At 53.9% G+C, this 493,191-nt stretch overlaps 24 protein-coding genes, 2 long non-coding RNA genes and 5 other non-coding genes across 87 annotated transcripts; 19 read left to right on the top strand and 12 right to left on the bottom strand.

Annotated features, from left to right (window-relative positions):
- The first annotated feature begins 2,387 nt into the window (after positions 1–2,387).
- KLK4 (kallikrein related peptidase 4) lies at positions 2,388–4,449 on the top strand. The gene is made up of 4 exons (XM_067719319.1): positions 2,388–2,520; positions 2,943–3,193; positions 3,281–3,417; positions 4,024–4,449. The coding sequence occupies exons 2-4, from the start codon at positions 3,004–3,006 to the stop codon at positions 4,174–4,176; spliced, it is 480 nt and encodes a 159-aa protein (XP_067575420.1). The 5' UTR covers positions 2,388–2,520; positions 2,943–3,003; the 3' UTR covers positions 4,177–4,449.
- A 7,107-nt stretch (positions 4,450–11,556) lies between these two features.
- LOC137214912 (kallikrein-15-like) lies at positions 11,557–15,051 on the top strand. The gene is given in 4 exon segments (XM_067719331.1): positions 11,557–11,604; positions 14,437–14,600; positions 14,875–14,929; positions 14,932–15,051. Coding segments are annotated over 4 exon segments (387 nt in total).
- A 1,647-nt stretch (positions 15,052–16,698) lies between these two features.
- Positions 16,699–27,550, top strand: LOC137214861 (kallikrein-1-like). Its single transcript, XM_067719216.1, has 8 exons — positions 16,699–16,811; positions 18,585–18,744; positions 19,933–20,219; positions 20,366–20,502; positions 21,081–21,724; positions 25,288–25,364; positions 26,413–26,775; positions 27,299–27,550. The coding sequence occupies exons 1-5, from the start codon at positions 16,766–16,768 to the stop codon at positions 21,234–21,236; spliced, it is 786 nt and encodes a 261-aa protein (XP_067575317.1). The 5' UTR covers positions 16,699–16,765; the 3' UTR covers positions 21,237–21,724; positions 25,288–25,364; positions 26,413–26,775; positions 27,299–27,550.
- On the bottom strand, positions 21,714–30,595 carry LOC137214882 (uncharacterized). Of its 3 annotated transcripts, none has more exons than XM_067719261.1 (5): positions 30,281–30,595; positions 28,284–28,484; positions 23,007–23,153; positions 22,489–22,622; positions 21,714–22,210 (listed from the first exon to the last, which is right to left on the bottom strand). In XM_067719261.1, exons 1-4 carry the CDS (start codon positions 30,489–30,491, stop codon positions 22,594–22,596), a joined length of 588 nt encoding a protein of 195 aa, XP_067575362.1. In that variant the 5' UTR covers positions 30,492–30,595; the 3' UTR covers positions 21,714–22,210; positions 22,489–22,593. The 3 variants fall into 3 exon arrangements, with proteins under 3 accessions (XP_067575362.1, XP_067575361.1, XP_067575360.1); XM_067719260.1 differs by having other exon boundaries at positions 21,714–22,302; XM_067719259.1 differs by lacking the exon at positions 21,714–22,210 and having other exon boundaries at positions 22,494–23,153.
- Positions 30,596–37,508: 6,913 nt separating this feature from the next.
- Positions 37,509–46,604, top strand: LOC137214846 (Friend virus susceptibility protein 1-like). The gene is given in 9 exon segments (XM_067719180.1): positions 37,509–37,737; positions 39,602–39,634; positions 41,052–41,081; positions 42,030–42,070; positions 42,503–42,696; positions 42,698–42,773; positions 42,776–42,918; positions 42,920–42,974; positions 42,977–46,604. Coding segments are annotated over 9 exon segments (1,026 nt in total). The 5' UTR covers positions 37,509–37,624; the 3' UTR covers positions 43,318–46,604.
- LOC137215775 (small nucleolar RNA SNORD88) lies at positions 39,440–39,530 on the top strand. The gene has a single exon (XR_010939410.1). It is a non-coding gene; the product is annotated as a small nucleolar RNA SNORD88 (small nucleolar RNA).
- LOC137215777 (small nucleolar RNA SNORD88) lies at positions 40,873–40,968 on the top strand. Its single transcript, XR_010939412.1, has one exon. It is a non-coding gene; the product is annotated as a small nucleolar RNA SNORD88 (small nucleolar RNA).
- On the top strand, positions 41,862–41,950 carry LOC137215778 (small nucleolar RNA SNORD88). Its single transcript, XR_010939413.1, has one exon. It is a non-coding gene; the product is annotated as a small nucleolar RNA SNORD88 (small nucleolar RNA).
- Positions 42,340–42,431, top strand: LOC137215776 (small nucleolar RNA SNORD88). Its single transcript, XR_010939411.1, has one exon. It is a non-coding gene; the product is annotated as a small nucleolar RNA SNORD88 (small nucleolar RNA).
- ACP4 (acid phosphatase 4) lies at positions 45,638–50,258 on the bottom strand. Its single transcript, XM_067719328.1, has 11 exons — positions 50,157–50,258; positions 49,980–50,084; positions 49,820–49,906; positions 48,527–48,673; positions 48,124–48,222; positions 47,839–47,934; positions 47,021–47,153; positions 46,850–46,932; positions 46,297–46,421; positions 45,884–46,062; positions 45,638–45,807 (listed from the first exon to the last, which is right to left on the bottom strand). Exons 1-11 carry the CDS (start codon positions 50,256–50,258, stop codon positions 45,692–45,694), a joined length of 1,272 nt encoding a protein of 423 aa, XP_067575429.1. The 3' UTR covers positions 45,638–45,691.
- SMIM47 (small integral membrane protein 47) lies at positions 48,093–66,013 on the top strand. 7 transcript variants are annotated; one of them, XM_067719312.1, is made up of 11 exons: positions 48,093–48,349; positions 48,999–49,236; positions 50,452–50,514; positions 51,623–51,674; positions 52,430–52,539; positions 54,927–54,986; positions 55,537–55,630; positions 56,143–56,215; positions 63,859–63,955; positions 64,543–64,654; positions 64,952–66,013. In XM_067719312.1, exons 4-10 carry the CDS (start codon positions 51,637–51,639, stop codon positions 64,566–64,568), a joined length of 498 nt encoding a protein of 165 aa, XP_067575413.1. In that variant the 5' UTR covers positions 48,093–48,349; positions 48,999–49,236; positions 50,452–50,514; positions 51,623–51,636; the 3' UTR covers positions 64,569–64,654; positions 64,952–66,013. The 7 variants fall into 7 exon arrangements, with proteins under 7 accessions (XP_067575413.1, XP_067575415.1, XP_067575416.1 ...); XM_067719314.1 differs by having other exon boundaries at positions 64,572–64,654; XM_067719315.1 differs by having other exon boundaries at positions 64,572–64,654; positions 65,079–66,013.
- Positions 66,014–69,137: 3,124 nt separating this feature from the next.
- Positions 69,138–70,078, bottom strand: GPR32 (G protein-coupled receptor 32). The gene is given in 4 exon segments (XM_067720760.1): positions 69,138–69,173; positions 69,176–69,573; positions 69,576–69,709; positions 69,711–70,078. Coding segments are annotated over 4 exon segments (936 nt in total).
- Positions 70,079–92,331: 22,253 nt separating this feature from the next.
- Positions 92,332–95,228, bottom strand: CLEC11A (C-type lectin domain containing 11A). Its single transcript, XM_067719190.1, has 4 exons — positions 94,280–95,228; positions 93,837–94,026; positions 93,326–93,517; positions 92,332–92,944 (listed from the first exon to the last, which is right to left on the bottom strand). The coding sequence occupies exons 1-4, from the start codon at positions 94,424–94,426 to the stop codon at positions 92,499–92,501; spliced, it is 975 nt and encodes a 324-aa protein (XP_067575291.1). The 5' UTR covers positions 94,427–95,228; the 3' UTR covers positions 92,332–92,498.
- Positions 95,229–96,738: 1,510 nt separating this feature from the next.
- On the top strand, positions 96,739–145,478 carry SHANK1 (SH3 and multiple ankyrin repeat domains 1). Of its 8 annotated transcripts, none has more exons than XR_010939030.1 (26): positions 98,075–98,573; positions 101,168–101,465; positions 101,669–101,872; positions 102,362–102,433; positions 103,727–103,835; positions 103,931–104,082; positions 105,762–105,929; positions 106,380–106,496; positions 111,441–111,518; positions 111,759–111,825; positions 112,076–112,406; positions 113,286–113,479; positions 117,249–117,362; positions 117,541–117,616; positions 118,083–118,109; positions 125,603–125,685; positions 125,896–126,020; positions 126,609–126,744; positions 127,043–127,123; positions 127,664–127,687; positions 127,881–127,949; positions 128,386–128,504; positions 136,581–136,677; positions 138,351–141,444; positions 142,895–143,102; positions 143,403–143,543. XR_010939030.1 is itself a non-coding variant. In XM_067718928.1 (25 exons), exons 2-25 carry the CDS (start codon positions 101,208–101,210, stop codon positions 144,118–144,120), a joined length of 6,513 nt encoding a protein of 2,170 aa, XP_067575029.1. In that variant the 5' UTR covers positions 96,739–97,369; positions 101,168–101,207; the 3' UTR covers positions 144,121–145,478. The 8 variants fall into 8 exon arrangements, 6 of the variants coding, with proteins under 6 accessions (XP_067575029.1, XP_067575027.1, XP_067575030.1 ...); XR_010939031.1 differs by having other exon boundaries at positions 142,899–143,102; XM_067718928.1 differs by lacking the exons at positions 98,075–98,573; positions 142,895–143,102 and adding an exon at positions 96,739–97,369 and having other exon boundaries at positions 143,403–145,478.
- A 1,179-nt stretch (positions 145,479–146,657) lies between these two features.
- On the bottom strand, positions 146,658–171,519 carry C20H19orf81 (chromosome 20 C19orf81 homolog). Of its 2 annotated transcripts, XM_067719298.1 has the most exons (6): positions 171,381–171,519; positions 168,507–168,624; positions 149,450–149,522; positions 149,226–149,346; positions 147,888–148,027; positions 146,658–147,023 (listed from the first exon to the last, which is right to left on the bottom strand). In XM_067719298.1, the coding sequence occupies exons 2-6, from the start codon at positions 168,571–168,573 to the stop codon at positions 146,828–146,830; spliced, it is 597 nt and encodes a 198-aa protein (XP_067575399.1). In that variant the 5' UTR covers positions 168,574–168,624; positions 171,381–171,519; the 3' UTR covers positions 146,658–146,827. The 2 variants fall into 2 exon arrangements, 1 of the variants encoding a protein (XP_067575399.1); XR_010939042.1 differs by lacking the exons at positions 147,888–148,027; positions 149,226–149,346; positions 149,450–149,522; positions 168,507–168,624; positions 171,381–171,519 and adding an exon at positions 147,465–147,880 and having other exon boundaries at positions 146,884–147,023.
- On the top strand, positions 162,746–178,794 carry SYT3 (synaptotagmin 3). 4 transcript variants are annotated; one of them, XM_067719067.1, is made up of 11 exons: positions 162,746–162,834; positions 163,470–163,600; positions 165,042–165,207; positions 168,528–169,053; positions 171,283–171,670; positions 172,530–172,748; positions 175,154–175,274; positions 175,536–175,707; positions 175,806–175,938; positions 178,052–178,120; positions 178,285–178,794. In XM_067719067.1, exons 3-10 carry the CDS (start codon positions 165,057–165,059, stop codon positions 178,115–178,117), a joined length of 1,776 nt encoding a protein of 591 aa, XP_067575168.1. In that variant the 5' UTR covers positions 162,746–162,834; positions 163,470–163,600; positions 165,042–165,056; the 3' UTR covers positions 178,118–178,120; positions 178,285–178,794. The 4 variants fall into 4 exon arrangements, with proteins under 4 accessions (XP_067575168.1, XP_067575170.1, XP_067575171.1 ...); XM_067719069.1 differs by having other exon boundaries at positions 162,752–162,834; positions 165,037–165,207; XM_067719070.1 differs by having other exon boundaries at positions 162,816–162,834; positions 163,503–163,600.
- A 25,657-nt stretch (positions 178,795–204,451) lies between these two features.
- On the top strand, positions 204,452–243,393 carry LRRC4B (leucine rich repeat containing 4B). Of its 4 annotated transcripts, XM_067719031.1 has the most exons (4): positions 217,737–217,930; positions 218,235–218,352; positions 220,498–220,829; positions 241,407–243,393. In XM_067719031.1, the coding sequence occupies exons 3-4, from the start codon at positions 220,533–220,535 to the stop codon at positions 243,246–243,248; spliced, it is 2,139 nt and encodes a 712-aa protein (XP_067575132.1). In that variant the 5' UTR covers positions 217,737–217,930; positions 218,235–218,352; positions 220,498–220,532; the 3' UTR covers positions 243,249–243,393. The 4 variants fall into 4 exon arrangements, with proteins under 4 accessions (XP_067575133.1, XP_067575134.1, XP_067575132.1 ...); XM_067719032.1 differs by lacking the exons at positions 217,737–217,930; positions 218,235–218,352 and adding an exon at positions 204,452–204,835; XM_067719033.1 differs by lacking the exon at positions 218,235–218,352 and having other exon boundaries at positions 217,736–217,930.
- On the bottom strand, positions 231,256–277,622 carry EMC10 (ER membrane protein complex subunit 10). Of its 5 annotated transcripts, none has more exons than XR_010939040.1 (8): positions 277,432–277,619; positions 276,109–276,181; positions 275,153–275,262; positions 274,150–274,254; positions 273,630–273,811; positions 273,375–273,468; positions 271,860–272,092; positions 231,256–233,688 (listed from the first exon to the last, which is right to left on the bottom strand). XR_010939040.1 is itself a non-coding variant. In XM_067719219.1 (7 exons), exons 1-7 carry the CDS (start codon positions 277,543–277,545, stop codon positions 271,988–271,990), a joined length of 783 nt encoding a protein of 260 aa, XP_067575320.1. In that variant the 5' UTR covers positions 277,546–277,619; the 3' UTR covers positions 271,840–271,987. The 5 variants fall into 5 exon arrangements, 2 of the variants coding, with proteins under 2 accessions (XP_067575320.1, XP_067575321.1); XR_010939039.1 differs by lacking the exon at positions 231,256–233,688 and adding an exon at positions 268,010–268,887; XR_010939038.1 differs by lacking the exon at positions 231,256–233,688 and adding an exon at positions 270,915–271,714.
- Positions 246,492–249,214, top strand: ASPDH (aspartate dehydrogenase domain containing). 2 transcript variants are annotated; one of them, XM_067719155.1, is made up of 7 exons: positions 246,492–247,014; positions 247,375–247,519; positions 247,778–247,862; positions 247,955–248,104; positions 248,187–248,407; positions 248,477–248,631; positions 249,045–249,214. In XM_067719155.1, the coding sequence occupies exons 1-7, from the start codon at positions 246,669–246,671 to the stop codon at positions 249,086–249,088; spliced, it is 1,146 nt and encodes a 381-aa protein (XP_067575256.1). In that variant the 5' UTR covers positions 246,492–246,668; the 3' UTR covers positions 249,089–249,214. The 2 variants fall into 2 exon arrangements, with proteins under 2 accessions (XP_067575256.1, XP_067575258.1); XM_067719157.1 differs by lacking the exon at positions 247,955–248,104 and having other exon boundaries at positions 246,494–247,014.
- On the top strand, positions 249,545–253,595 carry JOSD2 (Josephin domain containing 2). Of its 8 annotated transcripts, none has more exons than XM_067719236.1 (5): positions 249,545–249,704; positions 250,313–250,518; positions 251,957–252,082; positions 253,015–253,209; positions 253,312–253,595. In XM_067719236.1, the coding sequence occupies exons 1-5, from the start codon at positions 249,663–249,665 to the stop codon at positions 253,409–253,411; spliced, it is 669 nt and encodes a 222-aa protein (XP_067575337.1). In that variant the 5' UTR covers positions 249,545–249,662; the 3' UTR covers positions 253,412–253,595. The 8 variants fall into 8 exon arrangements, with proteins under 8 accessions (XP_067575337.1, XP_067575338.1, XP_067575341.1 ...); XM_067719237.1 differs by having other exon boundaries at positions 250,313–250,472; XM_067719235.1 differs by having other exon boundaries at positions 249,553–249,704; positions 250,310–250,518.
- On the top strand, positions 267,151–268,781 carry LOC137214913 (uncharacterized). The gene is made up of 2 exons (XR_010939049.1): positions 267,151–268,189; positions 268,339–268,781. It is a non-coding gene; the product is annotated as an uncharacterized lncRNA (long non-coding RNA).
- GARIN5A (golgi associated RAB2 interactor 5A) lies at positions 277,560–295,354 on the top strand. 9 transcript variants are annotated; one of them, XM_067719268.1, is made up of 5 exons: positions 277,574–277,925; positions 278,089–278,246; positions 278,577–278,707; positions 281,903–282,167; positions 282,694–282,826. In XM_067719268.1, exons 1-4 carry the CDS (start codon positions 277,883–277,885, stop codon positions 282,156–282,158), a joined length of 588 nt encoding a protein of 195 aa, XP_067575369.1. In that variant the 5' UTR covers positions 277,574–277,882; the 3' UTR covers positions 282,159–282,167; positions 282,694–282,826. The 9 variants fall into 9 exon arrangements, with proteins under 9 accessions (XP_067575365.1, XP_067575364.1, XP_067575371.1 ...); XM_067719267.1 differs by lacking the exon at positions 282,694–282,826 and adding an exon at positions 295,126–295,249 and having other exon boundaries at positions 277,575–277,925; XM_067719266.1 differs by lacking the exon at positions 282,694–282,826 and adding an exon at positions 283,338–283,471 and having other exon boundaries at positions 277,575–277,925.
- On the bottom strand, positions 283,459–307,920 carry MYBPC2 (myosin binding protein C2). Of its 3 annotated transcripts, none has more exons than XM_067718947.1 (28): positions 307,776–307,920; positions 306,593–306,682; positions 305,988–306,074; positions 305,690–305,838; positions 305,258–305,375; positions 304,392–304,440; positions 304,145–304,204; positions 301,804–301,997; positions 301,424–301,556; positions 299,131–299,255; positions 298,935–299,040; positions 297,216–297,388; positions 295,581–295,746; positions 294,398–294,504; positions 294,131–294,160; positions 293,796–293,935; positions 292,529–292,688; positions 292,335–292,439; positions 291,679–291,867; positions 291,092–291,226; positions 289,476–289,643; positions 289,232–289,320; positions 288,936–289,131; positions 288,539–288,678; positions 287,139–287,298; positions 286,641–286,777; positions 284,946–285,132; positions 283,459–283,582 (listed from the first exon to the last, which is right to left on the bottom strand). In XM_067718947.1, the coding sequence occupies exons 1-28, from the start codon at positions 307,792–307,794 to the stop codon at positions 283,572–283,574; spliced, it is 3,423 nt and encodes a 1,140-aa protein (XP_067575048.1). In that variant the 5' UTR covers positions 307,795–307,920; the 3' UTR covers positions 283,459–283,571. The 3 variants fall into 3 exon arrangements, with proteins under 3 accessions (XP_067575048.1, XP_067575049.1, XP_067575050.1); XM_067718948.1 differs by having other exon boundaries at positions 306,593–306,661; positions 307,776–307,911; XM_067718949.1 differs by lacking the exon at positions 306,593–306,682 and having other exon boundaries at positions 307,776–307,854.
- On the bottom strand, positions 301,076–301,148 carry TRNAG-UCC (transfer RNA glycine (anticodon UCC)). The gene has a single exon. It is a non-coding gene; the product is annotated as a tRNA-Gly (tRNA).
- Positions 307,921–309,475: 1,555 nt separating the features above from the next.
- Positions 309,476–317,144, bottom strand: SPIB (Spi-B transcription factor). 3 transcript variants are annotated; one of them, XM_067719158.1, is made up of 6 exons: positions 315,395–317,144; positions 313,744–313,816; positions 313,244–313,455; positions 312,687–312,837; positions 311,223–311,458; positions 309,476–310,571 (listed from the first exon to the last, which is right to left on the bottom strand). In XM_067719158.1, the coding sequence occupies exons 1-6, from the start codon at positions 315,446–315,448 to the stop codon at positions 310,170–310,172; spliced, it is 1,128 nt and encodes a 375-aa protein (XP_067575259.1). In that variant the 5' UTR covers positions 315,449–317,144; the 3' UTR covers positions 309,476–310,169. The 3 variants fall into 3 exon arrangements, with proteins under 3 accessions (XP_067575259.1, XP_067575260.1, XP_067575261.1); XM_067719159.1 differs by having other exon boundaries at positions 310,430–311,458; XM_067719160.1 differs by lacking the exons at positions 313,244–313,455; positions 315,395–317,144 and having other exon boundaries at positions 310,430–311,458; positions 313,744–313,809.
- A 152-nt stretch (positions 317,145–317,296) lies between these two features.
- POLD1 (DNA polymerase delta 1, catalytic subunit) lies at positions 317,297–338,883 on the bottom strand. The gene is made up of 27 exons (XM_067718950.1): positions 338,859–338,883; positions 334,162–334,364; positions 333,686–333,799; positions 331,545–331,691; positions 331,334–331,459; positions 331,095–331,263; positions 330,923–331,004; positions 330,717–330,846; positions 329,352–329,518; positions 328,987–329,091; positions 327,527–327,667; positions 327,337–327,447; positions 326,818–327,009; positions 326,632–326,720; positions 326,446–326,562; positions 326,148–326,261; positions 325,687–325,834; positions 322,079–322,174; positions 321,825–321,962; positions 320,551–320,726; positions 320,068–320,220; positions 319,825–319,927; positions 318,858–318,990; positions 318,656–318,769; positions 318,290–318,342; positions 318,118–318,215; positions 317,297–317,483 (listed from the first exon to the last, which is right to left on the bottom strand). The coding sequence occupies exons 1-27, from the start codon at positions 338,861–338,863 to the stop codon at positions 317,378–317,380; spliced, it is 3,330 nt and encodes a 1,109-aa protein (XP_067575051.1). The 5' UTR covers positions 338,864–338,883; the 3' UTR covers positions 317,297–317,377.
- A 3,769-nt stretch (positions 338,884–342,652) lies between these two features.
- On the top strand, positions 342,653–343,294 carry LOC137214937 (uncharacterized). Its single transcript, XR_010939099.1, has 2 exons — positions 342,653–342,790; positions 343,064–343,294. It is a non-coding gene; the product is annotated as an uncharacterized lncRNA (long non-coding RNA).
- A 1,935-nt stretch (positions 343,295–345,229) lies between these two features.
- Positions 345,230–351,460, bottom strand: NR1H2 (nuclear receptor subfamily 1 group H member 2). 3 transcript variants are annotated; one of them, XM_067719108.1, is made up of 10 exons: positions 351,266–351,460; positions 351,007–351,140; positions 350,455–350,516; positions 350,252–350,371; positions 349,643–350,123; positions 349,301–349,560; positions 348,908–349,087; positions 348,149–348,248; positions 345,865–346,073; positions 345,230–345,548 (listed from the first exon to the last, which is right to left on the bottom strand). In XM_067719108.1, exons 4-10 carry the CDS (start codon positions 350,366–350,368, stop codon positions 345,402–345,404), a joined length of 1,494 nt encoding a protein of 497 aa, XP_067575209.1. In that variant the 5' UTR covers positions 350,369–350,371; positions 350,455–350,516; positions 351,007–351,140; positions 351,266–351,460; the 3' UTR covers positions 345,230–345,401. The 3 variants fall into 3 exon arrangements, with proteins under 3 accessions (XP_067575209.1, XP_067575211.1, XP_067575210.1); XM_067719110.1 differs by having other exon boundaries at positions 349,643–349,924; positions 351,266–351,413; XM_067719109.1 differs by having other exon boundaries at positions 349,643–349,933; positions 351,266–351,413.
- A 7,368-nt stretch (positions 351,461–358,828) lies between these two features.
- NAPSA (napsin A aspartic peptidase) lies at positions 358,829–366,375 on the top strand. The gene is given in 9 exon segments (XM_067720762.1): positions 358,829–358,843; positions 360,136–360,258; positions 360,585–360,790; positions 361,810–361,932; positions 362,140–362,284; positions 362,824–362,922; positions 363,118–363,187; positions 363,190–363,348; positions 366,266–366,375. Coding segments are annotated over 9 exon segments (1,050 nt in total).
- KCNC3 (potassium voltage-gated channel subfamily C member 3) lies at positions 364,050–379,736 on the top strand. Of its 4 annotated transcripts, none has more exons than XM_067718983.1 (6): positions 364,050–364,185; positions 366,266–368,733; positions 372,859–373,966; positions 375,155–375,346; positions 375,583–375,709; positions 379,467–379,594. In XM_067718983.1, the coding sequence occupies exons 2-5, from the start codon at positions 367,831–367,833 to the stop codon at positions 375,684–375,686; spliced, it is 2,307 nt and encodes a 768-aa protein (XP_067575084.1). In that variant the 5' UTR covers positions 364,050–364,185; positions 366,266–367,830; the 3' UTR covers positions 375,687–375,709; positions 379,467–379,594. The 4 variants fall into 4 exon arrangements, with proteins under 4 accessions (XP_067575084.1, XP_067575083.1, XP_067575085.1 ...); XM_067718982.1 differs by lacking the exon at positions 379,467–379,594 and adding an exon at positions 378,306–378,341; XM_067718984.1 differs by lacking the exon at positions 375,583–375,709 and adding an exon at positions 378,306–378,365 and having other exon boundaries at positions 364,051–364,185; positions 379,467–379,602.
- A 3,618-nt stretch (positions 379,737–383,354) lies between these two features.
- On the bottom strand, positions 383,355–474,465 carry MYH14 (myosin heavy chain 14). 6 transcript variants are annotated; one of them, XM_067718932.1, is made up of 43 exons: positions 474,425–474,465; positions 468,605–469,015; positions 463,733–463,889; positions 460,656–460,683; positions 460,426–460,528; positions 459,713–459,736; positions 458,059–458,151; positions 457,625–457,688; positions 454,936–455,034; positions 453,839–453,979; positions 443,471–443,566; positions 441,080–441,198; positions 439,719–439,871; positions 439,336–439,509; positions 438,853–439,026; positions 436,712–436,826; positions 434,839–434,937; positions 433,183–433,370; positions 430,166–430,287; positions 427,811–427,880; positions 427,513–427,673; positions 426,347–426,455; positions 423,219–423,350; positions 422,175–422,381; positions 419,431–419,568; positions 417,498–417,621; positions 416,744–416,915; positions 414,593–414,805; positions 413,872–414,016; positions 413,007–413,213; positions 408,523–408,627; positions 408,278–408,430; positions 406,799–407,047; positions 402,206–402,418; positions 399,656–399,868; positions 398,341–398,502; positions 395,973–396,101; positions 395,302–395,390; positions 395,094–395,217; positions 388,039–388,247; positions 386,210–386,318; positions 384,361–384,533; positions 383,355–384,201 (listed from the first exon to the last, which is right to left on the bottom strand). In XM_067718932.1, the coding sequence occupies exons 2-43, from the start codon at positions 469,010–469,012 to the stop codon at positions 384,042–384,044; spliced, it is 6,123 nt and encodes a 2,040-aa protein (XP_067575033.1). In that variant the 5' UTR covers positions 469,013–469,015; positions 474,425–474,465; the 3' UTR covers positions 383,355–384,041. The 6 variants fall into 6 exon arrangements, with proteins under 6 accessions (XP_067575033.1, XP_067575034.1, XP_067575035.1 ...); XM_067718933.1 differs by lacking the exon at positions 474,425–474,465 and adding an exon at positions 472,796–472,981; XM_067718934.1 differs by lacking the exon at positions 474,425–474,465 and adding an exon at positions 472,206–472,340.
- Between the last annotated feature and the right edge of the window lie 18,726 nt (positions 474,466–493,191).

Consider the following 493,191-nt stretch of genomic DNA (forward strand, 5'->3'; position numbering starts at 1 on the left):
GATGAGAGAGATTTAATGAGAGAGAGAATAAGAAAAAAAGAAAATGGGAGATAGAGTGTGTGTGTGTGTGTGTGTGTGTGTGTGTGTGAGAGAGAGAGAGAGAGAGAGAGAGAGAGAAGAAACCTGACAGAGAACCAAGAAAGAAGGGGAGAGTGGGGCCAGGGTCTCCCAGCCCCTCTGGCCCCCTGGCCGCAGCCGGGCACAAGGCAGCCTGAGAGCGCTGAGCTGGAAGCTGGGAGCACCTGACCCCAGGAACGTGTCCCTGGGGGGCAGGCCGGCCCAGCTGGGGATGCTTATAAGCCCCACCGGGGCCCCTGTTGGACGTAGCAGGCAGGAACTCAGCCCAAAGCAGGATCCGGGAGCCCAGAGACAGCCAGGTGAGTGGCCCCCAGGTCCCCACTCACCGCGCCCTAAGAGCATGCAGTCTTTGTGACCCACTGTCCCTACAGCTCCGTGTCCCTGTGACTCTCAGCATCCGGACCTTGTGTCTCCAGGTCTCTTCTCCAAACAGGTCTCTAGTTAGGAGTGTCTCTCCAGTTCTCTCTCTGTCTCCCCTGGTCTCTCTATTTCCCTGAATCTCTCTCTCCCTGCCTCTGTCTCTCAGTCTGTCTCCGATGATCTCTCTTAAGTACTCCATCTTCCCTCCATCCTTGAGAGTCCAGTCTCCATCCTCCTACCTCGCCCAGTTTAGAGACGGAGAGAGGCTTTCTCCATCCCTTCCTCTCCACCGAGTTCTCTCTCTCTCTCTCTCTCTCTTCCCACTTCACTCTTCCTCTCTCTTTTTCTCTCTCAGCCTCTAAATCTCTCCAGGCTGTGGGTCTCTGGGCCATGATCTCAGACCCTGTGGCATGTGTGTGTCGGGGGAGGGGTGGTATAGGTCCTTGTTTGCCCAATAATATCCTAGGAGGGCAGGAATGGAGAAAGAAAGAGACAGAAGCAGGGCCCCCGGACTCACCTGAGACTGACCCTCACGCAGGTGCTGAAGGATGTCCATGGCAGGAAACCCCTGGGGCTGGTTCCTGGGCCACCTCCTCCTCAGTGTCACAGGTATCTGTGTGTGTGTGTGTGTGTGCGTGTGTGTGTGTGTGTGTGTCTGTGCCTGAGGCAGTGTTTGTTACAGGCATGACTCAGTATCCTCCTGGATGTGCCTGAAGCTGCGTGGGTGACAGTACTGTGTGACCGTTGCTCTCCAGATGCACACTTGTGATTCCTTGTATCACAGGGAGTTTGCATGTGTGCTGCCTGCGTACTGGGTGTGTGTGGCTTTGCATGCCTCTGTGTGTGACATAGTATGACAGGGTGTGTGGTCATGCCCGTGAGAGTCGGTGCGTGATTGGGTGAACAGCTCTGACAGTCTGTGCCTCTGAATATCCTGCAGAGTGGCAATGCTGTGAGGACCTGGGGAGCCTGGGGTGCCGCTAAAAGGGAGATGGTGCTTCTGGGGGAGTCACCCATCGCTGGCGATCTGTGCCTGCTTCCTGGGTCTCCGATCCTTGGGCCCCCAGACAGCCACATCACGGGACGGTGTGATAGGGTTTCTGTGTGAGCCGGCTTTTTGCTGCTATGGGGGAGGCTGAGCCAGGGAAGGAGAGGCTTGGAGGGCCATAGAGTGTGGCACTGCCTCGAGTGTCTGGCTGTGTCGCCCTTGCCTCTGCCACCTTGTGTGAGGGGGTCTACTTGTGCTGGGAGGCTCATAGCCCCAGTAGTGCATTGTCGAGGCGCGCGCGCGTGTGTGTGTGTGTGTGTGTGTGAGAGAGAGAGAGCGAGAGAGGTGACATGTGGGTCCCAGAGATCTATGTGACACACTTACAGCTGAAAGTCTCCTCTTGACAAGTGACCCCACTTCCTATACCCTGATCTCCGCCTCTTGAATCTGATCCGTGGAGTAACAGGCCTGCACTGTGATCCCGCCCCCTTCTCACTCATTCTTGATTCCGCCCCTAAGAGCCTAACTGTCCTCAGGATCCCTGACTCCATCCCAGCGGTCCTGACCACACCGCCTGCACTGTGACCCCGCCCCCAAGTGGCCTAGTCCTGCCTCCTGAGTCTGTCCCCCAGCCCTGACCACGCCCCCCTGGACCGAGATTTTCCCCCCACCCCCCACCAAGCTCTCACAAGCCCTGGTTCCACCCTGAGCCCATCCCCCTGACCTCGGAAGCCCTGATCTAGCCCCTGCACCGTGGCCACGCCCCTGCTCTGTGGCCACGCCCCCGAAAGCCGTGACCACGCCCCCAGGAATAAGTGTCCAGCCTTCTGGGCCTTTTCCCCAGGCCTGACCACGCCCCTGCACCGAGCCCCGCCCCCAGAAGCCCCCGTTCCCCTCTGAGCCCGTCCCCCAGCCCTGAATCCGCCCTCAGGATCCCTCGCCTGGGGTGGAGGCGGCGACATCATAAACGGCGAGGACTGCCACCCGCACTCGCAGCCTTGGCAGGCGGCACTGTTCTTGGAAAAGGAATTTTTCTGCGGGGGCGTCCTGGTGCATCCTCAATGGGTGCTGTCAGCCGCACACTGTTTCCAGAAGTGAGTGCAGGGCGGGGCGGGGACGGGGGCGGGGCCTGGGTCCTAGGGAGGACCCGGAGGTATGGTGAGCTGAGGGGAAGCGCTTAATAGGTTCAGTCCCTGGGTACTAAAAGTGAAAACCAGTGTGAAGGAAGGCTCTGCGAGGGAGGCGGGAGCTATGTGTTGCTTTGGAAGGACTCAAGAGTCCTGGGTTGAAATCCCAGCTCAGCTGCTGAGTTACTAGTGACTTAAGGCAAGTTCTTGTCCCTGGATTATGATTGTGCCTTAGGTTGGGTAGCTCTCAGCGCAGGGCTTAGCAAGGAAGATGGGGCTAGGGTAAGGGGCTGGAGATGAGGCTGTGGCTGAAGGCAAGAATGGAGATAACGGTGCAGTAGCCACAAAGCTATTCTGTCCCCACCCCACCCCCACCCTGTGGCCCTCAGTTCCTATACCATCAGGCTGGGTCTGCACAGTCTTGAGGACGACCATGAACCAGGCGGTCAGATGATGGAGGCTCACCTCTCCATCCAGCACCCAGAGTACAACAGACCATCTTTTGCCAACGACCTCATGCTCATCAAGTTGGAAGAATTGGTGCCCCAGTCTGACACCATCCAAAACATCGGCGTCGCCTCACAGTGCCCGACCGCTGGGGATTCTTGCCTCGTTTCCGGCTGGGGTCGGCTAAAGAATGGTGAGCTCGGGAGTGTGGGTGTGTCCGGCCTCTCTGAGGGGGTTCTCTGCCCAGCCAGAGAGGCTAATCCGATGCTCTGCGTCCCAGGCAGACTGCCCAAAGTGCTCCAATGCGTGAATATCTCAGTGGTGTCGGAGGAGATCTGCAGTGAACTCTATGCCCCTGTGTACCACCCCAGCATGTTCTGCGCTGGCGGAGGCCAGGACCAAAAGGACTCCTGCCATGTGAGAGATGGGAGAAGGGAAGAGGGGAGAAGATCCAGGGAGAGATGGAGAAGGGAGGGGACAGGGAACCATGGTGAGAAACAGAGATACGGGAAGATAGTGTGACAAATGGGGAGAGAGACTGAAAGAGAGAAGTCGACACAGGAATAAGGAGAAGCAAAGAAAGACAGAAATAGAGAAAGACAGATTCAGTAACGCAGGAACACACACGCACACCCACAGAGAAACAGACACACAGACGCGTAGAGATGAAATGCCAAGTGAAATAGGAAAAAAAACAAAAATAGAATATACAAAGAGATGCAGAGAGGCACAGAGACTCCAGGGGTCGTTGAGACAGAGAAATAAGCTATAAGGGGAGAAAAAGAAGGAGGGACACAAACAGAGACAGAACAGTAACAAACCCAAGAGCATCTACCAGCTGTTAGGATGTAGGGGAGCAGAATTGGTGCGGTCAGGGCTCTAGAATGAACGTTTAAGGAATATGTTGCTATCTTTTTTTTTCCCCCTCTCCTGCCATGGCTTCTCATTTGGTTCCTTTCTGATCTCACATCTATCTCCATCTCTCTGTGTTTTGGATTCTCATTCTCTGTCTCTCCACAACAGGGTGACTCTGGGGGCCCCCTGGTCTGCAACGGGTCCCTGCAGGGCCTTGTGTCCTTTGGACAATCCCCCTGTGGCCAGCCCAACGTGCCAGGCGTCTACACCAACCTCTGCAAGTTCACAGACTGGATACAGAAAACCATCCAGGCCAGTTAACTCCAGGGACTGGGACCCATGAAATTGAACCCCCAAATATAAGCTGCTGAAGGAATTCAGGAATCTGGGTTCCCAGTGCCTTCCTCCTTCAGACCCAGGAGTCTAGACCCCCTCCCCCATCCCCAGTAGTCCAGTCCTGCTAAGAATATCTTCCTGTACACAGTGCCCCTAGTGGCACAATGTTGACCCCGCCTTACCATTGGTAGAGAAAGCTGGGTTTTCACTGTCATTTGTCCCTTCCTCTAAGCCCAGAAATAAAGTCGAAGAGAAGCACGGGCTCGGCTCAGACTCTTCTCCTTACTTCCCTTCCCATCCAAGGGATTCCAGCAAATAGCTTTCCCTCCTTGTGCCTCAGTTTCCCCATCTGGGAAATGGGAGCCTTGACCAGGAGAGCCACAGGATCCCCAAGGAACGAGACATAGCTGGAAGGTTAAGAGAACTGATTCTGTGGATGTTGTCCAACTTCTGAAAAGTCAAATCAGCAAACGGCAAATTAATGGGATTTACTTATTCGGTTTATGTAGCTTTCACTGACTTCTTTTGGTTTGGTCTTCTTAAGAATTTTAAGAATTCTAAGAATTTTAAGAATTCTCGATTTGTAGCTGCCTCAGGACCCTCCTGCTGTAGCTGGAGACTGGTGGGAAGAATCTGGGGGGCGGCGGGGAAGGGGGGGGTCTGAGGACAGAGAGAGGGGAGACTGGGGACCCAAGAATATAAGGAATTGTTATTATACCATAATAATTGTTATTATACTAAATAGAATATACGGATGAGAATTTATATTCATACGTATATTCATAAATATACTGTGAATCTATTCTTAAGGAAATATTTAAATTTTTATGTACCTCTTAATGTATCCTCAAATATATAAAGAGTGAAGTAACTAAAAGTAAGATAGACAAATCCCCACTCATAAAAGAGGATTTGGGGATTCCCTGACGGTCTAGTGGTTAGGACTTGGTGCTTTCACTGCCAAGGGAGCAAGCTTGATGCCTGGTTGGAGAACTAAGATCCCGCAAGTGGCGAGGCGTGGCCAAAATTTTGTTTTTAATTAAAAAATGTTAAAAAGAGGATTTTAAGGTGACTCAAAAAAATAATCGAACAAACAAGATAAAAATGGATAAGGACATAGATGATTTGAACAATGTGATTAACAAACTTTAATGGTCACATATAGAACGTTGCACCCAATATCTGAAGAACATACAATCTTGTCAAAACACAATACCTACCAGAATGGCTAAGATTAAAAAGATGGACAGTGGGCTTCCCTGGTGGCGCAGTGGTTGGGAGTCCGCCTGCCGATGCAGGGGACACGGGTTCGTGCCCCGGTCCGGGAAGATCCCACATGCCGCAGAGCGGCTGGGCCCGTGAGCCATGGCCACTGAGCCTGCGCGTCCGGAGCCTGTGCTCCGCAACGGGAGAGGCCGTAACAGTGAGAGGCCCGCGTACCGCAAAAAAAAAAAAAAAAAAAAAAAGTCTCAGAGTAAAGTAAGCTGTACTTGGGGCGTCCCCCCTGCTCGATGTCACACTCTCAAGCTGGGGCCTCACACACCTGTTTTCTCTCCCTGGGTCTCAGTTTCCCCATCTGTAAAACGGGGGTCTTGATAAAGGGGTTTCAAAGAGAGATGCCACAACTGAGAGATGGAGAGCCCCCACTTCAGCAAGTCCTTATCTACTGCTGCCTGACTGTGTCCTCTGAGAAAGACCCCACAACCACCACTCCCCAGCATTCTGGGAAAACAGGCCTGATAACGGCCTGGGATTACTCAGCACTGATTAAGTGTCAGGCACGAATTTCAGGCACTGACGCCTCAAAACACTCCCACGAGGCAGAAACAATGATTATTCTCAGCTTACAGAGGAGGAAACGGAGGCACAGGAAGGCCGAGTGGCTTGCCTAAAGACACACAGCATTATGTGTTGGAGGCAGGATTCGATCCTGGTTGCCTGGAGCCAGAGTCCACGTCTGAATCATGTCCTGGGTTAACCCGTCTTTCACGCACCAGCCTAATTTCGATTTACACACCTGCCCTGTGCATATTACCTCGTCCAACCCCACCCACTTCCACTCCTCCCCCACTCTAAGACCCCATCACGGGTGAGCACTGATAACCAGAGAGGTGATGTTTCACACTCAAGGAAGCACAGGACTTCCTGGACCATCCTCTTGTCCCTCCCCCCAGACTTCTGCAGCCTGGATGACCTTGAGCATGGGTGGGGGGGGGGGCTCTGTCCTCGCCACCGTCTGCTCATGTGTGTGGAATTGTTTACTGTGTGCTCTTAGCTCCTTACACGCACTAACTCTTACTCCTTGCAAAACTCTGTGGTTTTATCTGATTATTATTGAATAAAATTATCTGATTTTAAGGATGAGAAACTGAAAGCACTTACCAGAATTTCCAAAACATCAAGTAGTGGAGCAGGGGTCTGAGCCCAGGACCCTGAAACTCCACTTTTGACTGGCTCCGTAATGAAGGGGGAGGGGGGGTTGTGGTGAGATGGAATTAGAGGAGGGCCGACACTACGTGAGGAGTTCCCTGGGGCATCGAGAGTCCAGTCCCCCTCCCAGGGTGGGCAGGATGCAGTGACTGTCTCCCTGGGGCAAGGGTTCCAGATGAGGTTTGTTCCCTCGGGGGATCCAAAGGGGCTCAAACACCAGGCCGAAGGCATTTGTCCAGGGGTGACGGGGAGTCTCCACGGAAGGGTTGTGAGCAGGGAAGGGGCAGGGTCAGCTCTGAGTGTAAAGAGAGACCCTCTGAAGCCAACTAGTGGTGGACAGGAGGGGACAGACTGGAGGGTGGGAGGCCGCGGTGGAGGCTGGGGTGAGGGTCCAAGAATAGAGGGGAACACCTGAGCCAGACCGAGGGGACAGAGAAGAGGGACAGGGCTGGGTACCGCTGGGCTGTAGGGGATGAGGGGAGGGAAGGGGTGGAGACAGCACCCTCGGGGATCTGGCCACATGACTGAGTGGACAGTGGGGGCTGTCCCTGGGATGGGAAACATGAGAGGAAGGGGGAGGAGAGTTTGGGGAAAGAGAGAAATGTGTTAGGTCACAGTGAGTGAGAGAGATCTAGAGACCCCGGGCAGGGGTGGGTGTCTCCCGGGAGCAGGTGGCTGCCCAAGGCTGGAATTCAGGGTCAGATGGAGGAGAACTGCTTGGTTGGTGGTTGAACCATGGAGGTGATGAAAGAAAGACTCTAGGGAGTGTTCCCAGGAGGAGGAATAGGGCAGGACTCAGGCCGTAGTGGAGGGGAAGGACGTCTGGGGAGATGCCCCGGAGGACGTTGGTCACCCAAGTCTAACTCGGCCAGAGTGGGCGGGCGGTGCGGGGGAGGGGCGTTGACATCGCCGTGTCGGGGACAAGGCGAGGCGCGGCGCCCTCCCGAGGAGCCTGCGCACAGGTCCGGTAAGAGCCTGGGCTGCGCTCTGGCATGATTTCAGAGTCCCATCCGTGTCGCGGAGACGGTTACAATACCTGCCTGTGTGGGCTGGTGGGAGGAGCATGTGTGATCTTGATGGAAAGCGCTTAGCCTGGCACCCGGGAAGCCCTCGTTATGATCACCCCTCACCACCACCCGGCTCCAACAGAGGGAGGTGTCTCCAGGGGTGGAGATGAACAGACCAGCTAGGTGTTCCCAAAGACAGACACTGGATTCTTCCCGCCCTCTGTCGTGACCTTTGCCGGGATGCCCCTCTCTGGGTCTCAGTCTCCTCTATATTAAGGAGGAAGGACTTCCCTGGTGGTCCAGTGGTTAAGACTCCATGCTTCCAACGCAGGGGGCACAGGTTCGATCCTTGGTCAGGGAACTAAGATCCCACGTGCCGGCACAGTCAAAAAAAAAAAAAAAGAAGGAGGAAGGCGTCCATAATAAACACCTCACGGGGCTGTCAGAAGGATGAATGAGATAATGCAAGGCCAACACTCCATGAACAGAGGCTGCTCAAGTGAAGCTGCCGTCCGCTGTGAGTCCAAAGACCTTGAGCACGAATTTGTGGCAAAATGAAGGGACAGAGTAGTTCTAGAATAGCTTCTAGCCTGGGAGCCAAACTATCTGGGGGTCCCAGAACATCTGAAGATGACAGGGTTCTAGAATGTCTAGAGATCTGTGGTTTTAGACTATTTTACCGTCTTGGGTTCTAGAGCATCTGAGGACCTAGATTTCCAGAATATCTCAGGCCCTTCTATTCTAGAATCTGAAGGTCTGGTATTCTAGAGCTGTTGAAGGTCTGGGGTTCTAGAGTGACAGAGACCCTAGGATTCTGGAATAACTAAGGGTCTATGGTTCTGGAATGTCTGAAAGACATCTGGGGGCTTAGACACCATCATTTTCCCATATTATCTGTGAGGAAGTCAAGTGCCAGGGACCCCTAGGCATTGGCCACTGATGTCCTTAACAGTCAGCCCCGATCATGCAGCCCCTTCCTATATATGTGACGGATTTCCAGAAACAGGGAGAAACTATGCTTATAATAGCTCCCATCTTTCACTGGGTGATCTGAGGTCAGTATTTCCTTCTACTGCGCCTCTTCGTTATTTAGACAAGCCACGGTAGACTCTAGACAATTCCCCAGGGCCCTCTATGGTCCTGAGACACTGGTAAACAAACTTAAATTCCCCAAGCTTTGGGTCATCTTAACGATGCTCTCCAGTCTCCAGAAAACAGAATCCAGATTTCGAGCCTCAGGATGCAGAAGGAAGACTGCAAGATCCAGAATGAAGACTCTAGTCTCCCAGTCTCTAAAGTCATGCTCTAGAGTCAAGAGTCTAGGAACCTCAGAATCCTGGAAGCCAGGCCCCTGTCTCCTTGTCCAGTCGCTTAAATACGCAATGCAGTTTTTTGGGTTTTTTGGGGGGGTGTTTGTTTTAGTTTTTTTGGCTGCACCAGGTCTTAGTTGCAGCACGTGAACTCTTACTTGAGGCATGCATGCAGGATCTAGTTCCCTGACCAGGGATCGAACCCAGGCCCCCTGCATTGGGAGTGCAGAGTCTTACCCACTGGACCACGAGGGAAGTCCCCTCAATGCAGATTTGAAACTCCGTACTTCACATTCCGAAGTCAATCCATGAACCCTCAGAGTCTAGACTCAGACTCTAGAATCCAGGCCCCATAACTCAAAATCCAAAATCTATCATTCATAGTCCAGGCCCCAAAACCTCAAGTCCTAGAGTCCAAACGTCAGACTCCAGATTCTTAGTCTGGACTCTAGAGTCAGAGGCCCTGGATCTAGAATCCAAGACTGAGACCTGTCACTCAAAGGCCGGAGTCCAGGATCCAGCTTCCAGACCCAAACTCCAGAAGTCACATTCCAAAATCCACTCCCGGCTTCAAGTCATGAGTGGCCGGTTCTAGGCCCCAAAGTCAGAATCCAGAATTGGAGATCCAGAATCAAAGCTGAAGATCCAGAAAGATCCAGAACCCAAAGTTGGGAGGTTCAGACTCCAAGATCCAGAATTGGGGATATATATCCAGAACCCAAGGTCCAGAATTGGATAGCCAGACCCAGGATCCACTGTCCAGAATCAGAGATCCAAGATCCAGAATCCAGAAGAGCGGGTTCCGAATCCAGAATCAGGGATCCAGAATGGGGGGGTCCCGGTCCAGCTCCAGAACCCAAGATCCAGACCCCTAGTCCAGGCACCAGAAGTATGACTCTAGAATCCAGACCCCAGATTCCAGGTTACGTGCTCCAGGCTCCTGGTTCTATATTTTGATCTCCTCCAATTTTCTGCTCTTGCCCTACTGTCTCCTCCCCCTTGACAAACTGCCCTTGGTAGGGAAATTCCTCCTCAGAGACTCAGACAAAAGCTTCAGCCTAATAAATGCTTCGTAGGTCCTGTCCCCCACCCCACTAGCCACTCAGGCATCCCTGCCTGTAAACCTGGCTCTCAGCCACTTCCCACCTCACCCTATCCCCCTCCCCCAAGACCCGGGTGGGGCCGGGAGCTTATAAATTCAGGCATTCATGTGCCTGCTCGCTTTCTTCTGGCTTCCAAGCTACCCCAGATGCTGCTGGAGGATCTGGAGGGGGGTGAGATCTTTGAGATGGGGCAGGGGGTTTGGAGTGAGGAGAGACACAGGTCTTCCCTGGTCTAGGGGAGACATGGGATGTCCTCGTTCCAGGGAGCAGACATGGACTTCCCTGAGGGACTTGCATGTCAAGGGCACCTGGGTAGGTCCATGGGTTGTTTGCTGAGGCACCGAGTTGAGCCTGAACCAAGAAAACGTCCTGGAGATGCGAGAGGGAGCTGCAGCGGTGAGGTGGGGGAGGGCACGGAGTACATCAGGAGGACGTCTTCTAAAGCACTTGTACCAGAGCCAGGAACAAGGTCAGGAGTTATCATGCGTGCAGGTCAGCTCAGCACAATCTCCCTGAGGCCTCCTGTGTGCCCGGCCCCTGGCTGGGCAGTGCTGGGGACACAGAGAGGACCTGAGCTGAGCACACCTGGGGATGGAACCAGAACAGGCACTATAGGACCCAGAAGAGATACCTGTTAGGTATCGGGGTCTTCCAGAAGAGGCGAGGGCTGAGCCTCAGAGGACAAATAGGAATTTGGAAGATGCGGGGGGGAAAGGGCTTTACTTCAAGCCCAAAGCTTGCCTAGCTCTGGGCAGTGCTGGGGAACCAGAGTGCAGTCAGGCTGGGCTCGCCCTCAGGGAGCTCTCGGTCTGGGAGGGGAGGCAGACACCGCTGACTCAGGGAGGTCAGAAAAGGCCTCCAGGAGGATGTGGACCTTGAAGGGACTGGCATACCTGGAAGGAGGAACGGCCTGAACAAAAATGTGGAGGCATGAAATTGCAAGAAGGAAAATGGGAAGAAATAGCCTAGACGCGCAAGGTCACGAGAGACCCGGCCAGAAGGGCTAGAAGGGGAGAAGCCACTCATGGCCTCGCAAGTGAGGCTGGGGGACTGGGACTTTATCCTGGGGGTGCCGGGGGTCAGCTCCGGGTGTAGGGGTGTCCTGTGGAGCCAGGTAGGGGTACAGGCTGTGAGGAGTGTGGGATTTGAGTGGAGGGACAGGCTTGGTAAGGACCCAAGAGGCCAGATAAGAGGCTGGTGTGGGATTTGGGGAAAGAATATATCCTGAGCTAAAGCTTTGGGGTCAGTGGATGGTGTTGGGCTCTGCCAGGCTGTGGGTGTACCTGGGAGTCTGTCCCGGTGCCTGGAGAAACAGCAGACCCTTGGGAGATGGAGAGCCCGGGAGGGAGAGCAGTTTGGGGTGGGGCACAAGGATGGTGAAAAGGGGTTTCTTAAGAGCAGGTGGGATGAGTTTGTGTCTGGAGGGATCCAGGTGGGGGCAGGAGGATCCACCCTCACACCCGCTCGCTCTCTCCCCTCCCCAGACATCAGCAGAGCCCTGGTCCCTCCTTCGCAATGTGGCTTCTCCTCACCTTCTCCTTCCTGCTGACGTCTGCAGGTGAGGTGGGCCCAGGTCAGGTCCGGGCCAGCGGGAGTGTAGTGCCACCTAATTCCCCAGCCTATCCGGGTCCTGCAATCTGCCAGCAGCGCCTCCCTCACTCGGGGACCACCTGCTGATCCTTCCCCCACACCCACCTCAGCCACATGCCGACATCCCCGGGTCCTCGCCCTACCCCAAGAGCTGTCAGGGGCCTGGCGCTGCTCTGGAGTCCCCATGACAATGAACATGGCCCTTGGGTGACACAGACCCGAGTTCGAGTTCTGGGGCCGCCCCTTCCTTGCTGTGTGACCTTGAGGAAATTGCTTCCCCTTTCTGGTCCTTCAGTGCCTTCTTTAGAAGACAGCACCTACCTGCAAGAATGACGGTAAGGGCTCAATAGCACGATGTAGGTAAAGCTTATGCTGAGCATTAAATACATGTTGGGAAGCTCAAGAACACAGACTCCGGGTTCAAATCCTGCCTCTGCCGCTTTCTAGTTACTTAACGTCTCTGTGACTCAGGTTCCCTAACTGTACCGTGGAGATAACAACAGATGCTCTCTCATAGGGTTGTTGTGAGGATTAAATGCGGTCCCGGACCCGGGCACCGCCCTGTAAAGGTGTGTTAGCGTTGCTGGGCACTTGGTATATTCCAGACACAGTGCTCAGCACTCATCTGGTCCCCTGTGGCCCAGAGAGGGGCAGCCGCTGGGTCAAGGTGACCCCAGGCGGCAGGAGAGCTCCAGACCGCGTTCAGCCACCACCCGTGGAGAAATTAACTGTAACCTGATGCCTCTACCCAGGAGAGGTTGAAGGTGGACTTTTATTAACCCCCCCACATGACCCTCACTTCTGGGGGCCCCTCAGACCTCCCCGCTGCTGCCAGCCTCCCCTCAGGCGCTCTCTGTGCTCTTTCCTCCCTGCCCCCACCCCCTGCCCGCTGCACCCAGCTAGGGCCTCCGCCCTCCTCCGGCTTGGACTGGCCAGGGGCGGCCTCAGTGCCCAGCTGTTCAACCCGCACCCTCTGTCCTTCTCTGTAGGACGACCCCACCCTTCCCTTGTTAAGTCCCTTGTCCACCACATCCGCGTTCCCCCGGCCTTGCCAGGGCCCTTGGCCCAGTTCCTGACCTTGGCAGGTAGAGTGTGGGCATTTGGTGTGGCTGTGCACATCTTGCCCCATTGTGGGTGTCTGTGTGCCTGGCTGTGACCCTGAGGGGACATATCCACGTTGCCCAGTGTAGGGGGTCATGGTCCTATGACCTTGACGCATCCCCGTGCATGTCCTCGTGCATGGTGCAGTGTGGGCAAGGGGAGCGTGTGTGCGCAGAGTCCTTCGTGTCTACATCCCGCCCACATGTCTGAGCCAGGTCCCCAACTGTGAAACTCAATTAGTGACCCTGAACACCCAGTGAATGACGTGGGGGCTGATCTAGAGATGGATAAGTATGTCGTGACCTGGCTGCCTGTGTCCTGAGCAATGTGTCTTTGACCTTGAATGCCACCTTTGTGTCCCATGTTTCCCTGGGTCTGATCTAGTGGGTCCACATCTGAGCTCTGGCCCTCTCGGTCGGTTTTATAACTTTGAATCCCCACAAAGTGACTTGGGAATGAATAACGGTTTTGACCTTGACGATCTTTACCCGGGTCTGCACATATGTCTGGCTTACTTTGGCTAAATTTGTGTCCACAACCTGAACATCCACACATATGTCTACATAAATAAATCTATATGTCCTTTGTTTAAAATAACTAATATTTTTAAAGCAGTTACAATATGCCAGGCATCGTACACACACTCTCTCACTCTCTCTCTCTCTCTCTTGCTCTCTTTCCCATTTAATTCTTACAACAATCCCATTATACAGATGAGGAAATAGAGGCACAGAAAAGTCCATTTGCTCAAAGTCTCACAGATAATATGTTTGGATCCAGGATTTTTTACTCTATCACTTCAGGTTTAACCACTATACTATAGACCCATGTTGGTGACAAGTCTTTTGGGACCTGAGTGTGTATCGGTGTCTCTCCCTGTGTACCCTCATTCAGGACCTCACCCTGTTGTTCAGATCCCGTGTGCAAGTGTGCAAATCTGTGGCCTAGTGTATGCAGATCCACGCTGGAGTCTGTAAATTTAGGTCTGAGCTTCTATGTCCAAACCTGTGCCCGTGAACGTGTGTGTGTGCGGACATATACGCACACAGGCTCATGCCTTAACTATCCTGTTCACACACACATACGAAGTTCTGTGCTGTGATTCTTGAAGCTGCAACCCATGTCCACGCAAATGAATTTCAGCTGAAAGTGCTGTCTATATCGGTTCCTGAGTTTGGAAGACTGGCTGTGCCTGTATGTTTGCCCATGACCTTGTGTGGCTACATCTGTGTCCTTGTAAGATACTGCATTTGGCTGAGATGTCCAGACTCTGGGGCCAAGAATGTGTGTCCCACAGACTGAGTGGCCACACCCTTCTGGTGTCTGTGACAGCTTGGTGAACTTGAATGGCTGGTTTCAAGTGACCATCTGTCTGGACCTATATCCATTGTCCTTGTCTCTACTCCCAATCCCAGAGGACTGCCTGCCCTCTGGTCCTCTCCCTGTCCTCTCTCTCCCGGAGTCCTATAGCAAACGAGTGGGGGCTGAGGGCAGAGGGACAGTTCTGGGGAAAACAAGCAGCAGTTGTAAAAGCTAGAGAGAAGGCGGTGCTTAAAATTCCACAGGAGGGACATCTTAAGAAGTTGGGGAAAGGCAACAGGTGGAAAATGTATAGTGAGGTCAGGGTACAAGGAAGGTGTAGGGTGCAAGGGAGAGGACTCTGTCCTCGGGGATCTTCCTCTGTCTCCTCTCTCAGTGGCGCAGGATGACAGTGACAAGGTGCTGAGTGGTGACGAGTGTGTGCCCCACTCCCAGACATGGCAGGTGGCCCTCTTCGAGCATAGACGCCTTAACTGCGGTGGTCCCCTCATCTCCCCGCACTGGGTGCTCTCTGCAGCCCACTGCCAAACGCGCTATGAAGGCTTAGGGTCCTGACGGGCCGTGGCGGGAGGGTCTAGGGATCTCACAATCATGGATTCTGAGGAAAAGAGCTGGAGCCTGGGGATTGAGTTCCAGGTGTGTGCATGACTTTGGCACCTTGGTCTCTAAGAGGCAGAGGCTGAAACTATTGGCTTCGGGGCCTTGCGGAAAGGCTGACGGGATCTCCAGATTCCCAGAGGGTCAGGGGACCCAAAGTTGCCCACTCTCTGATCTTTCTGTCCACTCCTCACTCCATTTGCGGCTAACCGCTCACCCGCACAGCTCCACGAGAGTGCGCTTAGGCGAGCACAACCTGCGCCAGCGCGATGGCGCAGTGACTTCAGGGGACCCCTGGTCTGTGGGGATGTCCTGCAGGGCATTGTGTCCTGGGGTGATGTCCCCTGCGACACAACCACCAAGCCCAGTGTCTGTACCAAAGTCTGCAGCTACTTGGAGTAGATCAAGGAAACCATGAAGAGGAACTGACTATTCTGGGCTACCACCTGTGTCCCTGACTACACAGAAGTCCCCATGGCTGGCCAGCAGCCCCATCTTGACCTGGAACAGAACTGGGCCATCCCCCAAGGCCCCGTCCAAGACCCAGAGGTTAGCCAAGGACTTGCCCCTCTGAGACCAGAGCTGGTGCTTCAGGTCACCTGTTTGATACCAGAATAACAGAAAACACTGATGCAAGTTTCTCTGTGGAAGTTTCTGCAACTTACTTCTGGGGATGAAGGGAAACGGGGGCCACAGACTGGGTGGGGAACTCACGGCCACTATCTACTGTTCCTTTTCACCCACTGCCCTGACGTTCATTCAGCATCTAGGACCGGCTATTTCATCTTGAGTGAAAGACCCAACCTCAGTCAGCCTGGGTTTCCCCCATCTCATATTGCTTTCCTCAGAGGGTTGCTGTGAGGATTAAATGAGGTGATTCCTAGGAACTGATTTGAATAATGCCTGGCACTGAGAAAATACTCTGTGTTTCTGGACCCTAGTGAAAGAACGCAGCACATACTACATGCTCAAGAATGACTTCGTTTTCTTCAAGATCTAGGCTTCCTGGTCGCCATGGCGAAAAGGCAAAAACTCTCCTTTCCTTAGGCAGGTTCCTGACCTACAGCAGAGGTTGGGCCCCCATGAGCTGCTTTGATTTTACTGAAGAGCCAGGAGAATGGGTTGGAAAGCTTAGAAGTAGATGGGCTTATCATTGAGGCTGCAGGAATCTAGTTCCTGACCCCCAAAATGTGATTTTTCAAGGTCACTGAACGTCAAGGCGCAGGAACCTGGCTCTTGAGACCTAAATAGTTTACGGAGGGGAGGGCGGATTGGAATTTGCAGAGACGATCTCGTGACCCTCTTTGGGACTTTGGAGGACATGACCTTGAGCATCCGGATTTGGGGAACAAGGAGGAGGTGGGTATTGCGGCCCAACGTTGTTTGGGGGGGCATTAGATTTTGAAATGCTGGGAAATTTACACTGGGAACCGTTGAAACTTCATATTGCTGCATCTGGGGACGCTAGGATTGGGTGACGGGTGCCTAAGATTTTATTATGAAAGGAAGAGTAGATTTAGGGGCCTGGACGCCAAATCTAGGAGTGCAAGAGTCAGGGCATTCTGAAAGCAAAGGCTTACATTTCAGGGGGTTCTAGAAGCTGAGAAGCTGGTATCTTTGGCTACAAGGGGTGCAGGGAGAAAGGAAACAGAGCCCCACTGCTGGTGTTTGAGGGTCTAATGGGTCTTGGGGGTACATAGCCTCACTTGGGGTTAAGGTAGATGGGGTTTTGTGCTGGAGGTCAATGGTTCTTCCACCTTGGCCGTTTCTGCTCCCACCTGCCCCACCTCCACCTCCCCTCACCGGCTCTGTCCCCAAGAGCAAGGTCTCAGGAACGCCAGGCCCTGCCCTGTCTGGCTTCAGGCCCCAGGAATGCTTCCAGTGCGACTGAGGGCCTGCAGAGCAGCAGCTGTTTGCTCTCCCGCCCCTTCCACAAGCTCTGGGTGTGGGAGAGAGTTGTCCAGCCCCCAGGAAGCAGGGGCAGGGCCTTGGCCATATCTGGGTGCCAGCAGGGCAGGGGTGGGGCCCCGGGGGAATGAGGGTTTTAAAAGGCTGCTCGGGGAGGCTCCCCAGCTCCAAGCTCACCGCCTGCCTGCCCCTGGACACCTCTGTCATCATGTGCTTCCCGGTTCTGTGCCTTGCCCTGTCCCTGGCAGGGACTGGTGAGACAGTGGGGAAGATGTGGGAGGGCGGTTGGGCCCCGATTCTCATGCTGCCCCCCGGCCCCGCTCCATGACTCCTTGCCCTCCCACATGGTACCGCAGCCTGCACCCCTGCGACCCAGTCTAGCCCAGACCAGGACACCAGGCTCTCTCTTATCTCTCCCAGCCCCACCCTAAAATCCAAACCGACCCCTCCTCAGTGTCACCTTGCTCGCCCTAGGCCCCTGCTCCCTCGGGAATAATCAGACGTTTCTCCTCTTCCCCGCTCAGATCCCTGCCCCCATCCACTTTACTAAAGGGGGCAGATCCTGGGCCATCTGTGTCTCTCTCTTCCAAGGAGCCCCCCCAAACCCATCAGATTCTGGGACCCTCATCACCTCCTCCTATCCCTAGTTCTCTATGGCCCAGCGGTCCGGCCCTTGAGGTCCCAAATCCTACCACACCCTGGTGATTTTCCCCATCCAGCTGTCAGCTCTCAACTAGCTCCTTCAGTCCTGACATCTGGTCCCCCGCCATCCCCCCAGGACCCCAAATTTCACTAGACACCTATGCTTCTTCAAAAACAGACTTTCTGGTCTGTGACTAGGTAGGCCTCCCATCTGGTACCAGGGGTGGGTTCTGCAAATGTCACTTCCTCACCTCTTTGCTCCAGAACCTGCATCCCACAGCCCCAGCCTTTTCCCCCCAGGAAAATTATCCCGAACCCACAATCACATGCTCCTTTCCTTGGAGAATTTCCATCCTTCCCCAGGCTCCAGCCCTTTACCAACCAGAATCCCTCCTGTGCAGCTCTGGTTTTCTGGGAACCCGTCCACCAGGATCCCAACACGTACCTTCCCAGCCCAGCTGTCCTGCCCTAGGTACCCCAACATCTGATTCTAAAACCCCACATCAAGTGAGTTCTCTCTGTGGTCCCACAGCTGTTTGGCCCCTGATATGCCTCCTCGTCCATTCCTGTCCTGGCACTGCTCCCAAGAAAACCCCAGATGCCTCCAGTAGCCTCAGACCATGAACCCCAACCCCATGAGAAGCACCCGATCCCAGAATAACTGTTATTCCACTCTCCCTTCTCCTGAGCTCCCTCGCAGTCTGACCCCAGCCTGGTCCCGGGGCCCTCACTCTTGTTAGAATGCCATTCCTAGACCCCAGGACCCCTTTCCCAGCCTAATCCTTTCATTCATTCTTTGATCCGGAACCCCCAATTCTCCCAAATCTCCCAGCCCCAATCCAGGAGCCCCCAAATTCCCCAGATGCTCTTCTTGGCCCCTCTAACCTAATTGCCCAGATCTGCATTCTTTCCAGAAGCCCCAAAAGCTCAACCTAAGCCCTAACCATTTCATCAGCCCAAGAGCCCCTTAATCCTCCAGATCCTTCCCCCTGCAGCCTCTGACCTCGTCTCTTGGTGCCTCTATCCTTGGTTTCCCCTCTCAGAACCCACAGCCTCCTGTCCCACAGTCCGAGAACCCAAACCTCCCGACCCCCTCACCAGATGCCTGCTCCAGATGCTGTCTTGCTGTTCCCTACCCTCATGCCGGGGGTCAGCTCTGCACTCAGCATAGCCTCCACACCCGGGACCAGCCACCAACCCGCAAGCCCAGGGGTGGCCCCGGAATCCCAGGCCCTTCCCAACACCCCCGGCCCACGTTCAGACCCCCAGCTCTGGTCCTCTACCCCCACGAACCTCCAATCACGCAGCTCAGCTCCCTCCACTAGCCTGGTCTCTTAGCCCCATTGCCGACTCCACCCGACCTGACCCGGCACCCCCACCCACAGGTGCTGTGCCCCTTATCCAGTCCCGGATCATAGGAGGCCATGAGTGTAGGAAGCATTCCCAGCCCTGGCAGGTGGCTCTGTACCGCTTCAGCAGCTTCCAGTGTGGAGGTGTCCTGGTGGCCCCCCAGTGGGTGCTCACAGCTGCTCACTGCAGGAGCGAGTGAGTAGGGGCAGGGGGTCTGGAGGGGGGGCACACACAGGATAACCCTCGGATAACCTCAGGGGAGGCTGGGGGGCCTGAGGCAGAGAGGGGAGGTTGTGGTCCAGGGTCACAAGGAGAGGGACAGGGCTGGGACTCGATGACCCCAGGGAAGCCCTCTCCACGGTTGCCTGGGTCTCTCTGTGTGACTATGATTGGTGTCTCCCTCCCTCTCTCTTCTGTCTCCATTTCTCTGTGTCTCTCCCTCTCTGTCCATCTCAAGTCTCTGCTGCCATCTCTGTCACCTGTGTCTCATCCTCCATCTCTCTGCCCCGTCTCTCTGTCTCTCTGGGTCTCTGCCTCACTCCCTCTCCCATCACTACTGAGCACACCTCCACCCCAGAGAAATGGAAGAGATGATCCATCCCTGGGCAGCCCCTCCCTCCAGGCCAATCATCCACTCCAGGGGGACACAGAGAAGGTCTAGTGTCAGCTGGAACTGGGTGGGGGCAGTGGAGGGAAGGAAGAAGGAGGAGGAAGGAGAAGAGGAGAGAGGGAGCTGGGGCAGAAAGGGGACGCCGACCTTGGGCTGGGGGCCAGGCCACCCGCCTGCTGGGGAACCAGCCTCGCAGCCCCAGCTGCGGCTGAGCTGGTCGCCCCGCCCCGCCCCGCCCCGCCCCTCCCCATCCCCCTCCCCGCCCCCTCCCCATCCCCCTCCTGTGCTTCTCCGTTTTTTCTCTCTCTCTCTCACCCCTTTGCCTCCTCTGCCTCTATTTCTCATTCTCTCTCCTTCCTTTCTCCTCTCTTCCTCACTTGGTCCGTTTCTCACTCTCCTGCCTCGTTCTGTCTTTTCCCTCCCTTCCTCTTTGTTTAGTCTGTTCTTCACGGTCTCTGTCTCTTCCTCCTCCTGTCTCCTATGTGCTCCCTCTATCTCACTGTCTCCCCTCCATCTTTCCCACCCTCTCTACTGTTCTAAGCTCTTCTTTTACTCCATTTTACTCTGTCTCTGTCTGTGACATTGTCACATTCTTTCATCTATTTACTCGCAGTCTCTTTGTTTTCTGTGACTCTGTATCTTCCCTCGGTCTCTCTCTCTCTCTCCCTCTCTCCCCCCCTTCCTGTTTCTCTTTCTCATTTTGGACCCTTCCTCATGCCCTCCCTTTCTGCCTCCTCTCTCATTCTCATCGTCTCCACCCTCTCCTTCACCAGCAATTACCAGCTCTGGCTGGGTCGCCACAACCTGTTTGAGGACGAAGACACAGCCCAGTTTGCCCATGTCAGTAAGGACTTTCCACACCCCGATTTCAACCTGAGCCTCCTGAAGAACGACACCCTCCCCACAGGGGAGGACTACAGCCATGACCTCATGCTGCTCCGCCTGGAGGGGCCCGTCCAGATCACAGAGGATGTGCAGGTCCTGGAGCTGCCCACCAAGGAACCCCAACTGGAGAGCACCTGCTATGCCTCTGGCTGGGGCAGCATCGAACCAGCTAAGTGTATGCCAGGGCCACACCGTGCAGCCTGGAGCCCAGGCACCTGGGTGTAAGGGAGGAGGGGGCTGGGGACCTGGACTCCGGAGTCTGGGGAAGGAGGGCTTAGGGGGTGGGGTCTGGCCACAGCCGTGTTTCTCCCTGGCCTGTAGTCATTTACCCAGATGATCTCCAGTGTGTGGACCTTACTGTCCTGCCCAATGAGGTGTGTGCCAGTGCCCACTCCGAGAAGGTGACAGAGTTCATGCTGTGTGCTGGACACCTGGAGGGTGGCAAGGACACCTGCGTGGTGAGCCAGCCTGTCCCCTGGAGTCTTGAAGTGCTGGGGGAGGGGACTCAGATTCTGGACTGGGGTTCAGAGCTAAGCAGGCATCTGTCTCCATAGCTTCCCAGCTGTAGCTCTCTGCTCCCTTTCCTTCCTGTATCCCCATCCCGGTATCCTGCGTATCTCCCTCCTGCACATAATAATAGTTCACCTGCTCCTCTAACACAAGCTTACTGTCCAGTCAGAGAAAGCTTCTCCGGAGAGGTGACATCTGACATGAGCCCTGAGGGTGGGAGTGTCCTATAGATGGGTCCTCCCCACCGATCTGTCTGCAGGGACCATCCTCCTCCTGGATCCACCCCCCCCCCAACCCCGGGGAAGAAACTGGACCCTGAGGTCCCATCCCCACTGGCAGGACTCGAGCCACTGTCTCCTCTGTTGGAATCCCCGCTGATGTTCTGGGAGTGGACTCTGGAGACAATGGTCTCTTTCCCCAGAGATGGGGAGTCGCTGTCTGGATCTGTGCACCCAGGTCCAAGTGCTGGAGCCCCCCAGGCCCAGCTAACCTCTCTCACACTCTCCCCCTCCCCCTTGTGCTGTAGGGTGACTCAGGGGGCCCGCTGATCTGCGAGGGTATGTTTCAGGGAATCACGTCATGGGGCCACATCCCGTGCGGTGCCCCCAATAAGCCCTCCATCTACACCAAAGTGATTTTGTATGTGGATTGGATCAAGAAGACCATGGCTGACAACCCCTGAATGCCCCCGCCCTGTCCCTTACCCCCAGTAAAATCGAACATGCATCAACTCCTGGTGTCATTTGGCCTTCCAGACGCTAGACACCTGGGAACTCGGGACCCATCCGGCCCAGACTAGAGCCTCCCCAGCCCTCCCGGTCTCTCTCGGCGGGAGATGTGCAGTTATGATCAGAGGGGAAAGGAAGGATCAGAGGCAGGTGTGGACAAAGAGGCAGAGAAAGGCTCAGACCCCAAAGGACAAGGCAAGAACTCTGAGCCCCACTCTGCCCTGGGGGAGAGCACGAAACGGAGGCTCGGACTCTGAGAGATAGGGCCCACGTTTTATTGTGGCAGGGAAACCAGGAAGGGGCGGGGGGTATAATTGCAAGCCACACCTCCCTGGGGAGGGGTCTGTTCCGCCGAGGAGCGTGGCTACATCAAAGGCTAGGCAGTGTCGTGTCGGCCCGGGTCAAGACTGGACATCCTGGGGCGGTGCTGGCCCTCGGAGAGGTAGGAATTCCTATGATGAAGTGCGGCTTCGGGCCGTGGCCAGCGAGGGCTGGACACCTGGGGGCGGGGCCTAGCTAGGCTCGGGGGCGGGGCCACACCAACAGGCCACACAGCACAGGCGGAGTGCAGAACTGGGGGGGGCGGTGTTGGACTTCCGGGGTGGGGGCAGGGTGAGGACTGAGCGGGAACCGAGCCGCAAAAGGAGGGCCCTGGCTCGAGGGGTGGGGCTTTGTCACCTGTTCTCGGGGGGTTCTTAGGGAGTGGGACCTCCAGGGAAGTCTAGTCTCGGGCGCGTGGCCAAGGTGAAATGGGTGGGCCCGGCACCTGGCGGCGGTGAGGCGTCAGTGTCCTGAGAAGCTCGGGTGCAATTGCTTAGAGAGGCTTAGACGGGGGTTCTTGGGGAGGAAGTGAACTGGGCTCTTCCTCGGTGCTCTTCGAGTCTGGGTCTGACCGCTGCTGTTCGGACATGAACTTCAGGGTGCTCTGCTGCGAGACGCACCGCCGGTGGTTCAGCCGCTGCTCCATGGAGGGCCCCCTTTTGCCCCACATGCCCACGTAGTTTAAGTAGCTCAGGGTTCCTGGGGGTGGGGGCCAGATGGGCTGGTGGACTCCGAACCCCGCCCTAGGCCCCGCCCTGTCCCTCGAGGCTGACCTCCCCGGGGGTCCGCCCCAATCTGGCCAGAAGCCCTGCCTGGTATTCTCCCCGGGTTCCGCCCCCTGCCCTGCCGAGACCCCGCCCCTCCCTCCCGAGGCCCTGCGCTCACCGGCCCCCAGCGTCACGGCGCCGGCGCCCCAGCACAGGTAGGTGGTCACCAGGTAGGATACCTGTGGCCTCGGTTGGAGCGTCTCGCAGTTGGCTACAAAGAGCGTCAGGCTGAGGACAACCAGGAGCCCTGCACTGGGGGTGGGGCCAGAGACGGACACGAGGCTGGACAGGGACCCCGAGGCCCCCAGAAAGAGAAAAGAGACACATCCTCTCCCACCCTCCGTGACAAGGGCGCGCGCGCGCAAACGCACACACAAGACAGACAGAAAGATACCAGGAGGGGGCGGAAAGAAAGAGTGGGAACCAGGAAGAGAGTGAGAGGCCCAGCACACTCACCCCGACTGAGAAGGATATAGAACTGAGAAACACACAGGGAGGGTGGGCCGGAGAGCCCAAGAGGCATTCAAAGACAGACACCCAGCAGGACAGAAACTCTGAGACACACAGAGCCAGAAAGAGGAGAGGGGAGAGATGCTGAGGTAGGGAGGGCACCCCTTGCCCCAGGGAAACACTTACCGACGCAAAAGCTGAGGGAACTGAAGATCAGGTCCGCCTTGTTAAGGCGGCGGAACACTGGCCGGAAGGAGAAGCCCATGGCCGGGAGGAGGACCAGACACAGGATCAGGGCCAGGATCATGAAGCCCGTGCTCATGTGGATGAGAACTGGAAGGAGAGGGGGAAGTGCCCAGGGTCATCCTCCCAACTCATCCCCACTCACAGCCCTGAGCAACATCCCCCACAGACACCCCCAAACTTTAGCTACAGACATCCTCGAAATCACCCCCACTGCCCTCGCCAAAGTCACCTCCTTGAAACCCCAAAATGACTCCCACTCTCACAAAGTCCACCCCGCGTACCCGTAAAGTTAACCCAAAGTCTTTAAAAACCCACTTGCTTTAAAAATTGTGAATCACTGTGTTGTACACCTGACACTTATATAATACTATAAGTCAACTACCTCAATTCTTAAAAAAGTCATCCCCACTTGCACCCTCAAAGTGGTGCCAAATCGCCCTCTCTTACCCCAAAGTCAGTCCTAGACACTGTCATGATCAACTCCACACATACCTCCAACGTCACCCCACAGATGGCCCTTGAGTCACCCCCACTCACATCCTCAAGTTCACCCCACAGAATCATCTCTATTATTTCTAGAGTCATCCCTACAGTCACCCCTAAAGTTATTCATACTCCCAAACGACGTCCCACAGCAAATTACATTAATAACCTTCCATACCAATCCCAGGCACTCCCAACAGTACTCTTAGTCACTTTAGTCACCTCTCAAGTCACACTACTTCTCTCCCACTCTTACCCCAAGTTTCCCTAATGACCCCACTCACGCCCCCAGACCTCCCCGGGTATGTCAATGTCACCCCCATTCACACCCTAGAGCCCCTCACAGACATTCTCCAAATCACCCTCCTGACATCCCCCAGAGCACACACACAGATGTACACACAAGAAAATTTCCAAACACTCTAAAACCAAAGTACCTAAAAGACGTAATCACACTCGGTTTAAAATTGATATTTATCCAATTTGCATTTCAGTATGACAAGAGTTTCGGCTCCTTCTGAGAATTACGCTTCTCCCTTTCAGCCCTTTCCTACTTTGCCTACTTTTGAGCAGTGCAAGACTATTTCAGCCAAATGAGCTAAGACTCCATTTGCTTTGTTTCTGGCAAACTGCACATATTACAAAATAGCAATAGTGCTCTCAGGATCAATCCCATAATCCTGGTTGAGAGTTTTTCATGACATACCCTGCCCTCTAGGGCCACAGAGGTAGTCATGTGACTCTGGCTGAGCCAATCACAGTGCCCCATGACCCAGACAGTGGTGATTGGCTCAAACATGGGCACATGACCAAAGCCAACCAATCAAGCTCTTCCCGGGGACTGTTTCTAACTGAAGCTGTCAGGGACCTGCTCTTTCTTCTCTGATCAAGAGGATTATGAGCTTGGAGCTGCCTGAGCCTTGGACCCAAGCTCCTAGGTGACAGGAGAACTGAGAGTAAAACTAAGAAGAAAAAGCAGACAAGAGGAGGAGAGAAAGAGAGTTGAGATGACACTCAAGTCCCTGGCTCTTGTCATCCCAGAGACAAGCCCACGCTGCAGTTTGGTCAGAAGGGACGGCCGTTTGCAGCTTACCTCCGCACGATGCATTTCGCCTTCCTGCCGTTCCTCACTTGGAGTCCCAGTTATGAGACAGTCAGTACGTTGCATTGCTCTAGTCACCATGCTTGGTTTGGTAGGTACCTTGTGAGCCAGTCACACAGGACTTTTGCAGGAAATTTCTGCACTCTTTTTTCCTGCCGGACCTGAGGTCTGAGTTGTTAGCCGTTCTGCCAGTCATTCTTCTGGCTGCTTTCAGGTTCATTCCCCACCCTTCTCTGTTCTACATTACAAGGACTACATTTCCCAGCCTCCTTTGCTCACTGACTTATCTCTGTTTGGCTCATGGGAGGCACTGGCAAAAGACTGGCTCTAGGGGGATGGGACAAGCCAGGGTATTTATCCTCCTCTCTCTCTGCCTCAGTTGGTGTCTTCAGCCACCGATGCATTTCTTCGGTGATTGTAGCCACCTCTAAGCAAATCTCAGCATGAGTCTGTGCCCTCCAGATGGCTCCAACTTCCAGGCTCCAGTAATACTACTTCTTCCTTTTGTTCTTCCGGCGTAGGGGCCTGGCAGCTTCCTGAGTTGCTAATCCCTGATTTGCCTCACCATTCCTACTCGGCTTCTCAGCTCTTCTATGACCCATGAAACCAATTCCCTATATTTACTTCCCTCTGAAGCCCCTAGAATGATTGTTTTTTCCTGACTGGATCCTGCCTTGCCACTACATGGAGCCTTGAGAATGAAGCCCACTCAAGTAAGTAACCAAGAAACAGACAGACAGCAATGTCTGATGCGGTCACTTGGACCGCTGAACGCAGCCATATCTGAAAGCGTTTCTACCCCCATACTTTTTCACTTAGGTGAGCCTGTAAATTCCTTCACTCAAGCTAGTTCAAGTTAGAGTTTCTACCGCCTGTGATCCAAAGACTTATGACTAATTCAGGTCCCTTCTGTAGGCTTCTGGCAAGGAGCACAGGATTCAGTACTGCCTGAATACCACCCACCAACATCACAGTCAAACCCTAAAACACACACACACACACACACACACACACACAAAACCATAATTGAATGTTCGGCAAAGGTGGAGAATTTAGACTACATAAAAATCCTAAATTTCTGCACCTAAAAAATAATTAAAACCTTCACAACCTATTTGTTATTTCTTATGCCAACCACAAAGCTTTGTATATTCTTAGCATTCAATAATGGTGATTTACCTTTAAAAGAGAACTGTAATACTGCCATGTGTGCTTTTTAAATGATATATAAATAAATACATACCTACCTATGTGTGTGTATGTATATATATTCTGATGTGTATATAACCATAGCCATTTTCTCATATATGCAGAGAATATGACCAGCAGAACACACAAGGGCTTAAAATGGCTTAGTGACATCGGCTGCCCCCAGGAAGGGCAACTGGGAGGGACGGGGGACAAAAATGAGAGGGAGACGTTTGCATTTTTTAAAATGTTGAACCACGTAAATATATGACCTGTTCAAATAAAATAAAAGTCATTTAAATTTTAAAATAAGGAAAAAATTTTAAATCACACAGCGGGATTCCCTGGCGGTCCAGTGCTCAGGACTCTGCGCTTTCACCGCCAAGGGCCCAGGTTCAATCCCTGGTGGGGGAACTAAGATCCCACAAGCCGCGCGGCGCAGCCAGAAAGTAAAATAAAATAAAATAAAGTAAAATCACATAAAATCACACAGAGTTAACATTTTAGAACAAATGAGGAATGTACTGAATAGTCACCATTCTTTTTTGTCTTCCCGGCACCTTTGAACACCAGTCCTACGTTTGGGGAATTTCCCAATGTTTGTATCCACACTTCCCGGCAAGGAAACCAGCCTCTTACTGCTAGGACCTCGGCATGCGACCAGGTTCCACCAATGAAATACAGCCACGCTAAACTTGGAGTCAGCAGCCGGGAGAAATAGCCGTGAAATCTATTCTAGTCGGGGTGACTGCAGCTACCTCCAGGGTCCTGGGGCAGCAGAGAAAGAGGTTCCCCAGTGGAGTCCAGGCCTGGAGAGACTGGGTTCCACACGTCAAGCTCCAGTGTGTGTGACCAGTCAGCCAGTCCTGATCACTCCGTCCCTGGAGCCCAGTTCCCTGGCCTCACAAAGAGTCTATAAGCGCCGCAGTATCCTGGGTAAATCTATTTTCTGCTTAAACCAGCTTGAATTGGCTTCTGCTGCTTGTCATGAGAATCCTGACTTCCATATGGGGAGCGCATATCAAAGCCTTACAAGATTTCATCAGCCCTTTGGAAGCACTGCTATTCTGCTCTTGGGAATATATCCCCCAAGAGGAATCATGCTCAAAGAAAGTACTGTAAATAGAGGGGGAAATTGTGCCCAGTTGCCTTTGCCCACCCAGCATCCAGTCCCATTCTTCTGGCAAGAGCAACCTGATATTGTCCGGAGGAACTCTCTGCCCACCCTCTGTCCTTGGGATTCTGACAGAAGTGACACCCTCCGTTGACTCTTTAAGGAAAGCATGTGATTCAGACCCAGGCAAACACAGCATGACGTCCTCCTGACCACAGCAAATGATTCAAGGAGGAGTGAGAAATCCCAGGGCAGTTAATCTGATCCCATCGGAGTTAATCCTGAGACCTCTGTGTGAGGACCACAGAAGAAAACTTATTCTCTTTTCTTCATCGTTGCTTACAGGAAAAAAATGGGACCCGGGAGCTGCTGAGAGCCCCACTGCCACTGTGTGAGCACAGCTTGCCTGAGGGCCCAACACAAAGGAATCCTTCAAGGAGAGATGGCAAGAGACAGGTACCTTTTGAGCACCTGCATCCCGAAGCGGGGACAATTTATGCCTGCAGACTTTTCCATAACTCGAAACCAGCTTGAGTTTGAGAGGTATGAGAGAAAGAGGTACTCAGAATAAATAAATAAGATTAATACCACACAATATTCTGGAAGTTTTATGAGCACTTATTTGAGATCTGAAATGAAGGTAGGTACACTGGCTGGTGGGGTGGCGGGTCCTTATAATAAGAAGAAGAAATCTGGGTGTAGCCCTTACTATGTGCCAGGCACTCTTCTAATTCCTTTACGTGTTTTAACTCACGTATTCCTCAAACAGCCCATGCATTGGTACCACTATCACTGACATTATAGAAATGAGGAGACTGAGGCACACAGCGGTGAAGGAATATGCCCAGGGTCACCCAGCTACCGCGTGTCTGAGCCGGGATTCAAACCCGGAGCTCTGGCTCCAGGGCCTGGGCTGCCTCTGTGCCAATGCTCAAAAGCGCTGGAAACGCGGAGACCTACAAGGAGGCAAAACGTTTCTGGAGGAGCTGGAAGGCTCTTGTTATCTTAAAAAAAAAAAACCCACCGTTTTCAAGAGTGAGAGAGAGAATGATGGTGTCTAGCCATCTAGTCATGAGGCAGGTTGGGTTTTGGCCAAGTGTAACGCCCATCTTCCCACGAGCAATGACAGTCCTGTTTCCTCATAAGCCCACATATAACTCCAGGAAGCTCCCTCCTAAGGCCTTCAGAAAATCTCCAGAGACGCTCTCAAGAATTCTAAAGATTCCCCCCCCCACAACCAAGAACACCCGAAGAGACTCCCCCAGAGATTCTCTCCCCGATCATCTCCAGAGACCACCCCGCCCCCAGAGCACCCCAGGCTCCTACTGACCGGTGACTTGGCCCAGGCTGGCGCACTTGTGCTTCCCGCAGCTGGTCCAGAGGCCCAGGTAGCCAGTGTAGGAGCCCTGCAGGTAGGCCATCCGCCCATCCAACACGCTGAGCAGCATCAGGGTCGCCAGGATGTTGAAGACAAGACACCAGCCCCGCAGGACAAACTTGCGGTCCTCCTCCCAGGAAGAGGCTTGATCCGCTGGGAAAGAATAGGGTTCTGGACGCCTGGCTCTGCCTGCATCACTCTGTTGCATCCTAGTCTCCATGTTCGAACACAGCCACGTCTCCACCCCCACCCTAACCTTGCCTTTTACCCCATTCTCAATCCCCTTCCGCCCACAGCCATCTTCCCATCCCCACCCAAACCGCAATCCCAGTTTCATCCCCATCTCTGTTTCCTGTCCCATCCCAGCACCACCCACAGCCCCGTGCCATCCCCCATATTCTCCCTGTCCTAAACCCTGAACACAACCCCATTCCCATCTCTAACCCTAACGCACATCTCCTCTCCCACCCACTACCCAGCCTAAACCCAAACCAACTTGTTTTGTCTCCAACCTCATCCTCTGCTCCCTATTCCGCAAAGCCCAGCTCCATCTCCACTCTCAACATCATCCCCTTATCTCCATCCCTGTCACATATCCCAACCCAGGACACAGACAGCTATGACACAGGTTCCAAAGTGTGTTCACGAGGCCGAGACCCATGGTGCCGAAAGGGTGAACACGGGTGGTGCCCCCGACATTCACCAAGGGCTGGGATCTGCCAACCTTCCAGCTGGCAGGGACCCTGACCCCGCACTGCTCACTCACCTCCAGCTACGCTGAACTTCACAGGGTCCCTCCCACACACCAACAGACTACCTTGGGGCCTCTACACCCTGAGTTCATGCTCTGATTCATGCTTCTCCCTCTACCTCTCTGACCCAGCCATGACCCCTTCTTGACCCAGTCCTGACCGCACCAAGACCCTACACTGAGCCCACTCTGACCCAGCCCAAGCCCCCATATCTCTCACACGGGGCTAGGGTGGAACATGAGTCCATGGCCAACGTCCCAACCTCCTGGAACCCCTCCAACTGTCATGGAACCTGCCCCCTGCCCCCAGGCCAGGCCAGACTGAAGCCCTGAGGCCTGCCTTAGGACAGCAGGAGAGACCAAGGAACACAGAAGAGGGGACCGAGAGATTCAAACCCCAAGGGACAGAGCCTGAGCCCCGGAGAGACCAGTGGACTTCCAGGTGGCCATGGAAATGCCTGGAAAGAGGGGATGAGGCAGTTGGCAGGTTGTTGAGTGCATCCGGGGACTGGCCTTGTCCCTCATCTCCACATGGCCCAGAGGTCCCAATCTGGCCAGCAGAGCTCTCAGCCAGAGTCCCTTCCAGTAGCTCCCAGCAACACCCAAGGCGAGGCCCAAGACCCTTCGTCAACTACCTTCAGGCCCCGGATCAGTCCCCAAGACTCTCAGCCCAATGTTCAGGGTCACCGGGTCAGTATCCAAGAGCTGCTGCCCAATGTTCAGGGTCGCCGGGTCAGTCCCCAAGACTCTCAGCCCAATGTTCAGGGTCACCGGGTCAGTATCCAAGAGCTGCTGCCCAACGTTCAGGGTCACCGGGTCAGTATCCAAGACACACCATCCATCACCTACAGTCGCTGTTTCCATACCCGAGGTGTCCCACCAGTTTTCCAAACTCGCCGCTTCAGTAACCAAAACCCTTCATTAGCTGCTCGCACCCCCCTGACCAAAGTAAAATCAGTTACCTACAATAGTCAAATTAGTATCCAGCCAACGACCCAGAGTTTCCACTCAAGTCTTCAAAGCTCCAAGTCACCAAACCGGGCCAGAGTCGATGTCCCCCCATCAATTACTCGCAGCCCCGAGGCCAGTGTCAAAAGCGTCGAATCAATTATCTGGACCTCCCAGGAGAGTATCAAAGACACTTCGGACGGCTCCCAAACCAACCAACATCCTCCAGAAAGCAGCATTCACAGCTTACCATCAGGCAGCTCCATTGAGAGCAGTCCTGGCAGGTGAGAGGCAGGAGTCCACGGGGTGGGCCAGATTTGGGGCCAGAATCCTGGGGGAGGGGTATCAGGCAAAAGTCGGATGCCAGAAGCACGGTCAGTATATGAGGCTAGAGGTTGGACGTAGGTGTGGCAGGGCTTGAGAGCTGGACCTGAAGGCTGGCCCTGGGTGGGGCTCGGCATAGAGGCTGGACCTATGATTCAACCTAGAGACTGCATCTGGGGGTGGCAGGGCCGGCAGCTAGATCTGGCGGCCAGGGAGCCTAGAGGCTGTGTCTGGGTGAGCGTGTCCTAGAGGTAGGACCTGGCGGATACAGGGAATGGAGAATGGACATAGGGAAGATAGAGTCTGAAAGTTAGACTGGGTGGGACTCTGACAGTTGGACCTGGGCTGGCTGGCCGGACTCGGTGCTGACACTGGTGGTGGGCAATCTGCTGCAGGTTTCTGGAGACGTGTAGACTCAGCCATTCCCAGCTGCCCAGGGGCTGGCGGCTGCTGCATGAGGCCAAGAAGATCAGTCGACGGCTGAGCCTGGCGCTGAGCCTGGCCGGCTTGGTAATCATCGGCCTCGTCTGTCTGGGCCAGCCCTGGATCCACTTCCAGGTGCCGCTGGCGCCCCCTGGGGACCCTGCTGGCTCCCAGACCATCCCCATCGATACCATCTTCTTTGTGCGGTGCTCTGACATCTCCTGCCTGCCTGAGTACGACCAGAATGCTTGTAAGGCCTGCCTTATACTCACCATTCCTGGGACTCCTCTTTCCTCTTTGGTCCAGAGACCCCTTTCTGCCTCCCCTGGGTTGGTCCTCCCTTCTCCCCGGAAGGGTCCTCGCCGCCTCAGAACCAGCCTCACTGCCCTGTGCTCATTCTCACCCACGTGCTAGCCATCCTCACCACCTTAGCATCTTATTCACTGTCCTGAGACTTTTTCACCCCAAGGAATCTGGCCTCATCACATCAAGTTGGTCTCTTAATGCCCACCCCACTGGTCACTGCCCACCCCAACAACCTGTCCTTACTGACCTGGGGGATGCACCCTCAATGCCAAAGGCATCTGCCTCAAGACCCCTTCTCTAGAGCCCAGTTTCAATTTTCTTAAAGGGGGATGAAGAATGTTCAAGGGAGAGGGCTTAAGGATACTCCCAGACTCCCCGGAGACCCTCTCCCCCGTGCTCGAGGCCTGAGGACCCATCTCGGCGTTCCCGATTCTCTTCCTTCCCCAGATTTGTTGGACTTTGCCTGGGCCTTCCTCCTCGTCGCCAGCATTGCCAGCTTCGTCCTCTGCATCATCCTCATAAACATCGTCTTCTTCACCAGTTCCAACATGCCCATGCTGGACTTCTCCAATGTCATCATCAGTCTCTTCACAGGCATGGCACTGAGATCCCTCCCTGAGGACCCAAGTCAAGGAGTACCTCAATCCCATTCCCATCCTGACCTTCATCCCCAAGCCCACGCCTATCTCCCTCCGAGTCTCCAACCCATCCCAGTAAAAAAGATCAACTTCCAATCCAGCCCCATCTCCAGCTCCAATACCAGCCTCCACTTCACCTCCCATCTCCATCATCAACAGATCTCAAACTCATTCACGTTCCCTTCTGTGATGTCCCTCTCCATCCCCACCCCCATTCCAATTTTATCTTCTTTCCAATCTCCAAACCATCCCCATTACCATCTCCAACCCCTTACAGACCTCAACACCCAACTCCACGCCTGAGCCTCCTCGAGACTCATTCCAAATGCAACCCACCCCTCTCGACTATGAATCTCAACCTCAGACTCAACCCCAATCCATCTCTGATCCCATCTTCTTCTTAATCCCCAACCTCAACTGCAACCACATCCTTATCCCCTGCGGATCTCACACTCTCACACTCAACCCAGCGCATTCCCTACCCCATCTTCTTACCCATCTCCAATCCATCCTCATACCCAACCACGACTCATGCCCATCCCCCAAACTCATGCCTCAACCTTAATGTCCATCACTCAGACTCCAACTACCCAATACTCAACCCCATGTTCAGTTCTAACCCCATCCCACATCCTATCTCACCACCAGCACCAGCTCTGTGATTTTGTTCAAGCTACTTAACGTTTCTGAGCCACAGTTTTCTCATCTGTAGGATGGGGATAATAAAATTTCCTACCACGTGAGAGGTAGTGAGGATTGAATTAGAAAATGTCAGTACGTGATGGTAGCTATTTAACTCTGCACACATCCTTACCTTGATAGTACTCCCACTCCCTTCCAAATAACTCAAAAACGATAGCCTGATTAGAACAGTTTAGTTTTTCATTTGCATGTCAAATTACACTTTAGAAAAAGGGGGGCAATTTAATTTGGAAATGCAGGATATTGTGTTCCTGTCTCTTGCAATAATTGTTCACAACTTTCAGTTGCATCAGAAGAACATTCTTGGGCTTCCCTGGTGGCGCAGTGGTTGAGAGTCCGCCTGCCGATGCAGGGGACACGCGTTCGTGCCCCGGTCCGGGAAGATCCCACATGCCGCGGAACGGCTGGGCCCGTGAGCCATGGCCACTGAGCCTGCGCGTCCGGAGCCTGTGCTCCGCAACGGGAGAGGCCACAACAGAGGCCCGCATACCACAAAAAAAAAAAAAAAAAGAACATTCTTGGAGAGTGATAGTAAGTCCAAGAAGAGAGAACACTCAACTTCCTGTTTTCTTGTTAGTAAATGGTATTTATCCAGTTTGTCTAGTAAATCTTCCCAATTGTTTAAACATAAGGTACAAAGTGTAGAAAACACCCCTGTTATATGTCATCTAAAATAGGACATTTTTTCTATAAGAAAATCATTTCTGGGACTTCCCCGGCAGTCCAGTGGTTAAGACTCCATGCTTCCAGGGCAGGGGGCACGGGTTCGATCCCTGGTCGAGGAACTAAGATCCCGCTTGCCGCGTGGCATGGCCAAAAAAAAAAGAAACATTTCTGCCCCTTCCCCCTTTTAATGAAATGGAAAACACCTCCTATATTATTTTTCAATAACAAAGAAAAAATTACCCAGTACCCCATTACCTGAGAGGGGAAAAAACGAGTCTTTTCCTTTTCACAAATTATCTTTAATTCATGTTATTTCAAAATAAAATTAAAATATCCAGAATGACTAAGTTTCTTGCCACTGCTTCAGAAGCCCAGAATTAAAGACCCAATATAGTGATGATGATCTCAATTCTTTTTTTTTCTTTTTTTTTTTTTTTGGCTGCACTGCACGGCAGGCACGATCTTAGTTCCCCCACCAGGGATTGAACCTGTGCCCCCTGCAGTGGAAGCGCGGAGCCCTAACCACTGGACCAGCAGGGAAGTCCCAATAATCTCAATTCTTGAGGACACACTGTGCGCCAGGGAATGTGCCAATCTCAATAACTCCTCAAGACAGCCCAAGGAGATGGGTCCTACGATTATGCCCACTTTACAGATGAGGGGAATGAGGCTCAGAGAGATGGAGTGACTGCCCTAAGGTGGGATAAAGAAGCTGCCCTAAGGTGGGATACAGAAACGGGACAAGAGTTCCAGTCTGTTAGCTCCAAAGCCTGTGGTTTTATTTTTTTTTATTTTATTTATTTATTTATTTTTTTTTTGCGGTACGCGGGCCTCTCACTGTTGTGGCCTCTCCCATTGCGGAGCACAGGCTCCGGACGCGCAGGCTCAGCGGCCATGGCTCACGGGCCCAGCCGCTCCGCGGCATGTGGGATCTTCCCGGACCGGGGCACGAACCCGTGTCCCCTCCTCGGCAGGCGGACTCTCAACCACTGCGCCACCAGGGAAGCCCAAAAGCCTGTGGTTTTAGACATCAACATTGCCTGGTTAAACACCAAGTCTTGCCCTCCCAATGTCCTCCACCAAGACATTGTCAGGAGTCTGTTTTCCTGCCTGTGAGCAGAGGCTCATGGAGGTGAAAGCAAGTGGGAAAGTAAGGAACAGGACCCTGGCAGCCACACAACTATGGGCAGGGGTCCTCACGCACCTGATGGCCGGCCTCCTAACACCTGTACTCACACAGGAACCAGCATGATACTGGGTATCCTCTTCTACCTGATGCAGGCCCATGAGTTCCTGCAAGAAGGCATGACCTACAAGCTGGGCTGCAGCTTCTACCTGGCGTGGATTGGCGTCTTCCTCTTCCTGATAACTGGTCTGCGCTGGGGTGGGGTTGGGTTTGGGGTTTGGGCATGCGTTCGAGGATGCAGATGGGGGCAGGGTGGGATAGGGTTTGGGATGGGAAGGGGACTGTGGACTGGGAGGACTGGGTTGAGTAGGGAGATGGGACTGGGGATAGGCCTGGGGCTGGATGTAGGGGCGGGGTCGGGTTTGAATTTGGGAATGGGTTGGGGACAGTGTAGAGAGTGGTGCTGGGTTTGGGGACAGTGTAGGGGCTGGGGCTGAGTTTGGGTTTAGACATGCATTTGGGGACATGATAGGAGGTGTAGCTGGGCTTGGAGAAAGGACTGGGGTCAGGCTGGGGCTGGTGAACTCTGCGCCTCACCCCCTTTGCTCTCTTCCTTCCCCCAGGTTTCTTTTCCTATCTGAACTACATGAATTTCTGGTCTCTCCTGGCGATCCAGGCCATCTGGACTTAAGACATGAGAATGTCCCCACCTCAGGCCTGCTCCCACGGCTCCCTGCCAAGCACCTGACAACCCTGCTCTCTAGCCCCCTCAGTCCCCTCTGAAACACCCCCCCAACTCAGATTAATAATCTGTATTTTCAAATAATCTGCGTTTTTCACTCAGAACATTCTTTTAAGTTCAGTGCCTTATAAGTGTTCCCTGGAAATGCCACGCCTCTCTGGGGCCATCCCTTGAGCCCTCTGGGGTACAAGGATAGGTGAGGGAGAGAGTCGGGAGGGAAAGAGACAGGAGGTGTCAGCAAACAGGCTGGCTCCTGGTTCCTGGCATACAGATGGTGCTCAATCAGTGTGTGTTGAATAGCCGATTCTCTCCAAGCTCTTTGGGCTTCATCCTTCACTTTTGTGACCCCCGATAATTTGCCCCCCCTGAGGTTAATTCTCCTTGCACCCACACTTCACCTCTTGCCTTTGCCAGCACCTCCTGCCACCACTCCCTTCCTCCTCCCCAGCCCAATTCAGCTCTATTCCTTTTTTTAACTTCATTTATTTTTCTATAGTATCCCATTCCCTCTCTATTTATTTATTTATTTATTTGCGGTACGCGGGCCTCTCACTGTTGTGGCCTCTCCCGTTGCGGAGCACAGGCTCCGGACGCGCCGGCTCAGCGGCCATGGCTCACGGGCCCAGCCGCTCCGCGGCATGTGGGATGTTCCCGGACCGGGGCACGAACGCGTGTTCCCTGCATCGGCAGGCGGACTCTCAACCACTGCGCCACCAGGGAAGCCCTCTATTTATTTATTTTAAAGGCTGTTATACGTAGCCAATTTTTGCATATGGTTTGGAGGATAATGACAGTACAGTTGTTCCCCGGTATCCGGAGGGAATTGGTTCCAGGACCCGCCCCTTGGATAACGCAATCGGGGAATGCTCAAGTCCCCTATATAAAATTGCAGGGTATTTTCACGTAACCTATGCTCATCCTCCTATACATTTTAAATCATCTCTAGATTACTTATAATATGTAATACAATGTAATTGCTATGTAAATAGTTATAAATATAATGTAAATGCTATGCAAATAGTTGCTGGGACACACAGCAAATTCAAGTTTCGGTTTTGGGAACTTTCTGGAGCTATTTTTTTACCCCAATTTTTTCGATCCGTGGTTGGTTGAAATCGTGTATGTGGAAACTGTGGATACAGAAAGCCAATTGTACCTTAATCTAGTTAGAGTTTAGTCCATGTTCTCATTAAGTGTTGTTACAATAACTCTTTCTCTTGTCTACCACAAAAGGCTCTCCAATGTGTTCGTTTTTAACAAAAAGTGAGCTGCAACTATGTGCCAGACATGGGGTCTACAGGACTGACCCAACTGGACACAAATCCTAGTCTTTAAGGAATTGACAATTCAGCAGGGAGCCAAAAAGAAAAAAAAACATGCCCACAAATAGATATGTTAGGAGATAAGAGCTATGAAGAAAAATAACAGAGGGTAAGGGAGACCAGTGTGGAAAGGAGAGGTCTGTTGTATAGAGCAGACGGGTGAGGGCTCTACGCTAAGGTGACATCTGAGCAGAAACAGGACTGAAGAGAGGAAGAGAGTTATGGGGATTGATCGGGGGAAAGAGTTCCAGGCAGAGGAATCAGCAAATGCAAAGGTCCTGGGGTAGACATGTCCTTGGCAGCTTCCAGGAAGACCAGGGAGGCCAATGTGCTAGTGTAGCCCTGAGCAAGGGAGAGAGAGGAAGGAAATGAGGGGAGAAAGGGAACAGGGACCAGGTCACTCCGGGCCTTGTGGGCCACAGTGAGGACTTTGCATTCCTCTGAGGGAAGCAGGAATCAGTGAAGGAAATGTGTCACTTACGTGCAGAGTTTAGGTCTCTTACTTCAGACCACAGGCTTCACGGAGGAGTCTCCTCACTAGAAGGAAGAAAACAACCCCAATGACCCGGGGAACCAGCTAAACAAAGCGTGTTCTAGTCACACAAGGGAATTGCTTAAGGAATGAGGTCACTCTGTGTCCGATGGGGAGAGACTACTTATGAGACTACTGGAGTTAAAAAAAAAACAAGCAACTTTACCCATAACGTCTGTGTGGACATCATAAAGTAAAAAGTCCACACCAACTTGTTGACAATGGCGACTCTGGACAGTGGGTTTGAAGTAGAAAAGTTTCATTTAATATCTTTGAAAATAACTTTTACAATCATGTCAGTTGAAAGACACTCCTCAGATCTCCAGGCGAGTCCGGGCCTCCAATACCCTGCTCCCTCGACCCAGGAGTCGGGCCTTCCAGCCCCAGAGTCCAGCCTCTGGCCCCGCCTCTCACTGCGCAGGCTCGGCCTCTAACTCTGCGCCACGCAGACCCTTTCCCGGAACGCCCCCTTGTCAATCTCCTCACTGGCCCCGCCTCCCACCCTGCGCCTGGGACTGCGTCTGAGTCGGCCCCGCCCCTGCAGCCATGGCTCGCGCCACTGCCGCGCTGGCAATTCCTTCTGGCCCCTCCCACACTTGGGGTCCTTCCCCTTCACCGCCCGCCTCTTGTGCTGTTCACAGAATTGCCTGACTCTCATGATAGGAAAAAGGGCCCGAATATTTCCTTGATCTCTTTTCCTCCGCCTCCAGGGACAATGTATCATCGCCTGTTCGGAAGTATTCTGGAGGAAACAGGCAGTATTTCCTTCCCCAAGCACCAAAGTGGGGTTTCCGACACCGGTGAATATGCTGGATGCCTCGGGGCGGAGCCCGACCTGGGGCCGGGGGGCGGGCCGTGCCAGCGGCGCGAGCAATAAAGCGGAAGGTGCAGCAGCTCGCACACGCGGTGGAGAAAGTGAGGGTTGGGTGAGAGTTCTTTGCATTTTGGCTCCTTTTTTTTTTTTTTCGCGGGAGGGCGTGCGTTGGGACCTGGGTCGAGCGTGTCGTGTGTGCGCGGGGCTGCCGCGGGGACGGCCACGCTGTGGCGTGGACGGGGTCAGGGCCTTTGTAAGGGCCTGGCACCCGCGCTCCGAGGCGAGCCTGAGTGCTCTCTGCGGGGCGGGCAGTGGCGACCGGAGAGGGTGGTGGCTCTTTGGGGGTTCTCGGGGGGTGGGAGAGGAGCAGTCCCGCCGAAGCGAACTGGGGACACCAGAAGTAGTCCTCCTTTGTCTTCACCGCAGCCTGGCTGCGCCATTTCTGTTGCCCACGTCGCAGGGCTCCGCCATTTTGTCCATTTCGGGGTGGGGGTGGCTTGTGACCTTGAGCTTTTTTTCCTGATGTTTTCCACACCTGTGCTAGCTACACGTACCTTCCTTCGGAAATCGTTCTTGTGTATTCCCATTTCATGTGGCTGGCGTTTTTGTGCAACGTAGAACAGAGACTATGGGGCAGGTAGAGACAATCTCGAGGGTTCCTGAGGAAGAAGTGCGAGTGGGGTCTCTAAGTGAATTACTGGGTTGTGTCTGAGAACCAGATAGGAGTAGTTTTAGGAGAAAGCAAATGGGGCCTTCGTTCACTTTCAGGAATCATTCTGACACGGTCACTTAAATATCAGTTTCGTGATCACTCAGAACATCAGAGTTTTGTGTTAAACGTTAGTTCTGGGCTAACCGGACTTTTGTGGACATCGTTTCCCTGACTCCCGAGGAATACTACGCCCCTGCCAGGGAGATCCAGCCCAGGAGCAGCTAGCTGATTTTCTCTCCCCACCACAGCCCAGCAAGAATCCTCTCTAGCTGAGTTTCTCCCTTCAGTCAACCATCTAGAAAACCGTTGACTTTATCCTAACTGTTGCCATGTCACAAGTGGAAGGATATTCATCCATTCATCATTGGAGCGCGCCCCCTTTTGCCATTGTCCCATGTATTCCTTTTTCGCGCCTTTTTTTTTTTTTTTTTACTTGTTAAAATCCTCAAACGTGCAGGGAAATAGACATGTTTGACAGAACATTTCCCCATGTTTACTTTTGTGGCCTTCACGTTTTGAAAGTAAATTTCTTGGTTCATCCAAAACAGTTAACACTGTGTCTCTAAAGTAACATTTTTCTACTTAATGACACTGCTGTAGTCGTCCTCAGTGAGATAATTCCTTAATGAGGCCATCTCCTATCTGCTCTGTGTCCATAGTTCCCAAGTCATCTCCAAAATGTCCTCCACGGTTGATTTGTTCAAAAATGGTCGTGTTTAAGAGTCTCTGGTCATTGCTTACGCTGCTTGTATTTTAGGTTTCTCTTTTCCTCTTCATTTACCCCAACAGTTTCTTTCAAGGGATTTGCATCTGAGCTTTAATTGTTTAGGGTCAGTAGCAGGTATAGCCAATGCTGGAAATCTGCAAAACTAGGCAAGGGGGTTAGCAGGTTCTCTCCATGTAATGGGTTTGAGGACAGTCCCTTGTGGGGACTGGGGAGTGACACTGGGGAGGTGAGGGCATTTTGGTGTCACCACAGGGAAGGCTGTGGGCATTTGTACGTTCGATGGATTTTGTGTTTTCCAGTCTCTAAGCACTGTTAGCTTGCTTGGCCTCTGTCCCTGAAGGTGAGTGGCCTTGGGACCTGGTTGCAGAGGGACTGGAGCTCCCATGATGTCTAGCACTGGGCTCCGATCACCCCTGAGGACACAGTGCCCCCCAGGACCTTTGACACCTGGGGGTCTGAGGGGCCCTGGTTTTGATGATCTTTGGACCCCCAGACTGTTTCTTCCCCTACCCTCACCAGATCCTTCTTGTGTTACAGGTGTGTCTTCAAGCTGAGGGCCCACCCACCTTGGTAAGAACCCTTGCTCCCAGTCCCTGACCCACCCAGGTCTAAAATATCTCACCCTCACTTGGGGTGACTTCACATCAGATATCTCTGGGACCTAATTTTATATGCCAGCAATCATGCAAATCCCAGCTCTGCTGTTCTTGGGCTTAGGGATGTTAGTCAAGTGCTTGGTCTCCTGAGCCTCAGTTTCTGTGTCTGTAGAGTGGGCACAACACATCAAAGGTAAGGGTTGAATATGACAGGGATATATGGGCTGTAGAAGAGGAAAATATTTAGTCACTTTTTGGTGTCCGTGGGGGAGTGGTTCCAGGGCCCCGTGGATATGGAGGGCCCAATGTATGTTTTGGGGTTTCAGGGAAGAGGACTAATCAGAAATCTAATTTTCAAACTCGGCAGAAGAAAAGAAACAGAAGGGCTCGAAGCATTAACGCTGCAGGACAGTGGGGGTGGTTTGTAGACTAAATACAGTGTACCTTTCAGCAAAGATAAGGCAGCTTCCCATGCATCATGTATATGTAAACTGGTAGAGTTGTTAAGGTTACTCTCAATTTATACAGTACTTGTCAGAGAACATGGTATATCTGGAGAATGTTTCCTAAATGTTTCACAGATGTTTCAAAGAGCTAAGTAAATCATCAGATGGGCATGGGTATGTGTGTTACCCAAAAAGAAACAAGTGTTCCCAGCTCTAGGAGGGTTTTTTTCTCTGTTCAGTGAGGTCTGGGCCTAAATCTATATTCCCATTAATAAGAATGACTTGATACTGATACAGGTATGTCTTCACCTGTATTTAGATTACTTTCTAAATACATAATGTGGAGAACTGGAAGTGTAGCCTGTGGGGTTCTTAGAGGTTTAGATTCTCGCCAACAGGTACCTTAGGGGGCGTGGAGCCGCGTCCTGTGAAGGGTTAGCTCAGAATGCAGACCATCTGAGCATCTTTCTGGGGGGCTGTTCTCTTCATCTGAGGTGTCCTCTGCAGAGCTCTGAAGGTCTGCTGTGGGCTGAGAGGGAATTTCTGGGATAATGTGGAGTAGAGAGAGTGTCACTTGGGCAGCGATACGTGAGGGGGGTGAGAAGAGGGAGCGCTGACAGCAGGACAGGGAAGCCCTAAGGGATGTGTAACATCCGTCGATGTCTGAGGCACTGCTGGCCAGCAGAACTGGCAAGGTGGAAATGTTCTATTCTGCATTGCCCAGTCCGGGGGCAGCGGAGTTGGGGTGTGGGGTTTGAGGACACTGGGACCCCCATGATGTCCAGCACTGGGCTCTGATCTCTGTTGAGGACACAGTGCCCCCCGGGACCTTTGACACCCGGGGGTCTGAGTGGGGGGGTCCCGTCTCTGGGGAGGGACGGATGGGGGCCATGGTTGCCCTGCACCCTATAACCTCTCCATCCCCCCATCCCTTCCTGTCTGCAGGTGGTTCCCCCAGGAGTTGAGCAGCCCTCGGTAAGAACAGAAGAGACTCCCCTTACTATTAATGCTGTAATAATCATATTAAACTTATTATATTATAAATTTATTGTTAATACAATTTATAGAGTATGGTAATATTAGCATAATAAGGACAGGTGCTGAGCACTTAGTCTGAGCCAGGCCGCATTCCTAAGCACTAGATTCAGTTAATCGTCACAGTAACCCCATTCTTTGAAATGGGTGCAGTTCTGTCCGTGTTTCACAGGTGAGATGGAGGCGCATAGAGGTTGTGGTTTGCCCACACTCGTCTCCTTGTGGTGGGGAGGGGGCTTATTTCTGCAGCCTCCATCCATGTTCGGGTGCAACAGGGTGATGGGGGCTTTCTCTGTACCCCCCGCCTTCTTCCCTACAGTTGATACAGGACCAGCGAGGTTGGTTTGGTCCCCGGTTCTGCCACTTTTGACCTTAGGGCGTGATTTGTCTGCGCGGATCGGGCTGAGGGGTAGGCGCCCTGGTGTGTGTGCTGTGGGCCCCCCCACCCCAGCAAGGGCCCAGCCCCTCCTGGGCTCGTAGAGATGCCTCAGCTGGTACTGCTGGGGATCACCGGGATCACCGAGCGCCAGCCTTGCGCCGCCCCCCAGCCCCCGAGTGCTGCCCTGAGCTCTGTGGCATCCGCTGCAGAGATGGGGGTGGGGCGTGTTAGAGGAGGTGGCTGCGGGAGGGGCGGGGATGAGAAACAGGCCAGCCCGCGGTGGGGGGGGCATGGTTTGCAGTGAGATGTGCTCAGTTGGTGCCTGAAGGGGCTGTGCTTGGTGACCCCTGTGATGTCCAGTGCAGGGCTCTGCTCTGTGACAACACGGTGCTACCCCGGGACCTTTGACCCCCGGGGGTGGGAAGGGTCCCTGGCTCTGGGGACAGATGGGTGGGGATCGTGGTTGCCCTGCACCCCACCGCCTGCTCTTCCCCCCTCCCTGTCTGCAGGCAGTTCCTCCAGGAGGCCAGCAGTTCCACCAGGCCTCTCGGTGAGGACAAGTTCTTATTAATACCATAATTATATTAAATTTACAGTTACAAAGTGGAGAGATTATGGTAATGGTATATGTCCAGGCAAAGGCTGAACACTAAACTTTAAACCAGGCACAGTCCTACGCACTAAATTCCTTTAATCTTCACAGTAACCCCGTGATGGGAGCGCAGTGGGTGGTGTAAGGGGAAGCTGGTACAGGAGCGGCTTGGGGTGGGGTTTGCGGGGAGACATCCAGTATGAGGGCTCCTGAAGGGGCCACGCTTGGGGCCCCCATGATGTGCAGCACTGGGCTCTGATCTCCCGTGAGGACACAGTGCCACCCCGGGACCTTTGACACCTGGGGGTCTGAGGGGCTCCCCACTGTGGGGAGAGGCTAGGGGCTTGTGACTGTTTCCCCGCCCAATGCCCCTCTGTGCCCTTCCCGCAGCTCCCGTGGCCATGGCGGGGCAGGGCGACCGCTACTACACGTACACCGGGCTCCTGGCCATCGCCCGGCGCTTCCGGCAGAACCCCAACGAGCTCATGATCACCTGGATCCTGCGGGTGTATGACCAGGGCGGCCTGGCCCTGGCCCTGGATTCCAGGGAGTTGGTGATGCTGGGCGACCTGACCGGCGATGCCCATCTTCAACTACCGCTGCAAGGCCCTGCGGGGTGACGGCAAGACGCTGCTGGCCTGGCGCCAGCGCTGGGAGTCCTTCTGCACTTGGAGGGCACCGAGCTGCCCTTCCGACCCTGGACCACCATGGAGGAGGGCATCCAGCTGGTGCGAGAGCTGGGCATGCTCGACTGGATCTACCACGAGCCGCCGCTCCCCGAGCCCGAGCGGCTGGTGCCCGAGGACGTTGCCCTTCACGCAGGGCCTGCAGCGGCGCCTGCGGGCGGCCACGCCCTCCGAGCTGTGCTGGTCGGCCTGCTGGTCAAGGGCGTGACGGTGCTGGAGGCGGTGATGGTGATCCAGACCGTCGCCGATGTGGGCCTGCTCTGGCACCAGAGCCAGCCGGGCTGCGCCAGGCTCATGCTGGGGCCCAACCCGACGCGCAACGACCTCGTGGGCTGGCTGCTGAGCCGCGGCATGCCCAAGGAGCGGGTGGACAGGCAGCCCCCCAAGGCCCTGGAGCTGTACATCCAAGAGGCCAGGCGCAGCCACACCCGCGACGCGTTCGGGCAGGGAGAGGAGCAGCCCCCGTGCCCGCCGGACCGACCAAGCCTGTGGGCGGAGCCACCCGTGCGCCACGACTAGGCCTCCCGGGGCAAGGAGGCAAGGAGCAGGACATCGGAGGGGAGACGCAAAGCCTTGGTCGGCTCCAGCCGGTGTTCAGGGAGCCCCAAAGAGGGGTGTCCTTGCCCCCAGCCCACCCCGTGGGCGTCACCAGCCAGAGCTGGTGGAGAACAGGCAGCTGGCTGATAGCTGCTGTTGCTGGATGCCAGGCAGTGTGTTACGTTTCAGTCTGCTACACTTTGGCCTGATGGGCATGGTGGGTGGACCCCGCCGCTGTGTCACATGGGCTTCTGAAGCACTACAGGCCAAGCGGGAGACCCCGCAGCCCACGCCATGAAAGCACCTTGAAGCTTGTACCCTTTCTCTTAAGCCTTTTTTTAATGCAATATTTTTACCTGTTAACTTCATACAGCACTTGGGTTTTATGGTTGCTCGTTTCCCCTTTTGCCAAGGTTTTTCTATTAAGTTTTTTTTTGCAATGCCTTTCTCTTTTAAACTTGAATTTTGCACTTTGCTTGCCTGCGAAGGGGGCGGCCAGTCCCTTCCAGTTTCTGTAGCTGTGTGTGTGGCTGGTACCTTTGGGCGAGGGATGCTGGGGCCAAGAATCCCAGCTGTGAGGATGGACAGCCCTGGCAGGCGGTACCAGGCACCCATTAAGTAGCCTACACGTCACTGCATGTGAGCTGCGGCGTCTGACTGGGTCCAGGTGTGGAGCTGGAGCCAGAACCCTCCCCGGGTGAGGATGGAGGGAGTTGCATGGCAGCCCTAGCGAGGCCCCGCCACCTCCATGACCCTCCCAGCAGTCTGCTGAGGAGGGGTCTAGGCTCACAGCTGCGGTGGCGGCTGGAGCTTCCTTTGAGTCTAACATGCATCTGGAAGCAAGAGGCCGCACCACTGCAATTCCAGCCCCGCCCCCCAAGCAGGACCAAGAAGTGAGGTGCAGAGGGCATTCCTAGGCCTTCCCTGAGGCCCTGTGACAGTCCAGTACCAGCAGGGGCAGTGGTGGGCCGCGTGCTCATGACAAGAGGCTCCCTTGGGGCCCAGGGCAGGTGGCGCAGGGAGGTGGGTGGAGCCGGGCTTGTCCACACATGTGAGGATGGGGCTGCTGACCCCTGCCCTTTCCCTCCCATGCCCACGGTGTTCTGGCAGCTGGGGGTGGTTCTCGTGTCTGGCTGCCCAGCCCCACCTCTGATCCTCCAAGCCTCCCCCATCTGACAGGCACCCAGTGGCGGTTACAGAGCACCCACTGCACACCAGGCTGCCCACCGCCAGCCTAGTGGGGTGTTGACACGTTTGCCTGATTATGCAGACAGGATCATTGGTGCCCCAGACTGTTGCCTGGTGTTTGGCGTGTGGAGAGGGCAGAGCCGCCTCCTGGGTTGCAGGGCTAAATGCAGCAGCGCAAGTACAGGCCTGGGATGGCCTGGTCTGTGACCAGCACCACGTGAACCTGCTGTGCGGTAGCGTTGCCTTTCCTCACGTTCAGGGCTGTCCTGTGGAAGCTCCCTGCCTGCGCTGCCCGTTAGGGCAGCCACCTGCCACGTGTGGCTAATGAGTGCTGGGACTGGCTAGTATGACTGGGACCTGAATTTCACATTTTATTTACTTACACAATGTGAATTCAAACAGCCACGTGGCAGCCAGTGGCAACCATACTGGACAGTACTTGGGTGGGATCCCGGGATCCCGCCCCCTCCAAATCGTAAGTATAGCAAATGCTATGCTAGGTAGCCCAGAGGGGATGCTCTCGCCCCGCTCCCGCCACTGGCTCCCCGGAGGCTAGTTAACCTGATGGAGGAGTTGTGTGTGCCAGAGGAGATGGTGCAGAGATGAATGGTTAGCCCAGAGTCAGCCTCCAGGTTGGTCCCAGCAGGCTGGCTGTGCGGCCAGGCTCTGAACCCTGACCTTAGCTCTCCCACTACCAGGCGGGCACCAAAACCAGGCTGAGGGAGCTGGACCCTGACAGTGCATGACCCGTGGTGGGGAGGAGGTCACCCTGCAGGCTCGCACACATCATGTGTGCTGCACCTACAAATAGAGGTTCCCGCACGTACACCACGCGTTCCCAGGCGTGTATAGAAACCTGCACATAAACACTGGCGCACGTATCACCCACACGTGCAAAGGAGCACGTAAGCATGTGCGTGTACGTCGAATACGTGTATACACAGATCCGTGCAGGAGCATATGTGTGAACAGACATCCACACGTGTGTGCACATGCGTCAACACACATGCACGCTTGAGCCCACACACAGGACAACTTGTGACTTGGCCTGGGAGCCCTCCCTGTGTCCCCCGGCACGCACAGTAAGTCACAGAAGCCAGAGCAGCGGGTGAGCAGCTGTGTTGGGATCCAGTGTCAGCTGCGGGGGAAACGGTGCCGGTTCCGTGGCTCACACGGGGCGCCCCCAGGCCCGCAGGCAGCCGGCTCTGCAGGGCAGCAGGCCCAGCCCCGTGCTGAGGGCTGCCAGCACAGCCACAGCACCAGCGAGCAGAGGCACCGCGGTGGCTGCGGGGAGAACGGGGGCGGGGGTGAGTCTCCAGACTGAGCCGCCCCCGCCCACCCCAGCACCGGGGGCCGTCACCTGCGGGGGCGGCGGGCTCGTAGAAGCCATGGCAGGGGACCCCGTGAGCCGGAGGCCGGGCGGGGGCCGTCAGCTGGCGGAAGCGACCTAAGGGGCAGGCCGCCGGGCACCCGGGGAGGCTGAGGGTCAAGGGTAAGCCAGCAGAGTCGTTGCGGTAGAAGAGGGAGATGGTGACATTCCTGGAGGGAGAGAGGAGGTGGTGGTACCCAGGCCCCTCCCTGCCTTCCCTACTGCTGACCTGATATCTGGAGGAGAGCAGCTGGGTGGAGAACTGGGCTCCTGACTCCTTCCCGATTCCGTCCCCAGTAAATTCCCCTCGGAGCCTGTGCCTGGGCCATGCCCTCTACCTGGCACCGCATCGCTCCTCCTGAGAGTTCTGGCCTGCCCATTCCCGGGTACCACCCCCTCCTCACCCTGCGTCGTCATCCGGGTCCCCAAGGCGCCTCCGGAACTCAAAGCCGAGGCAGGCGGCATAAGGCGGTGTGTGCCCATCATAGAGGCCCAGGGCCGCCTGGAGAGCCAGGAGAGTGCTGTCGTGCTGCAGGCGGATCCAGGGCTGACTCGGGGCTCCTCCAGATGTCTCCTCTCTCCTGAGCTTGTGCATCCCTCTGCCTCCCAGATGTCCCTCAGACCCCTTAGAACCAGTCTCCCCAAACCTGCTCACCCTGGAGGCAGCCCCACCAGTTACAGGTGGTCACATAATAAAGATTGGTTAACTAGACACGAAGTATGATGACAGCTCAGTTAAAAAGCCAGTCCTTGAAGAAAAACTGAATTCTTTCCCATAACACCATCACCTCCCTCCTTCCAGATTCCATGCCTCTAGTGATATGGTCCAAGAATATGGTTTGGAGATAAGAGTTACTCAAGGCATCAGGCTGAGGTTCCATCCCTGTGCCCCTCCCATCCCTGTGCCCCTCCCATCCCTGTGCCCACGTGGCACTGCCTCCCTTCCCAAAGACTCACAGCCGAATACATGACCATCTTGAGGGGCAGCCCTAAGTGCTGCACCCGAGAGAAATTGGCAAGGATGGCATCCAGCAGGATTCCTGACAGGGCGAGACAGAGTGCTAAGAACTTCCCAGAGGAAGGCGCCTCAGCCTCCCAGCCTCCCAGCCTCCCAGCTCCACACCTCACCCCCAGACAGCTGGGCCTTCTCTGCTGCCCCGGGTGGGCCCACGTGTGCCCCAATATCCAAAGCCGAGATCTGAGCTAGTGTCTGCAGGACATCCGGGGAGGCCCAGGATGGGAGGGGGAGACCGTGGGCTTGCTGGGGAGAGAGAGGGAGGGGACAAAGTGACCGCAACGTCCTTAGCTCTTCGTGCCCCCCTTAGGCCCTCCTGTGTTGCCCCCATCAGCTGCAATCCTCTCTCCCGACCCTCATGGGCTAGGTCTGGTGGGGTGGGCGATAGCGATTATTAATTAAGCATAGGAGTGACCATCATTCCAGAAGGCCTTCTCCAAAATCCTTGGGTCCAGAGCTGTTCTAGAATCAGACGTTTGGAATTTTAGAAAGGTACAGTGGTGAGGATACCTTACCTCGTAACACATCCAGTGGGGTCTGGGGCAGCCCCCTTAGACATACATTCCCGTAAAGTGGGGTAAGAAAAGACTACCAGCGTCATGCAGCTTCAGGTCAGCTCCTGCCGCCGAAGCCGTAGTTACCGGCGCTTTTCCGCTTATGGAACTGGGGGATTGGAGTTGCAAGCACACAGATTGAAAGGCCTCGCTGTGTGCCAGGCGCTGTTCTAAGGCATCACGTGAATTAACCCGTTTTGATCTAAACAGCAACCCAGGGGGTGTTGATACGTGTGTCGCCATCCCCATTGTGTAGATGGGGAAACTGAGGCACTTAAGTGACTTGCCTGCGGGAACACAGGTAGTGAGCGGCAAAGCTGGGATTTGAACCCAGGTGCCATAAACGACTTGGCTGGGTGGGTGAGGCAGGGACCCACCTGGCAAATAAGAGTGTCCAGAACTTTCCACGCCCTGCGGAGCGGCTCCCCGACCAGCGACAGCCCCGTGAAGTTCTCCAGGTGAGTCAAGAAGTCCTGGATGCACCGGACTGGGCTGGGTGAGCCTGACAGACCTCCGAGCCCGGCGGGTCCCACGAGGTCCTGCCGGCCCCGCCCCGCTCCACTGGCCCCGCCCTGCATCGCAGGTCCCCGCCCTATCCCGCCAGCCCCGCCCCGCCCCGCCGGCCCCGCCCCATCCTGCCCCACCACACAGGCCCTGCTCACCGTCCAACCCTCTAGGGCCGTCTGGTACTCGGCGGCCTCCGTGGCCTCCCTCAGCAGCTCCTGGTATCGGGGACAGCTTCGTGTAGGGAACCTCAGCAGCTGGAGAAAACGGAGGCTCAGCGGGGACAGCAGCGTGACTGGGGCCCGACTGCAGGCGGGGGGAGTCGGGCTGTGGGGCCCTGTCTCCGGTCCAGCGTCTCTCCCAGATCCGGCTGCACAGTGTCGGGTAGGCGGCTCACCCCATCAGGACAGCTCAGCCCCAGGGAAGGTCTGGGTGTTCTGGCTCCCGGGAACCACCCATCCAGGCCCCGAGCCTCCTCTCTCAGCCGCTGGCCCTCTCCGTCTCTGGGGTCCCTGTCTCCCTCCATCCCTCCCACCTCCAGGCCCTGTCCAGCCCCCTGACCTTGTCCTCAGTGACGGGCACCGTGTGCACAGGGATCGGCCTCCAGGTGGCCTCGGAGCGCCCTGGGGCGGCCTCAGGGAAAAGCCCCGCTAGGTTGGCCTGAGCACTCTCCAGGGTCCGGTCAAAGTCTGTGCTGCGAATGTACACCTGGGTGCGGTGGGGAGAGGCCAGGCCAGGGTACCACGGTCAGGGTCAGAGGTCAGCTATAGCAGCAAACCAAAAGCTTCAGATTAAGTTCAGAGTCGAAGTTCAGGTGTTGGGGGTCAAAACTCAGGGCGGGTTCAGGGGCTGGCCTTCAATTTTGGAAGCTGGGATCAAGGGCCAGAGGTCAATGTCAGGAGCAGTTGGGTTGGGGGTCAGAAGTTGGGTGGACATTGAGGATTAAGGGGTCATTTGAGTCAATGAAAGTCAGAAAGGAATATCAGGGGCTTCCCTGGTGGCGCAGTGGTTAAGAATCCGCCTGCCAATGCAGGGGACACGGGTTCGAGCCCTGGTCCGGGAAGATCCCACATGCCGCGGAGCAACTAGCCCCGTGCACCACAACTACTGAGCCTACAAGCCACAACTACTGAGCCTGCGAGGCACAACTACTGAAGTCCGCGCCTAGAGCCCGTGCTCCACAACAAGAGAAGCCACCGCAGTGAGAAGCCCGTGCTCGCCGCAACTAGAGAAAGCCCGTGCGCAGCAACAAAGACCCAACATAGCCAAAAGTAAATAAATAAATTTTTAAAAAGTAAAGGAATATAAGAATCGCTGGAGGCTGGAAGTTAGAAGTCAAGATGAGGAGGGCAGATTGGAGGTCATGGGGTCAGAGTTCAGTACATGTGTATCAGGGATCAGAGGTCAGGGGTCAGGAGGAATGATCCTAACTGGGGATCTGTCAGGAGACAGAGGAAGGTATAGGAAAGTCAGATTTGAGGAAGGGTAGAGGTCAAAGTTTGGAGTCAGAAGGGCAAGTAGAATCAATGAGGGTCAAAGACAGAATCAATCAAGTTTCGGAGTCAGAGGTCAGAGGGTCTGGTTGGAGTCAGGGGGAGTCAGAACACAGAGGTGGAGGACAGAAAATAAAGTCAGAGATGATGGAGGTCAGAGGTCAAGATGTGACTCAGGTTGAGATAGAGTCAGAGGTCAACTTGGTTTAGTCGATGGTTCAGGGGTCAGAGATCAGACATAAGGTGCAGGTCAGGTTGATGGGGGTCAAAGGCCAGAGGTGGAGGCCAAGGGAAACACTAGAGTCAGTGGAAGTCAGAGGTGGAAGGTCAGGAGGTAAGATGGAGGTCAGTAAGGCAGTACCTCCTCCCGCCGGTACTCGGGGCTCAGAAAATCCTCGTAGCGACTTCTCAGGAAGCGGCCCAGCTCCAGCTGCTGGCGGACCCCTTCCTGGGGACAGAGCAGGCTCAGCGGACCCCTCTCCACACTGCCCCACCCCTTGCTCCCATCCCCAGCTTCTCACCCCAGTCAGCTGGCCCAGGCCACGTGGCCACAGGATAGATACAGCCTCCTTGTGCGGGTCAGTGGGATAGGAGGCCAGCGGGGCCCGGTCGCCATGGCGGAACACCTAGGGAGGGGACCAGGTCAGGGCTGGCCTGGGGAACATGAGGGGCCGGGCAGCGGGGGTGGGGCACCTCACCACAGCCACAAAGACCAGGGGTCCCTCTGTCAGGGCCTGGGGTAGCAGCAGCAGCAGCAGGAGAAGTCCAGCAGTGTGGCCCCGAAACCCTGGCCCGGCCATTTCCACACAGCCAGACGCTGAGCTCAGCCCACTGTCTGTGCCGCAGCCCCACCTGCTCATTACCCCCGCCTCAGCAATGCCCCCCCGAAGAGCAGGTCCCAGCACGCCTCCCCGCAGAGCCCGATCCCCCAGGGCCTTTGTCAGCCTTGGATTCACCGTGGACTGACCCATTTAATCTTCACCACAACCCCAGGAAGTGTTGATCTGATTATCATCATCTCCACGGTGCAGACGGGGAAACCGAGGCACAGCAAGAGTAAGTAATCTGCCTGAGGGAACACAGCTAGTAAGTGACAAAGTTGGGATTTGAACCTAGGAGCCCTTAAAGTGGGCACAGATGGAGGGAGAACCCTGCCCCGCCCCACATTCTAGACTCTGCCCTCCCCTCCTTCCCCACTCCACCAGCCACGTCTGTTCTTTTTCTCACCCCTTAAATGTTGGGGCTCTTTGAGGCTCTCTTGGACTTCTTGGTGACTTCTTCCAGTGCCACCCACAGCTGGCCAAAGCCAGCATGGCCCAGAGGTTGAACACCCACACCCTGGAGTTTGGACAGGCTGGGTTTAAACCCCAGCTTTGCCATATATAAGCTGTGTGACTTTGGGCAAGTTACTGCATCTCTCTGTTTCCTCATTCATACAATGGGGACAAGCATAGTCTGTTCCTTGGAGAGTTGCTTTCAGGATTAATGAGTTCAAATATATTCAGCACTTAGAACAGCATTTCTCAGGGTAAGTACTAAATAGTGTTGGTTATGTACTGCTGCGTAACAAATCACTCTAAAACTTAATGGGGGCTTCCCTGGTGGCGCAGTGGTTGAGAGTCCGCCTGCCAATGCAGGGGACACGGGTTCGTGTCCCGGTCTGGGAAGATCCCACATGCCGTGGAGCAGCTGGGCCCGTGAGCCATGGCCGCTGAGCCTGCGCGTCCGGAGCCTGTGCTCCGCAACGGGAGAAGCCACAACAGTGAGAGGCCCGCGTACCGCAAAAAAAAACTTAATGGGTTAGGACAGTAGCCATTTATTATCTGTCACCGCTTTTGTGGGCCAGGAATTTGGGAGTGGCTTAGCTGGGTGATTCTGGCTCAGGGTCTCTCATGAGACTGTAGTCAAATATCCACCAGGGCTGCAGTCACGTGAAAACTCGACTGGCACTGGAAGAGCCACTTCCAAGCTTACTGATGTGGCTGTTGGCAGGAGGCCTCAGCCCCCTCACCACACGGGCCTCCCATAGGGCTGCTTGAGCATCTTCACAGCATGGCCACCAGCTTCCCCCAGAGTGACTAACCCAAGGCATAGCAGTGTCTTTTATAGCCCAGCCTCAGAAGTCACCCTCTGCCATTTCCACCATATTCCACTATTTACACAGGTTGACCCTATTCCATGAGGGAGGAGACTACATGGGATATGAACTCCAGGAGGTGAGACTCACTGGGGACTATGCTGGAGGCTGGCCCCATGGCAATGTTCTTTATTTTATTTTATTTTTGGCTGCGTGGCACGTGGGATCTTAGTTCCCTGACCAGGGATCAAACCCACACCCCCTGCATTAGAAGCATAGAGTCTTAACCACTGGACCGCCAAGGAAGTCCCCATGGTAATGTACTTTCAATAAAGATGTCTTGTCAGCCCACTTCCTGAGTCCCCCCCCCCAATATTCATATGTTTTAACCCAAACCTCCAAGGTGATGGTATGAGGAGGTGGGGCCTTTGGGGTGATTAGGTCATGAGGGTGGAGCCCTCATGAATGGGATTAGTGCCCTTTTAAAAGAGACCCCAGAGAGCTCCCTGGTCTCTTCCACCACATGAGGACAAATCGAGTAATTGGCCATCTATGAGCAAGAAAGCAGGCTCTTACCAGACACCAAATCTGCCAGCACCTTGATCTTGGACTTCCAGCCTCCAGAGCTGTGAGAAATATAGTTGTGTTATTTGTTAGCCACCCCGTCTATGGTATTCTATTATAGCAGCTCAAACAGACTAAGACAAGTCCCGTCTCAAGATCCTTAATGTAATCACCTCTGCAAAGTCCCTTAAGCCAGGTGAGGGAAATACTCACAGGTTTGGGGGGTTGGGGTGTGGCCAGTTTGGGTCTATTACTCAGCCCGCCACACACGTAAATACGGGGGTGGCCCACCCCACTCCTCTGATCCACTTTCCACCATTCTCTGTCCAGCTCTGTGCCCTTGAGGAAGCCTCTGTCTTCATCTCCATCCTGGCCCCTGTGCCCTCTGGATCCCCCTTGGGGTCAGCCAGGGAGGGGAGCAGGAACTCCTAGGATGAGAGGTACTGGCTGCAGTATAGCTTCCTTCGGGGAACCCCCTGTCCCTTGAGGTTCTGATGACATGGGTCTCACCCCTCGATGCCTAGAGGTGTGTATTGGTTTGCTAGAGCTGCTGTAACAAACTGGCTGGTTTAGACGTCAGAAATGTATCGTCTCCCAGTTCTGGAGGCCAGAAGTCCGAAATCAAGGTTCCAGCAGGGTCGGTCCCTTCTGAGAGCTGTGAAGAAGGATCTGCTCCCTGCGTCTCCCCAGCTTCCGGTGTCACTGACAATCCTTGGCTTTTAGAAGCATCACTTCAGACTCTCATCATGTGGCCTTTGTGTGTGTCTGTCTCTGGGTCTCTCCTCTTCTTATAAGGACACCAGTTATGACCTGATCTTGACTTGATTTACATCTGCAAAGACCCTATTTCCAAATGAAGTCACATTCACAGGTACCGGGGGTGAGGACTTGATCTTTGGTGGGACTCAATCCAGACCCAGCTGGGTGGCAGCAGCTCCCCAAGTTTCCTAAGCCCAGTGCTGTGCTGTCCTGCCAACTCTGAACGTGGGCCCTGTATTAAACTCCTTCCAATTAAACCTTTTTGAGCTGCGCCTGCCGCTTTCTGCTGCAACACTGAGACAGCACATCCTTCCAGATTTTTCAACACACACGTTCTTTTTTTTTTTCCTGCCGCACCACGTGGCACCTGGGATCTTAGTTCCTCAACGAGGGATCGAACCCATGCACCCTGCAGTGGAAGCGCAGACTCTTAACCACTGGACCGCCAGGGAAATCCCCACGTTTAAAAAATATACGTACTTTTTACCAAAATGAGATCATATCGCACATGCAATTTTGGAACAATCTCCTCCTTTCCATGTCAATAACACTTTCATCTCATCTAATATCCACTCTCCTTTCAGAGGTCCCCAATATCTCCCCCAATATCCTTTACAGCTGAGTTATCTAGACCAGAATCCAGTTCAGGATCACCCATCGAATCTGGTCTTATGTCTCTTATGGATTTGTTTAAATAGAGCAAGTCCATTTGCCTTGGTTTTTTGGGGGACACGGACTTGGAGAGACCATGCCAGTTGCCCTGTTCAGTGTCTTGCCTTCTGGAGTTTTCTGGCTGGTGCCCTCAGGTATCATTTCACAGCTGATTCATGTCATTTCCAGCATTTATGTTGCATAAAGTCACCGGGAACGCGGGATTAGCAAATACTGAATCATTGCTTCTAGGGAAAATGTGTGTGTGTGTCACGTAGATTATAATCTTAAATCCAAAAAACTACTCATCCTGGTAGATCCTTTTTTTTTTTTCTTTTTGTTTTTTACAAACTAGAAAATTTGCCTCAGGCCACCCCACTCACAGGTGCCAGAGCTGGGATCCAAACCCATCCGTCTGGCCCCAGAGCAGGAGCTCCTCCCCAGCACTGCCCCCTCCTGTCTCTGGCCTCTGGGCAGCTCTCTGTTTGAGCTGAAACAAGAGAGCAGAGGATTGTCCCCTTGATCAACAAAGGAACGTGCGTGTCCTCAGACTCAAACCTGTAGCCACTCGGGGCAGAGATGGAATCGCGGATAATGAGGGCTGACTGCACTGGTGTCCTCTGTCCTCTGTGTTTCTGGTGACCCCAAAGTTAGTTCTAAAGGCGTGATGGACCCAAAGAGATTTAGGTCTACAGACTCTCGGGAGGGCTGGCGGAGGGCCGCCAGAGGGCCATGGGAGTCCCGGGCACATCACTGTCCCCGTGGCCCAGAGATGGGAAGGCTGCTGCCTCTGCCACGAGCCCTACCATTATAACTGCTGCTTCCGCCCCCAAACTGGTGACCAGGCTCTGGGAGGCTCGGTCCTCCCCCTGCTGTGTCTCTAAATCTTGCAACTGACAGATACCATTGGAGGAAACTTTGCCTGGGCCACCTCATCTGCTCTCTGGCTTCCAGTCTCTTCCTGTTCCAAGATACTTCTTTTTTTTTCTTCTTTTTTCATTTTGTTTTTTTTTTCTCCAAGATACTTCTGGCGCCCAGGGTTGCAGGTCTGGACTCTCCCATCTCAGATGTCCCCCTTCCAAGTTCACATACTCCATGTGACATTCTGTACCCAAATGCCCCTCTCCCCCAAGCCTCTGCCACAAGGTCCCCTTACCCAGAATGCCCTTCTCTTGTCACCATGGCCACCATTCTGGTCTCCCAGATGACCCTCTGTCAGGCTCTGCTGGCCCACCTTCCCTCTCTGGCTTACAGGCCCGGGAAAGGGAGAGAGAGGCCAAGCAACCCTGCGGCTGAGACCTCTGGCCATGAATTTTCAGGAAGTGAGGAGGGGTCCGGCAGGGGGAGGGAGGCCCGGGGTAGTGGTGGGGAGAGGGAAGGGAAGGGATGGGTCCTGACCTCTGACCCCTCCACCCAGAATGCGACCCTGGCCATAGCCGTATTCACCATCCTCACCTCCATCTACTTCTTCAACAAGGTGAGCGGGAAGAGGGCGGGGGTCGCAGGCTAGATCTCGGGGCTCTCTTCCTGTCCCACGTTTCCGTGTATCTCTCTGTCTCTTTTCCTCTCTTAGGCTCAGCAATGAGAAGACACAGGACCCCTAATCCAAGAGCCCTGCCTCTGCCCTGACCGTGACTGTGGCCTCTGAGACCAAATAAATGTGACTGAATCAGCACACCCTGCTCTATCCCACCACCCCAGCAGGCACACAGCCTCGGGCCAACTCTGTCTGAGGGCCAGGCTTCTGGGTCAGAGACAGGAGGCCCGCACTCCTGGGTCTGGGGAAGGTGAAGACTAGGGGGATAGACTATCAGGTTTGAGGCTAGGTGCCCAGAGACTGAGCTGTGTTTTGAGGGGGGAGTAGTCTGTCAGGAGCGTTTAGAGAGGGGGAAGGACATTCCAACTTTGAGTGCAAAAACACAGATAGGAGAAGAAGCAGGGATGACTCACCACCTGGTACCAACACAAACTGCTGTGTACTTCAGATTTATTCCTTCTCTCTGAGTCTTGGTTTTCTTCTCAGTCAGACAAAGGTGAAAATCTTGGACCAGTGGGCCCCAGAAGGCCGTGGCAAGGACAGCCTGAGATCAAAGATGCGAATGGAATTTGCAAGTTGCAAAGGTCTGTAGTGATGTCTTCATTGCTATATTGTATCAACACATCTTTCTCTTTTCTTAGCAAACTCCTATTCAGCCTTCAATACCTACTGTAAATGCCCCTTACTTATAAAAGTGTCCAGACCTCCAGATATACAGTCAGTTACCAGCTCCCTCACTAGCCGCCTCCTTCCCACTCCCTGTCTCCATCCCCAGTAGGTGGAATGCCATGGGTGACACCCCAGCCTTTGGTCAAGTTTCATCCATTTTTCTCATCAGACAAACAATTTCATTTCACCTCAAGATCTGAAAAGGCAGCTTCTGAGTAGGGTGACTGAACATCCTGGGTTTCCTGGGAAAGACCTAGAAAATTCCAATTAGAAACGAATTTATAGTTTCACTGTAATTTTAATTTGTAATAGTGTCCTCTTTAACTCTTCTAAGCGTCCTGATTTAGAAGACAGTCTTACTTATAGGAGACCTTGGTTACAATGCTAAGAATAACCACACAGGGGCGGTGTTGTACTATGTTCCCAGCCAGAAGTTGGTCAGCCCCGCTCTAGCAGGGAAGTCGATTTCCGCAAAACAAGAATTCCGAGACCTGAGCCGGGTAAGCGGTCCTTGAGGCTTAGTCCCCTCTCCCAGGGGCCTTCCTCTCTCCCTGGACCATAGCCGCGCCCCCTATCTCTCTCCTTCAGTCTTCACAGGGGTCATTCTACAAGCAGAGGTGACCTATCCTTCCCTTGGCTCCCCGGCACCCCTGGGACAAGAGTCCCAGCCCCTCAGCCTGGCATAGGAAGCTGTGTTTTGGGGTTTGTTTGTTTGTTTTTGGCTGCGATGTGTCTTCTTTGCTGCACGTGGGCTGTGGGCTTTCTCTAGTTGCTGGAAGCGGGGGGTTCCTCTTCATTGTGGTGCATGGGCTTCTTACTGCGGTGGCTTCTCTTGTTGCAGAGCACGGGCTCCAGGCGCGCGGGCTTCAGTAGTTGTGGCACGTGGGCTCAGTAGTTGTGGCTCCCGGGCTCTAGAGCGCAGGCTCAGTAATTGTGGCACACAGGCTTAGTTGCTCCGCAGCATGTGGGATCTTCCCGGACCGGGGCTCAAACCCATGTCTCCTGCACTGGCAGGCGGATTCTTAACAACTGTGCCACCAGAGAAGTCCTGGAAGCTGTGTTTGACCTGACGCCCTCCCGTCTTTTTCTTTTTTTAATCGCACCCACCTCTTACGCCCCCTCTGTAGTATATCTTAACGTATGTAACTCACAGATGGTTTAAAGAAAAAAAAGCCGCACCCCAGGGTCTTTGCACATGCTGTACTCCCTGCCCGGAGTGCCCTTTCCCTCCTCTATTGTGTGTCAGCTCCACCTGGAAGGCTTCCTAAAAACCTCTCCCAATCAGAGTCAGCCTCCCTGCCTCTCTTCGCCTCCCCGCCACTTCCTCCCCACCCTTCTTGGCTGTGACTGGGAGCCTAAGGCAGGGGGTGCACAGAATAAATCTGACTTCTGCTGGACCCCCAGCTTGGGTCTTGGCTGTCAACGTTTGGAAAACAAACAAATATTGACAAAGAAATCGATCTTTGCGTCCCTCCTCCCCACTCCCACCTCCAGGGTTTTCAGCCCTTGAGTGCTGGGTTTCTCAACCCCCTGGGAGCTACCAAGGTTGCATTTGCACAGCCACAGGCACTTGGAGATGGGTGGGGCTCAGCCCGCTGCCCGTGGGACTTCCTGGCAAGCTTTGGAAACTCCCAGAGCCCAGCTCTACCCTAGGCCACTTAAACCACAACACCTGGGGATGGGCCCTGGGCACTGATTTGGAGTTTAAAAGCTCCTCCGGAGATCCTGATGTGCAGACAGGGTCAAGAGGCATCTGCTATAATGCATTTTCCAAAGACGGAAGAGATAGATTTTCCCCCTTGGAGCTTAGTGCATGTCTGAGGTAGCGCCACGGATACATCAAACGACTCAGAACGTGGAGCAAAAATTAACCTTTAGTTGGGAAACATTTGGGAGTTTGAAAACCAAAGATGACCAACAACATCCTTTTCCAGGGGCGGGGGCATGGTTAGGAGGCACGTGCGTATTTCAAAAGGCAGCAAGACAAGACGAATGATAGCCAGTGTCCTGGAGACCCAGAACATCCGGTGGCCAAGTACTGTCCTGTGTTACTCGGTTCCACCTGCAGGGACCACGGCATCCCAGCGTGCATGAGACTTTCCTGGTTTTAGCTCCGAAAGCCCCATAGCCCAGATATTGTATTGCTAAGTCCTGGCATAACCAGGACGGTTGGCTGCAGGTTCCTAGCCCATGTCTATAGTCGTGTCTTTAGATCCAGGCCCATGTCTGTCTGTATGTCTGTCTGTCTCTCCCTGTCCATCTGTCTCTCTCCCCACTCATTCTCCTCTCCTTCAGTCAGAGTCTAGTTCCTTTCCACCTCCTCCTGGGTCTTTGTCTCTGTATCTTTTCCTGTCTTGTCTCCCACTTGGTCCCTCCCGGCAGCCTGACCTGTCTCTCGCGTCCCTTCCCTGCCTTGGCCTCCGTCTGCCACCGCGTCTGTGTGATGCTGTCACGTCTGCGTCGGTGCCCGTTTCTCCCTCTCTGCATCTCTTCCTTCACTTGGCCTGCTTTCTCTTCGCATCCTTTTTCCCCATTCTCTGGGCCCCTGCGCCCCACCCCGGGTCCCTGTCCCCGTCTCTAAATTTCAGTCTCTCTCAGCATCTCACATTCTCTGGAGTTTGATAAGGTGGGAGACCCCCCCCTACACTCTCCCTAAATGTCCCCAACCCCGCCCCCCAGGAATTTCCCTCCCGGTCCCCGCAGGACACCTGGGCCTCCCTCCCCAGTGCCAGACCCCACCCGTCCCCCCTCAGACTACGGCACCAGAGGACCCGCCCAGCACAGGAGCTGCCTGAACGCCTGGTCCTCTCACATCCCCACCAGCATCAACAGAAGCAGCAGGGGGAAGGGAAACCAGCAGAGAAACAGCACGGCCCCCGTGGCTGTGGCACCCCCAGCAGCCGGGGCCGCCCTGTGAGCCTCGCCAGCTGCAGCCTGGCCTTCAGGAGGCTGTGGAAGGCACTCAGCACTGCCAGTGCACCCCAAAGCTGAACGCCCGCTGACTCAGTGCAGGGCTGGAGGATGAAGATGGCTGGGCAGGCTCCCCGACAGGCGTCTTGTTAAAAGCGTCGGCCCGGTTCACCTGGCCCCTCAGGGTTCACAGGGCTGATGTGCCCAGGACCAGAAGAAGGAGCCCAAAACCCCCGGCCCAGAAAACTGCCCTCCAGGCTGTGCGATGGTTCTGTGCCCAGGTGGGCTGGAGCGCAGAGGTGCAGCGGTCGGCGGCCGCACGGGTCAGCGGGCCGCCACTGGCGTAGAATGTCAGGAAGACGAGGCCGGGGTCCAGGTGGTAGAAGATGCCACCCTGGGGCCAGCCGGGGAGCGTCCAGGTGAGGGGCAGGGGCAGGAGAACAGTGAAGGCGGCATCGGCCATGGCCTGGTGGCCAAACCAGTCTGTGGACAAAGGGGGAGGCAGGGGGGCCCTGCCCCTTGGATCACCAGGAGGTAGGAGATGAGGGCGGCCAGGGAGTAGAGGAGGAAGAGGGTCGTCCCCGGTGGGCACAGGGCTCCAGCGGGTGACGGCTGCCAAGTCTCCAGAGGGTCCTCCAAGGGCTTGATGATGCTTTTGGGAACCACAGGCCTCCACGTTAGCAAGTCCCACACCCCGCCCCCCACCAACTTCCCCGTGTCCTCCATCTCAGGGACGGCCCCCCCGTCCACCCAGACCCGGGGCGCTGTCCTCTCTCCCTTGCTTCCCCTCACCTCTCACAGTCTCGCTCTGATCCTCTCTGCCCCGTCCCCGTCGCCCTGGCCCCGTGCAGGCCCTCACCTCACCTGGCTGGACCCTCAGCCCAGCCTCCTCCCAGCCCTCCCTGCCTCCAGTTATCCCATCCAGTGCAGAGCAGACCTACCCCTCCCCTGCTCACAGGCCTCCCATGGCTCCCCAGTACCCCTGGCCAAAGTCCCGGCCCCTCAGCCTAGAGTGGAGACCCTGGGAGGTCTGAGCCCCCCTCCTCTGCACCCCTTTTCCTGTCCTTAATGCATCATCGCATCAAACCACTCCCAGAACTAGAGGCTTGCTCCAGCCTTGTGCACTTCACCCCTGGTATTCTCCAACCTCTCAGGAAGCCCGTATCTTTCAAGGACTGCAGGATCCTGGCTGTGCCAAGCCCCACGACTACTCTTATTTTTTTTAATTATTATTATTATTTATTATTATTATTTTTTGGCCGTGCTTTGCGGCATGCAGGATCTTAGTTCCCTGACCAGGGATCGAACCCATGCCCCCTGCATCGGGAGCATGGAGTCTTAACCACTGGACCGCCAGGGAAGTCCCGAGGTGGCTACTCTCACAGCTCCACTTTTCAGATGGGGAAACTGAGGCTCAGAGGAGGAGACTCACTTGCTCAAAATCAAAGCAGACAAAAGAGAGACCAAGCCTGGATTTGCACCTGTATCTGTGACCTCAGAGGCCGGGATGTTAACTCGGGGGTCCTGATCTGTTTGCGGGCCTCAGTTTCCCCACTCTGTTTCCTTGTTATCCTGAGCCCACCAGCAGGTGGGAGGCAGGCGTCTTCCAGGGCGTGTGAGCAGGAGCGGGAGGCCTGGTCTCCCCTGGAGGACCCAGGATGGGGAGGCTCACAAGTGGCTAGAAATCAGAGAGCTGGAAATCAGAGGGGCCACCACACAGGGTCTGAGCATGGGCCTCAGTTTCCCCATCTGTGAACCGAAGGATCAGCTTGTTTGCTTGGGCGCTGTCTTCCCATCGCCCCCAGGATGAGGTCTGAGCTCCTCAGCCTGGCATTTGCAGTCCTAGCTTTTGGGGCTCCACCCACATCACCAGTTGCCTAGCTCACCACTTCCCTTCCTTCTGCTCTGGAGTTCCTAGAACAAGCCACATGGTTTCATGCACACATGCACACACCCAGCCTTTGTCCTTGCCATTTCCTCTTTCTGGACTTGACCCTATTGTTCCAGCCAACAAACTCCTACTCAAGCTTCAGAACCCAACTGAGTGCCACCCTCCCCAGAAACCCTTCTCTGACTATAACACACCCCACCAGACTAAATCAGGTATCACCTTCATTGCATGTAGGGTCTCTGAGAGGTTCATGCTAAGCTAAGGGCAGGAATGAAATGTCAACTATGTATGGGGCAACGTGCTATGACCTTCACATGCATCATTTTAATTTATTCTTCCAAGAACCCTGTGAGGACAATACTATTGCTGTCCTCATTTTATCAAGGGGGAAAGCTGAGGCAAACTTAAATAAATGAGCCATTCAGTAAATGAAACAACTCAGAAAAGAATCCAGGTTGACCGACTCCAGAATCTGAAGTCTTAACCATTGTATTATTTCGCCTAAACAAAATTTTTTTTTTGATGTGGACTATTTTTATTGAATTTGTTACAATATTGCTTCTGCTTTATGTTTTGGTTTTTTGGCCCTGAGGCATGTGGGATCTTAGCTCCCCGACCAGGGATTGAACCTGTACCCCCTGCATTGGAAGGTGAAATCTTAACCACTGGACTGCCAAGGAAGTCCCAACAAAGACGTATTGAATGAATAAATGCATGAATCATCCTTGAACAACCAACCCACACAATGCCTCAGGACATGTTTGTAAAGTGAATGAATGTATTCCCATCTTTACCTGGCAAACTTTACTCATACATTAATTCCCAATGCAAATGCCCCCTCCTCCAGGAAGCCCTCCCTGACTTTTCCAGGCCTAGTCCTTCTACAGTCCCTCTTCCTCCCTCGGATCCCCTCCAGACTGGAACTGTCTGTGCCCTATTTATCTCCTATACCAGCCTGGGAGCCCCTGGAGGGCTGATTCATATCTGTGTCCCCAACATCTCCCAGCTCAGGACCAGGTCACATGAGACCTCAGGACGTATTTGCATGCACAGCTCATGGTCTGGTGACAGATCAGGAGGAAGAAGAGACTAAAACCCAATGATGAGGAAGACATGCAAAACCTCAGGGTGGTCCTCCAGAAAAGACATGGCTGGAGCTTCAGGACCTAGAGCAGACTGAGTGAGCACTATACCAGGAGTCCAGAGACAACCCACCTCCTCGTATGACCAGATCCCTCATGTCTGAGCTCCAGTTTTCTCAGCCGGAGAACAAGGGTCCATGGACAAATTGGGTAGTGAATAATGAGCACATCGCAGACTGCCATATTGGATCCTCCCAAGGGCTCCCCATCACCCTCCGCACCCCCCATTCCTCCCACCTCTAGGCCTTTGCACCCGCTGTGCCCCCTGCCTGGAGCGCCCTTCCCCACACCTCTTCCTCACATCACTCAGGTCTCTGCTAACGGTTGCCTCTTTCAAGCGTCTAAACCCCTCAACACTCCTCTCCCCTTAATCCTCCTGCTTTCCTCTCCATAGCACTGATGATCATGCATTGGTTTTTAAAATTGTAATTGTTTAATTGTCTGTCTGCACCCCTCCCCGCACCCCACCCCAATGCTGTAACAAAGGAATTCCATAAGAGTAGGGATTTTCATCCTAAAACAGTGCCTGGCACATTGTAGGTGCTCAATAAATATTGTTGAATAAATGAATGAATAAATGTGAGTAGGGAACCCCACGCCCACTGTAGTAGGCAGATGAATGGCCCCAAAGATGTCCACGTCCTCATTCCGGAACCCGTGGGTATGTTACCTTACATGGCAAAGGGGAATGAATGTCTCAGATGGAGTTAAGGCTTCTAGTCAGATGACTCTAAAATAGGGAGAGAAGCCTGGATTCTCCAGGTGGGCCCAATATAGTCACAATATAGGGATTCTGATATGTGGAAAAGGGAGGCAGAGAGAGATTTGAAGATGCTACCTGCAGGGCAATTCCCTGGCAGTCCAGTGGTTAGGACTCCTTGCTTTCACTGCCATGGCCTGGGTTCAATCTCTGGTCAGGGAATTAAGATCCCGCAGGCCGCGTGGTGTGGCCAGAACATAATAATAAATATATAAATGAAGATGCTACCTTTGGGATTTGAAGATGGAGGCAAAAGCCATGAGCTGTGAAGCGGGGACAGCCTCTAGGAGCTGGGAAAGGAAAGGAAAAGGATTCTCCTCTAGAGCCTGGTGACACCCATCTAGGACCTCTGACCTCCAGAATCATGAGATAGATGTGTGTTGTTTGAAGACACTAAGTTTGTGGGAATTTGTTACGCCAACCATAGGAAAATAATACACCCATTTTATAGACCGGCCATTTGGAGGCTCTCTGAGGGCCAGGCACCCAATTGCTGAGTTTGCCCCCTCAGTAAGAGGTGGTAGGAAGTTGGGGACAGGCCTCAGAGAGAGGAGCATCTGGACCCAGAATGGCCAAAGGAGAGGCATGGAGGGAGGGGTCAGGCTGTGGTGGGAGGGATGGGGCTGGCTGTGGGGAAAGAGGGGATGCGAGTGCTCCGCTCTGCCAGGCTTATCTTGTGGCTCCTGTGGGCTTCAAAGTACCCACAACCGGGAGGCGGAAGGAGTAGCAGGGGATCCCACATTAGAGCCCATTACCAGCCTCTCCCTCCCTCCACTCCCTCCAGCCCTGTCTGTCCCTCTCTCTCTTCTCCATACCCACCGCCTGGTCCCTACTCAGGCCTCCTCCTCTTTCCCTGGACCCCTCCCCCCTCCCAGCCGCCTTCTGGTCTCTGTCCACCCCCACGGGGGCCCCAGAGGATTCTTTCTACACCCAGGGTTAACCCTATCCCTCCCCTGCTCACACACCTCCCATGGCTCCCCAGTGCCCCCGGACTAAGACCCAGCCCCTCAGCCTGGCGTTCCACTGTCACCCATCAGAGCCCTCTATTTCACCTCCCACGGCTTCACCCTAAAGCTCTGGGTGCCACACACCTGGTACCTGCTCTGTCGCAGCCATGACCACCTTGGTTCTCACTGTCTGTGTCCGTCTCTGCCACCAGTCTGCAGCGTCTTTGAGATCAGGGTTCTGGTCTTACTCCTCCGGGGTCCCCGGCATCACCCACCACAGGGGAGGCACGTGGTGGGAGGGTCCCCACTTTCGAGTGAATCATTTAACACTCTAGAAACCCAGGTCTTGGTCAGCGTGAGTCTGAGGGGTGTAGGGCAGCACATCATTCATTACAGTCCATGTCCCAGGCATGGAGGACCCAGAAACAATGATACAGGCAAGGGTGTAAGGCTGTCACGTTGCCTTCCCTTCATTTTATTCCACACAAACAAGGATGGGGACCGGGAGATCCAAGCACAGCTCACCGTGACATCCAAGGTGCTGAGTTTGAATCCGGATCCTGACACCTTGACCCCGGCTGGGACTCCGGGTAAGTCTCTACCCCAGTAAGGCTGCGTGAGAATTTGAAAGCGTGCGGGTGCTCAGTCAACAGGAGTAGAACCTATGACTTTGCAGTCGCAGGGGGAGGGTTTCAGGTGTCAGGGGGTGAGGCGTCTCATGACAGCTATTTTCCGACATTTGATGACAGTCTGTCTGTCCCCCGCGGCTGGGAGCATCTCAAACCAGGCCAGGTTCGGGGCGCCGCCTTTCCTCTCTCCTTGCTGAGACAAACAGAGGTAGTGATTAAGAGCGCGTAATTGCCTCCCTCCTGCCTGGGAGGTAAATACCTTTCTATAGGATCCTACCGTTCAGGACTGTCTTTCCTAGGCTGTGAGCTGCGTGAGGGCAGAGGCTGTGTTCTTGTCAGGAACGCTTGAATCCCTACTTTGTGCTCGGTCAGTACTATGTAGGGACAGAGTACGACGTGGAGGTGGAGGCTGTGGACCCTGAAGGCTAGAGAACGTCAGCCCCTCCCCCCGTAATATTGGTCCCGTCCTCTCGAATGTCGGCCCCGCCCAAGGAATTTCTGTGCCTCCAAGGTGGGGGGTCTTTGTCTCCTTCACCTTTTATCTTTAGTGACTAGAACCACGCCCTTCACCTGACAGGCACTCAATAAACGTAATTGGATGGATTAGCGCAGTCAGACCGCTCAAGTCTTGACTACCACTCACTCGCTGTGTGACCTTTGGTAAGTGACTTTACCTCTCTGAGCTTCAAGTTTCCTCATCAGTGGGCATAATCGTACTACCGCCCTCATAGGGTGGAGATGTGGAGTTCACACGTTTATAAAGCTCTGGACAGGACCTGGTGCCCAGGACACGATCAATACTTGTGGGCTGTCCTTATGGGATGAATGAAGGGGTGAATCGCCTTCTTAGATTCTCATAGAAGTCTTATTAGAGAAGGATTTTCAGTCCCTAGTTGGTAGAGTAAGAATTCGAGGTTTAGGGCATCGTCCACCTCCCCCCCCCCACCCCCTTCACAGAGGCTGATCAAGGAAATGCTGATTCCCGCGCTGGGCCACGCGGAGAGGCTGCTGTCTCTCTGGGTCTCAAAACCCACCTCACCAACCATGCGAGGCTCTCCCCAATCAAAGACTACGATCTCCCCAGGAGAATCCTGAAGCGGCTGTGAAAACCACAGAGTCTCCTTGAAAGACTGCTTAACCAAATTCATTAGAAAATCAATGCAAATTAAAAACCTCACCGGGATCCCACTAGTCACCTCTGAGAAGGCGGAGATCAAAGAGTCTGACATCGCGGTTGCGTTGCGTTGGCGAAGCTCTGGGAAACCGCCTTTCGGAGCTCCCTGTGGAGGAGTCTAGCAACATCTAACACGCCCTCTGACCCTGCCAGTCCCCGAGGAAAGATCTATTCTAACTGATGACAAGACTGATAATAGCAAATACGTCACACCTCCGAGGTGCCAGGTACGAACTAAACGCTTTATCCACATGAATACACGTAATCATCCCAGTGACTCTTTGAGGGAGGTGCTGTTATATCTCATTTCACTTAGGTGGAAACTGAGGCATAGAGAGTGAAAGCAACTTGACAGGTGTCACCCAGCTATAAGCAGCTGTCATGCCATTCTGCCTTCTTGGAGTGTTCACCAAAGTACACAGGTACAAATGTAAAAGGATACTATTGTTGGAGAGGCAGAGAGAACAGCTTCTTTATACTATCCACTTTTTGTTGTTTTTATTAAATTCCTCATTAAAATCTGTCCATGAGGACTTCCCTGGTGGTGCAGTGGTTTAGAATCTGCCTGCCAATGCAGGAGACAGGGGTTTGATCCCTGGTCCGGGAAGATCCCACATGCCGTGGAGTAACTAAGCCTGTGCGCCACAACTACTGAGCCTGCATGCCACAACTATGGAAGCCCATGTGCCTAGAGCCTGTGCTCCACAACAAGAGAAGCCATTGCATGAGAAGCCCGTGCATCGCAAGGCAAAGAGTACCTCCCGCTCGCCGCAGCTAAAGAAAATCTATGCACAGCAACGAATACCCAATGCAGCCAAAAATAAATAAATTTTTAAAAAGTAAAAGTACTTTCCTTTAAAAAAAAATCTATCCATGCTTTCTTTCAAATTTTAGTGCACTTACATTATTGTTCTTTTTCTAGCCTCTTGAATTGTTTTGCTCATCTCCTTTCATGTGAGCATTTTTCCGAATTAGCATCTGAAGCTACAGCTCTTCCTCAGAGTATAGCTTTGGCCCCACCTCACAAGTTTTGTTGTGTAGTGTGCTCATTTCTAAATGAATGGCACTCCAGTTTTATTCTTCCATTTAACCCAAGAGTTACTTAGAGAATGTTTTGAAATGTGCAAAACAAGCTGAGTGTCTGTGGTTATTCTTCGTTATTAATTTCTAATTTTGAATGTGGCCTGTATTATTTCTGCTTTTGGCAATCAACTTGTGCTGTGTTTCTGACCCATAGTCTATTCTTGGGAAGGGGGGAGAATATCATTGCAGGACTCTGATTTTTTTTTAATGCTATAAAGTTCATTATTGGCACAACTAGGAAATTTTGAATTTGGATTGTTTATTAGATAATATCAATGTTAAAGTTCTTGAGGGTGGTAATGATATTATGGTTGTGGCACAGAAATGGCCTTGTTCTCAGGAGACACAGATTAAAGAATTTACAGATGAAGTAGTATGAGGTCTGTACCTATTTTCAAAAGGTTCAAAAATTTCTAGAGGTGCTTCTGACCACTGGGTCCATCAAGGGACAGCGACTGTGCTGAGGGCTCCTTCCTTCAGCCTCCCAGAACTCACATCTACCTATGGGTCTGTTCATCATGGTGGATGTACCATGGTATGTATGTTTGTGTATGGAGAGAATAGATAGATAGATAGGTGTATATTTAAACAGAAAAAGAGAGAGATACACAGATAAGTAGAGAAAGAGAGAGAGAGAGAGAGAGAGACAATATGGGAATGGGCAAATATTAACATTTGATAAATTTAGTTGAAAGGTGTATTTTATTATTCTGGTAACTGTAGGTTTGAGATGTTTCCAATGAAAAATTTTAGAGGAAAAAGGCAAGGCAAGGTAAAAAAAAAAAAAAGATTTACAAGAAAATTTAGGATAGAGGTTATCTCTGAAGGAGATGGAGGAGTCATTGGGAGGGGGAGGGAGAGGAGTGCTAGGGTGGCTGACAGTGCTCCATTCCATGACCTGCAAACTTGCATAGATATTCGCTTCATGATAAATCAATTCCTCCACTTCTGTTTTTGTATTGTTCAAAATGTGGGTTATATGGGATAACTTTAAGTTTCAAAAATAGCACTGAAGCATATTCAAAGAAATCTAAATGCTCATCAGTAGAGGGTTGATGAAATAACTTTGGGCACAGTACATCCAGACCAGGAAATTCTTGACCACCAGCACTGAAAAATAATGTCAGACCTCATGTATTTATATGCAACCATCTCCAAGACATAATTTTAATAAAACACATGCACACACACAATGTTAGATAACGTATACACATGTTCTGTTTGAAAATGCTTATGCATGCATACCTAGGATATCTGGAAGGATACACAAGAAATTGACAACAGTCTCTAGTGAAAAGAAGCTGGAACGGAGGAGCTGGAAGGAAGGGGAGAATCATTTTTTTTTTACTCTGTGCCCACATTATCTTAAAGTTTTATTTTTTGATAAACTAATTTCCTAACTTATTTTTTAAGATGCTTCTATCCTTCCTGATGCTCAGTCATTGTATCATTTTGTCCTCTCCTTATCCATGAAAGATGAAGGCATTTGGTCTTATTTTACAGAGTCGGGAGAACTGAGGCTCCAGGTGGGAAGTTCTCAGGGCTAATCAGAGTAGGACCAGAGCGCCTTCTTCTGATTATGTACAAGTTGGATGAGAGCTTTTGATTAGGATGAAACAAATGTTTGCCTCTACCCAGAACCAAGGGAATGTTCCACTGTGACCAAGGACCACCAGGATTTCTGTTCCCAGAAAGGAGTATTTATGATATGTATCAGGGCTGCTGTTGGTTTCAAGTAACAGAAAACCTGACTCCAAATGGCTTCAACAATAAGGATATTTATTATGTTGCTCACACAAGTTCCGGAGGTCGGCAGCATAATAGTTAAGGTATTAATTCAGCTGCCATAACAGAGACACAAAAAAAACAACAGTTGCTTCAATGAGCTAGAAATTGAAATCTCTCTCTTCACAGCGTGGATGTAAGTATTCCAGCCCTAGTATGGGGACACAGTCACTTTCCACATAGTTCACCACCACAAATGCTGTGGCAGGTTGCAAAAATGGCCCCAGTTCTGCACACTTTCCTGTATCTATGCTCCTTTGCAATGTCACTTTGCAGATTTTCCCTTTGAGAGGTGGAATCTATTTCCCCACCCCTTGAAAATAGTCACGTTGTGCAAAGTGTCAAGTGTAGGTCTTATGCTTCCCCTGTTGCTCTTGGAACCCTCCCCAGCCACCATGTGAAAAAGCCCCAGTCAGCCTGCAGGACGATGAGAACTACATGGCTTGATCAATCCCATCATCCTAGCTGAAGGTTAGCTGAGGTCAACAACCTAGCTGAGGTCAACAACCCCTCCCAGAAACAGAGTCACTTAGCTGACCCATAACTGACCACAAATGCCTGAGGAAGCCCAGCCAAAACAGAAAACTGCTCAGCTGAGCCCAGCCCAAGTTGATGACCCAAAGAAATCATAAAAGGTTATTATTTTAAGCCTCTAAGTTTGGAGACGTTTGTTACACTGCAAAGCTAACTGATACATCTGCATTCTAGACAATGGAAAGGGGGAAATGAAGGAATGGAGAGCAGGCATCTTCCATTAAGGGCACTTCAAGGAAATTACACTGATTACTTTCACTCACATACTACTGGCCAGAAAGTAGTCACATGGCCATATCTAGTTGCAAGGGACACTGGGAAATGTAGTCTTTTTTCCTTGGCTAACCACGTAAATAGTTTAAAACAAGTAGGAGTCTTACTATAAAGGAAGGATAGGATGGATACTGGGGGAAAACTAGATGTTTATAATGAAAAGATTTAGATAAGAGATTGCCGGGAAGACTTCCTGAAAGAAGAGGCAGGATTTGACAGAGTCTTGGAAGTCAGCCTAGGGAAAGGGCTGCAAACTAAGCAGGAGGATTTCCAGCTTGTACGTGAAGGTTTCCGTCATACCCTGGGGGCTTCACCTCGGGGACAGGCTGACTGAAAAACCCCTCCTCACCAAATGCTCTGGCCAAGGCAAAAGGCAAAGACTGGAAAAACTTCTCTTGACAATCTCTGCCAATGAAGAGGAAAGGGTTGAGGCAGTTGTTGAAACAGCCCAGGGGAAATGTAGCCCAGAGGATGAGCAGCGTCTTAGGGTCAGGTTCGTTCTGCGGTTGCTACAATTGGACTAAGAGCTCCATGTTAAACAGGAACCAGGAAATGAAAAAGGCGCTCACCAACACCACCAGCAACTTCTTTGGCTGGCTGGCACGGACCCAGCCCTCCTGCTGGAGCTTGGCGCAGATGAGGTGGGCACAGGTACTGATGATCACCGAGGGCACCAAGAAACCCAGCAGGAAGTGAATGATGGTCACAGTCATTTTCCTCTTCAAAACCACTCACTTCCTATCCTGGGAGCTGGATTCTCCTTCCCCTTATTCTCTATGTCAATATTGAAGCAGCAGTAGACACATCCTTTCTGTTCTTCAGTGGTCTGGAAAATCAAGTATGGAGAGCAAGTGACAGCAGCCAGCCAGCCAGCGTGCTTGCTGCACAGTGCAGTGGTTTCAGGACCAGACGGGGTAGAGGAAAGAGAGGCAATGGTCCAGAGAGATGAGGACCAAGAGACAGATGCTGGTAAAGAAGCTGAGGGCCAAGAAGACCATGTAAAGCTTGCAGGCCACATTGTTGAGGAGCCACTGGCCAATTGCTACACTCTATATGGTGATAAGCAGGGACAGTAAGACAGTGAAGTCAGCAAGGGCCAGGTTGAAGAACCAGATGGTAGTAAAAGTTCGCGGCATTCGGAGAGCAGTCATCCAGAGCGCCAGCCCATTCGCCACTACTCCAACCACAAAGGACACAGACATGATAACTGTGGTCAGCTGGTGGAGGCACTCCATCTCCTGAGGATGGCATTTGGGAGCAGAGGTAGAATTCATCTTTCTAGAAGAGGAAGGACCACATATCAGAGCTACAAGTTACCTTTCACTGCTATTCAGAGCCCATGGCCCCCTCTGAGATCCCTTCATTCATTTTTCCATTCAATATATTTTTATTGAATGCTTATTATGTCACTCTGATACTGCTCTAGGTACTGGAACTGAGTCATGTAACAAAACAGCCCCTCATAGGACTTACACCCTAATGGGGGATGTCAGATGGGGAACACAGTGCATATAATAAATAAATCCATGATGTACAACTTTAGAAGATTACAAGTGCTGTGGGAGAAAAGTAATACAAAATAAAAAAGAGTGACCTTTGACTTTTGATTATGTCAGAGTAGCTTTGTGAGACAGTCTGGCAGATTAAAAAAGTTATAAAATCTATACGAAACTTTAAAAATCATCCACTGTTTGAAGACGCTGGAGAGCGATCAAAATCAAGGATAAACTGGAGGAGAGTCTACCCTTGATAGGGTAACTGCATGAGGTCACAGTTGTGAGTTTGCATCTTTTGGGTGTGAGCATTTTGCAATTGCTGCATCCTCATTGGCTTCAGGTGTGAGAGGAGAGCGTTATGAGCTGATACATCAGCCAGAAAAATAGTGAGAAGGGAGGGAATTGTGGAAGGAAGGGAGCCCCAGGGAAGGGGCTCCAAAATCTGCATATGAAATCTGTCCAGATCCTTGACTGACTAAATTATTTATATTCAGGGGAGATCCCAGGATGCCTGGTGAAAAAGCAACAGCTGGAATTTGAAAGAACTAAGCAAAGATTTCAGTTGTTGCCCACCACAGAGATTAGAGTTTGGAGTTTGAGTCCAGCCAACTTAATTGCCTGCTGGGACAAGAATCACTCTTCGGAGGAACAAAACACAATGCAAAGTCTCTACGATATATCATGCATAATGCCAGTATCCAATTAAACACCACTACAGGGACCACCTGGTGGTCCAGTGGTTAAAAATCCACCCTCCAATGCAGGGGATGCAGATTCGATCCCTGGTTGGGGAACTAAGATCATACATCCTGCAGGACAACTAAGCCTGCGTCCTGCAACTACTGAGCCCACGCGCTCTGAAGCCTGTGCACCACAACTAGAGAGAAGCCACAATGAAGACCCAAAGCAGCCAAATAAATAAATATTAAAAACCACTACACGTGTGAAGTAACAGGAAAGCATGAGCCATATTCAATAAAGAAAGGAGTCAATAGAAAACAAATCTGACAGAGTTCCTTGGTGGCCTAGTGGTTAGAGTTCCAGGCTTTCACTGCCATAACCTGGGTTCAATCTCTGGTCAGGGAACTGAGATCCCACAAGCCATGCAGCATGGCAAAAAAGAAAGAAAGGAGGGAAGGAAGGAAGGAAGGAAGGAAGGAAGGAAGGAAGGAAGGAAGGAAGGAAGGGAGGGAGGGAAAGAAAGAAAAAGAAGGAAAGAAAGAAAACAAATCTGAGATAACATGGATATTGCAATATGCAAAGACATTAAAGCACCTAATACAAATATTCAAAGACTTAAAGGAAAAGATATGCATAATTAATAACCAGTTGGGGAAACAGTAGGAAAGAGAAACTGGAAAAAAAAAAGAGTCAAATGGAAATTCTAGAACTGAAAACTATAACAATTGAAATGAAAATTTTACTGACTGGACTTCACAAAAGATTGGAAATGACAGGACTTGCCTGGTGGTCCAGTGGTTAAGACTCTGCACTCTCAATGCAAGGGGTTCAATCCTGGTCTGGGAACTAAGATCCAGCATGCCACATGGTGTGGCCAAAAAAAGAAAAAAAAATTGGAAATGACATCAGTGAACTAGAAGATAGATTGATAGAAATTATCCAACCTGAAGAACAGAGAGAAAAAATGTTAAAGAAAAGTAAATAGAACCTCAGACACCTGTAAAATAGTATCAGTCAGTCTGCCCTATAAATAAGTGGAGTTTCAGAAGGAGAACAAAAGAGAATGGGACAGAAACATATTTGCAGAAATGATGGCTGACAATTTACTAAATTTGCTGGAAGACATTAACTTACAGATCCAAGAATTTCAATAAACTCCAAGCAAAATAAATAAAAGAAAATCACTCCCAGGCACACCATAATCAAACTGTTGAAATCCAAAAACAGACAACCTTGAAAGCAGCCAGAGAAATATGACACATTACATGCAGAAGAACAATGCTGTGACATTTGAGCAAAGATTTGAAGGAGGTGAAGGAGAAAGTCATATGAATATCTGGAGGAAGAGTATTGCAGATAGCAGTAATAGCTGTGCAAAGACCCTAAGGTAGGCCCATGCCTACTATGTCCAAGGAACAGTGAGAAGGTCAGTGAGCAATGGGGAGAGGGGTTGGAGGTGAGTAGAGACAGGGGGTGGGGTCCATTCATGCAGCATCTTGTGGGCCACAGTGAGGACTCCCCCAGATTTTACTCTGAATGAGGTAAGAGCCACAAGAGACTCTTGACAAGAGGAGGGACAGGTTCTCACTTAGATTTTAACAATCACAGCAGCTTCTGGGTTGAAACTAGGCTGAAGGGGGCTGGGATGGAAGCAGGAGGCCAGTTGAGGAGGCTTCTGCAAAAATCCAGGTGAACAATGATGGTGACTGGGATCATGGTAATAGATATCAGAGGAGGTAGTAAGAAACAGAACCTGGATGCATCTTGAAGGCAGAGCTGACCAGATTTGCTAACGGGCTGGATGTGCAGAGTGAGAGGAATAGCAGAGTAAGGGGTGACCACAGATGGTTGAACAGCTGGAAGTTGGAGGTCCATCAACTGATGGGGAAGACAGTGGCGTGGAGGACAGATTTGGGGTAAGACCAGGAGTTGAGTGTTGGACACGTTAGTTTGAGTTTGCCTGTTAGACATCTAAATAGGCAGTTAGATATTGGCAGTGAGATTACTGGAGAGATTTTCCAGCTAGAGACATGTGGACATCATTAGAATTTAAATGTTATTTACAGCCTTGAGCCTGAGTGTGAGCACCAAGGGTTAGTGTAAAGAGAGAAGAGACATCTAGTGTTGGAGAAAGCATGTGAGCTTAGACATGGGACAGTCACAGGTTGAAATTCTAGTTGAGATGCTGGCTGTGTGATCTTGGGCAAAGAAATTTCCTTCTCTGAGCCTCAGTTTGCTCACCTGAGATAGGGGTATAGAATCCCTGAACACCTCTCTCTCTTCCCCCACCTCCAATTCATCACAAAGCCTAGTTGATTTTGCCTCCAAAAAGCCTCTTGTGTTTGTGCACTTCTTCCCGTCTCCCCAGCCCCTCCGTCCAAGCGCCCAGCATCTCCCACCTACTACTCATCTTCCTGCTCCTATACTTTCACTCCCACAAGACGTTTGTCACACTGAAGCCAGAATGATCCTTCAAAAGTCCAACTGAAAAACTGTTGTGGGTCCTCATCGCTCTTGGGATAAAGACCAGTGTCTTTGACACAGATTCTGAGGCATGCATGGTGGGGCCCCCGCCACCCCCTCCAGAATTCTCTCTCACTCACTACATTGCAGCTTCCCTGCTCTTGTTTCCATTACTGAAACTCACCGTGTTCCCTTCCACCTCCGAGCCTTTGTACATACTGTTCCTTCTGTCTGGAACATCCTTCCTTTCCCTCTACTTTTTAAAAGTTTACTCTTTCTTTAGCTCTCAGCAAAAATTTCCCTCCCTCCCCCAAAGCCTTCCCTGACCACCTTGACTGAAGCAGACTCTCTTGCAGAAGCTTCTCATCTATTAAGAGAACGATCAGTAGCAATTAGACCCGAGCTTGTTGGATTATCTGATTCTCATCTGTCTCCTCCACTAGACTCTGAGCTCCATAGAGGTGAGTCACTCACAAGCCCCTAGCACATAGCAAGCACTCAGTAAAGAACTGACAAATGATTGGCTAATATGCATTGAGCCCATAGTGTATGTCGCACACTCTAAGCACTGGGGGTGCAACAGTGATGAAAATAGTCAACTAGCTCTTCCTTGGTGGAGCAGACGTGAGAGGCATGAGAAAGTTCTTCACCCGGAGGAAGTGTTCCAGAACGTTAACCTCTTTTGCCACATCCTCCTCTTCATACACCCCTGCTGCATGTCAACTGTCCTTGCTCTCAAACCCCCATCCTCTGAGCTCCCTGAGGCCCTTCCCTCCAAATCCCAGTCCCGTGTCACCGTTTGCTGTGTCCGAGGGCAGGGGTCAGCCTGAGAGAGCTCTGTCTGTCTCCTCTGTCTGTCTTGGGAAGTCACCAGCCTTGAGCCCATGTTAGAGTCAGGGGGCATATGGCCAGAATATGGCCAATGAGTTTGGAGCAGATAAGGTCCAGGAAGGAGTCTTGAGCAAGAGCCGTGGTGGCCCCAGAGATCAATATCAGAGCCCATGAAGGGTTATTAGATGTGGGTTCTGATAGACCCTGGGGGCTGGGAGCTTGGGGGGGGGGCTAAGGAAGAGAGGGGCTCCAGAGATATCATTTTGCTGTACTGTTCCAATTCCCCTCATCTGTCCTTTCTAGTATCCCAGCCCCCTGCCCCACCTCAGGAAGAGAACTCAGCCTACTCCTCCCTACGTTAGGGAGCTCCAACTGTCCTTTTCTTAGGAACTGATGGTGGATGTAATAGTGAGTAAGGTTTTTCCTTTTTATAAACCAACATAAAAAATATGTGTCCTTGCCACTAATTCTCCCAATGCATGTATGTATGTGTGTGGGGTTGGTGGCCCATAGAAACCCAAGCTCTAAGGTGTGAGTAGTTCCCCAGATGCCCAGGGTCAGTAGGGATTGTAGCAAAGCCCAGCCCAACCTTCAGAACTGCGCATAGAATCATGACAGAAGACATGGTTGTTGTTTTAAGCCTCTAAGTTTTGGGGTGGTTTGTTTGGCGGCAATAGCTGACTGATACACAGGGGAAACAGCCTCTTTGGTTCAGCCTTCACTGACTATGTGTCAAACACCTGCTGTGTGCCAGACACCGGGCTGCATGTTCGGGAGAACAGGGTAAACACACATAAACTCGGTCCCTGCCTCCAGGAAACACTGAGTACTGAGAGAGACAGACATGAAACGAATACACTGACAACAAATGTGTTTATTTACAAATGGGGCTAAGTGTTCTGAAGAAACACTTGCTGAGTATCGCAACAAAGGAAATGGTGTCATGGCTGGAGGTTTGCTGAGGAAGCGACACTCAGGATGAGATCTGAAGTCTGACAGGTGTTTTCAATAGGCAAAGAGGGAGGGAGCAATGTTCCAGAGAGTGGAAATGGCATCTGCAAAGGCCCTGGTGACCATACCCACTTTTCTATCGCTGTCAGAGATGACACAGCTTTTTCTCCTTCTTACCTTGCTGAGATTTCTTTTACCAGCAGTTTGGGACAGCTGAAATTTCCTAAACCAAGCACCAAAATTGCCTCATTTGAAAGTAAGAGAAAACAGCAGACCTATAAGGCTCAAAACACCAATATGGGAAAGAAATATATGAAAGGGATTCCCAGCAAATAGAATACGAAGCATGAGATGTTTTCATCTACACAGAAGTCAAGAAGCCAGCTTTGGGAAGGTCCAATAGTCTAAAAAATCAATTGCGTTGAGGTTAAATTTACATATAATAAAATTTCCCATTCTCAGCATACATCCATTTGGTTTCTTCTAAATGTATACATCCATGTACCAGCACTATAATTAAGGTCCAGAGCAATTTTATTCCTCAAAGTTCTCTCTGGCCCCAAGTGGCCACTAATCTGTTTTCTGATATCATAGATTAGTTTCCCTTTTTCTAGGTTTCATGTAAATGAAATCAGATACTATGTACTCCTTTTAGGGTTTCCAGATTTAGCAAATGAAAATACAGGATGTCTAGTTACATTTGAATTTCAGGTAAACAAAAATAATTTATTTAACGATTTCATGGGGGACTTCCCTTGTGGTCCAGTGGCTAAGACTCTGTGCTCCCAATGCAGGGAGCCCGGGTTCAATCCCTGGTCAGGGATCTAGATCCCTTATGCTGCAACTAAGACCTGGCACAGCAAAATAAATAAATATTTTTAAAAAAAGACTTCATGGGACATACTTATGCTTAAAAAATGTTGTTTATTTGAAATTCAAATTTAGCTGGACATCTTGTATTTTATCTGGCAATTCTTATATCTTTAGTTTTATTGATCTTTTCTATTGTTTTCTTTGTTTCTATTTCATTTATTTCTGCTCTGATCTTTATGGTTTCTTTCCTTCTGCTAACTTTGGGTTTTGTTTGTTCTTCTTTCTCTAGTTCCTTTAGGTGTAAGTTTAGATTGTTTATTTGAGATTTTTCTTGTTTGTTGAGGTAGGCTTGTATAGCTATAAACTTCCCTCTTAGAACTGCTTTTGCTGCATCCCATAGATTTTGGATCGTCGTGTTTTCATTGTCATTTGTCTCTAGGTATTTTTTGATTTCCTCTTTGATTTCTTCAGTGATCTCTTGGTTATTTAGTAACGTATTGTTTAGCCTCCATGTGTTTGTGTTTTTTACGTTTTTTCCCCTGTAATTCATTTCTAATCTCATAGTGTTATGGTCAGAAAAGATGCTTGATATGATTTAAATTTACTGAGGCTTGATTTGTGACCCAAGATGTGATCTATCCTGGAGAATGTTCCGTGCGCACTTGAGAAGGAAGTGTAACATGCTGGTTTTGGATGGACTGTCCTATAAATATTAGTTAAATCTATCTGGTCTATTGTGTCATTTAAAGCTTCTGTTTCCTTATTTATTTTCATTTTGGATGATCTGTCCATTGGTGTAAGTGAGGTGTTAAAGTTCCCCACTATTACTGTGTTACTGTCGATTTCCTCTTTTATAGCTGTTAGCATTTACATTATGTATTGAGGTGTTCCTATGTTGGGTGCATATATATTTATAATTGTTATATCTTCTTCTTGGATTGATCCCTTGATCATTATGTAGTGTCCTTCCTTGTCTCTTGTAACATTCTTTATTTTAAAGTCTATTTTATCTGATATGAGTATTGCTACTCCAGCTTTCTTTTGATTTCCATTTGCATGGAGTATCTTTTTCCATCCCCTCACTTTCAGTCTGTATGTGTCCCTAGGTCTGAAGTGGGTCTCTTGTAGACAGCATATATATGGGTCTTGTTTTTGTATCCATTCAGCAAGCCTGTGTCTTTTGGTTGGAGCATTCAATCCATTCACGTTTAAGGTAATTATCGGTATGCATGTTCCTATGACCATTTTCTTAATTGTTTTGGGTTTGTTTTTGTAGGTCCTTTTCTTCTCTTGTGTTTCCCACTTAAAGAAGTTCCTTTAGCATTTGTTGTAGAGCTGGTTTGGTGGTGCTGAATTCTCTTAGCATTTGCTTGTCTGTAAAGCTTTTGATTTCTCCATCGAATCTGAATGACTTGCCAGGTAGAGTAATCTTGGTTGTAGGTTCTTCCCTTTCATCACTTTAAGTATATCATGCCACTCCCTTCTGGCTTGTAGAGTTTCTGCTGAGAAATCAACTGTTAACCTTATGGGAGTTCCCTTGTATGTTATTTGTCATTTTTCCCTTGCTGCTTTCAATAATTTTTCTTTGTCTTTAATTTTTGCCAGTTTGATTACTATGTGTCTCGGCACGTTTCTCCTTGAGTTTATCCTGTATGGGACTCACTGTGCTTCTTGGACTTGGGTGGCTATTTCCTTTCCCATGTTAGGGAAGTTTTCAACTGTAATCTCTTCAAATATTTTCTCTTGTCCTTTCTCTCTCTCTTCTCCTTCTGGGACCCCTATAATGCGAATGTTGTTGCGTTTAATGTTGTCCCAGAAGTCTCTTAGGCTGTCTTCATTTCTTTTCATTCTTTTTTCTTTATTCTATTCCACAGAAATGAATTCCACCATTCTGTCTTCCAGGTCACTTATCTGTTCTTCTGCCTCAGTTATTCTGCTATTGATTCCTTCTAGTGTATTTTTCATTTCAGTTATTATATTGTTCATCTCTGTTTGTCCTTTAATTCTTCTAGGTCTTTGTTAAACATTTCTTGCATCTTCTCGATCTTTGCCTCCATTCTTTTTCCAAGGTCCTGGATCATCTTCACTATCATTATTCTGAATTCTTTTTCTGGAAGGTTGCCTATCTCCACTTCATTTAGTTGTTTTTCTGGGGTTTTATCTTGTTCCTTCATCTGGTACAAAGCCCTCTTCCTTTTCGTCTTGTCTATATTTCTGTGAATGTGGTTTTGTTCCACAGGCTGCAGGACTGTAGTTCTTGCTTCTGCTGTCTGCCCTCTCAATGCTTATATCTTTATGGCCGGTTTCTTTCACTCAGTACAATCATTCAGTACAATGTTTTTGAGATTCATCCATGTTGTGTGTATCAGGAGGTGCTTCATTTTTCAATTCTGAGTAGTACTTCACTGTATGGACATACCACAGTATAGTTACCCATTCTCCTGTTAGTGGATGTTTGAATTGTTTTCAGTTTGGGGCTTTCAATGGGCTGAATGTTTGTGTCCCCAAAAAATTCTTATGTTGAAATCCTAACCTCCAATATGATGGTATTAGGAAGTGAGAAGGTCATGAAGATGGCCCCCTCATGAATGGGATTAGTGCCATTATAATAGAGAATCCAGAGAGCCCCCTGGGCCCTTTCACCATGTGAGGACACAGGGAGAAGATGACAGTCCATGAACCAAGAGGAGGTTCTCACCAGACACTGAATCTGCCGGCTCCTTAATCTTAGACTCCCCAGACTCAGGAATTGTGAAAAATAAAATTCTATGGTTTATAAGCCCCCAGTCCATGGTATTGTGTTATAGCAAACCAAACGGACTAAGCTCTGAATTCAGCTCTGAATATCCAAGCTCAATATTTAACATCTTTCTTTCCCCAAAGACGATGCTGGTGCCCTTGGACTTGTGGTCACAACAGACACATGTCATGGAGGACCTGAGGAATTGCAAAGACAGTTTGTGGGAGATGCACATATGACTGTGCTCCTAATCAGCCTGTCACTCACTTCTGGCAGGTAGAGCCCTCAGCCCTGTGTCCCCTCTCCCCTCTCTCTGTGCTTCCCAGGGCTGTCATGACAATGATATTAATTAATACATGCAAAGTGCTAGAACAGTGTCTGGCACACAGTAGGTGCTCAAAACTTGTCAGCTGTCATGATTAACATGAGTGTTTATTCCGCAGAATGTTTCACCTGCTGCATTTCACAGACTCTAAGACATACCATTTTTATAGGCGCCCCAAAGAAAGAAAAGACGCAGCCTACAAAATACAAACACAATGCTTCTTACCATTCAGAATATTACTTTATTTTATTTTATTTTTATTCTATTTATTTATTTATTTTGGCTTCATTGGGTCTTTGTTGCTGCACTTCATTGCGGTGCACAGGTTTCTCACTGGGGTGGCTTCTTTTTGTTGTGGAGCATGGGCTCTAGGCGCCCGAGCTTCAGTAGTTGTGGTGCTCAGGCTTAGTAGTTGTGGCTCATGGGCTCTAGAGCACAGGCTCAGTAGTTGTGGTGCACGGGCTTAGTTGCACTGCAGCATGTGGGATCTTCCCAGACCAGGGATCCACCCTGTGTTCCCTGAGTTGGCAGGCAGATTCTTAACCACTGCACCACCAGGGAAGTCCTGGAATGTTACTTTATATTTGTTGAAAGATCTCTTCTTCGTGCATGTAAAGGAAAATGTAAGAGAAATGAAGTGTCTGTAAAATTTCTTTCTGATTGACTGCTTTTTTTATTGTTTAAAAAGTTTCAGACCATATAAAAGTAGTCAAAATAGTGTAATGACCCTCACATGTGCCCGTCACTCAACCTCAGCCATCTTGTTCCATCTGTATTCCTGTCCATTCTCCTTAAACCAGATTATTTGGAAGCAAATTCCAGATACATCATCTTATTGCAAAAATTTCAACTTATGTCTCTCAAAGAAAGAGCTCCTTTAAAAATGTATAATAACATTGTCACACCTAAAAAATAAGAATAACTCCTTAACACATACAAAATAAGTTGTCAGTGTTCACATTTCCAATTGTCTCCTAAATATTATGACATTTTTTGAGAGGACTCAACTCTTCTGGATCACTCAGAATCATTAATATCCATATATTATATAAAACACCATCCAGGCTTCCCTGGTGGCGCAGTGGTTGAGAGTCCGCCTGCCGATGAGGGGACGCGGGTTCGTGCCGCGGTCCGGGAGGACCCCACATGCCGCGGAGCGGCTGGGCCCGTGAGCCATGGCCGCTGAGCCTGCGCCTCCGGAGCCTGTGCTCCGCAACGGGAGAGGCCACAACAGTGAGAGGCCCGCGTACCGAAAAAAAAATAAATAAAACACCATCCTCTGTGCCACCTAGATCAGCGGTGGGCAAACTTTTTCCTGTAAAGTGGCAGAGAGTAAATATTTTTGGCTTTGTGGGCCACTTGAATTTTGTCAAAAGTACTCAACCCTGCATTGTGGGAAGCATTTCCACAGATAACAGGTGAATGGCTGGGCGTGGCTGTGTGCTAGTAAAACTTTATTAGTGGACACTGAATTTTCAGTTTCATATGATTTTCATGTGTCATGAACATTATTCCTTTGATTTTGTGCGATCATATGAAAATGTAAAAACCATGCTTAGCACATGAGCTGTACAAAAACAGGCAGTGGGCCACGGTTTGCCAACCTCAACCCCGGTCTAGATTTGGTGAGGCAGTGTTTCTTTAAAGGTGACAGGCGAAAACTAAAAACCACTGCTACTGGGTTCTTGAGGCAGCTTTGCAATTACACACAGTGGCCTGCTACTGATTTCTATTTCCAGGGCATTTCCAAGCACGACTTATTCACCCCTGATCCCCCCCACCCCATGCACACCCAGTTGGTTCCCAGGGGCTCAGAGTGCCCTGCAGTGATCTGCAGGATTTTCTTCGAGGCTTCAGACACTCCTGCAGGAGTCCGTGCCTTGCCAGAAGCAATCAAACAGTGCCAGTCATTGGAAGATGCCTCCCTGTTTCGGATCAAGATGTGAGACAGTGTGATTCTTAGAATAGATCAAATGCGATATACCTTTTTGATGTTCTCCTTTATCAAAGCCAGTGCCTTTTTCCAAAGAGAACACCAACACCGCGGGCAGCTGGTAAGATGATAATTGTTCTCACCAGGCTACTCGCTGCCTGAATTTGGGGACTGCTTCTTGTAACGGTGAAATCCTAAATAATATATTCAAGTAGGTGGCTTTGTTTTGCATAACTGATTTCTAGAAGCAAGTATTTCTCCCGCTGCTGTAGATTCTTCAACCTTTTAAAAATCATAGTATCCCATGCAGTGACTGTGACATTCTCACCCAATTCCATCTCAGCACAAATTTAAGTTATTCTCCCCATCCCCACCCTGACACCACGACCACCACCGTGTGTTCTTTGTTTTTGTTTTTGTTTTCCTTGGCCGTGCTGCAGGGCTTATAGGATCTTAGTTCCCCGGCCAGGGGTCGAACCCAGGCCCTCAGCAGTGAAAGCACGGAGTCCTAACCACTGGACCGCCAGGGAATTCCTGAACAAACATTTTTTTCCCACCACGTGTTTTGCTGTTATAAATAGTGCTGCAAATAACATCTTTGGGGATAAATCTTTTTTCCATGTTTAGGATTATTTCTTTGAATTCCCAGAAGTGGTCCCCAAAGAAGAAAAGATCTTGGCTTTTTTCTTCCAGAAGGATGTGAGGATGTACAACAGGGCAGGCCTCACCCACCACCTCTGGGTCTTCTAGTTTAAACATTTCTCCTGGTTATTGACTTACTGGAATTTTTTGATTTCTTGTGTGACGCGCTATCTTCTTGAAATGGTTGGTTACTCACTATATTTCCTGTTTTGGGAACTGTCTTTTCATGTGTTTTGCCCACTTGCCTTCAGGAATCCAACTGTTGTGTTCCCTCTTCTGTCACTTTATATGATAAGATTATTAACATTATTTCTGTCACATAAGGTACAATTTTTTTCAAGTCTATTTCTCCTCTTTTAATTTTAGTGTGAGTTGTTTTTTATGCACAGAGGTTTTAAATTTAAGGCTGTCAAATCTGTATCTTTCATACGAGACAAAAAGGAAAAAAAATCCACTTTAAGTATTTTTAAAATGAAGGCATTGTTTGCATACAGTGCAATCCACACTTTTAGATGCAGTTCTAGGGTTTTCACAAACGTATACATTGTGTAACCACCACCCCAACCGAGACACAGAATAGTTCCATCGCCCCCAAAATCCCTTGCACCCTTTTTATACTTTAAGTATTTTAAAATCCAAGAAAGCTGAAAGGATTGACATGATGAATAGGCAATTCTTTTCTCCTAACCATTCTATGCTTTTAAATATTGAACCCAAATATTGAAGGTCTCTAGCAGATGGTGTAACAACTATTGCTCTTATTGACACCATCACACAGGCCAACATAAGCATAATGGGAATACCAGAGGAGAAGAGAGAGAGAGGAATAGAAAAATGTTTTCCGAATAAATAATGGCTGAAAACCTCCCAAATTTATTACACCAACCTACATATCTAGGAGACTCAATGAACTCAAATAGGATCAATGTGAAGAGACCCACAATCAGATACATACTAGTAAAAACGCTGAAACAAAGAAAAGGAGAAAATCTTAAAAGCAGAAAGAGAAAAATGACTTTACACATACAAAGAAACCCAATAAAATTAATAGCTGATTTTTCAACAGAAATGTTGGAGGCCAGAGGCAGTGGTGTAACATATTCAAAGTGCTCAAAGAATAAAACTATCAACCAGGAATCCTATACCCAGCAAAGCTATCTCTCAAAAGTGAAGGCAAGGGCTTCCCTGGTGGCGCAGTGGTTGGGAGTCCGCCTGCCGATGCAGGGGACACGGGTTCGTGCCCCAGTCCGGGAAGATCCCACATGCCGCGGAGCGGCTGGGCCCGTGAGCCATGGCCGCTGAGCCTGCGCGTCCGGAGCCTGTGCTCCGCAACGGGAGACACCACAGCAGTGAGAGGCCCGCGTACTGGAAAAAAAAAAAGTGAAGGCAAAGTAAAGACATTCCCAGATAAAACTGAGAGAATTTCTTGCTAGTAAACCAGCCTTATAAGAAATATTAAAGGAAGTTCTTCAGGCTGAAAGCAAAGTGATTCCAGGTGGTAATGTGAACACACAGGAAAAAACTAGTAAAGGTAATTATGTAATTATAAAGATAGTGTAAAGGCATAGTTTTTTCTCCTGTATCCTCTCAACTGACTTAAAAACAATTGTATAAAATAATATGCATATAAAGTATTGTTGGGCCTATAACATATAGAAATGTAATATATTTGCCTATAACAACCAAAGGAGGTAAGTGGGAGGAAAGCTATATTGGGCTAAGGAAATGACTACAGATGGTAAAATATTAATTATAACAATGTATAGTTGGGTTTGTAACATTAATATGTATAAAAATAATTCCACAGAAAGAGAAAAAAAGGGAATAGAGCTATATAGGAGTAACAATTCTATGTCTCACTGAAATTAAGCTAGTATAAATCTGATCCTGATTCTGATCGATTAAAATGTATATGGTAAACCCCAAAGCAAGAACTAAAAAAAAAAAAAGAAGAATACATAAAGAATCCTTACAACTCAATAACAAACAGAGGGAGAAAACGCAAGAGGGAGGAGATATGGGGATATATGTGTATGTATAGCTGATTCACTTTGTTATAAAGCAGAAATTAATATACCATTGTAAAGCAATTATACTCCAATAAAGATGTTAAAAAAATAACAAATAGACAAATAGTCCAATTTATTTTAAAGATTTATTTAGTTAGTTAGTTTTGGCTGCACCGGGTCTTAGTTACAGCATGTGGACTCTTAGTTGCAGTAGTTGCAGCATGCATGTGGGATCTAGTTCCTTGACCAGGGATCAAACCTGGGCCCTCCACACTGGGAGTGCAAAGTCTTACCCACTGGACCACCAGGGAGTCCCTAGCCAGTCCCAAAAGACCACATATTTATATGATTCCTTTCATATAAATGGAAATGTCCATAATAGGCAAACCTATAGAGGTAGGAAATAGATCAGTGGTTTCTTAGGTCTGGGAGCGGATGGGGAGATAGGGAGGTGATTGCTGAATGGTATAGGGATTGAGATGGTGAAAATCCAATTCACTGTGGTGGTGGTTGTACACATCTCAATATACTAAGAACCACTGAATTGTACACTTTAATTGTGTGAATTGTATGGGATGTGAATCTCAATAACGCTGTTTAAATAATCCAAGTAGAAATTTGTTTGCAATTGTATTAAATCTATAAATTATTTGTGACGTATTGACATTAGTATAATACACACTCACCCCAACCAAGAGTGTAGCACGTCTTTGCTTTCACTCAGTTCATTTTGGGGTCCTTTATTAGATTTTAAGTTTTTGCCACAGAATCTTATGTTTTCTTATTTGCCAGTTCCTAGATGGTTTCTAGATTTTGTTGGGATGGTGAATAGTCTCTTTAATTACACTGTATGTTTGTTTATTGTTGGTGAAAAGCAAAGGAATTGATTTTTGTAGATTAATCTCGTAACTGGGGACCTTGTGATATTTCTTATTATTTGTTCTCATAGTTTGTTCATTCCACTGGTTTTACTGGGTATATAATTATATCATGTTCAAATAATGACAGCTTTCTCTATTCCCTTTTAGTCTTTACACCTTTCTTTTTCTATTTGACTATAACTTCGCATACTTCAGTAATTATTGGTTTACTCAAGTTCTCTATTTTTGTGTAATTTTTAGCATTTTATATTTTTCTAGTAATTTAAGCGTTTCATCTAGATTTTAAATGTTAGCCCATTGTTAGTCATAATCACGATGTTGTTCTTTTTTATATCTCTGCCTCGGTCAATATCATTTACTCTTTTACAGTTTGTATTTTATCTGCAGTCAATCTCTTCTTTTCCTATTTGATTTTGCTAAAAGTCGGTTTATCTAAGTAACTTTTTCAAAAATTAAACTAGTTTTCGGTTTTGTTAATCTTCTTTTCTTCCCCCATTCATTTCATTGATTTCTGCCCATATCTTTAAAATCATTTCTTTTGCATTTGTTTGTGTGGTTTTGCTTTATTGCTTATTTTCCCACTGTTTGAGTTAGATGCTTAACCCCTTGCAGAAAAATATATCTGTTGAATAAAATTTTTATCAAACGCTTTTTCTCTATCTATGAAGATTGTCATCTGTCCATTAATCTGTAAAAGTAGTGAATTAATTAATTAATAGATTTTTCTGACGCTAAACAACCTTGCACATCTGGTATAACCTCATCAAATGTCATATTTTTAATGTATTGATGAAATCAAATGGTAATATTTTTATTTAGGATTTTTTTGATTCATGTGAGAAGAAATAGCTTTTCCTTATTCATGCTGTTCTTGATGTTTTTGTATTAACACTGTATCACCTTGGGGCAGGGAAGGATTCTTTAAATGATCCCCCAAAAGTACCAAGTGAAAGCAATTGGAAATTTGACTACATTAAAACTAAGAACTTCTAATCAATAGACGACACTATCAAGAAAGTAAAAGAACAAGTCACAGATTTGCAATGCATAACTGACAAAGGATTAGTATGCAGAATATATAAAGACCACCAAATAGTAAGAAGGAGACACCAGTATAAAAATTTTTCCAAATGTATTTAAATTTTTTCTTCCAGTTTTATTGAGATATAATTGACATACAGCAGTGCATAAGTTTAAGATGTACAGCATAATGACTTGGCTTATATTATGAAATGACTACCTCAATGAACATATCTCATATAGATATAAAATTAAAGAAATAGAAAAAAATTCCCCTGTGATAACTCTTAGGATTTACTCTTTTAACAGCTTTCATATAGATCAATGTTAATTCTATTTATCACGTGTACTTTTAAATAGAGTGGTGGGTTAGTGGGTGGTCTTTTTAATGCCTCAATATTTACATATCTGTTATTTTACACGCATCAGATATTACAAAATTGCCAAAGAGATTGTTTTTAAGGCAGAGCTGGTGTTCCTCTTCCTGTCATCTTTGTCCCCCGACTCCACCCCAGCTGTGGCTTCCTGCCCACAAGGCTGCCGGGAGCTGTCACTGCTCAGGATCAGAAACCAAAGTCCAGTTGTGTTTGGAATCGGTGGAGAGATTCAGAGGGGAACTTTACTTGCCTCCCCAAAGGAATTTCCAGAACCCAAGCTCACACTGCTATCTGGCCTGGCTCACACAAACCACCTGTACTTTGAAAAGAAGCACTTTGCTCCTGGAAATGATGAGGCTGGCATTCTAGGAGGAGGTGGTGGCTTGGGGTTGGAGCAGAGGAGAGGTTGTTCAAATGAATGAATGAAGGGCTCCCCTGGTGGCGCAGTGGTTGAGAATCCGCCTGCCGATGCAGGGGACACGGGTTCGTGCCCTGGTCCGGGAAGATCCCACATGCCGCGGAGCGGCTGGGCCCGTGAGCCATGGCCGCTGAGCCTGCGCGTCCGGAGCCTGTGCTCCGCAACGGGAGAGGCCACAACAGTGAGAGGCCCGCGTACCGCAAAAAAAAAAAAAAAAAGAAGAATGAAGAACAGAGGGCTAGCACAGGAAAAACCTGAGGAAGCCAGGAAGGAGTCACGTTCATGGAGAACCACTGACAACAGAAAAGTAACTTAAACCAAAATAAGCCGGGGCTTCCCTGGTGGCGCAGTGGTTGAGAGTCCGCCTGCCGATGCAGGGGACACGGGTTCGTGCCCCGGTCCGGGAAGATCCCACATGCCGCGGAGCGGCTGGGCCCGTGAGCCATGGCCGCTGGGCCTGCGCGTCAGGAGCCTGTGCTCCGCAACGGGAGAGGCCCGCGTACCGCAAAAAAAATTAATAAATAAATAAACCATCCCATGCTTTGCACACTTCTCTCAACTGACCCTAAAATGGAAGGATACATTGACCTCATATATTCCGGTAGAGAACGAGTAACTGAATCTAATCATCATAAGGAAACATCAGGCAAACTCAAGTGAAGCACTTCTATTTTTTTAAAGGGAGAGAGTTGTTCTTCCAAATTGTCAATCTCATAAATACAGAAATGTTCCAGATTCAAGGAGACACGACAACTAAAGGCTGGATCCTGGGGATGGGGAAAGTGTTAGGAAGGACAGCATTTGGATCAATGGACAAAATTGGCAAATCACCAGTAGATTAGACAAGTATTATGTAAATGTTATATTTACTGAGGTTGATTACAGGTGGTTAGGTAAGAGAACATCTCTATTCTTAAGAAATACACGCTGAAGTATTTAAAGGTAAAGGGCGATGATGTGTAGAACTAACCCTTACATGCTTTAGAAAATATATGTATATTGAGAAATGAAAACCAGCTGGAATTAAAACTCTGCCCCACCATCCATCTATGGACACAGATAAAGCCAACCGTAAAGTTAACAGGAAACATCCCCGCCCCCGGGGATATGCTGCAGCTGTAGTGTTCTAATAACTCCCTTTATGGGTGACTAGGGCTATTTTACTCACTGAGAAGCTTAGTTCTCAAAAATCACAGGCTTTTGGAAACTTTCTTATTTGAAATTATATCCATAAGAATTCAACAGGGAATTCCCTGGCGGTCCAGTGGTTGGGACTCGGCGCTCTCACTGCCATGGCCTGGGTTCAATCCCTGGTCGGGGAACTAAGATCCCGCAGGCCAGTGCCACGCGGCAAAAAAATAAATAAATAAAATAAACATCCTACTCTTGCCTGTAAGATGTAAGTCACTTTGACACAGACAAGAAGCCTCCATTTCCAGCCCTGATACAGAGCTTTAGATAGAGTTTCTAGACTCAACATGCCACATTTGTCTTAACTTTGTAGTTTCCAAGGAAACAGGACCCTGAGACCACTTTGCAGTCCAGACCTGATGTTGACTCATTTATACAAATCCCTGCTTTGCTCTCAAGCTATTAAAACACAGCTTCACTTAAATTTCATTCAAATTCCTCTCCTCACCCAAATTCTGTAGCTCGATCCAGCTCCTTTTTGGGGACGTGGTCTCTTTCATTGCAGTGAGTCAATAAACCTGACTTTGGTTTGTCCCTGGTGATTGCGTTAGGATGGAGTGGTGGGTGATGAGTGGATGGATGGATGGTTGAATGGGTAGATAGATAGATAGAGTGAAAATAGAGGAAAACTTCATTTAAAATGAAGTCAGAAAGCCCAGAAGAGAGAGCTCTCATGCATATACCACACACTGCAGCCTGCATAACCAGAAGGAAGAAGGGAGATAAAAATTATTTTAACAAGGTCTGCTCATATAGAATTCTTTGTACAAAATTCTCTTGGTCTCAACTTCTTATGCATGATGATAAGAATGTTACTTTTTTCCTTCTGGGACAGGAGAGTACATTTTTTCACATGGGAATTTCACTTCCTGGTTTTAAGACAAGGGAGGAGGATTCCTCCTTCCCCCAGCAAGATCCACTAACCACTGCTTGCAGTCAACAAGAAACCACCACGGGGGCTTCCCTGGAAGTCCAGTGGTTAAGACTCTGTGCTTTCAATGGAGGGGACGTGGGTTCGATCCTGACTGGGAGACCAAGATCCCACATGCCCTGCGGCAGAGCCAAAAAAAGAAAAGAAAGAAACCACCACAACCTCAAAGTCTTGTTCTTCTCCAATAAACTTTTATTCAAAACAACCCTCCCCAATTTCCTCCTGAAACCTAATAAAAGCTGACCTGCTGTCCACCTCTTCGGACTTGCCTGTGGTTCACCGCAGCTTTCTCTGCTCGAACTGTAATTCTTCTGCTATTCCTGAATAAACTCATTTTGCTGGTAAAATAACTTGCCACTTTATTTTTTCAGGTTGACAATAGATTGAGGATGATAAAGCTAAAGCAATGGGGTGAACTGTTAACAGTAAATAAATCTGGGTAAAGGGCATATACAAAATATTATTTTTATTTGTGCAAGTTATTTGTAAGTTTGAAATTATTTCCAAATAAAAAGTTTTGGTTCTTTTAAAAGGGGCTGAATTGGTTTGGACTAGATTTTAGCAAATCTTTTGCAGGCCAAGGAAGAATTTTTTTTTAAGTAATTTATTTATTTTATTTTTGGCTGCGTTGGGTCTTTGTTGTTGCACGCGGGCTTTCTCTAGTTGCGGCGAGCGGGGTCTGCTCTTCGTTGCGGTGCATGGGCTTCTCATTGCAATGGCTTCTCTTGTTGCAGAGCACGGGCTCTAGGCGCACAGGCGTCCTGGCGTGCGGGCTTTCAGTAGTTGTGGCTTGCGGGCTCTAGAGCGCAGGCTCAGTAGTTGTGGCACACGGGCTTAATTGTCTGCGGCATGTGGGATCTTCCTGGACCAGGGCTCAAACCTGTGTCTCCTGAGTTGGCAGGCGGACTCTTAACCACTGCGCCACCAGGGAATCCCCCAAAGGGAGAATTTTTATGTTGTGTTTTATATTGTAATTCAGTACATACTCAAGAACTCAAATTATGAGAACTATTTCTTTCCACTTTCTCTTCATTCTGATATTTTCTACGATTTCACTTTTTTAAAAATGGTTATGATACACCCGTGGAAATTCACCCATATTTTGAAACACTCTCGTAGTAAGATCTGAGCACCCATTACACTCTAAGCCTAATGGAATGTTAGACTCCGCCGATTCATGTTTTCTCTCCGTTGACTCGGGACCGGACTACATTTCCCAAAGTACCTCGGGGTGAGACCTGGAGGGTGGGGAGCCAGGGTCTGAGCTCTGATTGGAGACTGGGTGTGGTCCTCCAACTTGCAGGGAAATGTGGGCGATCCTCACGTGGAGGAGAGGGCGGGGCTTGAGAGAGGATCTGCATGAAGCCCACGATGGCTGCTGGGAAATGTTGTTCTGGGCAGGAGGTGGCGGGCCTGCCGCTCAGCCTCCTGGGATTCGTAGTCCTGGCAGGCCGGTGGACCCCTGGTTCTTTATCTTCCCGCTGGGTCATTTCAGGCTTTGCGCCCTTCCTCCATCACTTCCCTGGGATCCCTTAACTCACCGAACCCGACCAACTGCCGAGGCCTTCTCCGGTCCGCGGCTCGGAGCTCTCAAACGGCAGGTGCTCCACAGAGAGCCAAAAGAGGTGGCATTGGCAAACGCCCTTGAGAGGCCTGGGAGGGCTTCTTGGAGAAGGCAGCAGGGTTCCCATATGCAGACCGGAATCAGCCCAGAAAGCAGCGTACAGGCGAGCTGATCTGATGAGTTAACACTCCTTGCAAATGCCCTCTACTCCCCACCCCGGACGTCTCTGTGTCCACAACTCTTTTTCCCTGGGCTAGTATGACAGATACTGACCAAACAGTGGCACCTAGAGTGATGGAAGCCTTGATGAGGAAAGCCCCCGACCCAGTGGGAGCCCAGGTGAGTCACCCGACTGAGGCCTGGGGGACGCCAGGGAGGAAGAGAAGCAGTTAGAAATCCAGTTCATCTCAGGGTTCCCAACATGGCCCCACACAGGCATCTTCCTTCATTCAAAGAACTCCCACATGCCAGGGATGCTGGGGACGCAGAGCTGGTCATACCCAGCCCTGCCCCACAAGGGTGCCCAGTCTGGCTGATCAGGGTTAGCTAGGTCATGAGAGGAGTCAGGGGTTCGGGAGCACCAAAGGCAGCACCTTACCCTGCTGTGGGAGCTAGGGGGTAGGCAGGTTGTTCAGGGTGACACATTAGCCAATTCTTGGACTTTTGCATATGCAAAGACAGTGTCTGGAGAGAGCAAGCAGAGGTGAAGGTGAGGTTAAAATAGCCGAGTAAGGATCAGAGCTGATGTTACAAAGGCCCCTCTGTGTCTGGCACTATTCTAGGAGGCAGATGTTATCACCCCCATTATACAGATGGGGGACACTGAGGAACAGCAAAGTCATGTCTCCCTCAAGTTGCACAGGTTAAGTGGCTGAGGTAGGATTAGAACCTGGGCCATCTGGCTCCAGAATCTAGGCAGGTAACCATTGAACTGCCCCCAACCACTCACTTCCCAGAATTTCAGGTCTGTGAGGGTGGACCTCTCCCAAGCAATAGCAGACATTCACCAATGTCTGCCTAATCTGCCCTTTGATTTTCTGTAAGACATCCTGCTGCCCCACTGCAACCCCGGAAACAAGCTTAGAGGGGGGATGAATTTTGAGCAAAGTCTTCAGTCCCCTGATCGAAGCCTTCCTGACCAGAGGCCACCCCCCTTCTTCTGTACCTCCTATGGGGCCTGTGGGGCTGAGAAATGACTCCTAAAGGGAGTGGGTGGCTTGTGCTCCCCCCTTCTGGAGATGACGGAGTGGCTCATTCCTCCCACTGGAAGATCCAATGGTGACACTTTAGGTGGGTGGTACCATGGCTGATGAACGGGAAGGGACAGAGATGTAAGGACAGACAGGGTCACACTCCGATTCCTGGGCTCTGTGAGGCTATCAGGGTCCCGACCCTGATGCCAGTATGTGGGGAGACACTGGGTGTTTCCAAAAGAGCTCTTCCTCCAAAGAGTGCTGTCCACAGTGCTGAGCCCAAGATGGGTCTGGGTGTCCTCACTGCCCCAGGGGATTAATGGTGAGGAAGAAAATGTCGTGTGTGGCTTATGCTCCACCATTTCCCAAATGCTCACTTTCCTGGGCTCATGTGAACATCCCAAGAGCCATACAGGTAGGGATAATGTGCCCATGTTCAGAAGAGGAAACTGAGCCTCAGAGGGAGGGAGGGACTGGCTCATGGCCTCACAGGCAGGGAGTGGAGGACGGATCAGTTGGGAGGGAGCCTAAGCTTCCAGGCTAGGTAGGTCCTCATGTTTGTGTCTAAACACATGCTCTGGAGTTGGAGGAAGGGGAAGGGAGTAGTCAGGACCATAATGTCATGACTTTACATGACATGAGGGTACCATCTGGTGAAACAAGTTTGAGACACACTAAAAAAAATTAAATGAGGGTCTTTCCTGCAGGACTTGTCAGAGCCTTGAGCTCCTTTGTGCCTCCCAGATCTCTTTGATCAGGACCAAGGCCAAGGCCTGGGACGATGACTGACAGGCCCTGGGTCCCAAAGGCCTTGAGTGGGGCACGATGGGGGTGGAGGCGTCAGCAGCGTGTGCACTCGTGTAGTCCAAACATGTGTGTGCAGTAGCGGATGCCCGTGTGTACATATGTACGTGTTGTCCATCACTCTGATCTGGGGATCAAACAATACCTGTAAAAGGGGAATGGGACCTTGCCCTTCCTGCCTTGCCCCGCAGAGAGATAAAGGCCAAAAGTGCCTCCACTGCCTGCTCAAGTCAGATTCCACAAGGCTTTATTGGCGCCGGACCTAGCCTGGTGCCCACCGCTTCCAGGAAAGACAGGCAAGGAAGGGGTCCCGGCCCCGCAGGAGCCCCCCAGGGATCGGCCACAAAGGGCGGATGGTGGGATGGAGTGGAGAGGCGGGGGACCGGGCCCGCTTAAAAGGGGAACTCGCAAACATAGTAGAGGCGCCGCTCGCAGTCATGGTCCCACCAGGAGCCGTCGTCCGAGGCCTGCGCCACGCAGTTCTCGAGCGCGCCGCCGTTAGGCTGGTTGGGGCTGAGCGGGTGCGGCGTGGCGCTGGGCCGGGCGCCGGGCTCGGGGCTGGGGGAGCGGTGCCAGGCGAAGAAGGACACGCGCTGGCCGTTCTCGAAGAGGTAGAGGCCCTCGGCGCGCCGGTCGTGCACACCCAGCCACACGGGCCAGTTGTAGGGGGCAAGCGCCGTGCGCAGATAGCGAGTAAGCACTTCCATCTGCTGACGATCCGCCGGCTGCGCCAGGCTTCCGCCCCGCGCCACGCACCGCGCCTGCGCCGCTGCCTGAGCCTCGAAGTCGCGCGAGAGCAGGAAGCACTTGTGGCCTAGACGCACCCCCTTCAGGCAGCCTACGGGCGGGGCGGAGCGGAGGTGGGATTAGTGTCTCAAGGGCGGAGCGGAGGCGGGCTCAGAACCGCCAGGGGCTGGGCGATGGCGTCAGGGCCGCCAGGGGCGGGGCCAGACTGTTGGGGCGGGACTGTAGGGGGCGTGGTGCGGCCAGAGTAGTTTCGGCTCCACAGCACCGTGGGGAGCGTTCCTCCCCACAAGCCCGTCTGCTCCCCGCATTCACCCTCCCCATCAACCAACACACCCCAAATCTGCAAGAACCCCCTCGCCCCTGACACCCAGGGTCCTCACGTCTCCTCAGACTTTTCCGGACCCCTTTTGCCACCAGTCCCCCATCTGACCCGGATCGTCCCTCTTTCCCCGCCCCGCACGGTGCAACTCACCCTCCAAGCGGCCATGCTCGCGTTCGGAGCGGCTCTGCGCCTCCTTCAGGGCTTGCAAGGCGTCGCGGGTGTCACCCGCCACCTCCCGCAGCTGCCGCAGCCCCCGGCTCAGCTCGGCCACGCGGGTGTCCAACGCGTGCAGACGGACGTGCACCTGGTGCAGGCCTGCGTCCAGGCCGGCCAGGCGACCCACTGCGTATGGACAGGGCGCACGCTGGACCGTGACCCTGGGGGCGGAGCCAGGGGACCAGAGGACCTGGGGGGACCGGGACCTAGGGCTTCTGGGGCGGAGTTGGGGTGGGGGTGGGGGTACTCAGGACTCCTGGAAGGTAGGGGCCGGTGGCTCCGGGCTCTTGGGAGGCAAGGCCGGGGATCCGGAGCTCCTGGGGGTATAGGGGCTCCGAGCTGGGCAGTGGGCAACTGAAAGACCCCGGGGCAGTGATAGGACGGTTCGTTTTTGTGAAAATGACCACGGAGGCCTGGGGGCAGGGCGGAGCTAATGATTACTCACGGACATAAGTGAAGGTGTCTTCAGAGGTGGGAGAGGGGCTGGGGCTGAAGTAGGGAGTTGTGGTTGGTTCCTCCTCGCCTTCCTCCCCCTGACCGTCCTTCTCAGTCGCCCAGGCCCCTTTGCCTCCAGGGTTTCCCTCAGGATTTTCGTCCCCCCTCCTAGCAGGCAGTCCCAGGGCTTCCCGTAAATGCTGAGGCAGGGGAGGGATGGTCAGGGCCAGCCTGGCAGCTGCATTCTGACCCCCCAGACACTCCAGCCACCCCTTTCCAGCTGTAAGCTGGCTCTCTGCCCCGAGCCCCTACTCTGAACCCGTCACCCTCATCCTCTGAGCCTAACCCATCCCTCCCGTTGCCCATTTCCCTGACCCTCAAATACGCCCCTCCCAAGCCCACAGTCACCCAGCCGGGTCCCCCCACTAGAGTCCCAGCACTCCCCTAACTCACCTTCAGCATCAGGGCCTCCCTCTCCCGCTCCTCCTCCTGGGGGCTAGCGCATCCCCGCTCCCGCTCCCTCTGGGCTCCCCAAACTCCATGACTGAAGCCCAGGAGCTGGGGTACCACCAGAGCCCCGAGGAGCCAGGCTGCCTGCATCAGGCTGGGCTCGGAGCACCAAAGGCTGCAGAAGGATGTCTCTGAGGAGAGGGATGTTTCTGGGGACTGGAGTGTGTGCAGACCACCAGCCCCCTGGTCCGTTTCTCTCTAGTCCCTCTCCTCCCAACTCCCAGCTCCTGTCTCGTCCGTGGTCCGTTGGTCTCCGCTCCTCTGTGTGTGTCTCTCCCCGCCTCTCCTGGCTCCCCCGAGGCCCTGCCTCTGTGGCCGGAAACCTCCAACGTTCCAAAGCTTGGATCCCGCCTGCCTTGGGTCTCCGCACACACCCTCCTCTTCCCACTTTCCAGAGCTTGCTTCCGTCCTGTCCTGCTCTTTCCTTCTGCCACAGCCAAAGTTCCAGAAGGTCAGGAAGAGGATGGAGCCGGCTCCCCAAGGGATCCTGGGGCACAGCCTCTGCCCAGGAACCTCCTCAGGGAGTTGTCGGGGCTGGGCCGTGCTCCCCTCTCTTCCCCCTGGCCAGCGCTCAGGACAGGGGAGACCTCAAGGTCTTGCTGAGGTTGTTATTATCCTGTGGCCACCGTGGCCCACACACCCTGTGGGAGGAGGCTTTCCCACCATTCGCAAGCTCTAGACCGCCTCCTGTCCCCAGATCTCCCGCCCTGCCCTCCAAGCCCTTGCCCCAGATGCAAATGAGTGTCTGTGCCTGTCTGTGGGGACACATGCGAAGAGCACGCGTGTGGCTGTGTGTGCAGCCCTAGAAGGTGGGGCTGTTGGATCCATCTGCCTTGCTTTCCTGGAAACCTCCTGCAGGCCGGGTCCTGGGTGGGGCGACGCTGGGGATTCCAGCTGTTCACAGCCCAGCAGACAGACCCACAGGGTGATGGGCTGGGGCAGAGGGGCGGGGAGAGGCTGGGTGGGTGGGGTCAGGAAAGCTTTTTCCGGGAGGTGGAGTAGACAGATGCCAGCTGGGTGCACAGAGAGCTCTGAGCATTCAGCAAGGTACCTCATCTCCCGCCTGGACCACTGCAGTCGCCTCTTCCTGCCTCTCCCCCTCCTTCCTCCCAAGCCCCTCCAATCCACACAGCTTGCCGCAGCCAGAGCAATGCTTCCAAACCACCATAAATCAGATCACATCACTCCCCACTCCCCTGCTCCCCCCAGCTTCCCATCATATGTGGGAGGGAAGCCAAGCCCTGTCCTCTGCACAGGCCTGGCCTGCCCAGCAGTGGGGGCTGGGAAGGATGGGTCCTTCGCAGCTCCGCAAGCTCATCACCCCCATTCCCCTCGCGCCCTAACTCCCCCCATCCCGCCCCCACCCTCCACAAGCTCCAGCCACACTGGCCTCTTCGCTACTTCCTGAATGTAAGCTCCTTCCCACTTCAGAGCTTTTGCGCTAGCCTTTTCCTCCTTCTAGAGGACTCTTCCCCCAGCTCCTTCTCATCATTGAGGTCTCAGCTCAGGGAGGCCTTCCCCACGTTAGTTTATTCAAACACCTCATTTCATCTTTTCGGTTGAATCAAGACTGGCGTTGCCTTGTTTGTTTGTTTACTTGTTCAGTGTCTGTCTCCCGCCAATGAAGGCAGGCGGCTGTGTGCATTGCTGTATCCCCAGAGGTAGAACAGGGCCAGCTCCGCACGTAGTAGGTACTCAATCATTTGAGAGAGGACGGAAGTAGTCTTTCCTGCGGGGTAACAGCTCAGCCAGAAGACCGAACACCGGATGGTTGTGTTTAGGTGGCAACTCGAGTTCCCCGTGGCACTGGGGGTAGGGGTGGCAGCCGGGGTAGAGGTGGGGAAGGCAGTGGAGGAGAGGCTGCAGAGGCAAAGGAAGCAGGAGGGCAGGCCGTGCCCACTCTATGCCAGGCCCGTGCGTCATGTAAGGTTTTCCCAGCCTCAGCCCGGCTGGTTGTGCAAGAGAACATGGGAGCTCACGGGCCAGGATCGCAGGGCCCACCCTTCAAGGGAGAAAACCGAGGCTCGGAGAGGGGCCGGCTCAGCCTGCTGGAGGTGCCCAGCGTGGCGGCAGCTAGCCAAAGCTTCTGGCTGTAAGCAAAAGCAGGGCATCTGCCCTCAGCTGCCGGGAGCCCTAGGAGGGACCTTGGAAATCGATGCATCCAGCCTTCCATTTTCCGAGAAAGCAGAGGGCAGTGTGACCTTGGGCAGGCTGCCCACCACCTCAGAGCCTGAGCCTGTCTCAGGCGCCCATGAAGGGCCTGGGGACCCCTCACTGAGAGAGAATACACAGGCCGGAAAGGCCTTGTAGGCCGTGGAAGGGTACACAGCCCCTCTCACAGGTGGTGCCAAGACGGGCAGCTGTTCTCTCCCCAGGCTCAGCTGCTCACCACCTGGGCCGGTGGATGTGCGTCCGGAACCGGGCCTCCTGGGGCTGGGCCAGCACCTGCTCCAGCTCACACCCTGGTACCCGCGAGCCTGCAGCTGGAGGTGCACCCACAGGCTGCTTAGAACTGCCCTCTGCAGGTGCCTGTGCCCTGGCTGGTGGCCCTGGTCGAGCTGGGAGAAGGGTAGGAGCCCGGGCTGCGGCGATGCTCTCACCGCTGCCCTACGGGATCTGCCCCATCTCTGCGGGTGTGTCCCATGCACCAAGGAGCTGAGCTGCTGAGATGCCTGGGGGTATCCGTGTGAGGAAGGAGGACAGGCAGCTGTGGAGTGCCCAGTACTGGACCACAGCAGTCTGAAGACTCTGAGTCAGGCTCCCTGTCTCTGATCCACCACCTCTCTCTGACTGGGTGACCTTGGGCAAGTTACTTAACCTCTCTGGGCCTTGGTTTCACCCTCTGGTAAATGGGGATGGCACAAGTCTGCAGCCCAGAGGACTGGTGTGAGGAGCTGAAGAGTAAATCCAGAACGGAGCCTGGCGCACAGGGAGTGTTCAGGAAATGTCAGCAATAATCCTCACGGAGGGGAGCGAAGGCGCAGGGTCGTGCCTCTGCATGGGCGTGTGCACACCTGCGTGACGGAGGGCCAGGTGGGTGAGTATGATGGAGATGCAAGCACACATCTCCCTCCAGTTCTGTGTCTGTTTCAGGGTTCCGTGTGAGCTGGAGTTCTGAGCAAGCACAGCCGGCTGCGTGCCCGCGTGTGGGGGGTGGGTAGATGCGTGTGCTCTGCCGTGTGCATGCTCCGGCACTCGGGTGTGATATGTACATGATGTAGCTGGGTGTGTTCATGGTAATGTACACCCAGAGCCCTGCATGCCCTGGAGAGAATGTACATGTGGAGATATCTGCAGGGGCAGGGCCAGCTAGCGACTCTCTGCACCTGTGCCTCGGAGGAAGGTGTGTGTGTGTGTGTGTGTGTGTGTGTGTGTGTGTGTGTGTGTGTGTGTGTGTGTGTGTGTGTGTGTGTGTGTTTGGGGGGATATGACAGGAATCTGTAGCTCTCACCATCCAATTTGGGCGGGGTAGAGTCTAGCAACAAATATTTAATTGCACCCTACTGTGTGTAGAGGTGGTGGGGGCGATCTGGGAAGGGGCGGTCCTGGGGGTGCGAGGAGAGGTACCCTTGGGGGGCGGGTCCCCATCGTCGGGGTACAGGGGCAAGCAGGGGTGGAGTCAGGGTTCGGGGATCCAGGCGGCTGAGAGGAGCGGTGGGGGAGGGGGCGGAGCCGGCGGTGGCGGGGGGATGGGCGAGGTTTGGGGGCGCGGGGAGGGGCGATGTCTCCTCCGCCGGCTCCCGGAGGGAGGGGAGAGGGCGGAGAGAGGGGAAGGAGGGAGAGAGGGAGGGAGAGAGGGAGAGACAGGGTGAGGGAGAGACAGCGAGAGCGAGAGAGCGAGAAGCGAGGCAGAGGAGGCGCGGAGCTGGCGGCGGCGGCGGCGGCGGCGGCGGCGGCGGCGGCGGCCGGAGGAAGAGGAGGAGGAAGAGCAGGCGGAGACGCGGCGCCCGGAGCCGGCCGGACCGAGCCGGGGGCGGGCTAGCTAAGAGGGGCGCGGCGGCCGCGGCGGAAGGGGGGGCGCTCTGCGGATGGCCAGGCCCGGCCCGCGGGGGGGGTGAGGTCCTCGGACCCCCGCCCGCCCCCCCGACCCCCGCCCGCCGCCTCCCCGGGCCCGTTCGCCCTCCGGGGCGGTGGGGCATGGCCTGAGGGTCCCCCGTCTCCGGGGGGGTGGGGGGTGGGGGGAGGGGGGAGGGGCCGCGGGCGCCGCCGACCGGGACTCAGCAGCCCCGCCAGGCAGGTAAGGGGGCCGAAAACCGGGGGTCTGGGGGAACGGCGGGCCCGGGGCCGCGGGAGGGGGCGGGGGCGCCCCGGACGTCCTTGGCTGAAAGCCGGGCTCCCGGCCCGGGTGTGCGGTGGGGGGCGGGGGCTGAGGAGGGGAGCGTGGCCCCGGGCGACGTCAAATTAGGTTACGCCCCGGTCCCCCGTGCCCCGTCCCAGATCGCAGACTTGGTGGGAGGATGCAGCCCCCATCCGCCGCCGGCAGAGCCCCCTGCCCGAACCCGCCTCCCCGCGCTCCTGGGCCAAGGGCTCGGTCGCTGTACCCGCCTCTTGGCCCTGCCCGGCCACTCCCCCACCTCGCCCATCCCGGCCCACCTCGGCCCCTCGACCGCTCCTGCGGCCCCACCCCTCGAGGCCCCTTGCCTGGGTCATCCCGGGGCCCGTCTCCGCCGGCGGGGCTCTGGGCCTTGGCCTCCTCCGCCCCCTTCGACCCCCCGTAGCTCTTGCTTCGCCTTCCAGACTCCTCCAGTCCCCTCCCACCCCTTCACAAGCTCCCCCCCATCCCACCCTGTCCCCTCTTCCTTCTCCACCGGCCGGCGCGCCCCCTCGGCTCCTGCCCCCGAGTCCCGCTCCCGGGTGCCCCCGCCCCCTCGCCCCGGACCGGGGCTCTCCCCCACCAGCTTCTCGGCCCGCCCCAGCCCCGGCTCCCTCTCCCCGCCTCTCCCCGCCTCTCTCCGCCTCCATTCATTCTCCCGGGCCGGCTCTCGGCCAAGCCAGCCGCCCCCCGTCCCCCCGCCGCCTCCCAGGGCACCCCCCTCTCCTTCTTCCCCCCCCCCCCCGCCGATTCCTCAGCCCCGTCTCAGTACCAGCTGCGTGCCAGCTATTCTTAGCCGCGGAGCGTTTGATTCATGCCGCCCCGGCGGAGTGTGCCCGCTCCCTCCCTCTGGGCCTGAGGGGGAGGGGCCGGGGAGTCGGGGGCCGCCGCACGCGCGGGGGGACCCGGCTAGTTTTGCTTTCAGGCCACTGGCCACCCCATTAGTGCCCGGTTGAGGCTGAGGGTCAGCCAGGGTCAGCGGAGGGGGAGTGGCTGCCAGCCCCAGGTCCGGAGGTGGGATGTGGAGTGGAAGGGTAGGAGGAAGCCGGGGTTTCCGCAAGGGTAAGGCAGGGGCAGCTCTGCGGGGTACCTAGAGGGGGAGGGGGCTTCGAAGCCGTGGCCACGCTTGGGGGAGGGGTCGGCCTGCCCACGGCTAGATACTAGCTCGCCCACAGCTCTTGGAACTCTCCTCCCCGCCACACGTTTTGTCTTCCCTCCCCCAACCCCCTAGCCCATCCCCACTCCCCCAAAGTCAGCAGTACCCACCACTGCTTCCCGTCTCCATGGCAACGTGCAGGAGCCGGGCCTGGTGTGGGGGGGGAGGGACAAGACCAGACATTCTGGTTTCCGGTGCTAGGGTGGGGGGGGTGGAGAAAATGAGAGAAAAGGACCCCATCTGGGACTCACCCTGATAAGACTCCCTCAGGGGCAAAGAATAGTGGGGATCTGGAGAGGATCTCTCACCCCAGTCCCCCAGAGTCTCACCCCCCTTCTTAGTCTCCCTCCCAGCCCCCCAGTCTCCCTCAGAGTGGGGCCACCAGTAGTACCAGGCAATGCCAATCCACCCACCCAGCAGCGCCAGGCCGCAAACACACAGGTCATCTGCAGCCACCGTGCACCGACAGGGTGGCTGTCACCTGGACAGCCCTCCCAGGGCCAGCCTCCCCACCCTCACACACACCCTCTCAAGATGCCCCCAGAAACTGGCACAGGCAACTTCTTGTGGTTCCCTCGGCACACCCCTTGCATGGTACTCTGCCCCGTGACACCCCCATCTCAGTGCCCCTGCCCCCTGGGACACCGGGTGCCCAGCAGCCCTCTGCACACATTGTCAGCCACACTTCAGCGAAGTCACCAGCTCCACCCTAGGCTCAAGGCACCTCCCTCTCCCCCTTACTACATCTCAGCCTCACCCCAGTTATCCTCTCCCCCTTACTACATCTCAGCCTCACCCCAGTTATCCTCTCCCCATTACTACATCTCAGCCTCACCCCAGTTTTCCAGGAGGAAGATGGGAGGATCTCAGGTGAGGGCCCTGGCTGGGGCCAGGAGGGCAGGATGCCGGTGGGTCGCCCACCTGTCTGTCCTCAGCTAATTTTAGCTGCCTTATCCGTGGCCTGGCAAAGTGGGCCAGTAGCTCCCGCGGTGATTTTGCGGTTTCTGGGACACCACCACGCTGGGTCAGCGGCAAAGTGGGGCGCAGGAGGGGCGGGGGGCTGCGAGCAAGGCCAAGGGCAGGGAAGGAGACGTGCAGGAAGCATGGCAGGGTTGGTGTGTGTGTGTGTCTGCACGAGAGAGGGAGAGGGAGAGAGGGAGAGAGAGAGAGAGAGAGAGAGAGAGAGAGCGCTAGAGCTAGAGCTTGGAGGCTGTAGGAGTGTCTGGGGGGTGTGTCCAGCCTCCTTCCTGCCTCCCTCGGGCAGGGTGGGGCGGCTGCCCTTGACCATTTGTCCACTGAGTGCGCCTGTGGCCTCCAGGGGGTCTGGGTTCCTAGTCTGACAGCCGCCCTTGGCCCCCCGCAGCCGCCTGTGATGCTGCCGTCCCCCGTCGCCCCGTGGCCCCATGATGACCCACAGCCCCGCGTCAAGCGAGGACGAGGAACGCCACAGTGCCAGCGAGTGTCCCGAGGGGGGCTCAGAGTCCGACAGCTCCCCAGACGGGCCCGGGAGAGGCCCCCGGGGGACCCGGGGCCGGGGCAGCGGGGGACCTGGTAGCCTGGCCTCGGTTCGAGGCCTCCAGGGCCGCTCCATGTCTGTCCCAGACGACGCCCACTTCAGCATGATGGTCTTTAGGATTGGCATCCCTGACCTGCACCAGACAGTGAGCCCGCTGGCCGGAGGAGGGGCGGGGCGGGAGAGGGACCCGAGCCTGCACGGGGAGGCCTCTGGTGCTGGGTGTCCTTACACGTGGCCCCCAATTTCCAGACCCCCACGTATTGCCCCCAACACCCACTCTGTCCCTGGAATCACCCACAGCCCCTTCCCACACCACCTCAGGCCCCTTCCTGTTGCCTCCCCCACCAGAAATGCCTGCGCTTCAACCCAGATGCCACCATCTGGACGGCCAAGCAGCAGGTGCTCTGTGCCCTGAGCGAGAGCCTGCAGGATGTCCTCAACTACGGCCTGTTCCAGCCGGCCACGTCGGGCCGCGACGCCAACTTCCTGGAGGAGGAACGGCTGCTGCGGGAGTACCCCCAGTCCTTTGAGAAGGGGGTGCCCTACCTGGAGGTGAGGCCCACAGCCTTCCTGGCCCCTTCACAGATGACAGAAGACACGTCCTGAGACACATCTGCCCCCTCCCCGTTTTTTCTCCCAGCCAAGACCTTGGCAAGGGAAAACCCAGTGGGCTCTTCTGGATTCGGGGGGCACCTAAGAATCAGAGCCAGAGAGGCCTGAGTCCAAATTACCGTGCCTTCTGCCTCTGACCGGTGGAGTGACCTTGGGCAAGTCATTTTCCAGCCCCAAGCTTCCCGTTATCAATCAAAGTGGGAAAGGATGCCCAATTACAGTAGGTATTCTAGAACCTTCCCCATGGGGTCCAGACTCCCTAGGGGTTGTAGTCCACATGCCCCTAGTGGCCTAGCACCGCTCTGCCCACCCAGCCAAGGCTCTGGGGCTATTTCCACCCTGACCCAGAGTTGACTCCTGGCTCAGAAGGGGGTCCAGACCCCTGATTTTGAGTCTCTGTCTCTCCCTTTACCCCACCCCTGGCCTCAGTTCCGATACAAGACCCGAGTTTACAAACAGACCAACCTGGATGAGAAGCAGCTGGCCAAGTTGCACACAAAGGTGAGAGAACCCTGCTGGCACTTGCCCTCCCACCTGGAGCTCCCTGCCCAACCATTTTCTCTCCTATCTCTTCCCAACAGCCCTCCAAGCCTTCTCTGCCTCTGCCAGGGTCCCCCACGTAACTTGGGATGCTGTGTCACATTTGGGACAACCCCAGTGCCCCTGCTAACACTATCATAGCCTTCTTTATCTCCTCTCTTTCCTCCTTGTGCCTCTGCCCAGGCTCACACCATTTCCACCTCGGTCCCGCCTTCTTCATCTTTGGATTCTCCCCTCTCATCTCCTAGGTCCCCTATATCCACTCAGGGCCCTCCTTCCTTGGCCTGTGACTCTGACATCTAGCATCCCGCTGCCTAGGGACTGTTTCATAGACACCCTGCGGTTCCCACAATCCCAGAGCCTAAATCTCTACCAGGTCCAAGGATGCTCTCCTCCCCAGCCACGTTTATCCTCCTGCTTCCTTGCCCTCCAGTCCTCAGACTATATGTCCCCTGCGTCTCCTCTGGTCCCCCAAAAGCCGGGAAGAAGCCAGGGGGCTGCTTTGGTCAGAAGTGAAGTGAAGGATCCTTGACACTTGGGACGAAAGCTCCCAGGCATCTTCTCATCCCCATCGCCACTCCACCGTGCCTTTGTCTCTGTCCTCCCCAAAATATTCCATCCGTCCAGACCTGTACCATCCACTGCAGGTGCTTCCAGACACATACGGCCCCCTGGGTACTTGCAGTGTGGCAGGTCCGAACGGAGCCTCGCTGTGAGTGTGAAATACACACTGGATTTGGAAGACTCAGTACCCCCAAAAGTAAAATATCTCATTAATAAATCTCATGTGGATTATCTGTTGACACAGTAATATTGTAGACATAGTAGATTAAAAAGAGATAGGTCAGGGGCTTCCCTGGTGGCGCAGTGGCTGAGAGTCCGCCTGCCGATGCAGGGGACACGGGTTCGTGCCCCGGCCCGGGAAGATCCCACATGCCGCGGAGCGGCTGCGCCCATGGGCCATGGCTGCTGGGCCTGCGCGTCCGGAGCCTGTGCTCCGCAACGGGAGAGGCCACAACAGTGAGAGGCCCACGTACCGCAGAAAAAAAAAAAAAAAAAGAGGTCATTAAAGTGAATTTGAATGTAATTGAAAGTTCCCCTTCCTTTTTTTTTTTTTAAAAAAATGGCGGCTACTAGGGACTTTTCAATGACGTGTGTGGCTTCCTGTGTATTTCCACTGGACAGCACTGCTCCAGAGCCCAGCTTTGCTCCCTTCCTTCCTGACCGGCCTGTCTTCTCTTGTCTATGCCTCAGACGGGGTTGAAGAAGTTCCTGGAGTACGTGCAGCTCGGGACATCCGATAAGGTGGCACGGCTGCTGGACAAGGGGCTGGACCCCAATTACCATGACTCGGATTCAGGAGGTAGGGTGGGGGCCGGGCACTTTGGGAGGGCTGGAGAGTTAAGAACGAGGCCTAGGGGTTGCATGTGACCGGCCTTTCCCGTCCGCCCCCACCAGAGACCCCCCTGACGCTGGCTGCCCAGACAGAAGGCTCTGTAGAGGTGATTCGAACCCTGTGCCTGGGCGGGGCCCACATCGACTTCCGGGCCCGGGATGGCATGACAGCGCTACACAAGGCCGCGTGTGCCCGTCACTGCCTCGCTCTCACGGTGAGGTGCTAGATCCTCCCGGGACCCTCCCCAGAGCTCAGAGGCGCCCCCAAATTACCATGCTTCTCGCCCAGACTGCACTGGGCCAATTGACCCAGACCCCTCCCCCACCTCTCCTCCATTGCTGCTACTCTGACTGAGTCCGACACCCTCCTGGGACCTCCAGGAGCGCCCACCCGCCCCAGCTCAGGGCTCATGACCAGCTGTAGTTGATGGTCACGTGGACCCTTGCCCTACACGCAGGTAGATCATGTTAATTTCCTGACACCCAGAACTTCTCCATTCCCTCTGACCCAGCTCTACACCAACACCTACCTCCGTCTCCCTGACCTGTAGGCTCTCCTGGTGGCCTTTAAAATGCAGAGTGAGCTCCCTGCTGTGCCCCCAGATACAGACCCTCCTCCATGCACACCCTGCAGACACAGCCCCTTCATCTGCCTCCTCCGGACCCTGGCCCTCAGCCCCTCCATCTACCCTTCCCAACCTACCGCCCACCCCCAACACACCCCCTTCTCTCACAGCCCCTCCTCCACTGCAGCGTCTAGAATGTGCCTTCCCAGATTGACAAACCTTGTAGACCCTCAAAATACATACACGGAGTCCGCTGGCCCGGTCTAATTTTAAAACGGGCTTCTTTTCCCCCCACCCAAGGGCACTTGATCCCTCTTCATACACAGGTCAGGCTAGACCGCCCCCAGAGCTCTCGATAAACACCAGGATTCATAGACGCTCCAGCTGAACGCAGCCTCTCCTGCTTCCTCCACCCCTTTCTTGAAGATCCCTGAACACCAGCCCCAGAGGTCTGCCTTGCAGCCCTGGAACCGACAGACCCTCTTTATGTGCACCCCTCCCCCAGACCCCGCCCCTGCCCGCACCCACCCCTCCCCCCAGGCCTGCGCTGTCCAGCCCAGCAGCTACCAGCCACGTGGGGCTGTGTAGATGTCAACGGATTCAAATGCACTAAAATCAAAACTTGCGCTTCTCAGGCTTACTAGCCACGTGCAAGCACTCGGTAGCCCACACGCGGCTGCCATATTGGATCGTGCGCCTGTAGACTGTTGCCGTCACCGCAGGCGTTGCGAATGTTCTATGGGACAGTGCCACCGCAGACTCTCCCCACACAGGGCGTTCCTAACGTGCTCGATGCTGCCAGCCTTCCAGGCCCGGAGCTGTTACTTGAGCGGGCCCGCTCCCTGCCCCCGAGCCCCCAGCCCCTGCGAGGCTGGCCAAGTGGCTTTAAGCCAAGCTTGCCCCCTCCCAGACTTCCTTCTGTGCCCCGTCCTCAGGATCCCGGTCCTGATAACACCTCCCGCCCAGCCAGGGACCATCCTGCACCCAGACTCCGTTCTCTCATTTGTCCCCCAAACCAGCCTGTTGAGTAGGTGGGCACTGAGGCGTTAGGCTCCTTCAGTGGCTCCCCGAACGTTGTCGCCCATGGGGGAAGGTTGGGCAGGATTTCAGAGCGGGAGGGTCCTCTGGAGGCATCTTCCCAATCCCTTCATAGTTCACAGGGACGAGAGGCTCTGAGAGGGGAAGGGCCAGTATCAACGTCGCTCAAGGGCATCGTGGCAGAACCAGCTCTGGCATTGGCCAGTGTGGGTTACCCAGGACTCCCCTCCCCACTGGCCCTTCAGCATGAGCCAGTACGTGTCTGACTGTCTTCTTTTTTCCCTTCCTAGGCGCTCCTGGATCTTGGGGGTTCCCCCAACTACAAGGACCGCCGGGGGCTGACTCCTCTGTTCCATACGGCTATGGTGGGGGGCGACCCCCGCTGCTGTGAGCTGCTCCTGTACAACAGGGCCCAGCTGGGCATAGCTGATGAGAACGGCTGGCAGGAGATCCACCAGGTGCTCCTGACTCGGCCAGGAGGGGCTGGGGGCTGCATGGGTGGTTTGCTGGACCCTGAGGGGGCCAGAGATCAGGGACCCCGGTCCAAGGAGCTAGGGCTCCAGATGCTGGGGTCCTCACAGAGGGGAGGGGTGGGAGTAGCATGGTCCCCAAAGAGGAAAAGATGAGGGCGTCAACACCGGGACCCTAAAAGGGATGGCGTGGGACCTGGAAACCTCGATCCCTGAGATGAGTGGGGATGGCCTCTCGACCCTCCCGAGGAGCCAGCCCAGTGCCCTGGGCCTTGGAAGGACTTGCAAAGCTGGCGGCGTGAGTTCCTAAGCAGGAATGGGGTTGAAAGGAGAAGGGGAGGTGGATGTACAGCTTCCTGACCTCGAGGTGAAGGAGACAGACAGATGCCATGGCCAGGTGGGTCTGTTCCAGCCTCCTCCACTCCCAATCCTCTCCAGGCCTGCCAGAGGGGCCATTCTCAGCACCTGGAACACCTGCTCTTCTATGGGGCTGAGCCTGGAGCCCAGAACGCCTCGGGGAACACGGCCCTGCACATCTGCGCCCTCTACAATAAGGTCTGCCCTGCAGCACCCGCCCCGGGCCCTCCTCCTGACTCCAGCCTCCCAGCCTCCCCGTGCCCTCTGTTCTTTCACTATTTCATTCATTCATTCAGCAGATATTTCCTGAACACCTTCCCTGTGTCAGGCTCAGGCCTGGGTGCTAAGGACACAGTAGTGATTAAGGCAGGCAGCCCCTCCATCAGGGACACACCCTGCCGTTATGATCCCGAGTGTTCGGAGGGCGGTCACCGGGAATCCAGGTCCCTGTGGGCGCCCACGGCTGGGCTTGGCCTTGGGGCTGGGGTGAAGGTGGCTCTCTGGAGGGCGTGCCATCAGTGCTGAGACGATGAGTTGGCCAAGCAGAAGAGGGCAGAAAGGGTGTTCCAGGCAGAGGGCGTAGCCTGTGCCAGAAAGCCAGAGGGGAGAGAGTCGGGATTGCTCCTGGAAGTGCAAGAAACTCCAAGGGTCCTATTGCTTTAATTTTTAATTTCTATTTTATATCGGAGTAGAGCAGACATTCAATGTTGTGTTAGTTTCAGGTGTACAGCAAAGTGATTCCGTTATCCGTAGACACGCATCCCTTCTTTTCCAAGTTCTTCGCCCATATAGGTTATTACAGAATATCGAGTAGAGCTCCCGTGCCATGCCGTAGGTCCTTGTTGATGAGCTGTTTTACATATAGTAGCGTGTATGTGTTAATCCCTGAGGGTCCTATTTCTAATGGGTCTCCAGCTGCCAGGGGAGCATCACCCACTGCAGGGGACAGGGGAAAGGCCAAACCACAACCCCTGAAGGGGACAAGAGTGTGTCGCAAGTGGTAGCAATTCAGGGCTGGGTGGACAGTCCGCAGTTCAGGAGTTGTGAGTGGAGGTGAACAGTAGAGAACTGGCGGGGGGTGGGGGGGTCTCGCGTACCCACTCCAGCTGTGATGTAGTGGCCAGCTGGGTTGGCAAGAGCCGAGGCTCTTAGCCTGCTCACCCCGGTCACTTTGCCACCTGTGCACCAGGCGATCCTGGGCAGGTCAGCCTCCCGTCTGGTGTCTCAGTCTCCCCACCTGCTTCCCAAGGCTCCTGCCCTTAGACGGTTGCTGCAGGGACTTCGGAGGCCAGGGCCTGGCATGCGTGGCTGATCCATCAGCCTCTTCCCCCTCCTCCAGGAAGTCTTCCAGAACAGCCCCAGTCCCTTCTGCCTCATCAGAACTTGCAGTGCCAGGACGTGGCAGGTAGCCACGTGCTGCCTTGTGGCAGCAAGCCGTCTGCTCTGCGCCCCGCAGAGGGAGAACTCAGAGTTTGTCAGATTGCCGTCACTTCCCCGCCCCCACCCCCCGCCAGTGACACGGGCCTCGTGTCCGGATTTTCTGACTCAATAGCCTGTGTGCAGGCCAGGATGCCCGAAACAAGTCCCGCCCCCTCTCTGAGGTTCCGTCCCGCTCTCAGAAATGGGAATAACGTCAGCTGATTGAAGGGGATGAAAGGTCATGTGTATTAAGTGCTCACCCCTAGAAGGCAGCTATAAAAATAATAATTATTATTATCATGATCATTGCCGTTATCAGTCAGGATCAGGTCAGGAGACAGAAACCATACCAGTAATCGGAACAGGGGAAATGTAGCAGGTATGTAGTTATACAGAGGGAACATACTCTAAGCGGGTCAGATGAGCCAGCCACTTCCCCGCCTTGTGCTTCTCCTTTCTCATCTGTGAAATGGGTCCGTAACACCTACCTTGCAGAGGATCAAGGGTGTGAATGTTTTGCTTGCTCTCGGCTTGGTGCTTAGCAAATAGATGCTTGACAAACGCAAGTTCTTTTCCGACTTTCTCTCCCCTTGTCTTCCCTCCCAGACTTTAAGCTTCCCAAGGCCCAGAGCTGGGTCTGAAAGATTTCCTCACTCTCTGCCCCTCTGGCCTCCTGGCATGCCCGTCTAGCCTCTGGTGGTGAAGATCAGGCCCATGTCCAGGCTGTGAGCTCTTCAGGGGGTAGGGCCTAAGTCTGATCAATCGCTGTCCCAAGGCCCCGGCATATAGTAGGCTTAGATGTCTCTTTGTTGAATGAATGAGTGAGTGAATGAATGATTGAATGAATGAGGGATCCGATGCCTTGATTTCCCCCAAGACCACGCACAGCACCCAACTCAGAACATTCAACAGGTATTTGCTTCGAGATAGAGTGAATGACTCCGTGAATGAATGAATGACTTGAACGAATTGAATTTTGAATGACTCAATGCCACATCCTCCATCCTCATCCTTTCCAGGCACATTGCTTGAGCGCCTACTGTGTGCCCGCTTGTGAGATGCATCAGACACCGCACGGCGCCCGTCCTCGGGAAGGTGGGGGGAGTTCGCAGTCTGGTGAAGAGGCAGATGTGTAAACAAGTAGTTGCAATACAGTGAGATAAGTGCTAGCGCACCAGGAAATGTGAGGTTCTAGGAGTGTAGTGAACTGCTGGTTAAGCTGAAAGAGATGCTCTGGGCCTGTGCTAGGCAAGGTGGCAGTGGGGGCTGGCAGATATGCAAACACACACATGGCACTAATTTACAGTCTAGCTGGGGAGACAGCATGTGCACACATGGACACGCACACTCGCACTCACAAACACATCCAGAAAACGAACCAGGCTAACTTTGCTGTCCAATCGGAGGGCCGCTGGACTTGGGCAATCGGAGTTGTGCTTTCACAGGAGATAGATGAGCACTAAGATGAGAAGGCTTGGTTTGAGTCCTAGCTGCCCCACTGACTGGCTGTGTGACCTTGGCCATGGATTTGCCCTCTCTGAGCCTGTCCTGTAGGATGGACCCGTACAAGCATGCTTGATGGGTTTGTCAGGTGAAGAGGGTGAGACCAAGCAGGTGTTTTGTGAATTCTGGTTAAATCAGCATCTTGGGGATCTGGAGTGGAGCTGAGCTGGGGGCCAGGTTGCATCTGGCCAGGCCAAGATGAAGGGAGAGGACATCCCCTCATCCAGCAAGTGTTTATCGAACGGCTCTTACGGGCCAAGCACTGTGCCAGGTGGTGGCGGACATTGTAGTGGGGGAGAGATGCTAGAGACGAATAACATAGAAATATAGTTTCAGGGCGGCAGTGTTATGAGAAGATGAGTTAATTCTGGCTTAGAAGAATGCCCGGCACATAGCAGGTATCATGTAAATTAAAATAAAGCCGGGAACCGGACAAGGGGCTATTTTCAACAGGATAGTCAGAGGGACCTTTTCTGAAGAAGCGGCATCTGAGCAAAAACATGAATCAAGTGGGAAAGGGAGAAAGTGAGCTGTACAGAGATCTAGGGGCAGAGAATTCCAAGCAGACGAAGCAGCAGGTGCAAAGGCCCTGGGGCAGGAGCGTGCTTGTCAGAGGAAGGAGGCCAGTGTGGCTGGAGCATGGGGAGCAGGGAAAAGTGGTAGAAGATGAAGTTGGTGAGGCTGGGGGGCGTGGAGGGGCAGGGCAGGCAGATCAGCAGGGGCCTCCTAGGCCAGGGCAAAGACATTGGGTCTGACCCACAGCGTGAGAGAGAGTGACATGTTGTGATTGACATCCCTTCCCCCACTGCCCGACCCTGGCCCCACTGCCCCCTTCCTTCTGCGTCTAGCAGAGTGTGTGATTAGAGCAAAGGCTTGAGACTCAGAAAAGGCTGGGTTCAAATCCGAGTGCTGGTCGTCACCTGCCACATGACCTTGAGCTCCTTTTGAAGCCTTAGTTTCCTCATCTGTAAAATGGGGACAATAATTTCCATCTCTTGGAATTGCTGGGCCCTTCGGTGGCTACCTCCTTGAAAGTGCTGAGCACCAGACAGGCAACATAGTCAGCCCTCCAGGAGGTTTGAATTGGTGGCTCTCAGACTGGATGCTTCTGCCTCCTAGGGGACATCTGGCAATGTCCGCAGACATCCTTGGTTGTCACGACTGGGGAGGGGAGTGCTACTGGCATCTAGTGGTAGAGCCCAGGGATGCTGCTCAAAGCCCTACGATGCGCAGGATGACACACACCACCACCACCCCCGCTACAGAGACTTGTCTGGGCCCTAAATACCACTAGTGCTGAAGATGAGAACCCCTGATTGGGAGGCTGGGGTTAGCAGATGCAAACTGCTATATATAAAATGGATAAACGACAAGGTCTTACTGTATAGCACAGAGAACTATAGTCAATCTCCTATGATAAACTATAATGGAAAAGAATAATTTTAAAAAAGGATATGTGTGTGTGTGTGTAACTGAACTGAATCACTTTTCTGTACAGCAGTAATTAACACAACATAGTAAATCAACTATACTTCAATAAAATAATAATAATAATAAAACCCCTGGACAGCGTTTAGGTTAGCGCTGTCCAATAGGCTATAACCTGAGTCACACGTGTAATTTTAAATGTCTCAGGAGCCACTTTTAAAAAAAGGAGTGAGAGGCCCGCGTACCGCAAAAAAAATAAATAAATAAATAAAAGGAAAAAAACAGGTGACGTTAATTTTAGTGCATATTTTATTTAACCCAGTGTATCCAAACTATTATCCTTTCAATGTGTAATCAGCATAAAATTTTTTAGAGGGACGTCCCTGGCGGTCCAGTGGTTGAGACTTCACCTTCCAATGCAGGGGGTGTGGGTTCGATCCCTGGTCTGGGAGCTAAGATCCCACATGCCTTGTGACCAAGGAACCAAAACATAAAACAGAAGCAATATTGTAACAAATTCAATAAGGACTTTTTAAAAAATGGAAAAAACATGTTAGAGATGTTTAAATTACGTTTTTCATGCCAAGTCCGTGAGGTCCGGTGTGTATTTCGTATGCACGGGCACCTCTCAGTTTGGACCGGCCGCATTTAAAGGGCAAGCGGCTGCTGTCCGGGGCGGGACGGGTTTCCATCAGATGGTTCTGGAAGTTCTTAGCACAATGTCTGTGTCCACTCATGGTGACCTTAACTGTGTTTTTTTTTTCCCTTTCACCCTGTGCCCCTGACCATCAGGAGACGTGTGCTAGGATACTCCTCTACCGAGGAGCCGACAAGGATGTGAAGAATAACAGCGGCCAGACCCCCTTCCAGGTCTGGGGCTGTCGGGGCTGGTTGGGAGGGGGCATGAAGAACACAGCCGGGGTAGGGAAGGTGGAAGACTTTGGGGTGCTGGGAGGGAGGCACTTGGTCAGCGAGAGGAGGAAGGACGAAGTTACTGGGGTGAAGGTTTGGGGGGACAGCTGGCCAGAGATCTCACAGTGTTTCCTGTTTCCTCTCTCTCTCTGTCTCTTTCTCTCTCCTCCCTGGGCTCCCTGTACCCCCTCCCGCCAGGTGGCAGTGATTGCTGGGAACTTTGAACTTGGGGAGCTGATCCGAAACCATCGAGAACAGGACGTGGGTGAGTGAGCTAAGGGGAGAAGCTGTGGGCCTGGGGGTGCGTGGTGGGATTGGGGAGTCAGTGAACCTGATGTGGGGGCCGGGATGGGATCAAATACACCTGAGCAGCGGCAGGGGTGGGGTTCCAGGCAGCCCACTCTTTCTTATCTCTGTCTTTCTCCCCTCACGCTCCCCCCCCACCGTCTCTCACCCGCATGCCCTCCCCACCTGCCTCTGCCTCCCTCTGCCCTCCTGCCGCCATGCCCCCTCAGTGCCCTTCCAGGAGTCCCCCAAGTACGCAGCCCGGCGACGGGGACCCCCCGGCGTGGGGCTGACGGTGCCCCCCGCGCTGCTGCGGGCCAACAGCGATACCAGCATGGCCCTGCCTGACTGGATGGTGTTCGCCGCCCCGGGGACCTCGTCCACCGGGGCCCCCGGCCCTACCTCAGGGCCCCAGGGCCAGCCGCAGCCCTCGGCCCCCAGCACCAAGCTCAGCAGTGGGACCCTCCGCAGTGCCAGCAGCCCCCGGGGCGCCCGGGCCCGCTCCCCATCCCGAGGGAGGCACCCCGAGGAGGCCAAGAGGCAGCCCCGTGGACGGCCCAGGTAGGGGAGGGCTCAGCCCTGCTCCCACAGACCCCATCCCAGCCAGATGCCCTCGTCAGAGCCACAGCTCCGCGCCCCACCCCGGGCCATCCCAGCTGCCTCCCTCCTGTCCCACACATGGCTGGTCCCCCACCCACCCACCTCACTGGTCCCAGCCCCAGACTACCAGACCCCTCTCCTAACCCTTGAGGCAGTGAGGGCACCGTGAGCCCCAGTCTTGCACCCAAGTCCAAGCGCACCAGCGTTTAGCTGAGCACCTGCTCCATGGGCCTGGGCGGGAGGTGCCCAAAAGACATGTTGGACAGACAGAAAGACGGGGCAAGGTGAGAGGAAGCCAAACAGAGAGGGGCTGGGCGAGGGGGTCAGGGAGGGGTTTCCAAGCTTGGAGATGAGACCAGAGGTGGGGAGGGTGGGCAGGGGGCGTCCTGGGGTAAAGAGGCCAGGCTGGCTAGAGGAGGACGGGAAGGGGGTGCTGTGGCTGGCCAGCCTGTCCTGAGGACGTGGGCGGGAGGGAGATCATGGCGGGTCAGGGATGGCAGGCAGAGGAGTTGGACTCAACCCAGGAGGAAGCCGGGAGTCGCTGAAGGCTCGTGAGCCAGGGATGACACAGTCAGAGCTCAGCTTCAGGAAGCTGCACCAGGCAGGGCATGCAGGACCGTGGGAGGGGACAGAGCCGGAAGCCAGGAGGCAGGAAGGAGGGCTGGAGCCGGGCTGGACCCCCCAGGTGCCCTCCTTCCCTGGGGCCGCCAGAGCTGGAAGAGGCACTCAGACCCCCTCCCGCTCGGATGCTCCACCTGCCCCGACCCAAGGACCCCTGTTCTCCCAGAGGTGCCCCCTCCCTCCACTCTCCCCTGCCTCTCACACCCTCTGTGTATGCAGCTCCAGCGGGACACCCCGGGAAGGGCCAGCTGGGGGCACCGGGGGCTCCGGGGGCCCCGGGGGCTCCCTGGGCAGCCGCGGGAGACGCCGGAAGCTCTACTCAGCGGTCCCCGGACGTTCCTTCATGGCTGTGAAGTCCTACCAGGCCCAAGCCGAGGGGGAGATCTCCCTAAGCAAGGGCGAGAAGATCAAAGGTAAAGGGGCAGCGCCCGGCGGGGCTGTGGACACGGGGCAGGCAGGCGAACTAAGCCTTCAGGAAGGGTCACTGACAAACAGGTCTCCAGCACCTAGAATGTCCAGTGAACGCCGGAGACCTCAGAGACACCTAGATGCCCCTTCCGCCTCGGAGGAGCATAGAGCGTAGCTGGGATGAGGCCATCAGGAGGCGGTGTCCAGGCAGGAAAGGGGTGATGAGCATTTGTGGGAAGCTGACGCCGGCGGGCAGGGCCGGAGCGCTTCCCCTGCGAGGTCCCATCTCGCTCACGATCGCCCTTCCAGGCAGCTGTCAGGAGCCCATCGTACAGTTGAAGGAGCAGAGCCTCGCGTGGGTGACATGACTTGCCTGAGGTCCCCAAGCTGAGCCCAGGGTCTTTCCCGCTATCGTGTTTGGAGAGAGAGGTCACGCCGCCTCGACTCTGCCTCCTGCCTCTGCCAGGAGTTCTCACCTGAGACACGGGGTGGTGCCTAGCTCCCCGTGCTCTGATGAGACGGCCAGTGTGCGCAGCCCGGTCCGTGCTGAGGGCTCCCTAAATAGCGGCTGCTGTCATGGGCGTTTGCCTCTCTTCGGTTTTCCTGTCTTCATCTGTAAAACCATGCCGGTATCCCCCACGTGCAGACTTCGCCCCTCACAGGGCCGTGGACGCATGTTCTTGGACAGAGTGGTGCTTTGGAGACAGGAAGTGCCCTGCAGTAGTTAATTCGAGATGGGGAAGCAATTCTTTGCCCGATTCTAGGCTTGCAGAGGAGACAAGTAGCGTAGTGGTTGAGAGCCAGACTGATCGGGTTCAAATCCCAGCTCCACCACTTCTTAGCGGGGCGACCTCAGGTGAGTGACTTCTCTGGGCCTCAGTTTCCTTGTCTGTACAATGGGAGGATTAGAGTCAGTTCTTGTAAAGCCCTTAGAACAGTGATTCTCACATAACGAGCGCCAGCTGTCATTACCATAAGCGACCCCCACTACGGGCACTTAGAAGAGAGAGACCCTGGGCACCGAGGAAGCTGGGGGAGGGGGGTGTCCTCCCAAAGGAGACAGAGTTTTAAGTGGGCCCTGAAGCATGTGCGGGGATCAGAGTATCAGGCAGGTTGTGTAACTGCATCTCTTTCGTAGTCTGTCTCCCTATCGCCTGAGTTCCCGAAGACAAGGTCACATGTCACCAGGGGTGGGGTCACCAGGGCCCAGTTTTGTGACCCGGCACACAGGAAGCCTCAGTGCACACCTGCTGAGTGAAGGGATGAATGGATGAATGACCAAATGCCCGAGTTAACTGTGGGGGGGCAGGGGCAGTGCCTCTGGAGGCACCCAGCCTGGGGAGCGAGTGTATGGGTGTGTGTATTTGTGTGTGGGTGGGTGGGTCTGGGGGTGGGGTCAGGTCTGTGCTTTGAAGGATGCAAAAGAAGAAAGGGAAGCTGAGGCCAAGTGTGAGGGACCTTTGCACAGGCAGAGGGCCATGGGCTGTATCTTCCATGTGTCTTTCTGAATGTCAAGCCCAGCAATTCTACACACTTCCCTGTTCTCATATCCTTTCCATTCATTAAAAGATGCTTAATTGCCTCAAAGCACAGCCACATCCACAATGTCACTGAGCTTTGCCGCAGCCCGACAAGGTAGCAGGTTCCCTCTGCTCTCAGGACCAAAGCCTAGCGCCTTAGCCTGGCCTGCGAACCCCTCCTCTGCCCGCCCACCAACCTCACCTCTTCCTACTCTTTCTTTCACCCACAGGGTTCCAGGGACCACATCCTCCTCTCCATTCCTCAGATGCCCCAAGTCCTTTTTTTTTTTTTCAGTTTATTTATTTTATTTATTATTTATTTTTGGCTGTGTTGGGTCTTTGTTGCTACACACAGGCTTTCTCTAGTTGCAGCGAGCAGGGGACACTCTTCGCTGAGGTGCGCGGGCTTCTCACTGCGGTGGCCTCTCTTGTTGCGGAGCACGAGCTCTAGGTGTGCGGGCTTCAGTAGTTGTGGCGTGCAGGCTCAGTAGTTGCGGCTCGCGGGTTCTAGAGTGCAGGCTCAGTAGTTGTGGTGCACGGGCTTAGCTGCTCCGAGGCATGTGGGATCTTCCCAGACCAGGGCTCGAAACCGTGTCCTCTGCATTGGCAGGCGGACTCTCAACCACTGCGCCACGAGGGAAGTCCCCCAAGTCCTTTTCCACAACGAACCCTTTGCACATGCTGTTACTTCTGCCTGGAAAACCTTTCCTTCCTCTCATTGCCTCCTCCACTCCTAGCATCCTTCAGGTCTCAGCCTATATGTCACATCCTCTGAGACACCTTCGTGGTCCCCCTTTGCCGTCGGATTTATATACTCCCATCTGGCCTTTCTCCAAATACCCTTTCCTTTGTCCCTCAAGCGTCGACCTCAATTTCCAATCATGGGGTCACTTGGAGAGTTATACCTCTAATGACTGCCAGTCTGGAAGCTCCGTGAGGGCAGGAACCACATTTAGTGTGTCCAACAGCCCCACCCAGTTCCTAGCTGACTGGCACTAAATACGTATTTGTTCAGTGAACAAATGATTGATTCCAAGACCACCCAGCCAGACGTGGCAGAGCTAGCCCAGAACCCAGACGCCTTGACACACATCTCCTGGTCCCTTCCATGACCTTGAGCATCTCCTCCATGTGGTTTCCCCAGACCCTCTCAGAGGAGGTGTTTTGTGCAGGGAAAAGCGTCAGATGGCCCCAACCCCAATCCTAGCGTGGCTTGAGCCATCCCTGGGCAAGAGGTCGTTATGCTCTAGCTTCAAGTTCATCTTTGAAGTGGGAAATCAGTTGTTACCTAGCAGGTAGGTGTAAGGATGAAGTGAGCAAAGGATGTGAGGGGCCGAGTGGGAACAGAGCTGTGAAAGATGCTGGAGAGACGGATGACTTCGGGCTTGTTGCTGTCGCCCTCATCATCATAGAAACAGCAGCAGCGAAGTGCTGGAACAGAGAGGTAGCAAAACATGAATGACTAAAAATATCCGCTCTGGAAACAGCGCCGTGTTCAAATCCAGGCTCTGTCGACTGCACGCTGCAGAACCTTGAGCAGTTGACCTCAGCTCTCTGAGCCTCAGTTTCTCCACCAGTAAAATGGGGTGAATGAAAGTGTTCCCCCCCACACTTAGGCTCCTGGCCCCGAGTGAGAGCTGGATAAACATTAGCTGCCCCTGCTGCCCATCTTTGCTGTCGGTCAACGTGTGCTTGATGGTTAAGGGGTGAGGGTGGCAGGAAGTGGCCTCCAGTAACGAGCGGTGAACAGAAGGAAAGAGGTGACTCTACTGTCCCTTCTAGAGCCAGGGGAAGCAAAGAGAAATGGAAGGAGGGGTCTGGGAACAGATGACAGAAGATTAAGTGGCAAGGAGGCTGCAGGAGGCGGCAGGGGCAGTGATTGGGGGTGTAGAACTTGACCTAGGAGCCGAGGAGGGTTTAGGGAAATTTTGGAATAACTGAGTTGTGACTGGTCACCAGGGGAGATGAGAACCAGTTGTGGATGTGTCCCTAGCCTCCAAGGATGACGTCATGGGACACAGCCCTTTCCCCAGTGCCATTTTGATGTCCCCACTGGGTCCAGGAAGCTAGTATGCAGAAGCGACATGATTTGCATCTCCCCCTTCCTTGGACATTTATTAAGGATGCCCTTGGGCCAGGTTCTGTGCTAGGTGCTGAGAGTTCTGGAAATGCTGTGCATCAAGTGTTGGGAGCGGGTGGGGGTGTGGGCAGCACAGAAATGAGAAATGTTTCTGTGTCCCTGCTCCCCATCTAGTGCTTAGCATCGGGGAAGGAGGCTTCTGGGAAGGCCAGGTCAAAGGTCGCATCGGCTGGTTCCCCTCTGACTGCCTGGAAGAGGTGGCCAACCGCTCCCAAGAGGCAAAGCAAGGTAACGAGGAACCCCCAATTGTCCCCGATTTACTCTAGGTTCTCATGTTCCTTCCCTTCCCCCTCCTGATGGGGGTGGGGTGCTGGGAGGTAGATGGGAAGGCTTGGGCCAGGACCCCAGGGGGTGGGCCCATGGTTTCCAGAGTGCAGGTCCAAGGTCATCCTTTGTCCCCCTGCAGAAAGCCGAAGTGACAAGGCAAAGAGACTATTCCGGCATTATACCGTGGGCTCCTACGACAGCTTTGATGCCCCAAGGTAAATGTCCTTACACCCTCGGGCGCCCCCCCAACCCCCACTCCCTTACACTCCACCTTTTAAATAGTTCCACCGCCTCGAAGCCCCCTTTCTCATCTGTTCCCTCTGAAGTTTGATCCAGGGGTGGGGGAAGGCAGACTTAGCTTCAGACTACATAGCCCAATCCCAAACCGTCCCTGGCAGCCACCGAGACTGCCCAGCTCTGGTGTAGCCAGAGACCAATGAAATGGATCGGGGCGAGGTGGGGACGCCTGGGGGGCTAGGGAGCTCGTGTGTATGGCTGGCTGGAGGCTCTGGTCTCCTTTATGTGCCACATCTCTGTGCAGTCCTGTGCAGCAGAAGTGTCTGCATCCTGTGCTGGCGTAGGGAGGGGAGCGGGCAGAGCTGGGCCAGGCGGGGTGGGGGCGGGGAGAAGGCACACTGACACCTTTCCCCTCCCTGGCTGCTGGCTGACTTGCTTCTGAAGCTTAATGGATGGGATTGGCCCAGGGAGGTGAGAGGGGAGGGGAAGGGGGGGTGGGGTTAGGAACGGGAAGGAAGGGGTGCCTGGGGGTTGTGTGGATGTGTGTGTGCACTACCGGAGCTGAAGTTTCCCTGTGAGTGAACGTCTTACACAGACGAGCATCCTTGTACGGATTCCCCAAGTGTGTTCTTGCCCGTGTGTCTCTGTAGGTGTGCATGACACGTGTCTGTGTGCATGTGTGGCTGGAGGCCCCTAGATGTCTAGCCTTGCACATATGCCCGTGACAGCGAGAGGGTCTGTCCTGCTCTGTATAGATGGGCGCGTTTGTGGCTGTCATTTACGGGGGCACGATTGTGGCTAATCGTGCGGCTGGCTCTGCACATCTCCCTGAATCTGTGTGTCTGAGAATGAGGGCCAGTGTTTCCAGCAATGTCCTGCTTACCACATGTGGACAGGGGGCTCTCTGCACATGCCTGTCCCTCTTCATGCATGTCACTGTGTGTGCGCATTAACAGATAAAGTCGTGTGCATGCATTTGCACCTGTCTGATCTGGAATTCAGGACCTGGGGTGTTGGGGGAGGGGAGGGCAGAAGAGGGGAGGACTCCAGGGCTTGAGCTTCCAGAAGGGCAAGGCTGTGGGGGAGGGATGGTCGTAACTGGGCATCTGAAAGATGAATCCTCCCCTCCCCCACCCCTCCCCCTAATCCAGGGAAGGGTCTCCTTGTTCATAGCATCCTTCCATTAAATGTGTCCAAACCTATGTGTCTGTGTTCTGGCCAGTGGGGATGGATGTTGTGGGGGAGGGAGAAATGACAATATGAGAAGAGAGGGCGGGACTGGGGTCCCACCCTGCGCCCCAAGTGTCCGAGGCGCTTGACCATTGTGCGTGTTCGCCTGGCACGTCTCCGGCTCTGGGCACTGGGTGAGTATCGAGGTCCCCACCCCACCCGGAGTCTCCCATCAGCCTCTGCTTCTTGTCTCTGTCAGTGTCTCTCTGGGTCTCCTCTTGGCTTCGGTTTGGGGGTCGCTTGCTCTACAGCTGGATGGGGGCGGTCCCTCTTGCCCTCAGCTACTTCCTTCTCCTCTCTCTAGCTCTGTCTCGTCAAGTGCATTTTCTTCCCTCTCCTCCACTCTCGTGCCCGCTGGCATGTGCTGCTGTGTTTGCGGCGTGTCTGAGCTTCTCCTCCTGCCTCCCCCCCTGCTCTCCGGCCCCCTGTCTGGGGTGCCCTGGCCTGTGTTGTGACCCCGCGTCCCAGCTGGAGCTGTACAGTCCTCCTAGCCTGTGCTGCCCTCTGTCCTCTCCCTGGGGGTCTGCGGCTCTCGTGTGAGCCGTGGACTGTGGATGTCCCTCCGCCTGGACTTCTTTGGGGGAGGGGTGTCTCTCACTGCTCTGGCGCCCAGTCTGAACGTCCTGGCCTTCCCTTTCCGGCCCTTCCAGACTGTGTTGGGGTGCACTGTGTGTCTGTCTGCGGTGGGGGGCTGTGTGTCCCCTCCTGGAGTCCCCCTCACCGTGTTGTCCCTGCTTGGGAAGTGGGGCTTGGTCCGCGCGTCCCTGCACGCGGTTGCGAGGCATCTTGTGTGATGTTGTGCGTCCCTCTCCCCCCTCTCCCTCGCTCTGCACCTGCGCGGGAGGGCTCTGGAGGGGGGAGGGTTAAGGGGGAGGGCCAGACCGGAAGTGCCTCCCCCTTCTCCTCCCCCCCGCGCCTCGCCCCTCCCCCTTCTCCCGCCAAGGGGGCCCCCACGTTCCCCTCCCCCCTGCCCGGCCCCCTCCACCGCCCGGCGCAGGACGGCAAGGGGTTAAGCCTCGCGCCCGCCGCCCGCCTCCGGAGCTGTCCGCGGTGCTGAAGCCGGCGCCGTCCGCGGTCCTCTCGCTCCCGCCGCGGCCCGACCCCGCGCCCCGCGCCCCCGCGCCCCCCGGCATGTGAGCCCCCGGCCCTGCCCTCCCTCCCGCGGGAGGGTGCGCGCCCCCTCCCCCTCCCCCCTCTCGGCGCGGGTCAGCATGAGGCGGGGCCTGGGGGCCCGGACACGGGGGTTCGGCCGAGCGGGGACGGGGACGCGGCGGCGGCGGCGGCGGCGGGGGCGGCCGGCACCGGGACCGGGCCCGGGGCCGGGGCCGCGGCGGCGATGGCTTTGTCTGCGGGCGACGGCGCCGGGGGTCTCGGGGGCCGCCCCGGTGGGGGCTCCCTGCCGCAGCCGCCCCCCGCGCTCTCCTCCAGCTGGCCGGCCCTGGGGCCCCGGCGGCGCAGCGTCTGGTATATCTACAGGTAACGGAGCGCGCCGCCCCTTTTCTCCGCGGCCCGACCAGGAGGCCCCAGCCCGCTGTGACGACCCTCCCCCAGCCGCTAATCCCCCATCCCTGGGACTCCTCCCCCGCCCCCAAGCCGCCCCCTCCGCCCTTCTCCCCTAACCTTCTCTCAGCACTAAAGCCTTTCCGGCCCCCTTGTCTCTACCCTTCTTTTTCTCATCCCCCTCCCTGGGCCTCTCTCCCCGAGCACCCCGCAACACACACACACACACACACACACACACACACACACTCTCCAGGCCCCTCGCAGGCCCTTCCAGGCCCCCTTCAGCTCTTCCTCCAAGACCTTCCTCCAAGGGAGGCCCTCCAAATGGACTCCACTCCGGGTTTCGGGCCCCACTTGTCCTTCCTGCCACCCTTAGCGCCCCCATTCTGGAGCCCTCCGCTCAGGCACCTACATCCCAGGCCCGCGTTTCTCTGATTCCTGTATCCCCACACCCCTTCAAGGAGTTGGCAAGTCCCCCCATTCATACCCCTCTCTCCCATTCACAGTCATTCCCCCCCCATCACACACGCATCCCGCCCCCGGCCTCCCCTCCCCTCCCCTCCTCTTTTTCCGCTGCGTGTCACTGTGAGACTGTGCGTGTGTCCCTGTGGCTGTGTTGGTGTGCGTGCGTGTGTGCCTGCCTGCAGCCCTGTGTGTGTGTGTGTGTGTGTGTGTGTGAGAGAGAGAGAGAGAGAGAGAGAGAGAGAGAGGAATGGAGAGATGGTGGGCTCCCAGCCCACCCCCCAACTGTGTCTATCTGGGTGTCCGTGTTTGACGGCGTCTGTCACTGTGTGTGACTTGGAGCGATAGCAAGGCTGTCTAGGGACTCGTGTGTGTTTGTGTGTGTTTGGGGGGGGGTCTGTCCCAGGGACTGCGGCTATGTTTCCCAACACCCACCCTCCTTTGCCAGGCCTGTCCTCTCCCCGACAGCTCCCCCCCTTCACCAGTGACTCCGTGTGTCTCCATCCCCATGCGCCCCTCTCCCTGCCCCCTGAGGGTCTATGCCTGTGTGGGGCACGTGTGCTGAGACACGGCTGAGCTTCTGCACCGGGAGCTGCATCTGCCTGTGTGTGCCGCTTCTCAGCATGGGAGGGGGCTGGCTTCCCCGCGTGGGGGCCCGTGTGCAGGCCCTGGAGAGGCCGGTGGAGATGGTACGCGGGGAGGGGCTGAGTACCAGAGGGGGGCGCTATGTACAGCAGCAGGCTCTGGGCTGTGGGATGCTGGGTGTGTGAGAGGGACCTTCAGGGTGGGGGTGGAGGGAGTCGATGCTGCTGCAGTCTCTGTGTGTGGGATCTGGTGAACAAGAGCTGGCCGCTGAGCTCCAGAGGCCGCTCAGGGTCGCCGAGGGATGGCTTGGGGGAGAGCATTGTGCGCGCTCCTGCAGGGCAGGTAGTCAGCAGTACGGCGCATGAATGGGGTGCTGCGTGGGTAGCGAACACTAGGGCAGGGGTGGGGTTAGAGGGTCTGGGTAGGAGGGTGACAGGATGAGAATGGAATGGCGGCGGGGGGACACTGAAGTGGGGGGAAATGGGGAACACCAGAGCATAGAGCGGGTGTAGAGTGTGCGGAGAAATGGGGTAAGGAGGCAATGCAGGAAACGTGAAGAGAATTTGGGGGTGCGGATTTAGGCAGTTTAGGGAGAGCACAGACAGGATGCAGGGAATGTAAACGAAATGCAGCTGCAAGTAAAAGGAGGCGGAAGGAAGGGTGTGTGATGAAGTGAATTGAGGATGTAAAAGTAGGAGGAGGCTTCCACGGATGAGAATGGAAGGGGGGGACTGGGGAGTATGGAGGAAACCTAGGATGCTGTAGGGGACACAGTGGAGGTTCTGCACAGGGGCTCGAGAGGATGTGGGAGGGAGGAGGGCAAAGGAGGGGGAGAGGTGGCCTGAGAGGAGGTGGCCTGGCCCAGGAGGTCACAGAAATCAATGGAAGACACTTTGGGAAAGAGGATGTGGGGTGTGTGAGGGCAATTTGGGAGGTGGAGGGAGGGCCCCGTGGGGTGTGATGAGGGCTTGTGGAATGAGGGCTGATGGGGGGTGGGTTAGGGTCCTGTGGAGCTTCCAGCTGGTTTGGAGGAGGGGGGATCGGGGTGCAGAGCGAGGTGGGGGCATACACAGGAGTGGGGGAGAAGGAGTACAGAGTTGCAGGAATCTGTGAGGACAAGGGGGCCATTAGGCAGCTCAAGAAGAATGTGGTGGATGAGAGACACCACACAGAGCTGGGACTTGTGTGAGAAATTCGTGGGAAGGAGAGAGGCATATGCCCAGGGTGGGGAGACTTGAGAGGGTAGGACAGAGGGGGTGCTTCGATGGTCAGGGGGTGTTTGGATATTATCGGGGTATATGGGTTGCCTGCGGGGAATTAAAATCTCAGCTTTGACATTTTTCTGGTGGTGCGAACTTGAGCAAGTTATTTCTCCGTGCCTCAGTTTCCTCATCTATAAAACGCGAATGATAACAGTCAACACCTCCCAGGGGTGTTGTAAGGACTGAGTGAATAAATAAATGCAAAGTGCTTGGAACGCCATCTGGCATTCAGCAGTGGTTCAATAGATGTTACTCCTTGTTGTGTTACTGGCATAGCCTGGGATAAATTTCAGGCACTGGAGGGGCACGTGCATGGTGAATTGGGGACAGATGTCTCTGTGCTGGGGTATCTGGGTGCCGTGGAGTGGAGCGTATTACTACTGAGTGACCCAGGTATTTTCTGGGGAATTGTTGAAGACTTTTGTTGGCTGTGTGAGCTCAGGCAAGTTGCTTAACCTTTCTGTGCTTCCGTTTCCTCACTTGTAAAGTGGAAATGGTACACACAGCTACCTAGAGGCTGACTGTGGGAGACAATTAAGTCATTTACCCATGAGGGGTTTCAAATACTGCCTCACACATAGCAAGTGCTTCTTCTTGGCATCTAAAGGATATGGGAGTTTTGTTGAATTGTATCGGGGGATGGGATGTTTGGGGAAGGCTTATGTATGAAGTGTGAGGAGAATGTGTGGGTGAGAGATTCCAGGGGCAGGGGAAAATTGGGGGGAAAGCAGGGGTTTGTGGCATGCATGAAGGCAAGCGAAACTGCTGTAAGTGAGGACTAAAGGGGATCTGAAGAGCATTACTGGCCACTGGGGGGGCCCTGGAGATCTGGAAGGGCTATGAGGGTAGCAAGGATACGAGGGCTCGAAGGAGCATGTCAGGTTACGCCGTGGGCACCGAGGTGGGGACAAGGATGCCACAGCGTTCATGGTCAGGAGTAGGTAGCTCTGACTTCTCAACCAATTCCTGTCAGCCCTGTCCACTCGCTCCTGGAGGCTTCTTTGCCTCTTTCCTCCCCTCCCCTCCCCCGTCCCTTTCAACCCCTTCCCTCCTTCTCTTCCAACATCCCCTCTACCCAGCTACAAAGGTGGCTGGTCCCTGGGTTGAATATAAGGTCAGAAAGACATAGCGGGTATGGTGTAGACGGGTTTACTGGACCATCGTGAACCTTGAGCAAGGGCAGTTGTGGGCTGTGTCTACATGTGCATGCCTGCTGTTGGACCCACCAGGTTATAACGAGGAGGGTGGGAGCAGGGATGTGCAGAACACCGTCCCTACGGTACCGCCGTATGGATTTGACAGTGGATGTCAGGGGGGGTCGTGGGAGTATCCGGCGTGCTTGTGTGTGTGGAGGGAGGGTGGCACGGAAGTACAGTAGGAGCACCTTACGTTTTGTTGGCGTGTGCTGGTTTATGTTCAGGGGGCGTGTTATGGGAACACACCGAGATCAAAGTGAAGGGGAGTTATTAGTGGAGCATACTGGGGTGTGGCGGGGTGTTACTGAAATATACTGGAGTATTCGTGGAGGGCTGTTCTGCCAGGTCTCTGGGGGTAGGTAATCGGAGTGCGCAGGGAGCGTGCTTGGCTGTGATTGGAGTGTGTTAGGGCCCGCGGATATTACCGGGGTACGATGAGGGGGTCTGTGTGTGTGCTGGGCCGGGTTTCCGACCTGACTGCAAGACGCAGCGAGGCACGTGTTCGGGTGGCTCTGGGGTGGGGGTGATTGTGGGTATTCTGAGGCGCCTGGAGCCAGGGCGTCTGGGTATTCCTGCTGTGTACTGGGGTGCCTGGAATGGAATGGATGTGTAATCCTGATGTACGCAGTGGTGACGTCTAGGGTTTGGGGCTGGTATCTGAGTGAGCCCCGGGCGGCTGTGGAGATACACGGAATAGTTTTGCGTTTAACTGAACTTTGCTGCGTATGTGAGCCTTGCCTAAATGTGCTGGTGGGCTCTGGTGGCCTTCCTGGGGACCATCCACATATTCACACGCAGTTTGCATTTTGCTAGAATCTACCGACTGCATGAAAGAGGTACATCTGAGATATACCGGGAAGTAGATGTCAGCGCTGTCCGCTAGAATTTTCTGCGGCGATGGAGATGTTCTGTATCTGTGCTGTCCAGCGTGGTAGCCACTAGCCGCATGTGGCTGCCAGCCACTTGGAAACGTGCTAGTGAGACTGAGGAACTGAATTCTTCAATTTAATTTTTAATTAATTTGCGTATAAATAGACACAGGCAGCTAGTGGGCACCATATTGGACGCTGCTGAATAAGCAGTTTTACAATACGTGTGGGGACCTGGGGAGTTGGTACTGTAGCATACATATGGTCAAGGAGCTGGGAGAGGTATTATCCAAGTACACGTGTCCTCTAGACCAAAAGACTTGACCGAAGACAGCGCATGAATTCTATTGCGCATGTGCTACGGTACCCAGCCCTGTGCCGAATACTATGTGTACTATATATAGGGAACTTCCACAGCGACCCCATCAGGTGGAGCCTGTTATTGCCCCGCATTATAGATGAGGAAACTGAGGCCACAAAGGTTGAAGGCGTGGGCTCAAGGTCACAGACGGAAAGTGGCCAGCAGGGCCTCCAGCCAGGCTGTCCGTTGATCCGGCAGCTTAGCTCCCCGTTCCTCACACTGTGCTTTGCTGAATGGATGGGTGGATGGAAGCACGGATGGATGAATGAGGAAAGACTGAGTGGGAGAGCGAGCGTTCTGGGCTCTGAGGGGGAGGCTCGTCAGGGCTGCTGCGAGCATACACACGTGGAGTGGGTGAGGCAGCTCCTCGGAGCGGGGATGACTGGTTCTGGAGCTTGGGCTCAGGTCACCAGGTGGCTGGTGGGGCACGGGCTCTGGGTCTCATGATCCCTTTTCCACCCGCCCCACCCCTGCCCCCCCCCACCCTCCCCGCCAGTGATTACATCATCAAGGAGAAGACAGTTCTGCTGCAGAAGAAGGACAGTGAGGGGTTTGGGTTCGTGCTCCGGGGGGCCAAGGGTGAGTGGCGGCCGGGGAGGGGACGCGGGAAGGGCTCTCTGACCCAGGGGGGAAGACAGGGAAAGGGACCCCAGCCTGCCCACCACCCCACCCCAGGGTGCTGGTCCCACAGCTACGGTGAGGCCTCCGTGACTTGGGTCTGAGCCCCATCCCCTGCTCGGCCTCTCCACCCCCTCCCCTCCGACCCCGCCGGCTCCTCCCCATCTGCAGCGCAGACCCCCATCGAGGAGTTCACCCCCACCCCGGCCTTCCCGGCGCTGCAGTATCTGGAGTCGGTGGACGAGGGTGGCGTGGCATGGCGAGCTGGACTGCGAATGGGAGACTTCCTCATTGAGGTGAGTCCCGGCCCCCAACCCCAAAGGCCTCTCCAAAGACCCTACCCCTGGCCCACCTTCCACAGACACCGCGCTCTCCTCTGGGCCCCTAGCAACAAATCCTCAGACCCCCTTGTGATCTATGCCAGGATGCGGCTGCCCAAGTCCAGATTCTCCTTTGGCACCAAAGCTTCCCAAACCCCGCCCCCCCCCCCCCCCCCCCCCCCGCAGCCAGCCTCTGCTTCTTCGGTGACTCCATCTGAAAGCCTTTCTGAAGTATCTCAGATGACAGAGCTGTTCCCCGCCCCCCCCAGGGCACGCGCTTGCACACATACACACACACACACACACACAATGCTGGAGGGCAAGGAGGGAGAGAGAGGCAAATAGGGTGGGCCCAGCCCCTTCCCCAACCCTGAGGCCAGGAGAGTTACAGGAACAGAGTGTTGGGGGCTTGCAAGGCAGAGGAGGGTCAAGGGGAGAGAAGGGTGACCGACAGTGCCACATACAGGGCAAGGCAGGAGGAGGCCGCTTCGGTGGGGACCCTGAAGTGGAAAGCATCCCTCCCCTCACCTATTGGGTGTGCTCTGGGGGGTGTCTGTGCCACAGGTGAACGGGCAGAATGTGGTGAAGGTCGGCCACCGGCAGGTGGTGAACATGATCCGCCAGGGGGGCAACACGCTGATGGTCAAGGTGGTGATGGTCACCAGGCACCCGGACATGGATGAGGCTGTGCATAAGAAAGGTGCTCCTCCCCCACTCGTGTGGCCAGGCCCGGGTCCCCCACTGCTACTAGACTTCAATCCTCAGGGAGCCCTAATGGCCCAAGGGTCCCCACCACCACCAGCAGCGTTCCCTCCCCCAGGGCTGCTGGTTCAGGACCTCTGGAGAGGAACTGAGTGAGGGCTCAACATGCATATGCGGATGGCATCTCTTCTCCGAGCTCTGGGAGCGCCAGAGCTCCGCGGTGGTGCACGGGCAGGGGGGAAGGTCACGGGCTTTCCTTCCAGGGTGCTGATGCCTGATCCCGCTCGTTTTTCCAGCACCGCCGCAGGCTAAGCGGCTCCCGCCTCCAACCATCTCCCTGCGGTCCAAGTCTATGACCTCAGAGCTGGAGGAGCTGGGTGAGCTTGCGGGGCTGCTGGGGCCCAGGTGCTGCGGACGGAAAGGGGCAGAGGGAGGCTGGACCGTCCCTTGAGTTTGTTAGTGTTGTTAGTGACCAGGGGTCCTCGTCCTGGTCCTGTCCCCCCGTCCATGGGTCAGACTGTCTCTGGCCTGCGTGTGCGTCGCTGGGAAAGGGCGTCTGAGAGCCGACTGTCCTTCGTCCTCTTACATCTGTTTCTGTGTCGGGGTCTCTCTGCGTCCGTACGTTCCTCTCTGCGGGTCCCTGTTTTCTTTCTAGCCCCTCTCGCTCTGTTCCACCTGAACCCCACCGCCATTCTCCATCTCTCCCTCCACCAGCTCCCCTCACTCCCACTAACAGAAAGGAAGGCGAGCCCCTCCCTCCAGACGGGGCTGTTTCCCCTGCCGGGGGCGGATCAGGCAGCTAGCCGACCGCCCTCACCCCAGGGCCCTGAGGGAGGCGGGCGTTCCAGAAAGGGGGCCCCTCGCCTCCCCCTGAAGTCCTAACTCTTCGCTCCTCTACTGCCTCTCCCCCGGGCTAGTCTCGCCCTGGAAGAAGAAGAGTGGTGAGTGGGCACAGGACTGGCGGGAGGGCCCCCGACCCTATATCCCGCCGGCGGGCTCGCCCCTCCCCCATCCCGGCCCCTCACTGCCCCACTCGCGCTTGCGCACGCCCGCTGGCCACGCCCGCTGGCCGAGCCCGCTCCGCCCCGCCCTCCGGGGGCGCCCCTGGGCTTCATCCGCGTCCTTTGCCCACAGAGTACGAGCAGCAAGTTGCGCCGGTGCCCAGCGTGGAGAAAAAGCGGACCGTGTATCAGATGGCTCTCAGTAAGATGGCCCCGCTCCCTGGGCTGCCCAGGGCCCGACCCCGCACCGCCTGGGGTGCCGCAGCCGCTCCACCCCTCTCCAGGCCCGCGCCCCTTCAGCCACCCCCGCACTGACCACCTTCACGCCTCAGCTTGGCCCCAGCCATCATGAGGCTGAGTTCCCACCCCTGCTTTGAGCCTCTCCGCACTACCTTCTGCCTCCCTTCCATCCTCCCTCTCACGATGGCCGCCCTCACCCCTTCCCATCGCTGGGTCCTGCCTGCCGGGCTGGAGACTGTGTCTCCGAGCAGGGCCGTCGGGCCACCGGGAGGGAGACACGGGTGCCCTTTTCTGGTTCACACAAGACACTGAATGGGCTCCCGGCAGCTCTGTCTCTGCGCCAGGCCAAAGCAAACTTCGTTTCTCTGGCTCTCCGTCCCTCTTCCGCCTCCCCCTAGACAAACTGGATGAAATTTTGGCGGCCGCTCAGCAGACCATCAGTGCAAGTGAGAGCCCTGGGCCTGGTGGCCTCGCGTCCCTGGGCAAACACCGACCGAAGGGCTTCTTTGCCACTGAGGTAGGCAGCCCCGCCTGGGGAACCGGGCCCCTGGGGGGAAGGAAGCTTGAGGGTTGCACAGGGCAACTTGGAGCCTTTACCTCTCTCCTTGCAAATCCTTCCTGGCCGCCCCCTGTTAAATGCCCGTCCTGCGGGCCACCGCGCTTCCTGGGGTTCCCTCCTTTCTCCCCACTCCGGGCGCCCCCTCTCCTCTCGGCCCGTCCTCTTCCTCCTTGTTGTTCCCGCAGATCCCATCTCTCTCACCTCCCTCCACTCTCCATCCTCTCCTGCCCAGCTCTTTCTGTTCATCTCCACCCCACCTCGGGGGTCTCAGGGAAGGTAGAACGGTGTCATGGATGGCGCTCCCTGGCCCAGGCACCGCGCATAATAATAGGTGCTCAGCAAGTGGCAGTTATTAAAATACTAATTATCATCTCTGTCTGCGCTCTGCCTGCTAACCTATAGTGGGTGTTGATCACATTTCTGACACTACGATGTTACGTGGCTCATCTCATTCATTCCTTGGAATCATCCTGGGAGGTACACTCGGTTGTGATACAGAAGGGAAACTGAGGCTCAGAGAGGGAGCCGGGATTTCAACCCCAGGCAGTCAGGCAACTGGATCCGTGATCCAGCCACGGCCCTGGCTCTTCGGGTGGGGACCTGCTGGTCCCTTCCTGGCTGCCCTCCTCACTGAACTGGGCCCCTTCGTGGGGACACATCCCCCCACCAGCCCTGCCAGAGCTTTCCCCCCTCCCCCCTCCAGAGGCCACACGGGGCCCTACCTCTGTCTCAGCACTTCCTTCTTCTCTGCCCAGGCCCTGCCCTCTGACCCCACCCTCTGACTCCCTCTTTTTACAGGCCACACCCACCACTGGTGACCAAGGGACCACTGACTCTAAAACTGGGTGCTTTGACTCTTGCGGGACCATGGACCCCTGTGGCAGGCTGGCGTAGTCCTCATAATAACGCTTATAAATGCATAAAATAAAACATAATTCGTAAGGGTCAAGAACAGTACATGACCCCGGGGAGTGACAGTGGAAGGGTGTAACGTCCCGAGCGCCGTGCGAGCCCGAGCCCGGAGCTCAGCTCTCGTGAGTGGATGAAGTTAGGGTACAAGCCCCTTGACCCAAAAATAAAATTTTCAAAAATACGTAAGATAACAGAAGAAGCCAGTTACGCCGAAATACAGTTATCAAAATACTTTTTGAAAGCAAAATTGGCGATATAGTAATGTCGGTGCCTTTTCTTCACCGTGGTAGCCAGAAGGATCTGGTGCTGGATGTTGACTACTCTAATTTCGAAGTCCTAAGAAGCACAGACACTATTTAGAGAACTCTGCAGCCTCTGCAATGAAGAATACAGAAATACCTGCGATTTCTGTCGGGGATGCAGTCACAGGTTTTGCTTAGACTGACGTGGGCTGTTGCCCACATCCTTAATTGAGAAAATGTTGTGTTTTAGCTGGAGAATAATGAAAATAAAGATGTAGGGTTTTTCTCCCCGTCCAAGTAAGCGTGCAGGGCCCCCCTGAAATCTATCCATAGCCCTCTTAAGGGCTCAACCACCTATTCTAGAAGGCTTAGTACTTATTTATTTATTTATTTATTGGCTGCGTTGGGTCTTTGTTGCTGCACGCAGGCTTTCTTTGGTTTCGTCGAGCGGGGGCTACTCTTCGTTGCGGTGCGCGGGCTTCTCATTGCGGTGGCTTCTCTTGTTGCGGAGCACGGGCTCTAGGCATGCAGGCTTCAGTAGTTGTGGCTCGCGGGCTCAGTAGCCGTGGCTTGCGGGCTCTAGAGCACAGGCTCAGTAGTTGTGGCGCACGGGCTTAGTTGCTCCGCGGCGTGTGAGATCTTCCCGGACCAGGGCTCAAACCCGCGTCCCCTGCATTGGCAGGGGGATTCTTAACCACTGCGCCACCAGGGAAGCCCCCTAGTACTTTTACAAGAGCCAAAAATGCAGGTGGCAGATTTTGTATCGAGACTCCTAGAATTTCTCCCAGATTTAGAGGCAGAGGGTGCTTGGCCACTTCTCAGGGCTCGGCAGAGGGCCCTGCATGCAGGAGCCATCACTTCACACCCATCCTTGGCTTTGCGAGGAATTTGACATCTCTGGGCCTATTAGGGTCATCTTCCGTGCCCACCTCCCCCCAGGGTCGGTGTAAGGATTAAATGTCCATAGGTAAGGGGGAGGGATAAATTCAGAGTTTGGGATTAACAGATACACACTACTGTATATAAAATAGATAAACAACAAGGACCTACTGTATAGCACAGGGAACTATATTCAATATCTTGTAATGACCTATGATGTAAAAGAACCAGAAAAACTGAATAACTGAATCACTTTGCTGTACACCTTAAACTAACGCAACATTGTAAATCAACTATACTCCGATATATATATATAAAAAAAGTCCTGTCCCAAAAAAAAAAAAAGTATATGGGCAGTAGACTAGGCAAACCTGCCTCCAAAGCCTGACTGCCTCTAACTTACTATGTCGCTCGGCCCACGCCTTTAATTTTCCGTGCCTCAGTTTCCTGTTCTGTAACATAGGGGTAAAGCCAATCTTGCTGGTTCTTAGGAGGACTGAATGAGATCAGCTTCTAGTACAGAGGCTCTCAAGGAATGGTGAGCCTCCCCATGCCATAAAATAACAAACGGGAGACCCTACTGTGACCCCCGCCTGCGCCCCAGAGACCCCACAACAACATTCCAGGCTCGGTACGGAGTCTCTAGTAACAGATTAAGGCCAGTCCTGTTTTCATTTATTCAGCAAATGCATGGAGTACCCACCAAGTGCCAGGTTGCCAGGGTGCCAGCCCCTCCCTGCATGAACCTCCATTACAGGACAGATAAGATCCTGGCTCCAAAGACACCCCCAGGTGGGCCCAGACACTGGCCAATAGTATAACCAGCTGCCAGCCTGCCCCCATCTCCTAGAAATGAAACACCTGAGGTCTTCATGGGGCCTCCCTTTCCTCTGGATCCTGGAGGCCAGTGGTCATCTCCCCTTTTCTTCTCCCTCCTGGGGTCCCCTGGGCCTCCCCCAAGCCCTCCCTCTCATGTTGAGGGCTCTCTCTTCCCCCATCTCTGCCCTCACCTCCCACCAGCCACCCTGATCTCTCTCAACCCCTGAGTCAACACAGGGACCCCTCTGTGACCTTCCTGCATCTCCGTGCCTCTCTCAGTGGGTGGTCTTGTTCTCATCTGGGTCTCCATCTCCCATCTGTTTCGGCTTCTCTCCCCTCTTCACTCTCCCACTTGGACTCCGCTGCACCTAAACCAGGGGGGCAAGCGGGCAGTGTGGAAGCCCAGTGTGGCCCCCCAGGCTCCTTTTAACGGACCTGCATCACAGTGGACAGGGCAAAAGATTGTGCAAGACTCCACTGTTTAAAAACTTAAGGATGGAGAGATTTCAACCCTCCCTGAAAAACACACCTCTGCGTAAAACCTAAGGGGGGCTGGGAGGACCCTCTGCACCAACAGTGAGGGTGCAGACCCCAGGCAGATCCGTTGTAGGTCAAGGCCCCTCTTGGGCTCTGTCTCCTCCTAGGGCTCTGCAGTTCACCTGTCTGTCCTCCCCTCTGCGTGGCTTTGCTTTTCTTGGCTACTGTCTGTTACCTGGTGACTGACGGCCCAGGGAGGGGGGGTTCCCCTGATCCCCACCTCCCACATCTTGGTCTGGGTGGTCTGGGCTCTGGTTTCAGCCATTCTCTGGACTCAGTTTCTCCCTCTGGTTATTTTTACCATATCATCTTGGTCGCATCCTCTGCCTCTTCCCCTCCCGGGGCATGTCTGGACCTCCTAGGGTAGCTCTGGCCCTCTCCATGGCAGAATCTCTCAGGACTGCCTTTTTCTCCCTGCCTTGCTGGGTCCCTCTTTCTCCCCATGGCTGTCTCATGTCCCCTCCTGTCTCTCCCCTACACCTCTGGAGCCCCATCTCTGCCTCTGTCTCCCCACCTCTGTCTTTGTCTTGCTCTGTCTCTCCATGTGCCTCCCTCTCCGATATCTTCCCCCTCACCCCTTTCAGGGGCTGGCTCCCTAACGCGAATTTCCCAGCCCATCTTCAGCCTCTAGCCTGTGCACGGCACCAGGGCGCACTCTGCCATGGAGGCACCAGACCCACAGCGACCCACGAGGTGGCACAGGAAGAGGCCGGGACCTCTGGTCAACTCGCTGGGGAGGAGTCTGCCCGGCAGTTGGTGACGTCACACGCACCTGGCAGACTCTGATTGGCTGCCCCCTCTGCGCGGGAGAGACCGCTCCCCGTTTGTTGAGGGAGGTCAGCCTGTCTCACCTTGAGTCCGTCCACCCCTCAGGCAGTCACTCCTAGCCTCCTCAGACGCCATTATGGCTCCTCTGTCAGTCAGACATCTCCTCTGCCACTATGATCCCTCTTGTGCCAAGCTAACCCATTATTTGATCCCTTTTCCACTTAGAAGGTCTTCTGCCAGTGTGCCAATATGACGCCTCTCCCTTGAGTCTGGACCCTCTTCAGCTAGGGGAACCCTTCCTCTATCACTCTAACCCTTCCCCCGTTATTCTGTCCCCTCCCCATCACTCTGACGCCTCCCCTGTCACTGTGATCCTTCCCCATCACTCTCTCAAAGGAACAGGACTAGGGTTACGTCATCAGGGTGCTCCCCCCATTTTGTCAAGGTGTCCTTCATTCTACAAATATTTATTGAGCAACTACTTTGTGTTGGACCTGCTGCTCGGCCCTGGGAGTATAGGAGGGAACCAGCCAAACAAAGTTACCTCCCTTAGAGAATTGACACTGGCAGGGGAGTGGGGGTATTTTGCGGAACTGGGTTCTGCTGTATATAAGAGAAACCCCCAGATAACAGTGGCTTGAACAAACAAATGCTTATATCTCTGTCGTCTTGAACAAGTCTGGAGTAGGGAGTCTGAGGCAGGTGTGGCAGCCTCCATGGTCTTGAAGACCTAGAATTCTTCTCACCCTAGCCACCTCGTAGTCCAAGAGGCTGCTGGAGCTCCAACTATTGCACCAGCATTCCAGGTAGCAGGAACAAGGAAGAGTGAAAAGGCAGAAGTGCAAAGGAGGGCACATTGTTGCTTCTTGGGTTACCTCTGATGAGACTTCCCAGAAGTAACACACAACACTTCCACTTATGCATCTGGGCCGGCTTTAGTCCTATGACCACACCTAGCCACAAGGGAGGCTGGGAAATGTAGTCTCTCAATAGGTGCCAAATAAGATGGGGGTTTTCTTACCAAAGAAGAAGAGTAGGATGGGTATTGGGTAGGCTACATGCCCAGGGAGACAGACACTAAACAAGTAAGCAAATAATTATAATAACTCTAACCTAGGGTAGGTGGAGGAAATTATGATGCAGAGTAATAGGAGGAAGGCTTTCCAGGGAGGAGACATCTGGAACTACCAGATCCCACCCAGTGTCACCCTGCTGTCTGATGTCATCTCCCACCCCTCAGCCCTTGGCTCACCCACTCCAGACGCACTAGCTTCCTAACTATTACTTGAACACAGCAGGCTCACTCCCACCTCAGGACCTTTGCACTTGCTGCTCCTTCTGCCTGCAATACTCTTCCCCTGGATACATCCCTGGCTGCTTCCCTCAGGAGTTTGCTCAGGTTGTACCGTCTCAGCGGGGTCTTCTTGACTGCCTGATTTTAAATTATAGTCTCCCTCTCTTCTGTCGCTTACCTCCATCTGACCCACGTCGTATTTTACTAATTTATTTTGTTTATGGTCTGCCTGCCCTTCACGTGGGCAGGGACTTTTGTCTGTTCTGTTTACGGCTGCATCTGCGGCATCCAGAACAGCCCCTGGCATAGATCAGGTGCTCCATAAATATCTGTAGAATGAATGAATGAATGAATGATGCAAACACAGAAATAGTCCCAGTCCAAGGTGAGGGCAGTGAGGGGGTAGCACAGGTGCATTCTATGAAGGTCCAGAGCATCACTGTCCACTAGATCGCTCTGTGAGGATGGAGATGTTCTCCATCTGCACTGTCCAATATGGCAGCCACCAGCCATGAGTGACAACTGAACACTTGAAATGTGGCCAGTGTGATGGAGGAAGGGAGTTTTCAACTTCAGCTTATTTAAATTTATTCAAATTAATTGAAATGTACATCTGAATGGCTAGTGGCCACTGGATTAGGAAGTGCAGGGCTAGAGGAAGGGGGTGGCCAGGCCAGGGTGGGGGCCAGGATGACAAGCAGTTTTCCCTTAGCAGAGAGTGGGGAAGGGATTTTCCAGGCAGAGGGAACAGCGGATGCTGAGGTTCTGAGCTGAGAAACAGCACAGGGAATTCAGAGAACTGGGAGTGGTTAGAGCAGGGGGACAGGAGGGGGCGTGGTGGGGAGGTGAGGGCACTTAGGGTCACACCCCACAAGTGGGGACCCCATCCAAAGAGGCCTTCCTTTCTATGAACTTCCGGTCTCAAAGACGGAGAAGGAAGACACGTGGGGCCACCTGGCAGAAGCAGGGGAGTCGGGGCCCGAGAGTGCCTGACATTGGCTTGTTCACTTGACACGAGCTTATAGAACATCAGGCCTGTTTGGGGACTGGGGACCTAGCAGTGAACCAGACTGATAAAGTCACTGCCCTCAGGAAGGTTGCATTATGACTTCTGTGGGCCTTTGGCACTTTTTGCCCCTCCTTCCTAAAAAAAAAAAAAAAAGTTAAAAGTCAAAGTTTTATGACCGTGTTGATGCAAAGCTGAATATTATCCAGGCTGAATTATAATTATTTTTCCCTCCTATTTGAAAAGAAATTAAAACATTTCCCCTAAAAGTATCGTGGGCCCTTGACCCTGTACCCACGGTGCCTGGGATAATGTCTGGTGTCTTCAGGGAGCTGATGTTCTCGCCAGGAAGACAGACAGACAGTAAGCAAGAAGTGAGAGAAGTGTTATGAAGAAAACAGGACAGGGAAATGCAGTAGGCAGTGACTGGGAGGGGTATTTGAGCAGAGGACATAAAGATGGAAAGGAATCGGTGATGACTGGGAGGAAACCATTGCAGAGAGAAGATCCAGGACTTATAAGTGTCCTAAAGCAGGGATGAACCTTGCGGCACTGCAGGAGCAAGAAAAGGTGGGTGTGGTGGGACCAGAGTGGGAGATACAGGCAAGGGCTAGATCATACACGGTGTCTTAAATCACCGTGATTCTTAATCTAAAATCAGAGCCTGAGATAAGGATGTTTGAGACAACGATTTCCTAAGGAGGAACCTGTAAGGGCATGGGGGAGACAGGATGGGCTGCAGAGAAAGTCAGCAACCCTGGTCCCCACTGGAGTTTGCCTTCAGCCTGGTCCCTTGGGGAGCTCGGGAGTGTGAATTGCAGGATGGAGATGATCCCTCCTTAGACCTTCCTGTCAGTTGGCCGCAGGCTGCTCCCAGAAGTGGGGGCATAGAACAGCTTGGGCACGTCAACGCCTTTGGAGGGGGAATGATTCTTCAGAGCAAGGGGCAGCCAAGTGTTGCAGGCAGGTGACACAGTGGCTGGGGATGGGCACAGCATCCTGGCTGAGGAGATCTGGGTGGGCACAGGCAGTGTCTACCGTAGGGGGCTTTGAAGACCAGACTTGGGAACTCGGATCCCTTCCTAACTGATGTGAGATGCTACCGTAGGATTTTAAGCAGGGCAATAACGTGATCAGAATTTCTTTTAGAAAGATCCCTCTGACTCTTGCGTGGAAAGCAGACCAGGAATGGGTGGCAGGACAAGGGGGGCAGCCAGGAGACAAGGAAGAGGCTACTGCCGTCATCTAGGCAGGCAGTGGTGGTAACTTGGACCTGGGCAGTGACAGCAGGGGTGGAGAAAAGTGCCCAGATTAGTGATCGGCTTGGGAAGCAGAGCAGACAGGCTCAGTTGATAATCTGACGTTTTCCCCCTCTTTCTCCCTGCTGCTGCTGTCAGGACTCAGAAACCTTTCCCTACCCCAGAATTCCCTTCCCTCTCCTTCACACCCCTCTCCCTTCCTGCAGAGGCTGGGGAAGGAATGGAGGATGGCTGTGTGGGGAATCCATGGATTTTCATGCCCTGACTGATGTTTCTCTGCTCTCTTTTCTCTCTCATCCTCTGACTGCCACCCCAAAGTCGAGCTTTGATCCCCACCACCGCTCCCAGCCAAGTTATGAACGTCCTTCCTACCTGCCTCCAGGACCTGGGCTTATGCTCCGGCAAAAGTCTATTGGTATGTCACCTGCAAGGGTGGGTGTAAGGGATGCCAGTGGGGAAAGGGGAGGCTGGGAGGGTGACAGTTTACGGGGAAAACAAGGGAGCCTGGGAATGTTCTTTTCTCCTTCCATATGTGACCATCAAGTTGGGCGAAGAGCTCAGGCTTTGTTGCTGGGCAAACCTGGATTTGAATCCTGGCTCTTGTCCATCCTGGCTGTGTGACCCAGGGCAGGCAGCTTCACTTCTCTGGGCCTAGGGCTCTGCATCTAGAAAATGGGGACATCATTGCCCCTGCCTGGATGCAGTTAAGTCGAAACCACCACAGACCCTGGTTCATTCTCTCTTGTGCCAGACTCCATTCATTCATTCATTCATTCTACAAATGTTTATTGAGCACTACCGTATGCCAGGCTAAACTGCTGGGGATTTGTCAGGGAACAAAACAGACTAAAGGGTCCTGCCCCCATGGAGCTTACCTTCTAGCTGGGGAAGACAGACAACAGCTTATCAGGATAAGAAATAAAAAAATGATATAGTATGTTAGCTGTGTTAAGTGCTATGGAAAAAAATAGAAAAAGAGGAGAATGAGTTGAGATGTCAGGAGTGCTGGGGGGCAGGTCTGAGCTGAAACTTGGAGATGAAGTGGGGAGCCATGGGACTATCTGGAAGTAAGGCATTCCACACAGCAGGAACAGCCAGTGCAAAGGTCCTGAGGTAGGTAGGACCGAGCTGCCATTTGCTAAGAGAGCAGCTTGGGAAGATCGTGGGGAGGAGATCGGGAGCTCAATTTGGGGCCTGCTTAGTTTGAGATGCCAGTGAGACATCCAAGCAGATGCAGCATTTGGATATAGAAGCCCGGAGCTCAGGGGCAAGGATTGGGTCCGAGACAAGCATGGGAGTCTTCAGCAGGGAAGCAGTGAACGAAGCCATGACACTGGGTGAGATAGTCAACGGAGAGCGAGTAGTCAGAGGGGAAAAGGGAATCAAGGACTGAGCCCTGGCCGTCGATAAGGAGGCAAAAGATTCCATTCCTCCAGTTCCCTCCAAGTTGTTTTGCTGTTTGGATCTAGCTTTTCCCCAGCTTCAGTGTCCACAGTCCACCAGTGTGTGTCATTTGCCTAGTATCAGTTACCTATACATCTGCCTGACGTTGCTTACCTGTGAACTGGCTCCCTCTTTTAAATATTAGCCTCATCCTAAGCAGTGCTATCTGTGAAATCACAGATTTGATGTGCTAATTACATTTCTTTTCTGCACGTACATGAAAAGAAATCTGTAAGTATGCCCAGAAACACGGTATCTCTTCCTGGCTCAAGCCATTTTTGCTCATCCCAAGCGACCGCCCGCATATACCTTGCCTTTGGGCGAATTAGAAAAGGCGCCCCCTCCTGGCCCTGGAAGGAAGTTAAGCTGAATTCCGCCCGCCCCCGCCCCCCCCCCGGCACACACCACACCTCTCTTGCTCCCTCTGCCGTTTGCTGTTGTGCAGTGCACAACCTGTATTACTGTATCAGACGGATTTGGATTTATCACATCTGGGTAAACTCTAGACCAACCCATGTTCTTCTTAACATCTACTGGGTGTCATTATTATTATCATTGTAATATTGAAGTTCTGTGGGACAGGGGAACAGAGAGGCCACCCCTTCCCATCCCCACCCTGCTTCTGGATCCTCCGTGTCTTCCCAGGGGCTGCAGAAGATGAGAGACCCTACCTAGCACCCCCAGCCATGAAGTTCAGCCGCAGCCTGTCTGTGCCTGGTTCGGAGGACATCCCGCCGCCGCCCACCACGTCCCCACCAGAGCCCCCCTACAGCACACCTCCAGCCCCCTCTTCCTCCGGCCGCCTCACTCCCTCTCCCCGGGGAGCGCCCTTCAACCCCGGCTCAGGTGTCCCCCACCCCGCCTCGTCACCGTCGTCCTTCGATGGGCCCTGCCCTCCTGAGAGCCGTGTAGGGAGCCGTGAGAAGAGCTTGTACCACGGCGGGGCCCTGCCCCCTGTGCACCACCCACCCCCCCCACACCAGCCGCACGCTCCGCTCCCCCAGCCACACCACCACCACGCCCACCCGCCGCATCCCCCGGAGATGGAGACAGGCGGCTCCCTCGATGACCCCCCACCGCGACTGGCTCTGGGGCCCCAGCCCAGCCTGCGAGGCTGGCGGGGCGGCGGGCCCAGCGCGACCTCGGGGGCTCTGTCCCCGTCGCACCACGGCAGCGGGGGCGGGGTTAGCGGCTCCTCCCAGGCCCCGGCCCTGCGCTACTTCCAGCTGCCTCCCCGGGCGGCCAGCGCGGCCATGTACGTGCCGGCCCGTTCGGGCCGCGGGCGCAAGGGCCCGCTCGTCAAGCAGACCAAAGTCGAAGGCGAGCCCCAGAAGGGCGGCGGCCTCCCGCCCACGCCCTCGCCCACGTCTCCGGCGTCCCCGCAGCCGCCGCCGGCCGCGGCCGCCCCGTCGGAAAAGAACTCCATCCCCATCCCCACCATCATCATCAAGGCTCCATCCACCAGTAGCAGCGGCCGCAGCAGCCAGGGCAGCAGCACCGAGGCGGAGCCCCCGACCCAGCCCGAGACCGCGGGCGGCGGCGGAGGGGGCGGCGGCGGCGGCTCCTCCGCGCCGAGCCCCGCCCCGGCCATGTCGCCAGTGCCGCCGCCCCCCTCGCCCGTGCCCGCCCCCGCCTCGCCCAGCGGCCCGGCCACCCTCGACTTCACCAGCCAGTTCGGAGCGGCCCTGGTCGGGGCGGCTCGGAGAGAAGGGGGCTGGCAGAACGAAGCCCGCCGGCGGTCTACGCTCTTCCTCTCCACCGACACGGGGGACGAAGAGGGCGGCGAGAGCTCGCTGGGCCCGGGGGCGCCCCCGGGCCCCCGGCTGCGCCACTCCAAATCCATCGATGAAGGCATGTTTTCGGCCGAGCCCTACCTCCGGCTGGAGTCCGCAGGCGCCGGGAGCGGCGGCGGCTACGGGGGCTACGGAGCCGGCAGCCGAGCCTACGGGAGCAGCGGAGGCAGCAGCGCCTTTACCAGCTTCCTGCCGCCGCGCCCCCTGGTCCACCCGCTGACCGGCAAGGCCCTGGACCCAGCCTCCCCGCTCGGGCTGGCCCTGGCCGCCCGAGAGCGGGCGCTGAAGGAGTCCGCGGAGGGCGGTGGGGCCCCCCAGCCCCCTCCGAGGCCCCCGTCGCCCCGCTACGAGGCTCCGCCGCCCACGCCGCACCACCACTCGCCCCACGCCCACCACGAGCCGGTGCTGCGTCTCTGGGGAGCCCCCCCGCCGGACCCGGCGCGCCGGGAGCTGGGCTACCGGGCCGGGCTGGGCAGCCAGGAGAAGTCCCTTCCGGCCAGCCCGCCAGCTGCCCGACGCTCCCTGCTGCACCGCCTGCCGCCCACCGCCCCCGGGGTCGGGCCCCTCCTGCTGCAGCTGGGGTCCGAGCCCCCCGCCCCGCACCCCGGGGTGAGCAAACCTTGGAGGTCCGCAGCCCCGGAGGAGCCCGAGCGGCTGCCCCTCCACGTGCGGTTCCTCGAGAACTGCCAGCCCCGGGCCGGTGGGGCGGGGGGCAGGGGGCCCCCCTCGGAGGACGGGCCGGGGATCCCGCCGCCCAGCCCTCGCCGGTCCGTGCCCCCCTCGCCGACCTCCCCGCGGGGCAGTGACGAGAACGGGCTCCCCCTGCTGGTCCTGCCGCCCCCCGCCCCCTCGGTGGACGTGGAAGACGGCGAATTTCTCTTTGTGGAACCGCTGCCCCCGCCCCTGGAGTTCTCCAACAGCTTTGAGAAGCCCGAATCGCCCCTCACGCCGGGGCCGCCCCACCCGCTGCCGGACCCACCCACCGCGGCCAGCCCAGCGCCCCCTGCGCCGCCCCCTGCCGTGGCCGCCGCCCCTCCCACGCTGGACTCCACCGCATCCAGCCTGACTTCCTATGACAGCGAGGTGGCCACGCTGACCCAGGCGGGCCCCGCAGCTGCTGGGGATGCGCCTCCGCCGGGCCCAGCAGCCCCAGCCGCCCCGCCTCCCCCTGCCCCACAGCCTGGCCCAGATCCTCCAGCTGGCACAGATTCTGGTATCGAGGAGGTGGACAGTCGGAGCAGCAGTGACCACCCGCTGGAGACCATCAGCAGCGCGTCCACGCTGAGCAGCCTGTCTGCCGAAGGCGGGGCTGGCGGCGGGGTGGCCAGTGTGGCCAGTGGGCCGGAGCTTCTGGACACGTATGTGGCCTACCTGGACGGCCAGGCCTTCGGGGGCAGCGGTCCTCCTGGCCCACCATACCCGCCGCAGCTCATGACTCCCTCTAAGCTCCGGGGCCGGGCGCTTGGGGCCAGTGGAGGCCTGCGGCCTGGCCCCGGTGGGGGACTCCGAGACCCTGTCACTCCCACCAGCCCCACCGTCTCGGTGACGGGGGCTGGAACCGATGGGCTGCTGGCCCTGAGTGGTTGCTCAGGACCTTCGACGGCAGGTGTGGCCGGCGGTCCAGGGGCTGTAGAGCCAGAAGGCCCACCGGTGCCCTTGCCATCCGCCTCCTCCCTGCCTCGGAAGCTGCTGCCCTGGGAGGAGGGCCCGGGTCCACCACCACCACCCCTGCCTGGGCCCTTAGCCCAGCCTCAGGCCTCAGCCTTGGCCACAGTAAAAGCCAGCATCATCAGTGAACTCAGCTCCAAGCTTCAGCAGTTTGGGGGCTCCTCGGCAGCTGGTGGCGCTCTGCCCTGGGCCCGGGGAGGCGGCGGGGGAAGCGGGGACGGCCACCACGGGGGAGCCAGCTACGTCCCAGAGAGGACTTCCTCCCTGCAGCGGCAGAGGTGAGCCGGGGGCTGGAGGTTGGCAGTGGAGGCCAGAGGGGCTGGCTGTGGGTAGCAGAGACCGTCTTCCACATAGCTGTGTCCCTTTAGGGTCCCAGGTGGTAGAAAGAAAACAGAAGCCGGGCTGGCTTGGAGAAGTTTGCCCTCAAAGAAGCATGCTTTCCCAGCCACTTTAAATTTCCCTTTATCTCAGTAGCTTCTGTGGTCTCCTCCCGTCACCATGACAACCCACATTCCATGATGAACAAAAAGAGTGATCAACAAAGGAGGAGACTGGAGCACAACTTGCCCGATGTCTGTTTCCTTGGTGGGCTGTCAGTTCTGACAATCCCTGAAATCTTCAGGTCCCTCGAGCCCCGTGTTGGTCAAGACAAGATGCTTTAGGGCACGGTCCGTGGTTACAAGTGTGGTCCTGGAGCCAGGCTTTTTTGGATCCTGGTTGCAGCCCCGCACTTTCTAACTGGGTGACCTTAGGCAAAGGAATCCACCTCTCTGTAGAAGAGGGACAGCACAGAACCTTTCTAAAAGGGTTTTTGAGGGCATGAGATGGGGGAGGGGAGGGGTCTCTTACAAAAGCCCAGCAAGTATAGATGGAGAAGTCCAGGAAGATGCAGAAGTTTTCTAAAGCAGCTAGCGAGTTGGAACGGCCACAGAGTTCAAGCCCATTCAAGACCTTCTAATCTTAGGGAAAGCATAGAGTCACATTCCTGATTCAGACACACAGAGCGAGTGGGGAGAGGGGTTTTTTTAATCCTCTTGTTCTGCAGAGCTCACCCTAATTCTCCTCGAGGGTTTGATATCCACATGGTGATATTCTGAGGTGGTTTTTGAGGTCTTTGAGATCTTAAGGCATCTCACTGATGATTCTTAAGTCTTCTGGGGAGAGGAAAGGACGCTTAATTTAGTTAACAGATCCACCAATAATTGATTTGTCATCTGTTCTGTACCGGGTGCCCTTCAGGGTGAGAGGGACCCCACAATGGACGAAACAAGCAGAGCATTTCCCTCATAGACCTCACAGCCTAATGAAGCAGAGGCGGGGGCCAGGCAATAAACAAAATCATTGTCATCATCCTAGGGGAAAAAAATGCAGTAACGCGATGGTTAGAGAAAGTCTCTCAAATAACGGGCGAGCTGAGCAGAGACTGGAGGAGGGAAGGAGGCAAATCGTTTGGCTCCCTGGGGGAAGAGAGAGCTAGGCAGAGGGAACTGTTCAAAGGCCCTGAGGCAGGGACTGTTCTGGAGGGAGCTAAAGGGATGAGGGGAACCTTTTCCTCCCCTTGTTTCTTCTCTCTTTCATCTCCCTCTCCTCACCTCTCTCTCTCTCTCTCTCTCTCTCTCTGTCCCCCGTCCCCTTCCATCTCTCTCCCTTGAATGCTCATCCTCTTTTTGTTCCTCTCTCACTGTCTCCCTGTCTTCCACTCTGCTGTGACTGGCCATACCCGGAAAGGCAGTATAGGGTAGTGGTTAAGAGCTCAGACCTTGGTGCCATATAACCGGGCTCTGCCACTTCCTGGCTGTGTGTCCTTAGGCAAGTTACTTAACCTCTCTGTGCTGCTGATAATAATAGTAACCTGCATCAGGGCTGTCACGGGGATTCCATTGAGATGGCGATATGTAAAAGCACTTAGAACAATGCCTGGCACACGTGAGCATCAGTAAGTGGTGGTGATTATTATTATTATCACTTAATGTCTCTTTTTCTTTCATCTCTCTTGACTGTCACCCTCTCCCTGTCCTCTCATTTCTCTCCCTTCATTTTCTGTCCTGACATCCATCTTACCCCCTCGCTTGCCCCTTCGATCTCTCCCCTTCTCTCTCCTCCAACTCTCTACCCCTGCCCCATGTCTCTCTTCCTCTCCCTGTATCTTGACCTCTTCCTCTTTCTCACCCGCCTTTGCCCCCCCCCGCCCCCCGCAACCCTTCTCCTCCACCCCTGCCCCGTTGTCACATTCCAGACTCTCGGAAGACTCCCAGTCCTCGCTTCTCTCCAAACCTGTCAGCAGCCTGTTTCAGAACTGGTCCAAAGCGCCTCTGCCGCCCCTCCCCACAGGAGGCGGGGGCTCCGCTTCGGCCGCTGCGGCCCCGGGGGCCACCTCGCCATCGGCCACCTCCTCCTCCACGTCCGCCCGCCACCTCCAGGGCGTGGAGTTCGAGATGCGGCCACCTTTGCTCCGCCGGGCCCCGAGCCCGTCCCTGCTGCCCGCCTCGGAGCACAAGGTCAGCCCCGCGCCCCGGCCCTCCTCCCTACCCATCCTGCCTGCCGGACCGCTCTACCCGGGCCTCTTTGACATCCGCGGCTCCCCCACCGGAGGGGCAGGAGGCTCGGCTGACCCCTTCGCCCCTGTCTTTGTGCCACCGCACCCCGGGATGTCCGGGGGTCTCGGCGGGGCCTTGTCAGGGGCCTCGCGCTCCCTCTCACCGACCCGCCTGCTCTCCCTGCCCCCGGACAAGCCGTTCAGCGCTAAACCTCTGGGGTTCTGGACCAAGTTCGACGTGGCCGATTGGCTCGAGTGGCTGGGCTTGTCTGAGCACCGAGCCCGGTTCCTGGACCACGAGATCGATGGCTCCCACCTGCCCGCCTTGACCAAGGAGGACTACGTCGATCTGGGGGTGACCAGGGTGGGCCACCGCATGAACATCGACCGGGCTCTCAAATTTTTCCTGGAGAGGTGATGGCTGGCCCGGACGGACCAGCCCGTCCACGGAACCCTTGAGCCTGCTGGCCTCTTGACCTCTGAACCCTGACCTTCATTCTCTCCCCGGGCCAGGGACTCTGCTAAAACTGCACCCTGACTCGTCTCCCAAGGCCGGAGGTCACCAGGTGGCCTGATCTGGCCAGACATTGGCACCTCACAGGAGGGGGCAGCTGACACAAGACTGTGTGTGTGTGTGTGAAGCGGGGAGTGGAGTTGGGTGGGGGGGGAAGGAAGAAATCACAGAGGGGGATGAAGAAGGAGGGAAGGGTCGATTCTGGGGAGGAGGGGACAGACAGAGCCATAGAGGGTCAGCCCTGAGCCTGACCGGATGGGGGTCGTTCCCCAGGCCACAGGGGAAGGCGATGCCCTCAGATTCCACCACCTGCCACCCTCTAACAACCCTTCCCCCCTCTCCAGGCCCCTCGGCTCTCCCCACCCTCCCCTCTCCCCAGCACACACAGCAGCCCCCCGGCCTCTTGCACGCTCCTTTGCACGCCTGCTCACCTCTCTCCCCTCCCTGGGCTACAATTTTGCACAACTTTGCCCCCTCACTGTCTTGCACACTGCGCCCTCGCTTCCAGCTTGCGAGGCCCTCAGCTCTCCAGCTCACGCTCAGTTTCCCTGGCACACCGTGCGTCTCTCTCCCCACGCTCCACACCCCCTGGTCTCTCACACTCTTGTTTGCACACGCTTCCTCCGGGGCGCCCTCCCTTCCACCCCTCACTCCCGAAAAATCTCTGGGCCCTTGCTGCAGACACACTTGGGACACCCTTCCCCTCACCTTCTCACAGACTGTGCGCCTCTCCCGACACTCTCACCTCCATTCTCTCGTAGCACTTTCCCCTCTTATTCTTGCACCCCCGCATTCTCACTCTACACGCCCCTCCCCCCTCCCACTGTTGCTTGCACCCGTGCCTCCCAGGAACCGAATCTCTCGCAAGTGCTCATGCCTCCCCGCTTTGCCGGGCTCCCGACTCCCTTGCACCTTTCTTCCCCAAATCCTTGTCCGTCTCCATCGTCAACTCTTGGGTGAACCTTCTGGCATGCTCGCTCTCGCGCACTCATCCTCCCCAGTGCTTCCACTGCTCCCTTGAAGCTTTCTTCTCTTCCTTAATGTTCTCGCCTTCCGTGGCCCTGCTTGCACACTCATTCTTGAATTTCTACTTGTTCATGTCAGCTCCTGGGTGACTTTTTCCATCTCCCCTGGGGAACTCTACTACCTCTTTCTTTTTGCACACTCATCTCATTGCACACGCGCTCTTCGGCTGTATTGTTGTTTCTTTTCCTGGCACTTTTTTTTTTTTTGGTCCCGAAAGACCAGCTCTTCCGGTCGTTCACACTCTGCCTATTCTCTTAGCTCTTTACACTCTTTTTCTCCTTCTGGCAAGAGAAGACCCTACGCACACTCACTTCTTGCCCAGTTTGCTTCCATACTTCCTCCTCTCCCTTCCCCGGGCTTGGCCCTCTCACCTCCCCTCCTCTCACTCTCCCCAGCCTTCCGGTCCATCCATTTTGCCCGAAGACACCGCTCCCTCATCTCCTAACCTTCCTGTCTCTTCAAGAAACTCCTCCCTCCAGCATGGCTGTTCCTTCCTGCACGCCTCCCCCTCCCTTTATTCCTGGGGCTTGGGAATTTTAAGCCACCCCTTCCCCTGGAACACCTCCTCCCCTACTGTGGGCAAAGGGGGGAGGGCATCGCCCTCAGGTCCCCCCACCATGTTCAGCTGCCAAAGAAGAGAGCTCCCCCTCCTTCCCCCAATTCCATTCCCCCTCTGCTGCCCTCTACCCCCGAGGCGGGGGCGCTCCGTCCATGGGGGGGAGAGTGCTTGCAGCCCTCTCCCCTCACCACGTCAGGGATCTGCGGGGAACCTTGTGGGAGGGTCGTGGGAGGGGGGAGGGGTGGCGAGGAAGGGAGCGGAGGTCGCGCTGGGCCCCTACCCGCCCCCTCCCCCTTGTCCGCAGGATGCCCCCCGTCCGCAGGGGGCCTGCGCGGCGCCCGTCTATCAAGGGCTTGTTCATTCTGGATGGGTGCCGCGGGGTTGGGGAGGGTATGGGGGGTGGGGAGGGGGGAGGGGAGGTTGGGGTGGGGAGGGGGAAGGGACTGGATGGGGGGCAGCGCGGGGCGAAGAGACAAAGCAAAAAGAGGAACGATAACAAAGGAAAATACAAAAAAAAAAAAAAAAAACCTAGAACACACACAAAAAAATCCAGAAAAAAACCTGAAATAAAAGCCCGAGAATTGTCTTCCAAGGGGGGTGGGAGGAGGAAGAGGAGGGGGGCGGATGCGGACGTCTGGTTCTCGCTGGGACAAGGATCGCACGCGTTCAAAGCCCCGGCGCCCGGGTCTTCCCTCTCTCGGGCCTCAGAGTTCATCCCTCAAGGGATTGGGACCCAGGTGTCCATTTCCAGGGACTGGAGGAAGATTTGGGAGGCGGGATTATATCGTGGGGGTTCGTCCCTACCCCCCATCACCTCCCACCCCCTGACTCCCCACCAAGATTTTGCAGAGAGAAATGGCTTTTGTACCAGGTCATTCTTTATAATTAAACTCACAGTATCCACCCCCTCGAGCCGACCCCGCCTCCTTCCTGGGAAGGCAACGCCCCTTTCCTTCGGGATTCCGGGTGGGTCGCCCGAGCCCGCTGGGCGGTGCGCAGGCGCAGCCGGGGCCCGCCCCCAAAACGTCAGACTTCCTCGGTCGGCTCCGCCCCCAGAGCCTCGAGCATGCGCCGTCGGACCAGGGAGCGGCGCAGGTGCAGGCGGTAATCGCCCAGCAGCAGTTCGTCGTTGCGCACGAGAAGGTGGTGGAGCCCGCGGAGGCGGAGCCCCGAGCGCAGTAGGCGCGAGCGAGTCTGGAAGTCCGTGACCGTGATGAGCCACCTGCAAGGGGGCAAGGCCAAGAGGAGAGGGGCGGGGCGGAGACGGAAGGGGAATCGCTGGCCTTGATTGTCCCAGAGTCCCTGCCTGGTCCCTGTTCGTTTACCAACTCCAGTCCCTCAACCCGTCACTACATCCCTAAACTCTCCAACCCTGCACTCTCGCCGAGGTCAATCTGTACTTCTACCCTCACCTGGGTCAGTCTAGGTCCCGTCTTCTCTCTCAGCCTGGCTCTGTCGAGGCTCCATCTTTTTAAACCGCCGCTCCAGGGCCCTATCCTCATCCAGCAACTCCAGGTCCCGCCCCCTCAGTGTGGCTTTCAGGCCCGGCCCCGCGCCCAACTAGACCTCCAGGCCCACCGATCACTCTGGCCCCGCGCCTGCAAAGTGCTCAGTCCCGGCTACGCTCCCGCTCAGAGCTGTTTCCCATGCTCCGACCACACACCTCGGTCTTGCGCATCCCCGTCACCACCTGGGTCACTGAAAGTCCGGTTCCTCACTCCAAATCCCACCTTCTTTTCCGATCTCACCTGCCCCTGCCCCTTCACTGCGCCCACTCTCGCCTTAGCCCCTTCTCGGCTCTCACTCTCTGCGGGGTCTGGATCCTTATACCAACCACGCCATTCTCCGGGCGCTCCTGGCCCCGCCCCCTCACTGCCCTCACTTCTCCGCCCCGCCCCTCACGGAGCTTACTGTTGGCCCACATCTCCTATTAGCTCCCGGCCACTCAGAGCCTCCGCCCCGCCCCGCCCCACCTCTCACTGCCTTCACTCCCCTCCCGGCTCCCCCATCGCGTTCACCGCGGTCCTGCCAGTTGCGGTCCTGCCCCTCCCGGCCGCTCCAGGCCCTGCCCCCGCCAAGGACTCACCGGTCCCGGCGCCCAGCAGTCCCACAGATGACGTTCACGTTCTCAAAGCGGATGCTCCTCACACGCCCGCTCTCCATGGCCCCGGGTAACTCGGCCTCCAGCGCCTCCAGCACCTCCAGGTGGGTAAGGTCCTCTTCGGGCTGGGGATGTCGGAGAGAGAACCTCCGTCAGTGACACTCGGAGTTCAGTCCGGGTGCAGAAGTCCCCACCCGAGACCCCACCTGCAGAACCTGCCAGAGCGGGGAGGATAGGAATCTTTCAGGTAGCAAGGCATCTACTGCCATTCAAGGTCATTCTCCAAAAAAAAAGCCAGTTCTCACCAAACCGATTTGCCAAAAGTCAATGAAGAGCTGACTGAACGATTCACCGATTTGGCCAACTTTGCCAATCTACTGAAAACCTTTCCAGCAACCTGCGTTGGATGGCGAGACTCGGGCAGCCCTTGAAGATTTCCGCAAGGATCTAAGCCGTAATTTTTTCCTTTTTTAGTCATATTAGCATTTTAAGAACTATTCAGTTCTCAAAAAATAAGGCTCGTAGGAGGATATGACATCTTGTCAATCTATTTTGCATTCAGAAACATATATTGATCATTAACCACGTCTTCAGTCTGAGATTACCGTGTCGAAGGCGATACCCTATGTCATGACATATAAAATTGCTGCGAAACCACAGTGAAATCATGAAATTGGTCACCTCCAGGAAGGCAAGCCTTGGATGTGTATGTTGGGTGTGTATGTGTGTGTGTGTGTGTGTGTGTGTGTGTCTCATGTTCAAAAACACAAAGAAGCGGAGCAATAGGGTGGGGATTCGTCCCATAAACAAGAACAGCGATCCCTGCTGTTCTTGTTGGAGGTCGAGTCACACAGATGAGCTGAGGGAACACTTCCGAGGCTTCTGCCTGGCGAGCCTTGTTTAATTCTCAAATGGGTGAGACCTTAGTAGATACCTCCTCTGAGGCAGGAATGCCCAAAGGATCCGTACACTGAATAACCATGTCACTGAATCTGTCAAAAAACGGGCTTTGTGAAATGAATTTTTGCGATATCTGTAAATTTTACAGAATTTCATAATAGGTGGATTAGCAGGACTCCCTCTGTCCTCAGTGTCCCCTCTCTCTGCCTCTCGGGCTCCCCTCTGGGATCAGCAGTGATAAATTTGATGATGAACCCTTTGACAAATTTACTATCAATTTTCAGCCACTTATCCTGGTGCCAAGCCCACAGCTGATGAGCTGCAGAGCCTGGATTCAACCCCTGTCCACCTCACTTCTGAGCCTGTGTCCTTCCCACCATGCCACCAGGGACCTGGGATCATGGGGGTGGGGGGGACACTCACTGAGGTCTCCATGCACAGACAGAGGGGCTGGGCAGCAGGTGGCATGGGGAACTTGCGGATGCACGGGAGCTCTCGGTCCAGCGCCTCGTATTCTGCAATGACCTGGCGCAGATACTGCTTCCTGGGAAGACAGCCAGCGGACAGGGACCTCCCAAAGTTAGGGGTCCAAGCCACCGCACTCAGAGGATCTCAGATCAGAAATCATGGGGCCAGGGACCACTCACGAGGATTTGACAGGTCTGCCCAGGCTCCGAGCCTGCGTCTCCTCTAGGGTCTCTAGGTCCACAAGAAGTGCTCCTGCGGATGGAAAACCCAGTATCAGCTGCCTTGAGCACTCCTCGCACGTCATTCCACTTGAATAGCATCACCAAATGACTGTCCGTGCCACCCCCAGGATAGCTCTTATGCCAGTTGTTAAGCTGTTGTCTCTCAGCCCCAAAGGACTCTACCAACCCCATTTCCACTCGGACAGTTGGGGTCCTGTTAGGCTCTGCCTAAAGGGGGTGCTAGCGGGAGACCGCAAGCCAGGAGGAAAGGGAAGGGACGTGCTCCTTTTTGCTTCCTGTTTCCAATCACCCCATCTTAGCTTCTTCACTGCAGCAGCATTTGAATCTAGTTATATGGTTTTTCCAACACTCTCAGAACTGGCCTCTTGATTGGAACTTGATTCATAACAGCTCTCAAATCTGGACTCTTCTACACAACCCCTCCATCGACATCGGTCTCTTCTATGGCCAACTGCTAGTTGTCCCACATAATCCATTTCCCCTTCCTCTACAATCCTAAAGTTTTATCCAGCTGGAAACAACAGTTCCCAGCCTCCCTTGCAGCTAGGTGTGGCCACATGACCAAGTTCTCGCCAACACTGTTAGCAGAAGTGAGGGGTGCAACTTTGGAGTCATTTGCTTAAGAGAAATTTTCTTGGCTTGGACTCAGTGCCCCTTCCCTTGGACCGGAATGTGGATGTAGCAATAAGCCAACTTTATTCTTGCTAGAGATGATGGAGCGCCATGGGTCCCTATATTCTCGAGGGGCTGAGACATCCCACCCATCCAGACCACCTTCCTCCTCTTACACGAGAGAGAAACCAACTGTTTTCTTAACGCCATTGAGTTTGAGGGTCTCTTTGTTACAGCAGCTGAAAAAATGCAGAAAGCAACCCCTGACAGCCAGGAGCTGGCCTGGCACTCCCAGAGGGACCCTGGTGACCTCCCTTTGGACATAAGGAATTTCACAGAATTCCAACAGCAGCCAAGGTCACTCTGTGACCATGATGGGCCAAGATAAAAAGAAGACCCCTCTGGAGTCATGTCTCAACACAGCACAACCTCGACGCTGCCCAAACCACAAAACAGACCAAATATTCCCCTCTGGGCTCAGAGCTGATGCTGCTTTTTTCCCAACCAGTGTTAGTGCCATTCTGATGGCTCTCATGTCATGGACTTGCCTCTGCTTCCTGCCAGCATGTGATCCAGAGCAAAGCCTGCTTTCCAGATTCCTCCCCAAGTCACCTAACTCAGCCCAGGTCTCTAAAAACCTCTTACTCAGACATTGATGTGTTACTATCTCCCTCATTCAGTAAACTCAGCGGCGTGCTGGTAAATGTCCTCTCTCTCTCTCTCTCTCCCTCCCTCCCTCCCTCCCTCCCTCCCTCCCTCTCTCTCTCTCTCTCAGCATCTGCCTGTTTTCATGGTCTCAGTACTCTCACCCTGACCAATTTTATGCTACCCATGGTTTTCACAACCAGCTTGCAAAATTCACCACTCGGCTCTTGTGAGCTGGGACAGGCTGTCTCCAGCACAGGGCTGTGTCCCAGCTATGCTCCTATAGCGGTCTTTGGCTTCAGCACATCAACACAGCTCAGCTTGTACCATAGTAAGCCCCCCTCTCTGGTCCCTGTTCTTCCACCTCCCATCTGTTTTGGCAGGGCAGCTAGGGTGACCTTTTCGTCTCAGCACCACCAGAGGCTTCCAAACCACCGGAGGCTTCCTCTTGCCTTCAGCATAAAGTCCTCCCTGTGATGGGGACTCATTCCTCAATGTGTGGTCTGGGGAGCATTTCAGGGTCCACCCCAGACCTATTGGGTGAGAGTCTGCATTTTAGCAAGATCCCCTTTGAGAAGCACCTGCCCTGCGTGTGGTCACTCTGATGACCTCTCTGATCATTTTTCTCCAGCCATACTGGCCTCCCTTTCATCCCCCCAACATAGTAATCTCCTTCTCAAATCTGTCCACTTAACAATAATAATAACTACGTGTTTACAGCCCCCTTTAAAAAGCCAGGCACCTTTTAAAGTGTTTTTCCACTGAATCTTCAAAACAGCCTTCTGAGTGAGTGTAGTTTAACAAATGATGAAATGGAAGCACAGAGAACTTAAGTGACTTGCCCAAGGTCACACAGGCCAAGTGATAGAATCAGGATAAAAATCTAGGCACTGGATCCAGAATCTGTGTTCTCAATCCCCCAGTCTGCTGCTTCTCGCCCCACTATTGTCTAGACAACAGCTTCCTAACTTCTCAATATATATCTCTCTCTCCCTATTCATTCACCCCATCAGAAGCATTTTGAAATGTAGATCTGACCACATCACCGTTTCCATTTCCTCAAAACCCTCCCAGGACTTCTCATTGTCATTGGGATAAATTAAGACCAAGATCACACATGACCAGACCCTGCTGATGTCTCAAGCCTGATCAGACACTATCGTCCTCCTCACTTGCTGCATTCCAGAAACATTGCCCTTCTGTGACTTGAACTCTCCATGCTCCCTCCTGCCACAGGACCTTGACACATGCTGTGACTCCGCGTGGAACTCTCTTCCCCCTCACTTAGCTCATCAAGTCTCCCTAAGTGTGTCAACAGTTCCTGTCGTGAACTCATGACACCATGTATTTGCTCTCATCACAGTTGCAATTTTACATTTACTTCTATGAGTCTCTAATTATAATGTGAGCAACATGAGGTCGGGGACTTGTCTTTCGCTCTTGGCGTCTAGCAAAGCACCAGGCACCTAGCTGTAAGTATTTATTGAATAAAGACTGAAGGAATATAACCATCAAATGCAATATGTCAACTCTGGGTCTTAATTAAAACAAACCAACTGTGAAAAATAAAATTTTTAAATAATTAGGGAAATTTAAATATGCACTAGTTATGAGATGATAGTCAAGAAAAATTGTGAATTTGTTAGGTGGAATTAATGGCATGGTAGGTCTGTTTTCTAAAAATCCTTAGCAGTTAGAAACACATGCTTAAGTATTTATGGGTGGAAAGGAATTATGTCTGGGATTTTCTTTAAAACAAATTTGTCCTATAGAATGTCCCCCCAGAAAGTGTGTATGTGTGGGTTGCTTAGATGAAACAAGATCAGCAAAATGTACATTGTCTCTATTTTTGTGTATGTTTGAAATTTTCCATAATAGAAAAAATCTTTTAAATGTCTATCATAAGTAACTTAGAAATAAAATTATACGCCCTGGAAATGTGTGTGAAATGACTAAAAAAACTGACTCTAGCAGCATCAAAGGTGTATGTTTAAAATGTAAATAAAACTGTTTCTCATGAAATGTGGCATTAGAAATAAAGATTTCTAAATTACAACCGTGATTTTAATATATTTGTTTCAATGTATATGTGTAACTTAGTAAAGGTATAAATTTAAAAATAAATACTTATTGAATAATTGAGGAAACACGACACTTTCAAACTTCAACAGGCATCTCCAAGGCCTCCTGTGTGCCTTGGAGAATGCTGCAGACCAAGAGATTAATGAGACCCCAGCCTGCCCTCCAAGAGCTTCCAGTCTGGTGGGGTAAGTGTTCACTGTAAAGGGCAATACTTGCTACAATGGACGTGTCACGAGGCGGAGAGGAAGCCCAGTCTGGGGGCAATCAGGGAAGGCTCCTTAGAGGAGGTGATGTCTACAGCAAGACTTAAGGGATAGGAGTGGGATAGGGAGGATGGGAGGGAGGCTCAAGAGGGAGGGGATATGGGGACATATGTATGCATATGGTTGATCCACTTTGATGTACAACAGAAACTAACACAGTACTGTGAAGCAATTATACTCCAATAAAGATATATTTTTAAAAATAGTGAAAAAAAAAGACTTAAGGGATAAAGGAGGAGTTTGCTAAATAAAGAAATGGCAGAGAAGGAGATGTTTTATGCAGAGGGACCACGGGGTGGGGGCGGGGGGTGGGTGCTAAGGTCTTTAAGCAAAAGAGAATATTCCCAGAATTTTCTTCAGGTCCAAGGCTAAGGAGTGCTTATTGCAATTGTAGGTTATTAATTATTTGTGAGATAGTGTGTTTCATGTCTGTCCTCCTTGCATGAGAACCAGCTGGGTCATTTCATTCATTACTACAGGCAAAACACTTGGGACCCACAGGCTTTCTAATGGCCTGAGCCAAAGTTTGCAACCTGACAAGCTAAAAATGTTATTGGTTCCAAAACACCACAAAGAAAACAGCAAAACTGAAATGAACAAATATCGATCTGCAATACGACCCAACTGGTCAACTCAATGTCACTCATCTTTTCTGGAGCTACACATAAAGTATACTTATCAGATGGGTACCTCCGTCTAGGTTAGAGATGATGTGGGGTGGGGCGTCTCCAAATGAAAAAGGTCTTCAAAGACACTAAAAGAGACCTGAGGACAGAGAAACTGTCTGTTTTGCCACTAGAGCATTTGCTATGCCTAGCTTAGCACCTGGCACAGAAGAGGTGCTTATAGCCGACACCTAGAAAGGTGTAACTCAGCCATTCCCATCCTTCTTCCTCCATTTGAGGAGTGTCCATTCCCCACCCACGCAACCAGGTAAGGCTCACCAAGCCCCAGTATCCTCAGGGATATCCCATCCAGTGCAAAGCAATGTCTTCTGACCCTTACTGCTCATCGTAATTACCTGGCAAGCATTCAAAAACTATAGTTGCTGACAAAGGATTAATCTCCAAAATTTATAAGCAGCTCATGCAGCTCGATAACAAAAAAACAAACAACCCAATCCAAAAATGGGCAGAAGACCTAAACAGACATTTCTCCAAAGAAGATATACAGACTGCCAACAAACACATGAAAGGATGCTCAACATCACTAATCATTAGAGCAATGCAAATCAAAACTACAGTGAGATATCATCTCACACCAGTCAGAATGGCCATCATCAAAAAATCTAGAAACAATAAATGCTGGAGAGGGTGTGGAGAAAAGGGAACACTCTTGCACTGCTGGTGGGAATGTGAATTGGTACAGCCACTGTGGAGAACAGTATGGAGGTTCCTTAAAAAACTACAAATAGAATTACCATACGACCCAGCAGTCCCACTACTGGGCATATACCCTGAGAAAACCATAATTCGAAAAGAGTCATGTACCAAGATGTTCATTGCAGCTCTATTTACAATAGCCAGGAGATGGAAACAACCTGGGTGTCCATCATCGGATGAATGGATAAAGAAGGTGTGGCACATATATACAATGGAATATTACTCAGCCATAAAAAGAAACGAAATTGAGCTATTTGTAATGAGGTGGATAGACCTAGAGTCTGTCATACAGAGTGAAGTAAGTCAGAAAGAGAAAGACAAATACCGTATGCTAACACATATATATGGAATTTAAGAAAAAAAATGTCATGAAGAACCCAGGGGTAAGACAGGAATAAAGACGCAGACCTACTGGAGAACGGACTTGAGGATATGGGGAGCGGGAAGGGTAAGCTGCGACAAAGCGAGAGAGAGGCATGGACATATATACACTACCAAACGTAAGGTAGATAGCTAGTGGGAAGCAACCGCATAGCACAGGGAGATCAGCTCGGTGCTTTGTGACCGCCTGGAGGGGTGGGAGAGGGAGGGTGGGAGGGAGGGAGACGCAAGAGGGAAGAGATATGGGAACATATGTATATGTATAACTGATTCACTTTGTTATAAAGCAGAAACTAACACACCATTGTAAAGCAATTATACTCCAACAAAGATGTAAAAATAAATTAATTAATTAAAAAACAAAACAAAACTATAGTTGCTAGGTCCCCCAGAACTAGAGATTCTGGTTAATTGGGACCTGAAGTAGGATTAGGTATAGGTTTTTTAAAAAGTTTCTCCCACCTGATGCGTAGCCCCACTGACTAAAGTAATCATGCTAATCTCGTTCCTTTTGCCAGGGATTGAGACAAGAGTGAGTGGATGACTTAGTGCTGGCCAATGAGATGTGAGGAGAGTTTATTTGGGGTTCTTAAAGTGAAGACCTCTGGAAGTGATGCCTGAAACTGTGGCAGCCATTTTGTAACCATGAGGTATGCAAGCTGGTGTGCAAAGGGGTTATATCCCAGACCAAAAAGCAGGGACATAGAAACTGGCTTCTCAGTGACATTCACTGAGCTGCTGACCCAACCAAACACAAACCCTGATCCACCTCTGGGCTTCTCTTTGAGTGAGACAATGACTTTCCTATTTTTATACTGCATTAAGTCCAATTTTCTATCACCTGCTAGCCAAATAAATCCTCACCAAGATATTACTTGAGAAATGTCGTACGAGTGAATGAATGAATGAGCTGTGCCAAAGTAGAGTAGAAGGAGGGAACCCTGGAAGGTGAGCCTGTCAGCTAGCGTCAGGCCACACAGGGCCTCAAACAAAAGCTTGAGGGGCTAAGACTCTCTCCTGGGAGTGATGGGCAACGTGGAAGAGCTGTGAGCAAGGGAGAGACAGGGTTAGTGCTGGGTGTCAGAAAGGCTCCTCTGGAGCTATGTGGGGGATGGGCTGGAGGGGAGAAACTGGAGACCAGGGAGTTACGTGGACAAAGGGTCCAATGGAAGAGGACAAGGCCTGAGCTGGGGCTGTGGGAAAAGAGAAGTAGGGACAGGGCAGAGAGAGTAAGCAGGAACATGGGGCTGGGACTGATGGCTGTGGAGGTAATGGGAGTGGGGGAACAATGCCGGGCGTCTAGACTGGGTTGGCAGTAGCACCATTCAAACATGGGAAGCAGGGAGGAAGAGTGGCTTTGGGAGAAGATGTTGAGGTCAGTGTGGGAGACAACGAGAGTGTGAGGGACCAGGGTAGGGAGTCTATGGGGGATAATGGCCTCAGAAGAGTTGTTACGGCCCCAGAGATTCATGGGAAATGTAGTTCTGGGTCCAGAACATTGGTCAGGGAATTGAAAGGCCTCATGGGAAATGTAGTTTGAGGTCTAAAGGGTACTGCTCAGGAATCTGGTAGACATAAGAATTTGGGGTAGCTCTTTCTTTGTAAGGCCAGTGACTCACTTAAGGTCACACTGAAAGCCAGGGCTGTGACACAGTGCTCATAGGAAGGACCCCACCCGCCCAACCCCACACTTGGATACAAACACACAAGCAGACACGATTCGGTACCTGCCTCCCTGTGCATGCTGGGGTTGCCCATGGTGGAGGAGCAGAGGGGCTCCACCTCGTGTTGCATCCTGAGAAGGTGGTAGGGGTTGTCTCAGGAGGATGGGAAGAAGAGCTCTGACCGGGTCACCCACCCCAGCTCCTTCTCCCCGCTGCTGCTTCCTCCTTCTTGTCTTTGAAGCCCCGGGGGAAAAAAAAATGGAAGGCTGAGACCACATGGAAATCCAGTTTCCCTTAACCTCTGGGAGTCCCTGTGTGCCCCAATTATTTCTTTCCCACTTTCCTGCCTCCTCCTCCATGTCTCCCAGTCTCCTCGAGTTTCTTCCCCCACCCCTCTCTCTGCCCCACTCCCTCCCTCCCTCTCTCCCCGTCTCTCCTCCAGTCTTTCCCTTGATTTCTCTGTCCTTTCTCCCCACATCTCTCCCCTTCCCTTGTTCCATCTCCCCAGTCTCCTCCATCAGTTTCCCCAACATCTCCCCAGCCCCCCGTCCCTCTCTCTCTTCATAGTTTTCTGCCTCTCTCTAACCCTATCACCCCCTCTCTGTCTCCCTACCTCTCTCCCCATCTCTCTTCTCTCACGGCTGCCTCTACTGGGCTCCTTGGCTTCCCTCCCTCTGTCATCCCTTTTCTGTTCCCACTTGCCCTCCACTCATTCGTGTTTCACACAGGAACTGGTTAGGTACAGGTGAGATTCAAACAGAAACTGGGTTCCATATGGGGGAGGGAACGGTGAGCAGGGGGCCTGGTTGCCATGGTACCTCCAGTGGATGGGGGAGGGGCTGGGGGCTCCTGCCCCCAAGGGGAGGAGTGAAGGAGTTTAGCCACAGAGGTGCCCACTGGGCATCCCTTCTTTGTGTCTGCAGAGCTCTCAGCAGGAACCATGGGAGAGGAGCGCAGACTTTTTCAGTTACTTTGTCTATCTTCCCAGTCTGTCTCTGTTACCCGTATCTCTAGTCTTCTCTCGAATTCATCTGGTCTCTGCCTTAACTGTCAATTATTCCTGCTTGATAAACATTGACTCCCTGCTTGTTAGGCAGTAGCACCTTGATTTTCTGAGTCATTTGTTCAGGGATGAGCTTAAAAATCAACGTAGGATACAGATTCAACCCTTGGACTTTTGCCGGACCTGTTACCAAAGGGGATCTTTCTTTTTCCAATGAGGTTGCCAGGCCGGTCGGAGCCTAGGTTGGAGCTGCTGGGGACCATCACATCGCCACATGGGGAGAGAGCCTGCCTGAAAGCAAAGACAACACGAGGAAAGCAGAAACCAAAGATGCAGACAGATTCCTGAAGACGATTGAGGACACCTAGATCTAGCTGTCCCTCAAGCCCTCATCCACCCAGTTAATTCCCTCTTATGCCAGGTTATTTGCGTTTCTGTCATCAGCAATTACAACAGTCCAGACTTAAATGGACTAATTTCCAGACCCAGTTCCTCTGTGGCCCTGACTCCCTGTTGGCATATCCTTATGTCTTTTTCTCTCCCATCAGGCTGTCCTTCACTTCCAGTTGCCAAGTCCATCCCCATAGGACAGGAGACATCTTTCATCCTCGTGACCACAGGCACACCTAGCCTCTATAGCCCATCAGTCTTCAAACTCTACCCCTTCTGTCTCCTGACTCTGCTCTTTCTTCTCGTCATTCCCACAGCCCGACACCCACTCAGGTTTCAAGGTCTTCTCCTTCCTGGACCCTCGCCCCAGCCTCCTTCTTGCCCTCACATCCTCCAGTCTCTCCTCCCTCATTCCCCTCCCACAAGGTTTCGGAGGGGTCTTTCTGCACTTGGAGATGACCCTGCCCCTCCCCTGCTCTCAGCCCTCCCATGGCTCCGAACTGCATGATCTGGTCCCAGCTTCCTCTCTCACCTCATACATTCAAACATTCTTCAGTCACCTTTTAATAATTACTTTATTTAATTAATCCCTCCCACCCCTCACTCCTGTCTCCACTCTCCACATGCTGCCTTCTGCCCTTTTCCTGGTGCCCAAACGCCCTCATCCTTTCATAAGAAGCTCAAGTGCCCCCTCCTCCAGGAAGCCTTCTCTGACTCCTCCTCCTACCAGTTGTGTTTTCTGTCTCCATCCTCTGCATGTTCTTTATCTGCTCTTTTTTTTTTTTTTCAGACCTCTGAACACTGTGCACTCCGCCTGTCTTGCTCAGGAATTTGGGTCTGTGTCTGCCTCCCACTCCAGACCAAGGGCCCCTGACTCATCTCTGGCTCTCCAGCATCAGGAAAGTGCGGAACATGTATGTTGAATGAATAAAGAAGTGACAATTTCCCTCTATTACTGTGACTCACACTCAGTACCCCCTAAGCCCACTGCCCTGTGTCTCTTGGTCTGCATGAGGTAACATAGGATGAAGAAGAGAATATGGACTCTGGAGTCAAACAGGCTAGCATCAAACGCCATGGCCGGGCTGTGCAAACTTGGGCAAATGTCTTTCCCTCTCTGAGCCTTGGTTTCCTCATCTCTTACCAGTAATGCTGCCTTGAAGGGCTAATGGTGCTTAAATAAAGCAAGATACAGCAAAGTCCCCGCATGTGAGCCAGGCACACAGGAGGCACTCAGTTGCAGTTTGCTCCCTTTCCAGAGTTCTTTATCTCTGTGACCAGCATTAGCTGCCTCTTCTGGACCTCTCTTCTTCCTTCCTTGGGTGTCTTTGTCTCTCTCTCTCTCTCTCTCTCTCTCTCTCTCTCTCTGCATCTGTGTGTGTGTATGTGTGTGTGTGTGTATGTGTGTGTGTGTGTATGTGTGTGTGTGTGTGCATGTGGCTCTCTCTCTCTTTTTCCCTCTGGTGTCTTGGTCCTTTAAGTTCCCATCTCTCTGTGTCTCCATTATTTTTCTCCCTCTCTCTACCTGTCTCTGGAACCCTTCTTCATCTCTCTGTGTGTCTGAATTTGAATTTCTATATCACGTGCCTCTGACTTTGTCTCTCATTCTCTGTGTCTCTATGCCTTTCTGCATGTCTCTATCTCTGTCTCTGTCTGTGTGTGTGTGTGTCTCTGTGTCCATCACTTTATTTTGCCATCTGTTTCTCTCTATCTCTCTACCTCCTTCCCAGTCTTTCTGCCTTCGCCCCACCTGCCTCCCTCTGCCACTCACCCCAACTCTCTTGGGTCATCCCTGTCCCACCCCCTGGCCTGGCATGCAGCCCGGGACACAAATCCCTGAATCAGCATTTTCCCTCTATTCCAGAAATTATGTCAGCGCCGCAGTGGGGGGCGGGGGGGGGTGCTGCTTGTAGCTCAGGTTAGAGGGTTTGCCTCCCTGCATCCTCAACCACACGGGCCGTGGCCAGCTTGGTCCACCTCTGTTCTTGGTGTTTGTTCTCCCAGGGGAGCACCAGGAGAACAGGTGAATCTGTGTTTACACACAATGTGCGTGTCTCTGGGTGTGTGTCTGCGTTTGTTTGCAGCACATTTGTGTGTGAATCTGTAGGTACTTTGCAAACTCATCCGTTCGCTCCTGCACGGATGCATGCATGCATCCCACCAACGATCCACTCATCCACTCATTCAGCTATCATCCGCTCATCCATCCATCCACCCATCCAACTCATGCATACATACATACACTTCTCCATCTATCCGTCCACTCGTTCATTCATTCAACCAACCAATACTTATTGAGTGCCTACTGTGTGCCAGGCACCATGTCAGGCAGCGGGGACACAGCAGTAAACACAAGTGCTACCCCCATGGAGCTTATGTGCTCATCAGTCCTCCTCCATGTGCCAAACTCGCTCCTACCCCAGGCTTTGCGTGGACTGTTCCCTCTCCCTGGAGCAGTCCTCTCCCCTCCCCCATCTTCACCTGGATTATGGCAACTCAAATGTCACTTGCTCAGAGAAGCCTTCCATTGACCTCCTTCCCAGACACACAGCACCCTGGACTTTCCTTCCTAACATTGATACCCATATGGAGTTATTTAATGACCACCTGTCTCCACCACTAGACCGTGAGTCCTCCCAAGGCTGGGATTTTTGTCTGCTTTGTTCCCAGCCAAATCCTTGGTGCCTAGAACAGTGCCTGGCAGTCAGTAGATGCTCAGTAAGTATCTATCAAATTGGGTGCATGGATTGAATTGAACGAATGTCTCTGTCTCCTGGTTCCCTGTCCAGTGCTCCGGGCTCGTCTACACCCCTGGTGGTGATGACAGGCAAGGTCCTCAAACTTCCTATATGCAAACGACGTAGTGGCTGAACTCAAGGAGTCTAGAGTCAGACCACATGGCTTTGAATCTCAACTCTGACACCTCCCTGCTGTGTGACCTTGGGCAGAGCACTTCCCCTCTCTGAGCCTCAATTTCCTCACTTGTAAAATGCAGTGAAGGGGTCCATGAGCAAATGCATGTAATTACTAATTATGACAACAGTAAACATTAACCATTTTCTCTAAGCACCTCTGGTGAATTGAATTCAATCCTCGAAATAACTTAATGAGGTGGGTTTCAAAAAAAGATTACCCTCCCAATAAAAAGAAATTAGAAAAAAAAAAGATTACCCTCATTTACAGATGGGGAAACTGAGGCACCAAGAATGTAAGTTATTCACCCAAGGCCACAAATGATGAAAGAGCTGGGATTTGAACGCAGGTACCCCACTTCCAAAGTCACACACACAACCAGTGCACTACAGCTATTCCTTGACACCCAAGTGCCTCTTTGGGAACATGTCGTGGGAGTCTGGCAAGCCCGTCTGTGTGCACATCTCTGAAAGTGTGCATTGCTGCATACTCCTTCTGTGTGCCTCTCCCTGTGGAACACAGCTGCCTGTGGACCCTGGGCGGAGGTCTGGCTGTGAGAGTGGTATTTGGGGTGCCTGCTCTTGTGTGCACATATCTGTGGGTGCACCACCACCCCCATGCAAGCTCCCCTGGGTGCAAATGTAGGTCCATCCGGGAGAATACAAGAAGCACTGAGGATAGGATTCAGAGTGAACCCGGAGGCATTTCTGGGGCATTCAGAAGTATGATGGTGACTGCAACGTGTATACATAGGCAGCAGTTGGGCAGATTATCTAATTAAAGGGGGGGCGCCTAGGGGACTCCTCTTAAAGTGTTTGCAGAAGAAGCAGCAATTTTTTACTTAGAGATTATATTTATATGGGTGTCACTGGGAGGCAGGGGGCAGCACTGAGGAAGACTGGGGGTGGTGAGGGGGCTTCAAGTCACCCCTACCGGCTGCCACTGAGACCAGGTAGCTCTGGATCCTCTTCAAGGGATTTAACCTCCGTGGGCCTCAGTTGTATCTTCTGTGAAATGGGAATAACATAACTCCCCCCATCTCAGAGGGCCAAAGTGAAGATTAACTCAGAGAATGCTTTCAAAGCACTTAGCCCAGTGCCCAGATCACAGTGGCAATTGTCATTCGCTGCTATTACTACACCGGTAAAGGTATACTTGCTGTTGTTAAAAAGTATTCATTAAGCACCTACTTGGTGTCAATGCTCTCCCTCTATATTGACTGGTTTTTCAAACCTCTGGGTCCCTTAGGAAACAGGTTTATTGTCTATATTTTGTTGATGAGGAAACGAACTCAGAGCAGAGTGCAAGGTCACAAAAGCAGTGCCTGGCGCTCAGTAGACGCTCAGCAAGTATCTGAGAATCTACTCAGGAGCCGGCCCGGGAAGGACCGAAATCCAGGTCCTTGCTTCTACCCCCACATCGGGCTGGGACTCAGGACCGCTGATTCTGAGGCTCTGCCTCCCCCGCCCACCACCATCCCTCAGAGTTCCTCGGCTGGGAGGACTGCAAGTCCTGGGTCCTGCGGAGAAGGCGGCTGGGGAGTTGGGACTCCTGGGTCCCCAAGGGAGGAGGGAACAGAAGGGGTGGATTCCTGGATCTGAGAATGGAGGGAGTTGGAAGCTCAGTACCCTGGGTCCTGGGGGAAGAGATGACTGGGGTCCCTGACTTCTCTGAGAGAGGAGGGGGTGAGGTCCAGGACCCCTGGATCCTGGGGGAGCAGAGGGTCATGATCTCAGATCTCTGCATCCTCGTCTGTGGAAGTACGCTGCGTCTCAGACGCCTCGGTCTCGGGAAATCTCCCTTCTTCCTCGCTGCGGCCGCGCTATTTGGGCTTTGAAGCCGCAGGTTCCGAGGGGAAGGAGGGGGTGCAGGGGGAGGAGCCGCGGACCTGCGACAGGGGCGGGGGGAGGAGCCGAGCTGGCACCTCGGCCGGCGCGCGGGGCTGCGGCGGCGGCGGCAGCGGCGGCGGCGGCGGCGGCAGCTTCGGGTGAGTCTGCTCCTCCCCTCCCCCTGCCACAACCCCCGCCCCAGACCCATCCCGGGAGGCGGCCACAGCGCGTGGGGGCGGGGGTAGGTGCAGAGGTGAGCGGATCTCCCGCCCGGGAGTGGGAGTGCTGCAGCGTTTGCTGGTCGCCCCGGGGGAGGGGCACGTGGCCCTGGAAGGGGGGGGTCCTGAAACACCTGGGTGTACCCCAACCTCGCCCACCGATCCCCCGAGCGTGGGGATGGTTTACCCACTCCATGGTCCCTAAGGACTTAGGACTCCGCGGCTTCTCGAGGTCCCAGACATTATTCCTCTCCCCTGCAGCGCCTTGGGACCCCGGCATCTCTTAACCCCCCCACCTCCAAAAAAATTCCCATCTCCGCAGCCGGGAGAGGTATTAAGGACTTCAATTCCCATCAGTCCCTGCAGAGCCTGGTCTATGAAGCCGCAGCAACGCGAGCGCAAGGCCTGCCGGGAATTGTAGTCTTTAAGCCGCCCCCGCCCCCCCGGAGCTGGGGACCCGGAGGTGGGAAGGGGTGGCTGGACTTCTCGGGGGTCGCCTGGGGTCGAGCAGCTGGCCCGAGTAGGACAAGATGTGCGGCTCGGACTGAGCTTTTTCTCACGGCCACGACCCCCAGATCCAGCACCCCCTCCCACCACCTGGCTCGTAGGGACAGGCCCGCAGACCCGTGTCCACCCTACAACCCCCATGGGCTACCGCCAGCCGCCGCCTCGGCTGCCATCCAGGACACGGCAGGGATAAGCGCAGGTGAGTCTGATATGCCTGTCTCGGAGTCCTGGCCTTCTGCAGCACCCCACGACACCTGTCCATCTGTGAGCCCTGATCTGTCTGTCCCTAATTTCCCCAGCACCCTCCTTCCAGTCCATCTCTGATGTCTAGTTGCAAACCATGTGTCGCTAATTCCCCTTCTCCCCACAGCCACCTATTTCTCCTGGTCCCCTCTCTTTTATGCGCCCCCCTACCAGTCCAACCTTCCTTCTGCACCCATGTCTGTCTGCCCAGTCCTTCTCTGTATCCTTGTGTCCATCTGTGATCTCTGGCCGTTATGTTTCTGTCCTTTATTTCTGCACCCCATCCATCCTCTTGTCCATTGTTTGTCTCTCAAAGATATTTCTGTCCATGCTCCTTCCTGGCACTTATCACTGCCCCTACGTCCACCCATCTCTCACACTCCCATGAATTACACACCAGCTTATTCTTTAAGGTTTGTCCATCCCACGTCTCGATCCTTAACTTTCCGTCTGTCTGTTCACCTGTCCCTCTCTTCTGGGCCCCAGTTTGCCCTTCCCATTATCTCTGTCTCCCCTCCCCTTACCTCTTCCTCTCTCAACTTGGCCCTTATCTCTGCATCTTTCATCTCCATCCCTCCCCAGCCAGCACCAGACGTAATCATCTCTTATCTTGCTACCCCCACCCATCTCTCTCTCTCTCCCGCTCTCTCCCTGTCTACACCTTCCTGTTCCCTGGACCTACCAAGCCCTGTCCCACCCTGGGCCATTGCTCACGCTATTCCTGCTGCTTTGAATGCTTTTCCTCACTCCAGCCCCACTGCCCACTGCCCATGGCTGGCTCCATCCCACCCTTCAGATTTCAGAGAGCTCCCCCGACTGCCCACCTCCAGGTCCCCTTGTGACACATCCTCCAACTATTTCTTTTAGAGCACTTCTCACAGTCTGAGGGCTATGTGTTTCTGTGTGCGTGTTTGTTGATGTGTTTACTCTTTGTCTCCCCTCATTGCATTGTGACACCAAGAAGCTGGAGACCGCGTGGGGTTTGTTCCCTGCTGGATCTGCAGCAGCTGGCACAGTGCCTCTCACGTAGTTGGTGCTCAGTGAATATTTGTTGAATGCACGAATGAGAAGTGGTTGTTCCATTGTCTCTCCCTCCCGAAATTCTGTCCCTGCATCTGTGCAACCCTAATCTTTGTCTCCTTGTCTGTCCACCCCTTTATTTATGCATCCTTAATCTCTGCCCCTTGGCTGGCCTTCCCAGTCTCCTCCTCCTTGTCCATTTGCCCCTAATTTCTTTTCCCTTGTCCAATCCTCCCCTAATCTCCATCCCCTTGTCCATCCACTCCCAATCGCTGTCCCCTTGCCTATCCTTTTTCTGTCTCTTTCCACCCTTTATCCACCCCTCTCCCCCATTCCATTCCCCATCTGCACTCTTGCCCGGCCCCTCCCAAGAACAGGACCCGCTGGCCACCATGTCAGGAGACTACGAGGATGACCTCTGCCGTCGGGCACTCATCCTGGTCTCGGACCTCTGTGCGCGGGTCCGAGATGCCGACACCAGTGACAGGTGCCAAGAGTTCAACGACCTGCGAATCAGAGGCTATCCCCGGGGCCCCGATGCAGGTCAGCACCCCCAGCCGTCTTGGCCAGCCCCCTGCTTCCACTATAGCCCCCTGCTTCCACTATAGATTCAGAACAGCCCTGCTCAGCTTCCTGTTCCTTATGGGGCCGGTCCCTCTTATAGTCTTGCCTCCATCCTGCCTGTTGCTGGTCCCCCAAACCTCTGATCTAAGGATAAGGAGCTCTGTGATCCGTGTGACCTGTGACCTTTTGGATTTTGCCCTGTGGGCCTCCTGTCCACCCTCCCTCACCACCACTCCACTGCTGCCACACACCCCCTTCAGGTGTCTTTGTGCATTTCACATAGTGCTTAGAAGCTCAGGCTCTTAAGTCAGTCTGTCTGACTTGTCTGGGTTCAAATCCCACCTCCCCCACTTACGAAATGAATGGCTTCTTCTGTGCCTCGATTTCCTCATCTGGAAAATGGGGATCATAAAAGTGACTACTTCATGGGGCATCTGAGAGACTCAAATGATATAACACATGTGGAGTGCTAAGAACAAGCTGGGCGCACAGTGGTCATTCAATATATGTTGGACTGTACTTACTGAGCACCAACTGTGTACCAGACAGTATACAAGATCCACTACCCTTTGTGGTACATATAATCCCTATTTTCTCTTTTTTTAAATTTTATTTTTTAATTGAAGTATAGTTGGTTTGCAGTGATTCAGCAAAGTGATTCATATATATTATTTTTCAGATTCTTTCCCATTATAGGTTATTACAAAATACTAAATATAGTTATAATCCCTATTTTCAATGGGGGAAACTGAGGTCCAGAAGGTGGAGTGATCGGCTCCAGGTAACCCAGCTAGGAATCAGCATGGCTCTGAGAGCTAGGGAATATCATGATTGCCCTCGTCCAGATGAAGAACCTTCAGGAAGCATGAGGTGGGAGGTTACAATGACAGTCACGCTTGCTGAGTGCCAGGGCGGGGCTCAGCATCTCGAGTGCAGGATGTCCATGGGACAGTGACGAGGAACGAGGCCCAGAGACCTGAAGCAGCTCGCTCAGAATCTCATAGCCTGTACGCAGGAGAGCCAGATTTTGACCCCAGGAAGCCTGGTACACTACTGCAATTGTGAGTGATGGGGAATCCCAAGACCACCCTCAGGTTCAATGATTTCTAGGACTCACAAAACTCAGAAAAGCTGTTATACGCATGGCTACATTTCATGACAGCAAAAGGATGGAGACTAAACTCAGCAAAGGGAGAAGAGGCCTAAGGTAAGGTGCAGGAGAGACCAGGCACGAGCCTCCAGTTGTCCTGTCCTGATGGAGTCACGCAGACAGCCCTTAACTCCCCCAGCAACAACGTGTGACAACACGCACAGAGTAGGGCCCGCTCGGGAAGCTCACCAGAGCCTCTGTGTCCAGGGTTTTTACTGCTTAGTCTTAGCCCCTCCAAGGGTCAAGCTCATAACACGTGGCCCAAAGACCCCAGCATCAATCACATTGTTACACAGACTATCTGATGTGGCCCAGGTGTCTCAGGTAAATAAAAACACTCGGGCAGGACATTCCCAGGGCTTAGAGGTTCACCCCAGGAGCTGAGCAAGGGCCAAATGTTTCTTTGGGCAAAAAGGTTAGTATTTTACTGCACAGCTATACTGCCTTGCACGCCCAAATGGCTCCCCGGTGCAGGCAGACAGGAGTGAGAAGTCTGCCAGGGTTTGGAGGATGGATGTTTTGACTTGGAGAGGGTCTGGGCCAGGCTGACAGTGGGGGAAAGCATCTGTTCAATTCTTCTCCCCCTTCTCTTCCAAAATGGCCCCCTTTTCTCCATTCTTTCCATGTTCAGGAGGCCAGAAAGTCCTTGCTCCGGTTTCTAACAGGCCCCCAGAACTCTAAGTAGATGTCGGTCACTTCGAAAGGAGCACCCTAAGGGGTTGGAGGTGGGGTGGGAAACTCAGAGTTCTGCCACTGCCCGCCGTGTGGGCCTGCAGGGTCACGTTCTCTCTCTCAGACACTCAGTTTCCTTATTTGTAAACTAGGATCAGTCATCCTTAGGTTACACAGTATCCTGAGGATTAACACCATGGGCCACTGACTCAGATTCCCTGGGCAACTCAGGACTAGAGGGCATCCCCCTTGCCACCAAGAGCTCCCTGAAGTGACACAGCCCTTCCACCCAGCTGAGCTTGTTGCCAATGGTTTAGTTACCTGCTACTCCCCCTGCCCCCCATAACCCATGGTCTGTACAGAGCAGGAATTTCCCGTGTTCCACCTCACTGAAGTCAACCCCAAATAAATTCACATTTCCTTGAAAAACCCCACTCCTGGTACCAATTACTAAATGAACCCGAAACCTTCAGTTCAAGATCTGGGCTGTCCTTGGGTTTCTCTGAAAGGCATATCAGCATATAGTAGGCATTCAGAATGTGTTAGCTGCAGTGGCGGTGATGTTGGATACGCGTGGCAGCAGCAATAAGATTTATTATTCTAACAAAAATTCACGTTCGAACTACCACTTATTGGGAAATATTGAGGTGTGGTAGCATAATGGTGAAGACGGTAAAGCCAGGCGCCCAGACTCGAATCCTGACTCCCCTGCTCCGGCTCTAGGACTCTGTGTCTTTGGTAACTTCGTGTCTCTTGGCCTCAGTTTCCTTTTGTGGAAAATAACAACAGGCATAATAATGTTGCCAACCCCCTAGCGTGCCTGTCAGGCATAAGGAAGCCAATGCGTATAAAGCACTTATGTGTCCGGAACACAGTCACCTCTCAAGAAACGTTTGCCATTATCTCCCCCAGCTTGCTCAGCACACCATTTACTCCCTGCATTCCTTAAAAGCACTATGAGAGGCAGCACTGATTTTTCCCATGTGTCAGATGGGGACTGTCAGGCTCAGAGAGGTTAAGATATGTTCCCAAAGCCACACAGCAAGCTGGGATTTGAACCCTGACCTGCCTAACTGTGCCATGCAGTCTCCTTTCTCCTTGATCAACTCTTAGCATTTTAGGGAACCTTCGTCCTACCTCGGATGGTGTATTCCCTTACAGAGAGTCACTGTGGGCTAGCAATCCAGAGAATAAAAAGATTAAAATCCGAAGACAGACTGCCGGCTCAAATCCCAGATCTGTCATTGACTACCTGTGCAGCCTTACACAAGTCACTCAACCTCTCGGGTTCCTCATCTTAAAAATGGTTAGGTAGAAACACCGACCTTGAGTAGTCGTGGAGTTTATACTAAGTATTACATGTAGGGTGCTTAGGACGGTGTGTGGCAAATAGTAAAGGTTAGCTCTTGGGGACAGCAATGGGAGGATAAACTCTGACCCCACCCTGACCCCTGACCTTTGTCCTCACTCTCTCCAGACATCTCCGTGAGCCTGCTGTCGGTCATCGTGACGTTCTGTGGCATTGTCCTTCTGGGTGTCTCCCTCTTCGTGTCCTGGAAGCTGTGCTGGGTGCCCTGGAGGGACAAGGGAGGCTCAGCAGTGGGCGGTGGCCCCCTGCGCAAAGACCTAGGCCCTGGGGTCGGGCTAGCAGGCCTGGTAGGCGGCGGTGGGCACCACCTAGGGGCTGGCCTGGGTGGCCATCCCCTGCTGGGGGGCCCACACCACCATGCCCACACTGCCCACCATCCGCCCTTCGCTGAGCTGCTGGAGCCGGGCAGCCTAGGGGGGTCAGACCCCCCAGAGCCCTCCTACTTGGACATGGACTCGTATCCAGAGGCTGCAGCTGCTGTAGTAGCCGCTGGGGTCAAACCGAGCCAGACATCTCCTGAGCTGCCCTCTGAGGGCGGCGCAGGCTCTGGGCTTCTCCTGCTTCCCCCCAGTGGTGGGGGCTTGCCCAGTGCCCAGTCGCATCAGCAGGTCACAAGCCTGGCACCCACCACCAGGTGAGACAGGCTACTGGGCTGGGGGTCCACTGTGAACTTCTGTTCTTCTTATGTGTCTCTTTCCCATCTATGGCTCTCATGAGTCCTGGGGAAGGAGGGAGCTTGGGGTGTGGATTCCTGAATCCTGGGGAAAGAGGAGGCTAGGGATCCAGACTCCTGAGCTGGAGGGAGGAGGGGGCTAGAGGTCTAGGTTCTTGGATCCAGAGGAAGGAGGAGGCCGAGGACAGGACTCTGGGACCAGGAAGGTGGAAGAGAATGGAGGTTAGACCCCTGAGTCCCTGAGGCACAAAGCAATTCATCTCTTTCTCCCTAAGCCTGGACCGGTGGTGGGACCTGCAGTTCATCCATCCATTGTTCATCATTCTGTACATGTACACTGAGCTCCTAATATGAGCTAGAGCTGAGCTGGGTGTTGGAAAAGAATAGAGGCGAGCACGGCAGACACACCCTGCCCTCACGCCACTCACAATCCAGGGGAAGTGGGTCCCCAGGTCAGCTGTCCCTATCCAGCCAGGCCAGGGCTGCAGTAAAGCAGCCTAGGGGACGTGGGCAGGACCAGATCACACAAGGTCTTGAATGCTGGACTGAGGGGGTGGGACCTTGTCCTAGGGCACTGGGGAGCCACAAAGGGCTGTGAGCAGAGGAGGTCAGCTCTGGGTAGAAAGACCTCTCTGGGGCCACATAGGGGACAGACTGGAGAGACAGATTGGATACCAAGAGTCCAGGCAGGAGACAACAAGGCTGAACTGGGGATGGTGGAGGAGGAGATGAGGTAGAGAGAGTCAGGGCGCCGAGAGTCAGGGATGGAACTGGGGTTGACAGCTGTGGGTAGAAAGGGGTGGGAGGAGGTAAGGACAGCACCCAGGGGTCTGGCCTGGCGGTTGATTGGGTGAATGGTGGGGCCGTCAGAGGATCTAGGAAGAGCAGTGGGTTTGAGGGAGACCCTGAGCTTATCTGGGTCTTGTTGAATGGGAGGGGCCCGGGGGAGCATCCGGGGAAAACTGCCTCCGGGAAGGATTGTCTTGGGCTCCAGAGGTTCATAGGTGGTTCTTGTCCAGTGGGCTGGCCAAGGGCTCATGGAAGTTATAGTTTGAGGTCTCTGGGGAGGCCTTCCAGAGGTTGATGGATACACCAGTCTGAGTTCCTCCTTCCCCCATTATACAGATGAAGAAACTGAGGCCCAGAGGGTGTTAATGACCTCCTCAAAGTCACTCTGGGAGCAGGGAATGGCCCTTCAGTAGCTGAAGGCATCTCACCCGGCATCCCTTTCCACGGCTTGGTGCCCTCCCACTTCCCCCAGCCTCATGCCTGCCTCTCAGCGCATCTGGGGCTCCCATGTCCAGTCATGACTGCCCATCACTAGGGGCCCAGGTGTGATGGTCCATGGATGGACGAGCAGGGACCACAGGGATGGGGACATTCAGGAAATGGGAGGGAAAGGATTGCAGGGGAGAGAGGAGATGACGATGGCCCCAGCTGTCTGACCTGCAAATCTAGGTGGATTCTGGGGAACTGGGAGAGCGAGTGGGCTTGGGAGGAGGCACTGAGCCCAGCAGGGAACACGAGGGGTATGTGGTGTCTGATGGGCAGCTGAGGCTGTGGGCTGAACCAGGCTGGAGTCAGAAGACAGATTTAGCAGACGTCAGGCTGCTGATGGCCGTGGAAACCTGGGGCACAGCTGAGCTTGTCCAGGGAAAGCGTGTGAGTGAGAAGGGGAGAAGATGGCAAAGATGGTTAAGGATAGAGCTTTGGGCTTCCAGAGTGTTCTACAAACACAGACAGCCAGAAAAGGAAGTTGAGACAGAAAGAAAGGGGGAGCGATGGTCAGGTGGGAGAGCATGAGGCTGGGGCTTAGGACGGGTTAGGGAGACTTGGAGAAGGGCAGGTGCAGGACCAGGGGGTCTGGGCTGTGTGAGGCCCCAGGGGTCCATAGAGAAACTACTCTGGGTCACCCCTTGAGGTCAGAAGGAGGCTTCTAGAGGCTGGTGCAAGCCCAGGTCTGGGGTGGAGCTAGCTCAGAAAAGGGGATAGGTCACCCTCCTCACACAGATGGGGAAACTGTGGCTCAGAGAATTCAAGTGCCTCGCTCAAGGTCACAGTGGGCAAAGGTGGGGACCTGTGTGCGCCTGGCAATGGGGTTTGGGGAAGAGGCAGGGAGGAGCCTCCCAGGTCTTCAGATGCAGCGAAGATCGTTGCCACTGACCCCACCTTGTCTTCCCCACCCCGCAGGTACCCGGCCCTGCCGCGGCCCCTCACCCAACAGACCCTGAGCTCCCAGCCGGATGCGGGCAGTGAGGAGCGGCCGCCCGCCCTACCCTTACCCTTACCAGGCGGCGAGGAAAAAGCCAAGCTCATCGGACAGATCAAGCCGGAGTTGTACCAGGGCACTGGACCCGGCGGCCGGCGCGGCGGCGGGGCCCCAGGTTCCGGAGAGGCCGGCGCGGGGGCGCCGTGCGGCCGCATCAGCTTCGCCCTGAGGTACCTCTACGGCTCCGACCAGCTGGTGGTGCGTATCCTGCAGGCCTTGGACCTCCCGGCCAAGGACTCCAATGGCTTCTCAGACCCCTACGTCAAGATCTACCTGCTGCCTGACCGCAAGAAAAAGTTTCAGACCAAGGTCCGGAGTGGTGGGCTGGACATCCGGGTCCCAGGGAGGAGGGGCTGGGGGCCGGGACTCCTGGGTCTGAGGGAGGAGGGGTTGAGGGCCTGGAGCCCTGGGTCTGAGGGAGGAGGGATTAGGGGCGGGGACCCCTGGGTCTGAGGGAGGAGGGGCTGGGGGCCTGGACTCCTGGGTCTGAGGGAGGAGGGGCCGGGGGCCTGGACTCCTGGGTCTGAGGGAGGAGGGGCTGGGGGCGGGGACCCCTGGGTCTGAGGGACGAGGGATTAGGGGCGGGGACTCCTGCGTCTGAGGGAGGAGGGGCCGGGGGCCTGGATCCTGAGTCTTAGGGAGGAGGGGCCGGGGGCCTGGATCCTGGGTCTGAGGGAGGAGGGGCTGGGGGCCTGGATCCTGGGTCTGAGTAGGGAGGGGCTGGGGGTCTGGATCCTGGGTCTGAGGGAGGAGGGGCTGGGGGCCTGGACTCTGGGTTTGAGGGAGGAGGGGTTGGGGGCTGGACATCCGGGTCCCAGGGAGGAGGGGCTGGGGGCCTGGACCCCTGGGTCTGAGGGAGGAGGGATTAGGGGCCTGGACTCCTGGGTCTGAGGGGGGAGGGGCTGGGGGCCTGGACTCCTGGGTCTGAGGGAGGAGGGGCCGGGGGCCTGGATCCTGGGTCTTAGGAAGGAGGGGCTGGGGTCCTGGACGCCTGGGTCTGAGGGAGGAGGGGCTGGGGGCCTGGATCCTGGGTGTGAGGGGGGAGGGGCTGGGGTTCCAGATTCCTGGGTCTGAGGAAGGAGGGGGTAGGGGTCCAGACATCTGGGTCCCGGGCAGGAGGGGCTGGTGGGCATAGTGTCTGTCTCCCTTCGTCGCCCACCCCCTCTAGGTACACAGGAAGACCCTGAACCCCGTGTTCAATGAGACATTTCAGTTCTCCGTGCCCCTGGCTGAGCTGGCCCAGCGCAAACTGCACTTCAGCGTCTATGACTTTGACCGCTTCTCCCGGCACGACCTCATCGGCCAGGTGGTTCTGGACAACCTCCTCGAGCTGGCTGAGCGGCCCCCCGGCCGCCCGCTGTGGAGGGACGTCGTGGAGGGCGGCTCGGTCAGTGGCTGCTGCATCCCCCATCCCGGGGACCTGGGACCCCTCAGTTTGCCATCTCCTTGCCCCCCACTTCATAACCTTGTAACTCCTTGATCCTGGAGTTTTCTGTTTAGCTTTATTTTGTTGTAAGATATTGCAAACGTACAAGCAAGAATAGAGACCGATATAATGGACCCCCATTCCCCATCCGCACTTTGTCAACTATTAATATCATAACTGGGCCCCAGGTTTCCCAACTTCTGACACCAGCACCTCACCCCCCGACCCCGTTGACATCTGATGGTAACCATTGAGAAAACTATAATAGACGCCCATATACCCACCGGCCAGCTTTGTCAAACTTCCATGCCATGACCCCCTGACTTCTGCCCGCTGGCCCTAGATTCCTGACCCTCCAACTTCCCAAGCCCAAAGTTCCTTTTGTTTTCCCAACTTCCTTCCCCTCACAACCTCCCAATTTTCCAATTCCCAGAGTTCCTGAACTCCCCCAACCCCTCTGAACTCTGAACATTTTGTTTCAAACCCCTGACTTTCAGATTCTCGAATATAATCTAATCCTGTCTCTTCATGGTCTCCACTAGAATCCTGATAGCCTGATGCCCCAAGCCTCGGACATACTGGGATCCCCAATATCCTGACATCTCCCCAATTCCCCCAACACCCCCCATGGGCCCCTTCCTCATTTCTTACAACCTCATTCTCCTGTATATCCAATCCTTCCCCAAACCCAGCCCCTAGGTCTTCGTTGGGTGTCCTGACCCCTTCCACGCCCCAAACTTCACACCCTCCCAACTCCTCAGCCCTCTCAGTTCCAATCTGTGGGTTTCCCAACATTCCAGCTCTCTGCCAATCCGGGGTAGCTGTGTGTGTCAGGGCTGGGTAAGCCCTGTCCTCATATCACGAGAGGGCTGGTTTTGCCCACCTGATGGCCCTACTCGAGGTCCTTCCCTTCTCTGAGCCTCAGTTTCCCCATATGTACAATGACACGGTTGAACCAGGTGCCCATGGCTCTTCCTAAAGTACCCTTCGCTGGACCCTCCAGAGCCTGCTTGCTCAGTCCCCCAAGCCCAGCCTGTGAGAACCACGTGCCTAGTTGTAGGGTCCTGACCCCAGGACCCACCTAGCCCCGCTCCCTGTCATTCCCTGAGGCAGCCCCACCCGAAGGCACTCTCCTGCATCCATCTTTGTCTCCTTTTGTCACCTCTCCTTTTCCCTCCGCCTCCTGATAGCTCCAGGTATCGCTCATTCTTTCATTTATTCATGCATTCCTTCAACACCTGTTTTTTTCAGGATCAAGACCTCGGGAGCTGTGGGTCTAAGTTGTCACACAGTTTGCTGTCAGGGGGCCAGCATTACGGGGACACGCAGTGGGAGCATCTGCTCAGGGCTGCAGGGAATCTGGGAGCTTGTGGGAAGAGGTGACAGCTAAGCCACGGCTTGTTGGCCGAGAGGAGATGGGGAGGAAGGGTATTTAAGCCAAGGGAACAGCCTGGGCAAAGCGTCAGGGGACTGAGTGGGGAGTCTAGGGACCTGGGCTCCTAACTGTGGTTGGGAGGCGAGGGGCCGAGATGAGACTGAAGGATGGGACAGGTGGGTCATAGGTCCCCTAGCTCTGGCCACTGTTCCAGGTCCATCTGTGTGTGTCACAGCGAAGGGTCTGCCTTCCTTGTAACCTCTGTCTGGTTCTTGGCTGTCTCCTGTCTTAAGACTGACCTTTCCGTGTCTTTTCTCTGCCCCACTCTCTCTGGATCTCTGTCCCTTTCTCGATGTAGGTCTCTGCCTCTGTTTCTCTCTCTCTCTGGGTCTTTTCCCCTCCCCTCTCATTCTGGGTCTCCGTCACTCTCTCTGGGTGTCCATACCCCCCACCGAGTCTCTGTCCCCCTCTCCGGATCTCTAGTCCTGCCCCTTGGGGACTCTGTCGCCTCCCAGGCCTCGGTGCTCCCTCTGAGTCTATGCCCCTCTTCCTCCTACCCACCCCCTCTGTGCTCCCCTGTCTGGGTCTCTACCACCCCTCTCTCCTCTGGGTCTTTCTGACTTTAGAACTCTGTGGGTCTGTCTTTCTGACTGTATCTCTCAGAGTTTGCATCTCTGTCTCAGTCTATTTCTTACCGTGTTCTTCTCTCTCTCTCTCCCTCTTTCTGTCCCTCTCCTGCTCTCTCCCGGTCTCTCCCCCGACCCATGCCTCTTCCAGTCTTCCCTGCAGAACAAGTAGGATTTGACGGTGGCAGGCAGCTGTGGCCGAGGAGTTACCAGGTTTGGCCCGAAGTCAGATTGTTAAGTGGATCAGAAACCTGAGCCCTGGAGACGTGAGAGGACAGCTGGAGTCTGGGGATGGGAGAGAAAGTCAGGGAGAGACAGTGGGAGGCTGAGGCAAGGCGTCGCTGACCCTCTTTCCCCAACTGCAGGAAAAGGCAGATCTTGGGGAGCTCAATTTCTCACTCTGCTACCTCCCCACCGCCGGGCGCCTCACCGTGACCATCATCAAAGCCTCTAACCTCAAAGCAATGGACCTCACCGGCTTCTCAGGTGGGTTCCGGGAAGGCGCTGGCATCTGAAGGGGGGGAGGGGCTGGGACTCCTGGGTCTGAGGGGGGAAGGGCTGGGGGGGCCTGGATCCTGGGTCTGAGGGAGGAGGGGCTGGGGGCCTGGGCCCCTGGGTCTGAGGGAGGAAGGGCCGGGGGGAAAAAGGCTGCGGATCCAGAACCTTGGGTCTGGGAGAAGAGGGGTCTGGGGTCCACAGTCGGGTCTGAGGAAGTCGAGGTTCAGTGCTCTCCACAACCGCCCCCAGACCCCTACGTGAAGGCCTCTCTGATCAGCGAGGGGCGGCGTTTGAAGAAGCGGAAAACCTCGATCAAGAAGAACACGCTGAACCCCACGTACAACGAGGCGCTGGTCTTCGACGTGGCCCCCGAGAGCGTGGAGAACGTGGGGCTCAGCATCGCGGTGGTGGACTATGATTGGTGAGGGCGCGGGGGGGGGGGGGTGAGGGCGGGGGGCGGGACCGGGCCTGCCTCCCTCCCTCTCAGGTGCTCACCGACCCCCCACCCCTGACCCCCAGCATCGGACACAACGAGGTGATCGGCGTGTGCCGCGTGGGTCCCGACGCCGCCGACCCCCACGGCCGCGAGCACTGGGCCGAGATGCTGGCCAACCCGCGCAAGCCCGTGGAGCACTGGCACCAGCTGGTGGAGGTGCGTGGGCGCCACCCGACGTCCCTCCCACCGCGTTTGCCCCTTCACTCACGCAACGCGTCACGTTTCTGTGGGCTGTGGAGTCAGCGTAGGTTCGAACCCCCGCTCTACCATCTCTAGCTGTGTGATTTAGAGCAAGTTACTTGAACTCTCTGTGTCTCAATTTCCTCTGTTGGGAAATGGGACCGTTAATAACACCTATTGTTAGGGTAGATGTGAAGATTCAGTGAGTTAATGCAGGACTAAGTGTCTGCCTCTTAGTAAGGGCTCAGTAAATAGTCAGCTACTATTATTATTATTACCCATGGTGCTAAGTCCCAAACAAAAGGAAAACACTAGGTGATAAAATAGAGCGGGGTTTTCTTTATTTGTTATTTAAAGCAGGCTGTGAAAATTGAAATGAATAAGAAAATAAAGTTGAAATAGAACAGAACAGACATTTTCACAGGGCAGCAAACCAAGGATCATAGCGTTAATTTATTTTTCTCCCTGTCAGTTGTGGTCCAAACGTTTTGGAATCTGGGAGGTAGAGGGAATCTGGATGGGGGATGGAGGATGCCCTTTAGATTAGGGAGTCATGGAGGACTTCTTGGAGGAGGTGACATTTGAGCAGAGACCTGGAGGTTGAAAAGGAATGGGCTCAGGTGAAGAAGATTGTAGGGAGAGGGCAAGGCTGCCCGTTCCTGTTCCTCGGAATCATCGAGGAGGCTGATGTCAGCGGTGAGCCTGGAGCAGACAAAGAAGGGGTACGAGCAGATCCCAAGAGGCCTTGTGGGTCACGCAAGAACAGCCTGATAATTTTTAAATTAAAAGTTTAAGATCATTACTTGGTCAAGAGAAATTTTCAAACGTGGTTCTCTCATTTGAAACCAAGAAAAGCAAAGAAGTAGTTTTGAAGCTCTTGATGAATTTGCTGTCACTAAAGCCAAGAAAGTAAAATTATACTAGATTCTTTGTAGGGTATAAATTAAACATTTAAACTTAAGAAAATGTGAATTTCAATACACTTACTCTTCTTTTTTTTTTTAGTATTTTCTCAATTATTTTAATATGCCACGAAAAAAAATTTTAAATACAGAAAAATCAGGTGTATATTTCTCCTTTCATCTCCAGTTCTTGAGCCCAGGAACTGGCCCTTATTTACAATTTAAATAAATTTGAATTTGAAATAAATTTTAAATAAAACAAGTTTCATTTAAAATTTATTTAAAATGACACAGGACTGGCTTTTATTTAAAATTTGTATTTTGCTCATCATGGATTTTTTTTGCATTCATTTTGATTTTTTTTAAATTGCACTACAATAGCATTTATCTTGACTGCTGAGTTTGGATGCAACTTAAATTTTGCACTAGGAGTCAGTTCCTCAGTTGGAATTGACTAGTCTGTCCCTGCTTTGGACTTTTTTCCTGGTTGGGGGTGCGGGGGGCTTAAAGGGCTGAACACAGAACTCAGATGTGAGTTTTGAAAAGACCGTGATTGTAGTTGGATAAACAGATGGCAGCTTCTCCGTCCTTCCATCACTCACTCTTCTAATTCGCTCACTCATTTATTCACAAACTTGTCTGGAAGCAGAGAGGAGCTGAACCCCAGCAGGGTCTGGCCCTGACCTTGACTTTCAGCCAGTAGTGTTATGTGGCCCCAAAGCATCTTTCTAGTCCCAGAGCTGACCCTGCCCCTTCTCTGCTCAGCCCTCCCATGGCTCCACGGCACCCCCAGGACCGGGTCTCAGCTCCTCAGAGGCCCTGCAGGGTCTTCCCCATCACCCCAGTATCCTCATCTCTCCTCACATTTCCACGGACTGCTTCTTTGTGTCTCAGTTTCTGCATCTGTAGAATGGGACTGTTGTACCACTTGTCCCATCACTTCAGAGCCAGGCAAAAAAGAGAACTGTAAGTGATGAAAACAGGGAGTTCCCTGGCAGTCCAGTGGTTAGGACTTGCGCTTCCACTACCGAGGGCGCGGGTCCAATACTGGTTGGGGAAGTAAGATCGCACAAGCCGCAAGTCACAACCAAAAAAAAAAAGAAAACAGGTTTGATGTCTTATTAGATTATTAGCAACTGTTTTGTCTCTGTCCCTCACTCCTGAGCCTTCTGGATTTCCCCTTTCAGGAAAAGACTTTGACCAGCTTCACAAAAGGCAGCAAAGGATTGTCAGAGAAAGAGAACTCAGAGTGAGGGGTAAGGAACCCAGACCGGGGGTGGGAGGGGCTGGACTCCTGGGTCTGAGGATGGAGAGACATAGGACCGGGATTCCTGGGTCCCTGGGGTGGTGACGGAACTACAGCAGGTCATGGGCCTGCTCTCTGCCATCACTGATGTTTCCTCCCTGCCCGGTCCTGCAGGTCTGGCCTAAGCTCAGGATCGGACCAGGCCCCCTCAGGACCCCATCCCTTCCTGCCCGGACTGTGAATTCATCTCCTCGAAGCCATAACGTCCGAGCCACGTGGTGCGGGGCAGTGCTGGGCCTGCCCATCCTTCTACCCCTGGAGGCGTGGGGATGGAAGGCAGGCGGGCCCAGCTCCCTGTTTCAGGGTGGGGGGCATCCAGTCTCCACTGTGTCTGTCCTCCCTTCCCCGGGGCTCCCCATCCAGGCGAGGGGCCGTGCATGTCTGGGGGACCCCTCCCCCTCCCCAAACCTCTGTCTGTCTCTGTGTCTCTTTGCTGTTTGTACAAGACTTGGCGTCCTAACCCTTGTTCTCACCGTGAATGTCAACAGACCAATCCTTCGTGTTCCCCTAGACACACGCACAGCTGTGTCTACCCTTTCTGTTCACCACATCCCCCGTCTGGCCAATCCCCCCACTGCTGCTGCTATGAATGCCGGAATAAACACATACCGTGGGTCTCACTCCGTCTAGGGCTCCTGTCCTTTCTGGGACCGGGAAGCTGGGTTGGAACATCCTGGCTCTGCATTCAGACAAATGTTTCATTCGCTGCCTGGGTGACCTTTGGCAACTTAATTGATTTATCTGAGCCTTTCTAAATTTCACATTGGCCAGGACCACTGTGATTATAGGACACAAAATGCAACCCAGGGGCCTCCCTGGTGGCGCGGTGGTTGAGAGTCCGCCTGCCGACGCAGGGGACACGGGTTCGAGCCCTGGTCCGGGAAGATCCCACATGCCGCGGAGCGGCTAAGCCCGAGAGCCACAACTACTGAGCCCGCGCGCCTAGAGCCCGTGCTCCGCAACAGGAGAAGCCACTGCAATGAGAAGCCCGCACGCCGCAACAGAGAGTAGCCCCCGCTTGCCGCAGCTAGAGAAAGCCCGCGCACAGCAACGAAGACCCAACGCAGCCAAAAATCAATTAATTAATATTTTAAAAGGCAACCCAAACTACTGTAAGCCACAAGCAGCATGGAAAGACATCCAGGGAAGTCTGAGGGCACAGAAGGACTTCAGGCATGGTTGGATCCAGGTGTTCGAGTGATTCTGCTTTGTCCTTTATTGACTTCATTCTCAGGCAGGTCTTTGTGGTGGTAATAAACGGCCATTTGGAACTGCGGCTTCTGCATCTGCCATCATGCCTTCAGCTGCAGAAAACAGAGAGAGCTGAAATGGTAGAGATTTCTTTTGCTCATCTAACAAACGTTTTAAAGATACAAAGTCCCAGGGTTAGTTCAGCTGCTCAGTGTCAGGCACTGGGTTGGCATCTGTGAGAATTGTTTTGCTTTCCCCTCGTGGGTACAAACTGTCTGCAACGGTACCACATGTTGTGTTCTCAGACGGTGACATCTAAGGCAGAAAATGTGGACAGGGGCCTCCCCTTATGTGTTCCCTTTTTTTTCTCCCCGGAAGAGTTCTCCTTCTCATTTGCCAGAGTGGGTTCTGTGGCCAGCCTGGGTTGCAAAGCAGTCTGGAAAGTGAGCATCTGTCATTTCTAGTCTATATTGTGGGATGTGGCCCTTGCCAGCAAGGAAGCACAGAAAGGGGAATGATTGTTGGGTAGGAAATTAACAGGACCTGCTGCAGCTGCAAAAAAATTGGAAACAAAATTAGGACAGTCTCCCTCTCCCTCTCTCCCTCTCTCTCTCTCTCTCTCTCTCTCTTTCTCTTTCTCTCCCTGCTTCCATATCATTCAGGAAAAGGATTCTGATTGGTCCTGCTCAGGCCTTGGATCATCACCTCAAGCTAAGCATGTGTCCAGTTGGCAAGCTTGCTCTTGAGCCTTGTCCCCGCCGTGGCTGATTCTTCCTCCACTGCCCATCTCACCTAGATTGGCTCAGACCCCCTCAGGAACTCATCCCTTCTTCCCTAGCTGTGAATTCATCTCCTGAAGTCATAACGGTTTGTTAGTAGAGAACATGGGGGGTCCCCTGATTGACAGCCCCAACAAAATCACATGGCAGTGCGTGCCACAACTACTGAGCTCACACACGCTGGAGCCCGCGCGCCACAACTACAGAGAAGCCCGCACATCGCAATGAAGAGCCGGCACACCACAGCGAAAGATCCCTCATGCGGCAACTAAGACCCAACGCAGCCAAATAAATGAATAAATAATTTTTAAAAAAGAATCACATGGCAGTAGTCAGGGGACCGTCCTTCAAAGTAGTGAATGTCCACTACATGACTAGTTGACATGAATTCACACCCACTTGACCATATACAGCATTTCAAAAAATTCTACCATGAAGAAATAGTACAGCCACTGTATTCATGTGCTAGGGCTGCCGTAACAAATTACCACAAAGTGGCTGGCTGAAAACGACAGAAATGTATTCTCTAATAGTTCTAGAGACCAGAAGTCTGAAGTCAAGGTGTCAGCAGGGTTGGTTCCTGCTGAGGCTCTAGGAGAGAATTCGTACCATGCCTCTCACCTAGCTCCTGGTAGCTACCTGAACTCCTTGGCGTTCCTTGTCTGGTAGATGCATTGCTCCAATCTCTGCTTCTGTCTTCACATCGCCTTGTCCCCTGTGTCTCTGTATCTCAAATCTCCCTCTCCCTTTCCCTCTATTTAAAAGCACATCGAACACTGATTTTTTTTATTTATTGCACTGTAACTAGGAGTACATGTACTCTCTTTTCTTGAGGAATGAGCACTTTTCAAAACTCTAATAAATGTCAAGGTTAGAAAGGTACAATACGATATGTAAAGTTCAGCTTAAAGGCAAACAAGGCAGCCTATTAGCATCCACAAGGATTGCAAGTTGATTTTAACCTAATAAATATCTTGAAAATACCCTTAGGAAGACAGTCTGTCATGCCAAACTTACCCTCTAAATTAATGTCATACTCTATTGGGCATGCTGCTTGTTTATTCTTTTTGCCAACTTTGATGATGCCACTACATTCAGCAAGTTTATCTGGTACACAAGTGAGCTTTGTTTTTTGTTGTCGTTTTTGTTTTTTTGTTTTTTTCTGGCCACACCACGCGGCTTGCAAGGTCTTAGTTCTTCCACCAGGGATCGAACCTGTGCCCCCTGCAGTGGAAACATGGAGTCCTAACCACTGGACCGCCAGGGAAGTCCCTAAAGTGAGCTTTGAATTAGAGCTTAGGCTCAAATTCTCCTCCCCATGTATTAGCTCTGTGACTTCGGGCAAAGTATATAACCTCTCTATGCCTCGATTTCTTTAACTGTAGGGTAGAGAAATGATAATGCCTACTTCACAAGAATGTTATGCAGATTAAGTGAAATAATACACGTGAGACACTTAGCGTGGTATTTGGTATATAGTAACTGACTCAAATGTTAGCTAATAATATGGATAATGATGGTGACTATAACTACTACTAATTATTATATATTATTAGAACATATTTGTGCATTAGGAATCTTCATAATCACTTTAATATTGACTGACCTAAAATAAAAGTATCAGCTATTCCAGAAAAGAGAAAGATGTTTCCGGGTAAGGAAGTGTAAGCAGGACAATTTTTTTTTAATTTTTTAAATTTTAAATAATTTGCTTTGAATAGGCGTAAGTTGGTTACAATCACCCCTACATGGGGTTTGTGGGGAGGTTTTGTTTTTTGTTTTGCTGCCTTTCTCTTATAAATGTACCTGTCATTGGATTTAGGGACCACTCTAAATCCAGGTTGATCTCATCTGGAAATCCAGGATGATCCCATCTGGAAACCCTTAACTCAATTACATCTGCAAAGAGCCCTTTTCCAAATACGATCCCGTTTGCAGGTTCTGGGGAGTTAGGACAATGACATCTCTTTTGAGAGTCACCATTAAACCTCTTGCAATCACCTCGGAAAACAGTTTATCGGTTTCTCGTAAAGTTAAACATGTGACTCAGCAATCCCACTCCGAAGGAATATTTACCCATGAGAAGTGAAAGCATATGTCCACACAAATATTCACAGCCACCTTATTCCCAATAACCCCAATGTGGAAAACTGGAAACAAAGGAAATTGTCATCACCAGGAATGGGTAAACAAATTGTATGTCCATAGGATGGAATCAAAAGAACTACCGACTGATATGTGTGACATCAGAAACAGTGTGTCTTGTGAAAGAAGCCAGACAGAAAAGAGTACAAGCTGTATGATTCCATTTCTATGAAATTGTGAGAAGGGAATACTGATCTCTAAGGACAGAAGTCAGATTAGGGTTGCCTGGAGCCAAGCAGTGGGGATGGGGGATTGATTACATACAGGTAAGGAGGAACCTTTGGAATGATGGAACTGTTCTATATCTTGATTGTGGAGGTGACCATACACTGTATATACTTGTCAGAACTCCTAGAAGAGTACACTTAAGAATTAGGGTACAGAGTTCCCCTTAGGGTATACGGGAACTTTCTGTACTTTTAGCTCAATTTTTTTCTGTAAACCTAAAACAGCTTTTTTTTAAAGCTTATTAAAGTCTTCCCTGGTGGCGCAGTGGTTGAGAGTCCGCCTGCTGATGCAGGGGACACGGGTTCGTGCCCCGGTCTGGGAAGATCCCACATGTCGCGGAGTGGCTGGGCCTGCGCGTCTGGAGCCTGTGCTTCGCAACGGGAGAGGCCACAACACTGAGAGGGCCGCGTACCGCAAAAAGAAAAACAAAAAAAAGCCTATTAATTTCTTTTTAAACGATAACATGTCAATCAGGCAAAAACCACAGGTGTCCGTTATATGGGTCCATAGTTGCAGTAGGTGTCCACTCTAACGATAGTATGCACGAATGGGGATGATTATGGAGATTGGAAAGGATAATAAAGGCGAATGCCCTTTGCATATTGAAGTATTTGAGACCAAGGTCACTCCTTATTCCTGGGCACACAGTTTCTTTCTTCCTGCGTCCTCTAGACCTCTCTTATGACGGCTAGGGCAGAAAAGATGTAGCCAATCAAGAGTGGCTCGCCAGTGACGTCACCAGTCACCAAGGCTTCCAAGGGCTCCGCGCACCGTGGCGCCCTCTGGCGGGGAAAAGGGAGGCTGTATCTGAGAGACAGCCAATCTGGTCAGCTGACTTTGGCCAAGTTCCAGTGCCCGGTGCAACACCCCTCACGCTCCCTGGCAACTCATGTCACTTTCCGTGTCCAGAAACCCTACCAGGAGAGAGAAATGCTGAGAGGAGGGAAAGATCAAGAGTCCCTGGCATCCAATCAGATACGGGAATTAACTCAACAGACATCCAATCAGATTAGCGATCCAACCAAATAGCGCAGGTATCAATTAGAGTAGAGTTGCCATGACAACACGAGTCTCTAAAGAGTTTGCAGAGTCCCTAAGCTCAAACGCTTGAGCGCCACCTGGCGCTCGGCAACTCTTGGCCACTTACTCCAGCAAGCGCCTGCTAGTTGAAGGCAGCCAATAAGGCGGGGCAAAGCCTCTGTGACGTCACTAGTTGCGGAGCCGGTGCCTGGAGAGCGTGAGCTCGAAGGCGAGTTCGTGTGAGCTTCTGCGAGCCCGCTGGCGGGTCGCGCACACTTTCTCCAGCACAGCGCTTGGTGCGCATGCGCTCGTGTTTCTTTTTCCTTTTTCCTTTTTTTTTTTTTTTTTAAGCGTAAGGGAGCAATAAAAGGCGGGAAAGGGCATGAGGCGAGGCGTGAGGCGAGAGGCACAAGGCGGACGGCTAGGCTGACTGACAGATGGACCGAGGGGGGCCCCCTTGGTCCCAGAAAAGGCCTGAGAGACGGTGTGGACCCATAAAATCTTGTTGAGGGACAGAGCCCCAGAGATGCCAGAGACTGACTAGAAGAAAGAACTCCAAAGGGACAGAGACCTCCCCCCATATGCACACCTACAGGAACAGAACACGATTCAGACACGATAGAAAATCGCAGTGATGGAGAAGCGGGAAGCGACAGAGGAAGATAAATGACGCGACAAGAGGAAGGGCCCAGAGGCGAGAGAGAGAGTGACGGTGATTGGGAACGATAGCGGGCGGTTGTAATAGAGATGGAGGGGACGGAAGTAAGTCCATGGTCACAGACGGCCTGAAGACACGGGGGACCGAGGCGAGGGGAGTGAGGACAGGGACAGAGAGAGAAGTGGGATCGGCCATGAGGAAGGGGATCATCGGAGGCAAAGGAGGAGTAGCAGAGAGAGAGAAGAGAGTGAGTCGGGTGAGGCAAAAGTTGCAGAAGTGATGGACACGGAGAAGAGGTCAACAGAGACTGAGGGGACTGAGACACTAAGACCCCAAGAGTCCTGGACAGAAACCAAGGGGTCTAAGCAAGAAGGGAGAGAGACCAAGGGGACCGTAATACAGACAGAGAGAACAGTGTCATGGGGAGGAAGAGGACGGTGACAGAAGGGACAGAGACCAAAGGGACAGTGAAAAAAGGGGGAAGAGATAAATGGGGCAGTGGCAGATATAGAGAAGGTGACGATCACAAAGAGAGAGAAGAGAGACTCAGAGGCGATCAAGATATAGAGGACAGGGCTTCCCTGGTGGTGCAGTGGTTGCGAGTCCGCCTGCTGATGCAGGGGACACGGGTTCGTGCCCCGGTCCGGGAAGATCCCACATGCCGTGGAACGGCTGGGCCCATGAGCCATGGCTACTGAGCCTGTGCTCCGCAACGGGAGAGCCCACAACAGTGAGAGGACCGCGTACCGCAAAAAAAAAAAAAAAAAAAAAGATATAGAGGACAGTGACAGAGAAAGAGAGAGAAGACAGATAAGAGATGGAAATAATGTGCGGGAAAGTGACAAAAATAGAGGGAAAGGTGTCAGAGTTGAAGGCAAGAAGGACAGGGACAAAGAGAACAACTTCAGGCAGAGGCGGCGGAGCTAAAGGAAGGTAACAGTGTTAGAGAAAACAATATATATTAGATAAGGAGTGGGCCAATCTACAGAAGGGTCAGAGAATGGAAAGTGGCAGAGAGAGAGGGAACAGAAGAAGAGGGCGCAGAGACAGAGCTATAGGAGGGCCAAAGGCAGAGAGGGGACCATGACAGAAATAGAGGAGCAGAGGACACAGAAGCAGAGTGGGGGACCCAGATGGAGGATGCAGAGTGGGACGGAGACCCAGACACAGACAGATTGAGAGGGAACGGAAACAGAATGCACAGACTCAGAGTAGAGAGCAGAGTGGGGTGACGGCACCGGAGTGGAGTAACAGCACATTCAATGACACAGTGACAAGGGAAGAAATCGAGGCAGAGAGGATGGTGACAGAAGGGAGTGAGGAAGATGATGAAGACAGATTGTAGAAACATAACAGGCACAGAGACCAGAAAGGGGAGTGGGGCAGAGATAGAGGGATTGATTGATGACCAACATAGAGGTTGGCTTGGCAGACATCCTGGAGATAAAGCCGGGGAGCAGGGTTGTGGGCAGTCAGAAATGGTGGAATTGTATCTTACAGAGGAGGATAGAGACAGAAGGAGAACATGACCAAGGCACAACAAAAAAAGATAGGGACGCAAAGACAGAGACCAAGTCATAGAGATGAACAGCGAGAGGAGCAAAGAAAAGAAATGAGAGGGTCAGAGTCACCTGAGGCTCGGTGAAAGGTAAGGTTGACAGACGAAACAAAGATGGGTGGGGAAGTGAACAAAGTTCCCGACAGAATAAAAGGGACAGACCCACCCATGGATACCAACTGAGACCCACTACCCAGGCTAATACCTGATCCTGGGAAGTCCTGCAAACCAGGGAAGCTCAATGTCTCTTCTTTATGCCACTTTGGTAAGTTGTGACCTTGATTTGGGACTGTGTTTTGAAAGGTCTCCACACAGATTCTAGATCTGTGACCGTGTTTCTAAATCCTCCAGTCATCTTGCTTTGGCCCACTTTAGCCACAGCACAAAAGAGGTTGCAAAGTCGCTTTTTTTCATTCATTCAACAAATATTGAGTACTCACTATGTGCCAGACACTATTCCGGGTGCTGAGGAAACAGCAGTGGACAAAACGAAGGACACGCACCCATAGAGATTTCAGCGCAGCCGGTGGGCAAATAAATGCATAGCGTCACGTAGTGTTAAGTGCTAAGAAGAAAAATTAAGCAAAGCTAAGAGGGCAGCGTAATTGAAGTTGTTAATAATAGCAGGCTAGGTTATTCAGATCAATCCTCCCACTGGAACATTAAAATTGCTGGAAGGAAAAAAAAATTTTTAAGTCTTAAAAGCATTGTAGATCTCACAAGATTCGTCAGGCCATAACTGAAGAGAAATCAGGAACTCAGAGAAATAATCAGAGTACTTCTGCCCTGAGGGAATTTGAACGTTTACTTAGATGAAGGGAATAAAAAAGCTCAGGTCCCACCCAAGGTAGGGAATCCACATGAAACTGGGAAAGCAATGGCTATACCTTCAGGGTAAAGGAAGCTGGAAGTACATGGACCCTCGGTGGTGAATTTGCAGTCCATTACCTGGATGGTTCAAAAGATCTCAGGTTGTGAATTTAGTTTGGTTTCAGACTGGGAGTGTTTCTAGGCTCTCGACAATAGCACACACAAAAAGTTTTCTCCGGTGAAAAGAACCTTCATTAAAGGCCCAAATCATTCCTGTAAACATATTTTCAAAGAAAGGGAGTGGCACACAGTCAGATATAACCAAGCGGACAAAGTGCCGGGAGAAAGAACCAGCAGAAACAAGAGACACTAGAAACGGACCCATCCAAATACTTGTGATATTGGAATTATCAGACAAACATAAAAACAATATGCCTTGTTTAGATAAAATACAAGATTGCCATTTTTTTCATGAACCAAGAAACCATAAACTTTATCTAGATGTTTTAAAAATAACAAAACTAGTAGAAACTTCAAACTAAGGGAACAGATTTAACATTAAAATCGACAGTTGAATAGAGAAATAGTGAATTGGAACATAGGTCAAAGAAATCATTCACAATGAACCTCGAAGAGACAGGGTAGAAAACATACAAAAGAAGTCAAGAGACATGGGGAATAGAGTGAGAGGGTCTTATCTATATTTATTCTGAGTCCCCAAAAGAGAGGAGAATGAGAATGTGGCAAAAGGAATACTTAGAGAAATAATGGTAGATTTTTCAAGTTTTCCAAAATTAAAAATGAGAAATTGTAACCCAAAGATTCAAGAAGCCCAAGGAATCACAAGCAAGATAAATATAAAGAAATCCACACCTAGAAACCTTATTGTATATTTGAAGAACACCAAAAGGCAAAGAGATCTCAGTAGCAGCTAGAGAAAACAGATGTCCTTCAAAAGATCAATGGTTAGATAACAACTGACTTCTCAACAATAACAATGGAAGGCAGAATGAGATCAATGTGCTGGTAGAAAATAACCGCCAATTTTATACTCAGTGAAAAAGAAATCTCAAGAATGAGATCAGGGAATTCCCCGGTGGTCCAGTGGTTAGGACTCCACGCTTCTACTGCAAGGGGCCCGGGTTCAATCCCTGGTCAGGGAATTAAGATCCTGCCAGTTGGGCCGCTAGGCCAAAAAAAAAAAAAATCAGATATTAAAACAATTTTATACTGATACATTTGAAAATATAGATGAAATGGGCAAATCCCTAGAAAACTATAACCTGCCGAAAGTGACACGAGAAGAAATATAGCATTTGATTAATCTTAATACCATTTAAACAAATCAAAACTAACTTGAAAAAGATAAACCACAAAGAAAATTCTGAGGCCAGACGTTGTCACTGGCAAGTTCTGCTCAACATTTAAGGAAGAAATGATTCCAGTGTCATGCAAACTCTTCCAGAGACTAGGAGAGTCATCGCTCTCCAGATCATCTTATGAGACAAGCCTAACTTTGATACCAAAACCTGACAAGGAGAGTATGAGAAAAGAAAATTATAGGCCAATATTCGCTTTTAAAATGCTAAATAATAAAATGAATGTGTGGGAATCCATGTTCTGGATTTTCCCATAATGGCTCCTTTGCAGCATTAAATGTTTTCCAAACTAATTTTGGAGAGCCCATACTTTGCTGGCCCTTGAACGTGGACTTGGTCTGCCTCTTGAGTTATACAGTATTGGTTCCAGGCAGAAGGGAGAGCAGGGAAAAGGAGCATGTTTGACATGTTTGAGGGACAGGAAGAAAGTCAGAGCAGCCAGAGGGAGCATAATGAATGAGAGGGGGGGTGGCTCAAAATAGAGGCAGAGAGGCAGGGGCCAAATCATATAGGGCCTGGTGGCCATAGGGAGATGTTTCCTTTTTATTCTAAGAGGAAAGGAAAGCCATGAACTAACTAGGCCGGAATTCAAAACCTTCTATATACATTTGCTGTGTATCTCGGGCAATTCACTGTACCTCTCTGATTCTTTAGTTGTCCCAAGTGTGGGAAGAGAGAAGAAAGAGAGAAATAATCCAGGAAGGAGATTCAAGAGACGTTGCATTTTCTCCTACCCTCCCTCTGGTGGATCCCAAAAGAGGGGCTGAGAGATTTCCTTCAAAGAAGAGTGAAGTTATCCCAAAGAGCTTTTTGTACCTTCTACAGAGAACTCCCACCTCTAATTCCTTGAACGAGTCATTTGTCTGTGACCCAAAGCTCCTCTACAGGAATGGAGGGAGGGGTCCAAGACCCCATGAAGACATTCTCTCTTCTCCCCTTCCCTTTGGTGCCTCTCTGATGATCTGTTTGGAACTGAGCGGGACTTCATAACCTGGGGCCAGACTTTAGGGGCTCACAAGTTTCCCTGAAATTGTATGCGAAGGTTTGTCTGTGTGTGTTTGTATCCAGGCAAAGTGTTTTTAGCTCATCAGATTCTCAAAAGATTATTTCACTTGCAAAGGACAAAACTCCAATTTCAAACTGGCTGAAAAAAAAAAAAAAGGAAGAGGAATTGTTATTGCCTCATATAAATGAAAAGTCGTGGCAACCCCAAAATTTCAAGCACAGATCCAGACACTCACATGATGTCATCTGGATGCCTCTGATGAGCCCTGATTTCTTCTGTTTGGCTTCATCTTCACACGGCCTCTCCCTTCCTCATGGAAATGACCTTGTGATTACATTAGACCCACCTGGATAATCCCAGCTACTCTCCCTATCTTAAAGTCAGCTGATTAGCAATCTTAATTCCTTCAGCTGCCTTCATCCCCCTTTATCATCTAACCTGACGTGCTGACAGTTTCTGGGGATTAGGGCATCTTTGGGGAGCCAGTATTCTACCTACTGCAGGAGGGATAAATGCTGAGGAGGGACCACAAAACAGTCACTACTGTCTGACTGCTGGGTTAGAAGCAAGGTTAGGGTGAGGAGGGGCTGGGAAATGCAAGGAAAGGGAGTTAACATTTAACCGAACACACACTACCCGTCAGATGCTGTTCTTGGAACTTTATATACATTATTATTGACTTCTTATGACAACCCTATTAAGTTCTTAACCCTATTAAGAGACGAATATCCTCAGTTTACAAATGAGAAAACAGAAGTTCAGAGTGATTGGGTGACTTGTATCACACAGTTAGCTGCTGGTGGCAGAAGTGGGATTAGAAGTCAGGCCTGTCTGCCTCGAAAGGACATTTAAAATAGAACCTGAGGTTTGTATTCATAGTGTGCATGTATATATGTTCATATATATTTCTTCCCTTTTAGAAAGTTATTTTTCAAATGTACAAGTAATGTATGGATAGAGTGTCCTTGCTTTTTAAAAACAGTATAACAGATCAAGCTAAAGTCCCCTTTGATCGCCTCTCTGCAATCTCGGTTTCTTTCCTGGAAGTAATCCTTGTTATCCGCTTATAGTGGGTCCTTCTAGATCTTTGTCTATAAGTGTGTGCATATAACTAGTAATATAGTGTGCGCATAGTATTATATAGTAAATGAGTAGTATTGTTTTTAGCAAGCATGTGAGTGTATTTTAACATAAATGGGATCATGCTGTACATATTGTTCTGCAGCTTGCTTTTTTAATGCAACAATATGTCTTGGAAATCTATCCAGATTTATTTAAATAGCTCTGTACCATTTCTTTTAAGAGCTGCAGTGGTGTTCCAAAAAAACTCATGTTTCTTTATCCATTCTCCTGTTGCTGGACATTTGGGTTATTTTGGGTTTCTTTGATCTTACAATGTTGCTGTGAACATCTTTATATAGGTTTCCTCAGGTACATGTATGTTGCTTCAGGGTCAGTAAGAAGAGGCAGAATCATCAGGTCACGTGGGTATATTCATTTTCATTTTAATCAACACTTCCTGTAACTTTCAACTATTGCTACGTAATGAGTACCAAAACTCAGCAACTCCAAATAATAATCCTGTGCTGGGGGACTTCCCTGGTGGTCCAGTGGGTAAGTCTCCATGCTCCCAATGCAAGGGGCCCGGATTTGATCCCTGGTCAGGGAACTAGATCCCACGTGAATGCCGCAACTAAGAAGCCCACATGCCACAACTAAAAGATCCCACAACTAAGACCTGGCACAGCCAAAATAAATAAATAAATACTTAAAAAATGATAACAGTAATCCTATGCTAGATGATCTAGCCTGGCTTACCTAGGGCTGCTCTGCAGTGGGCTGCAGGTCCAGCTGTCTCATTCTGGGGTCCAGGCAAAGGAGGGTCAGCTACGACAGCAAGTATCTCGTGGCCGGAGCAGAGACACAGAGGACTAATGGCAACACGCTAGGCCACTTAAGTCCTAGACTCAGAACTGACACACCACTGTTTCCGCCCACATGCCATTGGCCAAAGCAATCACGTGACCACACACAGCCTTAAAGGGCAAGGATGAGGCCACGGCAAGGGTGTGGAGGTAGTGTGGGCACACCAGTTTTCACTTCTGCAAACCATGGGACAGAGGGCTTTCCCACATCCTCATCAACACTTATACACTAGTCAGCTTAGTTTTTGCCAGTCTGGTGGGAGAAATGTGGGTTGATTTTTTTTTTTTTTTTTTGCCAAAATGGTTTTATGGCTACTACCAGCCAAGAGGCAGCAGAATGCCGAGGAAAAAGCGCCAGGTGGAAATCAGAGGAGCCTGCCGCTAATTAACCCTCTCGCCGTTCCCTGAGATTTTAAAGTTGCTTTCTTTGTACAGATCTCAGCTTCCCCACCTGTCAACGGAACACAGGACTTGGAGTCATAGAGCCCAAGGTCTGAATCCCAGTAGCTCTGTGTGCTTGTTTTATGTGACTTTGAACAGATCACTTAATCGCCCCCGGCTGCCATGAGCTCAGCTGTAGAATGGGGTCGATAATCTCTGCCTTCTCTACTTCCTGTAACAAGATTCCTCTAGAATCAAATATATACAACCGGCATTGAAATATGAAGGGCCGCTGATTCAACTCTTTCGTTTTATTTATTTATTTTTTGGCCGCGCCATGCGGCATGCAGGAATCCTAGTTACCCCACCAGGGATCAAACCCGTGCCCGCTGCAGTGGAAGCGCGGAGTCTTAAGCACTGGATGGCCAGGGAAGTCCCGACCCTTTCATTTTAGAGTTAGGTAAACTGACAACCCATAGAGGGGAAATGAGAGTGTGCTGAGCTGTATGAGAAGAGATAGCAGACAGTGCCTCCCAATATAGTCAGTGCTGTCACACTTGCAAGTAACAGAACCCCAGTGAAAACCAGTTTAAGCAAAATAAAGAAAAAAAAAAAACGGGGTCAGGGAGAGCGTGCATACTTCTTGGTTCATGTAACTAAAAAGTTCAGGACTAGGGCCAGCATCAGGAATGGCTGGATCAGGCACTCAGATATCACAGTCAGGAGCGTGTCTCCCCATTTCTCCCATCTGCTTTCCTCTGTGTTCACCTGCCTTCATTGTCAGGCAGCTTCTTTTCCACTAGGGCAGGGTCACCAGGTGTCCTATGGAAAAATTACAAAGCAACAACAACAAAAAGAGGCCCCTGGGATGGACAAATTACAAAAAGCCACCAACTCTGGGTAGATACATTTCAAAACGTCATCCCTTCCATCTGGCTGGCACAGTCGTGCATCCAGGACGTAGGTTTGTCAAGAGAGAACAGGCTGAATGTGTGCAGAGCACAGACTGCCGGAGCATGTGCAGCGGCCCTGAGGGTAGCGGGGTGGTCACTGGCAGTTCCAGGTTTCATTTCTACAGCTAACCAACCCCAGGATAAAGGGCAGCTAACCCCAGAAAAGGTCCTGAGGTTGGGAGACACCAGGCCTAGGTCGCGTACCTTCTCCTAATAACTAGGTTGGGTTAGCACCACTGAAATCCCATAGAATGAACGTAGGACAGGGAGAGTTCCCAGTGGAAATTATAGTGCTCTTACCGGAAAGAGAAGGAACTACCTGGCATGCTGACAAGACAGCAGAGACCCACTACACTCCCTCAAGGAGACTGCAGTCTAGCCAGGGGAATAATAAACAAACAGATTAACTAGAGACTTGGAAGTTGGATTAGTAAGAGCACGGATGGTATCTATTCCGACTCCTCTATTTGAAAGATATAGGACTTCCCTGGTGGGCCAGCGGTTAGGACTCTGCTCTCACTGCTAAGGGCACAGGTTCAATCCCTGGTTGGGGAACTAAGATCCCACAGGCCTCGTGGTGCGGCCAATAAAAGAAAGAAAGAAGGACGGGAAAACTGAGGTGAAGGGATCCTTCAGGGAAGTAGGTGCATCTACTAGACAACAATGTGAGCTTCTTGGTTCCCCACTGTTTCATTCATCACTATATCCCCGGCTGGCAGCAGAGAGCTTAGTCCGTATAAGAGATGAATGAATGAATGATTAATAAATAGATAGGGCAAGAGTGATTCAAAATGAAAACAACAGGATACAGGTACAGCGACATCCTCAGGATCACATATCCTCTTTTTTTTTTTTTGGTACGCGGGCCTCTCACTGCTGTGGCCTCTCCCGTTGCGGAGCACAGGCTCCGGACACGCAGGCTCAGCGGCCATGGATCACGGGCCCAGCCGCTCCGCGGCATGTGGGATCTTCCCAGACCGGGGCACGAACCCGTGTCCCCTGCATCGGCAGGCGGACTCTCAACCACTGCGCCACCAGGGAAGTCCCACATATCCTCTATTAATTTTTAACATTTACGTTTTTGAATATGGCTTCTACAAATGATGCAATGATATACATCTTGGCGTGAATGTTTTTGTCTACGTCTCTGATTATTTCTTTAATATAAGTCCCTAGGAGTTGAATTACTAGGTGATTAACAAAACTTTGCAGCAAAAGCCAAAGTGATTTTTCACATTAACTGTTTTGTTTCATTCCTTTTGATAAAACCCAAGGGCATAGCCTTAAAACAACGTAGTGATTCTTTTCTTGCCGTCAAACGAGCAACAAATGTTTTAAGGTTCTGCTGAATGCTGGTGAGAGTGCAGCGAAACAGACATTCATGCCCATACACGGTATCAGAATGTAAGTTGCCACCACCCTGTTTGGAAAGCAATTTGGCAGTACATGTCGGTGCGGGAAAAAATGTTCACGCTCTTACAGCCTGGGAATCCACCTGCAAGTCAAACAGAGACTCACATACAAAGAGGTTCATCATGATGTTATTTATAATGGTATTTTTTTAATGAAATTACCAGGGTACCCAGCTAGACGGGAACGGTTAACTCTGCTACATCCACTCGATAGAATATTACACAGCCATTTAAAATGACATTTTGAAGAATACATATTAGCATGGAAATGTAGGTGAGGTAATGTTCAGTGAACAAAAGCAGAATGTTCACATTTTATATGCAGTATGACTGTAACTATGCTTTTAAAGACTAAGTGGAGGGGCTTCCCTGGTGGCGCAGTGGTTAAGAAGCCGCCTGCCAAGGCAGGGGACACGGGATGGATCCCTAGTCTGGGAAGATCCCACATGCCATGGAGCAGCTAAGCCCGAGAGCCACAACTACTGAGCCTGCGCTCTAGAGCCCGCGAGCCACAACTACTGAAGCCCGTGCGCCTAGAGCCCATGCTCCGCAATAAGAGAAGCCACCGCAATGAGAAGCCCGCGCACCGCAACGAACAGCAGCCCCCACTCACCACAACTAGAGGAAGCCCGCGCAGCAACAAAGACCCAGTGCAGCCAAAAATAAATAAATAAAATTTTTAAAAAATTTAAAAAAAGACTAAGTGGAAATGCACCAAACTGTTAAGGAGTGACTGGATTTAGGAGGTGAGAGTATGGACTTTTTTTCCTACTTCTCTCTGTTTTCCACCTGTGTTCTCATGCTCGTTGTGGCAGACAGAATAAAGATGCCCACGTCCTAATCCCTGGATGCATGTGGCAAAATGGACTTTGCAGATATGATGAAGGATCTTGAAAAGGAGAGGATATCCTGGATTATCAGTGGAGCCCAATGTGATCACAAGGGTCCCCATAAGAGGAAGCCGCAGGGTCAGAGAAGACAACGCGACAGCAGAAGCAGAGCTTGGGGCGTGGTCACAAGCCAAGGAATGCAGGTGCCTCTAGAACCTGGCAAGGGCTATGAAACAGACTCTCCCTTGGAGCCTCCAGAAGGGGCACACCTTGGCTCCAGCCCAGTGAGACTGATTTGGAACTTCTGGTCTCCAGAACTGTAAGAATAATTCTGTATCCTTTTTTTTTTTTTTTTGCGGTACGCGGGCCAATCACTGCTGCGGCCTCTCCCATTGCGGAGCACAGGCTCCGGACGCACAGGCTCAGCGGCCATGGCTCACGGGCCCAGCCACTCCGCGGCATGTGGGATCTTCCCGGACCGGGGCACGAACCCGTGTCCCCTGCATCGGCAGGCGGACTCCCAACCACTGAGCCACCAGGGAAGCCCAAACCAGTATCTTTTAAGCCAGTAAGTTTGTGGTAGTTAGAGCAGCAACAGAAAATTAACACAATCATGAATTACTTTACTTTAAAAAGTAAACCTTTAAAAATATGTGTAATATACACAGAGAAAAACACTCAAATGATATGTGTCCAGCTCAGTAAATTTCTGTAAGGTGCACTCGTCTGTGTACTCACAGCCAGATCAAGAAAGAGCACATCCCAGGCCCCCAGAAGTCCTCTCATGAGCCCATCCAGGCACCACCCTCCCTCAAATGGCACTCGCTCTCCTAACCTCAAACCCCATAGATTATTTTTGCCTCCTTGGTGGTTGGCTTCTTTTTTCGTTCGGTGTAATGTTTGTGAGACCCACGCATGCTGTTGCGTGTGGTCGTGGGTCATTTATTCTCCTCGCTGTGCGGGATGCCCTTCTCTGAATAGACCACCGTTTACTCAGCCATTCTATCGTCAACGTGCATCTAGATTGTTTTCAGGTTTTCGGCTGGTCTAAGCAGTGTCTCTGTGAAAGTCCTTATCCGTGTCTTTGGGTGAACACCTGCATGTGTTTCTGGTGGATACAGACCCAGGAGGCAGAGGGTGTGCAGATGTTCAGCTCTGGAGGATTCTGCCAACCTGTTTTCCAGAGTGGTTACACCAATCTGTGCTCCCTCCACTGGTGTGAAAGAGTTTGCCGCTTTTTCTGTTGGTTTCTCTGACCTTTTCTTATTGATTAGAAGGAAATTTTTTTTAGCATATTCTGCATAAGAATCCCCCCCCCCCCCGTCTGTGGCTTGCCTTCTCATCTTCTTAATGGTGTCTTCTGATGAATAGAAGTTCTCCCCTATGCTTTCTTTTAAAAGCTGTATTGTTTTACCTCTTAGGTTTAGATATGTAACCCATGTAGAATTTATTTCTGTAAATTATAGGAGGCGAAGGCCAATGAATTCTTTCTATATATTTTTCCTAATTGAAGTATAGTTGATTTACAATGCTGTATTCGTTTCAGGTGTACAGCACAGTGATTCCGTTATATCTATCTATCTATCTATATTCTTTTTCAGATTCTTTTCCCTTATAGGTCAATACAAAATATTGAGTATAGTTCCCTGTGCTATACAGTAGGTCCTTGTTGGTTATCTATTTTATATCAATGAATTATTTTGAGGAACAATTTACACACAGTGAAAGGCACAGATATTAAGGTTACAATTCAGTGAGTTTTGACAAATCTATACACACGTAACCAACACCTCATTCAAGACAACAGAACATTTCCATCAATCCAGAAAGGTCCCTCATTCCCCCTTCCAACTAATCCCCAACCCCAGAGGCAACTACTGCTTTGATTTCTATTGCTCAAGGTTAATTTTGCCTTTTCTTGAACTTTGTACGAATAGAATCATATACTATGTACCCTTTTGTGTCTCTTTTTTTGGCTCCACCTAACGTCTATGATATTCATCCATGTTGTTGACTCTATCAATAGTTTATTCCCTTTATTCCTAAAGAGTATTCTAGCTTATGAATACACTACAATCGGTTTATCTGTTCCATTGGCGATAAAAGTTGGGCTTACTTCCGGTTTTATGTCTTTATTAACAAAGATGCCCCAAACAGTCTGACCTAAGCCTTTGTGTGGACCGTACGGACCCGTGTTTTCATTTCTTTGCGGTAAATGAAATTTACCACAAAATTTACCTAAGAGTGAAATTACCGTGTAATAGCAGAGGTTATAGGACCATAGTTCTCTTCCTATCTGTTGAATGCCTGAAAATAGTGGCCTCATATATTGTGTCCAGTTTTCTAGTGGTTTATCACGGGAGGGCAGTTCTGGTACGGGTTACCCCATCATGGCCATAAGCAGGAGTTCCCAATGTATTACATTTATAACGAAAAGAAATTGTGATTCAGTTAAGTCCCAGACAATATGGCAGAGCAAGAAGAATGTGCGCTTTGGAGTCAAACAGAGCAGGTTCAGAATCCAAATCTAACACTTCTATACTATGTGGTCTTGTATCAATAACACCTCTTTGAACTTGACTCTTCTCTGTAAAATGGGGAGGGGATAATAGCATCTTCCTTGGGGGATTCTGGGAAGGATTTTGGAAGGGATAACTTGAGTGCCCGCCTAGTGCATAGTAGACTCAACAGAAACAGTTCATGTTTTGTTATGTTGAGGGGTGATTTTATTTCAAGAAGAGCATTTGAAGTACCCAGAAGACTGGATGAATTATGTATTATATTCAATAAATTTAATGAAAATAGACACTTTTCCTGACATGTTCTAGGCACCTGGGATATAATAGTCACTGAGAATAGACTGGGTCTCTCTCCTCAAGGGGTCTGCCTTCTAGGGAGGGAAGAAAGTGAGTGAGTAGTAGGTAAAAAAATAAGAAAAGTTCAGTTATCAAGAAATGCTATGAAGAAAATAGACAGGGGGGTGTTATAGAGAGTAACCAGGAAGGGGTAGGAGGGTGCCTTTAAATAAGTTGGACAGGGCTTCCCTGGTGGCGCAGTGGTTGAGAGTCCGCCTGCCGATGCAGGGGACACGGGTTCGTGCCCCCGTCCGGGAAGATCCCACATGCCGCGGAGCGGCTGGGCCCGTGAGCCATGGCCGCTGAGCCTGCGCGTCCGGAGCCTGTGCTCCGCAACGGGAGAGGCCACAGCAGTGAGAGGCCCACGTACCGCAAAAAAAATAAATAAAAAAAATAACTTGGACAAGGAAGACCTCTTTGAGGAGATGATATGGAGGGAGCCAACCACGTGACTGTCTGGGAGGGGAGAAGAGTGTCCCAGGCAGAGCAGCTGGTAGGAAGGCCCTGAGATGGGAAGGTGCTCACTGCAGAGGAAGAAGCTGGAGTGCAGTGAGTGAAGGGGACCGCGGCAGGAGATGTCGCAGAGGCATCAGAGCCCAGACCACACAGGGCGCTAGAGGCCTCAGTAAGGAGTCCAGATTTAACTCAAAGCAGGGTGGAAAGTCTTCAGAGTATCAAACTGAGGGATACTATGATCTAATTTACATTTTAACAAGATCACTCTGGCCGCTGTATGGAGAATGGATGGCAGTGAGGCAGGAGTGTCAGCAGGCCAGTGAAGAGGCCTCCAGCCCAACGCGGGAGGGAGGGTGGTGGCTTTTGCTGCCACGGTGGCAGAAGAGATGGAAAGAAGGGACTATTTGCACGCAGTCTCTTTAGCGGTAGAGCCACAGGACGACTCAGTGGAAGGTGGTGCAATCTGCTAAGATAACGGAGCCTGGAAGCAAAACAGGTGGGCGTGGGGCGGGCGTGCAGAGCCCTGTTCTGGACCTGCTGCATTTGAGAAATGGAGATGTCAGTGGTCCTTTGCGTGCGCGCAGGGAGAGTCAGGGCTGGTGACCCACACCGAGGAGTCATCAGCTGACTGTGGGTTTAAAGCCATCAACTGGGTGAGATCACTCAGAGAGAGAGCAAAGGGCACAAAGAGGGGCTGGCCTGCGCTGCTCTCCTCCCACATCCAGAGACCAGCAGAGGAGTCTGGTGGGGGAGGAGGAAATGGAGGGTTTGGAGTCACTAAAGCCAAGAGAAGAAGCGGTTTCAAAGAGGTACTGTGTCAAGTGCCGCTAAGTGAATGAGTAGGATGTGGGTCAAGAAGCAGCCCCTGGATTTGCAACATGGAGGTCGTTGGTGACCTTGACAAGGGCGGCTTAGTGTAGTGGGGGGCAGAAGCCCAGCCGTGTTGGAAGAGAGAATAGAACGGTAAGAAGTGGAGATAGTGAGTCTTTCCAGCTGTCTCAGAAGTTTTGCTGAAAAGAACAAACAATGAGGTGCAAGGAGATGTGTTCTCAAAGGAGGGAACTTCGGGGTGACTTTTTTTAAGATGAGAGTTACTAGGGCAATCTTTTTTTTTTTTTTTTTGAACTTCTGGCCGCACCTCCGGGCTTGTGGATCTTAATTCCCTGCACAGGGATCGAACCCACGGCCCCTGCAGGAGTCCTAACCACTGGACCTGCAGGGAAATCCTTTTTTTTTAGGGCAATCTTAAATGCTGATGCAGAGAGGCAGACAGTCTTTATGCAGGAAGGGGAAGGGGTTCATTGCCAGTGACAACTTTCCCTATTGTTACTTCTGTCAGTGGAATGCCCCTCTCCCAATTTTTTAATGAAAAAGAAATGTCAAATATACAGAAAATTGGGCTGCCCTGGTGGCGCAGTGGTTGAGAATCTGCCTGCTAATGCAGAGGACACAGGTTCGAGCCCTGGTCTGGGAGGATCCCACATGCCTCGGAGCAACTAGGCCCGTGAGCCACAACTACTGAGCCTGCGCATCTGGAGCCTGTGCTCCGCAACAGGAGAGGCCGCGACAGTGAGAGGCCCGCGCACCGCGATGAAGAGTGGCCCCCGCTTGCCGCAACTAGAGAAAGCCCTCGCACAGAAACAGAGACCCAACACAGCCAAAAATAAATATAAATAAATAAAAATTAAAAAAATAAGAACCTGCTTATTAAAAAAAATAAATAAAATTCAAAAATATATATATATACAGAAAATTGAAAAACATTTTTGAATTAGCATTCATATACCCACCATTTAGGTTCCATAATTGTTAACATTTCAAATGCTGAACTATTTGAAAGTAAGTTGCAGGTGTAAGTACTTCAGCCTGAATCTCCTAAGAATAAGAATACTCTCCTACATAACCACAATATCACATCGTTATCACACCAGAGAAAATTAACATTCATTCCTTAAGGTTTTCAAGATCGATGCCAAATTCACATTTTCCCAGTTGCCCATAGACTGTCTTTCAAACCACAATCCATTGCAAGGTCTATGCATTGCATTTGGTGGTTGTATCTCTTTAATCCCTTTTAATCTAGAGCAACTGCTCTACCCTTTTTTCCTCCCTCACGATACTGACTTTTTAAAGACACCAGGCCATTAACCCTGTCTAATGCTGCACATTCTGGATTTGTCTGATCGTTTCTTCATGGTGTCTTTTGACGTGTTCCTCTATCCTATTTTCTGTAAGATGGAAATTAAGTTTACTGCCTCAATAATTTTTTCATGGTGTTCCGAAGGCCCCAAAGGAATACCTAACTGTCCCATTTATTAAGTAGTTAGGTCCATGCACCTGAAGAAGTATTCATGTCCTAATGAGTTAGCACCAGTTGAAAAAGTAATGCACATAAATTGAAAGGGAAATATTTTATTTCATTCTAATTGCTCACTAATGGGATGGGTGCCCCTGTTGGGCACTGCACAACCTCTCAAACTTCAGAATCGGGGCTTCCCTGGTGGCGCAGTGGTTGGGAGTCCGCCTGCCGATGCATGGGACGCGGGTTCGTGCCCCGGTCCGGGAAGATCCCACATGCCGCGGAGCGGCTGGGCCCGAGAGCCATGGCCGCTGAGCCTGCGCGTCCGGAGCCTGTGCTCCGCGACGGGAGAGGCCACAGCAGTGAGAGGCCCGCGTACCGCAAAAAAAAAAAAAAAAACTTCAGAAACGGATTAGACACAACCACCTTCATTTCCAATTCCACAAAGATTTTCAGGGCAATGCTGGCTTTTAATCACAGAACTGCCAAAAACCCAGCTTCACAGAGATAAGTCATCTCAAAAAACGTAGCACAAATCTAATGTCGAAACTGTGAACTACTTCACACACACACACACACACACACACACACACACACACACACACACACACGTTACCAGCATGGCAGGCATTCTTTTTGGTGCTCCAGTTGTCCCAACTGCCGCCAATGGGAGCCCCTTCAAGCTGGCTACTGTGTCCTTTTGACCTGACCCCATTAGTATTTTGAACACTTTCTTGCCTTTTTGGCACAAAAGATGTCCCATGCTTACTTTGTAATTGCCCTACCCCCAAACCTGGAAGCAGCCACTTTTCCAAGAAGTCTGGTTCGTCTTAGGGGGAACGATATCTAGAAACCAAGACAGGGTGGTACCTGGTTTATTTCAGCCAAACTTTCAACCACTGATGGATATACATGGTTTGAGATTGTCCTGTCTGGTAAAGAACTAGAGTGTCATGCTCTGTGTCACTGACTGGTGCAGTTATCTGTTGCTGTACAGTAAATCACACCCAATACGTAGTGACTTAAAGCAGCAAAATCATTATATTATCTCTTCAGGTCTCTGTGAGTCAGGAATGTGGGGAAGAGTCAGCTGGCAGCTCTGGCTCTAGAGTGGATACAGTGAGACTGTGGCCAGAGCTATAACAGAAGGGGAGCTGACGCAGCCGTGGGCTGGCCAGGAATTCTTCCCTCTTCAGGTAGCGTCAGGGCTTCTCTGTGTGGCCTCTCCCTGTGGGATACTTTGAGCTTCCTCCCAGCATGGTGGCCTCAGGGCCGTCAGTGCGCCTTTTAAGCCACCAAAGGCTCAAGAGCCACTTTCCAGCAAGTAAAGCAGAAGCCGCGTCTCTTTTATGACCTGGCCTTGGAAGTCAATGGCATCACTTCTGCCACACTCCATTGGTTGAAAAGGTCACAAAAGCCCTCCCAGTTTTTTTTTTTGTTTTTTTGTTTTTTTTTTTTTGCGGTACGCGGGCCTCTCACTGCTGTGGCCTCTCCCGTTGCGGAGCACAGGCTCCGGAAGCGCAGGCTCAGCGGCCATGGCTCACGGGCCCAGCCGCTCCGCGGCATGTGGGATCTTCCCGGACCGGGGCACGAACCCGTGTCCCCTGCATCGGCAGGCGGACTCTCAACCACTGCGCCACCAGGGAAGCCCCATTTGTTTTTCTGAAATAGTAAACGTACCTTCTGAGTCTCCATTACTATGGGGGGTAGGGTCCCCAGATCACTGCCATCCCTTCTTAGGTAATAAGGATTCTGGCCCATCATAGGCCATCATAGGCCCCAATCAGTGTTGAAAATGTGGATGAAAAATGGGGATCAGAGCTTAGGATGCTCAGGACTGCTGCTTGGGTTAAGCTTTAGGGCAAAGTTTAGGGGACAGATGGTCACGTGGGGCTTGGTTTTGTGTTTGCGCTAATCCGGGTGTCTTCCTCCCCCTTTCTACTCTCCCTGTGTCTTGCCCTGCTTCTGCCACACCTGTCTCATTTCCTCTGTCAAACAGGCCAAGCCTGTTGCCTTCCCCGGGCCTCTGCTGTCCATACTTCTTCTGCCTGGGGGCTCTTCCCTGCACACCCAGGCAGCTGCCTCCTTCTCTCATTTAGATCTCCGCTCAAAAGCCACTTGCTGTGGGAGGTCTCCGCATCCCCTCCAGCCTGCCTCCCTGCCCGCCCCTGTCTGCGTTGTGCTCTTTTGTTTCTCTGAAATAGGTTCAGACCAGACCAGGAAGCCTCAGGACTTGGTAAGATGTGGAAATTTTTCTCTGCTTCCCTGCTCTGGCCTCTCCGCAGCAAGCCTCTGGAAACTAAGGGGTTAACGCTGGGCACTGCAGGGGCCTCCAGGATCCTGCTCTGCCCGGGCCCAGCAGCGCTCACATCCCTGAAAGTCCAGCTGAGGCTGGTTGTAAGGAATCAGTTCATGAAGCACTGGGCATGGCATCCGAGTCTGATCGAAGCAAGCACGTATGACAAGCTGGCCGCTATTACTATTACCGTTTTACCAGCACTGCCACGGACCTTGGGCCTGCGCTATGCTGTGCTCTGGGGTGCACGTATTCACACCTCCAATCTCCTAAACCAGATTTCTGTAGCGCCAAGGTGGGGACCCAGCGCTCCACAACCCACCTGTTGCTCCCAGGCCCTGGTCGCTCTCTTCTTCCTCAGTTTCCCCTCTCTGTAGTTCTTATGTCTCTGCATGAACCAGCCCCCACCCACAGCTGCTTCTTAGGCACCCAAATGTGACCCACTTTCCCTCCCCGCCTCCCAGCCCCTCTTTCCCCAGACTGGCTTCCACTTCGCCCCATTTCTGCCCGTGGGGATGAAGGGGACACACTTGCCCCTCCCAGGGCTCTCAGAAGAAGGGCAGATTGGCACTTTAGCTTTTCTCTCTCCTCCATATGCAAAGTTAGTAGCTGGACTTTTTGGGGGGAACAAAGAAGAGGTGAGATTCCTGCCTGGGAGGAAATTCAGTGCACTGGAAATGGGCTGCCTCTTTTCAGCCCCCTTCTGAGTTTCTTTGCCCCCGAATTCCCCATGCCCCCCATCCCTGGCGGCTGAGCCTTTAGCGGTAGCAGACAGGGGAGGTGATGGGGCAGAGGGAGAGCAAGGTGACCTCTCCGAGACCCCTGCACCCAAGGTGCAATGCGGGCTTCACAGCTCTCTATGTATCTCCAGCACCTGGAGGAGGTGAGAGAACTCCGTGGGGGGAGGCTGTAGACCCCGTCCTCTGCCCTCTCCCACCCGCCTCCACCTGACAGGGCCGGGCCAGGGGCTCCTCGCCAGGGCCCAGCCTCTTCTCTAGCTCCTTCAAGACACCCCATCCAGAGCCTGGACTCTGCATTTGAATTCTGCTCTGGTTCCCCTGAGAGCTCAGCATCCTTATCTGGGAAATGGGTGCAAGGATCCTTCTGTCCGGCTGCTGAAAGGCGGGGCGGGGGTGGTGGTGATGAAGTGGGCACACAGTGAGGGTTCAAGACATTCCCTCCGTGCTCTCCCTCAGGCTCCTGCAGCCCACCTGTGCTCCACAGCTCTAGCTCCCAGGCTCCTTTCTCCCCTGGCCTGGATCTCCCCTCTCCCCCCACCCCCCTCTTGGTCTCCCTCCCTTCAGTCCTCTCATCTCTGTCCAGCTTTGTTTCTCCCCATCAGGCCAGCGCCTCCGCCCTGCTTCCTCCCTCTCCCCACATTCCCCCAAAGCCTCCCCGCCTTTCCTCCCGCCCTCTCCTACCTCTCCCCTCCCTCCTCCCTTCCCCCACTTCCCCGCTCCTGGGCCTTCTCCAGCCCCCTAAACATCTCTCTCCTTCCAGACCCTCTTTCCTGTCCTCTGCCTACTGCCTCCCTCTCCCCAGCTCGGCTTCCCCTCCATCCACCAGCTCTGGCCCTGCCTTCCCCTTCCCTCCGCATTCACCCCGCAAATATTTACCAAAGGTGTACTAGGAGTTTCTCCCCCCCGGCCTCCCATCCTGTCCGGGACGAGCTCGCCTCCCTCTCCCCTTCTTTCCACCCTTCCCCGCTCCTCCCTCGGTGCCTCCCTCTCCTGCTTCCCGCTCGGCCCTCCCTCCCGCTCTTTCCTTCCCTCTTTTCTCTTTCTCTCACTTTCTTCCCCTTCTTTCTCCCACCGCTTCACCCCTCCCCCACCCTCCCCCTCTCGTCCCTCCCCCTTTCCCTCCCTTCCCCATCCTCTCCCTTTGCCTCCCTCCCCTTCTTCCTCTCCTTCTCTCCTCTCCCCCCTCCGTTCCCTCCCGGGCAGCCTCCCCCCTCCCGGCGCCCTCCCTCCCCTCCCTCCCGCTCCCCCTCCATCATCAGTATTCCGCTCCCGTCTCTGCCGCTCTCGGCGGCTCTCGGTCGCTGCCGCACCGTCCGAGGCGGGGGCCGGGGCCGGGGCCGGGGCCTGGGGGGGTGGGGTGGGGGGAGAGCGGCGCCGGCGGCCCGACGAGGGAGGAAGGAAGGAAGGAAGGCTGGAAGGAAGGAAGCGAGGAAAGAAAGAAGGAAAGAAAGGAAGGCAAGAAGGAAGGCGGGCCGGCGGACGAGGGCGCCGGGCCGGGCGGCAGGCGGGCGGGCGAGCGAGGAGGCAGCGCGGCCCCCGAACCCCACCGCTGCCGCTGCGGAAGCCCCCTCCCCATCCAGGACCGGGGAGGGGGGAGAACGCGAGAGACCCGGGCCCGGACGCAGCCCCGCCCCCCGCGCCTCCCCGCAGCGGGCCTCGCACCCCAAATCCCTGTGCCTCATTGGGGGGGCCTCCCCCCGCGGGCCGGGCATGCTGCCCCCCGGAAGGAGCCCCTTTCCTCGCTGTGAGTAGCCGCCGAAGGGCCCGGGCGGGGGCGGGAGGAGGAACCGCGGAGGGGGGAGCATTCTCTAATTAGGGGACCGTGGTCTTAGGCCTCCTCGGGGCTGGGGGGCCGGCGGCAGAGGACAGTGGGCGGGGCCTGATGGAGAGCAGCAGGCGGTGGGGGAGGTAGTCGGGTGGGGGTCCTCCGGGCCAGGCTAGTTCTGTGTTGGGGGCGGGGGTCGCCGCTGCCTAGGGACGGGGTGGGGGGGGGAATGTGCGTCCGGCGGTCGTTGTGTATCCAGCTGTAGGGCTGAGGATGTAGGCTTGCGGGGCGGGGGGGGGAGGGGAGGTGGCTCGCTGGGTGTAGGTCTGGGCCCCTCTTTCTGGGGCGGGAGTTCGGGTTCTTCCCCCCCCATTGCCCCTCCCACCTTCCACACCGCCGCTGCTTGGGGTGGGGGGGCACGCCAGTGATGGGGAGGGGGGGAGAGGCGGGCACGGGGTTTCCTTGGTGACCGCGCCTGGCAGGAGCGGTTGCCCTGGCAACCGGGGAGAACCGGGGAGTTTGGGAAGTGAGAATGGGAAAAACGGAGGGGGTGACTGGGGAACGAGACAACCCTCTCCCCAATCTTCAGCCCCTCTCCCTCTGGGGTCCCCCAACCCCCTACTGATGGGCAACCAAACCCCTTCCCCTCCGTCTTCCCAAGACCCCTTTCCTTGACCCCATTCTGCTTCGGGGCCTTCTATCCTTGGCACGTGTCTCTCTGGGACCACTACCTGCCTCCCACCGTCCTTAGCCCTCTCCTCTTGGGGACCTCCCCTCCCCCATTTGCTGCCCTCCCAAGCCTTCCCACCCTCATACCTACTCTTCTAGGACCTTCTAACTGCACCTCATCTTCCCCTCAGGATCCCCTCATCCCCCATCTCTCCCCCTCACCCCCAGACATCCCCCCTTGACCCCCTCTCCAGGAGATCGCAACTTTGGCCTCTTTTTCCTCTAGCCCCCAGTCGCCACCTTGATTCCTCTCAGGACCCCTTATCACTTCCCCTCTCTGCTTAGGACCTTCACCTGGGCAGGGGCCGGTGGAGCTTCTCCCTAGCACCCCAGCCTCTTTCGCTACATCCTGCTCTGTCCGGGACCCCCTTCTGTGACCTCTCTTCACTTAGAGCCCCCCATCCCTGTCTCCTCACCTCATGGGATCCCCCAATCCCAGACCCCCCAGTCCTAGGGGCCTCCTGTCTGGAACCTCTCCTTCTCTTTCCCTCGGCTGTTTCCAACTCCCCGTCAGTCCTGGGGAGCCCGTGACCCAGGCTCTGTCCAGGGTCCCGCCCACATTTCCAAGCCCCCACCTCCCTGGGCTCTTCCTTCTCTCCGGCCAGGGGCCCAGCCAGTCTCTCTCCTGGACTCTGGGTCCTGATGCCCATGGTGCCCCCTCACCCACCCGGCCCGTCCTGTCTCTCTGCCACTCCCATCCTCCTCCCCCTCTCTCCCCGCCCCCACCCCTGCCGCTCCTCCGGAGCTCCGGCCCCTTCTCCCCGCCCTGCTCCTCGCAGCCTCAGGCCTTGCTTTCTGGAAGAGACTTTCTCAGGGTGAGGAAATCCCCTGGGGAGAGCCCAGATGGGAAAGGGGAGGGGGGAAGGGAGCCACAGGGCTGCCCCTCAGCCCCCTCCCCACGCCCTCCCCAGCTGGAAGCTGCAGTCGAGCCTCCGCAGCGCACCATTGCTATGCACCTCACATCCCAAGTCCCGGCCGCGCAGCCGCCAGACAGGAACTCGGGCTCCAGCGGCAGCTGGGGATAGCCAGAGTCGCTTCCCTCCCGGTCCAGGCAGCAGGCAGCATCCTCTCCCCGCTAGAACCTCCCCCCACCCCGCAGTGGCCAGGATCAGCCCCTCCCTCTTCCTGTCTCCTTGCTGCTTCTAACGTGCACCTCCTTTCCCTCCCCACCTTCCTCCCGCTCTTCCCTGGGTCTCCTCTAATCCTGGCACTTGAGTGTTCAAACACACACTCAGAAAGGAGGGACAGAGAGCGAAGCAGCCAAGAGGTAAGAGGGAGACATTCAGACAAGGCAGGGGAGGGTGGGAGAGAGGGGGACCCCACTCCCAAACAGACACACAGTTAGGGCGCACCACCAGGGAGCCAGACCTGCACAGAGTTACTCAAGTTCCAAAAGAAAGGAAAGTAGGGGAGGGAGGGGAACACACACCATCCTCACACACAGAGCAAGGGACCGGGCAAGGCAGAGACACAGGGAGCCGCAGACTCTGGAGCGTACGGGGAGAGACCCAGGGCGCAGGTGGGAAGGAGCCCGAGGGCACTCCAGCACCCGAGAGGTGCGGGGGGGCGACCAGAGGCACAGCGCCCAACTTGCCAGAGAGAGTCAGCCATCACTGGAGGGCAGGAGGTAGCGTGTGAGGAAGACACAGAGGCATGTGTAGGCAGAGGTGCACACGTGCGTGGGCACACACGCACAAACACACACACACAGAGTCATTCACTCGCAGCCAGAGACCCAGATGCGGAATCAGAGAGACCCAGTTACAAACTTGGCTTCAGAACCCAGAGTCAGAGAGAAAGACCTGGACACACAGAGACACACGCAGTCCCTCATACACAGAGACACGGAGGGAGAGACAAAGGCAGCACCTCCTGGAGAGATACCCTGTCAGGGAGGCCCTCACTCCTGGTCACCCTGTGCCCTCACACTCACAGAGACTCAAAGAGGTGTCATGGGGACATCGAGAGGCACGGAGGAGGCCCCAGAGCTCTGGAGATGCAGCCCCGCGTGTTGCTGGTACATTCTCACATCCCAGCGCGAGGGGTCTCCGTGTGTGCTGGACGGGCCCCGGCAGCCGCCCTGCATCCCTCCCAGAGTCAGTCAGAGGGCTCCGGCAGGATTAAGACGTCAGGTATCAGAGGGCCTTTGACACGTCTCGGGAAAATGGAGCCAGGGCCCAGCACGCACGCAGGCACGGGCACCGAGGCCAGGTGGAGAGAGGCAGGTCTCCAGGCGAGGTGCTGTGGGGCATGGCCAGAGTGGGGGGGCGGGAGGGGAAGCGCTGAGTCCTCAGCCGCTTCCAGCACCCCGGCTCCTCTCCTCTCCCCCGCCATGGCTCACCTGTCTCCTCCGATAGGACAGTGCACCCTCTCATTATCACACCCTCCGCATCCTTCTTCCCTTCCCCGACCTCTCCGGCTGGGCATCTGTCCTAAGGTGTCACCTGGACCTCGTGTCTCTATCTCTGCACCTCCATCTCCCACCTCTCTCCCCTCGGCTAACCCTTCACCCCGCCCCCCAGCCCAGTGCCTTCCGGTCTTCCCTCCTCTGTCTACCCTTGCTTTCTTTTCCACTTCTTTCCAGCCGCACTCGCTCCCTGCACTTTCTTCTCCGTTTCTCTGTTGTCGCTCTCCCTCACCTCCAGCCATCTGTTTCTAGCCGCCCCTCTGTCTTCCTTCCTCTTCCTTTTTCCCTGCACTCGCCCTCCCCACAGCCCTGAGCACTTACACTGGTGTCCTGTGGACGGCGAGCGTTATTTCCCCCTACTGCTTTCAAAGTGTTTAATGTGTTGCCAACTTTTTGAAAAAACTTAGCAATTTCACATGAAAACTCATTCACATCACAAGAAAAAAATGTGTAACTTCGCGTGGTGATTTGTAAGTAGACTTCTTGTGGTGATCGTTTTGCACACATTGAATTATTGTGTGTTACACCTAAAGCTAATATAATGTTATATTCAATTCTATCTCAAAACTCCAGATTCTCAGCTGCTTTTGCACAATTCTCCCCCTGGGGTAGCAGTGCCCTGTGCTCAGGTGCCCCAAGGACCAACCCTCCCTGCTCTGTTCTTACCTGCTTCGTCCATCTTCCTTACCTGCCCAGCACTAGAGTCAGCTGAGTTTTCCACCTCTGCTATTTTCTCTTTCTATTTTCCGTCACTCTCTCCACACTCCTACCATTGACTTTCTTCCAGAATCGGAGCCCCTTTGCCAGGGGCTCTCTCTGCCTGCCCTTCCTGCCCCATCATTCTTCGGGGCAGTTTTGCCCCAGCTCTGGGCCTCCCTGGATCCAGGGCCTGCCTCCCTGCCACACCAAGGGCGGGAAGACTCTTAAGACCACCAGGCTGCAGAGCACACACAAGTGCTGTTGCAGCCCATCCTTGGTTGGCTGACAGCCAGGGTGGGCCCCAGACCCCACCCTTGTCCCCCGTGGGTCAGATTGCAGCCCACAGGCAGGGGTGGGTTTCCCTGTGTGTTGAAGGGAGGGCAGGTACACAGTTGAAAGTTCACCTGGTCCCAGTGCAGGTCTCAGAGGACAAGAGGCTATGTTCCGGGGGACGAGGGGCTTCACTTGGTCTCATCTCCGGGTCAGGGTGCAGATGACAGGGGTCCCCTTTGTGCCATGACAGTGCTCAACCCCACCAGCAGTCCCTCCACCATCACCCTTGTTGGGGTGTAGGGAGAATGTCTGTGTTTCCTCTCTGGCAGAGTGTAGGAAGTCTCCTCATCCCTGAGTTTAGGAACACTCCATCTTTGCTGGGGAGAAACCCCCTTTCCCTTCCCTTCCCAGTCCCTGAGAGTAGGGTGACTCTGCCGGAGAGGGGGTGGCAGGAGAGTAAAAAGAGTGCCAAGATGCCCCCTTGTTGCCTGGAAACCTACATGCAACTGTTGTCATGGCAGGTGGAGGGGAGGGGCTGCTTCTGAGGCCTGGGAGATGGGCTGGTAGCGCCCCTGCAGGCAGAAGTCCATCCCAGGGGGCGGCTGGGTCCTCAAGAGGGCTGCAGAGAGTGAGGACGCTGGCTCCTGGTGGGGGTGTTGAGAAGCCTGTGTATGACCCAGATGGCTAGCAGAGAGGGAGCGAGGTAGGGCTGGGGCAGCGACCCAGGCCACTCCCTTCCTGTCTCAGCTGTGTCCCCCTGGACCCCTCAGCCCACACTCCTGTCAGAGGGTTGAGCTTAGGCCCCAGAGCTCTTGTTCAAGCGCTGTGACAAAGGTCAGAAAACAGCGGCAGCCCCAGCTCTCCCAGAGGAGCAGCCCCAGGCGGTAAACGTGGAGATTTGCCGTCCACTTGCCTGGAACCCTCAAACACAGGGCCGGAGATAATGATGACAAGAGCTGACATTCATTAGCGCTTACCCTGGGCCAGGCTCTGTGCTGGTGATTCCATGTGGATTTGTTCTGTTCTCTCCTCACAGGAGTCCTGGGAGGGAGGCACGATCATCATCCTTATTTGACAAAAGGGGGAACTGATGCGGGAGAGATGAGGTCCCTTACCCGAGATCACCAAGGTAGAAGTGGCAGAGCTGGGACTGCAAACCTGGGCACTGGCCACTCTGCAGATTACCTCCCCCAGCTGAGATCACTGCTTTCCAAAGGGGGAAACAGAGAGGGCACCATGCTGGCCCATCAGCCCTCCGAGTGGAAATTAGGATCATTGATAATAACAATAATCAGATCGTTAAGAATAACAGATTCAGAAGATTAGAGTTTAAAAGAGATATCGGAGTTCTGGTAACTCACAGGCTCCTGGCCTCTCGATCTTGTTTATGCCCAGAGGGGAGAGGACATACCCAGGCCCATTCTCACGGCGGACTTTCCTTACCAGGGTGGGGGTGTCCAGTCCAGGTCCAGCTGGGTCTGGGGGGAACAAAGATCCTTCAGGTGATTCTGTGGGTCCCCCCCCAGTGATAAATGGGTGTTTCTGATCCAGCCAGAAACACTGGATTAACATGAGGGGGGGTGGGGGGTGGAGTAAAAAGGAGGAAAAGATTTGTTCTTCTGACCAGTGAGAATAAGTGATAACTGTTATTAATGATTTATTACTGACAACACTGTCATTGAGGTGTCCAGCACTGGACAGGTAATGACACCAAGCTAGGTGTCATTACCTTCACAGACAGAGCCTGGGGGGGGGGTCGGAGGGGGACACAGTGAGAAAGCGGCGGGTCAGAGTGTAAACCCAGGTCTCCCCGACACCCTTGCTCTTTCCACCTGTCCATCCTTCCTAAAGTGACAGTGTGACACTATCCAGGAGGAGGAGAATAGTCACAGTCATAGAAGAGCTGTATTGACCTTCTATGAGCCAGACACTGTGCTCAGCAGCGCCACAGATACGGGGACCACCGACTCCCCACCACCCGAGGAGGCCGATTAGCTCTTTTCCTCATTTTACAGATGAGCAAACTGAGGCCACGAGAGGCGATGTCCCCTTTCCAAGGCCCCATGTCTGATACGAGTGACGATCGAGGTTCTCACCCCGGTCTGCCTCCCCTCCCAGCACACCCCTAGACAGGGTGGGGGAGGGGAGGGTTCCTTACTCATCTGGAAATGGAACGTGGGAGCGGATTGCACACTTAGGGGACCCTTGACCCCTTGCTCCAGGACCAGCATCCCTGGGAAATGTGGGATCTCGGCCTGGTCCTGGATCCACCAGGTCAGAACCTGCACTTTCACAAAGCCCCCAGCTCAGCTCACCTGGATGTGCACCGATGTCTAAGGAACACTGATCCCGTCCAAGGAGTTTTCAGCTCTTGGTTACTTTTAGTAGAACCCCCCCTTTTTTAAAGAGTAGTAGTTCTGCACGCCCTGAGATGGAAAACAGATGGCAGCATTGCCCTTCCAGGGGACAGGGAGGGGAGCAGGGGGGCGGGAGGCCACAGTCAGGCTGGCTCAGACTAAGGCCCTCCCCACCTGCAAACTCACCCCCATGCACCCCTGCGAAGCCTTGGCAATAACCGCTGTTTGGAGAACCGCCAGTACCAGGCTAGGTCCTAGCTCTCTCCCTGGGCGGATTCAATTCAGCGGCGGTGTGAGGCCGCCCCACCTCCCAGAGTCACACAGTACAGGGGCCCTGGGTGTTCAGCTTCCTTCCATCTCTTGGTTCCTGCCTGGGTCCGGGCGGTAATGGGTACAACGAGGACTCAGGACCTCACCACGCCTCAGCATGCCCTTCCGTGAAGTGGAACTGCTGTAGTTCCTCCCCTGCGGGCCCAAGGCTGCCTCAGCAGAGGCCTGGCACAGAGCAGGCTTCATACGACAAAGGCAGAGCCAGCCTGGCTGTCGTGCCCTACTCTCAGTTGAGTTTGTTTCTCTCACTTTGATCTCCTTCCAAGTCCTTCCAGAATCCTGGGAGAGCCCTGCGAGGTTGTTGGGCAGAGCCTCCGAGCAGAGGAGCCCAAGCTCTGGGGACTCAGGACTGGTTCCAAGCAGGACGGAGGCTGAACCGGGAGGCACTGGGATGGCCATACCACGCTGTCCGTTACAGGAACCACTACGGCCACAGCCATGTGTGGCCATCGACATTTAGATTAGTTTAAAGAGGGGCTTCCCTGGCGGTCCAGTGGTTAAGACTCTGAGCTTCCACCGCAGGGGGCACGGGTCCGATCCCTGGTCGGGGAACTTAAGAATCTGCGTGCTGCAGGGCACAGCCAAAAAAAAAAAAAAATTCTCGATTAATTTAAAGTAAATCAGCAATTCAGCTCCTCACTCACACCACGTGGCAAGTGCTTGATGGCCACATATGCCGGCGGCCACCATACCCAACGGCGCGGATAGCACTTCAGTGGGGGACGGCGACCCACTCAAACACTGAACCGGTTCCACACCGGCTGGCAAACAGCTGCTGTTCTCCCCCCACCCCCTGCCTCCCCAGCCCTGTGTCATATGCTACCTGTTATCAATTCCCATTTCTCAGACGAAGAAACGGGGACGGCGAGCTCTGGTTCCCAGCAGAAAATCGGCAGCTGCCTGGGACCGGAGCGGGTTTGCTTCTGTCCCCGCTCGCCAGGCAGACTTCGCGTCCCAGCTCACGTTTGCCAGGCACTTGCTGACCAGACCATCTTCTGGGCCCCCTTTCCCCAGCCCCGGGCAGCGCTGACTGTCACTGATGTCCTGTTTTAAAGGAGGAAATGGGAGCCCAGAGAGGGGGAGGGCTTGGCCCAAGGTAACACAGCCAGCGACCGATAGCAACCAGGCTGCGGGTCCTTCCACCACCCGTAGCATCTGGGATGCTGGCATGAGCGGGTTCGCCACCTACAAGCAAAGACTGGACCGCTCCAATCTCCTCTCCCCAACCTTCTTCCCTGCCCTCTCCCCTTTCTTGGCTTTAAGAATGTGACCCCCAATCTATAAGAAGAACCTGGCCCCTCCCTCTGCCTCATCTCCAAGTTCTGCCACTGTTTGCAAATTGTCAGTATCTTTTCATTCTTTTCCTCCTCGCCACCCCTGTGGCCCCGGCCCCAGACTCATCCTCTCTCCCTGGACCTTTGGCCCAGCTCCTGCCCGGCCTCAGTCTCTCCCAAGAGTCCACTCAGAGGGAACTTTCCAACCCAGAGCTGACCCTGCCCCTCTCCTGTCACAGCCTCCCACCCTCAGCTCCCAGCACCCCCGCCTCTCAGTCCGCTGTGGAGCAGGACGTCTTTGTAACCGAGCTGGACTCTGCAGACCCCCGACCCCCATCTGCCTCTCTGGCCCCCAGGCCTTTACACACAGGGGTCCCTCTGCCTGACGCGCCCTTCACCCGCATGCCTCGCGCTGTTTTGCCATCACTTCCTCCCGCAGACGTTCCAGGGCCTCCACCCTGTGCTCACCCTCTCACTCGGCCTTTGTATGTCTCCCCTCCGGACCACTAACTCCCCAAAGACAAAGGCAGGTCTCCTCTGCCCCTGCGCCCCCGGCGCCGGCAGGGAATCCAGCGGTAGGGGGCGCTCGCTCGCTCCATCATTCTGCGGGTATCGATGAGGCTCTGTAGGAGCCGGGCGTGTCCTAGGCACCCGGGATGCAGCCAGACAGACAAACTCCCTGCCTGGGGAGCTCACCTTCTAGTGGGGAGACAGGCAATGCGCAGGACCAGGCGTTATCCATCATATAATGTCGGGCCAGCTGATGAGAGGGTTGTGAAGGAAAGGAAGAGAAGTGTAAGGGACGGGCTGGGGGGCGGGGAGCAAAGAAACCCTCCCGGAGCGGGCACGGAACAGAGTCCAGCATGGAGACAGAGAGAGCAACGCAGACCCGAGGAGGACCGCTCCAGGCAGAGGGAACAGCAAGGGCAAAGGCCCTGAGGTGGGAACGTGCCTGGTGTGTGGGCGGAGACTCGGGGTGGTGGAGTCACCGGTAAATATTTGTTAAATGAACATATGAAAGACCAAATAAATGACCCGTCAGTGCTTCTCGGTCGGGAGTTGGGGGAAGACAGGAGAAGACAGTCCCCCTCACCAAGCAAGTCATCTCTCCCCAGCCCACCGCTGCCTCAGGAAGCTTGGGCAAGTCCTGAGCTGAGCCCCCAACTCTGTCTCCTCCGCAGCAGCTATGAGGGGCCTGAGCCACACTTTTCCCAGGGTGATTCTATCTCAAAAGTTAGCGGACTGTCGATTCTCGGGGCTTTGGGGTTGCTTTTATTTTAAAAGCATTCAGGACACGGACAGGCTCAGAGGGACACACGTGTGAAGTTGTTTCATCCATCCCTGAAGCCTGTGCTGCCTGTACCCTGCCCCTCTTCCCCCCACCTTAACAGCTCCCGGCCATGCCCGTATGACAGACATCCAGGGAGAGAAGTGTTCATCTCTCCCTGGCTTTGATGTCTCTCCGCCCTCCTGGCTCCAGGCTCCACTTCCGCCCCAGTCCCTCACAGTTGGGAAGTTCTTCTTTAGATCTAACCTCCATCCCTCTTGCTGCGATGGCAGTCAATTTCCTATCTTTTCTCTCACCTCCTGAACTTCCCCCAGAAAAAACTGAGTACGCCTGACTGGAATGTTCCCTGCCTCTCTTTTCTCCTCACCCCGCCTCTCCTGGGCCCCTGAGTCTCCGATCTGCCATCTGCCTGAATCCTCTCAGGCACGATGCCCGAGATCTCTCAGGACTTGGGGAGGACGGCGAAGCTGGCGGGGCCTCGGCCCGTCGCCTCGAGTGCCTGGCCCTCCGTGCCTCCGCCTTCCCCTGGATCTGGGCTCGCTTTCTAGCTTCCTCTGTTCCCCCTTAACGCCTCTCTCCCTCTCCCTTGCCACCTCCCAGGGCTCGCGTTGGTCTCTGTCTCTGTTTCTCTCTCGTGCTGTGTCTCTGCCCCTTTCTGCCTTTCACACCTCTTCTCTCTGGGGCCTCTTGCATCTCTGTGTCTGCTTCGGTCCCTTGCACCAGGTGGGGGTGGAGGACCCTCACGTTGAGGCTTCTCCCAGGGCCCTGGGGTGAGCGAGGCAGTGGGGTGACCTGGCCCAGGGCTGGGCCTTGGGTTCCAATCCCAGCTGCCCTGTATCCAGGCTGTGTGACCATCGGCCAGTACCTTCAGCCCTCAGGATCTGCTTCTCCATCTGGAAAACGGACACAGGGACAAAGCCTTCTTCCTAGGGCCGCAGGAAGAAGCCAGCATCTGGAGACGAGGGCACGGCTAAGCATGGCCCTAGGCCCATAGCGAGTGCTCAACAGAGATTCCCGTCACTATCAGGGGCGGACCATGGCCAATGAGGGTGGCAGAAGGCAGGTCACAGTTCAACAGGCCCCCAGGAGACCTCCAAGGGAACTGTCCCTGCTATCACGACAAGCTAGAGCGTCTCTGGGGCCCCTCGGCTCTGGGGAGGCTGACCAGGGAGGGGCCGCTTCCCAGCGGCGTGTTTAGCCTTGAGCAAGCGACTTTGCCTCTCTGTGCCTCAGCTTCCCTGTCTGTGAAGTGGGGGTGAGAGCGGTCCCCTGTCAGGGCCAATGGGAGAACTACAGTTAATGCGAGTCAAACTCCCAGGACTCTGCCCTGTTGGTGCCGGGTGCACGGTGGACGTTACCATCACTGGTGGTGGGGTTATTCAAGGAGTTGGTATGAGTCAGGCATGTGCACAGCCCCTGGCTTTGAGAACATGCTCAGAAGAAGAGGGTTAGCCAGCACCCCTATTAGCTGTGCTGGAGGGGGCTGTAACTGGGGCCAGGTGTCCCCTCGGCGCAAAGCCATATTCTGGAACGTAGCCCACACAGGTGGCATCTGAGGTGTGGCTCCCCTCAGGGCCTGCATTTAGTGGGGTGCACGCAGCTGCCCTGGGGACCTACGGTGTAGTACCTGGGACCCTGCCAGCCAGATGGCGGCATGCTGTGGGTGCAGAAATTGAGCTGAAGGCAGTGTGTTTGCAGCGGCGGCGTATGGAGGTGCTGAGTCTGCCAGGCTGGCCTCCTGCGATGGGAGGGGCCTCCTGGGATGGGAGGGGACCCTGGGGTCTGGACGTCTGTGGGATGAGCCCGAGATGTGCAGCTGGGTGAGTGTGTCCTGGGCTGGGTGTGCAGAGAGGGGCATGTGGCCAAGCAGGTGCGTCTCTGTGTGACTATAGGAGAGAAGGCGGGGAAACTGGGGGGGGATCTAAATGATGGCGCTGATAACTAATGCTTCCGATGTTCACTGAGCACCTACCCTGTGCCAGGGAACCAAACTGTGCCCAAAACAGACGCGGTCCCTGCCCTCGGGGAGCTTACACTCAAGTGTGTGGGCTTCTAAGAGGTCAGAGGGTAACAAATGCGATATAGATAAAGCAGAGAAGGTTCTGGTGTGGGGTAGGGGTGCTGTGAGATGCAAGGAGGCCTCACTGAAAAGACCTGAAGGAGGACAGGGACGCCTGAGGATGAGCGGTCCAGGCAGAGGGAAGAGCACGTGCAAAGGCCCTGAGGCAGGACCGTGCGCGCCATTCCAGAAACAGCGAAGAGGTCAGTGTGGCCTGAGGTGGGTGGGTGAACGGGGTTAGGAGCAGCCCATCCTGGGGAGAGGGGTCTGCTAAACCTCGGTGAAGTCTCTGCCCTCACACCCCGTGAGACAGGGTGTGAGAGCTGTTTAGTGGAGGAGGGGCAGGATCTGACTTGGATGCTGTCAGGACCCCTCCAGCTGCCTGTGAGAACCATCTGGGAGGGAGAGCGAGAGTCAGAGTGGGGAGACAACTGAGGAGGCAACTGTGATCATCTAGGGGAGATGGTGGCGGGGATGAGAAGTGGTCAGATCTGCATTTTTTTGTAAAGAGAGAGCCATTTACTGAGCCAGTCCCCGAGTGGCCCCGTGAGATAGATACTATTATTATCCCTGTTGCACAGCATTTTTCTGCAGCTCAGAAAAATGAAGTCACTGGCCTAAGGTCACACAGCAAACCAACAGCAGATCCGGGACTGAAACCCAGGCCCCCTGGCACTTGGTCGATGTGCTCTGTTATCGCTGCTTGTCTTTGAGGGCCTGTGGATGTTGGGTTTGGAGGGTGGGGGTAGCGTTAGTCAGCATCTACACCGGTGTCCGCACACAGTAGGGACGCAGAAAATATTTGTTGGATGGATGGATGGATGGATGAAAACCGATGAACAGAATGAATGGAAGACGCTGCCCTGCCCATTTTGCAGAAGTGTATCGGGAGGCGGATAGCAGGATACGGCTGAGGTCCAGGGGAGAGGGCTGCATCTGGGGATGGGTTTCTTTGTGGCATGAACAGGGGTTGGCCCTCGGCTGAAGGACTGGGGTGATGGTGACGTGGGCCCAGGTTCGCTGGTGTATCAGGGGTGGAGGTTAGAGTGCCTGGTTGTGCGGTGTGGTGGGGGGCTTTGGGGGGCCCCTAGGGTCCTGGGGGAGTGCCTGCCTGCAGAGGAGCCCGCACTAGGTTGTCTGCACTCGGGCTGGGGGGCAGGTGCACGAGGCGGGGTGGGTCAGCGCTGGCCCAGCCTGGTTATGCGGCCGATGAGGTTGTGCCAGGAGGCCAGGCCTGGCACAGCCCAGACACCCCCCCCACCCCCTTCCTTGGGCAGCCCAGCCTTCAACCTTCCTCCCCGACTTCCCCTCCCTTCCCCGGCTGCCCAGAACCAATGGGTTAATTAGATAACAGAGCCTTTGATTAACGGGGGAGGGGGAGGCCTCCAGCGCTGAGAAGGGGGGCTGGAGGAGGAGGGAGGAAAGGCGCCCTCCCCGCTCAGGAGGCGAGAAAGGAGGGAGGGGTGGGGAGGGAGGGAGCTGAGGCACAGCTTGGCTCTGCACTGCCGTGTGACTAGAAATTGTAATCGCGGAGAGAGAGAGACAGACAGAGCCCGGCCGAGGGAGACGGAGACGGACAGACGGACAGACAGACAGAGAATCCGACCGAGACGGGCTCCCCGACCTACCTGCGAGAGGGTGATGGGGACGGAGACAGAGTGAGGAGGAGATGGAGAAGGAGTGGGGGGCCTGGTGGTCCCAAGGCTGGCGAGACAGTGAGGGGGGCCTGAGGGGGGGCGGGGCGCAGAGGCAGAGGGGCAGGGAGAGAGCAGGGGGCTGAGGCCGGCGGAGGTGGGGGAGAGTGGAGGTAGAGGGTAAGAGACTGGAGGAGGCGAGCAGGGAGGGCGGGAGACAGTTGCTGCAGTGGCCTAGACGGGCCTGCGGGGGGCGGGGTGGGAAGGGCGACAGGCGAGGAGGGGGGGGCGCGGGGAGACCCCAAAAGCCCCTGCGCCCCCCCCCCAGCACAACCTCGACGGGAAGCCCTGGAGAACTGGGGAGGCAGAGCCCCCGGCGGCTGGAGGCATGCGGAGGGGGGGACCTGGGGCGCAGGGAGAGGCCCAGCGGAAGCCGAGCCACTGGGGTGAGTGTCGCTCTGTGTGGGGGGAGACAAGGATGGAGATGGCGGAGGGCGACGAGGGAGGGGAGGGAGGCCCAGGCTCTGCAGAAGCCATCCTGGGGGAGGGGGGGCAGTGGTGCGGGCTGGCAGCAAGCGAGATGGGGACCGAGGCGGAGGTAGAGACACAGCGGCGGCGGGTCTGGACCTGTGGTGGGCGCTGCGGGCTCCCACCGCCCGAGCGGCATCCCGGTCTGGGGGTTCCCCGGCCTCGAAGGCTGGCCCCCTGGGGCTGCGCCGGCGCTTGGCTCCGAGGGTGTGGGCTGGCTTATCACCAGTGTCTTGAGGTGGGAACAGGACGGGGACAGAGCGTAGCGCTCCTTGTCACTCAGGGATATGCAAAGACCCCACCGCCCTCACAGACCGCATAGATGGAGGCGCTCACAGCCCCCAGCCCTCCAGGCAGAAAACTGAGTCTGGAGTGTAGACACAGGACCAACCCTCCCCCTATCCCACCCCCATCTCTCTCTCTCTGTCTCTGTGTCTCCGTCTAGCTGTTGCTCTTCCCCTCACACATGCGTTCAGACACACAGACATGCGCACATGTCTTTTTATCTGAGTTAAAATGATGTTGGAAACCGCGGGAGGGAGCGTGTGTGTGTGTGCGCGTGCGTGTGCGGGGCGGTGGGGAGGCCCGGCGGCCCTGTGTCCGCGGGTCTGGGAGTGCGAGGGCGCGCCCCTGTCACCGCTGTTGCTGTGCGTGTTTGTGCAGACGGCTCCTCTGTCCCCCTGTTCGCCCCACTCGTGGGGAACTCTTGGGTCGGCCGTGTTGGAGCAGAGCTCGCGGGCGTGGGCGCGTTTGTGTGCGCTCGAGGCGGAGACGCTGCGTGGAAGGGTTAGGGTTGGGGAGCCCGAGGGGTAAAGCCAGGACCGCAAACCCCTTCTGTCGCTACCCAGCCAGCTCCGTGCTCCTCAGCGGCCTCATCTGTCAACTGGGCATCCTAACAGCTTCCTCCTGTGGCTCCCAGGACGCTTAAAAAAGCGTGTGCAGGTCTGGCGCAGAGAAGGGGCACACTCGCAATTCCGGAGCCATTATTATTGTTGTTTTCATTGTTACTGTCATGACTAGCCCATCCCCCTCTCCGTCTCTGGTCCTGTGGAAACGCGGGTGGGAGGACCTGACCCCCACGCTGCCCACTCCCGTCCCAGAGCTCAGGCTCAGGCTCTCCGGCCCCCCAGCCCCTTCTCCAGCACCACCCTGCGTGTAGCAGCCGCTGGCACGGACCCACCAGCTGCCATCGTGGCCTCGAGCACCTGCCACCCTCGACCTCCTCCTCCCCCGTTATCGTCTCCGGTGTCCTCCCTCCGCAGCTGCCTCACCTGCCCACACCCGGCCCCTCCCCCCTTGCCTTGTCTGGCACCTTCTCCTTCAAATCCCCCGTTTGAGTCGAACTCAGATCCCTCCAGCCGCTGCCGCCGCTGCCACTGCTTCAAGGCGCATGGACCGCGGGTGATGGCAGGGAGTCTGGCTTGCTGGGAAACTTGGCCTCTACAAACACTCCCTGAAGGGAGAAGTGATGGGGGGGGGGCGTCCAGGAGGCTGGTCCCCTCCCAGAAGTGCATGCAGGTGGAGAGGGGACTCGGGCGGCTGCTGGGACGGGAGCCAGATCCTCATTGCGACTTCCCGGCGTGGCTTTTCACCTCTTCTCTGTCACTTACGTCTTGTCTGTCTTGTCTCTCACTCCATCTCGACCTATTTATGTCCCTTTTTGAAATCATGCAAAGAACCAAGTTTTTTATCTGGCCGACGTCTCCACTTGCCGGCCAAGCGCCCCTGGGTGAGCCCTTCCTCTCCCCCAGACTCAGTTTTCTGTTCTGCGAAATGGGCATAAAATCTTCCCAGCACAGAGAGGGTGAGATGAGTGTAGGGTGCACAGGGCCAGCCCTCCTCTCTGCCCGCCTCGTCCTGCCCTGCTGGGCCCTCATCATCAGGGGTGGCCTCTCCCTCCACAGGGCGTCTGCAGGAGTCTTGCCCCCTTGGGTCCTGAGCCTGGGCAGGGAGGTGATGGTGGTGGCAGCAGAGGCAGAGAGCGGCCTGGATGTCGGGGAGGAGCTGGGCCACTCGGGGGGTCCCCGTCCCTCACTGAGCCTCTCCCTCTCTCTCCCTGACAGCCCCCCGGCGCCCAGGCGGAGCATGAACATTGAGGATGGCGCGCGCCCGCGGCTCCCCGTGCCCCCCACTGCCGCCCAGTAGGATGTCCTGGCCCCATGGGGCCCTGCTCTTCCTCTGGCTCTTCTCCCCACCCCTGGGGGCCGGCGGGGGCGGCGTGGCCGTGACATCTGCCGCCGCAGGGGGCTCCCCGCCGGCCACCTCCTGCCCCGCGGCCTGCTCCTGCAGCAACCAGGCCAGCCGGGTGATCTGCACAAGGAGGGAGCTGGCCGAGGTCCCGGCCAGCATCCCCGTCAACACGCGGTACCTGAACCTGCAGGAGAATGGCATCCAGGTGAGCCCGGGGGGGTGGGGGAGGGGCGCAGGGGGTGGCCAGTCCCACCTCCCTGAGCTGGCAGAGCCTCCTGGGCGTCCCCACCAGCTCTTCACGCCCACACTCTGGGCACTTATGAGATGCTGTTTGCATCCTAGTCATTGAGCCGAGGCTGTCTGGGTTTTCTCGGCACAAGGCTCCCTGTGTCTGTACCAGCACACGGGGCCCCAGGGCAGGACCATCTGCCCTCCTCCCACAGCACGGCACAGGTGAGCCCTCAGCCTGGCCCTGGAGCGACAGGTCGTGCTGGGGGCGACCCTTCCCTGAGGCCCCTGTGCCACCTGCACCACCGCACCTGCCGCGTGGCGTTGGCCACACGTGATGCATGACTGTGCCCCTCAGTTTCTTCATCCGGAAAATGGCGATGATATGATCTCTGCCCCAAGGGGCTGGTGTGAGGGCTGATGGGTGTCACACTTGTCAAGGATTTAGAATCGCTCTGGCCCCGGGCGAGCGCTCATATGCTGTGTGGTACGGGGATCACATCCCCACTCGCCGGAGTCGGTGTGAGAGCCCTGTGCTCCCCAGTACCTGGCTGGCACTCGGACGGGGCAGCTGCCATCCGATAATAATTGTCATTAAGATGGGCCGTGGGCTGCCCTGGTGGCGCCGTGGTTGAGAGTCCGCCTGCCGATGCAGGGGACGAGGGTTTGTGCCCCGGTCCGGGAAGATCCCACATGCCGCGGAGCGGCTGGACCCGTGAGCCATGGCCACTGAGCCTGCGCGTCCGGAGCCTGTGCTCCGCAACGGGAGAGGCCACAACAGTGAGAGGCCCGCGTACCGCAAAAAAAAAAAAAAAAAAAAAAAAAAAGATGGGCCGTAAGTGATGCTTTGGGGGCAGAACTGTGCTATTTTGAAGCAGGGTCTCCCCCGCTCTGCTTTATTGACGCTGGGGCTGGATCACCCTCAGTGGGGTAGGGGGGCGGGCATCCTGTGCACTGTAGGATGTGGGGCAGCTTCCCCGGCCACTAGAGGCCAGTAGCATCCCGCCCCCCAGTTCCAAATGTGTCTCCAGATGTTGCCAGATATTCCCTGGGGAGGGAGGGAATTTCCCCACCCCCACCCCCGGTTGAGAAACACTGGGTTTTTTTTTTTTGAGCCTGGGCCACCACAGTGCAAGCGCTAACCACTGGACCACCAGGGAATTCCCCTGACCTCCATGTCTTTAAAGCTGCAGCCAGCAACCCCTCCTCCTGCAGCCACCACCCTCTTCCCCCATCCAGTTCCGTCCCCCACGGCCCTCAGCATTTAACACAATGCCCGTTTACTTCTAGACAGAGGCCTGGAGTGTGAGATCAGGGAGGGCGCGTGTGGCTGTCAGTTTTACTCACTGATGTGTCCCGAGTGCCTAGACTACGGCCTCCCACGTGTAAGACAACCAAGAGACGCTGAACAGACCAAAGCGCTAAGGGGGAGGACAGAGATGCTGGGGCGCTTGGGGCCCGGAGAGGAAGATGGTGAGGGGAGGTTTGCCTGCGGGACCCCAGGACCCAAGAGAGGCGTATTCAGGCAGAGGGATCGTCTGAGCAGCCCCTCAGGGCTGGGAGGGGGACTGGTTATCACAGAAGAGGCTGGACTTCATTCCACAGAGTCCGGGGGGCTCTGGAGGGCTTTAGGCAGAGGGCACCATCGGGCTTGTGTGGTAGCCCCTGGGAGGATGGGTTGAGTGTATGCCGTTAGGAGGTGGCGGAGCTGTGGCACCGGTGTCGCTTGGTCGCTGTCACATGTCAGCCAGTGCCCTGCCCTGGACTGGGGCGCGGGCACCTAGTGCAGTGCCGGCCACTGAGCAGCTGTTGGTGGGACTGAATTGTTCCATGAGCCCCCCCAAAGGGAAAACGGCCCAGTTCCTCCAAAGGGATGCTGCTGGTGGTGTGAACTCAGCGGTTGCTCCTCGCAGACGCGATCCCTGATGCTCTAACCTCCCCCCTTCCGGCTCCCATTTCCCGGTTATCCCAGCCTGGCATGCCATCCTGTTTTTTGGTGGACCGCCTCTTCCCTTCTAGAATGTAAGCCACTCAGGGGCAGGGAAGGGCTTTGCCCAGAGCTGGTCCTAGCAGCATCTGTGGACTGTCACATGAATACACAAAGGATGCATGGAGCACCGGCAGCAAGGGGGCAGGTGTATGGTGAGAATGAAGGGAGGGTGTCGCCCCCTAAAGGGAGGCATGGACAGAGCAGCTGAGACTGCAGCTTGATGTGTGTGAGGCTGACTCAAACCCCACGAGCAGAAAAGGTAGCCTCTAGGTGGAGGCAGCTGGTGAGGTGGGCCTGGAGCCCAGGGACGCAGTCCTGCAGGGGCAGGGGTGTGGTGATGTGACGCAACTCCAGCTTCAGCGGTCCTTGCCCCACGGCCACCCAGGAAGGGACAGCCTTGCCCTTGGCATTGACCCCCTAAGAGGTCCCCTCTCTGCCCCCACAGCGGGGGGCTCTGGTCCCCAGGCTGTCCAGGACAGTCAGATGGGGGCCCTGATCCCTTCTTCTTCCCCAGGGTCAGACCAGGATGTGCAGTGGGGGAGGGCAAGTTTAGCTCGGAGCCCTCTTCTCTCCTGGTTCTATGGGCTGGGATAGGAGAGGCCTGCATGGGGACAGGGGATCGACCAAATGCCTTTAAAACAGTGGTTCTCTGGGAATTCCGTGGTGGTCCAGTGGTTAGGACCCGGTGCTCTCACTGCCAGGGGCCCGGGTTCAATCCCTGGTCGGGGAAGTAAGATCCCGCAAGCTCCTCGGATCCGCCAAAAAAAAAACAAAAAAGACACGGATATCAGGGTGGCCTCATGGAGAAGGTGACATCTGAACAAATGTTTGGAGGGGGTGACGGTGGGAGCCTTGTGGGGCATTCCAGGCAGGGGGCAGCAGGTGCAAAGGCCCTGGGGTAGAGCCTGCCTGTGTAGGAGGAAAAGTCATGAACCTGGCATGGCTGGAGCGGAGTGAACTATGGGGAGAGGGCGGGGGGTGAGGACAGAGATGGGACAAAGGGGCCTCGGGGTCACGGTGAGGACTTGGGCTCTCCTCTGCATGAGACAGGAGCCAGGGGAGGCTTTGAGCAGAGGACAGACGGGCTCTGACTTGGGTCTCTCTCTGGCCAAGGTGTGGGGACTGTAGGGGCAAGGGCGATGGCAGAGAGGCCTGTTCGGAGGCTGGTGCAGAGTTCACGAGAAAGAGAGACTGGCGGCCCCAAGTTGGCCCAGACTGGTTGCAGTGGAGGTGTGGGGAGCAGACAGATTCTGGGTCTGTTTTTTGGTGGTGTTTTTTGTTTGTTTGGTTGGTTAGTTGGTTTTTTGGCTGCGTTGGGTCTTTGTTGCCGTGCACGGGCTTTCTCTAGTTGCGACAAGGGGTGGCTACTCTTCATTGCGGTGAGCGGGCTTCTCTTGTGGAGCACGGGCTCTAAGCATGCGGGCTTCAGTAGTTGTGGCATGCAGGCTCAGTAGTTGTGGTGCACAGGCTTAGTTGCTCCGCGGCATGTAGGATCTTCCCTGACCATGGCTCGAATCTGTTTCTCCTGCACTGGCAGGCGGATTCTTAACCACTGCAACACGAGGGAAGACCCTGGGTCTGTTTTGAAGGTGGAGACCGCAGGATTTTCCAGCAAAGTGGATATGGGAAAAGGAGAGAGGATGACTCTGTAGGTCTGAGTGGACCCCTTGGTTGGACCTGTCTGCTCGTGTGTCTCTCACCCCATCTCCCGGGCCACTGGTCTCCAAACGATGTGACCCACATCCCTGTCAGAATATACATAGATGAATTTTATTACTAAAGTCATGCAAATGTCTACAGCATCCATGGATCGTGTATATGATAAAACTTGCACAAAAATGGCCACGTTAAAGGATGGGAAGCATGTCTTGAAATCCTAACGCTTTCGTTTCTCACCCCTGGGGATTCTTGTAGCCCCCTGCTCTGGAGACCTCCGACCCCACCCCACCCCCAGACTGCACATTCCCTGAGGCCAGGGAATGTCCAGTCTGCAAAAGTGAACGATTCAAAATGTTCAATGGAATCTTCCTCCCTCAGTGGACACCTCGCAGATGGCGGGAGGAGTGGGGCCGCCATTAGAGGGGTTTTACCAAATAATTTTTTTTTTTTTTTTTGCGTTACGCGCGCCTCTCACTGTTGTGGCCTCTCCCGTTGCGGGGCACAGGCTCCGGACGCGCAGGCTCCGCGGCCATGGCTCACGGGCCCAGCCGCTCCGCGGCATGTGGGATCCTCCCAGACCGGGGCACGAACCCTTGTCCCCTGCATCAGCAGGCGGACTCTCAACCACCGCGCCACCAGGGAAGCCCCCAAATAACTTTTTAATTATCCAGATAAGAAATGAAAAACCTCAACCCTGGCCCCACTGCCTAGATACACATAACTACTGTTTACATTTTGTTTTAAAGCCTTCCTGGCTCTTTTCTGTGCCTATGTAAATGTGGTTTTAACTGATTTATTATAGAATGAATACAAACTAATTTAGAAAAACTAGAAAAGATACCTAAGTAAGAACACAGGGACAAAAGCCAAGTGTAATCCGACAACCACAGGTAACTCCCATTAACATCTGGTGTCTTTTTATTCAGAAACTCTGCAGGCACACCTCTGTGTGCACGACAGGGTTGGGTCTCTAAATGGATATTTTGGGTTTTAAAAAAAAAAAAAAAGAAAAAATGGAATCACCGCATTTCTTACTGGCTGGCAACTGGCTTTTGGCACCTAGGAGTTCAACCATGAATATCTTTCTCCCTGATTCTGATACTTGTCTATTACGTGGATTTTAATGACTGCATTGGATTCCGATGCATGAGCGTCCAGTTAATTAACTAGTCCCATCTTATTTCCAGTGTTTTATTTTATTTTATAAATTTGTTTATTTATTTTTGGGTCTTCGTTGCTGCTCATGGGCTTTCTCTAGTTGCGGGGAGCGGGGGCTACTCTTCGTTGCGGTGCACAGGCTTCTCATTGCAGTGGCTTCTCTTGTTGAGGAGCACAGGCTCTAGGGGTATGGGTTTCAGTAGTTGTGTCACGCAGGCTCAGTAGTTGTGGCTCGCGGGCTTGAGAGCACAGGCGCACGTTGTGGCACACGGGCTTAGCTGCTCCGTGGCATGTGGGATCTTCCCGGACCAGGGCTCGAACCCGTGTCCCCTGCATTGGCAGGCGGATTCTTAACCACTGCGCCACCCAGTGTTTTCACTGATGTAAACAACACTGCAGTGAACATCCTCAGTTCTTGTTCTTTGTACTATTCTGGATGCTGCCCTTGGGGTAAATTCCTAGAAGAGGGATCATGGAGTCGGAGGCTGTGACCCCCCCAAGGTGCACATACACGAGGCCCGGCACCAAAGCTCTGTAGAGGTGGCCTGAGTTGTGGAGATTCGAGTGTCCACGGTCACCTGCTTGTCATCTGGCTCCTGCCCAGATGGTCACTTCCATGAGGGCAGGGACTTTGCCCTGCTCCCTGTGTCATCCGCAGCACTAGACCAGAGTCTGGCGCACAGTAGGTGATCAGCAGTTATTTGAGAATGGAAGGCCAGCCCCAGGGGACCTGGCAGAGACCGGGGGAGCCTCTGTGAGCGGGAGCAGGGGGTGAATCCTGCAGTGCCCGCCCTGAGAACTGGGGCAGCCCTGAGGTTCCCATCACCTGTTCCCACTCACCCCTGGCCTGCGGTCCAGCGAGGGCGAGGACCACGCAGGGAGCACAGGGACTCCAAGCACACGTGGCCACGGGGACAGGGGCTGAGCCTACAGAGATGCCTTCTAGGCAAAGCCCTGGGGACTAGCCTTCCCTCTGCCCTGTAGCCCTGTTGCCACTCAAGCCGGGCACCTGCCACCACCGGGCGGGCCCAGGGACACCTCTGTTTCCCTGTGCACTTGGGTCCACATAGACGCTGTGCCGCTGGGCTGGCCTCAGCCAGCTCCCCCCTCCTCAGGCAGGCAGGGGTCCTCCCTGGGCCCCCTTCCTCGGTCACAGGTCACAGCCTCCTCTCCTTGCCCCTACTCTGCTCCCCTCCCCTCCCCCAGAGCCAACCACCCTCATGTGTTTACTCTGGATCTTTCTGCCTGTGTGAGTTCTTGCAAAATGCTTAGTGTTGCTTTGTGTGCAGGTGTTTTTAATTTATGTAAATGAAGGTGCGTTCTAGATGGCTTTCTTTGTCCGCCGTTTTCACTTGGCCTGGGTTGTGAAGAGCCGTCCACGTCGCCCTGTGTGTGCGTGTGTGTGCTCGGGTGCTTTAACTGCTGCAGAATTTCCTTGATGGGCGTCCCCCCCCCTCCCTGCCCCACCCACCCCCAGGAAGCCTCGAGCTGCTCCTACCACAAAGCCTCCTTTAGGAACCCTTGGGGGGCTGCGGCATGATAATGTGTTTGGAATGTACACCGGGGGCATTGCTGGGTCAGAAGACAGGATGTACTTAACCTCACAAAGTATGCTGACCCACCCAGGCCTTTAGGGGGCTGCCCTGGTCCCTCCAGGGGTCTACCACGAGGTCCTGTGGGCGAGGCGCGTGGAGTCACTTGACAAGGAAATAGGCTTCCATCCTAAGAAAGAGATCAGCCCATCCTGAGATCCTCAGAGGTGCCCAGAGAGTCGTGTTGAATGCTGGATGGCACTACAGTCAAAACGTAGAAGCCGTCTCAGTTCCTGACGACTGGGGCACCGGTTCAGTGAATCACTGCACATCCTTACGACAGATTCTCATGCAGCGATTCAAAATGGAGTTTCGAAGACAATTGAAGGACACAGGGGAATGCTTAGAAGGTCATGCTGAGCTTTTCAAAGGATGCAAGGAGTATGTCCAATGTGTCTCTAAAATTTAATTTAAAACAAAATTCAGGGGCCGCCCAGACACTTTCACAGTGCCTTTTTTTTTTCCCTTGGCCGCGCCGCCAGGCTTGCGGGATCTTAGCTCCCCGACCAGGAATTGAACCCCGGGCCCAAGGCAGTGAACGCACCAAGTCTTGACCACTGGACCGCCAAGGAATTCCCTTAATTTCTTCTTTATGTTTTCTTTATTCCCTAAATTTTCTTCGGTGAGGGCATTTAATACTTTTTGTAATCAGGAAAAATTAAACGTAAAGATAACAAGTACAAAACGTTACACAAGCCGAAGAAAAAGGCCTACACTGGGATTTGCTCACCTTCCCCTGGAGGACGGAGGCGAAACTACAGTTTGTGGAGGATTTGCCCTGACTCGTTTGTTTCCTTGATGGTGGGATTGTTCCCACTTGACGGATGTGGAAACAGAGGCGCAGGTGGCTTGTTCACCTGCTTGTCCAAGGTCCCCCAGAGGGCAGTGAGCCCGGGGGCTTGCCCCGGACCCCAGGAGCCACCGTGGAGAAGCAAGGCCCCGCCAGCCAGGGTTCCGCTTTAGGAAAGTCGATCTGTTGCAAAGAAGAACCCACCGTAGTGCGTGACCAAGGCAAACACCAGAAATGCTTTTCAGTTACATGCTAGTTTGCGATTTTCCGGGTGGCCGATCCCACCGGCATCAGGAAATACAGGGAGTTTTTGACCAGATGGACTTTTCCCAGCCAGAGCCCTTGAAGGAAGGGAATGGTGGACCGAGGGGTGCGGCATTGTCCTCTCCTGCAGGCCCGTGGGACACTCGGGTCACCTGCGCAGGAAGGAGCAGCCAGCCTCCGGGGCCACACCCAGGCCCCCCAGGACGGGATGCCTAATTCAACCTTTCCGGCTTCCATCCCGACTCTGGTTTCCTCCTTCCTTCCCCTGGAAGCACCCCCAGAACCCCGGATCATCCCGTCGCCCCCTCTGGCGCTCAGTTTCCACACCTGTCAAATGGGACTCCAGATGCCTTGTCTGTTTCTTCCTGACTTATTTTTATTATCACGTGTAAGACACACATACGAACACGGACGGGAATGTCCAGCTCAAAAGGTCATCAGAAAGAGAAGGGCCACGTCAGTGCCACCAGGGCAAGAAATAGAAAATAAAGACCCCTGAAGACCCCTGTGCTCTCCCCTCATTTCCTCTCCCTTCTCCCCAGAGACAACCCTCCCCAGAGTCCTCCAGGCGCCTACACTCCTGCATGTCCGGCTTCCTCGGCTCAGCACAGCTGCTGAGACGCATCCTTGGTGTTTCCTGTGCTGTGGCTTTTCCCCTTTTCCTTTTGTATCCTTGGATCCCATTCTATCTGATGCAGATACCCCAATTCCTGTACGCATTCCTATTGATGGGCATTTAGATCGTCTCCAGTCTGGGGCTCTCACTCTGCCTGGTTTTAGATTTAGTTTCTTCGAGCCGGAGGAGATGTGGGTGGAGCCCCTCCCCCATTTATTCCCTGAGAGTGGCCTGCCTGCCTCGGGCTGGGGCAGGAGGTGGGGGTTGGCACCAAGGCTGTCTCAGACTTTGTTGGCGAGCGACTCAGGAAAGGGGGATACACGCTTCCTGCCTCACACCTCACGGGGCAAGTCTGATGCCAGAGAGCTGGTCCGCTTCTTTGAACATCAGACCCTGAGGTGTCCCCTCTGGTACCTACCCTGATGAAGGAAGTGTCCTTCAGGACGCAGCCCCACTCCTCCCCCCTCCAGCCTCCTGCATCCCGGGCATCACACTGGCCCTTTCCACTCCCTCCTAGCTCAGCACCTTCACACATGGTGTTTCCTCTTTCTGGAATACTCTTCCAGTTTCCCAATCACCTAGGTAACACCAGCACTTAAGATTGTAAGGAACCATTGGGGTTTGAATCACAACTCCTCAAGAACATTATGGAACTCATCGGGGCCTCAGTTTTGTCATCAGTAAAATGGGGATAACAGTCCTTCCATCTTAGAGCCACCAAGAAATTCCATGTCTTTAACCTTTGGACCAGCATGTAATGAGAACCACTGCATGCCAGGTGGTCTTGGGGGCCCTGGGGACTCAGTGGTCTCAGCAGCTCAGATGAGGGAAGAGGGGCTGGCGAGTGGTCAGCTCCTGAGAGGTCCAGCTAGTGTTGATAGCGAGACCATCATCAGGGTCGGTCACTGTCATCTTTCTTGAGTCAGAGAAATGTCTTGGCCTCAGAGGCACCTTCTCTGAGCCCCCGTTCCAGTCAGGCCCACGGGTCCCTCTGGTGCCCAAATCTGTTGGTCACACTTGTGGTTGCCGCTGGCCCCAGCACTCAGCACAGAGCCTGATGGACTGTAGGTCCCCAAATACAACTGTTAAGTTAATGCATCAGAGAATGGCTTGCCGTCTTGCCGAGCCATGTGGCCTCTGAACCTCACCACAGGCCCAGATCTCACCCCCACTTCTCAGTTGGGCAGACTGAGGGCCTCAGAGGTGGAAAGTGGAAGACGATTCATGCAGACCCAGCACTGCCCCAAGCCCTTCCCACGGCGACCCTGTGAGCAGGGCCTGTTCTTATCCCCACTGTACAGATGAGGAAAGTGAGGTGCAGGAGTAAGACTCTGGTGCAAGAGGCCACAGTCAGTGGAATTGGGACTTAGCCCAGGCAGGCAGCCTGCAAGACTGGATTTCTTCAGCACCATTCCTTTGATCTGTATTTCTGTTTTTGTGCCAGTACCATACTGTTTTGATTACTATAGCTTTGTAGTATAGTCTGAAGTCAGGGCGTCTGATTCCTCCAGCTCCGATTTTCTTTCTCAGGGTCACTTTGGGTATTCAGGGTCATTTGTGTTCCATACGAATTTTTAAATTTTTTGTTCTAGTTCTGTGGAAAATGCCATTGGTAATTTGATAGGAATTGCATCGAATCTGTAGATTGCCTTGGGTTCTTCAGTGCCATTCCTGATGCTTCCTAATTCGTAGCTACTGGGCTCTCCACCCTGGCAAACTGATGACAGAACTGTAATCGAGTCCTGACTCCATCTCCGGAGTCCCTGCTCTGGCCTGACCTTGCCCATCAGGACACTCCCCCAAGCTTCCTCCCGGCCACCTGGCCACAGTCTGTTCCCCAACCCTCAGCCAGAGTCATCACGTCATTCCTGGGCTTTAAAATGGCCCATGTTCCCCCAAGGGAAGACCCTTCTTAAACTGGGTGTCCCAGCCGCACCTTACTCAGGGACGCCCCCTGCTGGGCTCAGACACCCTTCCCTCCCTTCGAAAAACACGCTGTCCCTGAATAGATAAAAGTCACTTTCTGTGCTTGCCCACACCGGGCACAGGTGTGATCCCCAAGATGCCACCATGAAGTCTCCACCTGGAAACAGGCTCCGACTGAGAGGAGGCTGAGACTCACGCGTCCCTCTCCCTACACTGCCTGTCCCTCCCGTGTCTGACCGGCCCTGGCTGGTCCATCACCCAATTCACATACCTGATTCATTTATTAAGCACCTACTGTGTGCCAGGCACTGCTGTAGGCACAGTGAGCAGGACAGATTCACATCCCTGCCCTGGTGAAGCTAGGAGGAAACAGAGACAGTGCAGGAGGTGCACAGCACAATGCCAGTGTTTTTTTGTTTGTTTTGTTATTTATTTATTTATTTTTGGTTGCGTTGGGTCTTCGTTGCTGCGCGTGGGCTTTCTCTAGTTGCAGTGAGCAGGGGCTACTCTTTGTTGAGGTGCGCGGGCTTCTCATTGTGGTGGCTTCTCTTTTGCGGAGCCCAGGCTCTAAGCGTGGAGGCTTCAGTAGTTGTGGCACACGGGCTTAGTTGCTCCGCAGCATGTGGGATCTTCCCAGACCAGTGCTCGAACCCGTGTCCCCTGCATTGGCAGGCAGGTTCTTAACCGTTGCGCCACCAGGGAAGCCCCAGTGCTGGTGTTCTGGGCTGTGCCACACGGCATGTGGGATCTTAGTTCCCCGACCAGGGATCAAACCCGTGCCCCCTGCAGTGGAAGCGTGGAGCCCTAACCACTGGACCGCCAGGGAATTCCAATGCCAGTGTGTTTTAGATGGAGATGAGCTGAGTGAAACAGTCAAGGAGGAGAGGGAGGTGCAAGTGGGGGAGGGGGCGTGCCTTGAGCCTGAGCCTAACCCCACTGCCCCCCACCCACCATCTTAGGCAAAGCTGGGGTGCACTTAGCGGCTGGCACCCCCCTCTGGTATAGAGCTCGCCCCTGCATTGTCTGCACGCAGGTTTACATACTATCTGGGCTCCTGGGTTGGGGGTTGAGGGCAACTTCTCCCCAATTCTAGGCTGCAGATCTTATAAGCCCCGCTGTACAGATGGGGAAGTGGCCCCAGGGGGTCTGAAATTTGCTCCAAGTCATAGAAGCAGTAAAGGGCAGAGTCTGGATCAGGACCCCGGCTGTCTGACCCCAGAGCTTTAACCACCAGGCCGAGGCCGCAGGGCTCAACCTGCAATGACAGCCGGGCAGGGCTGGGGGCCGGGGATGAGACAGGTCTGTCTGAGCACAGTGGTCATTTGGGCAGCTGAGGACCCGTGGGGATCAGGCTCTCTCCTCTCTCGCTCTGGCCAGAGCCCTTCCTGCCTGCCTCCTGTAGCTGAGGTTGGCCGGCCCATGGTGGAGGCCGAGGCTGGTTCCATCTGCCCTCGCCCAGGATGGCCGCTGGGGGTGGGACATGGAGCCTCTAGGATGCCCCCCACCCCTGTTAGAGGGGTTGCCTGACATGGCCTGGAACCTCCTAGCAGGGACAAATTTAGGATTTGTTTTTGGCGGTGGGGGGGTAACGGAGAGGGTGCTGCATTCTGAGTGGCCACCCTGCCCCTGAGCTGGGCTGTATTGTCGTGGTACATGCTTGTTCTCTCTTAGTCCTCAGGGCCCCTGTCCCCACGTTACAGAGGAGACTGAGGCCCCAGGAGGCCGAGTCTAGGCCTGGGGCAGGGCAGGGGGTCTCAGTGAGCAAAGGCGGGGGCCTACACGGGCCCCCATGCTTGGCCGGCTCTGGCCACATCCTGGCGGTCAGGGAAATCCCTACTGAAAAGCGATGCACGAGTCCCTGATCTCAGAGAAGGAAGAAATACGAGGAGTTGGCATAAAAACAGCCGGTATGGGGGAAAAAAAAAAAAGGCTTTTAAATTATGAACGTAAAATAATTAACAAGATAAAAAAAAACCAACAGTAAGCTTACTAAACTTTTGTTATCGGTTCATTACATTCAAAACCCATATAAGCAATTTATCTTAATAGCGTTAAGATGAACAATTTACTTCATCATTTTCCAACCACAGTTAAATTTTTAATAAGGGATTTCTTGACAGTTTATTTTCTTAAAAATCCCAACAGAACACAACAGGGTTTTTTCTAGAATTAGTAGTGTTTACCTACCACCACCAAAGTGGAAAGTCCCCTAAATAATAGGCCAAGTTACAGGATGGAAAGAGAGGGGAGAAGCCCCCGTCAGGCTGGGAGGTGGTCACTGATGCGACCATGTTCCGGTGCCTGACTGGTGTCTGCATCTTGGCAATCAGCACAGCACCGGGCGCACAGGTTGGGGAGGGCTTAGCAAACGTGGGCTGAAGGAGGGAGGGGACTTGGTGACTTGGGTAGTTAGGACCCCAGGCCCAGCTCCTCTGCCACATCACAGGATGTCAGCGTCCCATCAGGCCAAAGATGTCGGGCTGGGAGGGCAGGGGGATTTGCCTGCTTCAAGAACCAGTCCCCACCTTGTCTATCCCACTCTGTGTCAGTGAGCAGGCCCTGGGCCTCAAAGAGGATTTGAGATCATCTGGCCTCAGGGGTTTCAAATTGTGCTGTGAAGGGGCCACAAGCCTGCCTCTCCCCCTGCAACCAGGGCAGCTCCCCAGATCCAGATCCCTTTATACCATTACCACTTGAATGATCATTTGCATAATAGTATGTTTAGTGTTTCTCCTCCCCTCTCAAGGTCAGGCTCTGGGAACTTGGCTATGGCCGTCTTGTCCATGCAGGACCCCCAGAACCGGCATGATGCTTGACACACAGCAGGCACTCAAAGAATATCTGTCAAATGAGCAAATCACCACATGGGTGATGTTTGAATAATGAACGGGCTCCGCAGCTCAAAAAACACACCAAAACCCACACAGAGCCCAACCCTCTTGGTTTAGGTGGGTGCGCATGGTGGAGACCTGGTGTTTAGATTCAGGAGAAGCCGACTTTGAGTCCTAGTTCTGCTACTTTGGAGCTGTGAGACTGAGGGCAAATGACTTTACCTCAGTGAACCTTCATTCCCTCGGCTGTAAACCATCAAATATGAAGAAGGAAGGCAGGGACGTGTGGTTGATAATCTCCATGTGACAGGATTTCCACAAGGATTCAAGGAGATCATGACCTCAGAGTGTTTAGCACAGGGTCCAGTGAATACTAGGCACTTAACACATACTGGATCCCCCCTTTTGCCTTATTAGAAACCCGTCCTGCATGGCACTTTGTCAGAGTCAGAGATGGGATCCGCCTTGTATTGTTTGGAAGAAGAGGAGAGGAGTTGCTTGGCTTTGCTCTTTAGGTATGCATGCTAAATCTTAAGGCTAACCACTAAAAGGAGAGAAAATACATAAATCCTAAGATAGTAAATGGGGGAAATAGAATGAGAAACTCGATCTTTGCAAAAGGTCATAGGAAAGGGGAATGAATAGGCTGCAAAAAAAAAAAAAATCAGGACAAATAGAAAGCGTGAAAAAACATAGGAAGAATAATTCCAAATAGATTAGTCATTACAATAAATGTAAACAGACTAAACTTCCTGTCAAAAGACAGAGATTTTCAGACTGAATTAAAAACAAAATCCAGGGCTTCCCTGGTGGCGCAGTGGTTGAGAGTCCACCTGCCGATGCAGGGGACACGGGTTCATGCCCCGGTCTGGGAAGATCCCACATGCCACGGAGCGGCTGGGCCCGTGAGCCATGGCTGCTGAGCCTGCGCATCCGGAGGCTGTGCTCCACAACGGGAGAGGCCACAGCAGTGAGAGGCCCGCGTACCACCAAAAAAAAAAAAAAAAAATCCAAGAGACATACCTAAAACATAAAGACAGAAAGGATGAAAGCAAAAATGATGGCAAACACTAACCTAAAGAAAGCTGGTGTGTCTTTAATAATATCAGACACATGGACTTTAAGGCAAAAAGAAGAATAAGTTGGAAACAGTACCAAAAACAGAACACTGGTGCTCTTTCAGCTCCCAAGTTCTGTCACTGAGGATTTCAACATTTTGGGTGCTGTCACCCAGGACGAAAGCCGTGCAGGCACATTGACTCACACAGTGGGTACTCTCCAAATATGAGCCTTGTCCATTCTGAAGTCCGCCATGAACTAGGCCTCGACCTGAGTGCAGGGAATGCAGAAATGACTCAGATGGAGTCTCTACTCATGAAGACTCACAGCCTAGACAAGGAGACAGATGCATTGAACCAGTGTGAGAAGGGTCTGATGAGAGAATGCCTGTGATCTGTCGGTGGACAGGAGGCCAAAGAGCCTCCGGCAGAAAGCAACTGGAACATCCCAGAGAACTAGGGGGAAGATGGCATTCCAGGCAGAGGGCACAGCCTGTGCAAAGGCAGAGAGGCTGAGCAGAGCCTGGGGAGCGCATAGAACCCCACACATCTCCCTGTGGCTGGAGTCGAGGAGAGGCCAGTGGGGCAGGTCCTGCAGAGCCGCTGACACCAGGCTGAGGGTCATAGGGAGCCATGGGAGGGCTGTGAGCAGGGATTTGGTAGGGTCCGAACTGCATCTTAGACAATTCTGACAGCTGATGTAGAGGCAAGAGGCTGGGGAAGAAACTGGAAGCCCAGAGGCAGGACAGTTGTTAATGATCATTATCAGCTGCATCAACAATTTAAAAATATGTATTATTGCCTGCTTGCCATGTCCCAAGCATTCATTATCTTGTCCAAGCCTCACAATAACCCTGCAGGACCTGCGAGGAAAGTGGGCTCAGAGACGTTAGGACACTCAGCCAGGTTCACACAGCTGGTCAACAGCAAAGCCGAGATTCAGACCCAGCCCTGACTCCACCCCCCACCCACTAGGCTACTCCCCAGTCACCCTGCAGAGAGGAGGAGGGAGAAAAGACTGGAATCCTGTTAAAAATAAAGGGACTCACTATTTTAAGCAATCCTACAGCACATCCTCAATAAAACCAGACTTCCCTTCTCAGCAACACCCCCGTCCTGCTTATTCCCAAGTGCATCATTCAAGTGGCTGGTGGGGGGACCCCACCCGCTGTGGGAGTGCCCCTGCATCTCCCTTCACACACCCCCTTCTCATCGCAACTGGGACAAAGCACGTGGAGCAGCCGCAGCCTCGGGCTCTGCCAGGACGCACCTTATGGACATGGTGTGGTTTCAGTTGCTTTGTCCAGAGGATCAGGGAGACCTGGGCTGGACTCCCAGCTGCAGGCTTCCCACTTCCCCCGGGGAAGGTGAGCAGCCCTGCTGAGTCGCTTGACCTCACGGAGCCTCAGCTCCTGATCTCGGAAACGGGGCACGATGCTGGCCTGTGTGCTGCCCGGGTTCAAACCCCTCATCGAGTAATCTCGCTGAGTGGTTCCTTCTGTGAAAGTGAGCTAACAACACCTGCCCTGCAGGGCCGGTGGGGACAAGCTGAGCTGACGGATGGGGACACCCAGCCCAGAGCCTGGCATTCATCACTGCAGCAAGTGCCAAGCCTTGTGCTGAGCGAATCTCACCGATTACCTCGCATCCTCGAAACGGCTCTGCAGGGCTGACATTACAACGCCCTTCCACAGAGAATGGTCCTCCTCCATTTGCCCCTTCAGAACTCCTTTATCCCTGTTCAATAAATAAGCGATGGGCTTCCCTGGCGGCGCAGTGGTTGAGAGTCCGCCTGCCGATGCAGGGGACGCGGGTTCGTGCCCCAGTCCGGGAAGATCCCACATGCCGCGGAGCAACTAAGCCCTTGCACCACAACTACTGAGCCTGCGCTCTAGAGCCTGTGCTCCGCGGCAGGAGAGGCCACAACAGTGAGAGGCCCGCGTACCGCAAAAAATAAATAAATAAATAAGCATGGATGGATGAGTGTGAGACATTTGGGCTGGGTCCAAGGGAGTGAGCAGGGGTTTTCGAGGTGGATGAAAAGGGAAGGGAATTCTGAGCAGAGGAAAGAGTGTATGCAAAGGCGGAGTGCCTGTGAGATAGCGCCAAGAAGTTGATACTGGCTGAAATGCAGCCAGAGTGAGGGCTGCAAGTGAGGGGAGCCTACAGGCCAGGCCAAGCGGGGCTTCCAAGGCAGGCTGAATTTCCTTGGAGGGCACTGGGGAGCCACGGAGGGCTCTAGAGGAAAGCAGAGGCAGGGCCAGCTCTGGGTGTGGCAAGGCCCTGGAGATAAACTTGAGGGGAGAGACTGGAGGCCAGGCAGTTTGAGGCCTGAGCTGGACCGTGGGGACAGAGAAGATGAGACATTCAAAAGGATTAGAACCGGCAGGCTTGCTGGCTGACCAACCCTAACAAGGGGAGGCCGTGGACGATGCAGGGGGCTCTAGGCTGCAGGCCCGCTTTCGACTGGGAAGGCAGGCTGGAGGGGCCGCGCTGAGAACAGGGACCCCGGGAGGAGCGGGGGCAGGGTGGGGCATGCAGATGGGTTTGCTGGGAACTGGGGAGCCCCCGGAACTACATGTGACTCAGACCAGGCAAGGGGGCGACTCCAACACCTGGGCCAGCAATCCCTTTGTTCTCAATTTGTCCGTCCAAACCCTCAAGTCTGACCTTCAGACTTCATTCTCTCCCTAGCGATTAGTAATGGCTGGATCATTACTTCATTCTCTCCCTAGCGATTAGTAATGCCTGGATCCTCTTATTATTATTACCACTATTATTATTATTAGAAACAGCAACTAGAGGCCTGCTTGGTGCTTTGCCAGCGTTTCCCGGGGCAGTGATAAAAGGCAGCCTGTGAGAAGGGTTCTCGGGTTATTATATTTGGGAAACTCAAGAGTCGAGCAAAGCAAAGGGGCCTGTTTGATCAGGAAAGCTTTTCGTTGTGCTGTTTAGAACCTCACGGGATGGACAGGCAGCAAGAGAACACGGTGGGAGGCGAGGGGCTGGGCTCTTCCCGGGGTCCCTCAGAGGAGGAAACCAAGGCTCCAGCGGCCCACGCAGCAGAGCTGCGGCTCCAGGGCCCGAGGGCTGTCAGGCCAAGGCTCTCCGGCGCCCCCTTCTTCTCACCGCACACAGGCACGGCCGCATGGGCCACACCGCCGGCGGGCTGCAGAGACCCCAGGCCAGCCCTCGTGATCCTCGTCCAGTTCTAAAGATTAGCCCGTGTTCGCTGCCAGAAATGAGAGGAGGCGGAAGCATGTTAAGGAAAATAAAAAACTGACCTTGTCGGGCTTCCCTGGTGGCGCAGTGGTTGGGAGTCCGCCTGCCGAGGCAGGGGACGCGGGTTCGTGCCCCAGTCCGGGAGGATCCCACATGCCGCGGAGCGGCTGGGCCCGTGAGCCATGGCCGCTGAGCCTGCGCGTCCGGAGCCTGTGCTCCACCGCGGGAGAGGCCACAACAGTGAGAGGCCCGCATATCGCAAAATAACAAAAACAAACAACAACAACAACAAAAACTGACCTTGGCAATTCCATCTCAACATCAGAAAGGAGGTGGAGCCCCGGGGAGGGATTCTAGGTGGCCACGGAAGTCAGGTTTTAGAAGCATACCCATGATACGGGAAAACGCTCACAATATACTGTTATTGAGGGGAAATGCAGGACCTGCTGCCGAGGGCGTGGACTGTGAAACACACATCGGGCCCCCGAAGACTTAGTGTGAAAAGAGAGTAAAATATCTCATTTGTAAGTTTCCCTCTTGGTTACATGTTGAAATCATAATATTTTGGACCTATTGGGCTAATCAATTATTAAAATTGGTTTCATCTGTCTTGGTTTTTTTTTTAATGTAGCCTCTAGGAAATTTAAAATTAAACAGGTAGCTGGTGTCGTATTTCTGTTGGATCGCGCTGGCAGAAATGGTGGCTGTTATTATGATGATAACTGTACCAGGAATATTATTTTCCTTATGCTGGGTGCCTCCCAGGTAGAGTCTTTTCTTAAAGTTTTTACAGTGTTTTTCTACTTAAAAATAATTTTGCAGACTTCCCTGGCGGTCCAGTGGTTAAAGCTCTGCACTTCCACTTCAGGGGCACGGGTTCGACCCCTGGTCAGGAAACTAGGATCCCACATACCGCGCAGCACGGCCAAAAAAAAAAGTAATTTTTGTTCATTAAAGAGAAAAATAACGAGTTAAAATTGCCCATAATCCTCATCCGCTGGAGTTCACCACTAAGAAGTGGTTAGGGCATTTCCTTGCAGTCTTTTCTCGGTGCATAGACGCAGATACCTAATTCCTCGGCTGCTTTTTTTAGTTCTACAAAGTGACAAGCACACAGTATGCTACCTAGAGTTCACCATTATCCCCTTAACATTATAATGCAAGTGTTTCCATGGCGTTAACTAGGCTTCAGAAACGCTATCTGATGGCTGCATGGTCTTCTGTGCCTCAGTGTACCTGGCTCAGTGATCAGTGGGGAGAATCTGGTAAGATTCTGCCTTCCGTGCCCAGCCCAACACTGCCCCTTCTGTGGTGCATCAGCCTCAGGCCTGAGAGGTGGCAGCCAAGTTCAGGGATTAAGAGCCGTGACTCTGGAGCCAGACAAGCTCGGTCCAATCCCAGATCTGCCATCCCCTCCTGTGCATCCCTGGGCAAGTCACTGCACCTCTCTGTGCCTCCATCTCCTCCCGCTTAGATGGAGATAATTCTTAATCCCTCATGTGAAACACTTGAGGCTAGTTGATTGGGCCCCTGATATTAGAAAGGTATTAATATACAGCATAGATTTTTACAGCACCCCCAGTTGATCTTATACCCCTTATCAAATCTGGGTATGTTTCTAGAGTGGAATCTTTGAATCGTCACATGAGTGGGATCAATAAAAGCTTTAAACAGCTTCACAGGACTTCTGATCAGGTTTGGTGCCAAAGTTATGAGAAATGTGGCTTTCAGAGCTCTGTGGATTTCAGAGTCGTGTGTATTGAAGAAGCACCTATCTCACAGGGCAGTTTGGAGGATTGAGTTGTCGGCTCTAAAGCACTTAGAACAGCGTCCGGCACCCAGGAAGTGCCCGATGCATCTTAGCTGCTGGTGTAACTATTTTTAATCTTTTTTTTTTTTTTTTTGGCCATGCCACACGGCTTGTGGAATTTTAGTTCCCCAACCAGGGATCGAACCCAGGTCCTCCACAGGGTGGGCGCAAAGTCCTAACTACTGGACGGCCAGGGAGTTCCCTATTTTTAATCTTTTTGATTGAGGTGTAATTTACATAGAATAAAATGCCTCTCATGTGATGGGTACAGTTTGGGGAGTTTGATTTTCTTTTTAATATTTATTTATTTGGCCCCATCAGGTCTTAGTTGCGGCATGCAGGCTCTTCGTCGCGGCACGCGGGCTTCTCTCTAGCTGTAATGCGCCGTGGGCTTAGTTGGCGCGCGGGCTGATTTGCCCCACGGCATGTGGGATCTTATTTCCCCTACCGGGGATCGAATCCACATCCCCTGCATTGGAAGGTGGATTCTTAACCACTGGGCCGCCAGGGAAGTCCCCAGTCTGGGGAGTTTTGACAGTTACACTCACCCTTGTAGGCACCACCCCAACTAGGGACATTCCTATCGGCCCGGAAAGTTCTCTCGTGCCCCTTCCCAGACTGGCCTCCCCCTGCCCCAACACACACACACACACACACACACACACACACACCTTTGTGGAATGGACAGGGTCCTACGGCATGTGCTCCTTGGCATCTGCCTGCTTTTGCTCAGCCTGACGCCCGTGAGATCCATCCAAGTCATTGTGTAGCAAGTTCATTCCTTGTCATTGCTGAGCCATAGTGTTCCATCCTACAGACACAGAGCGTGGGCCCTTCACCTGCTGCCGGACGCTGGGTCATTTCCGGCTTAGGCTGTAATGAACACAGATGCTGCAAGCACCCGTCACAGGCCTTTGGATGGATATCTGCTGTCATTTCTCTTGGGGAAATACTCGGGCGTAGAATGGCTGGGTCCTGTGTAACTAACTCTCTGTTTGACTTTATAAGAAACCATCAAACTGCTTTCCACAGTGAGCTCATGGTCTTACAGCAAAGGTGGAGAGACGGGGAGGCTCGGCACCCTCACCAGCACTCAAAACTCTGTGATCCAGACACAGAGAACAGACGCGTGGTTGCCAAGGGGGAGGGGGGAGGGGGGAGGGTTGGAGTGGGAGTTTGGGATTAGCAGATGCAAAGTATTATATATAGAAGGTATAAACAACAAGGTCTTACTGTATAGCACAGAGAACTATATTCAATATCCTGTGATAAACCATCATGGAAAAGAATGTGAAAAAGAATGTGTATATATATTCTTTTTCATATATGAATATGTACATATATTTTCATATATGTACAACTGAATCACTTTGCTTTACATTAGAAATGAACATTAAATCAACTATACTTTAGGGACTCCCCTGGCGGTCCAGTGGTTAGAAGTCCGTGCTTCCACCACAGGGGATTCGGGTTCGATCCCTGGTTAGGGAACTAAGATCCTGCAAGCCACAGGGAGCATCCAATAAATAAATAAATAAATAAACTATACTTTAATAAAATAAAAAATTTTAAAAACCCTCTGTGGTCGACTCCGTTAGTATCAGTATCACTGATGGTGTCGCCCCTTCCCGACCCCAGGTGATCCGGACGGACACATTCAAACACCTGCGGCACCTGGAGATCCTGCAGCTGAGTAAGAACCTGGTGCGCAAGATCGAGGTGGGCGCCTTCAACGGGCTGCCCAGCCTCAACACCCTGGAGCTGTTCGACAACCGGCTGACGACAGTGCCCACGCAGGCCTTCGAGTACCTGTCCAAGCTGCGGGAGCTCTGGCTGCGGAACAACCCCATCGAGAGCATCCCGTCGTACGCCTTCAACCGCGTGCCCTCGCTGCGCCGCCTCGACCTGGGCGAGCTCAAGCGGCTGGAGTACATCTCCGAGGCAGCCTTCGAGGGCCTGGTGAACCTGCGCTACCTCAACCTGGGCATGTGCAACCTCAAGGACATCCCCAACCTGACGGCCCTGGTGCGCCTGGAGGAGCTGGAGCTGTCGGGCAACCGGCTGGACCTGATCCGCCCGGGCTCCTTCCAGGGCCTGACCAGCCTGCGCAAGCTGTGGCTGATGCACGCCCAGGTGGCCACCATCGAGCGCAACGCCTTCGACGACCTCAAGTCGCTGGAGGAGCTCAACCTGTCCCACAACAACCTGATGTCGCTGCCCCACGACCTCTTCACGCCCCTGCACCGCCTCGAGCGCGTCCACCTGAACCACAACCCCTGGCACTGCAACTGCGACGTGCTCTGGCTGAGCTGGTGGCTCAAGGAGACGGTGCCCAGCAACACGACGTGCTGCGCGCGCTGCCACGCGCCCGCCGGCCTCAAGGGGCGCTACATCGGCGAGCTGGACCAGTCGCACTTCACCTGCTACGCGCCCGTCATCGTGGAGCCGCCCACGGACCTCAACGTCACCGAGGGCATGGCCGCCGAGCTCAAGTGCCGCACGGGCACGTCCATGACCTCCGTCAACTGGCTGACGCCCAACGGCACCCTCATGACCCACGGCTCCTACCGCGTGCGCATCTCTGTCCTGCACGACGGCACGCTCAACTTCACCAACGTCACCGTGCAGGACACGGGCCAGTACACCTGCATGGTGACGAACTCGGCCGGCAACACCACCGCCTCGGCCACGCTCAACGTCTCGGCCGTGGACCCCGTGGCGGCTGGAGGCGCCGGGGGCGGCGGGGGCGGCCCCGGGGTCGGGGGCGGCGGCGGGGGCAGCGGCGGCTACACCTACTTCACCACGGTGACGGTGGAGACCCTGGAAACGCAGCCCGGGGAGGAGGCCCTGCAGCCGCGGGGGACCGAGAAGGAGCCGCCGGGGCCCACGACGGACGGCGTTTGGGGCGGGGGCCGGCCGGGGGAGGCGGCCGGCCCGGCCTCGTCGTCCACCACGGCGCCCGCCCCGCGCTCCTCGCGCCCCACGGAGAAGGCGTTCACGGTGCCCATAACGGACGTGACGGAGAACGCCCTCAAGGACCTGGACGACGTCATGAAGACCACCAAGATCATCATCGGCTGCTTCGTGGCCATCACGTTCATGGCCGCCGTGATGCTCGTGGCCTTCTACAAGCTGCGCAAGCAGCACCAGCTCCACAAGCACCACGGGCCCACGCGCACAGTGGAGATCATCAACGTGGAGGACGAGCTGCCCGCCGCCTCCGCCGTGTCCGTGGCCGCCGCCGCCGCTGTGGCCGGCGGGGGCGGCGTGGGCGGGGACAGCCACCTGGCCCTGCCCGCCCTGGAGCGCGACCACATCAACCACCACCACTACGTGGCGGCCGCCTTCAAGGCGCACTACAGCAGCAACCCCAGTGGCGGGAGCTGCGGGGGCAAGGGTCCGCCCGGCCTCAACTCCATCCACGAACCTCTGCTCTTCAAGAGCGGTTCCAAGGAGAACGTGCAAGAGACGCAGATCTGAAGCCTCCGGCCCGCCGGGCAGGGGGGCACCCCCGGGGCGGGGGCCGGACCGGGACCCTGCCCCCAGCCCCAGCCCCGCACAGGGGAGGTCGGGGCAGGCAGCTCGGAGCCCCACCCGCGTCCGCACCCCAGGGCATCTCGCCCCAGCGAGGACAGTGCGGGGCTCCGGGAATGGAACCCCCGGGGTTCCGGCCTCGCCCCCCTCCCCGGTCGCGGGAGGGGACGCAGGACGGGAGTGGCCGGAACCCTCCGCTTTTCCTCCTCGCTCTCCCGACCAACTGCTCCCGGCCCTCCGCCTTCCGGGGGAGAGAGGAGCTTTTTTCAGGGGTGTCCTCTCCCCTCACGCCCAACAGCCCTCCTTTTACGATTCAGTTTTTGCAGTTTGACGCCTGTCCCCACCCCACCCCCAGCCCCGCCCTCTAAACTGAAGAGACAGCCACGTGGTCAGAGCCTCCCGAGCCCCTGGCCCTGCCCTGGGGGAGTCCATTCCCGGCCCTTGGTCCCCATTGGCCGGGGGCGGGGCGGCCTCAGCCCGCCCCCCACCGTTGCCCCCAGCCCTCTCCTGCCCCACAGACTCTTTTGATACTGAAGGGAGGTTTGCGTCAACGACTACCTGCTCTGTAATTACTTTAAAAAAAAAAAAAAACACGGAAAAAGTAAAAAAAAAAAAAAATTTTTTTTTTTTTTGGTTATGAAAGCATGGAGGAGAGAGAAAAGAAAGGGAACATGGGTGGGCAGTAGAATGAGAAGATGGAAAACTCCAGGCCCCATCTGGAAGGTCAGTGGGAGAGCCGGCACCTCTGAGTGGTCTTAGGCCCCTACCCTTTCACCTCCGAGGCCCTAGAGAGGGGCTTGGTCACCCAGCACGCCTGGCATTTGTGTTTATTCTGCCTGCACCCCTTTTGAGGCATGTACTAAGGTCCTCTCCCCCAACCTCCCACCTCACAGCAGAAACCTAGGGGGCCTGGGGCTTCCCTGGTAGCGCGGTGGTTGAGGGTCCGCCTGCCGATGCAGGGGACACGGGTTCGTGCCCCGGTCCGGGAGGATCCCACGTGCCGCGGAGCGGCTGGGCCTGTGAGCCACGGCCGCTGGGCCTGCGCATCCAAAGCCTGTGCTCCGCAGCGGGAGAGGCCACAGCAGTGAGAGGCCGCATACCGCAAAAAAAAAAAAAGAAAAAAGAAAAGAAACCTAGGGGGCCTATCTCCTGGGGCTGCCCTTACAAGGTACCACAGACTGGGTGGCTCAGAACGACAGAAATTTAGTGTCTCAGTTCTAGAGTCCAAGGTCAAGGTGTGGGCAGGGCCGCGCTCCCTCTAGAACCTGTAGGGGAGGGTCCTTCTCTGCCTCTTCCAGCTTCTGGTCGCCTCAGATGTACCTTGACTGGTGGCAGTGTCACCCCAGTCTCCACAGGGCGTTCTCCCTTGTCTCCACAGCACCTTCCCTCTGTGCATGTGTGTCTCTGTGTCCAAATTTCCCCTCTTTATAAGTCATATTGGATTGGGAACCACCCTACTCCAGTACAACCTCATCCTGGTCATCTGCAAAGACCCTATTTCCAAATAAGGTCACATTCACAGGTCGTGGAGGTGAGGACGCAATTCATCCCATCTCAGAGCCAAACCAGAGGGGTCCCATTCAAGACACTGCCGCGCGGAGAAAGCGGGTCACGTCGAAGGGGGGGCGAGGAGTGAGCTGGGGGAGGGGTGCGCCAGCTGGGGCCAGCGGAGCAGGAGGGGCTGCACTTTTGTCTTGTTAACTCAGCAGCAGGAGGCAGAGCCCAGGCCCAGGAAGTGGAGGGGGGGCTACGCTGCAGCTCAGGAGGGCAGCTCACACGCAGAGCCCTCGGAGAGACAAAAGCCAGCGAGTGGGAGCAAATGCCAGCAAATGCCAGCGATCGGCTAGGCCACGGGGCAGGTGCTGGTACGGCTGGGGCAGCCCAAGGTACCAGCGTTGCCGCCTCCAGAGGGCCAGATCCCCGCCCCAGGGCCGCCGCTTCGTGCTGTCTAGACAGACAGAGGCCAGTGGAAGCAGGATGAGGCACTGCTCTGGGCAGACACAGCTGCGGGCACACAGGGCTGGGCCCCCGGGAGCAGCTCTCGTCTCAGCCCCATCCTCCCCTCGGCCCAGACTGGCCCGCGTACAGGGCAGGCCTGGCGCATGCGCAGGACGGCCAGGCCCTTTGGAGTCCACGACTGAAGGTGGAGCGGGCAGGAAGCCCCCACGACCCCACCGGGGCCCTGTGTCCTCTGAGAGGGCCTGGACCGGGTCCATGCGCCTGGCCCTGCGCCTCCTCCCTGCCTGTTTCTGCCCCACAGCATCTTATCTCCCCCCACCGCCCCCATCTGGAGCTCTTAAAGCAAATTCTTGCCTTATCACCCGTGGCAGCTGCCTCTGCAGCGACGTGTCTGGGGTCCCTGGCCCTATCTGTCTGGCTTGTCTGCTTGGGACTCTCCTCTAGTGCGACGCCTGGCTCCCCCTCGCTCCCGCTTTCATGCTCTCTTTCTCTCTCGTCCTCTTTCAGGGCCCCCAGATCCTGGTTGCCATGGTATCACTGCAGCGAGTACCAGGTGGTGGTGGGGGGCAGGGAGCCGACACTGCCGCAGTCTCCGCCATTTCCGATGCCAGGCACCCGCGAGGCACCGTGGCTGGGGCTCATTGGGGGGGGGGCACTCGGCGCCTCCACAGGCCTCGGAGGCTTCTCCTTGGCCATGGGAGGTGGGGAGAGCAGAGGGGTGGGCATGGGAGTGAGAATATAAGGGGGCGAAAGAGGGGTGGCTGGTGGCATCGTGGCCGGGGGAGGGGAGGATAAAAGGTGAGAAGTCAAGGTGAACAGAAGGATGATCAGGCTGGAGGGAGGGAGGTTCGAGGAGGGGCCGGGGGAAGGGACCCCTCCATGGGAGCTGGTGGGGTTGGGGGCCCACTGAGGCTAGGATGAGCCGAACTCCAGCTCCTGCAGTCTTGTGGGGAGAGGGTCATGACCAGGCCAGGCCTCCCTCGGACCTTGGGGGAGATGAGGGCCTGGCTGGAGACAGAATGGCAGCCAGCCCAGAGGAGTCAGGGGCGGCAGCTGGAGGGATGGAGATGCGGGAAAAGGTGGAGAGACAGCGATGGGAGTGAGAGAGATCTGAGATGGAGACAGAACCAAGGGAGGAAAACACTGGAGGAGGAATGCTGACAAACACGGGTGCCAAGGCACGGGGGGGGGGGGCGGGGGGGGAGCGGCAGCAGGGTGGGGACTGGAAACACAGGAGCAAGGGGACAGACAGAGCCCAGAGTCCCCCGTCACCATCTCCTCTCTCTTGCTCCCAATCCTCTCTACCCCAACCCAAGCAGGATGCAGTTTCCATGACAACCTGGCCGGCCAGAAAGGGGGGCAGGGGACTGCAGAGGAAATTTTCCACATCAGCAGGAAGAGGATGTGATGCAGAGAAGGAATGGGCTGGATACATGGGGGGGGGGCGCCACACAGGGCCCTGGAACCCCAAAACATCTCGCCCACTGCCTCCCAGGATTCTCATCCTGCCCCCAGGTGGCACCCCCCACACCCCCACCTCTGGGCCATAGCGGGGGAGGGGGAGGGTTCCAGAGAAGCTCAAGGGTCAAATGTCCAAAGTTCAGCCGCTGCCCAAACCTCGTGTGTGGGGTGAGGTGGGGGGATGGGAGGCAGCAAGAAGCTGCGGAGCTCAGACCGCAGGCCGCCAAATCCGCGGGCATGGCTCTCAACACGGTCCCGAGGAAGGTGGGGGTACTGGGCTACGGCCGCCTCGGTGAGTCCTTGACTGTCTGGGGCTTCTTCCCCAGGCCCCTTTCTAGAGCCCCAGAAGCCCCTGTCCTCCACAAACATACTTTTCTTCTGTGTCTTTATCTGTGGCTCGGCTGCCTCTGGCTGACTAAGTGTCTTCCACTCCTCACCGCGGGGCTCCAGCCCCCTCAGGATCTCCGTCCTCCCCTTTCCGAGTCTCTGCCCCCCACCTAAGTTTTTGTGTCCCCCGACTCTGGGTCAATGTACTCCCTCCCTCACCTCTGTCATTCCCTCTCCGGGCCTCTGTCCCCCTCTCTCCAGGTCTCTGTCCCCCTCTCTCTGGGTCTCTGTGCCCCTCTCTCTGAGTCTCTTTCCCTCTCCCCAGGACAGTCCCTGGTCTCCCACTTGCTGACTCAGGGACCAGAACTGGGCCTAGAACTTGTTTTTGTCTGGAATCGTGACCCAGGACGAATGGCGGGGAGTGTGCCCCCTACCCTTCAGCTCCAGAACCTTGCTGCCCTCGGGGAGAGGTCAGTGACCTCGCTGTGAGAGAATGGGACTCTCTGAAGCTCCTGTTCTGGCCTCCCTTAGGTGCTGTGTGCTCTCACGTGATTCCCTTACCCTCTCTGGACCTTGGTTCACCCAAATGTGAAATAGGACAAGCCTCTGTCTTATTTCCCTTCCCAGGCCAGGGCGAAGAGTGACAGGCCTCCATAGACTCTGGGAATCTGGGGAGGGGAGGTCTAATACCTCTTCAAGGTCCTCGCTGCCTCTCTCCCCTCTCTCAGGCACCCTGACCTTGTGGTGGAAGTGGCCCATCCCAAAATAATCCACGAATCTGGGGCAGAAATCCTGCGCTATGCCAATCTCCTGGTGAGCTCTGTGTCTTCTGCCTTGGCATCACCCCGCCCTAAAGTGGGATCCATCTCTTGACCTCAGCCCCTCCCTACCTTCATCTGCCCCAGGTGGGATCCCCCTCAGCCCTGGCTGACCAGGCCACAGAGCGGCAGCTCCTGGAGGCCTCGCATTGCTGGGGCCACGCTGTGTTCGTGGCCCGGGGGGCCCTCTGGGGCACTGAGGACATCGCCAGATTGGACGAAGCCGGGGGCCTCCAGGTGAGGGCCTGCTGGGCTCCCTGGGAACCGGAGGGGGCCAACAGAGACCCCCAGTCCCCCCGACTCTGGCTCTCACTTCCAGAGCCTCCGTGTCACCATGGCCACACACCCTGATGGCTTCCGGCTTGAGGGACCCCTGGCTACGGCGCACAGCACTGGGCCTCGCACTGTGCTCTATGAAGGCCCTGTCCGCGGGCTCTGCCCCCTTGCCCCCCGAAACTCCAACACCATGGCTGCTGCTGCCCTGGCCGCCCCCAGCCTGGGCTTCGACCGTGTGATCGGGGTGCTTGTGGCCGATTTCAGGTGAGCGAAGCTGAGCGGGGGTCTGGGCTGGGGCCAGGCCAGCCGGACTGACCACCCTGCTTGCCCCAGCCTCAAGGACATGCATGTGGTGGATGTGGAGCTGAGCGGACCCCCGGGCCCCAAAGGCCGAAGCTTTGCTGTGCACACCCACAGAGAGAACCCCAGCGAGCCAGGCGCTGTCACCGGTTCTGCCACCATCACCACCTTCTGGCGCAGCCTCCTGGGTGCGGCCACGCTCCTCCCCGGCGCTCCTCTCCCCAAGCCCTGGGCTCTTGTGCTCTGCAGAGCTTGGGTCTCAGGCTCTCTCAGTCTGCAGTTCTGATTCTGTCTCTATCGATTCATCTTTATTCCTGAGTCTCCTTAACCTTCTACTACACGACGCTGAATCTTTATAGATCTCTATCTCTGTCCAAGTCTCCTCTCTCTGAGCCTCTGTGTCCCCCTCTCTCTGGGCCTCTAGCATGTGAGTCTCTGTCTACCCCCCAGGTCTCCGTCCCTCTATCTCTGGAATTTGGTCCCTCTCTCTGGGTCTCAGTCCCTCCCTCTAGGTCTCCACCTTGGTCTGTCCCTTCTTCCAAGTGTCTGTCACTCCTTATCTCTCTGTCTCAGCCTTTCATTCCCCGTATCTCCTCCGCAGGCTGCTGCCACCTGCCCTCCAAGCCCGGGATCCATCTCTGCTAAGAAGCCTCCTCCTTCCCAAGAGGACATCCTCATCTCATTATTTACCTCCCACCGCCACCGTCCCGCTGCTGCCTCAGTATCCCCAGACCTCCCTCCTGTCTCAGTAAATATTGGAGACGCTTCTCCCTGCGTAGTCTGGTGTCTGATCACTTGTTTCCCTTCTGTGACGTCACGCTTTGTCTTCACACTAGGCATGATGTCATCACAGGGAGCGGGCATACAGAGTAGCAACACCCCTGGAAGCTATCGCGAGAGCCTAGTCACTACATTTCCCATAATCCTTCGAGTAGCAGGGGGCGTGGTAGTGTGCGAAGGAGAGGGTCGCCTCAGGGCACATTTCCGGGACTCACCGCGGGGGCCGACGGAAGTTGTAGTCCCGCGTTCTCGGGGGCGACAGCGAACTTCCGGGCCACGCCGCCCGGGCGTTCCGTGCGGAGCAAGAGCTCTCGCGAGGGTCGCCGGGAGTCGTAGTCCGGATCGCGGGGGCCGCCGGGAGCTGTAGTTCGTCCCTCCTGCCCAGTCACCGCGGTGCTGCCCGCCCTGTTCTCGGAGGCCAGAGCTGCCGGCCAGGGGGATGCGGGAGCCCCCGGTTCGGGGGAACAGAGAGGCAGGCGGGGTGAGGGTCGTTGCCAGGCAACGGGCTAGCGCCACGGTTGGGGTACGGGTCGGGGAGAGGGCTCTGTTACTCGGTGTCCGGGGAGGGGGCCCTGTTGCCAGGTGACAGGAGGAGAGAACTCTGTTGGTTAGTGACAGGGGAGGGGAGTCTTCTGTTGCTAGGCGACCAGAAGAGACCCTGTTACCTAGATACAGGGGAGGAGCCTTCCTCTATTGCTTCCTCTAAGTAACCTGAGGAGAGACTGGTTACCTAGTGGGGGGGGGGGTCCTCTGCTGCTGGGTAACCAGAGAGGAAGCCTGTTACCTAGGGACAGGGGAGGGGGGTTCTCTGTTGCTAGGTGACCACCATAGGGGACCCTTTCACTTAGGGATGTGGCGGGGGTGGTCCTCTGTTGCTAAGTGAGCAGAAGAGAGAGCTTTTTTCCTAGAAATAGGGGATGGAGGTACTCTGTTGCCAGGAGAGCGCCAGGAAAGCAGTCAGTGGCCCGGTGGCCGCTCAGGCTGCCTGAGCCCCCACTCAATGACGGTGCCCCCAGGGCCTGCTGGCAGGTTCGGCTTCCTGATCCCAGGCCCCTGAGTACCTTTTCCCCCACCCTCACCCCCAAGCAGGAGCCGAGGACGGCATGTCCCAGGCCCCAGGAGCTCAGCCAAGCCCGCCCTCCGTTTACCACGAACGGCAACGCCTGGAGCTCTGTGCCGTCCACGCCCTCAACAACGTCCTGCAGCAGCAGCTCTTCAGCCAGGAGGCTGCCGATGAGATCTGCAAGAGGTGACCATCACCCGCCCCAACCCCTGGAGAAGCAGGGCTCACAGAGGTGGGGCAACCCACCTGGGTCTCAGAGCAAGGCAGGGGCAGAGCCCCGGGGCTTTCTGCTGCCCCATCCCCTGCCTGGGCTGGACTCTGGGACTCAGAGATTGAGAGTGCCTCCTGCGCCTGTTCACCCCTCTCTCCTCAGCCCCAGAACAGGCCACATCCTTTTATGTGGGCCCTCATCCCCCACTCTCCTCTGGCCTCCCAGCTTCCGGTTTATCTCGTTCAGTCCAGGCTACATAGAGCTCCCGCGATGACCCTGCCCCTCCCCTGCTCTCAGTGCTCCCATGGCTCCCCAGCACCCCGGCAGAAGTCCCAAGCTCTGCAGTCTGATAACCAAAACCCTGTGTGCTGTGATCCCCACCCGTCTCTGTCGCTTCATATCTCACTGCTCCCCTCCAAGCAAACTCCTCTCCAGTCCCTGAAGGAGCCCCGCCACGGTGCCTCTGGGCCTTTGCACAGGCTATTCTTTCTGCCAGGCACAGCTTTCTCCTCTCGGCAGCCTGGAATGTTCCTCCTCACTACTCAAGATTTCAAACATCACTCCTTTGTTATCTCTCTGCCAGATCCCCTCCTCTCTGTCCCCACAGCTCTGGCCCCATCATCTCCTAGACCCTTTCTCCCCATCTCTTGCTCACAGCCCTCCCGTGCCCGTGCCCCTGCCCCGGCATCCTCAGGCAAAGTCCCAGCCCCTCAGACTGATTATTTTAGAATGTATTCATCTCCTCTGTCGTTCCAAACAGGGATCAATCAACTCTTCCATGGCAAAGCCATGCTGGAGACCCAGAGATGAGTCCGCTATGAGCCCTGCGCTGAGGGAAGCCAGGGAAACAGATACACAGAAAAAGAATACACAGCTTTCCCCTCTCCGACCCCTCCCCCTGCCCTGCCCACCAAAGGCCCAGAGACAGAACAAAGGTGCCATTGTCCAGAGGAGGCAGAGCCCAGAGAGACAAGTGGTGGTGGGGTGGGCCTCCTGGGCTTGGGGACAGCTGGACGAAAGGCTGGGGGTAGCAGCACAGGAGATGTGGTTGGGGACAGGTGGCTGCAACGGGTGGGATGGGCCTGAAGCCAGGAGGCCAGCAGGGGACAGGTCTGCAAGGCCAGGCTGAAGGGCTGGGGCTCTCTCCTGGGGTGACGGGGGTGCCAGGAAGGGCTGGGAGCAGGGGCAGGGCCGAGGCAATGCTGGGTGTAGAAAGAGCCCCCAGGAGGGGGAGGATTGGAAGCTGGGGGAGGGACAGGGCACACATCCTTGAGGCCAGGGCAGAGAGGGTACGGGGACAGGAGCAGGGCTTGGGGCTGATGAGTCAGGGGATTGGAGAGAGGGAAGAGTCCCAAGGCTGGGTGACTCACGGACCCTGGGACTCTTTGGCTTTGTGGGGGAGGGGGAGGCCTTTCCAGGGAACCCCCAACTCAGGAGGCCCTGACCACCTCCCAACCAGGTTGGCCCCAGACTCCCGGCTGAACCCCCATCGCAGCCTCCTGGGCACCGGCAACTATGACGTCAACGTGATCATGGCCGCCCTGCAGGGGCAGGGCCTGGCCGCCGTGTGGTGGGATAGAAGGAGGTGCGACCGAAAGCACTGTGTCCTGTGTGCTGAGCTTGGCACAGTGGGTGCGGTGTGATGGTGGTCAGTGTGGGACAAAGCAGGAGGAGGGGATGGGTGGAAGGTTTGCATGGGTGGGTCATGGACGGCTGGCAGGCCGAGGGCTTGGGAGGTGGTAGAGGGATGACTCGATGGTCAGTGGGGTAGGTTGATGGTAGCTGGCTGAGTAAATGCATGGTGAGCGGGCGGCTGGATGTGCTGGGGAGGTGGTTGGGTGATGGGATGATGTGAATGGTTGGGTGGCTGAGTGGTTGAGTGAGTAAAGGATGAACAGCTGGTAGGCAGTGGTTACCAGATAGGCGGTCGGGTAGACGAACAGATCAATGGATGGATGCGTGGATGGAAAGGATGAATGAAGAGTTGGGTGGACGGTGGAGAAGCCGCTGGGCTGCTGGCTGGCTGCTGGTTGATTGAATCAGTGGGTGGATGTGACGGGGTGAAGCGTTGATGGGCTGGATGGTGGGTGATTGTTAGATGGCTGGGAGGCCTGGATGGGTGAGTGGGTGGGCAGGTGCTGTATAATGGATGGATAATGGGTAGAATCAGCAGTAGATGCGTCAGGAGCGGATGGGGAGTGGGGTGGGTGGTGGAGTTGTTGGGCGCTTGGATGGATGGAGGTAGGTGCATAAGGGACGGATAATGGATGGACAGGCAGATGGTGGATGGTGAAGGGGGAGTTGCCGGGTGGGGGGTGGCTGACTGGGAGGTCTGGGTGGGGAGGGGGAGCAGGTGAGTAGAAGGAAGCAAGGGGTGGGTCGGTGGAAGAGAGTCCCTGGGTGGCTCGCGCAGCCACCGCTGCCACCAGCCTGGGCCCCCCACACCCGGTAACGCCGGGCTGGCGGGCGCCTGCGGAGGCCGGGCCCTGACCGTGGCATCCCTGCCCCGCCATGCAGGCCCCTGTCCCAGCTGGCGCTGCCCCGGGTGCTGGGGCTGATCCTGAACCTGCCCTCGCCCGTGTCCCTGGGGCTGCTCTCCCTGCCGCTGCGCCGGCGGCACTGGGTGGCCCTGCGCCAGGTGGACGGCGTCTACTACAACCTGGACTCCAAGCTGCGGGCGCCCGAGGTCCTGGGCAACGAGGATGGTGTCAGGTGAGGAGAGGGGGTGACTCCAGGGCTGGGCGCCAGACGCCCCTCCCCGGGGGGCACCCCCAGGCACCCCCCAGGCCTCAGTCTCCCTGTTTCTCTGCCCAGGGCCTTCCTGGCAGCCGCGCTGGCTCAGGGCCTGTGCGAGGTGCTGCTGGTGGTGACCAAGGAGGTGGAGGAGAAGGGCTCCTGGCTGCGGACAGACTGACCCCGAGGAGGAGGGGACCACGGCCGCCCACGGGCGTGGCCCCTGCGCATCCACATCCAGTTCCCAGCGCCGGGGGAAGGGCCAGGCCCCGCACCTCCTGGACCCAGCGGAGGTCCCAGCCCCTTCCTCGCAACGCCCCCGCCACATGCCACTGCTGCCTCAATAAACCAGATGGATGATTTGCTCCCAGCCTGGCCTGAGTCTCACTGGGGGCCCCTTTCCTTCAGTTACGCTGGTTTATCAGAGAGACCCAGGCAGGCCTGGCCAGGATCCGAGCTCTCTGCCACCTCCCGGCTTGGTCACTCATCTCTCGGGCCTCAGTTTCCTCATGGGGGTGGGCCCAGGGGAAAACAATGCAAATGCCTGCCCTCTCGAGGCACCTGGGAGAGACCAGGAGTGAACAGAGAGACGCAGTCCAGGGTGTTTAGGGAGATAAGCCCCAAGGAGAAGGAGAGGGTTTACTTCTTGACTCCCAACTCATCTACCAACTGCAGTCATGGCCCCAAAAGATGTCCAGATCCTCATCCCCGGAACCTGCGAATATGTTCAGATGCGTGGCAAAGGGGAACGGGAACGAAGGTTGCTAATCCGCTGACCTTAAAATCGGGAAATTATCCTGCATTGTCTGAGTCGGCCCGATGTAATCCCGAGGGCCCTTAAACGTGAAGCGAGCACGGGACTTCCCTGGTGGTCCAGTGGCTAAGACTCCACTCCTCCACGGCAGGGGGCATGGGTTCAATCCCTGGTCAGTACCACATGCACGGCGGTGCAGCCACAAAAAAAGTGAAGGAGGGAGGAGAGGAGAATCTCAGACATGACTAAGGAAGCAGCATCAAAGAGATGCTACACGGAGGGGGGCGCTTTGAGACAAGAGGGGTCATGGGCCAGGAAACGCAGGCAGCCTCTAGGAGGTGAAATACACAAGGAAACGGATTCTCCCCCCGGCCCCCAGAAGGAACCAGCCCTGCCCACACCTTGACTCTAACCCAGTGAGACTCATTTTGGACTTCCGACCTCCAGAAATGTAAGAGAATCAATGTGTGTTGTTATAAGCCACTACGTTTGCTAGAGTAGCCAGGGAAAGGAACACCGGGAAAAGGAACACCAGGGAAAGGAACACCAGGAAAAGGAACACCAGGGAAAGGAACACCAGGAAAAGGAACACCAGGAAAAGGGACACCAGGAAAAGGAACACCAGGAAAAGGGACACAGCGTAGAATTCCTCAGGGCAGTGGAAGGTGTTGCTGAGGAGGCGTTTGAGCAAAGACTGGAAGAAGGGGAGGGAGAGAGGCAGGCACGGAGAGGTCTGCAGGAGAAGCATTCCAGGCAGAGAACAGGCAGTGCAAAGGTCCTGAGGCATGCTGGTGTGGCTGGAACTGAGGGAGCGAGGGAGAGAAAGGGTGGAGAGGTGACGGAGGGGGAAGATGGTGGCCAGTGGGACTTGAGCAGAGGAAGGACAGACTCCCACTGGGTGTCCTCCCCACAGTCTCCCCTGAGCAGCCCCCATCCTGTCCTGTACCCTTCCCCCAGGGCCCCCTGTCCCTCCAGGTCTGGCCTGTGCAGCTGGATGCTTGCCCTCCTCAGCTCTCGGGCTGGGAGGAAGACACAAGCGGATGGATGTAAAGACCCCCAGTCCCAGTGGTGGGGTGTTTTAACAGGGGTCCCATGGGACAAGGTGGGGGCCACAGGAAGATGAGGGGTCCTGGGGGAGCTGGCTGAGGGGTGTTCTCCAGGGAGCCAGTGGGAAGGGAGGGAGGGCCCATTCCAGAATTAGAAACAGCCCAGATTGAGACCTGGAATGTTGAGGGAGATGATTTCTCCCGTAGCTATTTGAGGAGGTGATAAAGAGATAAGGGTGGATCCTGGCAGGTCCACAGCCCACAGGGCCTCCAAGAGCAGCTGAGGGGCTGGACCTGGTCCAGGGCAATGGGTAGGGCTGTGAGCAGGGGGGCAGGTCGGTCCTGAGTGCAGAAAGACCCTCTGGGGCCACGTGGGGGAAGGCTGGAGGCTGGGAGGCCCAGGAGGAGGCTGAGGGTCCCAGTGGGAGACACATGGGGGAAGGCTGGAGGCTGGGAGGCCCGGGAGGAGGCTGAGGGTCCCAGTGGGAGAGGACGAGTCAGGGCCTGAGTTCAGGACCCTGGGGGCAGAGTGGAGGTGACAAGAGGATCAGGGCAGGCTCTGGGGGTGGGAGACGGGCAGGGAAGGAGGACCCGGTGTCTGGCCCTGGGGGACAGATGGGACCGAGGGAGGAGGAGTGGTTGTGGGGGACATGCTGAGCTCAGGGGGGTGTAAGGAGTGTGACAGGCCGGGTGACATCAGGGGACGAGGACCAGGGTCAGGGACCCAGGAGATGGTTTTAGGGGTCATGGGCCTAAAACTGTGAGGGAGGAACATGGGCAAAAGAGGGGGCCCCCACTAGGTGGCGGGCAGATATGGGGGACCTGGAGGCACAGGCAGGGCCCCACTGGGGGCGTCTCCCCGGGCCCGCCTCAGGCTGTGCTCCACCCAGACAGTAAATTCTGAGAGGGACACAGGAAAGAAGGCAGCGGGAGCAGGCGCCGGCAGGACACGCTGACCCGTGGTGATGGGGGCACTGGTTCCCAAGACCTCAGAGGTCAAAGGGCAACTTGTAAAGTAAAAAGTCAAGCAGCACGTGAGGGGAAACTGCTGGGGTCCCGGGACACTCCAGCTCAGGGGTGCCCCCAACACCCGCCTAGTCTCTGACTCCCTCTGTCCCTCCCTTTGGGTCCCTCTCTTGGACTCTCTTTCTGGGTGTTTCTGTCTCTCCGTGTCGCTCTCAGCTTCTGGGGCCCCCTCCTGCCCCCTGTGCCTGTCGCCTGTCCCATCTGGTCCCAGACAGCCTGGCGGGGCTCCCTGAGTGTTTCTATTCCTGGGCCTGAGTGGCCTCCCCAGGTGCCTTCTCAGTGGCGGCCTAATATGGTCAGAGCGGGAGCCCAGAGGGCAAGGGTGGGACCTGGGCAGGGGGCGTGGGGGTCCCTGCAGCCTCCCTCCTCCTGCTCCCAGCTCCCCCCAGGCGCTAACGCCTCCTGCTCTGCAGGCTGGGCCAGCGCGTGGATTGAGCGCTTACTGTTTGCCCCTTATGGTGGGTGCAGACGGGCCCATGCAGCCTTGAAAGCCCCCACCTGCCGGGGCCACCCCACTTCGCACAAGCCTGAGTCAGGCTGTCCCTTGTCCCAGGGTGCCCAGCCAGGCTGGTCCCAGAGCATCGGTTGGCGGGGGCTCCTGGGGATCCCCAGTTTCCCTTTGGGGGCGCCCCACGCAGGCCCCCAGGGGCGTCTCTGTGCCGGCCTGGTTGCAGGAGGGAAGGAGGGGGTCCGGTCACGCGGAAGGTGCAGGGGGAGGTGACAGCTGTCCCGTGCCCCCGGGTGCTGACAGCTGAGGCCCAATTTAGCTCTTGGACGGAGCCCGGGGCTAGCCAGATAAGGCAGTGAGGGGTGCAGCCCCGCCCCCAGGGCACCCCTTAAATCACCCGGTCGGGCCCTGGGGGGTGGCCGCCAGCGATGCCAGGTGAGAGGGGCCGCGCTCCTTCCTGACTCCCCGTGTCCCGCCTGCACAGCGCTGCCCCTCTCTCTCCGACTTTCCTGTGTCTCTCTCTCTCTCTCTCTCTCTTCCTCTCGTCTCTCCATCTGTCTTTCTGTCTCTTCCGATCTCCGACCCTCCCGCTCTCCATTTCTCCCCATCCTGTTCCTAACTCTGCCTCTGTCCTTCTTTCTGTCTCTCTTGCCCCATCCTCTCTCTTGTCTCTGTCTTCCCATGTCTATCTAATCTCTCTTCATCTCTTTCTGTGTATCTCTCCTCTTTCCATTTCTTTGTCTGTCTCTGTCTCCCCATCTCTGACCCTTCCGCCCGTCACTCTCCCTTCTTCCGTGTGTGTGTGTGTGTGTGTGTGTGTGTGTGTGTGTGTGTGTGTGTCTGTCTCTCTCCTCACTTCTCTCTTGGTCTCTCTCAGTCGCTCCCTGTCTCTGTCTCTCTGCCTCTCCCAGACTTTCTCTCCCCGTCTCTCTCTGGCCCTACCTCTCCATCGCCCCGGATGGAGGCCGCCTGGGGCCTCTGCTGCGGTTTCTGCTGAATAAAGCTGTTTCTGTCCTCACCTCTCCGCTCCTCTCGCCTCTTTTCCTTTCTTACCCCTCTGCCTCTGAGCTCAGCACCCCCGCCCTGAACCCGGGTGGGTGGAGGTCGGGAACCCGGGGCTGGGGTCGGGGTCGGGGTTCCTCCCTCCCAGAGACTGCAAGAAACAGAGGCTGAGAGACAGATGGAGGAGATAGGGAGAAAAACCGAGAGATGGATGCAGAGAGAGACCCAGAGACAGCAAGAGACAGGGACTCAGAGACAGAAAGACAGACGGGAATGGGGGCCACAGACTCAGAGATGGGAGAGCCAGTGGGACAGCAAGACCTAGATACGCAGAGAAACACAGAGAGTGAGACAGGGCGACATCTCCATCTCAGAGACAGGGAGATGCAGAGACACGGAGAGAGACTGGGAGGTCGAGAGACAGAGGTTAGACGGTGCCCCGCATCCCCCCAGACACGGCAGACTGGGCTGGGCAGCCCCCTCCCCCTCCCGCCAGGCGGTGCCAGGCCCCAGACAACGGGCCCTTGTCCTGACAGGGCCTTGACTCTGTCCGGCAGCTGGGGGCTGGGCTGGCTGGGCCCCGGTGTTGGGGGGGAGGGGCGGCCACCAGAAGCCTGGCCTTGGCCTCCACCCTCAGACTCTCCCTCCTCCCTCGACCTCCTCCTTCCAGCCTCCCTCTGGGGTCTCTGCGCACTCCCAGCCTGCTTTCTGCTCTGCCGGGGAAGGGGACAGGCATTTACGGAGCACCTGCTGGATGTACCTGAAATGCCTCCGGCCCCTCCCGACACCCTCTTGTCTCCCCTGTCCCTTCCTCTGTGCCCTCTGCTTGTTCTTCCTGGGCTTCTGGCTCCCTTCCTTGGAAAAGATGGGCATTTATTAAGTTCCTAGTGTTTGCCAGGCAATTTCCATACACTGTCTCTGCACCTTATACTCTTTTTGCTCTCCTGTCCCTTCCACCCTGTTTCCTTTCCCTTCTTCCTGATCTGCCTGGTCTCTCCTGCAAGGAAATGGGCATTTATTGAGCACCTACTGTGTGCTAGGGAATTTACAAACCCTGTCTCCTCTCTTATTATATACACCCTTTTCTCCCCTAATTCTTTTCTTCCTTCTCTATTCATTTCCTCTCTTTTCTGACTCTGTTCCCTCCTAGGGGAGGGAATGAACATATATTGAGGACCTACTGTGTGCCAGGCAGTTTGCACACCATCTCACCCTTCCTCACACCGTCTTCCTTCCCTGTCTCTCCTCTGTCCTCTCCTTGTCTTTCTGGGCTCTCTGCTCTCTGCCAAGGCAAGGAACACACATTTATTGAGTACCTATGGTATACCAAGCAATTGCTTGTGCTTCCTCTATTCTCCTCTCGCCCTCTCATCTCCACTGACCCGTGGTTTCTGCTGTCCTCTGCTTCTTTCTGCTCTCTGCCAGGAGAGGAACTGGGCATTTATAGAGCACCTATTGTGTGCCTGGTAATTTCCTTCCACTCCCCCTCCCTCCCTCTCGATTCTCCGTGTTCCTTCATCTCTGACTTATTTTCTGCTGTCTCTCCTTTCTTGGGGGAAGAAAACAAGCAATTATGGAGCACCTATTGTATGCCAGGCAATTTACACCCCACCTCATCTTCTCTTGCCTCTTTCTCCCTGCCCCGCTCATTCTGCCAGCTTCTCCCTTCTTGTGTTTTCTGGGCCTTCCTCGGGGAAGGGAACAAGCATTAACTGAGCACCTCTATGTGCCCCATGATTTGCCGGAACTGCCTCCTCTGACATCACCTCCTCCCTTCTGCTCCATCCTATTGCCTCCTCGGCCAACCTTCCTCTCACCAGTGTCTTCCTCTTCCTCTTGTTTGCCTTCTCTTCCAAGGAAGACAGTGTGCATTCATGGAGCACCTCCTGTGTGCCTCACCCACACACTCGCATGGTCTCTTCCTCATTTCCTCTCTTCTCCCTGGTTCCTGCTCTCCTCCAGCTTCTCCCCTTCCTCTCTGCCCTGTCAGCTCTCTCCTGCGGGAGGAACTAGGCATGTACTGAGCGCCTGCCGTGTGCTACTCCTATCAGCTAGCTGTCTGTCTGTCCCGGCTTGCCCCATAGGCGCTGCGCTCCCTTCTCTCTCCCTCTCTGCTTGCTTTCCTCCTCCTGGCTGCCTCCTCTGCTCGCTGCTAGGAAAGGGGACAGGCATTTATTAAGTGCCTATTGTATGCCCACTGCTTTACCTACACTGTCTCCTTCCAGCACAGCTTCTCCTGTTCGTTCTCTCTGCTGGCGTTTCCCCTCCCCGCTCCTTTTCTTCCTGTCTTCTTTCTCCCGGGAAGAGAACCAACACTGAAGAGCACCAACCGTACTCCTAGCTATTTCCACCCCTGGCCCTCCCTCCTTTGGCTGTCTTTCCTCCCGTTTCTCCTCTGTGGTGGTTTCTTCACTTCCTTTCTGACTTGGCTCCTCTCTCCTGACGAAGGGAATGAATGGGCATTGATTGAGCACCAGCTGTGTGCCAGGCTCTTCACAAGCCCAGCGTCCCCTCCTCACACTCTCTCCCTCTCCCTTTCCCTTCCTCTCTACCGCCTCTTCTCTCCCTTCCTGCTCTCCGCGTGCTCCACCAGGAAAGGGTAGGGGCACTGATTAAGCACCAACTGCGTGCTGGGCAGCTCACACACGCTGCTGCCTCTCCTTAGACCCTGTGTTCTCCCCTGCCCCCTCCTCTTCCTTCTCTGCAGCGGAAGCTCTCAATTTTTCCAGAACGAAGGGATGTAGGCAGCGATCTCAGCCACCACGGCTGTGGAAGGGGCCCGTCATCTTCACCTCATGGTGCTGGGCACCGCGAGCTGATGACCGACTGGGGCTCCATTTGGATTTCCTCACTGGGGAAAAGAAAATGTGGATCACAATAGCCACTCCCTAGGGCGGGGGAGGGAGGGGTGACTGAAGGAGACCAGGAGAGAAAGGAGGCTAGACAGTGCTAGAACAAGCCCACGGGAGGGAGGAGGGGCGCTCATCCTGCTCTGGTCGTTGAGTCCTGACTTGTCGCCCTCGTGGCCCCCTCCCTCACCTCCCTGCGCGCTCTGCTCCGCCCCCGCCCCCGAGAAGCAGCTGAGGAAACTGAGGCTCAGGCGGGGGTTGGGGGGGGGAGAATCGCCCGCCACTCGGCCCCCTCTCTCCCCCATTCTCTGGATCTCCCTCCGATTCCCAATCTCGCTCCCTCACTAGCTCTTTCTCCCCTCCCTCCCATTTTCTGGACCTCGCTCTCTCCGCACCTCTCGCTCCATCTTTTCTCTCTTTCTCTCCTCCCCTGTCTCTCACACGCTTCCTCTGCCTCTGCCCCATCAGTTTCTCTTGACACACGCATCGTCCTGCCGGAAAGGACTTCCCTCACACTGTGTTGCCGTTTGCTTCGCGCACACCTCGATCAGGTCCTTTTCATTCTTTCTTCCTGCAGCCGCTCCTCCTCTTCCCCCTCCTCCTCCCCCTCCTCCTCCCCCTTCTGATCTGTCTCGACCTTCTGTCCATTTGTCCGTCTCTCCACAGCCACCCGCTCACAGGTTTCCTTCCTCTCACCCTTGTTTTTCACCCTGATCCTCAGTTTCTTCCTCTTTAATTCACGCACCCCCACGCTCCTCCCCCACCCCACTTCTCTTCCTTAAACCGCGCTCCTATCCGTCCTTTACACCTTCCTCCGCCGCAGCCCCAGCTCGACTCCCCTGCACTGCCACTCTCAGCCTTTCTGGAAGCCCTTCTGCTTTTCCTTCTGCCTCTGCCCCGCCCCCCGCTCCTGGCTCCCACCCCGTCCATCCTCCTACCCCCGATGGGATGGGGTGCGGAGTCCCCAGCCCTGGGCTTCCCGCTCTGGGCTCTCGGGTTAGCCCTCCGCTCCCCCTTCCTCGGCTGCTGCGGTGTCTCCTCTCTCTACCCTCGTCCCCTTCGCCTCGTCCCTATGCCTCACGTTTACCTCTCACACCAGCCTCTCCTGCTCCTCCCATCTCCCCCACAGGGGCTCCTATTTCCTTCCCTTCCTAGCCTCGCTCTCACTCAGTTTTCCTTGTATCTTCTTTCCATTGGCTTTTTACTCCTGACTCTCTCCTCCGCCGTCTACCCCCCTCCCCGCCTCTCTCCCGGCGCTGCCCTTCCTACCACCCTGTCCTTGTGCCCTCCCTTCCCTGGCGTGAGGGGCCAACCGCCCCCTCAGCCCTCACCGCATGCCTCGTCTCCGTCTCTCATGGTCTCTTTCTCCCACACCTGCTGCCATACACCTGGGGTTTGCAGCGTCTCCCCTCCCCGCTCTCCCTGCCCCTGTCCCCCGTCCCTGTCCCGTCCTTGCTCGACTCCCACAGCTGGGGAGGCCCGTGCGGTAACCAACGGGGGCGGGACGGCTGCGTCCCCGCGCTGGTGGTATTTTTATCCTGTCTCGGAACAGACGGTCCTGTGATTAATGTTTCACAGCTTACGGAATTCATTTCATGTTCTGCCAGGTCCTGGGACCATCAGCTGCACGTTTCTGCCGCCTGCAGCTCATCGTTAACTGGGACACGGGGACACTGTCCCGTGACCTGGCGCGCTATCACTCGAGAGGGGCAAACCTTCCCTTCCCTCCTCTCTGCCTCCCTCAGTTTCTCCCTCTCTCCCCGCTTCTCCTTTCTGAGCCCCACTCCTTCTCCCCCTTCTCCTTGCTGAGCCCCACTCCTTCTCTCCCCCTTCTCCTTGCTGAGCCCCACTCCTTCTCTCCCCCTTCTCCTTGCTGAGCCCCACTCCTTCTCTCCCCCTTCTCCTTGCTGAGCCCCACTCCTTCTCTCCCCCTTCTCCTTGCTGAGCCCCATTCCTTCTCTCCCCCTTCTCCTTTCTGAGCCCCACTCCTTCTCTCCCCCTTCTCCTTGCTGAGCCCCACTCCTTCTCTCTCCCCTTCTCCTTGCTGAGCCCCACTCCTTCTCTCCCCCCTTCTCCTTTCTGAGCCCCACTCCTCTCCCCCTTCTCCTTTCTGAGCCCCACTCCTTCTCTCCCCCTTCTCCTTGCTGAGCCCCACTCCTTCTCTCCCCCCTTCTCCTTGCTGAGCCCCACTCCTTCTCTCCCCCTTCTCCTTGCTGAGCCCCATTCAATCTCTCCCCCCTTCTCCTTGCTGAGCCCCACTCCTTCTCTCCCCCCTTCTCCTTGCTGAGCCCCACTCCTTCTCTCCCCCCTTCTCCTTTCTGAGCCCCATTCAATCTCTCCCCCCTTCTCCTTGCTGAGCCCCACTCCTTCTCTCCCCCCTTCTCCTTGCTGAGCCCCACTCCTTCTCTCCCCCTTCTCCTTGCTGAGCCCCACTCCTTCTCTCCCCCTTCTCCTTGCTGAGCCCCATTCAATCTCTCCCCCTTCTCCTTGCTGAGCCCCACTCCTTCTCTCCCCCCTTCTCCTTTCTGAGCCCCACTCCTTCTCTCCCCCTTCTCCTTGCTGAGCCCCACTCCTTCTCTCCCCCTTCTCCTTGCTGAGCCCCACTCCTTCTCTCCCCCCTTCTCCTTTCTGAGCCCCACTCCTTCTCTCCCCCCTTCTCCTTTCTGAGCCCCACTCCTTCTCTCCCCCCTTCTCCTTTCTGAGCCCCACTCCTTCTCTCCCCCTTCTCCTTGCTGAGCCCCATTCAATCTCTCCCCCCTTCTCCTTGCTGAGCCCCACTCCTTCTCTCCCCCCTTCTCCTTGCTGAGCCCCACTCCTTCTCTCCCCCTTCTCCTTGCTGAGCCCCACTCCTTCTCTCCCCCTTCTCCTTGCTGAGCCCCACTCCTTCTCTCCCCCTTCTCCTTGCTGAGCCCCACTCCTTCTCTCCCCCTTCTCCTTTCTGAGCCCCACTCCTTCTCTCCCCCTTCTCCTTGCTGAGCCCCACTCCTTCTCTCCCCCTTCTCCTTGCTGAGCCCCACTCCTTCTCTCCCCCTTCTCCTTGCTGAGCCCCACTCCTTCTCTCCCCCTTCTCCTTGCTGAGCCCCACTCCTTCTCTCCCCCTTCTCCTTGCTGAGCCCCACTCCTTCTCTCCCCCTTCTCCTTGCTGAGCCCCACTCCTTCTCTCCCCCTTCTCCTTGCTGAGCCCCACTCCTTCTCTCCCCCTTCTCCTTGCTGAGCCCCATTCAATCTCTCCCCCCTTCTCCTTTCTGAGCCCCATTCAATCTCTCCCCCCTTCTCCTTGCTGAGCCCCACTCCTTCTCTCCCCCTTCTCCTTGCTGAGCCCCATTCCTTCTCTCCCCCTTCTCCTTGCTGAGCCCCACTCCTTCTCTCCCCCTTCTCCTTGCTGAGCCCCATTCAATCTCTCCCCCCTTCTCCTTGCTGAGCCCCACTCCTTCTCTCCCCCCTTCTCCTTGCTGAGCCCCACTCCTTCTCTCCCCCTTCTCCTTGCTGAGCCCCACTCCTTCTCTCCCCCCTTCTCCTTGCTGAGCCCCACTCCTTCTCTCCCCCTTCTCCTTGCTGAGCCCCACTCCTTCTCTCCCCCTTCTCCTTTCTGAGCCCCATTCAATCTCTCCCCCCTTCTCCTTGCTGAGCCCCACTCCTTCTCTCCCCCCTTCTCCTTGCTGAGCCCCACTCCTTCTCTCCCCCTTCTCCTTGCTGAGCCCCACTCCTTCTCTCCCCCTTCTCCTTGCTGAGCCCCACTCCTTCTCTCCCCCTTCTCCTTGCTGAGCCCCACTCCTTCTCTCCCCCCTTCTCCTTTCTGAGCCCCATTCCTTCTCTCCCCCTTCTCCTTGCTGAGCCCCACTCCTTCTCTCCCCCCTTCTCCTTTCTGAGCCCCATTCAATCTCTCCCCCCTTCTCCTTTCTGAGCCCCATTCAATCTCTCCCCCCTTCTCCTTTGAGCCCCATTCTCTCCCCCCTTCTCCTTTCTGAGCCCCACTCCTCTCCCCCCTCCTCCTTTCTGAGCCCCCCTCTTTCTCTCCCCCCTTCTCCTTGCTGAGCCCCCCTCTTTCTCTCCCCCCTTCTCCTTTCTGAGCCCCACTCCTTCTCTCCCCCCTTCTCCTTTCTGAGCCCCACTCCTTCTCTCCCCCTTCTCCTTTCTGAGCCCCACTCCTTCTCTCCCCCTTCTCCTTGCTGAGCCCCACTCCTCTCCCCCTTCTCCTTGCTGAGCCCCACTCCTTCTCTCCCCCTTCTCCTTTCTGAGCCCCACTACTTCTCTCCCCCCTTCTCCTTTCTGAGCCCCACTCCTTCTCTCCCCCCTTTCTCCTTTCTGAGCCCCACTCCTTCTCTCCCCCTTCTCCTTGCTGAGCCCCACTCCTTCTCTCCCCCTTCTCCTTGCTGAGCCCCACTCCTTCTCTCCCCCTTCTCCTTGCTGAGCCCCATTCAATCTCTCCCCCCTTCTCCTTTCTGAGCCCCATTCAATCTCTCCCCCCTTCTCCTTGCTGAGCCCCACTCCTTCTCTCCCCCTTCTCCTTGCTGAGCCCCATTCCTTCTCTCCCCCTTCTCCTTGCTGAGCCCCACTCCTTCTCTCCCCCTTCTCCTTGCTGAGCCCCATTCAATCTCTCCCCCCTTCTCCTTGCTGAGCCCCACTCCTTCTCTCCCCCCTTCTCCTTGCTGAGCCCCACTCCTTCTCTCCCCCTTCTCCTTGCTGAGCCCCACTCCTTCTCTCCCCCCTTCTCCTTGCTGAGCCCCACTCCTTCTCTCCCCCTTCTCCTTGCTGAGCCCCACTCCTTCTCTCCCCCTTCTCCTTTCTGAGCCCCATTCAATCTCTCCCCCCTTCTCCTTGCTGAGCCCCACTCCTTCTCTCCCCCCTTCTCCTTGCTGAGCCCCACTCCTTCTCTCCCCCTTCTCCTTGCTGAGCCCCACTCCTTCTCTCCCCCTTCTCCTTGCTGAGCCCCACTCCTTCTCTCCCCCTTCTCCTTGCTGAGCCCCACTCCTTCTCTCCCCCCTTCTCCTTTCTGAGCCCCATTCCTTCTCTCCCCCTTCTCCTTGCTGAGCCCCACTCCTTCTCTCCCCCCTTCTCCTTTCTGAGCCCCATTCAATCTCTCCCCCCTTCTCCTTTCTGAGCCCCATTCAATCTCTCCCCCCTTCTCCTTTGAGCCCCATTCTCTCCCCCCTTCTCCTTTCTGAGCCCCACTCCTCTCCCCCCTCCTCCTTTCTGAGCCCCCCTCTTTCTCTCCCCCCTTCTCCTTGCTGAGCCCCCCTCTTTCTCTCCCCCCTTCTCCTTTCTGAGCCCCACTCCTTCTCTCCCCCCTTCTCCTTTCTGAGCCCCACTCCTTCTCTCCCCCTTCTCCTTTCTGAGCCCCACTCCTTCTCTCCCCCTTCTCCTTGCTGAGCCCCACTCCTCTCCCCCTTCTCCTTGCTGAGCCCCACTCCTTCTCTCCCCCTTCTCCTTTCTGAGCCCCACTACTTCTCTCCCCCCTTCTCCTTTCTGAGCCCCACTCCTTCTCTCCCCCCTTTCTCCTTTCTGAGCCCCACTCCTTCTCTCCCCCTTCTCCTTGCTGAGCCCCACTCCTTCTCTCCCCCTTCTCCTTTCTGAGCCCCACTCCTTCTCTCCCCCCTTCTCCTTTCTGAGCCCCACTCCTTCTCTCCCCCCTTCTCCTTGCTGAGCCCCACTCCTTCTCTCCCCCTTCTCCTTTCTGAGCCCCACTCCTTCTCTCCCTCTTTATTCACCCGGCTCTTTCCTGTCACACCTTTGGCTTTGTTCTGTTTTCCCTGCTGTCACTCTCTTCTCTCCCTCAGTCACCAAATGCCCTCGGGATGGCCGCCCAGGTGTCGAGGAGGGAGACTGTCCTCCGTGGGCCTGGCTGGGGTCTGAAGAGCCACCGCCCACCCCTCCCGGCGCCTCCTGGCCTCGCGCTGCAGCCTAGTCTCGCCTTACTTTCCACTTTTCTCATTTCCTCCGTGTTCCCCGGTCCCTTCTTGCCACCACGTGCCTCCCCGCTGGCCTCCCTCCATCCTCTCCTCAGCCTGGACCTCCCCCTCCCTCCGCCCCTCCCCTTGGCCTCCAAGAGTGTGTGTGTGTGACACTGGCGGGACGCCTCTCTCTCCCTTTCCCTCCTCTGTCCCCCCTCCCTCCATCCTTTTCTCTCTCCTTTCCTCCTCTCCCACTCTCTGCCTCTCTCTCCGTGCCGTCTCTCACACCCGTTCTCTCTCTTACACACATATATACACACACTCATTCTCTTCTCATCTTCTTTTTACCGTATCCCCTCCATCCTTTTCTCTCTTCCTCGGTCTCTCCTCCCCTCCCTCTCGGGTCTCCCTGAATCTCTCCCTCTTCCCCCCCCCCCCGGCTCTCTGGGAACCTCCCCAGGGCTCACACCCCTTCTCTCTCCGCTTGCTTGTCTCCCGGCTCGTCCCCTCCCTCTCGGGTCTCTCTGGAGCGGTTCTCTCCCCCCTTCGCCCCATCTCTTCTCTCCTCCAGCCCCCCTCTTTTCTTTCTCCCGCTCCTGTGTCTCTGCCCTTGGCTTTCTCTCCTCTCCTGTCTCCCTTCTACTTTCTCTATCTTGCTTCTCCTCTGCCTCTTTCCTTTTTTCCACTTGCTCCCTTCATCCTCCCCGCTCCAGTTCACCCCTTTTCTCTCTTTCAAAACCACTTGCCTCTTCCTCTCCTGCTTCCCCTACTCTGGTCTCAACGCGCCCTCCCACCTCTCCTGCTCCCCCCGCTCTGGTCTCAATGCCCCCTCCCGCCTCTCCTGCTTCCCCCCTCTCTGGTCTCAATGCCCCCTCCCCCCTCTCCTGCTTCACCCCCCTCTGGCCTCAATGCCCCCTCCCCCCTCTCCTGCTTCACCCCCCTCTGGCCTCAATGCCCCCTCCCCCCTCTCCTGCTCCCCCCCGCTCTGGTCTCAATGCCCCCTCCCCCCTCTCCGGCTTCCCCCACTCTGGTCTCAATGCCCCTCCCCCTCCTGCTTCCCCCCCTCTGGTCTCAATGCCCCTCCCCTCTCTCCTGCTTCCCCCCCCTCTGGTCTCAATGCCCCTCTCCCCTCTTCCCTCCATTTCCTCTTCTGTCTGCTCATCCTCCCGCTCCTCCCCTCTGTGCTCCTGGCGGCCCCGCCTCTTCTCTCCCCTCCCTCTGTTCCTTTCCTCTTTCTTTCCTTCTTTCTTCCTCCTCCTTTCTCTCTCCGACCCTCTCCCTTCCCGTCCCCTCCCCATCCCTCCCCAGCTCTCTTCCCACCTCTTTTCCTTGTTTCTCCCTCTCTGCCCCTCCTCTGGGGGCCTCCCTGTCTCTGCTCCTCCCACTTCTCTGCCTGTCCTCCCCTCTGAGTGGCCCCCTCTCCCCTCCTCACATCCGTCTCTTCTCTCTCCTCTCCTCGCTGAATCTCTCCTTCCCCTCATCCCTCCTCTTTCTCACTCTACAGTTTCTCTTTCTCTAGCCCCTCGCACCTTCTTTCAGTCTCTCTCCTCCTTTCCTTTGTCTCCTCTCCCAATCTGTCTTCTCATCTCCTCTCTCTGTCTCCGGAGGCCCCTGCCCTGCCCTGCCCAGCGCCCCCTCCCCCGCGTGTCCTCGCCCTGAGGGCTCCAGGGGCTCCTCTCTCCCTTTCCCTCTCCTGCCCTTGGGGCTCTGAGGTTTCCAAGTTCTGAGCAGATGGCAAAGCCAACCCAGGGAGCCCGGGGCCGGGCTGTCAGGCCAGAGTCCCCGAGGTGGAAGGGCCTTTGTGACACCCATTTTCTCTCTCTTTCTGTCTGCCCCGGGCTCTGGACACTGCCTGGAGGGATCAAGTCTGCCCCAGGTGCAGGGAGGATGGAACGAGGCCGGGCTCAGAGGCAGGGAGCAAGCTGCCTAAAGACGCACAGCAAGTAAGTGGCAGGGCCAGGACAGGGTGGGCCGCCCTGCAGCTGGCTGGGATCTGCTCCTTCTTGACTCTCCGGCCTGAGCTTGCTGGGAGGCGGGCTGCCGCCTCTGCTCCGTTCCCCTGCCCAACCCTCCACCATGTTCTCTTCCTCAGGCAGCGTGAAGCACAGCAGCCGCTGGGAGGACCTCACACGACCCCACTTCACAGATGAGAAAACAGGTGCCTGGTGTTCCTGAGGACCAGCATCTGCTCAGACAGAGACTTCATGGGAACCCCAACCTTCCCAAAGGATCGACAGTGCCCCCTCTAGGGTCCTCCTCTCCGCTGAGACGGACCACATGGGTCAGCATGATGCCTGACCTCCCCCAGTACCGCCCAAGAGGCATTCTCAGACTCGGTGTGATCATCCATCACCACCTACTGGCAAAGGACAAAACTGCAACCAGCTCTAATAAACACTGGGAATGACCCCGACAAAAGAGGACAGTGCCAGGGGGTGGCAGAGGGGCTGCGGGAGAGGAGGGGGAGAATTTGCAAAATTCTGTAAAAATTAAAAACTTGACTCCTAACCAATACATAAACATCATACTCAGCAAGCTTCTTGGTGCGCCGACTTAAATCTCCGGACTTCGTGGGTGTTTCCCAGTCATGCTACAGGCAGGTTCTCTCCTGCACTGCCATGGAAATGCACGCGTCGCTGCTCTGGGAAATGAAGGAGAGTGGGATTTGGTTTACACAATTTGCTAGGGAGCCTATTTCCAGGAACTGGGCCAAACTGAGTTTGTTTCCTCTGCAGTGACCTTGCTGAATGGAAGCTGGGTGCAAGCAAAGGTGAATGTTCACAGCCCGAGAGGCCCCAGTCACTGGCCCTTGATCCTCACCTGGAGTCTCTCTGATGGGCTAAATAAAGAAACCTCTAGAACTGTTTCCCGAAGCTACCTGCTACAATGCACAATTTGGGGGTGGCAAAGATTCTTTAAAAATACTAAAATTAGGGCTTCCCTGGTGGCACAGTGGTTGAGAGTTCACCTGCCGATGCAGGGGACACGGGTCCGTGCCCCCGTCAGGGAAGATCCCACATGCTGCGGAGTGGCTGGGCCCGTGAGCCATGGCCGCTGAGCCTGCGCTCCACGGGAGAGGCCACAACAGTGAGAGGCCCGCGTACCGCAAAAAAAAAAAAAAAAAAAGAAACAGTGACTAAGCTCTCCAGGGATGGGCAAGAATTAGATGCGAAGTTTAATCAGAAGAGAGCCCCAGGGAGCCTGCACGAGGTCGGACACTGACTAGAATATGCCACAGGGTAACCTTGCTGGCTTGAGAGCAGTCAAAAAAAGTCTAAGAAAAAAAGAATGTGGGACTCCTCTCATGGTCCAGTGGCTAAGACTCCACGTTCCCAATGCAGGGGGCCTGGGTTCGATCCCTGGTCAGGGAACTAGATCCCACATGCCACAACTAAGAGCTCGAACGCCACAACTACGCATCCCGCATGTGCAACTAAGACCCGGCACGGCCAAATAAATAAATAAATAAATAAAAATAATGTAATCAGATTGACAAAGACCTCAAACCTCGAGCCACTAAAAAATAACAAAATGGGGGCTTCCCTGGTGGTGCAGTGGTTAAGAACCCGCCTGCCAATGCAGGGCACACGGGTTCCAGCCCTGGTCCGGGAAGATCCCACATGCCGCGGAGCAACTAAGCCCGTGCACCACAACTACTGAGCCTGCGATCTAGAGCCCGCGAGCCACAACTACTGAGCCCGTGTGCCACAACTACTGAAGCCCGCACGCCTAGAGCCCATGCTCTGCAACAAGAGAGGCCACCACAATGAGAAGCCCGCGCACCGCAATGAACAGTAGCCCCCGCTCGCCGCAACTAGAGAAAGCCTGCGCACGGCAACAAAGACCCAATGCAGCCAAAAATAAAAATAAGATAAATAAAATAAATTAATTTAAAAAAATACCAAGGCAATGTGAGTCAGCGGGAGGTTTTGGGGCTCTCAGGCCACTTGTCACTGTGCAGAGGGGCGTGGCTGGCCCCCCAGGGGGTGGGCTCTGAGCTCCCACGGGGCTGCAGGGAAGAGGCGCAGCAGGATCAGGGTCCAGGAGCATCAGAGGACGGAGGTGGCACACGGAGGTCTCAGCAGTATCAGATGAATCACAAGAGGAATTCAAAAACACAAATGCTGCCATGGAGCACAGGACAAGAAGAGTTCTCAGAAAATCCCAATAGTGCTGCCACGCTCCACGGGCACGTGTGCACTTAGGTCACGTGTGCATTTCGTGAGAAAGTCAGTTGGAGGAGAGCGGGGTGAATGAGCGTAACGCCCCTTTCTGGCGGCACACGAAGGACGAGGCCACTCTCTGGGCAAGGAAAGAACTGCAGAAGATACAGCGCACGAGGCAAGTGGCAAGCACGGGACAGTGTACAACCTCGAACATGGTACCTTTGCTACGAGGAGGGGGAAAGAGCACACGTTCCTGTTTGTTGGTGTCCGCACAGACACTCCGGGAGGGAAAACAAATGGACTAAAATGATCAAGTGACCACGGAGACAAGGCTCCACTGCGCACCTTCCTCGGCTGTTTCCCCTGTTCACAAAACGTCTCTAATCTGCCTTCGTATTCTACTTCGAGTCTGCGCGAAGTCATTCAAAGTCACATCACAGGCAGATCAGCGACAGAGCCGCGATGTCGCACTACTTATAACCACATAAAGCAGGAGGCAAGCTGAACGTTGAACGGTTGGGGGACAGTTTAATAAACTGCTATACAGACACCGTGGAGCCTGACGCAGCTGTTACCATGACAACGGCGGCCATTTTTTGGTGTTTCTGACTAGCACACACAGTGACCAGGGGAATTCAGCAGTGCCGGTACATCCTGACCGCCTCTTAGCCAAGTCAACAGTTGCACTGGGTTGCTGCAAGTTGTAACTTTCCAAAATGTTTACCTATTTCAATATGTTGCCTTGTCAATGTTTTTAAACAGACAAAAGCAGAAGGGGAGATAGATAGCAAGGACCCAGCAAAGTCCCAGGGAAGATACCCAGGCCAGGAAAGGGATTCTATTTACATCATCTGGCCCCTGACTCCACTAAATGTTTGTTTTGACTTTCAACATCACTTCTTCAAGCCCAGAAGCCTATGGAGGGCCTGGCATCCTGATGGCAGGAACTCTCAACTCCCACTAACAGCCGTGGGCAGATATAGGCCAAAACAGGGGACAGGGCTGCACGGAGGGATGGAAAAGGGGGCACCCGTGGCCAGCCCACCCCTGTTCTGTGCCAGCTCTGGGCTGCGAGGAGCCCCAGGGTGCCCTCAAGGGCAGACAGACAGGAGGCTGGTGTCCCAATCCAGTGTCAGACAAGTTAGGGGTATCATCTAACCTGGCCAGGCAGGGCGAGAAGACCACGACAAAGGCACAGCGGCTGGAGAGAACTAGGCATGTTCCCAAACTGCAGGCCTCAGGGGGTGGGGTGGGGGGAACCAGAAGTGAGGTCAGAGCTGGACCAGGAGCTTGGGCTCTATCCTGTGGCAAAGGGAAGCCTCTGGGGCTACAGCGGGGCCACAGGGGAGGGCGGGGTGCAGCAGGACCCAGAACCCACCGCCCTTCCGCCACCAGTGACGCCAAGGCCCAGAGGGAAGGGACTCCTGGGGAGGGGGCGCTCTCCTACCCTCATGCGACGGGGAGACAGGAGGGGCCGGCAAATCCTTCCTGTGATGACCAAGGACACGAGCACGCTGGGCAGGAAGGGCGTCCGCTGAGGGAAAGAGGACGGGGCACTCACGGACCCTGGGCCCCTCACCGGCCACCGCCTCCGCCGCCGCCGCCGCCCCCGCCCTGGCCCCCGGCGTCCGGTGCTCCCGACATCATGAGGAACAGGACCACGGGAATGATGTACATCCACTGTGAGCCAGACAGGATGGCAGAAGGACAGACGGACAAACAGGGAGACAGAGAGAAGAGAGGGGAGAATAAGCAGTGTCCGGCCCAGGGTGGGGAAGGCGGGGGCCAGCGTGAGGGGAGGCAGTGAGGGAAGGGGGCCCAGGTCCCCTACTCCACTACGGGTTGGGGAAGGGCTGGCGGGGTGCAGGGACGGGGGAGGCGGGAGGGGGCTCGGTCCTCACTCAGGCCTCGTGCGGTGGCGGTGCAAGCCCGGGGGCAGCAGGACGCAGGGCTGTGAGCAACACGGCCCCCCCCAGGATGAGGTGCCACTGAGGAGGGAGGGGGCGCAGGTCAGGGCCAGTGGCGGCTGTGGCGTCCCGCGGCCATCAGGGAGGGCAGAGCCAGGGGTGGGCGAGCTCTCGGCCTCTCTGGGCCTCAGTTTCCCCGCAGCTCGGCAGTTAGGCTCTCCTGACATCAGGAGCTCCCGGCACACTAACCAAGGCCCCACGGACATGGCGCTCAGCGCAGTCAGGCTCGGCATCCTCCCACCCGAGGCCCCGAGGGCCCAGCCACACTGGCTTCCACTGTCCCCTGCCCTTGCCTGGGGTGGGACCACCTCCTCCAGCCCCAACGCCTCCAGCGCCCGGGGCCCTGGGCCTCAAGAGCTGCTCTAGCAGCACAGGCTCACCCTCAGCTGCCAGCTCCCAGCCTCCCGGGCACCTCCCGGCACAGCCCCTCCACCTACCCACCCCCCAGGCCTGGCTGGCGGAGCCCACCCGCTCCCTCCTTTCCAAACCTCCCTGTTCCTTCGAGGTCTCTGCCATGTGCCCCCCACACCCCAGCCTCACAGCCTGGTTCAGGCCTCATCCTCTCCCCCAGACCTTGGTCCCAGCCTCCTCCAAGGTCGGACCCCGCCCCTCCCTTGACCACGCCCTCCTCAGTGCGCTCCCTCCCAACAGGCAAGCCTGACCCTGCCTGTGCTTTTTGTGCTCCAGCGCGGCACCCGAGGGGCTGTCCCCAGTCCCCCTCACTGCCCAGCTCCGGGCCGGCCACTTGCTGAGACCGGATGCCCCGTGAGCACCGCCACAAGCCGACGCCGGCAGGCCAGGGTGCGGGGCTCCAGTCCTCGGCTCAAGCCAGGGGCCAGGAGGACGCGCATAGACATGCCGGAGAAGTCAAGCAGGCCCTCCACACTGGAGGCCCAGCGGAGGGCCGTGGGCGAGGGGAGCAGGGCAGGGGGGCTCAGGATGGGAGGGGGGGAGCCGCTGGGGAAGGGGCCGGGGGCGGGCAGAACCCCACTCACATATTTCGCGAAAAAGGACTTCTGCTCCTGGGGGTTCTTGGCCTTCTGGGCCTGCTCCATCTCCAAGCGCTCAATGAAGGCTGCTGTCTCGGGCCTGTGGGTGGGGGTAGAAGGGGGGGAGGGGATGAGGGGCCGGGAGACCCCGCGGCACCCTGGAAGGGTGGGGGGAGGGGCAGGGCCGGAGTGAGAGGCAGCGGAAGGCCGGGCCAGCGGGGACAGGGCTGGCTCTGCCCACCGCCCCGCACCCGTACTCACCCTGGCGCCGGGACCGGCGGCTGCAGCTGCACTGAGGTGTTGAACAGCTCCAGGTCCACGTCCTCCACTTCGTGGCCCCGGCAGCCCCCAGGGTATGTCACCACCGACACCCCCACCACGTTGCCGGCCACGTCCACGTGCAGGGTCAGCTGGTCCGAGAGGTGCGACTCTACCAGGGAGCACTGGGGGAGGAGCGGAGGGGGGTGAGAGGAGGGAGGCCAGCAGGGGCTGCTGCCCAGGCCTCGCTGACACCAGCCACCCCCCCAAGCCTCCTTCCCCACCCCACAGGGCCCCCGAAGCAGCTTTCAAAGCCCTCCATGGCCCCCTGCCAACCTCCAGCAGAAGCAACGGCCTCCCCAGGGCCCACCAACTGGATTGTCCCCCTCCAGCCCGGGAGACCCTTGAGGGCAAGGCGAGGTCCTTAAATGCTGGAGCGCGAACAGTGGAGGCCAAAGGGTAGAACCCAGGCTAGAGCGGGCGGGAAAAGCAAGGATGGGGGCTGACCTCATCACCGACTCACCGCGGGGACAAAGGAGGAGACGTAGCCACCGGCTTCTGGGCCGTCAGGGGCCCCAGGCCGCCGTGGAATCCGGACACGGTACAGGCCATTCAGCGCTGCCACATCCTGCAGGGCAGAGAGGGGAGGGTGGCAGTGAGAGGGACAGTGCCCAGCCCCCACCCGGTCTGGACACCCACTGGGCCCACAACCAGGAAGGCCCTTCCCCAGTCTCGCCCAGCCAGCATTCCCCACTCCCTGGCCCGGCCAAGCCCAAGACTCCTCCCACTGGGTGCCCCACCCGGGGGGAGACCACCACGAGGAGAGCAGAGGCCAGCCCAGCGACAGAGTAAGTCCCGAGGACACTTCCCGCAGGTCTGGGTCCAGCCCCACACCCGACCTCCCCGGTTATATGAGCGGCTGGTTCTCACTGTGGGCGACTGTGACAGGAATCACGTGGGCACCACGCAGGAAGGCTGGCCGGGCGGGCCTCAGCCTGATCTCTCCCACAGCACTGGCACCCATGGGCCCGCAGCCGCCCAGAATAAAGCCTGCGTCCCCAGCTTCCCTTGCAGCTCCAACTGGTCAAAGGGACGGAGTGGAAGTGGATTGTGGCAGCTTTCTCGAGCTTTCCCCCAAAGCCGGCTGTTCCCTCTGGCCCTCCTTCTTCCCCTCCTCTACCTTGCTGCCTGGAACCTCCCCGCCGCCCCCGCCAGCCCCACACCTCCCTAGGGAGGACCCAGGCGGACCTGGAGGAGGCCACAAAGCAGGGCCACAGGAGAGGTAACGTTCTCCTGCTTAACCATGCTGCCGTGGGAATCCCTTTCTCCTCACAAGCAAATCTTGCACTAAGTGTGAAGCACCTTGGCTAAATCTAGCAGAGCGAGAGGAGCTGACTGTACGAAAACCGTGGGGAAGAGAGGGTGCTGCGCAGAGAAAACAGCTCAGGCAGAGGCCCCGAAGTATGCGTGTTGTGCTCTGAGGCACGTGCCCCCAGCCCCAGCAAAGCGGGGGGTCCCGTCCTCACCCGGAGCTGGCCCCGCTCCTCCTCACTGAGCTGCCGCTGCGACAACGACAAGGTGCCATCTTGCTGGCTCCAGAGCAGCGAGCCCCGCTTCCGGAAGTGGGCACTATCATCTGTGCGGGAGCCTGGACGTCAACCCTCGCAGCCACCAGGTTGCTTCCCCATCCCGAGCCCCCATTTTCCCACCTAAAAACTGGGGACAGCCCCACGTGTCTCTGAAGCCCTGCCTCTGCCTTGCCAGGTGACCCAGAGTCGCTCACGTGACTTAAGTGGGCCTCAGTTTCCCCAGCTATGGAATACAGGGGCTGCAGAGCTCGGGAGCTCCCAACCACCGGGCTTTCTTGGGCAGATGCCAGGGTCTGACTGGGGAGGTCTGCAGAGGGTCCGAGCTTCAGTGTTTAAAACAGGTGCCCCCAGAGCTTGGGGCCTCAGACTGGGTTATAAGCCCCTGGGCCACACTGACATCTATGCTCTGGGAGTCTGGATGCCTGAAATGTGGCAGTTTAAGCTTGGCTTTAGAGAAGGTCCCACCTCTACCATTCACTTGTAAAAGGACCTTGTCTGGTATCCCTCCGAGCCTCAGTTTCCTCTTCTGGAAAATGGGGTTATCCCTAACACCTATTTTGGGTGACTATTCTGAGGATGTCTGAGTTAATATAGATGTTTGAGTTAATACATCTAACCACTAGGGAAGGGCATGGGGCAATTGGTCAAAGTCGGCTCTGAGGTTATTACTGCCATACCGACCTTTCTGAAACTGGCATTTGTCTTACAGGTATGGGAGTCTTCAAAGACAGAGCTTCTGTTCGCCGCCGCCCCCACCTCCCCAGTGTAGTGCAAACACACTCCCAAGTGCAAAGCTGTAAGTGAATGGATGGCGTATCTCACGCTGAGTGGCACCCGAGTTCCTGACACAGGGCACTGGGTAAGTGTCCGGGTCAGGACGTTGCTGGACTCACCGATCTCAAATGAGTGCTCCAGCAGCAGCCCCACGGCGCCGCAGCCCTCACCCTCTCGACTTTCCGCCCCCGCCTGCAGGTGATAGAGAGGGCCCCAGGTAAGGACCATCAGAGCCCTCAGTCCGGCAGGACCCACGGACCCCAGGACAGACAGACCCGCAGACTGCGGCAGGAGCCTTATTTCCATACCCACATCCAAACACTGACGCTTGCCCACTATTCCACCGGGAACCGCCCATTTCATGAAAATTCATGATCTGGACGGGCCAGAGACAACCAGAGCCTGCAAAATAGCGGAACCTCGTTTCCAAGGCAACTATCTCCAGGTCACTTTCACACCTAGCATCATAACTATTCATGAGTTAAAAGGCATCCTTCCCAAGCTAATATCCACGTGACCTCGTTTTCACCTTCACAGCCCCAATAGCCACGATGCCGCCCGAGTTCCACCCCTCTCAAGCACATTCAAGATTCCATGCCTTCCTTTTCTCCAACTCTCCACATCTCTCCTGACTCTCTACGTCCTCAAGCCTGCGCTACCTCGTTCCAGATTTTAATCCGCGAGCTCAAGATCCCGCCCTCTCATGCATATTCGGGAGGCGGAACTCCTCCGAGAGCCCCCCCCCCCGCCTCTTTAATTTTAGCCACCCCGACGTCTGATTTGCCAAGATTCCACCCGGGCCACACCTCCTCAAACATATTCATGACTGAGGATCCCTAGCGTCCGAATGTTAAGGAAGTTCTTGCCCCAACCTTCTCTTTCGGTGCAGCCTCGTTTTCACCGCACCCAACGCCCAGGTGCCAAAGTCCCATCCCAAAATGGGATTAGGGGGCTTCCCTGGTGGCGCAGTGGTTGAGAGTCCGCCTGCCGCTGCAGGAGACACGGGTTCGTGCCCCGGTCCGGGGGGATCCCACATGCCGCGGAGCGGCTGGGCCCGTGAGCCACGGCCGCTGGGCCTGCGCGTCCGGAGCCTGTGCTCCGCAGCGGGAGAGGCCACAACGGTGAGAGGCCCGCGTACCGCAAAAAATACAAAACCAAAATGGGATTAGCTAAGGCCCAGAAAGGGGATGGCAAAATCCCATAAGGAGCCCCGCCCCCTTATGCATATTCACGAGCTAAAGCCTTCCTAACTATCCTCTCGCTTTCTCCCAGTTGTGCGGCCTCATGAATGCGCAGAACTGCAGCCTCGCTTTCCCCGGTTCTTTTACCTCGTCTTCCCTCTCGGTCCTGCGCAACTTCGTTCCCACCTTAACCGACCTAAAGGCCCAAGACCCACGATTTCCGTCAACCCCGCCCTATGTGCACAGCGAATAAGCACTCACCCCCCGCACAGCGGCCCCGGACCGGCAACCACTACCCCGCGCCCGGCTGGGGGCTGCTGCCGCCATCAGCAAGAGCAGGAGCAGCCGAGTCGCCCCAGCGCCGGGCGCGGCCATTTCGGACCCGTCCCACCAGCCAAGGGGCTGGAGTGAGCCGGGCGCCGCGGAGCACGCCGGGAGGAACGGCCCGCATCCCGTCGCCCGTGCGCCTGCGCCGGCTCTTTGCGTCTGCGCACTAGCGCCCGCCCGCTACCGGCGCCTGACGTCACGGGGCGGGCGGCGCTCCATCCGGGTCTCCGGGCACCGCCCCTTGGATGACGCCACAATCGCGGACGTCTCCTCCGTGACGCACACCCGGTCCGTCGCGTTGTGACGTCACAGAGCCCGGGGCCCCGCCCTCCCGTTTTCTCCGTGGGCGCCTCCCTCCGCTCCCCCCAAGGGGCGGGGCGTTGCGATGAAACGGTGGCACGAGCCTAAGCCGGCCCCTAGTGGAGCAGGTGAGGCGGGACCAGGTGGGATGGCAGGTGAGAGGCGGAGCCGGGCCTGGAGGGGTTGGACCAGGTGAGGGAACCAGGTGAGGGATGGAGCCTGCGATACGGAGACCGGTAGCCGGGAACCCTCTACCCTCAGCGCGGGGCTGACCTGGGGACCTTGGCCCAGCCTCCTGGAACAGACCTGCGAACTTTGCCGCCCATGTAGAACGCCCCCTGGTTCCAGCCTGTCCCACGCACCGGCCGGGACGGCTCCAACGCCATCTCCTGAGCGGCGAGTTCGACCAGCTGCGGGATTTACCCATCTTTGAGAGCAACTTCGTGCAGGTGTGGAGCCCCAGGGCCCTCCGAGCCCAGGCCTCAGCCCCGGCCTCCTGACTTGGGGAACCTCTGTTCGCCCTATTTCTGATCACTCCCCCTAATGCCCACCTCCTGAAATTCCTGCTTCCCTATGAACCCTGGCCTTTGATTCCCTCGGTCCATTTTCCCTGACTTCATACCCATAGGACTCTTGACTTTTGACCCCAGGATCTCTGATCCCCATCTTGGTGGTTAACTTACTTGGTTCCTGACCCTTAACCCTACCAAAATTCCTGATCCCTCCCCAATCCCACCCCCCATCTATCTGGCTTCTAACCTCTGACCCCCCGGCCCCAGGTGACCCGGTTAGGAGAAGTTGCCAACAAGGTTACCATGGGGGTGGCAGCCTCCAGTCCAGCCCTGGAACTCCCAGACCTGTTGCTTCTGGCGGGCCCTGCCAAGGAGAACGGACGCCTGCAGCTCTTCGGGTGACTGCCCCCACCCCAGCCTAGACCTCCTTTCTCCCCAGCTCTGGGCATCCTAGGCCCCCTGCAGCACCTCCTTTCACCCACATGACCTCCAAGGCCAGGAGCCATGGATGGCTGCTAGCCTTCTCTGGGCTACTGTCCACCCAGGAGAACAAGGACAGGGCCATCCACAGGAGCCAGGAATCGGGGATAGACAGACATGAGGGGGACTGTCTTCAGCTACACCCTGGCAGGAATCAGGAGAATGACCATTTATGCAGGACTTACTGCATGCCAGGCGTCCCCTTGACCATGCACATCATCTCTTCTCTGACCTCCTACTGTCATATGGTGGGGCCCCTTAGGCCCATCCATAAGAAAAACTGAGGCCCAGAGAGGGGAGCCACTTGCCCAGGGTCCCACAGTGGGTCAGGGGTGGCCTGGGATCAGAACCTTGGGCTCCTCAGGATTGCTGACCTCATGATTCTGGAGCTCCTGGGCCACACTCCACACTGCCCCTTCAGGTCTTTGTTTTTTTGATTGAAAAAGTAATGCAAATACACTCCAAGGTACAAAACACACATAGCACAAAATACACCTTTCTTCCATCCTAGGCTCCTGTCTCCAACTCCAGCTGCAAATACCAAGACATTTACAGGCATAGAGTATATTTCCAGAAACATTCTGCTGGTGGCTTTCACTTTTTGGCTACATCTCACAGATAATGAAAGAAAGGGGGATGGGGGAAGGGCGGGAAGGAAGGAAGGAAGGATGGAGTCACATTGTCACTCACACACACACACACACACACACACACACACACACACGCATGCACACAATCCTTTGTCTGCAATTTTGTTTTGTTTTGTTTTGCGGTACGCGGGCCTCTCACTGTGGTGGCCTCTCCCATTGCGGAGCACAGGCTCCGGACGCGCAGGCTCAGCGGCCATGGCTCACGGGCCCAGCCGCTCCGCGGCATGTGGGATCTTCCCGGACCAGGGCACGAACCCGTGTCCCCTGCATCGGCAGGCAGACTCAACCACTGCGCCACCAGGGAAGCCCCTGTCTGCAATTTTGGATGTAACTCATTTGGTGGTAGAATCTGCTTCTGACCTGAACAAACTTGATGCCACTTACAGCCTTTATTTATCCCCCCCGAATAAGTTTAAAACATTTCACAAAGCAGTATTCTGATGCCGGAACCTTGTACTGGGACATTCTCTACCATCTTCCTTTTCTTTTCAGTGCTAATTGTATCCCACCATATGAGTCACAACCTGCAGTTGGAAGGATGCTAAGGATGGTGCTGAGAGGGGGGTTTTGACCCTCATCATCTCCTTCAGCACTCTCCCCTCCCAGCCCCAGAGAAAACATACCATCGAAGTAAAATCATTGAGCTTGCTCTGCCAACTCAGCCTCAACACATCCCCCAGCCCCTCACTTCTAACCAGCTTCCAGCCCTTAGTGATTCTGTGCCAGTGCACACAGATCCATTTTTGGACACACACAATTCAACAAACTCCGTCCCCATGGACACCTAGCTTGCATCCAGCCTCTTGCTGTGATGATGTAATAGGGAATGTCCTTCAACGAATGGCTGCCTTCAGACGGCCTGGTTTCAAATCCTGGCTTCACCTCTTCTTCACTGTCTTTGGCCAAGTTTCCTACCCATCTGGGCCTCAGTTTCCTCATCAGCCACATGAGGATAAGAGGAGAGCCCACCTTCCAGGGCTGTCAGGGGATAAACTAAGTAAATGTCTGTAAATCTCTTGGAACAGCACCTGGCACAGAGTATGCGCTCTGGAAATGTCAGCTGTTATTCTTCCATTTGGGGAACATACTAATAGATCGAGTTGCCTACTGAGGGACTCTGATGTGCCCTGTGCCTTGGGGTGACAACCAGTGTGGCAGGCAGGGGACATCCATGTGCTCAGCTGCGAGGGTGTCTGTAAGACCAGTTTCTAGAGGTAGTCTTGCAGGGCCTGAGGGGAGTCGTATGTGGCTACCCAGTGTTGTTAAGAACATAGGTAAGACTTGGCTTCAAGTCCCTGCTGTGTGATCTGGGCCAAGTTACCCATCCTGTCTGGATTGTTTCCTCCCCTGCCTTGTTGGACCTTGAATCAGGCTGGGGGCCTGAGCAATTCCTTTATTCAGATACTCCACAAGCATTCACTCAGCACTGACCATGGGTCAGCTCTGGGTACTACGGAAGCAGCACTGAACAAAATTGGACCAAAAATCTCTGCCCTCAAGCTCACTTTCTACTAGGAAAGCAGACAGAATAGATGTCAATTTGTCCAGTGGGTGAGGTCTGTGGAGACAGATGGGGCATGGGGGTGGGCATGGGGAGGTCTGCAAGGGCGAATGTAGTTGTATATAGGCTGGAGGTTGTAAACAGATCTTCTCTAAGAGAGGAAGGGGCCAAGCTATGGGGATGGCTGGAGGATGACAGAGGGAACGGCCTGTGCAAAGGTCCTGAGGTAGGACCAAGCCTAGCAGGTGTTTATGGGACAGTGAGAACAGTATGGCTGGAGCCGAGTAAGCGAGGAGAGTGGGTGGGGGTGGGGGGGCAGAGAGGGAACAAAGCGGGCAGATCCCGCAGGGCCTTGTAGTCTAGGCGAGGACTCTGCTTTTACTCTGAGCCCCGGGAAGGATTTGAGCTAACGCGGGTGTTGATTGGCGCCCTCTGGCGGCCGCGTGGGAACAGACTGGGGTGAAGGCGGGAAATTACGGTGGCTGGACGGCGGGGGTCGGGGGCGGCTGGTGGAGGGACTTGGAAATCGTCGGACTGTGCCTACGGTTTAACGGTGGAGCCATCAGGATTTGGTAGGATTGGCTGAGAATGGGAAAAAGTCGCCTCCCGCGGTTTCTCACTGAGCAAGTGGGAGGATGTTAAGATGGGGAAGACGAAGAGGTGCAGCTTTGGGGTTGGCGGAAGATCAGGAATTTGGCTGTTGGACATTTTATGTGTCCGATGTCGATCCAACATACAAATGGAAATTTCAAGTAAGCAGCAACCTGAGTTTCGCGTTTAGGAGGGAGGACCAGCGGGAGACACGGATGGGCTCTGTGTATGGAAGAAAATTGGGGATGGATAAAATGCAAGAGGCAGAGAAAGTGGAAAAGGATCCTTCCAGGGGGAGGAGAGGGGCGCTGGGGTGGGCGCCGCGGAGCCGGGGAGGGTAAGACGCTGAGGCCGCCCCTTCCGCCCGCCAGGCTGTTCCCCTTGCAGTTCGTCCAGCTCTTCGTCCACGACGAAAGCCGCTGGCAACTGAAGGTCAAGTTCCGCACCGGCCGCGCCTTCTACCTGCAGCTGCGGGCCCCGCCGGAGATCCGCGACCGCAAGTTCGGCCAGTGGGTGCGGCTGCTCTACCGCCTGCGCTTCCATTCGGCCCAGGGAGCCTTACCCTTCACACAGGAGTACTCGGCGCTGGAGGACGACAAGGACGAGGATCCGAGCAGGAGGAAGTGAGCAGACAAGGTGAGCGGAGCAGGGCGGGGCTGCAAGGAGAGGGGCATGGGCGGGGCTGGGGGCGGGACTCCTGGGTCTGAGGGAGGAGGGATTGGGGGCAGGGACTCCCGGGTCTGAAGCGGGAGGGGCTGGGGGCCTGGATCCTGGGTCTGAGGAAGGAGGGCCTGGGACCTGGATGCCTGTGTCTGAGAGTGGAGGTGACCATAAGCCCAGACTCCTAAGTCCTGACAGTGTGTGGCATCTGTACCCAGAGGACAGGAGGCTCTCAAAAGCAGGGCAAGATCTGCAGGACCTTGGCGCACCAGCAAAAGTGGTGATGGTTTCCTAACTGGGCATCCCACCACCCCAGCCTCGCTCCCCTTGACCTAGCATGGTGGGATCTGGGGAGGGAGTGCCCAGGCCCTGAAGGAGTGGGGTCAGCCAGACAAGATGCCAGTTCCGTGTAAGGCCTGGGGAGGGGAAATGCCCCAGTCCTTGAAGGTGGGGACACTGGAACGTACGGGGCCTCTTCCTCTCGAGACACCCTGCTCCCCAGGCCTTCCCAGGAAGTACAGAGTGCCCACTCACCCACCCCCAAACGGCAGGTGCGTCCGCAGTCAGGGCCTCCGAGACAGACTCTTGTACCCAGCTTCAAGCCATGGAAGCCAGCCTGGACCCACAGACCTCTGAACTCTGGGGACTCTGATTCCTCCAACATTATTTTGAGGTCACTAAAAGACCAGAGATCAAAGTGTACCGTACCTCGGGGCCGGACAGATGAATTATTAAAGTTAATAAGGATCGGCCACTTAAGAACCAACAACCCGGTCCCGAGCAGTTTCCCCATCGTCACCGATTCAACATGGCAGAAACAGCTCTTCCAGTATGACTGCCCCAGCGCGGTCTTCTGTTCATGGTGTCTGGCTCCTCGGGCCGCTACTGAGGCCCAGCGCTCACCACTCCATCATGGCTACCTCGCTAGAGTAGCCCTCCCCAGTCTGGCCTTTGGTTCTTCTTTGCCCACTGCATCTGGCCCCTGCAGCCAGCCCACCTCCTCCCCACTCCCAGTAGCTCGGCTAACAGGGCTGCCTCCACAGGGTGTCAGGTCCACCCGTGATTTTGTAGTTGCCGTGGCAACGCGGGAGCCTCGCTAAAGTGGCTGTTCCAAGATGGCGGCCTCAATGCGGTCTGTTTCATCAGGGCTGCCTCATCGTGGTTGCCATTCCAACCTGGCTGTCCCCATCACCCAGCCCCAGGTGACTAAGCCCTACAGGAGGAGGAAGGCGGAGCTACAGACTCAAGAAGGACAGACATATGGGAGTCCAAGACAAGACTATGATCTTCTCATTGATAACTCGGGAAAGGGAAACGTGTTGGGGGAGGTCTGGGTTAGGACTCAGCAGCCAATTATCTTGGCAGGTGGGAGAGAGCGCTTCACTGCGGCACTGTGGGGGGAAAACAGAAAAGGGTGGTAAAAATGCTTGTCCCACCACCACCCGCCCCTGCCCCCGGGCCTGTGCCCGCTGGATTCACTTGACCAGCACGGGGAGCAGGTTTTCCCTTCATCACCTAGCTCGGCACCTGGTCAACCCAACTCCATAGAGCCCTGATTCCTGTAGTTTTGAACCCCAAACTGGGACGTTCTGATTACAGAGCAGCTGCTGGAGACCAGCCATCACTGGAATCCTGAAGTAGGGATATTTCTGAACGGATTCAACAGTTGATAAGGGGGACGGCAGAACCCTAGGAATTATCAGTAGGTCGGCTTGGCAGATCAGCGCCTTGGAATGACAGGCAGGAGGTGCTTGGAGTGATCCCTCTGGACGCTTTGCTAAGGGTCTGCAGCCCCTTCTGTCTACTGGGCTGTCGTCAGAGCCAGGGAGGGACTCTGGAAGCCCCTATGAACGTCAGTCGCCTCTGAGGGACTTGCTTAGCGGCCTCCCCACGAGTCTCGGCTGGTGGATGCTTGCTGGACTGAAGCCCAAGGCGGAGGATGCAAGGAAGAGCATTCTGGGTAGAGGGAAAAGCACGTGCAAAGCCCCAGGAGCAGGAGAAGGCACAACCAGTTTGTCCAACCGCCAACTGCTCGGTGTGGCTGGAAAATGGGGGCGCTTGAGGCTGGAGAGGGGCTGGGGGTGGCAGAGGCAGGACCATGACCCCAGGATGAAGGGTTCCGGGGCTGCTGGGGAGCCCTGTGAGCAGGTCAACTGTGGATATGGGCCAGGCACCCTCTAGGGCCCGGAGGTGGAACCGGAGAGAGAGACTGGAGGCCCTGAGGCCCGAGAGGAGGCTGGCGCAGGATTCAGGAAGGAGGACAGATGAGGCTGGGGCTGTGGGGCAGAGAGGTGGGGACAGGAGGGGGACAGGGACAGGCTTTGGAGGGGGCTCATTTTTCGGGGCTCCCACAGCCCCCCGTCCTCTGCCACTACCCATGTTGCTTTCAGTGCTGTGCCACACACCTCCCCAGGCACACAGGAAGCCTTAGCGATCATTTGCTAAGTTCTTCTCGCCCTCATTCACCTCTTATTTGTCCCTCAGCTCCTTTGGAAAACCTCAGACTCCTGCCCAGGCCGGGTCAGGCGCTCTCCCTCCCCCACCCCTACCATACCCTGTGCTGCCTTCCCTCCCCCACGTGTCACCCTGAAACATCCTGCTGGGGTCTGAATTGGCTTCCCAATCATACTCCCAGGGGGCCCGGGTCTGCCTAGGCTCTGGTCTCAGCCCTGCTCAGCACCGGCCTCCCGTTAGCTTGGTAAAGGGAGTGGATGAGGGTCGGCAGGGGTGCGCTGGGGGCCGCCCCACGCTCACTTCGGACTTCCAGCTTGCACTCGGCCAGGGCCTCCCCCAGCTCGTTGACGGCCAGACATGAGTAAGTCCCCGAGTCAAAGGAGGACGGGCGGCGGATGTTCAGCGTCAGGACCCCCAGGTAGTTGTTCATCAGGAACCTGGGATCTCCGCTGATTTCCATCTTGTTCTTCATCCAGACCACCTTGGGCTGTTGAGGAGAGTGGAGAGGAAGCCATGTGACAGAGGGTACCCTGGGAGATAGCAAAGTGGGCCTTGGGAGGCAGATTTGGGTTCTCCTTCTGGCTGTGCCACCTCCTAATTTTGACTGGCTGACCTTGGATGAGTCACTTCTCCTCTCTGACCCTCAGTCTCCTCTTCAGTAAGAGGAAGAGCCCACCCCTTGTGGTGGCCCATAGGGCCCTGCATGATTTGGCCCCATTACTCCTCTGCCCTCACTTCCCACCCCTTCCTTCCATCTGCTCCGCCCACACGGGCCGCCTCACTGTCCCTCAAACAGACCAGACAGGCTCCCACCTCAGGACCTTGGCGCTGGCTCTTGCCTCTTCCAATACTGCTCTCCCCTCCTCTTTTCACCTAACCAGTGCCTGCCTATCTTTCAGGTCTCAGTTCCCCTGTCACTTCCCGGGTCCTAGACTGGAACAGGAATGCCCCACTTTACACTCTCACAACTGCCTGCATTTCCCTAGCACACTCGCCACCCTTTATAATTTTATAGTCATTTGTGTGACTTCGGATGCATCGCGGTCTCCCCCAACATACGGGAACTCCTTGTTCAAATCACCGGCACATAGAAAGCCTCTGAAAACGTGTGTTGAATGAATGAATGAATGATGTAATAAATGAAGCAAATGAATGAGCTGAATAAATGAATGGATTGGTAGGGAAATGAGCGGAATGAATGAATGGATGGAGTTAGTGAATAAAGCAGTAGACAGCGGTGATGGCGGAGGTGAAGGAAAGAATCCACGGGATGCCTACAGTAGCTGACGCTAAAAGTTGGCAAAATGTGTCAAAGGGGCCAGGCAGTCAATATTTTAGGCTTTTGGGGCTCTGTGGTCTCTGGGTCATGGACCACACACAAACCATTAACGTGAAAGCAAGATAACAAAACAGAAAAAGAAAAAACCGTTTTAAAAATTATTTATCCCCTGGCGGTCCAGTGGTTTGGACTCGGCGCTTTCACTGCCAGGGCCCGGGTTCAATCCCTGGTCGGGGAACTAAGATCCCACAAGCCACGTGGCACAGCCAAAAGAAAAAATATCTCAGAGAAACCGGTGGCAGGCGGATTTGGCCCGAGGGCCGTAGTTTGCCAGCCGCTGGTCTAGGTGGGTCCTTGGAGTTCAAGGTTGCAAGTGTCCACATTCCCAGACAGTAGTCTGGAAACCAGACAGGGCAGGAAGACACCAAGGAGCCCTGCAGGTTTAGACCCCCTCCGCCCCAAAGGTTTCTGTTTTTCAGGGAAGTCAGTGTAGTGAGCTGAGACTTGGGCTCTGGTTAGAGCAGAGAGACAGGAAGTGGGTTAAAAGTGAGCAAATCCCACGAGCAGAGAGAGAACTCAGGGAGGAAGAGCCCGTGTGGCGGGCAGGCAATGGTGCTTCATCTCGATGATGAATTCCCTACAGGGTTACATATTACACACACTACGTGCGTGCGCGCGCGCGCACACACACACACACACACACACACACACGGCACCTTCGGGTAGCCTCTGACGGCGCAGTTGAGAGCTGCAGCGTAACCAGCCACGACCACCCGGTCAGGTAGAGGCGTCAGGAACTTGGGAGGCGTTCGGAAGTCATGCTCCTTGTACTCAGGCAGTTTGAAGGTGACACCTGGGGGAGGGGTGATACACCTGTAAAGGGACTGGTCTTCACTGTCCCCGGACCACTTCTCCTCCAGCACCAGCTGCCATCAACTCTGAGTGCAGGGAGGGAGACTATATCGAAAATAGATAACCAACAAGGACCTACTGTAGAGCACAGGGGGCGCTACTCACTATTCTGTAATAACCTATATGGGAAAAGACTCTGAAAAAGAACGGATATATGTATATGTATAACTGAATCACTTCGCTGTACACCTGAAACTAACACAACATTGTAAATCAACTACACTCCAATTTAAAAAAAAAAAAAAACAGAGAGAGAGGGGGAACTGGGACTGGCCCCCTCGGAACGGTGGCAGTAGCCATACCTGTCTTGAGGATGCAGGCCGTGTTCTTGGAGACGCCAGGCGAGTCACTGAGCCCACAGATGTTCTCGCTGTAAACTCGGAAATAGTATTCGTTGCCCATGATGAGGTCTGATACGGTGCAGGAGGTTTGCCGGTTGTGTTCGTAGACATTGAACCACTCCTACGGCATGGGGGATGGGGAGGGGCCGGGAGAGTCAGGGACACGGACCCAAGCGGGCGCCTCGCTCATAAAACCCACCGTTCCCCAGCAGCTCTGTTCACAATGGCCGGAAGGTGGGAACAACCCAGGTGCCCATCAGTGGATGAATGGACAAGCAAAAGATGGTCCATTCAAACCAGGGACTGGTAGGGGAATTCCCTGGCGGTCCAGTGGTTAGGACCCCACGCTTCCACTGCAGGGGGCACAGGTTCGATCCCTGGTAGGGGAACTAAGATCCTGCAAGCCGCACTGCACAGCCCAAAACAAAAATCAAACAAAAAAACAGGGCCTAGGGGCTTCCCTGGTGGCGCAGTGGTTGAGAGTCCGCCTGCCGATGCAGGGGACGCGGGTTCGTGCCCCGGTCCGGGAAGATCCCACGTGCCACGCAGCGGCTGGGCCCGTGAGCCATGGCCGCTGAGCCTGCGCGTCCGGAGCCTGTGCTCCGCAACGGGAGAGGCCGCAACAGTGAGAGGCCCGCGTACCGCAAAAAAAACAAACAAAAAACAGGCCTAGTACTCAGCCATGAGAAGGACTGAAGCACGGATACCTGCTACAATGGGGATGAACCTGGAAAACACGGTGCTGAGTGAAACGAACCAGACACAAAAGGGCCACAGAGTGTGTGACTGTGTCCATAAGAAATGTCCAGGAGGGGCCGGTCCACGGGGACAGGAAGCAGATGGGGGGTTGCCAGGGACTGGGTGGGAGGGAAAGGGCAGTGGCTGCTCCACGGACGAGGGGTTTCCTTTTGAGGTGATGAAAATGTCTTGGAACTAAAGAGCCGGGGTGGCTGCACAACACTGGGAAGGTGTGAAATGCCACTTGAAAACGGTTACTGCGAAATTTGGCTAGAGGAATTTTACCTCAATACAAAAGAAAGAAAAAGAAAACCTATTAAAGAGTTCCCTGGTGGCCTAGGGATTAGGATTCCAGGCTTTCACTACTGGGCCCGGGTTCAATCCCTGGTCGGGGAAATGAGATCCCTCAAGCCGCCCGGCACCACCAAAAAAAAGAAAAAGAAAATCTGTTATGCACCAAATCTCAGCCCAAAGGCTTTCCTCCCTGTCCCGGCCCATTCTCCCAAATTTCCCGGTGCCTCAGTTTCCCCAGCCGGGAAATGGGAACAACACACCTGCTCTGACAATCTGGCCAGCTTTTCTCCCCCCAAGTCCACTCCACCCGGGCCCCTCTAGTCTCTCACCATGGTTTTCTTGTCGGCCTTCTGGACGAAATATCCGGTGATCTCACTGTTGCCGTCATCCTTGGGGGGCTTCCACTCCACCAGCGCGCTGGCGCCCCACACCTCCTTCACCATCACGTTCTCCGGTGGCCCTGCCTTTTCTGGAAGATGGGGCGCGTGTTATGTCATCCCAAGCATCCCTAAACGTCCAGTGCCTCACCTCCTCTCCCCTGTCCATCCCCACACCCTCTGATCTCTCTTAGGCTTTTTCCCACTCCCATTTCCTCCCCTTCTGACCCACTGCCACCTCACACCCTCCCCGGTCCCAGTCTCTCCACTTTCCCCTGTCCTGGGTCCTCCTCATCCCCGCCCATCTCCTCCCCTCCCCCCTCATCGCCGCCGCCTGCGGGCCGCGCACCCACGACCCGAATGTGGATGGTGGCCGTGTCCTTCATGTTCTCGATCTGCACGCTGAGCTCGTACTCCCCGGAGTCTGAGCGGGCAGCCTCGCGCACGAAGAACACTGTGTCTAAGGTGCTGGTGTGCACGAGCACGTGGGAGGTGTCTATGGGCGCCCCGCCCTTCGTCCACGTCACCTGCGGCCTCGGCTTTCCCTGTGCGGGAAGGCGGGGCGGGCGGCGAGGTTAGCCCGGGTCTCACCCGCAGAAGCTGACCCCTCACCCCTGCCCCACCCCCGACCCCAGCTCGACGCACCTGGAAGGGAATGACGAGGTTAATATGCTCCCCCACTTTGCGGATGTAAGTCTGGCGGAGGTGGCGGGGCAGCCGGATCTTGGGTTGCTCTGAGGGCACAAACCCAGGGAGGGGCTCAGCGCCGGGCAGAGGGACTCGACGGAGGGACAGACAGACCAGGGTCGATGAGGCTGTCGGGGGAGGCCCTAATGATGACACCGACTTGGTCTTTAGGAGAGCAGAGTCGGGGGTCAGGAGTCCTCACCCACAATCTCCTGGATGGTGACCGGCTGGGCCAGGGTGGCCGGCTGGCTGCGCCCCGCGATGTTGACCCCAACGACGCGGAAGGTGATTCTGGCTCCCGTGGGGAGGTCCTTGACGGTGAAGCCACAGCGCTCCACCAGTTCCGTGTTAGCAGGGACCCACTCGTCAGCTAGGAGAGAGGAGCGAGGCTGGGGATCTTCCTTCAAGACCTTCCTAGGGGCCCCTCCGTTTGTGTCCTTTCAGCACCTAGGGCCCCACCGCAGTGAGTAGCTGCAACTGACATTTCTTGAGCATTTCTTATGACCAGGTTGGAGCTAATTAATGGTAGCGCATTAACTCCTGCCTCCATTCTGTTATCCCCATTTTAGAGATGAGGAAACTGAGGCTCAGAGAGGGTAAGGGGTTGGGGTGGTAGTTACAGACAGCTCCTCGGATTTCCTGCTTGCAAATGGGTGCTTTTCCATCGTGGTTCTATTGCCATGGGTTGGTGAACCAGTGTGAGTCAGACCAACAATCAACAGGGTGAACTCTAACAAAAGTATAATAGGTTCTGAAAGACAGATTGGGGAGGGGTGGGCAAGGGTAGGAACTGGGTAAAGAGTGCTGGGAAGAGAAAAGGAAGAAATTGACCAGAGACCACCCTTCCATCATTTACATGCATCCCCAAATCCTGTCATCACTGTATCCCGTCAAAATGGAAACTGCTTTCGCCATTTTTAGATGAGGAAACTGAGGCTTAGAGGTTTGCCCAAGGTCACACAGTTACAAGGTGAAGGGACAGGATTGGAACCCACAATTGTCTGACTTAAAGCCTGGGATACAGTGTCAAAATGATCTTGTCTGTCTCCCCAGTGAGAGAACCATGTCTGAGATATCCCCAGAGCCGAGGCACTGGGCCTGGCATGGAGTCAGTGCTCAATACATGTTTGTTCCGTGGAGGACTGAGAGTGGGATATGTGGAAATATGGATAGGTGGATGGACAGACAGATGGAGAAACAATGCATAATTAGACGGTTGGATGGCCATATAGGCAAACGGATGGATGGAAAGAAGAGAGGGAGAGAAGAAACATAGTGGTGAAGCGATAGATACATGGATGAAAACAATGTTACTGGATGGATGGATAGTTAAATGATCCAAAAAATTTTCAGATGGATAGAGAGATGGTTGGATGGATGACTGGGTGGGCAACTGGAGAAAAAGAAGGAAAGAAGGGAGGGAGGGAGGGAGAAATAGGTGAAAAAGAAGGAAGGAAGGATACATGGATGGAAGGATGGATGGATGGATGGATGAAAGATTGGTTGGATGGGTAGATGAATGGATAACTAGATAGAACACAGGAGGAGCAACATAGGTAGTAGATAAATACTTGGATGGATGGATAAAAAGGCATCACTATGTGGAGGATGGGTGTAGGGGAGGGAGAGGGGGAGGGAGAGAGGACAAGCCGGTCACTGGGGGCCTGGCTTGACCCATCCCATCCCAGGGATTCAGGCAGGCACAGGCAGAAGGGCCGTTCACTATGGCAGAGATCTGTCCCTGCACTGCCCTATTTGCAGGCCTCTGGGACTCTGTGTGTGCCACCGCCCCCCACCAGGCCAGACGGGGTAACTCACAGCCTTCCACGCAGTACTCCACCAGGTACCCATCGATGCCACCTGCCCCAATCCTATCTGGGGGCCGCCACTTGAGGGTGGTGGTGGTGTCCGTCACATCCTCCACTGTCAGGTGCTGGGGTTCACTTGTGGGTGCTGTAAGAATCCAGGGAAAGGGGAAGTGGGGTAAATGAGGGCTCAGGGGTGAGAGCTGGAGTCACTGGTCAGGAAAGGGATCAATATGGTGGGCCAAAGGTCAGGGAGCAAGGATGTGGCATCACGGGTCATTAAAACAAGATCTCAAGGAATCGTGAGGTCTCCAAGGGCAGGGATAGGTGTCTGTGTGGTAGGTCAGAGGTCAATGCCATATTCGGGGGACAGCATGGAGTCTAGGATCATAGAGGTCGGTGGCTGTTGTACTGGGTCAGGAAGAGGTCAGGAGGATGCGTGGGGCTGAGGGGTCAATGTCTTGAGTTGTTGGATGAGAGGGGACAGACGTCAGCGGAGTCAAGGAAGTCAAGGCCAGGGTGTAGGGTTAGAGATCAGTGACGGGCAGGCCATGGGTCAGAGGTGGACGGGGGCTCGGTGAGGGTGCAGAGGGGCATCACCAATAGGCATGAAGGGCTTGGTTTTGCCGCTGGGCTGGGAGACCCCAATGGCGTTGACAGCAAAGACCCGCATCTCGTAGAGGATGCCCTCGATCATATTGGTGGACTCATAGGTGGTCTCCGTGAAGACCTCGAAGTTCAGCTTCATCCAGTGCTGAGAGCCCTTCTTCTTCCGCTCCAGGAGGTACCCTGGAGGCCCCCGCAAGCAGAGAGAAGTGGGAAGTCATGGGGAGGCCTGGGGTCCCAGGTCAGTTGGGGCAGTCAAAGGCACATCAAAAGGTCACATGACTCTGAGAGGTCTGAGGCCGTGACTCTTGAGTTGATCTCAGGGTCACAGAGCAGTCAGAGGTTACCCGTCATGGGGCCAGGGATCAAGAAGGGCCACAGGTCATGAATCAGGGCGTAAGGAGGTCATGAATCAGGGCGTAAGGAGTCACAGAAAATCCTAGGCTGTTAGCCAAAGTGAGGGTTCCCAGGTTGCTGGGGAGTAAAGAATGATAGGGAGGGCAAAAGGGATCGTGAGCTATTGAAGATGGAAAACCGAGTTTCCGAGGGTGGTCACTGAGGATGCTATAGGGACTCTTGGAGGTCAAGGAGAAGTCAGGGGACAGGGAGGTCATCAGAGGTCATGGGCACTGTGGCACACGGGCACTCACCGGTGACCATCTGTCCCCCGTCATACTTGGGTGGCTCCCAGACTAGGGTGGCCCAGTCTTCTCCAACCGATGTGACACGCACAGCCTCCGGGGGATCTGGGACATCTGGGGAAGGGGAGGCAGGATGGTCAGAGGACACCTCATGGCCTCGGGGAACCCCCCCTGGCTCAGCCCCCTTGCTCCCCTCTGCTCACCCACAACCCGCAGGAAGATGGTGGCCACGTCCTCGCCGACGGGGTTGGTGACCTTGATGGTGTAGCGGCCCTCGTCAGCTCGCTCCGTGCTCTCGATCACGAAGCTGCTGGTGTCTTTCTGCTTCTCGATGTGGACCCTGCCCTCAGTGCTTGAGAACACCTGAACACAGCCCACCAGGTGGCCTTTTTCTACCTCTCTCAAGACCCAGACCGGCCTCCACCCCTCCCCTGCCCAACAGTCTCCAATGGCTCCCCGTGACCACACAATACACAGGATGTGGACCCAGCACAAGTGGACCTGCTGGGTCTGCCCCCAGCCTCATCACCCCCCTGCCACTGCCCTCCTTGCCTTCCAAACACCACCCTTCATTAAAAACGCCAGGCTGTCTCATCCCCAAGATTTTGCAAAGCTGATCCCCAGGGCATGCAATGCCCTGACCCACTTCTCTCTCTACTATACCGTTACCCATCCTTTAGAACCCACCCAGAAGTCGCCTCGTCTGGAAAGCACTCCTGGCTGCCCTCAGCTGAAAGTGACAGCCCACTCTGACTGCTATGACAGAATCCTCATAGCTTCTGGTACCTCCCTTTCTCTCAGCCCTGATCACCCTGAACTGTGACTGTTTGGGCACGTGTCTGCCTCTCTCCAAAAGTGAAGGCTCCAGGAAGGCAGGGGCTGCATCTGATTCATGGTTGTATCCTCAATGCCTATGCAAGAGCCTGACATACAGGAAACATCAGGGGGTGTTTGCTGAGTGAAGGAATGAATGAAGACTGAGTCAAGTCTATCCGTTTTACAGAAGAGGAAACGGAAGCCCAGAGGAGAGAAGAAAAATTGAACTGTTTCAGGGCCTGGAACATACAAGATGAAAATATTTGTTGGATGGATGGATGGATAAGTGGATTGATTCATGGACAAATGGATTAATTACTGGATGAATTCATTAATCAATCAATGAACTGATGAATGGAAAGATGGTTAGATGGATGAACTAATGGATGGCTGGACTGATTGACTGATTAATGGGTTCATGGGTGGATGGATGGGTGGATGGATGAATGGTTGGAGCACTCATCACGTGCTAGGCCAGAACCATGTGGTGAACAAACATAATCTCCAATCTTCAAAACAACCCTCTGAAGAAGGAATCAAATTCCTCATTTTACAGACAATGAAACTGAAGCTCAGAGAGGGCAACCAGCTTGCCTAAAGTCACCCAGCAGAGCTGAGAGGGAGAAGTCAGGGCACAGGGGAAGCTCCACCTACCTCATCCTCCTTCATCCAGGTGGCGACAGGAGGGGGCTCCCCTGTGATGGACACATCCAGCCTCAGCTTGTTTCCAGCCACGACCACAACTGTGTTTTCCGAGGTCTTGCCCGAGAAGTCCAGGTGGATCTTTGGTGGCTCTGGTGGCAGAGGAGAGATTCTGGGGAACTTGGGAGTGGGCAGCTGGGCCCTCCCCATCCCCTCTAGAGGATCTCCTGAGAAGCTGGCTTCCAACAGCCACAGAGAACCAGCGGTCCAGGTCCCCTGCCCCTCTGCCCTCAGAGCCAGGAGTCCAGGCCCCCAGCCTAAGGACCACAGCAGCCTCTGGTCCCTACCTTGCTTGGGGACGTACTCCACCGTGATTTCTGGAGGACAAAGAAGACTGATGGTTAGGTCTATGGGGCCCCTTACCCCCCCTCACACCCCATCGCCCTGGGACCTGAGGGGTTGGGAGGTGGATTCAGGCCCATGACTGTCCCTCCTCCCACAAGCACCTGCTGTCACCCCCAGCGTACAGTTAGGGAAACTTAATCCTGAAGGGGGTTGGGGTCTGGGAGGGCGGGTGCGCTGGCAGCCAGGGGGAGACAAGGAGGTATCCTCACCCAGGAAGTTGAGTGTGGCCGAGAGGGACAGGGCATAGCCGTCGGGCACAAACGTGTAGTCTCCCTCATCCTCAGGGCGAACATCGTCAATCGTCAATCTGTGGAACCTAGGGGGAGTGGGGGGGTGCAGGGCAAAGGTCAGGCCAGGTCGCCCTGGGGACCACCGCGGAGACACACGCGCCGCCATGCGATCCCCGCGCTCAATGCAATGCTAGTGCCTGGACCCAAATCTCGCTCTGCCCCTTACTAGCTGTGTGACCTCGGGCAAGTCACTTAACCTCTCTGTGCCTCCGTTTCTTCATCTATAAAATAGAGGTAATGTTCACAATCTACAAGGGGGTTGTTGTAAGGCATTTAGAAGACTTCCTGGCACCTGGTAAGTGCGCTGTAAAGCATTAAGATTAGTTCTCAGCATTACTGACACCATCAGCAGGCAGGGGCCTCACACAGAACCCAGAAAAAGTCTATGTCTGCCAAGAGCTATGATCAGGAAATCCACAGGGGCACGATGTTCTGCTGGCATCACAGTGGTTCTCGGCATTCTGCAGATTACCAGGTGTTTATCTCAGGTGTCCACGTGCTACGCTTTGAATTCCAGCCCCGTTTCCCTAGCTAGATGGCCTCCCCGCCAAAACTGACTGTTTGCAAATATAGTCACAAGTTTCCTGTCCTGTAGCCGTGACCCTTGCAAGGAGACCTTGCCGCCTGTGACCTCCTTTGCCCCATAGGATATAGTGGAAGTGACACTGGGACAGCGCCCAGCCCAGCCCTCAGAGGCCCTCTTCGCTTCTGCTCTCTCTCGGGACACCTGTGTTGGCCACGTGAATATGTCAGGACCAGCCTCCTGGGGAATGAGACGTCCCACGAACCAGAGTGGAGGCAGCCCAGTTGACCCAGGTGAGGGCCTGAGGGAGCCCAGGAAGACGGCCATCCGAGATCAGCCAGCCTCCCACCAACCCTGAGACTCACAATGAAATAAACCCTTGTGTTTTATTGTTGTCGTTTGTTTTGTTTTTTCGCAGTCCTGCATGGTTTGTGGGACCTTAGTTCCCCGACCGGGGATTGAACCCAGGCCATGGCAGCGAGGACAGAGTCCTAACCACTGGACCGCCAGGGAATTCCCTAAACCCTTGTTCTTTTAAACCACAAAGTCTGCAGACCACGTCCGCAGTCCACTCCGCACCTCCCGATGTGGGACATGGTGATCCTCTTGCTGGGCCGCACCTCGACCCCATTCTTGTACCACTTGCCCGTGACCTTCTCATCGGACACCTCACACTTGAACATGGCCTGTTCTGAGGGCTTCACCGTCACATCTGCGATGTCCTGCAGGACCTCCAGCTGTTTCTCTGGATGGGGAGGGAAGGAGATGGGGCCATCAAACTGCGGGCAGTCCACAAAGATTGGCGAACACCCATTATGGGCCAAGCAGTGTCCCAGGTTCTTGGGATTCTGGCCGTGAAACAATGTGTGGGCCTCGTGAGCTCACGTTCTAGTGGGGAGACAGACAGTGAATGGGAAACACACAAACCAATAACTAGAGGGAGCGATGAGGCCTGAGGGATGGCAGGGAGGCCGCAGAAGGCTCCCAGGTAGAGGGCACAGCATGTGCAAAGGCCCTGCAGAGGAAAGCAGGCTTGTTGGTTTGGGAAACAGCCAGCAGGCTGGTGCGGAGGGAGCAAAGCAGACGTGGGAGACGGCACAGGCAGGACACATCCCGTGGGCCATGGAGAGCACTTTGCATTGACTCCGAGTGAGGTGGAAACTGCTGGAGGGTGTTGGGAACATGGCTGCGATCTGACTTACATTTTCTTTTAAATTTTTTAAATAAAACAATGCTTGTATGCTGCTTGTATGTGACTTGTATGGCTTAAAAATAAAATGATAAGAGGATGTAGATATAGAGCGGGAAATCTCTCACCCACCCACTTCCAATCGTACCGGTCTCGATCCCTTCTCCAAAGACACTATAGCCAGTTCATAGCCAGAAAAGCAAAGATGTACACACAGTTCATTCCCTTCTTTCTTTCTCTTTCTTCCTTCCTTTCTTTCTTTCCTTCTTTCCTTCCTTCCTCCCTCCCTCCTTCCCTTGCTTCCTCTCTTTCCCCTCCATACAAATAGCAGCATATTTGCTTCTTCACCTAACAATACATCTTGGAAACCCTTCCAAATCACTAACTAAAAATTGTTCTTTTTTATGGCTACAGAGGGAACTACCATCATTTATCTGGCCTATTAATGACTCGGGCTTTTTTTTTTTTTTTTTACTTTTTATATTGAAAATATTACAGACTCACAGGAGTTTGTAAAAATAGCACATAGAAAAAAAAGGGGGGGGGAATAGCACATAGAGTCCCATGTACCCTTCACCCAGCTCCCCCCAATGATGACATCTCTCGTAACTGTAGTCCACTATCCAAACCAGGAAACCGACATGGGTCCAGTCCTGTGAACTAGACCACAGAATGTGTTCAGTTTTCACCACCTGACATTTTACAAGGATCACTCTGGCTGGAGTCAGGGTTGAGGCGCAAGTGTAGAAACAGAGACAGCAGTGAAGAGACTATTGCCACAGTCCAGGGTATGAGGGGGGGGATGGAGACCTGGGCCAGGTGAGGGCAACGGAGGTGGAGAGAAGTGGTGAGATTCAGGATATCCTTTGAAGGTGGAGCCACCGGGATTTGCTGGTGAATCAAATGTAGGGTATGAGGCAAAGAAGGAGTCAGGGACAGCTCCAAGATGTGGGGCTTGGGCAACTTTGAGTGGCGCGTTGAAGCATGCGCAATGCGGCTCCCTGCCCCACCGGGAGGCCCCCTACCTTCCACGATGAGCTCCGCCTCACACTGGCCGCCGTTGGTCATGACCTGGTAGTGACCACTATCCGCCAGGGTCACATCCGAGTAGATGAGGATGTGACGCTTCCCATCCTTCTTGAAGCGGTACATGGACTTGAAGGAATCCTCCCGCGTCAGTTCCACGCCATCTTTTGTCCTGGGTGGAGGGGACAGGAAGGGGGAGAGTGAGGGGCCCGCTTAGGCTGGAGTCTGGATGTCAGAGGTGAGTGAGGGGCCAGACAGACAGTCCTGAGCAGGAATCAGGAGTCAGAAGGGAGATCACACAAAGGAGGAGAGACAAAGGTTGACAGAGGTGTCTAGAATGGATGGATCACAGGTGGGGGTTGGGGAGAAAAAGAGGAAGAAGAGGTGACAGGCCACAGGTCTCAGTTGGAGGTCAGGAGACACAAAAAAAGGGTCATGGGGAGAGGTCAGAACATGGAGGAAGTTCAGGGTCACAGAGAGATGTCAAATATTGTGGCCTCAGTAAATGGTGCTTCCCTGCTTGGGCCAGTCCTCCCACTTCACTTCTACCTCCTCATCATTCGAACCTCATCTCAATCGTCACCTCCTCCAGGAAGCTTTCCCTGACCTCCTGAGTCCTTTTCTCCTATCAAAAAGTGGTTATAGCATCAGTTATTGATCCTCTGCAATATCAATATTTGTCAAAATAAAACTTTGATATTTATTTGTCTGATGACTTTATTAATGCCTGTTTCTGTCTCCAACACACACACACACACACACACACTCCACCCCAGCAGTTGGCCAGATCATAAACTCCACAAGGACAGGTTAATATATATTCTCTCCATTTTCTCTCCAATACATGGAAGAGTGCCACCACACAACAGGTGCTCAATAAAGACTCGTTAGAGGGGGAATAGATGTAAGAATGGACGAATGGATGGGTAGATGGGTGAGTGGGTGGACAGGTGGGTGGATGGATGGATGAATCAATGGGATGGATGGGGAGATGACGGATGGATGGATTGGGGGCTGGGGAGATGGATGGATGGATACATGAATGAATAGTCAAAGCATGGATAATTGGTTGAATGGGTGAATAAATAACTCAAAGAATCAGAAATAGCAGGGATCAGGAAAAAGACCTGGAAGAGGATGGGATGGGGAGAGGTCAGAAGTTTCAGAAAGAGGTCATGGTGAGGGTCAGGATTTATAGAGAAAGGCTGAGGTCTCCTGGAAACTACCGGTTAAAGGTCTGAAATCTTCAAGAGAGGTCCTGGGGCTTCCCTGGTGGCTCAGTGGTTAAGAATCCGCCTGCCAATGCAGGGGACATGGGCTCGAGCCCTGGTCCTGGAAGATCCCACGTGCCGCGGAGCAACTAAGCCCGTGCACTACAACTACTGAGCCTGTGCCCCACAACTACTGAAGCCCGCGGGCCTAGAGCCCGTGTTCCGTGACAAGAGAAGCCAGGGCAGTGAGAAGCCCGCACACTGCAAGGAAGAGTAGCCCCTGCTCGCCTCAACTAAAGAAAGCCCGCGCGCAGCAACGAAGACCCAACGCAGCCAAAAATAAATTAATAAAATTGAATTTAAAAAAAAAAAAAGAGAGAGGTCCTAAAGATCAAGACTGAGACAAAGACACTGTGGGCATCTGTATGGATGACTGTGGGCAAAGACACTGTGAGACAAAGACACTGTGGGCATCTGTGTGGAGATCAGGGGTCAAGAGTCACTTACCACATGACTTGGGCGCCCTCTTCTGACACCTCCACTGCCATTTCTACCCGGTCGCCCACAAATACCTGCTGGTCCTCGAGGGGTGTGACAATCAAGACTGGGGGTTCTGTGGGGCGCAGGGCGACAGGAGGTCAGTAGTTTCAGGATCCCCTCCAGAGCCCCACTCCCCAAGCTCACGCCCAAATCCCGGCCTCACCTCTGACGAAGACCTCAGTGAAACACTTCTCATCTTTGACGACGACCTCATAAGCAGCATCGTCCGCCAGTGCACACTTGTTGATGGTGAGAATTCGCTTCTTACCAACATTCTCAAACACGTGCCTGACGCAGAAGTCTCAGCTCAAGCCAGGGCACGGGGGAGACTCTGCATCCACCCATCTATCCTCAGGACAGGCCACTCCCTCTCAGAGCCAAATTGTGTGGGAGGAGATCGATGGTCCAATTTCTAGTATTTACGTAACCACAGCAGAAATGCTAACCGTCCACCCATATCCGTCTTCTTCCATTTAGCAGGGACACACAGCGACCCACCTAGACAACTACATTTCCCAGCCTCCTTTGTGGCTCAGCGGGCCGCACCACTGCGCTTGGACAGACAGAATGTGAATGGATGTGATGGCATAACTGCAAGGTCATCTGTAATTCTGCGGTGCTTGTTCTAGACTTCTCTCCTGCCAGCTTCCTGTCTGATAGACACAGATGTGCCCATGACCCGCTTCAATCATGCAGATGAGGACACCACCACGAGAAATGGTGTAGCCAAAAAATATGGAACCTGCGTCTAGCTCAATCCGCCAGAAATATCTTTCTCTCTAAATTAATATGTTCTGGGGACTCTGTTACAGCAACTTAACCTGTATCTTTTTTTTTGTTTTGTTTTGTTTTTTTGCGGTACGCGGGCCTCTCACTGCTGGGGCCCCTCCCGTTGCGGAGCACAGGCTCCGGACGCGCAGGCTCAGCGGCCACGGCTCACGGGCCCAGCCGCTCCGCAGCATGTGGGATCTTCCCGGACCAGGGCACGAACCCGTGTCTCCTGCATCGGCAGGCGGACTCTCAACCACTGAGCCACCAGGGAAGCCTAACCTGTAACTTAACTAACATAATTTTTATCTTATCCAAAATGCTCGTGATGAGAAATTTGGAAAACACAGCCAAGGGGAAAATAATAAAAATAGAACCCATCCATAATTGTATCATCAAGAGATAACAGCTACAAATATTTTGGCCTCTCTTTTTCCAATCTTTTTATATCTAATCTACATGTAGATTAACATTTTGTGAAGCAGAGATGAGCACTGTGCTTCTGCACATAACACTAATCTGTTTTTTTCTTTTTTTACATCTTTATTGGAGTATAATTGCTTCACAATGGTGTGTTGGTTTCTGCTTCATAACAACATAACACTAATCTTGAACAGCTTCCCATGTCAGTATAAATCTTAGAATATCTTTTTTAGTGACTGCACAGCACCTTAACACGGAATTGTATGTTTTGGTTATTTGACTTTTTGCTACAGCAGCAAATGTTCCAGTGAACATCCTTGCAGCTAAACGTGCATAACCATGATCATGCCCTTACGATAAATACCTAGGCTTGCACGACCTAAAGGCTTTGGGGGGACTTCCCTGGTGGTCCAGCGGGTGAGACTCCGCTCTCCCAATGCAGGGGGCCTGGGTTCGATCCCTGGTCGGGGAACTAGATCCCGCATGCCGCAACTAAGACCTGGCACAGCCAAAATGAAGAAATATTTTAAAAACAGATAAAGGCTTTAGAATACACTGCCCTTTTGGAGATTTGCCAATTTACATTCCCACCAATAACATGTGGACCTATTTCCCTGTGTCTTCTCCAGCACTAGGTTTTATCCTTTTTTTGGGGGGGGGGGCTGCACCCCGGCATGAGGCACATGGGGATCTCAGTTCCACAACCAGGGATCGAACCCGCGCCCCCTGCAGTGGATGCGCTGCGTCTTAACCACTGGACTGCCAGGGGAGTCCAGATTTTATCATTTTGTAAAGTTTTTGCCCATTTGGAGAGCAGAAAGACCGTTGGTGGGGTTTTTGTTTGTTTGTTTGTTAATATTTATTTTATTTATTTATTTGGCTGCGCCGGGTCTTAGCTGTGGCATGCGGGATCTTAGTTCCCTGACCGGGGATCGAACCCGGGCCTCCTGCATTGGAAGTGCAGAGTCTTAACCACTGGGCCACCAGGGAAGTCCCAAGACCGTTGTTTTGACTTGCGTTATTATTAGTGGTGGTGGTGGTTGTGTTTGCAAGGTTGAATATGTACTTAGTGAATTAGCTACTTGGGTTTCTTCTAACTGAATTCCTCTTCTTCATCGCCTTTGTCTGTTTTTCTACCGAGGTATTTGCACTTTTCATATGGATGAGGGAGTGCCCTTTCTGGGTTAAGAGTGGCCAGCCTTATTTCTGGACTCCCTCTCTGGGACTTGGATACCCCCAACCCGGGGACTGCCCCTCTCACATACTTGCTACTTGGTTTGATTTCTTGACCGTTCTTGAACCACTTGAGGGGAAGGTCTGGGTCGCTAATCTCTACCACCAACTTGATCTTGTTGCCTTTGTCCACTTGGTAGGCTGGATCCAGCTTCTTCGTGAAGGCTGGAGATTGAGGGATGCAAGCGGGATGGAGCTGAGAGGTTCTCACTGTCCTGAGCTGTCAAGTCTCCCTCCCCAGACCACCAAGGTCAGAGAGCCTCCTGTGAACTTGGAGGCCCCTGAGAACTGGCATCTCTATTACTCCTCAGATTAGGACCTCCAAAAGATAAGTCCAGGGTCCAAACATCAGATACCTATGGTGCTGGAGTCCCTATGGGCAGGGCCCGTCTCCCCTCAGACCAGCACTGACCTGCACTCTTCTTGACCTCGACCTTGGCCTTCTTGAGTCGCTTCAGCATGCCCCGGAGGTCAGTGATGCCATACTGGAAGGCAATCCTCTCATACTCGCTCTTCTTTGCCCCTTTCAGGAGCTCCCAAATCTCAGGCGGGATGCCTAGATCATCGTCATCTTTCTTCTTTCTCTTCTCCTCCTCAACCACCTGCCTGAAGGTGGAGAGAACAGGCCGGGGCCACCAGGGAGTGAGGAGGTGAGGGTCTCCCTCTGCCTTCTCCACTCACTTGCTGTGTCACTTTCTCTCTCTGGGTCTGTTATTCCTTATCCTGTCCCACCTGAACCATTGCTCCAGCCTCCTCCCCGGCCTCCTGACCTCATCTCATCTCTTCACCTCCAGTCGGTTCTCCACTTGGCCCCAGAGGGCTATTTCTGACCCCCACATCAGATGCCACCCCTTCCCTGCTCAAAACTCCTCCATAGCTCCCCATTGCCCTCAGGAGGAAACCCCAGCCACTCAGCCTCGAAATCACAACCTCGCCCTCTGTCCCATCACACTCCCACAACCATCCAAACCACACTACTTGCCTTTTCCTGAGCACTCTGGGCTCGCTCCTGCATCCCAGCCTTTGCACAACGTCTGTCCCTGCCTGGATGACCCATCTCCACCTGCTCTTCAATCCTACAAATGCTAGTACCGAAGTTCCCTCCTCCATGAGGCACCCCCTGTCCTGCCAGCACCTCAGTTGCCCTCACTCTGAGCTCTCACGAGGCCCTCGTGGGACCTTCTCTCTGACCACACTAAACAGTCGTGGTCTGTGTCTGTGTCTGCTGGATCAGACCCATCTTCCCAAGGCAATGAGCGACTCAGTGTCAGGGAACCAGTCAAACTTCTCCCTGTCCCCTGATCAGGGCCTGGTAGACGGGAGGCCTCAGAAGATGTTTGATGAGTGAGAGAGAGTGAATCTCTGGAAAGAAGGAAGGAAGGGGAGGGAACAAAAGAAGGATAGATGCGTGGGTGAATTTGGGGGACATATGAATATCTGGATTGATGTACAGAGCATTAGGTGGGGAACTGGTAAATGGGTGGAGGGGTCCATGGATGGCTAAGTTGATGGATGAATGGGTCAATGGATGGGTAGGCTGGTAGGGGATGGGTGGCATTAAGACAGGTGGATGGGTTGACGGAGGATGGCTGGGTAAGTGGGTGGATTGATGAGTTGGTGGCAGATGGCTGGGTGAGCAGTTGGGTGAATATGTTGATGGAAGATGCCTGGGAAGATGGTTGGCTGGGTAAAGACAGACAGATGAATCTATTAGTAAATGGAGCTTCTGGGGATTTAGTTATGGAGATAGTTGAGTGAGTAGAAGGATGGATCCGTGGACCAGCAGAAAATGAATAACAGAGTGATTGGACAAGCATCATGTAGAATAATATGAAATTGCCAGTATTCAATCATTTTTTTACCTACAGAATAGCAACTTCATATAGATGAGTCTAACAGGGAGCTATCTGGGAGGATGGGTGTGCCGTTGAAGAGGTGAACAGTTGACAGAGGAAAGCCTGGCTAGGTGGGTAGGTGGATGAGTAGATGGGTGGGATGTTGGACTCAGTTGAAAGAGAGATACAGGTGCAGATGGGAAGGTGGATGCATGGTAGACAGATGGCTGGTGGAAACGTGGATAGACGGGTGCCTCAATAGATGGGGAAGTGGATGATGCGGTAGGTGGGTGAAGGATGAATGAATGGGTTAATGAATGGGTGGCTGAGTGTAATGGCCGATGCATGGACGGACAAGTGGGAAGAGGCGGGTAGATGAATGGATATGTGGGCAGATGGATGGGCGGTGGGCAGGTAGGTGGATGGGTAGATTCGTAGATGGATAAATAGGTAGCTGGTTGCCTGAATAGATGAGTGGGCAGGCTGGTGAGTGGGTGGGTTGATGGGTAGATGGATAAATAGCTGGCTGGCTGGCTGGATGAGTGGACAGCCTGGTGGGTGGGTGAATGGACAAGTGGATGGATGGATGGTTGGTTGGGTGAACAGGTGGATGAGTAGGTGAATTGGAGCCTGAGTGGACAGGAAAGTGGATGTGAGGACGATGGGTTAAAGGGTGGGTAGGTAGGAGAAGTGATGGGCAGATTGTTGGTTGGGTGGGGCTGTGGGTAGGGGTGTGGGTGAATGGGTGGATGGGTGAATGGACAGGTGGCTGGGTGGGCAAGGAATGGGTAGGTGGAGGGGAGGCAGAGTCCTGGGATGGCAGTGTGGAAGCAACGGGGGGCAGGGGGGCCTCACCCACCATCCTTCTCCTCCTTGAGGCCCCATCTCCCCTTTCTGTGCCAGGCGGGGTGGACTCACCTCTTCTGCAACAGGCTGCTGAAATCCAGCTCACCTTTGCCTTCCTGCATCTTTTCACCCCTGTGGCCATTGAGAGGGAGTGTGAACCCCATGGAGGTCCCGACCCTCAGACTCACCCTGGGTCCCCACTCCTTGCCCTCCCTGATCCTCCCCTTCTCCCACAGCTGCCCCTCCCAAGGGACACCCTCCCATGGTCCTTGGCACCAGGACATACTCCTGCCCCTCCCCAGGGTCCAGGGTCACTTACGAACGCTTGAAGCTTTCTAGACTCTGCCCAGCGGAGTCCTGATTGGGCGCTGGGGAGAGGCAATGGGGGAAGGGAAGGTGAGCTTGGAGGCAAGGCCTGATCTAAGAACAAGAGTGCCCACCCCGGGCCTGCACAACCTCCCCCAGACCCCTTTTCCTCCATCTCTTGGGCCAGCACACCCTCTCACTTGGGCCTGGACACCCTCTGCTTGTAGACGCATTTCCCTGGCTGCCATGCACCACCCTCTCTCAGCGGCCTGTATCCCCCTCACACCTGGGCCGGCTGGCCCTTCTCCCCGGGGCTGGGCAGCCTCATTCCCTGTGCCCTCCATGTTTAAGTCCCCACACATCCTGGGCTGCAGATGCCCCAAAACCTGTACACTCTCAGAGTTCCATACACATGCTCCCAAATCTGTGTAGCCTTCCATCAATCCTGTATACCCTCACCCTAAACCTGGCCACCCTTAGACTCCCCTGAAATAAACAGTAGACAATAAAATGGAAATTATACTTTAAAAAACCAAAAAACAAAAAAAACCTGGGACACCCTCACTTCCCGAGCCCTTACTGCCACTTTCTCAAGCTTGTACACTGTGACCCTGGAATCTACATAACTCACCTCCTAAGTTCCACGTGAACACCCCCAAACCCTGAACCTTTTCACCCCCAAATCTACACCTCCTCACCCTCTAAGCCGGTAGATCGTCTCCCCTATTTTGAACAACCTGACCCCTGCCTCTGTGCTCCATCTTCCGAAAACCTGTGCCCGCCTTGTCCCCACATCAGTATACTCTCCCCACACCTGGCTGACAGATCCATCCCCCCAACCAGACCCAAGACCCCCGGCCCCCACCCCCGCCAGCATACCCTCCACATCAATTTTGAAGGCACAGCTGTCGCAGATGTCCTTGGCTTTGACCTCGAGGCGGTAATCCCCGCGGTCACCCAGTACCACCTTCCCGATGTGCAGCTCCAAGGAGTATACCTGGGGGCCAGGCCAGGGGTATGGGTGCACATGTCCGACCCCCAGTGCCACCCCACCTCCCCCAGAGCCCACCTCACAACTCTGAGTGCCCCCAGGAAGGGCCAGCTGTCTCTTCCCATGCCTGGACAATCTTGGCCTCTGGGGGCCTGCGTCCCTGACCCTGAGAGCTCTCTGGGCACGCACACGCCGTGCCCAGGTGCACCCTGCCCCGGCCCAAACATTCTTCCCTCCTGCCCGGCACAACCCCTACCAAGGAGCTCCACACGATCTCCAGCCCTGGCCCACAAGCCCTCGAGTCCCCACAGGGTCCTCACATTGCTGGCAGAGTCGTGGGACTCCTTGAAGGAGAATCGGGCCCCACTCTTGCTGTCCAGCTCCAGCCACTTCCCCTTGAACCACTTGATGGCTGGTTTGTCCGGCAGCTCTTTCCCGTTCAACTTGGCCAAGATCACGGCATCCTTTCCTGGGTGGGGGTGGAGGGGTGGGAGGGAATGGCCAGGCAGGAGTCATAAGACTCTACGGAGAGGACTGGGAAGCCGGGAGAGCCCAGCCCCGCCTCCCTCAGACCCAGGAGCCCAGCCCCCACCCGATCCTCCCCGAGGCACCCCTCACCAGTCTCCACCGACACAGAGGCTGGCTTCTTCAGGAAAATGCCGGTGGGCTCCTCAGCGGTGGGAGACTGGTCCTCAGGTGGGGCTTCTGCTCAGGGGACAGGATTAGGGGGTCTAAGGCCGGCCAGGGAGGGGACGGCAGGCCACTTTGGGGGCTGGGTTGAGAGTGAATGAGGGACCTCTGCTCAGCAGTCAAAGACCCTGGGGCACAGTGGCTTCCCCTGACCTGGGAGAGACCACGCTTCATGCAGGTAGCTGCGTGACCAGGTTCCCCGCCCCTTTGGGCCTCAGTTTCCCCATCTGTGAACCGGATGGTCTTAAATGGGGCTTTGGGGTAGGAGAGGATAGACTGGGGCATTCAGAGCTGGGCAGGACTCGGTGATGAATGAGCCAGTTGCTGGGGGCTTGAAGGCCAGGCTGAGGGGCTAGGCTCTGTCCTGGAGGCACTGGGGAGCCAGGGAAGGCTGTGAGCCGGGGAGGGCGGTCAGCACTGGAGCTGTGGGGAGGGTGGACTAAAGGAGAGAGAGCGGGAAGGTGCAGAGGGGCCAGCGGAGGCTGGGGGATGAGGTGCCAGCTTCTGCCCGGCCCTCTGGAACACCATCTCGCCTTTGGGGGGCTCTGCAAGAGCCTCTGGAGGCGGGGCTTCCTTGGGAGCCGGTTTGGTGGCATCTTTGCCTGCGGGGGCATTTTTGGCTGCTGTGAGGCAGGAGATATTCACAGTTGAGCACGTGCTCAGCGTTCTCCTCTTCCAGAACCCTGGAGTGCAGGTCCCTGGGCCCCTCCTCCTTCGGAATCTGGAGTCCAGCAGTCCAGGTGTAAATTTATCTCTAATCCCAGAGTCTGTGAGATCCGGTTTCTCCTTGCCCCAGGCAGGCCATGCCCCATCCACCCAGGCCACCAGGCTCTGACCTTTTAGGTCTTGGAGGTATAATTAGCTCTTCCCCTGGGCTGGAAACTGGATACTCGTGCTGACCACAGCATCTTGCACCCGTCCTGCCTGCTGGCACCTGGCCCGCTGGGGCCCCAGCTGCAGCCAGGGGCTGGACCACCATCCCTCAGCCTGGTTGGTCTGGTGCCAGCGGACTGGACACCCCGGGAGGAGGGGTCCTCCCTGGGGGCTTGTGTCTCCTCTGTTCACTGCCTCATAGAGAGAAAGCCCCAACCCCATATAAAGAAATGCCTCCAGTCCCATTCAAAGAAGGGCCCCAAAACTGCACATGAAGAAAAGCTCACCAGCCTCTATATGGAGAATGTCCCCTAATTCCTACATGGGGAAGCCCCAATTCCCATTGAAATGAGGTCCCCTCAACCTTGTACAACCTTGTACCTTGAACCTCTAATATCTAGGCACATTGAGGACCTCATTCCCCTGCAGCGAAAGACCCCAATCCTCACTCAGAGAAGTGACCCTGGTCCCTTCCCAGAAGACCCCATCCCCAAATGTAGAGGACCCCAAACACCCTGCAAAGACTCCGCAGTCTACAACCACAGGACTCCCATCCTCAACGAGAAAAAGGGACACAAATTCATAATCAGAGAATCTCCATCTGCACCCAGAGATAAACCCCCAACTCCCCAGAGAAAGGAACCCCTACCACCCCACAGGGAAGGGGAAACCCCCTCCCACCTAACACAAGTATGGGACCCTCCTATCCCACACAAGGAAGGGAGCTCCTCCCCACACAGAGAAGGCACCCCATTCTCCCAACCCTATGGAGGGAGAAGCCCCCAGTCCCCATTCAGAAAACAGAATCGCGTCTCCACATAGGGAGGGAGTCCCCAAATCCACCTGGTTTTTCCTCAGGCATGTCGGCGGACCTGCTCTCTCTCCTCTGACCGCAGCTGTGTCCCGATGGGCCTTAAGGTGGACAGGTGGGCCCCGGGGGGAGCCCTTTAAGGAGTCCCGAGACTCCCAGGAGGCCCTGGGAGGCATCAGACGCGCCTCCCCACCCTCCCCTGCAGCCCCACATTCCGCCTGTGTGTTCGAAAGGGCGAGAAATAACAGCTGGACAAGGAGAGATGGCTGAATGCCAGGTCCCCAGGGAGGAGGGGCTGGGGTTCCGACACCTGGGTCCGAGGGAGGACGTGCCAGAGGCGGGTGACTCCCGGGTCTGAGGGAAGGGGGCCTGAGGGCCTGGACTCCTGGGTCCCGGTGCAGAAGGGACCTGGAGTCCAGATTTTTGGGTCCCAGAGAAAGAAGGATGAGGGCCTGGACTCTTGGGTCCTAGGCGGAGGGACAGTAAAGGACTGGGGTCTGAAGTGGGTGAGGGCTCTGAGCCAGAACTCCGGCATGGGGGTTGAGGATGGTGGGGAAGACAGGGTCTAGAAAGCCATTCTTAGTATCTGCAAGTCAGGAGTTTTCGGGAAACCAGAGCCGGGAGGGAGGGTCCGGTTTCCCAGGGTAGGCAGGATGGCCGCGGGGGAGGCGGGGGGAGGTCTCTGTGCCCGCAGGGAGGGCACTGAGTGTCGGGGACTCCGGAGTCCCACCCCCGGGCGTGGGCATACATGATGGCTTGGGGCCCCGGCCACCTGGGACCCCGGATTGGCCGCGGCCCCTCGTGGGACTGCGCCCTGCGGGCTCCCCGCGATGGTTCCCGGAGCGGGCGCGGCGGGCACCGGAGGCGGGGGAGGGGGCGGGTGCCCCAGCGGGGGCGGGTGGGGAGACCGGGAAGGCCCTGGAGGGCTGCCCAGACATTGGCGCCCTTCCCGGCAGGGGTGCCTGTGGCTTTCCGTATGGGGGTAGTGGTGGCCGGACGCGGGGGTGCGGGGAGGTGAAGGAGATGAGGGGATTGCAGGAGGAGAGGGTCTCCAGGACACCAGGTGTTTCGGAGAGGAGGGCGAGGTGGGTGTGGCTTGGAGTTAAGGCGGAGGGCAGGCGGGGAAGTAACGCCGGCTGGAGGACCCGGTGTTATTGAAGACAAGTCCCTCACCGTTTTCTTCCTGCCCATCGCCAACCCCCCCACCCCCCAACTCACACCATTCTTTTCCAAAACCCCCTAAGAGCTGGAAAATTCCCCGCCTCCACCAAGCGCGGAGCCAATCCGAAGGCAGCCCCCTTGTGACGTCATGGGTTGCCAGGCAGACTGCTGCGCGGCTCCTGCGGGCCCAGCAGGTTGGTGGAGCGCCTGGAGAGCTGGGAGCCTCGCTCGCTACCCGCGGGCCTTATCCAGCGAGAGGAGGACAGAGATCCGGAGGAGGGCAGAAATTCAGAAACGAGGGACAAGACCCAGACGGAAAGGGAATCAGGAAGAGGGTGGGGAAGAACTCCAATCGTCAAGAAGAGACGGAGACAAAAACTGAATCGAACCACCAGTGCCTGCATCTCAAGCCCTGACCGCGGCCTTCAAGGCTCGGCCTGGTTTGGCTCTAACTGCCTCTTGCATCTCCTCTCTTATCTCCCCCCTCGCCGTCCCAGTGTCTCTGAGGGCCAGCAGGCCCGGATGGATGGGTAGCATTGCGGTCCCTGACAAAGGGTCCTAGAAGGTCTGTCTACCTTGACTTATTTTATTTTATTCCAAACTTGGGGTGATGATGATAGTTTTCGTAAAAGGTACCTCATTTGCAAGAGGAGGCCCTCCCAAAAGACATTTTGTCCCTGGCACCGCCCCAGGGAGGGGGGTGTGCTGTCCTCGAGGGCAGGTCCCAGCCTGGGCTCTGCTACCAGCCGCTGTATGCCCCCCTCAAGGACCTCTTCCCTCTCTGGATCCTTGGTGCTCCTTCCTCGACTTCCTTCTGGCTACCAGTGGGTGGATGGGTGGATTTCAGATGTATCAAAGGCTTGACAGGGCTGCAAGGGCCTTCCGAGATCTTCCTCCTCCTCTCCCCTTTCACAGAAGGGCCAAACTGGCCCAGAAGCAGCAAGTCTTTCACCCTAGACCCCCCAGCCACCCAGGCTCAAGGACTTGGGACTCCGGCTTCTTAGCCCACAGCCTCTGACACCCCCCGAGGGTTCCAATCAGAGCTCCCACAGTTCATCCGGTCTTCTTCTGCTCAGGCTGGATTCACACGAGAATGGTTGGGGCGAGCGGACAACTGAGAGAAGCCACCGGGGTATGACAGCCGGGGGCGATGGGGACTTGAGCAGATTGGAAATCAGATTCCCCACTAGAAGCGGCCAACACCCTGCTCCAGCCTCTCCACATCGAAAAGCTGGCCCACTGTTGCTGGATGGTGCAGTCTCTGGTTAGAACTGACATGGGGGGGGGGCTGCCACGGTCACCCAGAAATCAGTTGAGTGGCCAGAATTGATCGCCAGCATGGCCCTAGGGAGGGCATTACAGGAGGCGGAGGGTCCCCAGGAGAACTCGGAGCTGTTGGTGGGGTCCCCAAAAGGGCATACCAGATGAGGATCCCAGAGGGGCCTCAGATGTGATTGGAGGATTCCAGACAAACAAGGGCATCGCAGAGGTGGCCCGGATACAACAAGGTTCACTGAGGTCAGCCCTCCAGACCTGACAAGGGTGTTTTCAGACATGACAAAAGGATCCCAGAGGCACCGTAGATGTGATCGGAGAATTCCAGACATAAACAAGTGATAGCAGGGTGGTTCCAGAGAATTAGGGGATCTCAAAGATGACAAAGGGATCTGGGGGGACAGACAGAATGAGAGTCACAGATGGGCACAGAGACATGTATGCAAAGGGTTCCCAGAGGGACCCAGACGTAACTAGGAGATCTCAGATGGGACAGGAGGGACTCAAACATGAGAAGGGGATCCCAGAAAGACCCTGGACAGGGCTTTGGATGGCTGGCAGAGTCCCCCTCTTGGTGTGATGATCTGTAGGCTCTCCCTCCCCTAGATGAGACTGAGAGATCGCAGACACACAAGGGATCTCAGACATCACAAGGGGATCCCAGAGAAGCTCTTGGGATTCTGGAAGCACTGCCCTGCCCCGCCCCTCCACACAGACACATAAGTATAGTCGTCTCTGGGTCCTTCAACCCAAGACATGAAGATCTTGGGGCCCCTGGACATGACAAGGGAATCCCAAAGAGGCCCCAGACATGACTGGGGGGATCCCAGAGGGAGCCTGGGCAGGGCTTAGGGATTGTGGCAGCGCCCCGCCCCCGCAGCCAGGATGGGGGATCCGTGGGTCCTAGGACCTAGGGTGTGGGGACGCCCACGTGACACAGGCGTGGAGCCCCTGAGAGCGCCCGAGAGGCCGCCCCGGGCTCAGGCCCGGCGGGCGGCGGGCAGCAGCGCACTGTCAAACTGGTAGGTGAGCTTGCGCTTGACCTTGCGGATCTCGCCGGTCTTGGCGTAGTTGCGCAGGGCGCGCGCCAGCTTCTGGTAGGTCATGCGTTTGCGGTTGCCCTTCTGCTGGCCCCAGCGGCGCGCCAGGAGCTCCTTGTGCTTCGAGGAGAATTGGAAGACCCCGGCGCCCGGCTCCACCCACCACACGCACTCGCGCATGTCTCCGCGCGTCAGCAGCCCCAGCAGGAACTGGTACAGGCGCAGCTTCTTGCGGGCCCCTGCGGCGGGTGCGGGGCGCGTTAGCTGAAGCATCCTTCGGGCCCCGCCCCACCCCCTCCCCGCTTCACCCCGTCCCGGAACCGCCAAGCCTCTGTCTCCCCATAAAGAGAATTGGGGTGACGAAGGTGGCTGCTAGGTACACCTGCCTCTGTCTGTGCCACACTCCCATCCGGGGCAAGTTGCTCCCCTTTCCTGAATGTGCCACCCCATAACCCCCATCTCCCATCCCTGCTTTATATTTCAGGATGTGTCTCTGTCCTGTGACTGCTTGGTGGCCAGCACGTATCTGTTGAGCGCATGAATGAATCTGTGAAATGGGTTGGCAATGCTCCTCAAAGACTTATGACAGAGCTGACTTGTGGTGAAGAGATCTGAAGTGGGTTTGAATGTGGCCATTTCTCCAGCTCCAGGTCACTCAGTGTGTCAGTTCCGCGGGGACTGGGATCCTGGGAGAGGCCAAGGGGTCTGACTCCCGGGCTCCTTTAAGCAGCAAGGGCCCCACAGAGTTGGGGGGTTCATAGCAGGCACTGGATACAAGAACCCCACCTCTGCCATTTTCCAGCTGTGTGACGTTGGGGTGGTGACTTAACCTCTCTGAGCTGGTGTTTCCTCAGCTAAAAGTGAGGCTTGTGTGTGTGTTTTTACAAATCTTTCTGAAGCGCTTAGTACCAGGTGCTGCTCTAGGCACTGAACAATTATGAGCTCATTTAATCTTCATCATAACCCCACGAGATAGGGATGATAATAACAATGCCCATTTTACAGATGGGAAACTGAGGCCCAGATAGGGAAAGTAACTAATAATTCCAACTTCCAGGGGTTGTGAGTAATGGAGGGCACAGGGGCAGAAGCAGGGGTTGAATGATAGATGGGAGTTGATATTGTGATGATTTCTTTTGCTACTGTGTCCATAATGATGGTGAAGATTTATTGAGTGCCAAACTCTGTGCCGAACACTGCTATCTCATTGACATGTATGATCCCCCCTAATTCTCCCAACCACCAGCAATAGATACTATTACTGTCACCCCCACTGTACAGATAGGCGACCAAGGCACAGAGCGGTAGAGACAGTTGCCCAAGGCAACACAGCCAGCAGATGGCAGATCTGGGAACTGCCCTCAGCGCTGGAGTATATATACTAGTTGCTTGGGAAGACATGGTTCCTTTAACCTCCCACCCCCATCTCCAGTTGGAGTCCCTCCCACCCCACTTGCGCCCACATACCTGCCTCAGATCCCCTCCCCTCGGGGCCAGCCATGAGGGCCTCATCTGACTCGCTGTCCGAGACCTCCAGGGCGGGACTGTCCAGCAGGAGGTCCTCTTCCTCTGACAGCACGGGGCTGGGGTATGGGGCGTACGCCAGGGGACCCAGGGTCTGTGGAAGGTCAGGGTTACCTGTAGTCCCAGAGGGAGGTCCCCCTTCTCTCACTCCCTCTGCTTTCGTCCCTTGGCTTCTTCCTGGGCCCCGGCCGTGGCCCTCCCCACTCTGCTCACAGCCTGCACTCTGGCCTCGGTTCAGATCTCCATGGCGTGGCCAGGGGATGCCCGGGCCACCTCCATGAGAGCCTGCTCCACACAGATAATGGCCTTTGGTGCGGCCCCTGACCCACGTTTGTGCCTCTGTTGGCTCGATGGTGCAATGGAGTAATAATGCTGCTTAACCTTAGAGGGTCGTCAGAGGGATGAAGGGGTTCCTGGGTGCACAGGTTTTGATGCAGTGCCTGGCACCTAGGAAACCTCAACCAAATGATGGGGATTTTCATGGTCACCCTGCCCCTCACCTGGCATGTGAAGTCCTCCATGGGGTATGCTGGGAAGCCAGGCCCCGGGGCCTCCAGGCTGGGGGCCGGGTCCAGGTTCCCCACAGGGCTGTAGGTTGAGGGTCCGTAACAGAGCTGGACACCCTGGGTGTGGCTGAAGGTGGCCACAGCCGGGTCAAAGGTTTCATAGGAGGCGGCTGGGACAGCTGGACTGAGGCCGTAGCTCCACAGATCTGGGGGGAAGGGCGCTGAATCAGAAGCTGAGAGGTCTGGCCTCGGCCCCCTCCCCCTGGAAGCCCCTGCAATGGCACAGAGGGACCACTGTGGGCTGTGCAAATCTCTGACCCCAGGATTTGCATGGGCAAGCGGGTGATTGGGAGAGGAAAGGGGAGGAGGTCTGGAGGCCTGAGCTAACCTCGTCCTGCTGTGCCAGGTGACAGCCTCCCCTGGACCTCAGCTCTCCCATCTGTAAAATGGGCCCAAGGGGCAGGTGGGGAGGGTGCTGGGCCAGGATCACTCACCAGGAGCCCCGTCTGAGTCGGGGTAGCTGGAGTGCTTGCAGCTGTCCAGGTCATAGAAGACTCCATCTGGGTACTGATAGGGGTTGGGAAAGAAAAGGGGTCAACCCAGGCTGCAGGGAGACCCCACCCAACCCTGGACCAGCGGGGAGACTATGACAGGCTGGGAGAGGGAGAGAAAGAGAGACACAGAGACTAGGCACCAGAGACAAGGGCAAAGAGAGGGACATCCAGAGATACAGAGTTGGGAGATAGATACAACACAGCAGAAATACACAAAGGCCCAGACCCAGACGCGCGCGCGCGCACACACACACACACACAGAATGAGAGACACAGGTAGGGACACATAGAAAGAGACCAGGGTCTCGCAAAGGGACACAGCAGCCAGCCCCTACTAAGACTGTGGGCTTCCGGGAATCCCAGCACCTCACCGATACACAGTTGTGACATTGTAGCAGCTGGGGAAGGTGTAGATGAATTCCCCCAGTCTTGCCTGCCTGGGGGAGGGGGAGGGGGCCGAAGGGTGAGAGGCACAGAAGTGTTTTTAACAGAGGCAAAGAAGCTCTCCATGCTTTTTTTATCCCCCTCCATATCACTCCGATTCATCCCAAGAATCATGTTGCTTTAGCAATTAAAGTCTAAAACTAGATATATGCCATCCTGATAAACCAGTGATCTCACTGCAAGGTATTTACCCATGAGCACTGAAAACGTATGTCCACGAAACAGCCTTGTTCAAGAACAATCAGCACAGCTTTAGGAACAGCCCCCAAACGGGAAACGGCCCAAGTGCCCAGAGACAGGAGAATGGACACACAAACTGCGGTGCGTTCCTAGGATGGAGTACTATACAGCAAGAAAAAAGGACCAACGTCTGACACACACTTGATGTCGCGTGAGGAAACCAGACCCAAAAGGTCTGTGTGATTCACTTTATATAAAGCTCAAAACCAAGCAAAACTAATCCATGGTGGAAAATATCAGAGGGGTGTATTGATTGGGAAGGGACGTGAGGGAATCTTCCGGAGTGATGGTAATGTTCTCTATCGCGGTCTGGTTCGTGGTTACACAGGTGTGTGCCTATGTTAAAACCTCACTGAGCTGTACACAAGATTCGTCTCTTTCTTGACTTGTAAGGCAAACCTCAATTTTTTTTTTTTAAAGCAAAACTCTTCAAGTTGGAGGAGGGTGGGATGTGCTGGCGAAGGGGCACCCACAGGGGGGTTTCTTTCCAGCACGTGAGTGGGGTTTTATTTCTTGGACTGAGCTGTGGGTTTATGGGGGTGGGGTATAGTATTCTGCACGTCTGAAATAGTCCAGACTCAATTTTTGAAAATACGAAGTAAAGCAGAGAAGAGAAGAAGGAATAAGTAGATTTACTAAATGTGGGATGGACGGAGGAAGGGACACAAAGTCAAAGACACAAAGACCCACCCCTCCCCGTTCGAGGAAGTGGACCAGAGTCTGAGAGAAGAGATGTTAGGAAAACTTCTGTGATGGAATGGGTAGGAAGGGGGTCCTTGGAGGTACCGAGGAAAAGTCAGAAAGACAAAGGGACAGGAAGGAGTAGAGGGGGAAACTGAGGCAGGGAGGTCGCGATGGGCCACGTGGGTCCCCCCACCCCTCCCTGACCCCCAGGGCCCCAACTTACCAGACAGCTGAAGTGTGGCCCGTCAAGCCTGGAGGGGGAGAGACACAGGGGCATGTCAGGGGAGCCTGCAGCCTCCTGAGTCTCGAAGCGGTTGGGCAGATGGGGATAGGCGACTGCAGCTGTGACCACCACAGCTCGTTCACTGCTGCGTGTCTCTGTGTGAGACCAGCCCCACCACACTCACCCCCACCAGGACAGGAAGTGGGGGGCGGGGGCCAGGGAAATGTTTCCCCCTCCCCCGGGATTTGCATAGACAGAGGCTGGGCGGGGGCAGGGAAAGTGAGGGAGAGAAAGTCCCGGGAGAGATGTGGGCGCCCGAGGGCGGGTGGGGGCGGGGCGGGGGCCTTGGTGAGCGAGTCGGTTAAATGGGTCCATCTTGGACCGGAGGAGATAGATGGAGAGATGGACGTTGGGGTAGAGATGGGAAAACACAGAAGAGGTTCAGCAGAGGGGAGAGGAGAGGAGGGAAGGGAGAAAGGTGTGGAGAGACAATTCACATGGCATGGGATGTAGCAAGTATTTATTAAGCCCCACAGATAGATGGGGTGGGGGACAGACGGGGAGACAGAAGGAGAGATGAAACAAACTGGAGAGACAGAGAAAGACACAGAGAGAGGGAGCAAGAGGCAGAGAACAGAGACCCAAAACAGAAAAGATGTGCTAAGAAGCACGGTGAACAGACCCAGTGAGTGAGTCGGGGATGCAGTGAGACTCCGAGGAGATGGGGACAGAGACAGAGATGGAGGGCCACTTGGGAGAGGACAGCAGGGCAGAGAAGCAAGCATCCCAAGGAAAAGAGATCTTTGGGGTCCAGGGGAGACACGGATGGGACGGAGGAAGGAATCGAGGTGGCAGAGGAAAGAGATCCAGGAGGGGCGAGAGACAGTGTGGACCTCCCTCCCCTCCCACCCACCTGCCCCCTGGGTGGGGCAGGCCCGGCAGAGGGGTCAAAGGTGAGGTGCAGGGCAGGGGTCCTGAGTACCACTTTCGGGTGGCCCCCACTTACTGTGCAGCCTCTAGGGTGAGCATGGTGGTGCTGGGCTGGGCTCGCTGCCGCCTGCAGACACCACCCCTATTTATACCTTGGCCCAGCCCCCTGGGGGGGGCAGGGGTGCCGGCGGCTGTGAGCTCAGCCCGCCTCAAAAATCCCCTCAGGGAGGGAGTCAGGGGAGGGGGCTGGATTGCACAACCCCTTGGTCACGTGGCAGGGAGGGTGGGCCCAGGGTCTGTCTGGATTTGGGGATCCCCAGGGTTGGGATGGGGGGATTGACCCTAAGGAGTGGAGATGGGAGAGGAGCCAGATTTGGGGGGACCCTGAAAAAGTAAAGGAGGGGTCAAGGGGTCCTGTGGGCAGGGGGGGTGGGGGGAGGCTCTGGACCCAGGAACCAGAGGGGAGTGGGTTGCCAGGCACTGGGGGCACGCCGAGACCGCCGGCTGACGAGAGCACTGGGGGGTGTCAGAGGTGGGGGGGCCCTGGGCTCTCAGAGTAGACGTGGGTTGGGCTGGGGTCCCTGAGAAAAACCCAGGGCCGAAGCCGGTGGAGACCCCAATGTGGAAACATTGTGGGTGTGTGACATGAGAGGGGGGTCCCCCTGGTCGTTCCGGGGAGCGGGAGCCTCCAAGCCAGGGGCTGCCCCAGGCCTGGAGGAAACAGGTCAGCACCTGGAGGGCGGGGCAGCCGGGCCAGAGGAGCTTGTGCCCATAGATGCTCTGCTCACTGGGCCTCGAGGGAGGGCTCGCGGGGGTGGGGGTGAGACCCGGCCCAGAGAGCTTGCAGGGAGGGTGAGGGAGTCCGGTGAGGGCCTCCTGGGGGTCAGTGGATCCCACTGAGTGGAGCTAACCCATTTGGGCCAGAGCTTATGACAGTGGACCACGACCCCCCAGGGACCACAAAGCACCGGGTAACAAAAGGCCTGAACTTTATTAATTCTCCGCCCATCCCACCCCACAAGGCCCCTGTGGGGAGTCGGCCGAGGTCAGAGGTCACCAGGCCTCGGGGCCGGGGGGCCCGAAGCGCCTCAGAAGCTGCTCCTGGTCCTGCAGGTCCTTCCGCACCTTCTTGCGCATGTAGAAGATGGGGCAGTCCCGGCTGCGGGTGAGGACGGGGGTCAGGGCCACTGCCCCTGCCCGGGCACACCAGAGTCCCACTGCCCAGCCCAGTGGTGGGGCAGGGGCCGTTCCCAGGACTTTGGCCCCTGTATGCTGCCCACCCACCTCCCCTCCCACGATGGGCTGTTTGCTCAGCGGGCATGGGGGGAGCCGATAACAGCGGGTGCTCACTCAGGCGCTGGTGGCCCAGCCGTATATCACCTGGCACCTGGCGTGGGAACCCGCCCCGCCCACCTGTTCCCTGGGGAAAGGCTGGCCCCGCCTTGGCGGAGGGGGCCAGGACCGTGTGTGTGTGTGTGTGTGTGTGTGTGTGTGTGTGTGTGTGTGTGTGTGTGTGTGTGTGTCTGTGTGTGTGTGTGTGTGTGTGTCTGTGTGTCTCTCCCCATTTCCTGGGCAGATACTGGGTGCCCAGCACCCCCCACTCAGCAGCCCCCAACCCCACCCCAAGAAGGCTGGGATGGGCACTGGCCCGTTTTGCAGGCCAGGACGCCGAGGGTCGGCGATGCGGGGGGCGCCGAAGCCTGAGAGCCCGGAGCCAGGGCTTTGGTCCATAGGCCTCGGCAGCTCAGAGGAACCTGGGCAGTCCAGCGCTGGGGCCCAACAGGCATGCCCACCTGGTGCAGATGACGTCCTCGTGCAGGCTGCCCTGACAGCGCTGGCACTGGGTCCAGAGGCGCGAGAAGCGCTCCTCCAGGGCGTTCAGGTGGGATACCTGGGGATGGAAGGGCTGAGTGGGCGGCCCTGCGCACCCCCAGCTGCCCCTCCCCACCTCCCCTGATCCCTCACCTCCTTCTGATACAGCTCCGACCCCCGGGCTTCGCAGAACTTGCACACGGCTCCTGGGGTGGGGGAGGGGGGCAGGTCAGCCTGGGCCGCCCCACCCCTGCCCCTTCCCCGCCCGCTGCCCATCCCGGCTTCTGAAAGTCCCCATCGATGAGAGAACAAGGGAGCAAGTGTGTGGAGAAAACTCCCTGGGGAACTCCCAGGGCGGGGGGCCCAGGACCCTCGCGGGGCTGCCTGCAGACAGGAGCCCCCCACCCAGGGGCCGGGGCCTATCCAGGTAGCCATGCCAGCCCGTGGGGCCGGTGCCGGGGACCTCGGGTGACGGCAGAGGTGGGAGGGCAGGGGAACGGGGTCGGGGACGGTGCTCACCCTGGTGGCTGAGGACAGTGCGGCAGCCAATGCAGCAGTTTTGGCGTTTGGCGAAGGCCAGGAGGCCGCCCACCTTGCCCGTGAGTACTGTCTTGCAGCGCGTGTGGTCCCCGCCTGCGTGTGAAGGCAGGCGGTGGGCCCGATGCCCTCCCCCACCCCCCACCCCGGTACCCCGCCTGCCCTGGCTGCCCCCCGCCCGTACGCAGCAGCACGGCCTCGGCTCGGCCCTCGCCCAGGATGGGCTCGAAGATGCGCAGCAGAGGCTTGGCGAGCTGCTGCTCAAGGTAGTACTGCGTGTCGATGGGCAGGCTGTGCTCCAGCACGAAGAGGGGGTCCTGCGGGCAGAGGGGCCGGGGTGGTCTCACCAGGGGGGCAGAGTGGAGGGGCCGCAGCCACACACACAGGGGCCCGGGAAGGGATAAGGGGCTGCGGTCCCTGCCAGGCAGGGGGGCAGGGGCTGTGGTCAACAGCGGGCAGCCAGGGTGAAGGGCACCGGGAGCTGCCGTGTGTCTTCCAGCCATGAGTGGGGGCAATGGTGGGGGGCAGTCACTGGGCCCGGACTGGGATGGGGTCAGAGGTCATGGGGGTCCCTGGCCGCGGGCCCTGTGATCCATGCTAGGGTCCACAGGTAGGAGCCCTCAGGTCACCAGGGAAGGGTCAGAGTTCACGGTGGGGACAGGAGATGTGAAGGTGGATGTGAGCTGGAGCTGAAGGTTGGAAGCCAAGATAAGAGGTAGCAGGACAGGAACTAGGGACTGACAAAGGGGTGGGGGTGGGGTCACAGGTCACTGGACATCCAGGTAGGACAGGGGAGGGTATGAATCCAAGAGAATTACAAGTTGAAGATCCAGGATCAAGGAGTCAGTAAGAGACACAGAAACAGGTGGTGAGACAGACACTCTCGCTCTGTGCAGTGAGGCTAGGCCCCCTTCTGCAGGATGGAGCCAGGAGGGGTCAGAATAAGGGGGGTGGGGTGGAGGGCCTCTCCAGAGGGTACCGGGAGGCCCGGAGCAAAGCACTGTGGAGCCAACTCCCCCGGGTGTGTTGCGGGGCGGTTCTCAAGGCCCCGTGGGGCCTGCGGAGAGAAACACCCTCCCCGCCAGGCCTGGAAAGCAGAAGTGAGAGCAGAGGAGAGCTGGGCGGGAGCGGGCAGCCCAGGTGGGCCTGACCTCGGACTTCATGTAGGCGGCCACGCCCTTGGCGGCACTGATGATCACGTAGGGGACACGGTCACCCAGGCTGGGCGCGCTCCCGGGGTCCCGCTTCCTCATCCTGCGGGGAGACCGGGGCGGCAGGCTGGGTGAGGGCAGGTGGGACGGTGGGGGCAAGCTGGGGGGTAGGAAGTGGTGGGCCCAGCTGGAAGGAGAGGGGCTATTTCTGGCCGGTCCCGCCCCCTACCGCGCTGGGCTGACCTCTCGGCCAGCTCCACATGGGCCTGCTTGCCCGCGTAGTCTGCGGCTGCGCGGGTCAGCTCCTTGGTGATGACCAGCTGTGAGATGTCGATGCGGTTACATAGCAGGTCGGAGATGACGTCCTGCGCATGCGCCACGGCGCCCGCGGGGTCTCTGCAGGGGGGGGCGGACGGATGGACGGGCGTCACCAGGGCGTCACCGGTGGCTGTGGCCGCCCGGCTGGCACCTCCACTGCCCTGAGGCTGGGGGACCAGGATGCGCTCCAGGGGCGGGGAGGGGCCCTGCCCGGCCGCAGGCTGCCAAGTGGCAGAGGCAGGGCCGGAACCCGCAGCTGTCCGACCCCACACTCTTTCCACAGCTCCGCCACCGACAAAGGGCTGGGCCTGACACCTGTGTCCCCAAGGGAGGAGGGGCTGGGGGCTGGGCTCCTGGGCCTGAGGGAAGAGAGGCCGGGCTCCAGGTCCGGGTGCGGGTTCCACACACCGGTCGATGAGCAGGCGGCGCAGAGAGGCGGTGACGAGGTTGGCCACTAGGGGGCAGTTGTCCCTGCGCACGGCCTCCAGGCCCTTGCAGTCCATGCGGTCATGGGCGTCAGACCGGGAGGAGAAGAGCAGGCCCGCATACCGCTTCTTGCTGATGAGCAGGTACGGGAAATAGACCTGGGGGGAACCCGCGGCTGAGAGCCCCTGAGGCTGTGGGGGCCAGTGCCCCATCCTGAGGCTTCCCCAGAAACAGACAGGGCCAGACAGGGATGGTCCCTGGGACACGGGAAGATGGACCCTAAGACCCCAGCACCTCAGCTCAGGGGGACACCCTCAGCACTCCAGGGACCCCAAGTCGGAAATGGGCTGGGATAAAGCTAGACCCTAAAACCCGAGATCCAGACACTGGGGTGAAGTCTGGAGAGCCCCAAATGGGGGCCTGAAACAGACCAGAGGCAGACGGGGGAGACCAGGCAGCACCCCCTCAAAGACAGGAGACTAAGGGCAGGGAGTGAGCCCTGGGGCAGGGACAGGCTCCAAATCTGAGAGGTGTACCCCGAGGCCTGACCCCAGCTTCGAACGCGGGGGATGAATCCGGCGTGAGGGCTCCCAGACCCAAGCCTGTCGCACGCTGGGAGGCAGGGAGCATTGGACAGCGGTACCCCGATCCAGGAGTTGCCCCGTCAGGGCCCCTGCTGCACAGGACAGCCCCTGAAAACACCTGAAAACCAGAGACGCTCCGAGACCGACGGGGTCTTTAGGAAACAGACACCGTTCTGCGTAGCAAAGCCCAAGGCTTTTGGGGGTTTCCAAAACCAAGGTCCCCAAACTCAGGAGGATCCAGGCAACACAATACCTCAAAACTGGGGCTTACAAAAAAGAGTTTTTAAATAAATAAATTTTTTAAAAATAAGGGACTTCGCTGGCAGTCCTGTGGTTAAGACACCATGCTTCCACAGCAGGGGGTGCGGGTTCGATCCCTGGTTGGGGAACTAAGATCCTGCATGCCGCACAGCATGGGCAAAAAAAATTTTTTTAATAAATAAATAAAACTGGGGCCGATGAACTCAAAGAATAGGATACCCAGGGCACCCAGATCAGCACACCTCGAAATGGAGACATAAGCAACAATGGGCATTCCTGGACGCTGATGCAGTAGGAGAACTCTACCCAAATGCGCTCAAACTTTGCAGGCACCCTGAGAATCAGAGACCCCCCCCAAAACTGGCAAGACCCACGTCTGCCCACTCCAAGCGCTGGGGGGCCCCCACTTACTTTCTCAAACTCTAGCCGGATGGGTGAGGGGAAGTGGCCAGACACCCAGTCCGCAGCCTCCCGTCCCAGGGCCATGGCCTCAGCCACAGAGGAGACGCCAAATCGGCACATGACAGAGTCAGTGTCGCCATACACCACCTGGGGAGGGGCACGTGTGACCCAGAGGGTTGGGGAGATGCTGGCGGCCCCTGCACTTCCCACACCAGCCCCAGGCCTGTCTCAGGCCAGCAGTGGGCAGGCAGGAGGCCCCTGACCTTGGCATTGGCACTGTAGCCGTTCTCCACCGTGTACTTGGACTCCACGAGCTGCTTCGTTCTCTCAATCATCTGGCGCCCGAACCCAGTGACGCTCTGTCAGAGAGAGAATCAGGCAGAGTGAGGGCCCAGGGGCCGTCCCCAGGGAACACAGGCGTAGGGTCCCACCTCTGCTGCTTTCTGCAGCTGTGAGTATGGATGAGCCACTGCCCTTCTGGGCCTGTTTCAAATCTGCAAAATGCGGCTACTGAGCTGCTCCTTAATGGTCTGCTGGAAGTAGGTCCCTGGCCCAGAGCCCTGGGCACAGAGGAGGAACTGACTGCAGCAAACAGTGGTGGAAAGGCTGGAGCCAGAAGAGGCCATCAGCTCAGTGTTTCTCTCCACGGAGGTGCTGAGAATCTGCGGACACTGCAGGCAGCTCTCCGTGGTGCAGGACCACTGACATTCCTGGTCCCATCCCCCTATCCTTGGGCAATCAGAAATGTCCCCCCAAAGGTAGGGTGCTGTACCAGGGCCATGGAAAGACCATTCCTTTCCAAATAAGGAAACTGAAGCTGGGGAAGGAGAAGGGACACACTAAGGAGAAACAGGCATGACTCTTCTGTTTTTGTTTGGATCTGCCCAGAAAACTTTTGTCTTTAACTAGAGCATTGAGGCCACTTATGTTTAGTGTAATTACTGATTATATCTGAGCTTAAATCTACCATCCAACTAACTGTCTTCTATTTGTCCCACCTGTTCTATGTTCCTTTTTCTTTCTAACTTCTTTCTGGAATGACTCAGTATTCTTTTTTTTATTATTATTCCACTCTGCTGCCCCCATAAGCTTGAGAGACAGAAATAGGGAAAGAGGCTAAGAAACAGAGACATAACGGAGACAGAGGGAAGGGGCTGAGAGGGAAATGACAGAGAGACAAGGCCAGGAAGCAGCAGCTGCTATGAGGAAGCCCCAGGGGAAGCAAAGCCACACCCTCCTGCCTGGCCTCCCCTCGGGGCTGGAACCTGACAGCCAGACATCCAATTCTTTCCACCAAGGAGGATGGGAGATGCCCCCAGAGATTATGAAGGGCCAGTAAGAGCAGTAAGGGTGGCCTACTGTAAAAGATTAACCTCGCTCAAAGAGAGGCCTGGCTCTCGGCTGGCTCCTGGGAGGGAACCTCTAAGCCAGGGGTCCCCAACCGCCCGGCCATGAACCAGTACCCGTCCGTGGCCTGTTAGAAACCAGGCCACGCAGCAGGAGGTGGGCGAGCAAGTAAAGCTTCGATTGTATTTACAGCTGCTCCCCCCCCACCCTTGCTCGCGTTACTGCCTGAGCTCGGCCTCCTGTCAGATCAGCGGCGTCATTAGATTCACACAGGAGCGCGGACCCTACTGTGACCTGCGCATGTGAGGGATCTAGCTTGGTGCTCCTTGTGAGAATCTAATGCCTGATGACCTGAGGTGGAGCTGAGACGGTGATGCTAGCGCTGGGGAGTGGCTGCAAATACAGATTATCATTAACAGAGAGGTCTGACTGCACAGAGACCAAAATAAATCAGTTGCTTGCAGACTCATATCAAAACCCTATCGGTGAGTGGCAAGTGAAAACAGGCTCAGGGCTCCCACTGATTCTGCATTACGGTGAGTTGTATAATTATTTCATTATATATTCCAATGTAATAATAATAGAAATAAAGTGCACAATAAATGTAATGCACTTGAATCATCCCCAAACCACCACCCCCGCAAGGTGCATGGAAAAGTTGTCTTCCACGAAACCGGTCCCTGGTGCCAAAAAGGTTGGGCACCGCTGCTCTAAGCCCTTGGCGTGTCCTGCCTGACAAGTGTCTCTGTTCATCTGGGACCTTGGGTCACATCAGGTGATCTGTGCTAACGTGATTTGTGGTGGGGCCTTGGGCCGCATGATATCCAGCTTGACGTCTGGAGGGACTGGAGACTGAGTAACTAAGGTCAGTCACATGGCGCTCCATGCACCTGACCCCCAGTAAAAACCCAGGACACCAAGGCTCAGGGGTGCTTCCCCAATGGGCAGTACCGTGTGTATGGTCACACATCAGTGCCGGGAGGAATAAGTGCTGTCTGCAGGACTACCCTGGGAAAGGCAACTGGAAGCTTCCACCTGGTCTCCCCTGGACTCTGCCCCATGTGCCTTTCCCTTGGCTGGTTTTTTTTTTTTTTTTTTTTTTTCGGTATGCGGGCCTCTCACTGTGTGGCCTCTCCCATTGCAGAGCACAGGCTCCGGACACGCAGGCTCAGCGGCCATGGCTCACGGGCCCAGCCGCTCCGCGGCATGTGGGATCTTCCCGGACCGGGGCACGAACCCGTGTCCCCTGCATCAGCAGACGGACTCTCAACCACTGCGCCACTAGGGAAGCCCCCTTGGCTGGTTTTAATCCCTATCCTTTCACTGTAATAAATCATAACCATGAGTATAACAGCTTTTCTGAGTTCTCGGAACCCTTTTAGTGAATCACTGGATCTGAGGATGGGCTTGGGGGCCCCTGAACTGTAAGTGGGTGTGTGTGTGCACAGGCCCCTCCCAGCATAAGGCCCACCCACTGCCAGTTCTTCCAGGTGTTCCACCCACAGCCATGTGAGGACTGACACAATGTTCAGGAAGGGAGCTCCCCGTGGCTGGAGGTAACCAAGTCTGGAATGTGCAGGGACCCAAACCCCAGGGGAAGGAGCTAGACAGAAGACCTCTCTAAGAATCTCTTAGGCCATGAGCTGAGGCACTGATCCCAGCGCGGCAGAACCTCAGACTCAGGCGCTCTGTGGTCGTGCCGTGGGTCTGTTTTTCTGTATGAACAGCAGAGTAAACAGGCCTAGGATGCTGCTGTGGCGGGGAGGGAGGTAGTGGGCTTTTATGCCCACATTCCCTCTCAAAGCAGAGCACTGCCCTAGCACCGGCCAAGCATCTTCCCTGGGATCCTCACACAGGGACGGGACAGGGGACCCTCGTGCCTGTTCCAACTGTGACCAAGAACACACCGCAAATTAACGGCCAGAGCCTGACCGTGCCGTTGGGTGAGCCCCCAGCCCCGCCCCAGCCCCCCGACAGAAACACGGCCCTGCTCTCCCATCAGGAGGAGGGAGCGAACCTGCTCCCTGCTCCCCCACCCTCATGTGGACCAGGGGAGGAGGTGGGCTGGGGTGGAGACTGCCAGGGACATAGGGGCTGTCAGGTGACTGTGTGACAGGTGAAAAGAATGAGCAAAGCTGCCTCCCTCCCTCAGTCCCTCGGCCTCTGCCTCCCCCGTCCCGCCCTGCTCCACCCCAGCCCTCCCGGAATTTATCTGTCTGCAGAGCGCCAACTGCTTTCCCATACACATTTACTGCTGTCACCATCTGTGTCCCCGCAAGGCTGGGCACCAGGGGAGGAACTCTCATCCACTGTGTCACCTGCTGGACCCACAGGGCACAAGGCCCAACCTACAGTGAACGGTCAGCAAGTGTTTGCTGAACCAACGAATGAACCAATCACACAAGCATCCGCTCTCCAAAAGGTCAGCGGGTTGGGGCGATCTGGGCCCTGACCTCTACTACACTGAGCCCTGGTTCTCCCTAAGGGGTGGCTGTCTGTCCCCTACCTGCCGCGGTGCACTCACCTGTGAGATCTCCAGGCATGGCAGCTTGCCCACCTGGGCACCAGTGAAGCCGTACACAGAGTTGGCGCTCACTTTCAGTGCCAGCTGCCGCCCGTCCAAGACCTGCCGCCGTAGGGGGTCTGTCTCCTTGGCCAGCTCGGCCTTGGCCCTGGGAGGAGAAGGAGAAGGGGGAGGCAAAGGCCATTCAGGTGGCATTTCAGGCCTCAGGGGCAGACGAGAGGCCCGGGCCTGGGCACTGGTCAGGGTGCCTTTCTAGAAAGGGGTGTCACATACGCTTGTGCAGGTTGCACACCGCACAGAGGTGCCCAGCACAGGGGCTGGAGGGAGCTGCCCGCGGGGGTGCCTTGTTCTAACGCAGGCACAGCTGCAGCTCAGTGCACCCATGACGGACAGGGATCGCCAGGCCGCCTCAGCAAGGCTGAGCTACGAGCAGGGGTGGGCGGCCGGGCTCAAGAGCCCACCTCTTCCGGGCGCCGAGCAGGTTCTCCAGGATCTGGGGCAGCAGCCCCTTCCGCACCGCCATCTTCACGAACTCGTCCCCCGTGGGTGTCTTGATGAACTGATCCTCGGTCAGGCTGGGCCGAAGGTGGTGGGGGTGACACCTGGCCTCCCTGGCTCCTCCTCCATCCCCTCTCGGGACCCCCCCACCTCTTGCCAGTCCCCTCCCCTCCCCACTAGCTCTGGATCCCCAGCCCCAGCCAGCCTGAGGCCGGCCCCTGGGTGGTCTCGGGGTACACGTGGCGAGCGGGGCCACCATACCCCAGTTTCTGGGCGGCCCCGGGCCGTAGAAGCGTGGTGTAGCACAGGTTGTGGGCCATCATGATGGACGGGTACAGCGAGGAGAAGTCCAGGGTGGTGATTGGGACATCATAGTACCTGGGGGGCCGGGAGGAGTCAGGGCGGGGAGCCCCCCCTGTCCCCACCAACCCCGCCACCGGGCCTTACCCTTTCAGGGGCTCGATGACCGTGGCCCCCGTGTAGTCCTCGCCGCCCTCCGTCTTCACCACGGGCATCAGCAGCCCCTGGCGCATGGCCTGGGAGGGCAGAAGGCGGGAACTGTGGATGGGCGCGGGCAGGGCCCCTCAGCAGGGAGCGTGGTGGCCAGGCCCGCCCTGGGCTCCGCCCGCTGACCTGCCGCAGCAGCTGGGACACGACCTTGACCTGCTGGCCGCGGCTGAGCAGGTAGCTGAGGGGCACGCCGGTGACGCGCGCCATCTCCATGGCATTCACCAGCACCATGAGGCGCTCCAGCAGCCGCAGGGGCAGGAAGGCGTCCTTGAGGCAGTACACGGCCAGGCGGCGGCGCGTCTGGTCGTTCCCATTCTGGGGACGGGGGCAGGCATTAGGGGACAGGGAGGCGACAGCGTGGGAGGAAGGAGGAAAGAAGGGCACAGCCTGAGGACTTAGTGAGGCCCAGAGGTCGGGGCAGGGCAGCGGAACAAAGGTCGCCATGCCAGAGGTCGCGGGAGTGGGTAGGGACAGGGGTCCCATCTGCGGGGCGAGATCAGAGGTCGAAGGTAGGAGCTAAAGGGGACGGTCAGGAGAGCAGGCGGATGTCCCGGGCCAGGAAGGTAGGTAGGCGCCGAGGGCCGAGGTCGGGAGGGTGGGGAGAGAAGGGACGGCGGGAAGCGGGTCGGGCGGCGCGGGCACCTGCAGGTCAGTGATGATGCTGTGCTGCACGTCCTCCTTCTGCTCGCCTAGGAAGTGGAAGCTCACGGCATTGAGCGTGTAGGACCGGAGCTTGTACTCCCGCAGCAGCACCTGCAGCGAGCGGGAGCGGGTGGGCGGCGGCCCCGGGGAAGCGGCCCTGTGAGGGCGGCCCCCGCCCGGCCCACCATACCTGCAGCATGTCCATCTGCACGCGGCCCACCATGCTGACCACCTTGCTGTCCCGCCGGCCGGTCTGCCTGGACTGGAAGGACGAATCCCGAATGCTGGAGCGGAGGCCGGACACACGGCCCAGCAAGGGGAAGGTCTGCACCTGGGGGCACAGCACATGGGGAGAGCGGGGGCTGTGGCGGTGGGATCCGCACGGCCGAGCCACAGCAACGGTAACCAGACAACCCATGACACCCCCTGCGGTGCCACCCTCTCTTCCTGCTGGGAGCCCCGCGGGCAGGGGCAGCTCTGGGGCAGAAGGACCCTCTGTGGCTGGACAGGCACGGATGGGAGGCTGGGACAGGGAGAGTCAGGGGCCTGAGGGCTGGGGCGTGAAGGGGCAAGGATGGTGCCCAGGGCTGCGGGAGCGGGCGCAGGGGCAGACTTGGGGATGGTGCTAGCTTGACGGGGAGGCAGCGGGTGCTCGGGCTGGGAGGCCTGGAGGACGGCAGGGCACGGTGTGGAGCACCAGGTCTGCACTGGCGACAGTGCGTGAGCCGGGGCCAGGTGTGGAGGAGAGGCCTGAGCTGGGCTGGGAGCAACGAGGCTGGGGCTGGAGGGCAAGGCAGGGAGCGGAGGCCGGAGTATAGACGCCAGGCCGACAGGGGTGGGCTTCTCCCTGGAGCTGCCGGGGGCCTTAAAGTGTGCTTGTTTGCTTTTTCCATTATGAAACTGGCCAAACATAGAGAAAAGGAAGAAAATAATACAATATATACCCCGTTAGGAGTTGAACTGGGTCCCCCCAAAAGACGCTGAAGTCCTAACTCCTGCACCTCAGAATGTGACCTCATTTGGAAATTGGGTCTTTGCAGGTGAGCAAATTAAGTTGAGGTCATTAGGGTGGCCCTGATCCAACATGACTGTGTCCTTAGAAAAAGGGGACATTGGAGCACAGAGGCATGCACAGGAGGGAGAGTCAGGGAGAGCGCCACGTACACTCCAGCAATGCCTGAGGCGACCGGCAGCTACGAGAGAGGCCTCAGAAGGAACCAACCCTGTGACACCTTGACTGGCCTTCCAGCCTCCACACTGAGAGACGACACACAACCGTGGGGCTTTGCTACGGCAGCCCCTGCAAGCTCACACGACCCCCCAGGCCCACACCAGATTCAAGCATCAAGGTTTTGCCACCTACTTCAAGGACACCCCCTTTTTTCCTTATTTTTTGTTGACATATTTTAAAGCCCGAAGAACAAGGCGCTGCACTCCTGCCCACTTCAATCTGCCCCTCCAAATACACGAGCCTTTTCTGACTTAACCACGAGTGCTTCCTCGCCTCTGCAAAAGCCACAGAAGCCTTCTGGGCTCTGAACGGGGCAGGGACGGGGCCAGAGCCGGGGTTTCAGGGAGGCAGCCGCCCACAGCCTGAGCCCTCGGTGGGGTGTCTGAGGGCAGCCCCACGCCCCCGCCCGCCCGCCACACCTTGAGGATCTGGGCCCGGGAGATAAGGTACGGAAGGTCGAAGTTCTGGATGTTGTAGCCAGTGATCACGTCGGGGTCGATGATGCGGACGAAGGCGGACCAGGCCTGAGGCAGGAGCACACCGGGTCACCCAGGCTGTCATCCTGGTCAACCCCCTGCCATGGATCCTCCCCACTCCTGGAATGTTCTGGAAGCCCCCAAGAGCAGCCCAAGAGCCCTCCCACCCGTGGAAGAAAGACTGGGAAGGTGCTTCTGAAAATAACGAATCCACAGGGGAAACGGCTCAGAAAACGGCCTCGCGCCTGGGAGGTGCAGTGTGGGGAGCTGAGGAAAATGGGGGTCGGGGGGCACGGAACGAGAGCCACCTGGAGCAGGTCCTCCTCCCGCTCGTAGCTCTGCACCTTGGCGCCCAGGATGGGGGCGCAGGGCCGTAGGGTGAGCGCCAGGCGCAGGAAGGGCTCTGGCTCGCCCCAGCGCAGGCCCAGGGAGCAGATCTGGATCACGGGGTCCCGCTCAGGCTCCGGAAAGATGCCTGCAAGGGGAGGGAGGAGGGGGAGGCGGAGACCTGACCCCTGATGCTCCCTCGTGGCACATCGGGTGGGTGCACCTCTAATCTCACCTGGCCCACCCACTCCTTTCTGTCCCCACTGCCTGCAGAGCCTGCACAATCCACCCTGGCTCCCCACTGCCTGCAGCTCCGGGCCCTCTACCCATCCCTCACAGGCTGGGCCCTCTACCCATCCCTCACAGGCTGGGCCCTCTACCCATCCCTCACAGGCTGGGCCCTCTACCCATCCCTCACAGGCTGGGCCCTCTACCCATCCCTCACAGGCTGGGCCCTCTACCCATCCCTCACAGGCTGGGCCCTCTACCCATCCCTCACAGGCTGGGCCCTCTACCCATCCCTCACAGGCTGGGCCCTCTACCCATCCCTCACAGGCTGGGCCCTCTACCCATCCCTCACAGGCTGGGCCCTCTTCCCCATCCCTCACAGGCTGGGCCCTCTACCCATCCCCCACAGGCTGGGCCCTCTACCCATCCCTCACAGGCTGGGCCCTCTTCCCCATCCCTCACAGGCTGGGCCCTCTACCCATCCCCCACAGGCTGGGCCCTCTACCCATCCCTCACAGGCTGGGCCCTCTACCCCATCCCTCACAGGCTGGGCCCTCTACCCATCCCTCACAGACTGGGCCCTCTACCCATCCCTCACAGGCTGGGCCCTCTACCCCATCCCTCACAGACTGGGCCCTCTTCCCCATCCCTCACAGACTGGGCCCTCTACCCCATCCCTCACAGACTGGGCCCTCTTCCCCATCCCTCACAGACTGGGCCCTCTACCCATCCCTCACAGACTGGGCCCTTTTCCCCATCCCTCACAGGCTGGGCCCTCTACCCATCCCTCACAGGCTGGGCCGACCTGCCCCAGCGCCTCTGCACTCGCTGCTCTCTCTGCAGGGACTGCTCTCCCCGCCCCACTCCCCGGCCCCTCCCTCTTCACGAAGCTTAGCCCCTCGCCCGAGGCCTCCCCTGCCCACCTGTCCGAAGCAGCCCTGTCTGTCTCCATCACCTTCCTCCTTTGCGTTGCGAGTCTTTTAATAACCTGTCTGCTTGTGTGTCTACTCCCTTCTCCCTGAGTGAGCTTAAGAAATGCAGGGACTCCCGGGGTGAGACTGGCATATCACTAACATCCGGAAGGAGGGAGGGAGGACCCCCAGGCCCCGGGGACACACCTTTGCGGCCCGCGCACTCGATATCAAAACTGAGCACCCGCAGAGGTGCGATTCGCTGCCACTGCCCTTCTGGCGGGTGACTGACCACATCCGACCACAGCACGTCCGCCTCCAGCTGACACAGTGTGGCCTGTGGGGACAAGGTGGGTCAGCGTCTGCAGGGTCCCGGCTCTGTGACCCCCACCCCACCCCGGGGACCCACGCACCTTCCCCTCCGGCCTCAGGACGTATTTCCCAGCCGGGAGTTCCAGCCAGTTGCAGCCAACGATGTCCGCGTCCACCATGAACCTGCAGGGGGACGAGGGTCAGTGGGCAGAGGCTGGCTTGGGGGGTGAGGGGAAGGAGGCGAAGGTTGGAGAAGCGAGGCGGGGGCCATACCGGATCTCAAAGTCAACGTTGGCCTCGTAGGGCGCGAAGCTGGGGGTGCCCAGGCCGGCAACGCGGATGCCCTGCTCCAGGACGCGGCGGGCGGGAGCCACGAGGCGGGGCAGCGCCAGAGTGATGCGCAGAAACGGGGAGGGGCCATGCCCGTGGTACCCAAACATGCCTGCAGACGGAGCGGGTTGGCACCGGCCTGGAGGGACCCCCACCCACCTGGCCCCTGGGGCAGCACTCACTCTGCCGGGAGCACAGCTCCATGGCCAGCACGGCCGGCCCCGTGAGCTCCTTGCCCCCGCGCTGGTCCCGGCTGATGGCCGTGTTCAGCTCCCGCTGCAGGTCACTCAGGTGCTCAGGCCCAAACCCTGGGTGTGGGAGGGCCCGTCAGAAGTGCAGGGGGCCTCCAAGCGGTAGGGGCGAGGAGGGGTCTTTGGGGTCGGGGCCACTCACCGGGGGGTGCCGGGGTGTAGAAGTAGGGCGCAAAGCCGTGGATGTGGCAGCAGACAGAGACGCCCTCGTCGGTGACCCCGAAGGCGCGGATCACCGGCACGGAGTCCTGGGACGGCAGGGGCACCCCAGGCAGGGGCCGTGCTAGGCCTGGGGGTGTCATAGGGTAAGGCAGGGGCTGCTCTCTCGGACACCTCAAAGGTGTGCCTGCCTCCCTCCTGGTTTACGTGTCTACCCTTGTCCTCCTTACCGTCCTTTTCCCACTGCACAGCTAGAGGGAGCACCCCACCTTTTTCGCAAATTTCAAAAGTAGAATCAACTTTGTGTGGGCAGCATTACGAGCTTTAACTTAGGGACAGATTCGTGTAACCGCCACCAAATTGGGGTACAAGACGGTCCCGTCACTCCAAACGGCTCCCTCAAGCTGCCCCTTTGTAATCACACCTGCCTCCACCCCGCCCCCTGGCACTGCTGATCTGTTCTCTGTCATCCTGATTTTGTCTTTTTGAGGCCATCCACAGAATGGAGTCAGACAGTACATAACCTTCTAGGTCTGGCTTCTTGCACTCAGCATGGCACCTCTGGTATCCATCCATGTCGTTGCATTTGTCAAGTTTGTTCCCTTTTATTGTGGAGAACCACTGTGTGATATGTTACCCATTCACCTGCTGCAGGACATGTGAGTTGTTCCTGGTTTTGGAGCTATCAACATCCATGGATTTTGTTTGAATGTAGGTGTTTGTTTCTCTAGGGTAAATATCTAGGGGTGGAACTGCCACATTCTATGGTAAGAGTAGGTTTAACTCTTACATCTCAATAAAGCTTGGGGAAAAAACCAAAAATTCAATTACCACCAGAAAAATTAAAAAGAGTAGGTTGAACTCCGTAGGAAACTGCCAGGTTGCTTCCCAGAGCGGCTGCACCAAACTGTGGCCCCACCGAGCACAGGGAGCTCCTGGCACTGCGCAGCCTCGTCTGCACTTGCTGGCGTTGGTATGTTTCACCTTAGCTTTCCTCACAGCTGTGCGTTTGCGTCTCATGGTGGCTGTCATTTGCATTTCCCTGATATCTGATGACACAGCACATCATCTCATGTGCTTATTTGCCATCGTAGATCCTCTAGCGAATTGTCCAAGTTTTCTGTCCACTTTCGACCGGATTGTTTTCTTTCTCTTGAGATCTGAATGTTCTTTATTCGCAGCACTGGTCCTTTGTCAGACATATGGACCGCAAACGTTTCCTCCCCGCCTGTGGCTTGTCGTTTCATTCTCGTACAGGGGAGTCTTCGAAACACAAGTCAGGGCTTAGAGGGGCTCTCCCCATTGCCAAAGGCTCCCCAGCTTTCTCAGAATGGAGCCCCGAGGTCCTCAGTGGGCCAACGGGATCTCCCGCGACCTCCCACCTTCATCTTCACCCCTCGCTCCCGCCTCACTGGTCTCCTGGCTGTTCCTTAAACATACCAGACCTGCTCCCTCCTCAGGACCCTCTGCCGGGAATCCCGCTTTCCCAGACATCCCTAGAGTTCCTTGTTGCCTCCTCAGAAGGGCCTTCCTGCACCTCCATGACGCGAGGTCCAGCACCGCTGCCCTACTCGATGCTCCTCGGTTACCCTCACCACCACCTCACGTTCCGCTTCCTTTTTTTTTTTTTTCCTGGCCGCACCATGCGGCTTGTGGGATCTTAGCTCCCCGACCAGCAACCGAACCTGAGCCCTCGGCAGTGAAAGCACAGAGTCCTAACCACTGGACCGCCAGGGAATTCCCTCCACTTCCTTTCTTATTCTGCCTCTCCTTCTAGAACGTGAGCCTCTGAGCGCAGGGACCTGGTCTGCCTGGAACAGGGCTGCCTCAGTGCAGACATTCATTTGTTCCTGACTAACTGGATGGATGAATGTATACCACACCACATGCCTCTCCCCTCTGCGAGGAGCCAGCTCCTTCAGGCCTCATTTAGAAGATGCCCCCCTCCTCCAGGATGCCCCCACCCCAGCCCTGTCCCTCCCTCTCGCAGCCCTGGTCAGCTGGGCGGGGACTATATGTGTCCATCTCCTCCCACAGAGCCAGAGGGGCTGACCTGACCCAGCCTCCACCTGGGAGCCCAGGGCCCCTCCTCCCACCCACCAGGCCTCTGTCCCCCAAACTCACCCACGTAATGGTCAATTTCCAACTGCTGGAAGATGAGGGGCTCCGTCTGGGGGTCCAGGGGGCGTGGGGAGGGCCGAAGCCACCGGGCATCTATGGCTGTCAGGGAGAGCTGCCCTGGACGCGGGAGAGGGAAGCAAGGCTCCATGGGGTTGTGGTCCTGCTTCGGAAATAAGTACTAAGTGCCTTCCCAGCCCTGCCAGTGATCCCTCAGGTGGCATCAGACTTGTGAAAAGAAAGTCAGGTGGAGGTTGTGGCCTGGATCAGGCCAGAAACTCGAGAGAGATTCAGGAGTCAAGGGTCAAAGTTAGACTGGAAGTGACAGGAAACAGAGGTGGCCTACTGACATGGGGTCTAAGGCCAGCCCCTTGTGGAGCTCAAAGTGAGCCAGGGGCTGGCAGTCAGAGGTTACAGGTCAGCTCCATGGTTCAGAGGCATGACAGGCGTGGGGTGCAAGGGGCTCCTGCTCTAGGTCTCACCGTCCGCAGCCCCCTCCAGGGCCGACTGCAGCTCCTCCTCCTCCTGTTCCTGCAGCCTGTGCTCTGCCTCCATCTCCTCCATCAGCGCCAGCTCCTCCTCGAACTGCGATGGCCGATATGCCTCATCCTCATCCCAGAGGCCCCCACGGGCCCGCTTTGGGGGCACCCCAGGCCCTGGGCCTGGTCGCCGCTTACCATCCATCCTGTGGGGCAAGTTGGAGCAGGGTGAGGGTGCCCATCCTCTCCATGGCCTCCCATGTACCCACCATGACCGTGAGCTTTCAAAAACAAAATCTCCAGAGTGGGGAATTCCCTGGGTCCAGTGGTTGGGACTCGGCGCTTCCACTGCTGAGGGTGCGGGTTCAATCCCTGGTGGGAGAACTAAGATCCCACAGGCCGTGTGGCGCAGCCAGAAAATAACTATCAATCCGTCAGTCAGTCTCTGGAGCACCTGAAGAGTAACATGACTCTCCATCCCCCCACTCCCCACCCCAACCCCCGCCACAGGCTCGGGGGGTGCTGGCACCTTCCAGATGCCCAACGATCATCAGCAATGCCCAGCTCAGTTTAACCCTTTCCTCACATGCTCAAGCCCTCCACGTAATTTTTATCCTCGTTTGCTTGCCCCTTGCCAACCCCTTGGCACCAGCCCTGCACACCCTCCACCCTCTCTCATCACAGACGTGGTCCTCAGATCATCCCTTTCCTTCCCATAAGCCCCTGTCCTCAATGCCCTTGCCTGCCCCTCTCCCCATTGGCCCAGGCCTTCCTCCTACAAACAGCTGGGAAGCGCCTCCTTCAGGCCTGTAATTTGAAGTTATTAAAAATGAAAAACTTTTAAATTAGTTATTTATTTAGAAAAATAAGTTGTAAAAAAGTACACTTCTCCCAGCATCAGGCCAGGACGGAGGGGATTATGAAAACTAAGAGCAGACCCAGACCCAGCTGGGAGAGAGTGGGGGAGGGGACAGGTCAGCTGCCCTAGGTGCAAGGGAACACCTCTGGATCTTATAACTATCCCCCCACATCCAGTCTCCCCTTAGTCCTTTCTGCAACGGACCCCTCGCCTTGGAGCTGCCACAGGCAGCCCAGCCTCAGACTACAGTTCCCAAGGTGCATTGCAAGGGGTAGTCACATGATCATGTTCTTTCTCACGGAATGGGGGTGAATGTGAGGTGTGCAGCTTCTGGGACAGCCTGAAAAGAAAGCCTGCCTTCCAGCCTTTTCCCCCTTCCCCATGGCTGGAGCGTGGATGTGGCGGCAGTGAGCCAACCTTGACCACGGGGACAAGGACAACACTGAAGGGGATGCAGAGCTCCAAGATGGAAGGAACCTGGGCCCTTGACAACCTTCTGGAGCAGAGCTGCCTACCTTTGGATGGCTATGGGGAGACATAAACTTGCATCTTTCCTGGGCTACTGTGCCTTGGTGTTTCTTTATTATAGCAGCTTAGCCTAAACCTTAACAAACACAGCATGGAAAAATTCTGAGCTGACTGGGGATATGTTATGGCAAATGTTGGTGGTATACAATGGTACACTTCTCAGCATTAAAAAGGAGGTGGCCGCTGATATACTCACAGGATGACTGAATTTCAAATAGACAGCTAATGGGAAGCAGCCACATAGCACAGGGAGATCAGCTCCTTGCTTTGTGACCACAGAGACGGGTGGGACAGGGAGGGTGGGAGGGAGATGCAAGAGGGAAGGGAAGAGATACAAGGATATATGCATATGTATAGCTGACTCACTTTGTTATTAGCAGAAACTAACACACCATTGTAAAGCAATTATACTCCAATAAAGATGTTACCAAAAAAGTGCATAAAAGAAGCCAGACACAGGAGTACATGCTGGGGAAATGGGGAGTTACTTTTGGGGTGATGAAAATGTTCTGAAACTAGACAGAGGTGGTGGCTGCAGAAAACTGTAAATGCACTAAATGCCACTGACTACACACCTTAAAATGGTTAATTTCACCTCAATTTAAGAAATCAGTATATATTGTATGATGCCATTTACACAAAGTTATAGAATGGACTGAGCTCATCTATGGTACTAGAAAGCAGGCTGCTTCTGGGGTGGGAGAGACTGACCGGGAAGGGGCATGAGGTTGTTTTGTGGTGTGATGGAAACGTGCTGTACATCCAACTGTGCGCTTGAGACCCGTGCATTTCACCATATGTAAATAGCACCTCAAGTAAAAGCAATAAAAGTGGGGAGGCTGCAATTCCACATCTAGGGGTTTATGCTACAGATACACTATCACATAATGAAAACCTGCATTTACAAGGTTATTTCCGGCAGCATTGTTTGCAGTCGCAAAAGACTGGAAACCACCTAAATGTCCTCCCCTGGGGGACTGTTTAAATAAGTTACATGAATTCCGTTCCACGGAATATTATGCAGCTCTATAAAGGAATGAGGAAGCTCTCTATGTACTGAGACAGAGGACTCTCAAAGACCCATTGTTAGGTAGAGAAAGCAAAGTGCAGAATGTTGTACATAAGAGAACTTTTGTGTAAATATATATATATATATATATATATATAAAAGGTGTCTAAGAAAATGAAGAAAATGTTTATCCTGATTCTAATCATTAGGAAACAATCAAATCAAAGACAAGACTGGCCTGCAAGATGGAATCTTCAAAAACTGTCGAAGTCACGAAGGGGGGGAAAAGGGCCAGGAAACTGTTTTAGATTAAAGGAGAGACTACGTAGTCATGACAACTAAATGCAAGGTCAGATCTTGGATTAAAAAAACAAAAATAGCTCTGAAGGCTATCACTGGAACAACTAGGCAAATTGAATAAGGATTGCCTATGAGATTACAGTATGCCTCATGGTAAATGGCCTGATTATAATTATCCTATAGTATCACGATGACTACAACTTGCAAATAGTTCAGCCAAAAAAAAAGTGTACGTGTGTCAAGATAAAGCGAATGAGGCAGCACACTCACAACAGGCCAATCCAGGCAAAGGGTTCATGGGTGTTAATTGTTCTTGTCTTGGGACTTCTCTGCAGGCTTGGAATTTTTCAAAATTAAAAGTTGGAGGGAGGGCTTCCCTGGTGGCACAGTGGTTGAGAATCTGCCTGCTAATGCAGGGGACACAGGTTCGAGCCCTGGTCTGGGAAGATCCCACATGCTGTGGCGCAACTGGGCCCGTGAGCCACAACTACTGAGCCTGCGTGTCTGGAGCCTAGGCTCCGCAACAAGAGAGGCCGCGATAGTGAGAGGCCCGCGCACCGCCATGAAGAGTGGCCCCCGCTCGCCACAACTAGAGAAAGCCCTCGCACAGAAACAAAGACCCAACACAGCCATAAATAAATAAATAAAATTTTAAAAAAAGTTGGAGGGAAACACATAAAATAAAAATAACATTTTCACAAGGTGGGTGGGAGAATCTATCTAAAGATGTTGGCTTTTCATGCATAGTTCTGGCAGGATGGGTAATAAACTGGCAACACTGGTTCCCTGGGGCGAGAAGACAGTTTGACCAAGAGCTAATTCATATACCATATGATTCACGCATTTCAAGTGTATAGTTTAATGGTTTTTAGTATATTCAGACTTGTGCAACCATGACCACAGTCCATTTTAGAACGCGTTCAACACCCCACAAAGAGACCCTCTGGAGTCAGCCCATCCCCCTCCTCCCCCTCCCCCAGAAGCACCACTGATCCACTTTGTCTAGATGGATTTGCCTGTCCTGGGCATTTCCTAGAAGTGCAGTCTTGTGTCTGGCTTCTTTCCCTGTGGGTGATGTTGTCAAGGCCCACCCGCGTAGCACGGATCAGTGCTTCGTTCCTTTTAATGCCTGAATATTTCCCCACCGCGCCGCTATCTCACATTGTGTTCATCCACGAGGGTTGTTTGCACCTTTGCGCTCTTGTGAACAGTGCTGCTATGACCGTGCAAACGCGGGTTTTGTATAAGGAGAAAGAATCTGAACCAGCTCTCCTTTTGCGCCCTCTGAAGTAACTGTGAGAGATGCAGAGAGTCAGGACCTGGGGGAGAAACCCGGGTGAAGCAGAGGAAGCTGAGGGTTTCCAGGAGCCCGGAGGAGTGGCCAGACCTGGCCTGGAAGAGGGAGGTAGAAGGGGGCCGAATGGCAGCCCTGGGTCACTGGGCTGTGGCCAGGGGGTACGATGGGAGGGCAGCTGTCACCGGAGCAAAATCTAGGGTCCTGGACTGTCAGGTGAGGCAGCATTAGAAGGAAGGAGGCCCCTGGGTGTCCCCCCTCAGGGGCCCCAGCGCAGAGCTGGAGTTTGGCAAACGCTGTGAGCTTCTTCCTTTCTCGACGCTTCAGTAGCAAATACTGAACAGCGAGCGAATCCAGCAGTAACACACTACGATGAGTGTCTGCTTCGGGTCAGACACCAGGTTCTCTGTGACTCACTCCCTCGAGGTTGTCATCCCATCCCACCCAAACTCACTGCTTTAAATGCCACCTCTACGCTTTTGTGTCTCCGGCCCAGATTTCAGCCGGGCCTCCAGACTGACAGATCCAACTGCCCACTGTAAGCAGGTCCCTTCAGGCACCCCAGACTCCAAAGCCGGGCTCCTGATCTCCCCACAAACGTGCTCCTCGCACCACACCATCTCCCCCGATTCGGTAAGCGGCAGCTCCCATCAAGCCAACAGCCTTGGAGTCACCCCAACTTCTCTCTTCCCCTCAGACCACACGCTCACTCCATTTGCAAATCCCATCAGCTCTGCCTTCCAACGGACGGGAGTCCCACCGCTTCTCGGCCTCCCAGTCTGGTCCCTCTGGCTCCCTAAAATGGTTGGCCGCTTTATTTTGTGCATTGCTGCTTGTCTGGCTCCCCCTGCTGGAAAATGAGCTCCTAGCGGGCAGGGAGGCAGTTTCCTTCACTGCAGTATCACAGGTGTCAATAACAGCGTTTGGACCATAGAGGGCGCTCAAGAAATATCTGTTGGGACTTCCTCGCCGGTCCAGCGGTTAAGACTCTGCACTTCCAACGCAGTGGGCGCGGGTTCCATTCCTGGTCAGGGAACTAAGATCCCACATTCCCTACCACAAGGCCAAAAAAAAAAGGGTGCTTCCTGCCATCAGCATCCTCAGACCTCCCCTATCCCCCAGACTACTGCAACAGCCCTGATTCCTGACCTCTCCCAGCCGAACCAGCTTATAAAGCCTCCTCCCCCACACCTGGGGAATTTGTCTTCAGGGCTCCCATTCCCCTGTGAAAGAATTAAAAAATTAAAATAAAACGACTATGATAAAAAAAAGAAATATCTGTTGAATGAATGAACAGCCTCTTCCCTCACCCCACCTCCATCTCCGTCCTTGCACCCTGCCCCCTCAGTGTTCTCCACTCAGGAGCCAAAGGGATCCCATACAAGTGTGTCAGATCATCCCTTCCCTGCTGTGCTCGGATGCTGCCCCTGGCTCTCATCTCATGCACAGTTAAAAGCAAAGCCCTCATCTTGGCCCACAAGACCCTGCACAACTGCACCCCACCCTTCACGGACACCACCTCTGCCCTCTTTCCCTTGCTCACTCCAGCCACTTGCCTCCTCTCTGTTCCTTAAACACTCCAGGCTTGGTCCTATCCCAGGGCCTTTGCACAAGCTGTTCCCGTTGCTCTGCAAATGCTCTTTCCCAGATCTTCCCATGGCTCCCTCCTCCTCTCCTTCAGGTATTCATTTGCTCGAATGTCCCCTACTCAGTGAGGCCTGTTTAAAAATACAGCCCCCTGCCCCATGCTGATACTCTCCAACCCCTTTCCTTGCTTTACTTTTCTTGCTGGCCTTTGTCACTGTCTGGTGCACTGTAGCAGGTCTTAAGAGTTCTCAAAGTGTGGTGCCGTGGACCTGCAGCATGAGCTTCTGGTGGGAACTTGTCTGAATGCTGATTGTCAGGCCCCATTCCAGGCCTACTGAACCAGGGCCTCTGGGGGTGGGGCCCAGCAATCTGTATATCGAGCCCTCCAGGGACTCCGATGCTGCTCAAGTCTGAGCACCACTGCTTATTTATTTTGTTTATTGTCTGTTCCCCACGCTGCGAGAGCAGGGATTTCATCTTTGTTTCCTGCTATATCTCATGTCCCCAGGAGAGTGCCTGGGACTGAGTATGTGCCCAATAAACATTTCCTGAATGCAGAAGGAAGGAAGGAAGGAAGGAAGGAACTCACAGAATTTTCACCAAAACTTCTGAGGGTGGTGCTGCTATTAACCCTCCAACACAATGACTGGAACTGAGGCCCAGAGAGGTGAAGCCACCTGCCCAAGGCGGCACAGTTAGCTCAGAGGGGCAGAGCCAGGGTTCAAACCCAAGCAGGCTGGCGCCTGAGCCCCACCGGAAACCAGCGCTCCAGACTGCGGCCTCCAGGTGTGCCAGGAGAGGTATGGGGGTGAACTGCCCTCTGCCCAGTTGGGGAGACAGAATGAGGACAGGCTCATCAGCTTGCTCACCCCCGTATCCGGGCTCACACACATCTGCTGAGGGATTGATTAAATAATGACAGATGGACCTATTCACTCTTGCCCCCCAGAAAACCACACACTTTTCACTCTTTGGTCTTGTCCTGCCTCTGAGCCTCTCTGAATCCCGCTGCCCTTGTCACAGGCTGGGGACCATGTGGGCTTGTCTGACTCCCTCAACAGACAGAGAACCTTTGAGACTAGGGCAGGGCTGATGCTTCTCTGGGTCCCCAGCGTCACCCAGCACGGTGCCTGGAACGCAGGCCACTTCAAGTTGTGTCAGTTTAGACTCCTCTCCAGCGTCACCGACTCCACAAGTCTGCACTGAGCCCCGGCCTTCTTCTCTCGGCTCCCAAAGACCAGCACTACCTCTTCATAGCTCAGAGCGCCCTGGCTTGAGCTTTCCTGGCCTTCCCCCAGCCAAACTGAATTATCACTGGCTCCCCAGTGCCTAACAAAGGCCCTGCCACACGAGCAGCTGGCTGAAGGAGTGAAGAGAGGGAATAGCATTGCAGGAGGAGGGAAGGGCATGGCGAAGGCCCTGAATGGGACAGGAACCTAAGGGGCCTGGGTGGGGAAGTGCAGGAAGCAGGGGGAGAAAAGGCAACAAGAGGTTCCTGGAGTGGGTGTGGCCATGAACCTGACACACTGACATCACCCTGCCCACTCACTCCACCTAAGCTCTGCCCTCAGGGTGGCACCCCCAAACTTGTTCCCCCTCAGCCTTCTCTCTCCAGCCTGCTGCTCAAACCGCAGTGATCTTGGGCTCCCCTTTCCTACCCTATCCCCTCGTGCGGGCTCAAACCCCAAACACAACCTACGCCTGATGGATTCTCCCCACCTGCACTGCAGGCGGAGCCACCTACGGTCCCCTCCTGCCTCCTAACTGGCCTCCCTCCTTCCACTCTTGCTCCTGCTACAATCCTATCTTCAGTCAGCCGCCAGGGACTTTTTTTTAAAACGCAGGGGAGGGTCACGTTGCTGGGATGTTTAAAACCTCCCCCGGGCTCCCTATCGAACCTAGAATAAAAGCTAACCGCACACCGAGATTTACAAGGCCCTGCAGGATCTGGTTCTCTCTCCCGTCTCCAGCCTCACCTGTTCCCTCCAGCTACAAGCACTCCAAGTTCCTTCCTACTTCGAGGCTTTTCCCCTGGACGATCCCCCTGCCCGGATCGTTCTTTACGTGGCTGACTTCTCTCTCAAATGTCACTTCCCCAGAGAGACGATTCCTGATCACTCTAGTTAAAGAAGCAGGCTACTCTGTTTTACTTCACTTGGGATAACGTATCACAGGCTTGAAAGCATTGCTTTATCGTTTATACTTATTACTTGTCTACTGTCTGTCTCCCCCTGAGACAGGGACCTTTTCTAACCTGTTCCGGTTGTAGCTCCTGCTTCTAGAACAGTGCCTGGCACAGAATACTCAATAAAGATGTCGCTATGCCCCCACGTGCACCATTCAGTCCCCAGTGCCTCCGGAACCGGTCTCCCCAAAGACCCTCCAGGGTGAGTCCACGGAGCCCAGCGCATTCGCCCCCGCATGCCGAAGGGGCGCCCCACCCTCTTCATCTTCCCGCGCGTCCCCGTGCTCGCGCCCACAACAGGCCCCTGCCCCTCTTCCGCGCGCCCCCAAGCCAAGGGGATTCCTCTCGCCGTCACGCCCCACGCGACCCCTCACAACCCTCTCTCAGACCCACGTGCCCAGCTCCTCAAGCCCCCTTCCCCGCCAGGCCGAACTTCCTGCAATTCCCCTTCTCCCGTAACTCACCCGCTTCAAATGGCGTTTCCCGCCACAGCCCACGCCGCCGTGACCCCTGACTCCGGCGCGCGCATGCCCAGAGTAGAGGCACGCCGAGCCGGGCCACGCCCCTACTGCACGAATAGGGGAAAGCCACGCCCTGTTTCCCCCACCTCTGGGGCACAGGCCACGCCCCCTCTTTCAGACGCGGGCTGTGGTCTAGTCCCCTTGCTGACGAACCCTCGCCGAACCACGCCCCTTATGACGTATGCGGGTCAAAGCCACGCCCCTTCAATGCCGAAGCGTTGCCACCCAGTGTTATCGGAGCGCGCGCAGCGGTGTTGGGCACTGGACGTCACCACGACTCCGCCAGTTCTAAGGTGGTAGGCGCGCCTCCTCTGCTTCCCCACCTGCCTCCTGGCCGAGGCCTTGCTCGGTAGGACCACCTGGGCACTCACTGTTCATTCTTCAGCTCGCGCAGCCAGACCTTTTCCCTCTCCGTAGAGGCTGGCCGGTTCGCGCTCAGATCCTGGCCTGGTCGGTTCTCCTGTCTCACAGCCACAGTTTCCCCATCTATAAACTGGACTCAGCGCAGGGCGGGCACACCTGTAAGGCGAGAGGCACACTGCTTGGGATGGGACCGTCTCTTGTAACTACTCTCACTTCCGCTGTTCCCTCTCCCCCTTCTAAAAAAAACAATGTTTTTCAGTACCCAACCCATCCCTCCAAGCAACACCCTCTTCACCCTCGACCAGGACTGTCCATCCAGCTCACCTCGGTGTCCCCTCAAGGCATGGAGCAAGAGAAGGAGACATTAGGAGAACTCCACTGCCCTTCCTTACTTTGAACTCATCTGGGCCTTTTGTGAGGCCTTGCCGGACTTCCTTTTCCAGCTCCCACATTGCCCCGTGCTGACCCCATTAAAGCCCCTATTCCCTTACCTTCTAGCAGTCCTTGCTCAGCCCCCCATTACCAGCCCTGACTGGTAGACAACTCCAAGGAGGGACTTGATCTTTTTATTTCTTGTTTTATTTTTTTAATTTAATTTTATTTTTGGCCGTGCTGCCCAGCTTGCGAGATCTTAGTTACCCGACTAGAAATCAAACACGGCTCCCGGAAATGAAAGCGCAGAGTCCTAACCACAGGACCGCCAGGGAACTCCCTAATATATATTTTAGCGGTTACTTTCCATTTACAGTTATTACAAAATACTGGCTATATTCCCCGTGTTGTACAACACATCCTTGAGCCTATCTTACACCCGATAGTTTTCACCTCCCACTCTCCCACCCCTGTTGCCCCCCCACCGGTAACCACTAGCTTATTCTCTTTATCTGTGAGTCTGCTTCTTTTTGTTACATTCACTACTTTGTTGTATCCAGATTCCACATATAAGTAATATACAGTATTTGTGTTTCTCTCATTTCACTTAGCATAATGCCCTCCAAGTCCACCCAGGTTGCGGCAAATAGCAAACTTTCATTCTTTTATGGCTGAGTAGTATCCCATTGTGTATATACACGCCACATCTTCTTTATCCATTCATCTGATGGACACTTAGGTTGCTTCCATATCTTGGTAATTTAAATCATACTGCTGTGAACACTGAGGTGCATGTATCTTTTCGAAGTAGTGTTTTTGTTCTTTTTGGATATATTACCCAGGACTGGGATTGCTGCATCCTGTGATGAGTACTAGTTTTAGTTTTGCTTTTGGTTTTGTTTTTGTTTGGCTGAGCCACGTGGCTTGTGGGATCTTAGTTCCCCGACCAGGGATTGAACCCGGGCCCTCAGAGTCCTAACCACTGGACCACCAGGGAATTCCCCTAGTTTTAGTTTTTTGAGAAACCTCCATACTGTTTCCCACGGTGGCTGCAAGGAGAGACTTCATCTTGGTCACTGATGTTTCCAGTGCCTGATATTGTATTTGGCTCATAGTAAATGCTCCATACATTTTAAATTTTATTTATTTATTTACTTTTAGCTGCATTGGGTGTTCGTTGCTGTATGCGGGCTTCCTCCATTTGCGGCCAGCAGTGGCTATTCTTCATTGCAGTGCGTGGGCTTCTCATTGTGGGGGCTTCTCTTGTTGTGGAGCACGGGCTCTAGGCGCATGGACTTCAGTAGTTGTGGCACGTGGGCTTCAGTAGTTGTGGTGTGTGGGCTCTAGAGCGCAGGCTCAGTAGTTGTGGCGCACGGGCTTAATTGTTCCGCGACATGTGGGATCTTCCCGGACCAGGGTTCGAACCCATGTCCCCTGCACTGGCAGGCGGATTCTTAACCACTGCGCCACCAGGGAAGTCCCAAAATGCTTCACACATTTTTGCTGAATGAATGACATCTGTGACCCCAGGATGGCCAGCACAGTGCCTGGCCCACAAGAGACTTCAGCCAATACTTGATTGAATGAAAGCCCCTTCTCCTCATCCACTTAAACCCTCCTTGTCCTTCAGGAGCGGGCTCCGACCACCGGGAGGTGACCGTGAGGTTGTCAGGGGCCTCTCCTAGGCACCCATAGCACCTAGTCACATCACCCTGAACCCTTCCCAGCTCAGCACCAGGTCCATGGGGGTTGGTGTCCATGAAGACCCTGGCAGCCCCTCCCCACCTCAGACTCACTCTGGCTCAGGGCAGGTTTCTATTCATACTTTATTTTCCTGTTTTTGTTTTTTTAGTTTTTATTAAATAAAAGGAGCAGAGGGAGGGGGGCCTGTGTCTCTCGGGCTCTGCGGGAGCCACAGGCCCTCCCCTGCCTCCCAAGGTGCACTGCGTGGTAGGCTTGAGGTGTAAGCTGGGCAGGGAGGGCAGCTGGGAGTGCTGGGAGAGGTCGGGATCCGTGACCCATCTACCCCTCCCAGGAAGACTCAGTGGGCAGGGAGAGAGGCTCCTGGACCCCAACTGGGGCTCATCCTGAGGGTTGACGGCTGGCGGGGCCAGGGCCTGAGCTCCAAGCCACAGGGCGGGACCCCAGGCCCAGCCCGGCCCCTCCCCACCGCAGTGTTCATTCACTGGAGGGTGCAGGGTGGTGGGGCAGGGTGGCCAGGCCCCTCATTCGTGGACGTCCCAGATCTCGGAGAGCAAAGGTGGCAGCTTCTTGTCCTGGAGCCGCAGGGCGAAGACCTGCTCCGAGTGCACGGAGCTGAGCGTGCGCAGGCTCACGAGCTTCATCAGCATGCGGGGGAAACGCAGCTGGTCCTGCGGGGGGACGGGAGGGCGTGGGCGCGGGTCAGCCCCTCAGCCCACCAGGAGGGCCCCTCCGTGGGTCGAGCCAGGAGAGACAGCGTGGCGCCCCGTGCGTGGACTAGGCCTGGCTCCTTGTGGAGGGGACAGGGGCTTGAGGACACACTCTCGCTGAGAGGATGCTGACCAGGGCTCAGAGTGCTGTCAGGGGTGCCGGGGGCGGCGACAGAGCTGGGCTGGGACTAGGCAGCCGGCCCCTGGCCCCAGGCTGACCCCACACGGGTCTGGACTTCCTGTCCCTCCCCAAGCCGGAGGGGCTAGGCTCTGGCACCTGTGGCCTCTTGATGCGGGTGTAGGACAGCAGCGCGTCCACGTAGGGCTGCTGCAGCGCCTCGACTCGGCTCGGCTCCTGCACGTTGGGCCGGTCGGCCGAGAAGATGTTGATGGCGATGAGGAGGGCGTACTCAGCGTCGTCCAGGCCCAGGCGCCTCATGGCCCGCGAGAACTCGAAGATGGGGTTGATGAATTCCACCTGCAGGCCTGCGGAGGTGGGAGGCCCGGCCCGATGAACCCCCCTGACCCTGAAACCGGCCCCCATGCCTGGCCCCTGGCGCTGCCTGCCTTCAGCAGGGTGAGCGAAACAGCAGCAGGTAGAGAGTGCTGGTCACCCTGTAATCCCACTGCCTGTCAGGGTGCCTGGCACGTAGTAGGTGTGCCATACCTCTCGCCCGAATGAAGGAACGAGTAATGAGCGTGAACACGTAACTCAGGATTTTCTACCACCCCATCACCCCCTTCACTTCCTTCCTGCCTTCCCGGTTCCTCTCCTTGGGAAAACGGAAGAAGTTTAATCCTAGGTCACATTATGTCACCCCCTGCGGTGGCTTCCCCTGCTCACAGAGTGAAGCCCAAACTCATTCCCAGGCGGGACTCATTCATTCATCAAACTTGATTGAGCACCTACTGCATGCCAGGCCCCAGGGGAGAGATGTTTATAAGACAAAGCCCCCTGCTCCCGTGGAACTTACCTTTGGGGCTCGAGGGGACAGACAGTAGACGAATATGTAAGGAAATTATCCACCCTGTGAGATGATTCTGAGTTCTATGAATCAAGGTAACACAGGGAAGGGTAATCGGGGCCCACGAGAATCGTGTCAACATCTTAGACAAGATGGTCACCGTAGGGTGACATTGCACGAAGGCCTCCCTCGATGCAGGGTGTCTGACCCCAAGGAGAGGAGGGAGCAAGTTACCAGGATGTGTGAGTGTTCCAGGTAGGGCACCACCCGTCTTTTTTGCCTGGAACTAGACTTCCTGGGCCCTGAGACTTTTAGTATTAAAGCTGGGAAGGTCCCAAGCAAACTGGGATGAGTTGGTCACCCTAGTTCTGGACAGAGGGACCAGCAAGTACAAAAGCCCTGAGGCGGGAGCACATTTGGTGGGTTCCAGTAAGAGGGAGGCCAGTGTGGCTGCAGGAGAGTGAGTGAGAGGAGAGGGTGGGAGATGAGGGCTGAGAGGGACGAGGCCACACCCTGCAGGGCCGGTGGGCCAGGTGAGGACTTTGGCTTTTCTCCCAGTGAGATGGGAGCCATGGACAATTCTGAGCACAGGAGGGACATGAGCTAACTTGGTTGTTAATTGGATTCTTCTGACGACTGTGTGAACAAACACACTGGGTTAGGGTGGAGGTAGAAGCCCAGTGAGGGGCCCCTGCAATGTTCCAGGGAGAACCAACTGAGGCCCAGACTGCAGTAATGGCAGAGGATGCGGGGGACGTGATGTGAACCAACCTCCTCTCCAGCCCCATCTCCCTGTGCTCCAAGCCTCCTTGTGGTTCCTTAAAACCGCCCAGCTCTTCTCCACCTCAGGACCTTTGCACATGCTGACCTCCCTGCCAGAAACACTCCCCCACAACCCAGTGCTCCCCTGCCAAGCTTATACTCAAAGGGTTACTGGGACTGTCCTGGGTGTTGGAAGGGCCAGGTGTTAAAGGGAAGATGAGGTTAGGAGCAGATGTCCAGGAGTACAGAGAGGTGCCCCAGGGAGAAAGAATGGGACAGAACAAGACTTACTGAGAAAGCCCAGAGGCCGAGGGAGCGAGGCCTTTGCACGTGCATTCCCTGGTGGCTAATGCTACTCCTCACCTCCCTTTTAGGTGATCTTTCTCACTCCTCTAGCCTCAGTTCAACTACGCTTCCTCCAGAAGGCCATTGACTAGGTTACATCCCCAAGGAAGTGCTTTTGGAGGGCAGGGACCAGGGCTGCCCTGTACGGTTGGGGAGATTGTGCATTTCCTGATGGACTGAGATCCAGCCTCCCTCGTGTGAGACCAGGCTTGAGGAGAAGAGAGTATCTTCTCTTAATTCTTACCAAGATGTCCTATGTGACAGCAGAGACCCCTCTGTTTCATCCTGCGCTATGTCCCACTGTGCAGAGCTGGTGCTCAATAAACGTGCTCTTGTCTCACTACAAGGTGGGCTCAACCCTCACCCCACTTGGGAGATAAGGAAACAGAGGCTCAGACAGGGATGAGAGGGCCCCGCGTCTCCCAGCCAGCAGGGACCCAGCAGAGGCGCCACTTGTGCCCCCACCGCCCAGCCTGCACTTGGCCTTACCTGCGCGGTGGAAGTCATCCTTGCTGTAGGTGAAGTCTTTCAGGAACGTGATACACTCGGTCTCGTGGTTGTAGCGTCTGGCTGTCTCCAGCAGCATGATCTGAGAGAGGTGGGGAGAGGGATGGGCAGGGGTTTGAGGAGCTCTGTGACCCTTTAGCCACTGTCCTTCCTCTCCTGGCCTGAATGGGGGCCCTGATCTTGCTGGGATCATCCCTCACCTCCCCCCACCCCCGCCCCGCCGTTCTCACGGCCACACGGACTGCAGTCAGTGTGTTGGACACTCCGAGCTCTCTCCCTCCTCCAGGTTCAGCACCCCCAGCCTCCTCCACTCAGGACACTCTCCCCAGGTGGTTAGGAGGCATGGGGCAGAGCTCTTTGTTTTGTTTACTACCACGTACCCAGCACTTGGAATAGGGCGCGGCATACACTAGGCACTCAATGCTTATTCATTACCATTGCTTGATTCAAATGTCAACTCCCTAAATAAGCCTTTTCAGCACATTCCCTAAAGTGTGTCCCTCCAGCCCAATCCTCAATTATTCTCAGCCTCAGACCTGTTTCCGTTCTCTCCTTGCCTCGTGGGAGGCTCTGATGACTTGTTTAGTATTTTGATCTTCTCCTGTAGAATACCATCCCCACCAAGGCAAGGACCAGAGTCTGGCTTGTCACTATGCTCCCATCTGTCCTGGGGCTTATCTCTTGGGTTCCTTAAGGGCAGGATGGAAGGGCCTCCCTGAGGCTGGGCGGGCCGGCCATTACCTCAATGGTAGATGCCTTCAGGAGGGCGATCTGGTCCTCGCGACCCAGCTGCAGGAAGCCAGGCACCTGCTTGGCAAAGTCCACGATCTCCTGGACTGAGATGATGGCCAGCTCCGTGAAGTGGGCAAAACGCTGCTGGCGAGCATCACGGGACTGCGGGTCTGCGCCCAAGGGCCAGGGCTGGGGACGTGGGGGGCCAGGTTACTCTCAGGATTTCTCCCATAAGCCCAAGGCTATGGGGGCCCCTTGAGGCAAAGCCTACACCCTAGGAGGCCCCCGTCTCAAAGCTCGTGCCCTCTGGAGCCTCATTCTCTCCCTGTGCCCCAGACTGCGGCCCTCTGAGCTTGACCCTCCTGGGCCCATCGCCCCTCAAGGCTGTGGAAGGGGCTGTACCGTGACTTTAGGCTGGTCAGAGAAGGAGCGTTTATTGCACTGCAGCTGGGCCGCCACCAATTGCTGGATCATTAGTTCCTGAGCTGCTGTTAACTGGACACCCTCGCCTTCCCCGGAGCCCTGGCCACCCCCGTCGGACCCTCCAGGGGAGGCCCCAGGCCCAGAGGCTGAGCTGCTGCTGACTCCCAGCCCTGTGGGTGACGACTGCTGCTGCTGCTTCCGAATCTTCTTCTTCCGGATCTGTTCTTTGGAGAGGACGCCTGTTGGGGAGACACAGCCCTCAGTAGAGGTCCCAGGCCTGGGCAGGGGCCAGGCTGGCACTGCTCCCTCCCCGGCACTCACACTGCTCCCGCATCCCAGCCTCCTTGCACTTTCGCAGCCGGCATTGCTGGCACTTGCGCCGCATGAAGGCATCCATCTGGCAGGTTCCACCGCCCCGGCAGGCATAGCGCCCGGCCCCACCTCGGATCACACTTCGCCTGAAGAAGCCCTTGCAGCCTTCGCAGCTGAGCACATTGTAGTGGAAGCCAGAGGCCGTGTCCCCGCACACCTGGCACAGCTCGTCGCCCAGCATCTTTGGAGCCGGGCCCTTCTTTCGCTTGCGCTCCGGCTCCTCTGCTGTGTCTAGGATGACTGGCGTTGGTGGACAAGCCATGAGAGACAGAGCCACAGAGAAAAACGGCAGCCAGAGGGACAGGTCCATGAGAGATCGGAGGCAAAGAGTCAGAGTGTGGAGAGTGATCCAGGGAGATGGCAATTCACAGGGAAAGATGTGTATGTCAGTGAATCCCAAAGAATGGGTCAAAATAAGAGATGTCAAGGACTAACAGAAGAAAAAAATCAACAAGAAACTGGGGTTGCCCATCCCCATTTCTGATCTTTCTCCCTTTCTAGATCCCTCCCTAAGCCTCCATACCAACTCCCAGCCCATGTCCCTGGACCCCGTCTCACCCACGACGGAAGCTGAGTTGGCCCCATCAGTGCCTGGGACATCAGGATCCGCCCCTGGGCACGGCTCAGGGCCATCCTCCTTTCCATCAGGTGAAGAAGAGGGGGTGCTAGGGCCATTTCCTGGGAGAGGGAGGCAGAGTGAGTTTCTCCTGACAATAATCTGCTGGCAGGGGGATGGCTGGGTTGGGAAAGGGGTCACTCACCAGGCAAGGGGGTGTCCAGGGAACTCGTGGCGGGGGTGGACATGGTGGGGTCACGGAGCAGCCTGCAGAATACAGGGGGACTGAGAGCCTTGCGGGGCCAGGGAGGGTCAGGTTAGGCCAGCCACAGGTTTTCATGGGGCTACCTCTCTTTCCTCCATCTCTCAGACTCTTCCCCTACTGCATACACACCCCACCCCCACTCCCTGCCAGTCTGCATACCCTCCCATCCAGTTCCAATAGGGCCTGACCCCTTCTGCTCCAGGACAGCCTTGAGGTGGGTCTCAAGCCCCTCCTTCCTCTAGACTCTGACCCTCCTTTAGGCTCCCTCCACTCTAGATCCCGCCCACCGGCTTTTTCCAGATACTGTCCCTTCTGCTTCAAGTGCTCGGCCCTCACTTCCTCACCCCACTTCTGCCAAGGAAGCACCCCTACCTCTCATTCTGACCCCATCTCCTCCTATTATGCTCCGCCCACATATCGTTTCCTTCTAGGTCCTTCCCCATCCCTTCCAGGTCCCGCCCCACCTCCTCCCATCATACTCCGCCCCCACACCTCTCTCCAGGTCCCGCCCCTCTCCGAGCACCAGTGGGGGGCGGGGCTCATGGCTGCGCGCGAGGGTCTCGTGGGCGGCCTCTCGTGGGGTCCCCTACTCCCGTTGCCCTGGAAACAGCCGGGGGCTGCGCGAGCTACGGAGAGGAGACGGTGGAAGGAGAGAAGGGGGCTGAGCCAAGCAGCGCGGGGAACATCGGGAAGCCCCAGGCCCAGGGGTCCTCCCGCGTCTCCCCACACTCGAGTGCACCTGCTTGCGTACCCTGGGTCAGCTTCTCTTCCTCCTCCTCTGTATACACCGGCACGCCGACGCGACTCGGATCCCCTCAAAACTAACTTCGCCACTTCTTCCGGCAACCCCACCGTGCGTCACTTCCGGGAGTGGGCGGGGAGTCAGGGTGACGGAATTCCGGTCCCTCTAGGGCTAGCCTAATCAGCTGCCCCGCACGGAAGTCGTGTACCCACCGGAAGCTTACCTTTCCGGATAGTTCCACTGGGGGCTGGCAGAAGAGTTCCGGACCCATTCAATCAAGCGTTGGGCAAGAGGGCGGCATGGCAAGACCCAAAGCTTCCCGCCCCGCCCTGCGTGGCTTTAAACTCTGCCCTGTGCTTCTCTGGGCTTGCAAGCCAAAGATTTACTCTGCATCATCTCCACGACTACAGATCCTTTTCGCACACGGCTTATTAAAAGCATGTTTGTCCCTTCCGGGTTGTTATAAGTTTTCTGATTTTGGAGGTGCGCCGCTTATTGGTTTTAAATAAGTTAAATTACAAACCTAGACCTAGAAAAAACCTGGAAAATATATATTTTAAAAATAATTTGGTAATAGGAATAATTCTTTTAAAAAGTAACTTTCCTATACGAAGAAGATAAAAATAATAGCTTTTAAAGAAAACTCGGGAATTCCCCGGAGGTCCAGTAGTTAGGACTGGGCGCTTTCACTGCCGTGGCCCGCGTTCAATCCCTGGTAGGGGAACTAAGATCCCTCAAGCCCCACAGCAGGGCAAAAACAAACAAAAAAACTCAGAATACTTGAACAGGTAGAAGATGGAAATTGTTCCAAAGTCTTCCCACCGTGATAATCAGATCTATGTTGAGCATATATGTATTGTTTTTTAATGGGGATATATGCTCCATACTCTTTTGTAGATTGTTTTGTCCATTCCAGCGTGGCCTTCAAGCTGTGTAAATTTCCATCCAAGGATGTTTACCAATAAAACGAGTGGCTAACATGGGCATGGGGCATGACTGAATGGGTGTCTCTGCCACTTCCTCAATGTGTAATGTTGAGCCAAGCTATTTACTATCCCTGCACCTCAGTTTCCTCATCTGTAAATCGGGACCAACAAGAGTTTGTTGTTGCATTGTCATTATGATTAAATGAGGTAAAAACCGTGAACCTGGCCAGCCTCAAATAAGGAGCCCAGTATGTGTGAGCTATGTTTATTCTGGTGAAAATTATTTTTAACTTTTCACTGTTAGAAAAGTGCAAACGGCTGAAATAGACTGAAGATGGACAACAGTTTTGGGGCAAGTCACATGGCTCTCAGTCTCAGTTTGTAATCAAGCAGGACCCTAACGGGCCTTCCCATGACAGACCCCTCCACTATATCCTCTGCTGTAGATTCTCTCTGAAGTGAAACAGGAGGGAAGGGGGCAGGGCATAACCTTTAAAAGAATGACATAGCCCGAGGACACGACATAAACCTGATTAGAACCAAATAGGTCCAAGATGGCGGACAAGTTGACTTCCACTAGAACTTGAGCCCAGTATACGCTCATTGTAACACATCAGCAAGCTAAATGACACACCCACAGGCGCCATGACAGTTCCAAGTCCAACCATAAAGGTCAGAAAGTGGGCAATGGCTTAATCACTGGAAATCCCCACCCCTTCCCCAAAATAGCTGGAATACTTCTCCCACTCATTAGCCTATGAAATTACCCACCCCTATAAAAACTGACAACCCCATATCCTCGTGCCGCTCTCGCCTTCTAAGATGGCCCACACTCTATGGAGTGTGTTTCTCTCTAAATAAATCCACTTCTTACTATCACTTTGTCTCTCACTGAATTCTTTCTGTGATGAGACATCAAGAACCTGAGCTTCATTAAGTCCTGAGACCAGGTGTGTGATCTCCGTTAAAAGATCTTGGGTTCGAGTCCCAATCTAGGTTTTGGCTGGGTTTGAGTCCTGGCCTGTGGGTTCAAGTCCCAATTTGAGTTACACAGTTTCATAAGTATAATAATATCTCATGATACTATACACAGATAATAGTATCTCATGCATATTTCCTGAGTTTTTCAGATGCTAAGAACCACCACCAAATGTAAGAAATTAACTACTTGATGATCATAGCCCCCAGATCTACTGTCACCTAAGGACTGATAGTGTTAACTGCCCTGTTACCTCAACATCAACCAAGCAGAGAACTATGCACGAGCTGATCACATACCCTGGGTTGCCCCTCCCTCAACTTGCCTTTAAAAATGAGAGTGGGTAGGACTTCCCTGGTGGTGCGATGGTTAAGAATCCGCCTGCCAATGCAGGGGACACGAGTTCGAGCCCTGGTCCGGGAAGATCTCACATGCTGCGGAGCAACTAAGCCTGTGCACCACAACTACTGAGCCTGTGCTCTAGAGCCTGCGAGCCACAACTACTGAAACCCACGTGCCATAACTACTGAAGCCCGTGTACCTAGAGCCTAGAGCCCGTGCTCCACAACAAGAGAAGCCACCGCAATGAGAAGCCCGCCCACCGCTACGAAGAGTAGCCCCCACTCGCCGCAACTAGACAAAGCCTGCATGCATCAACAAAGACCCAACGCAGCCAAAAGTAAATAAATTTATTTTTTTAAAAAATGAGGGGGGAGGGATAGATTGGGAGTTTGGGATTGACATGTACACACTACTATTTAAAATAGATAACCAGCAAGGACCTACTGTATAGCACAGGGAACTCTGCTCAATATTCTGTAATCACCTAAATGGGAAAAGAATTTGAAAAAGAATAGATACACGTATATGTATAACTGAATCACTTTGCTGTATACGTGAAAATAACACAACGTTGTTAATCAACTACACTCCAATACAAGATTTAAAATTTTTTTAAATACTCTGCTGAAACCCTTTGGGGAGTTCAGGGTTGGAAGATGAGCCGCCTGTGCTTGCATCGCTCTGCAATAAACCTTTCTCTGCTCCAAACTCCCATGTTTTGGTAGGTTTGGCCTCACTGTGGTCTGTGGGTTCGAGGGTAACAGCTAATCTGTAACAAAATGATATGTACATCAACAAAGGTGGATGACAGAAAAAATATGGCAGCCAAATCTTACTTCAAAATATAGAAGTACTGTGAATTTGAAAGCTACAGTGCAGTCTGACGCAGGAATGCTATAGCATCAACTCAGATGTCTCTGGCAGTGTTGTAGTGGGTGACGCGATTTTTCCAAAATTATGACCAAGTCTTTTTTTGTTTTAGTTTTTTTTGTTGTTGTTTTGTTTTTTTTTCATTTTGGCAGCACGGCTTGCGAGATATCAGTTTCCCAACCAGGGATTGAACCCTGGGTCACAGCAGTGAAAGCGCTGAATCTAAACCACTAGGCCACCAGGGAAATCCCCTGACCAACTCTTAAAAAACTTATCAATAAGACAAGGTAGGAATACTTTTGGCTTGTTCTAAAACAGGCAAAGAAGGCCAGAATGGCTGGAGCTGTGTGGGGTGGGATGAAGATACAAGATCAGATCATAGAGGGAACACAGATCCAATCATGAGGACCTGTGGGCTAAATGTGTTCAACACTGGCTGAGAATTCACAAAAAACAGTCCCTTGTCCAGGGCGACACAAGTGGACTACATTTCCCACCTGCCCTTGCAGCTAGGTGTGATCACGTGACTCAGTTCTGGCCAGTGGAACTCCAGCAAAAGTAATAAGGACAGTGAGCAAAAGCCAGGCCTGGAGGCTGACTCCAAGGTGTCTGGAGCTTCAACCCACGCCCGCTCCCCGCCCCCCAGAAAAGTCTAGTAGGGACTTCCCTGGCGGTCCAGTGGTTAAGACTCCAGCGCGTCCACTGCAGGGGGCGTAGGTCCCATCCCTGGTTGGAGAACTAAAATCCCGCATGCCACGCGGCGCAGCCAAAAAAATTAAAATTAAAATTAAAAAAAGAAAAGACTTTTAACCGATATTCTTATTTTTTGTAATGAGCCTAACTTGCTGGTTAGATTAAAATGCTATTTTCTTTTTTCTTTTAACTTAAAAAAATATTTATTTATTTACTTACTTTGGCTGTGCAGGGTCTCTGAGGCAGCACGCAGGGATAGTTGCAGCATGTGGGATCTATTTCCCGACCAGGGATCGAACCCGGGCTCCCTGAATTGGGAGTGAGGAGTCTTACCCATTGGACCACCAGGAAGTCCCCTAAATGCTATTTTCTAATGCTGCATAAATGCAGTATGTACACAATTGAGCCCAAATAAAATTACCGTTTACGTTTTCAGCAAATGGTGAACAAGCTCATGAAGACAGTTGAAATGTAATTTATGATTATGTAAATTAAGCGACCTTCAGAACACTAATACGTAGATAAAGGAGACTTTCATTATTGTGAATCAATGTCATTAACCTTGAAAATTGTATACAATTGTCACAAACATTCCTTAAAAAGTAAAAAAAAAAAAAAAAAAAAAAAAAGGACAATCTCCAAAAAGAAAGAAAGAAAAGAAGAATCTAGTAACTCTTTATCCAGTCGAATCTTGAGGCTTGATTGTTCTGGGTCTGGAGAAAGGTGTCAGGCCTGAGACTTACCTCGAAGGCTCCTGGTCTGGTGTTGGAGGTCGACCCAGTTACAAATCACTATTTGACAGAATAGGGGTGATCCAGGTCTCATTTGCTGAGTGTGTTCGGAAGACATCTCTCAGCTACCTTAGGCAGGGGGCAGTCAGAGAGGACTAACTTACCTGACTTCTTTGTGTCGCCATTTCAGGCAATGGGAAACACAGGGACAAAAGCAGGGAGGCTTGAAAGAGACCCATGTGTTCCAGGATTTCAGCTCAAGAAACCAGGGAGGGAGGTAAAGTTTAAAAATTAAATTTTTTTCAAAAAAAATTGCTGCCTTGGGGAAGGTGCTTAATAAATACTTGTTGGATCTCAGTAAATTAAGTTGAATTAAGAGACTGGTTCATAACTACAAGAAAGTTGATGAAATATTGTCAATGTAAAAATGATGCATGTAGAGTCAACCATTTTTGTAGCGTGTATACTAATTTTTAAAAACATTTTCGGGAAATTTATGTGGAAAAACAAATGAAACTGTATTATCAGAATTCACGTAAAATAGACTGATCAGAAAATATTTTTTCCCTTACTGAAAAGAGAATAATCACAAGGCTTTACATTTCTATCTGTTACGAGTATAATTCCTAGAGTTTGACTAAATCATAAACTAGAACTCTTTGAAGAAAAAAAAAGAAAAAGAAAAGCCTCTGATGAGGGGGCGGGTCGGGGAAAGAGCAGATCTTGTCTGAGAAAATAGGCCCACACAACCACCGTGTAAGCATTTACGGATTTGCAGGCAGGACCTTTCAGAAACCACTTAATCTTAGAGAGTAAGAATTGGGACCGGGGACTTCCCTGGTGGTCCAGTGGGTAAGACTCCTTGCTTCCACTGCAGGGGGCACGGGTTCGATCCCTGGTCGGGGAACTGAGATCCAGCATGCCGCGCAGCACGGCCAAAAAAAAAAAAATTGGGGCCGGAAGATGCAAAAGCCAGGTTGGGGTGGGGGGACTCTGAGGTGTCAAGACTGAGTATTCTGGGCTTCACTGGTGGCGCAGTGGTTGAGAATCCGCCTGCCAATGCAGGGGTTCACGGGTTCAAGCCCTGGTCTGGGACAACTACTGAAGCCCGCGCGCATAGAGCCTGCGCTCCGCAACAAGAGAAGCCCGCGCACTGCAACAAAGAGTAGCCCCCGGTAGCTGCAACTAGAGAAAGCCCGCGCGAAGCAACGAAGACTCAACGCAGCCAAAAATAAATAAATAAAATTTAAAAGAAAAGAAAAGAAAAAGACTGAGTATTCCAACTGCTGAGACAGAGGAGGGGGAGATGTGGGGAGAGTTACTGTAGAGAAACTGGCCCTCCATCTGCTGTGTTAGGGAAATCCCTCAGCGCAACGAGTGCTCAAAGTGGGTTGTTAAAAATATTTATTGACCCTTTGCAAGATGCCAGGCGCTGTCCTAGGTGCTGAGGACAGAGTGGCAAGTGAAACAGACCAAGATCCCTGACGTTCTGGAGATCAGATTCTAATGGGGAAACAAATGTTAAAGATAATAAGTAAATCACCAGTATAGAAAGTATCACTGGGACTTCCCTGGTGGCGCAGTGGTTGAGAGTCCGCCTGCCAATGCAGGGGACACAGGTTTGAGCCCTGGTCCGAGAAGACCCCACATGCCACGGAGCAACTAAGCCCGTGCGCCACAACTACTGAGCCTGCACTCTAGAGCCCACGAGCCACAACTACTGAGCCCGCGGGCCACAACTACTGAAGACCGCATGCCCAGAGCCCGAGCTCCTCAACAAGAGAAGCCACCGCAATGAGAAGCCCGCGCACCACAACGAAAAGTAGCCCCTGCTCGCAGCAACTAGAGAAAGCCTGCGCGCAGCAATGAAGACCAAACGCAGCCAAAAATAAATAAATTTATTAATTAAAAAGTATCACTGGGCTTCCCTGGTGGCACAGTGGTTGAGAGTCCGCCTGCCGATGCAGGGGACACGGGTTCGTGCCCCGGTCCGGGAAGATCCCACATACCATGGAGCAGCTGGGTCCATGAGCCATGGCCGCTGAGCCTGCGCGTCCGGAGCCTGTGCTCCACAACGGGAGAGGCCACAACAGTGAGAGGCCTGTGTACCGCAAAAAAAAAAAAAAAAAGTATCACTGATTCTAAGAAGCACGTGGTTTACTACTGATGACATTAATTATGTCGTGTTAATTTCAGTTAATGAAATGTTAGAAGATGTCAAGTGCTATGGGGAAAAAATAGATACAGGTAAAGGAGATTGGAAATTCCGGGGGAGGATGGTTGACATATTCAATAGGGTAAACAGGGTAGACTTCACTAAGAAGGTGACATTTAAGCAAAGATTTGAAGGAGGGGAAGTGAGTAAGGTTTTCTGGAGGGGAAACACTTGGACAGAACAGCCTGTGCAAAGGCCCTGAGGCAGGAGTATGTCTGGGATGTTTGAGGCACAGCCAAGAGTGAAGGAGGGGGAGTGAGAAGAGATGATGTCAGGGAGGGGACGCGGCCTAATCATATAGGGCCTTTCAATTCTGTAATGCCTTTGGTACCTCTGATCCTTTGATCCTACCTTTTTTTTCCTGTTTCCCTTATCTCTCATGTCCTCCCTTCCTTAGGCTGCATAGATTCTGTGGTCAACCACCATAATCGTGCCGTTGCACAAACAACATTAATGCCCTTACTCTTTCTCCCTCAGTCATACTTGCCTGGCAAAACCCCAACTCTGGTTAAAATGAACTCACTGCCTCTGTGTGCCTGCTCTCACCCAGCTGAGCTTGTGAGTGGACACACTTCAGATGTGTGACTGCAAACACTCAGAACCAAACTGCAAGGCTGTCACAGTTTTCTTCTCCAGTCCCTAAGAAATCATTTTCTCACCTTCTTTCTCTAAACCTCTAGAAGCCCTCGCCCTTTTCGTTCTCACTTCTTCTTTTGCTGAAAAAACTAGAAGCAGTCAGAAAGAAACGTCCCCATGCTTGCCTTGGGGACACTACTAGCTCACCTTCAGAGGCACACTGCTGTCCCTCCCATGACCATGTTTGGACAATCTGTAAGAGGCCAACCCCTCCATATAGGCACTGAATCCCTTCTCCTCTCCCTATTCAAAACGTTCCCTCTTGCAATGTTTCCTTCTCTCTCTTGCATCATTCTTTGTACAATGCTTAAGCCTTTGTTCCTTTAGGATTCCTCTTCACTGAATGCCCACACTTCCCCGCGGTGCTGCTGAGGATGCTTCCTGAAACTTGCGGGTCCTAGGCCCTCCCTCTTTGCAACTTCACCCTAAAGATCACTTTCCTCCAGCATCTACCTAAGGGACTTTCCTGCTACAACATCCTAAAGGAAACCCAAGTTCAAGAGGTGGGGCCCCAACCATTTTGAAAGCGGACCTTCTGGCCTTACTGAAGCCTTCAGATGACAGCAGCCTCAGCTGACATCTGTCTGCAACCCTATGAGCCAGAACTGCATGGTCAAGCTACTTACAAATTTTTAACGCAGAAAGCCCCCCCCCAAATAATAATAAATGATTATTTCTGCCTTAAATCACTCAGTTTGGGGGTGATTTTTACACAGCATTAACTAACTAGTACACTCTCCCAAGTTTGCTTTCCTCTAGGTCTACCCAGTCCTTGTAAATGGAAATAACATTAACACAGTTGTAATCATGTAAATGAATTGCTTTCCCGGCAGATTCTTGGGCTCTGTCTCAGGCCTCTGGAATCAGAATCTCTGAGGGTGGTACCCAGAAATCTAGGGCACGTTTAAACTGGGTTTTTGGGTGCTCCTAAATATTTGAGAAACTTAATTATGGAAAAGGGGGCAGACAGAGAGACACTGCAAATTATTTTTATGCTTTTTCAATGGTGGTAGGGCTATGGACTTTTTGTGTGTTTCAGTATTTTCCAAATAAAACAATAGGAATCAGGGGTCCTGACACTTTGGCAGTCCCACTTAACATGGGGCAGAAGACGTCTGGTCTGACCCTCTCTTCCTTCCCCCAGACCTTTCACAAACGTCCCGCCCATACATTTGTTTGCCCCAGAAAACTCTTGTGGTTAATGAGAAAAAATGAAGTGAAAGTTATAAGTAAAGAATGGGTAAGGGAGGGGCACAGGAGACTCCACCACCACCGAAGTCGGGAGTGAGGCACGCCAATACTTCCGGCGACCCTACCAAAATATTTGGCACATTCCTCCCAAAATACCACCCATCACTCCCACATCACCCACCAAGAAACTCCGTGTCTTAGTCACCTCTCAAACCTGGAAGTAGGCAGTGAACAGGGCGCAGTCTCGGGGAAAGAAAACGGAGCCGCAGGACGCCTGGGTCCACACGGGTCCCCAGAGATGTCTCCACCACCGCTTCAACCCCAAAGCCTCCAGCTCCTTCCGGCCCAATGGGACCAAGTTTGCCATTCAATACTGAACTGGCCGCCTAGAAGGCATCCTGAGTGAGGACAAGCTGACTGTGCGTGACCTTGGCCCCGGGAAGGCTTGAGCCTGGGAGAAGCCCACCTCTAAGATTATCTGGTTTAGGGAGGGGCTTGAAGAGGCGGGGCCTCCAGGGTAAACGGATGGGGCTTTTGAATTGCGAGGCAGGGCTTCCTGGGGACGAGGGCGGGGCTTCCCAGACAGGGGTGGGCCTTCTCAAGTTACAAGGCAAAGCTTCCTAGGCAGTTGGAGTCGTTTACAGATGTCCTCAGACCTGGGATTCATGCCTTGGTTTGGGAGACTTCAGAGACATGTAGGTAATGTCCTCCCGGAAGTAACTTACTCCATTTGAATCTACCCCAGATTGGGGGACTCACAGGTGCATCGGTGATTTTTGGGGAGGCCCTGTGGGAGCCCAGCCTGGTCTTCACATTTGCCCACTTCGATGGGATATTGGGCCTCGGTTTTCCCGCTCTGGCTGTGGGAGGAGTTCGGCCCCCGCTGGATAGACTGGTGGACCAGGGGCTTCTGGATAAGCCTGTCTCCTCCTTCTACCTCAACAGGGAATGGCGGAGGGTCTACCTTCCTCTGAGTCCTAGCCCCAAGAAGGAAGTTCTGCCCTCCTTCAGGAAGTCACCGCCCCAATATAAGAAACACATGAACCCTATTCATAAGTTCCACTCACTAAGCAACCCCTTAAGACCCACTAAAGAAACTCACCATCACTTAAAACGTTCCATGTTTCAAACTCAAACCAGGAAATTCCATGCCCTACCCCATCAAATACTGAATTTAAGAACCCCATCTTCACCGTAAAGAAATCCCAATTCCATTGGAGAACACATGTCAGAAGTCAGGAATTGCCCATTTTAATCTAAGAAGTTACATTTACCTTTTAGGAAGCTTAAAACTTATGTTTAGAAAGCCCAAGCTGTTATCCAGGCAGTCTCCAGGCAGGAAATTCTGTGCCCCTTCAGTTATCCGGACGTCCAACCCAGGAAGTCCCACCCACCTCTTTTTTTTTTTTTTTTTTGGCTGCAACTTTTGCCCCCTGCAGTGGAAGGGCGGAGTCCTAACCACTGGACAGCCAGGGAATCCCCCCCCCCCCACCTCTTAGTAGATCCTGACCTTCCACACTTCCAGGAAGTGCCGCCCCCACCCCCCGCCTTCCTATCACTTTCAGCCAACTGAGGAAGTCTAATTCCCCGGAAGTTCTAGACATGCAGTTCAGAAAGTCTCGTCATCCACTCGGGGAGACTGATTCCTCACAATCACGCCTACCAAGGCCAATTCAGAAACCTCAATGCTCCACTCCCCCCAAAAGTTCTACCTTCTACAGTCAAATCAAGAAGTCCTATGCCCACTTCAGGAAGCTCCCAAGACCCTAAAATCCTAACCTCCACCAAGAAAAGCCCCATTTCTCTTCACTTCTTGCCTTGCTTCCAGTCCCAACATCAAGGCTCTGCCTGCATCCCACTATCCCACCTAGAACCCAGACACCACCCCATTGGCAGAAGTCCCTCCCTTGGCCACTCCTGCGGCTGGCAGGAGAAATGCCCACGACACCTACAGCTGTCTGCCTCTGCAGGGACCCTGAGGCAGCTGATGGTGGAGAGCTGGTCGTGGGTGGCTCGGACCCAGCACACTACATCCCACCCCTCACCTTTGTGTTAGTCACGATCCCTGCCTACTGGCAGATCCACATGGAGCGGTGAGGAACCTGGCCTCCTAGGTCTGGGAGGAGTGGGCTAGAGCCTAAAATCCAGTGTCCTGGTGTGAAGGGAGCCGAGGACCCAGACTCCTAGGTCTGATGGAGGAGGGATTGTGGGCCGGGACTCCTGGCTCTGCAGGAGGAGGGGGCTGGGGGTCTGGCCTCCTAGGATGCTGGCTCTAATGACTGCCTCCTTCTGCTTCACAGTGTGGAGGTTGGCACAGGGCTTACTCTTTGTGCCCGGGGCTGTGCTGCCATTCTGGACACAGGCACGTCTCTCATCACGGGACCCACTGAGGAGATCCGGGCCCTGCAGGCAGCCACTGGGGGAGTCCCCCTGCTAATGGGGGAGGTGAGGACCTGGTGTCTGGTGGGTGTGCGCTGGGGAGGCTAATAGGGATTTAATGGTGGACATTGGGCAGGATGCTCTGGCCTGCGGGTGGGAATCGCATGGCTAAGAGGTATGCACGGGCTGAAAACACTCGACCTTGTGAGTGACAGGCCAGGGGTTAGTGAGGGGAAGCGAGGACACCTCCCAAGTGTCTAAGTGACTCCGGGGACAGGACAGGATGAGAGTGAGTAAACTTATAATTAGTATAAGACTAATTACATACACATATAGGCCCAGTATGGCCCGTGGGCCACCAGTTTTTGATTTTCAATTAGAGGAAAAGAGGTTTTGATCAAATGGGAGCCTAGGGGAAGTGGCAACAACTATATAGGAGTGAGGGAAAAGCCAATAAGGCTACAGAAGACAGTAGAGCTTGACCACACAAGGTCCTGAATACCTAGCTGCTCAAAACGGACATTTCCCTGTTGCACTGGGAGTCATGGAAAGAATTTGAGCAAAGAAGGACTCCCTCGTCTCTACTTGCTCCTCTTTTCCCTCAGTACCTCATCCAGTGCTCGAAAATCCCAACGCTCCCTCCAGTCTCCTTCCTCCTTGGCGGGGTCTGGTTTAACCTCACGGCCCAGGACTCATCCAGGTAGGTGGCAGTCACAATGACCCGTCAGTGACGGGTTGAGAGGGTGGGGCTGGGAGTGAGACATCACTAGGGCAAAGCAGGAACCACATAAACATTTCTAGTGCCCACGGTAGTGGGCGGGGCGAAGCTCTGGCTCGTAGGAAGAAGGAACACCGGTGGGCGTGACACGACACCTGTGATCCGTCTTGTCGCCCTGTAGATTCCTCGGGGTGGCGTCCGTCTCTGCTTGTCTGGCTTCCAGGCTCTGGACATGCCTCCGCCCGCAGGGCCCCTCTGCGGGGCGATGTCTTCTTGGGCAGCTACGTGGCCGTCTTCGACCGTGGCGACAGGAAAAGCGGGACGCGACTGGGGCTTGGGCGCGCTCGAGCTCGTGGAGCAGGACAGTGAAAGCGTGGGCTTGCGCAGGCGCAGTTCTCCGGTTGAGGCCCTGGTTATGCGCATGCGCATCCCCCATACTCAGTAAAAATCTATTTCTATTAAACTTACCTGGGTCTCTTCCTTTTTTTTTTTTTTTTTTTTGCGGTACGCGGGCCTCTCACTGTTGTGGCCTCTCCCGTTGCGGAGCACAGGCTCCGGACGCGCAGGCTCAGCCGCCATGGCTCACGGGCGTAGCCGCTCCGCGGCATGTGGGATCTTCCCTGACCGGGGCACGAACCCGTGTCCCCTGAATCGGCAGGCGGACTCTCAACCACTGCGCCACCAGGGAAGCCCCCCTTTTTTTTTTAAGCGCGTGATTTTTTTCAGAAAAAAGTTAGTGTCCGGCTCTCTGGAGTTGAGAAAGAAAGGAAGGAGAAAGGTATCATTCCTCTCCAAGGCGCACACTGGTGCGAGGGTCCTATACTACGAAGCCCATGAAGCCTCTCGCCTACACTGCCTCTCCTCAAATGCACTCGACGCCGCGGAGCATCACGGACGTTGTAGTCTAGGCGGTGTTCACGTCCTAACGGGGGCGGGCGCAGCCACAACACGCGTGGGAGGCAACAGGTCGCGACGGCAGCGACAGGTGGCAGTGGGGGGTGGCTGAAATCGTAAAGGATTTTCCAACCCTTGTTCTAAGGGGAGGAGATACCATTCCCGCACACTTAATCTCCTGTTCTTCTCTACCCTTGGGATTCCCCGGGTTGGGGGGAGCTGGGCTGCCCCTCCTCCGGCGATGATGTCACTACCCTCCTCCGCAGCCTCTCGCTGCCCAGAGCTGCGGGGCTGGGTCACCCCTCCCCCATCGCTAATCCCGGATTCCCCCATCCCCGCCCCGCCTCGACTTGGGGTGAGTACGGGGGAGGGGGAGAAGGCACAGGGTCCGGGGGCGGTAAGACAGCCCAAATCCCAGTTTTGGAGGCGGGGGACTCGGGAGAGGAGGACTCAAAGGTTACAGCGGAGAGGTAATTGGAGGGTCTCGGGGGACCAAGGATCGTAGGCAGAGTCCCCACATTTTCAGCTTTAGTGCCTGGAAGATCGTCTTTCCTGGATTTAGAACTGATAGGAATGGGCGCGGAGGAACAAGGAAGGGGTCTTGGAAGTCAGGAAGGGGAAGACCCTTCCCCAATTCCAGGGCTTTGGGGAATGGGGGAGGGAGAGTTAGGAGGCGGCGCCAAGGATGACTGAGGTGAGAGTCTGGGGCTTTCAGGAATTTTGTGCCTTGAAGGCCTGAGAAGGCATAGACTGGGAAGGAGGAGGGATGGGGAAAGGGTCTGAAGACGCGAACAGACATTGGCCTCCCCTCCCCTGGTGTCCGTCGCTAAAAATCGAGTCCACGTCCCTCTGGCCTGTTTGCCGAGCTGGGTGTCCCATAACCCAAGCCCTCATTATGCCTCCAGAAGCCTCCCCTATGGGTGGAGAATTCAGGCTCACAAATCCCCGCATACCCTGGTGGGGCCTGGAGAGGGCCATGTGGGAGTGACGGCACCCAAATTTCCCAGGGCCTGATGGAGTCTGGATCATCCTTGACCGAGCCTCTTCCCCCAATCCCACGGTCTTTAATCCCGAGTCTCATTCCCTATTCTCCCCTCTTCCAGCCTCCTCGCTCCCCCCACCCCATCCCTGCCTTCCCCACTTCCCTCTGCCCCAGCCCGCACCTGCCTGGCTGCTATCAAAGGCTGAAGAGAAAAGTAGAGTTGGGTAGGGTGGGGGGAGGGTATAAGGGAGGATGGCTGACTTAGGTCCTTACCCTAGCCCTTACTCCCAGCTCCTAGTGCCTACCCAACGCCGGCCCCAGCATCCACCCCCACGCCCCACCTGCCTAGAAGCCTCACTCAACCCAAGACCATTCCCTCACCTCAGGATTCACTGCTTCTGCCTGGGGATACACCAGAATCCGGGGCAGAGCAGAGTAGGAAGCCCCGATGTCTTTTCTCTACCCTCCTGGGTCCCACGGGGGCTTGAGGACTGCCTGAGAACAGTGGATCAGGGGGCAGTGGGGGGAGTTGAGGTAAACTACCTCCCTGGTCCGCAGGACGGGCCCCACTTCTGCAACTCTCTGCAGTGACGCAGCCTCGAGTCCTGGCCAGGTTGAGGATTAGAGACGGTGATGAGGTGAGAGCCTGAGAGAAAGGGACAGAAATCCAGAGGGAGGGACAGAGACTGAAGGACAGCAGGACAGAGCCCCAAAGAAGTGGGGACAGAGACCCAGAAAAAGGGGGACAGGGATTCAGAAAGGGGTGAAAGAGGCACGGGGTGGGGGTGGGGGATAGAGGCCCAGGGAAGGGAAAGAAAGAAAAAGGACAGAAAGAGAAAAAGCAGTGACAGAGGGGGAAAAGAGACGGAGGAGGGGAAAAAGACACGGGGAAGGAGGTAGTAAAAGAACAAGAGCTAGGGGGACGGAGACCCAGATGGATGGGCAGAGACCAGAGAGAGGAGGGAGCCTGGGATGCCCTGGGATGGCGGGGTGGGGGGGGGAATGGAGGACAGAGACACAAAGAGGAGGGACAGAGACTGGAGGGAACAGAGACCTAGAGAGAGGCAAATCCGAGAAAAAGGTCCAGAGGTCAAGATGAGACTGGGGGTGGGGAGATCGAGACACAGTCAGGGGAGAGGAGACAGAGGCTTAGAGAGAAGAGGGGCAAGACTCAGAAGGAGGGGGACAGATACAGAGAACAATGGGACAGAGAACCAGAGGGAGCGCAGAGTAAGGAGGGGCCAGAGCCTCAGAGGAGTAAGGGCAGAGACAGGGGGACAAATATTCAGAAAAGGGGAGAAAAAGAGACACTAAGAGACACAGAAGCGGGAGTCGGGGTGGAGAGGGAGGCGATACCAACCAGCCGCCGTACCTGCAGAGGGAGGAGGCGGGCTGGGAGCAGTGCAGACCTGGGACGCCCGCAGCCCCTGACCCACCCACTTCCCTCCCACAGGCACAGCCTCCTGCCGCCGCAGCCCCAGCCGCAGCCGCTGGCCCCGCCCCAGCCCCCGCGCCTGCGCTCTACCACCCGGGGTCCAGTCCAGCCCAGGGGGCGGGGCCTGACAGGCTCCGGGGCCGTCTGCCTAGTTCTGGCCCCGCCCACCATTGGCCCCGCCCCAACTTTCTGCCCTCCCACCAGGACTCTCTGAAACCTAATCCCGCCCAATTTCCTATTGGCCCCGCCTATTGCCTCAGCCTAGACTTTGTTTCCCGGCCTTTTGGTTTCTCCCCTCCGCCTCTCTTAAGACTCTCCTTACCAGTTCTCATCCATCCCTTGGTTCTGCTGGCTGCAGTCCGCCGTTATCTAGACCTCGCCCACTTTCCCTCACCTCGTTCCCCCTTCTAAGGCCCTACTGACCCTTAGAACTATCTCCCAGGTTCTCTGGCCCCCAAGACTTCCCGTTCTAGGTCCCACCGCTCCGTCCATCCCGGTAGCTTTGTACTCTGCAGGTCTCACCTTTTCCTTAGCCATTCTCTACACTCTTAGCCTGCCCCGCCCCCACCTAGCCTGGTTGCTTTCAAATCCCTTAAAGCGCCGCTCCTCCCTTAGTCTTGCCTTTCCACAGCCCATTCAAGACTTATTTTACCATTCGTGGATCCCACCCACCTCCCGCAGTCCCTCCGAATCCTTCCTGACATTCTCCCGGCCCAGCCACGGCTAAACGGGCCGCGTTTGCAGCTCCGACCCTTCCCCTTCTTTTCCTCGCCTCCCTTAGTCCTAGCCAGAAGCTCTCAGGTTTTCAGGCCTCGCCCATTTCCGCCCCTTCTCACTGGGTCTCAGTCCCTGTTCCCCTTGCCGTGTCCCCTTTCTGTCCAGTCTAGTGCCACTCTCCATTTCCAGTTCCCGCCCCTCATTCAGTCCCGCCCCCTCACTCTCCCAGCCCAATTAGGACTGTTTCTAATTTCTGTGGCGCTGCCTCTTCTTAAGATCCGCTCTGCCCCGTCCAATCAATGTTAGGAGCTCAACCCGGCAGTCTCCATCTGCCCCACTTCACCGGGTATTGCTTGCCGGCTCTTTAGGTCCGTCTCTATGCAATCCAGACGGCCGCCCCGACTGTGGCCCTGCCCCTGACTCCGCCAGTCACGGACAGTCAGGCCCCTTTAAATAGCTCGGACCTGTCCCCTTCCTCTGCCCGACCCGCTCCTTTTCTTAGTTCTATCAGATCTCTTTCTTATATTTAGCCCCGCCTCCTCTGTTCTCCCAGTGCTGCCAAACCAGGCAACTTTAGCCTCCCATCCCGCCTTAACACCTCGCTCGGCCCCGCCCCTTATCCCAGAAAGACCCAATCGGTGTGTTCCATCTGCGGCCCCGCCCCGACCAGCTAGGCGGAGTTGGAGTCCGGGCCCTTCTCTCAGCTTTAGCCCCGCCCCCCACCTCTTCCCAGGCCAATCAATTCAGTTTCTCCCTCCCTGCGGTCTCGCCCCCTCCCTCCATCACCTCCTATCACCCAATCACATCTCTCTCCCCTGCGGCCCCGCCCCCTGATACCCCGCCCCTCCCTCTCCGCCCCCCATCCAATGCTGAGCTCAGTCTGCGTCTCATCCTTCCGCGGGCGCCAGGGGTCCAGCAAACAGCAGCCGGTGTCGCCGCCGCAGCCGTCCGAGTCCCCGCTGCCGCTGCCCCCGCCGCCACCGCCACCGCCACCGCCACCGCCGCCGCTGCAGCAGCAGCAGCAGCCTGCGCAGCCCGGCCCCGCCGCGTCCCCGGCGGGTCCCCCGGCACCCCGCGGGCCCGGGGGCCGGCGCGCCGAGCCATGCCCCGGGCTGCCGGCGGCGGCCATGGGGCGGCACGGCGGCGGCGGTGGCGACAGTGGCAAGATCGTGATCAACGTGGGCGGCGTGCGCCATGAGACGTACCGCTCGACGCTGCGCACCCTGCCGGGGACGCGGCTGGCCGGCTTGACGGAGCCCGAGGCGGCGGCGCGCTTCGACTACGACCCGGGCGCCGATGAGTTCTTCTTTGACCGGCATCCGGGTGTCTTCGCCTACGTGCTCAACTACTACCGCACTGGCAAGCTGCATTGCCCGGCCGACGTGTGCGGGCCGCTCTTCGAGGAGGAGCTCGGCTTTTGGGGCATCGACGAGACCGACGTGGAGGCCTGCTGCTGGATGACCTACCGGCAGCACCGGGACGCCGAGGAAGCGCTCGACTCCTTCGAGGCACCCGACCCCTCGGGCGCCGCCAACGCTGCCAACGCTGCGGGCGCCCATGACGCGGGCCTGGACGACGAGGCGGGCGCGGGCGGCGGCGGCCTGGACGGCGCGGGCGGCGAGCTCAAGCGCCTCTGCTTCCAGGACGCTGGCGGCGGCGCCGGGGGCCCGCCAGGGGGCGCGGGCGGCGCGGGCGGCACGTGGTGGCGCCGCTGGCAGCCCCGCGTGTGGGCGCTCTTCGAGGACCCCTACTCGTCGCGGGCCGCCAGGGTGAGCGTACTCTCGGAGCCCCCATCCCCCTCCCCTCTCCTGGAGCTCCCAGACCCTCAGAAACGCCCCATCCTCGCCCTTAATCCCTGGTCCTTCCCAGCCCTTCCTGGTCTCTCGGCCTCCCAGCCTCTTAGTCTCCCATACTCTGAACACACCCCCGTCTCCCGGCCATCCCCAGATCCTCAGAAGATCTCTTTGTCACCTTGAGAATACTCCAGACCTCTCTAAACCCCACCCAGCTTATCTAGGCCATCGTAGGCCCTTAGAAACTTCCTTTCTGACCATGAATCTCTTAAACACACCCCCTGAACAACCCCACATCTGCCTTTCCTGGACCCCTCCTGAGACCCTCAGAAGACATTTCCTCAACCCTGAGTCTTCTTAGCCCCTTTTAACCTCTTCTCACCTCTCTTGGCCACCCCTCAGACCCTCAGAAGACCCTTGTCCAGCCTTCAGTTTCTTGTACCTCCTTAGATCCTCAGAAGACATCTCTTTCTAACCCTCAAAGTGTCCCAGGCCCTGTGAATACTGTCTCCACCCCCTGCAGACCCTCTGAAGCCTGCTCTCTAGCTTCCAGTCTTCAGTCCTGAAGCCTCTCCCAGCACCTCTGATTCTCCTTCTGCCCGTCTCCACATCCCCTCCCTATCTCCAAGTTTGAGTCTCCTGGTTACCTTTGAACCCCCCTTGCTTATTCTGCCCTTAAAGTCTCAGAATAGTTCCCACCCCAATCTCAGAGTCCCCTGGACTCCTCTGAACCTCCAAACCACTTGCTCTGGCTAGTATACTTCCCCCTCACTGCAACAGAGTCTTGGGGCTTCTTCTCTCCTGGGACCCTGCTGCCCCCTCTGTGTTCACATCCCTTCCTGCATCCTCCACACCAACTCCCCTCCCGAGGATTTCCCCATACAGCTCCAGACTTCCCCCAAGGCTTTCACACTCCTCCTCAATGTCTCCAGAAGAGTCCTGAGCCCCCATGATATGTTTTTCCTCTCCAGAACTTCCCATATGCCCTCCAGAATAGCTTCTCTCTCATCCACAGATTCTCCCAACTTCTTCCTTCATCTTTAAACTGCATAGCCCACTCTCTATCTCTGGGACGCCCTCCTCCCACCCTCAGCCTCCCAGCCTCTTTCCTAGTGGGTAAATGACTTTCCTTCCCGCTCCAGAACTTTACCTAACCTCAATCCTTGGGACCCTCCTCAAGTTATCAGCCCCCAAACTTCCTCCTCAAAATAGCTCCCAGGTCTTTCTGATCTACCTTGGTATCTTCCCACCTGACGCCCCTCCCTAGGCCCTGCTCACTTCCCCTTTCCTAACGCCCCCCCCCACTACCCATTCCAAAGCACAGGACTGGGCCTCTCAGACCCCCCTCTGCCCCCTGCAAAGTGAACCAAAGAGCCCACACTCCAGCCTTCTCCTCTCTCCAGTCTTATCTCTCTCAAAATTCCATATTTCCCCCAAAGCTCTCTTCGTCTCCCCCCCAAAAAAACTTTCCTCAAACATCTGTAACTTCCCAGGCTAAATAGCTATCCTTCCCCCTGGTTCTCATTTGAACCTCTTCCTCCTCTTAACTTCCTCCCTGTGTTGGAGGAGAGAGGACAGTTCAAGATGTGGGGGTGGGAAATTAGAGAGAGGAGGGAAAGAGGAGAGACTCCAGGCCCCTTTCTAGCCTCCTGGGGACCCAAACACTCGGAGGAGGCGGTCCGGCACCCTCCCCCCACCGTGCCGCGTCCTGGGCCGGCCAGGAAGGACACGGAGGACCCGCAGTGCCGCATTCGCACTGGGGGAGGGAGCGAGGGGGAGGGGGGCCGGAGGCACCGCATAAAGTTTGGTCCCCGGGAAGCGCTGAGTTGGCAAGATTTGGGGTTGGGTGGGGGGGAGGTGGGGGAGAGGAGGTGCAGAAAGGACGTGGCCCTATATGCCCCCTCAGGCCTCTGAGCGGCACCCTCCCCCCATGGCCTGGGGAGCCCTTCCCTCTTGTGACCCCATTGAAGTGTTCTGAGGTGAAACTAGGGGTCTGGGACAGCTATGGGGAACATTCATTTACTTTACAGATGTGTTTTGAGTGTCCACGTAGTGCCAAGCATCTTCTAGCCGCCAAATGAGAGTTTGAGAGTTGAGAGTTGAGGCCAACGCAAAGTGGAGGGTCCGACTCTACCTCCCCCTCACTCCTCTCCCCATAATCTCCTCTTTCCTTCTTACGGGGACTCCATGCCCTCCTACCCCTTCTGCTTTTGAAGCATCTCGGGACAAGGGGGTCCTGACGCTGTCCAGCTTCTAAGCTGCGCACTGCGACGGGTGCCCACCTTTCTTTCTGTGTCCCGGGAGGGAAGGAGTTAAGCAAGCTCCTGGCCTGTGGCCTCCCGCTGTGAAGCGGCACTGCGGCTGCGCACTGCCTGCTCGGCAACGGCCTGGAATGGGTTAAGACAGCTCTCAGGCCTTGCGGCTGCGCACTGCGGTGGGGGAGCTGTCCGTGGTGCTGCCCCCCGCGCGCCCCGCCCCCTGGTCCATCCGGCCCGCCCCCACTGCGGTGCCGCAACCTGCGCCCTGCGCCCGGCTCGGAGGGGGGCGGGGGAGCACCAGGCATGCGCTCTGCGGAGGCCTCTGGCCTCTTAAACCACTGCGGAGAAACGAAGAGGGGGGCGGGGCAGAGGGCCAGAGTTGAGCCCTAGCCCACCCCAAGATCTAGGGTCATGTCTGAGGCGGACGCTGGCCCGCCTCTCGGCTCTGCACTTCAGATTAAAGTCAAGGTCTCCCAAGCCCGGACCTTGCCCCCCATCCTGTGGAGGAAAGGGAGTGCTGAGAGGGACAGTGCTGGCCCGGGAGCCAACCCTGGCTCTCCTCCCTTCTCTGCCCCCCAGGCCATCTCTCCTCTACCCATCTGATTAAAGCCCCCTCTGCCTCAAAGCCCATCCCCTTCCTTCTCTAAGGACTAACCCCACTCCTTCGACCTCCCTTCTACATATCTGATACAGCCAAGTACAATTTCTAGGGGCCTTCTCCAAGAGCTTGACCCTGTCTCTTCTCAAGGCCTTCATCAAAACCCACACCATTGGGCTCAGGACCATCTTGAAATGAACCAGGCACCCCTGCCCCCATATCTCTGAACCTCTGACAAGCCCCTTCACCTCTCCTTGGGCCTAGCCCTGCCCTCTCCCCTTGCCCTATGTTCAAGCCCCTGACATTCCCTTCCTTTCCAGAGCCTTAAACCCCACCCCTATCATCTTCCCTTTTTTCAGTCTTGACCCTTCACCTCCTTCTTCCTTCAGGGACCTAACATCGCTCCTCCCCTCTGTGGGTCCAACTCTGCGCTGTTCTCTCTGGGTGAGGGCCTCACTCAGCCTTCTCCCTTTTCTGAGACCCAGTCATTAGCATCAAGGTCCTTAAACACCGGCACCTATCTGAGGCCTCAACCTTGGCTCCCTTTAACTGATGCCGCAACACCCTAATAACGGCTCAAGCCTTACTAAGTTCCAAACACTAGACCAAGCACTAGTTTTGGAGTCAGGCCCTTTGTATACTCATCTAATGTAATCCTTACAATAATCCTGTAAAAAATTTGAGGTTCAGAAAGATTAATCTCCTTGCTCAATTAGGCAGGGAAAAAGCTGGATTCAAACCCAGGCTTTCTTACTCTTAACCACCTCCTGGTTCTGCCTCCGACCCACCTTCTCCCCTTCGCCTTCCCTCAGCTCCAAGCTAAGCCCCAAAGCCTCTGAGACACAGGATGTATGATCTTAGTCTCCCTACCCACATCCCCCAGCAGAATGCTTGGACCCTGCCAGGGACCCCTGAGATACGACACAGGGAACAGGAGCGGGGGGGATGGTCTAGGAGACAGAGCAAGGAGGCAAAAATTGCTGTTTCCAGGAAAGAAGTGGCCCATCTGCTGCTGCTTCTGGGGCCAGCTCTTCTCCCGAGCTGGGGGAGAGCTGCCTCTGATCCTTTTGCAAGATTTAGAGAGAACAGGATGCAAGAAGTGATGGAGGCACTGGGGTTGGGACACCTGGGTTTCCCTGGAGTTTGTGTCTGGGAAAGGGGCCACTGGGAGGGTCTCAGGGAGATGGCTAATTGACCAGATGCCTGGGTCACCTTTTGCTCTCTCTCTCCTGTCCTGCCCCGCAGTACGTGGCCTTCGCCTCCCTCTTCTTCATCCTCATCTCCATCACCACCTTCTGCCTGGAGACCCACGAGGGTTTCATCCACATCAGCAACAAGACAGTGACGCAGGCCTCCCCGATCCCTGGGGCTCCGCCGGAGAACATCACCAATGTGGAGGTGGAGACGGAGCCCTTCCTGACCTACGTGGAGGGTGTGTGTGTCGTCTGGTTCACCTTTGAGTTTCTCATGCGCATCACCTTCTGCCCAGACAAGGTGGAATTTCTCAAGAGCAGCCTCAACATCATCGACTGTGTGGCCATCCTGCCCTTCTATCTGGAGGTGGGGCTCTCGGGCCTCAGTTCCAAGGCCGCCAAAGACGTGCTGGGCTTCCTGCGGGTCGTCCGCTTTGTCCGGATCCTGCGCATCTTCAAGCTCACGCGGCACTTCGTGGGGCTGCGCGTGCTGGGCCACACTCTCCGTGCCAGCACCAATGAGTTCCTGCTACTCATCATCTTCCTGGCGCTTGGTGTGCTCATCTTCGCCACTATGATCTACTACGCTGAGCGCATTGGCGCTGACCCCGATGACATCCTGGGCTCCAACCACACCTACTTCAAGAACATCCCCATCGGCTTCTGGTGGGCCGTGGTCACCATGACAACCCTGGGCTACGGAGACATGTACCCCAAGACGTGGTCAGGGATGCTGGTTGGGGCGCTGTGTGCCTTGGCTGGGGTGCTCACCATCGCCATGCCCGTGCCCGTCATTGTCAACAACTTTGGCATGTACTATTCGCTGGCCATGGCCAAACAGAAGCTGCCCAAGAAGAAGAATAAACATATTCCCCGGCCTCCGCAGCCCGGCTCGCCCAACTATTGCAAGCCCGACCCACCGCCACCGCCCCCGCCCCATCCTCACCACAGCAGCGGCAGCATCAGCCCTCCACCACCCATCACCCCGCCCTCCATGGGGGTGACTGTGGCAGGGGCCTACCCACCAGGGCCCCACACGCACCCCGGGCTGCTCAGGGGGGGAGCGGGTGGGCTCGGGATCATGGGGCTGCCTCCTCTGCCTGCCCCTGGGGAGCCTTGCCCATTGGCTCAGGAGGAAGTGATTGAGATCAACCGGGCAGGTGAGGAGGGGGCGCGAGGGGTGGAGGTGGGGGGCACAGGCAGAGGTGGGGAGGTTGTGAGGGGGGCAGGAGGTAGTTGCTGAGACTCCGGAGAGATGGGGTGGTCAGCAACAGAGACGGAAGAGAGGACAGTGAACAGCAATTGCTGAGGCCAGAGAAGAGGCACGGAAATAGTGATGGAGAAACAGAGATTTCGTGTGAAGGAGAGTTTTGGGGAGAGACAGACTTGCAGCCAAGGTATTCAGGGGAACCAGGGGGGTGGGGGGCAGAGCGATCAGCCATATGGTGAGAGGGACTCAGAGAAAGAGAGATGGGGGGGCAGTTCAGAGCACAGGGAGAGAGTCTCACATGGGAATCAGGGGCCAGAGACCGAGGACAGGGCACTGTTGCAGTGTCTGATGAAGGAGGTGAGGGGAGAGGAAAGTTGACTGAGCCTGTGCTCATCTCTCCCCCCCCAGGGGAGTCTGTGTCTCAGAGGCAGTGATTGAGGCATCAGTCCCAGGGAAGGGAGAGGCTGGGGGGCCCCACCCCCATGCCGTAAGTAGGTCAAGAAAGGGAGCTGGGCTGCCCGGCCCCCATCTTTCTCCCTCAGCCGCTGACCCAGTTTCACACCAATTAAAAATAGCTAAAGTCAGAGCCTGGGGGACCCCCACCTCCCCCCTCCCTCATCTGTCACCTTCCCAACGCCTCCCACTGTGCCCTTGCCAGCGTCCGACACCCCTCCCTAAACTACCACCTCCCAGCCCCCTGCATCCCTCCCAGCCATCCCTCCAAACCTATCCGAAACCATGCACCCTACCCCAGCTGTGCCCTATTTGGTCCACTTCAACCAACCATCCCACCCTCCACTCTGTCTCAGCCTCCTTCCCAGCACCCAGTTCACTTCCCAACCACCTCTTCCCCCCGTCCCTGTCCCTTCAAACACCCGACACCCTACCTCAGTCCTGCCCTTCTCAGAACCCAACACCCCGCCTGACCCCCACTTCCTAGCCTTCAACGCCCTTCCCTACCCTTTTGTCCTTCCCAACACTCAGCACCCTCCCCACCCAGGACCCGCTCCCCAAACCCACCAGCCACACCCCCTAGCCACCTGCACCTCCATCACCTCTCCTTGCTGACCTTGCCCTCTCCATGAGTTCCCACACCTCACTCTCTCCTTTGTGTCTCTGTCTGACCCTCGGGACACAGATCCTCGCCCCAACGGGGACCCTGCAGCAGCTGCGCTTGCCCACGAGGACTGCCCAGCTATTGACCAGCCCGCCATGTCACCAGAAGACAAGAGCCCCATCACCCCCGGGAGCCGGGGCCGCTACAGCCGGGACCGAGCCTGCTTCCTGCTCACTGACTATGCCCCTTCCCCTGATGGCTCCATCCGGAAAGGTGAGGTGCCCTCCACTGGCCCCCTGGGACCCTCCCTCTCCTCCCCTCCCCCAGGGGAGGGGAGAGAGGGAGATGAGGGAGGAGGTGCTGGACTTCCCTTCCCCCATCTCCTGGCCCCAAATTCCCTCCCTCTTAGACGCCCTCCCCCAAATTTCCTCACCACTGACCCTTCACCTGTCTTTATTCCATCTCCATGTCCCCCCCCCCGACCCTCTGGCCTTTTCCCCCACCCCCAGCCACTGGTGCTCCCCCACTGCCCCCCCAAGACTGGCGTAAGCCAGGCCCCCCAAGCTTCTTGCCCGACCTCAACGCCAACGCTGCAGCCTGGATATCCCCCTAGTGGACGAACCCCCTCCCCCCAGGGTAAGTAGCCCCCACCCTCTGAACCCCCTCCCTCCTGACTAACCCATCTGAGAACATGCAGCCCCCATTGACCAAGACTCCTGTCCCCTCACTCCGAACAGCTCCATCCAATTAACCCCCAGCCCTGACACTGGCCCCACACCCACCTGCCCAGGACCTGCGGTGCCCCTCACTAACCCCTAGAACTAAGCCCACCCCTCCCCACCATGTGCCTGACCTCCCTCCCCGCCCTTACAACTGACCCCCATTCTCAGCCCCATCCACATCTCTCTCCCTGCCTCCCCCCTTGGTTTTGCTTTTGTTTATTTAACCAAGAAAATGGGGTACACACCCAGGACATTCTTCTGGGCGCAGGTTGGGGTGGGACAGACTCAGCCACTCACGCAGTCCCTTGTGGATTGGCCAGCACTGACAAAGCACACACAGGCTCCCGGTGCAGCGCTAGGCCCAGGGGACTCAGCAGTGAGCAATCCAACCGCACCCCCGCCCTCCACGAGCTCTCAGGTTGGGGGAGAGGCAGACACAGACCTAGAACTGAGGCCGAGAAGCAGGGCTGGGCTGAGGAGCCTTGTCCCAGGATCTGGGGAGAGGCGGGTCTGCTCTGGGGCTTCGTGAGGACGCACCTGAGTGGGGAGACTGCAGTTCAGGAGGCTGGGGAGGAGGCTGGGATGAGGGTCCAGGGGGAGAGGACAAAGCCTGAGCCGGGGTCAGGGCATTGGGGGTGGAGAGGAAGGAAAGAGACAGAGTCGGGGGGCCAGGGGTCAAGAGAGCAGGGTCAGGACTGGCCAGTGGGGGAGGTGAGGGAGATAGAGTGAGGAGACGGTAGATGAATTATTCAGCAAACATAACGAAGCACTTTCCACGTGCCAGGAATCCAACATATATTCTGTAATCCTCACAACAACCCCAGCTAACCCCTAACTTCATTCATTCATGCATGCATGCAGCAACTGATGATTGAGGGTAGAATTCCAGGCACTGGAGATTTAGCAGGGCACAAAGCAAGAATCTGCCATCACAGAGTTGCTACTCTAGAGCCTGGGTCAACATACTACAGCCAGGGGCCAAATGTGTCCACCAGCTGTTTTGTAAATAAAGCTTTATTGGAACACAGCCACTGTCTACAACCGCAGACTGGAATAGTTTCGACCGAGATGGTATGGCCCACAGAGCCCTGAAAATTTTGACCATCTGGCCCTTTACAGCGAATGTCTGCCACTCCATGATTGGAGGAAGCAGAAAACAAACAAAAGGATAATTACTCTGGCCAGGTCAGAGAAGGGGTGAGAGTCTTTCTGAGAAGGTGACATGAAATTTGAAAGCTGAAAAAGCTCCAGCCAGGCAGAAGAAACAGCAAGTGAAAAGGCCCTGAGGTGCTGCCTGAGGTGCTGAGGTGGTGGGATGAGCTTGGTCTGTTAAAGGAACAGCGAGGAGGGAAGTGTGGCTGGAGCTGAGTGGCCTAAGGGAGAGGGGAGGAGTCTGGGGGGGAAGGTTTTTTTGGCCATGGTGAGAGGCTGGATTTGATCTTAAAAATGATGGGAGGCCACCTGAAAGCATTTGATCTATCGCTTATTCATTCAACACATGCCTGTGGAATCTCCCTTCGCAATACAGAGATACATCCTAAAGAATCCCTACTCACAGCCTAAGGAGATGCCACGGCAGGACTTAGGGAGCCTCCAAGGACAGCCGCATCTAAACCCCCTTGTCTTACAGAAGTTCAGGGAGGTCCATGGCCAACCCCCAGCCACAGAGCAGATGGGGGACAAGAACCCAGGCTTCTGGGGTCCTAGTCCAGAGGGGACTGTCTGGCTCTTCTTGTTCTATCCCCGGACCTCTCCTTGTTGCAACCCACCCCCCACCTCCATCATCCTCCACTTTCATCTCATTACCAACCCCCTGCCTCCCCGCTCCCATCTCACCCCTCGCCCTGCTTGCACCCAGTCCTGTTACCCACCTCCCTTTGTTCCCCACTCCCAGGTCTGGATGGGCCCCTATGGAATTGAGGGGCAGGGGGAGGGGGGAGGATTCGGGAATGTGGGTGAGGGAGGACTGGGGGGGCCGGTGGGGGGAGTTCCCTGCTTCTCTTGCCTCGGATGCCAAAATCCATTCATTGAACTCAAATTATGGCTGGAGCTGATGGGGCTGACTGAACTCCCTCCCCCAAGGTCCTGGATCCCTCCCTCTTCCACACGCCTCCCTTCCTAACTAACCTTCCTCCAGGACCCACCCTCCACTATTACCCCCCAACCAAGATCCTTCCTCCTGACCTGACCCTCACCCGCCCCATGACCCCTCCCTTCTCCGTCTCCCCTCACCAACCACCTGATTCCCGCACCTGACCTGCACTCCCCCCTCCTCCCCAGCCCTCCCCTTCCTCTTTCCTTCATCCTCCCCTTCCCCCTCAGCCACCCCGGAAGCTCCTTCCATATTTGATGTCTCTGGCCGCCCCCATTTCACTGCTCCCCTCCCCCGGAAAACACCAGAGAGGAGGAAGAGATCTCAGCTTTTCTCCGTCCCCCCAACAGTGAGGCTGTGTTGGGGGGTTCCCCCTGCCCACCCGCCCCCCCGTGACTCTGTGTATTTCTGTCCCCAGCTCTTGTCACCGCCTGAGACCTCGTGAGACCCTCGGTCCCCCCCTGCCCCTTCCCCCCAGGTTAGCAATTGGGAATGGCTGGGAGGGGGTGTCCCCAAGATACTGGGCTTCCAACCTCCCCCAGGCCCTCTCTCCAACAGTCAAGATGCCCTCGTCCAGACAGACCCCTTCGTACTGCCTAGCAAAGCCCTAGAAGAGCCCAGACAGTGGCAGAACTCTTCAGACATTCCTAAGTTTTCAAGAAACCCCACATGTGCCCCTAAGCCTTAGATCCCTTTGACTATCAAGACATTGTCAGGACCTTCCCATCAGAAGGTTCTCGTTTAAAGGCTTCTTGACCCTTTAAGATACCCCATTACAGCCTTCAGCTGAGTCTTGCCCTCATCAGACTGCTCTAGGAGCTGCCCTCCTGCACCACCCCCGCCCCGCCCCGGGAGGAGGCACTGCCAACTTGTGCTCCATTCAGCCCCTCACAGCGTCCCCACCCGCCTGTCTTCATTTCTCTACATCTAGGTTAGCCCCCTCCCCACTGCAGCCCCACCCATTCCCTCCCAAGGCCTCTCCACCGGCTGCTCCCCCACTGGCATTCCACCCACGCTCCCTCCCCACGCCCCTGCTGCCCACCATCTGCCTCGCTGCCCCCCACCGTTTTGCCTCAGACGAGGGGGCCAACAGGGGGGAGGGGAGTTGAGGGGGGCTGCGGTGGGGGTGGGGTGGGGGAGGCTCGGTGGCTGCCACCCTGCCTCCTAACCCTGAGTCTCTCCCCCCTCCCCATGTCTGAACCTTTCTCCTTGACGCCGACTGACTGTCCAATTTGTTCACTTCTCTCTCTCTCCGTCTCCTTGGTCCGCCTCTGTCCATCTCTCCGTCTCTTGCCATCTGTCACTTTGTGTCTTGGTGTCTGTCTCTCCATCTCTTATCCTCTCTGTCTCCCTCACCGTCTCTCTCACCTGCCTTCTCTCTCTGACTCGCCCTCTCCATCTCTTCCTGTCTCTTGCCTTTTCCTGTCTCTGTCTTCTCTTTTTCCATCTCATATCCCTTCTGTTTCCCTCCTGCTTCTCTCTGTCTTGGGGTCCCTCTGTCTGTTGGACCCTCCCCCTGCACCCCTATCTCCTCGATTCCTCCCCGTGTTTCTGCCCTTCGCCCCCCCCCCCCACCCAGGTTACGAGAAATCCCGCAGCCTGAGCAGCATCGCGGGCCTGAGCGGGGTGTCCCTGCGCCTCGCCCCCCTTGCCACTCCCCCTGGCTCTCCCAGGGCCGCCCGCCGCGCTCCCCCAACCCTGCCCTCCATCCTCTAGCGCTCCCTTCCCCCCCGTGGGGGGACTCGGGGGTGACAGGGAAGAAGGTCAAAGGAGCTGGGGGTGGGGGGTGGGGGAAAGGGTTTTTTTTTAAAAAAATCAAACAGTTATTAATAATATGCAACCGAGACGACGATGCCAGCAGACACCCCCGGGCCCCTCACCTCCACCTGGGCCCCCAGGATGGAGGAGGGGAGGAGCCAAAGCCCATCCCCCCAACTATTCGCCCCTCCTGAAAAAAAGCCTCAGGTCTCCATGAACCATAGGAACCCCCCCGCCCCGAATCGACTCGTGTAAATACGTCCAAACTATATCAATTACATTTTGGGGCGCCTCCCCACTACTCTGCATGCCTCCCCAAAACTGGATCCCCGCCCTCTCCAACTCCACCTCAGCAATAAGCCGCCAGGGGCTGCATGCTGCGTGCGAGGGAAGGGGCATTCTGGGAAGCGGGTGGGGACCTCCATGTGGGTCGGGCTAGCCTTTAAGCTACCGGAGGGTCTCCTAGCCTCCTACCCTTCACCCCAGGAGGGCAACCCATCACGAAAAAAAAAAAAATAGCAGCAATGTGGGGGAAGGAGGAACAGTCACCCAAACCAAAAACTGGAGCCGAGCTCAGACGGTAGAAGCGGAGGCACGGGGGGAGGGGTGGGCTGAGGACAGCTGCTCCCTCAGCCTTTAGGAGCATCCCTCTGGTGAATTTCACTCTTTCCTCCTCTTCCCCCACCCCCCACCCCACCCCCGGGGATCTGCTCGCCTCTATTGCTGCATGGACTGAGACCTCCCATCCCAGTATTCCTGGGATGCTCTGGCCCTAGCACACAAAATTCCCCAACACCCCCTCCAGATTCCCATCACATGAGGCCTGCCCCCAGAATTCCTGAGACTGAGTCTGGCATCCCGCATCCTCCAAATCCCCACACGCTCCTGGGACTTAACCGCTGCTGTCCGCACCGCGCCCCCCCCGCCCCCCCCTCACCGCCCACCCATTCCCTGAGCTGCATCCCAGCACCTCAAACCTCCAAGACTTGATCCAGCCCTTCAGCTCACTTTCAGCCTTTGGGATGCTTCCAAATCCTTCCCACACTCTGGACATTTCCTGGACACCCCTAAATCTGACATCAGACATCCTCCTCAGGTTCCCCTGACGCTAGAATTTTCAAGATAAGCTCAATCTGTCTGCAATTCCAGGGAACCAGACCTTCCCGGGGCACCCCCTTTCTTATGCCTAACCCTCCAAGAGCCCCTTTCTTTAAATGGTGCCCCAAAGGCACCTTCTTCATAGACGCCAGTGTTTCCCAGAGAGTCATATTTGTACCCCTGGCGATGTGCTAAGGTTTTAGGCAGTACAAGGACAAACACTTATTTTTAAAGTTTTGTCTTTCCTGGCATTTCGCACATAATTGCTGCTTGGCCAGGACACCGTTTATTTAGGTTAGAGGTGTTTACATTTAAAATGTAGAGGCTGTTCCCTAGTGGAGGGACGCTGGAATATCAGAAGCTTGGGAAACCACATATCTACCTGGGCTGGGATCCCAGCTCGCCCTTCCCCGGCCTTCTTCAACCCCCCACGTTCGCGGGTGGAAAATTATTTCTCATACCCCATCCTGGCTCAAGAAGGATGCGCTACCTACCCCAAGCCCAGGGACCATATCGGTCCCAGAATCCTTAAGGGACTACCCCTTTTGGAGCTTGGGGCCCATGGAATTAGCAACCTCCCTCCCTCTGCTCCCACGGCCTCAGGAACCCCCCACCCCCCGCCTGAGGATTGGTGGTGGGGGTGTCACTGAGCACGATTCTTGATACAACGATTCCTATGCAAGGGGCATTTTTGAGTCCGCCCATCCTTCCCTTGGACCCTAAACCCTGGCGAACCAGGGGTGAGGGGTGGGGCGGGTTCTGGCGGGAGCGGGGTGGGGCGGGGCAAAGGGCTAGGGGCTTTAAACACCAGGGTATGGGGTTGGAGACTGATTATATTGCCAAAGGGTTTAACTTCTTAAAGCAAAACAAAACCCCAGATACCCCTGACCCTCACGGAAGCCGAACGGTGCAGGGAAAGGGGGTGAGGATTTTTCTAAAGGGTACGGACCTCTTCCCAACGTCTCCCCACTGCTCGCCAATCTGCCACACGTACCCAGCTTTTTAGTTCAGCTTTTAAAAATAGTCACAACCATTATAAACCTCTACACACGTTATTCTTGTTCCCCATCCCCCAAGTCAACAGTGTGGGATTCGGGGAGGGAGAGAGAGAGCTAAAGGGACAACTTCCAAGTCCCGACTCTCCTTTTCCCCCCGGCCGCCAGGGTGCCTGCAACTACACGCATGCGCTGCATGACGCGCTCCCCACACGCATGTCGCGCCCCTCCTGCGCTCCGGGAACGCACGGACACGGGGCGGGGGCGGGGTGATTGGGGAAGGAATGAATGGCGGGGGGTCTTTCTGAATACAGCGGCTCCTCCCCAACACACACACAGCAATAAGTTTCTCTCACTCAAAAGTGGGCGGGGCGGGCCTGTCCTGTTGTTGGGGTGGGGGGGAGTGGCAAGGGGGCGCTCTCAGGGATGGGGGAGGGTGCCCGGAGTCAGTCTGGGGAGGGGAGGTCTGCAAATCGTCCAACTCTGGTGCTAATGGCGGGTCTTCTCAGCCCACCCCCAGGGCAGGGAGGGAGGGGTCGGCACGGACCCTCCCCCAAGCCTCCCCCACGCCCACCCTGGGTGCATGAACCGCCCGTTGCAGAAGCTGCCGCATGTCACCCCCCCCAAATAAAAAGTGTCATGCCCCCTTCCCACCCACCCTCTCACTCCCCACCAAAATAAAAGTTTCCTTTTCATTTAAAAGTTTCATCCTCTTTGTCTCCAGAGAAGGTCTCCTGATGGGGCTAGGGGCTCTGGGGGCAGACAGAAGGTTGGGACAGAACAGCAGGGTCGTATTAAGATGGCAAGGGCCTGCACTTTGAGGGTCCAGACATCCCCCTCATCGCCGGCTCTCACCTTGTGATTTTGGCGGGGGCAAGTACCTGCTTCAGTTTCCTTGATGGTAAAAATGGGGATCCACACCCCTAACTGGAAAGTCTGTGAGGGCACCTGGGTCATGTGAGCTCCCGGGTCATGTGCCGGTGACTAGTCCCCAGAAAAGGAGTGTGGGCTCAGCAGTTACCCACTCTGAAGTCAGACTGGGTTCAATTTCTTAGTAGCTGTGTGTCCTTGGGCAAGTCTCTCAACTTCTCTGGGCTTGTTTCCACCACTCTAAAAGGGCGAGGGGGGGTGATCTATTAATTCAGCAAACATACTAAGGCCAACTACGTGCCAGGCACTGTTCTAGACACTGGAAGGCAATGAAATCCCTGCCTCTAAGGGTTGTGCTGAGGGTTGAGACTAATGTCCCAAGTTTAGCTCAGCTAAACAAATAGTACGCAGCAAACAGCTCAACAGTCACCACTATCATTGCTTTGCAAAGACTCGAGGGTCAGCTAGAGTGCAGCAGCCCTTCTGCCACTCGCTGGTGGAGAGGCTTGGAGCAAGGGACCCTGGAGCACTGAGCCTCAGTTTCCCGTCTGTATAATGCAGGGGATACTTTGGAGGAAGGTTGGGTGAGGGGAAGATGAGTTCTTTCACATTAAATGCTGGGTACATGTGAGGTCCCCCGACACTGGTCAGTTGGATTAGAACCAGCAGACTGCCCCCCTCCACTCGCTGCCCCTTGCCCACCCTGTCCCCCTACCCCTGCAGGAACACATACAGCCCCCGAGGGGTCCAGTCGAGGTTGGAGTTTATTTCTGCCAGAGTCTGGAGCCTGGGAGGGTATGGGGGCCTCCTCCAACTCCCATGAGATACTCCAACTGAACTGTGATCACACAAGAGCAACCAGAAGGGAGCATGGGGGGAGGGGAAGGCGTGAGGTCCCCTTATCTTGCCCCTCTGCAAGGGTCAAAGGCTGGTGGTGGCCTGGGGCTCAGGGTGCTGTTGCTCAGAAGTTCTGGGGTCAGTGACTAAGTGGAGAAAGACACAGGGAGAGAGAGGGAGAGAGGGAGCGGTAGGGGGAAGGGGGAGGGGGAGAAGAAAGAGGGAGGGGGAAGGGGCGTGGGAAGCCCTGGCTGAGGAGGGCAGGGGAGCCATGCTCCCTTCCTAATATAGATCATTCATAACTGAAGGAAGGATTTGGAGCTGGATGGGACCCCAGCTTGCCAACTATACCCGAATTTCTCCCAAGCGAGAGCGCCCCAGTCCCTTCCTCCCTGCTTGCCCGCTCCTCTGTGTTTAGGGGTTCACGGGAAGTCTCAGGCGACCCCCCCCCGCCCCCACCCCCCGTGGGGTTGATAAGTGCTGTTATGCCAGAGGGTGGCACCATTTCCAAAGTGCAAGAAGCCAGAGGGTTGTTCGTGGGACAGGCACCAAGGGGGCCAGGGAGGGAGGGCCCGGTGGCTGCAGGCAGGGTAGGGTCACTGCGTTGGAGCCGCAGGGGACCCTTCGGGCTCCGCGGGCAGTGGCCCAGCCCCCGGCTCCGCCTCCTCCGCCGCCGCCTCCTCGTCGGACACCACGCCCTCCTCCAGTCGGAAGACCTGGCGCACTGAGCGGGTGGTGAAGGTGAGGGGGCCGCGTCTGCGGGGAGGAGAGACCAGGGGGCAGAGAGAAAAGTGAGAGATAGGGAGATATGGAGAGACAGAATAAAATGGGGAGGGGGGCACAGAGAGATGAGGGGACAGCGAGATACTGGGGTTTATGGAGCGACGGTGCGCATGTGCGGGGTGGTGGCCTTACCGAAGCCGGTTCCTCAGCGTGTTCAACTCCCGGTTCATGGACTCGGAGGCCTCTGTGACATCCTCCAGCTCGTGTTGCAGCCTCCGGCGGACTGCCTGAGCCCGGGACGCCTCCTCCTCGGCCTCCTCCAGCTGCCGCTTCAGCTGCTTCACTCGAAGGTTCCCCTTCTCCAGCTTGGCGTGAGCAGGGGGGCCGGGTCATTTCTCTGGGTGCTACCCTCACCCAGAGCTCCCCACAGCTCATCCCTCCTACATCCTGACTCTGTCCTGTGCCCTGCCATCTATTCGTGCTTTGTTCTTTTCTCCTAGATCCTCTCACCAGCCTCCACCTCAGATTCAAATGTGAGATTATCCCCCACTCGGCCTCAGAGGGATCTTTCTATGTTCAGGGCTGACCCTGCCCCTTCCCTGCTCAAAGTCCTCCGTGATTCCCCAGTACCCCTGGGACAAGGTCTCAGCCCTTCAGCCTGGCATTCCAGGCCCTGCAGGGTCTTCTTCCCATAAACACACTGATCAGACCATCTTCACTGAGACCCTCCCCAGACCCTGCCATCTGTCTCTCCATGGAGGGGACATACATAATCTGTCTCCTGCCAACTCCTCTGACCTCATTTCTTATCATTCAACCCCCCAACCTCATTCTTCTCTCAAGCAATACTGGTCTGCTTTTTGGCTTGGAACTCACCAAGCTCATTTCCATACCCCAGGGTCTTTGCACCTGCTGTTCCCTCTTCCTGGCTCTTTCTCACCCTTCAGTATCAATTCAACTGTCACTTCCTTAGACAGGTCTTGCTGACACCCCACCCCCAATCTAGGGGGGATTCCCCAGTCCTCTGTGTCCCCCTCTCTCTTCATTCTCTTTTTTCTTCATAGCCCCTGTCACAATCTGTAATTATCTTTACTTGTTTATAGGTTTATGGTATCTTTCTTTTCCTACGTTGAAAATGTGAGCTCTTTGAGAGCACAGTCCTTCCCTGTGTCATTCACAGCCACATCTCCAATGCCCTGCACAGTGCCTGGCACATAGAGGGTGCTCAACAATTGTTTTGTGAGATGAATGGTGAATAAAACACAGCTGAGCTTTTAAGGGCACAGCAACTAGAATCAGTCACATTTGAGCCTGGGATGGAAGCCGGCAAGAGGATCTGATCCAGGCTCTCTATTGACTGTGTGACTCTGGGGCAAATTATATCCCCTTTTAAAGTTTCCATTTTCTCGCCTGTGAAATGGAGCTGATGAGGGAACGTAAGCATGTATTTTTTAAAAAGCAGGTAGCATACTACTTGGGACACAGTAACTGCTCAATAAATAATTAAGAAAACAGACTCTGCAGCCAGAGTGCTGGAGTGTGAACTCTGGCTCTATCTCTTACTAAATAAATAATTGTGAGCAAGTTAATTCACCTTTCTGTCTCAGTTTTCTCACCAAAATTAGAGGGAAAATAATAGTTTAACCTACCTCATAGAGTTCGGATAAGAATTAAGTGTACTATATGTTATGTCTTTAGCATATTGCCTGGCTCGTAGAAAGCACTCAGTAAACAGCAGGTGTTGTTATTTTAGCTGTGGCCGAGCCTCTGGATAGGGTTTAACTTCTTCCCTCTCCCTGGCTGTCTAAGGTCCCCACCAGGGCCTTTCCTGGATTCCAGAATTTATGGATCACAAAGTCACTGATTCCACCTCTCTGCTGACGCACCAAGCCCCAGGATGGTGTCTGCACTCAGCTCCAGTCCAGCACCCACACGTCCTCTTGTGATGGGAACTCACTGCCTCTAGAGATGGCATGTGCTACTTCTCTGTCAGTGGTCCCCCCACCACTCCCACTGCACCTCAATGACAGCAGCTGCTCACCTGGTCCCGGAGCTGGTCAGCCACCCTCCGCTCCTCCTCCACCTGGAGCACCACCTCTTTAAGCCTCTTCTCAGCCCTGCGCACCAGCTTGCCAGAGAGGATGCGCTCCCTATGGAGAGGTATGAACGGGAGAATCAGGAGAGCTGCTCACCTGGGGCTCAGTTCCCCAAGCCTCGTCCAGTGGCTACCTGTTCTCAGAGTGGCCTCTGCCCTCTTTTCCACCCACAACTGGCTCCCACAGTCTACTCAGGCCAGACACTGGCACCCAGGCTCCCACCAGGGAATCTAGTCCTTAGCTTCTAGGAAGATGCCTGAAGGTCCTAAAGTGTCTCCATGTCTATACCAGTTTTCCATATCCCACTCAGTCTCTCATATTCACCTGTATTCCCCCACCACCCCACCCCCAGTCTTCCTCCTCTCAGGGGACTGACCCACTGACCACCAGTCCCTAAGTCAGACCACCAGGCATTGTCCTCACCCCTTCTCTCTCCTTTGCCCCACCCCCAGCCTGTTAGTAACCGAACCCTGTCCCATTGCCCCCTGGACTCTGTCTTGTCCCCTCCTCAGCCTCACAGCCCTAGCCCCCAGTTCAGGACTCATCATCTCCCACCTGACCTTCCCTCTACCTGGCCTGGAATTCTCTCTCAATTTCTTTCTCTAGCTTTCTGTGGAACAGTCTGGAAGCCCAAAGCTCCATCTCCAACCATCTCTGTTGTCTTCTCCCCTTCTCACTCACACACTTTCCCTGGACAAGCTCAGCTGTGCCCCAGGTTTCTACAACCATCAACAGCCTGTTGTCTGCTAAATCCGTCTCCTGAGCTCCAGCCTGGTTCAGCCCCCAGCCTCAGCTATCCCCAGACCCTGCACACCCTGCATTGGGCTCAATGCCTTCTCCCAAATCTGCTCCTCCTCCTAATCCCCCATAATCCACCTAGATATGCAGGTCAGACACCTGGGGCCATCCTTACCTCCCTCTCTTCCCTCCCGTCTCCTTAATTTCCCCCATCCCCACGGTCCCTGCTCATCCACACCTGGGTGAAGTCCATGTGATGGGGCCCCTAGCAATGGGCAGTGCTTGGCAGCCATGACTGGACATTCCCTTAAATCTGAGCCAGCCACATGACTTTCTTTCTTTCTTTTGTTTTTGGCCGTGCCATGTGCGGCATGTAGGATCTTAGTTCCCAGAACAGGGATCAAACCCATGCCCCCTGCAGTGGAAGTGTGGAGGAGCCCTAACCACTGGACCACCGGGGGATTCCCTACATGACTTGCTTTAGTAACAGGATGTGACAGAAGTGACATTGTACCAGTTCCAAATCTAGACCCCAAGAAGCCCTCACTCTTGGAACCTTCACTTTGTCATGTGAACAATCCTGGGCCAACCTGGAGCAGAGACAAGTTAGCCTAGTTGTCCCAGGCCAGGCTGGAGACATACGAGAGCCCAGCCAAGATCAGCAAATCCATCTAGCTGACTTTCAGCTGAGCAAAGATGCATGAGTGAGGCCCACCAAGCTCAGAGAAGCAGAACCTACCAGCCAACCCGAAGACTCTTGAGCAATAATAAAAAATTGTTGTTTTAAGCCACTTAAATTTTAAGGTGGTTTGTTATGCAGCTATAGCTAACTGCTACATTACTGTTTAAATTATATAGTGGGAATGCAGTTACTTGCAGCACAAAGCATCCTAAATGACATAGGAAATCATCAACCATTAATATTATGATGCCTTTTGGATGTTTCTAAACCATGTGCTTGTAACACAGCTCCCCTTCATCTCATTGACCAGAATGTGAGGATTGCCCTCCAGCCGTGCCCTCCTCTCCCGCCTACCTGCTCTCCTGCTCCAGCTGCTCCTCAGCCTGGGCCAGCTTAGACTCAAGGGCAGCGATGATCATCTTCTGGCGGGCCCGGGCCCCAGCGTCTTCCTCACCCAGGCGTCCCCGGAGCTCCTGGACCTGCCGCTCCAACTGCTGCCGCCCGCTCTCTGCCTTGGCTGAGAAACTGCGCTCAGCTGACAACTCTGTGGTCAGTGATTCCACCTGCATCAGTGGGAAAGGCGGGACTGTCATGGTGGAGTCTCAGAGGGAAGGTGGGAGGTAAATGCAGGCACCTCCCACAACTAAGTGAGTTGATGATGGTTAAATAAACAGCACAGAACCTGGTATATACTAAATACTCAACAAATAGTAATGTGTATTTTTCTCCAATTGGCTCATCAGCCAATGGCAGTGCCAGCCCTGGGTTTTAACCTTTTAGATAGGTTTTTGCTATTTTAGTAAGCCCACAAGATTATCACAAACTTGTTTAAACGCTGTAACTTCTACCTTTGACTGTGAATGAGTCTATTCCAAGGGTTATCACAGGGTTTTGTTTGTTTGTTTGTGTTTTTTTTTGTGTGTGTGTGCGGTACGCGGGCCTCTCACTGCCGCGACCTCTCCCGCCGCGGAGCACAGGCTCCAGACGCGCAGGCCCAGCAGCCACGGCTCACGGGCTCAGCCGCTGCGCGGCACGTGGGATCCTCCCGGACCGGGGCACGAACCCGCGTCCCCTGCATCGGCAGGCGGACTCCCAACCACTGCGCCACCAGGGAAGCCCGGGTTATCACACTTTTGTTCGCACCAGGCTCATCTGGGGAGCTTGTTAAAAAATTGTGGACTGCAGGGTCGCCCCGCTCCAGAGATTCTGATTCAGCAGGTCTGGAATGGGGTCCACGAATCCGCATTTTCAACAAGCATCTCAGGTGGTTTTGAAACGAATGATATGTAGGACCGTTTTGAGAAATGCCGGCTCAATGAACAGGAGCTACTACATTGGGAATGTGTAAACATACCTCTAATAATAGTGCCTGTTTATTTATTCAGCTCCTACTCTGAGTGAGGTCCTATGCCGGGGACACAGAAATTAGTCAGATCCAGTCTGATTCATACTTTACTTCATTTCACCCTCAAAGGAAGACATCGACGTGGGGATTAGCATATGCTTTTTTTTTAAAAAACCTTTTTTTGGAAAATAAAACCGTGATATAGAAAAAGTAAAAAACAGATCAAATATATGGCTTAATGGGTTTATGAAAGGCAGACATCATTGTTGCCCCTGCCCAGGTCAAGAAACAGAACTTTACGTACCCATCCTAATAACAACCTCTTCCTTTTCCCCCAAATAGTATGTCATCCTGACTTTGGAGGTGATCACTTCCTTGCTCTTTTTTCGAGTTTTATTACTCAAAGATGCATCCCTAGATCCTATAGTTGAATCCTGCCCATTAAAAAAAAAAAAAAAAGAAACTTGTATGGACTTCCCTAGTGGTCCAGTGGTTAAGACTTCACCTTCCAATGCAGGGTGTGTGGGTTCGATCCCTGGTCAGGGAGCTAAGACCCCACATGCCTCACAGCCAAAAAAACCAAAACACAAAACAGAAGCAATATTGTAACAATTCAATAAAGACTTTAAAAATGGTCCACATCAAAAAAAAGCTTTAAGAGACTTCCCTGGTGGTCCAGTGGTAAAGAATCCGCCTTCCAATGCAGGGGACATGGGTTCGATCCCTCGTTGGGGAACTAAGATCCCGCATGCCGCAGGGCAATTAAGCCCATGCACCACAACTACTGAGCTCGAGCGCCTCAACTAGAGAGCCCGCGTACCACAAACTACAGAGCCCACGCACCCTGGAGCCTGTGCACCACAACTAGAGAAGAGAAAACCCACATGCCACAACTAGAGAGAAGCCCACATGCCCCAACGAAAGATCCTACATGCCTCAACTAAGATCTGATGCAGCCAAATAAAAATAAAAATTTAAAAAATAAAAAAAAAATCTTTTTAAAAATTTGTATATGACTTTTAAGTCTCTTTTAATCTACAGTTCCCTACTCCATCCCTTTTATTTCCTTACAATTTATCTGTTGAAGAATCTGGGCTGTTTGACCTACAGAGTTTCTCTGCATCTGTATTTTCCTGATTACACATTCACGGTCTAATTCAGCAGGCTGCTCTGTTCGGTTTCCTTCAAATAGGCAGCTCGGTCCAGGGAATTAATTCTTTTTCTCTATGAGTTTTCAAGGTAATGAAATGGTTCCATATCATTTTATGAAGGTGACTCTACCGTGTTGAACAGTCGTCCACCAAGAACTCATGCCCATCTGGAACCTCAGAACGTGACCTTATTTGGAAAGACAGTCTTTGGAGGTGTAATTTGTTAAAAGAAGATGAGGTCATACTGGATTGGGGTGGGCCCAAAATCCAATATGACTGGTGTCTTTACAAGTAGAGAAGGAGGCACAGACACATAGAGAAGACACAGGGAAGGCCGTGTGAAGATAGAGGCAGAGATTGGGCTGATGCATCTACAAGCCAAGGATTGCTGGCAACCAGCAGCAGCCGGAAGAGAGGCCTGGAACCGATGCTCCCTCAGAAGGAGGCAATCTGATGACACCTTGATTTTGGACTTCTAGCCTCCAGAACTGTGAGAGAATAAGTTATTGTTGCTTTAAGCCACCCAGTTTGTGGCAATGTTACAGCAGCCTCAGGAAATTAATACAGTGACTAATTAGTATTTTTTAAAATATCATTGTGAACTCGTGTATTTAAACAGATTTGATGGATTTAAAGCAGTGCGATTCTGACCCTTGTTGAAGCTCAAGTTGCTCCATTTGGGGCCAGTGGGAGCCTTTCCAGGTTGACTTCTAAGTGCTTTTGAGATAACCAGGGTGTGTTATAGACTGAATGTTTGTGTCCCCTCCAAATTCATACGTTGAAGCCCTAATCCCCATGTGACGGTACCTGGAGATGGGGCCTTTGGGAGGTAATTAGGATTAGATGAGAAATGTGAGGGTGGGGCCCCTACGATGGCATTAGTGCCCTTGTAAGGAGATACCAGAGAGCTTGCTCTCTCTCTACCCCCACATGCACAAAAAGTCGAGGCCAGTGAGTGCACGATGAGATGATAGCCACATATAAGCCAAGAGAAGAGGCCTCAGAATGAAACCTATCTTACTGGCACCGTGATCTTGGACTTCACCGTCTCTAGAACTGTGAGGAATAAATTTCTCTTATTGAAGCCGCCCAGTTTATAGTATTTTGTTATGGCAGCCTGAGCAGACTAAGGCATGGTACGACAAGATGGTCCAGGCTACGCTGATTCATTTCCTGATTCAGATCTGGAATGAGCCTTTTCTTCTGAAAAAAAAAAAAAAAAGCCCCATTTTCTTTTAGTGGGGGAAATGGTATTTCTAGACCACGATGTTCATTGCTATTGGGTTGGTTATTGTTTAGAGGCTTTTTTGGTGGACAGAGATAGGATGGATCTATACAAATTACCCCATAAGTTCACATGAATACATCCAAGTCAAATTTGGGACTAGAGGGTTTTTGTGTGTTTTTTGTTTTGTTTTGTTTTGGCCGTGCCACACAGCTGTGGGATCTTAATTCCCCAACCAGGGACTGAACTCGGGCCACAGCAGTGAAAGCCCAGAATCCTAACTACTAGGCCACCAGGGAACTCCCTATTTGTTTGTTTTTAACTTAGCCTGTTCTCCATGACATCTATATATTGGTTCTCACATGCTGATGATCCTCAGATTATGAACACAGGTAGAGATGATAGAATTAGAATATCCCATCCTTAATCATTTACTTTATCCCACATTATACACATAATATTACTATTATCAATATAATTACTGAATATAGTAATAAAATTTTTTTTTGCATATTTGCCCATTCTCTCCATTTAAAAAATAGTTGTGTTATAAATAAATGAGCATTTAGCCAATTATCCTTCTTACTCCTTTTCAGCCTTCACTTAGTTGTAGAGCTACGGGCAGACTGTATGCTCGTTACTCTCTTTAGCTGATGTCTCTCTAGTGACCCTGATCATCTGAACCTCGATCTCCAGGGCAGTGGTTCTGGCTGCTCATGCCTCAGAACCACTTGGAGAGCTTGTTAAAACACAGATTCCTGGGTTTCCCCACCTCCAGCATCCCTCATTCATTCGTTCCTCATTCGCTTGGTTGGGGCCCCAGAACTTGCATTTCCAACAAGTTTCCAGGTGAGGCTGGTACTGCTGATCTCGGGGCCACACTTTGAGGACTGCTGCTCTCCTAGATTCTTCAGGAAGGGCTCCTGGGAATAACAGTCTCTGAGTTCTTGCACGTTGACAACTTGTTTATGTCCTTTATACATGAAGGTAAGTCTTATATCTTATAGGTAACCAACAAGGACCTACTGTATTGCACATGGAACTATACTCAATATCCTGTAATGGAAAATAATCTTACAAAGAATATATATGCATATATATAACTGAATCACTTTGCTGTACACCTGAAACTAACACAACATTGTAAATCAACTATATTAAAAAAAACCCCAAATATCTGCACATGAAAAGAAAAAAGAAAGTAAGTCTTGCTTGATATAAAATCCTTGCCTCACATTTTCTTTCTTTGAGTATCGTAACTATATCCCTCCATTTTCTCCCAGCATAAAGTCTCGCTGTGAAAAATCTGATGACAATCTAATTTTCTTTTTCTTATATATCACTTGTTTATTTTTTCCTGGATGGCTAAAGAATTTTTCACTCTCTTATAAGTCCAAGGGTTTTTATTAGAATCTGTCATGGTATGAGTTAGTATGGGTCAATATCTTCAGGTACACAGTGGCTACAAACTTTTCTGCTTCAGGAGTTTTCTTGCATTATGGTTTTTTGTTATTTGCTCTGACCCCTTGCTTTGATTTTCTTCTTTGGGGGCTCCTATTATCCATACGTAGGATCTTCTCTGCTTGTCTTCAATATTTGCCATTTTCTTATGAATTTCTTTTTGTGTCTTTTATAAGTTTTATTTTGGGGACTTCACTTCTGCCGCAGCGGTTGAGAGTCCGCCTGCCGATGCAGGGGACGCGGGTTCGTGCCCCGGTCTGGGAAGATCCCACATGCCGCGGAGCGGCTGGGCCCGTGAGCCATGGCCGCTGAACCTGCACGTCCGGAGCCTGTGCTCCGCAACGGGAGAGGCCACAACAGTGAGAGGCCCGCGTACCACAAAAAAAAAAAAAAAAAAAAAAGAATCCGCCTGTCAATGCAGGGGACACAGGTTCGATCCCTGGTCCAGGAAGATCCCACATGCCACAGAGCAGCTAAGCCCGTGTGCCACAACTACTGAGCCCGCGCACCACAGGTACTGAAGCCTGCGCACCTAGAGCCCGTGTTCCACGACAAGAGAAGCCACTGCAATGAGAAGCCCGCACACCACGACAAAGAGTAGCCCCCACTCGATACAACTAGAGAAAACCCGTGCGCAGCAGTGAAGACCCAATGCAGCCAAAAATAAATAAATAAATAGGAAATAGGTTTTAAAAAAAAAGTTTTATTTTGATTTTTTTTAAAAGGTTCTCCTTTTCACCAACAGCCAAAGATGCGGGCTGGGCTAAGTCACATCATTCTTTATATGACTGTAGTATCCTACGGGCTCTCCACTAGGCATATACTGGCTTATTTATTTCATTTATAATGAGCACCCAGTACTGTTTTAGGTAAAAACTAAGAACTAAAACTAAGACAGAGGCCCTATGCTCAAGGTGCTTACACTCTGTTGGGAAGATGGACCACAGACAAATAAGTAAATATATAATAGAATGCCAGGCAGTGGTAAGTGATATGAAGAGATTAAAGCAGAGAGAATGGAGAGAAATTCTGGGAGGGAGGGTGGCTGTTTCACACAGGGTGGTCAGGGAAGGCGGTTTTGAGGGAGTGAGATGTGTGATGGTTTGGGAGAAGGGCTTTCCAAGAGGAGGAAACAGCAAGTGCAAAGGCCCTGAGGTAGTAATAAACTAGGCATAGTCAAGGAATAGTGAGGAGGCTGGTGTGGCTGAAGCAGAGTGAACTAGGGGAAAAAGGGTTAGAGATAACTAAGGTCTGAATTAGCCAGGGACCAGAGTGTGGGGCCTTTTTGGTGACTGAGATTTTACTCTGAGTAAGATGGGAGTGCATCATCATGGTGTATGACTGCTTCTCCTACTGGCCTAGGGGCTCCCCAAGGGCTGAGCTGGGTTCTTACTCCTCTCTGAGTCCCCAGCATGAGAGGTCTCAAAATGTATCTTTTAAAAGGTATGAAATAATAATGATGTAGGTCTCTCTTTGGAAATCTCACCCCTCTAATGTCTGCTCGGCAAACTCTTAACTTCCTACAAGACCTCTTAAGGAATCACTTCTATCAGGAAGTCTTCCCTGATAGCCCCCAGCATCCAGGCTGGATACTGATCCAGTCTCCTCTACATTCTCACAGTGTCCTGTGCTTCCTCCATTTTCATTTGAATTTCGGTATTGGGATAGGCTGTTTCCTCCATCAGACTAGGATGTCCTTAAGGGCAGAGACCTGGAATGATCCATCTCTAGGTCCCTAGCACACCCAGAATAGGATATGGGCCTCCAGAAGCCTCATAAAATAGTTATAAATAAATAAACAAATGAAATATGCTTTTGTCTGTCTGCCTAGCTCCTATGTATCTTTAAAACCCAGACAAATGCCCCTTCTTGCAAATGCCTCTCTTGCAGAGAGTTCTCTCCCTCTCGCTACTGGGCCCTCAGTACTTATATTATCACACATGTCACTCTGTAATGTCATGGTGTAATTCCCTGTCTGTTTCCCCAGGGAACTCTGCAGGATAGAGACTCCACATAATTTATCCCTGAATCCAGCCTTTGAGAAGCTTCAGAAATACAAGTGAATGAATGCATCAATGTCTCCCCCACCTTGAGAACTCCTATTCAACCTTCAAAACCCAAGTCAAATATTCCCTTTTCCTACGTCTGTTGAATAAGAGAACTGAAGGTGTTATGGTCCCAGGTCAGCAAGGACCCAGGCTGGCAGTGGTGACCCAGCTGTGCTCACCTGCAGAAGCAGCTTGCGGTAGCGGTCATTGAGCAGCTCTGCATTGCTCTGCTCCTCCTCCAGCTCCTCTTCCATTTGCCCCAGGCGCCCCTCCAGCTGACGCTTCTCATCCAGAATGGCAGCCCTAGGGAGAACGGGCAGGGGGGCGGTGAGAGAGCAGGATGGCCAGAGGAGGGCGCCCTGCCCCACATTACCAGGGACCACTCACTTGCTAAGGCTGCCGTTGGCCACCTCATCTGCCATTTCGTCCCGCTCCTGCTGGGCCTGCCGCCGGGCACGGTCTGAGGCGGCCAGTTCCTGTGATGAGCGAGAGAGGGGGTGGTCAGCTGTGGTGAGGGGAGGCTGTCTGGGCACTGGTCTCCCTACCCCTCACACCTCAAGTCTCTTGGCCTTTTTTTCACTGCACTTCAACATGCTGCCCCTGTATAACCTTGGAATGAACTTCAGTCCATAGGCAGATGTCTCCTAAATCCGTCTCCGGAGCCCCTGGTCCGTGTCCACCTCTTGCTGCCCCTCAAGGCCCCTCACCCTCATAGTCTCCTCACTGAGCCCACTATCTCCTTTCAAGCCAGTTCCTCCTCCAGTTTCCCCCGGTCATCGGGCCAGACCTCCTCGACTCCTCTGCCTCCTTACCACCCATAGCCCTGTCTGTCCTGCCCTTTTACTCTGCCCTGGTCCCTCCTCTGCGTCCCACAGCCCTGGCTCAGGCTTCATCCTCCCTCCCCAGCCTCCCAGCCTCCATTCTCCCCCTAGTCCATGCCCCACACCGCCCCAGAGAGGGCCTTGCGGCTGCGCCTCAAGACCCTCTCTGGGCTCCCAAGCTTCCCCCAGGCCCCGCCCCCCTCCCTTCCCCCAAGGCCCCGCTCATCCTGGCATTACCTCCTGCAGTCGCAGCACTTCCGCCTCCAGCCCCTTGAGGCGCTTCTCACTCTCCCGGTTCTGGGCAAAGATCTCCTCCCGGGAGCTGCGCGACTCCTCCACCTCCCGCCACAGCTCCTTCATCTGGGCCTGGGAGGAATTTAGCGAGTGAGCGGACCCAGCCTGATCGTGACTCACGGGGACGCCCCCTACCCTCGCATCAGCCCTGTGGGGGCTCCCCGTGAGCAAGCAGAGCCCTGCGGACCTGGGCTTCTGCACCCCGCCCCCGGCCGCTGGCTGTGTGACCTTGGGCCAGCCCCTTCCCATCTCGGGGGCCTCGCCTCTTTAAAAAAGGAGCACATCAAAATTAAAGTAAGCCTAAAATGGGGATAATATTTGGGCTCTGCAGTAATAATAGGGATGGGAAACACCGATCACTTACCTTGGGCCAGGCTCTATTCTACAGACACACTGACTCCTTTAATCCTCACAACTCCAGGTGGTGGGGACTATTTTCCTCCCCAATTTACAGATGGAGAAACTGAAGCACAGCGAGGTTCAGCAACGTGCTCAGGGTGGTAAGTGGCAGAGACTGGACCTGAACCCAGGCTGTCTGGCCCTGGAGTTCACCCTTTTAGCCACTTTGATACCTGGCCACGTTACTGATGATTGATTGATTGGCCGCGCCAGGTGGCACGCGGAATCTTAGTTCTTAGACCAGGGATCGAATCCGCGCCCCCTGCCGTGGAAGCGCGGAGTCGAAACCACTGGACAGCTAGGAAAGTCCCAAGCTACCTGGTCACATTATTGAGTGTGTAGGGATGCCGGTACAAGGGTTTTTCTCCTCAAAGGTGCTTAAAATAAAGAAAAATAAAACACAAACGAAATGTCCATCGCCGTTAAAAAAAAAAAATCCCCACCCTATCTTTACAATGGTGTAGCGAGTGCTTGTTGATATAGTGAGGACAGCGGGCAGGCCTGGTAGTAGAAGGATAACTACCATCACTGTTACTGATATCATTATTATCTGCTTGATAATAATAGGTTTTCAGTGTAGGGGTTTTTGCTCAGTGATGACATGGTTTATAATTTTCACTTTTTGGGAGGAATCTTCATACATCAGTGCTGCCCAACAGAAATACACTGCAAGGACCTGCGTTCTTTAACATTTTCTAGTAACTACGTTAAAAAGGTAAAAGGAAATAGGTAAAACTAGTTTGAGTACTATATTTTGTGTAGCCTAATGTGTCCAAAATATTATTGCTCCCATTTGTAATCGATGTGAAAGCTACTGAGGTGTTTTACTTTGTGAGCTCTCCCGAATCTAGCATGTAACTTGGATTCTGGACCACCCACCTTTTTTTTGGCCTCGCCAGGTAGCTTGTGGGATCTTAGTTCCCCAACCAGAGATGGAACCTGGGCCCGCAGCAGTGAGAGCAGAGTTCTAACCGCTGGACCGCCAGGGAATTCCCTTTTTTTTTTTTCCCCTGCCACATTTTAGATGCCCAGTAGCCCCATGGGGCTGGTACCCTCTGTATTGGACAGGCCAGGTCTATACTTAAAAAAAACAAAAATGGAGGCTTCCCTGGTGGTGCAGTGATGAGAATCTGCCTGCCAATGCAGGGCACACGGGTTCGAGCCCTGGTCCGGGAAGATCCCACATGCTGAGGAACAACTAAGCCCATGAGCCACAACTACTGAGCCTGTGCTCTAGAGCCCGCGTGCCACAACTACTGAGCCCGCGTGCCTAGAGCCCATGCTCCCCAACGAGAGAAGCCACCGCAATGAGAAGCCCACGTACCGCAATGAAGAGCAGCCCCCGCTTGCGGCAACTAGAGAAAGCCCAGGTGCAGCAACTAAGACCCAATGCAGCCAAATAAATAAATAAATTTATATTAAAAAAATAGACTTTACTTTTTAGAGCAGTTTTAGGTTCCCAGCAGTTTTGGGCAGAAGGTACAGAGATTTCCCACACAGCCCCTACCCTCACACGTGCACAGTCTCCCCCATTATTAACATTCCCCACCAGAGTGGGACCTACCTTGACGGTAGGTATCAGTGATGAACCTACCTTGACACATCATCATCCAAAAAAATGCTTTTTAAACAACCATGTATGTTTCATAATGGGGCTGGGGGGGAACCCTAAGGTATTTCCACTTCAAAAATGAAATACAATGAGGAAACTGCACTTCCACATTATGCATTTTAAATAAAGGAAGTAAAATCAGGAAAAGAACCCAATGAGCCTTTGGGGCATGGCTGTTTACAAAGCTGTTGCCTACGCTGGGTGCAGCTCCTGGGATCGAGAGGGCGGGGCCCCAGTTGGTTTTGGAGCCGGAGGGAGGTGGGGCCCTCCCTGGTCTGAAGCTTAAGCTCCACCCCTTACCTGCATCTTGCGAAGCTGCTTCACGGCCTCCTCCTTGCCCTGTCCGCTGGCTGCGGTCTGGGCCTTCAGCTCCTCCAGCTCGGCCTCCAGCTTCTTGCGGGCGGCCACGGCCAGAGCACGCTGCTTGCGTTCCTCGTCGCGTTCCACCTCTGCATCCCTCAGCTGGGACAGGGGAGGCCGGGAGGGGCGGGCTCAGGGGACAGGAGGCCCAGGCTCCCTCTACGTGCTAGTGACATAGATGTCTACCCTCCAGCCCTGGCCCAGGCCTCCAGCCCCGTTCCTCCTGCCCCTTGCCTCTCTCCACCACCAAACCCCATCATCCTCTCCAACCCCACAGCCCCAGCTCAGGCCTCACCCTCCCCCCTTGCCCCAGCTTCCTCTCTGCTCCCATCTTTCCCCCGCCAGCCCATTCCCGATGGCTCCAGAAGGGTCCTTCTACAATCAGAGCTGACACTGCCCCTCCCCTGCTCATGGCCCTCCTGCGGCTCCCCAGTGCCCCCAGGACTAAGTTTTGGATGAGCCCATGGCTGGATCAGTGGAGCCAGGCGAGATCAAAACAACACCCAGAGACACCTCCAACCCCCCGCCTTGGATCACGTCTTCATCTCTCTCAGGGCCTCCCAGCTCCAGTCTCCCCCGCTCCAGTCTGCTGCCCACATGGCCCCAGAGGGGTCTGACACTCAGAGCTGACCCGCCCCTCCCAGGCTCAGCACACATCACCTAGCGGAGAGCCTTGCCCACTGCAGACCACAGGAAATTCCTCCACTGAATGAATACTGAATGAATGAATGGTGCAGAGACAGAGAGAAAGAGATGGAATGAATGAGGAAGCAGGTGAAGGAGTAAATGAATACGGGAGGAAGGTCGTGGATGAAGCGGGGTGCAGAGGAGCTGGTCAATGAATGAGTAGATGAGTGCCTGGGTAGGTTGTGGGTGTGGAGGGCTAGATAGTGGAGTGACTGGGCTGGGGACAGGAGGTTGATTGGAAGCGGGTGTTGGGTGCATGGAGGGGAAGTCAGATGCAGAGTTGGTTATGTAGAAGTGCTGGTTGCTGGGGAGGCTGTGTATGGGCGGCCGGGTGGTAGCTGGGTGGAGGGTTTTGGCGGATGGAGGGTGTCTGAATGGGTCAACAGGATGTGCGTGTGGGTTCATGGGTCATGATGGGTGAGTGGGTTGGGAAACAGGAGGCTGGCTGGCTAGCAGGAGGGACTTGGGTAGAAACACGGAGTAGAAGGTGGGTGGGTGAGACTTCCGGCCTCTCTTGCTGCCTGTAAGCACCAGGGCATCCCCCGCTGGACGGGCGCCCTGCCTGTACCTGCTTGGCCAGCTGCCGCCGCCTCTCCTCACCAGCCTCGTCTCGGCCCTGCAGGTCCCGCTCGTGCTGCGCCTTGAGGGCCTGCACGGTCACTTCCAGGCGCAGCTTGGCATCCTCCGCCGCCGTCAGCTCATCCTCCAGCTCCGTCACTTGTGTCCGCAGGTCGTTGGCTGCCTGTTCGGCCACCCGGCGGGCTCGCTCCAGCTCGTGTACCTGGAGGGGAGGGAGAGTTAGCACTGGGGCACCTGGGGCACCGAGGAATGGGGAGGCCAGGACCCGAGATCTATCCTAGGCTAGAGGGGCGGGAAGCTTTGACAGACGAGGGGGAGGCAGCAAGTTGACGTGCCCATCCTAGTTTGCTCATTCATTCACACGTTCAACATTTCCTGAGCACCTACTTACTGTGTGTCTCATTCTGGATCATCCTAGAACATATTTTATTAATAACCTATGCACCGTAATTCTATTCTCTGAAGCTCCTGAGAATCCAATTCCAGTGTTTGTGAGGTCGGCTGACTCTCACTCATGGTGGATTATTTCCTCGTAGGTGTTGTGATCTTTTTTTTTTGGCCAGGACCTGCGCAGCTTGTGTGATCTTAGTTCCCCGACTGGGTATTGAACCGGGGCCCTGACGGTGAAAGCTCAGAGTCCTAACCACTGGACGCCCAGGGAATTCCTGGTCTTGTGATTGGTTTGTGAGCTCACTTCGTTGTGGCTTCACCTTCAGGAATCCCGTGTGGAAATGTGCTGAAGGCACGTAGCTCCAGAGTTAGCAGAGTTGGTTTCTGCCAGGCTCCCCAGGATATTACCAACCCACTAGCGACTACTATTTTTTTCTCAGCATGGGGCTTTACAGACCTTTCAGGAAGGTGTAAATGAAAACCCCACATACCCTGTGAAAGCAGACCTGGGCTTATGAATTCTCAAAGACACCCCCCCACGGCCTTTCCTTAATTGTCACCTCCTCAGAGAGGCATCCCCTGGCCTGTCAGGGCCTCCCTGTTACCCATGCTCCTGGCACTGAGTCGCTCTCTGACTCAGCCCTAGTCACAGTGGTCCTTTACTATGTGCTTACGTGTCTTTTTGGGCAACACCCACCTCCCACATTGGCCTGTGTGCTCCACGGGGCAGGGACTATATCTGCTTATCACCCCTGCCTAATTACCCTCATGAGAATGCTGGTCAGTGACAGTATCTACTTTCAGTGCTTAGAAGGGTCCAACTGGTCCCCCTTTTATTTGGCACCTGCCAATCAACTTGGTTGACTTGAAGGACTCAAACTTCTCCCAACAACATCCTACTTCCCACCAAGGCCTTTGGAGTCACTATATATAACTTAACACTTTTCCCAAAGGACAGGCCTTAGCAGTTTGAGCATGAGTTGGACTATCCTTGGGGCTGCAGGCCAAGGGTGTGTCATGGGGATGGAGGTTCTTTCCAGGCCTGGCTGAAAGCTCCATTGGATTAATGCCAGAGCATGCGGAGAAAATAAAGCCCTCAGCCATTGCACCCCTGGCAATAAGGAAGGATGCTGGGACTGTGTCTGCCCAGGGACCCAACTAAACACGCCTTCCATCAGTGCCTCCCGTCATTACCCAGGGTGGCTTGTGGCCCTGGGCCTGTTCTGCTAGATGCTCCACAAATATATTTATTGCGCACATGAAGAAAGGATGGTGTGGAGGGTGTCTCAGACCTTTCAGAAGCCTGGAAGGCTGGGATACTGGCTGGGTGAGGGGGGATGGGGAACTGGCCTGGGAGACCCCTGCACAGGCCCTGGAGGGATGTATGAGTTGGGGGAAGATAGAGACCTCGTAGGGGAGCCTGTGTGTGCTCAGTGGAGTTGGGGGGTGGCAAGGCGGGGTGTCTTCACAGTGTGTGTGTGTGTGTGTGTGTGTGTGTGTGTGTGTGTGTGTGTGTGTGGTATGTATGTATGCAATGTGTATAACGTGCGTGTGGTGTGTGCGCTATGTGTGTACGTGGTGCGTGTATATGTGTGTATGTGCATATATGTGTATGTTGTGTGTGCACGCGCGTGCACATCCGCATGTTTGTGGAGTGCGTCTCAGGCTGTATGTTGTGGTAAATTTTCTTCATTTTCTTTTTTCTTTCTCTCTGAGTCACATACACACAAGACGAGTGGTTCTCATGCTCTGTGTGTACACGAGCAAGCGTGCTTAATGGAAGATTCGCCTCACATTCCATGAACACACAGGTGAATACGTATGTTCTGTAAGCAGCTCTCATGTTCAGTGTGTGAACATATACGTTTGCTGGAAGATTCTCCTCCTGTTCTGTGCCCGTGAACATGCACGGTGACGACTGGCTCTCCTTACTTTCTGTGTGTGTTGTGTGCACGCGTCTGCTTGGCAGAAGATTCTCCTCCCGTTCTGCACGTGTGCATGAACACGTACGTCTGGTACGTGAAAGTGGGGCTTTGACGCTGGTTCCCTTCACCCTGCGTATGGGAAAGCACACACGTGTGTATGTGCGCCCCAGCGTCACGGGTGCTTGTGTTGCCACGTGTGTGTCCCCGGACGGGGGGCTGCTCACGCTCTTGCCGACGTCATCCTTGCTGCTGAGCAGCGCCTCCAGCTCGGCCCGCAGTGCCCGGTTCTGCCGCTCCAGCTCCTCCCGCGCCTCCTGCTCCTCCTCCAGCGCCCGCGTCAGTGACAGCGCCCGGGCCTCACGCTCCCGGCCCTCCGCCTCGACCCGCTCGCGCTCCTCCACCGCCCGAAGGACGGCTGCCTTCTCCTCCGCCAGGAGCTTCCGGGGTGAGGGAGATGGGGTGGGGGAGACAGGTTAGCTGAAAGGAATGTACAGGGGGATGGGGAAGACAGGGCAGCCAAGGGCAGAGACAGACAGACAGACAGACAGACAGAGGCAGAGACACAAGAGGGAGGTAGAGGGATTAAAGTCGCAACCATGTCCCAAAGCAGCCCAACTCTTCAATGGACCACACGGTTGGTGGGAATGTAAACTGGTGCAGCCACTATGGAGAACAGTATGGAGGGTCCTTAAAAAACTACAAACAGAGTCACCATATGATCCTGCAATCCCACTCCTGGGCACATATCCAGAGAAAACTACTATATGAAAAGATCCATGCAACCCTATGTTCATAGCAGCACTGTTCACAACAGCCGAGACGTGGAAGCAACATAAATGTCCATCGACAGATGAATGGATAAAGAAGAGGTGGTACATATATACAATGGAATATTACTCAGCCACAAAAAAGAATGAAATAATGCCACCGGCAGCAACATGGATGGACCTAGAGATGATCACACTAAGTGAAACAAGTCAGACAAAGACAAATATCATATGATATTGCTTATATGTGGAATCTAAAAAAATGATACAAATGAACTTATTTACAAAACAGAAGCAGATCCACAGACATAGAAAACAAACTTACAGTAACTAAAGGGGAAAAGGGGGGAGGGATAAATTTGGAATTTGGGATTAACAGATACATGCTATTATGTATAAAATAGTTAACCAACAAGGACCTACTGTACAGCACAGGGAACTATACTCAATATCTTGTAATAACCTAAATGGAAAATTATCTGAAAAAGAATGTGTATATGTGCGTATATATATATATATATATATATATACACACACACACACACACACACACATATACATATATATATACACACACACACATATATCTGAATCACTTTGCTGTACACCTGAAACTAACACAACACTGTAAATCAACTATACCTCAATTTTTAAAAGTTAAAGGAAATTCTAAGTTGAAAAAAAAAACCTCTTAAATGGGTCAACTGATCAGCCCCTCATTCTAGATAAACAACTGAGGAAATGGTGTTCCTTTCTTCCTCTTGGGGTAATGGCAGGAAAAAAATACATAAATTTTTAAAATGTACTTCAACCTTCACTGTTTTTTAAGACACAGCAATTGACAATGAAACCTACAAGACATGCAAAAAAGGAAGAGAATGGGACTCACAGTCAAGAGAAAAATCAGTCCATGGAAACAGACCCACAGATGACCTAGATACTGGGATTATCACACAAGCACTTTGACTGTGTTAAGTAAGTTTCAGGACAAGATGGATACAATGGGTGAAGAGGCAGGGTTATTGCAGGAGGGATTTGAAACTGTAACACAGAACCAAAGAAAAATGCCAGAACTTCAAAATACAATATCTGAAATAAAAAGGTCACTGGATGAAATTGAGAGCAGAATGGACACACATCAGAAGAATCAGTAAACTTGAAAACAGGTCAATAGAGATGATCTAACAGAGCAAAGAAAAAATATTGTAAAAAAAAAATTAGCAGAGCTTTAATAACCTGTGAGACAGTATCAAGCAATCAAACAGACATGTATTTGGAGTCCCAGAGGAAAGGTTAAAAAAAAAAGGAGAGGAAGAAGTAAAATTGTCTTTAATCACAGAAAACATAATTGTAGAAAATCCAATGGAACCTATAAAACACCTACTAGCACCAAAATGTGAGTTTAGCTAGATCGTAGGATACAAGATCAATAAACAAAATTGATTACACTTCCATATTCTAGCAATCAGAAATTAAATAAAAATAATATTTAAAATAGCATCAAAAATGAAATACGTGGAAATAAATTGGACAAAGATGTGAAAGATGGGCACTGAAAAGTATAAAACATTTCTGAGATTAAATTAAAGAAGATCTAAATAAATGGATATATGTATCATGTTCCTGGGCCAGAAAACTCAATATCATGAAGACATCAATTTTTCCCAAACTGATCTATAGATTCAAAACAATCTCAAACCAAGGAGATTTTTTTTTGCTGTAGAAATTGACAAATTGATTGTAAAATACTGAATACACATGGGAATGCAAAGGACCAAGAAGAGGTAAAATAACTTAGAAAAAGAAGAAAAAATTGGAGAACTAATGCTATCTGATTTTCAATATCTATGCAAAGCAAGTCAGTGGAGAGAGTCTTTTCAACAAATAGTGTCTGAACAACTAGATATCCAGATACATATAAAATTAACTTGGAGCTATGATAGCACCATATATAAAAATTAACTCAAAATGGATCATAGAAAATTAAAAGAAAAATGGATCATAGACCTAAAGGTAAAACCTATAACTAGACAACTTTTAGAAAAAAACTCATAGAAGGAAACCATTGTGACCCTAAGTTAGACAAAGATTTCTCAGACACAACACCAAAAGTATAATCCACAGAATAAAAAATTAAAACATTGGACAAAACAAAAACTTCTGCTCTTTGAAAGTCTCTACTAAGAGAATGAAAAGACAAGCCACAGACTGGATGAAAATATTTGCCAAGCAATATATCTGATAAAGAACTCATATTCAGAATATATAAAGAACTTTCGAAATTCAATGATAAGAAAAGAAACAATCCTTTTTTTAAAAAAAAAAAGGCAAAAGATTTGAACAGGGACTTCACCAAAGAATAGGTATGGATGGTAAATAAGCACATAAAAAGATGCTCAACATCGTTTATTAGGGAAATGTGAAGTAAAACCACTACATCTATTGGAAAGGTTACAGTTTTATTCATGACAGTCAAAAACTAGAAACAGCAACTCAAATGTTCATCAACAGTATAGTGCTTTTCAAAATGTGGTCTATAAAGGAATAATAATCAGTAGTTTAAAAAAAAAGAGGAATGAATTATTGATGCATGCAAAAACATGGATGAGGGACTTCCCTGGTGGCACAGTGGTTAAGAACCCACCTGCCAATGCAGGGGACATGGATTCAAGCCCTGGTCCAGGAAGATCCCACATGACGTGGAGCAATTAAGCCCGTGTGCCACAACTACTGAGCCTGTGCTCTAGAGCCCGTGAGCCACAACTACTGAACCCACGTGCCACAACTACTGAAGCCCACGCGCCTAGAGCCCGTGCTCCGCAACAAGAGAAGCCACTGCACCGCAACAAAGAGTAGCCCCCGCCCGCCGCAACTAGAGAAAGCCCACGTGCAGCAATGAACAAACACAGCCAAAAATAATAAATAAAATAAATAAATTTATTTAAAAAATGGATGAATCTCAAAGTAATTTTTCCAAGTGAAAGAAGCCAGTCAAAAATGAGATTTATATAAAAATAATTTATATAGAACTCTAGGAGACACAAAAAATTTTTTAAAAACATTTAAAAAATGTTTGATGATCTATGGAATGGTATTAAGCAGTCAAACACACATGTATTTGAAGTCTGAGAAGAAGAGGAAAGAGAGAGAATGGGGCAGAAGAATATCTGAAGAAATAATGGCTGAAGATTTCCACATCTGATCAAAAACACCACCCCAAAGATATAGGAAGCCTGGCAAAGATAAATACAAAACCCCACAGCTGGATATCACAGTCAAACTGCTAAAAACCAAAGAGAAAGAGAAAAAATTTAAACCAGCCAGAAAACCACATCACACTACCGGCAGGGAAACAATGCTTTGAGTGACCACTAACTCTTCATCTGAAACAATGGAGGCCACAGATCATGGAATGATCTCTTTGAAGTGTGGAAAGAATAAAACCGTTTACCTGGAATTCAACAGTCAGTGGAAATACCTTTCAAAAGTGAAGGCAAAATAAGGACTCTCACATTTTGCAGATGAAGAAATTGAGGCACAGAGAGGTCGGGCAATTTGCCCAAGCCACACAGCCAGAAAGGGCCTCAGCTGAGATTTGAACCTCAGGGTTGCCTGATCTTACTGCTCTGGGGTTCTGAGAACTTTATTCCATCCTCAGATTGCCAGCTGCTTAACATTATCCCCATCTCCTAGATGGGCAAACTGAGGCCAAAATGGGACAAGCAGTTTGCCTGAGGTCCACAGGAGTCAGCAGGAGAAGCAAGGTGTGTTATTTCATTTCATCTTCCTACTACCTTCTGGTGTACCTTCAGGACTCTTTTGGGAGTAAAAGTGGGTACCACCAGTAATTATTTTGGGGCAAGAGACATAAGCCAGGATGGATGGGTGTCCTACTTTACAGAGGCTCAGAGGGAAGAGGCATCTGGCCCTAAGGTCCTCCCAAGTTCACAGCTGAGCTGTGACATCACATGTTACTGATTGCTCACGATGACCATGGGCAGCGTGGATCAGCATCCCCATTTCCCAGCTGGGTAACCTGAGGTGCCTCACCTGGTCGAACTTGCGCTGCTTCTTCTCCAGCGCGCTCACAAGCTGCCGCTGCTGTTCCAGGTCCACCGTGGCATCGTCCAGCTCTTGCTGCAGCCGCCGGCGGCCCCGCTCCAGCCTCTCCACCACTTCTGTCTTTTCTGCCAGGCGCTGGGTCAGGGCCTCAACCTCTCGGGTGGCCCGGCGCCGTGCCTCCTCCCCTGCCTCCAGTGCCCCCGCCTCTTCTTCCTGGCGCCGCCGCCACTCTGAGAGCTGGGGTTGGGGAGGAGAGAGAGGGAGGGTGTCACTCATGGCTGCGATCCAGGTGTGAGTTGGTGGGGCCCCATTTCCCAGATGAGGAGACTGAGACCTGAAGGGGGAAATAATTCACTTCATTGGGCACTTCTGCCTCATGAGTAGGGATGAGGTTGTGAGTTCCATGAGCCCCAGCTCCTCCAGGAGATTAAAATGGTTCCCACCAGGGCCCAGAAGATGGATCAGACCCAGGCTCTGTCCTGGGGAACCCCCAGTCTGGTGGGGGAGACTGAACATCACAGCCAGGGTGATGGAGGCTAAGGTAAAAGAAATATGAGACCCATGGGAGTCCACAGGAGGGGTTCAAAAATCTATTTAGAACATTCAAGAGAGAATTCCTGGAGGAGGGGGCATTTGTGATGGATCTTGAAGTATGCATAGGAGTTTTCCAGTTAAAGAAAGATATTTGCAAGCATACATTCATCACTCATTCATTCAACAGGCATTTCTCAAGGTCTCCTATATGTCAGGCTCTATGTTGGCCTATGCTGGGGATCCAGAGCTAACTCTGATGGGGTCCCACTTTCAAGGTGCTCCCAGTCTGATGGGGGGACTCATGGGCAAAGACAGTTCCAGCCAGGGTGACTGGAGTGGGGACAAAGGAGAAAGAAGGGTTGTGGGAGCCCAGAGCCGAATGGTCAGGGTTTTCCCAGAACAGGAGAGGCTGATGCTAAGTCCTGAAAAATGAAAAGGGTGCTCCCAAGAGAAGTGAAAAAAGAGATGAGAGATGAATACAGCTAAACATGAAGGAAGGCCCAGAGAGTGCAGGGCCTCTGACACCCAGCTGAGAGGCATGGGTTTTGTCTGGGGGGAGCTGGGGAGCCATGGGAGGTCTGTGAGCTAGGGAAGGGCAGGGTCAACTCAGGGTGTAGAAAGACCATGTGAAGTATGAGCTGGAAGGGGAGAGACTAGGGGCAGGGAGGTTTGAAGGGAGGCTGAGATGAGGATCCAGGTGACTGGGGCTGTGGGGACAGAGAGTAGGGAATGAAACAGAGAGTTGGGGACAGGAGGGATGGGGGTCTGCACCTACAGGCTCTGGGGCTGCGGGAGAGACAGAGGCGGGTATGGCTTGAAAGGGTCTGGCCTATGATATGCTGGGCAACGGGGCCACCCCGGAGCAGGGGAACCCAGGAGGAACAGGTTGGGAGACTGGGCATCCCTTTGAGATCTCCCTGCGGGGCTGTTCACCTGGGCCTGCGCAGCCTGCAGCTCACGGCCCGCCCGCTCCCTGGCAGCTGCCTCCTCATCCAGCTGCTCCCGCAGCCCTGCCGCCTCCGCCTCCAGGGCTCGGGCCCGGGACCCCAGGGTCAGCTTCGCTCTGGTCTCCTCCTGCAGCAGCTCCTGAAGATGGATGGGAGAATGGATGTTACGTGTGGGCAGGAGCGTGGGGAGGCCTGGGGGGAGCCCGGTGGTGAGAGGTGGGCTGGGATCACCTGGGCGTCGTGGAGCTGGGCCTCCATGCTGGTCAGCTCCTTGCTCAGCCTGATGGCTTTGGACTCGGCCTCGCTCAGTGCTCCAGACACAATCTCGAGTTCAGCCTGCAGGGAAGGGACATCTTCTAATGGCGGCTTCCAGCCAGCCAACCCCTCTGCTTCTCTGCCTCTAATCCCTACCACCACTGCTGGTGAGGATGCACCAGCATGGAAGGTGCAGCTGCCATGGAAACCAGTCTAGCAGCTCCTTAAAATGGTTCAATGCAGAGTTTCCATACAGCCCAGCAATTCCACTCCTAGGTGTGTACCCAGGAGAAATGAAAAGAAGTCTAGGCAAAAACTTGTACAGGGGTGTTCACGACAGCATTATTCGCAATTGCTGAAAAGCAGAAATAACCCAAATGTCCATCCACGGATGATTGGATAAACAAAATGTGGTCTATCCAGACAATGGAATATTATTTGGCCATGAAAAGGAATGAAGTACTGACACATACTACAACATGGATGAACCTTGAAAACATTATGCTAAATGAAAGAAGCCAGACACAAAAGGACAAATATTGTATGATTCCATTTCTATGAAATGCCCAGAATAGGAAGTCTAGAGAGACAAAAGAAGGGGATTAGTGGTTGCCGGGGCAGGGGGTGGGACTGGGGGATGATGGCTGCACAGTACAGGATTTCTTTCTGGGCTGATGAAAATGTCCTAAAATTAGGTTACGGTGATGACTGTACAACTCTATGAATATACTAAAAACGATTGAATTGTACATTTTATTTTATTATTTTTTAAAATATTCATTTATTTATTTTGGCTGTGCTGGGTGTTAGTTGTGGCACGTGGGCTCTTAGTTGTGGCATGTGGGATCTAGTTCCCTGACCAGGGGTCAAACCCAGGCCGCCTGCATTGGGAGCACAGAGTCTTACCACTGGACCACCAGGGAAGTCTCAAATTGTACATTTTAAATGGGTGAATTATACGGTATGTGAGTTATATTACAATAGAGCTGTTCCCCTGGCATGCAAATCACCACCACAATGATCCTGGGTGCAGCTCCTGGTCTGTAGCGTTCCTTCGCTGTAGGAATTGGGCAGCAGCTTACCACTTTCTCCCCCCTGGACTGTTGCCTCCATGGGGTAGGACCTCATCTGCTTTGTTCCCTGCTGTGTCCTCAGGGCTCAAAACAGGGCCTGGCACACAGTAGGTGCTCAGAAAATGTTGGGTGAGTGCCTCCAGCACATGTGTATTACCCTGAAATTTCTTCTCTACCTTTTTGAGGTTCACTTAACAAACAAGGTTGGGTTCAAATTCTGGCTGGTAAGAAAATTTATCTGAAAACTTGGAAATAAGAAAAGGCAGTGGTCAGGCATCCTTTAGAAAGGACAGGACTGGGACTTCCCTGGTGGCGCAGTGGTTAACACCTGCCAACGCAGGGGACATGGGTTCGAGCCCTGGTCCGGGAAGATCCCACATGCCGCAGAGCAACTAAGCCTGTGCACTACAACTACTGAGCCTGTGCTCTAGAGCCCGCGAGCCACAACTACTGAGCCCGTGTGCCACAACTACTGAAGCCTGTGTGCCTAGAGCTCGTGCTCTGCAACAAGAGAAGCCACCGCAATGAGAAGCCTGCGCACCGCAACGAAGAGTAGCCCCTGCTCACAGCAACTAGAGAAAGCATGCGTGCAGCAACGAAGACCCAACGCGGCCAAAAATCAATCAATCAATCAATAAATCACTTTGTTGTACACTTGAAACTAACACATTGTAAATCAACTACACTTCTATAAAGCTTACATTTGATTGCCCTTTGGGACATTAACCGGTTTTGTCTCTGACTGCGCCATTTCGTTCTGGCATTCTCTCTTTTGCTGACTACACACACACAAATTTGTTGTTGTTTCTCTCCTTGAACATCTTTGACATTCTGCTGGATCCCTCATTAATGCTTTTTTTTTTTAATATTTATGTTTTTATTGAAGTATAATTGATTTACAATGTTGTGTTAGTTTCAGGGGTACAGCTAAGTGATTCAGTTATACATACATTATACACATATTCTTTTTCAGATTCTTTTCTCATATAGGTTATTACAAAATATTGAGTATAGTTCCCGGTGTTATACAGTAGGTCCTTGTAGTTCATGTATTTTATATATATTACTGTGTATATATTACTCCCAAATTCCTAATTTACCCCTCCCCTGCAACTTTCCCCTTTGGTAACCATAAGTTTGTTTTCTATGTCTGTGAGTCTGTTTCTGTTTTGTAAATAAGTTCATTTGTATCATTTTTTTAGATTCCACATATAAACGATATCATATGATATTTGTCTTTGTCTGACCTACTTCACTTAGTATGATAATCTCTAGGTCCATCCATGTTGCTGGAAATGGCATTATTTCATTCTTTTTTATGGTTCATTAATGCTTTAAATAAATCTTTGACATGGGCTTATTATGTCTTTGTATGACAGTCATGCTTTGAACTTCTGAAAATGATATTTTGAGCTGACCTTGGTACCTCCTGGCTGTGTGACCTGGGCAAGTGATTCCTATCTTTAAAAAAAAAAAAAAATTATTTACTTATTTATTTGGCTGTGCCAGGTCTTAGTTATGGCACGCAGGATCTTCGCTGTGGCATGAGGGATCTTTTAGTTGAGGAATGCATGCGGGATCTAGTTCCCTGACCAGGGATTAAACCCGGGCCCCCTGCATTGGGATCATGGAGTCTTAACCACTGGACCACCAGGGAAGTGCCTGATTCCTATCTTTTTGGTGCTCAGTTTTTCTCATCTGTGAAATGGGGATGATAACAGGACCTACCTCCCAGGGCTGCTTTGAAGAGTCAATGAAATAATGAACGTAAAGTGACTAGCTCAGTGCCTGGCATATACCTGTGCTCAATATATAGGTACATCTGACAATTTTTGAGAGCCTACTGAGAGCCCAGGAACTATTCTAAAAGCTTTCCAAGTTTAGGCTTGCTGGATTCACACACCGACCCTATGAGGTAGATACTATTATTAGTCTAAGTTTACATAAAGGGAAGTCGAGGCACAGAGAGGTTAGGCAATTTGCCTAAGATCACACAGCTACAAGTGGTGGAACTGAGATTTTAGCCCAGGCAGAATGGCTCTAGAGCTGCCCTGTCCAATATGGTAGCCACTAGCCTTGGGTGGCTATTTAACTTTAAAGTAATTAAAATTAAATAAAATGAAAATCCAGCTCCTCAGTTGTACTCCTCACATGCCAGGTGGATAGTGCAGTTACAGAACATTTCCATCACTGAAGAAAGTTCTACTGACCAGTGCAACCTAGAACTCCTGCTATCAGCCACCAGACTCTACTCTTGGTGTCACTTTTATTTCTGTAATACGTAAAGTGCTTAGGAGAATGAGCGCTACATAGCTTAATTCCATGGGGGCAGCCCCTAGCTGTCCCCCCAAATCCCTTCTCCCCTGGTCCCACTGTGACAGGCTGTTAGGTAGGCCCATGGCTGCCAGCTAGAAACTATATTTCCCAGTCTCCTTTGCAGCTAGCTGTGGTCATGTGATTATGTTATGGCCAATGGAATGCAAGCAAAGTGATATATGCAAATTCCATCCCATCCTCTTTTCCCCTTCCTAAGCTGGAGCACACAGGTGCCCACAATCCAGATTTAACTCTGAAGGTGAGGTCAATGCCCTCAGGGATAATGGAGTGACCTCAGGGAGCATAAGTGTCCCGCCAGCCTCCACTGCTTACTCTGAGCCTATTTCCTGAGACGGAAGACACATGTCTTTTATTCAAGCTGATGAACTCTGGAGTCTCTTTGTTATATCGACTGACCTTTCACCTTAACTATACACTCTTTTAATCCTGAAATTGAAAACGGTAACAGTGTTTTCCCCGCCTTGGGGTTGGGGAATTAAAAGTCATTCTTACCCTGTTTCTGCTTCTTTGTATTCCCAGTAATAAACAGGTATTGGTCGCTTAGTTAAAAAACATAATAAAAATTTAAAAACCCACATTTTTTCTAACAGTCATAGTATGATATTGTCCTGACACAGGTCCAAGTATTCACGCTGGGTTTTTCTAATCAGACCATGGATTATTTAAGACCAGAAGATAAGAGGGTGGAGGGTGGGCGCTGTGGCAGGGTTAAGAGATACAGGATCAGTCATGCCTGGGTTCACGCTTTGGCTCTGAGGGACCCAAGACAATCAACTTCACCTCCCTGGGCCTCAGTTTCCTTGTGTGTAAAATGGGAACAGTATTAGCACTTCCCTCAAAGAAGCATTAGGAGGAGCCTTTGGCAAAATACCCAGGATGTTTGGTGCATAGTAATCACTCACCAAATACTAGCTATTAATGTGTGATTGTGTTGGAAAAGTTGGAAAGGACAGTAGGGTTGATGTGGACCAAACTGAAGTCCAGAGAGGGCAGGCATCTCACCCAAAGCCACACAGCAGAGACCACCCCCTACCTAGCCGCCCCACTCACCTGGGCTCGCTGCAGCTTCTCAGTAGCCTCTGCTCGTGCCCGCTCCCCATCGCCAGCCCGGCCCTGCACCTCCTGCAACTGTGACTCCAGGCGACGCCTCCGTTGCTCACCCTCCTGACGCGCGGTCTGCAGGTTGCTTAGCTCCGTCCGTAGCTCAGACACTTCAGCCTCCAGAGCCAACCGGGTCTTCTCCCATGTACCTTTGCTCTGGTGGGGGAGAGAGACAGCAATGATTTTATGATTCCCTTTCTCTACCAGACCAGGCACATGAACGCCCCAAGTCCTTTGTACTGTCTATTCCCTCTGGAACTCCTCACTGTTCCTTAAAGACCCAGGCACATTCCTGCCTCAGGGCCTTTGCACTGGCTGTTCCCTCTGCCTGGAACATGTTTCCCTGTGATGCCAGGATGGCTCACCCATCACCTCCCTCAGTTTTTTACTCAGATGTCATCTTTTCACTGAATCTCTCCAAGGCCTCTCTATTTCAAATCACAACACGCCCCCGCCTGGCCGTTAGCACTCTGAAACCCCTTTCCTGTTCATCATCTTCCCGTAGCGCTTATGACCCCGCTATATATTATGAATGTGTTTAGATCGTTTACTCTCTGCCTTGCCTGCTAAAACGTGAGCTCCACGACGGAAGTGGGTATTGGTTGCTTGGCTCACAGCTGGGGCCCCCAGTACCAACCCGGGAATATACTACATATTCAATTAACATCTGCTGAATGCAAGATGGATCAGGGACATGGATACGTGAGGAGAAAAATGGGCTGGCCTAGAACCAGCCAGAGGTACCTCCTCCAACCCAGCATCCTGCTTCCCCTCCCCATGGCTCCCCAGACACTCCTCCCCCACCTCAACCCACCCTCCGGGCTTGCTCCAGCTGCTCTGCCAGCTCTCCCAGTGCCTGGCCATGGCGCTGCCGCAGCTCCTGCACCGCCACCTCATGAACGCGCGTTTCCTCCTCCAGAGCCTTCTTCAACTCTGTCACCTCCTGTTCTCTCTTGGACCTTTTATTGGGGAAGGGGAAGGGAACAGAATTTCAGAATAGAGGAAGGCTGGGACTTTGAGGGAGCCCCTGACTGCTGGTTGTGCCTCCTTTTATTCTTTCCCTCCAAGGATGGGGACCTCACTCTACATTCCCCAAGGGATCTGGGCAGTGATGCTGCAGAAGAAGGGTGGCTTTAAGGGTGAGCTCCTACGCATCTTTCGAAACCCTATTCAAAAGGCCCCTTCTCAAAGAAGTCTTTTTGGACTCCCTCCCATAGAGTGATACAAGGGCCCTCTCTGATCATCCATGATGCCCTGTCGTACTGCATTAAAGCTCACTTTGTTCTGCACTGTGTCTGTCTTTGCCCGAATCTGCCTACCCCTGGACTGGGAGTTCCTGAGGGCAATGCCCGAGTCTTGACTCGTCTCTGTCCCCAGCGTGGCCCACGCTGGGCCCAGAGCCAGTGTCCAATAAACAACTGTTGAAAGACTAAACAACTGTGTAGATGGAGAGCTTGGACCCACATCCTTTTCCCTGCCCCGCCCCCAGCCCCCATGTGCCCCGCCTGTGCCAGCTGCAGGCCACCCAGCCTCACCGGAGCTCCTGCTGCGCGTTGGTGGAGTCCAGCGTGTCCTCCAGCTCGCTCCGCAGCGCCTCCAGCTCCTCACCCAGGTCCCGGCGCTGCTTCTCTGCCTTGGCCCTGGCTGCGCGCTCAGCCTCCAGGTCCTCCTGGGCCTCGGCCAGCCCCGCTTGTGCTTCCCGTAGGGATTTGAGCAGCTGGGCCCGGGCCCCGCCCTCATCCTCTGCCCTGGGGGTGGACGAGGACCAGGGGGTTGGTATAGGGGCAGGCAGGGGGTGGGGACGATTTCTAGGGGTTGGAGGGGCCAGACACGGCCAGTCCCCGGTTAAAAGCCCAGCTCTGCCCTTGGGCATGTGTCTCCAGTACTCAGAGCCTCAGCTTTCTTAGCTGTAAAATGGGGATGACACCACCAGTAATCACAGGGACACTCATTAAGTTCCTGCCACTTGAGAGCACTTCATCATTTTGTGTAACGTTCATGCCAAATGAGGAAACCGGGGCCCAGAGCGGGAAAGTACTTGCCCTGGTCACACGGTCAGTGGGTGGCTGACCCCAGAGTCCCTCCTCATAACCCCTATGGGATCGACCTCTTGCAAAGAGAAGCTGAATGGAGCAGCAGCGTGGACTCTGGGTTAAATGGCTCAGGGAGGTGGTCCAGTGGTTAGGACTCTGCACTTCCACTGCAGGGGGGTGTGGGTTCGATCCCTGGTCTGGGAACTAAGATTTCACAAGCCGTGCGGCAGCGGCCAAAAAAAAAAAAAAAAGAAAGGAAAAGAAAAGAAAAAACAAACAAACAAAAAAACCCTGTAAGAATGGTTCAGGGAGATGCACAGGTGCCCTGCTTGGCCACCTGCCCTGGCAAGTGACAGCTTCTCTGAACTGCAGGCTCCTGGTCTGTGAGAAAGCGTGACTGCCCCCCTTCACAGGGCTACCGCGAGGATGGCAATGTAGCGCCGAAGGCTACATGTTATATGATTCCACTGACGTGAAAGAGTAAGAATTGGCAAATCCTATGTGGACAGAAAGCAAATTGGTGGTTGCCAGGGGTTGAGGGGAGAGGGGAAACTGGAAGTGACTGCTTAATAGGATTTTTTTTTTGAGGTGATGAAAATGTTCTGAATAGAGGTAGTGGTTGCACAACATCGCAAACATACCAAATGCCACTGAACTGTATGCTTTAAAATGGTTAAGTTTTTTTTCTTTTTGGCTGTGCCACGCATCTTGCAGGATCCCAGTGAAAGCACGGCAGTGAAAGCACGGAGTCCTAATCGCTAGACCACCAGGGAACTCCCTAAAATCGTTAATTTTGTTATGTGGATTTCACCTCAATACAAAAGAAAACGGAAAAAAAATAACAACAGCAATAACGGAAGGTAGGAACAGACACACGCAGCATCTAATGAGGGCTTAGGGTATGCCAAGCAAGTTCTCAGCCCTTTCTCATTTAATCCCTACACTAATCCTAGGAGAGTTTCTATAATCATGCCCTTTTTCCAGATAGAGAGACTGAGGCTCGAGAGGTGATGTCACCCAGGTGAGGTCACATGGCCAAAAAGGGGAGGAGCCAGGATTTGAACCCAGAAGTCAGGCTGGAGGGTGCGTGTTCTTAACCCCCCTCCACCAACCCCGTGTCCCATCGATTCTCAGATGCATGTTTTCCCCACATTGTAACCTCTTTGAAATCAAGCTGCACCCGTACACAAGGGCACCTCAGGTCGCATGGAGCGCAGTGGGTGAAAAGCATTTGAAACACTGCGCATCGTATCTGGGACACAGTAAGTGCTCAATAACTGTGAATGACTGTAAGTATGATGATTATGATTCCTAAGATGGCCAGACCACCTATCCAATCACAGCGGATTCTGGGCTGTTTGGTTTTGAGAGGCTGGGGTTGTGGGAGAAGAAGAAATAGCATTTCCTTGCCTCTGTGCAAGAAACTGTGTAAGTCACCAGACACGTAGGGCCCGGTTTCAGTTTTCCCTTAACCAGGTGGGCTTGGAACTCTGTGTCCATCTTACAGAAGGGGACACGGAGGCTCAGAGTGGGTGTGCACGGCTGCTGAGCGGCTCGGCCGAGCTCTGTACCTGCGGGAGGGTCTCGCCGGGCGCCCCCAACGCTGGCAGGGGGCGCCCCCGTGCTGTGCACCCCACCCGGCCCAACCCGCACCTGGCCAAGGCGACCTGCAGCTCCTCCTCCTTGCGGCCCAGCTGGGCCCGCAGCTCCTCCGCCCGCTGCTGCTGTTCCACCATCTGCTCCTGCAGCTCTGAGCCCTCCACGTCCAGCCGCCGCTTCAGCTTCTCCAGCTCCTGGCGGCTCTTCTCCTCCTTCCGGAGGCGATCTGGAGGCGGGAGGTGGGGGGGTGGGGCATGCACAAGGGAGCCAGACCCACACACCCAGGGAGACCCACGGCCCCGCAGTCAGGCTGAGCTCAGCGTCTCTTTCCACCCCTCCCGCTCTTTCCCAGCTTCCCCATCCCTGGGATCGCCCACTGGTCCCCAGACCCCCAGATGCCTTCTCCCCTCCGCCCCCCCAGGGACAGCCCCTGCTCCTGCTTGCTGGCTCTCTCTGCCCTGCCCTTTCCTCCCTGCCTCCCCGGCCTCCTCCTGTGCTCTCTCCCTTCTGTTTCTGCTTCTGAGTCCACAGCAAGGGACAGAGATAAAAAAAAGTGTCTGAAACAGCTAGTGGGACCGTCAGATTGAGAGAGTGACCCAAGACACTCAGGAGAGAGTGAGAGAATTGGATGGAGAGAGACAGAAACAACTTAAGAGCTGGGAGGACACCTAACCTGTCCCGAGTCTTCTTTCCTGCCCCCATTTAACAGATATGACCACTGAGGCCCCACAGCACATGAAGGTCACCCGAGGTACCCCCTGACCCCGCTGGAGTGTGCACGGGCCCCCACTGGGGGGCAGGTGCTCACCCTCCATGTCTGCAATCGTGGCCTCGTATTTGAGTCGAAGCTTATTGAGGCTCTTGACTTTCTCCTCCTCCTCAGCTGCCTGGGATGAGAACTCGGCCAGACGCTCCTCCAGCAGCTTCCGCTCCTGAGGGTGGTAGGAGGTGGGGGTGGGGCGTCAGGGGCCCGACCCTCATCTTTGATATCATTCTCATCTGCGTTTCTGCTTATCTCCATCCTTCCCTGACCTTTCCTGCTCCCACCCCCTTCCCTCCTTTTGCATTCTTTAGGGTCTAGGGACCCGTCCCACCGGCACCGGGTTCACGCCTGTTAACTGTGGAGACTCCCACTATTTGAAGGACACTCCCATTCATTAACCCATTGGCCCAAAGATGGATACTGAGGTTGATTCAAATCAATTGCTATTATAAACAACACTGCAGTGAACATCTTTGCACATGTGCTGCACTTACGGGTGAGTTCTGGAGCCTTGTGACTACTACAGGTCCAGCTCATGGACCAGCAGCATCAGCACCAAATGGGAGCTTGCAAGGAATGGCATCTCAGGTTCCACCCGAGACGTGCTGAATCAGAATCTGCATTTTAACAAGTTCTCCATATAATTCCTGGGCACGGTGGAGTTTGAGAAGCACTGGCCTGGAGCAGCTCTTTTCTTTTTTCTTTCTGTTTATTATTTTTATTTATTATTTTGTTTTTTAATTTATTTCTGAGCAGCACTTTTCAAACTGTCAGTGGTTTTGGAAATCAAGGCAGTGGGTCAGCACTACCTCAAAAAGGAACAAATAGAACAGAGTAGAAGAGAAGAGCCACTGCATCCAAGGAATGTTGCAAAAAACTGTGCATCCTTGAGCTCTCAACTCAGGCACCATCGCCTCCAGGAAGCCTGCCCTGACTACCCCTAGCACAAGTCAGGCCACCCCACTTCCATGGTTTTCTGTTCTTTTCTGACAGTTTATAATTAGTTCATGATGTGTGGTTATGTTGATTTCCTGGGGTGACTCATCTAGCTTCTCTCTCCCCCCATGCCCCTGTGAGGACAGAAATGGTTTTCTAGTTAGTTAAATGCCATATCCCCTGTGCCTAGTCCAGTCCTGGCTGTGCCAGGTTAAAGATGGTGGCAGACTCTTCACCATGTCCCCAGCCAGAGGCAGAGTCTAATTCCCCAACCCTTGAATCTAGACTGAGTCTGCTTTAAGCTCAGTGGTCTGCAGACCACAGCCTGCAGGCCAAATATAGCCCACTGCTTGTGTTTATAAATAAAGTTTTATTGGGACACAGCCACGCCCATTTGATCACAGACCACCTGTGGCTGCATTCATGCTACAATGGCAGAATTGAGTGGTTGTCACAGAAACGGAGTGGCCTGCCAAGGCCCGAATATTTACTATCTGGCCTTCTAGAGAAAATGTTTGCCAACACCTGATCTATAGAATTCAAGGGAAGTGATGCCGTGTCAGTTCCAGCCTTAAGCCTTTCAGAGACCTGCCCACTTCCACTTCTTTTTCTGGGAGCCCTGAGCTGCCAGGTGAGAAACCCAGGCTCTCCCGTGGGCAGAGAGGTCACACAAAAGAGCACCTGGACACCAGCCCTCCAGCGCCCGCCACTACGTCATCGCGACTGCCTAAGGGGACCACAGTCCAGCCCACCCACACAACGATGGGATGTAATGAAACGGGGGTTGTTTTCAGCGATGCGGCTTTGGGGTGTCGGATGATCCAGAGATAGATAATGACACATAATAGCTGCTCAATAAATGCCAGCTTGAGTGAAGCTGTGACAGAGACGCAAGGAGATGGAAAGGGTTCAAAGGAGACACAGCCAAGACCGAGAGTTTGAAGACCCCTAGAGGTGGGGCAAGCTGGGGGGGATGCAGAGAAGGACCTGTGCTCACCAGTGAGCCCACTCCCCCTGCCCTTGGGGCTCACAGCCCACCCACCTTGCTCAGCTTGGCGTTCTGATCTTCCAAGAGTAACAGATCCTCCCCAAACTTTTTCAGCTTTGCCTCCGTCGTCACTTTCTCCAGCTGCAGCTTCTGCCGGGCCCCTTCCTCAGCCTCGAGGTGGGTCTCCAGCTCCTGCAATGGGGAGAAGGCAGGGTTGAGGACCCAGCCGCTGGGGACTGGAGTGTGATGGGAAGGATGGGTGGAGGGGATGGTTCACGGATCTCCGGGGCTCCTTGCTCAGACAGGTCCACAGTCTGGGTGGGGCTGGGAAGGATCCAAGGCTTACTTTTCATTCATTGGGTCAATAAACACTGATTGAGTGCCTGGTGGGGGCCAGGCACTGTTTGAGGTATTAGGATAGATAAAAATCTTTGTCTATCACATTGAAATCACATTCTTGTATGTGTGTGTGAAGATTATAAACAATAAACATCATAAATAAACATATCACAGAGATGGGCACTGTCCACTACGGCAGTCACCAGGCACGCGGGGCGATCTGTGGTGTGAGACTGGAAATTAAGATTTAATATTTTGCAATGACATGGATGGACCTCAAGGGCATTATGCTAAGGGAAGTAAGTCAGACAGAGAAAGACAAACACCAGACAATCTCACTTATGAGTGGAATCTAAGAAACAAAACTAAAACAAGAAAAAAACACAAGCTCAGGGCTTTCCTGGTGGTGCAGTGGTTGGGAATCCGCCTGCCAATGCAGGGGACACGGGTTCGATCCCTGGTTCGAGAAGATCCCACATGCCGCGGAGCAGCTAAGCCCGTGTGCCACAACTACTGAGCCCAACTGCTGCAACTACTGAAGCCTGCGTGCCTAGAGCCTGTGCTCCACAGCAGGCAGAAGTCACCTCAATGAGAAGCCTATGCACGGCAAGGAAGAGTAGCCCCCGCTCGCCACAACTAGAGAAAGCCCACACGCAGCAACGAAGACCCAACACAGCCAAAAATAAATAAATAAATAAGTAATTTAAAAAACCAAAAAAACAGAAAAACACAAGCTCAGGGAATTCCCTGGTGGTCCGATGGTTAGGACTTGGCGCTCTCACTGCCGAGGGCCTGGGTTCAATCCCTGATCGGGAAACTAAGATCCCACAAGCTGAGTGGCACAACAAAACAAAACAAAACCCACAGGCTCATAGACGCAGAGAACAGATTGGTGGTTGCCAGAGGTGTGCGGGTAGGGAGGTGGGAGAAATGGGTGAAGGGGCTCAAACTTCCAGTTATGAAATAAGTCATGGGGATGTAATGTACAGCATGGCGGCTGTAGCTAATAATACTTTATTGTGTATTTGAAAATTGCTAAGGGAGCAGATCTTAAAAATTCTCATCACAAGAAAAATTTTTTTCTAACTACTTAAGGCGCTGGATGTAAATTAGACTTATTGCGGTGATCACTTTGCAGTGTATATAGATATCGAATCATTATGTGTACACCTGGAAGTAATATGTTATATGTCAATTACACCTCAATTTTAAAAAATTCAGTATTACGTGTGGCCTTGATGGCTGATAAAATTGGGAGTCCCTATAATGGCCTAATCACAAGTCCTTCTACCGGCCCCGCTACCAAAGATAAGGTCCCCTAACCAATAACCCTCTGTATCCTGGGGACCAGACAGGGTACCTGCTTATCCCTATCTAGTAGGCTTCAGTTACCTGCTAGTCCTTGGAATTATTTAAAACAAACCAATCGGGAGTTCCCTGGCGGTCCAGTGGTTCGGACTCTGCGTTTCCACTGTAGGGGGCATGGGTTCGATCCCTGGTCGGGGAACTAAGATCCCACATGCCGTGTGGCACAGCCAAAAAATAAATAAATAAATAAATAAACAAACCAATCACATCTTCCTGCAGGAACCAGGGGTCACCTCATCCTCTTGTTACTACGAGGCTTGCCTCTCACAGCTGCAGCTTGTTCATGCCATTCCTGAATGCAACCCCACTGTGACTCTCTGTGCCATGGTGCCTGCCTCCCTCAGGCCGTGAATATTTGTGACTAATAACGTGCTTTCTATCTCATCTGTCCAGGATCAGGTGTGGTGTGTTAGGCCATCTCCATAACCACAGGGCAGGATCCCCGCCCCCCTCACCAATGGGGTCAAGAGGAGGTGATTAAAGCATTACTGAATTCTTAAAATGTGACCAGTCTAAAAAAAAAAAAAATGTGACCAGTCTGAGTAGTCAAATTTTCAATTTAATTCGATTTCTTTTAAATTTAAAACCAGTCACTCAATTAATTATTGGGGAACTTTTAAGTACGTTTGGATCAACGTGGGGATGTTAATCTACTTTTTTTCACAGAAGAAGTTATGAAACACAAATGCAGATGAAGTCCTGCCAATGAAAATTGAGCATCTGAATTGAGACGCGCCTTAAGTGTAAAATACACAATGGATTTTGAAGGGGAACCATGGCAGGGCAGCCTGCCTTGGAATGCAGCAGCACAGAGGCAAATGGAGCCAGGAGGTGGAGAGAGGCAGAGTACTGAAGCTACTGCTTGAGCACCCGGATCCAGCCATGCCTGAAGCTTACACATTCTAGAGTCTCCCATTAATTCGAAAGCCAAAAAAAAAAGTATTCTTTTTGCTTAAGACACTTGGAGCTGAGTTTTGTTTTGTTTCATTTTTTCCAATTCATGGCCAAAAGAGGCAGGGTTTGCTGAAGCAAGGTGTGTGGGGTAAACAGAAGGGGTGGGGGAGGCGGCCTCGGGCGCACGGGGGCCAGACCTGTATGTGCTGCTGCAGCCTCCGCTTCTCGGTTTGCAGCTGGCGGCTGCACTCCTCCTCCTCGCCTACACGGGCCTCTAGCTCCGACACCACCAGTTCGAGCTCCTGCTTTCGGGCTGCCAGCCGCCCCCGGGTCTCCTCAGTCTCAGCACACAATTCTGCCTCTGCTCGCAGTTGCTCTGCCAGGCGGGCACGCTCCTCTTCCAGCTGGGGATGGGGTGGGAGGTCAGCGTCCGTTAGGTAGTGCTCCCAGGATGGCCCTCAGTGGAGCACGAGGTCCCTCCTGCCTGCTGAGTTACTTTGCCCTTTGAGGCCTGGGGGGCAGGAGGGAGAGATGGAAGACAGTCCCCCACCCTGCTCTTCATCTCAGGATGACCTCTAGTCACCAAGTCAGACCCCTGGGGGCCTCCCTCTCCCTCACCTCCCTACAGCCCATCAGTGCCCAGCTCCATCCCTCCTGCCCCCCTCCTCTCTCCCCATAACCCTAACAGGCTTGAGCCTCATCCTCTCCCAATGGACTCTCTACCCGCTCTCCCAGCCTCCAGTCTCTCCATCTCCAGTCCATCCTCCAAATAGCCCCAGGGAGGACGTTCTATCAGCTCACAGTGCATTTAATACTCCTACGCCTAGAAATTTAACCAAAGGAAATAATTCTGAAAAAACAAACAGAAAAATGCTCAAGAAGGGGTTTGCTTCAGCGTTATTTTAAGATTCCAGAAATACTGGCAACACTTAAAAGTCCACCGCCTGTGTAGGATAGCCCAGCCCCTGCCCTGCCCCGATGCTGGACCAGCCTCCTGATCATCTTGGCTCTGCAGCAACCAGCCCCACCCCCACTCAATACCCTGGCTACATGCCCAGGGCCCCGCTCCCAGCATCTCGCTGCTCAACCACACCAGTTTCCGCCCCCATTCGGCCCCAGTAAACCTCGGTTCTCCGCCAGCCCGCAACCTACCCCTGCCCCTGACCCAGCTCAGCTGGAAGCCCCGCCCACCATCAGCTCCTCCCACCGCCACGCCCTCACCCGGGGACCTCGCCCCTTACCTGCGCCACCCGGCCCTGGAGCTCGCCCACCTCGCGGGCACTCTGCTGCTGCAGCTCCTGCACTTTCTGTAGTTCCTGCGCCCGTGCCTGCAGCACCTCATCCTGCCGCGTTACCTGCAGCAGTGGCTTCACCTAGGGGGACAGGAGGGATGGTGGGTGACTGGCTCCCACCGTGGGAGGCCGCTGGGCTCAGGAGCTAAGAACTCACGCTCTGAGCAGGGCCGCATTCCTGGGTTCGCATTTCAGCTCCTCTACTACTGGCCTTGTGACCTCATCAGTCGGAATGAGTGAATGACTTCACATTTGCCAACAGCCTAGAACAGTCTGGGGTACATTACAAGCAGCACTAAATGTGTCCCTTTTTTGCTACAGGGTCCCTTGGCCTACAGGAGACACTGTGCCTCTAAGTTCTCGGTCCAAGGTCCATAGTGAGAGATGCACTTTACACTGTGTGATTCCAGGCTGGAGTGACAGGCCAGCCCCCCCCACCACATGAATAACCGAAATGAAATTTCACCAAACCACCCTCCCCTTTGCTAAGCGGGATATACTCTGCTCACATCTGTTCTATTGCTTTTCTTTGGTTCTCCTCAACTCCGATTCTTCTCAACTTCTCTACTGTATTTGATTCTGTTTTATTATCTTCCTTTCTGAGCTAATTCATAGCATTTATCACAACTATAACTTTCTGTTTATTTGTGGGATTCATTCACTGATGCCTGTGTGGACCAAGAATGTTGCCGGACATCGCCTGACATATCAGTAAACAGAGGATGTTGAGGCCATCAAGCCGTGAGCCGCTGCAGCTGCCCCCAACGGTGCACCCTGAGGGGATTCAGGATGGAGGAAAACAGGATACTGGCCCTAGGTCATTAAGGTGCATATCAAAGGAATAATTTCATTCAGCCCAGACTCTTGCATCTTCCCATTCAGAGAAAAGTGCTAAATTCATTAACTCAAGGTGACTGGTTTTTCTTTAATTAGCAGTAATCTTGATGTTTGACTACCTGGTTTTGTTTGTTTGTTTGTTTCAAAACTCCTATATATCCCGGCTCCTCCTTTACCTCTTTGGAACAGTCCCTCAGAGCTATCTGAGGGCTGTATCCGGGGCTAAAGTCCTCAGTAAAGCCCCAAACAAAACATAATTCTCAACTTGTAGGTTGTGTATTTTTTTTTCAGTGACACCTGGCAAACCACACCTCCTGTCCCCAGACCTAGGATAGGCAAACTTTTTCTTAAAGGGCCAGCTAGGAAATATTTGAGGCTTTGCAGGCTATCCTGTCTCTGTTTTAACTACTCCATTCAGCTGCTGTAACTCAAAAACAGGCACAGACAATACAGTAACCAAACCAATGGGCATTTACAAAAACAGGTGTCTGGCCCATGGGCCATAGCTTACCAACCCCTGCCCTAAACTGTGGGCTCCGCGGGGCAGGGCACTGTATTTTTTTTTTTAATTGAAGTATATAGTTGATTTACAATGTTGTGTTAGTTTAAGGTGCACAGCATAGTGATTCAGTTATATATAACTACATATATTCTTATATATTCTAATATATATATATTTTTTCTTTTTTAGATTCTTTTCCATTATAGATTATTACAAGATATTGGGTATAGTTCCCTGTGTTATACAGTAGGTCCTTGTTGGTGGGGCATTGTCTGTTTTTATTTACCATTTTATTATTGTACCCTCAAAAGTTACTGGCACATAGTAGGTGCTCAGTTAACATGGGCTGAGGGCATGTAGGCTGACAGTTCAGACGTCATATTCAGAATTACACTGAACAGCTGTGTTTTTGCCTCCAAATCTCCATCCTCCTTCCTGCTCTCCAATTTCCCATTGGGAGAACACCCTGCCTCGAAGCTCACACACTTGGCTCTGCCCCTCTGCATTGGGGAGGCATGTGATGCCGGCCTGGCTCATCTGATGTGTACTGACTGGTTCTGGGAGGGTCATATGACTCCAGCCAGGCCAGTGAGAGTGAAACCTGGGACTCTGGCTGGAGGTCTGTGATAAGAAAAGACCACAGTGGCCTAGTTGGTGGCCGCCATGTGGGAAAAGTCTGCAGGGATCATCATGGGGGAAAGTCACATGGGAGGCACAGAATGTCAGATAAGTAACATTGTTTGGGCCCTTGTGCAATAAAGGGTTAACTCAGCAGGTCTGGGTTGTTCAAACCCTGCATATTTCAAGGAAAGGACTGGCCCTTGGCTGGTTCCTGGGAGATCATCTCTAAACCTTTGGATTATCCTGCCTGATAAGAGTCCTTTGTTTACCTTGACCTCTGGAGGGGCTGGAGTAACTAAGGTCAACCACGTGGACAGTCAAGGGCGTCAATCACATGCCTATGAAAACCCTAGACACTAAGGCTTGGGTAAGCTTCCTTGGTTGGCAATATTCCATATGCACTCTCATACAGCATTTCTACAAGAATTAAGTCCTATCTGTACAATTCTACTGGGAGTGGACAATTGGAAGCTCGTGTCTGGTCTCTCCTGGACTCTGCCCTGTGCGCCTTTTACCTTTTCTGATTTTAATGTCCATCCTTTCACTGTAATAAACTGTAACCATGAGCATAACAACTTTTCTAAGTTCTGTGAGTCCTTCCAGTGAATCATTGAATCCTAGGGGGTCTTAGGGACCTCAACTCAACCCTAGATCCAGCTGCACCTAAAGCTGTCCCATATCTTTTTGTTTGTTTGTTTTGTTTTGTTTTGTTTTTGCTGTACGCGGGCCTCTCACTGTTGTGGCCTCTCCCATTGCAGAGCACAGGCTCCGGACACGCAGGCTCAGCGGCCATGGCTCACGGGCCCAGCCGCTCCGCGGCATGTGGGATCTTCTCGGACCGGGGCACGAACCCGTGTCCCCTGCATCGGCAGGCGGACTCTCAACCACTGCGCCACCAGGGAAGCCCTGTCCCATATCTTTTAACCACGTTGGTTTGAGTCAGATTTTTTGTCGCTTGTTACCTCGAGAATCCTGATGAACAAAAGGTGGGCTGATCAGTCCCATTTTACAGATGCACAAAACTGAGGCCCAAACCAAGAAAGTCACTTGCCCAAGCAGACCTGGCCCCAAGGACCTGTCTCCTTGCCACGTGGGTCACCTCTCCAGGTGCCCTCACCTTGATGAAGAGCCGCCACCACTGCCAGTGTCTCAGCTTGAGGTAAGCTGCACAGTTCCGCTGCATCACCCTCAGAGCACTCTGCTGCTGCTGGCGCTTCTGGAAGGCCCTGGGTGGGGAGATGGGTGGGTGGGACAATGGAGACTCAGCCCCTCCAGGCCCCGTCCCCTTAGCAAGGGAGCAAAGCTCTCTTCAATTAGTCAACCATTATTAAATGCCTACTGTGTGCAAGCACTGCTCTATTATCAGTAAATCTTGTTGGGTTCCGTCTATCAGTCCCTCTGCCCTTGACTCTCTCTGCCCTATTCCCTCCTCTCTGTCCCCACAGCCCCAGCCCCAGTTCAGCCCCAGCCTCATCTTCCACCCACTGGACCCTCACCCCAGCCACCTCCCCAGCTTCCCAGCCTCCAGAGAGGGCTTTCTATGCCCACAGCTGACCCACCCCTCTCTTGCTCCTCAGTGCCCCTGGATATGGTCCCTGCCCCTCTGCCTGGTGTTTGAGGAGTCCTTTATTCTCTGATCCTTCCTCTGGGCCAGTTCCAAGGGAGAAGGAGACTGTCCTGAAAACTCCCTGCATTCCTGAAATGTACCAGGCTCTCACATCACTGGGCCTTGGCACAAGCTGTCACTCCTGCCTGGAACACCTTTCCCATCCTCCTTCATCTACCTGGTCTGAAGGGCCTCTTGCTGTACCTGTATGACCCCCATCAAAGCACATCTCGCCCTGGACTGTGACACTTTGAGCCCGTGTATGTCTCCCCCTCCAGACTGGAGTCCCTTGAGGGATTGGCCACTAAGGTGATCACACGGACCTGGTGTGCCTGGGACTTTCTCTGTTTTAGCACAGAAGGTCATGCATCCTGGGAAACCTCCAGTCCCAGGCAAACCGGGATGGCTGGTCACCCTAATGCTGAGTCTAGCTCTTCTCTGAGTCCCCAGCGTTGCTCAGAAGCCTCAGGGACTCTAGAACCAAGAAGCCTGGGCGTCCAGTGGCTCCATCCTTTTGTTCTCAGCCCTTCTACCACCCTGGAGGCCCTGACATCTGGAGCCAATTGATCTTCTACCATCCTGGAGCCTCCCTGACCCAGCCTCTGGGGCCATCTGGTCAACCCCTCCCTGAACCAGCCTTGGCCAACGTGACCCCAAGAGATAGTGGGGAGCCGCACTTGCGAGCCAGGTATCCCCGGGCAGCTGCCTGGAAGGACACAATGATGTCTGTGACCTTCAGGTCCCGCTCTTCTTCTAGCTGGGCCAGAACCCCTGCCCGGAAGAAGATCTTGCTTTGTCCCACGCGGTAGAGGTTAGGGTCCAATTCCAGGGCCTGGATCTGTGAGAGTGGGGGAGGGGTCATGAGGAGGAAGGGTGATGAAAGGGGAGGCTCCCGTTCAACCTCCTCCACCACCTGAGACTGTGCACACACGTTCACACTCATGCACACACCCTCAGCCTCCACCCCACACTCACCATCTTCTCACAGGCCTGCTTCCCATCCATAAAGCCCTTGGGGATGGCATTGGGTGTCAGGATCTCGTACCTGAAGTGGGTGGGGAGGGGTGGGGGAGGGGTGAAGAGTAACAGCAAACTGTCACCATGGCCAGACACTGGGTTCAGAGTGACAAATAGCAATAATAACAATAACAATAGGAACAGTAAGAAAAACAAATATTTAAGTATTACCGAGGGCCACACACCAGGCAGAGAGCATTAATACCACCACCAATGGCAACATCATCAATATGTCCTAGGTGTGTCCACTCCTAGGACACACCACGTGCTGATTATGAGTGTTTAATTACACCAACACCATAGGTCATTGAGACGTAAAGGCAAGGTGTGTCTCGGAAGTGTGAGAATAACAACGAATAGGGGCTGATGCTCTTGAACTTATTACGTGTCAGGTCCTGAGCTAAGTGCTTTACAGCTGTTTCTTTCACATTTCTCAGTGCAACTCCAAATTTTAAAAGTACGTTTCATAAGCACACGTGTCTGTCCTCAGAGCCTTTCTCCTGCTGTGCCCTCTCCCTGGATCCTGACATTTCATTAAAAATAATGCATATTAGATGTACAACATATATGCACAAACACATATACATAATATTATATATTAATGTCATATATTAATATGCGATTTTTTTTGACTGGTGATTGGGAAATGTGTATGTGTATGTGTGTGTGTGTGTGTGTATCAGAGTTTCTCAGTCACCAGGGATCTTGCTAAAATGCAGATACTAATTCAGTAAGTCTGGGGTGGGGCCTGAAAATGTGCATACCCAACAAGCTGTCAGGTGACACTGATGCTGCTGGCCTGGGGACCACACTTTGAGTATGAAACTGCAGACGTGCACTGTACAGTGCAGCAGCTACTGGCCACACGCAACTACTGAGCCCCTGAAACATGGCTGGGGCAATTGGGCAACTGGATTTTTAACTGCGTTTCATTTTAACTAAGTGAAATTTAAATTTAAAAACTGAAGCAGGGGGGACTTCCCTTCCCTGGTGGACCAGTGGTTAATACTCTGCGCTCCCAATGCAGCGGGCCCAGGTTTGATCCCTGGTCAGGGAACTAGATCCTGCATGCTGCAACTAAGACCCAGCACAGCCAAATAAATCAATAAATATTAAAAAAAAAAAAAAAAAACTGAAGCAGTGTAAAATATTTTTCTGTTCAACACAATTTCTTTCTTTTCTTTTTTTTTGGCCGCTCGTCTTGTGGGGATGTTAGTTCCCCAACCAGGGACTGAACATGCGCCCTCAGCAGTAAAAGCAGGGAGTCCTAACCACCGGACCGCAGGGAGTTCCCACGATTTCACTGTTTTGATAGGACTACATTTCACTTTGACCACTGGAAATTCAGTGTCTGAACTGAGATGTGCTACAGGTGTAAGACATACACCAAATTTCGAAGATTCGGTAGGAATAAAAGAATGCACAATGTCTCACTACTAATTTTTTATATTGATTACATGTTAAAATGATCTAATATCTTGGGTGTACTGGGTTAAATAAACTCTTGTTATCATTAATTTCACCTGTTTTTTTTTACTTTTAAAAATATGGCAACTAGAAAATTTTAAATTGTATATGGGCTCACATTCTCTTTCTATTGCATGGTGCTGCTATATACAGCTTGCATGAAGCATAATTTTTGTTATGATATTCACCATATTACTGGCTTATTATATGTTGATATTTTTTCCTTCTCTCCTATTCGACTGCATTTTTAAAAAAATAAACTTATTTATTTATTTATTTATGGCTGCATTGGGTCTTTGTTGCCATGCGCGGGCTTCTACTCTTTGTTGCAGTGCGCAGGCTTCTCATTGCGGTGGCTTTTGTTGTGGAGCATGGGCTCTAGGTGCACGGGCTTCAGTAGTTGTGGCACGTGGGCTCAGTAGTTGTGGCTCACAGGCTCTAGAGCACAGGCTCAGTAATTGTGGTGCACGGGCTTAGTTGCTCCGTGGCAATGTGGAAATTTCCCAGACCAGGGCTCGAACCTGTGTCCCCTGCTTTGGCAGGTGGATTCTTAACCACTGCACCACCAGGGAAGTCCTTGACTGCATTTTTATAAGAAATGCCGATTGCGATACCCAGATCGCAACATAGTACTCTATGCCCTTTCTCTTGGGGAGTCCAGTGAATGGGGGCATTGCTCTCCCAAATCACAGAGGAGAAAGCTGAGACTCAGTAACCAAAGGAACTTGCCCGGAGGCCCCGCCCCTCCACTCGCGCTGAGGCCCCACCCCTGACCCTTCCCAGAAGTAGCAGTTGGGGTGCTTCGGATGCAGGCACCCAAGCCCTACCCCACCCCATGCCGCTCACCTCTGCCGGAATTCCTGGAAGAGGATGCGGTTGGGAAAGCCCTGGCGACAGATGCGGATGCCCTCCAGGACGCCGTTACAGCGCAGCTGGTCCAGCACGAGCCGCGGCTCCAGCTTCCCAGCCTGCAAAGAGCAGTCACAGACATGCGAGGTCAGTGGCTGCCACACGGGGGCGCCACTCACTGGATGGCAGCCGTCAGGGGAACTCAGGTGGATGGCAGTTTGGGCAGGTCAAAAATGGTTGGCAATTTCATCTGGTTCAACCTATCATTTACTGAGCACCTACTACATGCCAGGCAGAAATGCCTGCCCCAGGGAGCTCACTGTCCACTGGGAGAGGTCGACAATAAATGAGGTCAAGACATCACAAACGTCAGGAGTAAATGAGTACTAAGTGCTGAGGGGCAAAGAGCAGAGGGGAGGGAGGACGGAGAGTGCTGAATTTGCATAGGACAGTCTAGGAAGGCGATGTGTGAACAAAGCACGGACATCATTATTTTTGGTAGTTAGCTTTCATTGCCTTTTCTTTCTCTTACCTGCTTTTTTTTCCCCCCAAAGTAATACACAAATGGTAAAAATCTAAACACTACAAAAAAATTCAAATTACACATTCTGAAAAACAACTCTTGCCTTGCCCAGCCCCCCAGAGTGGTCAACACAATACCCAGGTTTTTATGGAGCCTCCTAGATCAGTTGTTCTCAACCCAGACTACACACTGGAGTCCCCTCACATGCTTAAAAAAGCAAAAACAAACAACAAACAAAACCAAAAAAAAAAAAAAAAAAAGCCCTGGCCCCAGGCTAGTGCAGAATATAAATATCTGGTAGGGACGAGGGTTAAAAAATGAGAACCACCATTCTGTATCTTTTTCAAGGGCTATCTAAGCATATATGTACTTATTCATCCATCAAATGTTTATTAATACTCACTGTCTGCCACACAATGTGTTCTAGGCACTGGGGACTCAGCAGTAAAAAAGGCGATAAAAGCCCCTGCCCTCAGAATGTTTATGTCCCAGCAAAAAGGGAGTTTCTGTTTATTTATTATTATATATGTTCCCTATTCCTTGGTAATAACACTTCCATTCTGTGGGAGGGAGGGCGCTATTCCTCCCCCTATGCTGTCAGTCCATGAGTGGCTAGGACTGACCTCATCCTGGCTCCAGACATGGTCATGTGACTCAGGCCAGGTCAATCAGGCTGGTTCAAGGGTGGGCACAAGAGCCATCCTAGGCCAGTGAAAGCCAGCCCTGGGACTGCTGCTACATCCATGCTGCCAGAGGCTCTCTCTTTCCTTTAGGGTTGCTGAACTGAAAGAATGAAAGTCTGGAGCCATTGGTGGCTGCCGTGCCACCCTGAGAATGGAGACAGAGATTCATCGGAGAGGAGGCAACACATAGAAAAGCAGAGCCAAGCAGAGGAAAAAGATTCCTGACGTCACCGTTTGAGCACCTGGATCCAACTGTGCCTGAACCTAATCATGGAATCTTCAATTATGTGAATCTATACATTCTCACTTTTTTTTTTTTTTTTGGCAGTGCCCTGTGGCTTGTGGTATCTTAGTTCCTCAACCAGGGATGGAACCCGGGCCCTCGGCAGTGAAAGCGTGGAGTCCTAACCACTGGACCGCCGGGGAATTCCTGATACATTCTCACTTTTGCTTAAGCCATCTTAGTGGCTCTCTCAAAAGAGCCCCAAGGAAATGGCTGAAAGTAGCTGGAAATTGGAAATAATATATAGGATGGTCTCACAGTAACATTTTGGTTTTTTCCCTCCCTCCCTCCCTCCTTCCTTCCTTCCTTCCTTCCTTCCTTCCTTCCTTTCCTCCTTCCTTCCTCCATTCCACCCTTCAACAAGACATTTGGCAGGCTTGAGTGGGGAGGTGCCCAGCAAGGTCAGGAGACTGATTACGTAAAAGGGGACTGAGAAAACTAGTAAATGTGTGCTATATTACAGGATCTCACTGTTGCTAAAAAGAGATGTTGGACTGGAACTTGACATACTGGTGGGAACTCGTAGTTTTCGATATATAAAGATAGTCATAGAAATAAACATAGATGTTTACGTGTATGTACACATATGTGTGTACACGTATATACATATGTGTATGCATGCATGTACACTACTGTGTACGTACATAGCTCTATTTACTGAGAGGTCCTGGGAGTGACACCTTGATACCATGGAGCACCCAGATCTTAGACTGTAAGCACCCTTCTCCACTAAGGCTCTTTGGAGAAGTGGCTGAGTCCATGTATGCCGTATTTCATCAAATAAAAGCCACTATCAATTGTAAAACACACTGTTATCTTCTATACCACCAAGAAAGAAAAGCTCTTGTCGATTAAACTCTGACAGGCCTTTGATTGTAAGCCACATCCCAACTTCAGAGATGCTAAAATGTCACAATACATGTGTCTTAGATTTGATAAAATATGGTATTTACAGCTATGAGAAACACAGATCCACCTACTCAATAACCTCAGCTCCTGCTTTCTGAGGACAGTATAAGCCCCAGGCACCTAGTTTCACCTTCTATGCTGACCCTTCTCTACAGGGCCTATTCTCTGATTTTCCCAACAAGAAAACTTATTGGTGGCCTAGGAGGCCAGGCATGGTCACCCCACACTTACATGACACTCCCAGCTCCAACGGTCTTTTTTCCATCCCTTGTACCTTTCATGCTCCAACCAACCACTGGGCTTCTGCACAAGCTGTTCTCTGCTTAGAATGCCACTTATCCTTCCAAGCTCAGACCTCACCTTCTCCAGGGAGCCCTCCCTGACTTCACTGTATTCCCACTACCTGGCACTTAGTAGGTGCTCAGTAAAACTTAAGTCCTATGAATGAATGAATTTTCCTAACAGGGCATTGAGCCTGGGAGGGAAAACAACTTGCTCGAGGTCACACAGCCAGTCAGAAGTGAGCCTGGGGCCAGACATGGTTCCAGCCACATCCAGCGACTGGGACTTTACCCACTGCCAGAGTTGCCATCCCTCCCTGGGCTGGGTCACTCACCCTCTTCTCGTGGTTGGGGATGATACAGCGGACGAAGCTGGGGTTGGTGTTGCTGAGTGTGGCCATGAGGCGGCTCAGGGACTCCTTGTAGAGCTGTCCCACCGTCCGGAACATGCCCCGGCGTGGGCGGCCACCAGGCGGGCCATCCCCAAGGCTGTTCACCTGCTCCAGCCCCACGATGCCCTCCACTGTGGGAGGAGGAAACAGATGTAGAGAGAGAGTAAAGTCAAAGGTCAGTTTTATGAGGCTGGGTTGGCCAAAGGTCAACGATCTTATTATTTATAGGACCTGGCACTTTACATATGAAACACCTCTCACAGCCTAGTAAGGTAGGTGTTATCAGCCCATTGGACTGACCAGCAAACTGAGGCTCAGAAAGATGGAAGACTGTGCCCAAGGCCACACAGCTTAGGATCTGAAGACCCAGGATCTGAACCCAGGCAGTATGAATCTTCTTGAACCCTGGTCTCTGACCCTTCTTTTCCATTTTCCTTATCAGCAAATGATGATGATGAAGATAGAAAATGCTTCCTTAGCACTTATTCTCTGCCAGGCACTGCTCAAAGCACTTGACATACATCAGCTTATTTATAAGCCTATAAAAATCATTCCCATTTTATGGATGAGGAAACTGAGGCACAGAGAGGGAAAAGGGCGATAACTACAGCTGCATTTTCAGGAACTTGAAACAGTGTCACATTAACAATGTAATGAAGTCTGGCTTTATTACGATATTTGAAATAAGGCAATGTTTAAAATAAGGCAAAAAATTAAAAATACATAAATAAAAAGAAATGAAAAAACATAAAATAAAATAAGGCAAACTGCCTCCATAGTCACCATTTTCCCAGAAAGGCCTGATTTCATGATAATTTTTTTTCCCTATTGTCATTTGATGCTGTCACTTCAACTAGTGAGAAATATGCACTCCTTTGTCTCAAATTCTATGTACTGAATCCTTCCCAGTTTCTCAAGAACCTGCAGCTGGGGCAGAAGCTGATGGCCTGCAACCCCCAATCACGAGGGTTATCACGGTCAACTAGATAACTCGCTCTGAGGGCAGTGCTTGGCACACAGTGGGGGCTCAGATATGGCATTTTTCCTCCCCAGGTTCAAGTCTCCCTCCTACCGCCATGCTCCTAGTTATTATCAAAAGGATAATTATCATTTATTAAGTTCTTATAGCACAGGTAAGAGCAGAGGCTCTGGGTTCAAATCCCAGCTCTGTCCCTTACTGGCTGTGTGACCACAGGCAGGTGACTTAACCTCTCTGTGCTTCCATGTCCTCAACCGTATAACAGGGGTAACAGTACTAACAGCTGCCTGATTAGGTGGTTCAGAGGATTCCATGTGTTAATAATGGTGAAAGGGCTTTGCACAGTGCACAGCACACAGGACGGGCTCAATTAGTGCCAGCTGATACTATCACAGTTGTTTGCACTTTTACATGCGGTTTAGTTAGAAGAAGGCCTTGTGCTGCTACAAAGAGTCTGGAAACTGCTAAGGGAGCCAACAGGGGGTGGGGACAGGAAAGAAGAGGGAAAGATCTCTGTATGGTAAGGAAAGGGGATAGACGTTCAAAACCAGGTTCCCAGTCCAAAGGGCCCACCCTCCTCGTCTGGCAAATCTCACCCGTTGGTGCACAGCAACACCCACCCCCTGACGGAGAAATGGCAGAGCCGCGCCTCCCTGAAGATCCTGGGGGCGACGGTGGGAAGGAGCCCAGGAAAGAGAACTGCTGCAAGCCCCCGTGCTCTGGGTGGGGGTGAGGACAGACGGGGGGAGAGGCAGGGAGATGGGATGGCAGGTGCAAAGGGAGCAGCATGAGAAGAGGCAGGAAGAAAAAAGAAGAAAGGGTTATTAGTCAACAGCACAGAGCAAAGCAGGAGGAGGAACCTGATCCTGGCCATAAACTTTTAAAGCCAGGGAGACTGTCCTGTTCAGCTTTATGAGGGCATCAACGTTGGTTGAAAGGGCAAATGCCCCCTTCGAATTTAATACCCGGGGGGAAAAAACTTCTCTCCCTATAGGTTGAGTCTGTATCTGTTTTATTAGGTATCCCCTTTTGCCCTGGCCACCAGGAAGCTCAAGGACTAACTCAAGGCTCCCACCCAGCTTGTTGAAGAGAGTTTGTCTCATTTGCCTTTTCCCCTGGGCTTCCAGGATGTTGGGTACCCAACTCTGGGCTGTCAGGATGCCCAAAAGCAAAGCCAACTCTGGGCTCAGGGCAGCTGTAGTAGAGATTGATGCAGAAATGGCCCCAATCCCCCACCCCTCTCTGTGACTTGCAGCTCCTTGAATCTGGGCTGGCCTTGTGACTTGCTTTGTTCAGAAGAACTGTGGAGGAAATAATACTGTGTGGGGTTCCAGTCTAGGACTCAAGAGGCTTTGCCACTTCTACTTTCTCTCTTGGAACACTTTGAGAGCCGAGCATATACAGGGTGGAGCATGTGAAGTATTAGGGGGAACATCATGTGCCCGTGAACATGGCACAAATTTTAAAGAAGTTGACGGGGAAGATTTTCAGTCTGAAGGAGATGATTCTCGGCAGAATCTGGCTCTGTTACTGAACATCAAACGATGCTTTTCAATCCCTCTTGTATAAACTATATGAGATACTAACATCAAATTTCCCTGTCTAAAATCAGCTCACCATATCAAGGTGTGCTATGCCCTTTTGCTCTGTGAGTTTGTTTTGGGAATGACTCATCTTGCTTATTTTGTTCTCTTGTCCAATTGCATGGGCTGGCGCTGCTACTACTATGCTTTTCACTTCAATAAAAGATTAAGGCAAACTGACAGGTTCTGGAAACCCAGAATCAGGAAACCAAGATACTGGTTCTGTCCGTTTTATAAAATCATCTCTCAAACCTCCTCTAAGGATGGAGGGCAAGGATGGACAGGGCTTGCTGGTCTGAAAGTGTCAGTCTGAAAAGACGGATGGCCAAACTCACACGGGCCTTGTTGGAGCAGGAAAACTCCAAAACTATACCTGGGTTTTTGCTCTTTTTTTTCTTCCCTGAATCCCTGAAGGGAACTTTGGGAGAGATCAATGAAAGCAAAGCCTAAAAGTTGACTAACCTGTAAATACTGCCCTTCCGAGTTCTCTTGTTGTTATTAATTCTTTTTCAGTCGAATCTCTTGTTTTTTTTTTTTTTTAGGGATCACATGCCATCTACAATTAATAACTTCATTGCTTCCTTTTGAAAATTCATATACTTATTTCTTTTTCTGGTCTGATTGCATAAACTATTATCGCCCAAACAGTGTTTCACAGCAGTGTTGACAGTGGGCATCCTTGTCTTTTTCTGATTAAGGAGGAGTGTTTTATCATTGAGTGTGATGCTGGTTTGAGATATCAATCAATAATCACTAATTGGAATCACTACTGTAAGGCTGTCTGGCCTACTGGCACCAGTTCTGCCTCTGAGCTGACAACTCAGGTCTGGAACAAAAGTGTTCACACTGTGAGTTGGGAGAAGGGATGCACAGAGCTCCAGGGACAGGGCCTGCGGAAGCTGGTCCTTACCGTCTTTCCAGATCTCTGCCGTTAGCCGGTCTGTGCTCTGGTGAAGCAAGGCTGCGACACTGTCATTCAGAGGGTCCATGTTTTTCATCAGCCACTCATTGGCCTTGTAGTCAACCTGAATGAAATTGGGCACAGGAGGGTGGCGGGATGGTGGGTTCACCAGCACTGCTGATTTCCCAGGGAGCCTCCCAGAAGCTCCGAGATTCCCAGCTCTGGGGCTCACCACTCAGGAGAGAGCACTGGTGGACACCTTGTGCCCATATCCTGAACTGCACCCACCCGCAGCATGGTCCCTCTCCCTTTCTGTATTTCCCTTAAGAGGACCCTGCCCACCTCTGGGACCTCATCCACCAACACTTCTTTCCTTATTCATTTAGCCACTCTGGTCCTCAAATGTGCAAGCTCATTTCCACCTCAGAATTTTGACCCCTGCCGTTCCCGCCACCTGTGATTCCCTCTCCGTGGATTTTCACGTGGCCAGCTCCCTTCCATGGAATCACAGTCTTGACCACCACGATTCCCTGCATGCGTTCCCCCCCACCAGATGGTGGCTTCCAGAGGCCGGGGCCTGAGTCTGACTCACAACCAGCAGAGGACTGGGCACACAGGAAATCTTAGCAAATGTCTGGAAAACAACTGAGTTCTAGAACAGAACACATGGGTCTCCTACCCCTCAGCCTTTGTGTATGCCGTTCCCTCCACCCATTCTTTTCTGGCTACGGGTTACTCATCATTTATTTTATTATTATTTTTTCAAATATTTATTTATTTGGCTGCACCAGGTCTTAGTTGTGGCATGCAGGGTCTAGTTCCCTGAGCGGGGATCAAACCCAGGCCCCCTGCATTGGGAGCGCGGAGTCTAACCCACTGGACCACCAGGGAGGCCCCTACTCATCATTTAGACCAGGGATTGGCAAACAATGGCCTCCCGGCCAAATCCCCCTCCTTTTATAAATAAAGTTTTAGGGGCCTTCCTGGTGGTCCAGTGATTAAGAATCCGCCTTCCAATGCAGGGGACGCAGGTTCAATCCCTGGCTGGGGAACCGGGATCCCACGTGTCACGGGCCAAGTAAGCCCGCCCGCCACAACAAAGAGGCCGCACAGGGTGTGGCAACTGAGACCCGACACAGCCAAAAATAAATAAATAGGACTCCCCTGGCGGCGCAGTGGTTAAGACTTTGCCAGCCAATGCAGGGGACACGGGTTTGAGTCCTGGTCCGGGAAGATCCCACATGCCGCGGAGCAACTAAGCCCGTGTGCCACAACTACTGAGCCTGCGAGCCACAACTACTGAGCCCGCACGCCATGATGCCTGTGTGCTTAGCCTGTGCTCTGCAACAAGAGAGGCCATTGCAATGAGAAGCCCGCGCACCACAACGAAAAGCAGACCCCGCTTGCCGCAACTAGAGAAAGCCTGCGTGCAGCAACAAAGACCCAATGCAGCCAAAAATAAATAAATAAATATAAATAAATAAATAGATAATTTAAAAAATAATAAAATAAATAAAGTTTTATTGGAATATGGCCTTCATTTATGCGTGAACTTGTGGCTTCTTTTGTGCTCTCATGGCAGAATTGAGTAGTTGTGCCAGAGACTGGCCCACAGAACTGAAACTATTCACAGGAAATGTTTGCTGACCCTTGATTTAGAGTTCAGATCAAGCATCACTCTCCTCTGTGAGACCTTCCCTGGGATTGCTCCTCTGGACTTTGACACTATCCCTAGCTGGCCCCATTAAAGCACTTATCGGCCTTATATCCCGATGGTCTGTCTTCGTCTCCCTCCCAGATAAGGAACTTTGTGAGGACAGAATCATATCTGACGTGGGTTCCCAGCTTTGCTCAGCACAGGGCTGAGCCCACAAAAGGCATATGTTGGCCAAATGAGTGAATAAAATGCACCTAATTCTCCACCTGGTGAACTCCTATCCATCTCTCAAAACCCACTGCAAATATCCCCTCCTTGAGGAAGCCTTTGCTGACTTCATCAGACAGAGTCCTCACTCCTCCAAGGGCTTTCCTACCCCTGGCCTGGCTGTGACTTGTCCCAGTGGACACCAGGTGGCCCCTGCTTTCCCTCTGCACCCTCCCTTCATCCTCACTCCCACCCACAGCCCCCAAGGCTGGCCCCTGCTCCCTACCTTGCCCGCATAATGCAGGACGCTGAAGTCGGCCTGATCCCGCAGAGTCCTTGGCCGCTGGAATTTGGGGTGACCACCCTGCTCTTGGGCCACCTTCTCCACAAAGGACTTGTCTGTGGCCTTTGGGAACCAGCACTCCTCATCCAGCAGAGCGAGGAGCCCAGGGGGGTTGGCCTGACCATTAACAGAGGAGGGCAGAAGAGTTAAGTCAGATCCCCAAATACTGGACACTTAGGTTGCTGCTAATTTTTAGTTCTTGTGCCACTTGGGACCTACGAGCAAACACGAGAACAACCGTTATAGCCATCGATTAGCCCTTTGATTCGAGCCACGCCCTGTGGCAGGCATGTTCTGGGTTCTAATCATCCAGCAGCCACAAGGATCTATGCCGTTTTCCCCATTTAACCGATGGAGAGGCCTGAGGCCGGTGGGGTGAGGAGCTGGACCAAGGTCACGTGGAGGGTAGAGCAGCCGTGGGCTCACCGGCCGCTCGATGAGGTCGATGCAGGGCTGCAGGTCGAGGCCGAAGTCGAGGAAGGTCCAGGGGATGCCCTCGCGCTGGTATTCTTCCTGCTCCAGGACAAACATCGTGTGGTTGAAGAGCTGCTGCAGCTTCTCGTTGGTGTAGTTGATGCAGAGTTGCTCGAAGGAGTTCAGCTGCGGGGGGGAGGGACACATGAAAGCGGGGGACAGGGACCCGGAGGGGGCAGGAACCCGGGGGGAACAGGGACCCATAGAAAGGGGAGCAGAGACCCAGGGAGGGGAGGACAGGGACCCAGAGAGAGGGGGACAGGGACCCAGAGAGAGGGGGACAGGGCCACCGTGATGGAGCCCTCCCAGCCCCCAGCCAGGCACAAAGCGCAGACCTGGAAGATCTCAAAGCCGGCGATGTCCAGGATGCCCAGGAAGGAGGCGCCTTGGCGGGGGCTACGGTCCAGGGCTCGGTTGAGGCGCAGGACCAGCCAGCGGAAGAGGCGCTCGTAGGTGGCCTTGGCCAGGGCCTCCAGCGCAAAGTCAGCCTGCAGGTCAGGGCACACAGTGAGGGCCCAGCCTGCACATTAGTGCCTCCCGACCCCGCCCTGCCGGCAGGGAGACACTGGGTGTGGACGGAGCCCCATCATGGTTCGTCAAGAGCAGTGACATTAACAACAGCAGATCATTAGTGACGCCCTACTGTGCGTCGGGCACTGTGTGAAGTGCTTGGGGGCACATTAGTTCATGAATATTCCACCCAACCCTTGAACCAATTTCCACGGCAGAACAGGCTGGAGACCAACATCTAGATTGGAATCCTAGCTCTGCTACTTAGAGGCTGTGTGACCTCAGGCATGTGAATAAACCTCTCTGTGCCTCAGTGTCTTCATCTGTAAAATGGATCCTATCAATAGTACCTTGACTGACAGCAGAACCCAGGTCAGTGTGATCCCCAAGCTCATAACCGTCACTGTGCCTCCTCTGTCCTAGCACCTCGAGAGCCCAGCCTGGGGTCAGGCAGAGGCCTCTGCCCCAAAACTGGAATTCTGAAAACATCTAGTCTGTGTTCACCTCTCCCCACCCTCACTGCCACCACGCTTATCTGTGCTGCTCTCATCGCTTGCCGGCACTGTGACAGTGGCCTCCTTGTGTCTCATTGCTTCCACTGGGTCACCCTGGACCCAATTCTCCACACAGTAGACAAGGGAATCTTTATAAAGTTATTCCCTGGCTTAAATCCTCACTGGCCTCCTGCTGCACTCTGCATAAAACTCACCTCCTTATTGTGGCTCCTAAGACCTCATGTGATCTGTCCCCTTCCAACCTCTCTGACTCCAGCTTCTACCACCCTCTCCCCCACTGTCTAGTCTCACTGATCTCCTTAATGTTCCCAACTTGCCAAGCTTGTTCCAGCCCCAGGGCCTTTACACATGCTATATTCCCTTTGTCTTGAACCATCCAAGTCTCAACTCAAATGTCACCTCTTCCGAGAAGACTTTCCCGAGCACCTCAATCCCCTCCTTTGAAGAAAGCACCCGTTTCTTCCTTTATTATCTGATTCCCTACTACAGCCTGAGCTCCCTGAAGGCGTGGTCTTTGTTTCCATGACTGCCTTTATTCTAGCACCTAGACCAGAGTCGGTAACTGAACAGACACTCAGCAAAAGTTTGTTGAGTGAGCGAGAAAAAACTGGCATAAGCTGCTTAAAAATCCAGGGCCCTCCCTGCGCCCACCTGCCGCCAGCCTTGCCCACCTGTTCCTTGGTCTGTGCTTTCTGCACGTAGTCCCGGCCAACTTTGATGCGGGGGGTGAGCAGGGCGCGGGAGAAATCTGTCACCCCCAGGCCCAGGAGGCGGCAGAGCTTCTGCGCAGCTGAGGGCGAGAGGCACCAAGATGCGATCAGCACTGGGAGGTGGGGACAGTGCAGAGGGGGGGAGGGGGGAGAGGGTGCCACCCCCCACCGTTGGTGGAACACCAGCCTTTCCCCGCTAGAGGCATTACGGGTCCTAAAGGTGTGTGCATTCTCCAGCCCAATAATTCTCCTCCTGGAACCCTAAGTTGGCAAAAATAATTCTGGATGTGGGCAAAAGCTGGACTAGGAGGATGTCTGTCACAGCACTGTTTACAATGGGGAAAACCAGGAAGCAACCTGAATGTCCAACAGCTAGGGATTGGTTAGAGAGTCAGGGTGCATCCATTTGAACAAATGTTCTGCAGTCACTAAATATTATTATTATAAATAATAATTATTTATAACATTATAATTAATAATATAAGCATTATAAATATTATTTACTAAATAAATAATCATTATAAATTATTACACGGTACACTTAAGACATGTACATTTCATGATTTGTGTGTTTCACTTCCAGTCCATGAAAGAACTGTAAACAAATATTGGATGCCAGTAAATGATATACAGGCTGAAGGGTCTGTACCAATATCTGAGATTTTGAAACGCGCCAGAAAAGGAGACGGATGAACAGAGGATGCAAAGATATTCGATAAAGCGAGCGTAGTAAAGTGTCAGTGGTAGAATCTTGGTGGTGGATCTGGGTGTTCGGTATAAAATTTTTTGAACTTTTCTATATGTTGGAAAATGTCTCAATAAAATGCTGGGGGAAAACTCTTGGAATAAGAGTTCAGTGAGGTGGCCAAACCTAAAAGAAATCTTTAAAAATTCACTGCTCTTCCCTATTTTTGTAGGAATAAAAAATTGCCAAAATGTTAATAGCTGTTTTGGCAGAAGATGGAGGAAGGGCTGTGTGGGCAGGTGTATTTCTTCTTTCGTCTCTGAATTAAAATGATCATTAAGAAGTGTTTTTGAGCCTCTATCACTTGCGTCACAGGAAGATAGTTACTACAAATACTCAGCTCCAGCAAAAGAGAAAAACACTGAGGAAGAGACACATTAAAATGTCAACAGTGGTTATTTCTGAGAGGTGATGAGGATTTAAATCAATCTCTCTCTCTCTCTCTCTCTCCCCCCCTCCCTCTGATGCAATTGCAATTTCTAATTCTTCTACAGTGATTTTGCATTATATGGGAATATTTAAAAACTGAAAAAACAGCATGGAGTACTATGCTGCCAGTAACAGGGTGACTTAACAGGGTTCTAAGCCCTTGGTGTGTACTTTGCCAGCCGGTGGAGCCTGGGGGCTGCTTCTCCAATTAATGTTTGCAAAGGCAGGAAAGGAAATACAAGGGATTCCAAAGGAGATTAATTATACTGACACACAGTTCTCCTCACAGAGCCCAGGTGAAGCAACCCCAGTAGAGTTCTAGTTAATAACCTTGAAAAGTTACCCCCATTGCATTAAGGGGGTGGGGGGGAAGCAGGTTTCAAAACAGTTTATAAGGTCTGACCCCAATTTTGAAAATCAAACGAATGAGTATGTATGGCACACCTGCTGCGTGTGTGAACCTGGCCCCCAGATGTCACAGGGACAGCTCAGATCAGTGACATCGTGAGAGATGCCCCTTCCTTCATATGTTCTGTGTTGCACAGCTTTTGAAAACAGCCCATAGGGTGTCATAATCAGGACAGAAAGCTCTTCCCATCTCGAGGGGAAGGCGGTGTAAAGCGAGATTCCATTTCTGTGATAATTATTTCCACATTGATACAGACGTAGAACAAAGCCCGGAGAGAAATGCCCCCAAGAGTGTTAGCAGTAATTATGGGTAATTTCCCTGCCTTTATACTTCCCTGTCTTGCCATATTTTCTTCCCCATTCAGATTGTATTATTTTATAATAATAAAGAAGCAAAGCTATTTCCATTTTGATAAAAAAAGGAATATCAACTATACTTCTGCTGAAAGGCAAAAAAACCCCAGAAGTATATATACGCAGAGCGCAGAGGCCAGGAGGAGATATGGCCAGTGCTAATGCTGGTTTTCTGGGAGGGGCTGGGATGATAGAGGATCCTGCTGTCCGCGCCCCCTTCCACCTTGGCACACTGGTGTTGTTCAAATTTTCAGCAGAGCTCACACTTTTTATAATCAAGAAAAGAGTGGATGGTGTTATTTTGGTAAAGATTCAGCAAAGGGCAGGAAATCAGGGTGGTCCTGGATGGGAGGTGGGTCTGTCTGGGAAGGGAGGATGCTCTGTACGTAGGTGGGTAGCAGGCCATGTGGTGGTACCTGTGTTGTCAGGCATGGAGGCTTGATCGGTGTTCCGTTCTCTCTTCAGGACGATGTTGCCAAACTGGAGAACGGCCGAGACCATCCGCAGCATGGCTAAGGGGCAGCAGAGACACAGATCAGCGAGGCTCAGGGTCCTGACATGTGGTCTAAACTAGCCCCTTAGAAATCTAGCTTAAACAAGGACCTACTGTATAGCACAGGGAACTATACTCAATATCTTCTAATAACCTATAATGCAAAAGAATCAGAAAAAGAATAGATATATGTATATGTATGTATAACTGAATCACTTTGCTGTACACCTGAAACTAACACAACATTGTACATTAACTACACTTCAATTAAAAAATAAGATAATAAAAAAAAGAAATCTAGCTTAAAAACCTTACGTCAAATTATACCACCACCTGACACCAAGCAGGTCTTAAATACATGAACGGATAAATGAATTCTGTATTTTATTTTATTTTTTGGCCACACTGCGTGGCACGAGAGATCTCAGTTCCCTGACCAGGGATTGAACCCGCGTCCGCTGCAGTGGAAGAGCGGAGTTATAACCACTGGACCTCCAGGGAAGTCCCTGAATTCTGTATTTTATATTCAAAGTTTGCTTTATCGTCATTTGGTGTCTGCTCATGTCCATTTTATAGAGCAATGCATAGAAGATTTAAAAGGATTTAGAGAAATGAATGAGGAAGATCTTTAGCAATATGGAAAGATTTCTAAAATATCGAGTAAAAAATTCGAGGTGCAGAATGGTATATATGGCAACCACTATCTATGCAAAAAAAAAAGGCAGAAAATGTCAAGGTCAGTCAATTTTCCTTATTCTTGGTAATTATGTTCTATAGCGTCACCTGAAACACTGAATTATCGAATGTGAACAAACGTTCCTATGGGGGAATACAGGTTTGGTTCCTGGGAGCCTCTGGTCACATTTTCATCAACTGATCAATGCATCACCTTGGTTTATGTGTATTTCTGTTTAAAGGCACCTTATCTGATGGGAATGTAAACTGGTGCATCACTATCTAAAACAGTATAGAGGTTCCTCAAAAAACTAAAAATAGAATTGCAGCAATCCCACTCCTGGGCATATACCCAGACAAAATTCTAACTTGAAAAGATACAAGCACCCCTGTGTTCACAGCAGCACTATTTACAAAAGCCAAGACATGGAAGCAACCTAAATGTCCATTGACAGATAACTGGATAAAGAAAATGTGGTACATATATACAATGGAATACTACTCAGCCATAAAAAAGAATGAAATAATGCCATTTGCAGCAACATGGATGGACCTAGAGATTATCATAGTAAGTGAAGTAGGTCAGAAAGAGAAAGACAAATATCATATGATATCACTTATATGTGGAATCTAAAATACGACACAAATGAGCATATCAATGAAATTGAAACAGACTCACAGACACGGAGAACAGACTTGTGGTTGCCAAGGGGTGGGGGGTAGGGGAGGGAAGGAGTGGGAGTTTGGGATTAGCAGATGCAAACTAGTGTATATAGGATGGATAAACAACAAGGTCCTACTGTATAGCACAGGGAACACTCTTCAATATCCTGTGATAAACCATAATGGAAAGGAATATGAAAAAGAATACCCACACACACACACACACACGTATATAACCCAGTCACTTTGGTATACAGCAGAAATTAACACAACATTGTAAATCAACTATACTTCAATAAAATTTTTTTAAAGACATCTTATCTGATATACAGCATTGATTCACATTGAACTCACAACCAACATTCGCTACAACTGGAGTCTGAAGGAAGCTCTTCTCACACACGTATTTTCTCTGTAAAGCACATCACAGCCTTCCTGCTCTTAGGGACACCAGACAGCATTAAGCACTACATTTAGGGGGACATTTCAGACAGTGAAATCACCAACCAAAAAGCACCCCAAAAGTGAAAAGCATGGCACTCAACAGACTGTAGAAAGGACAGTGGTTTACAGTATGGGCTGGAACAAGAAGGCTGAATGTCACCCCGTGAGACTTCAGTTGGGTGCACACTGGGCAACTCAAAACTTTCACTCCTCTATGCATGACAGCAATGACCACAAAAGCACCAGGATATCTGGTTTGGGGGTTACGAATAAATGTCGTGTGTAGGTGAATTCTCCAACTCGGACATCGTAAAAGAAGATCGATTGTATTAATATTTGCACGTCTGCGCAAAGCGGCTAGAAATCTCGCCGTGAGTGGGCAATGCTGCCCCCTAGAGGACGTCTCGGGAACGTGCAGGGGTTGGTTAGCATAGGGATGGGGGCCACCCTGGCAATGTTTCTGGATGCCACAGAGACTGGGCAGGTGGGAACCAGAGGCGTTGCCCTTCTGTATCACAAACAGTTGCCCACATTCCGTTTGATTGCGAAACGTCCCAGTGGACATTCACGTCTGTGAAATCATGGTTTGGAATGCTCTGAGACTAACCCCAGCAGTTTTATGTATACACACAAAAGTGTTTTGTGTTTGGTTTTAATACACAGTGCATTTTCTAGGAGGATAGTCACTGAGGAATCCGAGGGAAGGCTGGTCTTGGTTTTGTTCAGAACTTATCAAGATTTGGTCATCGCGTCAAAGCCTCCTCGTCTCCACCCGCGAAGCTGCCCGCGGCTTGGAGTGGACCATATAACACGCCTACATCAGGCTGGGCTCCTGCCTGCTGCTTTCGAGGTGATGCTTCAGACCAGCGCCAACACCCAGCTACCTCATCCACGTTCCTCCTAGAACAGTCTTCACGATTTACGGATTGAAAAGGACACTGATCTATTTTCACTTACTCCGTGCCAGGTCCTGTTCCAAACACTCACAAATGACCTCATGTCACCTTCGGAACAACTCACTGAGCCAAATCCTGCAATAGCATCTTGCGATGGGAAACAGTAAAACGCCCATTTGACAGACAGGGAAACCGAGGCACATTCGGGTAATCAACTTACCCAGGATCACCCAGCTCATAAGCGGCATGGCTGAGACACACCCGGCGGTCTGGCCCTGGGGTCTGTATTCTTAACGGCCGTGCAGCCCTTTCCGTCCCTCTTTCAGCATAAAATTCGGACGTTTGTACGAACGTAGAGCACACACAGAAAAGCACACAGAGCACCTCCATGCCGCTCAGTGAGATCTTACAAAACGAACACACCAGTGGGCCAGCCCCTCAGAAGCCCCCTTCTGGCCACTCACTGAACTCGGACAGATGGCACACTCACAGGATTGCAGGGAAGCAGCCAGGTTCAAAAGTGCACGGACTGTACGGGTCTGTGTGTTCCAAATTCAAGAGCGGGCGAAACAACTCCATGTTGTTAGATGCCAACACAGTGGTGATGGGGGTTGCGGCGAGGGGAAGGGGCTTGAGGGGGCTTCGAGGTGCGGGTGATATGGGGCGTCACCTGCAGAAATTCCCCTGAGCTGGGCGCTTTGGCACCGCGCTCATTTGCCGGTGTCTGTGCTACATAAGCTTCTGTACAAAGTTTACTTAGGAAAAGGGAGTGCCGGAAGGTGGAGGGGGGAGCCCTTCTGGGAGACCCATGCCAAAAATGCGTAACCCGAATCTAATCACGAGGAAACACACGCACGTTGACAAAACAACTGGTCTGTAATCTCCCCAAGTGTCAAGGTCACGAACGATAAAGACTCAGGACCAGTTCCAGATGGATGGAGAGTAAAGTGTGACGACTAGATGCAACGTGTGTGATCCTGGACTGGGGAAGTGTGTGTGTGTGTGTGTGTGTGTGTGTGTGTGTGTGTGTGTTTAACTTAAAAAAAATTTTTTTTGCTATAAAGGACATTATTGGGACAGTTGGCATAAGGTCTGTGGATTAGATAACAGTACTAACAGTGCCAATGTTAACTTCCTAATGATGATTCTGTACTGTGTTTGTGTCAGAGAATGTTCTTAGGAAATAAGCACAGACAGATTCGGCGGGGGGGGCGATAAGATGAGTAATGCCCCCTCTCCGCAAAATGTCCACGGTCTGAATCCTGTGAATGTTACCTTGCAGGGAAAAATAGACTTTACCGATGTGATGAAATTCAGGATCTTAAAACGGGAGATTAATCTTGCATTATCCAGGTGGGTCCGAAACGTAATCATAAGCGTTCTTATAAGAGGGAGGCAGAGGGGGAAGGCCACATGAGCAGAGGTTAGAGTGATGCATTTTGGGTTTTTTTTCAATTTTTTTGGCCGCGCCGCGTACCTTTCGGGATCTTAGTTCCCCAACCAGGGATCGCACCCAGGCCCTGGCATGAAAGCGCAGAGTCCTAACCACTGGACCACCAGGGGAGTCCCTAGAGTGATGCATTTTGAAGACGCAGAAAAGGGCCATGAGCTAAGGCATACGGGTGGCCTCTGAAAGCTGAAAAAGGCAAGAAAACGAATTCTTCCCAGAGCCTCCAGAAGGGACCTGCTCTGCTGACACCTTGACTTTAACGAGTAAGACTGATTTTTGACTTCTGACCTCCAGAACCGTGAGGGAATAAATGTGTGTTGTTATAAGCCACTAGGTTTGTGGTCACTTGTGACAGTGGTCATCGGAAATACGAAGGGTGACGGGATCCCTGGGCTACACCCCCACTCTCGAACAGCTCAGAACAAGTAATCAGAAAGACAGACAAGGATAAAGCAGATGTGGCAAGATGGTAATGTTTGAGGACTCTGGGAGAAGGTATGCGGCGATTCTGTGTACTCTAAAACTTTTCTGTAAATCTGAAATTATTCAAAATAAAGAGGTTAGGGGGCTTCCCTGGTGGTCCAGTGGTTGAGACTCGCGCTCCCAATGCAGGGGGCGCAGGTTCGATCCCTGGTCAGGGAACTAGATCCCACATGCTGCAACTAAAGGTTTGCATGCCGCAACTAAAGACTCCCCATGCCACAACTAAAAGATCCTGCATGCCACAACTAAAAGGATCTCACATGCTGCAACAAAGATCTCGCGTGCCGCAACTAAGACCCAGCACAGCCAAATAAGTATTTTTTTTTTTAAAAAAAGAGGTTAAAAAGATCCCTGAAAGCAGAAGGGGGGGGGGTGTTGGTCACTGGCCTGACAGCTTCAAGAAGCCTTACTCTGAAGGACACACAAGAAACAGCTAACAGAGGTGGCCTCCTGGGAGCCCGGGACACTGGAATGATCATAGACTTTTAGCTCTTTTTGAATTTCATACCCCTTGAAATGTAGTCAAGAAAAAGATCACTGCTGAGAAAAGACTCAGTTTCTGGAATTAGACAGTGAAATTGCAGTGATGAGTCACACCACCTTGTGAATATGTTACAAATACTGAACTGTATACTTGACAATGGCGAATTTTACGGTCCATGAATTCTAGTCCCCCAGGGAAAAAAGGTTTTGGTATAGTTTTCGGGGCACGCTGGGGTGTGCAACAAATCTGAATTTTTCCTTTCGATCTCCATCAGGATCGTAACTCCTTGTGGAAAGTATCTGTTCCTTATTCACCTTCTAAGTGTATCCTCTGTATACAGTAAGCACTCCATAAATGTGTTCACGAATGAACTTCAGCTTGCCGCTTTGGGGGGAAGAATTCCTTCCACAGTCCCCACTACTTTTGGGATTCAATCTTATCCCTTATCAAGGTCTTCGGCACCCTGTCCCCAATCCTCCCACCTGCTCCAGCCTCGGGTCCCCTCAGTTACTCCAACCAGCCAGGCCAACCTCTTTAATCCCCGCCAACACCTGACACTCTCTCTTGCCCCCAGGCTTTTGCCCTGGGAGTTCCCTCCCCAGAGGCGGTCCAGAACCACCTACACCTGCTTAATTCCTGCCTGACCGTCGGGGCTCAGCCAAGCGCCGCCTCTTCCAGGGGCTGCCCCGCCCCTTCCGAGACCCCACACCCACCCCCCGACCCACAGTCACTACTCCATGCACCTTCCAGCCACCACTCTTCCAGGGGATCAACTTTAATCCACTTGTGTGATTTGATGCTCCCGGGGGTCTCAGCACTCCAGGGGGCAGGGGCTTGCTCTGTCTTGGTCACAGTTCATTTCTCCCAGCGTCTGCAGGGGTCTGGCCCGCAGACTCCATCATGTGTTGAATGAATCGATATACGAGTGAACAAATGGCCAAGAGTTAACTAGTCGGGGGTACATGACTGAGGCGTGACCTGGGGCAAGCCAGTGGCCTCCTGGGCCTAGGTTTCCCCTGCTGGGCAGTGGGAGGGGCTGGGCGGGGGGGTCAGGGGGCTGGGGTGTCGGGAACAGCCCAGGGTCCCAGAAACGCTGGGAGGTTTTGCGGCAGGGCAAGCGAGGTACCCCTCAAAAGATAAATAAATGAGCACATCTCCTGATAGACTCACAAAGGCATCATCACCCCTAACAAACCGGATGATTATTCATCCTTAACATCAGCTCAGACCTGACCCAGACTCGAGTTCCCCCGGTGGCCTTTTACGGTTGGCTTCGGAACCTGCGTGGGTTCCAAGCACCCGGCGAACCTGACGCCTGAGGGGTTGGCAGTCAGCTCTGGCTGCTGACTTCAACCCCGCCGGCAGTAAGCAAGCCCCAACCTGCACGGGCGGAGGCGCGGGGCTGGCGAGGCTACGACGGCCTCACGTGACAGGAGCTCACCTCCCTGCGTGCTAGGCTCCCTGTTCCACCTCCCTGGTGGCATCGACGGCGCCAACGTGGATGGGAAGTGAGGAGGGGCGTGGAGGTCCTGCTTCCACTGGCCCCGAACGCTCTCTGCCCTGGGCTTCCCGTGGGCGACCCAGAGGCGCCCACCTGCCTCTCTGGAAACGGATCACGGGCTGGCTTTGGAGTCAGACCCGGGTTCTACCACCACCTCATCAAAGGCAGTGAGTCCTATAGGGCAGACACCCCACCTCCCTGGACCTCTGTGTCCTTCTTTCTTTTTGGCCATGCCATGAGGCTTGTGGGAGCTTAGTTTCCCGACCAGGGATCGAACCCAGGGCCATCCCTAACCTACGAGTCCTAACCACTGGACCGCCAGGGAACTCCCCATCTCTGTCTCCTCTTTCTTCCAAAGGAGAGTCTAGAAAAAAGGTGACCGGCTGGCTCCACTCCTTGGAAGTGAGACACAAAATCACACTGTTATGAGACCCCATCCACCTGCCACACCAGCAAAAGCAAAAAAGCTGACAACAGTGGTTGCTGACAACCACGTCGGGGGAACAGGTGCTCCAGACACAGGGTGGGAGAAACTGGAAACTAGCGCCACCTTCTGGACGGCGGCGAGGTCGATTCAGTACAATTTAAAAAAACAGAGTGGGGTTAGGGGAAGGGAAAGGGGCTGGGGGTTAGAGCACCGCTGGATCTGGTGCCAGGTTCCTGGGGGAGGGGTGGGGGGTTCACGACCCTCTGCTCTCTACTTGCATACCTGTTTGAAAGGTTCCGTAAGAAAAAGGTAAAAAGCAAAATTATTCAGCAGTAAAAAGGAAGGAAGCACGGATACATACGACCACATGGATGAAACTTCAAACCATCATGCCGAGGGAAGAAAGCCAGCCACAGAGGATGATATATTGTATAATTCCATCTATATGACAGGTCCCGGATAAGCAAATCCATAGACACAGGAAGCAGATCTGTGGTTGCCAGGGGCTGGCATTGGAAAACCAGCAGACGACCGCAAAGGGGAACAAGTTATCTTCTTGGGTCACTGAAGATGTTCTAAAATTGGCTGTGGGGATGGCTGCACAGCTCTGAAGGTACTAAAAGCCACTGGCTTGTATTTGGCCACGCCACAGGGCCTGCGGGATCCTAGTTCCCTAACCAGGGATCGAACCTGGGCCCTCGGCAGTGAAAGTGCGGAGTCCTAGCCCCTGGACCGCCAGGGAATTCCCTGACATATAATTTGAATAGGTAAATGTTTTGGTATGTGAATGATATCTCAATAAGGCTGTTAGATTTCCGTGAAAGCTGGATAAAACCAAAAACTGCACCTCTCCTTGGACTCAGTATTTTGTGGCTTAAGAACTGATCCTGCAGTTCTGTTCGCCCACAAGCACAAAGATCTACTTATAAGGATATTCCTGGGCACTTTTTGATTCCAACAGCAATAGGAGGCAGTCACCCGAAGGGTGTGTCTGCAAGGGACAGACGGGTTACAAGAATCACAGTTCATCTAAACAGTGAAACCTTCTGCAACCACAAAAAACCCTGAAATTCACCTATACCTACAAAACCAGAATGACTGCCAAACACGCTGTTTGGTGGGAAAAGTAGGGGACAAAGCCCACGCTAGCACGGGGGGCGATGAGCTGAACGTTCTACCCCAGTGCTGCCCAGGACCCAGGCCTGATATGCCAGGTGTTTTCATTGTTACTTGGTGCCTCTGAGCGGATACTGGGAGGAAGGTCAGGGAGGTGGGGCCCATCTGGATCAACCACTGTGCAGGAACTTTTAAATCAGGAGAGAAATACAGTAACATTTTTTTGGGGGGGGGGGGTGGGCGGGCAGCACGCAGGATCTCAGTTCTCCCACCAGGGATAGAACCCACGCCCCCTGCAGTGGAAGTGCAGAGTCTTAGCCACTGGACCACCAGGGAAGTCCCAGAAATTCGGTAACATTTTGATCAACATTACAGAAGAACATCAGCCCTGGGGCTGGAGAATAATGTGTGTCTTTTCTTACATGTCTGAAATATTTCTGGCAGGAGATGCAGGAAACTTAACAGTGGAAAACTGGGCTCAGAGGGGCCCAGGGCGACTCGGTTTTCACACGATGACCTTTGATCATATTCAGATTATGTCACTACATGCCGACGGTGCTGCAAAATTTTTGTTTCGGGACTGGAAAAATTGGAGCTGCTACCCGCGCCCACCACACGGCAGGAGGGTTACTTGAGGTGACCTGTGTCAGGAGGGCAGGCGGTACCTGAGGGGCTCAGGCCCCCACTGTGGCCTCCATCTGAATTTGTTTGTCAGTTGCCCAGGGAGGAGCAGGGCAGTTACGCAACCCGTGGTTGGGAAATCTAGCAGGGAGGCCTGGGACCCTGTGTCAATATGCCTGAGGACGCTGGCCTGTTTGCTGCCTGGGTGGACAGCCAACCTGGCACTGGGTCTCCAGCCCTCCCCATTGGCCCTGGAGCCCACAGTGGCTCCCGAGGCCTTCCGCAGCCCCAGAGACCAGAGGAGAATGAGACTCAGCACCGGACCCGCTCAGAACTGGAAATCAAGGTCTCCACGGGACTGGTGAAAGGAATCACAATTCATCCAGACAATGAAACGCCAGGTAGCCGGAGAAAAGACTGAGATTTCCCCCTCTATGTGCGCATAATGGGTTGAATCGTGTCCCCCTACTCCCTCCAAAAATACATTAAAATCCTAATGCCTGGGACCTCTCAGAATGTGACCTGACTTGGGTATTGGGTCGTTGCAGCTGTAATTATTTAAGTTAAGATGAGATCACATGGGAGTGCGGTGGCCCCTAATCCAAAATGGCGGGTGTCCCATAAAAGGGGAGATTTGCATAAAGATGCTTGGGCAGGGAGGCGCGCGCACCGCATGAAGCTGAAGGCGGAGGTCAGCTGACGTTTCTAACAAGGAAACCACCAGAAGTTAGGGGAGGGGAAGGCAACAGATTCTCCCAGGACCGACCAACCCCACCAACACCTCGATCTCGGACTTCTGGCCTCCAGAACTGGGACATGATCAATTTCACTTGTTTAAGGCACTCGGTTTATGGTGCTTTGTGATGGCAGCCCTGGCAAACGAATACAGTACTGCAACGGAACTACTGTCAAAATGTACTGTTTGGTGAGAAAGGTGGGGGGCAAAGCAGCAGAACACGGATAATGAGCTGAGTATTTCACCCCAGTGCCCCCGAGCCCAGACCAACCAAGGAAGACCCTGGGCCAGGGGCAGGGTCTTCCCTGCACCCTCGCTTCAGCCTCCTCCTGCCCTCCAGTCCATCCTCCACACGGCCCAGAGCTGCTCCTCCACGGCTCCCAGCCCACCCATGGCTCCCCAGTGCCCTCAGGACAAATCCCAGCCCCTCAGGCTGGCATTTGAGACCCCACCTGCCTCTGTGGCTCCATCTCCCCACTCCCCTGGGTCACCCACTAATTGAATCCATTCGAGAAGTTTCAATTCCTCAAACATGCCACACCTTTCCTGCCTCAGGGCTTTTGCACACGCTGTTTCCCCCTGCCTAGACCGCTCTTCGCAGATAGCACCAATGCTCACACCTTCGGCTCTCCAGGCCTTTGCGCAAACATCACCATCTCAGTGTGTCCTTCCCGATCCCCTACTTAAAGCTTCCTCCTTCCTCCGTTCCCTGTTTTAGTTTTCAAACCAAGCAATGAATGGCCAGGTGTCCACCCCCATCCTTCATGGGGGGCTCTGGGCTCATGGCTCACTCACAGGTGATTTCCTCGTGGGTGAATCCCAGGACCCGCAGGGACTCCAGTGTCTCCTGGAAGAGCTCACGCTCCTGGCCCGGAGAGGATGATGGCCCGTTGGTCAGGAAGCGGTAGTGGGAGAACGGCTCGAGGAGGAGGTCGGCTGTAGGAATAACGGGGGGAGGCCAAGGTCAAGAATGAGCTGTAGAGTCAGACTCAAGTCCCGGCTTCCTCAATAGCCACCCCAGGAAGAGCATCACTTCCCCACTAGGAACCTCGGTCTCCTCCTCTGTCAAACGAGTGGGGATCCATTCTTCAAGGGTTTGGTGGGAAGGGCCAGGCGTGAAGTGGGTACTTAGCACATATTAGACCTTTCCTCTTCCCTCCTTCCATAATGATCCTCAAGTCGCAGAGTTGCCCAGAGAAGGCAGGAGCCGCCCACTGGCAGAAGCAACAGGGCTGCGGGTGCCTGAGTTAGCAGAAGCCATGGGACAGGAGGGGTCGATGGCACAGGGTTCGGAAGCCACCGTAAGCAGGAGGCTGGGTGCGGAGGGGCCAGGAGGCGGCCCAAGCTACGGGGTGGAAGAAGCCAGAATGACAGGGAGCCACAGGGCAGCGGGGCCACTGTAGACGAGACAGCCTTGGGGCGTTTCCACAGCCAGAGGGCTGGAGGAGCGCAGAGCAGGAGACAGAAGGAGTCTCAGGCAGGAGCCATGAGGCAGCAGGAGCCTACAAGCCACGCAAACCACGATCTTCGGGAACCACGAGATGGCAAAGCTGGAGTTGTTACAGCACCCGCTGGAGTAAGCAGAGCCCCGGAGTTTCAGGAGAGAAGTGAGTGTGGGCAGGAGACACGTGGCCACGTAGCTGGCATGAGCAAGACCCGGGAGACAGCGGGAACCAGAGGGCAGCAGAGTCTGGGGGTGGCAGGAGTCGAGAGGCGGCAGAAACCAGGGGCGGTGGGATCCGGGAGGCGAGAGAATCCACCACCCAGCAGGAGCCTGACACAAAGCAGGTGCTTGACAAAGGTTAGTGCCTCCCATGTCCTCCGCCCCAGGGGGTCCACACGCGGCTACCACCCAGACCCCGGGGAGGGGTGGGGAGCCACTGGACACTAACCCTTGAGCTGCTCCCCGGCGCCTCCCAGCAGCTGGTAGAAGATGTGGAAGCTGCATTCGTCCTTGGCCTGGCGGATGGCCCTCGACTTCTCCAGCAGGTCTGGGCGGGGGGTGAGTTAAGGTGCTCCATGGAGGGGAACCCCCTGCTATCCCGTGGAACAGTGGAGTCACTCATAGCCCCGGCCGGCGACCTGGTCGCTAACTGGACCAGTGGCTTTGGACATGTGTCACTTAAGCCTCAAGTCTTAGTTTCCTCATCTGTGCAAGGGGCCCGATAATAACACCCGTCCATGAGTCTATGAGGTGCTGTCGGGGTAAATGAGTTATTACGTGTCAAACACTGGAGCTGTGCCTGGTTTTTCGTTACCAAGGATAAGAATACCTCCTGCTGTCATGACCCTCTCAGCCTCAGTTTCCCCGTATGACTACTGGGGCTCTCAGCTTCTCCCTCTGGGAAAGCCACATGGCACGTTTACACACTGAAAATTGGTGAGACGCCTTAAAGGAAAATAAAACATCTGACAATTGGTGTGGCCGTCTGTGTCCTTCACTCAGGGACCTCCGAGCACATATTGTGCACAACTGTCATAATGCAGGACCTGCCTTGGGGAGCCTCGCCCAAGGTGGACTGCAAACCACTGACCCAACACCCTGGGGCGCTAACCTGCTTGGGTGAGACAGGGAGGACCCACGGGAGGAGGTCCCACAGGGCAAGGTGGGCTGAAGGGAGCATGCACGACCTGTGAGACCCTGGGTGATGACAGCCCCGAGCCTCGTTTTCCTCGTCTGTGAAATGGGATAACAGCATCTGCCTCACAGGGTTACAGAGACGAGGAACTGAGTTAACATATGGAGAGTTCTCAAGACACTGCTAGGCACGCAGTAAACCCTCAAGAAATGTTGGACATGCTGATGCTGGTGTGAGGGGTCAGGCCAAGCCCGGGATCCAACTGTTTGACCCCGGGGGTGGCACCTGCCCCGCGAACACCAATGACCACAGGCTGGTCATTGGCCCCGAGGCAGAGACAGCCAGGAAGGAGAGCCGTGCCTGGTGGGGGCAGCCCCAACTGGATGGGGAGTGTAGATGGGAGAAAGTTAGCGTTTGGAAGCAGGCAGAGAAGACTCCGGGGTCCGTGGAGGCCTGGGATGGCAGGATGGATGGGGCAGGGAGAGCCGTGAGCTCTAAGAAGTTGTGTGAGCAGGAACCGTGATGCAGAGGGGTGACGGGCCGCAGGAACTGTGGGGATCAGAAGCTGGTGGCGGCAGGGGACATGAGGCCTTGAGCCCAAGGAAGAAGTTACCAGGTGGCAGCAGAGTCCATGGGGCCCAGCTGCTTGACAGCGAGATCCCTGTTTCCTTACTCCCTAAGCCCTCTTAGGAAAAACCCTTCACCAACACACTGCTTCTCAACCCTCCCCCCAGCCCCCGATTACGGGGGGTGGGGGGAGACAGTGAGCTTAGATACCGAGGGGATGGGGATGTGATTTGTTATGAATATCAATATTAACATTATAAGGACACTGCTAATCTAATCATTCATTCCTAATAATGATAGCTCATTCTTTTTTTTTTTTTTTCCTCTGTGCCACACGGCTTGTGGGATCTTAGTTCCCCGACCAGGCAGGGACGGAACCCGGGCCCTCGGCAGTGAGAGCGCCGGGTCCTAACCACTGGGCCGCCAGGGAGTTCCCAGAGAGCTCATGCTTGAGTGCTTACGATGTGACAGGTGCCACGCTAAGAACCTGCCTCACTTCAGACCCTTCCAGAGTAGGTTCAACGATCCGTCCCCTTCTACAGAGGGGGAAACTGAAGCCCGGAGAGGTCAAATCACGTGCTCAAGAGCCTCAAAGTGTCAGAGCTGGGATTCGAACGCGGGTGGGTGTGATTTCTTTGCTCGTTCTCTTATGCGCTGCACTCCTGGAGCTTCTGGGGTTTATCTTTTAAATTCCTACCGAGCATGTGTGGGAAAGGTTTGACACAGCCGGCCTGAGCCAGCCGGCCTGCAAAGCCCGCCGCTGGCTGGTGTCTGGGAATCTGGATTTCGGGAGGGTTCCCAGCCTTCCTTGGCTGATAGGAGGGGCTCCCTGCACCTAAACTGTTTGTGCAAAACAACATGGTTTCTTCTGAACACCCGCTTTCCTGCAGGGACTCCGGAATTTGGGTACGTGCCAGGGAGAGGGTGCCTATGTGATCAGCCCCCAGTAAAAACCCTGGGCACGGAGTCTCTGATGAGCATGCCTGGTAGAAAACATTTCACACATGTTGGCATACCTGGGAATTAAGCACGTCCCGTGTGACTCCATGGGGCAAGGCCTCTGCCCCCCCACCCATTCAGCCCCACACGCCTTCCCCTTTTGCTGCCTGCGCTCGCGACCTTTCTCTATGGTTAAGTCATAGCCGACCCTCCGCCCCATAGCGAGGCTGGGCTGGCCTTCTCCTAAAAGCTCCGGGAGGCCCTGCCCTCCTCCCTTCATGTGGAGATGCTGCCTCTGCCCCTTCCTGAGGTTCTAGGATCCTTCCCCTTGTGCAGAGGGGGAAACTGAGGCACAGTTTCTGAGCTGCAGGGAGCCAGGTTTCCCGGCGAGTGTGGACGCCTGTTTTCCGTAAGCGGTGAGATCCCAAGAGCCACCCTCCTTGGCTGCCACCCCTCGTCCCCCCACCAGGCACCCCTCCGGGCGGTGAGAGGATACAAGTCTCGATGTTGGCGCCCACGATGTACCCGGCAACGTCGAAGTTGATGCGGATGAATTTGCCCTGCGAGGGAAGCGGGTGGAGGGACTTAGCCAAGGGTCCCGTGGGCCTAGAGAGCACCGCCAACCCGCACTCACCCCTCCCAGAGCCAGGGCTGCCTCTTGCTTTCTCCCTCCACTGAACCCCACTCCAATCGTGAGGTTCCAGTTCGGGGGGCAGTTCCTAGGGGAATTCAAGGTCCAGGCCCCTTTGACTTCTTTCTTTGGGACCCAGGTCCCCAGCTCCTTCATCCCTCAGACCTAGGAGCCACGGCCCCCAGGCCCCTCCCCCTTCAACAGACCCATACGTCCTGCCTCCCCTCCACCATCCTCCTAAACTCCCAGCTCCTGTTTCACTGACTCAGGCCCAGGCACCGCCCTCCCCCAGCACTCACAAATCGGGAGGAGTTGTCATTCTTTACTGTCTTGGCGTTGCCAAAGGCCTCCAGGATGGGGTTGGCCTGAAGAAGCTGCCGCTCCAGCTCACCCTGCAGGGGCGCGGGGGAGGACCCGTCAGTGGGGGGAGGGGGTTGGCCCAGCTGTAAGGGGGGTGGGTCTGGGTCACAGCTGGCTGAGTGTCTGCGGGGGGGGGCCTTTGTGTGTCCGGGTGTGTGCCCTCTTTCCCGCATGTGGGTCTTGCCCTTCAGTCTACTGGGAAGGGAACGAGGAAACATCCGAGGAAACATCTCCAGGATACATTGTTAGTGGAAACAAAACAAAACAAAAAGCACGCTGCAGGAAAATGCTTACAGTGTGATCCCATTAATAAAAAATAAACTGAGGGAAAAGCGCACCACAAAACAGGACTCCTATTTCTATAAGGATAGACACGTCAGTAAACATTTAGAGAAAGGCCTGCAAGGATACACACCAAACTGTCAACAGCATAAGACACTCCAAGGAAGGACTGAGAGAAGGAAAGAGGAATTTCACTTTATCTGATTGTTGTTGTTGTTACAGTGAATATGTACTCATGTATCACTTGTAGAATTAAAGAAAAATCTACACCATCCGTGTAAAGTGCTTCGAACTGTTTGGCAGCTTGGTAGTCTCCTCCCCCAGTCAGGCTGATCCATGGGTAGGGATTTTTTATTGATTTATTTTTTTAAGATAGGAACCTTTTTTTGAAATTGAAGTATAGTTGATTTAGAATATTGTGTTAGTTTCAGGTACACAGCAGAATGATATGGCTATACATATATACGTATATACCTATATTCTTCTTTTTCCGATTCTTATCCATTATAGTTCATTACAAGATATTAAATATAGTTCCCTGTTCTATACAGTAAATCCTTGTTGTTTATCTATTTTATACCTGGTAATGTGCATCTCTTCATCCTCTACTCCCAGTTTATCCCTCCCCCCACCCCCATGGGTAGGGATCTTATTCTGAACTTCCCTACAGCCACCTCAGTGGCAGAGCCAGGAACATAGTAGGTGCTCAGTCAACAGCAATCCCCTTCCCCTCTTTCCTAGCCAGGCTCTCAAAGACACCAACTATTTCTTCAAGTGCCCTGTGAGCCCTCAGACACTAGCCTGAGCTGGGTGTACACATCAAGCCTACCGTAACTATCAGTGTGGGTCTGTGGGTTGTGTGAACTCGTGGTGTCTGTGGGCTCTGTCTACATATATTTACCAGATCAACAATAAATGGTAGTTTGGGCCTCTGGGTTGTTTCGCATTGGGATCTGTGGCCAGTCTGCACAGACACAGTAGGGCTAACAGAAACGGCTGTGTGGTTGGGGTCTGCACATGTGCGGCAGGACCACACTAATGGCAGCATGGGCCCTAGGTGTGTGTGTGCAGTAGGGCTGCCATAAGCAACAGTGGGGTGAGGGGGGCCTGTGGCACACAGCAGGGTTGTGTGAAATGACAGCGTGGGGCTGGGTGTGCACAGCATGGGACTGTCGTAAGTGGCAATGTGGCTTCCTGGCAGGGGTGCCCACCGGTGTCCGAGGGGGCCCTGTCTGCCAGGAAGACTGTGGTTTGGGGTGACCCAGGTGGTATGAGGGGTGACAGGACTCGAGGCGATTCCCCACTACTCACATAAGACACGGTGTTGGTGTAGGCCTGAGGAAGTCACAGGACACGAGACACGGACCAGGACACGGAGCAGGACACAGCACATGGAACGTGGACAGACACACAGGTGAACTGGTGGTCTCAGGTGGTGGGTGGGGTGAGGCGGAGAGACAAGGGGCTGGGGAAACTGGCCATGTGGAGTGGGGTGGCATCGGGGGGGAGGGTTACCCACAGCACCTGGGGTTTGAATCCAGGCTGGTCCCTCCTGGGTGTGCGGCCTCGGACAACCAATTCACCCCAGCTGTGACTCTTCCCGTCTTTAACGCAGGAAGACCACACCCACCTCACCGGCGTGTTACAGTAATAGAAGCAAAGGGACGGGCACTATATAAATGCTCACTTACAGAGCAAACCTGGGCATTGCCGGAACCTAAACAGGCCTGACGCACAGTGGATGCTCTGGAATGTAAGCACCTACTGTGTGCCAGGTGCTGTTCCAAGGGCCAATGAGGCCAAGGACTGGCCTTCACATTTTTGTGTCTACCCTGCCTCTGCTCCCAGCACTATATCAGGCACACAGTAGGGACGCAGGGGGTATGGGCAGCCAGGAGAAGGCCCACAACTGTGTCCCTCCATGAGGGAGGCAGGGAGTTAGTTATGGGGGGAAGCAGAACCTGAGATGGAGGGGGCCTTGCTGGTGGCAGGGTCCAGAGTATGTCCCAAGGCAGGTCACTTACCGGGACACCCGGCTCCTTCCTGCCCTTTGGCGATGATGCCACGTGGGCGAGGTACTGGATGACTTTCTTGGTGTTTTCTGTCTTCCCAGCCCCAGACTCCCCGCTAAGGGGGGGCACAAAGGGAAACAAAAAGGGTCAGCAATGTTCCGAGGTAAGCCCCGCCCATTCCAAGCAGAGCCACTCCCAGCCGGGACCCCACTTCCTCCAGGAAGTCCTTCAGGATTACTCACGTGCAGAGAATGGATTGATCCTCACGATCTGTAGGGGACAGAGGGGGACGTGTCACCGGGGAGGATTTCTCCAGCGAGACACTGGCCACCCTCTTTTCAAAATCCTTCCGAAGGGCTAAGGAAAAGCTTGGATTTTGACATGTGACCCTCCTGGATTCTAATACCTAATCCTAACTCAACCTCTCATTTGCTGTGTGACCCTGGGAAAGCAGCTACCTCTCTCTGAGCCTGTGTCCTCACCTGTAAAATGGAGACAACAAACTCCAACTGAACAGAATGTGATTCATTCAACAAACTTCAATTTGAGTCCCTACCGTGTGCTGCCTTGTGCTGAGTGTGTGAAATTCAAAGACATGAGAGTGAGATCCTGGGCCCCAGGCTCAGCCTCTAACGGACAACAGGCCACAGAATCATAGTTATGGTGACTGGTGGCCCATTGGTGGGTCATCTGCCCAACCTGAGGGCAGAGAGCACAGCTCAGTCCCCACCATCTCCTCCTGCGCTCGTCCTGGGCTTGACACAACCCTTCAACAAATGCACACTGACCACCTACTAAGTGTCAGACACTGAGGGCAGTGGGAATTTGCAAGGTCCCTGCCCTCATGGAGCATCCGCTTGAGTGGGGGATAAAAGCACATAAACTAGGGGAGTTCCCTGATGGCCTAGTGATTAGGACTCTGGGCTTTCACTGCCGTGGCCTGGGTTCAATCCCTGGTCTGGGAACTGAGATCCCCGCAAGCCATGCAGCACAGCAAAACAAACCAACCAACCAAACAACAACAACCCCCCCCCCCCGCCATAAACTAAAAATGGAGGTTTGACAGTTGGCAATGTCTGGAGACATTCTTGGTTGTCACAACCTGGGAGGTTTGAGTGGTAAAGCCCAGGGATGCTGCTTAACAGCCCATGATGCACAGGACGACCCCCCACTCCAAAGAATCATCCAGTCCCAATGTCAGCAGAGCCAGGGTTGAGAAGCCCTGGTCTAGAGTCATAAGAAGTGACTGAGGGGAGGGGTCGAGGGCCACAAGGCGTCTCAGAAGAGGTGCTGTTTCAGCTCAGCCCTAAAGGTCGAGGAAGCAGGGAAAGAGCATTCCAGGCAGAGGGCACAACCAGTGCAAAGGCCCTGTGGTGGGACCAAGCTGGAGATGTTTGAGAGACAGCAAGGAGGCCGGTGAGGCTGGGGGAGGGGGCAGAGCTGGAGATGATGCAGAGGGGTTTGGAGACCACGATTAAAGGGTCTGGATGGTTTTTAAGGAGGGCAGGAGGTCTCTGGGTGGTTTTAAGCCAGAGAGAGGGCTGCATTCAATAGGGCCTCAGAGTTAGCAGCCTGGTTTGGGAGCCTATGGACATGGGTTCAAGGCCCAGCCACCTCCCCGCCTTGCTGTGTGACCTTGCGTCAGCCTCTGAGGTCTTCTGTGCCTTACCTTCCCCATCTGAAAAATGGGGCAGAGTGGTTAGGACTTGGTGCTTTCACTGCAGGGGCCCGGGTTTGATCCCTGGTCGGGGAACTAAGATCCCGCGAGCTGCACCGCGTGGCCAGAAAAAAAAAAAGAATCTCGGAGATGAAACATGGGGCTCAAAACAGCCCCTACCTCACAGGGCCATAGTCAGAACTCAGAGAGAATCTTCAATTTTTTTTTAATATACCAGCTAGTATATAATACAGTTTTGTGGCCTGTTTTGTATCCAGGGCTGAACCTGGGATCCAGAACCTTGCTCTCATGTCTTTGAATTTCACATGCTCAGCACAAGGAGGAACAACATGGTAGGGGCTCAAATTGAAGTTTCTTGAATGAATTACATTCTGTTCAGTTGGAGTTTATTGTCTCCATTTTACAGGTCGAGGAAACTGAAGCTTAGGGGGAATTCCCTGGTGGTCCAGTGGTTAGGACTTGGCACTTTCACTGCTGGGGCCCACGTTCAATCCCTGGTCGGGGAGCTAAGATCCTGCAAGCCTCATGGTGTGGCCAAAAAAAAGAAAAAAAAGAAACTGAGGCTCAGAGAGGGACAGCCACTTTCCCAGGATTACACAGCAAGCAAGAGGCTGAGTCGGGGTCAGGTATTAGAATCCAGGAGGGTCACATGTCAAAACTCAACAGTGCCCAGCCCAGGACGAGGACATGATCCACTGTGTGACCTACACGCAAGCTGCAGCTGGGGGCCTTGGGTTCGAATCCTACCTCAGCCACTGACCCACCAGTGGGACGGTGGGCAGTGACTGTGCTGCTCTATGCCTCAGTTTCCCCATCTGGCAACCAGGGATAACGAGCACACCTCCTTCATAGGGTGGCTGTGATGTTAAAGGTGTTCATCCCTGAAAAGTGTTTGACCCAGAGTAGGCACTCACTCTTATTTTCTTGAACATTTATTCCTGTTACATTAACTAGTATAAAAAATATGTAACAAATTAGATTATATAACCAAATAAAATGTTACGTCTGACTAAATACAAATTTATAACGTGACTATAAAAACATTATATATAAATATGTTTGAGTGCATAATGCAGGTATTTTTTATATATATATATATATATATATATATATGCATGTATGCATACATAATAAATATCTAATGAGTTTAGTATGAATACTACATGGGAATTATGGAATTTTGCCTGAACTGATCGACACTGTCATGGGGTGAATGGCAGCCTCTCTGACGAACATCCTTGCACAGTGCTCAGCCTGCCCAGCTGTACACAGCGACCCCATGCTGCCCGTTGTCTAAGGGGCAGCCATTCACCCATGACAATGTAGATCATGTCAACAATATAAGTGCTGAATGAATGAACAGTCTTAAGAATCACTGTTTCAAGAGGAATTTTTGCAAGAGCTGGCAACAGTGAGGTCCCAGTGAGACTTGTTGAGGGAAGGGGTGAACAGAGAGACAGATAAAAAGGGGCCTGTCTGGTAGGACCCAGAGCCTTGCCCACTCAGCCCTCCACTGGTGTTACCTCCTGCCCCACAGAGAAGCCTCACAGTGTCTGAAACCCTTGACCTGTCATCTGATCCTGACCCCCAGCCCAGTCCCCACTGAAGGGGCACCTCCAGCAGCCCAAGCCCCACACTCACCCTGCAGCATGCTTCGGTAGGCCCCTTCAGTCACCGCGTACACGTGGGGCGGCACTTCGTGGCGCTTTTTGCCCCGGTACATCTCCACAATCGCCTCCGTATAGATGGGAAGCTGCTTGTACGGGTTGATGACCACACAGAAAAGGCCGGAGTAGGTCTGCAGTGGGCAAGAAGGAGAGGGCCTCAGCTAGCTGCCTGCCTGTGGCCCAGAGGGCGGCATGGGGCTGCCGTGTACAGCTGGGCAAGTTGTGCACTGCACAAGGACATCCGGCAAAGGGGCTGCCATTCACATCATGACAATGTAGATTTGAACATTTGTTACAGTTTCAGGCGGATGGTTGAAAAGAAGCTTTCCAAACTGCATAAAGGTGCTGTACAGATGAGGATTCATACACAGAGAGAGAATGTAGGCTCTGGAGCCCTGTCACTGCTTGGACTCGCACATGCGTGAAAGGACCATGTGCAAGTTCATCTGTAGCATCATTTTTAAAACAGCGAAAGACTGGAGACAATCCGGATGCTCGGTCATATAATGGATTCCTATGATGCTTCTGGTGTACTGTATACAGGTAGAGAACTATCTCCAAAACATTATCACAGAAAGGAGACAAGGTAAGAACTGTTTGCACTGAAAGGGGTACAAGAAGAATATTTTTATGAATTTGCTTGAATACACATAGAATATTTCTGGAAGGGTGCTCCCAGTATCTGCAGCAGCTGAAACACAACAAGAGCATGTCTGCAGTTTCTGTTCATAACAGACACACAGGACCTGCTTCCATGACCGTCTTGGTGGTTCCTTCTTATTGGAGGAAATGCTAAACAGGTTCTCAAGGTGAGTGAAAATAAAGATGTGATTTTTTTTTTTTTTTGCATCCAAGTTCATGGACACCCTGAATTTGTCCACACAGCTGTTGGGCCTGAGTGCAGGACCCTGTAACGGTTTAAGAACTGTTCCAGCTCGGACAGAGCCTCGGGTAGACAAGACGCACTTAGGATGGATAGAGGCAGTTAGACAGCTAGAGGGCTAGCTGATCACCTAGCTAACCCAACCCAGAGAGCTAACGAGCTAAGTTAGCTGCACTAAGCTAGCTAATCCAGCAGAGAGTTAGCTGCTTAGGGGCTTAGCTAGTTAACTATGAAACCACTTAGCTACTTAGCCAGCTAGTTAGCTACTTAGCTAGCTAAATGGCTAGCCGGTTACTTGCTGGTTGGTAGCAGAGCTGCTTTAAGCTCCCAGGTGGCTAGAGCTTCTCAGGCAGAGCGAGGGTGTGGCCACCGCAGGCTGCCGGCTCCCAGGTGCCAAGCTCTTAAGGATGGGAGGGCGGGTGGCACAACCGGTTTGCTGGGTGTCTGCCCTCCCTGCCAGCAGCTCCCAGGAGCTCTCGAGGGCAGGGCGGCCGGACCACATTCCCAGGGAGGGTATCTCATGGCTGCTGGCGCCCAGGCCCCCACTCCTGGCTGACAGAGGAGCCTCCCCGACCCGTGCCACTCCCCATCTCAGCCCCCTCCTGCCAACCATACCTCATGGCCAGGGCGACACCCCAGATGGAACCTGAGCTGGCTGCCAAGGCCAGGGGGCAAAGGGCAGAGGCTGGTGTGCCTAGAGAGGGTCGGGGACACCTGAGTGGCCGGGGCACAGCTGCGGAAAACCTGGCTGGAAGGGTCTGGGGTAGCTGCTCGGGCCCTCAGAGCTCTGAAGGCAGACCCACCGGGTGCAGCTCCCTGCCTCCCCCTCTCCTCAGCCCCGTGGCTCTCCCCACAGTCTCGGTTTTCTCCCTGAGAAACCCTCCCCACCTCATTACAGAGGCTGTGGGGATTAAGGATGATAATGAATAAAAACCAGCCAGCCCAAGGCGGGGCCCCATGAAAGGCACTCCAGCCATGGGTCCCAAGACGCTCACGTTCCCATCCCACCTGAAAGCTAAGAGTTCACTCAGACTCGGATGCCACGTCATCCTGGGTTTCGAGCCCTGTGTGACTTAGCACAAGGGGCTCGCCCTCTCTGAGCCTCAGTTGCCAGTCCTGGTAAGATGGAGCTGTAACCCCCGCCCCCCGCACAGTCTAGAAGGATTCTGAGAGTGGCACGCCACCATGCATCTTCCAGTGCCTCACGGAGCAGAAACATGGCCAGTGTCCAGCAGATGGGTTCCCTTCCTGCCCTGAGCATCCCTGTGAAGGGACCGAGACCTTGAGCCACTCAAGGCCAAACAGCCTATTAGCGACAGAAGCTGGGTTTCTAGAACCCTGGACGCCCCCCACTCCTTGCACTGGGAAGCGCTGTCTTCCCCATCACCAGTTGGCCAGTTAGTATTTATTAAGCAGGGCCCAAGGACGAACAAGGTGGAGTTTGAATCGAATCTTCTAGCTGTGTGGCCTGAGCAAGCACCTTAACTTTTCTGGGTCCCATTTTCTCATCACACAGGGACGGGAACAGCGCTTCCACAGAGGGCTGCTGGGAGCCATCCACAAGTTCCCGTTGCAAGTACAGGGCTCAGCGTGGGCCCTGGAGCGCTGTGCATGCATATTTATTTATTTGTTTGTTTGTGTATTTATTGGCCGCGCGGCATGCAAGGATCTTAGTTCTCCGACCAGGGATCAAAACTGCGCTGCCACTGCAGCCTTAACCACTGGACCTCCAGGGAGCTCCCTGTGTGTGTTTAATATGTTACCTGTTAGCTACTCCTGAGCTAATGGCTTCTCCTCTCCAAGCCGTGGACAAAGGAAGTGATAACCCCTACCTCACAGCCTTATGTGGAGAGGGGGTCAACAGATCATATTGGAAAGAAGTTTAGAACAGCTCCTGATGGAGAAAGCAGGCCCTCACTAATTGCTAATGATTATTGTTAAGGCCCTATTTGCTTCCTATCTGGGCTTCTGGAATCTTCTATCTCACTTTCATTTTTCAGGTCCCAATTCTCTGGCTCTTGGGCCATAGCCTTAGCTCAGGCCTTACCATTTTTTCCCCTGAACTTTCCCAATAATCTTCCTAATGCAGTGGATAGGATGTAGGGTCTGGAGTCAGATGGCCTGGGTTCAAATCCCAGTTAAGCTGGTTTATAGCTGGTGGGGCTTTGTCCAAATCCTGGCCCCTCTCTGAGGCTCAGTGTCCCCAGCTGCACAATGGGGATGATAGGAGATACCTTACAAAGTTGCCATGAGGGTTCAGAGTGTTTATTAACAGGAAAAGGGTGGCTCAGTGTTTTGGGTGCCCCTCTGATCCCCTGTCTTTGGTGAGGTCCAGGGGAGTGGCCTGGACAGAGGTCTCTTTCCCAGGACTCGCAAAGGTTAGTGAGGAATCATAAGGGCCCAGTACAGCCTGGAGAAGCTGCCACCTCCATCCAGAGCCAGACAGCCCTCAGTTCAAATCCCACCCCTGCCACCAAAAGCTGAGGGTCCCTGAGCCAGCCACTGTCCCTCTCACAACCTCAGTCTCCTCCCTAAACAGGAATCAGATTTCATAAAAAATATTCTAATCTTGTGCTTGTGAGGTGGATACTGGGGCCAGTTTATTTATCTTTTTGATACATCTCATCATTTATTGAAATATTCTTTTATTACTCTCATTAAAGTTTTGTGGTTCTTAAAAAAATATAAAACCAGCACTTTTCCTTTTAGGGTTTTAGCGAGGTATTCTGTAGTTTTTCTTGTGGGGTCAGTTGAAATGAGTAAGGTAGTGAGACCCCAGCACTCTAAGCCAGTGTTTGGAGCATGACTCTGGGGCCAGCTGCCTGGGTTCAAATCCTTCATGTCCATGTGACCTGGGACCCAAGTCACTTAACATTCCTGAAACATCAGGTGATAAGAACAAGCTCCGCCCCAGAAGTGAGCTGATAACCCACAGGAAGCACTTAGAACAGCACTTGGCACATCACAAGTGCTTGATAAATATTTGCTAGCCAACATGATCATTATTTCTCATTATTATAGTCCACATTCCTTGTCGCTCTCTCTAATCCTGTTTGCCCTGAATAACGCTTTGGCTGTCCCTTAGAACCACCCTGGAAGCTTATTAACAAGACCAGTCACACCCTCAGAGAGCCTGATTTAAATGCGGTGAGGCGGGGCTTGAGTGGCGGTATTTAAAAAACATTCCTAACATGATTCTAACGTGAAGGCAGAGTTAAGAACTGCCGCCCTACTCCACCTGTTTGCTTTTAATGGGAGACAGTGAATGCTTAACAGAGACTAGACCATAGTCAACCTCACTATCATCAATCCCGTCTCAATCCTAAGAGGCATCATGGCAAAGTGGTGGGGCCTGGAGCCAGACTACCCACGTCTGCCAAGTCCAACTGGGTGACCTTGGTCAAGGCACTTGACCTTTCTGTGCCTCAGTTTCTTTATCTGTAAAATGGGGACAAAATGCTTTATAATTGTGCAAATGTACTGAAACAATATATTTTAGAGTACCTAGCACATGCTTAATAAATGTTAGTTTTTACTGTTATTAAATCTCTCTGGGCCTCGGTTTCCTTTTAGGTATAAAACACTCTACTATTTGGAAGACGAAAGGAAACAAATGCACAGAGCCAGGCATGCAGTTTTCCATACTCAGCGGCTCCCATTAATTATCACTACAGATCCATATCCCTTTCTCAAAACCTTTGGATGTGTTCTATTTGGGGATTCAGAATTTTTTTAACTTAAGGAAAATAATAAGGAGCATCTACCCTATAATATTACAGGACGCCCCCATGGGGTCTGAGGCACTCTTGATATGCAATAGTTTATCATTTGGCAAGTAAGTGCAGGCATAGTCATTCGACATGGGATAAAGATTATAAACAGGCTCAGGTTGGTTCAGGTTGTGGTGCTGACACCCAGACCCGCACCCCGGGCAACGCCCTCCCGGGGAAGGAGGCCACTCACATAGATGAGGCCGGAGTAGTATCGCTCGCGGAGGTTGTGCAGCACGGAGGCCTCATTGAGGCAGGTCAGCTCAGCCATGTCCTCGGCCTTGCTGAACTTGGGTGGGTTCATGCGCTGGATCTGGTCCCGCGGCAGCCGCAGCCGCCGCCCACTCTCCGCCAGCTCCACCTCGGCTTCCTCTTCGCCCTCGTCCCGCAGGGCCGCCGCCTCGAAGCCGTGCAACTCCGAAGGCACCCACACCAGGCGCCGTGCCGTCCACTCCACCTGCGGGGACATGGCCGAGCCCCCGGGCACACTCCCCACGCCCGGCCCACGGGGCGCGAACAGGAACGGCTGGGCCGCCTCGGGCACTGGGCCAGGCCTGGGGGGTGCCTTCCGCCCGGGCACCGACACGGTCACTGCTGCCATGGTCTGCAGGGAGAGAGCAGAGGACGAGGTTCAGGGAAGTGGGGGCTCCATCCCCACCCCAGATCCCCCAGGCAGTCGCCACTGCCTTTCTCCACCAGACCTCGATTTACACGTCTGCAAAATGGATCCACAGATCTTCCTTTACTCATTCCACCCATTCACCTCTCTATCCATTCATTCATTAAATAATTCTGTTTGTGTGTGTGTGGCCACACTACGTGGCTTGTTGGATCTTAGTTCCCTGACGAAGGATTGAACCCTGGCCACAGCAATGAAAGCTCCAAGTCATAACCACTGGACCCCCAGGGAATCCCTGATTCAATAATTCTTTAATAACAACCTAAATGTTCATCAACAGATGAATGGACAAAGATGTGGTACATATATACAGTGGAATGCTCCTCAGCCATTAAAAAAAGAATGAAATAATGCCATGGGCAGCAACATGGATGGACCTAGAGATTATCATACTAAGTGAAGTAAGTCAGACAAAGACAAATATCATATGATATCACTTCTATGTGGAATCTAAAATATGACACAAACGAACTTATCTATGAAACTGAAACAGATTCACAGACATAGAGAACAGATTTGTGGTTGCCAAGGGGTGGGGGATGAGGGAGGGAAGGATTGGGAGTTTGGGATTAGCAGATGCCAACTATTATATACAGAATGGATAAACCACAAGGTCCTACTGTATAGCACAGGGACACATATTCAATATCCTGTGATAAACCCTAATGGAAAAGAATATATATATGTATAACTGAGTCACTTTGCTGTACAGCAGAAATTAACACCACATTGTAAACCAACTATACTTCAATAAAATAGATTTTTAAGAATTAATTCTCGGGCTTCCCTGGTGGCGCAGTGGTTGAGAGTCCGCCTGCTGATGCAGGGGACACGGGTTCGTGCCCCGGGCCGGGAAGATCCCACATGCCGCGGAGCGGTTGGGCCCGTGAGCCATGGCCGCTGAGCCTAAGCGTCCGGAGCCTGTGCTCTGCAACGGGAGAGGCCACAGCAGTGAGAGGCCCGCGTACCACAAAAAAAAAAAAAAAAAAAAAAAAAAAGAATTAATTCTCTAAGAAGCCAAGCTGTGAGCCAGGCACTATTCAAGGCATCAGCCATATAGCCAAAGACCAGCCAGAAAAAGATCCCTGCCTTCCTAAGGTGTTTACATTCTAGCCCTGCTCTGGCTATTTCGGGAGCCATGGCCCTGTGTGGCTACTGGAAAGTTGAAATGGAGAATCCAAACTGAGGTGGGTTCTGAGCATAAGACATACACCCAGTTTCAAAGACAGTACGACAAAAAGCTCATTCGTGTTTTTTACATTGGATGACATATTGCACTGATGATATTTTGGATGTACTGGGTTAAATAAAATACATCATTAACATTCATGTCACTTGTTCCTTTTTACATTTTTATGTTGAAAGTGGCTAGAAATTTTTAAATTACACATTTGGCTTGCATTGTGTTTGTATGAGTTCGCACTGCTCTAATCCCAGGAGATGGATTCAAAGATAACTAAGTAAATTATATAGTATGTTAAATGATGATACATGCCAAGTAGAAAAATGAAGCAGGGAACAGGAGATGTTAGGGGTTGAGGGGAGCTGAAGTTTTAATTGGGGTGGCCAGGCAAAGCCTCTTTGATGTGGCATCAGCATAAAGATCTGAGGGAGATGAAAGAAGCAGGCCATGGGAACGTCAGGAGGAAAAGCATTCCAGGCTGGGAGAATAGCCCCGTGCAAAGGCCCTGGGGCAGGTGTGTGCCTGTATGTCTGTGGCATTGTGAGAGGCCAGTGTGGCTGGTGCCAGGTGATCCAGGCAGAGAGGGTGGTAGGTAAGGTAAGATTAGGGACCAAAGGGGTCAGGTTGTGTTGTGATGAGGACCTTGATCTCATAGATGTGAGCCCTAGGAGGGTGTCAATCTGATTTCTGTAACTCAGGTTCCCTGACCACCTCTGGTGTACCCCAGAACAGACCTGAATCTCATCCCTCGGTTAATGGCTTCCTTCCCTGTGACATGACTTCCTTCTCTTTATAATGGGGAGACTGGCCCCATTCATTCACTTCTGCATTCACTCAACACTCCCTGAGGCTGTTCAAGTACCAGGCTCTGCCAAGAGAGAGTCTGGAGACCCAGAGGTGAGTCAGACAGGGCCCTGCTTGGAGGAGCTCCTGGTCTGGGGCTGATCTAGTCTCGGACAGTTCTAGGCTCAGACAGTCAGAACCCAAGATGAGCTGTGAGCTGATAGCGGAGGCACTGGGGGAGCCAGCCTGTGCTAGACCCCTCCCCACCCTTAAAGGGGCTGCAGACCAGTAGTGAACAGACCACGGCAATTCTACAGCAGTCTAAGCACAGGTCAGGAAAAAAGTCGGCCTCTATTCTCTCCTCAAACGGCCACATCACTGCCTGGCCACCGCCACCCCTGTCACAGGAACCCCCCAGTGTTCTGTCTCTCCCACCTCGGTGCCTCTGCCTCTGCCCTCCAGGCCCCCCCACCTCCGACATATCCCTGCAGAAGTCCCTCCAAACACCCAGCTCCTCTTGGGGCATCCCTAAATCTGGTCCCATCAGGCTCTTGTCTTCCCCTCACCCAGAAACTCAGCTCCAGGCCACATGTCCCTCTTCCCCCCAGACCCTCTCCTCACCACCAGCAGTCCCAGGGCCCCAGCCCACCCCGTGACGTTTGGCCCTGATGCTCTCATTTGGTCCTGATGCTCTCGGGCCTCAAACCCAAGGCCCCTGCACTCCAACAGCAGGCTTCTCCCACCGCTGGATACCATTTCTCCACTTCCAAGGCCCCAAGTTGCCCAGGCTCACCCCAGGCCTCCGGTGCGGCCCTGATCCATTCACAGCCAGCGGCCCTGATCCATTCATAGCCAAGGCCCATCCCTGGGACTTTACCCCCACCCTCACCCCACCCACTTCCTCTCCAGCCTGCGGCCTTTGACCAGGAAGGGTTTGGGAGTTTTTTGCAATCACCCAGCCCTATGCTTCCCCTCCCTAGAGCCAGGAATCTGGGCCCCCAGTCCCTCCTCCCTTGGAGTCCAGGCCCCCAGTCCCCTCCTCCTCCAGACTCAGGAGTCTGGGCCCCCAGCAGGCTACTCATCCAGGAGCCAGGAATCGGAACCTACAGCCCCCTCCTCCCTTGGGCCCATGAGTCCGAGCCCCCTCACCTTACTGCAGGCGGGCTAGAGCTGAAGACGCCTGGGACATCCAGATCCTGAGGGCTGATACAGCTCTGATGAGGTGGGCCTGCCCCTTTGGCAGCCCCACCCTCCTTAGCCTGCAGGAACACCTTTGCCAGGGCTCATTTCTGTCACCAGCGCAGGTGAAAGCACCTACCCTGGGAGGGGCAGAGACTGCCGGGCTGGAAAGGCAAAGGAGCCAGGGATCCGCCCCTGGGGCAGGGGCTGGGGCCCTTGGCACCTGGCCCTCTGACCTCAGTCTAGTGCTAGGATTCAGGGGTCTGCTCTGCCCCCAGACTCGGAAACCTGGGTCCCCAAACCCAGGAGTCCAGGTCCCCAGCCCCTTCCTCCTTCAAGACCCACAAATTCAGGCTCCCAGACACAGAGTCCTGGCACCAGTGCCTTCCTCCCTCCAGACCCAGGAGCCCAGACTCCCAGAGCAGTCCTTAATCAGACCTGGCATTCCTGACCCCCAGCCCCTCTCCTCAGATCTCGGAATCTCAGCACCCAACCCCCATCTCCCTGAGACCCAAGTGCCCGTGTAGCTGTCCCCTCAACCCGCGGATCCTCGGGGCTACCTGGGGGGCGCCGGCTTGGTACAGGAAGCGGGAAGATGGGGAGGAGGCACGGGAACCCAAGTCCTCTTCCGAGCTCTCAGGTGCGGCTACCTCCGCGGTCCAGCGCGGGGCGGGGCCACGTCACGTCACCGGGAGGGAGCCCGGCTCTGATGTCACCCAGCACCTGCCCGGCTTGGGAAGGGGGCGGGTCCTGGAGTTGCAAGGCTCTAGACAGGGGGACGGCGGGAGGCGGGGATAAGCCTGTTGCCAGGTGGGCGGCAGCGGCGGCAGCAGCAGCGCCAGGGGCCCCTCCTTCTTCTGGCGAGCAAAGGTCAAGGACCCGCGTCAGAGGGGGCTGAGGACTCCGGGGGTTCAAATCCCGCTCAAGCTTCCTGGGCATCGGCTTTCCTCTCCGCGAATTGAGGCCAATGAAATGAATAAGCCGATGTGGGAGAAAGTGCCCAGCCCAGCGCTTAAACAAGTAATGCCTCACGACATCATTTAATCTCGCTGAACTTCAGGTTCCCCGACCCTGGAAATGGGACCACACAATCCACAGAAAGCACTAGGAGTAGCAAAGAAGACGACAAAATGTTCTTCTAGGCTCTGGAGCTTCAGTTCATTTCTCTCAGGGGTGAACTGAGGACTAAATAGTGGTAAGCGCACCTACTATGTGCCGGCTGTTTTCCTGCTTTTAGAACAGCTGTCCAAATTCATAGAATGATCTCGAAAAACAGTAAGATAGGGACAGTCAGAATCTCCACTTCTCTGATGGGGAAACTGAGGCATGGAGAGGTGAACGAAGTAAACTGCTCAAGGTCATACGGTCAGTAAAAGGGAGAAATGGGATTCAAGCCCAGACCATTTTCGGTCATTCTAAAGAGGGGATTTGAGAGCAACGTGTCCTCAAAGATGTCAATTTCCTCCTCCCAACTGGTAATTCCCTCAACCTGCTTCCCCATCTATTAGAGACTACAGCCTTCCTTGGGGGACTACTGTGGGATTAAAAAGGTAAAGGAACCCAGCACACAGTTGGTCTCTGAAGTGTTGTTCTCAACCCTGTCCCCCTGCAGTCACCGCCTCTGTCCAGCCTGTTTACCCTCCCTGTAAAATGGGTGCAATATAACCCATCTCGAGTTAATATAATTAAAGGTAATTATTTAGTTATAAAAATAAAAGCACCCAAGTACACCGTGGGGGCTCAAAGATGTCCTTCCCCACCCCTCTGTTCCGCCAATCATGATGATCCCTGTCTCTGGTCCGCAATTTTTACACGTGAAAATAGAGACACTGTCATCTGGGAGTGGGGGATTGAAGGCAATGACTCAGGTATTAAAGCGTCCAAGGTCCCAAAGCGAGCCTCAGTTTCCCCTTCTGCGGAGTAGGCCTGGGGCTCCGGCGAGGACCCCGACCCGGCCTCGCACATAGTAGGAGCTCGAGTTGGGGGAGTGTAGGCGCCCCGCCCCACCCCCCTCCCTTCGACCCCCGCTGCCGTCCGGCGGCTCGCCCGAGGTGACTGTCCGCGTCACCGCCCCTCCCCCGCAGCTCGCGCCGGCCTCCGGAGCCGCGACCGGAGCCCCGAAGCTCCAGCCTCCCCGGGCCCAGTCCCACTTCGCCGCCTCAGGCGGGCATTTGGCCCCGGGCACTCACCGGCTTCCAGGGCCGTCCAGAGGCTTCGGCCTTGGGAGAAAGAGAGGCGGGCCAGTCAGAAAAGCCCCGCCCACACAAGCGCAAAAGGGGCCAATAGGCGCCCGCTGCGACAAGCTATGGACCCGCCCACGAGGGACGCTCCCGCCAATCAAGAGGAGCGGCTGGCGGGCGGGGCCAATCAGAAGTTGCCGGAGTGTGCCAGCCGTGGGAAAAGAACGGCGCCGGAGCGTGGAGCTAGGCGGCGCGGTCATAGGCGGGACCCAAAGTCTGACAGGCAAGGGGTGAGACCAATGGCGAGACTCGGGGGGCGGCCAGGGGCGGGAAGCCCAAGGGACCCGGGTGAATGGGCCGCTTTGTGCACGAGGCATGAATGAGGGCCTTTGTAAGGGTCGGCGTGGGGGGGCGGCCGGAGGCCGGAATGCCTGGGTCCCCCGGGAGCCGGCGGGCATGAAGGAAGGGAGAGAGAATTCACTTTTGTCGAACGCCGACCGCGTACCACCAGGCACTCTCCCAGGCTCTCACCCACCCAGAGGTGTGGGCATTACTGTCAGTAATAATAATGATCATTTATTGAGTGCCCGATGTATGCCAGGAACTGTGCTAAGCGCTTTACCTGCATGATCTCATTTAATCCTTGCAACTACCTCTTGGAATTGGTGCTGTTAAGAGCTTCATCTTCCAGGTGAGATAAACCGAAGCTTAGAAAGAAGGTGTTTAATTGCGGAAAGTCATGGAGCTGGCAAGTGGCAGAGCAAGGACTCAGATCCCGCCAAATCTGACGCTAGAACTTGCGCTCTTAACCACCAGGCTACACCCAGACGTTAGTTAATGCTTCCCAAATTACAGATGGAAAAACTGAAGCTCAGGAGAGGTAGGCACCTTCCCAAGGTCACAGAGTGAAGGCTCCACTGAACCCCGAGGTGGTGTCCATGTCCGAAGCTAGCATGTCGCTGGAGAGCCCTGCACCACTGAGCTGTGTCCCCAATTTACAGGTGTACATTGAGGCTCCAGGAGGAGTGAGCAGCTGGGCTGGCAGTGGGGGTGGCTGCTTGGGACTCAAGTCCCAGCCAGCCTGCCAACCTGGCTCTGCTGCTCAACAGCTGTGTGGGCTTGAGCCCGCTTTGCTGGCCTTTTGTGAGGGTCCATTTATTTCTGCATCTGTAAAATGGGGAGGATGTTCTCTCTGCCTCTACCTTCACCTCCCTCTCCCCCTCCCCCCACAGCCTATTGCCCATGGGATCCTGTCAGACTTTATTCAGACTGTGCCCCTCCTCTGCTCCAAACCTTTCATGGCTCCTTCTCAGAGTAAAAGCGAAAGTCCTCACTATGGCCCACAAAGCCCTGCATGATGTGGTCCCCCGGGGCCCTGTGTGATACTGTTTTCCCTTCATTCAGCTCCAGTGATACAGGCCTTCTGGCTGTTCCTCAATTCCTCAAACACTCCCCAGGCATGGTGCTGCCTCAGAGCCTTTGCACTGGCTGTTCCTTTCACCAGGAATCTTTCTTCCCCCAGGTTTTGCATGGCTGCCTCCCTCTCACGTCATCAGGTCAGATCCAATGTCACCTCCTTCAGGAGGTGTTTCCTAACCATTCTGTAGAAAACATTTCCCCTCATCACTCTCTCTCCCTTTGACTTTGCTTTGTTTTTTTTTCCTCATAGCACTAGTAGAGGTTTGTTTGGTTGTTTTTTTTTTTCTACTTGTTTACCTGTTTATCTTCTGTCTCCCCACTAGAACGTAAGCCCCACAAGGATGAGGATCTTTGTTTTGCTCCATGCTGGCTCCTCTGGGCCTGGCACACAGTAGGCGTTCAATAAGTGTTTGTTGAATCAATAATAACAAGTCCTTGTATTGTGTGAATTAAATGAGTTAATGCATGCAAAGAGCTTAGAGCAGTCCTGGCCTCGGGGAAAGACTAAATAAACAAATTATGATTATGATTACTGTTGTTATTTATTGCTCTGCAAATGGCCTGCTGGTAGCATGCAGGAGAGAAACAAGAGAGAGAAAGTCCAGAGCAAGGGAAGGATGCCAGAGAAAGGGAAAAATAGACAGGTAAGAGGTGGGAAATGAAGAGACAGAAGGAGAGAGCTGGAGTTGGGCTGAGAGCAGATACAAGTGAGAGCATCCAACTCCCAACGCATTTGCTCAGCAATGGCAAAGGTGAGTCCTTGTAGGCAAGAAGCTTTGAGATTGCCATGGCCACTGCCCATTTCTTTGCAGACAGGGAAACTGAGTTCCAAGGAGGGGAGGACCTTTCCAAGGACATCCTCAGTGATAACGCAGCTCACGGGTATAAGCTTGACTGTGTGCTGGGAACATGACCATCATGTCAATGCCTCCTCATGCCAGTCCTATGAGTTGGCACTGTCATTACCTCACTTTACAGTCCCGCAATGTGCCCAGGGTCTCCCACCTGCTCCTGATGGCAGATCTGGGCTCAGACTGCAGTAGGTCAGACTCCTGAGTCTGTGCTGTTAACCAAGACAGAGAGGAGAGCACCTGTTACTCTGGCCCGAGTGTCCACCGTGGACGCCTCCTGCCGTGAGGCTAACAGGAGCTGCTGTTTATTGAGTGCCGACTGTGTGCTTGACATTGTGCCCTTCGTATGTATTTAACTCATTGGATTCTCTCAACAATCCTACGAGATTGATACTTTTATTATCTGCATTCGACTGATAGAAAACTGGGCTCAAATAGATGAAAATCTCATGTGCCCCAGGGAAGAGTGTGGCCTGGGACACAAGAGAAGTTCAAACAGGAAGGAAGCCTCGGGCATGCACATTCTAACCATTTCCTGCCTTGTGACTGGTGATGTCATCAACACCCTCTGGGATTAAATCTACCTGGCAACTAGTGATATCATCATTCCCACCGAGGGTCTAAACTGGAGATCTATATGGGTAAGTGATGACATCACCAAAGGATAATATTGAGCTTCCTTTTGCTGAGGGTTTTCTATGAGCTGGATGCCTGTACTAAGCACATTAATAGTTGCTGATATTTACTGAGTGCCTACTGTGTGCCAGGCACAGTTCTAAGCTCTTTATATGTATTAAGTCCCATAATCCTCCCAATAACTCTAAATGGTAGGTACTAGTGTCATACTCATTTTATAGGTGAGGACACTGAGGGAAAACTGCCCAAGACTGCACAGCTAGAAAGCATGAGAGCCTGGATTTGAACCCAAGCAGTCTGGCCCCAGAGCTTGCGTTGTGGATCCCTATGTGAAACCACCAGAATGTAGCTGAGACCCAGGAAACCAGGTCAGAAGGAGACACTCTGCTGCCTCAGAGCCCTCCATCTGGCCTCCATCCAAGTCTGCCAGAGAGGGTCCTCAGGATAAAACTTCAAACTCATTCCCTTGACGGTCAAGGCATCCCCACCATGCATCCACCTCTTCACGCCAGGCACTGGGACTGTCTCCACTAAATTGTGAGTCCTTGGCTATGAGGGACCAGGTCTGATTCCTCTCTGGGTCCCAAGGGTGCAGGATAAACTGCAGTAGAGAGGGAACTCGGAAAATGGGGATGGATAGAATACTGGGATAAATGTGTATGAGAAGAAAAGGAAATAGGAGTGTGGGAGCTTTTTCAGTTACCAGCGGGATTCCTTCCAGCTGAAACAGCCCCATTATTCGTAACTCATAACTACCTTGTTATGCAGAATCTTAGTAATGGGCAGCACAAGTGTGGGAAAAAAAACAGCAGGGAGCTAAGTTCATGTACAGAAACGAAACGTTGGAGCTGAGACGGGAGGAGACAGGAGAGTCGGGGAGGGGGCTTCTCTATGGAAGAGGGTTAGGGGGATTTTTTAAGTGAGAAAAAAATGGGGGAGCAGTTTCCATGCCTGGCAGGGGTTAAGGAGCCCCAAGTCTTAATAGAGAAAAAGAAAGGGACAAAGAGTGTGTTAAGTTTCTCTGTGGGTCCTGACTGTATTCCTGCCTGGGCAATTCCTCTGTGGCAAAGATGTGATTGGTTCCAGTATTTTATTTTTGGTCCCTGGGCTGTTGTTTTCCTGCATGTGACTGGAACTGGCTTTGAGACAAGAGTAATCTGGCAGCCTTGTGTGGGTCACAGATGAGTGACAGGCTCAGTTATGCGACAACAAATATTTACTGAGTGCCTACCATGTGCCAGGTCTTGTTCCTGACCAGGGGTCTGCACACGTTTTCTGTAAAAGCCAAACAGTAAATATTTTCAGCTTTGAGAGCCAGATGGTCTCTGCTATAACTACTTTACTTGGTGGCAGAGAAGGAGAGCAGCCATAGACAATATGTAAATGAATGGGTGTGGGTTTGTTTCAATAAAACTTTATTTATACAAACAGGAAGTGGGAGCATTTAGCCTGTGGGCTGTAGTTTGCAGACCCCTGTTCTGGAAGCCAAGGAGATGGAGTGAACAAAGATATAGTCTCAGCCCTCAGAGAATTCAGATATTAATCTACTCCTATATGGCAGGCAGAGGAAAGCTGTTCACATCTAAGTTAGATCTTGTCCCTCCTCTGCTCAGGGCCCACCCCTGGGTCCAGTCTCAAAGTTAAAGCAAAGTCCTCACCAGGTCCCACAGGCCCTATACCAACAGGTCCTCTTTGTCCCCTCTCTATCCACAGCTCCCACCCTCTCCCCCTTGATTACTTTGCTCCAGCCATGCTGGCCTCCTCAATGCTTCTCAAACACACAGGGCTCAGCCCTGCCTCAGGACATTTGCACGTGCCATTCTCTCTCTACTAGAATGCACTTCCCTTAGAAAACCACTTGGCTCCCTCATCTCCTTCCAGTCTTTACTCAAATACCACCTCCTCCATGAGGACTTCTCTGAGCAACCTCTCCTTTGGACCCCTGATACCCCTCACCTGTTCTACATTTTCTTTGACCACAGCATTAAGCATTCTCCAACCTGCCAGTAATTTACTTATTACACTTATTGTTTATTGTCTGAAGCCCCCGACTAGAATGTCAGCTCTGTGTGGGTGGGGACTTTTGTCCGTCTTGTCCCCTGCTGTGTTCCCAGTGCCTACAACAGAGCCTGGCACTCTGTAGATCCTCAACAAATACTTTCTGGGTGGTGGACACAGACACCAAACAAGTGAACACATAATTACAGAGCACAGTGACAAGTCAGAGCAAGGGCTACAAAGAAATAGCAATGGAAGGTAAGAGAGGGAAGGGGTGGGGTATGTTCTTTCAGAAAGGGGGTCAGGAAAGGCTCCCTGTGGAGGTGACATTTGGAGTGGAAAGATCACATGACCGTGGATACTGATGAATAAACACATGAATGGATGGATGTGTAACTGGTGGAATAAATGAATGAATGAGGGCATAGATGTTTGAATGGATGGATTAATAAATGAATGCATGGAGGTATACACAATGAATAAATAAGTGGGCAGATGGATGGAAGAATCAATTCATGCATAAATGGTGGAACAGCTGGACAGATGGACGGAAGGACTGATGATGGATGGATGGATGGGCTCTGATCACACTGGATTGGAATAATGTCTGCAGGTACCTTTATAGACCAGCATCCTCCATCTCATTTCCCTAGCCAGATGTACCCCTGGTAATATTTTGGTGTGTATTCACAAAAAGTTTACTATGTAATTTTATGAGTTTCCTGACCCACAGAAACTATGAAATGATAAATATGTGTTATTTTAAGTCACTAAATTTTTTGTTATGCAGCAATATAAAACTGTCTTGGGTATTAGGCTCAGAGAGGTGAAGCAACTTGCCCCAGATCAAGGGGCAATTCCTGCTCTGTCATCCAGCGCCTGGGGTCCTTCCAGTATAGCCTCTTCCCCAGGTGAGGGCACTCAGCTGTCTATCTCCCCTGCTGGGCTGGAACTCCTCAAGGACAGGGACCAGGGTCGGTTCCCCTCGGGTTCCTCGGAGCCCGACACAGCGGCCGGTGTCCCTCGGGCCTCCAGAACCATCTGCTAACCTGAACGAAATGCAGGCTGAGGGGGCAGATAAGGCAGGTGTATCATTAATGAATATATAGCAGGCTGTATATGATAATAGCCTGGTGACAGAGTGGAAACTATATATGCCAAGGGTCCCCATCTGGTTTCAACTTGCCTCCTGCCTCCTCGTCTCCCCCTCCCCTGCATTCCAGCCTCCTGGGGGCACACCTGTCCCAGGACCCACCTCTGAGCCCCAGCCTGAGCCCATGCAAGGACCTCTCCTTGGAATGTCCTTCTTTTCCTTTCTTCCATTCCCACTGTGACAGGTGATTCAGGCAATGCCCACACCTCACCCACGTGAGCTCACCTTTGCACACCAGACAAGCCTTCCTTTGTCGTGGATCCCTTCAGCATCTGATAAAACCTACGGACTCTTTCTCAGAATAATTAAGTTGCGTTTATGAGGTATAATTTATAGACAAATGTATAATCATATCATAGATATATGTATAGTTTTCCTAGGTAAAATTCATTCTTTCTAGTGTACAGTCTGTGAAGTTTTGACAAATGCTGACAGTGGTGTAACCACCGCCGCGATCAAAATACAGGGCAGATGCATCACCCCTGAAATTCCCTTGCCCCTTTTGTAGTTTCTGTTGCCCAGTTCTACAGGCAGCGCTACATTTGATCATATGTCCTAAAAATTTCTCTGTGTCAGTCCATTCATGTCTTTCTCATTCAAGAAAAAAAAAGGCAGCACAGAATTCCGTAACACAAACGCATCGCGGCTTATTGTACACAATCCCCAGTTGATGGGGTTGATGGACATTTACATTGATAGAACCCCTTAGATTGTCTCCAGCGTTTTGCTATTATAAATAAGGAAATGGGGGAATGGTGAATGTTCTCATATATGTCTCCTTATGAATACAGAGCAATTGTTTCTCCCTAGTGGATACTAGTACTAGTACTGGTAGATCGTAGGGCACGTGCATTGTTCCCTAATTTTTATTATGAAACATTTCAAGCACATAGAAACATTGAAAACAAGTATGCAATGAACACACAGTTAGATCCCACAGTTGTACCATTTTACTGTATGTGCTTTATTACAAATGTATCCCTTTTTCCTTCGCTCTATCTCGGTGGTTCTGAACCAGGAGCAAATTTGCTCCTGGGGGGACATCTGGCATTGTCTGGAAGTCTTTTTTTTTTATTGTCGCAACCTGTGTGTGTGGGAGAGAATCTTATTAGCATCCTGCAACCCACAGGACGGTCCCCCACAACAAAGCATTCTCTGACCCCAAATGTTAATAACGCTGAAGTTGAGAAACATGGCAGTCTGCCCATTCGCTAAAATAATTTGCAGACATCAGTCCAGTTCATCCTACACACTTCATCACACACATTATCAGCTAGTTTGTTATTTCTTCAATGGTTCTTTCTTTGAGGTAAAATGTATATACAGCAAAACGCACAAGTCCTAAAGATACCGTTCGATACGTTTTGACAAATATATACCCAACTATGAAAATATAGAGAACATTTTCATGCCCCGGAAAGTTACCACATGCTCCTTCCCTGTCAATCCCTGACTCCACCCCGCCCCTCACCCGACCCCAGGCAACTACTGCTCTGATTTTTATCACCCTAGATTAAGTTTTATCTGTTCTAGACCTTTTCATAAACAGAAGCCTACAGTTGGTAATATTTTGTGTCTGGTTTCCTTCACTCCTCAAAGTGGTTTTGATATTCACCCATGTTGCTGTATGAATTTGTAGTCTCTTCCTTTTTATCACTGTGTGGTATCCCATTGTATGGACGTACAATCTGTTGATCCCTTCTCCTGCTATTGGACACATATTTCCAGTTTGGGGTTATTATGAATAAAGCTGCTATCAATACAACTGCATAGCACAGGGAGATCAGCTCGGTGCTTTGTGACCACCTAGAGGTGTGGGATAGGGAGGGTGGGAGGGAGACGCAAGAGGGAGGAGATATGAGGATATAGGTATATGTATAACTGGTTCACTTTGTTATAAAGCAGAAACTAACACACCATTGTAAAGCAATTATACGCCAATAAAGATGTTTAAAAAAAGATACACATAAAAAAATAAATAAAATTATTATAGAATTTACCCCCCCAAAATATTCTTTTACCAGTCTTTTCTGTGGGTACATGTTTTTATTTCTCTAGCGTGGAATTTCTTAGTCACAGAGTGGATGTGGGTTTAATGTCTAAGAAAATGCCACATCTTTTCCTGAGGTGGCTGTATTAGCTTCCTATTGCTGCTATGACAAATTGCCACAATCTTAGTAGCTTAAAACAGCACAAATTATATAGTTCTGGAGGTCAGGTGTCTGAAATGGGTCTTACAGGTCTAAAATCAAGGTGTCAGCGGAAATGTGTCTCTTCTGGAGGCTCTAATCCATCCCTTAGACTGAGTTTTAGGATCATACCGCCCAGTGTGGCGGCCCACTAGTCACATGAGTCTGTTTAAGTTTAAATGAATTAAAATGAAATAAGATTGAAAATTCAGTTCCTTAGTGTCGCTAGCCATATTGCAAATGCTCAATAGACACACGAGGCTTGTGGCTACCATGTCAGCAGCACAGATCTGGAACTTTAATTTCCAACCCTTCTCAAGGCTGCCTTCATTCCTTGGCTCCTGGCCTCATCACTCCAACCTCTGCTTCCATCTTCCTCTCTGACCCTGACGCTCCTGCCTCCCTCTTACTAAGACCCTTGTGATGACATTCAGGACCCTCCTGGATAATCCGAGATAATCTCCCCAACTCAAGATCCTGAATTTACACATCTGCCAAGTCCCTTTTGCCACATAAAGTAATGTTCACAGGTCCTGGGGATCAGGATGTGGACATCTTTGGGGGATATGACCCTGCCTGCCGTTTACATTTCCACCATCAGTGAATGAGCATTCTGGTTGTTCCACCTCCTCACCAACATTTAACACTGTCAGTTATTTTAATATCAACCATCATGGCAGATGGGCTGTGTCTCATTACAGTTTCAATTTGCACTTCCCTGATGACGAATGATGTTGGCCATTTCTCCATGAGCTTATTGGCCATCTGTATTTTCTCCTTCATGAAGTGTCTGTTCAGATCTTTTGCCCATATTTGAATTGGATTTTTTTGTCTTTTTCTTTCTGAGTTCCAGGAGGGATGTGTGCCTTTTTTATTTGACTGATTCAATTCACACTCCTGTCATCCACATAGAAAGTTCCCAGCTTGTCCCTCTTTTTTATTCTTCTATCTCTCTTATCTCCCCTCCACTGCCACCTCAGAAGTCCTTGAGGCTTTCTGTGTCTTTGAGGAAAGCAGGGTATTTCTTTACACTTCCTGGGGAGTCGGTTTAGTTTTAGGACCACTTTGCCCAACATGGTCGCCACTAGTCACATAAGTCTGTTTAAGTTTAAATGAATTAAAATTAAATAAGTTTGAAAATTCAGTTCCTCAGTCCTGCTAGCCATATTTCAAATGCTCAACAGCCACATGAGGCTGGTTGCTACCATGTTGGCAGCACAGACATGCAACATTTCCCTTCCGTGGAAAGTTCTAGAAGTATCTACAGGGAAATCAACCTGTCTCTTGCAGAAGTGACTGCCTTTCTTAAGATTACACAAATGTGTTATTATGCCAGACAACTGCCTTCCCACTGCGGGTGAAGAGAAGAAGAAATAAAGAAGTGGCAAGAATGAGAAAAAATTCCAACCATTCCACTCATTACATTAAAAAAAATACACACTTAATTACCATCTAATGATTATTTACTGAGTGCCAGGTGCTTTCTTGACTAGGTTATCTGACATATGTTTATTCCCAGAGACATAAAGGAGGGGCAAGAGAGAAAGACACTCCAGCCAAGCCCTTTCTTTTCCAAATAGCAGAGGGATTAACTCTTTAAATTCCACACCTCTTGGGGCCAGACATCCTGGAAGGAAGTCTCTCATAAATGTTCTGTGCACTTATCCTAAAACAAGACTCATTATCTTTCCTGCCAAATCTGCTCTAATACCTGTATTTTCTCTCTTGGTAAATGACTTCTCCATACATCCAGTTGTCTAGGTTAGATAACAGAGGCACCGTCATCACTGCCTCTCTCCTCCTTGCACCTCTCTCACAGCTGGGCCCTCTGGCTCCCATCTCTGCCCAAGCCTTTCTCTCCATCCCCATGGCTACAGCCTCAGTTCAGGCTCTTACCCCATCCTCCTCCCAGGCCTCCAGATTTCCCCTCTGGCCTGTCCCCCATGTGGTCCCAGGTCTTTCTACACCCAGAGCTCATCCTCTGCTCAGTCCTCCCAGGGCTCCCCAGTGCTTCTAGGACAACATCCCAGCCCTTCAATTTTCAACTCTGCACAAACACTGCCCCCTTTACCCAGAATTCCCTCCCCCTCTCTCCCTGGTGAACTCCTATTCATCCTTTAACACCTAACTCAAATATCCCCTCTTCCAGGAGAAGAGATATGTGTCTGGAACTGAGAAGGAGGTTAACTGTCCTAGAGATGCAAGGTTAAGATGTCTGGGTTAGGTGTCCTAGAGATGCAGCACCCTATAATACTGCATGCCACAGCCCCATAAAACTAACCTGTGCTTTCTTCTCTGTGTAAGCCCAGTGGTTTCCTGCCTCCTTACCTTTGCCCAGTCTGCTCCCTCACCTTGAATGCCCAACCTCTCTCTTCCACATATCTGAATTTCACCCATCTGTAGTAGTTTGCTAGGGATGACTAGAACAAAGTTCTACAAACTGAGTGGCTTAAACAACAGATGTATTGTCCCACAGTTCTGGAATGTAGGAGTTCAAAATCAAGGTGTAGGTTGGGTTGGTTCCTTGTGAGGGCTATGAGAATCTGTCCCAGGCCTCTCTCCTAGCTTCTTGTAGTCTCATGCATTCCTTGCCTTGTAGATAATGTTCTCCATGTCTTTACATCATCTGCCCTCTGTATGTGTCTGTGTCCAAGTTTCCCCTTTTTTTTAATAAAGACATCAGTCATATTGGATTAGTGTCCACTCTAATGATCACAACTTAACTTGAGCATCTGCAAAGATCCTGTTTCCAAATAAGATCACAGTTACAGGTCCCTGGAGTCAGGACTCCAACATCTTTGGTGGGGCGGGGACATAATTCAACCTGTCAAGGCTTAGCTGAACTCCAGATTCCTCCTTAAAGTGCTCCCTCATCGCCTAACCCTCACTGCTCTATCTCCTAAATCTCCAGAGCCTTGTCCTCCAGACTCATTTCATGCAGACTTGTCTAGTTATTTTTGTCTGTATTTTGTAATTGTCCTCTTAGGATGGGAGCTCACCAAGGGCAGCATCAATGCCTTAGACACCCTCTCTGTCCACGCAGTGCATTGATATAAAGAAAGTGCTCACTCTACGTTTTCAAAATTAATGAATTAATTGATTCAGCAAGTATTTATTGAGCACCTACTAATGACAATCTCTGTGCTAGTCCATGGTGTTGCAGGAGTGGACAAGACAAACAAAAATCCTTACCTTCATGGATTTTACATCCCAGTGGGGAGAGAATAAACAAGGTAAATAAGTCAGATGGTAATGCACACTCTATTTGTTTTCTGGTGTGGCCGTTGAAAAAAGGACCACAGGGACTTCCCTGGTGGTCCAGTGGTTAAGACTCTGTGCTTCCACTGCAGGGGGCATGAGTTTGATCCCTGGTTGGGGAACTACGATCTCACATGCCATGTGTGTGGCCAATAAATAAATAAATATTAAAAAAATAAATAAAAGTACCACAAACTGGATGGCTTAGAACAATAGAAATTTACTGTCTCAGGACTTCACTGGTAGTCCAGTGAGTAAGACTTTGTAGGGGGCCTGGGTTCGATCCCTGGTCAGGGAACTAGATCCCTCATGCATGCCGCAACTAAGAGTTCACATGCCACAACCAAGACCTGATGCAGCCGAAATAAATTAAATAAATAAATAAATATTTTTTTTTTAAAAAGAAGAAATTTACTGTCTCATGGTTCTGGAGGCCAGAAGCCTGAGATCAAATTGTCAGCAGGGCCATGTTCCCTCTGAAACCTGTAGGAAAGAATTCTTCCTTGTCTCTCCCTAGCCTCTGATGGCTGTCAGCAATCTTTGGCACTCCTTGGCTTGCAGTTGCGCCCCTCCAATCTCTAATTTTGTTGTCACATGGCATTATCCCTGTGCATCTCTGTCTATACATGGTGTTCTCTTTATAAGGACACCGATCACATTGGATTAGGGGTCCACCCTGCTCCAGTATGAGCTCATTTTAACTAATTACATCTGCAATGACCCTATTTCCAAATAAGGTCACATTCTGACCTACTGGAAGCTAGGGCTACAACATACCCTTTTGAGGGGCACACAATTCAACCCCTCACACACACTAAGGCAAAACACAAACAGAGAAGGGGGACAGGAAGTGGTGGGGTGAGGGGCTGCTCCCCTAGATAGAGTGGTCTGGGAAGGTCTCTCTGTCACTCGAGTCATAGCCTGAAGGAGAGGAGTTGACTGTGTTCTCCTATGAGTAACAAATATAAATTTCACCGCCTGGTGTTTACGACATTTCCCTTGGTATCTTGGAGGTGTTTAATTTGTTTTTTTCCTGCTCATTTCCTGGTCTGAAACTGGTGAGATTAAAAGGGAGTAGACTCATGGGGGTGTGGTTCTCGTAAGAATCTGAGAATTTTTACACCGTGTCGAATTCACTCTGTCAGCGGTTCTGAGAAGCCCCAACAGCTGTGAGGCTGCGAAGCCGTCAGATCCCTATGCCACCGAGAGATCAGGGGCCTCTAGTGAGTCCCAGCTGCTGTATCCCAGCCAACGCCCCTGCCATCTTTATTTACAATAATATGCACAGAAAAGGGGGGCTCACTCCATAGGTGTACAGCTCAATGAATTATCACAAAGCGAGCATGTCCAGGAAGCCAGATTAAAAAATCAGGATAGCTCTCCTTGTGTTCCTTCCCTCAAGGGTCACCTTTGTCCTCACTTCTCTTGCCATAGATTAGTTCCTCCTGTTCTTTTTCTCTTTTCCTCTCTCTCTTTTTTTTTTCTTTCGGTTCTTCCTGTTCTTGAATTTCATATAAATGGAATTGGACAGTCTGTACCCCTTTCATTTAACATAATGTATCAAGGTTCTATGTTGTGGACTGTTTATTCTCATTGCTGTATGGTGGGTGTTGGCAAACTACAGCCTGGGGGTCAGAGCCAGCTTGTTGACTGTTTGTATAAATAAAGTTTTATTGGAACACAGTCACTCCCATTCAACTACTGTTGTCAGTAGCTGCTTGCATGCCTCAGTGGCTGTGCCAGAGCCCATATGGCCCAGAAAGCTGAAAATATTTACTGTTTGGTCCTCAACAGAAAAAGTTTGTCAGCCCCTGCTGGATGACATTCCATTGTACGAATACAACACTGTCTATTTATTCATCCAACTGTGAATGGGTATTTGTGTAATTTCCAGTTGGGGGTATTACAATAAGGCTGCTAAGAACATTCTAGAACAAGAGTTGTCAAACTTTTTCTGATCTTTTTCTAATTAGATCAGTGATTCTCCACAGGGAGCAATTGTGTCACTCAGGAGACACTTGACAATGTCTGAAGACCATTTTGTTTGTTGCTAAGGTCTGAATGTCTGTGTACCTCCAAAATTCATATGTTGAAATCCTAATCCCCAAGGGATGGTACCTGGAGGTGGGACTTTGGGGCGGTGATTAAGTCATGAAGATGGAGCCTTCACAATCGGGATTAGTGCCCTTCTAAAAGGGACCCCAAGAACCCCCTTACCCTTACAATCATGTTTGGATGCAATAAGAAGTCTGTGACCCTCACCCAACCGTGTTGATACTCTGATCTTCCACTTTCAGCCTCCAGAACTGTGATAAATAAATATCTGTTGTTGATAAGCTACCTATCTATGGTATTTTGTTATAGCAGCCCAAACAGACTAAGACAATTGTCATGACTGGTAAGGAGTGCTGCTGGGTAGAGCCCAGGGACGCTGCTACATCCTACGATGCACAGGGCTGCCCCACGACGAAGCATCATTGGCCCCAAATGTCAGTAGTGCAGAGGCTGAGAAACCCCACCCCAGAACCTTACTCTGGAAGTGCAATCCATGGACCGGCCGCATAGCAACTCTGAGAAGCTTGTTAGAAATGTAGACTCCCCAGCCCCATCCCAGACCCTGTAAATCAGAATCTGCCTTTGAACAGCCTCCCCCCAGAGGAGTTATATGTTCACTAAAGTTTGAGACCCAGCCTACATAAAGAAGTAGCCAGGGCTTGCATGGATAACAATGTATGGATAACAATCAACATGAAAGCAACAGCTAGAAACCCAGCCTGACATGGGGATACGTATGAAGTCAAAAACCAGGAGATACTGTGCTGTCAGACGTGGGATCTTTTTCCAAAATCGCGGTCAACTCTTCTGATGATCTCAGAGTACGATGGAGCAACATCTCTCAATGTACATGCCAGCCACACCCCTGGAACAGTTGGCATAACTCAGACTGAGCAAGAAGTATTTTGTGTTTACGGGCAAAACAGAGTTAAGTTCCAGGGTCAGATCATTATAAACAGGTTTTCCCTCTACCCAAATTCTCTTCCCCTTGGCTACCAGGACCCAAGAAGCTGACGTTGCCGGACCGAAGCCGCACAGCCGGGACTCTAACCCTCCATTACTATCTTCAAAAGACAAGCACGTGTCCTGGTTACTCCATTCCTGCACTTACTCGTTCTTTCATGCATTCATTCATCATTCATCCAATAAATATATATACTGGGTATCTATTGTGTGCCAGGCGCCGGGGATACAGCACTGAACAAAACAGAAGTCCCTGTGATCCCAGGTGGCCTCAGCCTGCAGCGGCTTGAAGCAGGATTTCGGTTCCCCAGGCAGAGATTGAAGTCAAACCATGGCAGTGAGAAGGTTGAATCCTAGCCACTAGACCGCCAGGGACCATTGGCCAGTGACAAGGCCCTGGCCCATCAGCTGTGTAGAAATGAATTCCCACAAAGAGATGGAAAGTAGTGAAACAAGTAAATGGTTTATTAGGAGGAAAAAGGGTACGTGTGAATAGACTCAAATGAGTGGGCTCAGAGAGGGAGTCGCGCCCTCATGGTAGTTTGAATCACTTATATGGGACAATTCTTCCGGGTTTCCTTGGTCAATCATCTTGCTTTGCCTGGCTCTGAGTCTGTATTTTGTATATTTCAGGGTCCTCCCCTGCGTGCGCGCACATCTCTTAGCCAAGATGGATTCTAACAAAGAGGCCTATGGGTAGGTTGACAGCACCTACTATGGGAAGGCGCCCCCTCCCTTTTCGACCTCTGAGGAGCCTTTCTGTACATGTGTAGTTGGGAAGGTCTCCTTGACCTTGAGAATGAGAAATATGTGGTCTACTTATCTCTTATCTGGGCAGGGCTCAGCTCCTCTCTCCTGCTATTGTCTTCATCTTGGAGTATCTGTCCACAGAGGATAAATTCCAGCGGCTCAGCCTGCAGCCCGTCTATCTCCTGCCTCACCTGCATGGTGAGCCTTTCCTTATCTTGTGCCACAACTACTGAGCCTGCGCTCTAGAGCCCGCGAGCCACAACTACTGAAGCCCTCGAGCCACAACTACTGAAGCCCGAGCGCCTAGAGCCCGTGCTCCGCAACAAGAGAAGCCACCGCAGTGAGAAGCCCATGCACTGCAATAAAGAGCGGCCCCTGCTCGCTGCAACTAGAGAAAGCCTGCGCACAGCAACGAAGACCCAACACAGCCAAAAGTAAATAAATAAAAAATAATAAATTTTAAGAAAAAAGAAGAGTGAGAGGTAGCAACTGGCTGCCACATTGGACAATGCAGCTTAAAAGTGGAGTCCTGGGGCTTCCCTGGTGGCACAGTGTTTGAGAATCTGCCTGCTAATGCAGGGGACACGGGTTCGAGCCCTGGTATGGGAAGATCCCACATGCCGCGGAGCAACTGAGCCCGTGAGCCACAACTACTGAGCCTGCACGTCTGGAGCCTGTGCTCCGCAACAAGAGAGGCCGCGATAGTGAGAGGCCTGCACACCGCGATGAAGAGTGGCCCCCGTTTGCCACAACTAGAGAAAGCCCTCGCACAGAAACGAAGAGCCAACACAGCAAAAATAAATAAATTAATAAACCCCTACCCCCAACATCTTCTTTAAAAAAAAAAGGGGGAGTCCTTTTAGGTCTGGACTAAGCTTCCACTCTCTTGGCTGGATTTCCTTCTCTCGGCCAAGGTTATTATCATTCTTTCTCTCCAAATCCGTCTCCTCCTCTCCCCTCACACCATCCCCAGCCCATATTTCCTTTGCCAAAGGGTTGACATTTATCCCTTCCTCTCTGAGTCCGTGGCTGTCAGTATGCATCCTTGTTATTTTTGTCATTCATACGTTTGCTCATTCATTCACTCATCCAACAAATATTTATTGAGCACCTACTGTGTACCAGGTGCTGGTCTAGATGCTGGGGGTCCAGCAGGCAGGAAGTCCTCGTCCTCTTAGAGCTTCCTTCGTAGGTAAGATCCCCTCCCTGCCGACGGCTTCCATGGGAAGATGCGTGATGCCCTGAGAATATGTAACAGAGGGATCTGACCTTGTTGGGACCATCCAGAGTGCTTCCCTGAGGAGGTGTCCTCATTGAGCTTTGACTTGAAGAGTGAGCAGGAGTTATTGGGTAGAACGGGAGGGAAAGGCGGTCCAGGCAGAAGGAACAGCATAGGCAGCGGTCCCGTAACAGGAAGATACAAGGTTCACGCAGAAAACAGAAAGGTCAGTGCAGCTGGAGAGAAGCAAGCAGGATGGAGCGCGAGGTGAGGCTGGAGATGTGGGCGCGGCTCAGTGGCGAGGAATGTGGACTGAATCCTGAGCTCACAGGGAGCCTCCGGACACTTTAAGCAGAGAGGACAGGATGGGGTTTTGTATCAGAAGGGTCCCTACAACAAAGAATGGAGAATGGACTGGCGGGGCAGGGTAGGGAGAGCAGATAGGGAGCCGTTGATCCCTCTGGAGTGACCGAGATGACTTCATTCATTCATTTGTTCACAACGAGGCCTCTCCTCTAAACCCCAGACTCACTTACCCACCTGTCCACCTGACATTTCCCCATGGGTGTCAAACAGACATTTCATCCTGTCCCGAGCCGAACTCCTAACCTCTCCCCCTCTGTCTTCGTTGCCTGTTGCTGCTGTAACCGAGTCTCACACATTTCGTGGCTTCAAACAACACAAGTTTATTTTCTTCCAGTTCTGGAGGCCAGAAGTCTGTCATCAGTCTCACCGGGCTAAAATCAAGGTGTCGACAGGGCTTGTTGGCTGGTTCCTCTGGAGGCTCTGAGGGGAGAATCTGTCTCCTGGCCTTTTCCCAGCTTCTAGAGGCTGCCTGCACACCTTGGCTCATGGCCCATTGCAACCTCTGTTTCCATGGTTACATCTCATACTACTGCCTTTGGTCCTCCTGTGTCCCTCTTATAAGAACGCTTGTGATGATACTGGGCCCATTCAGGTCATCCAGAATCATCTTCCCGCCTCAAGATCCTTCATGTAACTCACCACTGCAAAGTCCCTTTTACCATGTAAAGTCACATACTCACAGATTCTGGTGATTAGGCCCTGGCCATCTATGGGGGGCGTGTCATTATTCAGCCTACCTCACCATCCTTAGACCTCCTCCTCTCTGTCTCCCTGTCTCAGGGGGAGGAAGGTCCATCCTTCCAGGCCAAAACCTCTGGAGTCATCCTGGATTCCTCACTTTCTCTCACATCTCATAACCAACTTGTCAATAGATTCTGTAGCCTGTACCTTCAAAAATATGTTCCAGTTTCCACCACTCCCCATTACCCAGCTGCCACCACCCTGGTCCAGCCCACCATCACCTCCTGATTTATCTATTGCCTCCTTGCTGGGCTCTCCGCTTCCATCCACAGCCTATTCCCCACCTGGCAGCTGGAAGAATCCTGTTAAAACCTCAGACAGATCTCATCCCTCCTCTGCTCAAAATTCTCCCAATATGGACTGAATGTTTGTGTCCCTCCAAAACACATCTGCTGAAGCCCCAAACCCCCAGTGTGACAGTATTAGGAGGTGGGGTCTTTGGAGAGAATTAGGTTTAGCTGAGTTCATGAGGCTGGAGCCCCCAGGATGGGATTAGTGTTGTGGCCCTATAAGAAGAGGAAGAGAAACCAGAGCTCGTGTTCTCTCTGCCGTAGGACAGAGGGAGAAGCCACCGTCTGCAAGCCGGGGAGACAGCTCTTACTGGGGAAAGTATCTGCTGACACCTTGATCTTGGACTTCCCAGCCTCCAGACTGTGAGAAATAAATTCCTGTTGTTGGAGCCACCCAGTCTATGGTATTTTTTATGGCGGCCTGAGCAGACTAAGATACCACCCGGCTTCTACCTCACTCAGAGTAAAAGCAAACTTCTCACCATAAGGCTTTGTACAACCCACCCCATCTCCCCTCTGACCCTGTCTCAGATCTTCCACTCTTTCCATCATGCACTCAGTTGCTATCACACTGTTTTCTTTACTGTTCATTGAAAATGCCAGGCACGTTCGCACCCCAGGGCCTTTGCACTTGCTGTTCCCGCTGCCCAGAAAGCTTTCCCCTGGGATATTCCCATGACTCACTCCCTCATCTCCATCCAGACTTCACCTTCATCAATGAGGCCTCCCCTGGCAGAACTATGGAAATTATCAACAGCCCCCCGACACACTCTCATTCTCTTTTCCTACTTTATTTACTTCTCTGTGGTGCATAAGACCATCTAATAGGTTACATGTTTTAAGTGTTTATTTTATTTATGGTCTGTCTCCCCCTTTAGAACATAAGCT

Source organism: Pseudorca crassidens, chromosome 20 (assembly GCF_039906515.1).
Source record: "Pseudorca crassidens isolate mPseCra1 chromosome 20, mPseCra1.hap1, whole genome shotgun sequence".
Taxonomy (NCBI): domain Eukaryota; kingdom Metazoa; phylum Chordata; class Mammalia; order Artiodactyla; family Delphinidae; genus Pseudorca; species Pseudorca crassidens.

What these genes read in the sequence shown, in the direction of transcription:
- GARIN5A (XM_067719263.1), top strand. Translation starts at nt 277,883, where the DNA reads ATGAAACGGTGGCACGAGCCTAAGCCGGCCCCTAGTGGAGCAG. An exon ending in GCCGGCCCCTAGTGGAGCAG is followed by an intron (nt 277,926 to 278,088) that starts GTGAGGCGGGAC and finishes ACCTTGGCCCAG; the next exon opens with CCTCCTGGAACAGACCTGCG. An exon ending in TTGAGAGCAACTTCGTGCAG is followed by an intron (nt 278,247 to 281,902) that starts GTGTGGAGCCCC and finishes TCCGCCCGCCAG; the next exon opens with GCTGTTCCCCTTGCAGTTCG.
- ACP4 (XM_067719328.1), bottom strand. Translation starts at nt 50,258, where the DNA reads ATGGCCGGGCCAGGGTTTCGGGGCCACACTGCTGGACTTCTCCTGCTG. An exon ending in GAAGGCCCAGCTGTCTGGGG is followed by an intron (nt 46,933 to 47,020) that starts GTGAGGTGTGGA and finishes TCGCCCTGTCAG; the next exon opens with GAATCCTGCTGGATGCCATC. An exon ending in AGATGGTCATGTATTCGGCT is followed by an intron (nt 46,422 to 46,849) that starts GTGAGTCTTTGG and finishes ATCCGCCTGCAG; the next exon opens with CACGACAGCACTCTCCTGGC.
- JOSD2 (XM_067719233.1), top strand. Translation starts at nt 249,663, where the DNA reads ATGCGGGAGCCCCCGGTTCGGGGGAACAGAGAGGCAGGCGGGGTGAGG. An exon ending in GGGCTAGCGCCACGGTTGGG is followed by an intron (nt 249,747 to 250,309) that starts GTACGGGTCGGG and finishes CTCACCCCCAAG; the next exon opens with CAGGAGCCGAGGACGGCATG. An exon ending in GAGAAGCAGGGCTCACAGAG is followed by an intron (nt 250,519 to 251,956) that starts GTGGGGCAACCC and finishes CCTCCCAACCAG; the next exon opens with GTTGGCCCCAGACTCCCGGC.
- C20H19orf81 (XM_067719298.1), bottom strand. Translation starts at nt 168,573, where the DNA reads ATGCCACAGAACGTCACGATGACCGACAGCAGGCTCACGGAGATGTCT. An exon ending in TGGAGAGAGTGAGGACAAAG is followed by an intron (nt 149,523 to 168,506) that starts GTCAGGGGTCAG and finishes TTCCATCCGCAG; the next exon opens with GAGCACTTCTTGTGGACCTA. An exon ending in ACTGCTGGGCGCCGGGACCG is followed by an intron (nt 147,024 to 147,887) that starts GTGAGTCCTTGG and finishes GCCCCCTTGCAG; the next exon opens with GTGGCTCATCACGGTCACGG.
- MYH14 (XM_067718932.1), bottom strand. Translation starts at nt 469,012, where the DNA reads ATGGCAGCAGTGACCGTGTCGGTGCCCGGGCGGAAGGCACCCCCCAGG. An exon ending in AGAACGCCAAGCTGAGCAAG is followed by an intron (nt 417,622 to 419,430) that starts GTGGGTGGGCTG and finishes TACCACCCTCAG; the next exon opens with GAGCGGAAGCTGCTGGAGGA. An exon ending in AGAAGCTGCAGCGAGCCCAG is followed by an intron (nt 408,628 to 413,006) that starts GTGAGTGGGGCG and finishes CCTTCCCTGCAG; the next exon opens with GCTGAACTCGAGATTGTGTC.
- SMIM47 (XM_067719312.1), top strand. Translation starts at nt 51,637, where the DNA reads ATGAGGGAGGAGACTACATGGGATATGAACTCCAGGAG. An exon ending in TGGGATATGAACTCCAGGAG is followed by an intron (nt 51,675 to 52,429) that starts GTGAGACTCACT and finishes TTCTCTGTCCAG; the next exon opens with CTCTGTGCCCTTGAGGAAGC. An exon ending in GGAATTTGCAAGTTGCAAAG is followed by an intron (nt 55,631 to 56,142) that starts GTCTGTAGTGAT and finishes CTATGTTCCCAG; the next exon opens with CCAGAAGTTGGTCAGCCCCG.
- POLD1 (XM_067718950.1), bottom strand. An exon ending in GGAAATTGACCATTACGTGG is followed by an intron (nt 331,692 to 333,685) that starts GTGAGTTTGGGG and finishes TGACACCCCCAG; the next exon opens with GCCTAGCACGGCCCCTGCCT. An exon ending in GAGGACGTCATCTGCACCAG is followed by an intron (nt 317,484 to 318,117) that starts GTGGGCATGCCT and finishes CCTCACCCGCAG; the next exon opens with CCGGGACTGCCCCATCTTCT.
- EMC10 (XM_067719219.1), bottom strand. Translation starts at nt 277,545, where the DNA reads ATGGCCGCGCCCGGCGCTGGGGCGACTCGGCTGCTCCTGCTCTTGCTG. An exon ending in TCTCCTCCTTTGTCCCCGCG is followed by an intron (nt 273,812 to 274,149) that starts GTGAGTCGGTGA and finishes CTCCTCCCCCAG; the next exon opens with TGCTCCCTGGTAGAGTCGCA. An exon ending in CCGCCGGTCCCGGCGCCAGG is followed by an intron (nt 273,469 to 273,629) that starts GTGAGTACGGGT and finishes CCCCACCCACAG; the next exon opens with GCCCGAGACAGCAGCCTTCA.
- SHANK1 (XM_067718928.1), top strand. Translation starts at nt 101,208, where the DNA reads ATGATGACCCACAGCCCCGCGTCAAGCGAGGACGAGGAACGCCACAGT. An exon ending in AGGGGGTGCCCTACCTGGAG is followed by an intron (nt 101,873 to 102,361) that starts GTGAGGCCCACA and finishes CCCTGGCCTCAG; the next exon opens with TTCCGATACAAGACCCGAGT. An exon ending in CCATGACTCGGATTCAGGAG is followed by an intron (nt 103,836 to 103,930) that starts GTAGGGTGGGGG and finishes CGCCCCCACCAG; the next exon opens with AGACCCCCCTGACGCTGGCT.
- NR1H2 (XM_067719108.1), bottom strand. Translation starts at nt 350,368, where the DNA reads ATGGCCCTAGCACCCCCTCTTCTTCACCTGATGGAAAGGAGGATGGCC. An exon ending in TGAAGGCATCTACCATTGAG is followed by an intron (nt 348,249 to 348,907) that starts GTAATGGCCGGC and finishes CACCTCTCTCAG; the next exon opens with ATCATGCTGCTGGAGACAGC. An exon ending in GGATGACTTCCACCGCGCAG is followed by an intron (nt 346,074 to 348,148) that starts GTAAGGCCAAGT and finishes CCACCTCCGCAG; the next exon opens with GCCTGCAGGTGGAATTCATC.
- SYT3 (XM_067719067.1), top strand. Translation starts at nt 165,057, where the DNA reads ATGTCAGGAGACTACGAGGATGACCTCTGCCGTCGGGCACTCATCCTG. An exon ending in AGCCTGGCACCCACCACCAG is followed by an intron (nt 169,054 to 171,282) that starts GTGAGACAGGCT and finishes CCCACCCCGCAG; the next exon opens with GTACCCGGCCCTGCCGCGGC. An exon ending in ACGTCGTGGAGGGCGGCTCG is followed by an intron (nt 172,749 to 175,153) that starts GTCAGTGGCTGC and finishes CCCCAACTGCAG; the next exon opens with GAAAAGGCAGATCTTGGGGA.
- LOC137214861 (XM_067719216.1), top strand. Translation starts at nt 16,766, where the DNA reads ATGTGCTTCCCGGTTCTGTGCCTTGCCCTGTCCCTGGCAGGGACTG. An exon ending in CCTGTCCCTGGCAGGGACTG is followed by an intron (nt 16,812 to 18,584) that starts GTGAGACAGTGG and finishes CCCCACCCACAG; the next exon opens with GTGCTGTGCCCCTTATCCAG. An exon ending in GCTGCTCACTGCAGGAGCGA is followed by an intron (nt 18,745 to 19,932) that starts GTGAGTAGGGGC and finishes CTCCTTCACCAG; the next exon opens with CAATTACCAGCTCTGGCTGG.
- MYBPC2 (XM_067718947.1), bottom strand. An exon ending in ACCATGTCCCACATCGGGAG is followed by an intron (nt 294,505 to 295,580) that starts GTGCGGAGTGGA and finishes CACTCCCCCTAG; the next exon opens with GTTCCACAGATTGACGATTG. An exon ending in CCTGGATGAAGGAGGATGAG is followed by an intron (nt 292,689 to 293,795) that starts GTAGGTGGAGCT and finishes GGCTGTGTTCAG; the next exon opens with GTGTTCTCAAGCACTGAGGG.
- KLK4 (XM_067719319.1), top strand. Translation starts at nt 3,004, where the DNA reads ATGATGGAGGCTCACCTCTCCATCCAGCACCCAGAGTACAACAGACCA. An exon ending in CTGGGGTCGGCTAAAGAATG is followed by an intron (nt 3,194 to 3,280) that starts GTGAGCTCGGGA and finishes TCTGCGTCCCAG; the next exon opens with GCAGACTGCCCAAAGTGCTC. An exon ending in ACCAAAAGGACTCCTGCCAT is followed by an intron (nt 3,418 to 4,023) that starts GTGAGAGATGGG and finishes TCTCCACAACAG; the next exon opens with GGTGACTCTGGGGGCCCCCT.
- ASPDH (XM_067719155.1), top strand. Translation starts at nt 246,669, where the DNA reads ATGCAGAGAAGGAATGGGCTGGATACATGGGGGGGGGGCGCCACACAG. An exon ending in TGCGCTATGCCAATCTCCTG is followed by an intron (nt 247,863 to 247,954) that starts GTGAGCTCTGTG and finishes CATCTGCCCCAG; the next exon opens with GTGGGATCCCCCTCAGCCCT. An exon ending in CTTCTGGCGCAGCCTCCTGG is followed by an intron (nt 248,632 to 249,044) that starts GTGCGGCCACGC and finishes TCTCCTCCGCAG; the next exon opens with GCTGCTGCCACCTGCCCTCC.
- KCNC3 (XM_067718980.1), top strand. Translation starts at nt 367,831, where the DNA reads ATGCTGAGCTCAGTCTGCGTCTCATCCTTCCGCGGGCGCCAGGGGTCC. An exon ending in GATTGAGATCAACCGGGCAG is followed by an intron (nt 373,967 to 375,154) that starts GTGAGGAGGGGG and finishes CTCGGGACACAG; the next exon opens with ATCCTCGCCCCAACGGGGAC. An exon ending in TGATGGCTCCATCCGGAAAG is followed by an intron (nt 375,347 to 379,466) that starts GTGAGGTGCCCT and finishes CCCCCCACCCAG; the next exon opens with GTTACGAGAAATCCCGCAGC.
- LRRC4B (XM_067719032.1), top strand. Translation starts at nt 220,533, where the DNA reads ATGGCGCGCGCCCGCGGCTCCCCGTGCCCCCCACTGCCGCCCAGTAGG. An exon ending in TGCAGGAGAATGGCATCCAG is followed by an intron (nt 220,830 to 241,406) that starts GTGAGCCCGGGG and finishes TCCCGACCCCAG; the next exon opens with GTGATCCGGACGGACACATT.
- LOC137214882 (XM_067719259.1), bottom strand. Translation starts at nt 30,491, where the DNA reads ATGCCGAGCCCCACCCAGGGCCAGCCTTCAGGTCCAGCTCTCAAGCCC. An exon ending in CTCAATGGAGCTGCCTGATG is followed by an intron (nt 28,485 to 30,280) that starts GTAAGCTGTGAA and finishes ATTCTTTCCCAG; the next exon opens with CGGATCAAGCCTCTTCCTGG. An exon ending in CAGCCTGGGCCAAGTCACCG is followed by an intron (nt 23,154 to 28,283) that starts GTCAGTAGGAGC and finishes CTCTCCTTCCAG; the next exon opens with TTCTCATCCACATGAGCACG.
- CLEC11A (XM_067719190.1), bottom strand. Translation starts at nt 94,426, where the DNA reads ATGCAGGCAGCCTGGCTCCTCGGGGCTCTGGTGGTACCCCAGCTCCTG. An exon ending in GGGAGGCCCTGATGCTGAAG is followed by an intron (nt 94,027 to 94,279) that starts GTGAGTTAGGGG and finishes CCCCTGCCTCAG; the next exon opens with CATTTACGGGAAGCCCTGGG. An exon ending in AGACACCTTCACTTATGTCC is followed by an intron (nt 93,518 to 93,836) that starts GTGAGTAATCAT and finishes GTCCATACGCAG; the next exon opens with TGGGTCGCCTGGCCGGCCTG.
- SPIB (XM_067719158.1), bottom strand. Translation starts at nt 315,448, where the DNA reads ATGCCCCTGTGTCTCTCCCCCTCCAGGCTTGACGGGCCACACTTCAGC. An exon ending in TGGAGGACTTCACATGCCAG is followed by an intron (nt 312,838 to 313,243) that starts GTGAGGGGCAGG and finishes GACCTTCCACAG; the next exon opens with ACCCTGGGTCCCCTGGCGTA. An exon ending in AGACCGGCGAGATCCGCAAG is followed by an intron (nt 310,572 to 311,222) that starts GTCAAGCGCAAG and finishes CTGTCCCCCCAG; the next exon opens with ATCCCTTTGTCATCTTTGAG.